The sequence below is a fragment of the Anopheles funestus genome, chromosome 2RL, assembly GCF_943734845.2.
Source record: "Anopheles funestus chromosome 2RL, idAnoFuneDA-416_04, whole genome shotgun sequence".
NCBI classification, from domain to species: Eukaryota; Metazoa; Arthropoda; class Insecta; order Diptera; family Culicidae; genus Anopheles; species Anopheles funestus.
Window position 1 is genome coordinate 40,440,607 of NC_064598.1, and position 574,031 is coordinate 41,014,637.

The 574,031-nt window shown below is 41.3% G+C and overlaps 43 protein-coding genes and 2 long non-coding RNA genes across 123 annotated transcripts in view; 21 read left to right on the plus strand and 24 right to left on the minus strand.

Moving 5' to 3' along the window:
- The first annotated feature begins 1,998 nt into the window (after positions 1-1,998).
- On the plus strand, positions 1,999-7,374 carry LOC125762986 (pro-resilin). The gene is made up of 2 exons (XM_049425656.1): positions 1,999-2,364; positions 4,483-7,374. The coding sequence occupies exon 2, from the start codon at positions 4,523-4,525 to the stop codon at positions 6,485-6,487; it is 1,965 nt and encodes a 654-aa protein (XP_049281613.1). The 5' UTR covers positions 1,999-2,364; positions 4,483-4,522; the 3' UTR covers positions 6,488-7,374.
- A 4,227-nt stretch (positions 7,375-11,601) lies between these two features.
- Positions 11,602-28,907, minus strand: LOC125762988 (high-affinity choline transporter 1). 2 transcript variants are annotated; one of them, XM_049425663.1, is made up of 10 exons: positions 27,296-28,907; positions 20,465-21,063; positions 18,690-18,797; positions 18,147-18,601; positions 17,948-18,077; positions 17,546-17,867; positions 16,916-16,958; positions 15,866-16,095; positions 15,681-15,792; positions 11,602-15,604 (listed from the first exon to the last, which is right to left on the minus strand). In XM_049425663.1, the coding sequence occupies exons 2-10, from the start codon at positions 20,628-20,630 to the stop codon at positions 15,377-15,379; spliced, it is 1,794 nt and encodes a 597-aa protein (XP_049281620.1). In that variant the 5' UTR covers positions 20,631-21,063; positions 27,296-28,907; the 3' UTR covers positions 11,602-15,376. The 2 variants fall into 2 exon arrangements, with proteins under 2 accessions (XP_049281620.1, XP_049281621.1); XM_049425664.1 differs by lacking the exon at positions 27,296-28,907 and adding an exon at positions 22,773-23,430.
- A 7,588-nt stretch (positions 28,908-36,495) lies between these two features.
- LOC125762997 (uncharacterized) lies at positions 36,496-38,684 on the plus strand. The gene is made up of 2 exons (XM_049425674.1): positions 36,496-38,007; positions 38,069-38,684. The coding sequence occupies exons 1-2, from the start codon at positions 37,705-37,707 to the stop codon at positions 38,507-38,509; spliced, it is 744 nt and encodes a 247-aa protein (XP_049281631.1). The 5' UTR covers positions 36,496-37,704; the 3' UTR covers positions 38,510-38,684.
- An 836-nt stretch (positions 38,685-39,520) lies between these two features.
- Positions 39,521-49,359, plus strand: LOC125762983 (huntingtin). Its single transcript, XM_049425648.1, has 8 exons — positions 39,521-42,484; positions 42,559-43,230; positions 43,302-43,485; positions 43,546-47,068; positions 47,139-47,387; positions 47,458-47,926; positions 47,991-48,425; positions 48,496-49,359. Exons 1-8 carry the CDS (start codon positions 39,887-39,889, stop codon positions 49,252-49,254), a joined length of 8,889 nt encoding a protein of 2,962 aa, XP_049281605.1. The 5' UTR covers positions 39,521-39,886; the 3' UTR covers positions 49,255-49,359.
- Positions 49,360-49,615: 256 nt separating this feature from the next.
- On the minus strand, positions 49,616-52,234 carry LOC125762991 (synaptic vesicular amine transporter). The gene is made up of 2 exons (XM_049425667.1): positions 51,737-52,234; positions 49,616-51,550 (listed from the first exon to the last, which is right to left on the minus strand). The coding sequence occupies exons 1-2, from the start codon at positions 51,837-51,839 to the stop codon at positions 50,151-50,153; spliced, it is 1,503 nt and encodes a 500-aa protein (XP_049281624.1). The 5' UTR covers positions 51,840-52,234; the 3' UTR covers positions 49,616-50,150.
- Positions 52,235-52,433: 199 nt separating this feature from the next.
- LOC125762996 (uncharacterized) lies at positions 52,434-54,771 on the minus strand. Its single transcript, XM_049425673.1, has 2 exons — positions 54,379-54,771; positions 52,434-54,297 (listed from the first exon to the last, which is right to left on the minus strand). The coding sequence occupies exons 1-2, from the start codon at positions 54,765-54,767 to the stop codon at positions 53,058-53,060; spliced, it is 1,629 nt and encodes a 542-aa protein (XP_049281630.1). The 5' UTR covers positions 54,768-54,771; the 3' UTR covers positions 52,434-53,057.
- Positions 54,772-59,220: 4,449 nt separating this feature from the next.
- On the minus strand, positions 59,221-112,955 carry LOC125762985 (probable serine/threonine-protein kinase cdc7). Of its 3 annotated transcripts, none has more exons than XM_049425655.1 (8): positions 112,414-112,955; positions 100,091-100,961; positions 91,399-91,492; positions 87,785-87,866; positions 68,632-69,741; positions 62,779-63,036; positions 62,625-62,702; positions 59,221-62,054 (listed from the first exon to the last, which is right to left on the minus strand). In XM_049425655.1, the coding sequence occupies exons 2-8, from the start codon at positions 100,392-100,394 to the stop codon at positions 60,894-60,896; spliced, it is 3,087 nt and encodes a 1,028-aa protein (XP_049281612.1). In that variant the 5' UTR covers positions 100,395-100,961; positions 112,414-112,955; the 3' UTR covers positions 59,221-60,893. The 3 variants fall into 3 exon arrangements, with proteins under 3 accessions (XP_049281612.1, XP_049281610.1, XP_049281611.1); XM_049425653.1 differs by lacking the exon at positions 112,414-112,955 and adding an exon at positions 107,091-107,254; XM_049425654.1 differs by lacking the exon at positions 112,414-112,955 and adding an exon at positions 106,313-106,561.
- Positions 112,956-116,586: 3,631 nt separating this feature from the next.
- On the minus strand, positions 116,587-121,108 carry LOC125764884 (serine protease 7-like). Its single transcript, XM_049429533.1, has 5 exons — positions 119,446-121,108; positions 118,728-119,370; positions 118,363-118,565; positions 117,940-118,280; positions 116,587-117,864 (listed from the first exon to the last, which is right to left on the minus strand). Exons 1-5 carry the CDS (start codon positions 119,677-119,679, stop codon positions 117,306-117,308), a joined length of 1,980 nt encoding a protein of 659 aa, XP_049285490.1. The 5' UTR covers positions 119,680-121,108; the 3' UTR covers positions 116,587-117,305.
- On the plus strand, positions 121,025-122,820 carry LOC125765850 (uncharacterized). The gene has a single exon (XM_049431338.1). It carries the CDS (start codon positions 121,114-121,116, stop codon positions 122,818-122,820), a length of 1,707 nt encoding a protein of 568 aa, XP_049287295.1. The 5' UTR covers positions 121,025-121,113.
- A 204-nt stretch (positions 122,821-123,024) lies between these two features.
- LOC125764882 (glycerol-3-phosphate acyltransferase 1, mitochondrial) lies at positions 123,025-141,783 on the minus strand. 5 transcript variants are annotated; one of them, XM_049429529.1, is made up of 9 exons: positions 133,143-133,372; positions 132,340-132,757; positions 128,052-128,241; positions 127,458-127,568; positions 125,960-126,307; positions 125,406-125,876; positions 125,029-125,324; positions 123,922-124,949; positions 123,025-123,851 (listed from the first exon to the last, which is right to left on the minus strand). In XM_049429529.1, exons 2-9 carry the CDS (start codon positions 132,402-132,404, stop codon positions 123,676-123,678), a joined length of 2,685 nt encoding a protein of 894 aa, XP_049285486.1. In that variant the 5' UTR covers positions 132,405-132,757; positions 133,143-133,372; the 3' UTR covers positions 123,025-123,675. The 5 variants fall into 5 exon arrangements, with proteins under 5 accessions (XP_049285486.1, XP_049285485.1, XP_049285487.1 ...); XM_049429528.1 differs by having other exon boundaries at positions 132,340-132,772; XM_049429530.1 differs by lacking the exons at positions 132,340-132,757; positions 133,143-133,372 and adding an exon at positions 141,510-141,783.
- Positions 140,814-147,856, plus strand: LOC125764885 (proclotting enzyme-like). Its single transcript, XM_049429535.1, has 8 exons — positions 140,814-141,078; positions 145,343-145,637; positions 145,695-145,778; positions 145,851-146,127; positions 146,224-146,312; positions 146,371-146,468; positions 146,544-147,103; positions 147,178-147,856. Exons 2-8 carry the CDS (start codon positions 145,520-145,522, stop codon positions 147,755-147,757), a joined length of 1,806 nt encoding a protein of 601 aa, XP_049285492.1. The 5' UTR covers positions 140,814-141,078; positions 145,343-145,519; the 3' UTR covers positions 147,758-147,856.
- LOC125764886 (uncharacterized) lies at positions 142,121-144,663 on the minus strand. The gene is made up of 3 exons (XM_049429536.1): positions 144,221-144,663; positions 142,720-143,182; positions 142,121-142,655 (listed from the first exon to the last, which is right to left on the minus strand). The coding sequence occupies exons 1-3, from the start codon at positions 144,465-144,467 to the stop codon at positions 142,208-142,210; spliced, it is 1,158 nt and encodes a 385-aa protein (XP_049285493.1). The 5' UTR covers positions 144,468-144,663; the 3' UTR covers positions 142,121-142,207.
- Positions 147,857-148,616: 760 nt separating the features above from the next.
- On the plus strand, positions 148,617-152,436 carry LOC125761697 (uncharacterized). The gene is made up of 10 exons (XM_049423133.1): positions 148,617-148,851; positions 148,978-149,061; positions 149,285-149,585; positions 149,654-149,736; positions 149,818-150,054; positions 150,160-150,397; positions 150,466-150,633; positions 150,711-151,111; positions 151,186-151,517; positions 151,597-152,436. Exons 1-10 carry the CDS (start codon positions 148,785-148,787, stop codon positions 152,272-152,274), a joined length of 2,589 nt encoding a protein of 862 aa, XP_049279090.1. The 5' UTR covers positions 148,617-148,784; the 3' UTR covers positions 152,275-152,436.
- A 462-nt stretch (positions 152,437-152,898) lies between these two features.
- On the plus strand, positions 152,899-153,698 carry LOC125761734 (translation machinery-associated protein 16 homolog). The gene is made up of 3 exons (XM_049423182.1): positions 152,899-153,032; positions 153,094-153,179; positions 153,242-153,698. Exons 1-3 carry the CDS (start codon positions 153,030-153,032, stop codon positions 153,687-153,689), a joined length of 537 nt encoding a protein of 178 aa, XP_049279139.1. The 5' UTR covers positions 152,899-153,029; the 3' UTR covers positions 153,690-153,698.
- Positions 153,699-153,704: 6 nt separating this feature from the next.
- LOC125761730 (abasic site processing protein HMCES) lies at positions 153,705-154,977 on the minus strand. Its single transcript, XM_049423178.1, has 2 exons — positions 154,830-154,977; positions 153,705-154,754 (listed from the first exon to the last, which is right to left on the minus strand). The coding sequence occupies exons 1-2, from the start codon at positions 154,847-154,849 to the stop codon at positions 153,767-153,769; spliced, it is 1,008 nt and encodes a 335-aa protein (XP_049279135.1). The 5' UTR covers positions 154,850-154,977; the 3' UTR covers positions 153,705-153,766.
- A 25-nt stretch (positions 154,978-155,002) lies between these two features.
- Positions 155,003-156,915, plus strand: LOC125761712 (uncharacterized). Its single transcript, XM_049423155.1, has 5 exons — positions 155,003-155,124; positions 155,210-155,552; positions 155,625-155,675; positions 155,740-156,691; positions 156,766-156,915. Exons 1-5 carry the CDS (start codon positions 155,108-155,110, stop codon positions 156,843-156,845), a joined length of 1,443 nt encoding a protein of 480 aa, XP_049279112.1. The 5' UTR covers positions 155,003-155,107; the 3' UTR covers positions 156,846-156,915.
- A 15-nt stretch (positions 156,916-156,930) lies between these two features.
- Positions 156,931-159,538, minus strand: LOC125761720 (maternal effect protein oskar). The gene is made up of 4 exons (XM_049423166.1): positions 159,158-159,538; positions 158,568-159,064; positions 158,393-158,489; positions 156,931-158,313 (listed from the first exon to the last, which is right to left on the minus strand). The coding sequence occupies exons 1-4, from the start codon at positions 159,270-159,272 to the stop codon at positions 157,805-157,807; spliced, it is 1,218 nt and encodes a 405-aa protein (XP_049279123.1). The 5' UTR covers positions 159,273-159,538; the 3' UTR covers positions 156,931-157,804.
- Positions 159,539-160,278: 740 nt separating this feature from the next.
- LOC125761682 (tight junction protein ZO-2) lies at positions 160,279-206,725 on the plus strand. Of its 17 annotated transcripts, none has more exons than XM_049423037.1 (16): positions 160,282-160,938; positions 166,431-166,488; positions 174,456-175,122; positions 191,500-191,669; positions 191,747-192,170; positions 192,248-194,023; positions 195,866-196,096; positions 196,442-196,622; positions 196,693-197,224; positions 197,455-197,576; positions 197,661-197,808; positions 198,798-199,020; positions 199,079-199,427; positions 199,991-200,126; positions 202,266-204,547; positions 205,481-206,725. In XM_049423037.1, exons 1-16 carry the CDS (start codon positions 160,530-160,532, stop codon positions 205,702-205,704), a joined length of 7,932 nt encoding a protein of 2,643 aa, XP_049278994.1. In that variant the 5' UTR covers positions 160,282-160,529; the 3' UTR covers positions 205,705-206,725. The 17 variants fall into 17 exon arrangements, with proteins under 17 accessions (XP_049279010.1, XP_049278994.1, XP_049278995.1 ...); XM_049423038.1 differs by having other exon boundaries at positions 199,079-199,400; XM_049423041.1 differs by having other exon boundaries at positions 199,079-199,286.
- A 7,535-nt stretch (positions 206,726-214,260) lies between these two features.
- LOC125761741 (MORN repeat-containing protein 4 homolog) lies at positions 214,261-216,700 on the plus strand. The gene is made up of 4 exons (XM_049423192.1): positions 214,261-214,442; positions 215,550-216,004; positions 216,077-216,096; positions 216,171-216,700. The coding sequence occupies exons 2-4, from the start codon at positions 215,819-215,821 to the stop codon at positions 216,436-216,438; spliced, it is 474 nt and encodes a 157-aa protein (XP_049279149.1). The 5' UTR covers positions 214,261-214,442; positions 215,550-215,818; the 3' UTR covers positions 216,439-216,700.
- Positions 216,701-216,827: 127 nt separating this feature from the next.
- On the minus strand, positions 216,828-220,447 carry LOC125761694 (MMS19 nucleotide excision repair protein). Its single transcript, XM_049423128.1, has 3 exons — positions 220,155-220,447; positions 217,461-220,069; positions 216,828-217,361 (listed from the first exon to the last, which is right to left on the minus strand). The coding sequence occupies exons 1-3, from the start codon at positions 220,240-220,242 to the stop codon at positions 217,158-217,160; spliced, it is 2,901 nt and encodes a 966-aa protein (XP_049279085.1). The 5' UTR covers positions 220,243-220,447; the 3' UTR covers positions 216,828-217,157.
- Positions 220,448-220,554: 107 nt separating this feature from the next.
- Positions 220,555-223,259, minus strand: LOC125761723 (solute carrier family 35 member F6). The gene is made up of 5 exons (XM_049423170.1): positions 222,738-223,259; positions 222,507-222,654; positions 222,033-222,186; positions 221,317-221,604; positions 220,555-221,257 (listed from the first exon to the last, which is right to left on the minus strand). Exons 1-5 carry the CDS (start codon positions 222,812-222,814, stop codon positions 220,773-220,775), a joined length of 1,152 nt encoding a protein of 383 aa, XP_049279127.1. The 5' UTR covers positions 222,815-223,259; the 3' UTR covers positions 220,555-220,772.
- A 1,745-nt stretch (positions 223,260-225,004) lies between these two features.
- On the minus strand, positions 225,005-236,771 carry LOC125761684 (mucin-4-like). Of its 50 annotated transcripts, none has more exons than XM_049423058.1 (26): positions 236,349-236,770; positions 235,963-236,273; positions 233,312-235,045; positions 233,134-233,232; positions 232,899-233,057; positions 232,719-232,817; positions 232,484-232,642; positions 232,304-232,402; positions 232,131-232,227; positions 231,654-231,715; positions 231,474-231,572; positions 231,239-231,397; positions 230,644-230,742; positions 230,409-230,567; positions 230,229-230,327; positions 229,994-230,152; positions 229,814-229,912; positions 229,579-229,737; positions 229,399-229,497; positions 229,164-229,322; positions 228,984-229,082; positions 228,749-228,907; positions 228,569-228,667; positions 228,334-228,492; positions 227,226-228,252; positions 225,005-227,135 (listed from the first exon to the last, which is right to left on the minus strand). In XM_049423058.1, the coding sequence occupies exons 1-26, from the start codon at positions 236,529-236,531 to the stop codon at positions 225,498-225,500; spliced, it is 7,473 nt and encodes a 2,490-aa protein (XP_049279015.1). In that variant the 5' UTR covers positions 236,532-236,770; the 3' UTR covers positions 225,005-225,497. The 50 variants fall into 50 exon arrangements, with proteins under 50 accessions (XP_049279015.1, XP_049279042.1, XP_049279016.1 ...); XM_049423085.1 differs by having other exon boundaries at positions 225,005-226,400; positions 226,881-228,252; XM_049423059.1 differs by having other exon boundaries at positions 225,005-226,400; positions 226,641-228,252.
- Positions 236,772-237,223: 452 nt separating this feature from the next.
- Positions 237,224-238,909, plus strand: LOC125761716 (chitobiosyldiphosphodolichol beta-mannosyltransferase). Its single transcript, XM_049423162.1, has 3 exons — positions 237,224-237,862; positions 237,940-238,500; positions 238,572-238,909. Exons 1-3 carry the CDS (start codon positions 237,315-237,317, stop codon positions 238,783-238,785), a joined length of 1,323 nt encoding a protein of 440 aa, XP_049279119.1. The 5' UTR covers positions 237,224-237,314; the 3' UTR covers positions 238,786-238,909.
- A 104-nt stretch (positions 238,910-239,013) lies between these two features.
- On the plus strand, positions 239,014-240,383 carry LOC125761722 (histone-lysine N-trimethyltransferase SMYD5). The gene is made up of 2 exons (XM_049423168.1): positions 239,014-239,495; positions 239,560-240,383. Exons 1-2 carry the CDS (start codon positions 239,083-239,085, stop codon positions 240,314-240,316), a joined length of 1,170 nt encoding a protein of 389 aa, XP_049279125.1. The 5' UTR covers positions 239,014-239,082; the 3' UTR covers positions 240,317-240,383.
- Positions 240,314-242,057, minus strand: LOC125761732 (DDRGK domain-containing protein 1). The gene is made up of 4 exons (XM_049423180.1): positions 241,950-242,057; positions 241,327-241,463; positions 240,775-241,262; positions 240,314-240,703 (listed from the first exon to the last, which is right to left on the minus strand). Exons 2-4 carry the CDS (start codon positions 241,418-241,420, stop codon positions 240,434-240,436), a joined length of 852 nt encoding a protein of 283 aa, XP_049279137.1. The 5' UTR covers positions 241,421-241,463; positions 241,950-242,057; the 3' UTR covers positions 240,314-240,433.
- A 169-nt stretch (positions 242,058-242,226) lies between these two features.
- Positions 242,227-243,322, plus strand: LOC125761738 (transmembrane emp24 domain-containing protein eca). The gene is made up of 4 exons (XM_049423185.1): positions 242,227-242,478; positions 242,567-242,698; positions 242,777-243,012; positions 243,090-243,322. Exons 1-4 carry the CDS (start codon positions 242,343-242,345, stop codon positions 243,237-243,239), a joined length of 654 nt encoding a protein of 217 aa, XP_049279142.1. The 5' UTR covers positions 242,227-242,342; the 3' UTR covers positions 243,240-243,322.
- Positions 243,323-243,329: 7 nt separating this feature from the next.
- Positions 243,330-243,996, minus strand: LOC125761742 (uncharacterized). The gene is made up of 2 exons (XM_049423193.1): positions 243,650-243,996; positions 243,330-243,558 (listed from the first exon to the last, which is right to left on the minus strand). Exons 1-2 carry the CDS (start codon positions 243,838-243,840, stop codon positions 243,414-243,416), a joined length of 336 nt encoding a protein of 111 aa, XP_049279150.1. The 5' UTR covers positions 243,841-243,996; the 3' UTR covers positions 243,330-243,413.
- A 47-nt stretch (positions 243,997-244,043) lies between these two features.
- LOC125761715 (multiple inositol polyphosphate phosphatase 1) lies at positions 244,044-246,008 on the minus strand. Its single transcript, XM_049423161.1, has 3 exons — positions 245,518-246,008; positions 244,489-245,446; positions 244,044-244,420 (listed from the first exon to the last, which is right to left on the minus strand). Exons 1-3 carry the CDS (start codon positions 245,714-245,716, stop codon positions 244,225-244,227), a joined length of 1,353 nt encoding a protein of 450 aa, XP_049279118.1. The 5' UTR covers positions 245,717-246,008; the 3' UTR covers positions 244,044-244,224.
- A 125-nt stretch (positions 246,009-246,133) lies between these two features.
- LOC125761718 (60S ribosomal protein L3) lies at positions 246,134-249,618 on the plus strand. The gene is made up of 6 exons (XM_049423164.1): positions 246,134-246,241; positions 246,624-246,816; positions 247,041-247,209; positions 247,958-248,093; positions 248,488-248,877; positions 249,109-249,618. The coding sequence occupies exons 1-6, from the start codon at positions 246,239-246,241 to the stop codon at positions 249,469-249,471; spliced, it is 1,254 nt and encodes a 417-aa protein (XP_049279121.1). The 5' UTR covers positions 246,134-246,238; the 3' UTR covers positions 249,472-249,618.
- A 1,053-nt stretch (positions 249,619-250,671) lies between these two features.
- LOC125761744 (uncharacterized) lies at positions 250,672-252,079 on the plus strand. Its single transcript, XM_049423196.1, has 4 exons — positions 250,672-250,795; positions 250,850-250,968; positions 251,054-251,086; positions 251,165-252,079. Exons 2-4 carry the CDS (start codon positions 250,883-250,885, stop codon positions 251,355-251,357), a joined length of 312 nt encoding a protein of 103 aa, XP_049279153.1. The 5' UTR covers positions 250,672-250,795; positions 250,850-250,882; the 3' UTR covers positions 251,358-252,079.
- On the minus strand, positions 251,757-252,951 carry LOC125761743 (RING finger protein 122-like). The gene is made up of 2 exons (XM_049423194.1): positions 252,602-252,951; positions 251,757-252,523 (listed from the first exon to the last, which is right to left on the minus strand). The coding sequence occupies exons 1-2, from the start codon at positions 252,778-252,780 to the stop codon at positions 252,382-252,384; spliced, it is 321 nt and encodes a 106-aa protein (XP_049279151.1). The 5' UTR covers positions 252,781-252,951; the 3' UTR covers positions 251,757-252,381.
- Positions 252,952-253,347: 396 nt separating this feature from the next.
- LOC125761698 (glypican-6) lies at positions 253,348-315,907 on the minus strand. The gene is made up of 8 exons (XM_049423134.1): positions 313,692-315,907; positions 271,001-271,168; positions 257,903-258,137; positions 257,667-257,823; positions 257,317-257,583; positions 256,513-257,240; positions 256,266-256,438; positions 253,348-256,188 (listed from the first exon to the last, which is right to left on the minus strand). The coding sequence occupies exons 1-8, from the start codon at positions 314,014-314,016 to the stop codon at positions 255,755-255,757; spliced, it is 2,487 nt and encodes an 828-aa protein (XP_049279091.1). The 5' UTR covers positions 314,017-315,907; the 3' UTR covers positions 253,348-255,754.
- LOC125761721 (uncharacterized) lies at positions 259,786-261,548 on the plus strand. The gene is made up of 2 exons (XM_049423167.1): positions 259,786-260,205; positions 260,274-261,548. The coding sequence occupies exons 1-2, from the start codon at positions 260,151-260,153 to the stop codon at positions 261,398-261,400; spliced, it is 1,182 nt and encodes a 393-aa protein (XP_049279124.1). The 5' UTR covers positions 259,786-260,150; the 3' UTR covers positions 261,401-261,548.
- On the minus strand, positions 261,570-264,168 carry LOC125761706 (uncharacterized). Its single transcript, XM_049423150.1, has 4 exons — positions 263,710-264,168; positions 263,225-263,645; positions 262,835-263,142; positions 261,570-262,775 (listed from the first exon to the last, which is right to left on the minus strand). The coding sequence occupies exons 1-4, from the start codon at positions 263,837-263,839 to the stop codon at positions 261,859-261,861; spliced, it is 1,776 nt and encodes a 591-aa protein (XP_049279107.1). The 5' UTR covers positions 263,840-264,168; the 3' UTR covers positions 261,570-261,858.
- Positions 315,908-316,391: 484 nt separating the features above from the next.
- Positions 316,392-321,949, plus strand: LOC125761690 (UDP-glucose:glycoprotein glucosyltransferase). Its single transcript, XM_049423120.1, has 6 exons — positions 316,392-316,999; positions 317,081-319,167; positions 319,229-319,977; positions 320,045-320,165; positions 320,244-321,675; positions 321,757-321,949. Exons 1-6 carry the CDS (start codon positions 316,741-316,743, stop codon positions 321,789-321,791), a joined length of 4,683 nt encoding a protein of 1,560 aa, XP_049279077.1. The 5' UTR covers positions 316,392-316,740; the 3' UTR covers positions 321,792-321,949.
- A 105-nt stretch (positions 321,950-322,054) lies between these two features.
- On the minus strand, positions 322,055-323,495 carry LOC125761747 (uncharacterized). Its single transcript, XR_007418137.1, has 3 exons — positions 323,018-323,495; positions 322,590-322,932; positions 322,055-322,480 (listed from the first exon to the last, which is right to left on the minus strand). It is a non-coding gene; the product is annotated as an uncharacterized LOC125761747 (long non-coding RNA).
- Positions 323,496-323,779: 284 nt separating this feature from the next.
- Positions 323,780-340,248, minus strand: LOC125765851 (uncharacterized). The gene is made up of 17 exons (XM_049431339.1): positions 340,030-340,248; positions 339,750-339,897; positions 338,833-339,664; positions 338,317-338,736; positions 338,041-338,241; positions 337,385-337,937; positions 336,076-336,208; positions 334,962-336,012; positions 334,461-334,880; positions 334,190-334,390; positions 333,623-334,114; positions 327,012-327,291; positions 326,778-326,895; positions 325,565-326,678; positions 325,079-325,498; positions 324,791-324,994; positions 323,780-324,723 (listed from the first exon to the last, which is right to left on the minus strand). Exons 1-17 carry the CDS (start codon positions 340,147-340,149, stop codon positions 324,171-324,173), a joined length of 7,260 nt encoding a protein of 2,419 aa, XP_049287296.1. The 5' UTR covers positions 340,150-340,248; the 3' UTR covers positions 323,780-324,170.
- Positions 328,718-331,403, minus strand: LOC125761703 (uncharacterized). Of its 2 annotated transcripts, XM_049423141.1 has the most exons (4): positions 331,277-331,403; positions 330,818-331,208; positions 330,168-330,475; positions 328,718-330,107 (listed from the first exon to the last, which is right to left on the minus strand). In XM_049423141.1, exons 1-4 carry the CDS (start codon positions 331,401-331,403, stop codon positions 328,900-328,902), a joined length of 2,034 nt encoding a protein of 677 aa, XP_049279098.1. In that variant the 3' UTR covers positions 328,718-328,899. The 2 variants fall into 2 exon arrangements, with proteins under 2 accessions (XP_049279098.1, XP_049279099.1); XM_049423142.1 differs by having other exon boundaries at positions 329,123-330,475.
- Positions 331,706-332,174, plus strand: LOC125761748 (uncharacterized). Its single transcript, XR_007418138.1, has 2 exons — positions 331,706-331,836; positions 331,910-332,174. It is a non-coding gene; the product is annotated as an uncharacterized LOC125761748 (long non-coding RNA).
- LOC125761699 (zinc finger protein 431-like) lies at positions 333,142-336,718 on the minus strand. Its single transcript, XM_049423135.1, has 6 exons — positions 336,275-336,718; positions 336,076-336,208; positions 334,962-336,012; positions 334,461-334,880; positions 334,190-334,390; positions 333,142-334,114 (listed from the first exon to the last, which is right to left on the minus strand). Exons 1-6 carry the CDS (start codon positions 336,398-336,400, stop codon positions 333,562-333,564), a joined length of 2,484 nt encoding a protein of 827 aa, XP_049279092.1. The 5' UTR covers positions 336,401-336,718; the 3' UTR covers positions 333,142-333,561.
- Positions 340,249-340,735: 487 nt separating the features above from the next.
- Positions 340,736-341,380, minus strand: LOC125761746 (uncharacterized). Its single transcript, XM_049423198.1, has 4 exons — positions 341,215-341,380; positions 341,089-341,150; positions 340,908-341,022; positions 340,736-340,844 (listed from the first exon to the last, which is right to left on the minus strand). Exons 1-4 carry the CDS (start codon positions 341,247-341,249, stop codon positions 340,784-340,786), a joined length of 273 nt encoding a protein of 90 aa, XP_049279155.1. The 5' UTR covers positions 341,250-341,380; the 3' UTR covers positions 340,736-340,783.
- Positions 341,381-413,094: 71,714 nt separating this feature from the next.
- On the plus strand, positions 413,095-549,040 carry LOC125761691 (uncharacterized). 5 transcript variants are annotated; one of them, XM_049423125.1, is made up of 8 exons: positions 413,095-413,105; positions 538,621-539,852; positions 543,209-543,361; positions 543,441-543,918; positions 544,077-544,244; positions 544,453-544,642; positions 544,804-544,952; positions 546,177-549,040. In XM_049423125.1, the coding sequence occupies exons 2-8, from the start codon at positions 539,117-539,119 to the stop codon at positions 548,434-548,436; spliced, it is 4,134 nt and encodes a 1,377-aa protein (XP_049279082.1). In that variant the 5' UTR covers positions 413,095-413,105; positions 538,621-539,116; the 3' UTR covers positions 548,437-549,040. The 5 variants fall into 5 exon arrangements, with proteins under 5 accessions (XP_049279082.1, XP_049279078.1, XP_049279079.1 ...); XM_049423121.1 differs by lacking the exon at positions 413,095-413,105 and adding an exon at positions 529,243-529,355; XM_049423122.1 differs by lacking the exon at positions 413,095-413,105 and adding an exon at positions 529,438-530,553.
- LOC125761695 (neuroligin-2) lies at positions 499,450-528,435 on the minus strand. The gene is made up of 11 exons (XM_049423129.1): positions 525,832-528,435; positions 525,439-525,602; positions 512,579-512,740; positions 512,308-512,505; positions 510,155-510,397; positions 509,882-510,032; positions 509,573-509,785; positions 509,316-509,454; positions 505,874-506,025; positions 505,236-505,342; positions 499,450-504,519 (listed from the first exon to the last, which is right to left on the minus strand). The coding sequence occupies exons 1-11, from the start codon at positions 526,197-526,199 to the stop codon at positions 503,567-503,569; spliced, it is 2,850 nt and encodes a 949-aa protein (XP_049279086.1). The 5' UTR covers positions 526,200-528,435; the 3' UTR covers positions 499,450-503,566.
- A 4,903-nt stretch (positions 549,041-553,943) lies between the features above and the next one.
- Positions 553,944-559,220, plus strand: LOC125765857 (uncharacterized). Its single transcript, XM_049431344.1, has 3 exons — positions 553,944-555,142; positions 555,530-558,255; positions 558,307-559,220. The coding sequence occupies exons 1-3, from the start codon at positions 553,944-553,946 to the stop codon at positions 559,218-559,220; spliced, it is 4,839 nt and encodes a 1,612-aa protein (XP_049287301.1).
- Positions 559,221-571,591: 12,371 nt separating this feature from the next.
- The window catches only part of LOC125761713 (L-threonine ammonia-lyase), a 6,917-nt gene continuing 4,477 nt past the window's right edge, over positions 571,592-574,031 (plus strand). Inside the window, exons 1-2 of one of the 2 annotated variants that reach the window (XM_049423158.1) lie at positions 571,592-571,763; positions 573,782-574,031. The exon at positions 573,782-574,031 is cut by the window's right edge and continues 19 nt beyond it. In XM_049423158.1, coding sequence (XP_049279115.1) covers positions 573,796-574,031 — 236 coding nt within the window. In that variant the 5' untranslated portion in view covers positions 571,592-571,763; positions 573,782-573,795. Of the gene's footprint in view, positions 571,764-573,572 lie in introns of both variants that reach the window. The other variant, XM_049423157.1, reaches the window with a different exon arrangement.

A 574,031-nucleotide genomic window follows, 5' to 3' on the forward strand; every position in this document is an offset into this window, starting at 1 on the left:
GATGACACACATGCCGCGCACTAATATGTAGCAATCGCTAGCGCTAGCTTTACTGCTGTCGGTACCGTGGCAATTCCCATTCACCCTCGTCGTAAGAATGCCTGGTCGCCAAGAGCTTCCCGCCTCCGTCGTGCTCCACACACTCACACTCACCATCCTCCCCCAGTAGGTGGTTTTGTTTAGTCATGTCTTTTAAGCGATGCACACGCTAGACGCGATGCTCCAAGGACCAAATTCTGGGCTTCACGACCAGGAACTGTGAAGGTGTCTCCGGAGGCCGTCCGCATCTCCATTTGAAGCACGGTACGGGTCCTTTAGATCGTATGTCACTCGAGCGCGGTGCCAGAATACTACAGCTAGCCCACCGGCGAAGGTCCTGCCTCTCTAAAACGACCGTTGCCAAGAAGCGGTGAGTGGAAAGACAATTGAAGCGGCACTCTTCTGCTCGGTTGCTAAAAATAAGCATTGTGCCCAAGTATATGATTGGTGATGGCACAGCCGGCACGAAATGAAAGGACGCATTTTGATACCCGCTCCATTCCATTTCCCTCCCGACCCGGCGCAAATGCCACCATACACTATCACCAACAATTGATCTCATTAAACAATGCTGAAGTTTGCAAACTTTGGTACACACTCCTCCAAACACTCTGGGTGTCTGGGTAGATGGTACACCAAGCTCCGCAGGTTCATAGCTGGGTCACACAATTTGCTGCGGCGCTTTAACTAATCATCCTAAGCTGCCAGGTCGCGCGGCTTCAACAAAAAAAAAACAAAGTGTGCACACCACGGTATGATCGCGACCTTCAGCATGATGGTTCATACCTGGTACCAGCTGTGCGATCGGAAAGATGCCCCCGAACGAACAGGCCGCCAAAATGGGCGATCTTGAGAGATCGCGTCTGCGTCACTGTTTCGAGAGCCTGTGTTCATTCGCCACTGCTTTATTCACGGTTCATTAGGAACAAAGCGGACGATGCGTGTCTCACTGGGTCTAGATCTTGTTGGATGTTGCGTTCTTACTGTTTTGTTGCGTTTGTTAGGCTCCTCGACGAGAGAAAAATTTTCTGAGGTCTTCCGATTTCCGAATCCCATTAGAGATCGATTTGAATGTCATCTCAGGTTAATGGGAAGCTAGTCTGAAGGGCGAAAGAAACAGAAGATTCCAATAGTTCTAAAGTGTCAGACATGAAGCTACTATTGAGACATTATTCCTAACTCCATATCCATGAATAATATGCAGAGTGTCGTTAGCAATTAACTTCGACAAATTTCTAATATTCTTCAGACATTATTTACTGAAAATGTATTAGATGATCACTTTTATTATTCTCTTATTTAGGTATACAAATATACATTGGTTATAAGAATTTGAAATTAAAATAGTAAATAGTGTCTAAGTGAAAGCTCAAAAAGCACGGTTGCACATGTTCAGATTCCCATATGGTGCCAAGAGAAAGGATCACGTTGGATACATGGAGACACAAAACAAAAAAAAAATACTCCGCACGAACAAGCCATCGAATAGCAAAATAACCCTCTCGTTTCGTTCTCTCCTTGCAATCAACATTACCGGCATTCAGAGGAAGATGCAACCCTTTGCAATCTACCTCAATAGCAGCAGCTGATTGCACCGACGATGCCGATTACGCTGACGGAGGATCATGTGAGTCATACGATGATCGCTACACTACCCCGTTCGGCGTTTCCCTTTTGCAAACCAATTCCCGATGGACCGGGTGGTGGGTGTTTGCATCGTCGTCGTCACTGTTTATGCTTTTATGCAGCCGCTCTTCGTTCGGCGTGCCGGCGTGTGATAATAGCCCACGACGCTGCACGACGATGCTGCAGAAAACTGAAATCCACGCGGGCTATGCTCGTGGCTATCTCGTGGTGGTGATGGTGGTGGAAAACGGTTTGGTGCCTTCGTGTTCTCAACCGACCGAATCTCGGTACCCGTCGGTTAACCCTCCCGTACTTCCACATCGTTGAAAAATCCCACCCCTTATTCCGAGGGGGGACTGATGTGTTGATTTTCAGCATGATTTTTTTTTCGGGGGGTGCTCATCCAACGAGAGGGATGCCCGTGATCTTACGGCGCCCGCACAGTACTGCACGGTACGAAATCGTCGAAAATTACACTCGCCAGGTAAGACGAGCGAGTGTTTTTCGAGTATAAAAGTGAAGCTACGGTTTGATTTGAATATCATTCCACCAACGAACACGGTTCGGTTCGTTTAGATAGGGTCGTCAAAGCAGCTGTTGTGAACCGAGTGTGCAGGACCTCAGTCATCGGACTGTCGAAACAGACAGGGACTCACATCACACGACTCCCTAAGCACGTCCAGTACGTCTCCAGTGAAGGTCAGTTCGAACTTCTTCGAAGCATTTAAAGTGTGTTCGTTTTTGAATTAAAAGTGAACTACAATTTAGAAGTGATCAAGTGACGCTTAAAAACAAACGGTTTTAGAAACAAAAGACTTTCAAAGCAGCATATTCGTGTAGTGGTTGTGGTTGAAGGACTAAGTGATGTGATCGAGAGTAGTTTTTGGGCTCCGTGAGAAGTACGATTCCAGCATCAAAAAATAAATGCAATAAAATGTGTTCTAATTGCATTTCGATAATTTTGTGAACAATTTTGTTGAAATTTATATTCCTATTTTTAACAATCTTTTGGTTGTGCAAACTTTTTTCGTTATTTTTTTCAAACGATCATGCAAGGAACCAATGTGACATGGTTGATGTTTTTGTCCTTTTATATAAATATTATAAATTTGATTTATTTTAAATGCATAAAATGCTATTGATTGCCATATTTTGTATAACAAAAAATTGTTTACGATGTGGAATAAATATATGTATTGGCTAGGAATTTTTTCTACATATGTCCGTTTAGAGCTAGATTTCCTATTTTTTCCCCCCTCACGAGCATAATTAATCAGTAATCCCTACAAACAACAAAGTGCATAATTACCGCTCACAGTCTAATTCTCGCCATCACAGCACACATGCACTGATGGACAAATGATTCTCATTAGAGTATCTTAATTAAAATCAGTTGTATTCAAATCATTTTCTGTCAGCTGCAATGGTCCACCAAGGCGCTCATCGACCTTTCCTTTCATCGGCTGTAAAGTGATTATCAAAATCTGTACCTTTTTTGATCGCACTCCAACCTTCGACATCCGAGCCTCGTGTCGTGATCGTGATCGCACCGTGCGATATCTGGTGACAAGATCTTACAAATGGTTGATTGATGAGGCTTTCTAAAAAATACACTAAAATTCAATCGAACCATGTTACGAGCATAATAACGGTCTTTTTTCTCTCTCAACAAACCACTGGTCTGGTGTTCTCGGTTTGCAAGAGTTTTGTTTTATTGCTGGTCCAATGCTTGTCAATTATATCATCAAGCGCGCGACTGTACATTCCTTTTCTCAACGCTAATTCCGTACAATCTCATTACCACCACCGCCGCCAACAACGTGGCGTCGGACGTTCGCACCAAGAGTGTCATCCTTTGGACATTTGGCTTAATTGGTTTGATGTCATCAGCATGATTAACCTCCACCTCCGTCACAAACGGTACGGGGGGTGGGTGTACGATACGTCCCGTGTACTCATGTTCTCCGCGGCTAGGTGTTGCTGGGGCTTCTCGGCTACTTCGCTAATAAAACCACAATCTAATTATTTCACTCACCATCTCACCACCGCGTCATCTGCCGGGAATGGGAAACGGTGCAATCGGTGCAAGTGGCAAGTGGCACGCGCACCCAAACCGGGAAACCAATGGTCCGCAGCGAAAGATAACTCAATCTGACAGCATAATTGCATTCTTCGCTGTGTCGTTGTTTTAGGCCCGTTTTTGTTTCGTTTCGCTTTTTTTTCGTAGTCCGTTGTCGTTTTAAACACCTCGACCAAGCAGCACACACAACGGACCATTGTGTAAATCGATGTGCAGTACTGATCGGCAGTGTAGAATCGTATTCGGTATTCGTACCAGTCCGTCCGACCAATGTCCGGGGCGCACTTGCATAAGTCCGACAATAATTTCGTTGCACCTCAAACGCACGATCCATCGTGCACTGGTGCAACGGCAATCATCGCAGATTCGTTGCTTCTTTTCCGATTGACGGTTGGCCACCGGGTCGAACGAATTCGTATCCGATGCACTGTGATTATGTAAAGGGAAGCGAAAATGGGGGAGAATGCCATAAACCAACCACCGCAAAACAATCGATTTGCATTCGTCGGCTTACGTCTCACGCGCCAATTCCGGCAGATGAAGCGCGAACGATCGTAAATATTGAACGCATAATAGCTACCGGTTTCCAGCTACCGCGCTGGTGCACGATCGATCGGTAGACAATGTAGCGGCACAATATTTACAACGGGACGAGACGATCGCAGCTCACGCTACTCGCCCACTGTCCCAACTGACCTAAGCGCCATCCAATGGATTTGTTTCTTTCTTCTTTGCAGGTTTTTACTTTGTTGGAACAGAGCAGATTCTAGCAGTAGAATGATGGTCTTCCATCGCAATGGGCTGACCGCCCTCGTGGTGGTATGCTGTGCCGTCCTTGTGCCAGCCCGCGCATCGACCAGTTTGGCTAAGCGTGAAGCGCCTCTGCCACCGAGCGGAAGCTATCTGCCACCGTCGGGCGGTGGTGGTGGTGGTGGTGGATATCCGGCGGCACAGACTCCTTCTTCAAGCTATGGTGCTCCGAATGGCAATGGTAATGGAGGCCGTGGTCACTCCAACGGTGGCGGCCAATCGTTCGGTGCTCCTTCGGCTCCGTCTCAGTCGTACGGTGCTCCTTCGGCTCCGTCTCAGTCGTACGGCGCTCCTTCGGCGCCGTCTCAGTCTTACGGTGCGCCCAGCTTCGGAGGACAATCCTCGGGTGGTTTCGGTGGACACAGCTCGGGTGGATTCGGTGGACACGGTGGAAATGGCAATGGAAACGGTAACGGTTACTCGAGCGGACGCCCGTCGAGCCAGTACGGTGCTCCACAGCAACAGCAGCAGCAATCGTTCCGTCCACCATCCACAAGCTACGGAGTTCCTGCCGCACCCTCTCAGTCTTATGGCGCTCCATCGCAGCAGCAGGGCAACGGTGGCAATGGATACTCTAGCGGACGTCCATCGACTCAATACGGTGCTCCTTCGCAGTCGCAGAATGGAAACGGCTTCGGAAGCCGTCCCTCGTCCAGCTATGGTGCTCCGAGCCGTCCATCGTCCCAATACGGTGCTCCGTCAGGTGGAAACGGCAACGGATACGCTGGTAATGGAAACGGACGTAGCTACAGCAATGGTAACGGACATGGAAACGGTCATAGCAATGGCAATGGCAACGGTAACAATGGATATTCGCGTGGACCATCTCGCCAGCCGTCGCAGCAGTATGGAGCTCCGGCTCAGACTCCCTCGTCCCAATATGGAGCCCCAGCTCAAACTCCGTCTAGCCAGTATGGTGCCCCTGCACAGGCTCCATCTAGCCAGTATGGTGCTCCAGCTCAGACTCCTTCTTCTCAGTACGGTGCTCCGGCTCAGACTCCCTCATCCCAGTACGGAGCTCCAGCTCAGGCTCCATCTAGCCAATATGGAGCACCTGCTCCATCTCGCCCATCGCAGCAGTATGGAGCTCCTGCTCAAGCCCCATCATCTCAATACGGAGCTCCAGCCCAGGCCCCGTCATCTCAGTATGGAGCCCCAGCTCAGACCCCATCCAGCCAGTACGGAGCCCCTGCTCAGACCCCGTCCAGCCAGTATGGAGCCCCGGCACAGACCCCATCCAGCCAATACGGAGCACCTGCTCAGCAGCCTTCTAGCCAGTATGGAGCACCTGCTCCATCGCGTCCCTCGCAGCAATATGGAGCCCCAGCTCAGCAGCCTTCCAGTCAGTATGGAGCACCTGCTCCATCGCGTCCGTCGCAGCAATATGGAGCGCCTGCTCAGCAGCCTTCCAGTCAGTATGGAGCACCCGCTCAGACCCCATCTTCTCAGTACGGAGCCCCAGCTCAGGCTCCGTCCAGCCAATACGGAGCACCCGCTCCATCGCGCCCATCGCAGCAATATGGAGCTCCGGCTCAGGCTCCTTCATCTCAGTATGGAGCCCCAGCTCAAACCCCATCTTCTCAGTACGGAGCCCCAGCTCAGGCTCCGTCCAGCCAATACGGAGCACCAGCTCAGCAACCTTCCAGCCAGTACGGTGCCCCAAGCTTCGGATCATCCAATGGTGGCTCTTTCGGCGGCAATGGTGGTAACGTTGGTGGTAGCTACCAGGTAAGCTCAAACGGCAACGGATTCTCGCAGGCTTCCTTCTCGGCCAGTAGCTTCTCCTCGAACGGACGCTCGTCCCAGTCGGGCGGTGGATTCAGCTCCGGTGGTCCGTCGCACTCTGGTGGTGGCTATAGTTCCGGTGGTCCATCGCAGGTTCCCGCTACTCTACCGCAGTCGTACTCATCCAATGGTGGCTACAACTACTAAAGCAAGCAAGAGAAGAAGAACAAAAGACAGTACCAGCACTAGTACCCCATGACCCCCACTGCCAATCCCACATGGACACGCAAAACGGAACCTGAACGGAGCATACTGCAAATACGTGCCTTATTTAAGATAAATTATAATTTTACCCACCTGTGTTCTTCCACACCTTGGTTTGCTGGCAGCGGACGAATCACGGATTGTCGTCCAAACTTGGGTTTCCTCTTTGGCGATCGAATGTGATTGAATGCGACGAGCTGTCAGAGGATAGTGAACGATTTAAATATGACATGTTAGGATCCCAAAATTCGCAAATCATTATCACGGAGTGAGTGCGGCGGGTTGTACCATTTACTTAAATTATTACATCTTGTTCAATGTTGACTTCATTTTTAAAAACGTTTTACATACGCATCCGCCACTCTGACGAGCGGCGGATTGTTAGTGCTATTGAATGAAAGTGCGGATGAAACTGCGACACGGTCCCAAACCAATGATCAGCTGCAGCTATACGAGACAAAACCATCCTCCATGCAAATTCCGGAACCACACTTACCGATCACTACGTACACGACGAACAAAACAGCGTAGAAAAGACATCCGCACGAAGTTTACCCAAAATTTTTGTCACACAAAATTGTGGAGTAAGCTTTATGCATGTTGGAGGAAGACTTTCGGGGACACTGTTTTAGGAAGTGTGCGTGTGTGTGAACGTGTTGCATTTTTGGATGGAAACGTATTGTCTGGGATAGGGCAACGATAGGAGTTTGCAACCGTGGAATGAAAAACGATACCGATGTATAAGCAAGCGATAACAAAAGGCTATGGCAGGCCTTCGAACGAAATAAAATGTAATCATCGTTTGACTTTTTTCCTCAAAAAAAAAAACACACATATGTATGTCTTAGCCAGTTTACTGCTCAAATCACACACCGAATGATGACCCACATTATGTGGCGTGATTGGGTAATAAGAACTTTGGTCCAAGTTTTTGTTACCCATCTGCGCTCGATCGTTCGTTTGATCGTGCGAAGAGATCTCGCTTCATACCACGTGCTTAGCGAACGAACGGTTCAGTTCGTAGTGCGGTCGTTCGTTGAAATTACGCAATAAGACGCCATAATATGGCCCTTGGTGCGCTACGGAATTCAGGTGAATTATATACTACTGTGGTGTGCAATGTTACGGAAGTACCCACGGTACCCACCATCGTACGCTGTGGCGCCGAGGTTGCGGACATCACCAATGGGGGAAATAGTACGGCACAAAGGTAAACATTAATGCACCTCTTGCGAGCACTCCGACAACGGCTCTGCGAAAGAAACGTAAGCAGATTCGTGTATCACCGCCTGCACGCCGGAAGTGCTGACGTAAGGGGTTACAACGGACGGTGGGTTAGCATCAGTAAGTACGTCAACCCAGCACCGTACCATCGGTTCGCGAAAGGTCAAAGAAAGTGAACTTTAGGTTTCGACGGAGCGGGAAAGTGTACATGCGCTTTCATGGCGCTTGGTAATGCTGAACCGTCGTTTCCCGCTCATCTCGGGAACACTAACAAGCAGACGATACGGACAGAACAACGGTTTCATTGAGCGCTTATTAAATATTTGTCCAGTCCGCAAGAGCGTTTCAATTTTTCAGGCCCACCATTCAGGGCTAATCACTTTCGATTGCGGTGTCATAAGAGGTCAACGCATGCCGTAACGCACAATTGGTGGGTAATGGGTTGTTTTTTGTATGGTGCCGCATTTATCGCAGAGCTCTCACTCTATATTACACAGAGCTACAACCGTTTGGTGCAATTTGCACATTGTTTTACAAGACTGAGGAAAAGCGTGATCGTACACCATCGAAAAAACCGATACCGAGCCAAACAGAACAACGTTTGCAATTCGTGGGTAGATTAGTGAAGATAAACTGAAGTAATTCAGCTCACAAAAACATAATTAGTTTTGTTTAGTTTTGTCGAACGTGCACGCAAACAAAGCGCTACTATACGAAGCGTCCACTGGGAAGATAGACTTGGTGTAGGCCGAAAAGCACAAGCCACGAACCCAAAGTTATCTGTGTTTTCTCTCTGTCGTCATGCGGGTAACAACGGATGGCGTATGTTAATGAGCCTTTATTCAGTACGTTTCGCACGTGGCAACATGATGTTGGCGCTGCAAAGCGCATCTCGGTGCAATTTCACGCATGCACAAACCAGAAAAAAAAAACAAAACCGATCTCTCAACGATCGCTTGTGTGTAAAAATAGATTTCACGACGGTGAAAAGGTGAACCGACTCATGTAACCACACTCTGGAAGCAAATGCAATCTAGTTCACCTGGCAAATGGGTATCCGAAAATCACCATCTTGGATCTTCTGCTTCTGCGTTCAATTTTACACACGTTTCCCTTTCCATTTGCCGCTCCATCTTCGCTTGAATGAAGCGTACACGACGGTTGGGATAGTTGAGCAGCAAAAAGTGAAATGAGTCTACTGACACGATCGCAACACATACACACATATCCGTAAAGCATTCCAAACGGTCTGGAAATGGAGTACCGAGCGAAGGGAAGAAGATGCTTTGCGAATGCGTGCAGCCTTCTCGATCTCGAGCTCTGGCTCGGCTCGATGATTCGTGCAAAAGTGAATGGATCGTATACGCGCGTTGGAAGATCCATCGCAGTAGGTCACGCACACGATCCTCGAAGTGTGCTATTGACCGTGAACTGCATGAGTGTGTACGGAGCTTTTACGGTGCTGGTTAGTGTGTTTTTGAGCGATGAGGTACAAATCGTTTCATATGAGGAAGCTGGACGATTTATTTCCATTAAGCTTTTTAGTGGCCTTTTTGCGCCAGACGCATCACAAACAGATGATGTGTATTGATTGTGTTTTTTTTTCAAAGCTTTTGAGTATTGTTATTGGAAGAAAATTACTCCATTTGTGTTATGCGAGGGTGTTGGTATGGTTATGAATATTTTAACACATTTTAAGTAGATTGAATGAACAATAAGTCCCGAAAATTTTATCATTTTGGCGTCTTTTATCCAAGAGGATTTTTTCTTTAATTTGGGTTAACTGATCGAATTGGTAGCATTTCAAGCAATTTCTAAGGCAATAATTGTGCAAAATATTTTATAAAAATACCCAAAATAAAATATTCATTATAGCATTATTCAAACTTCACCAATTGCGGCTTTCAAATGGTTTGACTGTTCATCATAGAAGAATTATTTTCTAACGTTATTTTTATAATTTTATTAGTTGAATTCAGCGAACCGTATGTGGCCCCCTTGAAGTGTTTTTTTTTGCAATTTTAACATTGGTAGCGTCAGATGAACTTTTATATTGTATAACACCGTCACTACATGCTTAGAAATTGTCGCTTTGGCGAACGCGACAAAAGTAGCTCAATTTTCCAAAATAGTTTTGCGATTCTGTAATAAATTTATTGTTTTGATGAAGTCTATGAGAAAGGCAAGTTTCTTAAGCCCAGTGACGATGTTTCAACACAACGGACCATCAAGAAAGCTCGTCGACGGATGCTGTTGACTCTTATGATAAAAACGACGGGTGTTGTTAACAGTACCGCAGATTTGTCCGTTCCGTTTTCTTGCGTGTTTGGCGCTGCAAAATCTTGTCATAATTTTTCCAGTAGCCAGAAGAAATTGTAACAAGATAAATAGGTGAACGAAGATGTTTTTGGCCACCGCGTCATACACCGGGCAAAATACAATCGGGATCGTATATTAGGAGTCAGATAGCACCAATTAGATGTAGATTCGAGTAGCATAAAGATAAAAACCCTTGTTTCGAACTTGTTCGGCTTTTTCTCATTTCTTAGGAGATTTTCAAATTAATAGAATTTTTTAATTTTTTTATTAATTTTTAGTTTTATTTATTTTAAGCATTATTTAAGTGAAAAGAAACATATATCAGTAAATTTGCACTAAAATACATAAATTTATAAAATTTTTGCTTAATTTCTCAAAAAAAACTTGAAAAAAAGGAAATTTTCAAAATAATAGTTTTTTTTTTATTTTTTTATTATTTTTTATTCTTTTTTTTATTTAAAGAATTATTTGAGTGAAAAGAAACGTATTTCAACAAATTCGCATTAAAATACATCAATTTATAATATTTTGCTAAATTACTCATAAAAAAGCTAAGGCTCTAGCCGTAGGAAATTTTCAAAGTAATAGAATTTTATATTTTTTATTCTTTTTTTATTTAAAGTATTACGTGAATGAAAAGAAACATGTTTCAACAAATTCGCATTAAAATACATCAATTTATAAATTTTGCTAAATTTCCCAAGAAAAAGGCTAAGGCTTTAGCCTTGGGAGATTTTCAAATAATAGAATTTTTTGGGAAATGTCCACGAGTTGAGATTTTTTTTCTGAATTAACAGAGATTCGCGTGCATACTTTTTTAGGATGCCAACTAGCTGATCGCCCTTAGTGACGACATGCTCAACCTGGTCATGGAAGCTCAACTTCTCGTCAAGGAGCACGCCTAGATCCCTGACGGAGCTGTTACGGTCAAGGGTAATACCGTTTAAAGTATACGTGCGAATAAGGGGATTACGCTTCCTGGCGAAAGAAACGACAACACACTTCTCGACCGTAGGACAACTCGTAGGACCACATCCAGTTGAGCATTTGACCCGGCAGACCAAAAATTTGAAGCTTGGCGATCAGTAACGAATGCGGAACACTGTCAAAAGCTGCCTTGATATCCGTATAAATCGGGTCGACCTGGAAGACTGCATTGATGGTTCTGTGACAGAGACTAACAAACTCGACCAGATTGGTAGATGTCGAACGGTTGGGGACAAACCCATGCTGACCGGCGCTGATATAATTCGATGCAGCAGAGTTATTAACATTATGCCGCGATAGTTATTAACATTGGATTTGTTGCCCTTTTTGGGCACCGGATATAGCCACGAGGTTTTCCAACAGGCAGGGAAGACACTTTCATCGGTGACCTGCGGCAGGAACGTGTCGGCAAAGCACGCAGCGAAGATATCACAAACATCCGAACTTCTATTAAGTTTTCATGCGATATGTAACACTACAAAAGGGATTGCAAGAACGCCGGGTTCTTGCGAATAGAGAATAAAATGTTAGCTTTATCCCACAATCAATTCACACACTTTGATGTGAACTGAACGTTTGATTTTATTTATTAACTTCAGGCATTTCTTTCCCGTCCACATCCTTTCCACGCATCGTCGTCACTTCACATTGATCCTGGGATAATTCAATCCAAGTTTGACGGACAAGACATCACACTACGCATTTCGTTCACTCAGTCCGATCACTAGGTTTGTTTAATCTTTTGCTTTTGGTTTTCTACATATACATATGTTTGTGTGTGTGTGTGTGTGTGTGTTTGTATAATTATCTTAATGTTCTAATAAAATACATGTACATCTATTGGGATTTTCGATTTTCTTTTGTTTCTGGGAGCCTTTTTTCTTCATTTCTTTTATGACTGTTGCGTTAAATGCTTTTCATCCGATACGTTGAAGCTGTCTACAACAACGGTCTAATATTAAAATGCATTTTTTGTTTGTTTGGTGGATATTTTCAAGCGGGATTATGGGATGTTTGAGGAAATTGCTAAACAATTAATTGGAATGGTTTTGTTTTGGTTGAATTGGTGGCTGCTTAAATTTATTTTTCCATAACAATGTCAGTTTACTTTCTTTGAAGCTCACGGCAGATATGGTTCTATTTGATTTTAAATTATTCTCATATGTATTGTTGTTTTTAACCCAACAGTAAAACACATAAGGTAGGATATTCCATTTTCTTTTTTGTGTCGTTTAACAATATTCGTAACCTGCTGAAGCGCGTGTAGTTTTGGTTCAGTTCCACTATGCTCTAATTGTACCGTTTTTACTTTTTTTGGTTTGGTTAGCCTGTCTGTATCCAACTGTTGCCAGGTATATATAATGCATATGTTAGTATTTATATATGTACGATATGTGTCGATTTTCCTTTTCTTTTCTTTTTTGTTTTTGTTCGGATGGAGGCTTACCCATTAACAACGATGATGAGTATATCTTCTGCTGTTGTACGTTTCATTCACTGCTCCCATTCAATTAAGCCTTAACTCTTTGCTTTACAATAAGTGTAGGTTTTACTAGATAGAATTTCGTTTTCACAATTTGTAAGTCCACTCAGATATCAACAATTAGCGCAATTAGTTGCTTCAAACAAATGTATTCCATATTTTTGTTTTGGTGACATTCTCTTGCCAGGTGTTTCACGTTGTGTGCGGATCGGTTTTGTTTAGTGACTTACCCGTCCAACGTTACGCACACACGATTGCAATCGAATGTTTATCCTATGTTAAATAGTAGCACAGCTAAGAACAACATTTTGTAACTTTTTTTGGTTTTGATATTACAATAGAGTTTCGTTTGTTTGTTTTTTTCAACAATCTAACAAGTCAAGTGTGGATCGTTTAGTGGCCAGATTGCCACTAAAAGTTCCCAGCAGTAAGATTTTGCAAATAGATTAATGGCCAGTGCCACGGGCACGATTGTTTAATAGGAAAACGTAAAATGGATCAGTTGATGAAAGTCAGATCGTAAGCGAAACAACAAACATTCTCGATCGTTACGATCGATCGATCGAACGGTGAACAACATGCATGTAACACTTAAGAAAAGAGAGGTACATTAATAAGAGATGGCCACAGCACATTGTAAGCTTAGACGGTATGTAATAGCAGCAACTACAGGGTGTGTAGCGAAAAGGCAAAACTTAACGAAAAAAATTTGGTTTTTTAGATTTTTCGGAGCGCGTTGGGATCCTAGCACAGCAGCAAATCGTTTCGTTGATGGGATCGATATGATCGGATTTTTTATACAACCTCGAAACACAACACACCGATCGGGACACCAGTTTCACAGGCTCACAAATGGGGGTAGTATTTACCCTTATCAAAATTCCACCAAGGGGGAGGCACGTCAATAGAACAATTCGGTTTAAATGGTACAGCTCGTGAGGATAGTTAAAGTGTTCGGTTTCTTTGCTTCTACATTTGATATACCTTTTTAATCACTTAGTTTAATCTCCGTTTTTCTATCTTCCGGATGTAAAACGTAAATGCATTCTAACAGTGACGAAGATCGAACGTGGATCGAAACGAGGGACAGAAGATTTCAACGCTGGAAGGTCACTGATTGATATGTTTTTGTGTATTTCGATTCGCCTCTTGCTTAGTTTCTTCCAGGGGTTTTTACTCAACATAATCTACACTTCTCATTCTACTTTAGCTGTTTTGCCTTTGTTTTTAGTGTACTAAGAAACTCTACACCGGCTCTGCAGAAGTAACTTTCATGTCTCGTCTTAGTAATACGTGTCTGAAAACACAGCTTTTCTCTTTTTGAAACGCTTCACTTACGACAGTATAGTCGAGTCGTTTTACGTTATGTATTTAGCTGTGTTTGTTTGTGTGGTTGTATTTTCTTTTTGTTTTGTTTCATACAACTATACATTCGAAATCTATGGTATGGGTTTTGCTTTCTTCTTCCAACAGACTTGTATGTATATTTTTATATGTATATTTATAGATGTATATATATATATATATATTCTTTCCTAGTAATATATCATCGATATGTTCCAGTGAAGTAGCAACTTACAGTTGAAGTTGTTTATACTTGTTTTTTTTTTTTTAATGATATGTTCGTACCGCTCACCTGCCCGGGACTTAATTATCAGTTCTATAGGTTTGTTTCTCTCATTTTTCTCCACACACATACACACGTCAACGCTGTTCGTTCGTTCCATGCTTTTGCTTTTGCGACTAAACTCTGCAACAACATCTTAACAGGAATTAGGTTAAAGTTGAAAACGATTTTTTGTCTGAACAAAACATTAACAATAGGAAATCCATCCATGTTTTTAAGCAATTTTTTTACCTTCTCATCCTTTGTCTCTAGCACCTTTATTTTTTAAACATTTCCATACGCTCTTCAATTAAGTATCTCTGTAAATTGATTCATTTCGAAACTTTAAAGCTTGTCTATGTAGGAGGATGTGAAATGAGTAAAACAAAAATAACCGAAAATTTGAACTAAATGCATAACAAACAACTTTCCTGATAATCCTTTCATACGCTTAGCGATTTTCAACATTCCTATCTACTCGTACAAATGTTCACAAATGAGGAAAACTAAAACTGAAACGGAAAACACTAGGTTGAAAGTAAACACTATTCCATTTCTTCCATTGCTAACATGCGTTTAAAATTTGCTAAGAATTAACCATAACGGTCGCCTGTTCCATGTTCTGTCCTGCAATTTACCACCGTTCATTAGGAGATGGTTTGAAAACCAACTAACAGTTATAGGTAAGTATAATCATTACTAGTTTTTGTTTTGTTTCGTTAACATATGTATAATAATCCCTATCGTTTTGTTTTCTCCCCTATCATACTTGATATGTATTTGTTGCTTGATGAACATGCATCCTAGGGTTTGTTTTAGTTGCTTACTTTACTCCCTCCTGTATGCTATTGATTTGATTTGATATGTATTCGTTACTTGCTCTTGTCTTTAAACGTTTGCGTGTCACTTTGTTTCCTTCATTTTCTTCCAACGCTAGTGGCTCTAAGGTCTTTATTATTTTTTTTCACTTTGCATTCCAACTTACTGCATATTTGTTAATACTACACCTGTCCCACGTGTATCTTTGATATGTATTTGTTGCTGATAATTCGTCACTTTATACGGTTCACACGGTTGTGGGGTGGAGCACACTGCTCCAAATACTGCACTGCTAATAAAGCCGTTTACGTTCGTCTGCCGGTTCGGGTTCGACCGTACTGCTGCCAGCCGGATCCGTTCAGTCAAACCGAACGCCGGTACCGGTGGGTGCGTTTCAAAAGGCCGTATGAGCCTGGGCCGGGCCGGTGCCTGGGACGACACTGCCCGGTACTGCGACACCACCACCTCCGCCTGCGGATTGTTGCATCTGTCGCTGTGCCTCTACTACCGGCAGATCGTCGTCCGGTTCGAGGGCCGGATTTATTCGTCCGTTGCGTTCATCCTTACCAACCATTGTAGCTGCACCGTACATACGCGTCATACCACCAGCCATCACCGAGAGCTACAACGGAGGTTGGGACATTTTTGTTTTCGTTTAATAATTACAGCATGCAAAACAATTGCAAAGTATACATTACCTGTTCGCCTGAATCCGATGGCTCACCGACACGGTGCAACTCTTCGGGAATATTGACCACGCAACGGAAATAGTCGTAGTGTGGTGCAAACCGTCCAGTTTCAAATACCCACCTGGAATGGGGGAAACAAAACCAACTCATTACAAATCAGGATAATTTTGATGAGTGGTTAGCAAGATACATACTTCGTCCACCAGGACACGCCTACCAGTGTGATCAAACTCATGATCATGGCCATCGTTCGGAAGGGGAACATCTGGGTGCTGGTTTCTTCATTGTAGCCCGGATAGTGGATTAGAGCGGGCAGACCGAGCATGGCTTCACCCCCTGATAGACGCACCAGGAACGCAATTATGTACGCTGCCAAGCTGCCGTACGTATTGCAATGATGCTTGAAATGTACCACCATCAGAAGCTGTTGAAAGAGAACAATACCATTTTAATTTCCTGTAAATAATGTATATTTGTTGGGTGATGAAAAATCATAATTCTCATGGTTGTAAACTTTGACGACTATAAATCGAATTTTTCTTCAGTCGGAAATATGCCATTACTTTGTATTAGAGTTATGGTGTTTTGCATTTTTAATGTTGAGATATCTGTAATAACTTCTTCTTCTTCTTCTTCTTCTTCTTGGCGACCTTACACGGTCACGCCGGCCATTTCTGGCTTACTAGACTTATTTTACCACGTAGCCGGATAGTCAGTCCTTGCTACGGGGGGGCGGTCCGGATGGGATTTGAACCCAGTCCGGCCGTGTGGACTGGCGCCGTTTATCACATGCACCACCCCCCCCCCATAACTTAACCCCATAACCCATAACATAACAGTAATAACTTATTCACTCTGAATTAGTCGTTTTGAACTCTTCAAAGACAACTCTTAGTCACCCTCATTTCTCATTACTCTTAGTCGCCCTGGACTAAAATAGAAAATAGAATAACAAGGGTCTCGAGACCTCTGTTGGTGATCTAAATAATATCTTCGCCAACATTAAAAAAACAAAAATTAACAAGATAGACCACCATTCCAATATTATTCTAGGATATTTATTCCAAAAACTATTTATTAAACTTAATCGTGAAACAAATTCGTGGCAGAAAACTCTAAATATTGCATTCTGCGTATAATAATAAAATGGAAATAAATTTCAGCACTAAACTACCCAATTATTTCCAATGGTATTTACTTCATGTTACAACCACAAGCGACATGGTTTGATTTATTTTACTTACCTGCGGGAAGAGAATACAGTAGACCAGATCGGAACACATTGACCTGCGCACCAAGAAGCACCAAGAATGAAACAAGAAGAAAATGGATAATTTTGATAAATCGTTCAATCTACACCTTCTGACAAACAAAAAGACGATTTGATACTGAACCGTGGGAAATGCTATTGAAGAAAAAAAAAAGCAAACGGGCCCCCGGTCACCCATTGTCGTTGAAGAAATTCTACAACGTGAGTGCATAACACCCGATAGCGAGTTCATCACAAAAGAACTGGTTCTTCTACTCATGGGTATGTGTTGAGTAGTGCTTGGAAAATCGACCGATATTGTTTTCCATTAGTATTCCGCATGAATGCGGTGCACAAGAATGTGTAATAAAGGAAAAGGAAGGAAGGAAAATGAAGACAGAAAGAACTCTCGTCTGGGTGATTCACCGGCAAGTACCACTATCATAACGTTCTAACGAGAAGGTCATGTATCACTTACGTTGTAAGAATGGTAAAGGAGTCGTTTCTGAGATTTGTAACACGAGCGCGATATTCAAAGCGCGGCATGATGCCATTTGGTTCTCGTTCCATAATCAAGTATATCACAGCACACTAAAAGAATGAAAATGGATCTGGACAGACTTACCAAAGCCCATAGATGGAGGGTATGGTGAGGGCCATAATGGTGGACAGTACACCGACGACCAGGATGGACACACGCATGACCCAGATAATTTCCATCTCAGAGGCACGCTGCCGGAAGATCAACCGATAAACGTTGCGGGCAAACATCGAGGAAGCGGACAACACGGACGAGTCCGCCGAAGACATGACGGCCGCTGAGACGGCACCAAGCCCAAAAAATGACACAAAGTCCGGCGTCAGGTATTGGAGCACCATCGGCAGAATCATACTCGTTTCCTGGGTTGTTAGTGGCCATGGTCCCTTATAGTCTGTCTCGTTCCAGGCTGTGGAATGTGGGTCACAGATAAAACAAAGTTATTATTATTAGCACTGCACTCGATACTAGGTCAGACACATTGCTTACGTGTTGCCTTTGCGATGGCACCAATGAGAACGGGTGGAATGGCCATCAGGATGCAACCAAACGCTGCTACGTAGGAAAGGATTTGAGCCCGTCCAGCCGTTTTACTGGAAAGCACACGCTGGAAGTATACCTGTAAGAAGATGCAGAACATAAATATTAGCATAATGGTTTTGGGATGCCATCAGCACGTCGACCATACCTGCCAGGGAATACCACCAAATATTAGCAACAGTCCGTAGTCGAGATAGAACCATGTGTACCCTTCGCCGATCTCACCGATCCAGTCCACGTCCATCGACGATAGACTTTTGACGTGATCGTTTGCCCACGCAAACGGAATACACATCCACAGCCCGATGAAGATACAGAACAGCTGTATCACGTCTGTGTACGCCACAGAGTACAACCCTCCGAACAGGGTGTAGAAGACGGCGATGCACGCCGACAGGATGACCGAAGTCTCCTGCTCCATGTCGATGATGACCGACAGGGTGGCGCCGAGAGCGGCCAAAATACCTGCCGCCCAGAACACTTCACCGCAGAGTGCGGGCAGAAAGAGCAAACCTCCCATCCGCTCACCGAAGCTGTCCTGCAAAGGGTCCAGCATGGTAATGTAGCCCTGTTTTCGCATTGGATTCGCGAAGAAGATGCCACCTGTAATGACAAACATTAGACATCATGGAATTACCATTCTACTCCTTTGTAGAAAGTGCTCCGAAAGGGGAAAAGGTTTGTGACCTACCAAACACTAAGCTGAGCGCATAACCGAATGGAGCCTGACACCAGACTAAACCGGATGTGTAGATTGCTTCCGCCGTGCCATTAATGTAACCACCACCGACCCAGGTTGCTGCAGAAAAGGGGAAAGGCGGACATAGATTAAGCAAACAAAATGAATATAGTGTACACATCATGGTCATTCCGGACAATCAATTAAACGCAATGACAAAAGTGATATATTAAGTATTAGTATTAACTATTAGATATAAGAAATGCTTCAACGATTCTTTATGAAATTTATATATATTTTCAATAGTTTCTTTAGTTGCTTTATGTTGGAAAATAAATATATTGTACAATGTTAAGCTGTCATGGGCAAATTTTTAGATTATTTAAGCAACATTAATTAAAAAGGCATGTATGGCGCCGTCTACATGATATGATTCCTACTCGATTTTTCACTTTCTGGGAATCTTCTTTGCCTGTATTGATACGTTCGAGTAAAGGTGGTCAATATATATTTCGACTCTATAATCGTGGTTTGTCGTTGAGTCGTTGTGAGAAATTCTCACGGAGTGCTGGCTGTAAATTTTCGGAGTTTTTTCCACCAAGCCGAGAAAGCCGTAATCGTCGCGCGCCGTTCTGTTTGTGACTGTGTATTCGTCTGTCAAGTTAATTATTACATAGTTCATTTGCTAATCCTAAAGTTCACTTACTGCCCTAGATGAATAGTCCAATTAACTAATTCCCTTTCAGGTCGTCCGTGAAACATTTCATGAAAGATTTCCTATAATTCCTGTAACTCCGAATCTATTTTCAACAGTCGTAGTTTAGGAATCATTCAACTATTACATAACACTGGAAGGGGGAGGGAGATTAGTACCAGCGTTACGATTTATGACACAAAGGAGAAGGTCCTAATTTATTTTGCATAACATAAAAAAAGATATTTCTAAAATTCTGATTTTTTAATGCAAATGAGAAAAATATCAGATATGGTGTGAGTAGTAGTATGAAAAGTAAAGTATTGTTCGACTCTTCGACCCTTCGAAAAATTTCCCTAGAATCATCAGTAAAATCCTCCAGAAACAATTCTTCGACACCAAGAGAATCTACCATCCATTATGTAATAAAATGTGAAGGGACAAGACATCCAACAAGGGCCTCTTGTTGTTTCGAATGATGAAGCTGCCTCCTTGCCAAAGCAAACTATTTTTCTAAATAAAGTATTATTAGCAAATATGATCACAGAACACTCATGGTTACTTTATTTAAGAAATTGGAGAAAGGAAATGCTTCCAGCGTTACGTTTTGTTGCGATAGAGAGGGAAGGGGTAAAAAGTTCACAATTTTTGCGTTACGTAATAGATGAATCATCCCTTACTATATTAAATTTGAGATACCTTAATTTCCATGCTTTTAACCCTAATAACTTGTAAGTAGTCGAAATTCCGTCAACATATAAATAACATTTGGTTCATATACTAAAACACAATTTAATCCAAATAATTTACTTCAACGAAAAGTGATCACTGAACCGAGGTGTATTACTGTGGAACACGAAATCATTCCACCAAAAAAGCAAAACACTACCAAACAATAAATGATGTAACCTTTTTTGATTTCCCAACACCATCCACATATCGCATCCACCTTCATCTTGCAAAAAGTGATTTATTGTGGCGCACTTCTTACAGCAAAGATGAACAGCAGCATCCGCTTGTTCTTTGGCAAGGCCATGATATGGGTACGAATATGTTTTTCGGTTTCGGGCGATTTACTGCCTACGCTACTTACCGGTCATGGTGAAAATACCGACAAACAGACCGATCGAACGTCCGGCCAGCATAACTTCCTCCTCCGAATCATTTCCGGACTCCTTTTTCCTGCCTGCCCATATCCCGACCGCAAGGATCAAGATGTAGAACAGAACGATGCTCACAACGCCGGCAATATTTATCATGTTGGCTGTTTTGCGAAATGCGTCAGTAAGCGATCAGTGCCTTCCCCGCGCCACCAATCCAGCAGAGACCGATTAAGTCTCCGTATGTCAACTTAATCACAAACGTGATATTGCAATGCGTTCGGTTGCTTTTGCCTCGTCCGGATTCTTCAACGCCACAAAGACACAAATCTACCAGATTGCACAAGACGTGGGCAAACGTCCTTGACACTGGCAAAAGTTTGTCCTGCTATCGCGGCTTACGGTCAACGGTTTTTCACTCTGTTTCTGGTTCTGCACACCTTAGCGTTGGCGTAACATGGCGTTTTATTATGTGTGCACGTTATGCTTTCCGGAGACGTGCGCCGGCTTTTATTTCCGGCGGGGTGGGTTTAGTTATTTATATCGCACAGTCGCAGGTCGTTGTCTTGTTGGTTCTAGCAGCAAAAATAATCTGAAATGAAAGCATTCGAGCGAAGATGTTAGTTAAAAGGTTTACACATAGCAAATGTAGTTACGATTGTATGAGGATATTGTTTTACAAGATATTATTTATTAATTCAGACATTAGGGAAAACTTAAATTGCTTCTTGTTTATTCTTTCTCGCCACGGTCTTGTCTTTTTGCTTAGTCACTGATAAAACGTTTATTAACATCAATTATGGATGGTTATCTGTTGCTAAACATTGTTGGGTATTAATTAATATCCACGATGGATTTTTCTTGTAAGTAATTAAAAGTAAACAAATTAATTTATTATTTTGCGTTTCGATTATTAAAAGATTGAGTAATAGGAAATTATATTCTCTTTGTTGCACATAATAACAGATTTTCAAAAATAGAATTTTCTAAATCAAATTAAATTTAAATCATGACTATTATCATTGATACTACAGTAACCTATATGCCTATTTTTTGGTAATTGTTTAAAGAAGAAAATAAAAGACTGAAGTAAATGTAGTAAATGTAGTAAATACGACATTCTGCCCTAAATATTTTGATTCTATCAACTAACGCATATCATCAGCACAATATAAGTACAAAACATAGTTTAATACATTTAATAAAAAAATAATATAATTATTTTTAATTTTAAGAACATAATGAAGAGAATTGTTAGAGATATCCCATTTTCTATTAAATTTTTTACGCAACAAAAAACAACTAACACATTACATAAAAAAACAAGCATAAACAAAGTACGTGAAACAGGCGAAAAGCTCAACAATGTAAAATGGGAAGGTAAAATGATTGATAGCATCAATCAATATTTGTTAATTATTCAATCATCTTCGATTGATTTTTTTTAAATTCTCGACAACCTATACATCTTATCTTTGATTGTATGCCCAATCCATGATTTATTAAGTTAATACGCGAGATATAAATAAACTAAAATGTATAAAATGAAGCCGAATTTATATGAATGTATCATAAAACGTATACGTAACTAAAGATTCAATTTAATGTACACCACCCTCGCCATACTATCACACTAAACTGTTCCTTTTTTGTGCTCCAAAGGATCAACCTTGTCACGAATATCTTAACGTAATCACCATTGAGAAAATCCTGACTTTATCCACATCTGAGTGGTTTACAGTTTGCTGCAATCTAGAGCTTATTGATTTTCGAATTTTCTCCCATAAAGCTTTGCAGAACGTCATCGCCGTTCGTCAAGGTCTGACCACTTTTCTCGTTGTAGTTCCACACACGTGTGCACTTGCTTGCCGTTCGCCCACGAACCCCGGGAGTGGAAAGAATTTTCACTGAAAGAAGGAGCTCCGGTTTGCTTTCCAACTATGACGATGACGACGAATACAACGATCATGATTTATGGTACAACTTTGCAAGCATGTTTTATCATCATCTGTTCCCTCTGCAGGGCAAGACCCCTTTTGTGCTTTGTGTGTGCCATGAGGTACAATCGTTACAAATGCTCAAATAGTTCCCTTTAGGGCACACGGTTTTCAATACGGCGTTGAAGCATAATAAAATAGTTTGCTCACGGTGGCATTCAAATCACTTGACTCTCGATTGTATTTTATTGTAGTAGTAGTGCATAGAATGGATTTTTTAGGGCAATTTGGACGAAAATTGTATGAAGAAAAAGTGCAAAACAATTGGAGTTTATTTTTGGCATGCAGTAAAATTCACGGTTACCTCTTTTGGTGAAGCGTAGTAATTAATTAGATTGTTTTTTTATTGTTGACTGTGCTAGTGAGCTGATTTCGAAGGTATCTTAAGTTACATACAAGCACATTGCACTAATTTCAAAAGTATTTCACCTCTAACGCCACGTGTTGAATGTTTTAACTCAATTATCTGAAAGTGTTGAAGCACTGCCAAATGTATAACGCCGCATTGAATGCTCAATTGAACATGTTGCTATAAAGGCATTTCCCACTTGTTTGATATGATGCCAAGACGAAGAGTTTATTATTTTGAATAGCTGTACGAGTGTTCTAGATAAATGAATTAAAAGATAACGAGCAATTCTGTCACTTAGCACAATCATCAAAAAACAGATTTAGTATCACTTTGTCTTACAACTATCGTCATTATACAACTCAAGGACATTTGAAGGACAATGACAGAATATAAAAAAACAATGCAAAAACGATGCAAATGACAGCCGACAAGAAGTGTAAAATAACAATTTGATTGGTTTTAGATATGTTAGAAATAATATCACATAAACCATTTATCATTTTTCACACTCATAATTATAAATTATTTCGCTACCAAAGGAATAGAACCTGAACAAACTCAAGTATAAGTCTACCATAAACAGCACCTGTATCAGTTCCGAATTGAAATTTGAAATTAAACAACAATTTGAAATTAAAATGAGCAATTCCTCCAAATAGGGTAATGAGTAAAACAACAAATTCCACTTTGCCACTTGTTTTTCCAGCCAAATTTTGTATAAAAGAGCGTTTTCATCGTTCATTTATTCGAGGCAGCAATTTAGTCATCAACTTCCACTGTATACCCTCTTTGTCTAGCTTCCATTACCCCATAACACAATAATCCAGTCGAATTGAAGCTATTTTTTCACTGCTCTAGTGAGTGAGTGACAGGATTTCTCGTACCGTAATCGAAGATTATTCAATTTTAATGATTTCACACAACTTGTCTAATAGACGGAAGAAAATGGGGTACAAATGCTTAAGGTCGACTGATACGGTGTTTATAAATTAAATTTTTCCAAAATGAAGCGTTGGAATTCTTAAATTGGGTAAAAGGTTTTTTTTGTGTAATAAATCGGAAACCTCTAACAGTTTCAGTTCCTTTAACATTGGTGTGCTGCTCCGTTTAGCTCTAATTTCGTTACGGTTATGTTACCATTCGTTATGGTAAGTGATTGATTTGATCTGAAATATGAGCATCGTGTGGATTATTCTGCTGGATGGGAACGGAAGCAGGAAACGCGCTACCGATCCGCAGCAATCTTATCAGATCTAGATGCATAATTTACTGCTTGTGATTGTCACTTGCTGCTGCAGTTTTGATTGCTTTTTTCATTAGTAATGAACTTTAACGTTCGAACGGTAAGTGAAAGATTGTTTGAAATAAAGTATATTTTATGGTAAGTGATTTAAAATGTGTTTTAGAGGGTTCAATGTTTACGTATTGTTGAAGAAATACGAGTGTTGTGAGACATAATATACATTTTGTAGCATGATGGTGTGAATTTACTCGAGGGAAAGATGACAATAACTTTAAGATTCAAGAACAAGATTCAAATTCACTAAATATAATACAACATTAAATGTTCTGTATTTTTTTTATGGACGATGCTGTTTAACTTGAAAAGCAACATCACAAAAACTGTTATCATGTACACGTTGCAGATTTGGTGTGTGTGTTTTTTTTTATGTATAAAATATATTTATGTTAACACAACTGCAGCTGATCTATATCAAGATAGGAACGGTACTAAAGAGCTTCTGGCTTGTTCTATAGCAAAGACACGAATATAAAGGGTCTAAACCGTCTTGCCAAAAACGAGAAGATGATTTTTTGTTCAAAATTTCCTTTTTTCATATCTTATTAACTGCATTGGGAAGCTCTAGAAATAAACCTTTCTAAATATAAAAAATGAACACTTAAATGACACATAAAATAACTCCACAGAAACATAGCTTAATATGTTCTACAAAGACAATTGATAAGAAGCTGCTGTGTTCATTCGTAATTGGAATATTGGTAATTTCATTAATATAATATAATGTATAAAACATTTGGAGAGTGTCTTTTCCTACCCGTTGGTTGTACATAAACAAAAAAACCTCTCAGCCTAATTTTACTTTTACGTAATATTTTCCAAAACGTTTGTATTTTTTCATTTTTTGTTATAGCTTTGTGTATGTAGAATACTTATGTTTCAAGTTTTCTAATCTACATATTAGTATAAACATTATAGTCTTACACTATTCTTGTAGTAAATAATAGCAAGATTCCCTGATTAGGATTTTTAGGAGTAGGATTTTTTTTAATTGTTAACTTTTCTACATTAGGTAGAATTCGACACGTGTGAAATATTATTAAAAACAAAAAAAACTATATGAATACTACAAACATTCCAGATAATTTATAATTAGCCAGCTGTTTATATTTTTCAGTTTTTATGTGTATACTTTCACTGCAGTTTTAGCATATTTCAAACTATTTCAAACTGTAACAAAATTGTTATACAAATGCAAAAACACCACACAATCGTTCAAACATCAACAATAAAAAAATTGATCCACAACCAGGCGTCTCCATTGAATTGTTACATCACATTAAAATCTAAATCTCCCACTTATTCACTGATTTCGGCTGTTCATTGCAATCATTTTCAATACAGCATTCCTCACAGGCACAAATTAACACCTTAAACACACACAAAAAACTTCAAATTTGGCTAATTTCAATTCCTACGCAAAACGCAGTTCACCAATAATAAAGTTTCATTAGCCACTATTTATAACACGACGACGTATAGCGCGCGGTTAGTATGTGACAACGTTTTGGGTCCGCAAAATGGCGGAAAACGCCGATACAATAGTCGCGTGGAAAGCGGATGCTATGGAGCTAAGGGTAATATATACAAACAACAACATTAACGTCCTACCATGGCGAAGGCTTAAGACAATTACGGAACGCACTGAAAATGACAAGCGTGAGAGGGTATTGGTATTTTGAGGAAAATACAAAAAAAAGTAGATGAGCAGATGAAGGAATGATAAAATCACAAAAAAGCTCTCACGCTCTCACGTGGTTCGTAAGCTTTCGTGGTAAAAATGAGACTCAAGCCGCGTACATTTGTGCAGAGAAAGTATAAGGCCATATGATGAAGGAGCGAGCAGAGTAGAGTGTGAACCATTTTCTCCCCTTGAAGTCTCCTGTAAACGGTTTTTGACTGTGTGAGTGTAGAGCTTGGAATTCGTGAGGGCGGTCAGTGAAAATGAAGCTTCACCGTTGTATACGTGTGCATAGAGTCGTGTACATGTTCACGATAGACACGTACAGCATAAATGAGTGACAGGGAGGGATGTAGGGAATGAAAGAAAGCCAGCAATAGGTAAACGGATAGTAAAAGCTATTTCCGTTGAGCCGGTATTTGTAACTTTGGCACGGACAAGAAACAGTACTAGCGCACATGCCGAATCGCACACAATCGATAAAACGAACACACATGGACGACTTTGGTTCTTTTTTTTCGGTACATACGACAGTGGGGGGGTACGTCTTATTTTCACACACAAAAAAAACGCCATTTAGGCTGTGCAAATACTACTTTGTTTGTGCTTAATTGCATCTATTCGGTGGTGAATCGTGACGGCATATAGCGAATAGCTTATTCGTATGCCCTGCTGAAAGCGTTATTTAAAACACAAATAGTTCGCTAAGCTGAATTTATCCTTCAGGTGATACAGTAAAAGAAGCAATATGAAATCGTTAAAATTTTGGGGGAATTAAGGAAACATAAATCTTACGCTGATTTTCCTAACGACAAAAGGATACGTCTTTTAAGAACGACCGCGTGACTTCTTCCAAGTTATTCATTAGGAATTAATGAAACGAAAGTAAATTAGTAAATTGTACTGATTATTGTAGCTACATTATAAAAAGCTTTTATTCTCATGGCTTAACGACGTACTATAACAACCATTATACGATCTATTGCCAGCAATATTACAGCTTAGTAGACTTGTTTTAATCAAAGCTAGTAGGTTAGTAGCTTAATAGTCAAGGTTTCAATATCAGAATAAGAACCTTAGTACCGGTTTTCTACTAAAGCCCTTTTTTACTGTTCAACTATAAAATGTACTTAAATTCTTTTTATTATAGCAACATTTTAAAACACCCTAAAAATGAGACCTCATTATGAAACAAAGGATACCTTTTTAGTACTCAAATCTATCAACTCAAAAAAAAACAGCTGAAGATACTTCTGAGAAAAATTATATCACATTCACAAAATCCAACAAATCCGACTATCCTAAGGGTCTAAAGGGAGACCGCATGAGATGAGATGAAAAGCACCAAGTGAGATGAGCTAACAACGAATCAACAGTGAGAGTGAGACCTGAGCGAAGGAATGTAAAGTAATGCGTTATGTAACGTAACCTTCACACACACGCACGCACATCCATGCACGTACAGCACAAAAAACCCTTTTTGCGTAAGCTTACCCGCCAGTGCTTGTTGTTTTGCGCTCCTTTCCTGTGCCCTTTGATTAAAACGTTCGTATTTTTCGCAAAAAAAGGATGCTGCTAGATAGCAGATTGAAGACGCGCTGGCAAAGAAGGCGCGATTAATAGACGGCGTGCAACGAAACAAGCGCAGCAGCAGATGATGACGCGTATGAAACACACACACACGAGCTCATTAATAGAGCACACTGTATCGTTGCTTTTCTTCCTTAAGCGGATCACTTTTCACGATTTTCACAAAACGATTGCCTTGATAATGGCGCGTGCAAGTAGGACAATTTCCACACGAAACACTGGTAATGCACTAGTATTTGTGCCCCCGTGAAGGAACGGATCGCCGGATTAATTTCTAGTTAGGGGAACATCTTCGATCACTTTTCTCTGTTCCAGTTCAGCTACTGAGATTACCGCAACGATAATTTGTGCACGAAACTTACTAACTTGTTTGCGCGCTTCTGTAAGGACTTCTGTAAGGTCCTTTGGGCACTACGGAAACCAAAAAACCTCCTCACCTTGCACACACAATCACTAACGTCACAACTTCGATTGTTTCTAGACTTCCCTTCGATGGTGAAAGTATTGCTGGTAATCCCTGCTGATCTATGCTGCTACTGGGTGCGGAGAACTAGCTTAAGTTTTTCTGTTGGGGGGATCTCGATGAATGTGCGTAAAACCTTAGTGCTTGGGCGTGTGGATATGTGTCTGTGTGCTGATTTGTTCGATTTGCTGCAGATAGTCCTGTCCCCACCCGGCGGGGGCTAGCAAAAGCAGCTTTGCGAATGGAAACTCTGGTTGAAGAAATGGGGGTTTTGTTTTCTTTGCGCTTTTGCTTTACTGTCGAGGACAGCTGTCGCCCCACCGTAGGGATGTCTTCTGAGACGGAGAATTTCTTGTTCTGAAGCGTAGCCCGCACATGTGCCCACCACCGAGATGCACCAGAATGTCTGCCTGTTCCCCGAGGTCTCTCTCTTTAGCTCGAACGACCACGAACGCGACGATCCGCACTGGTTAGCATCAGAAACTGTACTCCGGTCAAGCACTTGTGCGCTGAACCTACGGTGCACCGAAAATACACATGGAAAACTGTGCTCACATTCTCACCGCTCTCCTCAAAACCGTTTGCTCTTTCCTGCTCAATGAGAGGACGATTAGAAGCTGCACGTGTATGGGTGTTTTGTGTGCGAGTCCTTTTCATTGGACAGCCCACCAGGTTCAAAGGCCACCAGCACTGTATGCGAGCTTTTTCGACTGGTACCCACTATTTCCTGCTCCCTGCTGGCACACAAATCTGCTGTGTTACTGTATGTGATTCGTATGAATGAAATGATTCGTTGTGCATACCTACACTTACACACACTACAACACAACACTTGCGTGTGGATAAACACATTTTCGACCGTGCAAAGAGCGACGATGTAGCAAAGAGACCCCCGAAAATAACAAGAGCCATCGTCAAATGTAAAGGGAAAGCAACGCTTGCTATGGTTGCAGACAGAAGTGCACTCCGTAATCTTCACTTTCAGCGTGTGACGTAAATACATATACGAATATATTATAGCGTGACACGTGAAATGAAGTTTAGTAAAAACAAAAAAAAAAGTATAACTGTGCAGCCATTTTGAACTAAAAAAAATATTTCATAAAAAAGCTTAGGCAGCGCGCTGTGAACAGCCAAACAAACCAGACAAACACGACACTGTTCGAAAGGTGCTCTGCCAATTGTCGTGTAGAACTTTCACTCCATCGACCATCGAAAAATCTGAAATTCTCTGTTCCACAAAAATTATTAACAAAGCAATCCAGCACACAAACCGCTTCGGTGCTATTTGACAAGGTATAGAGAATTTCAAGGTGTGACACAGACATGCAAGACAAAATCAAACTGTTTTGTTCTATGTCGAGTTTGTCTGGTTTGTTCTATGCAGGTTGACAGAGCACCTCCATATGATTGCTTGGATTTGTTCTTGTGGTTTTGTCTGGTTTGTCTTGTTCGAGAAGTGACAGCGCGCTGCCTTACTCTCCGGACTAATGTTTAACTATAGGATGACATTATGTAACTCTACTAAATATGAAAACCTTAGATACTTGATGTCCAAAACTACTACTAATACTGCGCGTACTATCTATTATAAGTTATACAACAAAATACAATAAAATATTATTAATAATTTAATATCGCATTTCATAATCTACTTTAGTAGAGTGAATTAATGTTATATTAAATTTTGCTTAAATAAAGTAAAAAAATATTGTTTAAATTTATGATAAAGAGCTTGTTCACTAATGTTTGTAGTTCTATTTATTATAGCCATATGATATCAATCACATAATAACCCCACTCACTACAACATGGAACTAGAATTCATGAAAACGGGAACGACACTAATGCCGGTTAAAACTTGCTTCAACGATAATCCAGTACTTTGTGTGTCCTAATCGAGAGCAGCTCGGAGAGTAAGAGCATGGAACAAATAAGCAAATAAACAACTAAATGAAACGTATATAAATGCAATCGATTTCGAGCTCTCCTTACAAGCATTGAGGGCCACCCAAAAGTACAAGAACCAACAAGCTTTGGTGGGCGAGCTTTTCACATCGATGACGTCAAACAGGAAAGTATAGTACTGTTCTTAATGGTACAGATTACACAAAGTTGAACCATGTTTTATACTCATGTAAAGGGGAGTTAAAAACGCGCGGAAGAGAGCAGTTCAAATTTAAATGGAGACGCATGGTTGTTTTCTATTCAACCACTCTGTGACCCTCGTATTAATATTGTGAAGAGCAGAAAAAATAAAATGGTATATAAATGAACCAAAATAAAATGTTGAAGTGGAAATATAATTTTTGACGTTTTCGAACTAGAATATGAACAAATTTGAACATAAATACATAGAATCTAACATGAAGCCAGTAAAACATATTACATCAATGTTTAACTTGCTCTTTCATTTTCAAATAAAAAAAATAAACAAGGACACTGTAGCATTCAAATTCCTAGATTCTACGGGTGTTTATTTTCTGTTTTAAAACTGTTAAAGAAACAATCAACTCACGTAGTAATTTAATACCTTAAAATCATACATCATATGAAGAAGCTTTTTAGCTCTTTAGCACGCATACGACTCTCAATGGAACATTTTAGCTTGTTAATGAATAATGCATACTTATTTATGAATCTTCACGACTAATCAAAAGTTTTCCTTTAAAACTTAAGTATTTGTTCAACAAAAGCCTCAAAAGTGGGTGAATTTTTAATGTTCGCTTTCAAATAGTTAATCCAACGTATGAGTTGCACAACCATGTCGAAACTTTTATTTAGCTCTAGTGTATTGCTGAAACGTGCCGAAGTTTAATTCAAATGCAAATTACTGACTCAACTTATGGTTATTTTACTTATCGACCACTACAACCACTTCGCGATGTTAATCTGCTGCAGGAGAACATCAATAAAACACACATCAATCGTAATTATTCAACACATTGAAGAATTGAAGCATTGAATGATCATCGATCGCTATCTACCTACAACTGATTTTGTCTCTCCACTTTGGTTGTGTACAATCCCACCAACAACATCGTCTCGTTCTTTATTGACTGTAACCCCAATACCGTCAGGATTTTAGTTATTCTTTACTGAGATGATGTGTAGACGTTTGTTGAGGAATAACTAGTGTTGTAAACAAACGGTGTTTATACCGACCGCTGCTGTCACTGTCGGACATTATGTCGAACTTCGTATTTACGAAGTTGTCGGAAGAAAGCTTCGCAATCGGGATAACTGAGTACCGCGGTGAGTGAAGGACCAGGACGAGAAAAATGTTCATAAAAGGGTCGAACAACGCGTGAGCGGCTATGGCGTAACGGAGGCCATAACCTTGGTACACAAACATTTGATTCCTTCAAAGCTATCTCATCTTTCATCATCATTACGAGACCGATTCGATCACCTGATCATACAGTAGAATTAACAGAGAAAATAATGAACAGCTGCAACAAAGTACAAAATCTCCGTTCTTTACTGCAAGAAATCAACTATCACCCGCATCGCCCGTGGCCACTGTTCGCTATAACATTCGAGCATAATTTTTTGACAATATTTACGACGTCTGATGAAGCTACAACCGGATCAACATACCTTAATCTTCACTGATAATGGGGTCTATGATACCTTCCACTAGTTTTTTTATATGGACTTTGACGTTTCGCGGCTTATTTGCTGCATGTTTTCCATACAAACCGCTCAGCAAAATAAGCCTGCGTATTTCAGATTAGAAAATTTTTCTAATGTTAGTTTCGATCAGCTGCTCGACAAATGTCAAAACAAGGCATTTTTCTAGGAGGTCTGAAACAGGTTAGGCCATATTTGATATGGCTGAATGTTGATTGAAATTGGATTTAAAACAACAATGAAATTACATGAGTTTAATTATGTTCAGCTTTTTATGAAAAATAATACAAATTTTTACTTGTGCTATGCCTATATTTCGAACTACATTTCGACGCTGTAATTTCTGTTTCGTCAAAACGCGGTTCTACAAAACTGCAGCCTAATGTAATTCTTTATGTCAAAATGCTAGGTCCTTGAGGAATCCTTGCATGATGATATTACCTGTCAACAATTTCCCGCTCGATTCTGCTCGATGTTTTGACAGATCCGGGCTAAAAATTTTAGCTTTCTAACTTAAGGTATCATAGACCCCAATCTTGGAAAGCGGTGGTGTACACAAGAGATGAGAATAACAACTCTAGTGAGTAAACTCAAAGTTAATGAGTCCTTATTAGGAGTCAGCTCGCTTAACGACTCATTTCAGAGTCATAAACACATCGGCATAAATCACCTAAGGCCTTAGCTTTTATTTGGGAAATTTAACAAAAATTTTTAAATTGTCTTATTTTAATGCGAATTTGTTGAAGTTTCCAAAGGCTCATTTTTGCGCCAAGTTTTGGCTTTGGCTCAGATGTCTGTGCCAGAAGCTATGCGAGAAACCAAATTCCTTACCCTGTTTGATAAAATGTAAAATTTTCCTCATTTTTGCGCCAAGTTTTGGGTATAAGTCGGTCGGTATCCAACGGATCGCCAATCTTCAACCTGTGGTCGATAGATGACAACAATGGCTACATTTTCTTCTTGGACGGCTATGCCCTCAGATGTCTGTGCCAGAAGTTATGCGAGGAACCAAGTTCCTTACCCTGTTTGATAAAATGTAAAATTTTCCTCATTTTTGCGCCAAGTTTTGGCTATAAGTCGGTCGGTATCCAACGGATCGCCAATCTTTAACCTGTGGTCGATAGATGGCACCAATGGCTACATTTTCTTCTTGGACGGCATTGCCCTCAGATATCTGTGCCAGAAGTTATGCGAGGAACCAAGTTCCTTACCCTGTTTGAGAAAATGTAAAATTTTCCTCATTTTTCTGCAATTCAGCAAAATTTTTAAATGTGATATATTTTATTGCGAATTTGTTGCAATAAGTTTCTTTTCACTCAAATAAGGCTTTAAATTAAAAAAGAATAAAAAATCAGAAAAAAAATTCAAAAAAAATTTCCACTCGAAAATTTCATAAGGCCCTTACGTTTTTTTTGAGAAATTTTGCAAAAAAAATAAAATTGATTTATTTTAATGCCAATTGGTTCAAAAAAGTTTATTTTCACTCAAATAATGCTTTAAATAAAAAACAGAATAAAAAATTATAAAAAAAATAAAAAAATATAAAAATTAGAAAATTTCATAAGGCTCATTTTTGCGTCAAATTTTTGCCTATAACCCGGTCGGTATCCAACGGATCGCCAATTTTTAACCTGTGGTCGATAGATGGCAACAATGGCTACATTTTCTTCTTGGACGGCATTGCCCTCAGATATCTGTGCCAGAAGTTATGCGAGGAACCAAGTTCCTTACCCTGTTTGAGAAAATGTAAAATTTTCCTCATTTTTGCACCAAATTTTGCCTATAACTCGGTCGGTATCCAACGGATTGCCAATCTTCAACCTGTGGTCGATAGATGGCACCAATGGCTACATTTTCTTCTTGGACGGCATTGCCCTCAGATGTCTGTGCCAGAAGTTATGCGAGGAACCAAGTTCCTTACCCTGTTTGAGAAAATGTAAAATTTTCCTCATTTTTCTGCAATTCAGCAAAATTTTTAAATGTGATATATTTTATTGCGAATTTGTTGCAATAAGTTTCTTTTCACTCAAATAAGGCTTTAAATTAAAAAAGAATAAAAAATCAGAAAAAAAATTCAAAAAAAATTTTCCACTCGAAAATTTCATAAGGCCCTTACGTTTTTTTTGAGAAATTTTGCAAAAAAAATAAAATTGATTTATTTTAATGCCAATTGGTTCAAAAAAGTTTATTTTCACTCAAATAATGCTTTAAATAAAAAACAGAATAAAAAATTATAAAAAAAATAAAAAAATATAAAAATTAGAAAATTTCATAAGGCTCATTTTTGCGCCAAGTTTTGGCTATAAGTCGGTCGGTATCCAACGGATCGCCAATTTTTAACCTGTGGTCGATAGATGGCAACAATGGCTACATTTTCTTCTTGGACGGCCATGCCCTCAGATATCTGTGCCAGAAGTTATGCGAGAAACCAAGTTCCGTACCCTGTTTGAGAAAATGTAAAATTTTCCTCATTTTTGCGCCAAGTTTTGGCTATAAGTCGGTCGGTATCCAACGGATCGCCAATTTTTAACCTGTGGTCGATAGATGGCAACAATGGCTACATTTTCTTCTTGGACGGCCATGCCCTCAGATATCTGTGCCAGAAGTTATGCGAGAAACCAAGTTCCGTACCCTGTTTGAGAAAATGTAAAATTTTCCTCATTTTTGCGCCAAGTTTTGGCTATAAGTCGGTCGGTATCCAACGGATCGCCAATCTTTAACCTGTGGTCGATAGATGGCACCAATGGCTACATTTTCTTCTTGGACGGCCATGCCCTTAGTCTGTGCCAGAAGTTATGCGAGGAACCAAGTTCCTTACCCTGTTTGAGAAAATGTAAAATTTTCCTCATTTTTCTGCAATTCAGCAAAATTTTTAAATGTGATATATTTTATTGCGAATTTGTTGCAATAAGTTTCTTTTCACTCAAATAAGGCTTTAAATTAAAAAAATAATAAAAAATCAGAAAAAAAATCCAAAAAATTTTCCAATCGAAAATTTCATAAGGCTTTAAATGCCAATTGGTTCAAAAAAGTTTATTTTCATTCAAATAATACTTTAAATAAAAAACAGAATAAAAAATTATAAAAAAAATAAAAAAATATAAAAATTAGAAAATTTCATAAGGCTCATTTTTGCACCAAGTTTTGGCTATAAGTCGGTCGGTATCCAACGGATCGCCAATCTTTAACCTGTGGTCGATAGATGGCACCAATGGCTACATTTTCTTCTTGGACGGCTATGCTTTTTAAATGTGATATATTTTATTGCGAATTTGTTGCAATAAGTTTCTTTTCACTGAAATAAGGCTTTAAATTAAAAAAAGAATAAAAAATCAGAAAAAAAAATCAAAAAAATTTTCCACTCGAAAATTTCATAAGGCTTACCCCTTACGTTTTTTTTGAGAAATTTTGCAAAAAAAATAAAATTGATTTATTTTAATGCCAATTGGTTCAAAAAAGTTTATTTTCACTCAAATAATGCTTTAAATAAAAAACAGAATAAAAAATTATAAAAAAAATAAAAAAATATAAAAATTAGAAAATTTCATAAGGCTCATTTTTGCACCAAGTTTTGGCTATAAGTCGGTCGGTATCCAACGGATCGCCAATCTTTAACCTGTGGTCGATAGATGGCACCAATGGCTACATTTTCTTCTTGGACGGCTATGCTTTTTAAATGTGATATATTTTATTGCGAATTTGTTGCAATAAGTTTCTTTTCACTCAAATAAGGCTTTAAATTAAAAAAAGAATAAAAAATCGGAAAAAAAATTCAAAAAAATTTTCCACTCGAAAATTTCATAAGGCTTACCCCTTACGTTTTTTTGAGAAATTTTGCAAAAAAAATAAAATTGATTTATTTTAATGCCAATTGGTTAAAATAAGTTTATTTTCACTCAAATAATGCTTTAATTTAAAAAAAAAATAAAAAATCAGAAAAAAAATTATAAAAATTGGAAAATTTCATAAGGCTCATTTTTGCGCCAAGTTTTGGCTATAAGTCGGTCGGTATCCAACGGATCGCCAATCTTTAACCTGAGGTCGATAGATGGTAACAATGGCTACATTTTCTTCTTGGACGGCTATGCTTTCAGATATCTGTGCCAGAAGTTATTCGAGGAACCAATTGCCATAACCTGTTTGAGAAAATGTAAAATTTTCCTCTTTGTTTTGCAATTTTTTGCAAAAAATTTTTTGAAATTTTGAGAAATTTTGCAAAAAAAAACAAGGCGTACCGTCTTCTCGTGTTTCAAATACTACATTTAAACACAAGGCTTTGGTGTTCTTTTTTATCAAGGAGTCAAATTTTTAGAATTTTTTTAAATTTTTTTATAACTTTTTAATCTTTTTTTAGTATGCTACGGGGTTTTTTATGACTCCGAAATGAGTCGTTAAACGATCTGACTCTTAATAACGACTCATTCACTCTGAGCTGACTCACTAAAAAGAGTTGTTATTCTCATCTCTATAATGTTGTCGAAACTTCTTTTCTAGTGTGATAAACGGTGCCATTTCCACACGATAAGATTGGGTATCAAATCCCATCTGAACAGTGGCCGATTAACCTATGAGAGGAGTCAGCGGCCTCCAGTGGCTTCATGAAATTGTTATAAAACTTTTCACGACTACCACTTTCTTCACTCAACCACCTCAAATCCACCCGGTTCATACAATGTGCCTCAAAGTAGCTACTGGGGCCTCCATAAGAAATGCTCTCTTCTAAACCAAAACGGTTTACAAGATTAACAATGTATTTAAAAACAAATTAAAACAGTGGATTAGTCTACTATTAGAAGGTTCTAGGGTTAATAGCAGTAGATAATCGTATGGTAGAAAGTAAAATTAACAGAAGATGAATAAAAAAAATGCAACTTTAAAAGATATACTTCCCATCCACCCAAACCTGAAACGAGTGTCGTATGATCTAAACCAGTGAACCCTATAGGCGTTCTAGTGTTGATGTTGATTTGGCTCGTTTCGGTTCGATAAGCACCACGCAGATCATTTTCCTTCAGCCAATATCTTCATACACACTTTTATCCCGAAGTTTGTGCATTCTTTCCACTATTGCTGAAGCAGCAAACCAAATTCATTTTACTGAACGAACTTTAATGCACGAAATCAAGTGGAAAGACCATGAAAATTGGCATTCTAAAATTCAAAAATTTTCGTTTCATGTCTGGTAATGGAGATTATAATGTAACGTTTTGATTTTGTGTTTTAGAATTTTCAGTTTTATTTGAATGGAAAACGGAAAACCCAAAGAATGGATATTTCTACAATTTTGATGCAATATACATAATACGGGTTTGTTTGATGTGTTCTCTTACTTTTGTATTTGCAGAAACGATCTTGCTGGTCAGTGGCCATAAATCTTAGGTGCTGAAAACTGATGATCACTCCCTGCTAAAGTTAATCTTATTATTTCATATTGAATCATAAAACTATATTTAAAGATAACAGAAACCAATAATGGACAGTCTTGGCATAATGCAATCAACACATACTGGTTGATTTATTTTCGGTAAATATGTAAAATGTTTTTTTAGTTATAATAGTAAAAAAAATTTTTGTTATTGTAAACAAACTGAATAATTATGCTTAAATAGTTTCTTCTGGAGTACGCATACCCAACTGATGCTGGTGCAATTGTATTAAAAAGTTTCAACGAATAATTAATAATATTGAAATGTTGTAAAGCTAATACATGCAGTGGAGATTTTATACATAGCTAACCATAATTAACTTACCTATAAAAAACATCCCCGTGCAAAAAAGAAGGAAGAGCAAAATACAGAAAAAAGGTCTTTTAAACTTAAAAAAAATATCTTTCTACCCAACACTTCACAAACATTCCATAGGCCTAACGCGATGACAACAAAATGCGGAAAAATATTTGTATAGTTCATCCATCAACACTTGAAAGTACATAAATGTGATTGTTATGTTCTAGCTAGTGAAAGCAAAACTTTCTCCACAATTACGTGCATGTTGTATTTTTTTACACTTGGTTCCCACAATCATCATCAACACAATACACGGGTGTTAGGCAGAAGCCGGTAAGTGTGCTAATCGCCGTTAGTTCCGCCTGGCTGATCTATTAAATGCATCGAAATCGCACGCACCATGTCGACGAGTGTATGCTGCTGATAGAACGAGGATGACGAGTGATTTGTATTAGTTTTAGTTGGCACGGTTCGGTGTGAAGACGTTTGAAATGTGGCGCCTTTCAACATTATTGCTCGTTGTGCCCTGTCTAGCTGTGGTTCAGCTTTTCGGCTTTAAATTTGTAAACCCTTGGCCTCTGTGTCCCGCAAACGACAAACGTTTACTTTCGCTGTTCAACCTACTGTGCAATACAACTCAAACGTCTACCATCACGACGCGAGACGCTTGTTATGGGTGTTTTTTTAGGGCTGGGTCACTCGCCGCAGGACCAACACAATTGGGCGCGATCAGTCAGTGCGCTTCTTTGTATCTCATCAACACGAGCTATGCTGCTTGTGCAACCAATCTTGCAGTAAGATCATGTATTTATCCAATCCATCCAATTCGCTGATCTACGTTGATTTTTGTTCCAGGGCATTGTGACCGGTTTACGTCCGGTGATCGTTTCACCAACAACTGCATCTACAGCCGATTGCTATTCGGGACATTGCGAGTTTGTGCAATGTGTTAGACGTATCAATGGAAACATGCTTATCAACCAGTGCATTCTACAAACGTTAATTAATCGCGATCTCAACGTGGAAGCGCAACGCGTTGGTTTCTATGTGAACACTACCTCATGCATACTGGCCAAGGCAAGATGTGATCCTTACAATCCAATTACGGGACAACTACAGCAACCACTAAATGTACCAGCTGGAACCACCGGAAGGACGGGTTCGAATTCGCTACAAATTTCGCCAACGGGTGACATACGAATCATATCGTTTCCTAGGAAGGTTGCCGTTGGAGATGCCTTCTGTTCATCGCGAACTCTGCTAGATCAGTCAACATTTGGCAATTCTATTTGTTAGCGCGATGCGTCCCGTTTTACTCATTATTTAATAAAATTATGTGTTTAATATCAATTCCATACACCTTTCAAAGAGAGCATAATCTAACTAACATTCTTACTAGCTTTAAATACTCTCGAAGCATATATCAGCTGCATAACCAAAGCCACGGTGAAAATGCAAATTTTAGCGGGAGTTTTAACACGTTGTGTGCCACGCTTATTTTGGTGATGTTTCCTAGCAGGCCACGGCGTTTTTGTTTACAAATTGACTGTCTATCATTTTTGATAGACATGACCTCCCAGGAAATGTAAATTTCAAACTGTAATTTCTCCGCGGAGATACCACATTTTTACAAAAAACCTTCGGCAAATATGTAGATTAGACTTTAATGAACCTAATTATATAGTTGGTTTTCGGAAACCCTTAGTCAATTAATTTATAAAAGTATATTTTTGGGATGCCTTTTTTCGAAAAATCTGACGTTTTGTTCATATTGCTATCTCTTGTGTTGCGCCGTTCCATCGTCTGTTGTTCAAGCATATATTTGTCTCACTCGCACTGCAGACGATCAAACGGCGCGATATAAGAGATAGCAATATGAACAAAACGTTAAGATTTTTCGAAAAAAGGCATCCCAAAAATATACTTTTATAAATTGATGGACTGAAGATTTGTGAAAACCAACTATGTAATTAGTTTCATAAAAGTCTTATCATAATATTTGCCGAAGGTTGTAAGTAGAAAAGCGCAGCCACCGCGGAAAAATAACAGTTTGAAAATGACGACTACTGTCTATCAAAAATGATAGACATGGCCCCCCAGGAAACTTCACTGTCTATCAAAAATGATAGACATGGCACACAACGTGTTAAATATTGTTGTTGCTGCGGGCAAAAAGAAAATTGTACTGAAATATTTCATTTAAACATAATTTTCCACTGCATTCATAAAACGCCTGTGTCTATGCAATGCGCAGCACTTCATGATGAAAAGTTCGATTGAAATATTTCAACCCCACTGAAATAGTTTGTTAATTGTAATAGTCTACATCTTTATTTGTGTAATTCCTTTTTTACTGTATTTGTCCAATTTATTTACATTTAAACTAGTTTTTTGTAGTAAATTTATTTTAGAAGATGTCGTTTGCAATGACTGAGATTATACATTGTTCGACTTGTTTACATGTCAGTTCATTGAACGTCAACCGCAAAAAAACAACAACAATTTGTTTTGTTGACAGCTGAGCAGCTGTAGAGAGAAAAAAAGCACAAAAGTATTGACTCATTCATCAAAAGCTGGGCGGATAAATTATTTTTTCACTTACGAGTAACAGTACGCCTTTCACAGGAGTCAAAAGGCAGACGTTTCATCTCTAGTAGAGCGCCTCTACGTACAATGGATAAATTAAATCCATTTGGGGCGCTTCAGCGTTCAATTGAAGCTTTGAAAACGGTAGATTGCAGTGCGAAAGAAAAGTTAGTCCACTTCGGGCATATAAGCGAAACAATCATCAATGTTCGTCCTGGTACGTCCGCGGCTAATTCGCCCAATTACTATGGGCACATCAGTAGTGCAGTTACGGTGTTAATCATGTTTTGCGAAGAATCCGACTCGAGTGTTCGCATGGGTGCGGAAGAAAATTTGTCCCGAATAGTGCGACATTGCGAAGCAACCGGAAACATCATTCGCATACAGCGGGACTTTTATCACGAGATTAAAAAGAATGGCAACGAACGTTCGTTACGCACGGTGCTGTCCATTTTCGCACATTATTGTGGTACAATACGACAGCGGAAGGCACGCACCTACGCCCAGAACCTGCTACCATGCATCTATTCCATTTTCAAACGCCGTGAACCCTCGCTGCTGGAATGTTTGTGCGGCTTTACGGAGGTTTTTTGCGAGCACTTGGAAGGTTACCTCACCGATGGCGAGGTGCTAAAGATGACGGAATTGTTCCTGGAGGATATTGGTTCGGAATGTGCAACCAAGCGTCGATGTGCAGCGAAAAATACGCTCTCCTTCATACAGGGTTCCCGCAATCCTGATTTCTATGCCAATAATGCATTCAATCGATGTATCGAGCAGTTGTTAAAATGTGGCCAGCCGCAACAACAATCGAACACGGTACTCGGCGTGATGGGGTGCTTTCGGGCGATTTTGCCAATCGTGCTAAAGAACTGTAGCGTGGAGAAGGCTATCGAAACGTATGATCTCTGTTTGCATTTCCTTCGCGAGGGAACACACACCATCATAAATGCCACACTCGAAGTGCTGCTCGTAATATTGGTCAATGTCCAGCCAGCGGTTCGTAAGGTTATGCTTTCGGAACATTGTGAACACAGGCGTATGTTATTGAAACGTAAAACGTTGAAAAATAGTATCTTCAAAATAAATCCCAACGATAGTCTGCTATCTTCGCGAAAGTCCAGTACCGATGCACGGTCAGATCAACTGTTACGTCCTGGTTCCTTACCCCTGACCTCAACACCAACTAAATTTTCACTACCCGTAGATGATCGGTCTCTGGCGTCTGCATCGGATATTGAACTCGATTCGTTGAAAAGTATGGATCTCGATACAGAAGGCCGTGTCGCACCTCCTGCTCTGCAACTCGAATGTGCTGGTACATTAGACACATCAAGCGGTGCTAAGAACTCGTCCGGTACGGTACCCGCACCTGACACACTCTCGCTAAAAAGCCAAAAATCTACCGACTCTATCGGTTCATTTATAAACACCCTACTCACAAGCTCGAATGCGGCCGAATCGGTCACAAAATTTTTCCGAAAGTCGATCGATAAACCACTTCCAGACGACGGGGAGGAAGACCGTTTGTCGATGGAATCAATGGCCAGCAGTTACATGTCCTCCAATGCAGAAACGATTCGAGCGGAATTGGATGTAACACTGGAAATAGATCTGGATACCGAGCCAGTCACCGTCGTACCTACCGCTTCAATTCCCACTCCAACACCGTCACGGGACACGCTCGAAGTGCCGCTCAACACATCAATGGTAGTGGAGGACGGTACGGAAAGCGTGAAAGAGCTATTTATTGGTACGATACATGATCAGAACTTGTTGGATTTCACTGCTAGATTGATATGCTCTAGGTTCTTGCTAGCTGGTACTAGGCACATCCTTATTGCCGATTCAATAGTGCGCGTATCTGTAAAGAGTTTATCGATGCAAATAATAGCTGCATGTGTAAGGATGAAACCGGAGTTACTAGGCCTACCGCTAGAGAAAGATACATTTCGAGAAGAGTTTGCTGTGGTGGAAATTTTAAACCTCGAAGATGCGATAAATGAATTCTCTCAAGAAGCATCACCATGTGACGATAAACCCGATGGTGCCAGTGCTTTGGTATCACAAGAGGAACCAACCTCCGAACTATTAGAAATGAAAGAAGATCACTTTGGAGAATGCACCAGTGCAACGTACTTTGAGTATTTTTCACCGATGTCACTCAGCCTAGATCAGGGTTTAAAGTCAAAATTGAAATCTATTGAAGAAAACTTCTCGATCGATAATAATGAAAAGCTAAGCCGAGATTTGGACGCCATCCTCTCTCAATCGGAACCGGGTCCCGGCACAGCAAGCCTTACGGCGGCGTCTGGGACAACACGCAGAAGAGAATTGCTAGTAGTACCAAAGGTAATAACGACAATCAAAAACGAACATCGACTCGGTGGACGTGCTGGAAACATTGACATACAGGATGACAAAGCCACCATCACAGCAATGGCAGTTTCAAACCACAAAGAACCAGAAGACGAGGAACAGCAACAATTACTTGCTGACGTGCTACTGTTTTACGACAGTCCTGATCCAACGCTACGTGGAACTGTACAGTTGATAGTGGGCAATTTCCTAAGAGCTGCTATTGACCACAATGGAAGCTACCGTCAATTTCTACGTACAAAGATTCCAAACGTTACCACACAATCGTTTTTGTGTGAACACAAACTGCTTCAGGTTGTTGTGCAGGTATGTATCTTGACGCTGAATTAGAGCTTATTATTGATCACAAGATTTCAACTAAATGTATTTGCTTTTTTCAGGGACTTTCGGATGAAATTCACACTGTTGTGAATCAAGCACTTTCCTCCGTGGAGCTTTTCTTTAACGTTTACTACAAGAGTCTTTGTACTGGAACCAACTCCACAAGTCGAAACGAAAATCGTACCACAACATCAAACATTCCGTTCCAGTCGTGTAAAACGAACATTTTTGTAGACGAAACTGCTACATTTAATTTGACGCCAGAATCACCTGTCCACATGAAAACACTGCTCGATCGTGTTTTCCTGCTGTCTAACAACAAGTATTGGCTTGTCCAGTGTAAGCTAGTTGATATAATTGTTCAGCTAGATTTTGATTGCATCACCGCCCATGGACAGCTGGGTGATCAGATGCGTGAAAAAGTAGGCAATCTTCTATTGATCGGTTTGGGTGATAGTGATCAACGGGTACGGAACCATGCTGCCGAACGATTGTTACAATTTCTTCAGCCCTCACCGTGGGATGGACGAAAGAAACCAATGCACAGCAAACAAACGGTTGTTGGGGATTTTGTTGATGAATTTGTTCTTGGTGCATTCTCTTCACCATTCAATCGTCAAGCTAAGGGAACGATTGGTGCAGATAAAACAAAACCAGACATGCCTACGGTGAGCCGTCTGATGTATAGAATAAGTAACTTGCTGTTAAAAATAGAAGACAAAAATCTTCAGGTAGGACAACAGTAATGTTTAAAAAACGAGAACAATCCATAATTCAATGAAATTATTTTATTTTATTACAGGCTGGAATAATTCACTTTTTACGCATATTTCTGGAACAGTATGATATTTTCGATTTCGTGCACTTGTGGAATGAGTACAACGTGATTAGCGTGCTTCTGAGTTTGCTATTGGGAATGAATGGTACCGTTCTGGATCTTGCTGTACACGCTGAATTATTGTGGATATGCTCACAGATGCTTGTTGGTAAGATAAGATTAATAAAACATCATCAGTACATCAATACAAGTGTATTGAATCTTTCAGCAATTTTATCGAGCTCCCCTACACATGGTACAAACGATACTGAAGCGATGAACAAACTCATCATCCATCTGCTGAAACTATTCAACATTTATCATCACGTCTACACAAACACCACGCCGCTGGTAATAAACCGGACCCAGAAAGCGGATATATTTATGAACACCAAAGAACTGCAACAAATCAACTGCTTCGGATATTTTGGCAGCGATCATGCGTACATGAAGTTCTATCAACAAGTTCGCTGCTCTATGGAGAGTTACCGTATGTCGATCAATGCCGAATCCGGTCAAAAACTGTTCGAATGTTTACGAGCTTCAATGGAAGCACTGTGGACGCTGTTAGAGATGAAATCTCTCTCCGCCATGACGAACGGCCTAAAATTTGTGGAAGAAGTATTACGTTATATGCAAACGTTCCTCACACTAGAGCCGGACCACTGTGTACGGTGCACAAGATATCTGTTGAGATTCATTTTCCATGTCAACTGCATGAACCGCACTGCGGAAGTGTCGTTCTTTCGCAAAGTTTCACTCTCGGAGGAACCGGTAGAGGCAGTAGCATCGGAAGAATTCTTCGGACGATATTATGATTTTTGCAAAGCAAAATCGAAACCTCTTACACCGGAAATTGGGGCGTTCGTTAAGCTCTTTGAACCACTTGTTATAACGTGTTTAAAAATGTTCACCAAAATGCGCTCCTCGGTGCAGGCGAGCATTTTGCATATGCTGTGCCAGCTGCTAGACTTCAACATCAATTATCAGTTGCTTGACGCTAACAACGTGTTTGTTGAATCTATCTTCAAGCATATCGAATCCATCGAACGTGGTACCATAGATGATTCCGAAGAGCTGATGCGTCAAGTGGTGAGATTCCTGTTCCAGCTAAGCGGTCTAGTACGTGACAAACCGTTAGTAACGATACCCAAAATTATTAACATGTGCGATAACCTGTTGGCAAACAATGTCATTCGGCGAACGGCCATAGCTTCGGTGCAAGCACTTTCGCATGAAATATTCCTGCTTCGTCTTAGTCGCAACAGCATGGTACCCAAGGTACTGGAGGCAGCAGAATGCAATACACAGAAAGAGGTGGTGCTTAACATGTTGATGAAATTTCCGGACGAGTTAGACGCGTATCGAATTATTCCGATGATTATGTACAGCGAGCGTTTACATGATGGCGATGGTGCACATGCGGCTAGTTGTGAATCGGATGTATTGAACGCCTTACTGCAAGTGTTGGGAGATGGAAAGCTAACGATAAGACGTGATGCAGATTACTATATTGTGCTACGATTGTTTGAATGCCTCAGTCCCAATCAACTGCTGGAGAGTAAAGTAGTTCTGCGCATAGTTGACATATTCTACACCACAATCAGCAACGACTCATGGAAAACGCTTCAAAAGATAACGTATGGAGAATTGATCGTACGACAAGTGTTTCAACAAACCGAAGAAATTTATCTTCTGAATCATGTTGGATTGTACCTACGTAAGACAAAGTTGAATGTGGATGAAGATGCTACACAAGAGGATGGAAATGGTGGCGTTCGGCTTACGGAAGATGACGTTCAATCAGCTGCCCAAAGCTTAGCGAGAACATTGGTTTACTATCTTCGCGAATGTTTAACCATGTTGGAGGATATTAATTTAACGTACAGTGCAAATCAACAGGATGTGCAGTTTACATACGATTCCATCCAGCGGTACATCAACACACTGAGTAGCATGACTCGGTTTGGTGAAGTTAGCCGTGCGCTAGCCGAGCAGATTCCACTCGAACTGATCCATTGGTATCGTTTGCCAGTGGCAGTTGCACGTTCTCTGAGTGAAATGTTGATAAAGCATGGATTCGATCTGGAGTTAATGTTATCGTTAATTCGAAACAATGAGTACAATGTAAGAAATGATCGCCTAGTCACTACACTGATTGAGGTACTTTTGGAATACAAACCGAACGAAACGAAATGGGATCGTAAAGATATATCGGCACTGTTATCGACTGAAACTCCCCTGCTTTCGGTACATTTCCACCCAATGCTACTATGCCACATTACGGACGATAAATATTCAAAGGAAATTGTGAAGACTATCCTAACAACTGTGGAAGGAAAGCTTTCGTGTATTCAATGTTCGTTGTTAGAAAAAGCATCACTCACAACATTGCCACTCATGTGCGGCCGACTAACAGATCTACTCGATACGGTCAATATAGTGACATCACGCAATGCTGCCCTTATCCTCGATCACAAACTGAACGCACTGGTGGAACTAGGGGCTGCAGGTCTTAAGGATAGTGCTGTGCTAACTGTACTACCGGACACTGATTTTCATTACCTGTATTCACGCTTTAGTGCGGATCGCAAACGAAAATTTCCGAAGCTTTTTAAAACGCTGTCTCAACTGAAACAATACTATGAAAGCAATGCGGTTGATGAATGTACGATAACGGTTCTACCATCCATCGATACAATGGCGTTAAAGGATTTATCAATCGATGAAGCATGGTTTCTGAAGCAAGTTTCGTATCACTGTACGGAGACGTCATACACGAAGCCACGAAACATAGCTAAAATGTTGCTGGAAATTAAATCCGAAAGCAAACTCATCAATATGCTCTCCAGTGGATCGCTAAATGTGCGGCTATTGCGTGACATAATTTCGGTCGCATTCGAGAGTATGTTTCATGCGTTCCGTACGGATTGTGTGCAGTATAATCCTCATCTCAACTACCTGAAGGTGCACCCAATGTTAAAGGTTACGCTGATTGTTTTAATACGCAGGCTGAACGAAACGAAACATAAAGCCCAAGAAACAGTTGCAACGATACACTGTGCCGAATCTGTCATATGTTTCCTGGAGTATGTTAAGAAGCTGGAACATCTTTGCCTGTTCTACATCGAGGGCAAGTTCGTCGATCGTTTCATTAAGGAGCATCTGCTAAAGTCCAACTTTTTTGAAACACTGCTCACATTCGGGCACGTTTGTGCGCGCTCGCTGGAGCAAGAATCGTTAGAAAACGTTACACGCATCGAACTATATCTCAAATGTATTGGAAGCATTGTGCATCAGCGGTATCTTTGGACGGAATTGAACCAAAATGATCGTTATCATGAAACTGTGGAGTATTACATCAAAGTCATATATAAATTGATAGAAAGTTCGCTACTGGATGATCAACTGTTAAGTCGTCGTCAGTTTCCGCTTGTGTTTCAAAGCTTTCTAGCAGATCATAGCTGCTCGATGGAGATTTATTTGAAAGCAATTGTGATTGCCGATTTTGTATCGGATTCTACCAGCATGTCAAAACATCTTAGTATGGGTAGTAACATGATTGCTTTAGTTGAGTCTATTGCCGTACCCTTGCTGAAATTGGATCGATTTTATCCTTACGCATTGACGCCGTACGAACTGTACGAATGTTATGACTCATTGGATGCATTAGAAAATGGCCACCCAAAGCTGCCGACTGTACCAATCGAGCATTTGTATGACGTTGAGCTGTTGGAAATGTTTTTAAAGAGGTATGTTGCAGAGCTTTTCAATAAGTTTTAAATCATATTCTAATTTATAATGATATAATAATATTTCTAGGGCAAATGTGTTTGGATTTTCCTCGCGCCAACAATTTGAGGAACTGTTTATGTCGCTGATGGTGCTGCTTAATCGCTCGGAGGATCCCATTTTTGTGAGTCTATTGGAGCAACGAGAAATCAAAAACATGTGCCTGCAAGCTGTAATGTCCCTACTACTGTCATGCTATCGTTATCCATGGATTGGTTTTAGCGAGGGCAAGTTCCATCACACTACACGCAATCCAAAGATGAAATGTGACACTGTTGGGTAAGTGTTTTTGAAATTCTCACTGCACACAATGCGTTACACATTTCATGTGCTTTTACATACATTTTAGACTAAAGAAACTTCACAATGTCCAGCTGTCCATTCCATTGAGTAATGTGTTTTATCAGCCAAACTTAGAGCGCCATTTGCTAATCACGGCTATGGATGATCAGTACGCCCTAGACGACAGCAGTGTCGGTACGCTGCGGTTCGATCAGAATCAACTTTCGTTAGAATATTTTTGGGAGCTCATAGAACGAACGGGTGACCAGAGTGGATGCAATGCCCTGTCCATGGAGTCGCTGGTCGTTCGTAATAAACGATATTTTGTAGAAAGAATTAACATCGATACTACGAGCTCACTGCAGTTGATTTATGACGTATTGAAGCAGCTGATCGAGGATGATCCAGCACTGGTGCTGCCACATTTGGTGAGCTTCTGTGAAATCGTAGAAAATCGAGACCAAATTTTTTGGTTGAATCAATTGCTTCTAAAGCTGCAAGAACGTGTCCCGATGGAAGATACAATTTCTCAACAGGTACGTAATTTGTTCTAAATTGTCACAACCCTGTCAAAAAATTCAATTGATTGTTTGTCAACAGCATATAATCTACTTGTTGTGTCGATTGGCGGCCCTTCTTATTCCAACGATGAGCGACCTTACGCATCTGTGCACCATCATTCCGACGTACCTTAAGAGCACACAGCTGTACATTCGTAATGCAACCTTGCAAGGGTTAATCTGTTTGCTGGAATGTCTCATCAAAACGAACACATCGATTGGCACCATGAATGATGAACTACATTTGCTGCGTAATGTCATAGTCAACTACATCGTAAAGCACGGTATCATTGAAGAAAGCTCCGGCGTTTTCAGTGATCTTCATACTAAGCTTGTTTGGACGTTAAACTTCTATCTAATCGAGCACACATCACGTTTCGTCTCAGACTGCAATCTTTTATCCAATAGCATCATCTCTGCCAACAATATTCTGAAAAGGACAACCAATTTGGAAATTTATCTATGTATTCTAAATGTAAGTAAAAGCTTTAGTAACTCGCTTGCATTCTTGTCTTCAGTAACATTCATTTTATCTATGTTCACAGGGCTTAGAACGGTTAATTATCACCGATCGTGTATCACGTGCGCTACACGAAAAAATAGAAAAACTTGCGATCGATCTCGTTAAAATCGACAACGAGATGTTTTCACTATCCGCCTTGAAGCTGCTCGTTACCTGCATCTATCGCAGTTGTAATGAGCAACTGGAAAGCACCGAACGCTGCAACGGCATCGTGCAGGACGAACCGGACATCATTGTACAACAGATCGATAAAATAGAGATACTTTTCGCCAAAATCCGCACTACTACACCGCAGGGTGCGAAAGTGTTCGGTGATGTACTGTGTCAGTTGATACGCGATCTGCTTCCACCGAACGAGATACTCACGAAAGTGTTTAAGGAGCTAATGCTAAACCAACCGAATCCGGACATTATAGCGAGCGTTACGTATCAACTTTTCCGGTCCGCGATTGATGCATCGTACTTGACGCTGTTGCAAGAATGGTTGCTCTGTTCGTTGCCGAATTTTCTATCCTTCCCACAGGTGAACAAGTCCGTATGGTGCTTAACCGTTATATTTCTATCGGCATCGCTAAATCAACATCTAATCAAACTGTTGCCGGAAGTACTTTCGCTGCCTTCGTATCAACAGCTGAATGAAAGAGAAATTAATAACTTCATTATCTCGGCGAAGGATTTTTACTCGCGCCTTGAACCGAATGGTAACCAGAAGATGAAATTCAAGGAAATATTCCGGCAGCATGATTCCTTCATATTTCAATGTCTTGTGCAGTGCCTGTAAGACTGTGGTACGAGATTTTTTTTATGTAATAGTTCACTGTTCTGTACTGTTTCTCGTTTAGATAATGATTAAATACAGCAATCGATTTAATGTTATGCATTTCAAGTTTATTTGTGTTTGTTGTTCATAGCTCATTTGGGTATAAATCGTTAAATTGTTACATTAATTTTGCATTGCATGTTACTACTAATGATTATTCAATAAATAAAATTTCAATAAATCAATCAATAAAATTTAACGCTGCTTCGTCTAGCTTGAAGTGTTTTTGTTATATGTATCCTTATAATCTAAAAAATTTTTTTTGCACAATTCAACAAATGCAAAAAAAACTGGTTTATTGCGATAAGCCTTGTATTTAATATAAAACATATTGCAATATTAGTTAAAACTTAATTCCTACTACAGAACAAGATAAAAATGTCTCCCATTCAACGGAAGGAAATTAACAAACACTCAATTAATTTCTGTGGATTATTAGATTGAGAATAGATTTAATAAAACGTAAATCCTATATTTGATGCAATCCTTATCAGAATACGCTTATTATTACCACTTATGTTTCATTTCTCACATAAAATTTTGGTAACAGAACAATACCGATAGCTCATCCAGTGACGAATTCGTGTCCCGAAACAGATTCCATATGTGTATTTTGTTATAATGTATGGTTGTATGCGTGTGTATAGGACATGGATTTAAACAAGCAGTTTTCCATCATTGCTCACTCATTTTTAAAGGTTTTATTTAAATGGTCCCAACGTTAGTCAATTGCGGACGGTATTTTATTCGGTTCGTGCCCGAAGTATCATAACAACACCAACGTCTGCTGGTGAGAGATAAAGACTAATTCCATTTCACGCACGATTGCTTGCTCCCATCGTGAAGTTATTGGCTCTCTATTCGAGGGTGTTATAAAAACGCCTATAGGATGTAGGTTCACTGCTAGCTAGTGGTAAATCTGTCTGTTTTCCCGTTCCACCCGGTACGTTTCCTACCGAACTTCGCAGACTGGAACACGTGAGCAATGCAACGTAAAGTATATTCAGCACACCGAGGGCACGCAAAACGGTGGCAAATCCAATGACAGGAACCAACTCACCACCGATTATCGGTGCAAGTGAGTAAGCTACACTAACGGCTATCTGTTGTATTGCATACACTGCACCATATCCATGCTCTCCGCCTGATTCTTCCACACTAAACCCAACGTCCTGATCGGGATGATGACTCAGCTGCGCATCCACCAGTGTCGCTAGCAGTGGCACTAAAGCTGCATCTACAACCCCGATACCTAAACCGAGCCCCAAATGGGGTAGCAAAAGCCCCGCGACGGTGTTTGCGGATGGAATGAGAATGCACGAACTACCGACGAGCAGAAGTGCCACAATCGAAACACGAATCTGACCAAATCGGTAAGCCACCGAGCCGAAAAAGTTCGTACCCAGCCAGTAACCTATCGAGTCGGGAATGAAAACCGTTCCCAGTTGCCATTTTTTCGGGTGCAGTTGACTAATCATCCAAATGGGAAGACATGGTTCCAGGATAGCCATAGCGGACGTCGATATCCAGATACCTCCCACAACGACCAGTATGAGACGGTTGCTCAGCAGTGGCCACCAGGTCGCCCGCTTATCCTCTGTCGTTGTGGACGAATCATGGGGCAACGGATTGATGTGATACGCGCTGAGATCTAGCTGAAAGTACTGTAATACCAAATTCCCCGCGCACAGTACTGCCAGCACATGAAATGGAGCAGCTTTGCCGGCCATTTCGTAAGCGATTCCTCCGAAAGGATAACCTACCAGCACACCGACGGCCATCGCCCCCAGCACTGTACCCATCACTTTTGACCGTCGTTCCGGTTCGGTGTAAAGTTGCGCTACCAGACTCATGCCACACACGCCAATGCATGCGGAACCTACACCATGGATGGCTCGTGCCACGAACAGTGAGGTGTACGACGTCCCAAAGCCAAAGATCAATGACGCCAGCAACAGATTGATGGTACCGAATGTGATCGGAACACAGTAACCGTAGCGGGCCGTTCCACTGCCGACGAGTGGGTTGGCCAGCAGCTGTACGAGAGCTTTCACACCGAGCAGAATTCCTATAGAACCATTCTCCTGCTCGATTGTCGGTGTTTTATCTACGGGAGGATTAGTGGGCTGTACGACGACCACCGCCTCACTTACCGCTCCGATAAGCTTGGGGACGTAATGCAGGCTAAAGTTTTTATAGATGACACTTGCCGGTACTTTATCGTGAAACTGCACCAGATAATCGGGTAATATCGGAACTGTAGATAAAGTAGGTCGATAAGATGATAGTAATTAGAACCCAACACAGTATATTCTCTCAGATAGACACAATTACAACAACAACAATTAAAATCTATCAATACGGCCAGGCCGTTATATCTGAATAAAAAAAATAAAAATAAAATTAAAATCTTCCTACAATTTCTTTCACAACCCACACTTACCTATGACCGTTAACAGCATGTTATCAAGAAAAAGGGAAATATATACAACCATGGCCACAATTATCCGACATTGGCGCATGTTCGAACAATCCAGCGATAACATATTGTAACAGATGTTTCTAATGTTGCGAGCGGCTCACTTCACGAAATGATTCCTAATTCACCAATATAATATCCCCTGTTACGGAACTGCTATATTCGTCGTCGAATAAAGCTAGCGATTGCTTTTAGTAGTTGATCGGAATAACACACAACAAATCTGCACGCTAATTTGCTATATCAACAAGTGTGCGACCTGCAGAGCGGCAAAGCTTCTAGGTGACTGACTGCATTTGCCGTACACTCTCCCGGTTAAAACGGAACGGCACGCGAAAACTTGGATGAGAGCTGATGCGATTCACGTGTGAGAGAGTTGTTTGGTAACGATGGCAACGGAAAGAATGAGTAACCCACGAATGAACACTCACTTTGTGAGCCGAAATGTGAGCTCCTTGGAATGGAGGCACCTAATGTAATGGAGACGCCCAGTACTTTTTATATATTTCATAAATTCATAACGAATACAATGATATTGTTGACATTGCATTAACTTTTATTTAAAATTTATAAATGTAGAAAATTTAAAATTTCAATATCTTCTTTTTAAATCAATTCATTTAAGCATAATGTGTGCTCCTTGAATGGAGGCGCCCAGTATAATGGAGACGCCCAGTACTTTTTGTTTTATTTCATAAATTCATAACGAAGACAGTTATGGTTGACGTTGCGTTAACTTTTATTTAAAATTTATAAATTTAGAAAATTTAAAATTTCAATATCTTCTTTTTAAATCAATTCTTTTAAGCAAAATATGTGTTCCTTGGGAATGGAGGCTCCCAGTATAATGGAGACGCCCAGTACTTTTTGTTTTATTTCATAAATTCATAACGAATACAATGATATTGTTGACATTGCATTAACTTTTATTTAAAATTTATAAATTTAGAAAATTTAAATTTTCAATATTTTTCTTTTAAATCAATTCTTTTAAGCATGATGTGTGCTCCTTGAATGGAGGCGCCCAGTATAATGGAGACGCCCAATACTTTTTGTTTCTTTTCATAATAAATGATAGCAATGACGGTTGACGTTGCTTTAATTTTTATTTTCCTTTTAAATCAATACATTTATAAAACATAGTATACTAAGCATTTAAAAGCATATAAAAAAGGCTTTTGAACGAATTTCTAACTGAGCTTTTGCTCTAAAAACATCGTTTTCAAAACTGAAAAGGAGTCCACGTTTCCCAAATATTTACATTACATTTTCCAAGCTATTTCGATCACTCTATGTACGGCCATACGGTGGATGATCGTCGTACTCGTACCCGCATTTGTCTCTTGTGTATCGTTGTTTGCTTTTGACGATAACGATAATAACCTATTTCAGCTAAGAACACCAGAATAGCCACTCCGTTCAATAGCAAATAAACGAAAAACACGATTCGCATATTAAACAAATTTACCCTCCGAGCCGGAGGTTCGTCGCGCAAAGTTTTATTCCGATTCTCTGCAATCTGCAACAGTACACCCTTCTGCCTGATGAGCGATAGCTGATGATTCACTACCCCATTCTCGAGACAGTACATCGTCAAGCGTCGTATCGTGGGGAAAAGTGGTGAGTTCTTTGGCAGTGCCATTGCCGTCAAATACTCGATGAACGGTTGCCGAACGAAGTACAGTTTGCTCTGTTTGCGTACCTGATCGAAGTATCGAGACCTAACCACCTCAATGAAATACTCGATGATAGGTACGGCGGACGTTCGATTATCTGCCACTTCGTAGATAAGACTTATGTTCGACGGTGTCCACTGTATATCGAGCTTGGCTGCTATACGCCCCCGTACATCACTACTGTTCCAAACTTTACCTCGTATCGCATTACCAAAGGACACGATAGCTTTCAGATTCAGCTTTGTGTTAATCAGCTCATCCAGCGTCTGTATATTGCGCAGCTTTTCATCGTCCATATTTAGCTGAATGATGGTAATACCTTGCCAGGCCGAATAAGCCACTATGCTGTAAAACATCAGTCCCATCAGCACTAACCGGTGTCGATTTTCGCGCGGTAAACGAACACTGGACGAAAACACAATTGCAAGAATGCGAAACGTTTCCTTCGTGTAGGCAGCTAATGAAAACTCACGACGCATCAGCACCAGCAACAGTAATGGCAGTAACAAGGCCAGCGCCAAATTTGTTGAGTACATTTGCAGTGAAAAGGAATGGAAAAACACAACCTTGTAACGATCGCGAAAATAGTTCATCGGCACCACGAATATCAGCTGGATCGGGCAAAGAAAATGGACATACTGCAAGTTGCGCATCGGATGCTGTATGATCGAGCGTGAGTTCGCTGCCAGATCGATCGTGTTGTGTTCCAACATCTGCAACGTTCCACCTAAGCTGCCGTTCGAGGAGATGAAGCCGACCGACTCTTGATAGTTGAGTTGATTGTAATTAATTGTAAAATTCATTCGTTCTCGCATAATTTCCACAATTTCACCATCGAGATATTGATAGCTTTATGGTAAAATAAGGTGCAAAAAAAAATCCATCATCAGATTTAGATAAATTATATCATTTTTTATATAGTAAACTCACCGACGAATCGTCCCATTCGCAAAGTAAACCGCCTTCGACATCAGCTCAACATCCGTGATCGCTATCGTCAGCGGGTACTGGTGAAGGTTGGTAATACGCTCGCTGGTAAACCGTTGCACTTCCCTATTAAACACGTGCACATCGTCCATCGTTCTTAGTTGGTAGCAGAACATATTCCGCTCGTCCAACAATTCATCCCGACTGGTCAGATATGGATTGAACAGACACACCAGCAACGTACGATAGTCGATGCGACTCAGTATAAGAATGTCCAACATCTTAAATCGTGTCCATGCGCTACGAAAGAACTGCAACATATCGTACTTGGCAATGCCACGAATCAGCAGAATCACTCTCGCTATCGGATTGCGAAATGCAATCGCCGGCATGACCTGTTCCATGATCATCGACACATTCGCCTCACAGTGGAACGCTTCCCAGTTTAGGTAGGGGTTTAGATTGTAACCATAGTTCCGATCGTTGCGATCATTTTCAGCCGATTGAAAGTATCTAACACAGGGAACGGAATACAACTTAATCGTACTGAACACCGGACAAGCCCTTCCATACTTACGTATCAACCGTGTAAAGCTTGTAGGACGCTTGAAGTTGGGTTGCACGATGACACTTGATCGCTTCAATGATGGCATTATCTACCATATCGTCCCCGATGATGGTTGACAGTGATTTGTAACCCTCCAGGTATGCACTCATCATTGCTTCGTACATCAGAAATGCCGGTGAATGACAGCGGGTAGTTGTCGCTTTTACCACTATCTCTGCACTGGCGAATGTTCGCTTTCCTCCACATGCCATCAGCATTAAAATCACGCTTAAACGCATATTTACTAACCAACACTTCCAGATGGACTAGATGGACAAACGGTGCCCGGTGTCGTATTTATACACAAATCCTTTTAAAACAGTTATCAATTCTGTTTGACGAAAAGGAGCAGAAAGCACCCTACCCAGACCCAGACAATTGATTGTGATGCTTATCGATGACAAAATGAACCCATTTTCCTGTCACGCACACCTATTACATGGCTGATGGTTGACTTGCTGCAACGGTTTGATGCAGTGTAAAATCAAATTACAAAACATGAATATTGCATGCAACCATTAGGCTCAACAAGTATTGTGTGGCGTTTGGGTTATAATGTGATTGACGGAGAATTTTTGATGTGGCAACATGAATGTTTGGACGCTCGTTTTATGAAATTTAATGAGTATATACAGTAACCTCGCAACAATAAGCACAGTGTTTCGGTTTTTTTGTTTACTTTATTAACAATACATTGTTTAACACCTTTCATGAGGACAGAATGTGTGTTGGGGTGGTCCGGTGGAGTATGTGATAAACGGCGCCAGCTCCACACGATAAGATCAGGTATCAAATCCCATTTAGACCATGTCCCCCGTAAGACTAAAAATAGATCTAGTAAGCCAAAAGTGACCGGCATGTCCTTAGGTCGGTCGTTAAGCCAAGAAGAAAGAGAATGTGGTTTATTGAAATAATGGGAGTGAGGTAGTATAGGTGAACACTCATGTAAGGGTTCTAAACAATAATATTAAAGACATCATTTTGAGAACCGTGCAATAAAAAAATTTTCTCAAAAGTTGTTGAAACAAATATATGAAGTTCTTTAAAATTAAGTGATCTTTGCAAAGACAGAGATTAACAACAAAATATTCGAAAATCAAATTTTGAAAAATAACGTTCAACGATCGGCAGGCTCCGGGTCAGTTTTAAGCTATTCTTACCTTGATTACCTTTCATCCTTGCTCTTATACAGGCTGTTCAATCAGTTCGAATACAACTTTTCATCGCTGTGTAGCTTTGCACTATGTGTATTCATTGTAATGATATCGATGTCAGTGTTAGCTTCTTAATATCCACTAAAAGTTGCACATAATGTCAACTTGCTGTAATTTGTTCCTAGGCTTTTTGTTTGTAGGATCAAAGACATCGCAGTAAAACAAATTTGTGAGAGATGAGCGACCCAGTGACATATTCCGACGGTTGAAACCCCATTGGATGAAGGTTGGCCAGCATCCCCCCGTCCCTAATAAACATCCCGCGATTCCAAAACGCTGCGTCAGTGATGATTTGGGGTAAGGTATATCCAGGCGTAGGAAGATCTCACTGCTATTTTTCGAGAAAAAAGGTGAAAATCAACACATCCTAGTGTATGACTAGAGTTCTAGAGAAGGTTGTGGACCTGGCACTTCGGGAACTCTACGGGAAGGATTATCACGACTTTAAACTGGACGGTGCACAGGCTCACACGGCGAACATCGTCCAAGTGTGGTGTCGAGAGAATTTGACAGATTTGTCTCAATAAGCCTTTGTGGCCTCCCAAAAGGGAACAAAAGAGAGGTGCTTCCGGCCAACATCCCCTAAACGTTCTCAATAAACATTGCTTCAATAGGAACTGACTTGAAAAAGTTTATCTTGCATTTTCATTTCCTAAACACATTTTGAAAGTGTATTCGTATTCGAATCAAGCTGGTCAAGGTTTAGTTTTTGGCCAGATTATTCCACGTGTACCCGAATATTGACCCCTTACTTAGGTTCCTTGCTTTTTTTCTATTAAATTTTCCATTAAGGAATATTTAATTAAATCATTTTGTTCTTCTTTTCTGGCACTAAAACCACTGTCTAACTATGGTCTTGGTCTAAAACTTTTGGCTTTTCTTCATGAAATTGACACGTAACGAGACATTCAGTCTTTAGTTCGGAAGGGCATTTTAGATAAATAAAATAATAATGTATAAGTAAAATAAGACAATAGCAAGCCCTTGCAATGTATATAAAATTATATAAAAAATAAATAAAGAATAAATTTATATCCTTGCTATATATGTATGGCCCCGTCAGAGTTTTACCCTTTCTGTGAAAAACTTTTCCAAACGCTGCCCCAGACGAAGCTTGTATTATTCCAAATTTTAAAATTCTCATTTTTGTCATCATTGTCACAAAATTTGTTTTTTTTATTTCCCAATTAACATTATTTGAATTTCCGGTTAATAGTTGAAGAATACAAATACGTTAAAATACTGAACACAATATGTATTGAATACAAGCAAATGATACATTGAATATTTTTTTGAATCAAAAAAGTAAAACACAAAACAATCGCTGCTTCGAATGATAGTATAGAATATATGTATATATTTTTATATAATAATCTGTACCTTGACTATATATATATATAAAAAAAAATAACGGAACAAAAATCTCTGAACAATGTTTTGTTACACGCATACAATTTCACCTTTCCCGCTGCCTTTTGAACGTTTGGCTAACTATTTGTGGAATCGATCTGACCGGCTTCTACTTCTATTGGCTGTTTATCGTTTATTTAAAATTTCCTGCTTTGTATGTGATGTTTGATGTAAATTGTACACTAATTGATGACTCTTTCTGTGTATGCGTAGCTTCTCATTTTATTTAACGATCCCCTCTTGCATGAGATGTTTCAACGCGTCTTGCTCTCAGTGCTTTTACAATCAGTTGTCTTTCGAAAGTGTTATAAAACTCAGGCTTAAATTTTGTGTTGTTTATTTTTTAATAATCGTTACGACTTAACGAAGATGTATATCTGAAGAATTATGTGATTTTCAGCTTCATCTTACGAGTGTGAAGTTTTTTTGCATACATTCATATCCTATCACTTACTTACATCGACCAACACATCAAACGATAAGCGTCTCAGTATTGTTATTCAGATGTTGCATGCCCCGGAATCTGTTTTGCTTCCGTCAAACATGATGGCTAGGTGAGATTGATCTCACTAACCAAAAATTTTGCATCGCATATTTGGAACCATGCAAAGCGCATACACAAATTGAGTAACGAATCAGCTTTTGCTTACTATGTTGCAACAATTACTTTCAGCACGAAACATTAAACTTGCATCCCGATCGATCCCATTCCCATAAAGTCATGTTCACCTTCCTTTACACATTTTATTTATTATTCATTTATTATTTCACAACAAATCAGGTAATGTAGTACGAGTGTCGTAGCCGTAATAGTAGTAGTAGTAGTAGTACGATTGAATAAGAATTTAGCCACTTATAAAGTTTTCATATGTTTCGCACTCGAATAAGTGATCACTTGCTCACTTTTGTAATATGTTGTATGGGTTGTGAGTGAGAAATAGTTTAGCTGCCTCACACACAAGAAACTAGCTAAGTATGGAGGTGAGAGATTGTATTTATACATTTTTGTTACAGCTTCAAAGAAACTCTTTTGAAATGTGAGTCATCACTAATCCACAAAACGGGAGGAAAAGCAGAAAATGAAAATGATCCCCCACAAAAAAAGGTCATGTTTACTATGTTTAACAACAATCGTGTATTTGAAGCAAATAGTTTAGTTCATTACATGCAAAAAACAAAGATGATAGAAGTTTCACGTTCCCACATTAAGAACGCCGAGAACAAACGTAAATAACAAATAAATACTAAACCACCCGGATATACAAGTGAAACGATGTTGATGATGTTTGATGAATTAATTGACAAAAAAATACAACCAAAACGAAAATCTAAATCGATTGCCTTCGTAGTGCTTTTTGAGAAGAGCTAATATATGAATAGATTTGTTTTGTTCTTTTCTTCTAATAATGAGTGTTTTTGTTTTACATCCTCTTCATCCTTTCAGCCTTTCCGCTGCTATATTCAGCCTACATTCAACCCTATGCCTGGCTGAACCTGTACGGTCTGTACAGGTAAGTTTACAACTAAGTTTTCTCGATTGCACAATTGTACGGAACGAACCGACAGCGTATGCGTTTTGGTACACGCAATAGGGTCCTTGCCGTCATTCTCTAACTCTCTCTGCTGCCGGTTGGTCTAAAACAAAAAAACAATATATTCGGGCCATCCTGGAGGCTCACTATTCCGATACACAAAACCGTTTCCCCTTAGAGCTGGACGTTTTGCTTATTTCCCTTAAGTTGGGGCATTTTTTTCTTTTTGTTTCATTAAAAACACCAAACAACTAGAATTGAGAACACCTGAGCTCGCTATTTGTTTTACTTTCAACCACTAGCCATACTTTATACTGGCTTGTGTTATTGTGTTTGAGTTTTTTTGTTCTTAAATGTTTGTTCGTTCTTTTTAGCTTTTGTTTGATGAACCACAATTCATGCGTACACAGGTCGGTTTATCAGCTAGACACAAACAACCGGGCAGCTTCCGGAAAGTTTTTTTTTTCATACGCTTATACAATATTGAGTGACTTACATGACTAATAATGAGTGTGTGTGTGTATCTGTTTTTTTTGTGTGTGTTTGTATGGATGTTTTCTGTATATTTTTAAATGTCGTTTTTTTTTTATTTCGATAACATCATATAAATTAAGTTCACACTGTTCTTGGATGTTGGCAATGCCATATTCTTTTGCGCCACGTACCAATCACTATCATATGCATGCATTATATGTTCTTTAAGAAATAATCAACAACGATAGCGCTAGCAAGTTATTACACATTAGGATGCCGGAACAGAGACACGTGTACGATAATAAATAAACCCCTGAATTATTAGAATACAAATCAGTAACGTACGGTTATACAAAAGTAGGTAAGACAGTAAGTTCCCCACAAACGCCAAATGATATTACACAAAGTTGAAGTTTGAACCAAAAAGAAAAAAAAAACAAACGCTATATGCAAAAAAACGAAAACAAAACAAAAAAACGTATCTAGACAACTAAAAAGATTTCCCTACATTTTGGACTGCTGTGTATGAGAGCCGAACGGAAAGTTAAGCTAAGTTCAGAAATCAGTAACAACACAAAAGATGGTAAATAATTAAAGAAAATGGTACACAGAAGAAAAACAAAATGTTACACTAAATACTAAATATTCAACCAGTCAAACATTCTACACATCATTCTGAACAAATTCGGGTCCAGGTGACAGTGTTCAATAATAGATAACTATAGCCAACATATTTACTCGATCGCAAAACAAAACAAAACAAATAAACAACCCTCGCTACAGTACACACCGATCGTATTGGGACGTGTACTCTTATGTATATATCCTCTGCTAAATATGATCGGTTCCCCAACCGGTGTGTGACGATCGATCAATCAATCAACTAATTACCACAAGGAAACGATCGTTTCAAGACGCTTCGCTACTAACCAAACAGCCTGTGGCTTACTTGCCTCACGTGGAAGGCAGCCTCAATTACATACACAGTCACAGTCGTACCAATGCGCACATGCGCACACATACATACCACACACGCATACACAGCAATAAATAAGTTAGCTTACACGTTAGTCTTTACTTAGGGTCTATCTACAGTCTACCGCTTCAATTCGCAGTCATGCATACCGAATTGCGCCCCTTCTTTCCTGATTATCCTTGTCGACGCTTGCCCGTGAGAGACACCTGATCTCATCCACAAACTACTAGCCTTGCTCAGCCATTCCCTGGACGGGTGGGATCTGTTTCCTGCGGCCGTGGATCGGTTCGAATGCGGCACACCGATTAGCTGACGTTTTTGCATAGATTCAGGCTACCCGTTTGATTGTTGGTCGTAAGACATTCGTCACTCTGTTTTAATACTATATTTGGCTCGAGAATGGAATGTTTGATCGTTTTGCCATTGCCCGTCGTTATCACGCCCTGGTCATGTTGCCCGTAATAATCATCATCATTGTTGTTGTTGTTGTTGTGCGCCGTGTTAGCGTTCGCGGCATTCAGCGAGTTGTTATTATCCTGATCGACTTCCATACCTTCATCCTCATCGTCGAACTGTGGTTCCGATTTGATGTTCTGCAACAGAACCGGTGTCTGCTGGCCATGCTGCTGTTGCTGCTGCTGCTGCTGTTGCTGCTGTTCATCATCCGTACTGGTACCACCGTTCGTTGGCGTTCCGGGTGGATTAAGGGCAGCGGCTGCAGCTGCTGCCGCTGCAGCTACCGCCGTCGGAGAACCGATCGGACTGCCACCATTGTTGAGGCGAAGGTTAAGTGCGTTCGCTGCTGCTGCCGCCTGTATCACATCCTCGATGCCCAGCTTACGCTTTTCGGCCCGCATCTCCTGCTCGTACTGCTGTACGAGCTTTCGCTTCGAGTAGTACTTTTGGTACTTTTGCGTGTCGAGCATCTTCTTGCTGGCGTATGGTGAGAGGGGTCCGTTCGTATTACCATTGCTGCCATTGTTGTTGTTGTTGTTGGCCAGGCTGTTGTTGTTGTTCGCATTGACCGCGTTGTTGTTGAGGTAGTCCTCGTTCAGCACTACGGCAGCGGCCGCATGCTTCGCCTTCATTAGCTCCTTGAAGTTATTGCGATGATGCTGGAACTGTTGCTGCTGATGGGCGACGGCGGCTGCAACGGCGGCGGCTTGCTGCTGAGCGGCGGCTGCTGCCGCTTGTTGCTGTTGTTGCTGCTGCTGATGCTGCTGCTGTGCTTGGGCGTGTGCTTGCTGCTGTGCCACCTGCAGCAACTGCTGGCGCTGTTGAGCTAGCTTCTGCTGTTGCTGCTGTTGTTGCTGCTGTTGATGCAGCTGCTGCTGTTGCTGATGTTGTTGCTGCTGTTGCTGTTGCTGCTGCTGTTGCTGGTGATATAATCGCTGCTGTTCCTGCAACCGTAGAGCGTGCTGATGTTGCTGCTGCTGATAATCTCGCTCCTCCGAGTCGTTGGTACTCTACGCGCGCAAATGTATCATTCACAGTTGTAAGAAAAGAATCAAAACAAAACAATACAATTATATCCCGCACAAAACTAAACATAGCATTTGACTATTGATGGAGATAAACTTTCTCTTGCCCCAAAAGAAGGGAAAACAGATCATAAAGAATGGTGTCCACATTTGCATAACCATGCAAAGGGGTGTCTTCAAACTAATGGGGCTGGAAAAATGTCGATGTTTTTTGCTAAAAACAAACACGGCACCCGATATCGATAGGCAGGTTCGTAATCTGATTTCACCATGTTTCACCCGCTTGCCAATCCTACCAAGCGCCTTGTCTATCAAGCAAACACTCTCATTTTCATTCCCAACGCGTATAACCAAACGCTCCGTTCGATGACTTCGCTGTGGTCCGACCAAAACGTATAGGAAGAGAAAGCTAATCGCCAAAGCTTCGCCAAACGCTATGGAAATGTCCCGAAATAAAACAGTAAAAACACAGAAAAAACACACAGAACCATGATTCCGCGTAAAAAAAAACAAACGACTTCAATGCCAGCGCGTACGCGCAGGCAACGAACCTACCTCGCCATGAAGCCCTTTAACCTGAAGCGCTTCTGCCACCTTCAGGAAGTTGGGCAAATCCTCGTACTTGACGTTAACCTGTGGAAGTAAGAATGAGAACAAATAAATCGATTTGTTTGCCGGGAGTTTTGCCAGCCGTCAGCTTATAACGTACCTGTCCGCTGTACATGAAATCCAACAGCCCAGCCATATGGTGACTGTTGACATCGGTCATGAACAGTATCGGATGCTGCGATGGATGCTCGAGGAAGATCTTCTGAAAGTATGGACTGCACACGGACAGAACGAGCTTGTGTGCCTTGAAAATCTTGCCACCGGCCGCAATCGTCACGTCCACCATCTGCCCGTCCCGCTGTAGACTGTGGAAACCTTTGCACATGTTGCCATGGAAGCCGCGCCAAGATAAAAGGTACTGTAGGAAAAAGAAAACAACATGAAAGTTATATGCACATTAATTATTTGTATTTTTTTTAAATGGGTAAAATAATGTTAAAAATTGATTACAATTTTTCACTACTTCAGAAATTGTAGATACATTTTTTTCGAACTGCGCTTTAAATATGTACTGATCGTAGATAAAGTGTGATCACTATCTTACTCTCTCCCTTTTTTGCCGCTTCCTTCCTGCCATTGTCATACCGCGATGAATATCGTCCTCTTAGTGAGCTTCACATACGTGCCTGTGGGGAGGCGAACAACAACGCAAGAAAGGTCTTCGATTGCCCAAAAATAAACGTACCGATTTATCTTCGTGTGTACAAAAAATAGCACCACAACAGTATAAATGCCGAAACTTGTTCTTCCAAAATTAACTCTCTCGCTGATGAGCCTCGTGCGGTTCGACCGGTACGAACGGGTACGAAAGAGCGAAAAATAGTAAACGCCAAAAGAGGTGCATACATGCGTCTACGTGCCTTCGACCGGGTGCGAGGTTTAGCGGGAAGTAAGTGGTTTCTGAATGAAACCCTCCACGTGAAAAATGGCACAGGGAAACATGGGGTACCAAGCAAGCAAGCAATGGTAAGCTCTATTCGAAATGGCACAACACAACCGGTTACAACACCCGAAAATTCTCCCCTACCGCAAATGACCTCGCGTTCCGTGGTGGGATGATGAGACGAAAGCCTACCCGAAAACATGCCACTCGACGTGGAGACGCTTCTTCTCGCCCTCTCTCTCTCTCACTCGCTTCTTGCTTTTCTTTTCTTTTTTGGGGCCTCCCCCTGTGCCCCTGCTTGGAGCTCCCGAAAGAAGGCAAAAGTCCAAAAAATCTTAATTTATTTATTTGTTGCACAATACATAAGAGCGTCTTTTCGTGTTTGCTTCTTGGTTTCATCAGATCGTTACAGCGAACGCGCGATGTGCGATCGTTCGATGAGTATTACGCATGCATAAATACACAAGCATATGTGGTGGTAAAAGGCAAGCATTTTTCATCTGTATCTATTTCGTTCCATTTTGCATACTAAGCTTAAGAATATTATTATTTTAAACTAGCAGCAACACAATGGATTGTAAGCTTTCCGAATCGAAAAGGACTCTTTCAATAGGCTCGAAATCTATCTCGAACGCAAGATAACTTTCGTAACCTTGCGCACATATTGCGCGATGCATTCAGCGAAACGCCTTGTTAACCAAGCTGGGAAGTGTCCAAAGTGGTGGCTTCTAAATCATCACTGCTCAATCAATTCGAACGCAGCGATTGCGTTCGTTACTCGTAACTCGTCGAACGGTTTCTGTTGTTGCTGCAGCGCCGTAGACAGGTGTGTCCCATCGCTGCCCATTGGCCGGATCCACAACATGCAAGCTTAAAATCAATACATTTAGTCAATGAAAACGAAAGGAAAGAAGCAAAATAAAAAAAAGACCCATTCCTGTATCCGTTCGTGTTTGCATTCCGTTCGAAAGACGGTTACCACCGCACGCGAACCAAACTCTACGTGCCCGATGTGTCCCGGAATCGGTGCGCGTTTTCAGGTCGAAAGTGAAAGTTGTCAACTCGAGGGCGGTAAATGCGACGAAATAGAACCGGAAAAGAAATAAAACCGCTCCGCGTACCGAACGAATCGGAATTGCCTCCGGCATGAAACGTCGATCCTCCGAAAGGCAAAATTTCCACACAACACAAACACAAACGCTAGGCTGGTGAGGGGGTGGAAGAGAGGGAGGGAGGGACGGGGTGTTATTGTGGTGTTTTGTTTTTCTACACTCTGCCAAAATGGTGCTCCGCTGACAAAGGTGTGAATATTTTCACTATCTACTGAAAGCGAGACCTGAGAGCGAGGAGTCTGTTGTTTCAGGCGAATCTACCTCCAGTTTTAGATACATACTGCGCAGTATCAACGCCAGACGAATGAATACGAATGCACGAAGGCACCGACCTGTGGTTCCAAAAAGACCGAAAAAAATACACACACACACACACTAGAGACAAAACGGTACCCCCCCATAGCCTTTTCGCAATCAACTCGCGCGCGTAAGTTGTGTTACCTTCCGAAGGTCTTTTGGAGCACAACTTAAGTCGATCCAAGCGCGAAGCAGTTGGGCAGGTGGAAGCCATCTTTTTTTTTTTGTTGTGAGTACCGAATTTTGTGACCGGAATGTGTCGATACAAAAGTTCGTCGACACCGTGACGGATGAGATGACTTCACATGCGTTCGCTCGAGACGGCGGAATCACGCCAGCGGATGGAGCACGTACGTGCGTTACGGATTTTCATGCGGCCTCCGAGAAGGAGGCGCCTCACTCCTCATGATCAAACACACACACACACACATAAAGAAAGATAGAAGAACAACAAATCGTTAAAAAAATGCACCCTTCCCAATATGAAGCTGGGCTAGCTCATCCAAAAAATTCGATTCATTTAGAGGCAGAAAAACAAAACATAACGATCGCGCAGGTCAGGTAGCTCTGCACATACACTGCAATCTGCAATCGGATAAAGTGTTGTTGGATATTGTGCTTCCATCCCTTCCCTTCCCTCTACCCTCTGTTTTAGCAACATTTCTCCCAGACACCCAGTTGGGCGAACCTGGGTGCGATGGATGAGTGGATGGAAAGTGTCGTAACCGTACGCTTCCAGCGTGTTGCGGCTGCGGACCACAATATTTTGATTCATTTTCGTAGGTTCAATGGCCGAATTAATTCGAGACCCTTCAGCGTTGCAGTGATCTTAGGAAACTATGTGAGCATTTGGGTTGGTGTTTTTTTGTTGTTTTGTTTTCTTTTCTTTTCAACAGTGTCCGTTATAAAAACAGAACATAAGCGCTCGCACATAACACACACGAAGCCGTTTGAAACCGAAAGTGAAATCGATTCTAATTTAAAATGCAAAAATTGGTGGAACCACAAACAAAACCCGAAAAACAGATCCTTCTTTCTGTCCTATAGGATACTATAGGGTGGAGGATTAAAAGAGAATCACATTCCACTCCGGTTTGGAAGCAAAACCTGCTCCGTTTGCCTACGCGTTTGGAAACGGTGCGGACTTCTAATTATATAAACAAAAAGTCTTAGCTTGCGATCTTCGGCCATCGGTTCGGCTGTCGGTTTCCCGCCGTGCACTTGTCCATGTCCCATACTACAAACATACCCCCTAAAGGGGCGGGATAGAAGAAGAGCAAAAAAGTGAAAGTTGCCGAAAAATAAAACCCCGAACACGTTCCGCGATCTTCGCGTCCTCCAACACCACCACTTCACCCCCGTTCGTATCCACCCGGTATGGGTCACCGTTCGATTTCCAGTACCGGTTACCGCTAAAGGGTGGTTTGCGGGGTGGGGGTTGACTTTTTGGGGTGTTAGATCAAAATAAAGATCATTTGTACACTCACACATCGATGGTGGGGCGCGTGCGTAACGAACAGGACTGGAGACGGATTTGCTAGGCTCGGTTAGCTTTCCCCCCACCCCTTTGCAAAGATCACCGATCAGGGGTTGGTGTCCGGCTAGTTGATGCCGTTGTTTTCGTTGTTGTTGTTTTTTTTCTTCTTCCTCTTCATTGTATTTTGGTTAACGGCGAGCAACGGGGGCATGGAGTACGAGATCTGCTCTAATGTTGTAGCGTTGTGTTAGTGTTTGTTGTTTGCAAGTAACGTGAAGTAGCTCCACATCAAATCTCGCATTTAGAAGGACGTATGTGTCTAGCGGTTGCATAACGTTCTCTTCTCCCTTCCCCTCTTTCACCCCTCCCAGTCAGGCTTCAACATCTTAGACCCTGTCCGACTTCTTCCATTTATTCTGCTTGCATTATCAACAAAACAAACCGCGGCCGGACTTTGAACCTTCCAAAGTCATCGGTGCGCAGTATCAAACATAGGTGAGCCACCGCAATCGGTCAGCTTTCCAACATTCCCTTCTACTAAAAGCGGGTATAGAGAGCTTTTTTTCGGGGAAGATGATGCTACCATTATTCTGCTCGAAATTGTCTGCAAAAGAAAGCCTAATGCTTTGTCACCTCTAAGCGATGGTAAGATTTGTTTCATCCATCCGTCTTGGTCACTTTCCGTTGTAACGTTGTTTGTCACCTGCAGCATAACATTGCGCGCCATTCGGCCGGACAGCAGTGACTTCTTCGGAAACGGAGTAACAGGGAGCGTCAAACTGTTTGACGACTTTTGCTTGAGCAACCACTTAAGAAGTGTGTCACGTACCGTCGGGTGAAAGCGAAAGCGCGCGCTATCGTCCGGGCTCAGAACGACCCCGGGCTATTCGGGGTAGGCTATTGGGTGAGGTCTAAACGCTAAACATGGTTGCTTTTTTTTCATCGCACCTACCAATAAGCAGTTTTCCTTCTCTTCCCTTCGGTTCGGCCCATTCATAATCGTACGATACATCCGATCATTATTTGTTGTTTTGTCGTTTATGCAAATGATCATTTCTGCTGTTGGGTTTCAGGGAGTTTAAAATTTGATTTTCTTTTTTCACTTTCAGCATGAATTTGCCTGTTAGATGGTTTTGTAAACTGTGAAATTTATCCTTTTTTATGATCCGTTTTGACAAACAGAAAAATCTTCCTCTGAATTCCCCAAAATCGCTAAACCTTTGAGGACTTGTCTGTATGTACTCGGAATATCCAATACGAACTTATTTCACAATTCTCTCTCTCTCTCTCTCTCTCTCTCTCTCTCTCTCTCTCTGTTTCACCTGTTTCGTCTGTTTCGCACGAACCAATAGACCGTCACGTAAACATTCATTAGTCGGCAAATCCAGAGACCCCTCCCGAAATCGATTGTGCGTTTGTGCTACAACACAAGCAAACCGTACGTCGGCCAGGGCAAGAAATCCAAGTGACATAAGCTTGGAGAATTTACCACAAACTTGACTACTCCCAACGCAGACTGGTGCAGCCCGAAAAAAGGTCCAAACAAAAAAACACTATCAAATCCCATCTAAATCAACACGCAGATTTACCAAGTGTCCCCCCAAAACTGGGGAGCGGACACACAAACTCACATGTACACCTGTATGATGTTCTGCACGCTTTTGGCATTCTCAAGGCTTACCGGACGAACCATTGCAAAATGGCGCAATCGGACCAACAGAATATCATTGTATATATCGCACCTTCCACCCCACCTCCTCGGCAGCACTGAAATGCCAACAAACATTTCGGCAATAGAGGTGTTGATTGTGGTCACCACTGGATCGCTTACGACGATTGAGGCGACGATCGTTCGTGTGTTCTGCGCCAGCAAAGATTTTGGAAAGTCGTTTGCCAAAAAATCCTTCTCCTTTCCCGCCGCGGTGCTGCTGACTGGCGCGGGCCGTGCTTATGCAAGCGTACAATAATACTCATAATCAACCGATTCATACACCCAGAGCCAGTGCGAGCGACGTGAGTGTACACGTGTCGTTAGTAAAGTAGTCATCACATCGTGTGCGCTATTGGGCTGATTGTTCGGCAAAAGGTGTCCTCGAAATGGTGACTTCACTGGCGCATCATGTGTGATTTTTTTATGAAGTAATACCAAAATAAAGACGAGAACAGATCAATTGTATCGCTTACCTGATCGATGTTGTGATGTTCGTTCATCTGATGGAGCAGCTTCTGATTGAGACTCTTCAGATGATTGTTACCACCGTCGTACAGACTGCTCCGCTCGGCATAATCATCATAGTCCGTGTCCCGATCGGTGCTGCTGAGTGCGCTACTGTTGCTGTGCAGCGTACCGTTCGTGTGGCTGTTGGCCGCCGCAAGCAGTGCACTAAAGTCCGCCGTAGGGCCGTTGGACATTTTGCGCATCTCCGGACCACACGGTCCATTGGTCGGACCGCTGCTCATATGACTCGTCGGGCTGCTGTTGAGGCTGCTCGCCTCATCTCGAGCGGAACTGCTGCTGCTGGTCGTACTGAGCGAGCTGACCCCACTCGTCGTCAGGTGACTTCCGCCCGGGCTCAGGTTCAGCGATTCCATCAGCTTGTGTTTGCTCTCGAGCGACGCATTTCCGTTACCACCATTGCCCACCCCGGTTCCGTTGTGACCCGTACCGTTGGCATTGCTTCCACTGTTGCTAGTGGAATGGTTGTTGTTGTTGCTGTTGTTGCTGCTGCTGTTGTTGTTATTGTTGTTGCTGCTGCTACTATTATTGTTGCTGCTGTTGTTCGCACTATTGTTGGTATTGTTGTTATTGTTGTTGCTGTTGTTGTTGTGATGATCCTTATTGTTGTTGTTCTTCTCCTTGCGGCCGCCTCCGCCACCTCCACCGCCACCACCGCTACCGGCGCGTGTAATTTCCTGGATTTGACTCAGCACGATTTCTCGCTTGAATTGATCGAACTTCGATTCACCGTGCTCGTCACCGATGATGTCGGATATGTCCAGCATACTGCCACCACTATGCCCATGGCTCGCGATCAGCTCGTTCTTGATCTTGTGTTGACTAGCGGCGTTGGCAGCGGCAGCCGAAGCAGCGGCAGCAGCAGCAATGGCGGCCGCAGCCGTCGAGTTCATGATCTCGTCATCGAACTGTGCATCGTCCAGTGTGTCCGAATCGAACCGCTTGGTCGAGGAGAAGAGACGCAGCGTCGGATCGTTCACCTGATCGCTGAAGTACACATCCATCAGGTTGAAGAATGGCCACTCGCGACGCTTCGGTTCTTCCGACATTTTGATCGCCTGCAGAGCAAAGGTAGTAAATGAAATATTGTACCGAATTAGTAAAGTCAAACTCTCACTCAGTAAAGATGGCTTTTCCCAGCTTCCCACCATATCTTTCCTGACCTTTAATGCTACTAAAAACCCACTACAGGAAACGCCCCGAATCTTCGCCACCTAACCCCCGTTCTCATCCCGTGCCTTCCCAACCCATCGATGATCCCATTCTTTTAACGCTTCCACACTCCCGGCAGCCTCGAATCGTTCGACCGCATGAGTCGGCAGTCGGTCAAGCAACGGCACACGGTACAACGGTGTACGGTAGAAGATTACCACCCAGTGACCCAGTTCCCGAGTTGTTCCGGCCCCGTGGCGAAAGCAACGGACCAAACCAAAGCAAACGAAGCACACAAGGGAAGAGAAATGAGAACTGCAAGAATTTACTCCCGGTTCTTCCAGCTATACGGTGACGATGACGGTCCAATGCTTTCTAGCAGAGTGGCTCGAGAGGACGTACCTTCGTCGTGGGCATCTTCTTGTTCTGAAACTACATGCGACTATCGTCTAACGGAATGGTGCTGGTTGTGTTGGGAGTACAAAAAAAGCTGCTTGTTCCTCTGCCCAGCTGCCACTTGCCGTTTGAGTTCGCTTGGGTATTGATGCTGTCGGTCGGTACTTCTCATAGAGCTTGTTTTGCGCTTATACCTAGAGAACGAGGCTTTGTCGACCTACTTTGCAGCATCCATTTTGGAATGTTTTGTTGTTCTATATGTTACTTCTCCTGTTTTTTTGTCTCTCTTTCCAGGTTTGCTCTCATCAATCTCACAAAATATAGGATCTAAGGTAATAAAAAAAAATATTTCTCTTTTTTCATGCTTCTAAGGGACGTCATGCGGGAGAACCCTACAGATCGTCTTATATTAAGTTAGAAACATCTACAAAAAATTGGAAAAAAATCTCCCAATGCCCTTCGCTTCTCACTCGTATGGCTAGATCACCTACATTAGTGGTGATCGGTGTTTGTGTGCTCGGGTCGATGTTTATGGATGGGAAATTGGGTCATGCACAAGACCGCAAAAGAATAAGCTAGGCTGAGAACTTTACCAACCAGCCCACCATACTGGATCATCCCAAATGGATGCCGGGAGTAATAGCAAAGTTTGTGTGTGTGTGTGTGTGTGTGTGTGTGTGTGTGTGTGTGTGTGTGTTTTAAAACGAGGCAACACTCTCGTCAAGAAAATGGGTCGATTACAGGGTCCGGTTGTTAATTTTTTGGCTCACTCTTGTACCACGCTTTCAACCAACCTCGATACCGTTCTACGGGCTGTCTGTCGGTCTGCCCGGACGGAGGGGTCGTGATCCCATCCAGGCGTATTTATGCGCGGAAAGATGAACCCTTGGGAAGATGATTTGCTTACGTTTGGTAGCTGCGTGAGATGAAAGAAGAGAAGCTCAATCTATCATGCGCCATGCCTTGCTTTGTGTGGTTTACTTTTCCCTAATTTCATTTGGCCTAATTTCTAGTGAAGCTTCTCCTCCACACATCCACACACACACGCACAGAGCACATCAGAAAACTTTATCTATGCGCAAGTTTTTGGATTCTACGCACGCTAACACAAAATCATCGGGCGGTCCTTGAATGACTCTTTCCAAAAAGCTCTGAGAATTATGTGTTTTTTCGTTGCATTCGTTAACAAAACGTTCCAAATCTGACACACTTTGCAGTTTTGACCACAAGTGGCTTGTTTGTTACGCTTAACAAGCGTGAACGCCACATTCGGATTCGGATAGCATCCGTCACAAATATATACACTATAGTCAGCGCCATTACCCAACGGTCGGTTTCCTGCACTCGCACAAAACTTTATCACCCGCGATACATCACCCCAAATGGGCAGTCTGCGTGAGGTATACAGCATACAGGTACAGCTCTCTAGTACCGAAACACCCCTCCCGGCGGGTGGACCATCGTTTTTGACATATTGTACTTGTTATTAAGCGTGTAAACCCCCCAAAATCACATCACAACAGTATATACCGTGTTCCTTCTCAAAACACTCACACACCCTTATCCGCGGGTCTCGAACGCGGGGGGGCAATCACCGCAACTCATAATCAGCGAACCGGCCCAATAATACTATCTGGGTAGCAGCCTGCAGTCACCGCACCGAAAAATCTTTCAATCGAAACGGAAACCTCATGAAAATTTATCAACACACACCAAAGCTAGAAATTTTGGTGATCAGCGACCCGGCGCAACAATCCGAGGTAAGAAAGAAATCGCTCGCTCAGATAATGAGGAGAAGTTCATCGCGCATTACACCGTGGCTAAGAGGGAAAAGGCCGTCTTCATCAAGGCGGCCGTGGTCAGTGTCTTGATCGTGTGCTACGCATCGTAGAATCAAGCCCATCTTAGACCCGCCAACCCTCCAAGCCAGTTAACTCCGCAGCACGAATTATCTTTCCACAGCGGTTTTGAGTATATCCACCTGGTTTTCGCCCTCCTAACCGGCCAATCAGCATCTTACGAACGCCGAGTGAAAGTGGTGCCCATTTTTGTGGCTCCACATTTAGAGCTACATATTTCACGCGATGTTCGGCGTTTGGTTCAAAATAAGAACACACCGTTAAGCAGAGCGGACAATGTTCACAGGATGGTTGTGCATAGAGAAAAAAACATGATTAACGATTCTGACGGAGGAATAGCTTCATTTTCCTCCTTTACCAAAATGGTTCCTAAAAACAAAATGGTGGTGGAAAATAAAAACATTCAAAATTCAAGAGAGCATGAAAAACAAAAGAAAGCTAAACCTTTACGCAGATCAAAAACACTTGAACAATTCGAAAGTTCCAAAGTCATCATTTAGTAGAAGCAGCTGGGCAGCTTCATCTACTCATTCAACCCAGCCTGGAACTTCTAGACAACTAAAGGAACCTACACACACGTACACACATACGCGGGAATCTTTGGATCGTATCGATCACCAAAGTATGCTGTCACCCCTTTGCACGCGTGCTGTGGCTGCAGAGCGGTGGAAAGTGAAACTACGTCTTTAACACTTTCTAATCAATCGATACCGTCCGCCGTCCGATGATGGTTTTGGTCCGCGCAGAGAAAGTGCCATTGCAGGGGACAAAGCAAACCCCACTGTACACCCCGGCTTACGCTTTTGTCGTCGCCCATCCATCACACCGTTTGATTTGCTTAGCGGAGAGTTTGATGTTTGCGACGTGCATATCATAAATGTCACATCGATGCGGAAACGGCCGCACACCGGTTGACAAAGTGTGTCCGGTGTGCGGGAAGGGGAGCTTAAACCCATAAGAAATTTCTTCATTTTGTGAGTGTTTGATTTATAGCACTAAATCCGAAGCTGAAACAAACCATTGTTGGACAGATTTTTTCGATGGTGATGTGTGCTTTTGTATCAACTTTCAACAGCTGCAATCTTCATGTTGGCAAGATTAGAAAAAAAACTTTCCCATTTTCTAATAATTAATACTTTACAGTCTTTAAGATCACCATTTTGTTTTCGGAGAGGGTGGGAGATTCTCTTACACGAGAGCAAAACAGTCGGATCGGTATTGCTGTACCGTTCACCACAATATGGGTCACCGAAAGAGCGTTTATGTACGGAATGAGGAAGAAGCTTCTCTTCTATATTTAACGAAGTGCGATCAGCTGAGGTGATGTGTGAAGGAAATGGAGAATAAAGTAAAAAAAAAAACAAATCCCCTACTAACATACACTCACCCCCAAAAAGCTTTCATTCCACACGCAAATGGAACATCGATCCCACGGGCTTGGTAGGCTTGGCTTGGTAGGCTGACGCGGATGTTCTAAGCTTCCATCAATCGCATCAAGCAACGCTGCCTACGGAACGTTTCCAAAACACGTTCGACAAGTTTTCGTGCCCTTCTTTGCTGTAACAAGAACTCCGTTACCTGGCCCCTTCTAACGACGGCGAAGGCCAATCGTTCCGACCCATCATACCCAGCTTGACGCACTTGGCGCGCCGAAGCAAAGTCAAGGTTTTCCCTAAAAGGGAGCAACAGTTACAGCACCGCTAGTGGCGCACGAAGGTAGGTAGAACGCAAACCAATAGCACCGTTAACAAACAGAAGGTTTCGAAAGAAGAAGCGAAGAAAAAAATGGTTTCCACACGGGAAGGCGGACGGCTACGGACAAGAATGAAGAATGAAGTGAACAAAACAGAACACGCGAAAGTAGGTTAAGCGTAAAAGCTAACGGTTCTTAACCGGTCCGGTGCGTAAGCGGGTCCCGAACGGGGGATGCCCGCCTGCGAGAGACTGAGAATTCTCACAATGGAGTGTGCGCGCGCGCGCTTGTGCGTCTCCATCTCCATCAAGGAGAGTGAGAGAGGGCACGATCGTGTGCGATCGGTGCGAGAATGAAAACACACGTGCGTTGGAATCCGCTGAAGAATGAACAGCGGCAGCAAGAGCTTTCTCCATTAAAGCTCCACCGGTGAGATGGTGAGAACTGTGGCAAAACCCGGGGGGGGGGATTAAGTCGGTCGAAAAGCGGAAACTGATTGGCTTATTTTTTGTCTCGTTCTAAGAGGCAAGCACGTTTCAGTATCGGTGCGTCAGCGTTACCGATGAACGAGAACATCAGATTGTCTCGTTGCCCTCCCACTGTCACCGTCTAACGGGAGGATCCTCGAAACACACACACACACGCACACACTAAACACGATTAGGGGTGGATTATTATTTTGTATAGAGTGTTTGTGCTATCTTGACAGTTGCGTACGAACGTGCTAACGTTAAATATTTTATTTACGGGGAAACAATTTTGCGGCCAAAAGTGATCTTTTCATTTTGCTCTCTTTTTACTAGCCGGCGCTGCTAAAAAAAAATCTTCTACAAAATATACTACCGTCAACTATTTTGAGAAAATGCCACATTTCATTCAACATTTTTACAATTTTCTTGGCACGAAACCAAAAAAAGAAAAACGATACCAGTTCCAAAGCGCCCTCGGACTCATTTTCACACGGAAAGCGAGCAAAGTTGACCACACACACACCTCAAAACAAAAGCGAAACAACTCTTCCCCTTTACCAAGGGTAGCATTTGGTAAGATATTGTGTGAGAGTTTCAAATTTTTGAAAAAGATTTTTTAAAAAACCTTTTTTTCTTGCAAAACTTATGTTTTCAAACCTTGAACAGAGCGGTCTGTGGTTGATTATTTTTTAACCCGGTTTTTGTATAATAAAAACAATGAGCCGTTGTTGGTTTTGCTGGGATGTAGTGGTCAAAACTGGACAGCCGCCAAAAATTTTGGCACTTTTTCAAGGTCCCACTTGGCGACACAAACAAACGTATGTCAGCATGGGATGGACATTTCTGTGTGGCCCAAAAAAATGTACAATGTACAAAGAATCGTGCAAAATGAGAATATTTAACCGATACAGTGAAGAAGGAATGCTTAACACGACTTTCCATCGTTGGGGGTTTTTTTGCCCATTAAAATTATTTAACACTCACCCCAAAACGATAACAATCGTACAGGTGAGGAAAATTCGTGATGAAAATTCAAAGCTAAATTCCTAAATCTCATCGCCGATCTGACCGCAAACCGAAGTCGTTGTTCGTTCGTTGGTGTACTGTTCGTACGTAAAGCCAAACTTTCCAACCTATTGCTAGCGACTGTTGCATGAAAAATGTTTTTGCTTTTTATTTCATAAAATGCATGATATTTACAGCAGTTGAAGTACAGCACTGACCACTCTGTTGCTGCGGAGTTTTGTGTGAAAATGTAATGCGCTCTTGCGAATCAAATCGATTGTGGCGATTGTTATAGGCAGAATCAAGTGCGAGCTTGAAAATAATCTACATCCACTTTTGCAGATGATCACGGTGAAGATCGTGATGCACGAGATGAAGTGGATTGCCAGCCCTCACACTGCCTAGTTGCATAAAGGTAAACACTTTCATCTACCCCTCCGTGCCTAAACCAGGAAGCGAACAGTTTTATTATGGTTTTCGATGTTTTCATCACAACATCAAATGGTTTTTATTCAAAAAGCATTGATTAACGCACTGCAATTCACTCAACGTTACTTTGTGGCTCTGTTTGCCAGGTTTGCTGGCGAGTTTCTACCCATAACCATATGGGCTGGTGTGAAAAGATAAACGATATCATTAGATAGGCAAAACATCGCAGCCGGAACTATTCAGCACAAAATGTCTACATCAACCATCTGGTCAACGTGTTGAGTCTCGCAATTTTACCACCGGAGATGGTGATGGCTTTTAATGGCGGGAACCAAGTGGATGGGTGTCGAATATACCCTCTGCATGCACGCTGTGCTATCGATCGTCCCCATGCGTAGACCCATTATCGGGACGATACGCTCGAACAGGCATAGAACTTCGCAGCAGTAACCATATAGAACGGTCCCACGAAGGTTTCAGATTGTTGAATTCCGATAAGCGAAATGACAAGCGAACCGGCAGTCAGTAGTACCTGAAACGTCACTTAGTCCATCGACTTTTTGGTGGCTTTTGTTTTGTTTTTTTCCCAAAAAACGTTTGTTCGATTCCGTGTACCATCTGGCTTGATCTGGCCACTGATTTCTCAGAACAGTTAGTGTGTTTTCCTGCACGTGAGTACGCTATCATGTGAGATATATGTGTCGTACGTCTAATGCAAGATGTGCATGAAGTAGACAAACAAGCAGACACATTATCTAGATGTTCGGACGGTTAAGAAGTAAACAATATGCTACCCCATACATAATGTGTGGTACGTTGCGTTTCATTCCACAGAGCGAATTAACAACCTTGAGTGTGTTAACATTTGTTCACTACCGGAAACAAATCTTACAGCTGCCGTTGGATAAGTGGATTTTGAAGCGTAATCTATACGTGCTTCTTCCAAAAAGTGGGTTGAACATCTCGTACCGCCAGCATCGTTTAGGGCATGCGCTCCACACCAAACTTTGCGTGTTCCGATATCCGTTCCCAAAACAGCCTGAAAGCTCTTATTACAAAAAGGAACGAAAAAATTGAGCACATCCTCATATCTACTAGGTATTTTCAGGCTGCGGGCGTCAAAATCTGTGGCAGTGTTACATAAAGGTATTATGAATCTGTGATGGAGTTCATGAGCGTATACGCTATCCACGCGGACTAATAATTGATCCTAAACCTTCTAGCGAAATATAAAAGAACACAAAAAGTATCCCAGAAAGAAAAGCTACGATTGTATTAGTATTAATTTTAGGTAGTAAGTGGCTAATATTAACGTTAAATAAGAAACAATATGTAGTAAACAATAAAAAAAAGCTTCTGGAACTTGGTAAAGTGGCAAATACCTTAGTAGATTGATTAAGCACTCAAGTTGCATTAACAGTCTGACTAAAAACCCAATAAAAATTGCAAGATTAGCATATTTGCGTCCCAAGAATTATTTACAAAACATAAACTTTTTTTACTCAGATAGAACGGTCTGGCCGAATTGATGCCAAAACATAATTTGATTAATACAAAAATCCAAATGTATAGTAAGAGTTAGGATAAAATATGTTAATTGTTAAAATAGAACTGAATATTTTACTAAAGTACTGAGTATAGAAAGCGTCGCATTCCATATCCACTTTTAACCTCAAAAAGTGACGTGTTGTTTAATCTCTACGCCTTCCACAAGATAATCTTCACCAATCAAAATCTTCAACGCCACCTTTGAATACCTTCTGTTGGATGTTTACATTTATACTAAGTTATGGGAGATGCTATAATGAACTTTGAATTAACGAATAACAAAGAAGAACTAGAATAAGAACAAAATTTAGAGAGAATAAACGAGTCCGAGTAGAGCAATCATTGAAACCACACGCGTCCCTAACAAGCACCCTTTAGAGCTACGAACATTGGTCCTTCGAACCGGATCGCTGGATTAGGGACAGGGCTTACAGTTGAAAATATATCATTGCCAACAGTTAGAAGTGATTACACTGTGGGATAATAAGTGAATTCTTATTAACCATACTTTCTGCGCACTTGTAAGAGTACTAGTGATGCGTCGGTATACGCATTCGTGTGCAGCAAAGGAACTTTGAACGTGTAAAAGGTTCATTTCTTAAAGTGGTTGTGCTGCGTGTGAAACATTAATACGAGAGCGAGCGATCTCTAACCCGATGATCACTGATAAGTGATTGGACGTATTAGTGTGAAGCGAAGTGAATTGATTCGCAGACACTTTTGGCGATTTGTGAGGTCAACGGCATCGTGGTTGATTGGCTCAGACTGTGCGCGTCAGGTGCAATGTGTGTGTAACGTTTACGCGTAGTGCGTGTTGAGACTGTATAGAAACGATACTGCCATATCAGTGCAGCCATTTCGGTATCGTAGAAGCGCGTCACATGGTTACAGTGTGGGTAATAAGTTTATGCGTACTTTCAATACCCGAATTAAATCCATCGTTTATCGGAGACAAACTAGTGGCTTTAAGCTCATTATAAGTTCTGGTGATTAAAGGAACGATAGTGTCGGACCGGAATAATTTAATTCACCAATATGCCTACCACGGACCAGCCGACTGGTTCCACAGCGTCCACTGGGGATAAGGTAGTGGTTCAACCTGCCCCCATAACGGATCGACAGTTTCGCAGGTTGAAGAGAATTTACAGTGACTGTTTGCGTAGTATCGATCAATTTAAAGAATTTGTGGATGATTACAATGCAGAAAGGCACAGCGTGCAAGTACAAGTGCAATTGGAGCAGCTGGAGGACGTGAGAAGCGAGTTCATTAGTGCGCGAAGACAATTACTGCATGAAGACGATTGTGATGAAGATGCCTTAGTGGAGGAATATAAACAATTTAATAAAACCTTTATCGAAGTAAAGGGATTTCTTAAGAGTAACTTGCATCCGGAAGCTATAATGATGCCAGCAGCTAGTAGCACAATATTGCAAACATCTACGTATCGCCCTAAAGTACGGCTACCGGAAATAAATTTGCCTTCGTTCGATGGTGACGTCACAAAATGGCTAACCTTTAAGGACCGTTTCACATCCATGGTTCATGAGGTGGTTGAACTTTCAGACGTAACCAAGCTGCAATATTTGTTAACAGCCTTGAAGGGAGACGCAGCTACTTTATACGATCACACTCAACTCATAGCTGAGAATTACGATATTACGTGGAAATCATTACACGAACGCTATGATGATTCCAAGCATATAAAAAGGGAACATTTTAAGGCATTATATCAGTTGGAACCAATGAATGGATCGTCGGTCGAAGAATTATCGCGTTTAGTGAACGAGACAAAGAGATTAGTGAGAGGCATGGAACGAACAAGTGAACCGGTAAAGCATTGGGACACACCGTTAACGTCGCTCGTGATTTATAAGTTTGATCCTAAAACGCTTCTAGCATGGGAGCAACACTCGGCTGACCAAGAAGCTGATTCGTATAAGGAATTAATGATTTTTTGTGAGAAGCAAATCAAGATCCTTAATAGTTGTACTATGCGAAACAAAACGTCAATTGATACTAAACCAGCAAAAACAGTCAGTGGTGTGCGAAATCAAATTCCTCGGTCGAAGAAAGACAATGCAACATCGTTAGCGTGTTCCGTTCAAACGACGAACCCATCAGTAATTGTGTGCCCGGTGTGCAAGGCTGATCATGTGTTATCAAAGTGTAGTTCCTTTTCAACTATGGACCGTTCGCAGCGACAAGAACAGGTTAAGGAACATAGGCTGTGTTTTAACTGTCTGAGGAGTGGTCACAGTATTAGGTTTTGTCGATCGCATTCGAGGTGTGAACATTGTAAAAGAAGACACCATTCGTTACTGTGTGATAAGAATGCATCTGCTGTCAGTGAAACGCAAGTCGTCCCCATTAGTGCAACATTACAGGACGGCAGTAAGCAGGAAAGGAAAATGATTTGGTTATCTACGGCACAAGTGTTGGTGTCGAACTGGAATGGTGAACCTGTGCCGGCGCGAGCGTTATTGGATATGGGCGCTCAATCTAACTTCATAACCGAACGTTTAGCTCAACAGTTAAAGTTGCGGAAGACGCGAGTACAGAAACCTCTGTTTGGAGTAGGAACGGTGGCCTTGACCTCAAGCAGTACAGTTACAACTACGGTCAAATCAGTAAACTCCTCACATGCGGCCACATTAGAGTTCCTCGTGCTAACAAGTGTCACCGCAGACTTTCCTCCAAGGTCAATAGATGTACAGCAATGGAACATACCATCAGGGTTTGTATTGGCTGATCCAGGTTTTAATAAACGTGAGAAGATTGATCTACTCCTTGGTGCAGAGATATTTGCTGAGCTGTTGGAGCAAGGACAATTAAGTTTAGCGCCGAACCTTCCAAGGTTATTGAAAACCAAGCTTGGGTGGATTGTAAGTGGAAAAATGATTACGAACCCCGAAGACACGAACCAATATGATCTTGCCTGCTGTAGCGTGATGGAAGAACGCTTTAACAACTCGATGGATCGTCTCGTATCGCTCGAAAATTTGCCAGAAGAAAGGATTCCGTCAGAAGATGACATCGCATGTATGAAACATTATGAGGAGACAACTCGGCGTAGTAGAGATGGCAGGTACATTGTAACTCTTCCTAAATTACCACAGTTTTCAACATTGCTTGGTGAGTCACGGGAGATTGCCTTGAGACGGTTTTTGGCAATAGAGCGAAGAATGAGAAGAGAAATGGAACTTAACGATGCTTATAAGGAGTTCATGCAGGAATATATAAGCTTGGGCCATATGTCCTGTATAGGCACATACTCGGAGTTCGAGGGGAAGAGTTCGGAGGTGGCATATTATCTTCCACATCACGCTGTGTGGAAGGCTGGAAGTTCAACGACGAGATGCAGGGTAGTCTTCGATGCATCTTGCAAGACGAGCTCAGGGCGATCGCTGAACGATGTCCTGATCACCGGACCTCAGATACAAGAAAACATCATATGCATACAGTTGAGGTTCCGGATGAAGAAGATTGCTGTGGTGGCGGATGTGGCGAAAATGTACCGGCAGGTGCTAGTAGATGACAACGATAAGGCATTGCAGAGAATCCTGTGGAGAGATCATTCTGGAGAACAGCTAAGAGTGTACGAGCTTAAAACCGTGACGTATGGCACAGCATGTGCACCTTTCCTAGCTGTACGTACGCTACAGCGTATTTTTGAAGACCACGGAAGCAAGTACCCAAAGGCGTTAGCATGCAAAAGGGATTTTTACGTTGATGATTTGTTGTCAGGTGCAGATTCCGTTCAAGAGGCTCGAGAAATGGCGGATCAGTTAAATAAGTTAATGAACGAAGGTCAGTTCTGCTTACGGAAATGGGCATCAAATCATCATGGAGCGTTAATCGGTATTCCCAGTGAGCAGCATGCAACCGGCAGTCAGTTAGAACTTGCCACTGAACAAGACTCAATTTCAACACTAGGATTGGTTTGGACTCCAAGCAAAGATACTTTAAAGGTCCAGGTACGGGTACCAAGCGAAGTAGAAGTCAAAACAAAAACACATGTTTTATCATGTATCGCTCGATTGTATGATCCGTTGGGATTCTTGGACCCGGTCAAGATGAGAGCGAAGCTCATTATGCAGACGATATGGGCATTGAAAGATGCGGAAGGAAAACCTTGGAGTTGGGATAAGGAGCTGCCAAAACCAATAAGTCAAGAATGGTCATCATTTGTTACCCAACTGAAGCTGTTAGAAGATGTGAAAATACCACGATTAGCAGTATCCAATTCCGCCGAGCAATATCAGTTGCACATATTCTGCGATGCATCCGAAAAGGGATACGGTGCGTGCTGTTATGTTCGTAGTCTGGCAGCGACAGGAACAGTTGTGGTTCATCTATTAATTTCGAAGTCTAAAGTAGCACCTTTATCGCAGAGAATGACCATTGCTAGACTTGAATTGTGTGGAGCATTACTTGGAAGTAGATTGTATAGTGTGGTGAAGGAGGCGTTGGTAACCGATGTGTCTTGCTACATGTGGACTGATTCTCTCACGACATGGCATTGGATTCAATCGCCACACTCTCGTTGGAAAACTTTTGTTGCCAACAGGACTGCAAAGATTCAGGCGTTAACCAGAGGGGTAGAGTGGAGACATGTTCCTGGTAAGGAAAATCCAAGCGATTTGGCATCGAGAGGATGTGATCCGGAAGAATTCTTGCAGCAGAGTGCACTATGGTGGTCGGGGCCTGGTTGGCTTTCCCAATCTGAAGATCAGTGGCCAGAACCTCCTGTGGGTAAACTGACAATTGTAGAGGAACAGCGTGCAACCACGCTGTTAGTAATGTCCGAGAAAGAAGAGAGTTTCTCAGATCGAATATTTTCGCGATATTCAACATACGCGAAATTGAGAAGAGTGATTGCATATTGCTTGCGTTACATTGCTGCTTTGCGGAAACAAAATCATCAAGGGGAATCAACAGCGCTGACGTCTGAAGAGCTAAGGCATGCAGAAGACGCAATTTGTCGTATCGCTCAACGAGATAGTTTCGCCGAAGAACTGAAGACACTAGGTACGGGAAAGAACATAGCTACAACATCGTTGCTGAAGGGATGCAATGTTACAGTAGACGACAAGGGTATCCTGAGAGTGCAGACCCGTATTGGAAATGCAAAGCTTTCAGAAGACGTTAAGCATCCAATAGTAATCGCCAAACGTCATGCGTTAGCGAAACTGTTAGCCGAACATTATCATGCCGAATTATTGCACGCTGGACCACAATTAATGATAACGACCATCAGACAGCGATTTTGGATCATGGGAGCAAGATCAGTAGTGAGGCGAGCTTACCATCAATGTATAAGGTGCTTCAAGTCCAAACCGAAGTTAATTATACAACCCATGGCTCCTCTTCCGACTACACGTGTGAATAAGGCGCGACCTTTCGCGATATCAGGAGTTGATTATTGCGGACCGGTAATGATAAAGGCACATCACCGACGAGCAGCACCAACCAAGGCGTTCATAGCAGTGTTCGTATGCTTTGTTACACGTGCCGTGCATCTAGAGTTAGTTTCTGACTTAAGTACTGCAGCGTTTTTAGCGGCTCTTAGAAGATTTGTTTCACGGCGAGGAGCAGTATCAGAGATCAACTCTGACAACGGAACAAACTTCAAGGGTGCCGCGAATGAACTTCAGCGGCTGCATGAGTTACTCCAGTCGTCAAACCATAAGGAGGCAATCACCAACTGGACGGCGGAAAGAGGAATAAAATGGAAGTTCATCCCTCCACGAGCCCCGCACTTTGGAGGCTTGTGGGAAGCAGCTGTACGTTCCATGAAATATCATCTAATCAGAGTCCTGGGTACAGCTGCGGCAAGCTACGAAGACCTGACAACACTGCTGACGGAAATTGAGGCGTGCCTCAATTCACGCCCACTCACTGAGTTATCTGCGGATTCGACTGATTTAGAAGCCCTTACTCCAGGTCATTTTCTAACCGGTTCTCATTTGAAATATATTTCAGAAATTGACTTGAAGGACATACCAGAAAATCGATTGAATCATTGGCGTGTGATGCAACAAAGGCTTCAGCACTTCTGGTCGCGGTGGCAGCGCGAGTACTTGCAACAGCTAAGAGCAAGGACAAAATGGCACAACCCCGCTGTTCCGATCAAGCCTGGAATGCTTGTAATACTCCATGAAGACAACATGCCTCCGATGAAGTGGCCGCTAGCACGCATAACTGAAGTACATCCAGGCAAGGATGGAGTCGTCAGAGTGGTCACGTTGCGCACTGCACAAGCGTCGAACGTAAAGCGTCCTGTGGTTAAATTAAGCATATTACCAACGGAAAATTAGGGGGTAAAGGGCAGATAGCAGGAACTAGAGCGTCTCGTAAGAGGAATCTGAGTGAATTTAAAATATCGGAAAGGGAATTAGGTTGCAGTAAAATATGAAATTGATTACTTACTTTAAGTTACAACTCGGAATACTAGTTGTTATAACGCCGTTACGAAATAATGAATTGAACTCAAGATTAAGTAAAATTACCACTTAAGTAAAATAACGGATTTTAGGTGGTCGGAATGTTGGATGTTTACATTTATACTAAGTTATGGGAGATGCTATAATGAACTTTGAATTAACGAATAACAAAGAAGAACTAGAATAAGAACAAAATTTAGAGAGAATAAACGAGTCCGAGTAGAGCAATCATTGAAACCACACGCGTCCCTAACAAGCACCCTTTAGAGCTACGAACACCTTCTTTGTGATGACCCAACCCTTCAAATCGGTTGTTTTACATTTGTCCCATTGCCGTACTCACGCGCCTACGCACCCAGGCAAACTCCTTGGAAACGATTATCTTCTCACCGCATATCATCTCGTGGAAATGCTCGATCGTCGAAGAATGGAGGAAGTTTTTTTTATTTCATTTCCATTAATTCAACCCTTGCCGTACCACACGTCCGTCTCATCGGAAGGCGATAGTTTCCATACTCCGCAATGCTTACTGCAGTGGAGCAAAACTAACGATGATGCGAGAATCCGTTACTTTAGAACAGGCTTCCTGGACTGCTGCTAGGCAGACTGTCCGTTTGACCTACTCTCGTAACGCTTGGACAAACCACACCATGGACCGTCGCGGTGAGAGTTAACATTGCCTCCAGCATTGGTTACAAGGAAGAACATGTACCACCGTATGGGCAAATGCGTGTGTGCGAATGAAGAGTCGATCTTGGACATCACGTCCAAGATGCGGCTATATACCAACGACGCCCGTCTAGAACTGGAACAACGATTCGACACTACTCGGAATATCGTTTTACTCTCATGATTTGTAGCTCTATTTCCTCTTTATCTCTCTCTCCTTCTCTCTCTCTCTCATTCTCTCTTTCTTTCCCTCTCTGGCACACAAACACATACTGTATTCTGGTTTTATGTGCCTTCCTGAAGAGTCTTTGTGCGAACTTCTGTGCCACGATCCACGTGTTCACCAGAGCACGTGATTTTTGCCAGACGGACCCGTTAGAGCCGCCAACCGGTGGACTAAAATGGACGTATGTGTGTAAAGCAGCAAACAGCAAAACATACCCATCATACCCCGAAATGGATCACCAGCGCACTAGTGATCGCCATCCACAGGTCTGGAACGCACAGGATCCAGTTATCTACCACAAACAACATACAAACAGCACGCTACAGTTGATCGCACAGGCCCGCTCGGACAACCTAATCGTCCATCCAGACGATAGGTGAGGTACGGCTTAAACGGTAACATCGAACCCGCTAGTCTCTACTGTTGGGTCTAACTGTTGGGAATTCTTGCCCGCGTGTACCTTGTATGGATTTCGAGATGTCCAGGGATGCGTGTTCCTACACCGGTAGAAGTACACGAAAAGAATGTTCGGATTCCATTCGTTCTTCGATGACACGCTTGGATGGAACGTGCTTCTGCTGTACAGACCCCTGGACGAGCCCGTCGTAACTAGAACCGTACGACTTTCGCACGAATCTAATCGAACCGTGACGTAAACGGTACATCTTTGGACGATGGAACGGTATCTCAATGTTGTGTTTTATAGAACACACCTGTTATTTCCATTTTTGAAAAAAATATTAACTTTTCACAAAATAGTTTTTAAAAGCAGTACTATTCTTCTCAACATATGTTATATGCTCTAAAAATTAAAGCTCATCAGCATGCCCCAGAATCTCGATGAATTATAGAGCCTGGTGTTTCACTGTAAACTCTCCCACTGCTGATGGGAGACCCACCTAGGCGATTGAGGGGGCCATAAAACGGAGGAGCTAAAAATGCTCTTTATCCGCAACGGATTAATTCTGCGCTTTCTAGCCCCTAACATCGACCTTTACGATCTTTTCGTTCAGTTACACCTCCACTCCATCTCTTCATTCCGTGGAGTCTTGCGATGATCTTTGAAGACATTTTATTGAGGCAAGCGACCGCATCTTCAGTGTGGCAAAAATACGAGATGCCTCAAAGAAACTGAGGAGCAGTCTCACCAGATGATACGGAGCTGCTACTAACTCCCCTCGATCAACAGTGTCACACACATGACCGTACATGCATGTCTGTATGTGGCACCGTATGTTGCTGAACACACGATCGTAACCGTAGTACGGAGCTACTATTTTGTGGGCACCGTTTGGTCCAAGCAAGACCAAATGAGATAGGGGCGCATTAAATGGAGAAGAAAAAAAACCTTTCTTTTTTCTACTCTCCTCTGCTGCTTTCTATTTCCACTTGAATTCTTTCTTTGCGCTTAGTGCTTTCTTAAGCCACAACACGCGCGTTTCTATTGGGGTTTTCGTTAATTTTGTACTTATCCAATGCTTACTCCATCTTGTTTAGTTTGGCAAGTCATACGAACCGTGTGATGCTTTCTTTCATATGGATTTAATTCTGCTTTCCGATGTTGACCAAAGTCACATAGCTGTATCATTTGAATTTCTGTTAAATTAGTGCGGACAATGATTTTAGTTTTCATCAGACATTTGAAAAAAACTGGGAATTGTTTGAGAACATAATTTATATAAAATTGTTCTTACGATCGTCGTATTTTGTTCCGTTTTTGGTAATTAAATTAAAACATTTCTAACATTCATCGCATTAAAACATAAAAAGCAGTAAGAAAGAATAAAACAAAGGGTTCGTCGGTGAAGCTTTTTAGCAAACATACAATCGCGATAGTATCCCGCCGAAAAAACGGATGAGCAATATAATTGCCAACGCACTCCGCGATACCGCCAGCAATGAAGCGATCATCATCGGGTCCGCCTTCTCGCACCTTTACCTTTGCTTTACGCACGTGAGAAGTGATTAATGAGTCCAATTTCCAGTCCCAGCTGCCGATCGGAAAAAGCTCGTGCTCGGTGTTTAGAACAGAGGTTAGTCAACATCAGAGGCCCTACCGCCTCTAGCCTAACTGTACTTCAGTTCCTGCCAGGGAAGATGGATAACCGATAACCGTGCCGACCGCGTCTGGCAAGCATTGGTTGGGCTTTATATAATTATTAAAATGTGCTTTATTTCTGCCCCTCTTCATTACACATTTTATTGCCATCGTTTCCGATGTACAGCTAAGTTCAGTTTTTAGCTCCATTTGCCCGGGTTACTCGAGCGAATATACCGTTTAAGCAAGGAAACTATAAAAAAAACCGACAGAACTATTTTACTGAGTGAAAAAACTTCCAGCAGTAACGTTGGGAGTAGTTTAGAATGATATTTAAATATATTTTATTTATTTATAAGTTTATAATTCTGGCTTTTGCCGTATTGTAAATATTTAAATACAATTTAAATCAAATTTATTTCGCAAACGTTCAATAGCTGGTGTTGGTGTGCGTAAAGTTCAAATCACTTCCTGGTAACCTACTTTTGCCCACTACACGGGATGCCACACGGGATGAATAATAAGCGAATGGAAGAATGCTATTACAACGCGTGTCGCTGCATGTGTGTCTGTGGTCAACGTGTTCGGAGAGCCGCTAGTACGCGAAAGTAGGACACGCCACGAAAGTACTCGACAATTTCTCCACCTCGCTGCACGCGACTCATCCCACTTGCAGCATCCCATCGTACGTGTACGATCACGGGTTGGAGGACAATTTGAAGTGTGACCCTGCAAACCAACGGCACTGAATGTCACGAAGGAACGAAACGGTTGTCATGGGCAACCTTCGCGATCGAGCAGGGGGAATATGACCGACCACCACGGTTTGGGTTTAACAATAATGGGAGGGCTTTGATTTGATGGCATCCAGCATTCGGCATTGATCAGGTTGTGGTTGGTGCGAACCTTTGGATTCAGGTAAATCGATCCGTGGGATGTGAGTAGAGTCGAAATTCGGGAGTCGGGAACCTCACGCGTCATCGAGGATCGGTGAGGCGTGACATTCATAATATTAAACAATTTTTCATATGAAGCCCTAAGTGCTTCTTTTCCCCATTCCTCTCTAACATAAGGCAAAAGGATATGAAAATAAATTTTCATCTTTTTCTACTTCTGACACATTCTGTTCCCAAACTGAATTATAATTATAAAAATGTTTTCAGAAAATCTACCTTGTATTCCTGTAGCAGATTGTTCCATTTTTTGATGATTTTCGAAATCGGTAAAGGCACGCTGAGTTCTCGTTCGACCACACTGAAATGAAAGAAAGTAGTTAATTAGTAGAAAATACCATCATAGTGAGTACATCATCAACATAATACAATGAATCAGTTAAATTCGAAGTAACGCACGAGAAACGTAGTTCGCTAAAACGGGGGAAGAATAATCATATCAACAACAAACAAAAACACAGAAAAGAATTGCAGCTTATGCACTATGTTCCAGTGCGAACAGTAAACATCGAGCAGAAACAGACGGCAAACCGCTGCCTGGAATCTCAACGTAAGGAGAAGCTTAAGTATAAAGCTACGAAAGCATAATGCAAAGGAATGGCAAAAGAAACTTCGTGGAAAACGGGTAGGGCGAAGAAGCAAGGTGCGATGTGCGCACGTGTGGAAAAAGTAGAAAGTGAAACTCTTCACCACGATCTTCTTCGAGTGATCGCGCGATCGTCCACCGGCATGTATACCCCCTTTTTGCTGCCTGCTAGTCAGTGGTCAGTGGCACGCCAATGTTTTCATCACTAATTATCAGCCCGTTCATGCGACTCCACCAGCAGCTGCTCCATGATAGTACAACTTCGCCTCAAAACGATTGACACTGTGCGATCGTACAGTGGCGGCGCTAATGTTCCCTTCGGAAACATGGCCTAGGAACTAATCCTTCTGTTTCCACCCCTAGAAAAAATAAACCAAACCCCTAGATAACATTTTCTTTACTCCCCACCGTGTTTCATGACCATTTGCCAAACGTGTGTATGTGTGTGTTGTTTTGATTTGTACTGTGTTTGATATTTTTTCTCTTCCAATCTCCACCACTCGCCGCCGCACAAGGGCTGCGTTCTCTATGGCGCGTTTTCCATTTCTAGGCTCCTTCCAATCGAACCTCTACGACCTTGTCGGAATGCTTCGACCAAACATGTAGCTCACGCGTGCATAAATGTGTGCGTGTGTGTGTGGGTGTGCGTGTGTGTGTGATACATGAGATTGACTGGCAAACGGATCCGGTAACGCAATAAGCCGAGCACTTTCACCAGAGAGCAACTACAACCTGCTGGGGTCCAGAAGAGACCATCCAGGCTCCCAGACATTTTCCATCTTGACAAGAGTTCCATCCTTCCTCTTTTTCTGCTGATCATATAGGGGGAGGGGGATGTGTGCTTGAATCGGTCACAAAAATGTCTCGTCAGCAGAGCACTCTGCACGAATGCACTTCAATTATGATGAGTGCAAAGTCCGGTAGTTTCTTCCTTAGAAAGATACGATGAAAGCGCTTACGTCAAGTGGCAGATCGTTGAGAAGGCTTACGGTTCGTGTCTAAAACAAAAATAGAAACTGTGTGCATAAGTGAAGTGAAGAGCCTTAAAATCATCACATAAGAGGATTAAAGCAGTAGCAGTGAATGGGAAATTTATGATCTTATAATTTTGTAAAAAATATTCTTCTGAGGTGGCTGTTGCTATTAGTAATTTTCCAACATTTTCTTTGACGCTTAAAGTTGAAGTGTATGCTTTCTCCAAACTCGTAGTAGGAAAACTGTAGAACAACCAACCAACCAACGCCTTCAGCATAAGCAACATAATGTTGGAAGAAAAAAGTTATCATCGAACCGAGTCACATGCACCGTGATTGGAACGCAAACATTTGCATACCATGCGCCAAACGCATTACCCGCCTGACAGCAGTTTGTCATCTGCGGGAGTCGCGCGATCGTACTACATCTCACCCCACACACACCCCAAACCCACTGATGGGGTGGCGGTCTGATGAATTGCATTGTTGACTATGGTGCTTCATCCCGTATTCGCTGTCTTTTCGCGCTTCTCTCGCTTCGCACATTCCATTTCACCCCTTTGTTGTTAACATAATTCTGCACACACATGCCCGTTGATAGGGCTACCACGATCGAATGTGTGCGTGCGCGTGTGTGTGTGTGTATGGTTTAACACGGAGAGTGCTTTACTTCTTCATCATCTACTTCTGCCTCTTGGATATGTGGCTTTTTCCCTTCCTCCACCGTCACATTCGGTTGTTTTGTCTGCGAATGTTTGTTGCAAATTTCACTTTTATCGCTTTCGGCTTGGTTTGCATTGGTTTTCGTTTTGTGTGTGTTTTTTTTTATTATTGTTTTTTTGTTGTTCAGCTTACGCTACTGCCACTACTGCCACTCCGGGCTTTTGCTGGTATGCCCCGCTTGACGGAAAGTGAGATTAGAAGACTTGGACGCGTTTGTACGCGGTCGTCTGATGATGCATTCTTCTACTTTGTGGCTCTGTTTATGATGCTGCCTCAACCCTGATTGCTTTAGCCGAATGAAAGCCTTCCTTGTCTTGGATATTAACGGAATGGGGACCTGTTTTAGTAGTTTCGTTGGTGTGATTTTTTTTAACCGAAACAAACTTTCCCAAAAAATGAGTAGCGAAATCGTTCGATTCCACCTTTGTTTTCGTATATGCGAGATGAAGTAAATGAATTTTCTAAACAGAAAAATCTTAGCCGATAGTTTATCCCTATTTTTCTATTGATAAAGTGTGAAAAAGTTTTCATATTTGATTTTATTGAAAAATATGGCATAGCCCGGTGAAAGAAAACACAAAAGTTGATAGATTTTTAGCAATAAAATAGGTAATGCAATTTCTACAGCAAATAGGTGGATGCAATAGTCTACCCAAAACTCCAAATGAGAGCTATATTTTCGTTAAGAAAATAACAAATAAAAAACCTACAAACATTCGCTAACGCAAGAAAATTGCCAGGTTCTGTAAGGCCCATAAATCCCATAAACCCTTTTCAAGCACTGTACGAAATTAATGCACCCCACCCAAAATAACTATCATACAAAATCAGAGCAAAACCATTAAAAACAACCCCCGAACAGCTTTACAATGGTTAGAAGCGGAAGAAAAGAAACACCAACATAAAATCGTATAATCTGTGAAAGAAACGGAAAAGAAAATCCGTTCATTCGCGTGGCCCCAAAAAAAAGCCTGGCCATCCCTAATTGATCGAGCCCTCGGTGCAGAACACCGTGTGCGATTGGTGATTCCGCTAGCTACATCTATACCGCTTCCACCATTTCTGAGACAAAGAAAACCCGGACAAAAAAGGTGAAAATGAAATTCCATCAAATCTCGCACACAATGTTGCGGGTTCGGTTTTTGTGGCTTTCCTTGAACGGCCACATAACGCCTTGATCATATTTTATTTCGTTTCGTTTTTTTTGTTGCCGTTGCTTCTAATGGTCTTACTTCCGATCCGTTTCCGCAATACTCAACAATGTACTGTTTAGTGATCTACTTCTCCGTCTGGCGTGTAGGAAACAGAATAATTAATACCCTTTGCCCAAAAGTATGGTCAAACATTTGCAGTCAAACACTCTTGCCTAGGTAAGGAGATCACCGAATAACGGAACTGTACAAGTAACCGGTACAAAATACAACCCCTGATTACACTTGTATCCATAAACTTTAAATTTATATCACTATCGGTTGTAGATTTTTTCGGTAAATTTTTAACCATGATTCAGGTATTGCTTTAAAACATATAGAATGGTAAATCATACTTACGCCCAAGCATATTTCGATGCATTGCGTTTGCCAGTAAAGAGAGGCGAGAGTTCTGCACGCAGACGAATCAGAGTCTTAACTTTATCAGCTTCCCCTGCAAATAGAAAAAAGAGCATAAAATTAGAAAAAATTTTCATGACACAGAATTTAGTCGTAGTCATTAATACATTCAGATCAAACATTTAGAAAATAAACCAAATTTCCTCATCTGGAAAAATGATGCTTGACATACTTACCCCAGAACACTTCATTGTGCATTGAAAAAGGCATTTAGGTTCGGCACATTCATATCGGAAATGGTTGCACGAAGGCCAGGGAAATAAAACCTGTCCACCCGAAGCCATTGCAAGCGAAATGTTCCATCCGGTAGAACAACTTTTAGGCCGAAGAACGGCGACAGGAAGGTACAGCCGGGAGAATGGCGCACGAAAAACTTTCACCCCGAAAGGTACGCCGCAAATAAAGCGGCTGGGTGTGACATCGCCATCCTCGAAGCGCTGTTGTCATCGCATCGGTTGGTCTTGTGAGCGGATGGAACGCAGCAGCGGGAAGCGTTTGCTCGTAAAAACGTAACGAGAACATCCCGGACCCGGCTAGTATGGGCTACCAGCGAGGGAGAGAAAGTTACTTCCACCACCCGCAGCAACGAGGTAGCAACGGTGCCCAGCAAGAGTACGAAGAGAACGCGAACTTGTAGAAATGAAAGATTTAAACTAAAGGAAAGAGCTGTAAGCGACGAAACCTACCTTTCCGCGAACAGTCCTTCCATTTTGTGAACATTGGGAAGGAAGGTTGGGAAACATTCGCTTGTCGAATAACGGAGAACAAAAGATCGGAGATCATGCCCACATGCGATCGAGCTGAAGCCAAAATTAGGTTAACTCCGGTTTGTTTTGCTGCCGATGACTCGACGTTAGTGCACCGTTGCTACATGCACCTGTCGGGCTGGGAAGATCTTTTCTGACGCGTCATAAACTGTTCCAGACAAGAGTCCCGCGATCCTGTTGTTATTTTTGGTGAAAAAAAAACAGAGAGACAGGGAGAGAGAAAGACTCGGTTTCGCCCCCAAAAAGTACGGTTTGGCAAGGATCGGTAGATTGATGAATATAATGACATATATGCATGTCGATGATGCTGATGACGATTGTCGTCGACTTTCTCTTTCACTGAACTGTCACTTTTCGCCATTTTGCCAACGATAATTTCTCTCCTTTGCTTTAGAAGTCAAGAAACTCGCATCGGACCGTAATCGTGGTGAACCACTTATCATGCAGTGTCGTCACCATTTTGCACACAAAGATTGCATTGGACGATGGTCAAATGCTGGACCATGAAAATGAACACTCCATACACAGTCGAGCGCATTATCTTCTATCATTAGCTTTCAGTTACATCCTTCGGCCTGCACAGGGTAAGGGGACTTAGCGGGACAGCTCCTGCCCAGAAAGTCGAGCATAATCTTCACACGTGTATACATTCTGCATCAGTGTACTAAACATGTGTCTAGCAGCAAACTGAACGACTGTGAGACTGTGAAGAGTTCAAAACAGGGTGAATTAGAAAAAAAGGCATAGAAAAATAGAAAGTGTTTCTTAATTTTCCACCAGTTCCCCTATACACCCTACGTGTGGATGGCAAGCTGTTGGCAAGCTCCATCATATACAAGAAGCCCTCCGCTACATTGCCTTCTGCTTCTCGTGTTTTTTTTTGTTTCTTCTTTTTGTTTCCTCCTCCTCGTATCCACTCCCTAGTACACTCATCCTTCGCAACCGGTTGGTTTCGCTTGCAAAGATCGTACCAGATCGCGAGCGAGTATTTGTGAGTCAACCAGCGATGTATGATGATGGTATGATGGGTGAAGAATTTTCTCTTTCAACCGAGAAGACTTTCACCAATCGCGCTTCGGTATGAGCGTCATCATCATCATCATCATCATCGTCGTTTTCATCTTTCACCAGCATTGCTATTATCACTTGGTATGGTGTTTTGCTGTGTGTGGAAACAAAACCCAGTGGAAATGGAGAATTTTCACCGAACGATGTGCTTGCTTTTGGGTTCAAGTATTCTCTGTCGACCTGCATTCAAAAGAACCCGGGTCCGTAAGTTTGCCAATAAAATTTGCATTTTTCCCATCCTAAACAAAATATGAAGAGGGTATGTTCCATAGAGAGAAAACGATTTTAAATTTAAATAAATATTATTGTAGGAATAAATTCAATTAAATAATAATTTAAATTTTAAATATTCAAGGAAAAGGTTAAATAATAATCGATATTGTGTATAATATTTTTCAGGAAAGTGGAAATTACGACATCATACTAAGCATGATCAAATATCCTTTCACTCGAAAAACATTTTATGAAAATCAACTCACCTAGAGAGGATTTGTTTTATTCTTTTTTTCTTCTTAACTAGGTCAAATGATTTTTCCATTTCTACTGATAATTCTCAAATCAGCATTACCTTTGGTTACCCACAAAAATTCCTTCCGAATCATCCAAAAACTGTGCTGCCAGCAAGCTACTAACGTCCTTCACCCACTTGCTTGTGGTACCGGCTTACAGTCGCTGATATTCGATTTGTTTCGTTACGACTCCCCTTTTTATCCTCCCAGCACCACGCGAAAAGCGGAATAAACTTGTTTCGTGCATTCATTTTCCCCGCCATTTCAGCCATTCTTCCCGTTCGTGGTGTTTTTTTTTTTCTTATTTTTAGTTTTGTTTTCAGTACCTCCGGAGAAAAGTATGCTGGCGCGACAAACGGTCACGAATGGTACGGGAACTGTTTGTGGTGTATACATTTTTCCAAACCAATTCCACAGCAGCAACTATCAGCCACCACCAGCACCAGCGGTCCATCCGACAGTGCGCGGGTACGGAAGTATGTCACCGTGCGACGGAATAGATTTCGGCGAAGGTGAACACAACCTTACCGGAGACTCCGGAGGAATGTGTCATGCAGCTGGGAAGCTGCTGCCAAAATGAAAAGAATGCTTTCTTTTCTAAAACCCTTTCTCGAAATGAATTGTGTGTTAAGTGTGTCTTTCTTGTTTCGTTTCCTTTTTCCCAGCACCATTGTGCGTTGTTCTTTTTTTTTCCTCTTGGGGCAGGTTTTTTGTGTAGATTCGTGGTATGTTTTGCTTTTGTTTCGTTGTTAATATTCCCTCACTCCCCGCTTTGACTGCTGCAGTTCTCGCTCTGGACCCGAACAGTTCGGATAGTGAAAGTAAGCATAAAAATCGTTTCCGCTACGTTTTTTGGTCAAAATTGAATCGTACGGGGTTCGTCGTCTTACCGCGCGCCACTGTCTTTCATTGCGCTTTGCATGCTCAAATGCATAATGCAATAGATTTTCAACGCAAGTATGCGTATGGTGCGTAGATTTTATTATAATTCAAAAGGATTACTCACACACATTAAGCTCATTCAAGATGCAGACAGTAAAGAAACATTGAAACATTGAAAGAATGTATCCTTTATTGTTGAAATTGGGAAGATAATTCTTCTCCAAAAAAGAAACAACACCATCATGGCCAGCTTCATGCAAGTGAAGATAATAATAAATTCCATACGCTTCGTGGTACCGTTACCGTTGACCTAGATCGCGCGAAACGGTACTAGTGTACACGGTGTTAAGGGTAGATCGTGCCCAGATTGGGACAAGCAACCAACAGAGAAAGCTTTCCCTCTCGATTGAGAGTGCAAAGAATAAATATAAACCCAGCAGAAGATACCCGATGAGCGTGTATATTTAATGATATACAAACGAAAACACTATAACCATCGACTCCTACTACAAACTACTCCATCACATATACTACTGCCCTGGGGAGTGGTACCGACGGCGACGGTGACGATTGCTTTAAGCGAATAGTTTGTATGCAGTCACTCTTCTACAATCCTTAAACCGACCACCGCATCAGGCACAAGGTGAATCGAATTCGAGTTTATTGACACGCAGTGCTAACGTTTGCCTCGTGTTGGCCAAGGGTTGGCCATTTAGGCCTGTTGTTCCCTCTCCCGAAAAAAAAAATACGAACCGTCTGTTGATGATGGTGGGGTAAAGTGCCCAAAAAAGCTCCAAAATAACAAAGCTTTAGCTAGAAAATAGAAAACGAAGAAAGCAACTTAGCAACCACCACCAGCAAAATGGTTGTTTGTAGTAGCTTCGACTCTTCGCCAGGGAGGGAGGATCTACTGGGTGGTTACGAAACCAGGCTTAACCCAAAATAACAACAACAACGACGACGACGACGACAGTGGTAAAGGCAAAATTTAGTAGAAATGTGTTCGACCGTTTTTATGTTTGTATGGGTGACTTACATCATCTCATCGTACGATTAGAATTTTATTAAAAATATAAATGCAATTTTTTGTAAACATAAAATTCCAAAAATCTTTTTTTTTGTAAAAATAACACCTACAAATTTCGATTCTCAAAAATAAACCTGACTGGTGTCCAAAAAATCCAAGCTTCAGGGACGTCTAAGAAATCCACCCGATCAGCCAAACAGTCACCTCTGCTCTTCTACACATACCTCGACGTATGTATGTGCGTGCATCACCACCGATGGCTGATGGCTTTTGCAGTTCGGTCACGGTATAATGCCGCTGGCTGGCTGCTATTTCTATAAAACTCTCACTTCTCAGCAATATCGTGTTGATTGATCTTTGCAAGAAGTTGAGCACTCACCGTCGGTATAAGTTATCTTATGCCACATAACACACGTATGCGATTTTCCACCACCGCCACGGATGCTTGTTTGTTTTATTGTTATTAGTTTTGTTCGGGAAAACCCCACAACAGCAATCAGCGGACATACCACTCTAGCCGGACTCTGGTTCAAAATGACTCAGTATTCGACTACAGTGGAAAGTGATCTTTAGATCACTAGCGTTTCCAGCAGCGTATGGCGAGGTCCCACCCTGGGGTCGATTGACCTAGATTCTTTTTCCCCTTTGTGGTTCGAAACGGGCTTCTCCCCAAAACCGGAGATTTCAACATTATACTTCACCTCTCTGTCTCTCTCTCTCTCTCTTTCCGAACCCTCGTTAAGATGGGTTACCCTTTTGCGGATGTTGCATGGATGTCCAAGAGCGCAAGAAGCAACGACAGAAAAAAATAACATAAACTGGTGAAGAATCATCGCACGATCGCCTTCGGTGCGTGTAGATCCGGTACGCAGCAGGTACTCGCCACTCATCACCACCAGCAGACCTGTTCCTTGCGTTGAAAAACGTCAACCTATTGAACGAGACTTTCTTGTGCTAGAGCGAGCGAAGAATGGCAGACGCCCTGAAAGGGCAGCAGCACAGCGCCAAACAATTCACAGCCGAGCCACAGCGCGTGAAAGACTTTCACCAAGCACTAGCGCTCGGGCATGATGATGATGATGATGATGATAATCGTGAATTCGTACCGATGGTATAGCCTTACTGCTTGGTCTGTAAGACATTCCATCTCCTTCTGCAAACTGACGAACTAGCGAACATTTCAAGCCGTGCTATAAGATGTGTAAGGTGAAAACGGAATGAAAGAGCTCTATTCATCGCAAAGCTGGCAACCCTGCTCCGCACCGTAACCTGACGACCTCTCGGGAGACACTTGCGGACTCGCGTGGACAGGTTGAAACTGTCTACTTCAACCAAACACACTAATAGGAGAATTCTTCCCAAAAACAAGAAACGAACCTTTCTTTAACGTTCAGTTTTATTCCTCTACCCGATTTGCGTGTGCGTAAGTGCGTCAATTTACGTTAATGGAAGAAAAAAACGTTCCATGCCCAAGCGTGATGCGCATGCCCAACCCCAACCATCGATCAACTCACTTTCACTGATTTTCTTGTTGCGCTGCATGCATTGTGCGCTTGACAAAGAACAGTACGACAGCAAAAGCCGTAGGGCAAAAGATAAACAACCACCAAAACCAACTGATAAATGATGGTCAGAAGTAAATGAGAAGCTTGAAAACATGAATGTAGATCAATGCAACACGCTCAAGACATGCTTTTTTAAAAGGAGCACGTGACATTTAAAATGGAAAATACCTTCAGCTGTCTTTTTTTTTTTTTGAAATTATGTACTGTTAAAAAATCAAAAGTTCCTGTCAATCCGAAGTTTTGGTAGATAAAATCTTTTGAAACATTCGAATTTGTAGTGATGGATTTAGTGATGCTATTTATAACTACATGGATGAAAAAGGGTTTTATTATAGTTCCTGACACAAGTTTTCCTTCTGCGATGTTCGCATTCGCAGTAATAATATTTGGAAAGCGTGTATAATGTAACCAATCCTACGTATTCTTCATCCTTTCACAAACGATCCTACTCCATACATTCGTTTAATCACGCGAGAAATGAGGCATTCGCTTTTCCGTGATAAATCACCGAAAAAATTCACCTCGCAACATCCCTCACATCGAACAGGTCCTGATCGGTCGTTGAGCCATTGCAATTTTCTACCGCACCTGTCGCTCATTGTGATCGCGAGGCCACGACGCAATAAACGGACTCCGTTCTCTCACCCTCTCTCTTTCTCTATCTCTCTCTCTCTCTTTCTCTCTCTCTCTCTTTCTCTCTCTCTCTTTCTCTTTCATTTCATCCCTTTTTCTTTGGGGTTTCTGAAGAAGCGACAAGGGTGTGACTAAACGTACACAAATGTGAGTGTCCGATTGATTGACCCGGATCCACTACTGCCCAATCCGATTGTCCATTCCCTTACCATTAGCTCTGGTAATGCATTTAAATTCATCCCTTTACCTTTACAACGGGCTGTGAAAACTCATACTACTAACATAGTATATTACACTGCAAAACATCATCATTGGAACATATGATACGATCAGGCAACAGTATGTATTCACAAAGATTTCTTAATAATAAAAATGAAACCGATTTATTAATATGCAAAAAGCTTAAAAATTTCAATTATAACTAGTAGCAATACTACTTTGGACTGCTTCAATAGCACTCTATTCATTATTTCATCGACCCTTTTATTGGAGTCATTAACTGCTTTCCAAAGCAAACTTTCTTTACACAAAGAATTACTTTGTATTAGCGCACTTAGATCAGGCGCAGTAGATTATGATTCCACTGTATTGATAACAACGATCTTTGAGATATGTTGGCAGGAAAGGAAGAGGGCATAGAGTGGAAAAGATGAAGCAGTTTTTTTTCTAAAATTTCAACCATTCTTCTTCGCATGCAATAATTCGCTTTCGCCACAGGGTGACAGTTTGGGGTTGCCGTATGAATCAACCTCCGGATGAAGTAGTTACTAGTTACCGAAAAGTGCACGAAAAGGAAGCAGAGCGTTTGTGGAAGGAGAGTGTGCCTTTAGACCGTGGGTTTTCGTCTAAAACGCGACTCAAGTTTCGTCACACGTCGTCGCCAGCATGATCGCGGAATCGCAAAAGAAGAAAGGCGACAAAAGGCAAGAAAACAACAAAAAAAACAGCGTTCCACCGCTGAGATGGGGATTTTGGGAAGGTAAGGTACAAACACCGTCATGGAGAGGAAGGGGGGCAGATTCCCAAACGGGACGGGAGGAATGAAAGAAGATGACAGAAAACCGAGAAGGAAAGCCACCGCATAGCCACTCTACCAAATGCTGAACGGTTCAAGCGGCAGTCGGAAGAAAGGAGAACGAACGCAGCGGAAAGAAAGCTAGAAAGCGGAATGAAAATTTCTCTTCAACCCTTGTGCTAGGCCCGTGTCATGTAGCTACTAAGGGGGGGGAGGGAGCTGTACGATCACTAGCACGGCAACCCACTCCGCGCCACTAAGGCTACCACCCCCCACACTCGTAGGGTTGCAGCTGAAATTACTAATCTCTCTCTCACACACACACACACTCTCTTCTCTACCCCTTCGTCACGGCCCCAATCCACCAGAAATCATTCAGCACTTCTATCATGCTAAGCCACAAGATCAACCAGATAGGAGAGCCTCCCCAGGGGCAACGATCGATCGTAGATGATTATTACAAGTGGTGGGGGTAAACGCTAAACGAGAGCAAGTTGATTATTTTATTTTTTTTTCTTCTTCGCTACAGGTGTATGATGGCAAAAAAAAACAGTGCGAATGAACCATCGCAGTCTATCGCCCGATCGGGAGAAGAAAGGATTCTAATCAATCAGTTTGATGGCTTATCAGAATCAGAAGAAAGTCACACTCACACTAGAGCCGAAGATGTAGATGAGTTGTTATTATAATCTATCAGCTGGTATACGATTCTAGTGCTAAGCAATTTTGCAACAATGATTATATTGAGACCTGTTGTGTTTTGATGATGTTTATAACAACAGCGACTCGAAGGTAGAGAAGTGTTACTGTTACATATTACCCGGGTGCACAAGGGTGAAGATTTATAAGTTGATCGTACCGAATAAAAAACCTTTTTTTCCTTTAACCTAAGCATGCAGAATTTCAACAAAGCATTGGTAAGATCCTAGCAAGAAAAAAATGGGACTATAATTGAAGATGAGACCCATGCCTCTAATTCGTTCTTCTACATATTCAACGTAAAGCATTTCCTGGAGCGATAAGGAAGTAGCATTGCAGCTATATCGAGCAGCGAGAATAATGCTCATCAACAGCATAAAACTCGAGAACGATTTTTATCGCTAGGGTTAAGGAGGTTAGCTGACGGTATTTAGACGACAGCTCGGATGTCAAATGGGACTACTTACAGCAGTAACGGATTGACTGGCAATTGTTGGTCGGGGTGGCCGGAGTCGATGATGGTCCATTGCTGCTGCCATTAGCACCGGTACCACTGTTGCTGTTGCCGTTACTGGTCGGACCGTTCGATGCATTGCCAGCCGGACTGGACATGGTGGCGATCATACTGTTGGGGATGGTAGCACAAGTGGTCAGATTGTTCGGGATGTTATTGCCCATACTGCAGGCGATACTATTGTTCGTTCCGATACTGTTCGCAATACTACCGTGCATAGTATTACCGTGACTGGCTGCGTTCAACTGTTGCGACATCTTCCGAATGCCCCTTCAACACACATACGCTCGTTCGTTTGCAAACTTTCACGTTTCTTTTTTTTATATTCTTTATTATTAACCTTTTATAACTCTGCTTCTATTGCAGACACGGAACTTCAATTTATATTACCACCTGCACGTTATAACTGTCACTGTTCACTTCTGGCACTGTGTTAAACTCGACACTCGTTCTAATTGATTTTTTTTAGCTCGTAAGCTTCTTCGGACTTTGCCGCTGAAGATCTCTTATCCGTTGCACTTTGCACTCACGCTCGCAGATCACAACGATGGAACGTTGAAACAGTAAACTTGTAGCAACACGGCAGCAACCACCTCAGTCTATTGTCCTCTAGGAGACGACAGTCCAAGTGGTAACATCGCTACGGAATCACTGAGACTACACATGAGCCGACACATTTTTTTCTCACATTCCTTGTATACACTTATTTTTATCCTTTCTTCATCAATTACAACGATGCACGATCGGTTTAACTTAATATCTTTGCCCTGGGGGAAGGGTGAAAATTCTATTGTTTCTTTTCCCACTTACTCGCACGCTAATTCCTGCGGAATGAAGTACAGATGGACACAGTTAACGAAAAGATTCGTTGCTCCTCAGTCTCGAGTACATCTGATTCGGTGTCCCGAGCACACCTGATGTACACTATCCTTGCAGGATGAGTAAGCCATTCGCACTAAAGAAGCACCCATATGCACACAAACCTAACCACACACACACTCACACAAAAAAGCGACTCCCAATAACGCCAATTCCTTGAGGGCGTACGAAATGTTTTGCTCACCGAGAGGATGGAAAAAGCAAAAACGGAACACGAACGAAACCCGGTATGCGATACGTTGTCAGACTCCGAGGACGGTCTGCGGACTGTTTCTCTGCGCCTTTTGGATCGTTCGCGCCACCGGTACGATCTGATCTGATCGGTGATTCTGCCAGCCGACCTGGCGGAGCCTGCTTTTCTCGAGCCGCCTTGGGGGGTTAGGATACTCGCCGAAGACTTCCACCACCGTTCAAGCCAACCAAACTGCTATGTCTGCTCTCTTTCGCGCTATCTCCGCGCTGTAGTGCACCACGCAAAAATGGGTGCAACCGAGAGATCTTACCCCATTCGACCACAGAGTCTCTCCCTTACGCACTCTTATTTGCGCATGCTCCCGCCGAGCTTTCTTTTGCTCGGAGAGGGCCACTTACACCGCGAGCTTTTCCTTCAAGCTATTCTCGAACGGGTTGTACTTATGCTCTCTTTCTTTCTCCAACCGCCGGGGGATGGTTTTAGGGGTAATTTCTTTTCGAACCCTTCTTGAATGGGGATTGTTTCTGTTGGGCTGTTGATCACTCTCTCATAATTCTTCCTACCCTCTTATCATCTTAGTTTACGCAAGTGCAGAGTTAACGTTGAGTAGCTCATCCTCTCTTCTGTTTACTATTTCCCAGCCAAAAAAAGCTCGCACACACGCACTCCAGTCGTGTTGGCTCGCTCTATCAACCATCCCCTGTACATTTTACCGAAAGCTTCGTCATCGCGTGTTTCGCTCGATCGAAGAAAGTTTCAAAAGAAAGACGACGAAAAGAACCGACAGACTGCGCACTGGACGCTCTGAGAAGAACCGTAGGTTTTTGTACAGCCGTTAAGTGCAGTGCAGTCGGGCCAGACCCGTTTCCCGCATAAACTTACCCGGTCCCATTCCCCTTTGCCATACCCTTCGTGGCGCGTGGTGCACGATCGCCCGCAAAATATTTCCAGTCTACCGCTATACCCGCTCATGGTAAAGCAGAACGAACATGAATCCGGGACGCTTTCTTTTCTAGGTCTCGGACTTCACAGTGCGATGTGCGGTGCTCATGCGGAGTGAGAAGCGTTTGGGTCGAATTGAAGCAGAAGCGAGAAGTCGGGGAAAAAGCTAAGCTGTTCTGCAATTTCTCAGCTCAACATGCGTTTGTACAACATTCCAAGTTCCGGTTGGAGAACATGCAGCTCGGGACAACAGGGAAACACATTTTACTGGAGAAATTCTTGATACGATAATGTTCCGTTTAAGTACACCCAGTTTTCTTCTCTCAATAACTCTTGATTTTATTGTTCAAAGATGCAGTAAAATATGTATGTAATATTAACAGCTATTTCAATTAAATATTATTTTTAAATCAACTGACTTTATCGTAATAATATGCATCCATGTCCTATTTAAAAGTATTTATATTTAAAACATTGTTTAACACACAACGATGTACAAAACAGCACATCCGGTTGAAACCTTTTTCTACCAGAATCGGGACAAAGGTGTTTAGGGTGAACAAGAAAACTGTACAACAAACCATTAAACCGGCAAGATTCTTCCGTTTGGCTGTGAAATCAGGTCACCAAGCCATGACACGGAACACGGGGGAGGGGGGGAGAGAGAAACAAGAGCCAAGCAAGAAACGAGAATATACAGCCACAGCATAGAATCCAACCTTAAGCAGCCCGCCCGGGATAAGATGGCGTGCTCTGCCTCACCTAGTTTGCGAGCAGGAAAAACCGTTTCCTCGTCTGAGGGATCGCTCAAATCTCCAAGAAGAAAGTTCAAAGCGAAAAGTAGAAGAATAGAAAACTATTCGGTACGACATGTGCTTTAATCGGTTCGGCGGTGGAATGAAGCAGCGGTCGAAGCACCAACAGTGCTGAGTGTCTAGTACCGTCCCAAGTCAAGAGATCCACCAGAGCAACAAAGACATGCAATAGAGAGGCAGCGTGTGTCTGTGTGTGCGAGAGATTCACACACAGCAAGCGGACAAAGTAACGATGGGAAAGTGGAAAGAAAGCGCAAACAAATCAGAAACGATCGCGATCGTGTGGGAAGAGAGAGGAAACAGAACAAATGAGCCAATTGAGGTAAGATGTACCACAGGAACTGCTGTGTGCCCAACCTTGGGGGGCTCCACCGAACAGTGCAAAGGGTGGCCAGAAAGGGTTGCAGAAATGGGGCAGTCTCGTTGGAGGAAACTAAAGCTAAGAAATTCCATGGCGTTTTCGTTCGGCTGCGGTTTCTATTGATAGATCGTTCGGTGCGTGGGTTTTCGAGCATGGTAAAAAGCTTCAACAAAATGTTTGGTTTCAGCTGTTTTGTGATTTCTTCTCCCTACATCAGAGGTTTACTGCTAACCAGCAAGTAGCGGACTGCGTCCCACGCTGGACCCTTTTGCTAAAGCATACAGCATTGGTAGCATATTATATTCCATTAATCATTTTTAAACATATGCTGAACAAAACAGAATAGTTTGTAAAATTAGTTTTAAAAAATTGCTCACTATATACCTGTTTTAGTAATTTTCATTCCATGAGGAACGTTCATATATCACAGTTATTATTTATTGTTTTATGTTACTATTTTTTCAGTCATTTTTTTCTTTCGTCTATTTTAAATTCTTGTTAATGAATTTCAAAATGAAAGAAAATAAAAAAAAATATATGAAACTTTACTGCATTTCTTTCATCTACAAGTGTACATGGTACCATACAAATACCTTAAGATAAGATGTGGTATTCCCCTATAATCTTCACTCTACTTCTGTACGCGAAATGTAAAACCATCGTGCGTTAATTAGACTGTAACCTTAAAATATAAAGCTTGCGTTAATTAAATTGAATCATAAAGCACTCCAAACGGCAAAGAAAACAAGGGCCAAAAACGTGTAACTGTTAGCACAACGCTGGACAGTCAAATCAAAGGCTAGGCAGTAAAAGAAGAAAAAAACCACATCCATCCGCAATAGGAACGAACGGTAAGATCTGCTGGAAAAACAGGCCACAGAAAGCACCGAACCGAGCAGATCTTCTTCGCGTGTGAGAATGGTCCACAAGGCCCCCCAATAAAATCCAGAGAACCCCTGTACCGAAAAGAGAAGATGGAAAACTACCCATACCCCAAAACGGTTTCGCCAACTATAAGCTTCCGAATGAGTACGTGCGTACAAATCAAAAGAGAAAAAAAATCACAGCGCGAGATATGCTTTCGAACAACTTCTCTAAAACGTAAGGCCGTAAGGGGTTTCAGCGAAAGCTTTCGGTAGAAAGAAGAACGTAAACAGTACTATATTCGGTAGACGATCGTTTAACTTCCATCTGTAACGTGCACGAGATGAATCAACGTGCCATTTACCCACGCTCCCAAAGTACGCAGGCGCACTTACTTGCAATAAGCTTACTGACGCACACACAAGAACGCTCACGTGGGAGCTCCAAAATGAATACCACTACTAGGCCCAAACCTGGCACATCTTCGCCTAAGCCACTAACCTCGACCGACCGAAAGCTTCAGTATACCACCACCCTTACACGCCGTTGATCTCCAACACAAGCACCATGAATGTTCGCATCGAGAATCGGGTCATATCTAAAGACACCACTTTACCAACGGTGACCGCTATCTCCCGCCCGAACTACGTCAATTTGATCCTCTGGTCTAGTGCAGTCTATCAACAACAACAAAAATTAGGCTTAGAACGGCTACCACCCCTGTGCAATGTAAGGGGAGCAGGCGATGGCTTTATCTCCTTTTCTAGCGAACGAACGTCGAAATCTGTTCCCCAAAACCCAACCACCGTTTACCTTGAAGCGCAAGGCTTTTCTGCGTTTCATCAGAACGATAAGAAACTGCCCCATTACGTTCTTCATTGTGTTCTCTTATCGGTACGCTAGCAACTGCTGACCAATGAAATTACATACAGGGAGCTCGTGTTCTTCGTTTCTTTTTATTGTACTTTTGCACCGAACACAGGAATTTGTTCACACTTGCCCCTCTTTGTAACGTAATCCGTTCTATAGATACGGAATGGCATGCCTGTTGAAGTCACTGTTTGATATGGTGCAAAAATATTTCTTCCAGGTAAAATGATACGTTTCATCCTGCAATTTCTGTTTCGTGTTGCAATAAGGAAATACACAAAATATGCGTAAATGTGCTGTCGCCGATTAAAGAACATTCTGCAATCACATACCGAGGCACGAGGGACTGTATCACCTGCAAGCACACAGCTCTAGCTAACAACAATAACCGGAAACAGTAACGTTTTCCAATGCTTTATAGATAAGTTTAGAATGACTGCGCAAGTAAGCTGGAGCGCGAAATTATCAGCGGGAGATAAAATTATCTCACCCTGAGACGAGCAAACACTTAGAATGAGTAACACCAGTTATACAATTCATCAATCAAACTACAATAAAAATGATCTCAGGTTTTCTTATTTAACGTCGACGAAAAAGGGAAAGAGCTCAAAGGATTCTGAAAATGAATTTAAAAATATGTTAATAAAACAGGAAACTTTTGCTTAAAAACCAAAGCATTTTAACAAAACGACTTTCGAACCGTATGTTCGCCACTGACCGACAAAAGATGAAAACCAATTATCACCAGCTGTTACATGGAAAACGTTTTAAATTAATAAATTAAATTAAAAATTAAACTATCTTTCGTTATTACCCGTTAATTGTTCACTAAATTTTGTTTTGAAATGATAAAATTAGCACATTAATTTCAAACATATGTTTCATTTTCTTCCTGTCGTAAACGCTTTTTCAATGATTTTCCAAAAAATATTTTGCATGAAATTTGAATTTATGTCATTGAGAAGTTCTTTTTTGATCACAAAATTGCATATTTTTTGTACGTCCTTAAGAGCAATATTGGTCACATTTCACACAATATGGTGCTTTAATTTAATAACACCGAATATTTTTTATCACAAAACGAACTAAATTAACACTTAATCTTAGCTGATTACACATTTCTAGCAAGTTATTGGAAGTTTCTACCATCCGTTCGATGGAACATATGTTCTAGAACCACCAACCACACTTCCACGAAACACGCCCCACAAGGCGTGTTAGCACCAAAAACCGAACCATATTGTTGCTTACCCGCGGTACAGCCCCGCACGCACATATTGTACCATCCGGAAGCTTCGTTCTTACTTCAGAAGGACAACAGCACGACAACAAACCACTTGAAATGTTTAGCAGAATTGTAATGGGCAAAATATTTCCAACGGTGCATCCCGCGCGCGCGGCAAAGAATGGGGCACTGGGAAAAAGACGCAAAAACACGTGACTCAGGACAAACACCCGTGAACCCCGGGGGGGTCGGGGGAAAACAGATTGATAGATAAGAGCGGGAATGGTCAGCTACGGTCAGAATGCCTGGGTTGGGAGCGCGGGTGCGGGCGGGGGATGAACGGTTGCACAAAGGGGTGGGGAGAGGGGGGTGCGGTGTGATAAGAGTGACTTTCTGTTCCAACAACCCAACAACGGTAGGGGCGCGGTGTGCGGGTACAACCGTTTCCATATGTTCTTGATTGGCATACGACGCTACCGAACCATATGGAACCGGTGAGCTAAGAATGGAACTCGAAAATTGCGAACCGCGCTAAGGGGAAAAATGAACCATCTTTCGGTGGGGAGCAATGCCGCGGGGGGGAAGAGGCGGTGGACAGTGTGGACAGTTAGGGGTAGCTTTTGAGATTCTTATCAGTTATCTAGAACGTCTTCTCACTCTCACCATTACGGGTACACAGGCACACTATGGGGACAACATTCTTGCGAGAATAGAAATGATTAGAATACGGCTTGCAGTATGTTCTAACGAGCAATGTTCAGTAATAAAACAAATTAACAAATCGCCCGTTCCCTTTAGACTCACAGTACACCCTATTGTTTTGGTAAATACGACTATCACTAGAACCACTGGGCGAACGCACTGACGTCCACACCGTGACGTTGTCCTTCTAACACTGTGCTAAACACACCGCATACTACGTAGCGCGTCCGCATAGGATGAGGCCAACCCGAGATTGCCCTTTTCACTGCTGGGAAGGAACGCCAGAACCACCGAAAGCCGACCCTGATGGGGGGGAAGGGGGAGAAGGGTGGGTGGAATGTAGCGAACCCAGAAGGATGGTTGGGCCGGGAATGGTGCGCGCCCTACTGCGGAGGAAGGGCAAATCTTCGAAAGAGAATGACACTCGCACCATTTCTAGCCGTGCTGATGGACGAACCTTACCGTTAACTGGGCGCCCGCTCCGGTCGCGATATTGTGCCATCCCTTACCCACCTGCGATCGCATACCGACTGGGCGCTCTCATTCGCACGGCTGGTGATCCTTATCACTGGCCGCCCGTTATCATTAAACACCTAGAACACATTGAACTTCTCCGAATTTCCCCCGCCAACAGCAGCAGCAGTAGAGTGGAGTGCGAGTTTTGGAAAAGACGCGTAACTCACGGTTACGAGCGTGCGCTTCGGGCAGAGAGCTACGAAAAGCGAACCAGGGGGGTTGATGCAGGGGTGTCAAACACACCAGCGATACGCAAGACATCAAACGATATCAAAGTATGCTAATTTGTTAAGCATCGGAAAAGAAAATCGATTATCATGATATTCATTTTAGTGCATGTTTAAATAAAAAACGACTTATTTTTTTCGAAATGTTGCGGAACAATTAAATTAAATTACATTTCTCGTATGCAAAGTTAAACAAACTTCGCAACTAATGCAAAAATTATTATGTGTTTATTGTTCATTATATTTTTAATTTGTTCAATATGTATAAGTTGTTAAAATGATATACACATACGAGATATTTACAGCTTATACCTAAGATTTTTAATTTTAAAATGTTTACAGTTGATAAATTTATATTTTTATCTATTGATTGTTTGTCGCAAACAAAATGGATTTTTTTCTGAAATTACCTGAATTACCGTGCGGGTAGTATCATTCATAGGGATTTCGTTTTCTCTATGACGACGTTGTGCACAGCTTTCAATTGGATTTAGCTTTTACATAGAGACAGACCACTGAGTTGAACTCAGAATGTCTTGGAGTAGAATGTGTATGTCTATTCTTGATGATAAACTAGCAGCCAACAAGCAGAAAACCCATATTTTCACCAGATTTTGATCATAAATTCCGGCCAGACAAGAGTTGTGTCATACTCGTGAAAATATAATAATTCTGCATCGATCTCTAATTAATCGAATTCACAATCATTTTCAATTTTTGTTTATTTTACAATAATGTAACATTTTTTCACATTACATTCACTAGTGCTGATAGACGATAATGAGCGGCCCGGTGGTGCATGTGATTAACGGCGCCAGTCTACACGGCCGGACCGGGTTCAAATCCCATCCGGACCGTTCCCCCGTAGCAAGGACTGACTATCCGGCTACGTAGTAAAAATAAGTCTAGTAAGCCAGAAATGGCCGGCGTGACCTGTAAGGTCGTTAAAGCCAAGAAGAGAGAGATATACGATAATGTAACTAATTACGCTACAAGAAAACATGGATTACCAAAAAAATCGCACTAATATAAATTTCCACTCAACATTAAACGGTTTTACATCCCTGAGCTACGCAAATTAAAAGAAAGATGTAAAACATACGCGTTGGAGCACGGTAGAAATGAGTTCCGTTTCGGAGGTCGGTAGGGGGTGCTTCACTCTCACTTTTACCCCACGTTGCGTGTGCTAAAATGAGGCAGACTCTCAGTTGAAACGGCGCTTTCTCCCAGCGAGAGAAGTCTGAGAACGTGCGTACTAACTTGTTGCTTGCCAAACAAATCCTCTTACCACCGTTATATAGTGCCACCGCTTACCATCCCCCAAAGAAGGGATGCCGCGCAGCAAGACGCAAGATTAATGGAAATGGGTGGTGATGGGTGGTGGGTGGGAACTCTTTTCACTTTCCTTTCCATACGGTAGCATTCTACAAAGATTCGGTCACTCATCTCACTTTCCGAACGCAAACATGCGAGCGTCTCGGTAAATGTTGCCATTTCTGCTGTTTATTTCTACTTCAACCCACCCACCCCTTATCTTGCTTATCCTCACGACTACCCCATCAATTGCTTTGTCCTTCCGTTTCTGTCCTCTCTGCGCCCTTCCCCGCCTCTGGGATAAATACTCGACAATTCACGAACAAGAAACGGACAGGCGCGCGTCTGGTTTTTGCGCCGGTCGGTCGGGGAAAAAAGCGAGAAAATGGTAACCGCGCGTTCCTATTCTGTCCAGAACAAATAAACAATATGGTACGAATTTAAGGTGCATTCCCGGTGCACCAGACCCTGGAAAAGTGCACTTTTGCACCCGACCTAGGGAAACGAAGCGAACAGCAAAGTTTATTCGGCAGAAAACGTTCATCTTTCGGTTCTAGTTTTGACACCAATTTTCGAATCCTGCCTAGCATATGTTTCACAAACAAACAACAACTTCAGGAATGGTCTTTTAACATATGGTAGATGAAAACAGCTGAAATTGGCAATTACTGCAGTATAAACAGATAGTCAATTCTTAAGATAATAAGACTAAGTTAAGCATAATAATTTACATAATAAAATTAAACAGTTATAGCCATAACAGATAATACAACATAATTTTTTACAGTAACTATCTAATGGTTTTAAAATTTTAAATTATTGTTTGAAATCTAGCTTCTTCAACAGGGCTTTAAATAAAAATTTGATAAAGCCCTTGTAGCTAATATCAAGATTACTTTTTTTTTGCTCTTTAGGAACTGCCATGTCCTATCAAGATTAAGATTACATACATATTAGATAGAAAATTAAACTATTTTCCGAACATTCATTTAACATCTCTACACCAATGATTCGGAGATCATTCGAAGAATCTGCCACATTTTAAATACGATAAACATGTTTCACCCAAAAATGTAACTTCATCAAAAAAAAACCCAAACTGTTAGTTCTACCGAATGCAATTTGTTTACGCGATCCATTCTTGGTTCTTGGTTCGGGTTACACATCCGATCGCGGTGGATCTCATTCCAATGCGTTACCGACTTGACCGGTGAACCGATTGAACGGACGTGCGAACCATTGGGCCAGGTTCTCCCTACTCCACCCGCCGAAATGCGCCAAACACGCAAAACCTAACCTGACGCGATCCAAAAATAATCTATCACGCACCCGAGCGCTGATGAATGCGCGTCCGCTTTCTTTGCACAGTGTGTCCGAGCTCGCAAACCAAACCAAACCAAACGAAAAAAAAAAAGAAAAAGCCGGCCACATCTCGACGCACGGCACAGAACGGAAGTGGTGGAAGGTGGTGGAAGGTTGCCGCGTACGTCGCGATTCTACACGGAGCGCCACCTGTTTGCCGCCACTGCTGCTAATCGACCATTTATGAGCTTCGAAGCAACACAGTGGCAACACACCCCCCGCCTTCGGGATTTCCACCCCCTCCCATCCCTCCCCCCTGGGCCGATTGAAGTTCTCACCATTTTGGCAATCGTTTCAAAATCGATTTTAGAATGTTATCTAACTACGTGCGAAAGCGAAGCGGCATTTCGGTGTGCGTGGATGTGGACGCAACAAAGGGGCGAAGGGCCACGGTGCACGGAAAACGCTGAGCCACAGAAAAAGAGAGTCTGAAGGCAAGGCAAAAAAGAGAGGAAGAGACCGGGTAGGGGTTTGAAAGGGGGAGAAAGGTAAGGGGGAAGATTTCCCTGTTGCACATACTAAGATGGGGTAGAGTTTAGTGATGGAAATTGAAGAACGTTCTCGGACCCATTGAAGGAATGTTACGGAATATTTGAAGAAAAAAACTCAGAATTTACAACAACAAAATGAGGATATTTGTGGAAAGGAATGTGCATTTAAAAAAAACATTTACTCATGATTAGTAGGCACAAAACATATGCTACAATATCAACAATTTGAAAAATGCTTTCGTGAGATCTTTATTTAATTTAAACTTTATCGTCTCCATATGGAAACTTGTCTGGGAGAGTATAGATCATTTATTCAGTTAAATGAATGACAACAAATTCAGTAAAAAATGACAAACCTGTTTCCTTTTAATAAGCATTAATTTTCTAACGTGATTACGCAATAATAAGTAAAATAAAGAAAATGGGAATTACAAATCGCTTTTATACGTTGACAACCACCAATTGATTGCTTCTAATCAAATCAACCAATATACATACATTGGACATAAGATACAGATCCCAAAACGTAATGCTACAGGTGTTCTAGTTGTTTTTTTTTTTTGCTTGGGAGGTACTTTGAACTAAAGTGTATGCGTATATATATATATATTTCCAATGGTACTCACTGTACGGGAGAGCAAGAAAGCGTGAGCGATGCAAGCAACCCCCGTCGTTTCGGTAAACGCGCGTTATCAACAAAACCCTTTGATAGTGGTGTGTCATATCAGTGGCATTCGCTGCGAGATAACAGTGTACCGTGGGGTCCCATTTACGTACGGTAGGTAGATTGAATGGCATGAAAAACACTTGTAAACATTATCACATGGTAGCTGAAGGAATGTCACCAACACACGAACGGACGGACGGAACACAGGGGTATTGTGCGAGAAAGTGTAAACGCAGAAACAACTCTACGATCTTAGAGCCTGTGACAGAGAGAAAAAAAGTAGTAGTAATACGAAGAAAGAAGGATAAGAGATATAATAACGGCACGAAGATTCGAAGATGAAGTCCCTTTTTTTGGAGGGAGATTTTTGATTTTGAACATCGATTATGGCGTTTTAAGCGACTCTAATTAAATCGCTTTTCAAACACAGAATGCAGAGTTGAGATTTTTTTAGAGCCACTTCACTCTACCATAAACATAAACAGCTGATAGTATAACACAATCACACCACTTCTCGTACCACGAGAGAGAGAGAGAGAGAGAGAGAGGATCAGAGTAAGGATCACTTAAACTGTTGCGATAGTAAGTGCATAAAGCAAATTTCCCTTTTTCAAAAGTCACACACTAAGAATGGGAAAATACCACCGCAGAACCACTGCAACAAACGTTAAACTTGTACTTCTTATATCATCACATTGCTTCCCTTGGCGCAGGGTTACTGAGGGCAGGTTGGGGGTGAAAAGTGTGTTGTTTGCTTTTCATCCACGGGGTTTTCCCAACCAAAAAACACTTCTTCTTTTCCACTACCACACACACACACACACACACACACACACTCACAAACGTACGAATAACTTTAAACCAGTTCACAAGGTTAGAATCAGCCACCAGCACGGAATCCCTGTACGAATGTTCACGATGTTAGAACGGTTTGCTAGCGAACAAGCCGGTTCCCCTCGGACCGGCTTCTTGTGTGCTATTCTCACCATTAACTGAAACGGATATTCTCTCATTCCGACACATTGCTGTGCGAATGTTTTTCGATGCATTTCTTTTTTTTTAAACGGCGTGTTGTTTTTGCCTCCCTGCGCCAGTATCGCAGCATATCTCTCGCATGTTGAACCCCTCTACGGGGCCCACAAAAGATCATGAAGGATATGATGCGCGTCCTCCCTTCCCCAAAACTAACCCTACGATCAGCGTGGTGTATTGTAGCGGGATCCACTGATAACACCGGTCTGACAATAAATCGACAATGACCCCACACCGAACAAAACAAAAACGTGCGACGATGCACTTTCCCACGCCTACGACGTACGACGAACGCACCGAGAGCAAACATTAAACATCGAAAGTCGCATATCGGAAGCACCTCATTAGCGTACGTGAGGATGCGAGGAATCGGGTTCACGTATTTGCCGTGCCTTAAAAAATGCCGAAACCGTTCCTATAGATTTCGGATTATCATTTGCTCTCTTTCGTGAGTAGTGTGTGTGCGTGGGTGGATGGGTGGATGTTTTTTTTTTCTGGGGGGTGAGTGCGTATATGCATTTTGTTGTTGAAAATGGAAAGAAGTACGAAGTTCACTCACCAGCTCACTCGCGCAGTGTACTGTACGACAGCGCGGTAACTCATTTTCCCCACACAGTAAAATGGCGATGCATGTTGGTGCGCACTGCACTCAAATTACTCACGAGCTGCTTCGGTTCTTCGCTTGCTACAGCTTACAGCTACCCCCAAAAAAACGGTTTAAATCGAGCATTTCGGGCTTCTTTGATCACGTATTTGGTCACTCGCGCTGCAGAAGATCGAGCGAAACGAATGTAACGGACGGACGATCGGCGTTTCGTCGTCCACTGCCAAAATTGCCCGTCGTAAGCGGAAAATCCAATCGTGTGAGTGGGGTAAAGAATTTTCCCAAAAGTCCGGCACGTTCTTCGGTTGTTCGACTGTGTTGCGTTCGTATCGGCTGCATAACACACACTTACGTAGGCTGGCGCGGACAAAGTAGGCCAACCGCGAGATGCGGTACAAGAGCGAACGGGAAGAAAAACATTCCGAAAGACGAAACAACAGCATCGTGTGAGGAACAGAACCAACGGTTACTTCGACCCAACAAAACCAATGTATGTAGATGAATGCGTGTAAGTAATGCCGTGGAGACGGAAGCGCTCTTGCTTCCAATGTGGAGCACATCAATTTAGTGGATTAACCGTTTCGTTCCGTTTCGTTCCATTTCTGCCGCAGCACCGGAGTAGGTGGCCATGGTCAGTAATGCTAAGCTTCCCGGAACGGTAGCTTCCTTCGTGTGTGAAAAACGACGAGTCGCGAGCTATAGAACGCAACCCGCTATGAAGGGATGATTCGCACACATGCTGGACGGTGTACGACGGGGTCTAAACCAGAGTATGGAATGGAAATGCGAAATAAAGACATTTTTAAAGCCCAAATTTCTTAACTTTACCACAAATAAAGCTATTTTCCACTGGACGGTTGAACGAGCCTTGCTACACTTCTATTGAACGATTGACCAATACCAGATGGCAGATAAGCCATCGGACTGTTTCATTGTACGGTTAGTCTGGTAAACCGCTACCACTGGTTCTGGTATCCGAAAATCTTTAGCCGTATCGGATGATAATGGAGTGATCGTGCGATATTTATCGTAAATTAAGAATCTGAGAGAGTTGAAGAAAGAGAACTGATTTAGTGTTTACCGACTCAGGAAGGTCACCTAATGACTAAGAAAATGAGGATGATTTGTTTAAAAAGCGAATATTCATGACTTTTCATACACAATCTAATATATTACAACGGTTACAACACAAGGCATTTTGACTTGAGAATAATATTGGACTGCAGTAGATACAAAACCTTTGGAAATATGCTTAAAATTAGGGATGTAAATATGTCAGAGCGCGGTCTTGAAAAACCACGAATTGCTTGAAGGAAATTTACCTTAATATTTCGCTCTTGAGAAGGTAAGAAGGTACTTTACATGAACAGCAAATGATCCTAAAATCAAAACTTACTTCATGGTCGGAATTCGTTGGTATCTCTCTTTTCTTGGGTTAAGGATCTCTAATTCTCATCTCTCTCTCTCTTGTGGATCATTCCGGCCATTTCTGGCTTACTAGACATATTTTTACCGCATAGCTGGATAGCCAGTCCTTGCTCCAGGAGAGACGGTCCGGATGGGATTTGATCCTCGATCGTGTTTTGTGGAACCGGCGCCGTTTATCACATACATCGCCTTTATTCTGAATTTGAAAATTTTAAGTAAGTAATTTCAATGCTTTGAGATACGTGCGCAAAAATGGGGTTTTAATATACTCCTGCCAAACAGCACCTTCTTGTGTACTTCCGGGAGATGGACATTCTTTCGTATATTTAGTTTTTTGATCATTTGATCATTTAATCAAACAACTAATCGCAATTGTGTTAAATTAAATGTCATTTGATAACTCTACTGTCTCAATCCAGAGTAGAGGTTAAATGTGGAGCATTGTTATCATCGATACCAATTCACTCAGTTCTATTACGTTCCGTTTCTTATAATGTTTTGTTGTCATTTTTTTCTATTATTCTTTGTGAGCTGTTTGTTTTACTTGTTGTATGTTTTGTTTTGCATTTGTTTTGCGCTATCTTCCATTTACTAATCCTTTCCTGTCTAATGTTTCTTTTGTAATTTGTATTTCTTCATGTTTTTCATTCATTTGTATTATTCACATCATATAAAGTGAATTTTTAAATATTAATTAAAACAACCAAAAATTTTCATAATGAATAGTTAAATTTGTTAAATAAATAGGAGTATATATGCAGGTTTCGATTATGAAACCAGAACTAAAAATTATTCCCCTCTAACCGCCGATTTTGTATGCAGCGATCGAAATCAATCACAAATCAATCGTCCATTATTAAATGTTTCTTCCATCAACATAAACTCTCTGTTATCAAGCAGCAATCGGAAGAGAAGCAAAACGGCCACAGAAAAAAAACAAAACAAATGCATTTGAACGAACCGCTTCCATACACATGCACAGTCGCGAACAGCTGATAGATCTGCAGTGACCTTGTTTCAGGGAAACACGCATGCGCCACACAGTTTATTTGCGTGCTTTCGTGAAGACAACGGTTGAAGCACGTTGGTTTTTAGAACCGGTAAATTTAGATGTGGTACGCAATAATACACCTCAACATCAACAGTGAGAAGAACAGCTTTTGTCGGCAGATAGTTTGTCACTCTTAGATGCTGGAAATTTACTCATTACCACGGCAGCACTACTTGGGAAAGTACGTCGTGCGACGTCATCGTGTAAATGCGGTAAAATCCTTTTGAAATGGAAGGAGCTAAAGGTAGTTAACCCATATGATAAACGGTTCGCCATTATGAATCATGGTAGTGATCATGTTACAGGGGGAATATACAATCAGAAGCTCGAAAAAAATCGTTGGGAGTTTTTTTTTAAGATAAACTTCCTCACATATTAAATAAAAAAATATGGTAAAACACAAAAATATAATATAAGCGTACGCTAACCAAGAAGATGCTTGGGGCCTTGTGCTTACCTTCACCTTCCCCCTCCTCCCCTCTTCACCCATCCTCTGCGTCAGCGTAGTTTTAGAGGCCCCGTGGAGTGGCAGTTAGAGTCTCCGAAAATGACCCCTCCCACCCCGTTAGCACTTTTGAAATCATTTCACCCTTCGGTCTGTATTTTCAGAATTTGAATTCCTGCGATCGATTATAGTGGAACAAAGCAAAACAAAGCTTGCTGATTCAAGTTTATCAACAGTGCGACCTTCTTTAGTTTTGGGGCCCTAATTACCATTCCGCTTAGGGCCTCCGAAAAGCTTTGCACTGCACTGGCGATTTGTAAAAAAATACCTCGGAATTCAAGCATTTATGAATATTTTGAAAGAAAAAATATAAAAGAAGTGCTTTAGCTAATAGATATAAAAATAAATAAATAAATAAATAAATAAAAAATATAGAAGAAGCTGAAAAAGCGATCTTTGGCCGAAAATTTGACACTATTTTGTAGTGAATTTTAATAACTACACCATGAAAAATTTAATAAACTTAGACCATACGGCTAAATGCCGTAATAATTGATTATAAAATAAAAATTTATAACCTTTGGACCTAACCAGGGCAGCGGCAAAGGATTGCCAAAAAATAAACGATAAAGTCGGTATTGCCTGACCCAACAACTAACTCTTAAACAAAAAAATGTCCTGTCTATCATCCTGCTATGGCCTTTATCTATTTCTTTTTCTTGTGTGGTCCTAAAGAGTTACGAGAATTGGTTTTTGTTCTCCAATTCATAATTTACCAGTGTTGATTTCTACATGTATAACAATTGTTTTTTTCTGTTTTTCTTACAATGTGTATTTTTATTGTTTCTGACTATTCTTGTAGTATGAGTCTCACATATCCTTTCTCACCTGGTACTTATGCACTACTGCCTTGAATTATTATTTTGCCGCGATGCTCAATTTCTTCTAACGAAAAAAACCTTGCACAGAATATGCATTCAAATTTATGAGTCTTCTTCGGTCATAATTCAAAATTATCCGTTGGTTCTTCTATGATTTCAAACAACCAGATATTTGTTAAAAAGTTGTAGTTCCTCATGGATAATCCTTTGAATAGAAACAATTCCTTTTACAGAACAAAACCTTAAAATTTTAAGACGAATTATAAAGATATGGAAAGCCGATACGCTACATACTCAGTTTAAGCTTTTATATTATCCAAAATCCATTGCATAAAGAATGAAACTCTCGAGCTTATCCCTGGCACACCTTGCGTACCACATCGTGGCCCTGCCGAAATCACACCGTACTGCACAAACCGGAAGTTATACTCAGGTACTTGCGCCTTCATTGGACCACCCGAATCACCCTCGCAGTGTAGTGTGGCATTGCCAAATCCGGCACAAATTGCATAACTGCTCAGGCTGCAGGATACCGGTGGTATGCGCGCCTGCAACAGAACCGGACTAACTTCCAGCCGTTCGGTCAATCCCCAGCCGGTAATCCAGTACAGCGTAGGATCGAACCCCATCAAGCTGCTGGTAAACGGAAGGCATACTGGTGAGACGTCACCAGAACTAAAGTCGATCGATCGGTTTAACCGCAGCAGACCAACGTCATGCCCGGAACGAACAATGCGTGTAAAGTTCGGATGGTAGACAGCATCTTCCACCCCGTACCGTTGGATCGGTGCGGCACACGTGTCCTCCTCACAATCTGGATCTGTACGAGTATCGAACTCTCCGATTCTTACATATCGCCTGAAAAGGACAGAGCAAACAGCGAGTGAGACATAACCATAAGTAGTTGCTTGATAAAATGGTCACGCGACTTACATTCGCTCCATCTGGCCATCGATACAGTGTGCTGCCGTTAGAATGTAGCGAACGTTGATGATCGTACCAGCACATTCCGAACTTTCCGTCCCGGACGTGCTGGACATATACACGATCATTGCCATCCACGGATACTGAAACAGACGGGCCTGCTGACCAAAGGCGATCTTGTTGTTAGTAGCCGGAAGACCACAGTTGGCACGATCGAAGAACCTCGTATTAGGATGGTTGACCAGACTCGCTGTGGCTGGTGCGACAGTTGTCGGTGCCGTAGTGATCGGTGCAGCTGTGGTCGTAGTTTGAACGGCTGTAACATCACAACAGACATGATATCCGGTAGCCTAAAAGCCAAACAAAAACGATATTTATTCCCGTATTTAATCCTTAAACGATATACCTTTTAATAAGCCTTTAATAACCTACCCCTTCCGGTGCAGTACAAATCGATGCCCTCAAAAAACGTGCCTCGTCCGGTGTTGCAGATGTCCCGCGGGTAGATATCAGACGTAATAGCCTTGCTACTGGTCCACATTGAGCGAGCGGAACACAATACCCGGCCCGATTGATGACCGTGGTGCACGGCGGTAGGTCCTCTCCTGCTCGTTCTCCAAACTCAACCTGCGGGGCTAGAAAAACCCAAACAGCGATTTTGACTGTATTCCAGCTCACACAACAGCTGGTTCACATGTTGATAAGACAAGATGTCACCCAGAGGTCACTGGCGGGGCTTTTTTCTTAAACCATCAACATTTAGTACTTTTGTTTCACGAAAGCAAAAGATTACTTACGCTGCTTGATGCGAGTGAGACCACAGCACAAATAGTCCACCTGCTGCAGGTTCGTGTAGCACCAATTCTGCCGTACGTACACGTCCTGTTCATCGCACTCGATGAAATCTAAACAGCGCTCCGATTCCGTGCACATGCCCTCTAATCCATCCTGTGTTTCGCACTCTTTACCCGCTTCCTGGTCGAAGATGAGCAGCGATTCGGTGCAGCATAGCTGCGACTGATTGCCCACTGGATCGCAACCGATCGTGAACGCTTCCAGCTCTGAGGCGATCGTATCCGGGTTATCAACCATGGCACAGCGGGCCGGTGGTACACATTTTCCATCATCACCAAATGGCGTCACACAAGGTTGCCAGCTTACGCGCTTTGCCAGCTGCCGCGTACCGGCAGTGATGGAGTTAGGGTAACGTTCCGTGTCACAGCACACAAACAACTGTCCCGACTGTTCGTAGCAGAAGTTATCCCGCAACAATTTGTGTAGGCGACGATCGTACCGCTTCTGCAGTACCATGCTCCGCCCAAAAACGGCCGGACAATCCTCAATCGGGGTACACTCATCGGGACACTCGTGAGAATCATTCGGGACCAACTCTATCCGATGCTCGGATGCTATCTTCCCCGTACAGCACACATGCAAAGTCTAAAGGAGTATACCAAACTAATAAATACAAGGTTTTGGAACTAATTTAAATTAATTGACGCAAACAATACTTACGCCATCCTTTCCATAGCCGCAGGCACGCTCACTCAAAAAAGCTTCAAACCGATCGGCGGGACGGAATTGCAGCCGTAGCAGGTGTTGTTTGATTGCCGGACATTTGGCCACCGAAACGCACCGTCCTTCCTGCGGTTTGTCCGAACGTGTCTGGCATGATCGATCGCCAGCAGTGACCGTCTCACCACCGAACACAACTACCACCAATAGCACCTTCCAAAGAATCGTCAACATCTTTCCTGTTGCACAAATGCTCGGATTCAGTTCTAAGCTGTACGCAGCTCGACGACGACGCTACAACTAACACCGGCTTCGAAGAGCGAAACCGAGGACAACGTTCACGCAACCCATAACCTTCAAGAACGCAGCGGATTATCGCCGAATGATTGCGCACCAATCGGTCCGCCGCATACAATCTCTCTCGCTCGTCCGGGTGACACATACGATCGAGGAAGAAAGAGGATCCAATTTCAAGATGAACAACATTCTTCTACTCTCTGTCTACTTCCTCCAATGTCTGGTCGAAACGCAACAAACCCCGCGAACGGAGGTAGGTGCTCAACCGGATCGGCTTCCTCTGTGGTATTCGACTTTTTTTTAATTATTCTGTGTGACGTCACCCTGTTCCGAACGAGTTGAAGAGGTATGGATTTTCCAAACACCCCCTAGCGACGGTTCATAGCCGTACGTTCAATATCGATTGTAGGCTCTGATGTTCACGGTCGTATGTTTACGATTCTTGGGTTGTGCTCTCTCGGAACGAGTTTCACGAGTCCAAACCAAACCGGAACCCTTTGCCGAACATTGGTCTTAAAAGTGAGGAACCTGTCGAGAACAGAATAGCATCAAAAACCAGCAAGTTGAAGATTTGTTATGAAGAACAAAGAAAACTTTTCTTCGTGTTGAATGTAGACAGCACAAAACCTAAAACTGAGCGAACGGCAATTCTGAGTACAAAAATTCTTATCTGAACCATCTAGAGGCAAGATCACCAAGATATCACCAAGGATACTTAATAGCTATCACTTTGTAATCTACATTAGAGTTACCAAATGAGAGTTACCAAAAAGACGAAATACTATTTACCCGCTGGACATGATTAATGATTCCGTATGCATGTCTTGAATGTTTAATAGCCGTTCTCCGGGAATTCAGCGATAAGAATATCTACTGCAACACGATTAATTACTGACAATAGGGATTTATTTACCCTATTCTCATTATAAAAGCCTGTACATTCGTCCTCCGTGGTATTCATCCTTTTGAACTCACAATGAAGCAAAAGGACTGTGGTCGTCTGTTAGTGTTACTGTACTGCGGATTTTGTTCCACAAACGCATCGCTCGATGCATTACGCCACAGTGACTGTCACTCCCAGTCGGTATTCATGGAAACACAAATTCTCGAGAACTATCTCACTAACCAGCATACCGTCACCGTGATAGAATCGAGCACCGAAATTCCGATCGTGTCGCCATACTGTCTACGGAATCCGGTACCTTTGAATGCCTTCACTCTTCATCGGTAAGCAAAGTTAGCGCTTCTCGCGAGCAGACCCTTTCGATGTGTTATGTTTTCAATGATAACGTACACTCACGCGTTTCCTTCAGTTTTCAGCTATTTGTACACCAATCGTTAGAACAGAACACACAACAGCTGGAGTATCGTATGAACGAATGCTTTGTGGGTTCCGGACACATTGAGGAGCTGCTAACGGAGCTGCTACCGTACCTTTCGCTGTATAACCCACGCGCCAAAGTGCTACTGATAACGCAGGATATGGATGATCAAGAGCTAGCTGAACTGTTCCATGTTGCCTGGTACAAATATCGATTGTTGCAGATCATTGTACTGAATCACCATGGCAATGAGACAATAGAAAGCTGTGTGTTCAATCCCTTCCGGAAGGGGCTTTCGCCGGAACTACACATTTTGCCAACAACTAAATCCGACTTGCACTGCAACCTGCTGGTGGATGGGAATGAACTGGAGCTATACAATCGAGAGTTGACTAGCTTCATTGACGATCGCGTATATTATCTGAACGGATATCCTTTGAACATTGCGATGCACGTTAGCAACGGGTCGACTTCGGCGTATGACTGCATTTTGGGTACGGTTAGTTTCACGGACATTGATCAGGAAATTCTTTCCATTATGCAAAAACTCATGAACTTCAGCATGATTCTACACAAAAACGAACTCGAGCTATCGATCGGATATATCCACCAGAACGGAACACCCGTCGGTACGCTTGGGTTGATTGAGAACAATCTGATCGATTTGGCGGCGAACTCACGCATCATCCACAACTATGATACGAAGAATTTGCTATACCTGCACTATATCTCCACGGAGAAGCTGGTCTTTATAACGCCGCGAAATTTCTTCAAGAATCGCGACAAAACGCAGGTGTTCATTAATCCATTTAGCGTGGCATACATGCTAACAAATATGCTATTATCTTTCGGTGTTCCGATGATTATCTTTTTGCTTGAGTATGCCGCCCGCAAACTTGACGTACCCAGAGAAACGAGCAACTATTCGTTCGGCACCAAAGTGCTCAACCTCGTGGGAATTATCTACAACGTATCAGTGAAATTGCCCCGGGCTGCCCGCAAGCGCTGGATTATCGTTGGGCTGCTGGTGTATAACATCGTGTCGTATCCGATCTGGCAAGGTGTCACTATACGGTACCTGCACCCAAGCAATCAGCAGGTGAACAATATTAACAGTCTTGAGGAGTTGATTGAAACGGACCTTGAACTGAAGGTGTCACATTACCACGAGCACATCGTACGTCATGAGGGACCACACTTTCAAAATCCAGTGTACAACGCACTTTCAAATCGATTATCTACAAAAAATACATCCTCATTGCGCGATTCCATTGAGCAGATTATAATCCACCGCGATTCTGCACTGCTTATCGCTGATGAATACGTTCCGCTCGTGTTGGCCGGAAATTACAAGTGGATACCGGGCAAACCGGATGCCATATGGCCCATTCAGAAACCGGTGTACGAGTTTTACAAATCGATGGCCGTTCCGAAAACGTCTCCATTCGTTGGTACGTTTAATGTGATTGTCTTGCACTGTGTTGAGGCTGGGATGAACGATCGGTTCATGCATCAACTGGAGACGGTGGTACAGTTGATGAAAATTAGACGCATCCGGGAGCATCCTTCCGTGCCGGATTACATTGTGTTCAATATGGAACATTTGCAGCCACTGTTTATTTTTTATTTCGCTATGCTATTGTTATCGAGTGGAATTTTCCTGATCGAACTCATTGTTAAGCGTATAGAACGTGCACGTTCCTCGCAAATGATACATCCTGGTGAAAAGTATGTACCATTTGAATTTACCCTTTGAACTTCTAATCCTACAAGAGGACCATTTGCAGCACGATAGAATCAGATAATATGTTTTCTACAAATTGCTGTGTTCATTAGTGGATCTACAACCGCAAGAGATCTTGACCATAGAAATATATGTTTTTCTTTGATTTTATTTACCCTGTATCGAATCATACTGCTTTCGGACCTATACAAACATGACTACGTATAATCGACTATGTGCTTAATATAAGAATCATTTTGTGTATTTCATACAGTTAATTTCGAATCAATTCTAGTTACTTGTCCGGCACATACAAATTGAATAAACTTCCTCTCACAATACCCGCATGTGATTTTCCTTTCTGGTAAAGAAATACCATCTCGAGTTCTAAACGATTTGTACCATGTGAACATAGTTTCTCATGATCGTACCTGATATGAATTGCTTGTTGTTCATATTTAATACAAATCTAAAACGAATTAGAAACAAATCGTCTTCAATGGAAATTATGATGTCCGACCGCGGTTGATTGAGCAATTATGAAGTATGTGTTCCTAAGCTAAAAAAAAAACAACAACAATATTCTTTTCCACAAACTATTGTATATCATATAGGCAACGTCGCATCGTATGCCCGCCAGTGACATTTTGGACTGTAAATTTTCGTTTGTGCTTTCAGCATAAATTTCGGAGGAGTACAAACAGTCTTTTGAGGTTTCAAAATCAAATCACAAACCTTGCTTCTCGTTTTTCCTCCTAGCTTTGTTTGCCTTAGTCTTTAGACACGCATTACATGTATTGCTGGCAATCGCTTGTTTAACGAAACGATTGTGGGTTTGGTATCGCGTAAGGATAATTGTAATGCAAACGGTCATTTTCCCATCGCTTTCTAAACCGGTACGAAAATGTGCACCTGTTGTACTATGCTTTGCAGTTCCGCCATTACATCGAATGGTGCTTGTAGCGAAACCAATCTTACACCATTGTTGTTTGTAATCTCGATATACGATCGCTTCTGGAACACCTTGAGGCAGTTGCGTACTGTGTCGGTGGATATGCTTTCACCTGCAATGATAGAAATAAACGGTTTTTTAATAACGCTCCGCTGCTTCACCCTTACTAAGCTAATACCAACCGTATTTGCAGTCTCCAAGCTCAACGCGCGTACTCATTTCTTTGATGCACATGCGAATAAATTCGGATTCGACTATAGAATTACCATCAAGCAAATGGTGCAGTGATGATGCCACTGCCGAATATGTATTACTAAATGGAGCCAGCACCGATTGCAGTACAAGCCGATCACAGTGCTTTTCTGCGGGGAAGTGTATCCGGGTTTCATCATCGTCCATTCCGTATCTACCACCAGATATGGATTTATATTGGTCATCGAAATAATCATCCAGCTCTTCGTCATTTACGTCCAATCCATCACATTCCAGATTCTGCGCCAGTTTCCGTGCCATCGTCTGTTCCTCGGTTAACTCCTGCTCCGGTTGTAATAGGATCTCCCGAAGACACAGGTCCTGCAGCGTGTTCTCTATCACTGTTTCCAGCTTCTGGCACGGTTTGCATAGAATGAACTCGTATATCAGCAGTTCCGCAAACTCCATACACATTTCGAGCAATGCTCTTCTGCTGACCGTCACCTCTTCCACATGATCGTGCCGATCGGTGTTCGTTTTACGCTCAATTTCACGCTTCAGTAAATTTGCGCACGTAACCACAATCGATTCTAGCGCAAAGTGAGGTAGAAGGCAGTTCGAATAGTACGACAGCTCAATCACGTTGGGAATCATAACAACCGGTTTGATAAACAATTGTCCATTGCGCATTTCCTTGGTCACCAGGCCGGGGCCGAGTAAATCTGTCGCGTAGCGTATTACGTCTTCTGAGGCACCGGTAAAACCGAGATCGCGCACCCCATTCAAAACGGCACGTAATTCATCGAGCGCCTCTATCAAAATGGAAAGCGGTGCTCCATCTCGGAAACGGTTCAAAAGCAGGAATGCTAAAGCATTTGTTGTCATGACGGATGTGGCACGTGCACTGTCATATACCACGTGACGCGCAATGTTGTCGATCAGCTGACGTTGATCCTGCTCTTCCTGCACTACATCCGTACCGAACAAAGAAGAGGACGATGGTTTGTGTTGCAGTCGTCTGAAACACCAGCCGAAACGAAAAGGCATTCCATTTTAACAACCAGCTGAAGAATAAAAATATTCCACAAAATACTTACCGCATCTCCGGTGTATAATTGTGCGCGGTGTCGGTTTTACGCAACGATTTGACCAGCTCGCTTAGCGAGAACGGCTCATTGAAATCGATCCTCATTAGTCCGTAACGGGCTTTCAGTACCTTCATAATAGCAGACGCGGCCGAAGCAAAGCTTTCCGGTATTTTCTTCTGGCCCAGCTGCTCGCGCACAAAATTTCCATCGACTAGCTTTTCGTAATTGATCGACACTGGAACAAGCAGTGCATCCGAGATACTTTTATCATTGAATGCATCAACAATCACTGAAAGAATGCCACTCTACGAAAGGAAAGGGAGGAAATGAGAAATTATTATTTAACTATAAATCCTATTATCAGATAAGATCACCACTAAACCTACCTTTGGCATACAAGGTTTACCCGTGCGGGTGCGACCGCCTTCGATGAAAAATTCTACATTATGACCAGCCGTCAAACACTTCTGCAAATACGTGTGCAATATAGCACGGTACACGTGATCCTTTTTGCCAGTTAATGGGTCGATCTTGCGCTTAATGAAGAATGCTCCATCATATCGAAGAATGCTACCGAACACGGGAATGCGAAGATTGTCCCCACCGGCTACCAACGGACATTTGATGTCATTGTTCAGCAGAATGAAGCTAACCATAATATAATCCAGATGACTGCGATGAAGTGGCAGGAAGATAAGCGGCACGTCCGGGTGCTTCTCGATGGCGCGTTTTATCATCTCCACCTGCGCTGGATGTGCAGCCACACCGGACATAAAGCAAGGCAGTAACTTATACAACACCCACGAGGTAATGCGCAACACCAAGTTGGAGATCTTCGATCGCATACCAATCAGGATCTGTAGCGAAGGTAAAGTAGAAGAAAAAAGCAGGATCAATTGAAAGTTGTTTCTTCGTCTAAGTGGTTTTGCTAAGCACTTACCTTTCCCGCTCTTCGTTCATGATTTTGAAGCATCTTACTGTAATAGCTATCTTCGTCGAAACTTTCATCATTTTCCGCCAGTCCAAGTTCTGCTCGCTTTTCATTGATCGATTCTTTGACGGCCATATCCAGCGCCTCCTGTACGCGTTCATCGGGCAAAACGGCTCCAGCCACTTGTGGGTAGGGAAAGCGACGAACACGTGTTGCCTGTGCCAAATGCGGACACCAGACGCCCCAGTCGAACGATCCTGGATTGTTGGCACGAGCATACTGCTCACCAGCGTGCGTTGTTACGCGCAGAATGTCTATCGCATGACGCCGCCGATCATCTGCACCAAGTTGAGGACGCTGTTGAAATATTTCGTTGTGCCGGAGGTAGAATTTAGAAAACAAAGCAATACACAGATTAGATTCAGTTCGTAAAGTTGCATGGCATGAGCAACGTGATGAAAAACACCCTTGCGCACCCAAACGTGATCGAGCTGATAGATGCGATGTAGGCATTCGTTACCAACACTTGCGCCGGCGGTTCCAGAGCGGTTAGATAACGACCACCTTGCAGTCCAGCCACCCGTTGCCAACATTGTGCATTTTCTAACTAAGTTGTACACTAGTTTACCAGAAAGTTACTAATATATGATAAAAAATTTCACTCAAAATGTATAGTCAATCAATTTTCCTAGTCATGACAGTCTACGCGACCGACAACTGAATAAGTTTGACAACCTACGATTGCACTCCCATGTTTTTGGGAGGGTAAAAATAGAATTTTAACCCGTGACAATTGCGAGCAATGCGTGAACTGGCAAACGTAAACGTTCCTGAGGGGCAAATAAGCTTCAAATCTCTCAGTTTCTTGGATGACGGCTAGCATCATCATCATCATCATCAACGCCATAGAAGCGATAGTCAAATAGTGAGATGGTGCGAGAGACACGATATCATGTAATGCGCGTATATAATTGCATGCGAGCGAGAACAGTCGCGTGAATGATAAGTATGCAAGAAATATACCAGACGGCGGCAAGCATTTGCTCGATCATTTAGTATACGTATCGGGAGCAGCAAAAGAAGTAGTAAAATGCGAACGTGACTGAACCTCTACTTGCTAACGATATTCGTTCATGTTATGTTTTCAATATAAAGTTTAAATAAATTCAGAGTTATTAAAAAAAATCATAAATTAAACGATGAATACGAATATAACTGAAACATAGTACGATTCTTAAACCTTGTCATGTCAATTAAAAGAGTGATTAAAAGAGTGAACAACAGATTAAAGATAAGTAATAATAAAGTAAAATGCCGTATACCGTTTAATGAAATATTTTAAGGTTAGTAATATTAATAAGTCACACATAGTACAAGTGATGTGCAAAATTATTAAACAATTATTAAAGATTCATTTGTCACAAGGAACCGGACGATCAGTGCTTATGATATGGTTTGTATGTGATTCCAAAATGTGAACTTATGATAGATACGCTAGCAAACTTACGCTTTCTGTCGGCGAGCAGTGTGGACATGCCATGCCAGGAATTGGTTTTAATTCCGGTTGTACGTGCGTTATCGGCATTTCCTTTATGTGGAAGAGACTTTGTTGTCGCACCTGCGTGTGTCGTACGTTATGACGAAACATAAATACGTCCAGTTTGTAAATTAATCCAGCATATCAGGATCGAAAGTGGTCGTAATAGGTTTTCCAGCAGTTGTAGGATTGATGATAAATATTTTATTTTTTTGGGGAGGCGTGTATTGTACATGGTATAATGTGCATATGCAAAGAGCGTGTGTTTTAACAACAATTCCGTACGTACAATGATGGATTGCAAATTAAAAAAATAAAAATATCATAAATTAAGAAAAAAAACAAAACAAAATCATATATTAGAATAATAAGCATAGATTCTGGCACCATCGGTGGTTTGTGCGAGGAAAGGAAAATAAATTATAATAAAGTTATTTACAAACCCAAAATCCAGCAGCAACATAACACAGCACAACGATTGATCTAATCAGATTAGTTACACCGAGTGTGTCAGTTCAGTACGATTTACTGCATGTTTGTATGTGGATCGTTTTCTTTACATACCTGTCGATCAATGTCCGCATTCAACTCACGCTGCCGTCTTCCAGCCTCACCGAAACGCTTAAGCATTGAGTAGGTCGAAAAACCTCCATTTTGTTGGTTGTCCGTACCCGGACCAAACATGCTCGGTAACCGGAACGACCCGTATGCCTCCTGTACGCGGTTCGATATGATATCAACCATATCGATTGCTCTATAAAAAAGGGTAAAAAAATATATTAACAACTGAATATTTAGAAAAAAATGTTATGTATATTATTAAAAAAATAAATTACTCATCTGCAGCAGGATTTAAATTTGTTTCGTTATAATAGGAAAACTTAAAATAAATTGTCACTCTCCCACATAGACAGCTACTAACCATAAGTAGAAAAATATCTACCAGAAAAAAAATCTTTAACACAACAAATGTATAGTTCATCTAAACCTATTCTTCATATAAGAAAAAAAAAACAATAACCTACAACGTAAATAATAATCAGATAAAAGGCAATTTTCCCACTCCAAGCAGCAGTTGCATCAAGTACTGATAATCCCCCCAACCACTTACGCGCCATGTGTGCTCAAACGGATGGGAAATAAATATTCGATGATCCTTTTATTTTTATACACCCCGCTAATCTGAACAACATGAACTTTGCACAACAGAAGGATTTACAGTTCCCAAGCACTCCAAGTGGTGGAAATACACTCGATCTGCCCCACACACAATCTGCTTTTGCGCTTCGTTTCCCGATGAACCAATTCCGATAAACATTCAGCAAATAAGTCATCATCTAATCAAAGTCCAAAGTCAACCAAATCGTTCCATCAAGCTGCTTTAGGCTAATGACCTGCCGGGCCAAGTACTTAGTCGCTATGGCGATATTACCAAGCACGTAACGAACGCAAAAGATAAATGCAACTCATTATGGTAAATCCGTTACCAAACATGTTTGATTATCAACCAAATTGATAATGTTCCATCGGCAAGTGTCAAGGTCGAAGGGCTAAGATCAGACCAACACGAAGAAAAGGGATTTTTGAAGCAGACAATTCTATAGCAGATAAGGTTTTTTTTTACCAATAATCACCACCAAGATAAGTGCCACTTAACAGGAAGTGGATCAATATTTGTAATAAATGAGGAACGAAGCGAATGGTAGCAACAGGTAAATATAGTCATGTTTATGGCTAACATTCATACAACAAGCGATACTAGCGAGGGCAAAAAAGGTACATTAGGAAAGGGAAGACCGTACTCTGAAGGTACTGATACATTTACAAAATGTTCCACCTGCTCTCCACCTGACCTAGGGGGGAAAACGATGATCGCACTTGTCTTCAATTGTTTACAGAACGAACAGCGAAAGGGAAAAACATCAGCAGCAGTTCGCGGTTAGAAATGCAATCAACCGTCAATCAATCGATTTTCCCTTACGTACTTATCAAAATTGCTAATCTAATCCTACAAAGCGTTGTTTCGAGGGAATGGTTTCTGTACCGGTCGGTCAACAATATGAAAGTAATCACCTCACCATAAACGTCTCTAAATACGTGAGAACACATTCAATAATATTCGTGGATGAAGTTCGCAATATAACGAGCAATTATGTAAGTAATATTTTTAAATTCATCAGAAATCAACTTGTCCATCGTACAGGTACCAGATTGAACACGAAAATCGAAGCTAGTGTCTTCTGCGTTCTACATGTTGTTCAACGGTTCAAAGGAGCGTTCAACTGTATTTGCCTCAGAGAAAGAGTTAATTTGGCCCTATACATGATGGGAAGAAAACGGCTAACTACCAATTGCATGTGGCATGTTGGCTTAGTTGCGTTTTCTATTGCCATCGGCGGCCTTGACACTCTCGTACGCAACGCAACTTTAGTGCGCAACGACGATATGTTACGAACGAAAAAGAACAACAAACGACACAAGCTTTGCAGTGACTCGATCATTGAACAAAACGAGTTTAATCGTATTGAGTAACCTCAAACGCTGCTACATCTTCAATTGTTAGTATTTATGAAACTTAGTACAATACAATCATACTGATGCCTGACGATAATCGTGCGGTTTTTGCGCAATAAAGACGAGCTAATACATTCGCGTAGCGTCATTTCAACAGAAGATTTCATTTGTCCTGTTTTGTGACCAACTTCACTTCCTGACTTTGTAATAGTGGTGACACCCCATAACCCAAAAACGGTGGCCATTTTGGTGCCATCCATTGCATGGCTGATTAATGGAATCATGTTAATAAAGGTGACTGACGTAAAATGAATAAAGAATAACGCTAAACGGTATCGAAAGTAAGGAGAAAGAACTCCATTTCTAGCTCATGTATGTTTGTAACAATATAGCTACAATAGAGGCCAACACTGATCCTGATCTTAAGCTTTTATCAGCACAAATTCGCGACCTTTTGAATGCAATTATTACACAAATATATCACGGTGGACGTAGATTCACGGTAGAATGTAGATTTTTTACTTTTGTAACTGTTAAAATATATCTTAGTTTTAAATAATAAATAAATTTATAAAAAGAACTCAATATTATCTTCATTTTCCATGGTGCTACTGTAGGCCAACATAGTTTTATTCTTCTCTATAATAATAACAAACTAACAACCTCTACGCAAAATTAGAAAAAGGTTATTTTTATAGCAAAAAGACAATCAACAAAGAACGTTTTGTATAAACGCAACAAAGCAGATAGAAAGTTTCTTCTTGTCGATCTGAAGCAGCTGTGACAACTGTGGAATTACACTGAGACCCACCACCTCGACCGGGAAATCCATGTTTGAGAGTAAAAAAACAGAATGCAATTGAACATAGGTTGAGGGGGGGTTCGACAATGTGTAAAAAGCTGCTACTGCAGGAACTTGTTGTATGCAATTAACGTCATTAAAGAGGTTTAAGAACCTTATTTTATATTTAAGTTTAAATTTGTGTTGATTTAGAACCATTTTGAGTAAACATTAAGACACAATTAAAATTTACATTCTAACAGAAACGATTTGCGTAGTTTACTGTTTAATGTGGCACACCATTTAAGGAATTTCGGCCAGACGACACGTTCAAGGTGCGCCCATGGAAACGTTTATACATTTTTCTCTAAAGTTAGTATTTGATATAGTTTTTAATAATTCTTGAATCTACCTTCCTGATTTACAAATGCGGAATATTGGCGCTCATTCCAACAACTTATGAAATAAGCAACATCTAACTGCCTTGAGCCATACGCACACTGAAAGCAATCTTGAAATGTTTTTGATGTACACACACTCCTTCTTCTTCATAAACACAACTGCTAACACATAGCACATCATTATGCCCTTTACAATTGAAGCACTTGAGTGTTTAAATTTCTGCACTGCTTCCACACAAACCACGTATTCAAATTGAAATCCATTGCGTGACGCGGTTAAGTGAGTTATTCAAATTCACACACATTGTCCGAGCGTTCCTGCCTCAATTTCAGAAGAGTTCCGATTAATCACAGCCGAACCCATCTATCGTAGCAAGAGGATCCAATGTTGGCCAGTGTACCAATGAAGCGAACGAGCTGACATTCCTTGGCACTGCTTACAAAAAAACCCCAACTAAATTGGCCGGAACAGCAATAGTACGCACGTAGCAACCAATGTCACCGACACCCTCACGACTGGGCACCAGAATGCACGTCTTTTTCATTGGTTTTACCTTCGGGTGCGTCGAAGGAAGGCGCACATTGCTTCCATATACCGCATTGAACGTTTACGCGTACTCCCATAAAACGAGGATTTGCACTTGACACGTTCCGATTCACTCGTACTTCCGGAAATCGGGCAACCACAGCCGGCAGTAGTCTGTCCGTATCTGTAACCATCTGCAAATCTTCCATTGCCATTGGGCCTATCCGATGTGCACGATCTGCAAGGTTTGCAATCGATCAACGAAACTACCGGGGGATCGCTATTGATCACTTGCCGGATAAGACAAACCCACGGTGCTCAAGAAATCGTACAAAGTAAAAAGACATGTTGACTCTACTGCCACGATTTTACACAAACACCACTAAGGCTGGCGCAAGTAAACGGAAGAGGTACAACGAAAGGTCAATTCAAACTGTCAGAACAACTGTTGATAACGAAGATCAGTACGGTTGACTCGTTTCGCCGATCTGGAGCGTGATCAGTGCATACACGAAAAAAAAAACAACATTGAAGGTTCCCCAATACAGTGATTTCATGATCACTGATCAACGCATGATCACACCATCCTAATGTCGGGTTATATATGTCTTCGATTAGATCGATTCTTACCGTTCTTTGTTGAAGAAGTATCCAATGATGCAAAGGAACAACAGCACCTCTAAAATTCCCAGCATTTTGATGTGCTTTGAAGGTTTACCGCATCCAGCAATATAAATAACTCTTTCTTCTTATCAACTGATCTTCGACGAAGGCGTTTAAGTGCAACGCTACTTGACAAGCGCAAGGACTAATGTCCTGTGATACCCCCCTTTGATGCTCGGATTAGGCTTCACAGTATGCACTTTAAAGCTTACAAATCATCACAAATCAACACTTTTCATAAAAGTAAATAACAACACTCCAACGTTGCATATCCTGCGATCAGGACACTGAGACCTTTTTTTTCCAAGCGACACTCTCTCACTGGTACAGTCTTTGGTGTTTTCCTTTCACTTTTTAGCCGCTATACCAACAGAGCATGACGTTACTGTCGAAATGTTTGCTATTACAATGGCAACGAAGATAGTACAGAATCGTTTTTGGCACCGGTCCAACAAACGAAAACAAGTGAAACAAAAACCCCTCCCGGCCCTGTGTATACAGAAATACCACAATCCCGAGTCTTTGATACTCGCGGCTAGCGCGAACACCGCGTGATCAATGCTGGCTCATCAATGGATGGTACTACTTCGTCGGCATTGATCAACCGATCGATACACGAACATCAATCGACATACACTCAGCTTGTGCGATAAATTGTATCAAATGGTACACAAATGTCGTCGATGCTTCTATAACATTTCCACTTTGTGTATGCATCTAAACTGGGACAAAGAAGATGATTCCAGCTCCACTTTCACCACTGTGAGTACCAAGAACACGGCCCAAGATGCACGCACATGCACGAACCGTTGACTGTCGCGGACGGGGAACGTATAATCACTAATCAAGAAACCCAACTATCTCTCCCCGGTCGCGCACGCTGATGCCATCCGTCTGACCATATCCGACGACGATAGAGAAGCTATCGAGTGACTGCCGGCACCGAGCGCCGTTCGCGATGATTTTGTTCGTCCACAATCGCAATTCGCACGCTCCCGAACCCCGTTGTTGCCCGCGTACCATCCCCCCGATCTGCCCCTTTTCAGAAGGTTTTGATTCTGAGGCTTTCAGGCGGAAGATTACATGCCATCGCACGCACACTCGCAAAAACAACCCCCTCTGCGCTGCAGCACAGCATTCACAACATTCCGCCGGCCTCTCCCGAGCGCAAGTTTTCGCGCGTGAGCCGCGCAATTCATTCGCACAGTTGGCGAACACAACAAAACCACACTTCTCACAGACAAGTATATGCTCGAACGTCGATCGGTGTGCGTGTTCCGGCAGCGTATTAGCAGCAGGTTGACTGATAACCCCGTGCGCACATTGGATCCGTTGACGGTGGTACCCCTGCTGACACAACCGATTCCGATTCCGAACGCTGGTTGGAGGCAGGAATGGGAAGAGGAAGGACAAGCAGTTCGGCATGGTACAATGTACTCCAAGTACACTAATGCTACACAGTACACTCAGCATCGCCCCCGGGAGTGTCTTCGTTGTCGTCTTTGTTCGCATATTGTCGCACGGAGCAAAATCCAACAGCACAACAATCCGATAAGAACAGACAGACCGTCGAATGCCCTTAGCAAATGGAAGCAAACCGAACCGAATGAAGGGAAACAAAATGTGTGAAAAAAGCCCTCAAAACACGATACGACAATATCTGCTCTTCACATTAAAGCAATTGGTAAAATTCTTGTAAATTATTACATTACATATTTACATGCATAGGTGCAAGCAGGAGTACTCAATAAATACACCACTGAGTCACTATTGGACACCAGTGTCAATATGTAATATAAAGATATAAAGCAACAAACCGGGTCACCAGGAGACGAAGCTCGAATAGGAAATAAAAAGATCAGTCGAAGGAAAATAACATCGTAAATATTATTGTTATGTCTTTGTGCTGCGTATGCAAGAAACCAACGAAAAAAAACCCGCTCATCAACGATCATGCACTGGCAACACTTTCTTCTTGCGAGCGTAACGCTGACCAGCCTCAACAGTTAGTATCGTGTCCTAGAGAATCGTTTGAAATAGCGATAAATAAAAACAAACTAAATAACCAAGCACAAATGAGCTTGCAGTGCCCCCTGGCAGTGGGCATTATTATTACATTGAATAAAGTGTTTCCACAGATAATAGTTTAATCACAAATGATCTGTAATGTTCAATGTAAACGTAATTTTAGTTAAATTTTAATAAAGTATGTGAAACAATGAAAACGATACAATGCTATGTTAATTTAAAAATATACAGCCAAAAATATTGATTAATGATCATGTGTTAACAAACATGTGAATCAAATTGATTCAGAATTTGCGCAATGAAATTATAATTTAAAAAAAATATATATATAAGAAATATTTGAAATACAATTTGACACATCTTATGCATTCTTTTCAATCAATAGAAAACAATCGTAACAAGAGAAATAATGGAAAAATCCAAACGATTGTTTAAACATAAAAAAAATTGATATCAGAAAATGATTTGCTAAGCAACAGGCGCAAACGCACGTCTACAGACATTCGATTTAATTCACACGAAATCCTTCAAATTCCGCCACACTTCACAGAATCTAGCGTTTGCTTATCATCATCCAAAAGGCGCACACTCCCGATGGATGTACAAAGTTCAGTTTGCCCTTTTGCAACAGTACCAGAAGTTCAATATGTCAGGGCACATGGGGGTTAGCAGGGGTTAGTAGCAGTAACGCATCACCGCCCTGCAAATCCCAAATTCATCGAAGCTACTTTATTAATCAATGTGATTAGATAAGAATCAAGAGCAAAAAAAAACAAACGCCTCGTTATTCTGCGAATATTGTCCGAATAAAAGCCCCCAAAAAAGTTGCCCTTTTGCAACAGTACCAGAAGTTCAATATGTCAGGGCACATGGGGGTTAGCAGTAGTGATGGGAAAAGTTCCAAAAAAAAAGGAACGGTTTGAAAACGTTCACTCTAGGAAAGGAGCGGAATCACTCCAACAGGTTTTTGGACCTGGTCCTACAAAAAAAAATTATGAGCCTGGATATGTGCTGACCGGGGGGGGGGGGGGGGTTCCGGTGGAGCGGGGGGGAGTAATATTGCTTTCGGACGTTGTCAAGAAATATAATATAATATACCGTTTAAGTTGTTTTACATGGAACATTCATTCTTAATTCGTTCACTTTTAATTCCTTTTGAAACATTATTCCTTTGCTTGTATCGACAACTCGGTGATCTGTGCTTGTTAATATATGAAAATCGTGAACGAACGAAACGAGAATTAATTTTTACTAACAAACTACTTTTTTGCAAAACTCTTACCTACCATAATTGTAATTCAGAAAAATCAATTCTTCAATTTTTTTGGATTTTAATCTATTTCTACGCTCGGTGGAAATTTGCCCTGTTTTAGAGAAAATTCTCTCACATGGAACGGATGTAGCTGGAACACACAACCGTTTCAGCATGAGATTATATAAGTTGGGATAAAATATTTTATTTTGCTTCCACCAGTTAAGAGGATCACCATTTCTAGTAACATAAATATCTTTCATAAAATTTTCTACCTCTCGGGTTACACTGGCTCCAGGATGCAACGTTGTTTCCCTATTGCTTAATTTTGAGTCGTAATTGGCCCACAAGCGATTAACTATTTCTTGATCAGGTTCAGCAGAGTTTGCAGAACTAATTTGTACGGGTTGGTTTTGGGTTTGGTCGTCAATGATTATTTGTATTATTCTTTCGTACGTTTTTTTAAATAATTCTGCATCTTCCATGAATCCTTCCTGCTTATATCTAGGATCCAAAAATATCGCTTCCACCACAATATCATTATCTTTTACATGTCTTAGCCTCTCCAAGGTTTTCTTTAACAACGTTTGAACCAAAATTCGCACTTCTTCAATTAAATTTGGGTCGCTCTGTGTTTTCCTTAACTCTGCAATTAAAATTCGACATATTACACCCATTTTTGAAAGAGTAACTGTTTTCTCCGCAGATACTTCAGTAGTTGCCAAATTAAACAGCTCTAGTACCGAAATTGCTTGTTCCATAATAACCCAATCTTTTTCTTGCAACTTGCTATGAATATTTAATATTGCCAAACAAGAAAGTAATGGTTCTTTATTTTTTAAAAATCTAGCAAGCATGTCGTTTGTGGAATTCCACCGAGTTGCAACATCTTGCTTTAGTTTTAGAACTTGACACTTGAGATTTTTCTGCATTTCCTCAAGTTTTTTGGTGGCCTTAGAACTTTTTTTAAAATGTCTAACAATGGACTTGACTTCATCAACAGTGGGTTTTATTGACTTTTCGATTCCTTCCTGCACAATAAGATTGAGACAATGTGCAAAACAAGGAACATGACTAATTTTGGCAGAATCGGCTGTTGATTTCATATTCGATGCATTGTCTGTTACTATTGCAATAATTTTATCTTGTATCCCAAAATTCGACAGAACGGTTTTTAACCATTGTGCAATATTTTGACCTGTGTGGCTAATCGAAAATTCCGAGCATTCTAATAGAAATGAACATAAATGTGCATCATCATCGATGAAATGTGATGTAACAGCATAGAAGCTAGTGTTGTTGATATTCGTCCATCCGTCCATAGTTAAAGAAACTGATTTTGCAGAAGAAATTTTAGATTTTACTTTGCTTAAAGTTTCTAAGTACATGCTAGGAATTAAAGCATGAGAAACTGTTTTTCTATCGGGCAAATCGTAGCTTGTGTTTAACGTTTTGATAAAATCCTGAAAACCTGGCTCTTCAACGATTGAAAAGGGATGATATCCAGAAAAGATCATTGCGGTTAATTTTTTATCTATTTCTCGTTTCGTATTTACAGGTAAAGGTTTTTTTATATATCTATCCATCGTATTTGGTAATGAAACTGGTACAGAAGTCATAGAAGAGCCGCTTGAAGTTCCTGGGGTATTGGATGTTACATTTGAAGAAGAAGCAGGTGTAGAACTATCCTGTAAGTTTTCAGTTGTCCTTGTTGTAAGAGGTACCGTAGGATGTTTTCGAGATAGATGCCTTTTCAAGTTGGATGATGATCCGGAAGTGAAGGTTAATAATTTGTGGCAATAACGACATTTTGCTTCATAACTGTTCTCCTGCCGTTCAAAATGTTGCCAAATGTTTGATTTCAAATTATTTCTTTGTGCCATTTTTCTGTAATAAACAAACCAAAAAAATCTGTTGACAGGGCTGAGAATAATAGTGATTTACGTTTGTCAAAAAAAGTAAAATAATAAAAAAAATTTCACATTCACCTAATCCTAATTATTCAATTAATTTAAAGAAATAATACGAATTTTATGTATAAAAGATATTTTGTAAAACAAGACAGGTTTGTTTGTACGAACGAATTTGTATTAACATATTCAATAACCGTGCAAATTTTTTAAAGTTTATTTTCTGGTTTCATATCTTGCGCTCATATATATTCGTGAAATATAATCACTTTTAAAAACACTACCTAAATTATTAAAAAATCACTTACCTTTTTGATATTTGTTGAGGATGATGATGAGAATAATTGTTATAAAAACTTGCAATTTCAAATGTAGCTCGTTGAGATTTGCGTCTACGTCTTAACCACAGGTATGACAAAATTTTTGTCAAATCAGTATTATAATAATCTTTTACGTTGTTGCAGATTAAACTTTCACTCCTTTTGTAGTTAGCACTAGTGATGCTGCTTTTGTCAAACGAAATTAGTCATTAAATGAGCACGTGACAAAGGGACAGTTCACACTACATAGATCGATACTCGTTCAGTTGAACGTAATGTCTACTTTATCAGTTATCACTCCCTTGTACTTAGGATAAACTTTTGCATCAATACTGAATTCCACTTGTACTTTTTATGTAATTAGCACTGTTGATTGTGTTTTTGTTTTACGAAAATCACATTTGGATGCATAAGGGTCCGTGCACTACATTAATGCAAGTGTCAATTCACGTTCATCTTTCATTTGAAAATAATTCTGTGCTTTATCACATAACTCTTATGCACTCAAGACAAACAAATGTCTTCTGTTGCTCGTCTCATCTCGCCACATTAATATAATGTAGATTACATCACTTCATCACATCAATTTGCACCACTTTTAACACGCTTAAATATGACTTCTTGAACAATGACAGAGCTATCGAACGATGTTGCCGTGACAGATGATAGATCGCAATTGATCGCCATACCAGCTTGACGACGTATATGTAATTAATTATTCACACCAATTTTCGCAAAGAATCAAGCATACAAAATCATTTCGAAAGAAATTCTTAAAATTTCGTTGCTCGAACGCTCGATCTACATAAAAAAATCCTTTCAAAAGAAAACTCGGCCAATCCATCCGCGCAGCCGAGAACACTTCCTAAAATCTTGTTGCCCTAGCGCAGCTCCCTACCATTCCCCCTGGGCGTAACCGCATCGACGCAGTCAAAAACAGTTCCTAGAAGAGACACTAACGCGTGCATATCCACATAATATACCGGAAGTGCGAGCGAAACAAAGAATGATTTTCTGTCGGGCTCGGGCCCATGTGAACGACGTGCCGCTCAACGTGGTAAACAATGCATATGAGTTTATAATTTTCGATTCCGGATACGAATTGTTATAAATTTCTCAAGAAAGAAGTAGGTAAGACAAAAATGTTGCGATATTTTGCATGACACCGCCGATACGGAAACGACCCATGAACTGCGCAAAACAGACCATCCAGCAATTGGAAAAAAATGCAAAGGATAATGTTGTGGGACCTTAGAAGAAGGGAAAATCGCAAGACAAGTGCCGGTCTTAAATTTTAGTGCTATAAGTTGTATTGCAAACACACACACACACCCACGGAATCACACACACACACACACACACACACACACACACACACACACACACACACACACACACACACACACACACACACACATATTTAAATATATTTATATATTTATATATTTTTATATAAACATATTATATGTATCACTATTATTCATATATTTATACATTTTATTTATCTTACATTTATAATAACTTAACATTACTTGGATGCATTAAATTTATTTACTCCAATTAAACTCGTATGCATTCATAATCTTCATACAAGGTTCTAACACGAAGATAAATTTCACAACAAAACCCACGAGTGCTAAATTTCACAACAACAACAAAATGCACGGGCTAGCTTATAAACGATAACGACTGAAATTTGGATCCGTTCCTAGGATTGAAATTTGATACCGTTCCTAGGAGTGAATTTTGGTACCGTTCCTAGGAGTGCAATTTCAAGCCGTTCCTAGGAGTGAATTTTGGTACCATTCCTAGGAGTGAAATTTCAAGCCGTTCCGAGGAGTGAAATTTCGATCCGTTCCTAGGTATGAATTTTGAAGCCGTTCATAGGAGTGAAATTTGGTTCCGTTCCAAGGAGTGAAATTTGGTTCCGTTCCAAGGAGTGAAATTTGGTTCCGTTCCTCGGAGTGAAATTTAGAGCCGTTCCTAGGAGTGAACTATGGAACTGTTCGTAGGAGTGAACTATGGAACTGTTCGTAGGAGTGAACTATGGAACTGTCGTAGGAGTGAAATTTCGGAGCCGTTCCAAGGAGTGAATTTTTGAGCCGTTCCAAGGAGTGAATTTTGGAACTGAGGAGCAAAATGTTTTGAACCTGGTGTCGTTCACTCCAGTGATGGAGCGGAACCGTTCCACCAGGTTCGTTCATATTTTCCCATCTCTAGTTAGCAGGGGTTAGTAGCAGTAACGCATCACCGCCCTGCAAATCCCAAATTCATCGAAGCTACTTTATTAATCAATGTGATTAAGAGCAAAATAAGAATCGAGAGCAAAAAAAAGCCTCGTTATTCTGCGAATATTGTCCGAATAAAAGCCCCCAAAAAAGTTGCCCTTTTGCAACAGTACCAGAAGTTCAATATGTCAGGGCACATGGGGGTTAGCAGGGGTTAGTAGCAGTAACGCATCACCGCCCTGCAAATCCCAAATTCATCGAAGCTACTTTATTAATCAATGTGATTAAGAGCAAAATAAGAATCGAGAGCAAAAAAAAGCCTCGTTATTCTGCGAATATTGTCCGAATAAAAGCCCCCAAAAACAAAGCTAGCCAAAAATTCAATGGAATCGCCTAGATCAAACATGCAAAAGCGCTCTGTTTCGTCGCACCTATGGATTGACCTCTTGTACGAACAGATAAGGTTTCCGCAGTCGCAAACGGACTGATTTGTGACGTAAATGAGATGGTACCTATCTCCACCCTATGGATGGAACGGAGTGAACCGAAGGCTCGATGAGACGAACGCGGTCAATTGTACGTTTGCCGGTCGGTCATAACACGAATGGAGAATCGCACGACGCGTGCTTGCTTACTGATACGCCATCGCAATGACTTTTGTGGTGGCGTGATGCTAGAGGCATATGCATAATCGTCTGCTTAAGCATGGTTTAGTGCGAATGCGCATCGTTTGGCATTTGCTATGTAAACAATTTCAGCTTCTTTCCGAGTCAGAATTGATGACGACGTTGATCCGGTCGGCTTTACGGCGTAATGACAACCACCGATCAGTAGCAAGTTGAACGTAAAGGTGTGTGGGAAAAGCTTAGCAATTGGTACCAGTTTAGCATACAAGGACGATCGTCCGAAATAGGCAGACCTAAAATGAGAAAAGCTTAGCCTTCTAGTACACGAACCACATTATGACGGTATGATTAATGTTTACTAATTACGCAACTCACTTGCTTCATTAAATCATCCTCAATGGTCATTGTTTTTTGCTATTTGTGTAAGCAAATTAAAACTATTGAGTGCTCAGGTTCTGTGCCCTGTGTCCGTGCAAGTTTTGATGAAAATAGTCATCGCATTGTACGACCTTTTTTGCCTATAAATAACACTTACGTTCAAACAGATGTGAAAATTTCTCTTTTGGAATATGCAAACCGAAAGGCTTCGAATGATCCGATTTTCGATCATTACGCGGTGCTTGCCGCTTGATAAGGTTTGTTTACGTCTGACGCTTGGTTTAACATATAAACATACCGGTAAAGTGTGATACAGTTTACACAGCTTTTAAAGTAGAAAATATAACTATTTCACTAATAAAAACCGTTCTATTTCACAAAATAATAACGCTTACCTATAAACAACGTTTTACGAAAGTTGAAACGAAGCCACCAATCTATGAACTTTTGTTTTGCTGATGAAACCGTCTTTTTAGTTGCTTGCCTAAAATAAATTGCACTGTTGTATACCATACGACGCACAAGGAACGACTTGAAATTTGATCTTTTACAGCTTTCTTAATATTTTTTGTGAATTTCCTTCGATTTGCCACGTTTTGGATGCTGAGGAGCGGAAATGTTTTCACCGAAATAATTACAAACATCTCTTAACGAAGCTGTCACAACCATTCGACGTTTAACGAAGCAAACGTCAAATGCGTATGCGGCTTTTGACGAAGATGTCAAAAGACGGGATGGGTGGGTGAATTGAAATGTTTTTGACCCGGTTCAATTTGCACTGATGAATTATTATCAATTGATTTTACAAATACGATATTCTAAGCAAAATGTTTCAAAAGATCCTGTATGAAATAAAAAAGAAGCATTAACTAACTGCCGAAATAACACAATTCAACTTTCTCGGGATCTTTGTTGGGTTTTTTTTAAACATCGAGTCGAATCGTAAATCTACCAATTTTGTTTACGGTTCTTTCGTCCTCTAGGACCATTATTTACTCCGCTCAAATAGCTGTCGATATTACATACATTTATTTACTCATTTCTACATCCCTAGAACAACTGTTGCTCTGTTATGGAAGAAATCTTTTTTGTTTTATAAATCTTTCTCATATTCTGCGACAACATACCGAATCTTTTTGATAGCTAGTTCGACTTCCTCATCAGTAATGTTGGTATAAATTACAATTCGTGCGAATGTCCAATCGCGGGCACTCACTTTCACTGCTATGCCCTTGCCATCCGCATCAACAATGCCTGCCTTTATTTCCCCTGGGGCGACCGTAGCCAAACGGTGAGCCAAATCACTCGAATGAACCTGCTTACTGATGATCTGCACCATCAAAATGTTGGTATGCAAATTAGCCACATCTACCTTGAAGATAGGACTTCCCAGCTGATCGATGGCTTCAGCGATCCGTCTCGTTCGAAGATGATCATCTTTCAGCTTTGGAACGATTTCATCCAAAGCACATAGCCCGGCAGCTGCGAGAAATCCAACCTGGCGCATTCCTCCTCCCAATGCTTTCCGCAAACGATGTGCCCTGAAACATTAAAAAAACATTTTAGCTGTAGTATACCGTTTACTATTTAGCATATCATACGCACTCTTTAATAAATTCCTTCGTTCCTAGCAGAATGGATCCAACTGGACAGGCAAGTCCCTTGCTCAAACAAAAACACACGGAATCAACATCCCGTACAACGCGCGATATCGGAAGATCAAGGTACGAGGCCGCATTAAACACGCGGGCACCATCCATATGCACCTTAGCGCCCTTTTCACGACATATCGTAGCCAGCTTCTCGAGCCAATCCAAGGGGAGCACTTTACCGCCGCACATGTTGTGCGTGTTCTCCACCATGACGAGCACCGTGTCGGGTTCGTGGACGTCAAAGCCACGGAATTTTCGTACCAACTCGTTCAAACAGAACGTCCCGTCAGGGTTGTTTCTGATCGTGTTCAGCAGCACACCTGCGATCTGTGCGGCTCCACCCTGTTCGTAGAGGAATCCATGCGCCATATCACCAACAATGGCTTCCGTGCCGCGACGCGAGCAGTGGACCATCACTAGACAAAAAGAGGGAACGAATCAAATTGTATATTTTATTTATCGGAAGCCTAAACGAAATATGGTGTGGAAGATGGTGATTAAAAGTTAAATCGATCATATTGAAATTAATTAACCATTTGACTTTACGCCTTTCTCTTTAAGTTAGACTTTTTCATATGTGTCTCACAACACATTTGATCTGATTACTAACTGTTGCTGTATTCTTAACAAGTTTTTTGATTGCTTCTTCAAAATTCTCAATTTTTTTTCATTTACTATAACTACAACCTCAGATTTAGTGTCAAAAATCATACTTAAAAAATCATTCCTATGTATTGGAGCACGTGGACATACACTGAACGATCGAAATTTGAACTCAAACCACTCTGGGAGTGTTGTTGATTGATGTTGATTAGTGAATTAATGATTGTACCATTTGACCTGAATCTGAATGCTTACTGCTGTAACCAAATTAATTTCTTAATTGACAACAATACATCGTTTGTTTCTACGCACAATTTGCAAATTCGTAAAAGAGATATAAAAGAGTTTAAACAATCGTATCAGAGGAATGCTAATTAATCATTTATTGACTGGTGTCTATTTTCGACGATTCATTATCTAACTCTATAAAACGATTAGAAACATAACGCTTTCTGCGAGATATGTTTCGTATGTATTCGTACGTTAAAGCATTTTATGGCAATGTGGTTTTTTAATTAATTTCAATTACTAATTACTCATTTTTACCAAACATTTCGATAATCTAGTTTTTGTTACGAGGCAAAAGGTATGGATTGAATTTAGCACTATTCGTGGCGTGAAAAAAACCAGTGTTATAATTTATAATTTGAAAAAATTTAAAAATTAAATTTAATTTATTTTACCATTGCATTCAAACCATCTTATGCCACAACAAAACTTGATTTAATAAATTTTCCACAAACAAAACCGGTCCACATCACGGTTAGTTTTGGAACAGCGTTGACCAAACATATGATCAAAGTTTTCGAAACCATAATTCACTTATCTGTAATTGAAACAATCAAACTCACTCGCCAATAAATTTGCCATCGTGCCGGAGGGCACAAACAGGGCCGCTTCCTTGCCAAACATCGCTGCCGATCGTTCCTCCAGCTTGCGTACGGTCGGATCTTCACCGTACACATCATCGCCTACCACGGCGGTGAACATTGCTTGGCGCATGCTCGGTGTTGGCACGCTGATTGTATCAGAACGAAAGTCGACCACACGCACATGGTCCCCGGTACCATTATCACTCGTGGCAGACTGAGCATACATGATGAGAGCGCACTTTTTCTTCCGAAACACAACGTTCACCGCGACTGGCACTTGCTAGACTGTGACCGTGTGGATGAGCACAACAGCGGCCGGTAGTTACGATAAGCGACGAACGTACAGCAAGAAGCATAGGGCGAATGCCAATTCTGTTCGGCAAACTGCGCTGATAAGTCACAATAAACATCTGCTTGGATGCGGTTTATCTCTGTGTGTTTTTTACTGTCGATCGATGTTTGCCAGACTCTTTGGATGCAGTTTGAAGTTTTCAACGTTGAGTAATAAACGGACTGACCGGCTGCGAGCGAAGATCTATCGTATGCTGCAAGATCGTCGAACATAGAATGCGTTATGTTGTCAGCGCATAAATTGAGAGTAATTGAACAGAGATTAATTGAGAATTCGTTTCTTTTCCTTGTATTTTGAGAGAAATTTCTTCTGGTTTAAAATATAATTGTTTTATAGATACTTTAGCGGGCCTCATGTAGAGATTGTGATAATTAAATCGCTTTTAGCTGTTTTTCATCTATTCAATTGCACTATTTTGAACAATCGATTGTTAGACATCTACTCTCAGGGCCTCAATAAAAACATCAGCTCTTTAGGCAGAAAACATACAATCAATTGCGATAAAACGCGATCGTTACCAAGAAGGGTTAATATTTTTGGGGAATACCCTTAAAAGCTTTGGATTTTCCGGAACACGCGACGGTGATGACGAAAGGAGCTTTCGCTTTTGTTTGTTCTTTTTTCATGTGATATTTTGTGCTTTTATTAATTATACTACGCATCGTTAAATCAGACATTCACCGCTGATACTGATGATTATCATCTCCCATTGGAGAAGCTTTGCGTCGCTGTTGATTTGTTTTTTTTAGTTTGTTTATTTTTCGATTAAATTCTGCCTCTTCTTACTCACCGACATGGTCTTCACGGGTGGGGTTCACACAAATCGGAATTAGCTTTTTGTGGAAGGGATGTATTGGGATACACCGGCGAAGCGATAAGTTGTTCTGGCGGACAAGACAAGGTGGTCTACAGCAGCACAATCGTCGATGCACGGCAGTTTGATCTTGGTAGCCGTTCAAGGAACAAGTTTCGAAATGAACAGCATGTATCGGTGGGGTTTGCTTGCATTGGTGCTAACGGTGATCGTTGACGAATCGGGAAGCTGTAAGTTGACCTTAATGTAGCTGAAATTGAAATTTAATTATTTTTGTATCTCCACAGCTAACCCTCAGGAGTATGATGGACGATCAATGCTGCAAGATTTCCGCAATCGTTTTATGACTTACGAGCACATTGAAATTGACGGTTAGTTGGGTTGCGGGGATATGTAAAATCGTGTATTCTTGTTGCATTCTACACATTGTTTCGTTTGTTTAGAATGCCCATTGAAATATCTTCGAACGGTGTACACGGATTTCTGCCATGTGGCCATCATAAAAACAAATACCTCTACGTGTCTGGGAGTGCTGGTGAATGATTATTACATCCTATCGACCGCTGAATGCGTGCCGGAAGATTGGAAGACGATTCATGTACAGTTGCAAAACAATTTCGATCTCCCCATTGCCGATCGTATAGTCTACGGAGACTACAAGTCGCTTAAAGTACGCAGCGATCAGACACCGATTCTGTTGCGTATAAATGGAACGACTGAGTAAGTATAGATCAAAGCGATCGAATGTGAATTCTTATCGATCAGGTAATTGTCTGGATAAATTATGCAGCATATTAACAGCATATATGGCTTTAGTTACAGACTGCCATACGAAAATACGGCCGCTTGTCTTTGGCCAAAGGACAACATTATCTCCTACTCCAAAGTGCAGGATATAGCGTACGGTAAGTCCATAAGCACCAGTAGCTCAATTAAAGTGAACTAAAATCATTTTACTTTCAGATTCCACCTTGGATAATTTCATCCAAAACACGACCGTCTGCTCGGCTTCGATGCAGGAAGTTTGTTTGAATAAAACCTTCGCACAATGGTGTGAAAGGGTAAGTCCGGTAACAGCTGCAAACCCGCGGATGCCCGCGAAGATCATGTGAAACAATTTACATTTTCCATTTCAGAAACCAACCGGTAGTCTGCTGCAGATACGTGATTTGGACAAATACTCCATGCACCCGATGGTGGTCGGGTTGTTTTGCGATGAGCAGCAACAATTCGTTCCGGTATCGAGGTACGCCGACTGGATTCGCGATGTTATTGCTCGTGACCGAATTTTATTCGCAATTCCGGACGCTGGGCTAGGTGAAAAGTGTATCACCAAAAATGATAAGGAAGGTGTCTGTCTGCGCATCGAAGACTGCCCGAACGTTTTCAAGCAGCTGAAAAGTATGGCACGCCAATTAACCTCACTAGAACAATGCGGGTTCGATGGAGATCATCCTTTGAATTGTTGTACACCGGATGATATGTTGAAGGGCGAAGACAAAAAAGAGAAACTGCAAAGCATTGCGCATGAAATCGAACATTGCCATGAGCTGTACGATGTGTACCGAAGGACTACAAAGGAACAGCAGCTTCACTCGCAGCTAGCTCTCATACGCAACGAACACAACAAGGTGGAGTGCGTCGGAACTCTCATTTCGAAGCAGTTCGTGTTAACTGCAGCCCAGTGCGTACTACGGTAAGTTACCTTCCGGGGTAAATATGAATTGCACAACAGTTCAATAGTATTATCACCTTTTCTTTCAATTATAGCATCAACTCAAAACTCAGCTCAGTAAAGCTGGGAGTTACCGCGTTTGATGACAAAAAGGTACAAATACGAACGATCGTGTCGACCGTGATTCATCCAATGTTTGATCATCAATCAAACCACTACAACATCGCCATTTTGACACTGGATACACCTGTTACTATTACCGAGTACAGTGTGCCGGCTTGCATGTGGCCGGAAAAAGATCGTATGCCTGCTAAGCTCACCACAACGGGGTACGATACTATAGCAGACGCCGTAACGTTTAGCACGGTCAACCCACTCTACTACATCGACTGTCGGCTAAAGTACTACTCGAACCTTACACTGACGGAGGCGTGCGTACTACCGGAAATGGACGTTGTTCATTGTGACGAAGAACCGACGGCTTGTGCCGAATCTGGTACGGGATTGTACGGTACCGTGTACATGACGTCGGAATGGAAACCGGTTAACTACGTGGTCGGGATCTACAGTATCGGTGCCCAGTGTGCGCAAAGGCAACCGGCCATATACACACGTGTCAGCGAGTATTTCCCATGGATCAAGGCTGAATTATACTTGATGGCACAGGATTTGTGAAGAGTAAAGCGATGGAAATTATATTACGAAATTTCATTGATTGTATTTTCTTGTAAGCTTTGTAACTCACAAATATAGCTCATAATAAGCATCTTCAAATATGTTGTTATTATTGATTGTTCTGAATTTTTCCTTTTTTTTAATTTAATGATATTTATCTGAAAAAACTGAATCTTTGTTATCTTGTGCAATTCAGTAATTATCCAAACAATCACTTATTTGTTAGTAAAAGAACTTCCCCTCAAACAAAGCATTTGTAGAGTTTGAATACTTTATTTTTAATTACTTGTGGACGTAGAGGCCGTAAGTCTATAAGTGCAACATAGATAAAGCCAAATCTTCTTTATTAAAATAAAATTTGTAAGAACTTTCGCCCTTCTAAGAGCCGCATTAGCATAAAAAATGAAGGGGAATTTCCTCCAAATGCGATAATGTGATTAATGTTGCCTCTTTTGGAAGATGTTGCAAACTTGTTTTTTTAATAGGAATTCCGTCTGGCTCTTGTATCACCCAATCATCTAAACTTGATGTCATTCGTCCGCGACTAAAGCCGGTCCCGTAACTTGTTTGTTTTGATTATATTTCTTCTTTCGTATGCGCTTCGTCTGTACATTTTATTGTCCAGCATCACGAATACCAACATAGACTACAGCCATACACACCATAAAGTACGCGATCGCGATGCGTTATGTTTACCGTTTCGTTGATCATTTGAACCGCTAATCAACCGAATATGTTTGACGAGACTTTTGCTCTCTTCAAAGGTGCATGCTGATAGAGTTAGCTTGTTGTAATGTGTTTGTGAAACACATGCCGGTACGATCAGGGCAAAACCCCTCGCCACTAGGTATTTCCAAGAACAAGTATTTGTTCCACAGCTACACAACCGAACACAGTAAATTTTCATAAAAGCTTACAACGCCGTTGGGACCATAACTACAACGAATCCAACCGTCGTTTGGAATCGTTTTGCTTTCGTCGCTTGTTGGTTCAAATCATTCTGTACATTAAATATTAGTGTTGAAGGATGGGTGAAGATCGTCTTCTTTCTACAGTGTTTCGAGCATTCGCAGTTTTGTGTTGCATACAGACAGGTATGAAATATTGGGCGAAACCTTTTTCGTTTTCGACAAAACAAGTTTTCTTACGCGAATAGTCGTACAAAGCAGCAAACAGGTGATTGGTTCTTTTATTTTTTCTATATTCTATATTCGCAACAGCTTCTGCAACACTTTTTCCATCACGAGCTCCTGAGCTGGAATCTTTGGCTGAGCTGATGCCAAATGTTGAACGAAGCATTAAAGGTAAAACACACTAAACCCCAACACAGCCTTGGATGATCGTTAGTCTAATTAATTACACTGAAACAAGCGTTGAAACTTGTTTGCGTAAGCAAGGGAATTCCATACATTGTTTAGTATACAAGGCACACCAGTTCATTGATCACATGTACGCATCACGTGCAAAACATCTCTACATTTGTTTTAGCAAAATAAATTAATAACCGATTTTTTTTCTTACATACAGATTGTCCCTTTAGCATTTACAATCATGGAGGAATAGCGTTGGCTAGCTCTATATTCGTTGAGCGATACGTTGATAAATCGCTCAGCCATACAGTAAGAGTACTGAAAGAAGATTTGACCTGCGTTGGTGTAATCGTAGACAAAAATCATGTGCTTACTACCTCGGATTGTGGTTCATCGGAAGATGAGACCCAACCACAAATCAAACTTTCCAATGCAACACTGGACGCAATCAGCGTAATCGAAACGTTTCCACATCCCGAGTACAATGTTAGTCTGCTGCGGCTTAACTCATCCATTGAGTAAGTAATGATTCGAAATACTCTTGAGTGACCGACTTTTAAATACACGTGCAAACATTACTTCTTAGGATTACAAGATTAGCGGTGCCAGCATGCTTCTGGGATGCTTCATTTGACGATGGATTTGACAAAATACAATCAATTGCCGTTGGTATGGTGCACGATCGACGTATGATCAAGTGAAGTGAGTGAATTAATAGACCGTTTTTTCTTCACATTTTTCTGCGTCTAGCAACAAATGGAAGTCTTGTACTAGAGGAAACTAAGTGTACGTACAAAAACCGTAAGGAATGTTTAACGGAACTTCTAAACAAGAACGTCCTGCTGCAAACTAGAGCCATCGCCGACTACCGTATGCATCCGTTCGTATTTGCTTTTGGCACCGACGACGACACGGGTTTAGTTACGCCTGTACTGAAGTATCTCGCATGGATGGAAAACGTCACCGAGGCAAAAATAAAATCGTCTGGTAAGAGCAACCGATAAGCACTAAGTTCTTATCAGTATTGTTTTATTTATTTTTTCTATTTTTTATTTAACTACTTAATATACTTATTCTTTATTTATTTTACAGAATGTGTCGATACGTACAGCGAAATCCGGGAATACGAAGATTCCATGATTTCTAAAAGTGATAATTTCGCTCAAGTTCAATATTCCGGTAGTCGGTTTTCGAAAACGAGCCTCAACCACTATAAGGCACGTATCATTCCAAATACGACGGAAACCGGATCGAAACGCCACTGTTACGGATCATTAATAGCACCAAAGTTTATTCTCACCGCTGCCAACTGCTTGCAGCAGTATAATGTGTAAGTTGTGTAAAGCCATACGTTATTCAACATTATGTACTATTAATACTTTCTCTCTCACATCTTAGTGATTTCTACAAGGTAGAAATGGATCAGCGTAGTGACTACTATCCAAAGCGTGACCATGATATTAAAATATATACTGTAGCAAAAAAAGTACATTATCATCCAGATTTCGATGCATCCACGCTGGCCAATGATATTGCTCTGCTAGAATTGGTGAACCCCATTTTCGAGTATGTATTATATGTGAAAGGAGTGTTTAACAAATTTCGCAAAACTAAGAAAGCGAACTATTTATCTACTGTTTCAGGTTCAATAAAAACTTTCTCCCGGCGTGCATCTGGACACGCGAGAAGTTCCCGGTGGAAAAGTTCCAAACTAACGGATACAGGCCATTCAATGGAACGGATGATGATGATAGTGTGCGAACGAATCAATTCTATGCTACAGCCGATGTATACGAAGAATGTGTTGATAAAGTGTCGCCGAACCAATTTTGTGCCGGATTCCCAACCGCACTAGCACCCAACTGGTGTCATAATAATGTTGGTTCTGCCATGTCCCACTCTCTGTACACCTTCAATCGTTACTTCCAGTACATTTTCGCGATCAACAGCAAGGGAGAAAATTGTGGATTCAATATGCCGACCGTGTACACTAAAATAGCCCCGTACGTTAATTGGATCGATAGTATAATTTTTGCAACAAAAGGTAAGATTGTTAAAAATTGATTTTTTTATGATAATTTGCTAAATACTACTTTATTCCTGTCTGGTTCTCTATAGTACACTATGAGGATGATACTAAATACTATGGAGATCGATGCCAGGATACAAACGGATCCGAGGGTACCTGTGTTAGTCTTCACTACTGTCCAAAGCTCGATCAGGAAGCGAAGCAAGGCAAGACAGTAAATCCTTCATCTTCTTGCTCGTACGGTAAGCAGGAAGAGATGATCGTATGCTGTTCGGACGAGAATGTGTTACGCGATGAAACGCATCGTGAGCAACTAGCAGTGGCGATCGAGGAGATAGACAATTGCCAAAACCTTTATCATGAGTTTAGGAAAAATAAATCTCCCTACAACATCGATAAGTTTCCCACGTATCCGTACTTGGTAAGTAATCGTGAAAATTATAGGTAATGAAAATTATGCCAAAAAATTAACCATAACTCACGCAACTTCCAATCCACAGGCTCGTATTCATGGCAACGGTGATCGTTCATGCAATGGTACATTGATCGCGAAACAATTCGTTCTAACTACCGCTTCTTGCTTTGAAGCCATTGCTCAGGATGAAATCTCAGTTGTGTTGGGTAATGACACTCAACAAAAAATGGAAGTGCAGCGTACATTTAAACACCCCGAGTACAATAACCTGCCAACGGAGTTCAACTTGTTGCTGATCCAATTAAAAACCACGGTTACGATTAACAACGAAACCATTCCCGCATGTCTGTGGCACAATCAAACGCATACGCCATTGCGTTTGCAGGAAGTTTACGCGAATCCAAACTTTACACATCAGTACGCCTTCCCTTTGTACAACGAGGTTTGTCTGAGTAAATACCAGAACTCTAATGTTACCAGTTTGCAGCTGTGCGTAGAAGAGGATAATATGTTCTATTACCGTTACGCCAAGCTCAATCATGACGGTGGAAGTGCGCTTGTAAGCCATTTTGCGCAAGGTGTTAACGAATATGAAGTGACATACCTAGTTGGGCTTTACGGTTCAGGTCGTGTGGTGACAAAACAGGTTAATGACAATGATAACCCCATTTTAAATCAATATTATAATGTTTACCAACGGATGAGTGAGTATTACAATTGGATAAAAAATGTGGTTTCTGTGGAGGTGCAGGCGAATCAATAATTTTTAGATTTCATAAATGAATTTAAAAAGTGATACCTACATACAATCATTTCAACATTATCCGCACAACAGTTTATTGTGAATTCCCCCCAAAAATAAAACGTTGTACTTGTGCTAGTACTGTGCATTTCCAACGGATGCAATTATTAACGCAGCAATACATTCGACGTTAGCAGAACTATTGCACTTCCGAAAGCAGTTCGCATACTGAAGGAAAGGACCAGCCCGGTTCCACTATCGGGTGGTTTCACTGTGATGCAATTATACTCTTTCTCTGAGAGCTTTTCAATCCACTAAATAATCTGCTTCCATTGGATAATCCGAGAGAGATATGATCAAATCCCTCGAAATCGAATAAATCACTCACTAGAAGGCTAGAGGTGTTAGCAAATTCTACACATGTAATAATAAATTGATTAAGTGTTTGGTACAAAAACGAAACATCAAAGTCGATAAAGTAACAATACGTTATACGTTAACAACAACAAAACGACCAGAAACATCATATGTATTTTGCAACACAAAGGTTAACATTTTCAACGGCGTTTTTAAATTTTGTCATCCACGTGATCACTGGAACGTTGTATGTTTGTTTGTACCGACTCTGCATGACAATACAGGCACAATTCCCTTTAATTTTTCATAACAAAATCACATTGCCAAAAACATCGTGCCGCGTTTTGTTGTGTTCCACTGTTCACAGAGATTTTGGAACGATTTATTTCTTTAGTAGCTTAAAGGAAACAGTTATTAAAATGGTAAGTCGGTTTAAAAATGTGTCAGTGTTAAGCATAAAGTTCTCGTAATTTTAATTTACAGCCAAAACAAACCATTCTAAAGGAATTAGCAAAGTGCAAACATCCTAAAAGCAGGAAAACGTTAGCACTGACGCGCAAAGTTAAAAAGTAAGTTCCCAACCTTCGAATCCACTGTTTGCATCCTCTCTATACGACATCCTTTCTTGCAGAATAAACAACCGCGAAAAGATTAAGCTTGGACATGCAGCCAAAGCCAATATGGTTGGTAACAAACTAGCCTGGTTTGCAGAGCGCCTGTACGAACAGAATGCTCCATTAACGCCGGCAGAATATGAAGCACTGATAGATGGGTACCTGAAGCGATTCGATCGAGAGCTGGAGCAAATTAAGATAGTTCAATCGATTGGGAAGCATCGTGCAACGCAGCACGCAGCACGGGAAGCAGCGATAAAGACCACGCTCGAAACGGAACTGCTTAATTTCAACAGTGGAGGCGGTATAGAGCTACCCGATTTATGTGATCCGATAAACTTTAAACTGTTTCAAGAATGGGATGGCAGTGCGGCTACCATTCAACATTTGAAACTAAAGTTCATCTCTAGAAAGATGCTAGAGAAATCAGCCACGGAAAGCAAAGTCGATAAAATGCACGAATAACACGTTGAATGTGCTTGCTTAAAAGTTTTATTTGTTACACAAAAATGGAAAAGAAATCTTATCCCTTAACACTTAGCTCAAGAAGTATCCGGGTCTGGCTTCGGTTTCTTATGCAATGGTTCCGTTTCCAGCTCCTTCTTCACTGTATCTTCTACGGAATGATTTTGATCGGTTTCATCATTTTTTCTCTTTTTAACTATTAACCAGGATTGCATCATTTTGCTTTTCGGAACTACGGGTGATTTTCCGCTTCCATCCAACGATTTTCCTTCCGTCAGCGGCTTGTTACACTGGTCGGATTTGTTGCGCGAGTTATTTACCATGTTCGACACGCGATACCATTTCATCGATTTGCTGGGTTGCAATAGATTGAGTGCCCGGTTTGCCGGTACACGCTTGAAATCCAACCAGTCCGCCACCTGCTCGTCCGTCTCGAGAATGGCCGGTGATCGGTGATGTATGCTCGCAAATTGACCTTCGGTTTCAAATGTGATCACCGTGTAGCTGTACAATTTGTCTCCATTATCATCGTTCCACACATCGAACAGTCCAGCAATGCGAAGCAGTTGTAGTTGGCCACCATTATCCAACTGCCAGGTAGATTTATCTTCCATCTTTATCTTTTCCTCCTGCGGCATGTGCACGAAGAATGCAGGCCGTTCGGATGGCTTCATCGGTTTCACCGTTTGCCACTCGTAAAACCCTTCGCAAAGGATAACGCACCGCTGGCCAGCAGCAAGAGGTGGCCCGTACAGTTTAGAGAATGCTAACCCTTCCAAGCGACAGTTGTTTGTGGTAAGACCGTGCTTCCGAAAGTCACCCTTGTGCCAGCGTGGTACCATGCCCCACATCATTGGTACAAGCAGCCGATCGCCCGGATCCGCCGAATCATCGAAATGAAGTGCGGCAACGAGCACTGGAGTTACGTCTGTGGGTGCCACATTAAACGAAGGCACGTACTTTTTCCCACAATTGAACTCATTTCGAAACCGCGGCTGTTTTGGTTTACTCTGCCCTTTTTTGGTGTACTTGCAACAGCTTTCCAGATCTTTGGGTTCCAGTGTCCTTGAAAACAAACCAAAAAGGATACACAATATCAATGTTCAGTTGTATAAAACTTACATAAACCAGCATGCTTACAGACACGTGCGGCCACACATGATATTGAATCATATAGGTATATATTTCCCCCAATGCCACGAAATAATCAAGAAATTTATGCTTCGGTTTTGCGTTTGTTGATGCTCTTTAATTGCGCCGTTAACAAAACACAGCAAATGACAACCGCTCTCAAAAACTGCTGACAGGCGTTTGTTTGCAAACAACTTCTTTTTCCATAGCAACGGATGCGGATCTTCTTCGCTTCATAACATGTGCGGCTGCATCAGAACCGATCGATATTTTACAGAACTTTAAGGATGCTGAAACGGAAATGGTAAGATTCGGTTAGAAAATATGTCCAGTTTGTTATGATGTGTACTGTACTATTACGAAATTGTTTTTCTTTTATTTACTCTTAGGAACAACAAGCAATACTGTGGCGATGTCGAATCGGATCCATTCGACTACGTCTATCGGGGCAGTGTGTTTAATCCATTTAAGGAATCGAATAAGGTGCCGACAGTGGAGGAACATACGTACAATAGCGCCGAAATCGATACGGAAGATCTGATTGAAGACATTCAGCTGCCCGCTCATCTTCTTTCGGCAAAAGTGCGCCAACAGTATCTGTATTATCTGGATAGAGTGCTTCAGAAGAATTATCACACATGGTTATCATCCTACAGCAGTGAGCACGACGACGATAATCCGTTCACCGATGACGAACTGAGACAGTGTGCTGAAACTATTGAGATGCGAGCGGTAAGAAGATAACAATGGATAAAAGATTGTTTCTTGGCATGTAATGGCATTTGTTTTATGTATCGCCCTTAGGTTCAATCTTGTATGATCACATCTCTCTATCGCAATTTTATCCTCCAGAAGGTGAGATGATATAGTTGCTTATTTGTCCTATTATGTTTGCTAACACTAACCCGTGTCTTTGTAGATTGGAGAAATCCGGAAACAAACGGTACTTGGAGTGATTCATCCCAATCTCACTGACGTAAAGTTTAAGCCTGCAATCGTGAAAAGAGAACAGTGCCACGTCGGTGTACAGACCGATCCGATCGCTTTCCTGCCCGCGTTAAATGTTTCTACTGAAGAACACACGCCACTAGCAAATGTCCCCCAAATAAGTTTGGAAGAAAAAATGCAATTATTTCAGCGCAATAACTTCATATCAGACAAATCCGTGTATCAAGAGCTTTCTGGTGATGGGAATGTATCGTTGGAATGCACCTTTCCAGTACAAAAGTCGAAAGAAATTCCCCAAGCGGTGAATTCTACCGAGGCAATAGTGGAATGTAAACGGCCGCGCAACGAGGCAATGGATGATGAAATTCTCAAGGAATTGCAAGCGATGTTTGAACCCTCGGACGACGAAGCGAACATATTCGGATGGAGCGAAGATCAAGAACAGACGAGGGTGGAAAATGTTGCACCACATCAAGGTGGAACGCAATCAGCAAGCACACATTTTGCTGCATCATCAAGTCCCAAAATCGATCGCGCGATATTGCAACCAGCAGTTGTGCACGAACCGCAAGATTTGCGCTGCAGTATGTGGCCGTGTGAGTTGCACATGCAGCGTATGAAGTTGCGCAATTTGTTGGTAAAAATAGCGGAAGATAACTACCGTCGGTATGAGCGGATCGTGCAGACTCAATTCGTGGCTCTGTTTGGGGAAGACGATGGGGAAGAGCAAGATCTCGGTCCGTATAGTCCATCGATTGAGCTGAATGAGGTATTGGTGTCCAGCTGCAGGCAGCGTATTGCCAAGTGGGTCGTTCAAGCGCTCATGCGTCCTTTGAACGATGGACTAATAGGAAACAGGTTTCTTTTCAAGAAGCTTGCCAAGCGGTTAGCTGATGGTATAATCTACCTAAACCAATATCCTGGTAAGTGTGTTGCACTTAAAACTTTAATCTGAGCGTTACAATTAATAACGCGGTTACGCATTTTATCATTTTAGACAAAAAATTCATCCGCAACTACGTAAACGACTACTTTTGTTCACACACGCAAATAAAATGTGTCGAAGATATAACCTAAATGGTAAGATAAGCTAGCTTTTCCGATGAACTGCTTCCAAATAAATGCCAACATTATCCCGCAAATCAATTCCAACTCGCGCTACCTCGTTTCAGTTGACTTGCACTGGGGAGTACAATTTTTATTGACACAAAAGTGCACAAACACGAAAGACGCCATAAAACACAGATAAACATAAAGATTGGTACAATGCTTGCTTAGGAAACTAATCATGATTAGCTGACATGTTTAAGCTTAAGTGTACATACTCTGCCCTTTATGTGAAGCTTCTGAATATGTTCCATACCGGTGGTAACGAATGTGTTGAATGATAGGAAACATTGATGATCGTCTTGTATGACCGGTCTCGTAGAACTTACAAGCCTCTCATCTAACATATGCACCACACCGATTTGGAGTTCGAAAAGACACTCTCCTTACAAATGGACCGGCCGCTAGAGAGAGTTGAATTCTGGAACTCATTCCTTCGGTACGCATTGGTACGGGACACGACCTGGGCCCAGCGGTGTGTTATGCGAAGCATCAACCCAATTCGTCTTCCGGAAGGACAAACTGTTGTAGTTTCTTACTAACGTTGTGCCCCGTACCGGATCGAAACAGAAAGGCACACCGTACGATGCGCTTGTTCCCGGGACAAGGTGTACCGTGTGCCCTTCTGGTCGAGCACGCTTCACTGTCGAAACAGATTCGTTACCATCGGTGGGAACCGAAGGATACCGTTTGTTGTTAACTTTAAAAGAGTTTTAAACAATCAAAAGGAGAGTGTGTATGTGACAATTAACAACGTAAAGCATAAGACACTGGTTACCAACGAAACACAATATCATGAAATAACAAATTAAAAAGGTAACTAACTGCCGATGATTGCGGTGCGAGGCGGCATACTTAAGAGCAAAGCTTAACCCTACGGAACGCTACACAGGTAGGAGCAAAACGAAGAAAGAACCATGCCCGGGGTTTTAGTAGTATCTCCACTGTTCGTCGGTAGTTAGCTGTGCGGCTATTTCGTTACCCAGCACGCCCAGTATAAGTTGCCGACCGAGCTTGTTCCACAGTACGTGCGGCATTATGCTGCCGGATACCTTCCGCGGTCCGGGTTGATAGCACTCGAACCGCACGGTACCGTTTGCGTGGACAAAGTTCTTCCACAGGTCGATTGTACGCGGACAGGTACGGCAAATGTACTCGTTCAGCTTAAGCAACCGTTCCGCCATCGGTGTGCGGCCGCCAGAATTTGCAATCGGGGATAGCGTTGTCATGATCGGTTCCACGTTACGCTCGCGGAACCGTGCAACTAGCTGGTCGAAATCGTGTATCAGATCGATCATTTCACGTCCGTGCAGCAGATCAACGGTACCGACGTTAACTAGCACGTGGTCTGCGATGTAAGGGGCCACCTCAACACGCTTGGCAGCCTCTGAGAGCGTTAGTCCTGAGATGCATAGCCCGCTCATATCGATGATGTGGCCTGGAAGTATGATAGAAAACAAAACATTTAAAATAGATAAATTCTTCCCTCTAGAGGAGGGCATTTGCGGCTAACTAACCTCGATCAAAGGAAAATCCAAGTTCCCATTTAGCTATGGCTAGGAAAAAGTCATCCCCCACTAGTTGATGACGGTGGTACGATGGTCCGTACATCGACTGTAATATGGGGCAAAATAAATCAACTTAAAATTACGTCCTGGCAGAACTATTCACTTCCCAAAAAAGGAAACTTACATAATCCAGCTCATCTGCTCTGGATTGTCTCCAGCCTGTTGTTCCGTTACGACCGGTAGTCCTTCGTGTGTACGGATTGTGCCGCACCATACGTGGTGGACGTTTGGAACGGTACGCTTGGCTAGGACGTGTGACTTCCTGCGTCTGCACCGTTTCATTATACACGAATCCGTTGTATGCGTGCAACGTCACGGTGGAAGCCGTATCCGTGCCACCCGTCGATCGACTGTTCTGGTGATCAACCTGATCAACCTGCTGTGGCAAAGCACGTGGTATGTAATGTCGGTAACTGCTTCCACTAGCACGTGGTGATCGCTGCTGCTGTATCATGTGGACCACGTGCCTTGTCTTAGGTGTGCTGCAGAACCATAGCAGCTGGCCACACGAACCATCCGTCGTACACCAAACGTGTTCTAGCATGGACAGGTACCTGGCCAGCACGGTACGGTTAAAAAAGATGCCCAGCAAGTGTGTCCCCGTCAGCTCCTTGTAGTCGTCTATGTGCATTGTAGCGAAATATAAGACAAACCAAACACACATTAGCATGCTGCAGGTGGCAATAATGGGACGATAGGTGTTGCTGCCAGTACCTATTATTTCTTCGATCGTTGCACCCTCCTTCGATCGGGTGATGATCACGCTGCGTAGCTGAGCCTTGAGGTCCTCTTCTGGATCGTAATTCGTGTTTGATGCGAGTAGAACCATTTTGGGATTTTTGTGTTATTTTTTCGTTTTTCTTAAATGTAAAACACCAATCGCCGCACTACACCGGCAGTATATATCACACGAAGTATGTTTCCCGAACTAGATCGACACGTGGTACAATCCTTGAGCGTGTTCTCGCACCGACACTGTTCACCCGAAATGTTTGGGAAAATGGAACTCGCTCCTTTGCGGGGTGATCAATTTATAGATTATTTCCCTGTGGATTTTTTGGTTCGCAACTTTTGCACAAGACAGAAGACAGTACGAAAAGGCATAATCGCACCGGAAATGATACACGCTCTATATAGATCTTCACTAAAAGTGTCGTTCTAAGTATCTGAAACATGATGAATGCTAAAAGTCCCATCATCGAAGTTAATTGAGTTTTTTCGAAATTTTACAATGTTGTAACCTTATCGTTTATTTGTTTTTTAAACTAATTTTATGTTATAAATTATACTCTACCGAATGAGATTAATTTTTATAAATGATAACTCTTCTCAATGTTTATCTTTTTGCTTTTTTCCGCATAAAGCTGCTTACATTATTCATGATATTAAACATTAATGCATTGTTGTAGAGTATTTATTTATTAAATACGATTAACTATGCAAAATTAATTGCACTCTGGGAAGCGCTCTCTCTCTCTCTTTCTAACATATGCTAGCAGACAATTGTATCGTACAAGAAAGACGATTAAAGTTGTGTGCGTAGACTGAGGGTGCGGGTTTACAATTTACACACACCATTGCATCAAACAAATGTATCTCCCTAGAGAATTATACCAATAGTAAATGTCTAATTTTAACAAAAAATTTCCAGATTATACATTATCCATATTTTTGTTAATATAATCTGTTATATTAGGCTCTAATAACTATTGAAAAAGAGATGTATCTTTCATTGGAGTTTTATAAATCGTACAAATTTCAATACTTTTCTCTACTTACGGCTAACAAACGTACATTCCATCCAGCCAGCACGCAAGATGCATCCTCTCCGTGGACGTGTTGATCGGCGTTCGCTCTCAGAGTAGCTTTTCGTGTGTATGCTGGCGGTAGTGTTGAAAGCGCGTCTCGGTTTTGTTGTTGGCTTATGTTTCGCAGTTTCGTGAATTTGGCAAGCCACTAGTGGGTGTGTGAATAATCTTATTTCGTTGCTGCAATAAAAAAAAATACAAAAGTGAAATGTAGTTAGCAAAACGGGTGGTTTTTGGTGCATGTTTTTTCTCTAGTAAATAAAAAGCATCAGCGTAAAATGGCCGACGAAACGGGTGAAGTGCGGTCGCTGCTGATGCGTCACCGGTTGTCGATTGTGCGTGATTTGATCGGTACGAGTTTGGTGCAGGTGTTGTTAAAGGCCGGTGTCCTAACGGCCGCCCAGGAGGAACAGCTGACCGGTGAAGCCAGTCTGGATGCGCGTTGCGATCAACTGATCGAGCTGATTGCCCGCGATGGGTTTGAAAAGTTTAAACAGTTTTGCTACGCCATCGAATCCGAATGTAGCCAGCTGATTTCCGACCTGATCAACGATAAACTGTCCCAGGTGGATGATGACGGTGTCAATCAGGCGGAGTACGATGGGGCGAATAATATTAGCACCGTTTCGTCCACCGTTCCAGCTATCGTGCAGCCTCCAGTCGAAGGCTCTTTTGGCGCTACGGAGGGTAAGTTTTTTTTTTGCGTGAAAGTGAGAAGAAAGTGTGCCTGCTTTGATCAGTGTGCAGTGTGCGGTCAGTTCTGCAGGCTCTTTTCACTTTATCCGATGCCGAAAGTGTGCCAATTTTGCAATGTGTAAACATAGTATCAAACAGTGTCATTAGTGAAATTTACGGTCCATGCGGTCGAAACAGAAGATGGAAATGAGTACAGTACGTGAGTTCAAATGCTTTCCGGTAGGAAAGCCATTAAAAGCAGCCAAACGCTTTCCTCCCATCACCATACACATCACAATGAAGATCTTTCTCGTTGCCATGGAAACGTAAAGTGCTGCGCACAGCGGCGGCAGGAAATTCGGATGAATTGAAATGATCTCACAGCAAAATGTAATTCATTTCCGACGAACGGAACTGTGTGCAGCCTGTGCTTGCTTACACTCGTAGTTTTTTTTAATCCACGCTTTTTTATTTTTCCTTTCAATTTGTCCAAACTGTGCGGCAGTCCCGTTTCCCTTTCTACAACACGCCGTACATGCTGCTGCTGCTGGGTGGTATCGGCGGGTTGGGAAAAAAGGTCTGTCGGCGTCTGTCTTATGTCGCTTCGTAGTCCATGGCCGGCACCACCAAGCGAATCCGTCTTCGCCTAGGGGTGTGCTGTTGGTTTCTATGCTTTTGTGCCCGCTCACGGACACATGCTCACGTCCGACGGTACGTGTGTTTGTAACGAGCCTTGAATCTATTGCGTGAGATGTCGATCGGTTTCTTACAACAAACCTAACCATCAGCAGCAGCCCGGGGGTGCAGCCTTCTTCGATTGGAAGAGTTTCAACGCCTTTCGGTGAATATAAATAAACAACTTACACTCAAGCGTATAGACGCTACTTGGGCTGGAGTGTAATAACACAAGCGGGGGCTCGAATTAGAACTCTGGCCAGTTGGGTTATGATGCGATTGAAAACAATCACAGCAAGCAAGTAAAGATTGCGATGAAAATATTCCCACCGTCGCAACGGAACGATGGTGTTTGCGTTTAGCATATTGGAAGGCGTAACATGGTCAAGAACATACTTCGTTCGATAAGTGTACGTGAGAGCATAACACCCGGCAATAGGAATCCCGCTTGGTAGCCAGTCTAATGTCTAGTGATCATACTTAAGTTGGCCGAAAACTCTACACCCGGTGAGAGCAGGAATATGCTTATCATCCTGTCAATAGATCAAATTGTTTGATCGATAGGGCTTTACTGATAAGACACTGCATAATAAGAATAAGAAACCGGTTTGGGAATTTTGTATCAAAACCCCACACCTTTCTTGCATTAGGTGCTTTAAATTGAACTGTTTTTTTAATATTACGCTAACAAACACGTTTAGATTGTCTCAACATTGATGCCTAATTGCACTAAGGAAATTCTTTCAGGTTTTTTTCCTGATATTAATTCTGTACTCTGTACAACGGAAACACGGATTCTTGTAGATGCACGGACATTCAGGTTCTACTTCCTGTCTGTACCGTTCTGTCGGTCAGCCATCACATACCATCCGCAGGCGCACATCACCGACGACCAACCGGAAATACCAAACCCGGGACCGGCAGCGATGGTCTCGAAGAAGGTGACTAATTAGTCCACTTGTTGCATGCGATGAAAACGCCGCAAAGCATCCGATGATCGAACATCGAGCCTTCAGAGCCGACACGTGGTGGGCACCATTGAATAAAACGATCTGGCAACAAAGGGGACGTTCGTGCAGCCTGAGAAAATTGAAGCAATAATACGATCTTGGTTCTCTTGTTCTCAATTAGCCGCAGATGAAAACAAAAAGAAAAAAGGCAAACTGAACCTGAAAGTCCATTTCGAAGGGAAAACTATCAAGTAACAATCAACAGCTCAAGAGGCACGAGAGGAAAAAAAAGGGTACACTGTTGACGATCTTAATGATCATCGGCGATCGGACGGTTTCGGAAGGTACAGGAAATGAACCGTGGACCAGGGCAAGCCTACTAGAAGAAGGAATGGGAAAAAGATACGACACTGTGTGGATGCATGGGATGTTTCCAACTACATCACACTACATCACGGAGAGTAATTTTCAAAAGAAACCCAAGGAAGACTCTGGGAATAACCAACAAGAAAATGATGTAACGAATACATTAACATTCGTATCCACAAAACCACAAAAACGTAGCTACTTCGTCTCGGCAAACCTTTCCGGAGCATATGATCGCCGGCGATGCTTATGTTACATCTGAGGTGGTGGAATGTAGCAGCCACAAATTGGAATCGGACCATAAGCTTGGAAATTAGATTAAAAAAAAGACACCAAGATGACTTACAATGAGTCAAACGAACGAAATTAACCCTATTGATGGTGTTTGGGGCTATCGCGATGAGTGCGATCGATTAATTTCGGACTATTCTAACTTTTCAAAACTCAATTACAGCTCCACTCGACTGTGACTTTGGCAATTTTGTTCTGTGGCCCGGCTGGTTTCGATGTTTTGCGATTAGCACTAGCACAGGCGAAAGGTGTCATCGGTTAACCGCTACAATGCGTGGAGTCACTTTATTGCTGTGGCCAACACGGCTGCGAACAATTTGTTCTGCTTCATGGCATGGCACAACATTTTCAAGACCAAAAAGTACTCATGTTTGTGTCTGTGTGAGTATATCTATTCGTTAATGTACATATATACAGCCGAATGATTTTTTTTTCTAGCAAGACTCCACCCTCATTGGGTATGCAAACAACGAAAACCGTGAGACGCTTCTACCCCGGTACGATTGGCAAACTCCGTTCAAGCGTTACAGACGAAATGCACCGGGAAAGAATTGTGTCCCGGCGGGTTTGGAAACCCAAAACGTGCCTGCTATAGCTTTGGGGTAGAACCGGGAACTCTGGTTTGATCAGTTTTTATAGGGAGCTTTTTTTAAACCAACAAACAATCCCAACCAAAGGGTTGTTAGTTGGGAGTAGAGTACCACATAGATAAATGAGGAAAATATGTAGTGTAAGACCGGGAACCGGGGACACACCTTCATTTTTCGATGCTCATCAATCGATAATGAAGTGCATTGTTGTGTGGTAAAACGCAACACGCGCCCACTGCCTTCCGTTTTGACCGGGCCCACCGTCGTAATGGGAAACAACACATTGGGCCACCCCCCCCGGGTTGGCCGCAAAGTCGAAGAATAAAGTAATAAATTCACATACCTTGCCTTGGTTTGTGCGGGTAATCGACAGTTCGATTGGAATGTTGATTGCAAGCATCATCGTAACGACGTACGCTAATCGATTGTGTGTGTGGCAGCACAAACGTATCATAAACGGCACACATTGTTCCATGTTGACGTTCACTAGTGAAAAACCGGCAAACGCATTACTTTTGATGTTGGACACGGACAAAAATATTGTTTGGATTGTTCAAAAAGTTGTATGAGCAATCGGTTTTGTTTGTGTTTATTTCTCCTCTTTTTGTTGTATAGTTTTTTTTACTGTTTATGGGCAAGGTTCTGGAAGAGTTTGTCATTTCGGTTTTGGGGTATAAACATCGAACACCTAATTACAGTATTTTTTTTAAGTGCTGTAAACATTTGTAAGTACAGCGTTGGCTTTATTGCTTTTGTTGTAAGTGCATACACATACACATACAATTGCGTAGTAAAAGCATGGCAAATTATACATCCCTAGGCAAAAAAGCAAAAAGCGTTTCCCCCTAAAAACTTCCGATTTGTTTAAATCTATGCTTTAGTGCTGAAGAAAACTTCACCCTTCTTTTGTAAAGCAAAACATTATGCTCGAGTATGATAATTAATTTGGTTTTATATCATCACATTCTATATAAGCAACACGGCCTAGTTGTTCTACATGAATAAAGAAAACGATCTTCCATGTACAAATAGTCGAGGATCATTTAGGGTGTAGCCCAATCTGGTTGCATAGGAAAAAGGTTTTCAGACACCTTTAAATATAAGAGAAAAAGGGAAGTCGTTCAAAACCTCACCTATCTAAGGTCAAAGGTCAGTACTGACAACAACACGTTGATAGGCGTTAGATTGCTGGCTGCCAACCGATCTTTCTACAGTCTGAAGGAACTTCTCCACTTAAAACACCTTGTCGCGACGATAGAAATTTTGAATATATAAAACCCATATAGTTCCAGTACTCACTTACGCCTCTGAGAGATGCTTAACCACCTTCGAGAGTGAGATGCTCGGAAGGATTTTTCAGCTAAGAAGGAGAAGCAACTATAAAAACGTGTTCTGTGAGTTGTACGATGAGCTCACTAGTGTACAGCAAACTTGACTCGCCAGGCACCGGTGAGCTGGTCATGTATTTCTAATGAATTCAGACGACATTTTTTTAAATCTCCCCAAGTGTAAACCTCCCCAAATCTACCGCCATAACAGATCGTTGTTTAATCGTAAAGGACAAGTTATGGGAATAATTACACACCAGAAGTTACTTCCCGTTTGAGGTTAAAATTATGTTTAAACACTATGTGCACTTCTATGATTAAGGGGTTTAAACTACATACACTTGTTTTAGAGATACATCGCCGCTGTCTCGACCAGAACCCGAACGGGTGTGTACATGGGTCATTTGAAATTTTCTCCGCAAAACCATTACAAATGGCAGCAGCGAGCAAGGTGTTTCATTTTTAATTAAGAAACTCGCTCTCATTAAAATGGAAACCGCGAAAGCACAGAACGGTCATTGTACGGAATTTGTTACCCAAAGACTCCCGAACCGAGAGTTTTCCCGGGAGTAAATGCTTAGTTTTTCAGACCAAAAAAAAACGGGTTGCGGTTGTTGATGCGGATCTTTCAGTCTTTCCCAACGAGCCTAGCCATTATTTTCCGCTTATCGAGCAAGTACAATTGGAAATTTATTATTCGGGCTCGTAACCCGTCCTTGTTCGTTCATTTTGCTGGCCCCGCTTCGCTCCGATTGTCTGGCGCCTGGAGGTTAGAATGACATGGCTCTTAAGTGGAGTAAAGTTGAGGTAGAAATTTATACAAGTTCTTTCGTTCTTTCGTTTTGTTTCAACGTGAGAAGACCCTCCGCTACACTAACCAGCCGTGTTATTAGAGCTTGGTAACGATTCTTCAAGCCATGAGTGAAGCAACGTACACCGACCAACGTCAAGGCCAACGCCTGTACTTGCTAGAAGTTGGTAAGAAGCAAACAAAAAATGAAAAGTTCACACACGTACCGACACTTCTTACCTTTCTCTTCTTAGCGTTTGTTATTTGTTGCTCATGCTGTATTGCATTCACGTTTCCATGCAACTTAAACCAAATTCGCAGCTGTTCTGTGGTCATATTTCCTTCCGATTTCATCTCCGTAACTCGTGCAAACGCATCCTCAAGGTTCCACCGTTTCAGCAAACGAACCATGACCGTTCTCTGATGTCAATCGTAGCGTTCATTTCACAATTCGACAAAAGCCATTCCGATCGCATACCATTGATGATCTCTTTCTCTTTCTCTTTACTTGCAGGAACGGATATTGTGATGGCTGGAGTCACGCACGATGATTTGTCGCTCAAGAATGGCAGGTAAGAACTGTTACGCCAGGTTTCCATCTTTGAATATGTTTCCTGTGAGCAGGAAAGGAAAAATATGGTTCTCTTATCTTCCCTCATTCTACCGAAAAAAAAGAAGAAACGTTCGAAATTATTGACCAACAGGGAGGTCGCCACCTGTTGTTGGGATGTTGGACGATCAGCGTATGAAGAGAAGGACGATCGTGTCTCGAAACCGGAACCAACTTTTCCATAATTTCGGAATAACACGTTGGGGAAGGAAACTTCGAACAACAGGGACAACGGCAAGTGTGTTATGCTACCGATCAATTCATGTACACGTCATCTTATTACCTGGTAACGTGACTTCAAGGTTAAAACCATCTGGTGCATGTGTTCTCCCCGTCAATTTTTTTTTTAAACGGCAAGGTGTGTAGTGTTACACATCTTTTTCCCTCTAGTCGCATAAATGCTAGCGCAACGGGTTTTTCTTTTTTCGTTGAAGCAGATTGTTTTCCTTTTTATTATAATTTGCTTCACATCGTTGCTTCCATTACTGCAACTGTCACTGCTACTTGATTGATAACAGCGAGCTTCATCAATTGGATGAACACCTTGGATCCGTGAGTCCCAAAAACAGATGCGCCGGAAAAGGTCATTTAACCCGAGCACACTTCTTTAGGACTCGAAGTTGAAGAGTAAGCCTTTAAAATGGTTTCCCTGTCAGAAGTTGTGTCAACATGTTAGTGAAGATAGTCTCCTACGTTCCTCCTGTATATGTTCCATGGTTAATGTAGGTTAATGAAGCACAGGTAAACATCAGTGTGTCATGATGAGAACGGAGCCTACGGTTTGGTACAGAGCTCGTTTTACATTTAACCATACAACTGGAGCAGTTACCGAGGGTCTGAGGTGCCGGTGAAGGCTCTTTAAAAGGGCAAAACACACACGCGCTTAGCGTTTTGATACGTCGTTCTGCATTAAATATTTAAAAACCCCGCGTCAAGCGATACCTTTGACACCGGTCGCATGTCTAGAATAGGACACTATCGAGCTACAGTGGAGATGGTAGTCACACAAACACCACAGCAACGGATTAGAAATGCTGCCTAGACGTAAGAATGGAGCATGTTTCCCACGGTGAAACCAGCAAAGCAACAGCATCGGTCAACTTTTGATGCAAGTCGGTGGTGCATCGAAACGTCTGATTGCCTGGTAGGCGTACAGGGGTTCAAAACGATGCTATTTGGCCTTTGGGGCGATTAACCACTCGACCCCCCCGTACGACGGCGCGGGACGGTGAATGTCGGGCGCCCGAGTTAACTCGTTCACACTCCGTAAATAAACTTTAATCGGTTGCAGTTTAATGACTTTTTTCCGTGTTCCGGTCGGGTGGCCGGAAGCATCGCTTTTTTTTCTCTCTTGTGTTTGCTTTTGTCCACCGCGGACGGGATATTCTTTCCCATTTGGTCGTACTTTTCACATCTCGTTCTTGATGGTTAACGAACGATTTGCTCTCTTCGTTGACTGCAGCCGGGTTCAATCGCACTTTTCAATCCGGTTGACTGTTTATATGGTTGCTGGGAGAAATGTCGGTACAATTTGTGACCCAAAGTGGGACACTGGACTGTTCCATTCAGAAGTGTAGCATTCAATTCCAGGCTACGCTACTTTATGTGTAGATGGAATTTTGATGGGCTATTTGTTTTACAGATCATTCAGCATAAACAACCTGTGTGTGTGTGTGGATTGTTTATATTTACTCTAAAAACTGTTTTTGATTTATGATCTTTTATTGTAGAAAATTTTGCAAAAAACCAGCAAAAAATTCATCCTCTTGGAAGCAACTTAAATAAAAGATAATTTTTACTAAAGAAAAATATCTAAATGATGGTGATTTACCACCTGAAAGTTCATGAAAGAAGAACAGGATTTTTGCACCGCTGCTGTCGTGGGAAACAGGTGCCAATACTAAAAATATCACCTTTACATAAATTTTATTAAAATGATAATTATAGGTGATTATTATTATGCTAATGATTGATCAATCTATTACGACGCTCGTACAACTGTTCAGACTTTATATTTTTCCGTTTGTTCCTTTTTCCTTTGCTTTATATTGTTCCATTTAATGCTTTTGAACCCTTCCGATTTTTAATCTTTTATTTTATTTTTTCATTATTGCAAGAAGTATATTTAACTAAAATTTGTTAGAACATGGACGTATAGAGAAGGTTAATATATATGTATATATTTTTTTGATAAAATTTCATTTATATTGACCGCGTCATATCCGATAGTAGAAAAAAAAGAATCCGGGTATGAAAAATTGATTCCGACTCCGAGTAAAAATCAAAATTGACTACGGCGAGTCCGGTCGACTCCGAGTTCAATCAAGTCCGAATGGGTCCGATCGATTCCGAATGATTCCGTATGGGCCTAGATGAGTCCGATCGAGTCCAATTAACTCCGTTCGAGTCTACTTCGGACCACCTCCCCCCCCCCCCCCCCCCTTCCCCCCTAACTTACCACCAACCTTCCTCTTACTTCTGCTGGATTCATTCCGACTCCGACAAAATTGATAACTTACCCATAACTATTACTCTAAAATTGAATTTTTTAAATTAGACATGAGTAACCTCAATACTACGCACTGTGACGGATCTGTCATTTTTCTGGAAGATTATCCATTCCAGGAGAATAATATAATCAGAAAGTCGCCTTCTTCTTCTTCTTCTTGTTGAGTGGGGCACTACACTCTATGAAACTAAGAAGTTACCTCCTCAGACATATTCAAGGGTACAACCACTCCTCTAGGGCTTTCCACTACTAGAGTCATATCGATGCTAGAGTCGACGTATCTGAGGCCTAAAGTCATACAAATCAGGAAGTCTATCACGTCCTTTCCACGAGTTGATCACATACATTTTATGGAGATGTTTTAGTAGTTTTCAATCAATTGTTCAGTACTATTCAATTACTGTATTTTGGCACGAGTTTTCTTCAATTTTCCGTAATTGATCTAGGGAGATTTTAAAGCAATTTTTCTGGATTTTCTCATCGTTTTCATTGGCATTCATTAGTGTTCGTACGTTTGTCAAACGATTAAGCATTTTATATTTCCAATGCTCCAATTCCAATTATTTGTCATTTGTCTCTCTAGTGAAGAGGATCATTTTCCGCATTCGTACTATATTGCTATCAACCAGTCTCCAAAAATACTTCAAGAAGAATGCTTCTCCATATTCCCAATATTCCTGCCTAATTTTAATCATAAAAATTTTGTAATGTTGTAAAATTTAAAAATATATTGGCTATTTGATCTTGAACTATTTGTTTTTTTGCCATTGAGATCAAAGAGCAAAATGTGGAAGGGTTTAATTTATTAATTATCTCCCATCATCGTTTACTGTTCACGTACCCACACATGATGTCTACTGTCCACTGTTTGTACATTGATCCACGGAAACTATGGTCGCAAATTGTTGCACTGTATTCACGGCTTCCACTGATGAAACGATCCTGCCTAGTCATTTCGTTCATATGCGATTCACTCAAGCCCCCATGGTGCTGGTGACGTTTGCCGCGCAGAAACCGATTATCGTGTTCCGCTCCCGATCGTGACAGTTTGCCGACAGCCGAATGTTTTAAATTAGAACACATGGTTGGAGACTTCCTCTTTTTTTCGGTTTGTTTTTGGCATTTTGGTTTTTCAATCACCAATTTACGAAAGAGGCCACCATCCATGAAAAGGGGGGTTTTATTTCATGGGGAGATATCACTGGTAACGTTGCTCTCGCATCGGCCGGACACAGTTTTGCGTACCAGAGATCTTCTCGAGATCGAATTGGCTCCCTTGGCAGTATCCTCTCACGCACGCACGCGGTCGGATTGCCGGCCAGTCGTGTTTCGAACGCGTCTAGAACCGAATCTGGTGCAGTTTTCAATCGTCCGGCTAGCTGTAGTTTAAATTTTAACTCAAAGTCTGATTGAAAGTGAAATCAGTATCGCAAGTGGTTTATTGAATGTAAGAAACCTTCCATTCGGCAGTATGGATGATCGTGTGAAACTTTGCTCATCTTGTGCCCATTAATCGTGCATTTGTTTAATTAAGAAAAAAGGTCTTATTCCGGCGTTTAGTGATGGTTATGCAAATTATTATTTCTCTCGCATAGACGCTACAAAACCGATGTTTAATTTGTAGTGGTTGTGTTTTGTGTTTCGTGAGCTGTTTTTTTGCTACAAAATAACAAGAAAGTGCAAAAATGAAATTACAAAAAAAGAAACAAAGATTACCACCAGACGGAAAAAGTATATTTTTGTCACCAGACAGATGAAAAACTCATGAAAAACTCATGGTGACTGGTTGACTGGTGGTGATCGTACCGTTGCCAGTGCGTTGCACCGTGAATAAGCCGTGATTGTGGGTTTTCCGTAAATTTACTTCGTTTCGTTGTTGCCCTTGCTCGGTGATCGAAGAGGATAATTTTGTTTTTGTGCAGTTTTAAGTGCAGTCTTTGTTAACATTGAAGAATCGTATAAGATAGTTCTTACAGAAACAATTTTTTTTTGCAAAACAAAGAGAAGCAAATAAGGATTGTACGTGTGTGCAAAACTAGGTTACAATACAAAGACATTTTCATGGTTTATTCTTTTCGGATGTATAATAACATTGAATTTAAGATTGCATAAATCATCCATTCTCCACTTGTGAAATGATTTATCCGGCTAAATGATTGCACATGACAGTGGCCGGGACTGTAACGCTGATATGCCAGGGTTTTTCAACCCTTTTCCACATGGGATGCACTTTCCTCGTTGCTCGGACGAATGCGTTTCTGTGCGTTCGCATTCGCATTCGAGGCTGTGGCGCTTAAGTGTCGTCTATCCAGAAACGAACGCATCGCATATTTATATTTAGAAGAACTCATCAGAAGGACGCATCGTTGCAGTTGCCGTGGCCACTCGTGTTGTACCGTGTTTGGCATGTAACAAGTGCTCACAGGTTCCAAACGAACCGCAATTCGATTGCGCAATGCAGATGAAGCACATTCAGAGAAGAAAGCTAGCAATAATAAATCATTGCAAAGGGAACAAATAGGATAAACTGTTTTTTTTGTTTATCTTTTAGGGGTAGAATTTTCAATTAGCGTATCTATAAAGAGTTCGTTAAGTTCCGGTACAAACAACCGGTCCCATTACAAGTCACGTACAAGTAAAAACTAATTATTTAATTTTATTTTCTTTGAGTAGTGTTTTTGCTTTTACAATTTAATGTGAAAAAGTAACGATCGATAATTGCTGGAAGATAAGAATAACATGCAAATAGTAAAAAAAAGTAGAATTTCCTACCAGCACGTGTGAAGCAATTGAAAAAGAAAATGAAACGTACAGAAAAATGCGTGAAGATCGATCTCGATCAGTTCCACATCCGGAAAGGAAAAAACAACCTAAAGTTGCTCAATTCGTTCGCGTGTTCACGCTTTGAGGAAGACCAAAAAAAAAACTTCATTTCTCATGCGCGTCTTTACGGGTGTTGTTTTAACGTGCTCTTCAACAAGAGAGACCCATTCTTGGGATCATCCCCCGGCCGGCGGCCTGAAACGTATTCCCATTTCGCCGTTTCGTTAGCATATGATGGTCTTAAATTTCGCAGCAAATACACTAACCGTCAGCCAACAGTCCACATTCGTCTCAGCTGTGTTATGTTATTCCATATGTGGCCAACATCAACAGCATCAATCGCGCGTAGCAGTTTAGCAGCAGCTTTGAAACGGGTCGATGGGTTTTACAAGTGTGGTCGCTAAAATGTGGTATTATTTTTAGGAAGTTGTGTGATATTTTTATTCGCCCGTTTTTGGAGTGCAACCAATCTTCCGGTTCCCTTGATATCGTAAGGAAGATAGTGAAGTGAGAAAAAAATTTTAGGTGCTCTGCTTGATCGTTTGGTGCTTGTTTTGCTTTCTTCCGATACTTCTATTGAGCAATTTTTATCGACTTCCGATGGTATCGATGGCAAAGGAAAATGATGAGAGCACCTCTACAAGGACGGATTTTTTTTCCAGAAATCAAATTGAAAGAGGATGGACTTAAAAATGGTAACGATGCTGCTAATGCTTTTCCTCACTTGGCTAAGACACCACCCACCAACTGCATCATCGTAATCATATGATGCATCATCGTGATCGGCGAAATATCGATCGTTTTTTTTCCTTCCCCCCGGATGACTCACGAATGCCATTAATTTTCATTTGAATTGTGCATCGTGACCAGCGTGAAACAGTGAGCAAAAAACAAAATCAATTTCCTCAAAAACTGGAGCAAACTGCAACGCCACGGAATAGAGGATTTGGTGAAAATTTGAAGTGAAAGTTCACTTAAGGTGAACTGTTTTGATCTGAACTGATATACGATCAGCAAACTAGAAAACATCGTATATTTTTATTTCATTTTCCAATGCTTGTAGTTTTGCGTCAAAATTTCAAATCAATATACTGTCCCAAACCGAAATTACTAGCCTAGACTCCTAATAGCAGATCATTTTTACAAATATTTTTGTATTTTTGGTTTCAAATGATTTTTGTACTCAAATGCATTTTTATTGAATTCTATTCAGAGTTTGTATTTCCATTCTTACATTGTTACATTTGTTTTTCTTATCAATCGTACCGATATGCGTTGATAAAAAAGGAATTAGATTAAAGGAATCGAATAATGAAAGTTATAAAAAAAACATTTCAGATGTTCAAAAAGACTTTCATTTTCGGCTTTAAGGATATGTTAAAGAGTTATCATACCGCAAAATCCGTTATGAAATAAATGAAAATAAAATCCAAAAATAAAATATTTCTTCTCACTTTTTTATTTCAATTAACAAATTGATTTTGTCTGCAGACGACGCTATGTGTAAGACAGACAGAAAAGAAATGAAACTATGCCAAGAATGCGACAAATGCACCAATGGGCCAATAACAAAACCCAAAACGCAATGAATCGTGTTGGTGTGTACGATCTACGAACGAGTATGAATGGGATAGAGTTGAAGAAGAGAACGCGTAGAACGTTGTCTAGGGAAGATTGGTCGGCTTTTGGGTTGTGACAGACGAAGCTAGGGGATACCTTTTTTCGTCCACATTCGCTTACAGGAACATTCCTAAAACATTCCTATCAACGAATGAACCATGGTTGATCGATGCTGCTGTTGTTGGTTTTGTGGTATCCTGTGAAACGTTGTCATTTCCTTATGCTTTTGAGTATTGTTTCACTTGATAATGTTATTTATATTTAGAATATTTATTTTTTTCGTCTTTTGGGCAAGACTTGATTGGTTTTACATCACAGTTAAACAAACTTTGAAATTCTTCAGTATACTTGCAAAAAGTTAATTTTAATACTTTGTTCCTGTCTACCTATTACATACATCAGTGGCATTTTAGTGTATATTAGTACTCACCTTAACGCGAAAGTATTTTGACGCACTCAAAAAAATGGACTATCATCAAATGCAAATGTATACGGGTTACAATGGTGCTCAGTGCGATTATCCCGGTTGTCGACGTCCCGTTTCGAATCTTTCGTGTTACACGGTGCCAGAAAACTCCGTACCGTACGGTGATGATTCCGATGAAAATTTCGTAAACAGTGCAACAACGACAAACAGCAATGCGACAACAACGGATGAAGATTGTACGGACGATTGTACGCCCGTTCCCACACCAACAGCGATCGGTGCTTATCATCCTCCAGATGGAGGTCCTCCACAGTTGGGCTACTTTGTACCGATCAGTCCAGTGTTTTTTCGTAGCCCACAGTTTCGGAAAAGGTAGGCCGGTGGTGCAATTACCGACTTAAGATATGTTTATTTTTGCATGTCTTCAATGAGGCTTATTTTCCAGCATAATACTCCCTTGTTTACATGTAATAAAATAGCAATTCAATTAATTGTTCATTTTTTTTCTCTCCCTCTGTTTTTCGGCACATGTGATTATGGAACAAAAAAGGGACACAATTGATTCGAATCGTTCGCGAAGAAGTACGAGCTACTGCGGCACGTCTACACCGACCCCGACGACCGTCCCCATCGGCAATGCCATTTCCTCACGCCGTTCCTCACTCATTTCGGCCACAGCATCAGCGGCAAGCAGTCAGCAACCTCCACCAATACCTCAGTTACCATCGAAAGCGGCAGTCGCAACGGCAACCCATCTCGAGCTGGCCGGATGTGGCGACAGCAAGTTTGCCGTTTCGAACAACAACTTTAACAATTCGTCCGTAAGCAACGGTAGCAACAGTAGCAACAACCAAAGCAACAACAACCATCAGCCATCGAATGGCAGCAGTTCCGCCGGTACGGCGACGGCCAATGGTGTCCCGGATGCAAGTGTACTCCGCAGTATCCGGCAAGCGTTAGGTCAAGGCCACTTACCACCATCGAACAAGCGGTTACAAAAGTCAGAATCAGCCGCCTACTCCTACTTCAATCCAAAGCGATTTAGCTCTCCGCCGTTCGGTGAAATTACCGGCGGTACCACTGATCGGAGACTGAACTTGAAGAACAAAACGGCAAGCCTGTTTCGGAGCAAGTCCAAAAAGGAACAACGAACGTACCGGTCGGTGAATGAAACGATCGAGGTACTAGCGGATCAGGTGGTGGAGGATGAGAAAGTGGTAAGTGAATCATACTTTTTTTTTCTATTTTGATTTTTTTTGTTGCCGACTATGTTGTGCAAAACAAATATGAAATCAAATGGGTTAATCTAAATCCATGAATAAATTTTGTTGATGCATCACATTTGCAGACATTCAGACAGATGATTTGTTTACCAGTTGATTCAAGCTAGAAATGAAATGAAGCTGCAGCGTATAGTCTCCAAAATTGTATGAAATAATAGCCAAAATTTGAGTTGGAATCAAATCCATTTATCAAATATCAAAATATGTCAACTAAACCATTTGGGAATATATTAAACCGTTTCTTTGTATGGGTTTGTCGCAAAAATACAATCAACTACTTCATTATCGATGCTCTTCATCTTCATAAATTCAGCATAATTCAGCTTGTTACACATTTCCACAAATAAACACTCACTCAAAGTATCGATTCTTCCATGTGGCACACACGCGCGTCCATGCGTTTGTTTCCTTTTTTTTTTTGTAAACTCCTTTTGCAATCTGTTTGTTTATTATTCAAAAAGTCATACCGTCTGGTCTGGTTCTTAATTGTATTACGTCCGGCGTATAAATATGCTAATTTTGTATGCACCGAGCACCGTCGGTTGTGCCTCCACAGCTGCTCCACATGAATCCCCCAAGTAAACAGAGCAAAAGTAAAAGAAAGAGAGATAGAAGACCCTTCGGAAGGGATTGCCGGTATGTTAAAGAGCTGAAAATGAAACAATAACAACACCCACATAACTACATACTCTCGAGCTGGAGATGTATGGGAATATGGTGCGCTGGCGTACAACGCATTTCCACATTGGCCCAGGACACGTTGTTTGGCGCCAGGATTGCCTGGAAGGATATGGCTAGTTTCACCTTTTAACAACCGATAGAGGGTGCGTTTTTACATGCAACAAACGTATTCTTGTTAAAACCGAATTCATGGAAGAGAAACGTGTGATGAGAGATGAATGTCGATTGGCAATGGTGTGGGGATATGGGTGTAACTTAACCAACAAAACTCCATTCAATCAAAACGTGAAACGAAGAACGCCTAAGGGTGTCCAAATCAGCGAAAGAAAGAAAGAGAATCATTGATCGTAGGACGATAACCTGAGGTGTATAATCCATTGCATCGCGAGAGATAGACTTACTGGAGTGGGCTGCTGTCCTTCTGTTGCCAGTAGACGTATCCTTCGTTTGAATTTGGCCCCGTCGTCTGTCTGTGCCAGGCAGTGCGTATGCGTTTGATCTTGTTTTGTTCCTGCACGTCGGAGCAATATGGTCGATTAAATGGTCTGGCTGTCGTCCCAAAAACACACACACTGTGAGGGTTCGTCGTGCCACCGGCCAAGCGGAAGTGCTGAATATCGAAATCGGAAGTGAATCGCCGGGGAGAACGGGTCCGTTACAACTACGGATTCCAACTCGGTCGGGAAAGAAAAACATAGCAAGTGCGCATGGTCACGTTTCGAATTGGATGGTCCCGTTCGTTTTCGTCAGCCCGTTGACCGGCTTCACCTCATACTTCCCAAGGGTCGTTCGATCTTTTGCCTATCCTGGCTTACAATTTACACTTCACACCGTATTCGGTGTAATGTGCTTTATTTTTTTCCCCCTGCAGTCCACCGCTGCACACTGATGGAGTCGGTATCAGTAGGGAATTGAACACGCGCGAAGCAGCAAGCAGTCCGCCACACGTCATGGCTGGAAGGTGGGTTAGTTCGGTCGTTAGACCGATGTTCGTCCTTTAATACTTGTGAAAATATACTTGAATGGGGGATATAGTGGCAAATGCAATTGATGGCAAGCGAGGAAAAAAAGCGCATTGCTTATTTGGGGTGCGTGCGATGCCACAAGCTATCCCTTTAGTCGATGTTTGTGTTTGCATCGTAGGATGATACAATTTTTGGATGGAATTTAGAAGGAAAAAAATCATCGCTAGAGTCGGATAATCTATAAATTAGTACGAAAAAGTATATTGTTATGAAAGTAATTTTTAAAACATTTCTACAACTACGTCTTTAGATATTGATAGTACCTTGGTATTGATACCTAATGGCAAGACAATAAAAAGAAATATTAAAATAACATTATGTCGATGGATGTTCACAAACATAAATACAAGATCTAAAGTGAAATGAGGACAATATTCATGGCATTCAGCAAATTTAAAACCTGAATTTAGATTTTTTTATACTGGAGCGTTCATATATTCACTACAACTTCATTTCTTATAACCTTTCTCTAGAACTAGATGTTTGTTGTTTTTGGTCCCTTTTTACGCTTTCCAACCATTATTTGTTTATCAGCTTTTTTTTCTTAAGTACAAAATATTGAGGTCACAAACTTTTCGACCAACATCACCGTGAAGTATGGACGATGGTACTAACACTCGCGGTGCTATACGATCCGATTGCCGGCGTATCATTGCCTATCGTGAAGCAAGGGAGCAAGCGGTATCAAGTGGTGGCTTTTCCGGGCGGTACTAGTGGAAACGATTTTCCATTTTCATGGACAAACGATCCACGAAGTCGTACCAGCTACGACACATTCCGTACGACGATGGAACGAACTCGTGTTATTACACTCGTGCGATATCTCGTGGCGTTTGTAACACTTCGTATCGGGCGGCCAGTCGCTTCTAACACGTCGTGCTTAAATGTTCTAGTCCTGCTAGAGCAAATGTTTTTTTTGTTGTTGCTGTAGTTGTGTAGTGAGAAATTTATAATCCTTGCGTCTCCACTAGTTATGCTAAATCGCGTGTATCAATCTCACTTTAGATCACATTCTCGCGTGCGTTTTGTGTGTTTGATTTAAAACGAAAGTTCGTATGTTTGTTTGGCGATAGTTTGAAGTGTTAATTTTTAATTCACCTAAGTCTATGATTACTTTAAAAAGCATTATTAGTTGCAAAATGTTTTAGTGTTTTTATATTTCATTAAAGATATTAACCAGTATTTGGTCAAATTACGATACAAAGGGGATGATGTCCCCTTCAAGACCACTGTGTAAAAAGGGGGCGGTTTTTAGTAGTGCGATTAGGGCTCATGCTTTGGTCAGTCTCAGTGTAAAAAAAGAAAATCGAAACAGCGAACCGGCAAAAGCCTAGCCTCAGTGTGGTGGCCTTCACAAACTCCACTTGAACAGAAGCACTCGAAATCGTTACCGTTCTGGCGGTGCCTTTGCTTGGACCTCCGCCGGACCCGAATTAGTGGCGCATATCATTTTTTTTGTTGTCTTACCTTCGACTTGTATTATTGCTATGGCTCCGGGGTTTGGTCAAACCGACCGTACCGATGTGCTTCGTGCGTGAAATTATGATGAAATCGCAAATCCGTGGTCACTGACCATCATCATCTCTAAAACGACGCCGGGGAGGCGATGGAGTGACGCAGTTGAAAGGTCAGCCTCCCATTCATAAGCCACTGGAGCCTCAAAACACACATGCAACAAAGCGCGTTTGTTGTGCTGTTTGTACGTTGAACGCATAAGGCTTTGGAGGGCATGGTACATTGCGAAGAAAAGCGAAAGAAAATCAATTTTCTTGTGGCTTCATGCGTTACTTCTACACTTCCTCCGCTCGATGTGTGGCGGCTTGTGTATTTGTTTGGTCCATCGTAAAAAGTGTGCCGTTGTTTTGTTTCCTTAGAGTGTTGTGTACCCTTCCCACCCCCGGGCAAGAGGTGAAAATGAGATTGTTCTAATTTAATTAGCCCAAGTGAAACGCGCGCGCAAAGACGGTGCTCCACAAAAAAGGGATTGGTTTTTAAAGTGTCTGTGTATGGGGCGGTGTGTGGTTTGTGTGTCGAAAGCGTTTTTCTTAAAGAATTTCGTCCTTCACACATAATGGATGTATAGAAATGAAGTGATTTTTTGCGTGCAAAGAAGCAGTATCTGGTGCCTTTAGTTTAAACACACACACAGAAGAAAAAAAACCACGTCATATGAAATGAAACTACCAAAGTGGATAAGGCGTACGCCGAAATCAAATGTGGGCGTCAAGAGTATCGTGAAGTCATCCGGTCACAGCTCCGACGGTGGTGGTGGTGGTGGTGGTAGCCAACGGCATCGTCGAAAATCTTGCTCGGCCGCACTGAAAGGGAAACGCAAACGAAACTCGTACGTTTCGTCTGCAATTACGACGAAAAACTTTTATCCGGCGGAACATTTCTTCAAGACGGCACCCTCTCCGGCACATTTGGACGGAAGAGTAGATGATGCCGAAAAAATGGCCCGTTACCGTACGCTTCCCGCTTCCTTCGGTAGAGTAGTCTACCAGACAGGAGTGCACCCGACCGGATTGTCTGCCGGATATTATGGACACCAGCGTCAGCCACATCCGCTCGGATTGCCAAACAGCAACGGTGGTTTTCGAAACCGACCACCAGTGCCAAATGCTATGCAATGGCAACAGCAACAGCTTCCGCCTAACGGTATGCAATACACACCACATGCGTATCAGCCGAATGGTATGCAATTAGTACAACACCATCTTCTTCAGAAGCGCTTGCAGGTAGGCATTTCTTTCTTTCTTTTTATTTTCTCACTAAGAAAAAATATTTTAAAGAACGGAAAAAAAGATTCACAATTTTTGTTTTGTTGATCATTATGGTCTTGGTGCGATCTTCATACCCCTAAGTATTATAAAAGGAAAATTATGTTCTATAAAATCAATTGTAAACTACCTTATGAAATGTTTTTTTTCTTATTCTGAAAATACTCTGCATTAATGTTAAAATACAATTTTCTGCGTTGAAAGTGTTTTAAAGACAAAAACATTTTTCTATTGATTTAGTAATTCAACATTTGTTTGCGTGTGTTTAAAATTCTCTCTCACCCAACGAAGGTGGTGGGGGTTTCTTGCCTGTCTCCACCAATTGCGTTGCTAACGGGCGTTAAAGTCTTTCGTTCTTGCTTGGTCGTAGTGACTCTCATTTTCTTGCCAATATGCAAAACGAGTACGCGGGCCAGCACCAAGAACAAAATCAGCCAAACGAAGCGAAGCGATACCTTCCTTTATTTAAATTCAATACCGGCCTAAAATTCTCCGCCATGTCAAGGCTTTATGGTTGACGGAGTAAAAGTTTTAAAAAAAAAAACATACGAACAATCGTACGGCCATTTCGGGGGTTTTGTCGCCCGTTTCGCAGTCCGTAAATATTGGCTTTTATTTTTAGCGAATTTTGTACGGGTGTGTCCCGGGCCGGGTATGCCCGGCCAGACGAGATAATATTTTTTTTTTTGCTGAGAAAGGTTAATGTTGCTTGTACAGAAGAGTGAATAGATAAAGAAAACAAACGAAAAATTGTCAACAAATTGGTGAATACGAATGTTTTAAGAATTCTCAATTTGCAATTTAAAAAATATTTTTTTGAAACAAACTGTAAATCAAAACTTCATTTTGGGATTTATTTCTCTTTTGTTCTTAATTTATGTCTGTTAAAAACAGTCGAAGGGAAAACGGATTGAGATAGGGGCTAACTCTGATGACGAGGTACAAACAAAATCATATCGAACTTAACAACCTTAACTGTGACCACTTTGGCTTTGGCATGGTTCATTTTGAAAAACACACAATTCTCTCAATCGCACCCTGCAGCGCTGTACTGCTGATCTTCCTAATGCGGGCTTTTCTATCTGTTTGTGCTTGTGTGTCCATGTGAATGGGTACGCATTCAACCGAATACAGTGCCTGTCATTTGATGAAACACATCTTTTTCTATTTATTTCGTGTGTGATTATATAATAAGAGAAAAATGACAAAAAAACACAGCCGTACACTAACTGGTTAAGTATTTTGTAAATGTAAGTTCAAGTTGTTATTAAACCAATTTAAGCAACATTGCACAGTGCAACAAAACGAGTGTAGCGCACTGTATTGAAAGATTAACAAAGAACAGCAGGGAGAATTGGCTGTGAAAATCATCGACAAACGTCATCGTCGAAGAATTTGGCATATGTACAGGAAAAGAAAAGAATACTTTAGACACGTTTATTAATCATACATTAGCAGAAATAGTGTGGAAAAGTGCATTGTTGCACGCATTGTTTTTCTTCTTTCTCAAAATATTTTCGATAATAGTTTATTTTCGCCCACCCTATCTACTTTTTACCCAAAACTCATTTTTATTTAGAAAGAGGCATCATCTTTTGGAAGTATATATTTCTATACAGGACAATTTGCCGTGATAAGGTTCTATGTTCTTTCTGATTCATAGTACAACGAAGATGAAAAAGCATTAAAGTGAAGTTAGTTTCTAGACTGCCCGACTGTCGTCTTCGGAGTCTTTCAAACAGCTATAAAAGTGGGTTTGAAATATATAAAATATTTCTACATTTTAAAAACACACTAAATACATTTTAAAACAAACAATTTAGTTTAAAGTACTGCACTTTATTGTATTTAATAAAATATATTCTCACCTTTGAGAGATGGAAGATACCGCCCATTCCAAGATCATACGATCTAACCAGCATAGCGACGATGACTTTTCGAGTTCCTTGCTGAACTCCACTTACCACTCCTTAAGCGCTCTTTCTGCAAGTGTTGCCAATGCGTGACTCACACGATAAGCTCGCCGCCTTTCGGTTGAACGCAGCAAACCTGGCCCTGTCGCGAATTCATAATCTTTTTCTCTGCTTCCAGCGTCCTTCGGCGTTCCTTTCTGCCACCGATCCTGCTGCGTGTTGCCCTTTGCTTCGTAATCCAGCTACCAATGGTTGGTGTTGCCGCAGTTGCCACCAAAGCTCTGCAGTTGCTGCAGTTGCAGCGCACAAGATTAACGCCAAAAAGCTTTCCAGCGCACACGGACATAAATATCGCATTCCTATGTTTGAACGTTCGCCATCCCTTTCGGCACGTCTTTTTCTAATGCAAATACCGCGTAGCGAAGCGAAGGGCCGCCGTAGCAGGATTTGTGGCTGTGTGCGTATGTCTCGAAAGCCTGTTGCGTCTCATGTTTTTGTACATGGTTTTCCCTTCTCTTTCTCGCCGTCGTTAGACGGGCCATCTTTTGTCGTTTTCATAAATCAACCGTGCCTTGACGATGATGATGATGGTGTGCGAAAGAGAAAAAAAACCGAACCAGTGCGCAGAAGGAGAAAGCGAAACGGCACCATGTTTCGACTCGACACGGGGTCCAAATCAAATCGCTGGCGTCGTCCATTTTATTTCGTGTCTCCGAGCGGTCGACAGGGTCTCTCCGCGTGATCCTGCGCGCCCTGCCAGTGGGCTTTAGTTTCAGGGAGGACTGAACGATACGGGTTCCACTGTCTGTGGAAACTGTGAGTTTCATTCGAAAAAAAAAACATTAATCCGTTGTGTTAAAATCGGACGCGTTTGTGGTGCAGTCCGACAGCAAAAGGTGATTCATTTCGGCAAGGATCTTCTTGTCGGATGCTGGAGCTGTGGGTTCTTCCTCCTATCACTTTGTGGTGTTTCGTTTTGTGGTATGTGCGTGCGTGTATACGTGTGTGTGGGTGAATGAGCATTTTAAAATTCGAAATCAAAGAATGCCTTGATGCGCAACAAGCGCCTACGTCCTCGTATCCCCAAAAGCTGTCCGTAAGCTGTGGCGTCAGCTTAATTTTTCGACGTCTCGAAACAAGAATTTTGCGCAGATCGAATGTAAAACACGTTTTTCAGCGTTCGCGTTTTAAAGTTTTGCCTAAATCTTTTGTGTATATGTATGCGTGTGTGTTGTGTGTGCCCCTTGTGCTAATGTGTGAAATTGTTCAATAGAGATAAGCTGTTCCATATTTAAATGCCTTTAGAAAAAAAGGATATCCCTACTTTTTTTTACCAACATTCCAACAACATAATAAATCGAATTCGGTTTGCGAATTTCATAAGCAACGCTTTAAAGAAGAAAAAAACGTGCTCAAACGGTACAACCAAGACAGGAGAAAAGAAGCAAGCGTCTTATGTCCTCTCAGACGGTGCTTTTTCAGTGAAGAGATCGTTCGACCGAGAACCGCACCTGAAAAGAAGAAAGAAGGAAAGAAATCTCAAAAAGCTTCTTAAGATTTCGCGTGCAAAGAAGCGAGAGATATAGGAGCAAACGGAACGGCATAACACCAATCCCACCGTCATCATCATCATCATTTACCATCATTGCAGGCTACCACCGTCATGATCACTGTCATCGTTCGAAATCTTTGGAAGCTGTTTGATCTGCTGTCTCGTTCGTCGCGTAGCAAACCGCGTCGCCATGGCGATATAGAAATTGAATCGAGCAGTTGCCTCGTACGTGTCGCGCTATACGCAACCATTGTGCGTATAGCATGCGCACATTTGAATGAGCTGTCGTGTGTGTGTTTTGTGTGCATGAATGTGTGTGCGTGTGTGTGTGTACATATGCTGCGCCAGAGCGAGACAGAGTTCGGCGTGTGAGTGACAAGGTGAATTCGTCGCAACCACTTCTTCCACGCTGTGCCTACTTGATCCTATCCCAACAGGTACACAGCATAACAATCCAGTCGATCAATTTTTTTTGGAAGGAGAACCATCATGCCGTGGAGAAGGTAGCACAAAGGGAGACGCGGACGGAACGAAAATAAAAACACGCATAAGAAACCGGTCTCGCGCCTTCGCGGTCCCTTCTCCACATAACAGAATACCACCCTCGCCGGGGGTTTGCTTTGTTTGATGCTTGGTTTGCCGTTAAAGGAGTGTATGGGTGTGTGTGTGTGTGAGTGATCATTGCACAGTGTCATTTATGCTCGTCAACAGTGGTCAACAGGCAGGGCAAAGTGATGATGGCGATCATGATGATGATGATGATGATGGTGGTGTTGTTTGGTCAGCAGTATATGCAGCATTTCTCTGACATGGACAACAACTGAATGTCATAAAATATTTCCGATCCTCGCACAAGATTTACGCAGGATATCGATTGCGTCTGGATAAAGAACGAGCTGTGATCAAGAGAGAGAGAGAGGGAGTGCGAAAGAGAAAGCGAGAAAAGTGAAACGGAAAGTAGACTTCTACGATCGTAAGACGCCGCGCGGAAGCAGAAAGAAAAAGGGAAAAGGAATGTGCGGCAGACTTATCCATTCTAATCACTGGAAGAGGCGAGGCTTAATTTGTGCGTTTGTTTGTTTTTTTTTGTCGTCACGCGAGAACCCGCAGACTCGCATCATCGAAAACATGTCCCAACCGTTCTCCCCCTGAAGCTGAATTATAAATTCAAGGTTTCATCGAGACATAGAAAACCACAGCTAACAGCGTTCGTTGCTTTCTATCCAATCTCCGCAGCAGGGCAGAGCCAGTAAAAGATAGTTCACAGTGTTTAGCTGCACCGGTGCGTAGTGGTTGTGTGTTGCGCGAGTGTATTTTCAAATGCATGCGTAGAGGGGGCTGGCTGGTGGTTGGCCCGTACGTAAGGAATGCTGAATGCACCTGTTGGAGATGCATTAGTATAGCAGTATCGGTACAGTTGTTGATGTGCACACCGATTGTGGAGTTAGTGCAGTTGGTCCGATTGACCGACTGGTTGGAAGCAGTGCGTCTCCTTCGGATACGGTCCATTTCGTAAAGTGTAGACAGCGCAGCAGCAGCAGCAACAACAGCAACACGGCAGGATGATGATGGATATGCTCGGTTCCCCGAGCGGTGGCAACCAGCAGTTGCCTAACAACCACTTTCACAGTGACTCGCAGGTAATGTGCATTCTATAGGACAGTGGCGTGGAATGTGGAGCCGGTTAGGAATGTTAATGTGCTAAGAATGCAACACCGGGGAAGCTTTTGTTTAGAAAGTATCGTACAAAAGAGAGGAAACTAACACGCCTTTGTTCACTACTTTGTCTTATCCAACAACACGATCAATTCGATCGGTCGTTAACAGCGTTCTGAAGTGTCGAAGTTTGGAAAAGAAAAACTTAATAATATCGTTTTAAGATGTGCTCTTCACAATGGATATGTTTGCAATTCTGCTACAAGCTACATTGACCATAAGTGGTGGGAACTCCGGAGTGGATTCATGAATGTACTCCGACTCTGACGTATAAAAACCGGAGTATACTCCGAAGCAATTACTTCGGATTTAACTCCGAAGTAACTCCAAAGTAACTCTGGAGTAACTACTCCGTTTTAATCCGGAGTTATTCCGGAGCAATAACTCCGGTGCTGCATCCAATGCTAACTTCGGAGTAATCCCCGATTTTAACTCCATATTAAAGTTCGGTTAGTCGAACTCGTCAATAAGGTCGGAGTGAAATCACTCCCCCTCCCCAGTCGTCAATATTGGCAGAGTTAAATCAACATTACTCCGAATCCGGGAAATTGAAGATTTACCCATCACTATTGGCATGGGCCATTCACGAAAGGCAACGATTCATTTTTTGAAAACCATACCCAACGTGATGCATATGGAAAGAACGCTCAGCAATGCGTTTTAAAGTTTGAATTTCTTCACGTCATACAACCCGGAGAAACAAACCGTACCGGTAGCGAATCCGATTACCTTGCACATTGCGATTATTATTACACACTCTGGCTACCAACCGGAGACAAATGTGCCGATGCGTACAATCCGCCCGGTTCTCTCTAGCTCTCCTGTCTTCAGGAATTCGAATCCAACCCAGTGGCGTGTGCGTCCTATTCTCAACCTATCCTCACTAAGGGTTAGCTTTCGCGAGAAATGATTATCCACCGTTTATCTTATAGCACTTCATCCAATTCCCGCAGCACCATTGCGTCGTTGTTCCACTCCACTTCACTCAGCTCAGACGTTGGTCGGGAGTTTGTTTTGCAAAATGATTGCAATCTGCTGGCATCGATATTTATTTCTTCTTTTTTTCTCTTTTTATGACGTGTGTGTGTGGCTTTCCTTTCTTGTGGGGTGATGTTAGTGCTGATCTTGTTGCACTATGCATCTGTATGTACTATAGTTTTTGTCTTAAATCGCTTTTACTAGGTGTATTATGTCGTTTATTCAAGTGCTGGTTTATTGAAGTGAGATTGTAGCGTAAAACTATCAATCAGTCAATTGATTAATCAACAAATTAAACTTAAAACAAACAGCTAGATTATTAAAATTTTAGTGAAGAAAAGATATGAAAGATATGAAATAATGAATTCTCTTGTCGACTACTTACAGCAAATATCTCTATTGCATACATAAAGCAGCATAAGCATAAGCATAAACAGCATGCTGATCAGTCAACCCCCTTCAGCTTCGAATTACGATAATCGACGAGAGAGTGTAAATAAGCCTGAAAGCAATGCAAAAAATACACATAACCTCCATAAGCACTAGCTTAATCTGTCGCTTTTCATAACCTTTGGATGCTGATTTGATCCCGACACACAAACACAAACATCTGCTCGCACATGGAATCGATCGTGTGCGATCGCAGTACGCGCGTTTGCATCACACTGCAATATATCCATAAATTAATCATAATAGCTGCAATCTTGGGGTAAACTGTCCTTCCTTTCCAATGCTTTTTTTGTTTTTAATGGGTTTCCGTTGGATGTTTATGGTTCGTATGAGGGAAGTTGTAGTAAACAGTAATAGTCGTAGTTAGGTAGTGTAGCCACATATCGCTAATAGAAAACGAGCTAGTGGCTATTGGGGAGTGATGAGCGATACAAGATCCCCACGCTGCCTTGAAGTAAGCTCGTAGGTTGATCTATACATTGCTCGAAGAAGCTGGGCAACATTGCGGACATTCGACTTACGATGCCCGGCCAGCGTGAAAAAGAGCAACAAGCGGCACCCCGAGAGAGAAAGAGAGACGGTGGACGACAAGAAGAAAAAAACTCACCTGACCAGTTTTACCACTTCTTCGTGGCAACATTGTCCACCTTCACGTGGTGTTCGAGCGTGCGCGCGCGCCTAATTCCGGGGCTCGATCGTTTCTTCATCGCTCGCTGATGCTGACCGTGTTGCGTGCGGAATGTAACAGGTTCCGAAGCATGGAACGTGTTCGATTCCGAAGACGGATTGTACAAGGTGCACGGACAAATAAATGCATCGCATCCGAATGCATTTTTTTTGCAACCCGTCGGATTTGCTTCTTGCTGCTGTTGATGAATGTCAAATTGAAAGCATTCGCGCATGTTATGGCTGGAAGAGTTTCTCTAGCACCAACAAAATAAATCCACTTAATTAATAGAGAATGGGGTTTCAAAAAAGATTGATTTTAATTTATTTTACTTAAAAAAAAAATTTTTGTTGCTAATTATTTGGTTGACAGCTTCGTTTGTATGGGGAAAACATCAATTTATGTCTCAAGTCTACACAATCATTTACACCACTCAACACAAAATGAAAGTCAACCGATTTCCCCTTGTTTGTAAAATCAAAAATCGTACATTTCGATTGCTTTATCTTGTGGGATCGTTTACCTCGTTTGCGTGAAGTTTTGCGCCAAATCTTTCAACGGTTTATTTACTGTTCCATACGTGCTTGTTTAGCGATTGGTTTGTTTCGTGCCTTTACGATCTTGCAATGTGTTTATTGTTTATTTTTCGATTTTGCTCTCCTCCATACCACACAGCGTTTTTATTATAAGCCCAAGAATGTGTGAGAAGATGATGTGCGATGATGTAATATTAACCTCTTAGCTACTAATTGACACATTAACCATCTTTACCTTCGCATGTAGCTCGTACGCATGCAGCTGAACAGGTAAACAGGCGTAGAAAACAAGTTGCAGAAAGTAGGCCGCACGATCGTCGCGACTCATTACCGCGACGGTATAATATGCGCTCGAGCAGAGAGTTGAGCTGCGTCCTACCGGTTGGAAAAGTGCGTAGAAAATGGTGAAAGTGCACCAAACGACCATCTGCCTGTAATCTCTAATGAAGGCTAGATAACGCGTGTTTCCGTCCAAACCCGTAAGTCGCGCTACACTATCGCACTCGGTCACCACTCTTCCACGATTTCGATCGATTGCGTGATGCTAATGAGAGATTGTCCGGTCCAACGGCTAACGGTGGTATGGAAAGTGAATCCCATCCCGATACGATCGTGGTTTGCTTGCGATAAAGCGGAATTTGTCGTTGGTTGCGATTTGTCGTGTCGATCGATACGATCTTTCTTCCGGTTGGAGCGCTAGGTTGCACCATAAACATATGAGCTCGGTTAGAAAGTGAAATTTGTTAGGTACATAAAGTCTGAGAGTCTAAAGTGTGTTTACCATTTTATCGCTGATACTGAATTTCGCACGAAAATTAAACAATATATTTGAAACGTTATGTTAACAATCATTCGAGCTAAAGCAAATTTGAAAATGTATTTTTGTAAGTTTACTCTCCCACCGTTAATTATTCTTTTCTTTTTTACTTGTCGTAATGTTCGGCGTGCGGCCTGTTGGTGTATGTGATAAACGGCGTCGTTTCCACACGACACGGCCGCAGATCAAATCCCATCCGGACTGTTCCCCCGTAGTAAGGATTGACGACTATTCAGCTACGTGATAAAAATAAGTCTAATAAGCCATAAATAGCTGTCATGACGTTAGGTTACGTTGACGGCATGACGTTAAGCCTAGAAGAAGAAGACGTTAATGTCAAAATTGGAGACTTTACTCTTCGGGTTTTAATTTCGTTTTATGTTGCTCTATTGATATGAAATTTGTACAAGATATTCCCGAAACCTGAAGCATCCAGAATGGACCACCTTTTAGCTACTTCTTTTTCTTGGCTTAGCAATCTCTATTTCTGGTTTACTAGACTTATTTGTACAACGAAGCCGGATAGTTAGTCCTTGCTAAGGAATACGTACGTTTAGCTAAAATACTTCACTATTTCTTACAACATTACTGCTGACAATTAACTCCGTCCTATTACATTGGGTTCATATTTACCGTCCCACTTGCAATCCGTCCTCTTCCAACCTTTCCGCCCCGATCACCTTCAAAGCCCTCCTTTGCGAGAGTATAAAAAAGTATGTTGCACGCCGCTCTTTAATGGTCAAATGAAAAGAAAGGCATAATTTCCTTCATGGCTCTAGACGCAGTCGTAACGGTAGCACCAACGGCTGGGACAATAGTTTAGTTCGGGCGTACGCCTTCTAGTGGTGTGCAACACGCTAGCAGGATGCCATTAGGCAGCGACGAAGGGCATACACATTCCGCGTGCATAAGCCCCCCAAAACCCTACTCTTGCAAATAAAAGTACCATCGGTTTTGTGCGGAGCATTTTGTGTCCAGCGGAGCCTTTTGACATGAACGTGTAATGGGTTTAGCTTGACTTCAATCACGTCACGGCTACACACTGGGTTCGGTAGTGGGATCGATCACCCTCCCATGGTTTCGCATACGAAATCAACTGCGAGGTGCTGGAATCGCGATCGATCTGCGCTAGTGTGTGCTACCCGATGATCAGTGGCCAAGGAAGGTTTGCATGAAATTGAACGAAAATCCATTTGGCTCGGTTATTATGTACGTTGGTCGATTGCTGAACCGACTGTCGAGCCAAGATCGTGTGATTGCTAACTTGATATTTCTTTTGCAATTTTATATTTTGTGTCATTTCAAAAAATCCTTTTTTTTCTCTTCACTTATTATGTGCGGTTCGAAATAGGCTAAAAATTTATTGACATAGATTGTACATTTTAGTTATAAGCTTTTTTTTTCCTTGGCATATCCTTGGTGGTCATTATTGTAATTAGCATGATTTCTCTACCTCACGATCACGCCATCACTATTGATTTGACGTTGATTTCGATTTGTCAAACCCCACGACCGGATGATAACGCTAATGATGCTAACCGACAATGATGCGAAAGCGTTATTTTCTTTGCCTGTTGCACGTGGCGCGGTTAATAATACGAGCCCGGAATGGAAGCATTTTTTTTCTTCTTTTATCTCATTCCTACGTCCTAAGAAAAAAAGGCTATAATTTTTAGACTATAATAGCTTGGGCACGGTTGACATTCCGGCGCTACTTGTAATAATTAAATCTATCGTTCGATAACTTCCCTTTCCCTTCGAGCTCTGTGTCCGTGGGATTTCTGTCCATGTGGAGTTTTCTATCCACAGCCACACTACCGCCAGTGTCTTGATCTTGAGATTGTGAAATAGTGTCGCCTGGTGGACAGGTGGACTAATCGCACTTTCGTCAAGGTATTGTGCTGAATTTGCCATGCTTTCTCTACAACATTTGAATAGATAATAGTCCGATGCTACAGTTTTCTTTTAAAGCAAATCTCCATTTTTCTTTCTCTCTCTCTCTCACTTTGTCGCTTGATTTCCTAATGTCTCAAGCACATCGAGCTACATGCAACAAAAGAAGTCTTTCTCCATTTAAATTAGGAATCCACCTGGGCATTGGTGAAAGTGTAAATGTTCCGATACGCTCAACAATTAATGTCCTCTTTTGGACTCGGTCGTTGCGTGTTGATCAGCCCGAACAATCGGTAGGCTAATAAGCACTAACGATATCGCAACAAAAACGGTGTATTGTTTGTTACATTCATTGAGTATCAATGTGGAATTTTTTATGTTAAAATAAAGAAATAACGCACTTAATTTGGAAGCGTTACATTCTTGCATATTTTAAAATGTTGTTAGATGTTTCAATCCTTTTTGTTTTAAATAATTAAAAGCAACGGAAATAAACATTGATCAGGACATAAGCATGGGTATATTTTTTTTTGGTTTTGATTAAGTGCAACAGTTCATTGCAGTGGACAAGGCCAACATAAGGTTCCCGGATTTAATTGAATTAAGGTTGATTAAAATCGTGAACCAGCAGACCCTGCAGACAGCTCTTTCTGATGGGAAAGATCAACTGTGGACGCATCTTCCTTCGATCCCGGCTGCGGAAATGTCGTTACGCACCATCAATGGATGCCGTTGTTGTTACTGCTTGTCCGATTTCTCCATCCAGATTCCATGTTGGATTAAGCGTGATCGACGATACAAAGCATATGCGCTGTACACACTCAGCTGCGTGTATTGTGGTGTGTATGCGGGCTGCTTGAGAGTATGCAAACGTATGGTGATGCCTCTATGGCGACATGAAACAAATGCTGCACGCGATGGCTCCGTACAGGGGGTAGATGGGTGCCATTATAGTTATATTGTTTACTCAGCTTACTGAACTACACACACTGTTATCGTAAATGTGTCGAGTGAAAGCAGCTCCAATGTAGGCAAGGTGTAATGGGAATGAACAAAAAACGAACCCCGCACATAACAAACCAACTTAATATTTTTGGCAAAAGGTGACAGTGTTTTCTTCACACTTTCTCTCGAAAAAATATGCCCAAAACGGAGAGTTTGTTGCTTATGGGCTTTCCTAAAGGGAGTTGAAGGATGTGCTTTTTATATTATTACAATAAACCTTTTCCGTAATAAACTACCCACTTATGTCTTTATTTGGTAATCGTATTTATATATTTTTTTTCTCTTTTTTCCATTCCAGCTGGAGAGAACGTCATGGGATTACAGCACGGTAACACTTTCCCGAGTCACCGGTTACGGGTTTGGCATAGCAGTATCCGGTGGTCGTGATAATCCTCACTTTGCAAATGGCGACCCATCCATTGCAGTGAGCGACGTGCTAAAGAATGGTCCGGCCGAGGGTCAACTACAGTAAGAAATGCACTGCCTAATTAACTTTGTCACTCAAACCCTTAACATTCGCTTTACTTACTTTCTTCCGTTTGTAGAGTGAATGATCGCATCATTTCCGTTAACGGAGTGTCGTTAGAAAACGTGGAGTACGCGACAGCCGTACAGGTATTGCGCGACAGTGGCAATACCGTGACGCTGATAGTGAAACGGCGCGTACCCAATCACAGTCTGATGCATCCACTGCCTGGTGCGAATATGCACGGGATGACAGTGGGGCCGGGTGGTGGTGTCGGAGGGTTATCCGGTGGTTTAACCGGACCCGGCAGCGGTGGTGGTGCGATGAGCGGTATACCGGCCGGTGTGGGCATGAATTCACATCAGCACCAGCACAGCATCAGTTCGACCGGGCTGGGGCTCGGTGCAAATAATGGATCTCAGCAGCAAATCAAAGTCATCGTCACGAAGGCGAACAAAAAGGACGACTTCGGCATCGTCCTGGGCTGCCGATTGTTTATACGGGTTGGTAGTGTTTGACCGTGTACAAAAATCCTAAGAGATAGGCTTTTTTGATGATTTATATTTGTGCTACTCCACAGGAAATATCATCAAAGACTAAAGATCAGCTAGCGGCAAATGGGTATTCACTGCAGGAAGGTGATCTGGTCACGCGCATTCACAACACCAACTGCAATGATTCGATGAGTCTGAAAGAGGCGAAAAAAATCATTGACGGTTGCAAAGAACGATTAACGCTAGCTGTGCTACGCGAAGCGAACGGTGTTGGTGGAAACTATGGTGGAGGGGCAACTGGTGGAACTGGTTCCGGTATGCAATCGCCCGTCTATTCCCATACGGCCCAGGTCTCCAACTGTAGCAATATGGATGAGAATTATCTCAACGGAACCGGTTCATACTCGGGGCAAAATTTGTACGTGCAACCACCGACGAGACCATCCGCCATGAGTACGCTGCTGGCGGATGACAAAAGCAATCTAACGCCGAGAGGCCGTTCCAGAGGACCGTTGACAGATATTTCGCTGCAGCAGCTCGATCGTCCCAGCACCCCACCGGGAACGTCTAGCCGCACGGCGGACTCGGGTGCTGCCGGACATTCACGATCGCGCAGTGTCGTTGACGAACCACCGAGACCACCACCACCGAGGGGTGAAGATTTTTACGCCACACGCCGTCAGCTGATGGAGGAAAAACCTCCGACGACCGAACCACGATACATCACATTCCAAAAGGAGGGTTCGGTCGGGATACGGTTGACGGGCGGTAACGAAGTGGGCATCTTTGTGACGGCCGTACAGCAGAACAGTCCCGCTTCCGCCCAGGGTCTCGTAACGGGGGACAAAATACTGAAGGTCAACGATATGGACATGAACGGAGTTACCAGGGAAGAGGCTGTCCTCTTTCTGCTTAGCCTGCAGGATCGCATCGATCTGATCGTACAGTACTGCAAGGAGGAGTTCGATAGCATAACGGCACAGCAGCGGGGAGATTCGTTCCACATCAAAACGCATTTCCACTGCGATACACCGACCAAGGGTGAATTGTCATTCAAGGCCGGCGATGTGTTTCGGGTCATAGATACCCTGTACAATGGAGTAGTCGGTGCCTGGCAGGTGTTGCGCATCGGTCGTGGACATCAAGAGCTGCAGCGCGGCGTCATTCCCAACAAGGCTCGGGCCGAAGAGCTGGCGACGGTGCAGTTTAACGCGAGCAAGAAGGAACTCAATACTTCCGAGTCGCGAGTAAGCTTCTTCCGCCGGCGCCGTTCGACCCATCGTCGCTCAAAGTCATTGTCACGCGAGAACTGGGATGATGTGGTGTTCTCGGACGCCATCTCAAAATTCCCAGCGTACGAGCGTGTCGTGCTGAGACATCCGGGCTTTGTGCGTCCGGTTGTCATCTTTGGCCCGGTCGCGGATATTGCACGCGAACGTTTGATGAAAGATTTCCCTGACAAATATACGGCACCGTTGCAGGATGACGATAAGGGTTCGTCTAAGTGTGGTGGAATCGTGCGCTTGTCAAACATTCGTGACATTATGGATCGTGGCAAGCATGCGCTACTTGACGTGACACCGAATGCGGTCGATCGGCTAAACTATGCGCAGTTCTACCCGATAGTGATATTCTTGAAAGCGGACACAAAACACACAATCAAGCAGATGCGCCAAGGATTACCAAAATCGGCTCACAAGAGCAGCAAGAAATTGTTCGAGCAATGTCAGAAGCTGGAACGCGTTTGGTCCCATGTGTTTAGCACAACGATCAACCTGAACGATCCGGACACGTGGTACCGAAAGCTGAGGGATTCGATAGATCAACAGCAGAGTGGTGCAGTTTGGATGTCGGAGACCAAGGTAAACAATTCCCGTTCATTGGCACCGCGCCCTCATGGTGGTAGTATGGGTTTTGGGATGTGGGTTCATTATTTTCTTTGTAGCTTTAGCGCAAAAACTGTGGAATTTGGTGGTATAAATTATTATATTTCAGGCTCCGTAATTCTCCGTAAGTTACGGAACATCTGTACGTTTAGTAGGGGTTTCACATGGTGCTGAGCATTTTCAAACCATACCTAATTCTAAATATTTGTTTCTTTTTTTCTTATTCTATCACTTGGTGTTGGTTGGTGTACGTTGCGGTCCTTTTACTTTCCTTCTTCTATGTTCATGTTTGTTCTGCCTTAATACCCTTTTTGAAACTCAATCCAACACCTTTTATATTGGCTAGCGGGTGGAACTGGCATCCGATATTTTTCTGCCCTATCTACCACCTCCATGCCCGTTGTCGTGTTGCAATTATGTGTCTCCTTTACCACCAGCAAAGACAAATGTTGGAGGAATGTCCCGAAATCCTTATCGCTATTCAATGCCAGCTGCTAACTTCAACAATTCGCTTGCCATCGCACCTATCGCCGTTGCCCAATATGCTCAACAACCACACTTTACTAACCAATCGTTTAATACAATCAAACCCATCACACCCATCCCAACGCCGCATGCCTTGCAAAACTGTCGGCCAAACACTGTTCTTGGCAGTGAGATTGGTGCTCAAATGATGCTGCCCGATATCCGGATGGCATCCCCGGCGGTCGGAGCTCGACAACCGGGTCGAATCGTCTACAATGCCGGACTGCATCGTTCCAATCCAAACATTCAGCGATCAACCCTTAGTCTGCATGCAGCGTCGTCTTACGGTGGTAAATCGTCCACAGCAACCACCGGAAGCTCGGAACAGCTGCTGTACGACGATGAACAACCACCAATCGCTGTAGGCGTTGGCGACAATGGTCGGCCGGCAAATGCGACCGTTCACGCTACACCTTTCTATCACAATCCGGACAACTTGCAAATGCACGATCGCAACCGATCGTACACTAACATTACTAATGATGTTAATAATGGCAACGGTATTTGCAATGGTCGCGATAATAATTATTCTCTCAACAGCACCAGTGTTGGTGCTAGTGGTTCATTGCACGGTACTAATAACATCCACCCGTCCATTGATGCCAATGGTAATCATTTGCATGATCAAAATCAATTCATCGCTTACATTGACAATTAAATGTCTGTAAAGTTTGTAACTTTGTACAAATGTTAAATACGTAAAATTTTATAACAGAGATACTAATAAGTGCTATCGGGTTTTAATAAGAATTATCTAACAATAATGTTCGCATGCTTCCAATAAGGGTTTGAAAGGCTTTTACACTTTCCATTTGCAATAGTATAAGTATCACTCATTTTTTGACTTTTGACGAATCTAACGGTGTGATTTTTTCTGTCTTTTTTAATTCCATATATATACTCATTCGACTTCCTACATACGCTTCTACATGAAAATCGATGTCCTTCCCCAAAAACAAAAAAAAACACTACTGATGTGGTTGACGATAAATCGAAAACAAAATTGTGTTTGTTTGCAACTAACGCGAAACATATCTACTCTATAAACGCTACATTTATCAACTATCGCGTGTGTGTGCGCTGAATATATTGCCCCATCCTCTTAACGATTGCCTTCTGTTCCTGAAAATATTCAATTATGTTCCTTCATCGTCACCGTACGCTTGATAAACTCCCAACAAACCTTTATCGTACCGTATACGTACTGGTAACGCTATTTCCGTTGTTTGCCGTCCGTTCCTACTCACTTCCCAACCATCATACCGATCGGTTTGCTGACTATCGAACCGATAGCCCGTAGAATCCTTGTCAGATGATTTCTTGTTCCCCATGACCACATCCCGTCTTTCCTACGCCTCGAGTCCAGAATCGGATCTGGAGCTAAGCCCGGGCCCGTCAGCATCACTTTCATTGGGCAACTTGCCACAGTTGGTGAAATCCAGCTCTGATCCATCGATTGCCACTAATCAGGATAACTTGGATAGGGATAGAGAACTCGGTGACGGCATGCCACCACCATACACGGTAAGCTAACAGCATCCCCATATTTTATTTATGATATTGTTTCGGCAAATGTTCCACTGTTTTTTTAAATATACTTTTTCTAAATTATTTCTTTAATCATAATCGACTGGAACTTAGTGCATTATGTTTCAATAATGCTATGTCAGTTATTGATTAATTTAAAATGTACTGCAGTCATACTTCTCTTCTAATAATTTCGAAGTCATACTTCTCTTCTAATAATAAAACGTTCATTCATCCTCATTTGACTCATTTTGTGACTAAAAGAATTATTTTTAACACAACCGAAATCACTTGATTCAATGAATAATTTAATGTTTCTCTTAATGATCATCGTTGCTAAAGAATCCATACGAACATGCGCCTCACTCCCGTCGTATGACCGTTGACAACAAGTATGGTTTTTCATCGAGCAAAAATGGTGGTGCATCGGCAATGAATCCTGAAGATGCCATTTACGGTTCGTCCACTGCACGTGCCGCACCGCCGCTGCAAGGTTCATCGAATGGTCCACACTTCGGAGCGGGTAAGTTTCAACTTGAATGATATCGAGGGAGTGTTTCTGTGTGTTTATCACCATCTTCTAATTGCTCCAGTTCCAGATTTACCTCCTCGTATCGACCGAGCGTCCAAACCACCGAACGCTCCCGGTGCTCCAAGTACGTCCGGATCTTCGTTACCTTCGCGTAACTCAAGCTCTGGCGGTACACTCGGTCGTTCAGCACAGGAACGACTCTTCGGCAATGGGAAACAATCCTCCGCTGATACGCTACATGATCCTACATCGACGCACGATGAGTATAGCAGTCGAAATCAGCTGCTAGGACATGGAGGACCGGACAAGCGACCAGCACTTCCACCGATGGTAAATGGAAGCACGACGGCCCCAGGAACCGTTAGCTCCTTGGAGCGTAACGCCAATACATCACTGGATCGCAGTGGCGGTGGTCGTACGGCTGGTCATCATCATGCTGCTTCGTCCGGCAGCAATCCGAACACGTCCAGCAAAGCGAACGGATCGTACGATAGTGTTTCCAGCTACGATTCTTACAATACATCATCGCAGCTGACCGCACAGAATATGAGGTTAGGACCCAATGCACCCGATGATCTGAAATCGGTGCCCAAGTAAGTCTTTCCCGTATTTCTGCCTGCCAAGTAAATTTGTCGCAGTTTTGGGCAGCTTTTTTGTTCTTTTCCTTAGCATATGCTCAGTTGGTTTTAGTTTTTTTGAAAAGAAATTTGAAATAGCTTTCTTCGTATGTTTTATAGAAACAAAATGATGTACAATCCATCGTTTGTTGTACGATTCAGGTTTGGGAAAGCTCAATTAATGAATGCTTTCTTCGTTGTTTTAGCAATCGAAATGGAGCACATCCAATGGGAGGAAACGCATCAGGGCTTTCAGAGTATGGAAGAAACCCTTCAATGAACACCTCATCCGATATGTTGCTAACGACAGCTAGAAACAACTATAATGGTATGTTTCCGTTATTGAGAGATTACACTCAAATGGATGATTCAATCACATGTACTAATAATTACTTGGAACACGTTTCTAAAGGTACAGGAGTTCATGAAACATTAACGCAACGAAACTCAGGCGATCGTTCCGGAGGAGGCATGAATATGCCACAAAGACCAACCAATCTCGTACTAGACAGTCCACGAAAGCACATCATCGAAACGAAAACGGATTACGGCAAATACAGGTGAGCGACATCAGTTATTTCTTTTTGACCCGTAGAATGTGGATTATTAGGTTAGAATACGATAGACATAGAATAATGTAGCGGTCCGGAAGTTGTTTGACGATGTTGATTGATGGCTTTGTTTTTCTTTCATGCTGCATTTTAACGTAATGTGGGTCTGCAACTGAAGGTCGCGACAACAGATGCGGGAATATCTGTTTATAAACAAATCCCAACCAAATCTACATTATCATACGATGTGTTGTCCACACAGACGTAGATTAGTTCGTTCGAAGTACGACACGTTAGTTTAAAATGGTTGCTCGGGGATCAACGAAAGCATTTTGTTGTTTTAGTATAGTATAGTACTACAAAAATCAGCCAAATACAATTGATTCGTTATTTGGATTGTTCGAAGGTACATTGTAAGACATTAATAGTCTTCTGTTATTTTTTGAACCGACACAATGTGTTTAATTTAGATTGCACTTTTTGTGATTGATTTTCGTTATCATCCTGCCTATTTCACTTTCAAGCACGATTCGTTTAAACATGTAACACAGATGCCTTCATTATTGCCTATAAAAAGATCCCGCTCTTAGCTATCTTTTATGTCATCTCGCTTCATAATTTCAAAAAATTTAACAAACAACTCAATGTTTTGTTGTGAAATATTGTTTGTTTCTTAATTTTAAGAAAACGAAACACATGTATATATAATCACTTTGTACGAAGGAAGGTTTTTTTGCACATCTTTTCATACTCCTCATATATAATCGAACATATTTTTAATTATTTTTTTTTAGTGTTACGGCTTCTGCCGTATTGTCAGCACCGCTTTTGCTAAGTTAAATACAATATGTTCAAGGCTCCTCGTTGCATTTTACCTCATCCCGGCCATACTCGGTTATGATCAAACATATGATGAACATTTATTGAAACCCGAAATTACTACTAGCATTTATACTCATGTTTTTTTATCGTTATATCGATTCCATTACACGGCACAGTCGAAATAATTCCGCATCGCAAGCAGACTACTCGAAGCCTAGCAAAGGACCGTCGATGATTGGTTCACCTGGACAGCCACCCGGTGCTATCGGAGCGAATATGGGTAATGGCGCACCATTTAAACCTGTTCCTCCGCCAAAACCTAAAAACTACAGACCTCCAGTCGGAGGTACCGGCAGCAATGGTTCCGGAATGCATCATTCCGGACAGTGGGATAATGGGGTAAGCTCAATCAATGGTCAAGTCTAGGCAAACAATCTAATGCTCCTTTCGATTGCAGGAACCGATTTCACCTCGCTCACCGGATGGTTTTTATTATCCTCCAATGGCAACGTCACATTATCATCAAGGCATGGCCCACAATGTCCCAAGTTCACCCAACAATGGTGGATCCCATGGTCCCGGTATGCATCCGTACAATCCGTACGCGGTCGGAAATGGTGCTAATGGCGGCAATGGTGGCCCTATGTACAATGGCAGCACCAACGGTAGTCATTCTTATATGAGCAATGGTGTCAGGGACATGGGTGCAATGGGTGCAAACAATGGTTATAACAACGGTAACGCACAATACCCCTACGGCAATACTTACATGCATAGAGGTAATGGGACTGGAACTCATGGCATAGGTAACAAACACGCCTTGACATACTACACACAAATTATACATACTGATACCATCCATTAATGATTTAAGATCCTCTACTGATAGTTCTCACGCGTCTTACCATCAATAATTCCACTCATTACCCACTTATCTACTACTTCCTTATTATCCTAATCCCTTTTCCTTGATTTACTACCCAATTCTTAAATGCATGATTTTCACGATACGGCACAAAGGCTCACAAATTCATTCGAACTTTATTATCATCCAATTCAAAATGAAATCTACCACAAAACATTGCTGTAGCTAATGTTATGCTTTTGTGTTTTCGAACATTACCAAATTTATAACACAAGACGTTTGATTCAATTAAAATCGTTTATTTTTTTTACTGCAAGAAATCCTTTTTTTTGTTTTAAATTGAAACTTCACATATATATTCCCTTGATAACAAATTTAAAATTGTGAAGTGCAAAGAATGTTTTACGGTTAAATTATACTTACAAATTCATGCATTCAAGGGTTAATGGACTGTATTTTACCATGTATTTTTACCTGCACTTATCATGGATTTGTGTCTCTCAGGTAACATGCCAGCACTACATCCAACTGATCGACATGCGCTCGATCTCGCCGGAAGCCGAGAGCAGCGAGGATCGGCATTCGAGCTTTACCGCAAACCACAACTTGGTACGATGGTTGGGCACCACCACAACATACGGTAAGTACTTCACAACATTAATCTTTTTCTTGGATTCATTTCTTCGTTTGCTAACTCAACTTTGCTCCCAACGACTGACCAAATTCTTATTACCCATTCTCTGAACAAACTCATCGAACGACTACATCTTTGGACCACAAATTACTCTTTCATTTGCTTACATACATAAGATAACTTCAGAACTTTACTTTAGAAATCCTTGACTGTTAAAGCTGACTGTTGATAGTAGTACGACAACGCAGTTTTAATTTTTGACTCTACTTCATTTAAAACACATGTGTGTCGTTCGATACAATGCATGTTGTGCTTCATCCTCAGCGATGATGGACGAACAGAAATCAGTTTAATAAAAAAAAACATACGTTTCTAACCCTGGCGAACGGCGTTATGACTTACGGCTATTACTAATCCTACAGGTTAACAAAACATGCAATGCTTTGATACACATCCATACCATACCTATGACTCGCTGCCCCCTGTTGTGACTAGTCCATTCCATCGCTTCTATAATGCATACTTCCACACGCCAGACAAAACTACGTCAGAATTTTAAGGCAAAAACCCGTTTGTTTCGCTGCAACCACAAACAAAATACTTCCGCGTTGAATCCAAATATTTGTACGTACCTCTAGAGCAACAAGGAACATTGGAACAACTTCAAATCAATCGTGTTTTCCGCACGTTACAGGTCGCACTAACTTTTACCCTCAATTTTGTTTTCTTTTTCTGACTGAGCAGTACCCTTTTTTGTACGTTCCCTTTCGTTTGTGTAGCCTTATTTAAAATTGTATATCCGATATGACTACAACACCCTTTCGCTACGCCAGTGTTATTGCTTGTTAATGAGTTAATTAATTGAATAAAAATGTATGTCCACATAGCGTAGCAAATGGTGGTAAAGCAAAAAAAAATCATAAACAATGCATAGCTTTGTTCTAAAGTAAATGTTTTAAAAAATGTAAAAAAACATACAGTATAAGGATGGCTTTAAAATATTATAATTGAGCATTGAGGTGTAAAAATAGTTCATGCTACAGTAAGGATTATTGTTGCATTAGACATTCGATGCTATTCTGATTTCTACTAACCATTGCTTCTCATGTCTCTGCAAATAACATTTCAACATACTTTGCTTCCTCTGCCTACCTAATACACAAGAGCGAACGTGAGTATATTGCTGTCGTTGATTTTCTTTCACAAAGAAAGAAATGTATATTCCAAACTCCCGCTTTTCGGATTTCGGACACCTATGCGAGCAAACAGTTCACTTGTATCTTGAAACGGTACTCTCCTTCCTATCTTCTTTATTATTCTATAGACTAATTACCAATAGCTAGTGGTATACTTCTAAATGTACGCAATCGGTTAAAAAATGGGTTTTGGTAAGAGGTAATAGCTGGCTGAAGGGACTAAGACATTTGCATAAGGTTATAATCATTGAGTGAACTCTTGTATGGATCGCGAATGCATTTTTACATTTTTATGTCTGTATGTGCGTGTGTGTGTGTGAGAGAGAGAGAGATAGAGAGCGAATGTTGGTTTTGAATTGAAATGATTATTTTCTATTAAAAAAAACATGTTGAGATTCTTTACAAACTACCCGAAAACAAATCTGTACAATGAGTTTTCTAAACAGTTGTTAAAAAATAATACGATATGATCGATCCGCCTGTACCAGAACTCGAATCTCTACAAACCACATTAAACAAAAACTGAAAATTGAGCGAGACTGATCTATTTTTGTTTAACTTTTTTTTAAATAATAATCGATGGTTAGTATAGAAAAGCGAACAAAATGAATGGGGGAAAAAGTTAGTGCATGTAGTCCAATGCATTAATGTGACAAAGCTGTTCTCTTGGTGCTTGCTCCGGCGAGATGCAAATGCTGTTCTACCTTTGTCTGTGTGTCCAACCCCTGTCCCCAGACTTTGAGTCCTCTTTCCACCGTTCACTTTTATTTTTAAACTGGCGCACCTAATCCTTGGCCAAAATGCCGTACTACTCTGCTACTGGAGCGCTAACGTTCTATTTAATTCTATTTAATAAATGATTCGTTATCAATCAACATCCATTCCCAAATCATGCACATCGATCCTTTGCCACATCCCTGCATTCCCACATTCGTCCTCAATTCTGCAGAGACATGGAGCCAATGATGTCGATCCATGAGTTCAATCAGCACCAGCAACACCTGATGCATCAGGAACGCATGCGCCAGTTACAGCAACAGCCCTTGCCACCGATACCGGGGCCGCCACCTCGTGGACCCTACCCTGGGCATGATCCATCCCTACCACCAGAGTTACCGGCGAAACCGCCGAAGAAAAACATTCTGAAATCTCCGCTGAAAGCAATCAAGAACGCATTCATTAAGTCTACCCGTCCGCTACGTCGGCAGGTAAGTTTGGTGGGTGATGCGGATAAAAAGTCGCTCAGGCCGATACTGAAACGGCAACACTCGATGATGGAACCTCGATTGGCACGAATGCGCATGTCCGAGCAGCAGCAGCAACAGCAGCAGTTATACGATCAGCGATCAATGTACGCGAGAGAAATGCAACAGCAGGCGTATTATAACGATCAACGGTATGTGTCCTCATATCAGGGACCTTATTCACCGCAACCTGTTCGGGGTTATCAGCGCCATGAGCCATACTATCCTAAGGATGGTAACAGTACGTATCAGAATTTGGAGCTAGAATCTATGTACGGTAACCACGGTAGAGGATACTACGATCAGCAAGGTGATGGCCAGGGTTACTATCCACCAGACGAAAACTTGTATGCCAACCGGGCACTTATTGAATTAGAGCGTGGAAGAGTTCCGTTAGGACCAGGGGCCACGGCTAGTACGCTTGGACGACGCATCGTACGTCGTCACAGTATGGCCGATCGAACCGCTCCATCGCCCAGCTTCAATCAATTGAACCGTCGACGAATGGGCTCCGAGAGGGCACCCAATCACGCCTCAATAGTGGACCATCATCGGGCAGCAATAGCCAATGTAAGTCACGGTTCTTCTGCCCACGATGAGTCTATCTATCAGAGCAAGAGTGGTTCATTTCTGTACAACGAAGCACGCGAGCATACGCGCCGAACGATCGAAGATCCAGTGTATCAAAGCCGGCGGGAAATGCACCGTGATCATCTTTATCAGAGCAAGCAGCAGATGCAAGATCGCATCCAGCAAAGTAGAATGGTGGAGATGCAACCACAAGCAGCGCAACAGCAGCCACATGGTTCATCACCCGCTTCTGGTAATGGTAGTAGTTCGATGGGTGGCACAACTACTTCCGCCGCTAGTGATCGATTCCTGCGCAACCAGGGTCTAGCCGGTGGTGGTACTACTGCCAGCGGTTCATGCTCCAGTTCTCCCAACTCACCGTCGAGCAGTTCGTGCAAAAGCGGTTACTCGTCGTCCCGCAATGGAGGCGAAATGCGCGAAAGGCGCACACAAATGCGAGAACAAATTTATCAATCCCGCAAAGAGGCGATGGAATCAATGGCCGAACCAGTGTACGTTTCGCGCAGGGAGCTCAAACATGAACCGATCTATGAGTCGAAGAATGAGCACGAATCGGTCTCATCCATGGTAGACGCATCGGAACATCCGGTTAGTGAAATGCAAGGGCTTTGTTTAAACGTGGTTGAAACTGCAGCCGATACCGATCGAAAGGAACCGAAGGAGTCTGAAACGAGCAACATGACTAACATTACTGAATCCCCGAACATCACGCCTTCGGTTGTACGAAAACCACACAGCTTGGGTGCACCCTTAGCCGCCGAAGAGGATGACGATGTGGAGGAGGAAGATGAGCAGGAAAAGAGCGGCGAACGAACGCTAACTGCAGCGAACCAAAACGATTCCACCTTCGACAAGCTGATGGTGGGATCGCAATGTCCCGGCAGCCCCGTTGCAACGTCATCTCCCGTAGCGGTGCCACCGTCCATGGGCACACCGAAAAGTATCCGAGCGACACACATATCCAACTTTTTAAAACGAACTGCTCCACCGGTAATGCCACCGCCCCCACCACCACCCGTTTCCTCGCCACACAATCGTCCTGTACAGTCGGGTCCCGAGCCGGCCCCAGTTTACGCGAGCCGAACATCAATCGAGACACAGTACACGACGGCTGCGACCGGTTCACAGATGAGCCTACCGATCGGACCACCGAACGCGACCAGTACACCGTTTGCGAGTGAACTTTCACTCGGGCTGCCGGCTCCACGGCAACCCATAACCCGGCGCGGTATGTTCGATACGGCCGGTGGCAGTTTGGCCGATCCGATCTGGAACGTTTCGCTGCACATACCGGCCGGCGCGATACCGCCAGGCGTACAGCAAGAGATTTACTTCACCGTCACCGATCCGCGGCTGAGCGAAAGCGTCGGTGGACCACCGCTGGACATGGAGAATGGTTGGTTTTTCGGAATTCTACACTTAACAAAAACACACACAACCATAAAACACCTTTAGCAAAAATATCTATATTTCTCACCCAACCCGAACAAAATCAAATCAATTTCGCTATGTTGTACGCTGTACCTGTTGCCACTTATGATTTGCCACTTGTCGCCTTCTCTTCGTATTGCTCTCACTTATCTGTTAGCCAGCAACGTTTGTTTGTCCCTTCTTTTATTTTCTATCGTATGCGTTTGCGTTTGAAAGTTTTTATCACCTTATTATTTCGTTCACCATTAGCATCAGTCGTTCAATGTTTCAGTTTTAAACATCGCATTTATTTGTGTTTCATTATATGTTTTTTTTTCTTCATGGATTAGTTACCATGTTTAAATGTGTTTGTGTGTGTGTGTGTGCAATTGTTTTCATACGCTAATTTTTGGTCTAATTTGTTCACCTACAAATAGCTACATTTGCTATTATGTTTTTATTTTTTTTTTGTCTGTTTTTGCACGCATTTTTGTTTTAAATAATATTTTTTTAGTTTTATTACCATCATCATAATCAGTTTCATAAAATGTTTATGCATGTGAGAGATTTGTAAAAGTGTATGTCCGTGTGCTTGCTGCGTTTCATTGCGCGCGTGTGTGTGTGTGTGATTTTTTTTATTTCTTTTATATATTTTTATATGCATGTTGAAATTATGTTAAGTAGCACTAAGTGTTTCTTTCTTCGCGTTATCATTTTCAATACATTTTCTTTTGTGTAGTATTTTTAGTTTTTTTTTTCATTTTTACATTAGTTACGTTAAATCACCCATAACTTGCTTGTAACTATTTACCTTTTTTTATTGTATGCAGTGTAACAAGCATTTATCTTTTTTTTTTCATTTGTTTTATAATTCCTTACACCCGTCTTACATTAATTCGATGTTCTTATCTTACCACAGGTGAAACGATGCTATCACCACTAGTAATGTGTGGTCCTCAGGGAACAGAGTTTCTTAAACCGGTCACACTCAACATACCACACTGTGCCGGGCGCACCCCGTCGCTAGGCCTATCCTTAAAAGCGACCGATAGTGAGAAAAACCTGCAAACCGATTGGGAAGATATCGACTTACCGAGCAACACTGCGGCCCATACCGTGTCGGTAAAGGTGGACCATTTTTAAGCGAATAGGACCATCATCCACGACGACGTTTTTTTTTTGTTCTTTAATTTTCCTTCCATAAAAGCGTTATGTCCTGCCCCAACTGATGATTACCATCACATGCCGTACTGAACAGTAGTGCCTTTTTAATAGTCGTATTACATTAGCTCCTGTTTTATACACGCATTCGAATGAATACCCTTAGCATGATAGGAATTTCCTTTTATTCGGAAAGTAAAGGCCATCGGGAAGGTTTACGCGAGAAAGATACTTGTACTTGTATTGCTTACCAACGCATCTTTGCCATTTTATTATAGTATAGAGAGATGAAACCATTTGCAAATATTGCTTTATAGGGAAAAAGGAAAACGTGTTTGAAAATGCTGTAAATAAGCTGCCAATATCGACGTAGAAACAAATGGCTCCGTTCTGACGAAGCGATGTAGTTCGGTTACATATTATAGCAGTAAATTTGTTTTATATACTTTTTTTTATTAATGGCACCCGCCGGTTACGTGATAGTTTACCATGTACATAGTTGAAGTACACATAGCGTATATAAAGAAATAAAAACTCTCCGAACGGAAGAATCCGTTACGTCATTTATCGTTTACTCTAGGTTCCGGATAGTAAGGAAAAGAACAATGAGCAGCATAGACCAGCTCGGCGTAAAGACCTTAAAACAACAGGTTTTGGGTTGTGTTGGGAGTAGTAAAAATCGAACTAGGCCTCCAGGCGTTAATGGCAAAGTTAACAAGTGACATTTTATAGGAATGTAGCAATTATTCAATGCACTAAAGCATCATTTGTCATCTATTTCTGCTGCCATCTTGACAGACACAATGTGTGTACAGTAAGTAAAGGAAGTAACCGTATTCCACCTTCGAAGTGCGTAGCATTTTATACTAAACACAGATCGAAAAGTATTTTTACAAACTCTTTTTCGGAAACATACATAATATCGGAAACAATTACAGATTAAAGCTATGGTGTATGTTTTGTTAATAAAAGAATAAAGTATGGAATTTAATATAATATCGAATTTGAGTATAGCATAATTTGTTTTTAGTGAACGCGTGAATATCCGAATTTGTGAGTTGAAAAAAATGAGTTGAAACGAAACGGTTGATACACATGAGTTGAAACGAAATACATGTGCACAATACCCAAACTAGCCAATTGAATATACTGCTCGCTCTGCCTAACTATCAAACCTGCATAAGCGAACAAGCGGGATAGTGTGATCGGCAAGGATATTAAACGGGATCCGTCTCTGCTTAGGAAATTTTCAAATTTTTAGAATTTTTTTTCTAATTTTTTACTGTTTTTTATTTAAAGCATTATTTGAGTGAAAACAAACTTTTTTGAACCAATTAGCATTAAAATAAATCAATTTACTTTTTTTTTGCAAAATTTCTCAAAAATGAGGAAAATTTTACATTTTCTCAAACAGGGTACGGAACTTGGTTCCTCGCATAACTTCTGGCACATACATCTGAGGGCATAGCCGTCCAAGAAGAAAATGTAGCCATTGGTACCATCTATCGACCACAGGTTAAAGATTGGCGATCCGTTGGATACCGACCGACTTATAGCCAAAACTTGGCGCAAAAATGAGGAAAATTTTACATTTTCTCAAACAGGGTACGGAACTTGGTTCCTCGCATAACTTCTGGCACATACATCTGAGGGCATGGCCGTCCAAGAAGCAAATGTAGCCATTGGTGCCATCTATCGACCACAGGTTAAAAATTGGCGATCCGTTGGATACCGACCGACTTATAGCCAAAACTTGGCGCAAAAATGAGCCTTATGAAATTTTCTAATTTTTATATTTTTTTATTTTTTTTATAATTTTTTTGTTCTGTTTTTGATTTAAAGCATTATTTGAGTGAAAACAAACTTTTTTGAACCAATTGGCATTAAAAAAAATCAATTTAATTTTTTTTGCAAAATTTCTTAACAAAAACGTAAGGGGTAAGCCTTATGAAATTTTTGAGTGGAAATTTTTTTTGATTTTTTTTTCTGATTTTTTATTCTTTTTTTAATTTAAAGCCTTATTTGAATGAAAAGAAACTTATTGCAACAAATTCGCAATAAAATATATCACATTTAAAAATTTTGCTGAATTGCAGAAAAATGAGGAAAATTTTACATTTTCTCAAACAGGGTATGGCACTTGGTTCCTCGAATAACTTCTGGCACAGACATCTAAGGGCATAGCCGTCCAAGAAGAAAATGTAGCCATTGGTACCATCTATCGACCACAGGTTAAAGATTGGCGATCCGTTGGATACCGACTGACTTATAGCCAAAACTTGGCGCAAAAATGAGCCTTATGAAATTTTCTAATTTTTATGTTTTTTTTATTTTTTTTTATAATTTTTTATTCTGTTTTTTATTTAAAGCATTATTTGAGTGAAAACAAACTTATTTGAACCAATTAGCATTAAAATAAATCAATTTACTTTTTTTTTGCAAAATTTCTCAAAAATGAGGAAAATTTTACATTTTATCAAACGGGGTAAGGAACTTGGTTCCTCAATTAACTTATGGAATAGACATCTGAGGGCATGGCCGTCGAAGAAGAAAATGTAGCCATTGGTGCCATCTATCGACCACAGGTTAAGGATTGGCGATCCGTTGGATACCGACCGACTTATAGCCAAAACTTGGCGCAAAAATGAGGAAAATTTTACATTTTCTCAAACAGGGTACGGAACTTGGTTCCTCGCATAACTTCTGGCACATACATCTGAGGGCATAGCCGTCCAAGAAGAAAATGTAGCCATTGGTGCCATCTATCGACCACAGGTTAAGGATTGGCGATCCGTTGGATACCGACCGACTTATAGCCAAAACTTGGCGCAAAAATGAGGAAAATTTTACATTTTCTCAAACAGGGTACGGAACTTGGTTCCTCGCATAACTTCTGGCACATACATCTGAGGGCATAGCCGTCCAAGAAGAAAATGTAGCCATTGGTACCATCTATCGACCACAGGTTAAAGATTGGCGACCCGTTGGATACCGACCGACTTATAGCCAAAACTTGGCGCAAAAATGAGCCTTATGAAATTTTCTAATTTTTATATTTTTTTATTTTGTTTTATAATTTTTTATTCTGTTTTTTATTTAAAGCATTATTTGAGTGAAAACAAACTTATTTGAACCAATTGGCATCAAAATAAATCAATTTTATTTTTTTTGCAAAATTTCGTAACAAAAACGTAAGGGGTAGTAAGCCTTATGAAATTTTCGAGTAGAAAATTTTTTAGAAATTTTTTTTTGATTTTTTATTCTTTTTTTAGTTTAAAGCCTTATTTGAGTGAAAAGAAACTTATTGCAACAAATTCGCAATAAAGTATATCTCATTTAAAAATTTTGCTAAATTACTCAAAAAAAGACTAAGGCCTTAGGAAATTTTCAACTTAAAAGTTTTTTTTTTTATTTTTTATTATTTTATATTCATATTTATTTAAAGCTATATTTGAGTGACAAGAAACGTATTCCAACAAATTCGCATTAAAATACATCGATTTATAAAATTTTGCTAAATTACTCATAAAAAGCAAAGGCCTTAGAAAATTTTCAAATTAATAGATTTTTTTAAATTTTTCATAATTTTTTATTCTTCTTTTACGAAAAGCATTATTTGAGTGACAAGAAACGTATTCCAACAAATTCGCATTAAAATACATCGATTTATAAAATTTTGCTAAATTACTCAAAAGCTAAGGCTAGCCTTAGAAAATTTTCCAATTCATAGAATATTTCTTTATTTTTTTACAAATTTTATTCTTTTTTATGTAAGGCATTATTTGAGTGAAAAGAAACGTATTTGCTTGGCTTGATTTACCCGTAGCACGATAGTCAGTTCAGCGGAAGGGGTTCGATCCGAATGAGATTTAATACCCGGTCCTGTCGTGTAAAGAACGAAGAACGTTGCCTTGTCTACCACTTTCCCCTCGCCGTCTACTTCTCTTGAATACCTCGTTGAAAAAATACCATATTTGGTGTACATGGCTGTCTATAATGAATTTTATTACAATACTTATACTCTTGAAGATCGATAGTAAAGATCTTTGATATTGGATAAGAACAAAAGGATAAAGAAAAAATGCTGTTTAAATGGGGTTTTCTTAGGCGAACATTACTTTAACTAAGAAAGACTTCAACGCCCGAAAAGAGATGAAAATATTCTTTATATTTTATAGGTGTCATCCGGCATTCTTACACTATTGATTACTTTCATGCTGTTTAATACCGACTGGGACACATATGCCAACATCATTTTGATGTACTGAATACACTAAGATCTTGCTAAGTAACTTAGTATCGCGCAACACTAGTGCCGCCACCAAAAAACGTGATGCTACACATTAAAAATGTTTCCAAAAATACGCATTAAAGAAACAGCAGAGACGAATTGCGCAATCGACTTGTTAAGCCGTACCTATAATGACCCATCCGTCGTCATCATCATCATCATCGTCACTAGCTTCACAGCTCACTTCGACACGCATTTTTTCTTTATCAACCCTTAACAAGTTGCACGAAGGATGAAAGCCAAACCAAGTAATTGAAATTGTTTCTAACGTACTTATTGTAGTACCTTCAATGAAGGTAAATCTAGCATTTCCGTCCACTCGGATACACCGATGTGTGTGTGTGTGTGTGGATGCACCCGTGTAAATGACCGGCCCCAATCCACTCTCTCAGCGTGAGCTCTTACCGAACAGTAGCTGCTCAGCCTGCAACCTGCATTAGCGAGCATAATCCGGTGCACGCTTAAGCCACACACACACGTACGTACGTACGTAATGTTTTTACTTTTCGGTTGTAATTTTTCAAACCCCCAAAAGACGCCTCCCACCCCCCACCCCCTTCCACCCGGTTCAAAGCAAGGCAAAGGAATTTATGTACATTCGTTACAGTGAGTGATTTAATTTAGCTACGGTGTAGCGCGCTTCGGTGCATCTTCGCCAGTGAGTTGTTTCAGGGCCACCTTAACAGGGTAAACCGACGGACCACTTCTCTGGCGCCAATTTCGTGTTCGCAAACGAACGCAACGCAAGCAAGCAACCGGAAAGGGTTTTTTTGTTCGTCTTCTTTCCTTCCTTCTTTCTTTCCGCTTGCGGGTTCCTTTCCGCTAGTTCCGCGTCGGGCACGGCATGGAACCTCGTTTGGAGGTTTCACTTTCATTACATATTGAATTTCGGATGCTCGTTTTAGGACGCCCGCTAGTTGATTAATAATAGACACCCACTAATCGTTCGCGTAAGGGTGCTGTAATACGTGAGACGATAAGTACCTGCGGGTGAGTTGTAAGCGCACTATGTAAGACGATCAACGATCATCTGCATCTATTTGGTGTGGTGCTCATCTTCGAACAACAGCTGGAAAACATAGGAGGTACAGTGAGATGCCTACGTAAAGTTCACACCTTTTTTTTTTATTTTCCGCATTTTTGTGGTTAAAGTAAACATAAACATTATCCAGTATTTTTCATATTTTATTCCTTTAATATGTAATACGAAATTTTATGTCGATTTAGTTTATGTGAGTAGATGGAAATTTTTTTAATGTCACAATTCAAAAGAAATTAAACGATTAGTAGATTTTCATCGTTTTGTTTTTGTTCAAGTTTTTCTTAATAGCCGGATTTACATTTGTTTACAGATCCTGCTGGCGAATAAAATTAACAGATTCGTAAGACCATAAATAACTATTTTAAAGGACAGATCAGAACTGAACCGAAACGTTTGCAGGAGATCCTAAAGTCCTAACGAGGATATGTAAACTATTTAAAAAATATTTTACTTAACTCAAACTTATCCTTCCTTGGACGAAAATTAAGGAAACAATTTTTTTTTATTATGTTTTTGATGCAAATTTATTTGTTTTCCTCCATATAAATCAGTTTTGTTTTTTATTTTCTGTTAAGCGAAACGTGAAGACATGTAAAAGACCACAATGAGCCACACTGTTGATAGAAATTTAAATTATGAGGTGAGCATTTTATTATGCCTATCACTGTAACATCTCCGCTATGCTGTAAACCACGAGATTGCATACTTATCAATTCACAAACACCACTTACATGTACTACCGATCGCCGTTCGAAGAATAATTATGTTCAGTGGCCATATGCATATATCACCCTCCGACGACGATGACGCGAGGTGCGGAGTGTGTCTGATTAGAGCCCCCCCGGCTCCCGATGGCCGACGTCGGTTTGGCGCGTCGTTTGCTACGATCTCACCCACACTTGGCGGTGCGCATCGTTTGCTATCGGTTGCATCTGTTTTGTTTCCTGTTCGCGTTGTGCCCACACATTTGCGCGGTCCGTTTAATCCATGCGAGCCGTTGCGTATCGATGTTGTGCACGCGTGCTGCTGTTGTATCGTAATCATATTGAATCGCTTGTAAAAAAGGCAACGCCAAAAGCTAAAATGACAAATTTATTTGCCAGCATTCTGGATCGTTAAAACAGAGCTTACAAAAAACGATCGAAGTAGGCGAATCGTCGCTATAGTGAGCTTACTACCAGTTGGTACCAAAGCGTTGTTAGGCGGTGCATCCTTTGATCATGATCTCTAACGTGATCGCGTCAATACTCATGAAAGCTTTTAATTGCAGTGTAGGTAGGTGCATTGCAACACATTTATTGGTAAACGTAGATGGAGACCTAAAGACCTGCGCTCAATTGTTGTGTGCTGTTAGTTTCATTTTCAACTGTTTGGTTCGATTTTTCCATTTCAAATCGTTGAAGAAAGTGAACCAAAGTTTAAGTATTACATAACTTCGCTCCCAAATTTTTATCATCAACAAATTATCTACATTTTGTCTGCAATTCGGAGTTCAAGACTATCCTACTTAAATTAATATTATTTGCAATCGGCAACCAAAAGAAGAAATTAAAAACTACTCCCCCGATCGCTTATTGTTGCAATGAAGGAGCGTAACGAAACAAATAGCACAATGTCGCAAAACGGCCCAAAAATTGCGGCAAATAATATATTGACCAGTTGTAAAATGATTGTTTTATACCGCAGCGTCAATCCAATCCAATTGGAAGCGATAGCAAAAATAAAAAAAAACAGGCTGAAATTAAATAGTGAGCGATAAAATTAATTATAAATCTCTTTACCAGTTGCTCTTACGTCAGTGCACAACCCACATTTCGTGCATTGAGATTAGAGGTAAGAAACAAGCTTACAAGCCATCACCGGTACCGCGCCTACATACATCACTGTGGTGCAGTGTGGAGCAAACAGGTGGACATTTTAAATGTTTGGTATTTTCAAAATCTTGTCTGATGTTTTATTTTATCTTCCTCGACCTTGTCAGTCCGGGGTTCGATCATATATTCCAGTCATTTTTTTAATTCTTATCAATGAAGTTCGGTAGAATGCTTGATAAAAGTTGGATAGTAGTTGTTACTTCAATATTAATCGTTTAACATGGCACAAAGGATAAAAGAACTTTGGTTGAATTTATTTATTTAACCTATCTAAACTGTACCACTTACCTTGTTTTCCTACTCCATCATCTCCTTTTTTTTTATTATTCTCACTATTTTTAGAATCATTCCCTTTCTTTTACTTCTACTATCTAGTGACTGTACCTACTACTTATCTTTTTTCTACAATTTGTTAGATGAGAAATGATGTTATCTTGTATACTATTTTATTTGAAGTAGACAACATTCGTTTCAACATCGAAAAAAAGTTATGTAGCTTAACAAGATATTCCGCAAAAAAAACATACGATCTTTCGTTGAAAGATTCGATTAATCAATTCCCAAAACTAAGCTGGCGAATAGTTTGGGCCAACATCAGCTCTCGGCGGCTTTCATCGGCACAGAGATCCGTTTTGTACCTGTTGGTCCACAACAAGATAGCCCATGGAGAGCTCATGGCGAGGATGAACCGAGGTTCATCAGCTTGCACAGAGTGTTCCCAGGTGGATACACTGGAACACAAATTCACGTTGTGTTCCAGAGTGTCATCGGCCTGGAATACTCTGCTGCAAGCAATCCAACACGTCGATCCCGCCCTTACTCCTACATTCCTGTCCCTCCGCTTCCCTGTACTAACGAATATTAGTAAAAGTAAGCGGATCCAAATCCTAAGTTTGTTTGCAAACTACATCATCCACATTATTGGAAACAATAATGCTGTGATAGATGAGGAAGTCCTTAAATGTTCATCGTAACCTGTGTTTTTGTTTTTTTCCTCTTCTTTTTTGTTCCACCTTTATCTATTGTAAGCTAGTACATAAGTTAATTTCTCTTTCTTTTCTTTTTTAATAAACATTTTTACAAAAAAAAAAAAATTAAGCTAGCCAAAATATAGGTACCAATAATTTAACACTGTGAAAAATTGCTATACATTTTGCTTAAGCCACACCGAAAGTCCACTCCATATCTTACCGTGCACATGTGTACTAGATCCATCGAAACGGAAAATCTGCAAACTCTTTCAACCAACCAAGCAATCGCATGTCTTTTCGTTCGAGTGTGCGAGTTTTTCCGCTCCCGCACACTTTCCTGCCTTTGCCCATCCATCAATCCCCACTGGGTAACGATTCTCCGGTAGTGGGAGAAGGCTTCGAACACAAATGCCTACTTCTGCGACTCCTGCATGGTTTCGTTACAAATCCACCACGCACTCGGTATAGTGACGCGCGCTTGGCTACATCTCGGATAACGAACATCCCGCCGGAAGGTTGCTGGTAGTCACCGGTCAGAGCAGGTAGTGATGCACTTGTGTTACAAAAGTTGAGGGAAGGGACAGTAGACCGAAGCATATTTGATAACGGTGGCATGAAAGTGAAAACTGCACTTGTGATTAGGGATTTTACTACTTGTAGTTGTTTTATTGTGGTAGTTGCAAGACAGGACCGCTTTTTCTGGTTCAAATCGAGGTGCTGGGTGGTGTGTGGTGGAGCGGCTAACTATAAAACACACATTTATGCTAGTCAGTGAAACATAACCGGAGCAGACGAACCGCATTGTAACCGGTTTCACTGTGGTTTGAGTGCAAATAGTTACAGGCGTACATGATCATTCATCGTGCATACAATAAAGTGCATACAATAAAACGCGTGTAAGAAAATAAAACGACACAAAACCAATGGAAAATTAGTGCTTCAGTGTGAACATGTGCTAGCAAGTGAAAAAAGTTTGAATAATTTCCGCACTATACATATTTAAAGCTAAAGAAATAATAGGAAATATTTTTTACAAGAACCGATTTTAATCAAAGCATCCATTATTTCTTCAGAGTGTTTTCATCCTTTACTTTAACTGTTTTATTCGAATTGTGCTAAATGTTTCACTTTTGTTGTTACGTTTTATGCTAATTCATGTACCAAATACCAATTGGCTACATCTATTAATTCTTCCAAAAAAGTTGTCAAAGAGAACATAACTATAACAAGTTTTTTTTAATACAAAGAAAAGAAATGAAGAGATGGATAAAAATGGAGTAATATAATATTACGAAGAATAAGCATATTGACGGATTCGAGACTGTCTAATTTTCTTGTGCATTTTTACATGTGATTTTCGAAGTTCACAACGTGTTGACATTTATGTATATGCATAAGTAAAATATTATCAATTATTTATTGTTCGCTAATCTATCTCGTGTATTTGTTTTCTTTTTCTCGAAAAAAAACTAATATGTTACGAAATATGGTAAAACCATAAAAACCCCAAACGCATTAAAGAAAAATTGTGAAAATGTTTTTTTTTTTGTAAAAATTGTGTAAAAATTACACAAACAGTTAGGTGCATAGAAAGAAATAATACTACAAACAACTAATTAGATTTGGGTCCTATCCGGTTATCGATCTAGGAAATCGTACAAGAAATAAATCCATTTCACCACCATCCATCGCGCATGGTTCGGTAAATCGGATTTACGTTCGAGTACTGGCCAGCGTTAAATTACAACCGACGAGAGGGAAAGTAAGAGACGTGTGCACGGACACACAATCACACACGCCTACGCCATAAGAAGTGTGAATAAAAAAAGGATTGCTTGGACAGTAGCAGTGTAGCGAGCGAACGGAACGGTCAGAACCACGGAATACGTGTGAAAAACAGTAACAGCACCGGACAGCAATGATGGACAGTATCCAGACGGGAGTTGTCAAATGTGGCGGCTATCGGTATGACGATGGGACACGCTACATTGGCGATTGGAACCAGCGGGGCCAGAAGCACGGCATGGGCTCGATGATGTTCTCCGATGGCACCCGGTACGATGGCGCATTCAGCAACGGTGTGTGTTCCGGGCTCGGTGTAATGGTAAGCAAGCAACAACAACACCTCGATCACAAACTTGTTAGTCAGACGATCGCTTTGTTTTCCTCGTTTCAGTGCTTTCCCGATGGTGCAAAGTAAGCGAGACACGGGTCACGACCACCACACTGGTCTGGTTGTTAATGTCCTTTTTACTCACTACACCACACAGGTACGAGGGTGAATTCATGCAGGGCTGGTTCCACGGGCACGGTGTGTTCTGGCGGGCGGACGGTATGAAGTACGAGGGTGAGTTCCGTGGCGGACGCATCTGGGGTCTGGGACTGATTACGTTCAGCGACCAGAGCCACGGATTCCCGCGCAACGAAGGCTTCTTTCAGGATTGCCGCTTGGTGCGAAAGAAGCGCTGTCCGGATGTGATTAATCGTGCCCAGAAGGTAGCCCTTATGGCACGTGCACAGTGCGATCAGGGTAGTTAAGTGCGAACGGAATGTCCACAACACTACGATTAGGATTCGCACGCGATCGGTTTAGTATGTTGGATATGTTCCTTTTAATGCTACTGTTGGTTCGTTGTATGTTTGTTCTGTTTTTTTGAACATGTTTTTTTTTTGTTGTTGCAGTATGCTAGTAGTTTTGTCGTAAGATTTAAGGACTTATAAATAAGCATCGACCAAGAATTAGAGATAATGTTAATACCGTGACTGTTTTCATCCAATAAATATAACTACCTCCTTAGAATGCTTTTCTACTGTTTTTCGATTCCCGTTCTAACTGATCATTTTTATCCGAACACATTCTAATGAGAATGCTTCTTTCAAGAATGCTGTACATTACCATTAGAAGAAAGTTTTAAATTTAAATTAAAAATCCACCCAAGCATTAAGCAGTTTGAATATAAAACGTCCTTTATTCGATATTAAACGCCACGACTATATATATATACGAACGAAAAGTTAAATGAATTGAAAGAAAAAAAAGGGAAAATTTCATCAAATGAAATTTGATTTCATTCTAACATTGACATCCTCAACTACGGTAAAACACTGTAAAACGAAAATGCAACGCCGGTAGAATGTATCCTTTCATATGCATTCTATGGAACGACCACGTGTCTTGTGCGGGAATCTCCTCGAGGTAGCCAGTTTTAGTGTGTATGTGTGTTTGTTTGTATATTTGAACAGGAGGGTGGTGTAACTTACTTATCGGGTTTCGTTTCCTCCGCACTGCCTACCACAAACCATTGGAGCCGCGTTGCTACGGCCGCATTGCGTACCAAGCGCTTCCGGTCGTCCAACGGTTTCTGTAGCGCGAGAAGCGTACTTTGCTTGAAGGGAAGAAGCAAAAACGTGGGATATTTGCACACGTACAGCATACATTCGAGTGCATCGATGCGTATTTTCTGCAGAAAAAAAAAAACAAATAAAACAAAACATAAGCATACATTAATAGCGTAATAATTGAATTTGATGATTTAAATTCATTTGCAGCGATATCGTACCATGGATGTTTCGCGTACCGTCAGCTTAAGTAACAGCGGTATCAACGTTTGCAGATGATCCTGTATAAATGGATCGTGATCGCGCGTAAAACGCAACACGATCGTTAACGCTTCCAGTATCGCTTTGTCGTCGTCCTGTGCGAGACATTTTAGCAGCACCGGCCCCACCTTGGATAGGTTCATTTTCAGTACCGTGTGTGGTGTCGCAGCAAGCACAAAGGCCAACGCTTTCAGATGGGTGCCCCCATATTGTTCCAGCTTTTCCTCCAGCTTCTTCATTACCCACACGAACAGCTTTTGCTTAAACAGATTGCGTAACAGGGGCAGATGAAGCTGTGGGAATTCAATCGACAGTATCTCAAACGCTAGTGCAGCGATATGTCCCAGGGTGGGATGGTCTAGTAGATCCGCAACATCGTCTACAATTTCACCTGCTTCGGCATGGCCGCGTGCAATCAAACCCTTGCCAATCCATCCCAGTATGATCACTGCCTGATGGTTGTGTTTCTTCAGTTCGGCCCGTACGGTTTTCAGGAGCCGCTTCAGCACACCACGATGATGCTCATCGTCCGGCATTCGGTTGAACAAGCTGCACAACAGCCGGTTGCAAACGTTTCGCACCTTTTCGTCGTCCGATTCGAGTGCGAGGTTGCTCAGATCGGTGACGAGATTTTCGAAATGATCTACCAAGGGTACGCTTTGGTCGAGGTAACCGAGCAATCCGGAAGCTAAGTACAGATCCGGACGCCGTTGAAGTTGCAGCGATGGCAACCGTTGCACTATCAAATCGTGCTGATCTTCTACCGAAAGCTGTTTCACTACGGCACCGATCAGGCGAGCCATCGCGTGTAGATACTCCGAGCTTAGGCGATCGTTCGTATACTCGAAGAATCGATCGATCAGCTTGTACTGTACGTAGAGCTCGGCTTTCGCTAGCTGGTTCGAATGACCACTCTCTACCACATCCGTCAGCGTGTCCATGGCAACGATGGACAAATTGTCATTTTCAGCATCGAATATTTTTGAAAGGAAAAATTTCACCATCTTATCCATGTAACCATGGTAAAGAATGAATTTTCCCAACGTTGTAAACACCAGCTGAACTAGTGCTGCATCAACTGTGGCATAATCGTGCGTAATGAGCTTCTCTAGGACGACTGTTTTCACTTCCTGCTGGTAGCGGATGGCGAACGAGAATAAGCATTCCTGAACGGCAGTGATCGTATTCGTCGATTTGTCACCAGCGTTAAGCAAAATCCTTACGATCGTGCTGTACACCACGTATCGATTTTCGCTCGTTACCATTTCGGGGACGGCAGCGAGAGCTCTCAGGGCCGATCGTTTCGGTTCGCTAGTGTCGGCTTCTTGTAGCAGTATTTCGACTAACTTTTTATGCATCTGTCCCACAATGGCCGGGTCAAGTTTGTGAATGCAATACCAATGGGCACAAACGACGCACAGGCGCTGTATCGCATCGACCAGTACGTTCGCCACGCGTACCTCAACATGTTCGTCGGGGTTTAGCTGGGCGAGTAACATCGGTACAAGCTTTTCTATGATGTACACGGCACAGTACTCACTCGCCTGGGCACAGCTCAACTCCACACGCAGGCTCGTTTCGAACTGTTTCGAGCTTGCATCGGTCAGCCCTCCCATTACGCTGAGCAATATTTTGTCGAGTAGAGCTTTTGCGGCAGATTCGCTTTTCGTTGCATTTTTTACCAGTGCCTGTACCGTGGCATAAGCCGCATCGACCAGATCCTTTTCGGCGGTGGATGTCGTTCCAGTAGACAAGAGTTCTTTCTTCAATGCAATCCACAGTTCGTCGTGATGTTCCTCGACTTTTGCAACATCTAACAACTCCAAACAGCGTACGAGAAGTGAAAGCGAATCTTGCTTCGCCACGATAAGACTACTATCCAGCTTCTCCAGCAAAAGTGGCACTGCAAATTCAGCCATTTCGGGCGTAGCGCACAGACAGTTTGCAAGTTGTTCGGACAGCGTTTCCCTCGTTATTGCGACAGGATCATTCGGATTGGGATGGAAATCAATCGGGAAGTAACAGGCAAACGTTTCAAACATTTCCTCCGCTAGATGAAACATCGGGAACGTCCGGATAAATGATGGCATATGCTCAAACAAATACAATAAATTGCGCGGATCACGTTCACCTTCAATTGCGCCGATTACACCATACACGAAATCTACGCCCCACTCCTTCAGTTCGGTAGTTTTCTGCACCGCAAGCGTAAGAATCGTGTGAAAGTAAAGCGTACGTTCTGGCTTTTTCTGGCTTTGGCAAGGAACACGCTCGAAAAGCGCTCTCAGCAATCGGACAGCCGCGCCTTCGGGGAAGTTAGTCATGTTGATCAATGCGTCAATGCCTGCCAGAACCATTGGCGTCACGGTGTTGTGATCTAGCGACCGATCAATATAAAATGTACACAGTAGCTCTATCTGACTCGCATTGAGACAGTCCGCTGGAAGATCCGTAAGCACATTCGACAGGAGCGTTGTACCCTTGGCACGTATCGTAGCATCGGTGTGAGTTAGTGCTGGTCCTAACTCTTCCACAAATTCCGCTATGTTTAGCTTCCCAGCAATTATATCTAACGAAGGAAAGAAACACAATGGCATTATGAACATTGGACCATTCGGACAAAAATAAAACCATCCACATATAATGCAACTTACCAGTTGTAACCTGGCGACACTTTTCTTCCACTTTATGGTCATTCTTTATCATGTCGACAATCGTCGTATGGGACCAGGGGAATTTCATTTTTGCCGTCTGTAATGTAGCACAATTTTCGAAAACAGTTTAATGAACACGATGATGGTGTTTTAACTTTCCGACGATAACAACAAACAGACGATCGACAAATGTCATGAAAGAAAACAAAGAATCTTGAAAATCCCACAACGAAGTAACCCATGCAGCAGTAGTCGCGTGGATGTCGTGGTTTTTTTTTTCAAATCTACTGCGGAAAACGTTATGATAGAATATTTTTTCTTGATAAGCACATGATCTTTCACAAACATTTACTAGTGAACAATTATTTTTAAATCTACGACCGAAAAATAAAAAAAAAAATTAGAAGTAGCATCAGATTTGTTTCACGTTTATTCCCCTACCAATAAAGGTTTAATATTGATTGAGATATTTGTTTTACTTTATATGATACGCACATCGGAGAGTACCAGCTCAAGAGCTACAACATTATACACACATACAAGAAACGAGCATTCCCGAACATTTGCTGCACCAGATCGCCAGATCAGCCTTTCTTTCTTTTTGTTTGTTTGTTCAGTCTAACGGTCCGGCTCATCTGCTTGCCGATTAATAATAACTTCGCTCATTCCATCAGCCGACTGACGGCCGATACGCAACAACAGAGCGACCCGTACACGACGGTACGTTTGTAAAATGATAATATCATTGTATAGGCACATGCCGAACAAAAGCCCAGCGAACCCAATCAGCTGCAGGTAATGAAACTTTTGCCAAATCAACAGTAGCGAAACCATCCACACGACAAGCGTTCGAACGGAATCGAGCACCATCCGCGTGGTCGCAGATATTTCCTTCGTCACACTAATGCCAGCAAAGTTGAAAAATGCAATCGACACGATCATACCGCAAATGGCGATGATGAGCTGATAATTGTTAGCGAGCTGAGCGAGAGCATCGGGCAAATCTTCAAGCACTCCGTGCGCATTGCTGTTGAACGGATACATCACGTGAATAAAATACATGGGCAGCAGGAGAGTTCCGAGCACGGAAAAACCGAAGAACCCTGCAATTAAACCGAACGGTTAGTTTCATCGATGCGGTTAGAACGGATTAACAACTTACCTTCCCATCCCACTGCTTGCAGAGCTGGAATGTTCAGTGCGGTCACATAGTACTCCTCGTACACCATTTGCACCGCCGTAATAATTTGGGCCAGTATAATAAGCAGATCGCCAGTGATGACATTGTTCCTAGTGTACTGTGAACCCGTATTATCGTTCGATAGCACATCGGACATGCCAACCACGACCAGCCCGAGCATGATAAAGGCGATCCCGAACCATTCGCGCTTCACCAGTGTGCGGTTCAAGAATGCGACACTCAGTATAGCAACAAAAATTATGACCGATCCTGTGGGGAGTAAAAAGAACGAATTAGCGGAAGAGAAAGAGAATCTTTCAGCATTACATATGGTAACTATGGTTTCGCAACAAGTAACCGAAGGTTTTTATTGAACTTAAATGGCTTCAACTATATTGTGTACCAAGGAGAGACAACTGTTGTTAGATGAATAAGCAACATTGGGTGTCATTTTGGTAACTATTTTTTTGTTACACGTTTTTTAAAAATTCTATTTTGTTTCCTAAAAAAAATAGCTGTGCTGTAAAACTGATTTACTTTATGTAATTGTTGAAGTATGACTCACTGTTATCGCCATCGTAATAGGCGTATGCATACATAATTAAACAAAGAGATACTGAGGTGACACATTGCACGTGAATATGATCTGTTTGGCGAGTTGTTTGTGTTTTGTGAAATATTTTGAAGAGCTTACTTACCTCTCAGCAGCTGGAAACTAGAGGGGTAGGTCAGATTGAGTCCGACGTACATAATGGAGGTCGCCAGCATATCGCACATAGCCGGCACAAATAAGATGAAGGGACTGAACTCACGATTGCCCTGTACGAGATCATGCCGGTCTTCAGCACCATTCTGTGGGTAATGCGGGAAAGCAACGAAACAAAAAAGAGAATAAGGAACTGCAACGAGAATGTGGAGGAGCAAAAAAGAAACGCAGGAAAGGAGCATGGTAGTATAGCGCATTTATGCTGATAAGACCTCTATAGTGTATTTACAGCACAGTGAACCATCCATGATGGAAGATTGAACGCTTTAGAATCAGCACATAGTGGTACATGTCTTGGTACAACACACAATTTTGTGAGACATTTGTACTTTTATAAGACGATTCGATAACTTCCAGTACTCATGCAGCTTCTCGCGATTGGTGAAAATTTTGCAAGTCAACTTACGTTCTTGCGGCGAAGATGATAGTATACGGCTTTGAATGCAAGTAAACAAAGAAACTCTCCGAGAAACATTGCACAGGCCTGAACGAACGGATGCTCAAACCGTCGTACTTGACCATCCGAGCCTTCGGATTCGATATTATCAGCCCATCTGTAATATACGGTCAAGACACGGTTAAGTTTTTTCCTCCAGGACAAGCATCGAGTTATAACATTGAAGCTATATTTACTTACTTTGTGCTGAGCGTGTTAATAGAGCCCGTAACCACCATTGTAAGCGCGAATATGAATTGCTTTTGCGACCAAGCCATTTTGTTTTTTTTTATTCACACCAGCTCGATCACACCAACAGCAAATTAAAGAATAACGCAGGATAAACAAACAACTTCAATATAAATAAACGCGAAAAACGTCGACGACCAACGATAACTACGAACAGCAAGAAGAAGCAAGCTTCCAAATGGCTGCTCCTACACCATAGCTATCTCTACGGAGATGACAAAGGAATTTAACGCCCAGCTGCTGCCAGCGCAAAAAGTGTTCAATGGTGCTTGCACACTGCTTTCCCGCCTATTCCATAAACCTGACTGCCGGAAACTGTTTTCACACAAGCAAATCGATCTGTTTTCCACTTTTCTGTCCTTGTAAGCATTCACAAAACGAAAACACAGCAACTTGTCTACCCCGCGTCGGATTCACAGCTGATCACAACGCAAATGCGAACTTAATCCCGCATCCCCAACAAGCAAACTGCAAATGAACGTCGAATAAGCTTCATATGACAATTGATGGCATATGTCAAAGTGATTTTGAAATGCCTGTTGGCGTAATGAAAAAAAACCCCAAGAAACCGTAGCTAATTTTTCGGGTTTGTCAACTAATTAAAAAAGTAGGTAGATGTATAAATGCATAGCCATTCGTAGAGAAAGGAATAAAAACCAATAAACGACATTCATTCTTCTAGGTAATCTACCTAATATTTTTAACAACTGGAATACAGTCAATATCCGACTTACGCGGTATTCGAGTTACGCGGATTCGGAGATACGCGGATTTTCAAGTTTGACAGCATATTTGGTTTATTATACCAAATTAAGTTCTCCACCTGGGAATTGTCAAAAGTCATAACAAGCATTCATGAAGAGGACGCATTTTATTCCTTGAATCCTTATTTAACAAAACTGCTGCAAATTATAAAAAATGGCAAATATCCGTAATAAAAGCGAAATACGAAAGATACGTGCTATTACATTCGCCGATAAACTCAGCATAATCAAACTGCATGAAGGTGAAAAAATGTTTGCTGCTATTGCCATGACAAGACTTAACCCTATTGTCAATGACCGCCTACCTGGGTAAGTTTTGCACTTTTATTTCTTAATATCTTTTTATAGGAAAGTCGTACAGACTTGAAATTTTTAAAATGCCTAGAAAAACATGTTTTTCTCCATTTCGTACAAAAAGAAAATTTTTAAAATTATTTTTACCATTTTTTAAATATTTTTTTCGATTGATATCCCTTACATCTACGACCGCCTACCCGGGTAGGCCATACGATTTGTATGAGGTTTTCATTTTTTTCGGATTCTCAAGCGTATATCTTTTGATCTGCTCGTCGTATTTGCATGAAACTTTCAATATAGATTGGTTTTTTAGTTGTCCAACTAATATCATTTAGCTGATAATTTTAAAAATTCTGGTTTCCAGTTTTTTTGCATTTTTACAAATTTTTCTCCGTATATCTATAACCGCCTGACCGGGTAGGGCATGGGATTTATATGGGAGTTTTTATTTTCTCGGAAATTTTCTGGGACAACTTTCAGCCGAGATATCTCAGTAAGAACCAAACATAAAGGAAATTGCTATTTATATTAAGTTCTTCGCGTTCTGAATTTAACACATATTTCTCCAAATGTAAATAATTTGAAATATTAGCCCTTAGTGTTAATCATATGATAACATTTGAGGTTTATAGTAGCTTACGTGGAAAGCTCTTAATTATAAAAAATGGATTTATTGTTTTTTAATAACGCAGAGTTGCGAAAATAATACACAAAAATTAAATATGATTAAAAATTATTAATTGGCTACAATTAACCCCGAAAAACTTGATATATATGCTTTATACATGATTTAGAATCTGAAAACTGAAAAATCCCATGCAAATCGTATGGTCTACCCGGGTAGGCGGCCGTAGATAAACGGAGAATATTTTGTAAAAAATGCAAAATACACAAAACCAGAATTTTTAAAATTCTCAGCTAAATGATATTAGTTGGACAACTAAAAAACCCATCTTTCTTGAAAGTTTCATGCAAATACGACGAGCAGATCAAAAGATATACGCTTCAGAATCCGAAAAAACGAAAACTCCCATACAAATTGTATGGCCTACCCTGGTAGGCGGTCGTAGAACAACGTGTATTTTTTTGGTCGTAGACACTACGGTTAAATAAATATGTTGTTAATAAATAAATCAACCAAAAATACTCGTTATATTGCGTTTAATGCAATAATGCTTGAAAAATACTCATTGTATCCAAATCAATGGATGAATTTAATATTTGAATTTTTTATAACATGGACACAAGAACTCGACCCCTGGATACGAAGTATAAACTATATGTCAGGCAGTATTCGAGTTACGCGGATATTCGAGATACGCGGATTTTTCCGGTCCCCATTATCCACGTAAGTCGGGAAGTAACTGTACTATTCTGATTCTGACGTAGCTGGATAGTGAACCCTCTGTTGTAATATTGCGGAGCATAGATTTCGATATTACACATATGCAAGTTTTGATTGTTTCTAGAACGATTGTTTAAATTTACTAGTTGAGGTAACACAGTGAAGTTTCGAATTAAAAATATTTATTTAAATAGTTTTTATACATTATGGTCAAACGAAATAACACGTTAGTTAGTCAAACTTCAATACATAAAATATAAACTAAAATTTAAAAAAAATATCAAACGAGAAAATAGCTTGCTGTGCTCAATTTCGTTTCGCACGTGTTCTTCTCGGTACGTTTGTATCAATACTTTCAGCTTCATTCTTTACTGCGCTCGTATTGGCAGATACACTTTCATCACCTTTCTTAACTGTTTTTCTCGATTTCGATTTTGCTTGGGGGGCAGCAGATTTTTTAGTTTTCTTTTCATTTGGGTACTCAGTTGTTTTTTCGCTATCTTCTTCCTGCGCTACTCCTCCGGAACGATTCGATTCAGGCTGAATTTCATTTGTATCCTCAATTTTCTGATTCTCCTCAGATTCCTGTGGATCAATCTGCATGTTAATCTTACGCTTTCTTCCTGTTTTGCGAGGCGTTACAATATCTTGTTCTTTTTCCTCTGCCATTTCTGTTACTTTTTTACCACGACCCTTTTTCACAGGCTGAACTACAGTTGATACGTCCACTTCAGAAACTTTCTTGTGCGCCCGACCCCTTCTTACTGCTGGTGGTGCATGCTTTTCCTCTAAGTTTTTATCGGATGAAGGATGCCCCACTGGTCCCGTTTTATCATCTAATTTGTCTTCCGTTGGATGTCGCTCATCAGGCGTTACATTTTCAGTGATAGCGATAGGTTCCTCTACCGTTTCTGTTACTTTTTTACCACGACCCTTTTTCACAGGCTGAACTACGGTTGTTACGTCCACTTCAGGAACTTTCTTGTGCGCTCGACCCCTTCTTACGGCTGGTGGTGCATCCTCTTCCTCTAAATTTTTTTCGGCTGAAGGATGCCCAACTGATCCCGTTTTTTCATCTAATTTGTCTTCCGTTGGATGTCGCTCATCAGGCGTTACATTTTCAGTGATAGCGATGGATTCCTCTACCATTTCTGTTATTTTTTTACCACGACCCTTTTTCACAGGCTGAACTACAGTTGATACGTCCACCTCAGGAACTTTCTTGTGCGCCCGACCCCTTCTTACTGCTGGTGGTGCATCCTTTTCCTCTAAGTTTTTATCGATTGAAAGATGTCCAACTGTTCCCGTTTTATCATCTAATTTGTCTTCCGTTGGACGTCGCTCATCAGGCGTTACATTTTCAGTGATAGGGATAGGTTCCTCTACCGTTTCTGTTACTCTTTTACCACGACCCTTTTTCACAGGCTGAACTACAGTTGATACGTCCACTTCAGGAACTTTCTTTTGCGCCCGACCCCTTCTTACTGCTGGTGGTGCATCCTTTTCCTGTAAATTTTTATCGGTTGAAGGATGCCCAACTGGTCCCGTTTTTTCATCTAATTTGTCTTCCGTTGGATGTCGCTCATCAGGCGTTACATTTTCAGTGATAGCGATAGGTTCCTCTACCGTTTCTATTACTTTTTTACCACGACCCTTTTTCACAGGCTGAACTACAGTTGTTACGTCCACTTCAGGAACTTTCTTGTGCGCCCGACCCCTTCTTACTGCTGGTGGTGCATCCTTTTCTTCTAAGTTTTGATCGGTTGAAGGATGTCCAACTGGTCCCGTTTTTTCATCTAATTTGTCTTCCGTTGGATGTGGCTCGTCAGGTGTTACATTTTTAGCGATAGTAACGTCAGGGTGGATTAAAATTGAAGATTCGGTTTTAGGAGCATTCTTTCTCGGACGGGCCCTTCTAACTGCTGCGGGTTTATCTGCCGGTACCTTTCGTTGATTTTCTGTTACTACAACCTCAGTTTGTTCCGATTTTGTATCTGTTTTGTCAACTTTTGTCCCTACATTTTGGTGCAATACCTGCTCGGTATCAATGACTTCAACTGCTTTGGACACCTTTGCAATTTCTGCCACTAGGACCTTTTTCCGCGTTCGACCCGCTCGTACCGGTGTCTCATTTTCGTTAATGTTGTTTTCCGTCTCTAAAGGCTCAATTTGCTCTGAATGTAGAACTGAATTGTCTTTGCTTTTAGTTGACATGTCGTTTGCTACAAGAACCTGTTTGCGAGGCCTTCCCCTTCGTACTGATGTGTTTTTTTCTTCGACATATTTTCCTGTGGCTTGGTCGATTGGTCCTAAATGAGAAACGGATTCTCCTTCAAGAGCTGTTTTTCGCGTTTGTACCGATGGGTAATTTTCATTAACTTTGATTGATTCGTCCATTTCTTTATTCGAATCTTCATTTGATACAAGAACCTGTTTTCGAGTCCGTCCCCTTCGGACTGGTGTGTTATTTTCTATTAAAATTTTGTCTGGTTCTGTATCAGTTACTTCCATTGTTCCGGACGAGTTTGAAGTTACAGGTACGAGAACATTTTTTCGCGACCGCCCGCTTCTTGTTGCTGATGCCTTTGATTGTTGCTTCGGAAAATGTTGATCCGTAAACGAGGATCCATCAGTGACCGTGACCGTATTGGATTCGTGTTGGTCATCTTCTGTGAGCACTTTTGATTTCACAAACTTTGGCGCAGGAGAGTCGCCCGCCAAAAAATCTTCCGAGAGATTGTGAATTTTTCCACGACATACTCTTTTAGGAAGCTGTTTACGTGTTTCAATACTGGAGCAATCAACTGTTTTGATATTCGTTTTTTTGGCTTTCGATTTGGGAGTTTCTGACATTCCCAAATAATCGAAGTCACTGATAAAGAGCGGTGTTTCTTTGTTCATCTTATTGTCGGGAGTTACACTTGAATAATTCTTTTTTGTATACAGACGCCGTTGGGAAATTTTTGGCGTAGACTCTGTCATTCCTGTTCTTCCGACATTTTCGTGTAAATTTTCGTCCTTGTCATGGCAAAACGGATACTGTCCTGATTTTTCAAGAGTACTGAAATATACCAAATCATACGTTAGTATACAACATACGGCACAGAATTTTGAAATACATTGTCTCAAATTTCATTCATACCTTGCAGAAATTATGTCTGATGCTGAATCCAGAACTTGTTCAGTAGCAGCTTCACACATGACCTCCATCGGCTCCATCATTTCTTTTCCTTTCTCAAGGATGTTTGAAGTTTGCACCTCGCTAGAATCAACATGCAGCAATTCCTCTGCGAAATGATCCCTTTTAGTGAGAAAATTAAACGAGAACAGATTAGAATTGAGAATTGAATTTACCATCTTGAATGTATTTAACTTACTCTGCCTCTGGCGCATCTTCAATGACATGTTCTACCGGAAATTCTGTGCTTTCCACTGTATTACATGCGCTAGGTTCAGCCGACCGCTCCTCAAGAGCACTAAAATTTACCAAATCATATTTTAGTAAAAAACATGTGGCACAGAATTTTAAAATACATTGTCTCAAATTTCATTCATACCTCGCAGAAAGTATGTCCGATGTTGAATCCAAAACTTGTTCAGTAGCAGCTTCAGACATAATCTCCATCGGCTCCATCATTTCTTTTCCTTTTTCAAGGATGTTTGAAGTTTGCACCTCGCTAGAATCAACATGCAGCAATTCCTCTGCGGAATGATCCCTTTTAGTGAGAAAATTAAACGAGAACAGATTAGAAATGAGAACTGAATTTACTATCTTGAATGTATTTAACTTACTCTGCCTCTGGCGCATCTTCAATGACATGTTCTACCGGAAATTCTGTGCTTTCCACTGTATTACATGCGCTAGGTTCAGCCGACCGCTCCTCAAGAGCACTAAAATTTACCAAATCATATTTTAGTATACAACATGTGGCACAGAATTTTAAAATACATTGTCTCAAATTTCATTCATACCTCGCAGAAAGTACGTCTGATGTTGAATCTAAAACTTCTTCAGTAGCAGCTTCAGTCATGACCTCCATCGGCTCCATCATTTCTTTTCCTTTCTCAAGGATGTTTGAAGATTGCACCTCGCTAGAATCAACATGCAGCAATTCCTCTGCGGAATGATCCCTTTTAGTGAGAAAATTAAACGAGAACAGATTAGAATTGAGAATTGAATTTACCATCTTGAATGTATTTAACTTACTCTGCCTCTGGTGCATCTTCAATGACATGTTCTACCGGAAATTCTGTGCTTTCCACTGTATTACATGTGCTAGGTTCAGCCGACCGCTCCTCAAGAGCACTGAAATTTACAAAATCATATGTTAGTATACAACATGTGGCACAGAATTTTAAAATACATTGTCTCAAATTTCATTCATACCTCGCAGAAAGTACGTCTGATGCTGAATCTAAAACTTCTTCAGTAGCAGCTTCAGACATGACCTCCATCGGCTCCATCATTTCTTTTCCTTTCTCAAGGATGTTTGAAGATTGCACCTCGCTAGAATCAACATGCAGCAATTCCTCTGCGGAATGATCCCTTTTAGTGAGAAAATTAAACGAGAACAGATTAGAATTGAGAATTGAATTTACCATCTTGAATGTATTTAACTTACTCTGCCTCTGGTGCGTCTTCAATGACATGTTCTACCGGAAATTCTGTGCTTTCCACTGTACTACATGCACTAGGTTCAGCCGACCCCTCTTCAAGAGCACTAAAATATACCAAATCATATGTTAGTATACAACATGTGGCACAGAATTTTGAAATACATTGTCTCAAATTTCATTCATACCTCACAGAAAGTACGTCTGATGCTGAATCTAAAACTTGTTCAGTAGCAGCTTCACACATGACCTCCATCGGCTCCATCATTTCTTTTCCTTTTTCAAGGATGTTTGAAGTTTGCACCTCGCTAGAATCAACATGCAGCAATTCCTCTGCGGAATGATCCCTTTTAGTGAGAAAATTAAACGAGAACAGATTAGAATTGAGAATTGAATTTACCATCTTGAATGTATTTAACTTACTCTGCCTCTGGTGCGTCTTCAATGACATGTTCTACCGGAAATTCTGTGCTTTCCACTGTACTACATGCACTAGGTTCAGCCGACCCCTCTTCAAGAGCACTAAAATATACCAAATCATATGTTAGTATACAACATGTGGCACAGAATTTTGAAATACATTGTCTCAAATTTCATTCATACCTCACAGAAAGTACGTCTGATGTTGAATCTAAAACTTCTTCAGTAGCAGCTTCAGTCATGACCTCCATCGGCTCCATCATTTCTTTTCCTTTCTCAAGGATGTTTGAAGATTGCACCTCGCTAGAATCAACATGCAGCAATTCCTCTGCGGAATGATCCCTTTTAGTGAGAAAATTAAACGAGAACAGATTAGAATTGAGAATTGAATTTACCATCTTGAATGTATTTAACTTACTCTGCCTCTGGTGCGTCTTCAATGACATGTTCTACCGGAAATTCTGTGCTTTCCACTGTACTACATGCGCTAGGTTCAGCCGACCGCTCCTCAAGAGCACTAAAATATACCAAATCATAGGTTAGTATACAACATGTGGCACAGAATTTTGAAATACATTGTCTCAAATTTCATTCATACCTCGCAGAAAGTACGTCTGATGCTGAATCTAAAACTTCTTCAGTAACAGCTTCAGACATGACCTCCATCGGCTCCATCATTTCTTTTCCTTTCTCAAGAATGTTTGAAGTTTGCACCTCGCTAGAATCAACATGCAGCAATTCCTCTGCGGAATGATCCCTTTTAGTGGGAAAATTAAACAAGAACAGATTAGAATTGAGAATTGAATTTACCATCTTGAATGTATTTAACTTACTCTGCCTCTGGTGCGTCTTCAATGACATGTTCTACCGGAAATTCTGTGCTTTCCACTGTACTACATGCACTAGGTTCAGCCGACCCCTCTTCAAGAGCACTAAAATATACCAAATCATATGTTAGTATACAACATGTGGCACAGAATTTTGAAATACATTGTCTCAAATTTCATTCATACCTCGCAGAAAGTACGTCTGATGCTGAATCTAAAACTTCTTCAGTAACAGCTTCAGACATGACCTCCATCGGCTCCATCATTTCTTTTCCTTTCTCAAGAATGTTTGAAGTTTGCACCTCGCTAGAATCAACATGCAGCAATTCCTCTGCGGAATGATCCCTTTTAGTGAGAAAATTAAACGAGAACAGCTTAGAATTGAGAATTGAATTTACCATCTTGAATGTATTTAACTTACTCTGCCTCTGGTGCGTCTTCAATGACATGTTCTACCGGAAATTCTGTGCTTTCCACTGTACTACATGCGCTAGGTTCAGCCGACCGCTCCTCAAGAGCACTAAAATATACCAAATCATAGGTTAGTATACAACATGTGGCACAGAATTTTGAAATACATTGTCTCAAATTTCATTCATACCTCGCAGAAAGTACGTCTGATGCTGAATCTAAAACTTCTTCAGTAGCAGCTTCAGACATGACCTCCATCGGCTCCATCATTTCTTTTCCTTTCTCAAGAATGTTTGAAGTTTGCACCTCGCTAGAATCAACATGCAGCAATTCCTCTGCGGAATGATCCCTTTTAGTGGGAAAATTAAACAAGAACAGATTAGAAATGAGAACTGAATTTACCATCTTGAATGTATTTAACTTACTCTGCCTCTGGTGCATCTTCAACGACATGTTCTACCGGAAATTCTGTGCTTTCCACTGTACTACATGCACTAGGTTCAGCCGACCCCTCTTCAAGAGCACTAAAATATACCAAATCATATGTTAGTATACAACATGTGGCACAGAATTTTGAAATACATTGTCTCAAATTTCATTCATACCTCACAGAAAGTACGTCTGATGCTGAATCTAAAACTTGTTCAGTAGCAGCTTCACACATGACCTCCATCGGCTCCATCATTTCTTTTCCTTTTTCAAGGATGTTTGAAGTTTGCACCTCGCTAGAATCAACATGCAGCAATTCCTCTGCGGAATGATCCCTTTTAGTGGGAAAATTAAACAAGAACAGATTAGAATTGAGAACTGAATTTACCATCTTGAATGTATTTAACTTACTCTGCCTCTGGTGCATCTTCAATGACATGTTTTACCGGTAATTCTGTGCTTTCCACTGTACTACATGCGCTAGGTTCAGCCGACCGCTCCTCAAGAGCACTAAAATTTACCAAATCATATGTTAGTATACAACATGTGGCACAGAATTTTAAAATACATTGTCTCAAATTTCATTCATACCTTGCAGAAAGTACGTCTGATGCTGAATCTAAAACTTCTTCAGTAGCAGCTTCAGACATGACCTCCATCGGCTCCATCATTTCTTTTCCTTTTTCAAGGATGTTTGAAGTTTGCACCTCGCTAGAATCAACATGCAGCAATTCCTCTGCGGAATGATCCCTTTTAGTGGGAAAATTAAACAAGAACAGATTAGAATTGAGAACTGAATTTACCATCTTGAATGTATTTAACTTACTCTGCCTCTGGTGCGTCTTCAATGACATGTTCTACCGGTAATTCTGTGCTTTCCACTGTACTACATGCGCTAGGTTCAGCCGACCGCTCCTCAAGAGCACTAAAATTTACCAAATCATATTTTAGTAAAAAACATGTGGCACAGAATATTAAAATACATTGTCTCAAATTTCATTCATACCTCGCAGAAAATATGTCTGATGTTGAATCTAAAACTTGTTCAGTAGCAGCTTCAGACATGACCTCCATCAGCTCCATCATTTCTTCTCCTTTCTCAAGGATGTTTGAAGATTGCACCTCGCTAGAATCAACATGCAGCAATTCCTCTGCGGAATGATCCCTTTTAGTGGGAAAATTAAACAAGAACAGATTAGAATTGAGAACTGAATTTACCATCTTGAATGTATTTAACTTACTCTGCCTCTAGTGCATCTTCAATGACATGTTCTACCGGAAATTCTGTGCTTTCCACAGTATTACATGCGCTAGGTTCAGCCGACCGCTCCTCAAGAGCACTGAAATTTACAAAATCATATGTTAGTATACAACATGTGGTATAAAATAGTAAAACACAATGACTCATTTCATACACACCTGCTACAGAGAATATCTGGTGTTGATTCAAAGGTTGGACCAGTGGATACATTTGGTACGTTTTCCATGTGCACTGTTGCACGATTTTTTACGGTCGGACATTGTAAATCATATTGTTCATTCGTCGTGGAGAATGCTTCAGAACACTCCATGTTATAAAGTTCTTTTTGTTCTGGTGCTGGTTCTTCATCTTCAATAACCACTAGACTTTCGTCTATTTCAGCGGTTAAATCTAGCTGCGGTCGTGATGTATTTAAAGATGTAAAAGCGCTGCCTATACATTTTCTAGTATGTCGCCATGAATGTCTTAGCTCAGGTGTACTGACCATATCTTTTTGTACGGGTGGTTCCAAATCATTACTCGCCAGCATGCCATGTTCATCGGCATCTTTTGCTAGGGTATCAATATCGGATTCGAATTCATTTGTATTTTCGTCTTTTTTCCAATCGTTGTCAGGTTGAATATTGGTTTGCATTAGCTTGTGACTAAAACGACGTAAAGGACTTCCTGATAAGCTGCTACTAAAATCACTCATTGTTTTACGTATGTTAGATGATTCGGTGGAAACTGTTGCGACAATCGATGAACAGGAATTGCGATTAGGATTAAAATTTGTGTGCATATTGTTAATAGATTTCAACTCATCCTGGAACATGTAAGCTGGCAATGGTGTGCTCTCGGTTTCTAATAAAAACTCTTTCTCTTCGGCAGGCGTAGCAAGTGGCAATAATCCGTCCGCAAACGATTCGTGAGGAGTTATGTCTGAATACCTAGCCGACCGTATTTGTGTAGTGCGATTAGGTTTCCTTATAATTGATTGTACATCAATGATTGGCAATACACTGGCACAGCTTTCTCCGGCGCTCTTTTCGATAGTCGCATTCGTTACTTCATTGTTATGGTCATCAATGACATTCTGTACGACACGCTGGGCCTTCGGAGTAACACATAAGTTCCCTCTCTTTGGAGTTCTGTCGCCCTTTCCGACTGTTGGTGTGGAATGTTTGCTGAACCTTCCTGTATTTATGATAGCGATTGGAGAATCCGGTTTTAACAAGACGTCCCCTTTCTTCTCATTTAGAGTGGATATGAGATGTTTTCTGATTTTAATCGAAGAACTTTTGCTCGAAGCCGGCGTAACCTTTGGAGTATTGGTACGCAATGTATTCAATTTCACATTCGGCGTTTTCTTCGTGGATTGTGAAGGTATTGGTGTATTATTAGCTCCGACGGATTCATTTGCTCGCGAATTTTTAATAGCCGACTTTAATAGTGTTCTCTTGGGTGTTGCAACTGCTGCCCTCAACGAATTTGGTGTGCTACGTCCTTTTTTGTTCGGGCTTGGTGTTACGATGTTTATAACATCCAGAAGACGAGGAGATTGGACCGCCTTAGCAGAAATTGGTTTACGCACCACGGGTGTTATGCGGGACTTAGCAGGTGGTGTTGTTAAATCGATTAGATTAGAAACAGGCGTATGGCAGGCTAAGTGTCGTCTCTTTGTTGCAGATATTTGCGCAGTAAGCTTTGTTTTTTGTTCTTTAATGTGGCTATGTAGAATGTTTTCCTTTTCAATTACTGGTGTTATGCAGGAACTTAAATCTGATGAAGTAATATCTAATGCTGCTTGCGTACTGGACTCAGCGTGTGCGTTTGTTTGGTTGGTAAGATCAATTTCTTCACAATTTTTTACATTTCTGCCAATATTATTTAGGGACTGCGCAGACATTGTGCTAAACGAAGATATAAAACAAATAATGCAATTTACATATAATTTCATTTTTAATAGATACAATTCCCTCGTCAGTACGTATATTTCAATACAGGCCTAATAATGGGAAACCCATCATAAATTAGCTCCGACTCCAAAGATGAAAAACAGAACAGCGGAGTTTATACTGACATTTTCCAAGAGATTCTATCACCTTCCTTCTCTGTTTTCTGTTATTTTAAGCTTTTTATGCCGCTTCGTATTGTGCATTGCATATTTATCACGTGTTCCTTGTTTTTGGAATCTGTGTGCTGAAACGTATGTTTGCATCTCAGTTGTCCCATCTGAGGCGATACGCAAGTAAAACACGTGAAAATGATACAATGAATATTTTTTTATCGCGTTCTTTGGAACAGTATTCGTCATGCTGTTTGCTGATGTAGTTTTAAAACAACAATAAATATTTAATAAAGAAATAAAAAAGTAACACAATTCACTACTAAGATTAATTCATGCACTCCTTCAAATTGTTTCTACAACTCGGTATCGAGCTATTGGACGAACACTCGAAATGATGTCTAGCGCCATTGAAACGCACCGAAGAGCCGGGTGCGAAGGATTAAGATATAAAAAAGCTGCTCCCGCTGCTAATAAAACTGTCCCTACAATTCGGTGTCGCAGACGCGAGAGAAGCCCTTGGAATCAGTATCTTTAAGCTAATAAAACAACAACAACATCAATTCGGCGTAAAAAAGAAATGGTACAGCAATTCTGGTTTTCCTTGCCTTTTTTTAACAGTAGCAGGGTAGTCAGTGCTGTGTATCAGGAAACGATCCAGATGTACATACATGATCCTGACGGGTAGGACAGCCACCGTTCACACACACATACACCACCCAGTCGTGCATCGTAGAGAAGAGTACATTAAAACAGACCTACCTGTGTATTGTTCGACGTTTCCGATATTCATCCAGCATTAAACCAACAGCTCGCGGTACTTTGATCATGCTTTGCTTTGTAATGTCTCCGGTGCTTCGTATACGCTTCAATGTGATCGTTTTCCTGCGACTGTGCAGATTCGGGCGCTTTTTCGGCTTGGAAACCACTCTGATGTGCGAAGGATCGAAATTCCACAGAAATGCCGATCCGGCCACTTCGAATCTATCATTGTCGTGTAATTTTGCTCTGCGCTCAACACAGACGCCATTCACAAAAATCGGATTTTTTTGTGAATAATTTTCAATAGTTACCTAGAAAACCACGAAAAGCAATCCATTGCCATGAATACAAAAACGAAAAAAAAATGCTCGGATTCTTTCACTTACCGAATTAGACGAATCGGCAAATATTTTGCAATGGAGCCGCTCAGCGTTTAGCGTATGCAAACGAATGTTGTTCAGGGGATGTGCGCCAATTGTAACTCGATTGGAATTTACCTCTATTTTCATCCTTTTTTCATTATTTCCATTCGGGAAAACATAAATGTGTGCACCGCGTAAAGAAAACATGATGGAAACACTTTTAACAAGATTCAAAACGCTACGAATTCTACTTGCTTCAGCCCTTTTCACGAAGACGCTTCTGTGACAAAATGTCTGCTTCGATTCACGTCAAGCTTTCTACATGGAATGTTTTTGAGAGCCGAAATCCGTTGAGAGTTTGCAATATGAAACTGCAATAAATGCAATAAAAAATATAAATTTGACAGCTACCAGCATAACGTGACATTTGATGTTCTAAAACGGTTGCACACCAGCAAGCTTCCACTAGATTACATGTATTTTATTAATGCTGTGGATATCCTTGCATTGCAATTTATGATTTAACATCCTATGAAACAGAAAATAAAACAAATGTTGAGCGTATAATAAATGCACGTCATTAAACTTTTTTTTTACAAAAGCTTGCATACAAAATGCGCTCCGAAAACGATCTAAGATATTGATATATGTAGTTCCAGAGCCATTAACGTTGATTCAGCTGATTACAGACCAGCCATTCGTCCTGGAATTTTTTATTGGATAATTGCACAATCGAACGCTGCTGGTGTAGTTGTTTAATCAGCAAATTTTATTATTGTGCGCCCTTCGTGTCCTGAAACAATTGCGCACAAAAAATGCGACACACAAATATTCCTACGCAAATTATATTCAAGCAAGAAGGAGCAAAAGGTACCAAAAGCTAGAACTGTTTGGCAGCACTTTGACAACCAAAACATACAACAGCTTATTGCGCCACGTTCAAGTTAGAAATGTTTTGATCAATTTGGAAGTGCATTGATAAGCGACATCATGAACGAAAAGAATAAGGTGCAAAATGCGTGTGTTATCGTGCTGGGAGACATTGGTCGAAGTCCCCGCATGCAGTACCATGTGAAGAGTCTCTCGGAAAACGATTTCTCGGTAGACTTCATTGGTTATGTGCATTCGTCGCCGTTGGAAGAAATAAGAACTAGTCCGAATGTGCGAATACATGAACTGAACCCTTTCCCAGAGCTTGAATTGCCGAACATTTTAAAGTACCTTTTTAAGACAGTATGGCAAGCGCTAGGCTTACTGATTACCCTGATCAGCATTCCGAGACCGAAGTTTATTCTTTGCCAAAATCCTCCGGCCATTCCTGCCGTTATTGTAGCATACTTGTACTGCTTGTTTGCTCGGTCGAAGCTTATAATTGATTGGCACAACTACACGTACTCCATTCTGGCACTCGAGTCTCCAGATTCACCGATCGTACGCATTGCAAAGAAACTGGAAGCATTCTTTGGAACAAGGGCAGCCGACAGTTTCTGCGTAACGAAAGCAATGAAAGATGATCTCTATACACAATGGAATGTTAGGTAATCAATTCGTGTTTTGTGTGCATTATAATGATTGTAATCATAATCCAGTTATTGTGTCAATTGTCCCTCCACAGAGCAACTGTCTTGTATGATCGTCCACCGCAGCAATTTCAAAGTATCTCCCTTCAGGATAAACATAACATTTTTCTACGCCTTGGAGAAAATATTAGCGCTTTTCGCTCGGAACATGATGCAGAGGATGAAGACATTGTAGAATGTACAGCGTTTACCACAAGGCACCGTAACGGAGAGGTCAAATTTCGTGACTCAAGACCGGGCTTATTAGTGTCCAGTACTAGCTGGACGCCAGACGAAGATTTTAGCATTCTTATCAGCGCCCTGGATCAATACGAGCGTGATGCTCTTGATCAACCTTCGCATTATCCAGACATTGTGTGCATAATTACAGGTAAAGGGCCACTGAAAGAACAGTACAGCAAAATTGTGCAGTCAAAGTCGTGGAAAAGGGTAAAGTTGGAAATGCCATGGTTAGAGAATGAAGATTACCCCAAACTGTTGGCCAGTAGCGATTTGGGCGTTTGCTTACACTACAGCTCAAGCGGACTTGATTTACCCATGAAGGTTGTGGACATGTTTGGTTCTGGCTTGCCGGTTTGTGCCGTACATTTCGATTGGTATGTATAATGGCCAAAGTCGGATGAATAATAAATTGCCTTTTTAACACATCGTCTTTCCATGTTTCCAGCATCGATGAACTAGTAAAGCATGGCGAAAATGGGTTCGTTTTTCAACACCACCAGGAACTGGCAGAGCAAATAGGTCATTGGTTTTATGACTTTCCCAGTAACATTGCCTTAGCAAACATGAAGCAGGATATACAGAAACATTTGAAACAGTTTCAGGGGCTCAGGTGGGCTGAAAACTGGAAAAATGTCGCATTGCCAGTGTTCAAGAACTAGGAGTTAAGAAATATATGCTTGTTGCTTATTGTGGAATTATAGATATAAGTAGCTAGAAACATTTTTGTAACAGTGAAGAAAGAACTGAATAAATTGCTGAATTTACAAAATGCACAATTAATAACCATGTTGCCTTGTGCGGGATATCAGATTTCAGGAGCTACCGGTATATTCATATTCATCCCATGCACGAATTGGCAGCAATGCCACCGTGATCTAGTACAGCTGGCTGCACTGCGCGAATGTCAAAACACAGTAGACAAACCGCGTGCACGTTCGTGTTTGGTGTGATCAACGATGGAAAACGTAATAATTAAATCAACTGCAGAAAAGGGACGCGGTTTATACGCCACCGAGCTTATTCCAGCGGGAACCACAATATTCGAAGAGCAACCGCTCGTGTCCTGCCAATATTCATGGAATGCAGCATATGGATATTTAGCGTGCGAGTACTGTCTCCGCCCGTTGGAAACAGCCGAACGCAACGCACAGCGTTTGGCGAATGATCCGAACATAATGCTACCGAGGGCAGAATGTTGCCCTGTGGAGGCCAATATTGGCAATCACACAAAGTGTGAAAGATGTGGCGTTTTGTACTGCAGCAGTGAATGTTTGAGCCTGGCACAAAATCGCTACCATGCGGCTATTTGCTTGGGCGCAGAGATGCACAGCGAAAACCATCCGGTTAACATTTTGGTAGAGTTTTGGAAGTAAGTTCTGGATAGTGCGTGGACATTGCAACTACCTATTGATTAAAATGTTTTTTCCCAACAGAAAGATGCATTATCCACCGGAAACTTGTGGTATTATGTTGTTCGTGAAGATTGTTGGTATGTTTCGTCAGGCGGAAAATCTGCAAGCACTTCAAACACAATTGCAAGATTTCGTGCACAAATCCGTGAACGAAGATCTTCTCATATTCCACAAAATGCTCGGTGAAAAGTTTATATCGCAGATCGAAGAGTTGTATAGGCTATTCTGTAGCGCATTCGATCTGCAATCGGACGAACGGCTCCAATGGCTAACACCCGATGGGTTTAAAAGCCTTATTGCGCTGGTGGGCACAAATGGACAAGGCATAGGCACGAGCTCGTTCGGTGATTGGGTTAAGAATGTTGCCGCTTGCAACATGGACGATAAGGAACGGCAGCCGGTGGACGAGCTAATCGATGAGTTGTACAGCAAAATGGATGATGTCGTCGGTTCGTTCCTTAATAATGAAGGTTCAGCATTGTACGCTACGCAAAGTAAAATCAACCACAGTTGCGCACCTAATGCTGAAACTGTGTTTCCCAACTCGAATCACGTACTAGCACTGCGGGCCACGAGTGACATACAGCCCGGGGAAGAAATTTGCATTTCCTACCTTGACGAGTGCAATGCACAAAGGTCGCGCCATACGCGGCAGAAAATATTAAAAGAATATTATCTGTTCGTCTGCCAGTGCGAGAAATGTGAGAACCAAATCAACGATCCGGACGAAACATCTGAGGAGGAGGACAACGATGATGATATGGAAGAATCCGACTAATGTTTACTCTACCACCCAAGGATACATGGTAGTGAGCTAATATATTTGCGACTTGCAAGAAAACAAACAGCTTAACGGTCTATCATAAGTCGTGTTATATCACCACTGTTGGCGCCATTAGGCGCTTTCGGAAGCTACAATTGGGGTCAAATGTATAAGCTGGTTGCTGTTCTCTGCTAGCTCCGTAATAGATATACGACCTCGCTGCTTAATGAACTTGGCCACGGATTTTAGCTCCTCCTGCGAGACATAGATGAATTTACCTCGATCGTCGATCACGCCGGTGATTCGTTCATCCTTTTGTAGCTCTCCTAGTCTATCGATAACGGCTTGCACCTTCAATTTGAACTGTACTGCCAAATCTTCCAGTACAACGACCTTGTTATCCTGTTAAAGGATTGATGTATGAGTTAACAAAACGTTAAATATTTCTTGATTTCTCAAAACCGACACGGTACCTGTATAAACTTGATGAATTCTTGTAGACTATTCTGCTGCTCGTCTGCATCCTCCTCTTCGAAGCCTTCCTCTTCGACGCTGAATGCTTGCTTCATCTGAAGATATTCTTCGTGTTCCTTGCGCTCTTTCTCCTCTCGCTCCAGTCGTTCCGCCTGTTCCCGATCCTTCTCTGCCTGTTCTTCCTTTTCTGCCACTTTCCGACGTTCCTCTTCTAGTAGAGCATCTCTCTTTTTTTGTTCCTCGCGAAGCCGTAGCTCATGCTCGCGTTCGGTCTTCTTTTGCGCCTTAGCTTCCAGTTTGGCTCGTTTTTTAGCGCCGATTTTTTCACCGGCATAATCATGCTGTGCTTGGGGTATGGTATCTTCCTCTTCTGAATCATCCACACGTTCAGCTACTTGAGCGACTCTGGCACGATTCCTTTGGTTTCGCACCACCTGTGCGCGACGTGGAACATTCTCCTCGGCTGGTGCTGGTGCCGAAGGAGGCGCTAGAGAAGGACGACGGATTTCAATTACTTTTTGACGATTATCGTTTACGTACGCACAACCTACCATTGATGTTTGATTTGCTTTTGTTAAGGAATAAAAGGGTAATCAGCACAACGAGCAGGGCAGTTGCGATTCCAGCAAGCAATATTAAATCCATTTCGTAGCACCTAAAATAATCTGCAATGTTTATGTATGCTTCGCTACGGCGCTGCTCTGGGATTTGTCGTATACGACGAACGACAAATACAAACGTATGGAGCTGTATGAAGGTGCTCTGTCAAATCCTGTAAAACATGATCATACATCTGTCGTTATACAAATCAATTTGTTTTTTCTATAAACCTCGTCAAACTTGTCGTAGGCACATCTTTCAAATCGTGCATCTTGGTTGTCAAAACAGAACAAATTGTTGCAGCAGAAATTAAATGGACGCAAGTTGTCCAATGTGCATCATTTTTAACTGAATTTTAATTAAAGCGGCCAGTCTAACAAGTTTAGGCAATGGAACTCAGATTTGAGGACGCTTTATTGTTGGTTTTGTATGTTTGATGATTTGATGTTTTTCTTCTTATTATTACGGTTTGACGTCCCTTCTCTGTTTGATAGTTTGTGTGACGACAAATCCTAGAGCACCCATAAAACTTGTCGTTGTCGTTCGTCGTATACGACAAATCCCAGAGCAGCGCCTACCCGAGGTGAAAGTGTTTGTTGACGTTTCCTCGAAGTTATAACAACCCTGGGTGCAGTTATGCTGTTCATATTTTAGTTCAAACGGAGCAACAAAAAAACGAGTTCTAATGTAAAATAGAAATCGAGTGATAATAGATTCGGGCTGAGCCTCATCATTATGTTGCTGTAATTTGTTAATTGATACAATAAATTGTTATGTTATGGATTTTGATTCGTGATTTAAATTTATAACTTGGTTGTATTTATCTAAACTCCCGAATGACGTTTTTCTGGCTTGCTGTCAAATAGTTGCTTTCTATTGACGTGTCGGCAGAAAATTGCCCCGTTTCTCAAATTTGTGTGAAGTTGGTATTTCTGCAACTTCTGGTTACTATTTTCGTACTTTTAAAATGATAAGCTGCAGATTATTCGTAGTGCTAGCGTCACTACTCGTAGCGCCACTGTCGAATGGATTATATTTTCACATTGGCGAAACTGAACGCAAATGTTTCATCGAAGAAATACCAGATGAAACAACCGTAGTAGGTAAGGCAAACATAAAAGTAGCTACGGCAGGAAGTTTATCGCACAGGATGCCATTTCCTTACTGATAATGTTGTTTACAATTGTTTAGCTAACTACAAGGTGGAACTGTATGATCCACGGTCCGGAGGATTTATGCCATCTTCGCCCGGAATCGGAATGCACGTCGAAATAAAGGATCCTGATGATAAGACGATCCTGTCCCGTGTGTACAGCTCTGAAGGTAATCTTAGTCGTAGTTCAAAAGAGTGTTGGGTGTGTTACAAGGGTTTTTCTAAACTTTGATTGGTTTCCCACACAGGTCGCATTTCTTTCACCTCTCACATACCCGGAGAACATGTGCTGTGTATGTATTCTAACAGTACCGCATGGTTCAGTGGATCCCAGCTACGGGTACATTTGGACATTCAGGTCGGAGAACACACGATCGATTACGCCAATGTTGCGCAGAAGGAAAAACTAACCGAATTGCAGTTACGCATCCGTCAGCTATTGGACCAGGTGGATCAAATTACTAAGGAACAGAACTATCAGAGAGTAAGTGCTAGAATTTCTGTTGATCCTGTTGATCGATGGCTGATTTTTTCTTCCTCCTGTTTTTGTTTCGCTAATAGTATCGTGAGGAACGCTTCCGGCAAACGAGCGACAGCACCAACCAGCGTGTGTTGTGGTGGTCTCTTGCTCAAACGCTAGTGCTGCTGATAATGGGATTCTGGCAGATGAGGCATCTTAAGAGCTTCTTCGAGGCAAAGAAACTAGTATAAACGAGATAAAGTAATGCACGACTAAGTGATTCACAAACTGCAACTTTTTTGTGGAAATAAATTAAAGTAACAGCCTACAAAAACTTGTGCCCCCCAAAAAGGTTGATGTTCACACTCACTCGTGATCTACCGACTTGGACTGTTTATTGTGAAATTAGGCAAGCCACAGTCTTACTACAACTCTATTCTGCAAATCGGGCATATGTTCTGGAACGTAATCCACTGCTTGATGCATTTCACGTGGAACGCATGGTCACATTTCAATGTCTTCCGCTGATTGTTGTACTTAATATCACACCGGCATATAACGCACATCGATCTGACATAGGAGAAACACGAGAGATGGAAACAAAAGAGAAATTACATGCAATGGCCTTCCCGAAAGCTGTGTCACGTTTGGGAAACTTTACAAATCCAACACCGATAAACGTTTCAGCTTGATCCGATCGTAGTTGGGTCGAAAATGGTCATCGGCATGATGTACAACATCGCAGTAGTCTTCCTGACTGTTTTGTCGCTGCGAGAAAAGAATCGCCGTCGAGGTGAACTTTGATTTCTCCACAATCAGCGGTGTTTCCAGCACCACATTTGAGAAATCCATGTTTTCGGATTAGTTTGCAAACATCGTTCGCTGCTTGGCGCGGTGAACACTTACTGGCCAACAAGAGGGCGTATGTGCTGTTGGCATTTCTCCATATCGTTTCAACAAGATAAGATATACATGATTTTTGTCAACAACTGACTGATTAGAGAGAATTTGCGCGGTACAATCAACGGAAGAAATCACTGATATAAACCCCTACGTTTGGAGTGTGCTTTTCACAACACAGCGTTTTATCGGTGTGAGTGTATAGTGTTTATTTAGTCATTGTAACATTGAATGCTTTACAAGCCGCATACGAAAGCGTCATTTTATAAAAGTAGCATTACGACCGTGCAACAGTGCATAAAATAAATAAAATCTACCTATGCATGGCGTGCAATTTTACAATTCATCTTTTACCATACTAGGCACATGCGGTTCGGAACACATGGTATTCAAATCACACTGCTCGATACGTTCAGCGTACATTTGCTTAAACTGTTCATAACTGCACAGCGGTGTATCATCCGGGCAGCCTGGAATATGGGTTAACCTTTCCTGATGGTACAGTGCGATCGAGTTGGTTCCGTTTGGGCATCTGCAAGAGAGAAAAAATACAAGTAAACCCAGCAATAATACTGCAATGTAACAATTCGACACACTTACCTGTACAACACAAAATAGAGATTAGATCCAAACGCATCAATGTGACTGACTCGCCACTTCCGTTTGTGACGATAGTGCTGCGCCATAAGCGGTTCGTTGTCTTTGTATAGATTTAAAAAAGCAATCGATTTTAGAAGCGTGCCAGAATGTGTAAAGTAAAACGTGTACGGAGGTCTATCCGCACTATCGAAGCTTTCGAACAGATCGGCAAAGGCCGAACATGCCTGGCGATATGTGAGCTCGTACCCGTACCCATCGATCCAGTAGTATTTCAGATCTTCGTTGTATTCCATCGTCGAGATGCTTTCCTTGTCGAACAGCAAACACCAGGGTGAAACGTCTCGTTCACTCCAGGCCGTTTCAAAAGCGCACGTCTGGTAAATGGCGTGCACCTCCTCCGGACTGACGAACGTCCCAATTCGTTTCGATAGTTTCTCGATAACGCTTCGCATTTCTTTTGAGCTGCCGAAACGATCCATTTCGCGGTACGAGTACGGATTTTCCTTCACTTGTCTTTTCCATTTCTCACATCCTTTGTAAAACCGAAGCACCGGATCCCGCCGTACTGCCTCTGGATATTCGATCGGTTCGTCACGGCCGAAAAGACCACGCGTAAAGTTTCGAGCACTGTACTCGGCACGCTCAGTTTTGGTGAATTTGAAACGAAACTCATTGGCATCATAACGCTCGGGAAGATGGTGACCAAACCTTTTGCGCATCCTTTCGCCCAACCGATAAAGCTCCTCACCGCCCTCACGAACGAGTAGTTTGGCTTCTTCAACCTTAATCCTAGGTTGCCATCGTTCGAACATTTCCAGCTGATCACGGCACAGTTGCCCATGTTCTACGATGTCGCGCTGTAATTCCGGAAGCGTTACAAGCATGTGATCTATGATACTTTTCGAGGGATTTCTTGTACCATGGCGAAACAGGCCCCATATCTTACTAACGGTGCATCCTAGTAAGCGAAGTAAAACGGGAATATTAATTATACAAGACCTGTCTTCCTTCCTTTCGAAGTGTTATTACCGTTCACTGTGGCGATATTTCGTACATCCTTGTTCTGAACGTGCCGGTAGGGTGTTTTAGTGCCTAGCCGGCGGAATACGATATCTTTAGGATTATGTGCACACCATCGTTCTCCAGCGGCCGGAGAAGGCAGGATACAGGCGAAGCTTACAAGTGCTAGCAAAACAGAAATAATATTGGACAAAGTTTCGGGTAGCATAATGCTGAATAACGCAAAAATTGTCGAAGAAGAAAGGTTTGCGATTTATGCACACGTACGTCTACATCTTGTAGTGAAATGTATAAATAAATAAACGATTGTTTACAATTTCCTGGTATCTCGAGTATTGGGCGAAAATTTCCGTTCTGTTTGACAGCTCAAAACATCAACAGCAAATGAAGAATGCGGTTCTGTTATTTGTTTTCAAATTATGCTTATTTCGGGGAAGGAATAGCTATTTCCAAGCCATTATTTTGCATTTATAATAAAAGAGTTTTTTTGCCATATTTTCTTGATTATAAATAACATATTGCTCGTTCAATCGGAACCAGTTTTTCCACAATTGGACTTCAAATGTTTGAATGTTGATTACAACTGTCAAACGTAGCTGCAATTGAATGTTATGGCCGAACCTGTTGTGGATATATTTTGTAACAAACCTTCGCTGGACGAGCTGTGCAGTTCCGAGTTCTTTTCCAATTCGCTCTTTGTCGAGGAAGGAGGCAGAATTTGTGTCTCAAGATGGTAAGTTTAATTTTGTGCACTTGTATAAATGTGTTCTTAAGATATTAAGTGAGATATTAGACAACTTAATTGAAAATCAAGACTCGAACCTAAATAATTGCAACTAACCTGCATTAAAATAAAACGCGTAAGAGAAAAAGTGCCCATTGCGAAACTTAACCTCGCTTTTATGCTGTGGTATAAAACACGTGCTGTTTAGCATACGATAGCTTAATTAAAAGTTATCTTTATGTTACTACATTCTGTGCCAGCTAAGCAGACACTAATCTACGTTTAGTTTGCGTGTCCATTAAGATGCTGTGCGTTTTTCTGTGTGCTGTGTGAAAATGCCACGTTTCTTACGATGTGCCAATTCTAACCTCACTTTTCCGCCTCATTTCAGTCTCATCGTAAGTTTTCTGCACCACGCCATGGTTCGATGGCGTTCTACCCGAAGAAGCGTGCCTCTCGTCACCAGGGCCGCGTGAAGGCTTTCCCGAAGGATGATGCCTCGAAACCGGTGCATCTGACCGCGTACCTGGCGTACAAGGCTGGCATGACGCACATCGTTCGTGAAGCAGACCGTCCGGGATCAAGTAAGTTGATTGTGGATCACAGAAGGTTTTACCACTTGAATATGTTTTTACATGATGATTATTTATTTCGTTTACGGTTATTTCTGAATAATCCTTGAATGACAAACCAGTTTAGAACTAGGGCTGTCTGATGAACATATTCGCAGTGGATTCCCTTACCAACCAGCCGCGTGTAGATTCGTTCACTTATGTTGGTTGTATGTTTTATTTTTGCACGTTTTCAGAAATTAACAAGAAGGAAGTCGTGGAAGCGGTTACGATTCTCGAAACGCCTCCACTGGTCGTCGTCGGAGCTGTTGGTTACATTGAAACTCCGTTCGGACCGCGTGCCCTGTGCAATGTCTGGGCACAGCATTTGTCGGAGGAGTGCCGTCGTCGATTCTACAAGAACTGGTGAGTTTTTACATTTTCGCAAATTGATTTTTTCGATCAATTTGATGCGCGCGTTTGTAAATCGACAACGTATGCGACGATCAGACCGATTCACGCTTTTCTGCGTTTATGATGATTTAGCCTTGCTGGCATTACGTCTGAACATACATACATGTACGAAAACTCAACTGCTGCCTTCCTACTGATGAATGCTATAAGAGCGCGGTTGTCGCATACGTTGTAAGATCAATCAATATTTCTCGTGCGATCAGTTTTTGCAAATTCATTAATCACCATATCGTAAAGCCCTTCGATCACTGCAAGAGGGTTCTGTCGGTTGGTCATATAAACTGGTGCTTCCGAGGATGGGGAAGGGGGTTTCCCTATGAACCATCGTTGGTAGAAAAGTTAAGTGACCATGCCGAGGGAACATGTAGTCCTCCGCTCTGCTGGTGTGATGCAAGCATCTTTTCGATTGTAATCGAAATTCAGCACCACACACACACCGTGCACGATGAGGCCAGTTCCCTTTTCTTCTCTTTTGCGCTTATCGGCGAATCGAAAAGGAAAAAGCGGCTGTTACCATATGCTGTGTATCTGTATGCTTCTGTGGTACGACCTGCAAATGGGACCCGATACATTAGTTCATCGATGATTAGAGGAGCGGCTTTATGAACCAATTTACGTGCGGGCTGGATCTATCACATCTTCCCATCAAGTGCCTATATTTTTCCGTATGCCACATATGGATGTTCTTGTTTCTTAAAAGGCACGCGAGCAAGAAGAAGGCCTTCACCAAGGCATCCAAGAAGTGGACCGACGATCTGGGTAAGAAGTCGATTGAGGATACCTTCAAGAAGATGGTGCGCTACTGCAAGTTCATCCGTGTGATCGCTCACTCGCAGGTAAGATCGCGTCTTGTTCGGTTATTCCTTCTAATTGTAACATTTATTCAACGCGACATGGTCATTACCTCACGGGGGCTTTCAGCTTGTCTGAAACCCATCGTTCGGGGGCCGGCAATGGTAGTTCAATCCAGGGTTGTTCCTCGATGTCGTAGAACAAATTGCCCCACCGGGAAGGTTCCTTTCCGGACGCGTGGTGATGAACGGTATATTCCTTAACCTTCGTTGTACCTACGTCCCATTGGGCGATGATCACGGAGATAAACCATACTGCTCACATGTTTTTTTTTCACTTATTCTCCTCTGTCTGTAGCTAGTGAAATTTCCATTCAAAATTATACTAAATCTTCGAAATATATTCTAATCAAATTGTTCTCTATGCACCTCTCTACAGATTCGTCTGATCAAGCAAGGTCAAAAGAAGGCCCATATCATCGAGATCCAGCTGAACGGTGGTTCCGTTGAGGATAAGGTTAACTGGGTGAAGGAGCACTTGGAGAAGCCGATTCCGGTGTCGCAGGTGTTCTCGCAGGACGAAATGATCGACTGCGTGGCCGTTACCAAGGGTAAAGGTTTCAAGGGTGTGACTAGCCGTTGGCACACGAAGAAGCTGCCGCGCAAGACACACAAGGGTCTGCGCAAGGTTGCTTGTATCGGTGCATGGCATCCGTCCCGCGTGGCCTTCACTGTGGCCCGTGCCGGTCAAAAGGGTTACCATCACCGTACGGAGCTGAACAAGAAGATCTACCGTCTCGGTGCTGGTATCCATACCAAGGATGGCAAGGTAAGGCATATGTGGCATATTTTCAATGGTTTTGAAAGTTTGATTCAGTTCGCTATGATGATTTATTTCTTATCGCCGACATTAATCTATAATGATGAACACACTGTGTGTACATACATATAATGATAGGACTGACGATTTTTAATTGTTAATTGTTAATTTAATTGTTATATTTTTTTTGCAAAAGTGAATAAACTAACATCAACTTTCTATTGTACATAATCGGAACAGGTTATCAAGAACAGCGCTGCTACTGAGTACGATCTGACCGATAAGTCGATCACGCCCATGGGTGGTTTCCCGTTCTATGGTGAGATCAACCAGGATTTCATCATGATCAAGGGCTGCTGCATCGGTGCCAAGCGTCGTGTCATCACCCTCCGCAAATCGCTGCTGGTACACACCAAGCGTTCCGCGCTCGAGCAGATCAAGCTCAAGTTCATCGATACCTCATCGAAGATGGGTCACGGTCGCTTCCAGACGCCGGCTGACAAGCGCGCCTACTACGGTGTGCTCAAGAAGGATCGTATTCGCGAGGAGAAGGCTCAAGCCGCTGCTGCTGCTGCTGCAGCTGCTGCCAAGCCCTCGGCATAATTTTGATGTCTTATGCCGTCGTCGTCGTCATCATCATCATCAGTTGTGGGTGCGCGAAAAGACAGTATTTCTGTAGTTTGAAATGTTTTTCCGTAAACGCCACAAATATAAAAAGAACTACCTTTTGTGTAGCAAGAAAATTTAAAATATGTTTAGTTATTTTTATTGTGTAATTGTGTTTTCCAAATAGAAAAATGTCGAATGATTGTTAGTAAACCTTGTAACCTAAGACCACTACTTAATGTTCTAATCGATCGGCTACCTTATCAGCAGGACTGAATTTAAAGGAGAGGATTTCATAATTAATAAGCTAAGTGTAAATCGGAAGGAAATAAATAATATTCTAACTTAAAGTGAATGCGACTTAAGTGAAATATTCATGGAAACGTAAACATTCGTTTTGTTCCTGTTTTCGGAAATCTTGCTGGCAGATAAAGAACAATCTGACGATGGTATTACTACAACGGTGCGATTAACAACGATAAAATTATAATGTTATTCCATCTTTTCAAACTTAACATTTGCTTAACTTATCGTGCAAGATGATTGTTGCCGAAGAGCGCGTGTTTCGCATCGTTTTCGATACCGAGGACCAAAAGAAAAATTCGATCCGGGGTAATAGGAGAACATACAATGCAGGAGCAGCCTTTTGTCGTCAGTTTCAAAACATCTTCTAGCGATATCTGCACAGTACTAAAACGCACTACGTAAAACCATAGTTAACCACTTGTGCGCCATCTATTGGCTATTACATCACTTTTTTCTGTACTGCTTTTAGCGCCATCTATAACCAAATACTAATTTTTATAGTGCAGTTCGAACGGTATGCAATTTGCGCTGCAGAAACTTTTCACATAATCATCCGGAAGGTATGCAAAAGGGATGCGCACTAGGATTAGTGTTACCTCTTTCGTAGTATGTTCTCTTGGTTTCAAAATTCAGAGAACCGTTCGTTTTCGAAATGTTCGTTTGCGACAATCGACATTAAGGAATAAAAAAAACGTTGGCGAAAAAAATGCGTTGTTGTTTAATAACAAACTTTGTAAAAAAATTTAAAATTAAAGATCACAAAAAACAACGCTGCTGTTTAGTGGCACGTATAAACTTTGTCCGTGCGATTTCAAATTTACGCACCAGGATGTACGAAATACTTGACGGTAAGAAGTCAACCTACGGAACTAAACTAAACGCAGCTTAGCACGACCAAAACAAATCGTCTTTGCGTAAACTTTTTGCTTGACAACAACACCAACGCCATCAAATAACGATTTCGTTCTATTCCTGAACAGAATTATTCGAAATGTTCTAAAGCTGATTGTAGCACGTAAGCACACAAATCATAGGTATTTGCATATTGTCCCAACATGTATTTTTGCAGGCTCCATTATTTCGTCCTCCAACATTGGCCACTATGTATTGGTGGGGTGCAATGGTAGGAACAGCAATCGCTGCGGTTGGATTGCTTTACACGGTTATGAAATTAAAAGCTCTCAATACGTAAGTGGTATCGGTTTTTTGTTGTTGTGATTTACCTATCCTTTTTCACTAATTGCTGCGTGGTTTTCTCTTAATTTTTCAACAGTCCATACGAGGCACGTAGCGGTGCAGCAAGACAGTACGTACCAATTTGTTAGATCGATTGCATTTCGCCTACACCAGAAGAACTTATTGCGTCTTTGTTACTATTTTGCAGATCTTCTAGTGCGGATGAAAGCAACCCCGTACTGTGCGAAACGTGTTTGATACCACAGATGGGAGACGCAACAACGTGGATAGAGCTGGAATGTGGTCATTGCTATCACCGACGTTGTTTGAGCATGTTTGCTACCACACATTGTATAACTTGCGAACTTCAAGCCAATCAACAGCAGCAAGCAGCAAGCTGATAAGACGGGGGATGGTGGCAGCGAAACCCGATTAGAACTAGCTTACTGTTGCACTTCTGTCTTACGCTTATTTGTCTCTTATTTGCAATGAAAAGTGAACGATTTTGGTGAGCTACAACAGGAATCCTATGCATATTTTAGCGTTGTTTATGACACGAAGGTTGTGATAAATACTCGTAAGATATGTAGAAACTCCATTTCCTTATCTTAATGACTGTTAGATGGTGGAATGGAAATCAGTCGCGTGATAGAAGTGGTGAATTGTAACGATAATCTGTATCTTATAGTAAAACAATCGAATGGAGAGATGAACACTATTGTAACGAAAACGAACAGGTTATAAAAGAAGAAAATTGTAATTCTAAATAGAATTGTGTATTATTTTGATACACAGCAAGGTATGTTTTAAAAACTTGTTACGATATTTTCAATTTTTATTATGTTTGCTTATGAACTACTACAAAGCGGGACGTGTCTATAAGCAAAATTGAGAAAAAAATTAAATCGATTTGATTTTTTTTTCTGTATAGAGAATAAACTCACTAACCAGAGTTTGTTCTTTATGTTTCTATTCTATCACTGTTTCAAATCTTGTACGATTGGCGATGATTATTGCTTCGTGTTATAAGAATGTGTGCGAATTATGGTTTATAACGCAAGAAACAACAAAAAAAAAACATCCCGATATGTATGGTTGCTTTCTGTTTCGTTGTTGCGCGTACAAAGTATGATCCGGATCATCAAAAAAACAACGAAGTGTATTGTCACTTTTTCCTACGATACGATTAACGAATAATGTTCCTGCTGGAACCATTGCTACAGAAGAACGGAGAGGATAAAAAAACGAATGCCCAGCAGGTTTCATCCGTAAGGCATCATTCTGATATTCGTATGTTTTAAATTCATCTAATATCATACTATCGTACGCGAAATTATCACCTACGCGTTTTATCAATTCGAATGGGTAAAAAAAGACAGCATACTTTATCCATACCTAAAGGTACACTTTCTTCACCGGTGCAGGTTAGAATTGCTTTCGACAGTTTGGACACTCCTGCTTGTTGGCCGTCCATTTGTTAAGACACTCCAAATGGAAGGAGTGTTTGCAGGGAAGTGTCCATCGTTGGCTGGACTTTATTTGTTCCAGGCAGATAGTGCAGTAGATGCTAATAGGAAAGAATAAAGAAAGAAATTGGTAAGGATGAACACAGCCCACTAGCAGTAGATCACGTCCTAACACTTACTCTTCATCTTTGGGATCGTATGTGCTGCTTTGCCCACGATTACCCGTACGAGTATTGTTGGGTCTGCCGTACGAATGGTTTGGCTGAGATTGATTGTTAAGATAGTAGACGAAACCGATGGCTGCAAGTGTTACGATGCCCACCGTTGTAGCGAACGCCAATATCTGAGGGAACACCATTTTTTAAGTGATGTGTGACCCTTTTGTCCGTAGAACAAGGTCTATGGCAGTATAATGAAACGTGCTATTTTTTTTGTTTAATCAGTAAAAGTACACTTTACGGTTTTCGTAATATCAACAACAAACAAATGTGAAATGCATCCAGTTCGCGGAAACATTGGTGAAAAAATATTTATGGCATTTGGCATTTTGACAGATGAAATGAAGCGGATCGTTTATACCTGGCGGTGGGGAAGTTGAGATTTAATTTCAATTTTACCGTTTTTAATTATAATTTGTTTTCTTTCGATTTATTAACTAATGTGGCCTTGTGGCTAATGTGCCCCTGTTCAGATCTTCAACTCGATAGCCCCGATACCAAATCCCATCTGGACTGTTCCCTTCGTAGCCAAGGATGGGTTATATTGCTACACGGTGAAATGGTCAAAAAGTCTGAAAAGTCACCACCCTAGTAAATGAATATCGGAACCGTATCGCAGTATAATCTCTTATCTTTCCATTCGTGGACTAAAACGTTTGCTGCAAACATTATTTCTTTTTATAAGAATGTACTCTAAACACAGTTCATTTTTTCGTATAAAAGGGTTTTTATTTTCCATTTCAATAATCCATTGTTCTCAGTCACTCGCGCATTACCAAAGCTTTATTTGCGCTTACTCGCATTCGTGAAGAAGCTTAATTCTTAGTGGTTTACATTTGATATCAACAATCAAGTGAATGATCGTGTTTCATGGTTCTTCATACCATTGCTTACGTACGGATTGTTACTTGTGTGTGGGCTCGATCAATATTTCTTCTTCACATGCATTACGCAAACTAGTATACTCTTGTGGAAAGGCTCAATTCGGTTGGACAGTCTACGAGGCGCTAGCAGTAGGGTAGCACTGCTTGATTTGTTCATTAACTCTGGTTTATTCACATTGTTACACATCGACGTTTTTACGACGGTGCACTTTAATCTATTGTTTTCCCTCGTCCTTACTTTAGCGGATATCTAGTGGAGTCTGTCTCAGCTTTGTGAGTTGATCGATCGATATATCGCTATTACTGTAATGCTATGTACAACTATCACTACACTTGGCGCCAACGGTTTCCTACAACCCCAAAAACCGTAAATGTATGCATTGCCTGCGATTGTATTGTTATTGTGAGATAAATCTGGCTTTGTGCTCCTGTTTGAATATTGTCACAAACTGTTGGCTCGATACTCTATTTTGTAGTTTAGTTTAACTTGAGCTTGGCAAATGCATCGTTCCACTGGATGTCCGATATGCATGGTATTAAGACGATTGGTTGCTGCTGAACGCTAGAAAATCCTTGCAGCCATACCATCTTCACGCCGTTTCTGTTAAAAAGGAATCACAGCTACGGTGGTAAAAGCGTCTGATTGATTTTACCTGACGTATAATCGGGCATTTGAGCACGCTTTACATATATGTGTTCTACAATCGGATTGCTGCGTAAAGAACACTTTATCGATATTTATATAGCTTTTGTTAAATGAAACAGCTTGTTAGCCGGGTTGTAAGGTTACAAAAACAAAAAAAAAACATTAAAGTATGCTATTGATAAATATTTTCTCTCCGGATGCTCAATTTGTTTGCCCACCGAACGCAAAAGGTGTCCACTTCTCATTTTATCTAGTTATATTGCGTTTCTTTTACCACCACATTATTAACATAGAACTATGTCATTCTCGTACTTCTTTGCGACCTAGTAATTAGTTTATCTCCTTTATGTATATTTTGCTGTTATTCCTTACTCAGTCCTATCTAAGGTATCACCTACTTAAGTAAATCTAATGATACGTATGTACACAGAAAACGATTAAAACACAGTAATTTGATATTAACTAGTCGCATTGCAGCATTGATTAAAAAAATATATAGGGCAGGGGCAAATGTGCACTAAATGCAATACGTTCGCATCGATCCTTAGCATCAAAGGGAAATGTTTTTTTTTCTTTTAAATTCAAACATAATTTGCTTTCATTTGATTTATGATCACCCAACGCATCAAACCCAAAAAGTGGTAGATGATGGGAAATTCAAGCAGCACAGCTGATCCAAACTCAGCCGGCAAACAGCATCGGGGAACATTTAAACTATTCAATTTGACTAGAGATGGAAAAATGTATAAGGCCTAAACGCATATTAGTAATGAAATCGATTTCATCCGAAGCCGGCCGGTTCGATCGATGCTGTTGCTGCTTTACAGGGCTCCCTGTACATATCCCCAACAGTTAGGTGATCTGGTGCTAGCAAATCAAACAGGATTTAAAAAAATAAACCTATTCGAGTGAGAAGTGTTTTTACTTCTGACAAATAAACGGGAGATAGTTATAACGTCATAAATAACGCCAATTAGCCACCATTATTATTAGTAAAATCGATTGATTTCTGATACAAAATTAAAGAAATGCATTCTAGCGGACTGTTAATCGAAGCCACAACACAAATACGGAAGTATGAGCTGATGACTATTTGCGCATATTGTACGTTTTGTTGCTTTGCAACACAGGCCGGTAGGTAAGGAATGGTGCATGATAGGGTGAGGATCAAGTGAAAGGAAAATATTTTTTTAAACCTACTGCATTTTTTAAAATCACTTCCTCATTTGCTTGCCGTGTGCGAATCGAAACAAAAAAAAAATAAGTAGCGCGTAACATTTTCATCATATGTTGTTCCAAAAGCAAAACTAAAGATCTTTGCAATAGAAAAAAGGTATTGTGCAATTTAGTGAAAATAAAATTAATAGCAATAATAAATACAACTTTTAGACGCTTATACATGTACAAATGCCATAATGTACAACAGACGCTCAAGACTGTGTCGAGTAGATGCAACTCTTTGGAATGCCTACGCCACACAGCTGATCGGTGATCGAAGGACAAAATAAAGGTTGTCTTGCCTGCTCGCTCAAGGCTCAGCTCACAGTGACAGCAGTAAAACGGTCGAGAATTTTAAAAAACAAATCACAGCAAATCGGCAACTAGCCCACCGAACCACGCCATCGCAATGGGCAGGAAGAATTGGAGCATCGCACGCTCGATCGACATTTCCGGCGCACTGTGTGCGCTGCCGGCGATGCTTGTACCTCCAGCACCACTACCAGCCGAACCGCCTCCACTGCTGGTTGGATTTGGCAGCCCAGAACGTGGGCCCGTGTGGTCGAAGTTGTTGTTCGGGACGGGATCGTGTCTGATGACGGGGTACACTTCATCGGAACCACTCGTACCGTCGATATTAACACCGGCGCCTTTCCCGGCGGACGGTGCCATAGTGTCAACCGAACCCGGCCGTCGCTCGTTCCGTACATCGATTTCCCAAAGACCCATGCCGGAACCGACCGTTTCTTCATAGTCGATACCACTGCCCTGTCCAGAGCCACTGCCATAGTAGCCATCCTCTGTAGACGGGGAAGAGAGAAAAAATTCAAATGGTTAATATTCATCGTTCGAACTGTTCTTTCTGATCTTTCCATACCTTGATCATTCCACTCTACATCGTGACCGATGTACGCATTGCTAAGATGACTGATTGCTGTGCGTAGAATGAACAGCTGCTGCTGTACGATCGTACTCTGCCGTGACTGAAATACACGGTTCGGGAACTCCGGATTGTTTTCGGTTTCACTAGTAACGATTTTAGGTTGATAGCTGAACAGGATGAGAAATACAATTAGTAAGTACAATGCGTGAAAGGAGTGTTTTTGAATAATCATCATACTTACCGATCAACTGCCGTTCCATTCCAACAGTTTGCGTCACTTGACGGTTGTTCCACGCTGTCCTCATTGTTGCATAGCATGTAAGGTAGTTGGGACCAAAATCGTTTAGAATTGCTCACTTTCTGGCGGATATCCTTCACCATACGGTCTATCATCGGTTCCATATTATCGTGCTCGTCCTGCTCATTCGGTTGTTTCCGGCCGCCTTTATGTTTGCGACGGTTTGACCGTCCACCGGCACCATTTCCGCTGCCATTACCGTTGGGAGAAGTATGATGGGAAGTTGCCCCTGGCATGCCACCCACCGGTGGACCGTTGCTGTTCGTGAACTGTACATCGCCGTCCGAGAACTGAAGTGGTTCGTACTTGAGTTCACGACTGGTAGAATCACCACCACCTGCATTAGTGGCAGCGGATCGTTTGCTGATGTGTTTCTCCGAACCATTGCTATTATCTTCGTCCTGTTGTTCGCCCTCATCGTCAAACGTAAACTGTGAATCATATTCGGACGGTTCTGGATCATTCAATACGATTGGCTGTCGCGCAATGGCTTCGACTAGCGGGAGTTGTTGTTGACCGAACGTGGTAATCAAACGTGGTTGACTTTCGATTCCATTTGCCGGTGCCTCCAGTAGCGTGTTTCCTTTACCATCCAACGATCGACGCATACGACCCAGTGCTGGTTGTCCACAGCCTTGGAAGATGCGATCCGATATAACCTTACCATTTTCCTGTAAAAAAACAACATCTTTCGTTAGGAACAAAGCAAAAACACAAGTGAGAACACTACGCCTCTTTCGTACGTACCTGGAAGTTCATTATCGCTTCCGAGATCTTGATATCAATCGGTTGGACTACCATGAAAATATTGAACGGGCCAAGCAGACGTTCCGAAATGCGTTCCATTTTAGCGACGAACGTGTCCCACTCGGTACTGACCTCTTCATAGCTCGGAAAGCATCCCTTCATCACATTAACGCAGTACGATTCGCACGGTTTCTTTGTCTGTCCAGCGCATACATTACACGTGCTCATCCGTGTCAGTGCTGCCGTACATTCGGCTGAGAGTCGGACCTGTGCGGACAAGGAAGGAACAATAGTTGAATTAAGTATGCTAGTGAAAGTGAACACACGCTAAAAGATTACAAAACACTTACATTGATCATGTTTCGGGCGGCATCGGCTGCTGACGCAAGGGCTTGTGCGTACGTACGTGTTGCTACGAACGATCGCTTGATCTGCACCGACAGCTTATCGGGCACATCACCGAACGGCTTCAGCTCCTTCATGTGTTCGCTAACGCAGCCTAGGTATCTGAAAGGAGCAACAGTAGTGTTAATGGTTAGAAAGGTCCATCAAAAACCCAAAGGTTCAGTATCAAAGCACCACTTACTTGTTATCGAATGTGTACTGTGCATTCAGCACAGTGAACATCTTCTGGAACAGTATGTTAAAGAAGTGATCCATCGTTTCGGACAGGTCGACCTTGCCGTGTGCGTAGTAACGCTCAAGCTCAGCAAACAGATCAGCAAAGACCCCCGAGTTTTGTTCGTAGATCGTGCCGTACGTGCGCTTGAACATTGCGTGGAATTCGTGTTTTGATTGTCCGAGCAACTCTTCGAAGAATTCTATAAAATTTAATAGAAAAGAATGGTAATTAGTGCCCACCTTTTAAATTAGTAGATTAAAAATGCTTAATTTTATAGCTGTTATTTAAACAGCACTTGCTTTTAATCTTTTTGTAGTATATTTCCTTGATGTCTCTTAGACATAATAGCTTTCAAACCTGAGCGTCATAACGAAACACACAAGAAGCAATTTTGTATCCAGCTTCTCTACCATAGACGAATGGCTATAAATCGAATCGCACGAATTGCAGAACGAACCTCAACGACACTGAAGAAGACCGTTCCGTTCTGCTTCTGATTACGTATTCTCTAGCAGTAAGATCGCTGAAAACATCTTCCCTCATCCTCCCTCCCATTTGTCACCCTTTCCCGGGAATGGAAGGATTGACCAACTGATTTACAGATGTGCGATTTCGGAGCAAATTAAAACCCATCAAGCTGATGCTGCCACCCGTGTCCCGCTGGCATGATCTCATCGATTCGCGGGAGGCCCATCCACAAACATAAGATGCGCGTTGTTTATCTGATTTTACCGGGTACGCAGCTTCTAAGAGGATCGTACACCATGTCTCACGAAGATCTACGAACTTGTGGCCTGGACGAAGCTGCGGTTCAGACGGTGACAGGGGGGATTTATTAGATAAAATAAAGAAATAAATTGTCGTCTCATCCGTCGCAAAGACGCCGGGAGGTGAGCCGACTGAATGGACCGGTGCCTATGGTAGGAATCGTTCATTTGCAAGATATCAATCGACTTTCAACGTGATGCCGGACGATCGGTCGGTCGTGCGGTGTTGGCGTAACCCCGTTACGTCCCATTTCTTTTTAAATGCGGTTGCTCTCGGCCGCAAGCGACCGTTTTCCGTATCAAGATTTAATTAATAGCACCAGCAGCACGCCAAAGCCGCGGCATCATCTGTCACGATCGGCTTTTCCGGCACCGGATCTGTATCGGGTTTCTGATTTATCGAAGCATTCATAGAAGCGCTAAATGCTTGTAACGCTTCAAGATCACATCGCGACAGGCAATTGTTAGTGAAGTTATGAGCTGTTTAACGAATCTAGAGATACTTAATTATCTGTAGATTTTTTTTGTTTAATTAAACAAGTCACTTAACGCTTCACATGTGCAAGTAGCCAAATTTAAGGACACTTTGAGATGTTTAATTTTATTTTCTGCTAGTTATTAGCCATTAGTGAAACGGGGTTTAGATTGACGAAAAACGTTTCGAGCACATCCTAAACATTCTCCCACATAGCAAAGTAGGACAAAGTTCAGCGTCTTTGAAAACATGTGGTCACGTTCATCTTTGTCTGGCTAGACTGCTCTATACACGATCGTAAAAATATTTACGATCACCGCACATGAGACGTTGGGTAACGCACTGGATCACCCCAGGAACATAATGTAATGTTCGTACGCACGTACGGATATCGATAACCTCGATCTGTTTTATTTTTGCATACATTTTCCTTCCATGCTTTCTGAAACGAAGCAAAAGGGGAATCTCCCATAGGCTCTTGGGACACAATTAGCGCGTCCGCTACATGATTTTGACCGAAGCATTGTGTGCATGTTTTCTATGCAACGCTACAAAGAAGTCTGAGGAAACGTTGAGTGACATTATGCCATGCTGGTGGTGATCTATTCCCAAGTGACATTTTCACCACAAAATCAAATTCACCATTCCTCCATTTCAGCTGGTGGAGGGAATTGGACAGCTATGGTTAGAATATCGTTTTGGTCAGGTCGCATAACAATGTTGTGACGTCACGAATTAGAAGTGTCATGGGTACCTTCGTGATGCTACCTTTTTTGTTATAGATTTGTTGCGCGCAAAAAAAACATGTGTGTGCTTTTTTTTCTTGCTTGCGCTGTTTCTTTTGTCTTTCTTTTTCTATCGTTCGTTCGGGTTCAGCCTCTCGTTGTTCCTTATCCGGTTTCGTTCGGCGTTCGGTGATTCTTTTTTCACGCTGATTTCTGGAGTAAAGTGGAAGATTATTATTAGATTCATGGGTACGTACCTCGTTGTGTTTGAGCAGCGCTCATGGCTCACGGCTATTCTAGGTATACGCTCTGCCGTGTGTAAAAGTCGCTTTATTTAGAGATGACAATCTTCGTTCATTTCATTATAGATACAATAAGGGAGTCGCAAAATAAATCGACGGACCGGTTACCTATTGCATCAACATCTCCTCCTCCGCTGTTCAATAGTGAAAAAGCTTCCTTGATAGATTCCAGACCAATTCAAAAATTGCCGGTGATGCCAGGGATTCCATCAAAATTGCAGTTAGGAAAGCATACAGGACCATCATCATCCTCACACTCCCTTCCAACCCGAACACTGCCGGTAAAGCCAGAGATTCTATCAAAATTGCAGTTAGGAAAGCATACAGGACCATCATCATCCTCACACTCCCTTCCAACTCGAACACTGCCGGTCACGCCAGTGACGGTAACGCCAACAAAATTGCAATCAGGAAAACATACAGTACCATCATCATGCTCCCCTACTCCTATATTTGATCAAAACTCTTTACTTAATTCTCCACGTCTTATCCAAAAATCCATAGCATCAAAGAAGTCACAAAAAAGATCTTCAACATCGCTTAGTTTTGATCCTCCACAAAAAAAAGTTGCATGCGTTACCAATCCTTGTTCTCCTACTAGTAATTCCTTAAACAATACTGCGACCATTTCTTCGCTCCAAGCTAATCGAATAGAGCGAAAGCTGGATGTAATATGCGAAGCATTACGAGAAATAACTCCCGAAATCCGCATAATAATGAATAGCGTTTGTGCCAAAGAGCATACTTTGCCACATAACTTTGACATTGAAAAAATATGGAACGAATCTTCTCTTATTGAATTTAACAGTCGATTAGAAAAAGATACGTTGTTTATGGGCCACACAATAACACAACTAGGGAAAATAGTAGGCTGCATAACTGATGTGGACAAAAGATTAAAAATTGTGTTAGATTTGTTATTTGACAACTATTTTTTGAGAAAATGTAGTTGGACAGGACGCGGTATTCGTCAGAAGAAAGTACAACTTTCACAATACACATATGTGCTACATTTGTTCAAGTTTGTAGGAGGAACGAAGTTCCTCGATTTAACGGACGAACATGTTAAGAATTTTTTTGTAAATAAGTTGTATAACTGTGGGCCAAAACACGAAGATAAAGGAGTACAATGCACGGTAGTGTCATCAAGAGATAGCGACAGCGAAAATTTAGACATAGAATATGAAGACTAATTGTTGATTACCTTTATTTTTTTCATAAGGAACGGCCAAGCCGTATTTTTGGATTACTTGTATTAAATGAACTTAAATAAAGAATTGAACTAACAATAATGCCATCGTTTCGATTTGATTTATTACATTAGTCGATTTGATTTGATCACATTAGTATAAATTCACATCCTTCCCTCTTACTATCACCTATACTATCAGTGTGTGTAAGAGTGGGCTTAAATGATACGTTTTTCCTCTATCCAAAGAAACTGCTACCAACTTACACTTAACATCGTTTAACGCTACCTTTTCCGTCTCAACTGCTACATCTGTTAATTTGAAATCAAAATTATAAATAACATCGGCGCTTAAAGGATAGGAAAATGACGATTGCTTAATTAGCAATTTGTATCCTTCTATAATAATTGTACCGTTTTCAATGAATGCTGTGCTATATTTAAAGACATCATTTTCGATTGTTAAAAAAAACCATTCCTATTTCCTGTCCTTAATACGAAATTTGGTTTTACTTGCAAAATTACTTCATTTTTTTTGTATTTTAAGTGTGGATATTCTGATCTGTCTTTACTCATTTCATTTTCGACTTGGTTCAGCTCAGTTAACCTGCAAATAACCTGACTCAAAGTCCTGTGCCCCGTTCTAATCAATTTTTTTATGAATTGCAACCTGTTTTCAAAAGGATAAGACGAAATCGTTGGAAGGGCCCCGAACATTGTTACATCTGCTTCAATGTGCAATAAATTATGAACATTACTAGTCAAGTACTTTCTATCGTAAACATCGCTATAATCAACAACAAATTTTTCTAATAATTTACCCGCGTGTTTCCAGTAGCTAGCAAAATGTTGACTTGAAAATAAAGTAATAGCTACATAAAAAAGTTTGAAATGATGGTAAGCTGCATCACTAATTCGTCCTTTAAGGAACGGTATTCCAATATGGTTTAAAAAAGTGCGGTACTCGGTACCCTTCCAATATGCTACATGTTGCAGCGGTCTAACGACACGATGAATTTCAGCTGGTAACTCTATACTAACCAAAGTTTTTGAAAATTCTGAAATTTCTTCATGATTCCATTTTTCAAACGGAGATAAAGCTCCTACTGTGTAGCCTTTCAATAATTTTCGTATTATTCCTAAATGGATTATGTGCAATTCGTCTGCCACTAAAATTTGTTTAACTACATCTAATCCTTTTACGTCTAAAAGTGGTGTCAATTTTTTTTGATGCCCTATGATGTAATTTCCACCTCTAAATTCAGCATCCGTCCGCTCGGCAGCTACTCCTTCGAAAATAATCTTTCGTCCTGCTTTGCAATATCTTCCCGCAATTTTGCATTTTGTACAGCCTTGATAACCGTTGTGAGCTGCTACTCCTGAAATATCAACAAAACGGTTGTAAGCATTTCACAAAAATATATACTTTTATAAATACCTTTTATGAATGTTCGTGCCGGGGTATCAGCAATAAATGCTCTTAAACATATGTTGATCTTCTTTCGGTTGATCACAATTCCTTCTTCTATTGCGTGGTTCAAATCAACTACTAGAGGCCGTAGGTAGTCCTCCACATTGTGTGGTTTCGACGATCCGCAATATATTCCTAACGTTAAGATAGGAACTTCCGGCTGTTCGTAAAGCTGCATCATAATTGGCCAAAATTCGGTGGGAGAACTGTTATGTAAAGGAAGGCCGTCCACGAAGAGATTAATAACGAACACATCAACGGAAGGGGTAATAGATCTAAAATGAAACATATCGTTTATATATTTGTAGATAATGGAAAAAATAGCAAAGAATACCCCCAACAACATGGGATACTTACCGAAAATGATGCTTTAAAGATTTTTCGATTCCCTGGTACCACATCTCTCCTCCCGAAACTGTCGTAATCTCTTTTCCTACCGCCTTTGGCGTCTTTAATAATGTCCTTGGATCTTGTGGGATATGCAGACCATCAATATCCGACAATATTAACAATAATTCCTTTAAAGCCACATGGGTTACTCTATGTGATAGAGCCCAAATTCGCAGTTTTCTAACAAACAGATTTGACTCATCTTCGATAAACTCATTTTCATCCTCATGCTGCTCATCGTCATTCATTTGTGGTAGATCTAGGAAATCCACATCCTCGTCTACATCATCGACGTTGCTTAAGAGTTCTTCCTCTAAAAACATTTCACCTTCATCCGGCATATCTTCGAGGTACTCTTCAACATAAGAAGGGGGCTGTGTTACTGAAGCTATGAAACAATATTCATTAATTACTTTCATCATTAGTTACATTAGTTACATAATAACAAATACCTGGAGTATTTTGCTGTATGCTTGGTTCACCTTGATGCTCATCACCACATTGCCGTTCATAATGTGCCCACAATGCTTTGCCCAACTTGTTGACCATACCGGATTTCTTTACTCTTTTCACGTTTTCCATGATTTACACCGAAAAAACTACGAATCACAGCACTGTTGTGTTTTGAAAACGCGTAGGATAAACTCAGAAGACAATTGATATTTAATTTTTCGACTCTAGCAAAATTTGCGTGCAGCACGTTTGAATTTTTTGGCGCGTTTTTGATGGTGTCTGTAATTTTTCTGTGTCAACTTTGATAATCATCATTCTCACTCTGTCTATTCATCTTCCATCTCTTTCTCTCGACACATCAACCGCATGCCTTGAAATCACCACAACCCCCCGCAGCATGCTCCTGTATTTTTGTACCCCTCGTGCCTACAAGATAGCTGTCAATTGTTATTTGGGTTGTGGGTTGTTACCATTGTGCTGTCGTTGGAGGATCGAATTTAGTTATTCACCAAACGTGCCATAACACCGATCGGCACGTCTGCAAACAGTCTGCCGCGTAGGATGAACTTACGCTGGCCCTTGTTAACTTACCATCCCACATATTAACCACTATAATCAAGTTTGCGACGATAAAACGAAGCAATAATATTCCCATCAGATAAATTGATATGACATTCAGCTTCATTCTGATGACAAATCGAACGAAAATGCTTTTAAGGATAGCGAAGCGAAGCTGTGATAGGAAGCAATGGGACAGAGACAAATTAGAACCGACATCGAAAATCGCAAAGTGTCAATCGTGTAGAACCACCGCCAACAGCTTCGAAACGAGTTCTCCCACACTGATAAATAAATTGGAAGCAACAGTGACTCGCCGAATGGACGCTGGCCAGTTGCTACTTCAGCGTTAAGTGCAACATTCACAGGTTGCGACACATACACACGCACACAGGCCCGGACGTTTCGGTGGAACCGTGTGCGAATCTGACGTCATTTCGGGTGGAAGTTTGGCAGTCACTTCTTAGCTTGTCGTGGACAATAATATGAAATGCCTGCTCGAAAAGGTAAAGGCGACCTTCCACCGGGATAGTGTATAGGAATGTTAAGCGGTCGTTCAAATTGGATGCTTGATTGTTTTAAATTGCAACTCGAATCCTATCGATCTTTTCGCTCATCATCTCACATGATCCATTTTGATTGAGTCAACAAATTGAATCTGCAGTCTAGAAGCATATTATGTGTGTGGCGATTTTACCTATTTTATTATTGGAAGTATTACCTTCCAAACAAAATAAGTCGATTGAATCTCTTTGATAAATGGTCACTTGAAGACCTTTTGAAGCTCAAGCGGAAACGTAGCGAGATGCGATCAAAGTCCACGATTGCAACAAAAGTCGTAGATATCAGCGAAAGGAGTTTCGCACTTTACAATCAACATAGACAGCGGTCACATCCGATCGAAGATAAACGTCCACCCCCCCCTTAACGACTCTGGTAGGAAATACCAAGCCATCGAGTAACATCGACAACCCACGAACTGAAACTTCTGTAGGAAAGATTAAAAAACAAAAAGACGCACAAAGAAATAGGCCCGTGGGCTCCTGCTTCGATTGACCATACATTCCAAAATGAACCAAACACGGTCCAACGTTACGGCCACAAACACTGAACACCACGGTTCCCATCGTTTGTCATTATTAGCAACCAAATTAACATATTATTTCAATTATCCGGATGAAATATGCAAACAGAGTCGACGAAACGTACCACGGTTCCCGGTCGTGGCTGCGTCGTAGTCTGGATGGTGAGAGACAGCTAGTTTGGAGGTACGAAGGAATGATAGAGCAAAATTTGTCCCGTACCCGCAGTTTGTGCGCTATCCCATACCCAGCTTAGGTAAGGGTGTGGGCAGATTAGGCATTGTTTCTTAAGCATTCATTGGGTACGAACGGGAGAATGGGGTTTTGGGCTTCGTGTGTCCATGCTTTTGTTTTATGGTGATTTCTTTAGGAAGAATTACAACATGACAGGTTGCTCATCGCTTTTCCTTGTTGCCGTATCGCAGTCACAGCCTGGTTAACGGGGGCACCCAGTACACGAGAGAGGCATGGGCAATAAGGCACCTGTTAACGCAACGGAAGCCCCTGGCCAAATATGGTTGCTGACAAACAAAACAAGTTTTGGTGAAGGGTACAGGTAGGCTGCACACCGGTTCGTTACCTCGGCACGAAAGGCATCTCTTTGCATCTGTTTGAAAACGTAAATTTAGGAATCATCGTTAATGAGAAATCTTCAGGAAGTCTCTGCAGAAGCGTCAAAGGAGGATTTCAAACACCGAACACAGAAACTAATGACCAACGATAGTGAAACCAGACATTAGCAAGTGGAGCTTTATATTTGTTCGCTTTTGGAGAACTGTCCCTCTTGTGTTTGAGTACCATTTTTATCTATTTATGACGATTTTCACCAACATGTGTGAGGGTTTTCGTTACTACAATTCTTTACCCAATATGGGCGAACATAATTGCCCGGCGGAGTATGACTTCCTGCAAAGTGTTTGCTCCATGATCTCGATGGTTGGAAATAATCAAAGGAAATTTTTTCGTTCCAATAAGAACCAGTTATTATACGATGGCAACGAGTGTTTTAAATTTTTTCCCCTTTTGTGATTGTATAATTACTTTACGCTGGCTGTGAGGCTGTGTAACCTGATCTCACTTGTAAGCCTTGTATAAGCTGTCCTTAGTCCACTGGTTAGCGCTAAAACGCCCAAACTTCGTTTACTTCTGCTTCCTTGCAGACAGTATTGAGCACTTTCAGCACCGGCAGGTATCTTCATTATCATTAAATCATTGATATTCATTGCCTATAAAATATTCATTCGAGCGCACAGTGTCCCATCTTCGGCACATATACTCTGCCCGTTTCATGTTCGAAGGCAATCCACTGGCCACATTGGAAATCATTTATCCCAGCCATGCACTTAAGGATAAATGAAACCATCCTGCTATAGAGCCACGCCGTAATGTCGGAACCAGGTGCACACAACGGGTTTTCAACGGGTGCATCAATGCAAATGATGTGCACCGGAGTAGCAATGGAGGTGGGTGAGTGCAGGACACAGTTCCTTGAGCTGAGAAATGGCTTCACCCGGTGCAACTAGTATGCAGAACGTAGGCGGCGGCCCTCACCATGTACGGTTGTTCCCCTTTGCTGACTAGCAAAGCCCATCACTCGCAACAGGTAATCGAGTACGGTCCTCGAACCTGTGAACTGAACGGTGACAGTAGGCGAGCAGATAATAAAATCACACATCCCGCGGAACGATGGTGCGTCGTACGGTGGGGAGGAAAAATGCATCAAACTACAACGGGGGAAGGTTAATAGCCCTCGATCGAAATGTCATTAAAACGGAGTGTAAAAAACCAGGCTATGAATAAATTGTACCTTCGAAACAAATGACACACCATCGAGCCAATGATACAGGCTGCAACGGGAACAGGGAGTTGACATAATTTTTTTTGTTTCGCTGTTATGCCCTTGCTTTCGGCCTCATGTTGAGGTTGGTGAGTTTGAAGTATTCTAATAAAAGAATTTACCATTTTAAGAAGCAATTTACACTTCCAAAACAACATCGTAATGTTATTAAATCATATAGAAACTGTTGACTTGATGCATACTAAAACAGTGAAACAATAAAATATCTTCAATTGTAATTATGTCTTTGGCAGTGTTTGAATCTGCCACTTCTCGAACGGGAGAGGTATTTAGATAAATAAACCACGACTATATAAACCAGAACCGGACAGCGGAGGTCCTGGGTGCCTCCATTCCATATGCTCACTCCATGAAGCCATAAAAACATGGAAAATGTAAACTAGCCAAGAACTGCCTATCGAACTGCCACCAGTTTTCTTTACCACTGTAACGGAGGAGGCGTTGGCCGTGCCAGACGTGGAACTAAGGAATCTTAGATAGACACCCGTGTGTCGCCAGCTCGGCGGGTACCTCCAACCTTCGTTAACCTCTTTCCCGCATCGCTTACTAACATCATGCATGAGAAGGAAATTGAACGTGTATCTCGCGTTCCGCTCGCCCAACACGGCCAACTATACGGTATGGTGCACAGTGGTATGGTTTATACAGTGGCTACCCCGTGCATGAATCGAATGGAGGACGCTTCAAGAAGTGTATCGGGAGCCGTCGAACCCGCGGTCCGACTGCTTAAAGTAAACAATGCCAACCCATCACATCCTAAGCACGTGATTGCAAAGAGACTGCTGTGTGTTTTAAGACTGCATCCAACGGCGTTGGGAGGCCAGTGTTATGTGACCATCGTACGGCCGAGGAGGCTCTGTGAAGGATGAAACCGAGTGAAGCACCCGACACATACTGGTATGGGATGGAAAGAGTATGACGTCCTCTACATCACACTTTACCCCACAACCGCCGATTGCGCGTCCATTCTCTTCGGAAGCAAAACGAAACGAATCGACAGAAAATGGGAAGACCGGGAACGGTTTGTACAAACAGAAACTCGGTTAACCCTTGGCTAACCCGGCATCATCATCACCGAGAAGGAAAGCGTTCCGGCCAGCCCAGGCGAAAGTAAATGATAAATCTTTCGTCAGGATCGATGGTGGAGGGAATCGAGAAACAGGAATTCGGATTCGGAAAGGGTTGGTGGGTTTCCGCACCACACCCAAATATAAATACTCCCCCCCTCTTCTTCCCAAATAAAACCTCCTTCCTTCTTGACCGAACTCCGCTCACATGCTCAAATTTCTGTCACCACGTATGTCTCTGATGTGTTGAATAATATCCTATACTATTTGAGTTCTGAACATCAAATTGTATAACGATCTTATATATGATTTTGTTGAAGATTTAGCTTTAACTATAAAACTTTCTTGTGCAATTGAGCATGCTAGGTTTGTACATTACGAGTTCATACTGGAACAAGTAAACATTCCTCTCGCACCAGCGAGAAACGAGAACCATCGAGAAAGGTGTGATCATGTGATCACCAGAGCTACCATCCTATCTCCTGACGTTACTTATAAAACTCTATGATGCTGGACAAACTCGATTTGAAGAATGTTCTTTTTTTCTTGGATGAGTTGGCCGAGTCGTCTGTAAAGGAAAAGATACTTCCTTCCTTTTTTTCGATCTTTTATCTTTCTTGAATCTTCCGCATTCCTGGCTATTCTAACGATACGGTGACACCACCAGCAGACGACAGCGACCGGTTAGCTAAACAAACTTTAGATCAGTCGCCCATGTCACAGAGTTCACCACTTCCACTCTTGGCACCTCACCTGCACGTTTCGTTCCTTCAAAGGCGTACACTCGCTTATCCACTTATGCACGGTGGTGGTCTTTCCACTTTACCGGCAATACCCGTCGATCGCATCCGATCGCAGTAAAATCTGCCGAATAGAACGGGAAAGGAAAGGAACGTGTATACGCGCCAGGCACGGTGGTATGGGCGATAATGGTGGTTGAGAATTTACAACGCCATGTAGAATGCCAAACATTACACAAGAACGGATTCCACGGAGCAGTTTACAGGGACCACTTGGATAAACATATACGAGCTGAAGGTTCACGGTTCGATGCGGACGACAAATACGGAGGAGGGAAAAACTGGGAGCAAGGGACGAAAAAATTCTGTGAAGAGGATTGCCGGACCAAAAGGGCACTTGACTAGTCGCCACGTTATTGAGATAAGCAAATCGAGCTACGCGACAAAACAGGGTGGCACACTCTCTTTGGATGACCCCCAACGTGAAGTGTGAACGGATACTATGGATTAAGTTGTAGCCATCCGTACTACGCGCACAGTACAGATTGATATTGGACGTGCATTGGCTCACGTAACGTATCCGGTAATTACAGTTCCTTTCTTTAACGCTGACTAAACCCAACCCGGAGCCATCCGGTCCGGGAATTGGTTGAAGTGTTTTGCAACAAGACGCTCAAGCTGATGAGCTGGACGACTAAATATGCGGTAAATCTTGCACTGGAAGGCAAAAGCAACACGTCCCAGATGAACATTGAGCTAACACAATGGACGATTGCAAATGGGAGACGATTGGACGATTGGAGAACACGAAAGCCTTCAATCTAAAAAAAAAGCCCCGGCTAGGTGTCAAGCTTGACAGGCAAATTTGTGGTCCCATTTTGTGAGTCAACATGTCAACACAGATTACACTTCGAGCGATCTTCGTTGCTGGTTCGATGCAGAACGTTAAAGAGAGGAACCGTCACTGCAAAGGGGAAGATATCCATGATGAAAGAACCCATCCGGACGTACGTCCAGCAAACCAGATGTTACTCGATACGGAATGTAGATCAACCAGTGAAGAATTATCTACTACGGTCAGGGGATGTTTCATCGTAGCGTACACTGAAAATGGAGATAAAATTCTCCACCGTCTGGGCGGTACGGTTTGACGTGCAAGTGACATGGAAATTGTAGATGCTACATGCTAAGTGTCATTTGCTGAGCGATCGATTTTTTCCTTTGTAGAGGTTGATCGCCGCTCAACCTAACCATCAAGCAAGTGATCGTAAATGGAATAAAGTGATCGCACCCTTGCCTTGACTTGCGATCGTAGCGTACCAAAATCATGTGAAATCACCAGCTCACTAATTTAGCCATTAGCTACTAAAAAGGAAACACATGGAAATGCGGGACACAGTAAAGTGCAACAAATGCTACTTCAACCCGTCGGCAATTGATTGGCCCGTGAGGATCGATGATGGTGGACATTTATGGGTTTGGTAGCAACTACAGTGGCTAATGTGTAACAATATCCATTACATCTGTTTCCGGTCGACATGGCTGTGTATGGTGCATTTGTGCGCGACACAAGTACTCCACGCAAGGAGTTGTTTATTGCACAAATTTGGCTGCCATTAATTGCTCACCAACTAAGGCGATTAAAGGTGGTAGAGTACACGGCACCTGTTGGACATATTATACCCGATGCTGCTGTTGTGCCTTATCTGGATTAACGGGATAACAAAAAAGAGCGATTTGCCTTATTTGCTTTACTCCAGGAATGCCAGAGTGTAAGAAGCAAGCATTCGCAAGCAAGAACTGTGTAACATGCCGCTGGAATGCATACATGCTTGTGCGCATTCGTTGCATTGGTAGTGTCACCGGTGTGCCGGTGCATTAATTACGCGTGCCATTGAGCAAATATGGGACACACACGATGAAGCGTTTGGAGTGGCTTTTTTTCTACGGTGATGGCTTGCATATGCCAGCTGCTGAAGACTTACCATTGAAGCGTTGAGCCCGGGCACCGAGAACGGACGAGAGCTTGGAGATGTTGTCTTTGGTGTTGCGCTCAAGCATCGTTTTAGCGTGCAGAGCGAGCTTATGCTCGGTCATCTGCGTACAGCAGGTTCCACCACCGGGCGGCACTTCACAGTGTCGGAGGGATAGATCTGAAACGGTATAGGGAAAGAACAAAACAGAAATGCATTATTTAACATCATTCTATAATAATTAACATAGATTATCTTCAAACAACATGGCTGAAACGAATGCGAGCTCCACTCAGCAGGGGGGAAGTAATATGTTTGTTTTTTATCTCAGGTTATGTTATTTTCTACAAGAGCATTGCCGCCATATCTTTTCTCTAACTAGACCCGTAGTAGAAACGCAAATCAACGAATAACATTCCTGGATGCTTCTCTGACCTCCACGGCATCTACAACAAATTTACAATGCTAACGTAATTGGTGCACATACGCTGAGTAACATATAAAGCGTTTGATCGAAAAAGCGAAGTGCATTCCAAGAAAGGAATTTGCTTCCCTAAAAACACCTCCGACGCGGCACACATCGCAAATAGATTGAAAGACCGGGAAACATCGGGAAAAAGCTTCTAGCTGAAAGCGTACCATACCCGATGGCAATGCTGTAGCTACAAAAGCATGTAGTTTAAGATCTGACACAGGTTGTTTGAGCAACCTGGCCACCTAGATTAGTCATTTTGTTGTGCCACCTCGAGTTTCGAGTGATAAAAGGCAGAAACACTCTTCTTCCGCATCAAAAGGCAGCTCTATTTGTTCCCGCGCAAGGGCCTCCGTTATATAGGGCGGCGACTTTTATGCATGCTCATACCTGCCGGTGGATTAGAGACAACATTTTACACTGCATGTATAATGTGGCATTAGTATGTTGACTGCCATTGCATGTACGTCCGCTTTTTACCGCTTTGCCCAACAAACGGGTGTCGGTTGCTTTTATTTTTTTGTGTGCAACGCACTGTGGCTATGGTGTAACTCAAGCAAACAAGTGTTTGCTCAGTACGGAACACGTAAGTGGGAGAAAAGCTTCCGGATGCCGTGCACCTAGAAATATTTAAGCAACCAAGAAGCTTCTTCTCGGTGGAAGAAGCGAAACAATCACTTCTTGCAACAGTTTTATCACACTAGCGTGGTTAAACACATTATCTCATCGAAAGTGCAACGACATGCGTTTACGTTTCGTCGGCACTGAGTTCTGCGCTAGAAGCGGAAGAAACATCGCAAAACAGAATACATATACTGGTTTCGCAGTAATCTTGAGTCCTCATCGCTATCTTTGAACGCCAACTCGGAAGGTATTATGGACTGGTCGGTGTCTAATGTGTGTTTATGAGCTGCCTAATGAACAGAATTCCCACACGAGAACGAGAAGACGCCGGAGTTCATTGGATGAGACTTTAGCGTATGGGTTAGGCGAAACAGCTAAAACCTCCACACCCATTAAAACTTCTCCATCATGTATCGTAAAGATAACGGCTTCTTGAAGGCACTGGACATCTTGGAGAACGGCACGCACGATCTCGGCCATGCAGGATGGTTGTCAGCGGCAGGAAGCGCCATCATTGGCCATTCCCGTCCCATTGCCAACTCGCTCCCGGCGTGTTCTCCATTGTTGTCCTCATTAAGTGGTTATAATTACCGTGGTATCCCAAAAACGTACGTCTGCTACGAAAGCTCGATTCGATTCAATGGAGAACAAAACGAATTCATCTCTGGGCTGACGGAGGTTCCACATATCGGCTCGCAACTGGCGGTGACATGCCATTCGCGGTGCACTTCAGCTTCAGCACGATAGTGCCTAATAAAGTCAGTACCTATTAACACCTGGACGATGAGTGTCGGGGCGGTATAAAACCGAAGCAAACCTATCGCCCGCACGCAGAAACCCAATGGAGCAACAACATTTTTTTCCCATCTCCGCGCTAGGTGCACACTGGAATTCGGTGGGAACCTGGGGATATCGCGCCCGTGTTCCTGTTTTACGATCTATGCGTTAAGACGGCTAGAGAAAGATCGATCGATTAGCTTGGAAAAAGGTTGTTGTAAGCTCGTCATCCGTTGAGTAAGATTTGTTCGTTAGCACTAGTTGTGGGATTTGAAGAATATAAGGTTTAATCTAGTTGATGAAGTTGTTGGTCAATGTTGGTTTCTCTCTATTCTAGCCAAATCGATGCTCGTGAATCATTTTAAAGCTCACCAAATAGTATTTAATCCTGGAGGATTAACAGATAGGGAGTTGCTTCGATAGTGCACCATTAATATGATAGCGCCAAGATATTGTCCCTAAACCACCGATTAATGCCCAGAATCATGCTACAAATCTATCATACCTAATCCATGCTTCAGGAAGTGGAAGAAGATATATAAGTGTGTGTGTCTGGTTCACGGGAGCACATCTACAATAAGCTCTTACTAATTTATGATTAGCCCACGAACTTTTGTGTAAAAATCATGGGGCAGAAAGTGGAAAGCAGTGCGGCAATAAAACATTCAAACACGCAAGAAACTATCATGTAACTAAGATCGTCGAAGATCGAAACAGTATGTAGCCGCATACACCTGTCTTATGTTGTTCGCACACATAGCTCAACAGGCGAGCTCGTTCTTTACTATGTCCAAAAAGGAGGCACGAAGCATTTGTTAACGACGCAACATATGTTCCGATTCCGTGGTGCACTCGGATTCTATGCCGTACCTTCTAGCTTTCTTTCTTCTCCCGAAACTGAAGAGCATGATTATCATGATATTTAACTACGCACTGAGAAGCAGCAATAGATTCCAGTGCGAGCTGGCATGGAAGATTGCGAAGGAAAAGTGAAGGATGAGCAGGACAGCGAAATGAAAGTAATTTCCGGGAATTTAAATTAAACAAGAATGATGGTGAAATGGCTCCGTCTGTCTGTGTTGGGTCCGAACATCCAGCACCGTGAGTTTTCAGCGGGTGCATGTACTTTTTTTTCTTTCTTCCTGTCCAATGGAAGATGCCAGACGTGATGCGTTTTAAATAAACATTTTGCCGGGAGTTCCGATACACGATCGAGGTCACTTTTCGGATCTGGTTAAGTAAACTGTCTAGTTAGGTTTGTGGATGTATGGATAGAGAACAAAAAAAATTCTTCACAATAACCACAATTCACACATGATGTGGTGTTGAGCTGGAACTATGAAAAGTATAAACATCTGGACCATCGTTTTATTGTCATTAATCTTGCTCAACGCACGTATTTGCCACGCTGTATGATTACGTTTATTGGTTATAACATAATATGAACAACTATATCATTATCTTTCAGTTTCTCAGTCACATTCTCTTTGCATTAAAACGTTTCAAAATGGTAAGCCAGATGTGCTATTTTAAAGAAATTCACTTAATTGTACCTATTTCCAACTAATTCCGAAGTATCAATTTAGAGACTCGCAAGTTAGTGACAGATTTTCGGAAACTATTTTTGAATCAGGAAGCGCGGCCATTTTAGGTCATTGAGCAAAAACCGAAACCTGCCATGTGATATTCGATGCAGTGCGTTGCAAAGTGCTGCATGTGTGGTAGTCATTAAAAGGGTTGGGACGATGCAAAGACATACCGGGTCTTTCGGTGCATCTTCAGCAAAGTTTCGACGCGATGTTTGGAAGTGAATATTTTTAGCCTACATACGACCAATATAGTCCAATGTGGAAGTTATAGCGCACGTGGACGTGGATGGAAGAAGTTCCAATTAGGAGCTGCATATTTAATGAGTTGCCAAAATTTGTTGTAAACTTAGTTTATAATAACGTCATCACTTGCTTTCGGTTGAAACTTTTTGAAGAAATCAAAAAGTTTTAACTCAATAATCATTAAAAGTGTTTTGTCTTATTCGAGCCATTGGAATGGGACTGCCGGGTGTACTAAAAAAAGGATAAAATATTGATCCATTCAGTTCCTTGGCATTTCAGACTCTAATGAAGTTGTCTATGTACCTATCAGATAGCTTCTCATTTCGAACACGGGCTCGAATCTTTTACTTGTATGCTTTTGATTCAGCGAGCAGATTCGAATAAGAACACAGAAACAAAAGGAATGAACTATCGATTAGTGAAAAATCTATTCCAAAATTATGCTAACCTCCTTTGGCTGTGTAGTACACACTCAGGGAGGAATCAATACTAGCAACTGAGGTTTGTTTCAAAATTAATCCACGCAATCGGATCGCTCATTTGCCTCTTCGATCGCCTTATATTGGCAGCATAGACTTTCTGTGGGAAATTTGAATGCCGCAGTCATGATGAGGAGATCGACGGGTTCGGCCTAGTTCACAAAAGGAATGTGATTGGTTGGCTCTGGATCTGCTGCTATTCGATTTCAATCATTTGATCGGTATGAGCATGATGCTTCTATTTCTTCTGCCTCTTCTCGATTACAATGCGTTTGTCCAGATGCTTCTGCCTTCTTGAAGTCATTGGATTTCTTACTCAGTAAATTACGTTTGCTTTCTCGCCGTACCGTGCCTTTTGCTAGAGCTCGAGATGTTTGTTTCGGAATGGAGCAATCTTTGGTTCGATTATTTCCGACTGATCGTGGAGGGAAGGGGATTGATCGACGGATACAGGAAACGATGCTCGCTCGTATCGCTTTTGTCGGCATTCGCGAACGCACACGGGCGCATCATTACATAATTATCCAGGCCAAGCGGGATATTTGGGTTAGGTTCCCCAATGTGTATTTTTAAATGACGTCAAAGCACACTTCAAAAGATTGAAGCAAACAAATTATTGCATCTGTTACGTGCCATAGGTCACAGTTTTGTGCAAAAATCATTATTTGTTTGAATATAAGTTTTTATGGACAACAACAAAAAACCATATACACATAGCAGCGGTGTCAGAAAGTTACACTTGACGAACCGTTTCACACCTTAAATAAAGTCGATTTTACACCCATTGCCACACGCAACTGTGTTCAGTGAGCAATTAGTCTGGCGTGAAACATTATTTCCAAGGAAAAAAGTTAGCACCAGCAGGTCTCTCAAATTGAGGTAGGACTAAAAGGGAAACTGTTCCGGTGTCTTACGGCAGCATGAAAATGTAAAGTGTGCAACGCATCATTGAAAATTTCGTTCCGGTTTCCAAATCGATCTCAACTCGCTTTTGGGTGGGAATAGAGAAGGAACTGGACAGCATTGTCATGCAGCTGTTGCCACCTTCTATTCCATTTACGAATGGTGTAAGTTTTCACTTTTCTTCCATTTCCTCGATATCCTAGCCATCACCCAAGGAGAAGTATTTTTGCCGTTTTTTTGTTGAAGGGTTGAAAATGAATCAATTTTGCCTATTACTGGAGATAGATTTGTTTAACCCTAACTAATAAATCAACCATAACATCTATACTTCGGGTCTCTCTTCATTTTAGAACGAAGGATTTATTTTTTGCCAACGAATCCTTGGGAGTTTCGAGGTTTGGCAGTTTCTTCTATGTGATTATCACACCTGATAATTAATTATCCCACTCATTCCAAGATACACACCGGAAGTAGACAACTCCCAGCAGTGATGCATTTTAGGTTGCATTTCCCTTAGAAAGATTGGTAATAATTAAGATTTTTCGAACCCACCGACCGAGGGGGAGTAGAACTGATGTGAAAGAAAATTCTTCTAGCGTAAAAGAAATATGAAAGATTTTTTCTTATTTCTAAAATTCCAGAACTGCCTAGGTGTAAATATTCCACACCTAAGGTGTTATACATATACCTACCAAGGCACGGCCCCGTAATTGACACGCCAGTCGGTGTGACGGTCGGCGGTGACTGAAAGCAAACCCTAGGGCAGAGAATCGGAAGTCATTATAGCCTCATCATGAGTGCGGAATTAGTGGTGCGGGTGGTCTTGACGAAAGGTTAAGCAAACCGAGCGACAAACAAAAAAACGGAACGGTATTGTAGAATAGGAAGAAAGAAAAACTTCCAAAATTCGATGGTGACGTTGGTGGAATTTCAGTGTAAAAAAGAAATTCTCGTGCATTGAAATGTAGGAAAAATCGGTCCGTTTCGAAAGCGAATAGCTCTCTGACGAGCAACAACACGGTACGTCTTATGCTTACAAATCGTACAAATTCAAACAGCATGAAGTATGGGAAAAAGGGAGAAACGGCGTGAAAGAAATCGAGAGGGACAGGAACGAATCGTACACAATGGGAAATAATAATAAAACTGGCTACAAATCTTAATTGGACACGCTCGGTGTGCGGTTTAGGAGGCAGTCCCTGTCGGACACCAGCCGAATGTGCCTATGATTACACACACACGCGCACGCACAAAAGTGTCCGTTGGTGTGCCGGTGAGGACGAAGGGCACGGCCCGCATCGAAAGAGCGTTACTCATTTACAATTGATTGTTAAATTTAGAGGAAAAACTGCGTTTAGAGTGCAATTACGTTTGCCACCTTCGGGTGTTCCAATTTTTGGCGCTCAAATATGGGACACGAGGAGTGGCATGAACAATTGCCATGTTCACTTCGATAAGCATCATGGGGATGTGATGGTTGCTGAATGAATGTCATTACGGCATACACATTTTAATAGCAGCATAAACATATTCAGAAAATATGTTGACAAGGAAAATCTGAACATTTACTTTATTAAAATTAAATTATTAGTCGAAATAAGTTAGAATTATTATGACAAAAAATGAGTAACTTTACATACTCAAATAAACATTAAATTCTTCTTTTCTTATTGAGTTTCTGCACAAGGGTTATCACATCAACATGTCAATAGAGAAAACCTTATTTGATCCATCTCACAATTCAACTCAAGCAAAAAAAAATCCTTCAATTTAACTCCTACAGCGAACGTAAATTAAAAAATAAATAAAAATAACGCCTCAATTTCCACAGTTTGCAACAAAAAAAACCGATTACAACTCCCATCAGTTTCAACAAACACTCATCGAATAATTGACTTTTGAAGAATGACAAAATCGAGATGAAGAGGGTCCATTTTTTTCTATTGCACTTTTCCCCATTCAACACCAGGAAAATTGTGCGGAAAAATTACTGCCACGGGGTATTCGATGTTGTTGACCACTTGAAAGGTTATGCAGAGTGGAACCTTTTTCAACAGGCAAAAAAGAAGGTTTCGGTCCCCTATTTTCCATTGCTTCCATCACTGGCCATTCTTCAGAGTGTCAGAGTTGTGGAGTATGTATTGCATTTTGTGTTTCTAGTTTTCCATGCCCACCCGTCAAGGTTGGCGAAAAGTTATTGAACTCCTTGATTGGAACTGCTGTTGCTGCTGGTGGTGGTGATGATGTTCGCGCAAGGGTGTCGGAGTTCCAGATTTTCCACGCATCATGAAAACCGCATGACGTCAGACGTCAGAAGGGTTTTTGGTCGATTTTGTTGGTGTGTTTTTCTTTTCTTTCCCTCAATGAACATAATTCTCACACATTTTGTTTCCCTACTGCTTCGAATTTACTTTACGTTTTTTTCCTTCTGCCTCTAATGAAGATATTAGGCATAGTATTGCTAGAACGAAAGAATTCAACGGAAGTAGGAAACGGTGAGAAGGTGTTAACACGTTTGGCTCTAAAGCTCTTCGCGTACGATGCAGGTACTTGCCGGGTCAGCAATTAGGTGCGTAATAAGCCACAGGCTAAATGCGCAACCACACAACGGGTAAGTATCAGAAATTAAATCTTGATCTGCAACGAAAGGGGTTGGAGATAGAGAGAGAGAGAGAGAGAGAGAGAGAGAGAGAGAAAAAAAGCTCAACATTCTTCCCTTACTGAGGGTTGGGGACTGAGAATTTACGTAAGAAATTTGGAGATCAACACAACGAAGGACGTAAAGTGAACGACTTTTATCCCAACAAAATTCCCACAGGGACTAATGCTGGAAGGAGTAAAAAACCGAAACGAAAATGATTACAAAGAGAAGGTTAGACTAAGCAACACGCTGTCGAAATCATCTTCCGATCGAATTGATGCGAGAAAAATGTGCAACTCATAATCGCCCCAAGTGTGTAAGCTTAAGTATGGTCTGGGGAAGATGGGGGGCACTGTTTTGGGATGTAGAATACAACGGCAGACGGAGACCAATATAGAGAGTGCTCTAGGCACACTGCAAGAAACACAATGTATCTTACGATAAAAAGATGATCAACTATTCACTTTTTTTCCTCGGGTTATAACTTTGCGCATCACAATAAAGATAACAAACGCTTAGCTTGGAGTGTCGTTTTTCCAGTTCTCACCGCTACCGATCTTCCAATCTTGCTGGCAATCGTTTACGTAGAAAACTGGCGCCGCCACAAGCCGTGTAGGTATTTCCCTTCCAGCGGCTTTATTTTATTAAGGTAGCCAAGTACCGAAGTACCGAGCAACCGCAACTAATAAAACAATAAAAATGTAAGTACTCAGATGAAGGTATTTCAACTGGCGAGGCGATACCAAAGCTGTGAAAAACAGAAAAAAACGCCAACATCCTTTCACGGTTTGTTGAATAGGTGTAGTTTCGTTCTGTTTTAAATAGGGGCGTTTTTCGTTGGCTAGAAAATGGACAATGTTACAGCTTTATCGCTGCTTATATTATTGCCTCGCAACAGCTACATTCGGAGACACCAGTTGCACACGTGGCATGTCCTCGGAGGTGTAGTTTCCTGCAAACGGTTTTTTCGTGGTGGTCCTTCCCGGAGGGGAGCACTATTAAGCTCAAAGAATAAAATGTCTCATTTCCAACATCCTTGGAAGTCCCGATCGGTTTGACCCTTTAATGCAGCTGTTATTCGCTCAATTTAATTCCCAACGCAGTTGTGGTGGTTGTGCTCCGGTTGGTGGTTTTCCACCACTTACACCAACCATTTCCACCATTTCAGCTCATCAGCTATTATTCTTTCCCCTGGTTCAGAAATTCGTGCCATTGTGCATTGTGCCTTAACGTTCTTTTTTTCTTTTAGAACTTTTTTTTCGTCTCCATTCGTCTACTTCAAGCTTCGGTTACGATCGACACTCACAAGAGGTTTTGTAAGTCTCGCGAGTTACATCTTATCTTTCCACCTATGCTCCCTCGCGTCACGTTAAGCCGCTATAATTTTTTTCTAACCGTTTTTTTATAGTGGTGTTGGTTTGGTGTAGGTTTTTCCTCTTTCTTCCATTTGGCCAGTCGGTCCCGTTGTTCAGTTATGCTTTATAGACTACGCGATCGTTCGCACAAACCAACGATCCATAAAAAAGCTCAATTCATTTCGGCTCATCTTTCTCCCTTTTTCCTTCCGTGGTTTGGCGCGCGCATCTTGCCGATATCAAACAAACCTTCCTTCTGCTCTTTTCACAATCCAAAAAAAAAAAAAGAGCCCAACACTTTTGCCCAATCCAAAGTGCCTAATAATGCGTTGATTATTATAACCTCCGGAATGGGTGAAAACCACTCGGTCGGGCATGTCTTGGTGCTGGGAGCATATGAAGCACCGAAGCATCGATAAACAATGCACCGGGACATAATACGAGAGGTCTGTGCACGCGGGTGGGTTTTGCGTTTTTGAAGATGGAGATACGAATGATTGGAGAAATGGTAAAGCGTAGTAAAGAAATGATTTCCAAAGGTTTTAGAAATTTGGAAATAATAATTTACGGTAGAGGGATAATCTGAAAAGCTGTTATAGTCCTGGAGCAAATAATTGTGCTGCGATAAGTATTAATAGCTTAATGTGGTTTTATAAACTGTACTATACTTCTTATAACTTTGTAATTATTTAAATTTAATACTGAAAAGTCGAGAAGATTTCAAAAATTCTAATTATTTTTTCTCTAAAATAGATAAAGTTTGAAAACAGAACAATCCTTCCCTTTTGTGTCTATATTTAAAATCGTTTTCTGGGGAGTTTTTTTTCCAGGAGTGTAAATGATGCGTAATGCTTGCGAACAGGTTTGATCGCGCAAAAACAGGCCAGAAAAGCGATCGTGTCTGAACCGTTTCACTAATCGCTCTTGGTTTGATCTTGCCAGTGGATGTGTATTATTCCTCTTTTCGTCGATTCAAGCAGCAGGCCAGCCTACGGAATCGCGAATCAAGTCGAAACGCGAAAGGCCCCAAAGAATGCAGGGATATGAATCGGCTCCGATCGTGGATGGGGCTATGTTGGTGTGCGATGCGTGGCATGCGCGGACAGGCAGTGGACGGAACGGAGAGAGAGCGAGAGAGCTAAGTAACGACCATGGGAAATAAAAATTCTTTCATCATCCTTTTCACATTGCCCATCCTCTGTCCGGATGGGACTGACCCCTGGCAGCATTGCGATCGAGAAAGGTGTGTGTGTGTGTATGTGCTCGAATAAACGATTCGAAATATTCATCGACGGGACCGTTCTGGTTGGGAATAGAGGGGGAGGTGGAGGTAGCCGATCGTACGATAGAGGAAGACGAGGCCTCGATGATAGGGCCCGCCGAGTGCGTGTATGGGTGAGGAATTTTGAATGTTCGTTGCTTAAGGTAGCCGCTGGGGTGGTAAAAGGTTGATAGATCCGGATTTTCTCTTTATTCTGGAGTAAAGCATGATTTTTTTTTCTTCAAAAGCCACTCTCCTGCACACACGACCTGGATGAGAGATGGCAGGTTGGTCTGGTCGGTACTGGTTTTTATTTTACTTTTTATGAGCCTGTGCTGATCATACCGGCGATGCTCGCCGTTCATTTCGGTACAAGCGTTCCAATCGTCTTTATTTCATCTTTTGAATTGTTGCTTTTTTTTCTTCTCTTTTGTTTTGCCTGTCTTTTCCTTCGGGCGAGCTTTGGGCGGCCAACATATTCATTCATTATTTTCTTATCCCATTGGGCGCCAAGCATTTCTCGTTTGTGCTTGAATCATTGAGCCTTCTTATGTGTGTGTGTGTGTTTGTATCGAGGGAGCGGAAGTGTAACGGAAACGGGTTTATAAAGAGATAAAAACAAACAGACACGAAGTTTAAAAAAGCATAAATCACAGAAAACATACAAATCTAAAAAAAAAATACCAAAAACTATACAAATTCAAAAGTACAACAATATAAAAGCGAAAAGCTCGCGGAACAAAAATCATTCGATAGCTCACTGAAATCAAGTAACTCATTTTGCACATTCTTTGATCCCTTGAATAAGAGACGGCACACGAAACAAACAAACAAAGAAACAAAGGTGAGACTGGTGTGTGTTTGTATCGTTGAGATTGGCGTTTCATCTTTTTATTTCCACCCCGCAAAGCATCAAGCGCGATCGCCGCCGCTCGCCAAACACGCATATCAAATGTATCCCATTTGAATAAAACGACCGCAAGACATAATTGCACCACTTAATACAGGAGGCCATCACTCAATCAATGTGCAAATATTTGTGGATTCTTGTGGAATCCAAAATTTAATTTGCAATCCTTTTTCAACTCGGCCGGCCATTTCTTTTCGGCTTCGTTCTGTTTTATGGCATGATGTGGTACACGGTGAGTGGAGCATGATATTCAGCCTTTCACCCAAGTGGTATACGTCCTCCTGCCCCCGGGGGGTGTTTGTGAAGCACGAACACGGCACAGCAAGAATGAACACTAATGCGAACAGAAAGACACAGAACGAGATGCTGATGATCGAACGCTGTTACCGGGGTTTTTGCCAAAACGAAGAATTGGTCTTATGCTTTTGATATTCATTTGATCCTCTTCCCAAAAGTTTGACCGTAGCCACAGCTGGGGTGAAATTTGCATTTCGTGTGCTTGCGTTTCGATTGTGGAATTTTTCTCCGGCCGTCGATCGAACCTTCGGTCATTATGATCACGTTGCAGCATGTTTGTATAGCAAAATAAAAGAATTAGTCGAAAATACAATACGAAATGTCATGCTTATCTTTTTGCGTTAATCTTTTCAACCAGACACGAACGGACTACCAATAGAGATTGGAAACCATTGTGCTGATTGAACTAGTCAAACTATATATTTTGGAAATGTTTTATAATAGTTAGCAAAAAGGTCTTAAGCTAGATTTGCAGTTAATATATAAAACAAAAGTAACAAATTTAATTCATGACTATGAACTTTGCTGGATAACCTGCCGAACAATATTCATTCCAGTGTACATGTTGATCAATTTCAGTTAACTATAAAACGAAACGATCGGATGAACGATCTTTCGATCTTTGACCCGCTTTTTTGTGTGTGTGCTTAATTCACTGTTGTTTTAGGCATTCGATAATTTCCCTTTTCGCGAAAAAGTCACGAACAAAGTGGCTCGGGCAATTGCCATTCCGTTTTCTCGCGCCACTCACCGCGAAAGATAAATCATCGCCGCTCATGTTAGGCGGCGACAATCAAAGCCAAACATATTCCCCCGCCTTTTTCCTCCCTTCCTTCGTTGACCCATCCCGTTTGCTCAAAATCAACATGAAGCAGTGAAGATCGCGAAGCATGAGCGCGCTGCATTCCGGCCTGTACGTTCGCTTCCGTTACAATACGTTTCAACATTATTATTGCTGTAAAACGAATCAGGTATATTGCATGCGTGCTTAAACCCCAACAACAAGCTTTAAATGATTTTGTTTAATTGTAGATACTTTTAATTTTAAAGCTATTGTATTGAGTATAACGGGTTGGAAATTAATTAAACTTCCGCCTGGAACAACATTTTTGTTCGCTACTGTGTATGGTAAAACGGTTCACATCAGGCGTTTTCGTGTGCCTCATCAGAGGAAAGGTGAAAATTCCTGACCGAAACACAAAAACCCGTTTGCTGCACACTTTTCGGGTTATCTCGCCAGCGTGATAGACATTTTGATGCTTCCTCCTCCTTTGTCGGATGACTAAGTCCCCCCTCCCGAATTTTCCCCTTTCTCTGATCACAGCAAAAGTACAGTGAGCTATCTTTACTCTATGGATCACGGTTTTCCTTTCGGTTTCTGGAGTAGTTCATAAAGTGCGCTTCGCTTCGATCAGTCTCTGGCTGATGGCCACCATGAAGAAAATGCGGTGAAATTGTTTCGTTGAGTGCGTTTTGTGTGAGAGGTTGTGTTGTGTATGTATTGCTATACCCCTTCCATTAATACAAGTGTTTAAGGGATTTGAATAATACATTAGATTTTATCGAGTCTACGATGTAGATACATGTTAATGTGCTGATAATTTATTTTTTGTTAGATAACTCGATAATTGGTGATGAAGAATGAAGTTTACTATTCAAAACTATAAAAAAAATACTCCAAAAATTATAATAATTCTTTTGTTATACCTTAACCCTAAGTTTATTAAGATAAAAATAGTCGCTTAAGAATGCAGTTCGGTGTCCGGATCGTGGTAATACCATCGAACAGGTTCAGCATCAGCACAAGCATTAGATTCTCATCCGATGGGCCTTGCTACATGGTGTCACGAAGCTGGGTGATAATTTGCTTGGCGCCAGCTGGCTATCGTTAGCTCACCTCATATATGAGATGTTTTCCCTTTTTCTGTATCCCCCTGTTTTCCGGAACCATTACCGACCTTCTGTCGTTTTAGTGTGCTCCCTGCGCACTTCGTTACTACTGCCCCGGGCTATTCCGATCACCGCCCGTGAAGTCATCAGACTCAGAGGTGTCAGGAGAATGCACCTGCCGTACGGTGTGCCGTCCCTATATCCCTATAACTTCATCTCTGGAGATGCAACGTAATGTCAACTCGGAAAAGAAAACTATCAAGAACAAAACTAACAACTTTTAAGAATTCGGAGTGAGGTTTTACAGAGAAAAAAAACATCTCCACATCTGCAACTACTACTCCAATAAAGCAAAACACTATTAGCTCACAGTGGACAACGAACGTCGACAGTGTGTTGCCGTGCTAATTTACCGGTCTAAGGGTTACGCATTTCTTGGCCTAATCTCTAAATAATGAGTCCACTTTAGGTGATTTAGGAGTGTGCGGGCGCCGCAAGAACGAAGAAGGTATGCGTATTCGAATCTCGAATGTCTTCCCCCCTTGCTCTTCAATATCCCCGGGAGTCTTTTTCTGACCTACAGTCAAATAAATCATGCTTCCCCGGCTACTCCTGCTGCGATAGTCCCGCATCAACTCAACCGATACACTCTTGTGTATTTCCTTATCTCACTCTATTCTCTCCTCGCTGCCCACCAAATCATTGATCTCCTTTGCAAAGAATGCACCTAAAAGGTACTATGTGGTCGCTACCCTTTTTTTTTCTTTCGTCCAAAGAGTTGTTGCGTCTTTGTCTACGCTACACCGGAATTCTCAAACCCTCAGAACTGGTGACCATCAGTGCACTGAAAGGAAAATACACACAACCACACAAACACACACCTAGGCCACAATTGGTACGCGAGAATCAAACGCTGATGCTGTTTGCTGTGGCGGTCGTGTGTGGTCACGGAATTCCTTCTCCTTCTAAAACGTTCGGCGATCGTTCCGCACGCATTGCGCATTTTGGTGTGAGACGAAAGAATTTTAAACCCCCAAAAACTCTTCCTCCTGTCTTGCTTACTTTTCACCTTAGTCGCATATGAAAAAACCCCCCGAACCAGTGGTGTAGAATATCTGACCGTCGAAAACGACAGTGATTAATATTTATCGAGATACGCGATGGAGTCTGGTTGGGGTTAAACGCAAACAGGGTACAGCAGAAGAGGGTGGGGTGTTAATCTAGATTAAAGCTCGATAGAAATAAAGCCCTCAAAGTGTAAGCCTTTGTATAAAGATCCACGGGAAACTAATGTGTTCGCGCTGTGTCGAGCGCAGGAGGATCGCGGGATGTGATGAACCGAGACTGGTTTTGGGTTTGGTGCGGTACAAACCCGGAGGAAGGACTGGGGACTTAATGATTTCATTTCGAGCATCAGTTGCAGATTTACAATGATTTTGTCTCATTAACAAGCGGACCGTATCTTAACTTCGCTGGGTACAGCAGTGCTTGATGGTGGAACTAGTCCAGATGGAAATGATACGGCTGTGGCAAAAGCGAACGAGTGTGGGAGATTAACAGTGCATAACATAACTTGTGGATTTCGTCACCACCTACACGCAACAGGCTGTAATCGCGTCGATCAGTCGGCGTTAAAGTAGTACAACCGATCAATCAAGCATGCGAGAACGATAAGATCGTGTTTTTTGGAGTCTATCGTCTATTAAAAATGTTACTAATTTTTATCTACAGAATATGGTTACAAAAGATACAATGCTTAAGTATTAGAAGTTGAACTTCTTAACATAAATATTTTAAGCAAACAATATTTTCTTCAAAAATGACAGAAAAGTTTGACAGAAAAAAAAACAGTTTGATATGATACTTTAATAACACCTTTTCTAAACCATCTGTTCCGTTTTGTATATAAAGGCGATTATTTTTTCCCCTGACAACCAAAGCATAATCCCCAATAAAGCCGTATCGATAAAATCGATTCGCTCCGTAAAAATCCCAAAAAAAAACACACACAAATCTGTCAACAGATTACGATGACAATTTGTGCCATTTCCTTTTCTCTTCCGGTTGACATTTTTGCTGCAAACGTCCTACATTTATTGCTTGTCTCTCACACAACGTTGCATCATAAATAGTTAGGCTCATATCCTCGACGAAACGTTTAGGTGTCTTTTGCATTTATTTTTTTTTTCATCTTTTTTTTTTTAAATCCCACAAAGCAACTTAAAGAGCGTCCGGAGAAAGCCGCGCCATTTCCGAACGGTAACTGGTGGCTCGGCTTCAGCTTTGAAGTGTACGGTTCGGGGTACTTGACAGCTTCAAGCGTGCCAACGGAAGAGGACCCAAAAACCAAACGGAACATCCTGGTTTTTAAGACACATTTGACACTAACTTCCGTTGCCGACTGTAGGGTGAACTAGTGTTCGGAATTCTGGTTTATTTTGTTTCACGGAGACATAAACAAACGAGTACCAGCACAGGCCCGTTTCGTTCTCGTTTCGGCATTGCCTTCCATGACGTGTCAATCGTTTTCCTATTCACTGTCGCGATCCGCACGGAAGTGGCACGAAGACAGGAAGAAATCACCGGATGTCTGTATACCGGCTGCTGTTCGGAGTTTTGGTACAAGGTTCTAACTGTTTAAATGATATTTTTACAGTTGAAAAACTTATTCTTATTTGAAAGAAATGTGGTTGAGAACTTTGAAAAAAATATTTCTGATTATTCAATATTTCTGATATTCAATAATTCCATATATTTAAAAACAAGATCCAAACAGGGTAATGCAAAAGATTGAATAAAAACTGGAAACAAGAGTTGTAAACTAATACAGCAATAGTTATAGCTTAAAATATGATTTAAAACCTTTCAACAAAGTCAACCCGTATCTGGCCGCATAATGGTGTATAGAAACTTCACGTTAAAGGTATGTAGACAGATCTAAAAATACCACAACAAAGAACGATGTTGGTCCAATTCTGTCTATAGCAAGCATTCTACGGTCTACGGTCTTTCAATCCGCGCCCATTACATATTTGTCAAAAGTTCCTAACGGATTGGTATTTAATTTGAAGGTATTTTTCTCTTTTAATTCCGCACCACGTCCGTTCTCTCACCACGGTCATGACGATTGGCGATTGAAAGCGATACGCTTTGCATAATTTTATAATTTAATAAACTTAACGAAACATCAAACGGAAAATGTGCAGCGCCCAAGAGGATAAATTGCGAAGCAAAAGAACCAGAAAAACCGAAACAAAATGCCAAAATTCGCTTACCGAAGCAAATGTGTGGTAAAAGCGATCACACACAATTCACGAGAACCCCCAACGAGTGGATGAGTTTTTTTTTCGCTCTCCCCAGATGCTTACATATTTAGATTTTTTTGGGCATTTTATCTGTCTTTCGCCGTCAACTGCTATCTTAATTAGGATAGATTTTTAAGTTGTTTTTAGCTGTTGTTTTGCCTATGTCACCGAACATTTTGCCCAGCGCATCCGCCACGGAATGGGCGATCGATTTAGCAAAACCGTTTCACTAACGAAGAGCGGCCAACACAATCTACGTGGCGATGTTTCGGAACATCCTTTGCGTAAATCACACCGGAATCCCGCTCCGGCTCACTTCCAACAGATCGGGCCAAGATTGGGTGTAGGATATCATTTTTTTGCCGACTTTATATGCCACGATGTTCTGCTGTTGAGCTTGAGCTGGTTGAGATTGTGGCAAATTTGCAATTCCTAGCAACAGGTTTGTTGGCGTTGAGTGCTGTTACGATAACCTTTCCAACATTGGGCTTTGGTCGGGTTTTCCAAAAACCCATCGAACAAGATGCACCATCGGCAAAAGCCTGGCCATCACACACATGGAGAGCATATATTAGATAATTGGACAAATTGAGTCGAACAATTTTCTGTTCGCATTCTTTTTCGGTTTCTTTTCAGAAACGATGCTCATCAGCATACGATTAATTTGCATAGGTTTTGGGAGTACTACTTCATAGTCAGTTGTTTCTTAGCGGGCCAACCACCCGGATCGTGTTTAATTTTTTTTTCTTCTGCTATCGTTCCGACGTGTTTATGGATTTCTTTGCTACTTTTCGAGCATGAAGAATGTGATCTTTGATGGCAAAAAACGGACTATTAATTGCTTCCTTCAATCGCGGCATACGAAACACAAGCGGCATATTTTGTTTTTTGCTTGAAAGCTTATCATCTTGAATTTAAAGTTTATGTGAAGTTTATTAATATTAACATATGGTTATAATTTACAATTAATAATTAATTTTACACAATTTTTGCACAACCATTTTTGCCATAATTGAGCATTATTGCGTTAAAATAAATCATTTTTCATATTAATGAAAAATATGTCAAAGTTGCATTGTTGGATACTCAACAATCAATCGCTACATCGCATTGATCAAAGCGTTAATAAAGACATAGAAATACCATAAAACGCGTTCTTAACATTTCCTGCCGTTCGGCTCGTTTCAGTCGCGAAATGATGCAACAAGGTGAAACGATAAAGTATTATAGCTATCATAAAATGTTATCACTTCCCCCCCATCACGATTCACCACCCGTGCACAGCATCCAATTGCTCTAGTCTCGCAATTCCTGGACAGCAATCGTTCGTTCATTCGTGCATGCTGCTGCTGCTGCTTTGGTTTCAACAATGTTGCGCCATTTACTTCAAGCAACACCAAACGGCCACGAAAGTGCAGCAAAGGACACAAAAAAAGTAATGGAATGCAGTTTTTTTATTGCGCTTCTCCTGGTTCAGTGACCCCCGGTAAGCGGTAGCATAATTAAAATCGAAGCGTTGATTTAACCCCCTCCCGAAAACCGGTGGGAATGATGTGGGGCTTTTATACAGTAAAGAAAAAAATATATATGCCTTACCAAAAAAAAACCAGGCCACCTTCCTTCCTCTTATCGCAACAACCATTGTGAAACGTTTATCAAGATCCCGCTGTTCGGTGAGACAAGTTTTCGAAATATGTACATATTTTTGGCAATGATTACACCTCACCATTGCTATATCCTTTTTCCCAACACTCCATGCGTGCACCTTTTGCTTCGCTGAAGAGAAGAATCGAATGCGCGAAACAGAAAATATACGCTCAGACAATAATAAAAATAATAAAGATACAGAAAATAGCATTAATAATATACACGACCAAATGAAGAAATTCAACAAAATCCACTCCATGCCCATTTAATTGACTGACCCCAATAATGATGCTGATGTTAACTTTTCCCTGATGCTGTTACGATTCCTTAATTAAATCTGACGCGGACAATATTGCAGAACCCAGATTAATATTGGCTGATTGAATGCCCTTTCAAAAACTAAATATCGAAATGCAGTGTACTGAGAATGTATCGTTGAATGAGATTTTTTTATGATTGATTGATATCATTGGGTGTTTCCATTTTTTTTACAATTTTTTTTGCAAATTTTTAATCAAACCATAAAAGATAAATTACTCCAAGCCTGGTTGTAAGAACTTACTGTCCTGTATGCCTTTCACTTACACCAACTAAAGACGCTCGGTATGCTGGTATGGCAAATGCCGCAAACATTTCCCACATAATTCCTCATTCGTGTGTACCTCGATTTCCTGCAGTTCGAGTTTTCACATGGAACAGACGGGAAAGACGGAAAGAACTTCCCGGCTTCCCAGTGCAAACTCTGATTCACGAACCTCGGAAGGACAAAGCAGTCTCCGTAGCCGTTCCTGCCATTACACACCCACCCAGCTGCACGAGATCCGAAGTGCAGTTTGCAGCGAAACAGCAAAGAATGCATTTCCCGCATATGGACCCCTCCTGCACTCCTGCTACAGCAAAACGGCGACGTATGTGTGCTTCATCTGCAGCGTGAAGAACCTTTCCTGGATGTTTTTTTTTTATTTCCTTTCCAAAGGCAGACCACTGCACATTCTGCATCTGCATCAGGTGCGATGACAACTTCAGCGCACAAACGCACAACGGTTCTCATTTCAATGCCCCCAAAACCAGTGGGTTTTAAGTGGTTCAATCTCGTATTCGCGATATTATCGTACTGCAGTTTTTTTACAGAATTATTGCAAGTAATGGTGTGTATGTGGACGTATGTGTGTTGGTTCATACTATCGCTATGTTTTCCTGTATGCCAGAAGAGTAACTGCTACCGCCAAAGGTGAGTTTAATTCGTTCGCTGCGTATATCTGTATAGCGTTGAACCAATGTACACCATATTATACATATTCGCTCAAAAACTGCAGTAGTGAATAAAAAATCCGCATTCTTCTCTGGTGCAGAACTTATTTCCCCCCACTGGAAGAGTTGCTCTACCAAGCGTGGGGCAAAGCAAAAAAGAAAAGAAATACGATGTGCTTTTAACGATGTTTTTCTATTTGCTGGAATGTTGTTTTTTAGGCTTTGTTACTGCTGTGCTGTTTTTTTTTTGGTTCAGTTTTTGATTTACTTTATATTTTAGCATTTATTTCTTCCTTTCTTCACTGCTTCACCGCACCAGAACCAGTTGTGGAATGTGATATTTGGACTGCAAAAGCACACTTCAAGGGGATTTGCTACGTGGTAGGACGAATATAAGCAAGAAGAACCACATGAATGGCACGAAATCGTGAAGGTGAGATTCGTTGACCAGTGCCGGTGGGCATGATGACGCAACGGAGTTGCAACAAGAAAAAAAACCGTATCCTACCTCACACAAAACCGAGAACACTTTAACGAACCCAAGTGAATTAAGGCTGCTGTGAAGCATGTAGCAGCATAAATTCTTGATGTTGCTTAAACCGGACCACAGGGAACACTTCAATGTAGGGAAGAAAATGAGCAAAAGCAAACACTTTGTCCTAAATGACATGAGTCTCTAAGTCTCTTCATGGTTAGGTCATGCTTAATAGCAAGTACCCGGAGGAATACTTGGCCCCGTGTGTGCTACCTTTCGTGTGGCCTTCATACATCAACATCGACTGTGGTTTGCACCGGCATAGTATGTGTGGTTCACATAAAGGACCTTCTTTCTTGCCTATAAAATGAGCTCATATTACACTAACCCAAATTAAATCCGAGAGCATGAAGCATGAAAAGAAAAGTCTGGACGCATAAGAAGTTGCGCATCTCATTTGTTTCCTGCAAGGTGGTTAAGTATTGTGTTTCTCACGATGATTAAAATCTCCCGTGAGCTGCCCGTGGGTTTGTACTTCCTGGTTTTGCGAACTAACGATAGGATAAACTTTTCTTCTCCCTCCGTAGGATGTTTCGGTAGTTCTCGAGGAAGTAAGAAGTCAACCACGGACATTGCATTTTCTGCAGTCCGCTTTTGTATAGTCCGATCCGGATTAAAGTTTGTGATAGAGATGGAGGGATTATCCGAAACAGGATTAACCCAGATCTTCAAGAAGAGGTCCGATGCAGTAGGATATTCTGCAGCGTTATTTGCAGCTCTAGTGATCCTCATGAAGACGTTTTAATTCTTACCTGAAATGAAAAATATGAAAAAATAAGCATTACTATACTGATGATATTGGTTAAATAAATGTTTATTTTATATTAATTCTCTTTAATGTAATAATGATACAGTAAAAATTAACCCACTTTCGACATGCCACTTACGATAAGCAACGCTAACCTTTGATGTAATGCGTGCCGGAAACATTTCATTGCACGGCGACAGACGCAACCAATAATGCACATGTCAAAAAGTTTGACTAATGATTCCCAAAATACAAATAATCAAAAAACCCGAATGTCCGAACTGGACGTTATCAAAGCGGCCGAAAGAGTAAGAAATATAAACATACTTTGCCGCACCAAGACGGGTTGGCTCCCCACCAACAAAATCGATCACGGGCGATCCGTAACACGTAATCTAGAGCTTCATGTGCCAAATTATCATCAATTTCCCATTAGGCACCACCCTTCGACAATTATAATGCGCGTCCGTAATCAGAGCGCCGCCGCGCGTTTCCTAGTGCAGAGGAAACATAGTTATCAATCATTAGTACACCATGATACCGAGCAATCGCGCGTGTAACCGCATGGCAGTGACGCCATCTTCGATAGCAGCGAAACGGTGCGTCATCTGGAATGAGAGGTCCAAATAATTTAAAAAAGGAAAACCTGAATCGCGCTGCGATAACTGCTGTCATCGACTTCATTTGATAATCGTTTGCCAAAAAAAAAGCGACTTGATCTTGTTGCTTTTTGATTGTAAAGCAAAAAAAAGTAAAGTGCACGAACGAACAGCACACACGTACTCCCTTTTGGGGAAATGATCAAATTTATTCAAATGATACGAACACACCCCAAAGCAAAATTCCCAAAAAAAAAAACCCCCACGGAGAGGAGACTTAGAATTGCAACAACAACAAAATCACGCACACACACACATTTAATCTTTGGATTTATCGTGTACGCGCACGTCCCGGTCTGCCATCCCTAAATTAGCACTAAATTAGACATTTTGACCACCAATTCTTGCAAAGGTCCTCCCCCCTTTGGGGTGGGGCGGCTGCAGATTGGCTCTCATTCTGGCATATTTATTTATTTCTGCGCTTATTTATTGATACTGCCAAAAAGTAAGATAAATCATTTAATGCGATCGTGTAAACAAAATGGACGAGAAGGCAGCAGAGATTTTGGCTGCCGGCGTGCTGTTTTGTTACCCTCTGGCATGGGAATGCATTAGGTGCCTAAGGTTGCGGGGTAAAGTTTATGCAATAAATTAACACATCCAATTTTTGGCAGCATCAAGTGGAAGCAGGCAGGAGCGTTTTTTTTTTGGTGATGGTGATAGTTTTTGCAATACCAGCTGGTCAGTGTTTGCCGATTTTAGCACTGATCGTGTGATCGAATTTAAGCTGTGTATGCAAAATGGAATGTTGCAATCGTTGTTTTGTATTTCTTATGGGCGCGAAACCATGCGAATTATGTAGGATGTGGTGCAAAAAAAGTGACGTCATCGGCAGGATTTTTGCAAAGTTCAAGAACAATTTCACCGGTTGGTTTCCCTCACGCGATTTGACTAGCGCAGTATCGTTCAGGAATGCAGTTCCCGTGGGATGGTGTTTGTTTATTCATCGCACTGAAGATGCAAATGGATCGGGGATCGAATGGGAAGCAAAATTGGAACCATTCGGACGAAGCCTTTAAAATGGTCCAGCAAAAGTCATAATCTACCGGAGTTAATGTGGACTGCAGCAGATTTTTGTGAAATGAATCGATTCGCGAGCTGGAATGTGCGATCCGGTGGTTGAAAAATAATCAAATTGCTCTGTCTGAAAAATGAAAATTCGCTGCCCGTTCAATCAGACGGCGTCGATTATGGGTGTGAGATGATCGCATTGATGCGATATCCTTCTATCCCAGCACCAGAGCATGTATGCGCGGATGTATGCTTAGCTTTGGCAAAGGAATGTCTTAATTCTTTCCTTCTCTCGTTCTGTGTTTCGATTCGCTTCTGCGATGCGCGTAAAGCGGTTTATTTTCGAATGCTTTTCGATTTGTTTTATTCTGCCACCCCCCTTAGGCCGGTCGGTCAAACGAATAATATCCCACATCAGCACGGTTCGAGAATCAAAGTTCGAGAGGTAAGAATCTTCTTCATTTTACACGAAGCTTTTGAAACGGTGTAGCTCCCAGGCCCAAATGACTCATTCAAATTCGTATTATTTTCTACCTTCAACCATTTTGAGACGTCTTCAACCGGACGAACTGTTTCTTTAAAGAACGATCGACGATGATGACGATTGTGTGATGATGTTGAAGAAGCCGAGACCCCGGTCAACTTGGCCGGGTTGTTCGCCAACCCGCGGGCCAAACATTAGGGTTGTTTGCACGGTACAGGGGTGGTGTGTTTGTGGTTCGCGATGCCTTACAGCCGCAGCGGTATGTTTGGATTAGAATTAATTTTAGAAGCTACTTCCAGCGTGCTAACGCACCATGAAATGCCGACGCGTAACGCATCGTATCGATTTGCTGCAGCATGACTTCATGACTTCTTCATCTAGAGCCGCAAACCGGAACGGATTCAATCCACACTGGCGTTCTGCAGTACACACATCGATCGAACTCGGGCCGATTGAGCCGATTAGTTGAGCTATTATAATGGTGGGTTTTCTTCATTTTCGTGCACGAGAATTCGATTCGGAACAGTGGCAGAAGTAAGCGATGGCAAGAATAAAATATATCATCATTCAGTGGAATTTATAGATAAACAGTGTTGGAACAGGTATTGGGATAATGCGGTACAATGTCTATTCTACAGGCTACCATCGCAGTTCGTCCTTAGCCGACTAATTGAAGAACATGGTTGAAAGATTTCGTTTTCTTAAGAATCCAATTATGCTTTAGTATGTAATTTTTTAACTAAAACATTTATCTGTATTATTTATATTTTAATTTAATATTATTATTTAATGTTCTATTTCTACGACTTTAATAATTTGTAATTTTCCTAACACTAAAATTCAAATCTTTACTTTTTTATTTAATTGGGTTGGTAGTTGATATGGACGCGATTGAAACTATCATTTTAAATCGCACGAATAAACAAATTACTCGAATAAAAGATACCCGGATAAACGGCGTTGGACTGTAATTTGTTTATGATAAAACTTATTTTACTAAGAAAAAAAAACGGCTTATCCGATCTATACGAATAAAAAAAAATTGCATACGCAAAAGAAAATATGAAACGTAAGCAAACAATAACGTTCCAAATGTTCCATGAACCAAACCGATCGAATCATCGTTGAGTCATCGAACCAATCATCTACTTCTTGCAAAATTTTGCACGAATAAAAACCAAGTCAAATTTCGCCAACTGTGCAATGCGTTTTACACTGGAATTTGCTCCAGCGAGTGCGAAATGTTGGTTGTATCACTCGGCAAACTCATTCACCTCTAACGCGCACATTCCCTATATTTATCCGGAAAGGTGTGCATCGCGGGTTTTTTTCTTTCTTTTTTGCGCTAACACTCGAGTGATGAGATAATATTCGAAGGAAATACGAAAAATCGAAATTCAATTACCATCTGAAACATTTGAATTCAGTCGGCCGGTTTTGCCCTGTTGCCAGACCACCGGACGAGACCGGTGATGTTTGGTTTGGATAACCACAATCCCCCCCGTTGAACGTGCGGAGCTCAATCGACAGGAAGTATAATTACTTAATTCAACACAGCTTCCTTCGTACACCTCGTACCCTTTCGATCGCGATCGTACCTCCAAAAACAAAACCCCATGTGGCTATCGGTGGACCCAAGATTAGACATCTTAAGACAGTTTCGCCCAAGGCATTGGAGCAGCGGATGCGTGTTAGTTCTCAGTTAATTTAGAACTCGAACCGTGTGCCGAGGGGCGACAGCAGGGGTAGCAGAACCAGCGGTCTAAAATTAAAATAAAATGATCGCTTCTCTAAACTTCACGCCAGCGTATGTGGCGGAGCAAGCAGCACATGGAGCGCAGCGCAATGATTGAAAGTACTGCGTATCGTTAGAATTCGCGAACCGACCGTGATAGTGGCACCCCGTGTGTAGTTAAACAGGCTATAATTATCTCGTTCTATTTCACCGATGCCATTACTCGGCCAGCCGCCGTCAGCCCTTTTTTTGCCGTGCAAACTGATTCCGCATCCGTCAGTCGAAGGCAAACGCCGACAGCAGGGCACATCCTTTGCCGTGCGCAACACTACTAGCACATTAGTCGGGGCGAAAGAGTGGGCATCATCAACAACAAAAAAAGAACTGCTTGATAAAGCGCTCGCGAAACAAAATGTTCTTAGTCATTGGGATGGAATTTGGCAAATGCTGCCAATAGAAGAATCGAGCCAGCAAGGCAAGATTGATACAAGAAGGCCCAATCAACGTGGCGACCAAAAGAAAAAAAAACAGCTAAAGAGAAAAAGGAAGAATACCTCTAAGAGCAGGTTCGGTGGGAGTTTAAAACGCAATAGGATCGGAATGCAGCCAGCATCATCATCATCATCATCATCATCACAAGGGCAGGCAGTACTGAGCACGGAAGAAGATGAGAAAAAAAACGCAATAACCCACCCATTTATCGCAACACGAAAGAAGTGTATGGGAGATTGAAAATGTAAAAGGGATATGATACGTACAACCGCTGGTGGTACATAGTATGTGGGTTTCCTTGCCGTTCAGCTTTCGGGCTACATTATTTTCGGCAGTTGCTTCCTTCCTGTCTCCATCGCGCACCCTCACGCACCCATCCCCCCCCCCCCCCCCCCCTTTTCCATCCCAACCTACGAACCCCCTGGTCGGACGGAAATTTGCCTGCTGGTGGCTGCTGGCTAGCAAACAAATGCTGACTAATGTGAGAAATCTGAGCACATTGCGCTCCACCAACGTTCGATCGCTCGCCAGCGCCAGAGTTCCCAAGAGGATGGGAAAAGTTTTCTTTCATCTCCAAACGGGCTAAACTGTGCTTCTTCCGGCCGCGCGAAAGACGACCGGCCGCAGCAGCCGGTTTGCTACACGGAAAACCTCAGGCACAACAACAAAAAAAAGGCGAGGTGTAAGTTAATAAAGGAAGGAAGGCAGATGATTCGTTATTTCTTGGTTTCATCAATTAACAATGTAAGGAATGCAAAAAGGGCTACCATTATTGAATATTTATATTAAAAGCTTTGGTAGCTTCTTTTCGATATTACAGGTTGCCGGGAATGAGATAAAAGTCGTGAGTGATTAAAAAGATTTACTTCGATAAATAAGTGCTTTACTTTTTTTTAAATCACCCACATATAATCATGTTGTTCCTCATTTAGATATAAACACTAATACTTATGTTTAATCATAAATTTTTGTACAGTGGAACACTATTTATTCGGTTACCTTTTAACCGGATTAGTAGTTTATTCGAGCTACAGTAGTTTATTCGAGAAATAACAGCACCTGACGAGATTTAATTTATCAACTACTAAACCAATGCTGGGAAATAGTCAAGGTAAATAAAAAAATACTATTTTTTTCAGATAAACACATGTATCTTTTATCCATGTTGTCCAACATTCGTCCGGCAGGAGGAGTTCACATAAAAAGCGATAGACTGTAGCTAGTTTCGTTTTAATTCTTTCCCTCTTATTTACCTTAAATTAATCTAGATAATTTAGTTGCAATCTCTGCTTTTTCCCCTTAACATTCTTAATAGCGCTATAAATTTAATTGTTATCTTGCTATCCTTATTATATTTCATACACAATCATTTTAACTTAATTCACTCTAATTCCTACAGATACCCTTATCTGCTTATAGATATGCGCGAAAGAATAGACAAGTATAAGAAACAACAACTTAGCGAAAGATCAGGACCGATGGCCTGATGGGAATGAACTTTTGGTGCACGAACACAACAACTTTTTTCCTTCAGCTCTTCGTTTTTCCGTTTCTCTTTCGGGTTTCCCTCGCTTCCCTCCCTTTCACCACGAGAGCGATCTCCAGACCCCCCCCCTCCCCCACCCGTGACAAGAATCGATCGCGCTGACCCGACCCGATCGGGGATCATGGTTCCGCGCCTCCGGTTGAATGGTCAATCTGGTTGCGGTGGAGTTTCATATGTGTGCCGGGAGAGACTGCGAAAAACCGGGACTCGCGAAAGCGGTATCCGAATTCCATCGACATTTCGCACACCAAAAACTGCCCAAGAGAATGGACCGGAGTCGTGTCGGAGCGACGAGTGAAATGAAAGAGCTACTCGCTCCCTCCCACCACCCCGCCCAGGGGGCCTGGATGATAGTGCAGAAGCAGGCTAAGTAAAGAGAAGGTGGCGGATATGCAGAATATGTGGATGCGAATGAGAAAGAAGGCCCAAAAGATGGCACGGCAGCAACAGCATCCGAAAGGCAAAGAAGCTAATGATAAAAGAAGGTAAGCGATGGAATTTAGCTCACTCGCTTCGCCACCATATTCCCGTCCCATCGGTCAACCCGATCGCCAGCAATATAGTATGTGTTGTGCTGCGGCTAAAAGGGAGTTTTCACATCTTCTGATTCACTACCCCGCTCCACCTACCACCACTACCAGCACCATTCCCCTCCTTTCATCCTTATGTTTTGCGAGAGTTGCAGTTTCTTCGCATTCTTCTGCTACGGCTTCGGAGCTCTCTTGTGCAACAACTTCTCAAATTTCAACAACTCTAGAACGGAGCCGCACTGGAGTGCTCTTTTGCGGTCGACCAATTCTCGATGGGAAAGTGAAGTTTGCAAAAAAAAAAAGGTTGAACACAGGGGAAAAAAGGATGAAAAATAAACTTGGCAAACTCTCTCACACACGAACACACAGATCATCCGCTAGCCAACAACTGTGTCTGACGACCGTGGCCCAGCATTCCTTTTCCAGCTTGTTGATGCCTGCGGCAGGCGAGAACAAGGCACAACGATCTTCCGTGTGCTCGTGCTTGGCGCGGTTTGGGTATGTGAGATAAAAACGAAGCATAAATGTGGCACACGATGAGTTGCCAAAAACCAGGAAGGGTGCACCGCCGAGAGGTTGATGAGATCCGTGAAAGAAAAAGGGATACATACAACAAGAACAATAACAGCAATATAGGAAAAATCGCATCACACTTTTTCGACGCCAAGAAGTGAGCAAACGGAGAGATTAAATGGAACGAAATCTGCAAAAATCTGACGTGGGTCCGTTGGCAGAAAATTAACACAGATTTTCATCACAACCGAACGTGTTGTAATGGTTCTTGTTGGGTTTTTTTTGGGAGTAATATTTTATCCTGACCGTAAAGTAATGATCCGAAGTCATCGGATCCTTCGTCAACACAAACACAAGCAATCTGCACACCTTCGTTGAACCGTGACTGATGAATGGTTTGCGGACTGAACGGCTAATGAAGTGTGCACAAGAACGGGCCGACAGTGTTGCCTGTTTATTATGTACTTCTCGTCCTGTTTTTATCGCTCCATTGGATTTATGCCACCAGCAGATACGATACACTTCAGCTTTAAAGCAGCAACGTGTAGAAACTACTCCCGGAGTGTGAGCAGTAAATTAAGGAAGGAGGAATATTAAAAATGGCATTCCGTTTCTCTTTAACATAAATTCAACGCATTCCCAGTGCATAATTGAGGGACAAGATATTTTCCATATTTTTTTCCCACCGGACCACGGTACACACATCAGTTCAAATTTTACAAAACACTGATTGTTGCTTCTCTAATTTGTACAACAAGCAGCCGGCAAACAGTTCCATCAACACCGTCGACTATCCTTTTTTTTTCTTTCGGGCTTTCCCGTTCTCTCTCTCTCCATCCAGCGTTCATTATCCAATTTTCACGATTTTCACCTTCTCCGGAAACAGGTGATTTTGGAGCCGATTCATTCATCACTTCCGGCACAGTCACGATTTCCTGGGTGAGCAACGGTCCTTCTGCCTTCTCCCTTGATAGCTCTGGCACCCTTTGACACACACGCGGCAAACAGGCGGCTGGGACTATCTCAGCGCAACACACTTTTCCGCAGGACGAAAAAGCGCGATCGAGAAAATTGCATTCCATCGTATCGGGTATGTGATCAGCTAGAATCGGATTGTTGTTCAAAATTTCTAAGCGCGAACGATTCGGTGACCCTGCGGTTAAAACAAACTGTAAATCTTCCCAACCCCTTAAACCGTCCAAAGCATTTGCCACCCCTGCCACGGGGCTGTAGGCATTTTTGGTTTTTTTCTTCGGTTCTAAGTTAAGAGATCCTTGAAGTTGCAGTTTTAATTTTTCTTTCCTATTCTTTCAACCGATGCAAGGAGTTTCTCTTTATTTCTTCTTGGTGGCGCCTCACGTCCCGCGCTTTGCGTGTTTTGGAGGATATTTTTTTCCTCTGCTGTTGCACTTTTTTTCCACCTTAAACTGTATTTCCCTCTCACCTTCACTGTTCGGGTGTGCTTGCACGAACCCGGCACGGCATTATTGTTTCTCTCATTATTGCTGTTATTTTCATTCCATCTCGCGTTCGATTCTATGGGAAAAATGTCTGAACTTGAATGAAATCCGTGGCGATGAAGCGCCTTCCTTTCAAAAGGAACAAACGTGCAGCGGTAAAGAAGGTGCAAAAGATGCGCCTTCCAGAAAGAGCGAGAGATAAAGGGCATGTAACAAAAAAAAAAGAATCAACTGCAAATGAATGATGATAGTACGCCAATGAATTTGTTGACCAGTACGGCCAGATGATGTTGGTGTTGCGTGTGTAGATAGTGGGTGCAATACTGCCCGAAGCAAAGGACCCTGAAGAGGAGGGCTGGGAGGGAAGTAAACAAAAACAAAAAAACCAAGACAGGAATCCTCTTTCACACATCAACACCGCGACCGACAAGGATGGATAGTGCCGGCTTCTTTTGAATGCACACACGTTCGAAAAGTGCATTCACACGGTTTCTTGTGTAGTTGAATGGTGTTGTCCGCTAAGGCAGCCTGCCAACTAACCGGCCAGACATAACAAAAAAAGGAAAGAAACCAACTGACCATCGATGGCGTCAGCGTCGACGGCAAGAATGATGCGGTGAACGCAACACACATCAGAGAGTGTTGTCTGTGAAGCATAATTTTCCCACATGCATTTTTTGGACAGTGGCCAAACAGTTCCTTCTGACAACTTACGTTTAGAGAAGTTCCGAGCTTAAGGTGTGTGCTTCAAGCGATCACATTTAGCAGCTTTAGGTTTGTTAAATATTCCATTCTGATTTAATTATTTTAATTTTTCTACCAGCGTAAGATAAATCACAAACAAATTATGCGCGGTATTTGGTACAATTATCTTTTTAACACCGTATCCGAATGAACCGGAGTGAAGTATAATAATTAAAAGACAGCATAAAACAAAAACGAACAATCATATTTTATGACCCATTCCGACGCAGACTGAACGATAGCATGTATTCGTATGTCCTTGTTTGCTTTACTTTAACTTCCTGCTGCATACCTCAGTGGTGTTGAAGCGAGTTTCCAGCCTTTTTCTTTGAACTATTTCTCTTATGAATGCAACAAACAACATAAAGAGAGATGGACAGCATCAAGTTATTGAGTGAGAAGTTTAACGCAGGCATGTAAATTCCAGAAACTAGCATCGTAAAATGCGGATGCGAGTAAAAACAAAAGCTGCACCAATAACAACCTGGGCAGCAATAAACCCTTGACATTGGCACCGATCGCTGGATGAACGAACCGATCAGCACCTGCGCAGGTATGATTGGCCGGTTTGGTGGTAAACACAGAAATTAAAATGAAATAAAAAGAGGAAACACGGCAGCTTATGAAAACCAAGTACAAAAACAAAACCGGTCCAAATGCTAGGGTGATGAGGATTGAACAAAGAAGCAAACAAAAAAAAAAGGACCATCGTCCAAAAAATCCGACAGGGAAAAGAAAGACAAACTCTCACACACTTGACAAATGAAGGTAGCTAATATAGCTTGCACGGGAGAGAAAAAAATGAACCGATTCATACATCGGAATTCGGAATAGATCCTTCAACAGGATATCTCGTTGATGTTGACGGCCAAACAAAGAGCCAAACGGTAAGAAGGCAAGCAGGCGCAACCATGAAATTCCTGATTCGGATGATGAGCGCTTCTTGTGATTTTGTAGCTGATCCTGTGTTTATTGCTGAGCGAAGATGCATTAGAAGGACATTGATAGACTTTCGTGCTACAGACATTTGTGAAACAACCGACCGTTTTGTTGAATGAAATACAGTCAATAGAAATTCCATCCCATGTGTCTTGGAATTAATGATTTTTCATCAAGCTTTGTTGCTCCGGATTGTTGTTATTTTTTTTTTAATTTTCCTTTTCCCATGTGTTATCAAACCAGTTAGCATGAAACGGATTTCATTTAGTTGCTTATAATTTTACTTTTTATTTGGAAAGGATATCACAGAAGATTGGAAAACGATCGCATTTTAGTAGATTATATCTACTTTATTAAATCCTTTTTTCGCATACCCTGTGGTCAGTGTGTATTATTCTTAAAACCGGTACTGATCATTCCCCAAACGTGATTACTGGATGTGTTCCAAAGAGTTTATTAGCCCTCTCGACAAGTTTATGTTATTCGTATGCAATCAAATCTTCAAAAGCGATCGCACCGATTGTGTGGCAAAAACTAGTTGTATTTATATCAGCAATAGTTAAAAAGCTGAGCAGACAAAAGATAAAGAGTTCCGATAGAGCTTCCCGTGCTCGGAACGGGTCTGATCGTCTAGAATACCGAAATCACCAGAACCCAACGGGAGACGGGCAAACCGATTCGGCAAACTTGAAAAATTGGACAACTTGGTCCGGAGATACCTCTGTGAAACACCGATTCTGATCATCATTCGGGCACGGACAGTACCGACGGTGAAAAGGATCTTATTCCGTAAAGGCAAAAAAAAAACGCCCAAAAGAACATTTGGCGTTTGACGCACATCCACCATGCAGAAGTGGAAAAAAGGGCATTAAACGGTGAAAAAAAAGAGAGCGAAATGAAGGATGTGAGCAAATGCATGGAATTTCGAAGGAGGTCCGTCCACCATTCGTGCAACTGCATCATAAGCAACTTCTCACACAAAAAGACGGTACAGATTTCAAGTTCCGTGATTCCACCCAATACCTCCGGTTAGTTCACTTGCCTTGTTTCCCTTCGTTTATCTGGGTGCACATAGCCCTGCAAATGTTGTGTGTTGTGTTCTCTGTTTTCCGTTTTCGCTTCCCAATCCCGGACGTCCCGTGGAAAATATGTCCCTTTTTGGGTTTGCTTGTTTTCTTGCCGCCCTCCGGGATTGTCTCGAATGTTTTCGGTCAATTTTTGGTGTTTAGCAAAGCGCCAACCGATCGTACAACAAAAGGACAAACAAACCTAAAGGCAGATGGAATTGAAAGGGTGGGAGAGTGAGGAATGAGGGCGAGGCTGTAGTTTTGTTGGGCCGGAAGAGGTGAAAATTAAGAGACTCGACATGTTTATGTTCGCTGAAGCGTTGCACAACCCGGCCGCACTCCGCCGGTGGGTGTTGGAAGAGAATGGGAAAGAACAGTCGCATTAACTGGTTTTTGGAATTCATTCGTGCCGCATCCATTCATGGCAGTCAGTTGGACTGCTAGAGCTTGCCGCACAGCATCACGAAGCTGGCAATGAAGGAATCCGAACTTTCTCTGAGGATCGTACAGCGAAAAAGAAATGATTTGTAAGCCATTTGTTCTACCGCTGCTGTCCGTAAGATATATGAAGCATCTTTCCAGTAGTTTTTGTAACAATGATTTGATTTGCGACATTATAAACCATGATCAGTGATGTATGAATATTGTCCATAATGGTTGAATAAATTGTAATGTTATATGTTTTTTAATAATCACACTGAAGATTTATTCAAAGCACAATGACCGAAGAAGGGAATATAACAAAAAAAATCCACACTGTTCACTCTTGTTACCATTCTTCTTATTTTTCCAAACATTAGCATAATCTTCCCTGGACACTTTGAGGCAACCCCATGAGCAATTCAACCACGCCTGCTAATAAATACTATTGCCGCTATGTTCTGGCCTACATGCGAAGTGAGATAAAAAACGTGCACATACGCATATACACGGTACGCTGTCGATCCCAATTAGTCCTTTCTCCCTCTACCTAACTAACGATCATCCTGCTAAAGCGAGAATGCGTGTTGGGATCGACGTCGATACGCACTAACACATTCAAAGACACCATGCGTGTACACAGCGTACGAGCGCCTGCACGATCCTAGGGGCGTGACGCGGGTCGATGTGGAATCCATGTGGAACGCATCGGGATTGCTCGCAGCGTACGGGCGCATGCACGATCCTGGCGGATGAATATGGAAGCTTTCGAGTCCATGTGGAATCCTGTCGGAATCCATATGGATGTCCATGTGGAAAGCAACGCTAGCCCTCGCAGTGTACGGGCGCTTGCACGATCCTTACGGGTGAATGTTTAATGCCGGTGAATGAGTCCATGTGGAAAGCAACGCGTCCGCAGCGGACGGTGTTTTGGTCGCGATGGTCGTAGCGTAGCGTGCAAAAGCGCGTTCACTATTCTTCATTTATTTGTATTAAAATTATTATTTATTTACAAACGACCGATTGCAATATGTTGGCCACATTTTGGGCTAATAGTTGCAAGATTTTCCCGTGTGGTATTTAGATAAAATAATACTAAAATTCAATGACAAAAACAAGGTATTTTTCGCTACAATTCTATGCCTTGCTTTAGCTATTTCCTCGCGGCCGCCCTTAACGTACTGGCTTTGGTTTTTATCGAATAACTAAAACAGTTGAAGAGCTAGACGAAAATGATGTTCTACAAAGTTGTAAAGAATAACATTTCGTATCTTTTAAAGATTTTTGCAGATTTTTATACAATTGATTAACCATGTTATTTTGGTTAAATATATCGGGGATTGCTTCAGCGTCACAAATTTAATTTTTAAATTCTTTCAAACATACGATTTGGATAAAAGTGTAAAGGACAGTGTTGACCTACTTATGAACAACTGTTATGAAAAATTTAGGACTTCTGAACAGCTTTTAAATTGATCGTTCACTGCCTGTAGTCCCATCGTTCGACACCTAATCGACGCATCCTGTTACATTCATATTCTTTACCTATGTACCCGAACGCATAACTGGTACGCGAGTCGGTGTTTAGCCGGTAACCATTTCTTGGCCAAGCAAGGCTTTGTGGTATGACTCAATTCTCATCAGAGGTATTCGGTTTCCCCTAGTCGAACCTACATAGCATCCTCTGTTCATTACCTGCCTACAAGAACCAGTAACACCTTCCGCATGTATAGGCGCGTAGCGACAACGAACAGTGCTAGTTACCTGTCGTCTGTGTGAATGCTCATGGGAAAAAATTAGCACGTGTAGCAGCTACCTCGTATTTCTGTGTGTTTAAAGAAATTTTCCATAAAACCACACCTTAAGGGTAGTTAAAAAGGTCCAAACAGCGTCTAATATTTTTTAGCGGAACGGCCGTATGGTAGAAAACAAACCTGTCATGCAATATTTTTCCTCAAAATATCTAAAAGCACGAAAGAATTATTTTTTGCATCATACGTGCAGTGATATCCATTCCCATTCAGCTTCATTTATATACGGTACACAACGTACCCCCTCAACGACTGGTCGGATGGCGCAAATGTAAGCATGACTTTCTTCTACACCAATTTCTAATCCAATGTTCTCTATCATTTCAGCAAAAGCTCCAAGGAAGTTGTATGGGGAAAAAAGATTCTCTCACGCTCTCACGAGAGAGTGAATTTGAGGAACCCCCCTGGCGTTTTTATTTTCTGGAATTCATTCATTTTTTTTGCTAAAATCCGGCATAGATCCACACGCTACGAACGCTCGCGGGCGACTGAAGCGGGCGTGGCTACGCGGGGCTTTATATACCAACCCGGTTTGAGTGTGTGCGTGTGGTCGCTAAATGTCTTCCTCCGGGACTCCGCGGTGGATTCCGAACAGACCCGTTAGGGACCATGAGAACAAAAGAAACTCGACCGCATGAACTCGCTTTTGCATGACTGGGAAGGAGCAATGCATTAGATTACACGGGTGGGAAGCTTTCCACTTTGGAATATTGGGTTTCTTGACCAGACACCGAATCAAGTATCCGACCAAAAAAGATATATTGCCTCCAGTAAGAAAGAAACTTTGAACCAAACCGATGCTATACAGGAGAGGACGGACTTTAAAGCGCGACCAACCAAAGTTGGACAAAAAAAAAGATACGCGTCTCGATAAACATACTGGAGGACACACCGTCCTTTATGGACGTCATCGATCGATCTAATGTGATCTCATTTTTCATTTTAACAGACCGACCACAAAGACGACGATGGAAGTTGGCGGATATACCACATTCACATATATTGGTGTTTAACGTAGAGTAAGGAAAATATAGCAGAAAAGAGATTATATTGAGTCTTTGCACGTCGTCTAAAGGGATGAGAATCCAGGAAGATTTGCCATACAGAAGTGACATTAAGAAGGATCATGGTAGCTAGATTGCCACAGTATAAGGCAATATATGTAATAAAATGGGAAAGCATGGATGAAATGCCGGAATGACAAAATCCTCCAGGTGTTTTCGTGATCGGATACTTAATTTTGATACATAGAATGACACGGTTTCTTAAGTCTTTATATTAACTACAATGTCTCTCTCTCTTTTGCATCAATTATCCAACGAATTTGTATCATTGTCATAATTCGTGCTCGTATTGAAGTTTTGTTGAGTGACACTCTGTTATATCCCTTACTTACTTTCCTACTTTTCCTGACATATAATGACTTACTTTTACCACGTAAAACAGAACAGAATTTTTTTGAGTAAAAAAAAGCATCAAAACAAAACCGCGGAAAAGACATTGAACTTTTTTCAACAAAAGAGATTCAGAAAAAAACAGCTGCGAAGGTTTAAGGTAGCTAGGAAGAATGGTATTTTATATGTTGTGTGACAGTTTAAACACTCTACTCGTCCGTCAGGTATTTTGTGTGAGATAAAGGCAAAAGATCAAGACGTCTAAATGATTGAGTGTTATTATATGATTATTTTAGCAAAACATAGCCAACAGATGCCAAAACATCTTAAAGTCACGCGTTACCAGAGCTGAAATCCGGTCAGATTAACGTATCTTTTGATTGCTACAATTATTCGCACTGTCTAGCAGTTGTTATCACTACGATGTGATACACCCTTCCAAGAAGACATGGGTCATGCATTTGAGTAAAGTGTGTAACAGGCAAATATTTACGTCTGTGGTTAAAAATAAGAAAAAACTGCGAACGATGACGCACTTGAATGAAGGTTCATGAATGATGATGATCGTGGTCGTATCGCGTCAAAAACGGTCTACCTAAACACCGAATGTCGTGTTATCTTTGTTTTGGCTTTTTAATCTTTTGCTGTCTCGCTAACAATCAGGTCATTAGGGACATCATCTGGCAACGTTTTCACTTTCTGCTAAAATACTGTAATGCTTCGGAAGAAAGATAATTTTACTAAACATTTCTGCAGAATGTTTTCTACCTTCAACACTGTTTGACACAATTATTCGATGTACACTAGGAAATCGGCCTAACTGCGACTGCTGCTGGGCAAAACGCTTTAACCTCTGCCTCTTTCACTTTTCCACCAAATTTCCTTCTACATAGCCAGTGAGCGTATGGTGGTTAGACATAATTTACCACTTTAGTAACAGGGTGCAGTTGGTAGGAAAATCATCACCTTCGATGTGCGAGTAAGGTCTACACGAGTTTAAATGCCACAGCTAAAGGCTTCAAAGTAATCTTTTACTCTTAGATAAACGTTTAAACGTGCAGTAAGGCAATAATATAGCGGTAGTTTCGCTTTTAAACTTTTGCGAAAGCTTTCGCCATGGGAAAGAAATTGATTGTAGTTTATTTCAAGGTAGCAACGAAGGAATTAAAAAAGAGAAAAAAGGGTTTTCAGTTACTGAAAAACAATACATGACATTTGAATGTTAGTGCATTAAGAAAGTACAGCAAATGCATAATAGATTGTAGGGATTTTAATACAATTTTCATATAAAGTAAACGTGTTATCAAACATATTTATCCGATATCAATAGCATAAATCACTTATTGTATGATATATCTTATTATAAACCTAATGTAAAGTCATTGAATATGATTGTAAGAACCGTCTACTGATAATTGAAGATATACATACGTAACATATAATACCGTAACACAAAACAAACGAAACATGAAAAACAGAATATTCATACAAGATAAAACTTTGAACATCAACAAAAGTTTGGCCTAAAGTTTGTCAGCATTAACCGACTAACATACATCAGCGGCTAGAAGCTTTTCTGCTGGATGAATAAAAAGGAAACGAGAAATAGAAATATACGCAACATAATAAAGCCATGAAAAAGCACAAAGAGAACATTAAGAGCAAGCATATCATGTTGTTCCGTACGGCGCGGGAGGGGGAAAGAAAAACTCCCAATACAAAAACACATTCCACGAGCATACCAATCACGAGATGACTAAACAGAGCAACGAAAGTTGGCTGCATTTCGTTTTCAACGCCGTGCAGAAGTAGCACGAGTGTCAGAACGGTAGAAGCACTGGGACGGTAGTCACAGTGTTCCAGCATCATGCATCAAGTTCTAGTCGAGAGCTTATGCTTTCGCACGGTACAACAGAGTAAAGAAGGGTGGGCGACATTGCATTGCCACTTTAATCATCACTAAGTCTTGTCGCTAAGGATTTTCTTTAGCTTTCAACCCCATTCCTTAATTCTCTCTTGTGAATTCTCTCTATGTGATGCCTGTCCTCGAGCTTTCTTTAGGCTGTTTATTTTCCATGCTATGTTGTTTGTCCAACATTTTACCCTCATCTCGTTCTCACTGAACGGTTTCGAGTTCACGTTGGAGAAGAAAAAAAAAGCGATAGGAACTACCACACACATTAAGAAAAATGGTGCTCAAAGCTTTGGTAGGGACACAGGTAAATGATGGGTGTGTTCTTGTAACATCCTTTGCCACATGTACATTCATCGCACAAGGATGCGGTGCAGCATTCGTAAGGTGAAAATTAGTGAACAGGTACCCGGGGTGTTGCACCAGTGGTACTGCACTACGAGGCACTCTGTGTGGTTGTGTGTGTGTTCTGGAATGAAAAATGTAGGAAGCGTTATTTCATAATTTCCACCACATTTCCTCTCCTATACCTACGCATTCTTTCACTTTCATCTGTTCCCATCTGTTGTACCAGAAATATGGTATAGAAATCTACAACATATCGACGGCTGTTAGTCTCTGTTCGACGTCGTCTTATTTAGATTAGGTCCCGATGTGAAATGTTTCAAGGATTTTTATACCGTGATTATTATGTTTCTCAACAACAGCACCTACACACACACACGCGCGCGCGCATTCTTTTGCTCTTTCCCTTCGATCACCAGTTTCGGACAACCTTTAGTTGGCCACCTTTTTTTTCACCAGCACCACCACCAATAGCCAATTGATGCTGACCCAAAAGGGAACTATCGGGAGTTTTTTTTTTTTGAGAAGGCGCCTTAGCTTTGCTGTTCAAATCACTCGAGACTCGACTGAAAGAAAAGAAGCGTATGTTTTTATTTCTGTTTTTTTTTCTTTTCTGAATACACCATTATAAGAACAGAACGAATGTGATGAAGGGAAGAAACATGTAGAAGAAGAAAAAGCAAAGTAAAACTCTTTACGGGGCTGGTGAGATGATGGGGGCGACGTACCGTTTTCTATCTTCTCGGTCCAGGTTCCCGGCCCGGTTTGCGAAGGGAAAGGAAAGATCGAAAATCATTACCAACGCGAACGAGATCGCATATGGCCGGGGCAAGTAGGCATACCTTTTTGAGGTTTGCCAACGTCCACCTAAGTCAAACCATGCCTGGGTCCGAATACCTTCCATCCCTTTCGAGCTTATGTTTTTTCAGGCATTTGTATTGCAGTTGTGGTTCGTTGGTTTTTTTTTTTCATTGTGATGAATGGTAAGAATTCTTCAAGAATCAAAACGAGTAACGAAAAAAAACACGCAAGAACCAACGGACACACCAAAGGGACAAAGTGCTGTCAGAGTGTTGGTTGCCATTGGAGAAAACATGTCTCGACACGATTGAAGGTGTACCACACAGATGAAGTGGTAAATCTCTTAATTATTATTTTTAGCTACCAATACCACCGACCAACCGAGGGGAGCCGAAACAGAAGGTAAAGTTGGGCAAGGTAAAAAGCTAACTCCTTTCCTACATATAATCGCGCACACTCAAAGGTAAGAGAAAAGGGATCTCGCTGGCCGAGACGGTTCCCTTTTTGCGTCAAGTAGTAAAACTTTTTATCACTTTGATCAACCGGATGCAGAGCGCTAGGGGAAACCGGGTAAACACACAACCAGACGGTACAAAAGTACACAATAACACGATGGTGGCTGTTTTGTAGAATGGATCGTTTGATGTTCGACACGAGGAAGGTATATATTGGATGTCGTCGCATCCATGCGAATAGTCGCTGGATCAAAAACATTGACAGCAAAAATCCGCTGTAACTGTAAAAAAAACCCTTTTTTATTGTGAGTATTTCATCATTTTTAAGTACAAATATTCCATTCAAAAGAAGGAGATACATTGCAGTCAAAACTCCGTTTTAAAATAGAACTCTCTCAAAATTAGGTCACTTTTGCTTTTGAGTACTAGGAGGGTAGCTTTTACGCGTGACTAACTAAAAGATCGCATTCTTTCGAAACAAAACAAAAATCATCAAAAGAAACAAATGCACTTCCATCCTTCCATTGATAACAAAGGAGTTATATGACCCAGGATTAGGTTCGAAAAAGACAAAAAAAATGTCAGTGCATTATGCTTCAATGACCATGCTCAAGACATCGAATGGGCTGGTAGAGAATACAAATCCCAAAAAAGGACTTAAATGAAGAGCCCCCATTTCGGATACAATTAATGGATTTTAAATTTTTCTTCTAACAAATTTAAAAGCTTTTTGCTTCTTCTTCCTTTCGTAAATAGGGTTTCACGCACAGAGCAAAAGTGCCCATTAAATTGCTCCCAGCTAATCCATCCGACAAATGCCGCCATTCAGAAGAGCTCAGTATAATGATGATGATGACAATGTGCTTTGGCAGTAATTGTTTCATGTTTGTACTGGTCACAAATCGATTGGAATCCATTGTCGTTGCAAGAAGCTTTGAAGCGGTAGTGGCGATGTTTTAGAGAAGATTTTCCTTTTGCTACCTTCTTATTACAGAGGGTCTAACGGCTGTTGAACAAATTACGTCTAATCCGATCAGGGGCTGGTTGAAGATGTTAAGTGCCTTCCTTTTGAATGCTTTACAAACTAGCTGGGTAATTGGTACAACAATTTCAAATTGTGCATTTTTGTGTGTAAGCAATGATTTAAATTTTGTGGAAAATATTTTTATTTCTAGCAAAATTAATTACTTCAAAGAATATATTGTAAGAAAAGAAATTTAATGAAATATTTTCATCATTTTGACCAAAACATTCTTTAGTACTATATGTACATATCTCAGTACGAGCAGTGTCTCACGATCTGAACAGACAAAACCACACTCGCGTCGATTGAAATTGGTCATAGCGCAATAGGCGTAAATGAAGTGTAACTAAAAATTTAACACAATTTATTCGACAGTTTTCCGCCCGACGAATTCTTCTGTCACTTGTCCTCTTTCAACCGTCCAAATCATCGTCAGGTTGCGTCGGTACCATTGCTAAGTCGGTACCATTGGGCACATCCAACCCGATCAAGTGGCAATCGATTTTTGCTTACCGGCTCTAGTTCTGCGTAACTTTGTCCGCGTACTACAGCCATCTCTCGACGATATTAAGTTTCACTTCCATGTCCATCGAATTATCGCTTTTGCCAAATAACGGTGCGTTCTATACCGGGCCGGGGCTCGCGCTTTAGGGGCTTCCCAGAAAATAACACATTTTAACGGATCGTTTGACATTACGAAAAATCTCGATTGCCCCTAAAGAAAATAGATACTTTTAGCTTCTGATCGTTCGGGTCACTTTGAAAAATGTCGACTTTATGATTTTAGAATTCCTGGGGAGAAGGGGAGAGCCGAGAAGGGGGTTGGAGAAACAAAAAATCCCGGTGTAACTAATCGTCTGTAGAATGAGGGATCGAATATTGCACACAATTTTAGTGAATTAGTTTAGAATATGTTTGTTTGATGAAAAACCCAAATTTGCAAAATGAAAGCTGATACAATCGATCTTCCACCGTCTAAAAAAAAGGCAAAGTTATGTACCACAATCCATTCTCGGTCAGGTTAGTAAAGTTTTAAATTACAGGTAGGAAGAAGGATGTTGCTCCCGCTTTACAGCGCCATCGGCAATAGGCCATTTGCTTGCGATTAATAGTTAATCGAGTTCATTACGTACCTGAGCATAGCCCAACAAACCTTAGCATTCACGTCATTGAAAGAAGACCGGGTAGGGTTGGAATTTGTCGGTACGGTACAAGCCGTACAGCTACATACTCTTTTGCCAGTGCAGAAAGCTTAACTAATATTAAGCATCCCTCAACAGAATATGTCAGCAACCGATTCACTTGACTGAGCAAATAGCTGCTGGCCAAGTCATTTACTTCTTGTGACATTTTGCGCAGGGTTTCTCTATCTCTCTTATTCCACCATGACGTATTTTACTGACGATGAACCATAGGAGACAGAAATTGATTAGCAAAGGGACATAAAAAAAGCTGGTCGCTACATCTTTTGATCTAGCAAAAATGTTAATTTTGTATTAAAAAAACAAAACGAATACGTACAGAAGCTTTCTGAGCCACATGAATGAGCAGTTCTGTGACCTCAGGCTTGTTCGAGGCATATATTCAGCACACGAAACAGAACCGCTCCCGGTGTCACCCGCCGGTTTTGTTGTGATGGTTTATGATTTTGCGTGAGCACTTCGTTATTTCAACAACGTTAATGATGAGAAAAAAACGTTCAAATTGCCATACAAATTTACACGGCAAGCTTCTACGGAATATCGAATGATTCGTCCGATCTTCGTCAAACCGTGCGCAAGTACGCGCAATTCGCTGAGGACATAAATCAACTCGGTGGTTCCAACAAGAATTAATGCACAGTCACCCGGCCGTCCGGTAAAGTACGTGACAAGCATTGACGAAAAGCATTTGCCGGCGATTTGAGAGACGCAAGCTTTTCGAACGAGGGGAGACACTAACATTGACAATTGGGCAATTGGACAAGCTGAGACTAGTCGCCTGGAGAACGTGAGCATCGTTTGACGATCGCGTGGTCTGTCTACCTTCACCACCTGCTGCTCCGGCCACACTCTGGACTGATTGTGCGCATCAATAATTGTGAAACATGACTGGGCCCAACGCCCACTTCCACCGGTGCTAATACATGTTCGATTCACCCACCAACAGCTCCGTTTGTTTGTCATCAATGGAAATGTCAACGAAAGTCTTCTGCCCGCTTGTTGACCGGTTTTAGCGGCCATGTCACCAGCATTCAATCTGCCCGACGTGGTCATGAAACGTGTGTTCATGGATATGGCGTAATGTGTTCCTTGAGTTCCCGCGAGTCTGTGATAAGATAAACGTCAAACACGATTGCCGAACCGGTATCAGGAACGATCGCCTGTTGCCAACGATGACGTTAAGAATGTGTGTACACTACAATTGAAGAATATTTCGAGTTCAGCACTCTCACCTGGTATGGGATCGATTGGCATGTCGATTGGGTCGACTCCGCGCTGTTTCAGGATCGGATGGACCGCGACACAGGACGCTCGTCGATGGCCAACGTCGGTCACTGAGGCACTGTTGGCGACTCCATTGCTATTGGACGGAAAGGATGCCGTCGGTATAGCGCTAGCGCTGACCATGCCCACTGCGGACAAGGCACCGGACAGACATACGACCGAAAGCAACAAGTTGGTGACTATTCCGGCTAGTGCACTGGTAGCCATTATCTTTTTCATCATCCGTCGTCGTTGGCTTGCTGCCTCCATCGTACGGCTTTCCGTTGATGGCATTCTGGCGCTGGACGTTAATTGGACGTCGATAGAATGACCAACTACGTATATTTGCACACCCGCTCACTTCAGGTCGACACTCAACACAGACCAACGATAACACTTGTAGCTTCAAACGCAACCATCAACACAAAATTGAACAACTTGAAGTATCACTGGATGCTCCACTTAGCTTTAGAATTAAGGATACTAATTTAACACACAAACGACACTATTATTCACTGTTGCCGGCATGTACACGCTTAGGATGGATACCAGGGAATCCTCATAACGAACTGACACTAAACCGGCTCACTTTTTCTTCACGCTTCACACTGAGGAGTTCCTCAGGATAACTATTGCCGGCAGAATCGTAGCAGAAACTTACGAAACGTTCTGTTCTGGATCTGTTCTAATGCTCGTCGGTGCCGTATATCACAGCCAGTGCCGCATTTCCGTTTTTTGTACTCGTACTATGCTGATCAGCCCGGGCAGCGTTATTGCAGAAGAAGTATGACCTTCTTTCCTAAAACGAAAAGCGTTGACAGGGTACACCGCTTATTAGCTTCCGTGTCCGAATAATGCGACGAGAACTGATTGGATACTACACCGGCGCTGTTGGGAATGGTAGCGTTTTCTTATGTGTTTTTCTTTCCCTGTTCTGCCTTCCTTTGCTACTGTACTGAACTGATGGCATTAAACCACGACATCAACCGGTCAGGGAAAGGGCTCAACCGTCATCCCCATCAACTGGAACCATCCGCAAAGGTGGTTGTTATCGTAGAGACATTTGAAAGACACCGGTAGGTGCACGAACTTTTCACCTTAATGCTGCCGCTTTCTTGGATGGTGTTTGGTTATGTATTTTTGCTCACCAACACGCACATACACACATCAACATTAGCGCACCAATACACACACATAACGACTGTTGATACACACGAATGCAGCAAACATTCGGGCACACACGGTTTGATTTCAGCAGGCTCTGTGTCTACCGTTGCCCGAAAGTTGGTTTGTATCGCGGTTTATCTTGCTGATCGATTAAAAAACCGCACACACACACACACACATACATACACCGACGCAGTCGCCGCCGCCGTCGATGCCGCTAGCGTTTGTTTCTTTGTGTATTCGTGCTCTGGCTTTTTCCGGCAAAGTACACCTTGCAAATATTTTCTCTGATGAGCAAACCGCGCGCACTCTCTCTCTCTCGTTCTTTCTCACACTCTTGCTTCCTGCTTTATGTTGCCCTCTCGCGGTAATTCTTTATTTCGCGCAGGGGAAACAAATAAGGGTAGCAGCTGGGTAGGAGGATCTGTACGTCTCGCGGGAGTACGATTTATAGCGAAGAATGTCGTCGGCCAACTCTTTCACGTGCGTCTCTCGAGTCGCGCTTCCTGTTTCTTTCGCGCACTTGCCGCATCGGCCAAACTTGATGAAATGGATTTTCGATTGCTTCCCGATCAATGAATGGGGCACACCAGTGCAGGCGATTCTGGTTGCGGTTTTGTTCACTTTTCGTTTTTGTTACTGTTCACTTTACGACCGAATGTAAACTGTTGCCGTTGCTATTCACTTCGAACGTTACACGCCTTTCAACACGTTTATTTGCTATTGCGAGTGGCATGAAACGCGAAAACAGGCGCCGCGGACACAAGCTGGTAAGAGGATTTAGTAAATAAATCGCGTTCCGCGTCTAAGAATCTATTCTTGTTAGCTCTATGGCGAGCTTAAATCAAAATATGGAACGTCTGATAAATTTATCATAGGTAGTAAATTAAATGCACCAAGCCGTACACCAAACCGCGTACGTCCGAGGGTACGACCGACCGAAATGCTAACCACGACGACGACCGGGATGCACGTCCACACACTTCGATTAGTCTAAGTGAAATGGTTTTTAACGTTTTATGCTTTGCTATGCTGTTTGCTTTGCTACGGCCGTTGGAGGTTCTCTCCCGCTCTCTGCGCGTGTTTGACAAATTGACTGAGAGAATATGTTGGGATAGAAATTAAGACCTGTTTATTGGTACTGCAACAGCGGAAATAGTGTTATTGTTTTTTTATGTTTTAGCTGTTTTTTGTGAATCGCGCACTAAAACTTGATGTAATAAGGGAAAGTTAGTCAAGAAAGGTAAAAATACTGTGAAGCAATTAACAACAGTATCAAATTAAAAGTAAATTTTCATTTGTTTCTAGCAAAGCACTCATTAATTAAATGTGTAAAAAATAAACAACGCTTTTGAGAGCACAAATACGCAAACATATAAAATCAAAAAAACGTTTGATGAGAAAGGAAAATAAATTACAATAAATCTTGTGTTGCGCATTGCAATCAGGACACCAATATGTCGGACGCGTTGAGGAAACAATGTATGTACTCACCTGCCGTTAACGCATGTTGAATGTTTCGGCTGATGTGTCAAAACAATCTGAACGGAATCTTCGTTTGCCGGAACGAAACAAAGCGAATATTATTCGCAGCGGTGATAAAGTGCATTTTCTATACTTTGCTTTAGGTTAGGTAGCGACAGAAGGTTTTGGTGTTGTTTCGTGATCATCCTTTTTTATCAGTATGTGCTTGAAATAGTCAATAAAGTGATACGTGGTTCCGTTGCCGTGCGGTAGACGGTTGACGGTTAGCGGCTAGAGGAGAAGGCAGCAACGAAGAGCGGAAGAATAGAATACGTGGGCATCCGCATAGCCGTGCGGCTATTTACTTACACACTTTTTGTTGGTGCGATGCCGCCATTCACGATGCGTAAGGTTTCCTTGACCCATTTTGTGCCAATCGTAGCGGTAGCGTTCCTGTGCTTGTTTGGTGTCGCATTCGTACATGGCGAACAGAAAAGCCATCCCATCACTACGCAGCTATCGGCCAAATGGGGCATCACGCCGGTGCAGCTAGAAATTGCCGAATTCATCGACGAGGAAAGTGCCAACTCGTTCTGGGATTACGTGGATCTGTTGAACAAAGTTTCCGGCGGTTTGTACCACTTAGGTAAGTGTGCATTACAAAACTGTGCGATTGATAATAAACGGCAACGTACTGATAAGGGGTTTCTTTTATAACTTTTGACAGAAACGGAAGAAAAACGCTACCAAAAATCGATCGAATTAGCATCGGACATTCTCGGCGATGGTCAAATCGGTTTGCTAAAGTTGGCACTTTCGTTGCACAGCTTCTCGCCAAAAGTGCAGGCCCATCTTCAGGTGGCCACCGAGGTGCTGGCAAAGGGTGACTGTGAGACAACTATATTCGCTAGCGTTAATGGGAAGGTAGCATGTGAAGTGATCGATCTAGTGAGCATCTTACGCTCGGGAACGAAAGATTCGTCCTCCGTCGAAACGTTTGCCATCGATCACATCTATCCTGGGTCGGAAAACAATTCCCTTACCGTGGTGCTTTACGGTGAGATCGGTACGCGTGAGTTTAAGGAATTTCACGACGCCATTAAACTGGAAACGGAACGCGGAACCGTGCGATACGTGTTGCGGCATTACGTGAGGAAGGTATCATCAAGGAAAGTACGCCTTTCCGGGTATGGTGTCGAGTTGCATCTTAAATCAACCGAATACAAGAGTCAGGATGATTCACCCCGTGCGCAGGATTCATCGGCAACCGTGGACAGTTCGGCGGACTCCACCGATGAGCTCGAAGCGGAAGTTGAAGGTTTTGATTTTGCTCAGCTGAAGAAACGTTTCCCGCATCTGAGCCACCCATTAGATCGATTCCGTAATGCTTTGCTGGAAAAGCACGAAGAAATAGCTCCACTAAAGGCTTGGGAGTTTCAGGAGCTTGGCCTGCAGGCCGCTCAACGGATCGCTGAAATGCAGGGCGATGAAGCGCTGCAAATGTTGCAGTTTATTTCGCAGAATTTTCCCACACAGGCCAAATCATTGCTCACACAAACGGTGCCGGAAGATTTCAAGAAAGAGATGCGCCATAACATCGAAGTGTTTGGGCGCAACTTGAACTTGCAGCCGCCGGATTCGGCCCTCTTTCTTAATGGGTTGTTTTTCGACGCAGAAACGATCGACACGGTCACGTTGCTTGATACGCTGCGTTCGGAGATGCGCGTGCTCGAAGGGTTAAACCGCATCAACATCCGTGGTGGAAGCGCAACGCCGCTACTCGGGCTGGATTTATCTTCCAGCTCGAAGGAGTTCGCTATCGACATACGGGATTCGGCCATTACGTGGATAAATGATCTGGAAAACGATGCCCAGTACCGGCGGTGGCCGGGAAGCCTGAAGGATTTACTTCGACCGACGTTTCCCGGTATGCTGCGCAACATTCGCAAGAATCTGTTCAATCTGGTGCTTGTCGTCGATCCTGTAGAGGGCGATAGTGCCGGTAGGGATATTGTGAAGCTGGCTGAAAGTTTTGTTGTACATATGGCACCGGTTAGAATAGGGTTAGTGTTTCGGACTGGTGAAGGAGAAGATTACCGGGCACTAACGTGCGGATTTAACTACGTGCAGCAGAAGAAATCGGCTACCGAGGCACTTGGGTTTTTGACCGATCTATATGCGGCCACCGCTGACCAGAAAGTTATCCGGTTTGCTGACGTACGTCAAGTGCTGAAGAAAAAGTTTAACCGGCTGAAATTGGAAGAAATCGATGAAATTTTGGGTGAAGATTCGGATTTCGATTATGGGCGCCAGTTGGCGCAGGAGTTTATCGATCGTCTTGGCTTGAAAACCGTACCTCAAGCCCTGCTGAACGGTGTGCTGTTGCCCCAATCTGCACTGACGAGCGATGAATTTGAGGAAACAATTCTTACGGAAATTATGCAGCAAACACCAACGCTACAGAAGGCCGTCTATATGGGTGATCTGCACGAAGGTGAACCCGTGATCGATTACTTGATGAAGCAGCCACACGTGATGCCACGCTTGAATCAGCGCGTCCTATCACAGGATGAACCGCATTTTATCGATATGTCAGGGCGAGCGCATCCGGACCTGGAAGATATAGCAGCACTCGGGCAGCTATCGAATCCCGATCTTACGGCAACGCTGATGAAAAATTTGAAATATTTCGGCGGCAAATCTACCTTCCAAAAGTTCCTCGGCTATAGGGTACATTTCCTTACCGTGTGGGTTGTAGGAGATTTGCGCGAAGCAGCATCCAGAAAGCAGCTGAAAAATGCACTCAAATTCATGGTATAATCACCTTTCCGAACTAATTGCGTACGGGTAATTTAAAAAGAATTTTTCTTTCTAGAAATCATCCTCCGGTACACGGGTTGCCTTTATCCCCAACGTAGACGGAAAGGATGCAATTCGTTCGGAGTTGAAAAAGGATCTGAATTCGCTGGTATGGGCCACCATTAACACGCTGGAAGCGGATGAATCGTACGATCTTGTGATGAAACTGTTCGAAGCGTATGAAACCGATCCTGGAACTGTTGCTTCAACGGTACCGGACTCCGTGATTGGGTTTTTGCCTGCCACCCAGATGCATCTCAAGATGCTCCGTGTATACTGTCAGCGTGTGCTAAAGCTAAAAGCATCCGCTGGAACGGTGATGGCAAACGGACGGCTGCTAGGAGTATTTGAAGCGGATGAATTCTTCGATACGGAAGATTTTGGCCTGCTGGAAAGTTTCAATGCGCTTCAGTACACGGACAAAATACGGACCGCAATGAAGCTAGCTTCCCTGTCCGAAGCGGACGATACGCCGGCCATCACGAGCGATACGATAATGAAACTCGTGTCGATTCTGGTACCGCGGCAACAGTCGAAATCGCGATATACAATCCCGACCGAGATTCAGGACAATCATACGGCGGTGAAACTGTCACCGAAACGTACCGATCAGCCGTTCTTCGAAATCGTAGCCGTGCTGGATCCGGCTTCAAGGGGTGCGCAAAAGCTGTCCTCGCTGCTATTGCTTCTGCGCGATGTGGTCAACTGTCAGATGAAGATTTTCTTCTGTGCGATCGATAAGCACAGCGATATGCCGGTCAAAACGTACGTTTAGTAATTTGTTTTTTAAACACCTCCGTTCGTTTGTTAATGTTTCCATTTTTTGTTTAAGGTTTTATCGCTTTGTTGTTGAGCCGGAACTGCACTTCACCAAAGACGGTAGACTGTCGGCTGGACCGTCAGCTAAATTCGTAGGATTACCCGCAAATCCTTTACTAACCCAAAGCCTGAATGTAAGCACATTTTTCTTCGCGTAAGAATTGCTTTTCTCAAACTAATGTTCTATTTGTTTATGTACATTTATCTGATAGGTGCCTGAAAACTGGCTTGTAGAAGTCGTCCGTTCGGTGTACGATCTGGACAACATTAAGCTGTCGGAAATAAACGGCCCAGTTCACTCGGAGTACGAGTTGGAGTACCTACTGCTGGAAGGCCACTGTTTCGACAGTACCACCGGTTCACCACCACGCGGTTTGCAGATTACGCTCGGCACCGAAGATCGTCCGATCATCGTCGACACCATCGTTATGGCCAATTTGGGCTACTTCCAGCTAAAAGCCAATCCAGGTGCATGGATTTTGAAGCTTCGGCATGGAAAGAGTGCTGATATTTACGACATTACCAGTGCCGATGGGCCAAATACGGTACACACGGCGGAAAGTACGCGCGTCATCATTAGCTCGCTACGATCGCACGTGTTGAAATTACGCGTCACGAAAAAACCGGGCATGGCCGGTGTCGATTTGTTGGGAGACGAAAAGGATGGAGCCGGTGGTGGTGGAATTTGGGATTCGATCAGTTCCATCGTGGGCACCGGTGGTGACAGTGCTGGCAGTACCGGTACAGGCGAAACGGAAGTGTTAAACATTTTCTCCGTCGCTTCGGGACATTTGTACGAGCGGCTGTTGCGTATCATGATGCTGTCACTGCTGAAACATACGAAAACACCGGTCAAGTTCTGGTTCCTGAAGAATTATCTCTCGCCACAGTTTATCGACTTTTTGCCCCATATGGCAGCGGAATACGGCTTCCAGTATGAGCTGGTACAGTACAAGTGGCCCCGCTGGTTGCATCAGCAGACGGAGAAACAGCGCATCATCTGGGGCTACAAGATCTTGTTCTTGGACGTTCTGTTTCCGCTTGACGTTAAGAAAATTATCTTCGTGGACGCTGACCAGATCGTACGGGCGGATATGAAGGAGCTGAACGATTTCGAGCTAGGTGGTGCACCGTACGGTTACACACCGTTCTGTGATTCACGGCAGGAGATGGAAGGGTTCCGTTTTTGGAAGCAGGGTTACTGGAAGAATCATCTGCAGGGTCGCAAGTACCACATCTCCGCACTGTACGTGGTCGATTTGAAGCGGTTCCGCAAGATAGCGGCCGGCGATCGTATCCGGGGCCAGTACCAAGCACTCAGCCAGGACCCGAACAGTTTGTCCAATCTCGATCAAGATCTGCCGAACAATATGATTCACCAGGTGGCAATAAAATCGCTTCCGCAGGAGTGGCTATGGTGCGAAACGTGGTGCAGCAGTGACACGTTGCAGTACGCCAAAACGATCGATTTGTGTAACAATCCACTAACGAAGGAAGCAAAACTGACGGCAGCCCAGCGCATCGTGCCAGAGTGGAAGGAATACGATGCGGAAATCAAGCGGCTGCAGGCGAAGGCTGACGACAGCGAGCATGAAGAGCAGGCAGCAATGGGACGCGATCCCAGTAATGTACATTCCACCGAAGGTAAGTTGATTTCATGCTTCGTTGTAAAGAAAAATGTAACTTTCAATAACACATTGCCATTTGTTCATTCCATCGATAAAGAATCTAATGTGAAAAGGCAACACACCGAGCTGTGATTGCGTATGGTGCTGTTCCGGATGCTGTTGCGATCGATCAAATCCGCCGATCGTGAAAGCGAGGGAAAGTATGCGCACGAATTTCGAATGCTTGCGCGTGTGTGTGTGAGTTGGAGATAGAAAAATGTTTTATGGAATAAAAAAGGGTGAACAAATAATGTTTTTTTTCCTCAATTACAACAATACGACGGACATTTGATTGCTGATCTGGCGTTGTTTCGTTTTGTGTTAAGATCACTATTTAAAAATCCTTAGGCAAAGCATTAGTCATAGCAATATGTTTATTGTTACTTTAAAAATAAGCAGAAAAGTAATGATAGGCAGAGTATAATACTTCTCGGTACATTGAGTATAGGATGAGGAAGAAAGAAACTTACTATAAACACTTGTAACGAAAAGCTGTTGATCTTACTGGCTAGCAAGTAGGAAGCGTGTCCACTCATATTTTACCCTGTTTGCTAATCATTCATCACTCGTTGTTGGCCGGCCAGCTTAATGGCGCGTTCGTTACGGAGCTAGTTGAAAGCAAATCTCGTTTAATAAGCTACATCCTTCGGGGACAGTCAGGGCAGAAGGCGTACGTGCGCATCCACACCATCAAACAATGTCGATGGAACGTGTGACCGCAGAGTGTTTCCAGCCGTTGCGTTCCCGTGATATTATGTTGACAAATGGAGCATTCATTTCTTCTGCAAAAAAAGGTGAACACGATAAGAGCATTTAAAAGCGATTAAATGTTTACGATCAATGAAGATCGCTTGCTGTATGTTGTAAAATTCGTTTTTTTGCCATACTTACCTAATATCCAAGCAAGGCATAACGCTGCTGTGTGTCGGTTCGAGCAAAAATGCTGCACCAAACCATGCAAGCCAGTTGCTTTGCCTGTGAGCATCACCGGTTGCTTTCCGTTCGTCCTGTTTAGCGTACATTTTCTGCAACATTTCTCTTCGTCCAAACCAATGAGGATGCAGCAGAAGGTTCCTTTCGGTGCGCAGGTAGATCACAATAGACCACCCTCGGTGAAGGGATGAAGTTGGCAATTCTCGCTTATAGTTGTGTTCGCTGCATGCTGATGAATGAACACTTCTCCCGAGCAACACGTTCGCCAATCAGAGGCTTTGTTGTTACTGGTGGATCTTTACTGCTTAACGAGAGTGTACAGAAACGCTTTGTGTAGCGAATTGATGCTAATAGTTTCATGCACACAACCGGCAAATGGAACGTACCTTACGTGTTTTGATGTAATCCAGCTTACCAAGCATATGAAAATGCACACAGCAACAAATTACACTCGGAATTCGAAAAAAGACGATTAGGTCAATCGGACATTAAAGGGAGTGAAATAAAACTCATGTTTGATGCTGTCTCCGATAGTCTTATCAACTGTAATAGCCTTCCGTTCTTATCCATGGTTTTTGTTTTGTTTTGTTTAAATTGTACTTTTCACTCTAAACCCCTCTTCGTTGTGGCCAATTGTGGCTCGGATATTGGTTGTGCATGCTAGCGGCGCTCACTCAACCTACCAATGTCTGCCAACCCACGAATGATACTGTGCAACGCGGAAGGATTAATGCAACGTTTTATGCCCTCGGTTGGGTTTGGGACACGATTCGTAATCTAAATATCGTACAACACAGCAATCTCCAACGAGCTTGTAGTGTGATGGGTTTTAATCGGTACATTGAACAAACGCTACTGATAACGCTGTCCCGTTAGTTGTGTGCGTAAAAAGCCAATTCGTGTATTTTTGCAGATGCAGTTGCGGTGCATCGAAATAGGAACGGAACCATATTATAAGTTATGTGTAAATTAAAAACATTATTTATAATCATACTTTTTGCCGGAAAGACATAGGAACGATTTATGTTTTAAGAAAATGTTCGAATATATTATTACGTTTTGCTGCATTCAAAATTCTATAAACGTGTTTGAGGAAATTGAAAATCTACGTAATTCTGGAGGTAATAAACAAAAAGATAGACATTATGTTGTTTATTAACTTAAAAACTTTATTTTATTGATAGAAATGTTTTCTTGACGGTGTTACTAATGTTACTAATGTTCACAATGTGTTCGATTATTGAAACTTTCTCTGGCTTTAATGTTTCTCACCTACTCGTGTGTGCATGTGTTCAGTGTATGACCTAACATTTCATCAGTAATAACCAACAAAGTTTCTAATTATAAAAAAGATACTAAATCATTATTTTAAAATATTATTTCAATGTAGGTCTACCGTGCCTTGTGCACCTTCATGCACACCTTAAAACCACTTACCGTTCCGGGTAGATTAACACTATTTACACGCTGTGGTCTATCCAAAGAATATCCAGCATCTCAGCATCTTTTTCCGAAAGCATGGCTATGGGCTCGTCTTGCCTAATTTCTCACAACAATAACCGACGGAATGTTTTCTTCCGGGTGTGCCTGTACCTCCTGCCATTCCTGCGGATGTGCCTTCTTCCGGTGTTTGTACAGATTGGAGATGTAACCAAACGATTTGAAGCAAAACGCACACTGATACTGGTTGGTGCGTGTATGCGTCGTCATGTGCTCGACCATCGTCAACTTCGTGGAGAAACCTTTGCCGCATACCTCGCACTTGAACGACCGTGAATCCATCGTTACCTCGCAGGTATTCTTCTGGTGCCGCTTCATGTGGAACGGTGTGCGGAACATTTTGCCGCACAGATCGCAATTTACCGGATCGTCTTCCGAGTGGATCGTTTTCATGTGCTTGGACATGCTGACGGTGCGGATTTGTTTGCCGCACAGGGTACACTGTGTCATCCGCAGCAACGAACTATCGTGGAAAGCTTTGTGTGCTTCGAAGGATTTTCGATTCTTAAACATTCTTGGACAATGTTCGCACATAAGCATCAGATCGGTGTGAGCGGTTCGTTTGTGGGTACGGTAGGCTCTATAGTTGAAGCTGCGGGAAGGAATAGTGTATTAGATGAGAATTAGGGTACAATCCTTATTGCAACAACACTACTTACTACTTATCGCAGATGTTGCAGCGCACGTCTTTCAAACCATGGACGCAGTCAATGTGCATTTTCAAATTTGCCAGGAAGTTAAACATTCTACCACACTGTTCACACTTGTGTTTTACGCTATCGGATGATTGGGCTGTACTAGGCGAATGTGCCTTCAGCATATGGTGGTGAAGGTTCTGGTGCACTTCGTTACAAAGCTCACACCTATATTTAAACCACAAATGTACAAAGATGAGAAAAACCAGAAAATGTTTGAATACTTGCGACTTAATGTCTACAGTAACTTACCGATACTTATCCGGATTATTGTGCATGTCAATGTGCGTGATGACCTGCTGACGGTTGGCCTGTCTCGTGGAGCACACCGGACACCGCACGTACATGTTCTTGTTGTGCTCCTTTACCATGTGCGCCCGCAGGTCGCTCAAGTTGTCGAACGACGTAGAATCGGGTGTCTCTTCCTCGCATATATCGCACACGATACATTTGTAGAAATCGAGCACCTCCTGATCGGGGCCCTTTTCCTTCGGTACGTAAGGCTTTGGTACGTGCAGCTTTTCGTGCTTCGCTCGCAGATCTTCCGTCGCGAACTTCCGCTTACAGAGACTGCACGGGTACGGTAGATTCTCCTCCAGCTGGCTCTGATGTACGCGCATATGCTTTTTAAGTGAAATGTTACAATCGTTGTACTTGCCGCAAATTTCGCACCTGGTAAAGAGAGCGGTGAGATACGAGTGGGAACTATCTTCCTAATCTAAATTTACTTAAACTTACTTGTTCTTCTCCGGATCGTCGTGCGTTTCCATGTGGCTTACGAACATACCCGGCGTGTGACACTTTTTGTCACACTTTGGACATTTCAAAAATGGTGGCTGATTGTGCTCCACGCGATAGTGCAGATGCGCGTCGGCAAACCGCTTAAACGTGACCTTTTCCGAACACAGGTAGCAAGCGAACTCATCCACGTACTGGAATATCTTGTTATCGCGCGCAACCTGCTCCGACTCCAAGCTGCACTGATACTCGTAAAAGGCAAAATCATCCATGTTTAGTTGCTTCTGCAGCTCCAGTTTCGCTTCGTAATCCGGATCTTCGCTCAGTATGTATTGTGTATCCTGCACTTCACTTTCCTCATCACTCGCCGGCTCCATATCGCTGTAGCGCTTGACCTTGCGTACCCGTGTCGATCTTCTTTCCGGACGAGATGATGTGTAACGATCGGGCGTTACCTCTTCGGTACTTTCCGACTTTATCTCCTTCTTAACCATGCGCGGTGTTGTGTTCGATACGTTGTGCAGTGCATTAGCGTTCTTCGGTGGACGACCCCTGCGACGCTTTACGGGCTCATCCACTATGTCTCCACCTGTTGAATCTACAGACGCACCAGATTCATCTAGATCCCTCTTTATCTTCGCGTTGTGCCCTTCAAATTGCTGCTGTTCAGGTTTCCGCTTTGGAGGACGGCCTCTACCACGCTTCACTGGCGGTTCCTCCAGGATGTCGATAGCAATCGTCGAACTTTCACTAGCAACATTGGCTTTCGTTCTACCGTTCAATATCACTGGCTTGGTACTTCGTTCCGGAGCTTCCGGATCGCTTTGATCATCATCCGTGTCGTACGCTGTACCATCATCGTCGTCTTCAGCACCATCCACTTCAATTTTAACAATTCGGTATCCATCTAACTCGATTACACCTTTAGTGTCACTCTTTTTCGAATATTTCGGGCTGGTTTTATGCTTCTGAGCAGAATTCAATGCTCCTTTAATGTCAATTTCATGCTCTGTGCGAGTTTCGTCAAAGGATGCTTGTGTTAACTGCAGCAGCTCGTCGGCGTCTTCCTCCAGGAATTCAATATTCTTCAGCTCGCTCGCATCGTAAGCCGATACTGGAAGCGTAAACAGTACAATAATAAAAATCCATTCCGGTTAGCAAATGTGTATGCAGCAGTGCAGTGATGCATGACGGGGAAAACTCGGACACTTACCCGACGTATTGTCCAAACCTTCGTTATGGATAGTTTCCAGCCTGGTGTAGTACAGATGAAATTCATTCACAGCGGTCCAACAATCGATACAGATATACGGATCGGTATCTTGGTGTAACTGCAAGAAAGATAACGAAAGAGGTTTTTGTCAATCCAAAACAAATCATGTTTTTAACAACGCGTCACTACGGTGGTCTATGGGGATTGCGGGAAGAAAGCACAAACGACACTTACATCAAACCACAGGTGTTTCGATATGATTAATGCCATATCGAGATTTTTGTTGGCCGCACTGAACACACTTAAAAACCATCTCGACTCTGTAGTTAAGCAAAGGGCGCAATTTCTGTCGTAGGTCATTTTGGTTACGCTTCGTTGTTGATGCCAAGCGTGGGTATGGAAAAGGGTGAATTGGCTTGATGTGTTTAAAGCTGTCAGTACTGGTTTTGCATTCGAGAAGGTCGCGGCTACACCCCAGTGCGCATAAAAAGGCGCCCCGACGTCGAACGGCATGCTGAAAAACCGGTTGTACGACCAGTTGTTCGACGTCTGACAGCAGTCCTTAACCGACTCACTAGATGGCGCTCTCAGGCAAAAATTAAAATGTCACTTTGTCCTCGTGCCATGATTTATTGCATCACTCCCACTGTGATGTCATGTGGTGCAAAGCAAAAAAAAACTGTTGTTTTTTCCTTGTCGTATGTTTACATTGTCAATCATTCTAAGAATGGTAGTGGTATTGTATTGAGGGAGCGTCGCGTACGTGTTCTCATTATGTTGGTATAGTTTATAGGAGGAGGATTAAGCTTTTTACTTACGGTTTTGTTACGCCATTTGGAGAACTGAACATTGGACGGCACTGGTAGGAAACACTTTCTTATCAACTACACTGTTCTATTACTGTTTTCCACCATAATTATAATCCCTACATAAACTAAACTGATTGCAGCAATACGATGGAAAGTATCAACGCTACTCGTTCGATTTCTCCCATGGAGGCCGAAATAGATCTTTTGGTTGAGAGGAACAGCAACAATTACGCAGCACAGTCGTCTGTTAAACCACCCTCACGCAAAATAATCATCAGACCACCCATCGCAAAATCACAAGCAACTTTCACATCAAAATTGGTTCGAGGTGACGAAAATAAAAACCCAGCACTACATCAATCCCATCACGAAAACATAGTGGCATTGGAGTTAAGCGATCTCTCGGCAAACAAGGAAACATCTATGCAGCGCCGTACATTAACACAATCTCTTCACAAAATCCCTAATCCAACATCACATGACAATCAAACCCGGTCTGGTAGTTTACAGCCAAAAACCTGCCAATGCAATAGTGATATTCTGAAAAGTCTACAAAACATAGAAAATTATTTGAAAACTGTGATTGAAAATCAAAACAAACAAGAAAAGAAAATAGCAGCAATGGATACTATGCTAGTATATTTGTTAGATAACAGAAACACGGAACAAAACCAAACTGTGTCAGCATCATTCAGCTTTTCTAAAATTACTACTGCAGACGAACTGAAGGAATTTAATCAAACGTTAGGCTCTAGTGTAGACTATAATGACCAACTAAGCAGTTGGCTCAACAACCAAGTGTCCAGAGAAGACATAGATAATCGTCTACACCAAATACTGGATCTGGTATTTGAAAAAGAATTTCTTCCATTATGTAGCTGGACTGGTGAAGGCCGGCCAGATAAAAAAATTCCGATGAGAAGCTTCAAACATGTATTGAAACTATTTATGCGAGTAGGAAGTTCGAATTTAATAAGGTGCACTGAAAAAAAGGTTAAAGAATTTATGTTGAAGAAATTGAAATATGCTAAGAATCGAGTGAATTTGGTAGGCAATAGAGAAACGTCTATACATCGTCGCTATGTATACTAAACATTTTTTTCTTTCCTAAAACTTATTCACATTACGTCCAACGTAAAGTATCTCTAAAGATCTCTAAAGTAAAGTAACAGCTTGAATTATGTGATGAACAGAATTTATAATAAATTAAATGAATTGACAAAACATATTTTTTCACGTTATCCGCATCGTTTATTTTTTGGTAAATTAACAAATGAAAATCGTCAAGCAGGAATTTACATAATTTTAAGGTTTCATGTGTTCAAAAATGTATTATATACAGGAATAAACTTATATGAGATGTTATCCATTATGTTAGTCATTGTTTTCGGTATGGCAGCTAGTTTGCATTTCACATCCGAAACGGGGATTGTAATAAAAACATTAGAAAGATCTACCATATTTGCATCATAAATATTTAAATAGGATGAAGGACATGGTTGGGAGAAACTAATACTTTTAGAATCAATTTTTTTTGCTTGAATAAGTATGCCCGTGGAAGTTTCTATCGCTGAACTATATAGAAAAATAGAATTATCTTTCGTCATAAACCATTGGTTTCTCTGATCATTTCTGAGTATAAAATTTCGATTTATATGCATCACGGTATTATTGCCTTTTATCTTGATAAAAGGAAATTTTGAGTTTGGTTTTTTCTTTGCTGAATTTAAATAACATAGTTCCTTGATTCTATTTCTTATTTGTTCTAAACATTTTTTTTTACTGCGCGTAACTCGTTTCATGTTTTGTAGATGACCTTCATAAATGTAAGATGATATTGTAGGCAAAGGTCCAAATTCACGAACATCTTCATACACATGATGCAGGTTATGTATATTGCTAGATAAAAGCGTTTTATCATATACTTCCGGGAAATCTTCTACAAACAGATCTAAGAGTCTTCCTGCATATTCCCAATAATTTTCGTAGACATGAGATGAAAAAAAAGTTGCGGCACAAAACAGTAACATAAAATGATTATAAGCTCTATCAGTTATTCGCCCTTTAAGAACTTCCACACTAGCGTAGAGAAGAAAGCTTTGAAATTCAGAAGCTTTCCATATTTTTAACAAATTTAGGCCTCGCATTTTGCGAGGAATCTCACATGGTAATTTTAGCATTCGTAAAAAAGAAGAAATCTCGTTACGATGTTTGAAAGTAAGCTTAGGCTCATTTCCAAAATTACCCTGCGTAAAACCTTTCAATAGTTTTCTTATAGCTCCGTAATGAAATAGATGTAGATCGTCAGCAATAATTATACTTTTAATTATATCACAGTTATGCAGATCGGTAAGAGGTGTGTCATTTTTTATGTGAGTTTTATAATGCTTCGCTTTGAATAGCTCATCTGTTCGAGGCTGTCCGTTAATTCCATCATAGTAGGATCGTTTCGTTTCCCGATCTTTTATGACCTTTACAGTGCATTTCAAACAGCCACTAGACGAGTTGAATGATTTGACACCTAAAAATATTTAATAATATCAGTAATATGTTTAAATAGAATGTCATAGTTATATCTTACCTTTAATAAATACACGAGCCGGAGTATCTGCAATGATTGCTCGCAACATTATTTCATATCTGCGGCCGTTAACCATTATGCCGTTCTCCTGCAAGTTGTTCAGCTCATTTACAAATGTTCTTAGGTACTCCTCCACGGACTGTGGTTTCGTATCTCCACAATATACTGCAACGACCAGCACATCTTCACTAGATTCACCAAACACTTTCATGAGTATCGGCCAAAACTCAGTTGGCCCACTCTTATGGAGTGGGATTCCATCCATAAAGAAATCTAGCTTTAAAGTTTGTAAATTCGGCGTTGCTTCACTGAAATAAAAAACAGAGAGAAAAAATGTTGCCCTTAGCGACGTTATAAAAATGCAACCGCAAAGTTAAAAAATATACTCCCCAACAAAACGGCGTTGGAATTTACCGACAAACGAACTAGGTGAATAAATTGCTAAATCGGTCAGCAAAATCTTGATCTAAAGCTAGCAAATCAGAGGCATTTCTCTGATCTTGCAAGAAACATCCGAAGCACCCGTGGAACTGCGACCCGCTGACTCGGTGGCATCACACCGACGTCGGTATTCGCAACGAAGATTTTCGTAAGCGGTATCAAATATTCTCTATAATATGTGAAGAGAAATTCATTTTGTTGATGCTTACCTGTAGTGCTGCTGCAAACAACAATCAATGCCTTGATACCAAAGTTGACCTCCCTGAATATTTGTTACTTTCAGGGCTGAATCATCTGCTGTGATGTTGGTCGGGGTTTTTAATAATGTTCGAGCATCCTTAGGTACATCGGTACTGTCTAGTTCATCACGTAATATTTTCAATAATGAGTTTAACGCCCGATGAGTTTGGTTAGTCAAAAGTGCCCAAATACGTAGTTTGTCTTCGAAACTTCTTTCTTCTATGTCTAACTCCTCCTCTACGTTAGAATCATCGTTACTTGAATAAGATTGCTCTGGATCCATGTTACTGGCTACAGTTCCCACAGCATCGTTGCCTTCATTTGCCGTAAGGTCTGGATAATTGGTTTCGTTGGCTGAACCTGAAAACATGATACTTAAGTAAAACGATTCCTATGTTTTTGTACCAATTTGATTGTATCATTATTACCACTTGTTTGCATGTTTTCACCGCTTGTTTCTCCATGCTCATCTCGCCACTTTTGGTCAAACATTTCGCGTCTTCTATCGCGGGTTCGATAAAACGCACCCGATTTTCGTATCTTTTTTGAATACATTTTGGACGAATAGTTATTTTTTGCGAGAACAACTAATTTTGTGACGAATTTACAGCGCAAACAAAATCAAAACAAAAACATAACCATCAAACGCAAAACACACTTTGATCTAAATCCCATCTGACAATTTCCGAAGATTTTATATGGACCTCTCGCTTTTTCATCATTCCATCTCGCTATTTTTGAGTGGTTTTTGCGGTTCGTGCCCTGTGGTGAGCGGTTTTGTCAATGTGTTGGTGTTGATCGTGCTGACCGAGCGACCCGAGTGTGATTTTCAAACAATTTACAAAGAAAAAAGGAAGAAGCAAACGCGGAACACGCACATGCACACAGTCCGCGTTGCCGGACTTCGTGATCCGAGAGAGTGCAATATGGACGCGTTGATTTGAGGAGGTTTAAAATAGTGAATTATCAACGAACTGTGTCCTCAAAGGTATGTAAAAGTGTTGAAAAATATACAGCACATTTATTCGATGCTAATCATGTTCTTGTGTTTCCATTTCAAGTGTTTCAGAAGACCATTCAAGGGTGGAATCAAACAGCATCGACAGCCGCAACATCATGCAACAGTGAACAGTGCAGGAAGGATGTTCACCTACAGCCAAGATTTCATCGTATACGTGTTTTGAAGTTTTTTTGTTCTTTTAAAGTGATAAATGTGATTAATTTACTAATTTATAGTAGTTAAAAATAATAAAAAAGTGAATTAACAATAGTTGTTAATATTGTGAAAAAATATTGTGAAATAAAAAGAAATATTTTAAGTGTAAATTTTTGTGTACGTGACTGTTGAAAGAAACGATGAGAGAAAGAAATGGCGCACGATCGGTTCGCTCAGGATAATCGGCGCACGCGATTGGCTCGCTTCGAATTCAGCGGCGCATGCGATCGGGTTGCTTCGGATTCAACGACGCGCGGTCGGGTCGCTTCGGAAATATCGATCGAATAACTTCGCTAGTCGTTTAGCTGGTCGAACGATTAGTCGATCAATTTTTGAGCTCCGTGAGTGTCTTTCTGCCAGATGGGATATTGGTTAAAAACCCTCTGAGACGCTCCACACACCCACACACTCTAAACAGGCTGCTGTTTACACGCTGACAAACTGGTTCGACCGCTATCCGACCAAAATGCAACCAATATGCGCATTGGGACAATTCAACAGTGCGAACTGTCAGACCGAAAAACGCTTCGTTGTTCCGCAGCGATAATTTGACAGCTCAGGAACAATCGCCGTTTGTGGATTGTAAATTGTAATTTTGTTTTGTTAGAACGAATATTATTTGTTATTAAAAATGATTTGCTTTAAACTGATAAGCGTTCTAGTTCTCGAATCAAAATGATTGATTTATTTTTTCACGTAAATTTTAAAAAGAAGGAAAGCGTTTTCTCACTTTTGCTTAAGCGTTTATGAGCTGTGGCTACAGCTTAAAGCGTGTTATTCAAAAAAGGATGATACAGTTACATTATGATAGGCTATTACAATTGTTTTTAATATTATGCAACATAATATGGTTCAATTATTAATACTACCGTTTAATGCACATACACTGTGCAGTATTTTGTAAAGAAATTATGAGAACCTTTTGTTTGTAGCTACAAATTCCTTAGCACACGGTAGTAGAACGTGCTCTAAATTCGTCCTAATATACTAAAATTGTTCTGGTAGTAGTAGTAAGGACAAAAATGATTGTGATTGTTGTAAGGACAAAAATGAAAGGATATATTACAAGATACGTAATACTATAGTTTCATAATCAATCCTACATTTATTATTACTTACGCTACTACTAATACTAATCTGCCGGGGGTGATTTTAACCGTCTGTTACATTAATTACATATCCGCATATGTTTACGCAATATGTGATGAAATTAATGTTAAATTTAAAATTACTTCTACATAAATCTGAACTAATATAATACAGTAATGAGACAGACTGTCGCTTCATACGAATATTCAGGGACCGGTTTTTCACACGAAATTTTCGAGCTACGGATAAAAAAAGTCTAGGAAAGGCAGAAGTGATAGTAAAATCAAAAAGCTGTTAATGTTGTAGTATCACAAAGAAGAATTTGTAACACTTCATAAACTAGTATAGCGTTAAGCCTATTAAAACGATACGCTTTTGCCGTTGAAGTGTAGACTAAGAAAATGTTTCTTAGTTTCTCACAACAATAACCGATGCTATGCCCTCCTCGGGACGTGCCAGTATGTCCTGCCATTCCTGCGGATGTGCCTTCTTCCGATGTTTGTACAAATTAGAGATATAGCCAAACGATTTGAAGCAAAACGCACACTGATACTTGTTCGAACGCGTATGCGTCGTCATATGCTCGATCATCGTCAGCTTCAAGCAGAATCCTTTGCCACACACTTCACATTTGTGCTTGCGCGAGTTGATCGTTGCTTCGCACGAATTCTTCTGGTGCCGCTTCATGTGGAACATGGTGCGGAACGTTTTGCCGCACAGCTCACAGTTCGCCGGTCCATCCTGGGAGTGTTGCGTTACCATGTGCTTATAGATGTTTGTAATTCGTATTTGCTTGTTGCACAGTTTGCAGGGCTTAAACTGCACCGAGGTTGAATCGTGAGTGGTTTTATGCACTTCCAATGAGCCACGTGTTCTGAACATCTTTGGACACTGCTCGCATATGAACATCTTGTCCGTGTGAGCCGTTCGCCTATGCACTTGGTAAGCTTTTAGATTGAAACTGCAAAAAAAAAACCGAATATGCACTCGTGAAGTAAAATGAAAGGCATCGTAATGTGTATCATATGCTACGTACTACTTATCGCAAACGTTGCAGCGCACATCTTTCGAACCGTGAATGCAATCGATGTGAATTTTTAAGTTGGCCAAATAGTTGAACATTCTGCCACACTGGTCACACTTGTACTTTTTGTCTGCTGATATCGCCGTGGTGGGTGTGTGCGCCTTAATCATGTGCGTATCAAGGTTCTGGTAAATTTCTTTACAAACTTCACACCTGTTAAGGAAAAAGTAATATCATTTTGCAGATGGTCTGTTTTGTTGCTACCCTGGAGCGTGTAACATACCGATATTTCTCCGGATTATTGTGCATGTCTATATGCGTGATCAAGTGCTGCCGGTAAAGGTTTCTCTTGTTACAAATGGGACATTTAAGGTACGCATTCTTGTTGTGCTCCTGCTCCATGTGCACCCGCAGGTCCCAGAAGTTTTCGAACGAAGTCGAATTAGGTGTCGCCTCTTCGCAAACATCACAATAGATGCGTTTGTAGAAGGCAAGCACCTCCAGATCCGGTCCCTTGTCACGCCTAACGAGCGGTTTTGGAACGTGCAATTTTTCGTGCTTGTTTCGCAACTCCTCCGATTCGAACCTTCGTTTGCAGCTGCTGCAGGGAAACGGTAAGTTCTGCTCCAGCTGGCGTGAATGGACGCGCATATGCTTCTTAAGCGAGATGTTACAGTCCGTAACTTTTCCACAAATGGTACATCTTTATAAAAAAGGGGGAATACACACATAAACGAATGTTGTACCAAAGTTGTCCAAGTGTTAACCAAACAGTCGAACTTACATACTCTTCGCCGGATCTTCGTGCGTTTCCATGTGGCTTACAAACATGCCGGGTGTATAACATTTCTTCTCACATATCGTACACTTCAAGAAGGCTGACTCCTGGTGCACCAGCTTGTAGTGTCGGTTCGCTTCAATAAAGCGTTTAAAGGTCACGTGGTCAATACAGTAGTAACAGCTAAACTCATCCACGTACTTGAATATTCGCTCATCACGATCCTTTCTATTGCGTTTTGTGACGTTCTTGCTCACCCGCCATTCTTCTTCATCATCTGAATTATCGTCCTGTTCGCATTCACTTTCTGGCGTTGGTTTCCGAGCACGAATTGTTTTCTTTTTAGTGCTATCTGCTATCGTGTTGGGGGGATTTTCTTCACTAACTTCGATTTTTATACCAGAACGCAGCTTAAAATCTGCGGTCGAAGCTTCTAGCCTTCTTTTCGGTGGCCGACCTCTACCACGTTTGATCGGTAAAGGTGCGGCGGTGCATGTTGTTTGGAGTGGTGATTTCTCTTCTTTGACGCCGATATCATTTGCTTCCTTTGTGCTGTGTGCATTCGGAGTTTGCTTCGGAGGGCGGCCTCTAGGTCGTTTTGGCGTTGCTGTCGAAACGGTTGTACGTGGTTCTTTAAGTGCTTCCGTTGGAGTTACGTCCTGCTCGAGTTTTACTTTCGATGGACGACCACTACGACGTTTTGGTGGTTCCTCTTCAGGCATTGTAATATCATTTGCATCGATTTGTGTTGACTCTTCCGTTTGAGAATTTTCCTTGTAGTCGATGTTAAGAGTGTCATCGTCGAGCATATTGTCCTCTGATTGATAGAAGTCTTCAAAATCTTCATCGTTGCTAACATAATCAATTACCTCGACAAAGTGTTTCTTTTCATCTTTGCTCGAAGGCCCAGCTTCAGTCTGGTATTCGATGGACTGGTTAGTAACTCCGGCCGATATTTTTCTTGTTACAGGCTTTATCTCATGAGCTAGCTCTGGTTCATTGTCGTTTTCTCGAAAAGGGTCATCTTGAATAGCTCCGAACAACTCAGATTTTTCCGCTGCAAGATGGAGGAATACGTAAATAAAATGTACAAGCACACCAAACCGGGACGGTCGCTTACTTTGCTGCTCTATCGTATCATTTCCCTCGATATCCGCGCTATGAATGCCTGCCAGCGTGGTGTAAAACAGATGAAAATCGTGTAAACTTGTCCAGCATTCGTTACACACGTGCGGATTTTCTGCTGGTTTAAGCTAAAAGGAAAAATAACAAAGAGATTAACATTGACCGGCAAAAATGCTGCACAAAACACGACCTACTTCAAACCATAGGTGTTTTGATATGATCGAAGCCATATCCAGCTCACTGTTAGCGTCACTAAACACTTCCATAAACCACTTTGAATCGTTTGTAAAACAAAGCGCACAATTGTTGCTGTGCGCCATTTTGATAGCGTATTACTCTTTCGTACGCAATGGAGTACACGACACTAGTCTATAGAGCCGGAAATATACTCTACAGTATATAATTTAGGTATTGTGCTGAAGAAATATGTTGTTTAGTAGCGATGCTTGGATTGTTTTCCATCTACCGAAAATGGTAAACAATGTGACGTCTTAATCTGACGTTAGCTACTTTTGACATATCACATGTTCAAGTATGGAAACCGTTGGTTATTTGAAAACGCGTCCTCGAACGAATATCCATTGAATTTGGTGAGGATATCAACTTTTGCATTCAATTATGGCGAGTACAAACTAGCTTTTGCTGCTGTATCATATATCAAATAAACATTGAAATCCATCCAATATTCCCTAAGCATTGTTTGGAATTCAATGACGCCTGTGTGCCTATACATACCAAAATGTACAGGATATAAATAAGGACAACGAAACATTTGTAGCGGGATTAATGTTTATTCTGAAGGATTATTTGTTAATTCTTACAAATATGTACTATGCTAGCTTATTTTAATTCGATTTTATTAAGATTACAAAAGAGCAAAAAACTAACTTACATTTCACACCGTACGATACACATTTCATACGAAGCACAATTCGTATTCACAACTATAATTGGTACAAATTTTGCAACGAAAACTATGCTATCCTATGGCTAGGTCGTACGCTATTTATACCTATCCATGCATGCTTTTTACCAAAACTCCCTACAGTTGAAAAAAAATACATATTCAGAATCTTTCCAGTTTGTAGTGATGCGTACAATCTATCACAAATTTAAAATAACTATATGACTACAGACTACGTTAAAATCAATGCACACAACATTGGGCTTTACGTGAGCATATTGCCCTGAACCAAATGTATTTTTGAACAAAAAACACAAAACAATTCTTTTCTGGGCTTGTGTTTCAAACTCTTGATTAGTGTGTCTCTAAGGATTGATAAAATTAATGTGTAAATAACTCAGTTACGTATTTCGATTACGGTTGCGATGCCCTGTTCCGGCCTTGCCTGTACCTCTTGCCATTCGAGAGGATGTGCCTTTTTCCGATGCTTGTATAGATTCGAAATGTAACCAAACGTTTTGAAGCAGAACGCACACTGATACAAGCTGGTGCGCGTATGCGTCGTCATATGCTCCGTCATCGTAAGCTTCATGGCGAAACCTTTACCGCACACTTCACACTTGTACGGACGAGAATCAATTGTGGCCGAGCACGTGTTTGCCCGGTGCCGTAACATGTGGAACGTGGTGCGGAAGATCTTACCGCACAGATCACACTTGACCGGATCTTCCTGCGAGTGAATCGTTTTCATGTGCTTAGCCATGCTGGCACCGCGACGCATTTCCTTACCGCAAATCGTACACTTGACCGATTTGCGCAGCGTTTCATCGTGGTCACTCTTGTGCGATTCGAGACCGCTGCGCGTTTTGAACATTTTCGGACAATGTTCGCACATGAACATCTCATCCGTGTGTGCTGAACGTTTGTGGGCACTCAGAGCTTTGTGATTGAAGCTAGTGTAAAACGTAATAGAGAAGATTGAGACGAAAATTAACACTCCATACTGCTAAATATGTTGTGGCAACGGGGTTTAAACCCGTTGTAAAAGGTACTTACTATTTGTTACAGATGTCACAGCACACATCCTTTACGCCGTGGACACGATCGATATGACTGCGAAGGTTTGTTTGATATTTGAACATTTTACCGCAGTGCTCGCAGCTGTAATTCTTCTCATCCGGTAACGACGTTTCCGGTGTATGAGCTTTGATCATGTGTTTGTCTAGATTTTGATGAATTTCTTTACATACTTCGCACCTGCAAAAGAAGAAAGATCAACTGTCAATAACATCCACATGAATAGCCAACAAATGGAAAACGCGAGCTACGAACCGATAGTGTTCCGGGTTGTTATGCACATCGACGTGTACCATTAGCTGCTGGCGGCATGCATTCTTCTTGCCGCATAGTGGACACTTTAGGTAGGGTGTTTTGTTGTGCTCCCCGCTCATATGCACCTTCAGATCCCAGAAGTTGTCGAACGAGGTCGATTCGGGGCTCTGTTCTTCGCAGATGTCACAGTAGATGCGCTTGTAGAATTCAAGCAGCTCCAGATCTCGACCCTTTTCCTTCTTGATGACTACTTTCCGGCCATGCAGCCGCTCGTGCTTGTCTCGTTTCTCCTCGTGCTCGAATCGGCGTGTGCACTGATGGCACGGGTAGGGGAAGTCCTTTTCGAGCTTATCCTGATGCGCTCGCATATGCTTCTTAAGCGTGATTTGTTGATCCGTGACCTTACCGCAAATGTTGCATCTGTATGGGAAGAAACAGAACAGAAACCGGCGTATAGTGTACTGCTTTGTAAACAAAAAAGCTTGAAAACAAAGGCAAAATCTTCAGGAAAATTACTTATTTCGCTCCGGATCTTCGTGTGTCTCCATGTGGCTCACAAAACCACCGGGAGTGAAACATTTCCTGCCACACTTGGGACACCTTAGAAAGGCTGGCTCATTGTGAACTTTCTTGTAGTGGAGATTCGCATGATGAAAACGTTCGAAAACGACCTTCTCCGGGCAGTAATAGCAGATAAATTCATTAACGTATGAAAATATCTTTTCCTGCAGCTCCCGAAAGCCGAGCGATTTTCTCGATTTTCGCTTCGACGCGTTGCCATACTTTTTCCAATCGTCACTATCGATCATGTCGTCAAAGTCGGATGCCAGCTCCGAATCGCTGCTGGTAATGGATGCCTTCCTTCTTTGGGTCCGTTGACGTAACTTTTTCGGTTCCGGTTTACTTACGGCTTCTTCTGTTTTTACTTTCGGTGGTCGACCTCTGCCTCTTTTCGGCGGTGCAATGATTTCCTTTTTGACGTTTACATCCGGTTTAACGTCCTGGTTGTCGTAGTTAATAACGTCACCATCATCATTAACCGATTCCAGATAGTCTGCTTCGTCCTTCATGTCTGCATCGTAATCCTCATCATTTTCGTCATCGTCATACTCATCGTCGTTTGTGGCCAGATAATCCTTTTCCCACTCCGCATCTGTCGCTTCCATTTTATAGCTCGCCTGTGCAGCACTGGCCCTTTTGGGCCGGCTGCTGCCCCGTGGTTTAGTTTCATTGTCTACGCTTTCATCGTTACAGTCCTCCAAATATTCATACTCGATTTCTTCCAACTGCTCTGCGTCTTGAGATAATTCTTCTATTTTCACATCTTCTACCGGATGAAATTCGAAAACTGCAACGGAATTGTGGATTGATTGGAATGGTTTTCCTTTTTCTAACGGCGGATGGAAAGTTTTTTATCACCACTCGGTACTTACGATATTGTCTGATGTCTTTTGCGTTGCACGACGAATCTTCTGGGTCCGGGGGGTAGTGTATGTTCTCTAGCCTGTTGTAAAACTCATGGAACTCGTTTAAACTTTTCCAACATTCATTACACACGTAAGAATCGGTGGTCGGCTTCAGCTAAAAACACAAACATAAATCACAAAAGGTAAGCGCGCTTTATTATGTTGGCCAAAATCGGCTGTGTGTTTACGAATATGCTATCGGATCATTGTTGTGGGCCGCAAGGGGGTGGATGATGGTGCTACCTACCCAAAGATGTTTTGTTATTACGGACGCTATATCGGTGCTTTGCTTTTCATCGCTGTACACTTTGAGAAAGCTGTCGGGCTCGGTGGTTAAGCACAGCACACAATTCACGAATTGCTCCATTTTTAGCCACCAAATATGATATTTTCGTTAGTATACCATTACTGTGATGTGCACAAACAAAAGCTACAGCGAAAATATGCGTTTGACATTTGACGCGTCGTTGAAGGCGCACTGTGCTGCACAATGGCTAGCTATAAAGGACATTTTGAATGGAAATTTGCTAAAAAATGTTGATTCCTTTTTATAACATAACTGAAACATAAGATAAAAACTAAAAAAAAATATGTACAGGAATTCAATCAACCGACTGCAAGCTTATCACGTATTTATTGCAAAACAGATTATCCGTGCGATGTTTTCTCATTGAACAGGTTGAAGGGCTCTGTTTGCTGAACATTAACGATAAAATATTTTAATAAGAGACATTTCAATAATTGGTTTGAATGTGGAATACATTGCGCAACAATTTAAAGATTTTAAACAAAGACGATGATATTCATATTCAAATGGGCGGCGTTAATGCGATGTTTTATGTTTGCGTGGTGCCGATGGTGCAGAGCCCTAGCGCGCTATGTCCCGAATATGTTATGAATTGGAGTTCTGTTTACTTGTTAAATCTTTCACCGTCGTTCACGAATCAAGAACGTTGATTTTAAACAAATGACGGTTTATTACAACCTACGTAAGATTACATCTATGCTCCTTTTTGTTTATAGATCGCTCCTGTAATTCCGTGTTTGTGGATCATACATATTCTGGAAAAACGGAATGTATTTTAAGCATTGCTTTAGAATCATGAATATGTTAGTGAAACTTACTTGTCGTTCGATTCTAGTGAAATCACCGGAGAACTATTGCTAGGATCTAATTTCGATGCCAAGTCCGATATAGCTACGATTATTCCAGCAGATTGTTCCGATGCATTACCTTTGACTATAGACGAAAAGAAAGCATCAATTATGATCGGGAAATGATTTTAGAAAATATCAAATCCATTACCTCCCAGACACAGCCCTTGGTTATTTGCTAACAGGCATCCAATATTGCCCGGAACGTCCATGCTGAAAACATTGTTCAATCGTATGTTTAGGTAGACAATCTAAATAGAAGTACCATTTCACTTACACTTTATCCAGTATGCTGTCGACTTGATGTTCCATGGCGCCTGCCTGCCTTGATTACTTATCTTATACGGCGGTAAAATTTATTTGTTTCTCTGTAGCGTATTTCTAGCGCTTATAAAGGAAATACTCGCAGCAGATTCTGTGATGATAAACTAAACAAAACATTCGAATGAAATGTCAATTGATTTCTACCAAGATGCACACAGGTCAGGTAGGTAAACTACTCAAGGTGAATCATTTGCAAGGTGTATTTAAATTGAGCGTTATTCAATGGTAAATTCTAAATAATAACATAAATTCTTCAAACTAAATACAATTAAAAAGTATATGACTGAAAAATCTCAAAAATCCTTACATAAATTCTGTTTAATATATTAAATTAGATATACATACCGAAATAGCACACATATCGAATTACCTAGCACACTTGAATAGCTTCATGTTTAGCTTTATATTGTAAAATTGATATTATTTGTGAAAAAAGTATGTTTTAAACGCCATATTTTTATTGTAAAAGTGTTGTTGTTGATTAATATAAGAACAATTTCAAGTTCAGTGTTCTTGAATAGTTGAAACGTTAATAAAACAATCCAATTTCAATAAAAAATAGCCGAAGTAAGTCTTACTAGAAAAGGTAATGTAGTCGACATATGGTTCAGGATTTCAAAGCACAAAAAAAGCGATCGATGCTTGGTAACGTAAAACCTGTCGAACCTGGCGACAGTGTTTAATAGCAAATGATTATAATGGCTCTGAAGGAGCTCAACTCGTCCTTCGGACCAGCATCCAACGACCACTATTGTCATATCTCATGCTAAAAGCTTAGTAAAATTTTATGTATATTACCTCCTGACGCTCTGGACGCGGCAAGCGAAAGCAAGAATCCAAACGATTTGCCCGCCAAGAACGTGAAGGAAATGGCACCCCGTAATCCTTGGCTTCACACCGCCAAGCAAAAGGTTCGTACGTACCCTTTGCCCACCGTACTCGTACTGCAGGGCGGGAGACATAATTTCCAAATGAATTCCAACTCTCCAGTGGAACATTTTAATTTGGAAAAGTGACCTACAGACGATTCGGAATGGCGGCTCCATCAGCAGCGCACGGGGCACGGCACGTTGTATGCATGGTGGTGGGGCGGTCAGGATGTTTAAGTTTGTGTAAAAGCGAGCCTGAATATGACGTATAAAGAGCGCGGTTTCAAACTATTTCCTTTTGTACCGGTTCCGGGTTTTCTTTCACGATTATTCCGTTCGGTCGAATGTTTGAAATGGTGCCCATTTCAGGTGGAGCCACCAAGCGAGGCTCGTGCCCGGGCTCCATCAGAATGCTATCAGGCTTCTCGTAATGGGTCCGAAAGTTGGAATGAAATTCTTCCAGTTTACACACTTCTTTCTTTTTTTGTATGTGCCCGTACTGAACGGGGAAGATTCTGAAGGAAATAATGAAAACTAGGTAAGTTTGAAATAACTTTTGCGCTGGAGCTTTCTTAAGGATATTCGGAAATATGTCGTAGATGGAAAGAGTGAGAAGGAAGCGAATAGCTAGTTATTGTTGTACTTTTCCTGAAGGAAAAAGTGGTCAGAAAGCCGTTTGCATGTTTTCGAAGTTAAACAGTATGAAACGCAGTAAGAGATTATGGATTTAGGAGATAAAGGGCGCGATAAAAGTGTTATTAAAATTAGTATGAAAACTAGTTGCAGAACAAGAGTTCCGATGGAAAAGTATTTAAGATGTTAACTGCAGAATAGATGTTGTATAAATAGATAAAGTAATTAAACAAAGCGATAAGGAATTGCAATGACAATGGTAATATAAAAAAAATATTTAAGAACATACAACCTACATACGATAGAGTCTTTTAAGGGTGGGAAAACAATCCAAAAAAAGGACAGAAAGCCTTAAGGCTTTCACCTTAAATTCTCAACAATTTTTTTGTGTGTTGCTGTGTCTGTTCCAAGAACACCAAGAACCTTTGGAGGCGTAGAGAGATTTCACAGCTGCCCGGTACAGAATCCGGCTGTGACACCTAAGCAGCGCGTTGTAGGACATATCCCAAGGCAACTTGCAAGCGCACAGGACACAATGTACAATGCATGCGCCAGGAACTCCGGTGGCAGGGTAAACCATGGGTAAGGAACGGAGACGAACAGAAAGAACCCTCTGCATCACTTTCTTGCTTCCATCTCATCCCTTCTATCTCCCTGCCGATATGGGAGTCTTTCGTTATGATATGGTTGTTAGAAAAAATGAAATATATTATTCTCAGACTCGGCTTGCGACGCTTGTGGGCTCCCCGAATGCTCCGTTAGCATTCAACCGGCGGCCATTTACTCCAACGCTTCGTACCATTTGCATGCGTTCGCTTGGCAGCAGATGGAAGAAGGCACAAACGGCGCGTGCGGCGTGCAGCAGCTTTATGCGTAACACCGGTACGGCCTAACCGCATCCGAACCAAATCCTCCTGCTGCTGCTACTGGTGGTGCTGCTAGGCCCTGGTGTGCTGGTACGGTGGCTGTCGCTTTTTTGACAGACCCTTCTGTTGTCAGGGTTTTTGTGGAATGCTTCCCGCGAGATATGGCAGAGGATTACCGGGCGACACAACGTGACGCGCGGTCGCTTTTGAGGTGAGGTGCGGCCCGGCTTGGAAGCCCGCGCCGAATGGTGGCGCTGGATTGTTGGTTGGATTACGGATCCCCGTGGATGGAGATGGAAATCAAGATACTGTCGAGCGCGCAAAAATAATGGCACTATTAAACTCTCTAAAGACTGTTAAGACGGTGCTAACACACCGCTATGAATGAGTAAAATGCATCTAGGCTTCCAGTTGATTAAAGTATGACGTACCCTGGGTCTGGGTCTGGGGTGGTAATATTTTTCAACTCCCCCCTCCTCCCGTAACATAAAAATCCCTTTTTTTGTTGTTTGGCTTTTAACTTGCAGCTAAGACAAGCCTTACGCCTTACTTTAGTTTGATCTCGTACAGTTTTGCTGTGGCAAAATTGATAAAAGTGTTTGGGTATTTCTTTCCTTTTTTTTGGTAAGCTTTATGCTTGCATATACCGTGTCGGTTTTGAATGTTTACGTGATAAAAGTTTAGTACGATAATAAGATGATTTAACGCCTAGTTCGTTTTAATCAGTTGAACTTAGATCAGTACATTTTTAGTGCGTGACGAGCATTACGCGTTATTACAAGAATTACTAATACAACAGCATTTTTGACTTCAAGCGGTAGAATTAAATTCAGGATTTCAGGATTCTTTACAAGAATGAACTGAAATGTGTTTTTAGGTTGAATTCTTGTACCATCTTTCTGATACAACATTTGTAAGCTGAACACAATTCTGTACATACTATTCTCGAATAGAGACATCCATCTTACGGGAATGCTTTCCAAGGGTGTGAATTGATACCTTAATTGACTTTTCAGCTTGAGCTCAAATTTGCGTTCCCTTTAAAACATCGAACTTTTCTTAACGATCCATACACTTTTATGAGATGGTCACCGTTCAAAACTGACAATAACTTTAAAAGCCACTTGTCAGCCAATAATGCTCGGGGAGAATTTTGGGACACATTAATCTCTCTCTCTCTTCTTGGTTTGATGACCTTAAAGGTCATGTCTTCCCTTTTTTGTTACAAGATTTATTTTTGTTACGTACCCGAATAGTTAGTTCTTGCTACGAAGGGACTGTCCGGATGGGATTTTATACCGGATCGTGTCGTGTAGGAACCGGCGCCATTTGCTTCATACACCATCGAGTCACCTCTTGGGACAATAAGGCATTTTAATGTACCAATTTATATTGAGATCGTTTTTCTGTAAGCAGAAATGGCTATGAAAACCCAGGAGAAATGACAGGAAAATATTAGCAAGATGTACACATTGATGACGAGATATGTGAGTTGACCGAGTACGCCCGGGAGAAGGCAAAGTGCAAGAAGGAGTAAATGTCTTGTGAAAATTGTACACACTTCAGCCTTTTGAGGCTGAAAATACGGTTAAATGGCGTAATAATTAAATATAACTAAATAAAATAGTAGTAAATTTTGTATGACGTTCTAATGGGCAGGTTGTGCTATTTAGTATGATGCCGGACAACCTGGAGCTCTTGAAGTATATTTAAGAAACAGAGGAAAAGCCTTAATACGTTGGTTAGAATGACCAATGTTGGCTGTAAGTAGATTGAAGGCAATTTATATGCTCTACAAGTGATGCATTTAGTAAATGAATAAAACTTCTTAAGTTATTCTTAAGTTATCCATTATCTATTAGCATTTCGCCAAAATTCAGAGGAAAACAAAAATTAAATATTATTAAAGAAGGTACTTTGATCCAGTATGATCTCTTTAACCTCCAAAAGGTAATCAGTATTGAGTATTGATTCGATTTTTTTTTAATCCAAAGTCCTTAAGCTTCAAGATTAATTTTCAACTGGCCCGAAACCATTAGCTAATCTATGCAAATCAAAAATCCAATGTCTGACATCACTTAACTTACCAACTGACACACAATTTACAGCACCCCAGCCGTTGTAATACCATAACAATAACCTTTTTGTTTTCATCAACCGTTCCGCAAGCTTCCCCAAAACTTAACCAACTTCAAACAATTGTGACGTGGGATTTTTTTTTTCATTTTCCAAAAATTCTCTCCGGGCACGATTGAGCTAAAGAAAGCTCTCTTGTTTTCTGTAAGCTATCAGTTACCAGCTTGCAACAACGTTTTCGATCGTACCATCTGTAGAACCGTTTTTGAGCTAATTTTTAGTCCCTTCGGGCCCTAGCACTTCCAGCGAAACTTTGCGACTTCACTTACCCTGGGGCACGCGAACGCGTGGCACCATCGCACAGACACAAACAGCAGCGCCATTTGCTTGGACTTTTGTTCACCGCCGCCAATTCCTGGAAACGTTTTGCAGTGCAGTGGAAAAATTAATCCTAGGCGAGTGCGCGCTTTTCATACTTCTGTCCGGAAAGTTGTCTGTCCCGGGTTTGCCCGGACGGTTGGTCTTGGTTGCTGGCGCTCAAGACGATGGTAAGCACACTCACCAATAATTAGCTTTTCAGTAGCATCGAATTGCATCTGACGCAATGGATCCGGATGCAACCCGTTCGGGAACGGGTTCGATAGGATTCGCACCGTTTTCCGATCCATCCGATACGTTCCGTGGTAGAGGTAAAGGTTTTTGGAATCAGTTTTCCGCTATTGCGAATTGCAAAGGCAAGTGTTTTTGTTCCACTCCATTCGGTTCGATTCGCCTGTGGATTCGTCCGTGGATTCACCACGGGGGATGCTTCAGTGGCCACGACAGCCTTCCCGAATGGTGGAATGGATATGTACGCGATAGTCTCCTTCTCCGTCGATTCAATCCGTTTCTCAACTATCCGCTCGATTTAATTTCGACCGACAAACATTGTTGGCGGCGGCCCCGGGTCCCTAGTCTCCGTTCGGTTTGCTATCATCTGTCTGTGGCGTCGTTTTTGCCACTCCAAAGCGGAACTCCATTTTTCGGTACCGGGCGATGCATCGGTTCGCGTTTCACTGAACCGACAGCTGAAGCTTACCCGCAGCAACCTGGTCCCGGAATGTTTGGGACACTGTGTGTACAACGGACAAGTCTTGCCAAGTCCTTGACAGTATCGGTACAACGGGCGGGAGGGAAATTCGCAACGAAATCCGAATCAGCGCACAATGTAGTCGGGTGCTGGGAGCATTGCAAAACGGTGGCCATTCGCTTTTTTTCATCCCGAGCGCGATAGCGGTTATACTGTTTGTTGGTGAAAGGGAAAAACAGGAATTGCAAAACTTTCCTATTTTATGCCAGCACAATTCGTCTTATTGCTTTGCACCGTGGCCTACGTGTAGAAGGAGAAGCGAAAGCGAACGGGGCTGGCCATGTTTAAGAAGGAACGTAAGACATAAAAAGACATAAAAACAGAAGGAGAAATGCTCAAACTTACCATCCATAAATCATATGGTGGTTTTTCTGCCTTTCGTAGCTGACGGGCTGGCCTTACCATACATACGTACCTTACCGGATGCACATACCCGTACTAAGGACCCTTGAAATCTCTAGCCATGCTTGTGGATACCTTTTGTCTGGTAGGAAACCTTTGGGGGGAAAAATGGGGGGCAGGTGACGAACCGTGTTTTTCGTTCCAAACCCTCTACTCTTCCTTCCCCACATCATGCAGCAGCACGTCTTATTTGGTCGCGACCAAAATGTCCGGTCCGGCTGGTTGTGGATGAGTTTGCACTATTCCACGGCATCCCAGCCCCGGAGGCGGATGAGATGGCGAAGAAACTTCACGTTCACGATTCCATCGTCCGGTGGCACCACCGCGAGTGGCGTAAATGGTGCAATAATGGCAACTTTGTCTCTTGGTGCAAAGTTTCCTCCTCTTTGTGTGTGTGTTTGTGTGTGTGAAAATGTGTTTCAGTAATATTTGGAAGTAGAACAATATTTTCGCCTTCCTAATGGTACTCTCCCATTCCGTAGCCCCAGGCGCCATGTTTTTGGCCGATATTTTATTGTTACTGGGTGTGCCGGTGTGTGGGCACTATTGACATTGATGCTTTTTTTTGGGGGTGTTTTTGGTTTTGTTTTTCCTGCTTGCAATGGTTTTAATTACAATTCGCGTACGTAGGATGGTATTTTTTAATCCAACAGTATGAACGCGTAATGGTGAATGGCGATGTGGGTGGGAATTTGCTGGATTGATCATATGGCAAGCAGCTTGTGGAGCTATTGTGATATTGTTTTTTTAATAAAAGCAAAAGTGAACAAAGCACTGAATGGTCATGTGATACTTAACAGAGCAACAATATTACATTGTCACTTCATTTGAGTGTCCTTTCTGATTCGCACTTTAATCTGTTTTTATTTAAAGTTGCCAGATTTTTGGATGTACATATCTTTCCCTGTATGGAACAATTGACAAGTATTTTTGTATTGCAAAATTTTGAGAATATCACTTCTTGGCTTATCAGCTTACTAGGTTTTCTTGTTATTCTTTTTAGGTTAAAAAGCTATAGGATTATATCGTGTAATTACTTAGTCAAAAAGTTAATCCTGAGTACAGGAAACTGTGCCACAACTTTCGGTGAATTAGACCGATGATTCAGTAACGATACAAAGCGAGTCGTGAGGAAAAGTTTATGCCGCCGGATCCATCTTAGTCTGGGAATCTATCCGTAGTAGTATCCGGAACTGTTCCGAACTTTGAATGAACGAAATGACAACTCTTTGCCGAAACGAAATTCTTACGATTTCGCAGAAGAACGAATAGCAGAATGGCCTATTGCTATAGCCAAATAATCACCAACAAAGGACTTGAAAACTTGGAACCTAATAAAAAGCTTTTCCAAAAATTTCAATGGCAAATGAGAAAAATCCTTAAACAAACTGCTTCAAAATAGCTGTAAAATTGAATCAAAACTAAAGAGATGAATAATTGTAATACTAGCTACATTGCAAATCTCGAATAAAAAGGCTGAAATGTTTTTTTTTTGTTTAAATCTGCTAGCATTTCTACTGAAAAATTCAAAAATCTGCGAAAAAAACTAGTGGAAATTGGCGAAATATTTCAGAGTCTTTAATAATATCTGATATATCCGTGATTAGCTTCTTAAAAACATCTGTGATGATGTGACAACACCTACTGATGTTGTGAGCAAATGATCTTCCTGAAAATCTGATCCAGAACGTACGATATTCGATGAGTTTAGAACAGTCAGAGAAGTCCCGAGTTGTTGGAGCACTCTGCAGTAATGTTGTAATATGCAAGACGCCTAGACTAGGTCTGGAAATTCATCATTGGTTACGGGTTATTAGTAGTTCTAGAATTCCTCTCACTCGATGGTTGATTGCTGCGGGAGTCACGGCCGTTCGCCGTGAGCTGCCAATCCATGTTGTTACATCAATATTGTTGTTGGTACTGTCCTTTGATCCAAGATAGAGTTAAGATTTTAGACGACCTCAAAACAGCGATCACCTAATACTAAGGGTGACGTACGACCCTTGTGTAAGTCGGGAACTACAACAGAGCCTCTAGTAATGCCATAATACATTTGGTCTTTTGCTTCATTAATATTTAACTCGATATTTAAACTTAAAAATATTTTGTACTACGTTTGTAAATTAATTACAGTAATTTACAGTAATCTCGTGATCACTTGATCATCGTTATGATTTTTTTCTTTTAAATAATAACAACTTTATCTAAATAAACTCGTTCAGCTACTGATAAACTTTAAAAATACTTGGAGTAAGGATAATATTATACGCGTGCAAATACGCGACAATATTCGCTTGTAAGCATAACTCGTCATCATTATTGTCCCCTATTCATCATACGATGATGAATGTAGAAGAGCGTAAAATGGCATATATTTACCGATTGCAGATTGTTGTTTTGTTACCAGTGTGTAATATAATTTTGCGACCGTAACCGTACCGCGAAACGCCCGAGGGTCACCATATCGTCGAATTGATCAAACATTGATTAACATTATTTATTGGAATGTGCAAAACTGCACCGGAGCGGAACGAGCTTCGGTTGGCAAAAGGGGCGAAGGATTGAAGTAGCAAACAAGTTATAAAAATACTAGATACATTTATTACAATTTACCGTTCCAACCGATTGCTTCGGCAAATGATGATTAATTGATTGCACCTCACCGAGCGAAAAACACGAACCGAACCAAAATGATGGGTGGCTGTCCAAGCGTGTGCCTTAGTTTTAGCATGCTTTGAACCATAAATATTTGATTGCCACTTTTTGCGCATTCATTCGGTGCGTTTTCGGTGTGCGAACGGAATTCAATCGAAAGGTGTTCACCTCTGTGGACAAACCCGGATCGAGAAAAAACGAAAGAAAACTAAAGCGAACGGTCGGTGAGAAAGAAAAAAGTATGCTCTAAAGCGTGTTACGCCCAGGGTCGTCGTCAGCCTGGAAAGGTGAACAACAGAGCCATGTCATCGTACCAAGTGAAACCTTTTTTTTTGTTTTGCTTGCCCCTGGACGAAAAGCCTTCCAAGAAGTCGATCAACTGCCAACGGTGCTGAGTGGCCCGGGATCCCTGTTTTCTGCGCCAGGAGCAAGTGGATACACTGACAGAAGCTAATAATGTACGGTAAAATATGTGCCAAGACAATCTGTCGCATCGCGTTGCCAAACACCCTGCGCTTTCGGGGCACCCTGCCATCCCCTTCCCCGATATCCACGTTGACCTATCAACGGACGGCGTTACTAAGGATTTGCGAAAGGGCCTGCAGTATCCCGTTCCCCCGTAATCAACGGTTCAACATAACCTCTAAAAGAAGTAAAATAAACACGAAAACAGCAAATCCTTCGGCAATCGCATGTCTTTCGACTGGGGAAACAAACAAGGACGACAACAAAAAACAAAAATTGCAGAACAAACCACCAGAATAGTAGCGAGTAACCAGCCGTGACTACAGGTGTTGCCCTCTGCAGTTCAATAAAGTGCCAACGGTTTGCCCTCCGCCATGGACCATTTGGCGTGTTTATTGCAATAAAACCTAGCAATTCATGATGGTTTCAGACCCACAAACACACACAAACACACACACATGTTGGTCAAGTTGATGCCAGCTTCTAGGCACATGCTCGGAAACAAGGACACTGTCATTGCGTCGTTATGTTTCATGGTGAGTTGTGACGGTATGGTCGCGAACGCGACGCACAGATTCCAAGCGCTCTCTAAACGCTTCACTAAACTATGGTTCGTTGCTACCAGGTCGATAGGTTAGTGTGCTATTGATGGCCAAACAAGCGATAGTAAAACCAGAACTAGAATCGAAGGAAGGTAAACGTTAACGGACAGGTGGAAAAAAGGCTCAGAAAAAGAAATAAGAGTCACACACGCAGGCATATACATTTGTACACAAAAATCCGCTTTCCCCAAAGCCAACTCATTCCCACGAAACTAATGCTTTGCTATCCCCCGCCCCCCATGCTGAAGGTTTTGCTAAATTACATTCGCATTACGATCGCGTGCCAGCGTAACGTTACGATAAATGACGCTGGCTTAAGGAAGCGCTCTCGATGCCCCGATGCCCTGGGTATGGTTGACTGAGGAAAAATATTTACCTTTTTTCCACTATTTCCCAACCGCTCCCCCTTCACGATGGTCTCCCCACCCACCCCCCTTTCATGTCTGATTTCCCACCGGTGGGAAGTTAAAGGCAATGATACAAATGATCGGCCCCCGATAGGAATGGGAAACTGGCCCAAAAACCAACGCAACGGGATATTAAGCGGCATCACATCTGGGGGACACGCAACAACGCGGAAAAGAACACACAGCCCTGGAATATGTGTGATGTGTGAGTGTGTGTGTTTTTGTGCGGCTGAGGTTCGTCCGTCGCGTGTGTTTTTGGGCAAAAGAGTGGTGAGAATTAAGAACTCCTTCACCAAAAAGGGGTGGTCGTGGGATGTTGGGCGAGTTGAGAAATGTAGTTTACCTCAATAAATGGCTCCCTGTGAAGGAGGAAGTCTTGTTGGGCCTGTCAGTGTATGGCCTGGAATGGCAACAGACGTAGTTGATTAATGATTTCGACTGATTAGGTGCGGTATTTTGAAAATGAATACAATTTAGAAGGTTAGATGGTGATATAGTTGTACAGTTTCCCTTTCTTTCATCCCCTCTTTTCATCCCCTATCCTTTATTACTTCCAACGGTGGGTGATCCAAGGGTGGGGGTGATGGTGATAATAAAAAAACGTGTTAATAAATTCGTCTTATGTTGCTGGTAAAATGGAACGATTTGTTATGATACTCAACGTGGTTGATGCCATTTCCTCCAGGGTAGATATACGTTAAAGGATTTTTTTATTATAAAAATTTATCTAAATCTGCCTAATCTAAATGTGGTTTGAGAGTGTTTTCACGTGTACATTAGGCCGCATAAGTTGACGTTTTTATGGCCCTTTTTCTTCAAAGCGTTGTGATATTTCATTGTATTTAATCTATAATTATTTTATACATAACAATTAAAAAATATTTGGAAGAAGTTAATACAATTTAGTGAATAACGGGTAAAATTTAGAACAATAATAATTATGATATAACCGCGAACGTTTAAATCAGAAAAAAATAATGTTCTGCATTAGTCTGTAATTTCTTTTTTTGTAAATTTATTAATTTGATTTTTTGCCAATTAATACTGAGACTTTAAGTTTCTTTTATATTTACGTTTTTCATAACCTTAACACAACATTTGTTATTTATTCGGCCAGGCCGTTTTATATGATTTTTTTTTCAAATGTTTAAACAAGCTGTATATTATGAATAAAAAAAATAGAGCATTGTTTCGTAAGGTTGTGAATATTTTTTGTTTAATTAATTTTTAAATCACAAACAGCTTTTACTCCTATCACCGCCATTATATCAGATAACTTTTCCAGTGAAACAAATTTATCCTTAATGATTTTAATTTATTGATCAATTAAAACAACTTTTTATTTATCTTTCCTATTGGACTTTTTTCTTGTATTTGTTTTTACGCATTCAAAGATTTAATTAGTTGATTTTTTAATGGAAGATTAATTCAAAAACTTTTCTATATCTAGATAAAAAGCGAGGACAGAAAACTAATTTTTCATATGTTTTTATATGTTTAATAAATGAACAGTTGATGAAAAAAGTTCACCTTATCTCATTAATCACTGATAAGTGTTTTATGAAAAACTCTTTGTAATATTCCTGATCGGAGTGTTATGAATTGTTGATAAAATTTCGATTTCAACAATTCTGCCATTCCCTTATCACCCTGATAAGGGTACTTATTTCACCCCTACCTTTATCCACTGAACCAATGTTAAAAGGCACATACAGAAGGTTTCATTTTTAAATCAATTTACTACATCTCGAAACATTTTATTGGACCGTAGACGGAACGAAACGTTCCTTCATTTGCTGGATCATTGGAAGCAAAATGAGCTCACGTGATTATTGACTTTCACCGCGTTACGTGATTTTCCGGGCCCCTTCGGCAACTATCTTGTATGTTCCCATCATTGTTTTCTATTTGCAAGCGTTCGTTTGATGAGCGTTCCCATTATTCCGTTGTTTGTTTCGTCTTAAAATCTATCCCAGCAGCAGCAGCAGCGGCAGCAGCAGAAGCTATACATATCAGTGTGCCTCGTGTATCATAACCATAAACAGCGTTTACTGTCCCTCTTAACAGCACAGCAACAGCATCCGTCGACGAGAAACGGCACGTAGCGCTACCGAAAACCCCGTCCCCGGCTTACGGGAAATCGATGTGCTTAATTCTCGATGAAACGATTTTACCCGTTGGCGTGGAATACGCACCGAAACCAGGGCAGCAGGCAGTGGTCTAAATAGTAACTGTAGGTTGGCGGGGGTTATACCACGAAGTACTGCGGTACACGGCAAAACGGGGGAAAGATATTACCATTGTGGTTTTTAGCGAACCCCATTTTCCCTAAAAAGCTCCCATAGTAAATGGAGATGGAAGCAAGCACGATATCTAGGGAGGGCGGGATTCGGCAGATGCAGATGTCCGAGATGCCGAGTATGCCGAGGCAGGTTAGCGTGCATAATTCGTAGCTGCAGTTAATGTAGACTGTAGCGCACGACAAAACACACAATGTGGCGAACGCTGATGAACAATGGGTTTTTGTGCAGTGAATGGATGCACTTGCATTAATAGCTAAATGGTTCGTCCATCCAGTGGTATGTTGTGAAGAGAGAAAACAACCGCTGGGAAGTTATTTTACACTGAAATTGGTACTATAGTGCTACATTTGCATGTTGCTTTTGTTTCGATCAGTTAAAGCACGCTAAGCGAAATGAATGATGAATTCCTCCATCATCGACTTTAGATGGATGGAAAATTTCTAAAATTATAAAACCATTTTGTTTGCTTTTTGGTATTTTTGTATTTATATTGTGTAAAAAGTTAATACCACCACCTGCTGGTATTAATGAAATTTGTCATCAAATCTGTCCGGCCTGTACCATACGCCACAACATGCCACGTGAACTAGCCGAGGACTAGCTTTCCCGGTTCTACTCTAGTGGTGCCATTTTTAGATTCACCATGAAGGGAATGAAGCAATCCAAACGTACAATTACAACTGCTAGAAGAGTAATTATATTGTTGCAGTCATTACACAATCCACCGGACTGCTGCTGCTGCTGCTGCTGTTCGTTCTCGAACTCAGGCTAATGGTCGCCGACCGAACCCGGCGAACACACGCAAACTGTCCATTTGGCAGCTCGGTTCCGTAGCCTGGTGTAGTTTTGCAGAGTGTATTCCCGCTTTTTTTCTTCTCTCACTTCACTTGTTAGACTTAATTTTTCGACTCACTATTGCAAGAGCTGCTCACCGAAGCGTCAGGATGTGGTTCAGTGTTGGACAAGGGCGCGGAGGGTTTGAAATATATATCCTCGAACTTCACTATCAAATGACCATCGTCTTTTTTTTTTTTGGAAGGGCAAGCAAGGTTGTTTCGGGCGTGTTCAACTCACTGCAGTCTGAACCATAATTTTGGGGTGCATTTAATTAAAATTTCTACTTTCACAAGTTCACCACTGTGCAAGGCGTGGTGCGCCAGTTGAATGGTTTATTTCGACTATATTGGAAACATCGGTCCGGAAAGCGTCTCTGGTGATGATCTTCGGTGCAACTAAAAGTAATTTGGATTGTAAATATACGGTTTTGCTGGAAAACTTCTGCTTCCCCCTACAAACGTCCATCACGCTGCCTGTGTGCTGCCAACTTTACCACCACCGTGGTATGTGTGCGAATTTGAACGAAACGCGAACGGACGACAGTTTCGTCCAGGGTCGGTTCGGCGCATAAGCAACATTTATGCAGATACACGTGAAAGTACTTTATTATACTTTCGTTTTAGTGTTCTCCGCTGGCTACGGTGCGTCATAAAATAGGACCGGTGTAGGCCTCCGAATTGATCTGGCCGGGTAAAAAAGAACCCGTGTCTCGGGACACGTCCCCTCCTGGCTACCTACCTGGTAACGGAATCAGCGAAGAGTTATGAAGTTATCAACCCGGACACGTTTGAGGCTTGTTTTCTGCCACAGCATTTGTAGAGAAGTAGAGGCCGCGAGATAGGACACGAGCCATGGATATGGGAACCGAAGCGGGGTGTGTGTGTGTGTCGTGGCAAAGTAAGAAAACAAAAGACGTTCACCTTTTATCGGGTTCGCCATGATCTCTCTTATCGGTTTTTGGGTAGTCGCCTTCGGAAACCGATATACGATGCTCCTTGAGGCATCGATGGGAACTTGTTCTTTGCCGGTCGGTGTCCTTCGCGGTGAAACCCTTCACACGCTACCCACATTCTTCGATGGTTCATTGTTCTTCTGTCCGCTTCGCCAGGTTCACCACCGTATCCACTTTGTCGTTCGTTCGTTCGGTTCATTTTAAGAGCTTATTATACTGCGCTACCGTACCGTGTGTTATGGTGTTGGCCGATGTCGTCGAAGTTTGTCAGAGCGGTAGTACCTTGCGTTGCGACACCCCACACGGTAGCTGACGAGGTGTACCCTTAGCTCGAGGACGTGTTTTGAATAAAGTGTGTAAAATGTTATCGACGAACCGACGGTGTGGTTTTTTTTTGTTTCGTTGTATGGTTTTGGGGGATGGAGAACGGTGATGCTGCCTGGAGTGTGCCAGGTGCTGGTAGTACCAACCGATCCCATTCTCACCACATCAGTGTCGTAAAAGAATCATGCTGAGATGATCCCCGCCCTGTATCCTTTGCGTGTGACCATCCGGATCTGCCAAGCGTTGTATCGTATCATCATATCGAGCTGTCTGGATCGGGTGGATGTCATATAGCTTTCACGTGAAATGAAATTTTCACCGAACGGGCCACACCGTGGGATGTGTGCGTGTGGGTAGATGGGTGGATGAATGCAACGGGTATCATCGTGATGATGTATGAAGGACATGGCAATGGGAAAAGGTGGAAGCGCCCGTTCGGAAGGAAAATGTTGATACAAACCGACGGGCGAAAATGAAACAATTTGTAAAAAGTGTGCACTGGGGTAAAATGTTATCATTTATCTTCTGTGCTATTAGTTTTATTTTGTGGCTTTCTTTCGTCTTTTTGTTTTGCACTTTTGTCAAACGGTTATTCGAACCAATTCTCCAAGCGAGTTTTCCTACGCTCGGTAATTTGGTGCATATCATTGGTTTAATAGTGTTTTTTTTTCGTTTAATGATCGAATTTTGCGATATGAATCTTATCAAACAAATGTTTTCGTTTCAATGGGAAACTTTCATTTTCATACCCTGCAAACTTTTGTCTGCCGTCAACTCTGTACGTTAATGGAAAGCAACATCTGGCCACATCAGATTGAAGTGGGTGTTAAAGATGGATAATAATCAATCGATTACTTTACTGTTACTGGACCCGTTATGGATGATAAAGTGGCGAGGTTTTTCAGTTTGTTAGGGAAATATGTAGCGTGGGTGTGTATATATTATGCCCAATTTGCCCCAAAGTGTGTGTGTTTTCAAACTGGCTTACTTGGCAAATAAATAATCCATTCATGGTTCGGCTTCCATACGCATAACATTCTGTTGCATAAAGTTTGTTAAAGTTGTCTGGTTTATTTTTATAGCAAAAACAGCGGTAACTCACCACGAACGTTTGCAGATGAGTGCTTATACGTACGTTGGGTTGAGTTGAGTTGCTTCGAGTTTCAACCACCACCGCCAGAGGTCGCACCATCGCTCAGATGGTTTCACTTTTTTTGGTTTTTTGTTTCTTTCCCTTATCGTTTCCATAGAAAACAACCGAACCAGTTTGCACGCTGTCGGTTCCCTTGCGTTGGTTTTTGGCTGAAGAAAGTGGAAAAAAGGCAAAAGGAACACCCTCTCAGTGACAGGATCCACTGACTTGCGCGTCAATCATTGGGGTGTGTAAGCGTTTACAATGCTTTGCAGTAGAATGGGACCGAGGAAAGCAGACAACTCGGAGGCGTTTTAGGGGGTTTTTGGGAGTAGCGAAGAAACCAAGCGTCAACCAAGGATCTGGGATGAAGCATTGAAGCGGTTGAAGCTCGAAACTGCAACCGATCTACACGTTTCAATCAACGCGGCAACTCTTAAACATCGGCACGTACTCAGACATTACTACTAAGGATATGGCACTGGCCGAATCTTTAAAGCAGTTCCCACGCACGTATCAACACATCGGTGATACCGTTTCTTCTGGAAGGATTTTCTTCCGACTCATCTCGACACTTGTGGCACATGTGGGTGAATTTTTCACGAAGCGCATTTCAAAATCACATGTAAAAACCCGAATGCGAGTTCGGCCTGTTGTGTCTGTACCAATGCACTACGTTTGTCTCGAAGGCGCACAGTCAGTGTCAACTATTCTGCAACCGTCAGCACTCCCTGCAAACAAGGAGTGTAGGGAACGCAGCGCTATTTTTACGCACCATATCCACCGGGTCCACCAGCTCGTTTCGGGTTCGGGTTGGGTCCGGGGCACAGGGTATGGGATACAAAACATGAGAAACAAAACAACAACCATGCTGCCGACTGTCGGTTTTTGGACAAATTTTTCGGAGTGAGTCGGAGAATGTGGGAAAAGGATGTTTCATAGGGCGCTCGTATTCGTATTCCCCAGCAGTTTGCAGCACCGACGACAGACTGATGCGTGGACGTGAATAGTTGGCCGAAGATAGCAAGCGGTAGATGAGAATTCCAGGAAAGCATTGATTGAAGTACGGTCTACAACGGTTCGGGTCAGTTGTCCGTGTTTCTTGTACGCGTCTGTCGCGACACAAGTTCAGTACGTCCCATTTGCTTGCGGCGTACATTGGAAAACGACGGCAGGCACATGAAAAGGATGCCCAGGAAGTGAATGTTGGAATGGAAATGTATAAAAGAGAGAGAGAGAGAAAAAAAATGCAGTAAAATAAAACAAAAGAGCAAGAGAAATTGCAAAACCAAAGAACTCTAGCAACACCATAACTGTTGGGTTGCGTCCGGCGCTTAAAACAAAAGTTTTCCAACATGATAGAAATCGTGATGGTTGTTTGATTGGGATCGAAATGCACTCGACAATAAACCCGGTAGGGGTTTTGTCAGAAAAGTGCAAATGGTGGTAAGCTCCCCCCTCCCGTTTTCCCCGCGTTCTGCCATCCCAACGCCACCTTCTAACACGTAATGTGTAGGAAAGTGATTGATGGCAGTCAGTAGTGCTCTTGTTTCGATTGCTCCACGGGCTCACGGAGGCACAGCGCGTCTACACAGTGCCGTTGCAGTGCTAGATACTTTACAAACCAAACCTCATTTCCCACACTAGAGCAACACTGTGCCGGTGAAGCGCATCGAACAAATGCTCCGTACACGGAGGGCCCAGAAAGTTCAGCCAGTCTGTCAGTCAAGTGGTCGGTAACTCACTCCGCACCGCTGAGCTTGAGCCTGCAAAGGCAACATCTAGGTCAGTCAGATACATTTGACGCGTCAGTTAAACAACGCAAGAGATTGCGTTGGCTACGGGTACTAGGAAAAGCCCATGAAAGAACTAGAACTCCTCCCTGTGCGCTAGCTGGCTGATGATGGTTGGTCTGTAGCTGAAACTGCTGAAACCTACTGGTGCAATAAAACATGTACGTAGCACAAACCAAAGGCAAAAGGAATGGCAAAAGCTTGCAGCTATTCTAATCCGTTTCCATCTTTCCTTCCTTTCTTCCTTCCTTTTGCTCCTTTTTTTCTACCCACCGTATAAACAGAGGGAGAGTGCGAGAGGTTGTTGTTTCGATTGGATCAGCAATCGTCGGGTGTTTGATCGAAGTGAGTCTCCCGGACACACACACGTTTGGCACAATCGACGCAATGCTGTTTCCGTCTGTTACTACTTCTGTCTCTCTGTTTGTGTATATATTTTTTGTCTTTGCTATCTTCTCCATTTGCCGCTCACACACACATTCCAGCCTGCGTTCGTTTTGCTGATAGGTCTTTGATCAGAGACTGAATCAATCTATTATCAAGATCGAATTATCTAATATCATTGACAGCAGGATATCCGCACGAGGGCATCAGGTCTTGGTGATTGTGGTGGTTTGTGCGTCTGCTCTCGGCTGTGTTTGTTTTGCTCACACCCGCGGGGGGAGAACAAAAAAAATTGCACCGAGAGTACAGGATGGGTCCAATAGCATCTGGGCGAGTACTTTTGTGATGATGAGTAATGGTACAGAAGCGAAAAGAATCTGATCGAATATTTTTTGGGGGTAGAGGTGCAATGTTGATGGCAAGTTATGATGGTTGTAGTCATACTTCCTGTCACGATTTGAGCGTACGATTTTTTTTTGTTCATTCGTTTAATTCTATTGGGTTTATGAGTAAGTCATTTGCGGGAAACGTAACTTATATTGTTTACTATAAAGGAAAAGTACGGCTGAGGTTTTTCCTTTGCTTTAGGAAGTTTACTCCCCATTTGGTGGGATCAGATGTGTATCATATATTATGAACCGCTTCTGAGTGTTTAAACCATCAGTGGGGAACTAATTCATTTGACACGTTGACTGACATGCCAACCACTATGTGGCTGACGGGCTTTTTTCCTATCCTTCTTTTGTGGTTATTGTCTTTCTCCTTTCGTGTACACTTTCTGATACTTTTCTTGTATTTCATCCATATTTTTTTCTTGTTTTTCCTTGTCGATCTTTGCGGGATATGGACATTTTATCGACGAAATGGAGAATATTGAATAATATCTCGAATCTGTTCTGCAAAACTTTTAATTTATTTTTTACCAATAATTTGCAACTGTAGTTACTTTTACCAATCTAATCCTTAACTATAATCCCTAACTATCTTCCGTAGTACGTTATAAGGAGTCATACCTAAAGGCTGATTTTCTTTCACAAAAGCAAATGATTTTTGTCGGTAAATTCACTCCATGCATTTGATTGGTCTTTATTGTTGAGGTAAGCCATTGGGTTTTCTCTCTTCTTCTAACTCTAATTCTTTAAAATGTTGGGGGACCAAATTCGTCACAATCACTATCATTAACATCATAATTATCAGACTCAGAATCCGAGGATACTATGGAGTTTCCAAGAAATTAGTTCAACAGACGACTTCGTGGAGCGACAGAGACAATAAATAGAATTGATCGATTCAAAGAGTGGTTTGATGGCCTGACGAGCAATTCAATTTACATGTACCATGGTAATATTAAAAAAATAAAGGTAATATTGAATCCAGGCCAGAATACCATAAAATGTCACTGCGATTAAAAAACTATTTCAATATAAAGGAGATGAACGGGGATCCATCTCGACCACCGTATAGTCCGGAATTTTAATTAAGGCGACTACCGTTTGGTTTGATCTACGAAGAACACTAAGAATGGAATGTATTTTTTTTAATTGAAGGAATCACCTATTGCATCGAGCCGAAAAGACAAAAATTTGTTTCAAATTCAAATTAATAACTTTCTACAAAGTAGAGACGAGGTTATAGTGCTTGATAACCTGTTAAATAAAAACTGTTTAAAGAAAAAATTTTGAAATAAAGCAATCGCTGCAAACTTATTTGTACACTCAATATCTTTATTATTTTTCCCATCTTATCATTCTGTTTGAACAGTTTTAACTGACAGGGATTGGTTTTATTTTTCTCCCATCGATTGATTCCAACTGCACATCACAATGCTACCGAAAACGATGGCATCGTGCCCATTTGCACAGTTAACGAAAATCGATAATGAAACGATCTGCTTGAACATCATTAAATACGCACAGAACTGTGCACACCATTTCCATAACATTAAATTCGGCCGTACTTCCCTAATAAATGGTGTTTTGTGCAGAAAAACCACTCCCGTGGATCGGTGGACAGAAACGGCTTTTGGGGGGGGGGCACTTTATTTTTACTGCATGTTTTAAAGCGCTTTAGCTATCTCGACTCATTTATGCTGCCGGAGGGGTGGGGCGGTTTGGTTTTGATTGATTGTCGATATAGTGCAAAGTATAAAACCCCTGTGCCATATCCGATTCGGCCATGGAAGAGAGAAAGAGAACGGAAAACCGGGGAGACGGGAAAACGGGGAGATGGGAAAACGGGGGGAACATATTCTTCATGTGGTAATCACGATTATTGCTCAATCGTTATGGAACCGGCCAGACTCCATAATTTAGTGTTTATGGGTGTTTGGGTAATGTTGATTAACTTCATGCACTGGCCCATTGATAGCGCCACCTCAAGGTCACAGCAGTAGCGCATGAAGCGCAAATGGGAACGATGTATGGGCAAAGACGCGTATCGAACCCGGAGGTCGAATTGGAATGGATTTTTATAAGCTATAAATCGTTTTCCGAACTAGAAAAATGGACCGATAAAGGTCGAAGCGTTGGCGGGCACGGCAAACATGTTACAGTGGTGTGGCAGGGTTGAGAGCAACCCAACCAAACAGGGTACAAAACCATCTGGTCAGGAAAATGAAACATTACCCCTGCAGTCCATAGATCGTGTTGTGGATCTTGTTTTTTTTTTGGTACTGGATTTGTATGCAAAAAAAAACCCCAGAAACATCCCATGTAAGAAAAGACACAAACCAGACGTTCGTTTATGGGTATGAAAATGTAACACGAGCAATAGGTAAGTGAGCGAAGCGTGTTGTTTTACATTTTGCTTTGCATACGTAAATTTCCCCGTAGGCGTGTCCCCGGTAATGGAGTGATGGCATATCGTTGTTTAAATGTGTTGGAAAATGTATTGATGATGTTGGTGGTGCTGTAACGGGTACATATCCCTGTCTGTCGCAAGGTCTCCCCTAGGTGTAGTAACGGCAAGCATCCAGCTCGTCTTTTCTTACCGGTAAGAGAGTAAACAAACATGGGACAGACCATGGGACACGAATGTACGGACGTAGGAGAATATCACAAAAATCTGAACACCGATACACCCCTGGTAGGTGTCATATACGTATCGCTAACCGTTACCGCTTTTTTCCGGTCGTTTCACGCAAGCCGAAATTTGGGTGCTGGGAAGCGTCCAAATTCCAATTTGATGATATTGAAATGAAATAAAAAAGGCAAATCCTTTCCCAAGCGTTTTTTTTCGTGCAAACTCTTCAGCTACACGCATGTAACTGTGTTTCTGCTGGGACAAGGGGCTTACCGTGATGGTTTCCTGGTACTTTCGGAGCTTTTCGGGACGCCAAGTAAAGCTTTTCGAATGGTTACGATGAAGACGCCACCGGTAGATACGGCAAACTGTACGGTATGTGGCCGAAAGATGCGTCTAAGTATCAGAAATCGAACCGCACTGGGTTTGTGGAATGGAACCAAAGGGTGGGGTTTCTGCTCTCTCTTTCCCTCTCTCTCTCTACTTCTTTCTCCCCTGGAGGGGATTATACGATTTTATTTAGGAGGATTTTGCTGGGTGTTTAATCTACCACTTAGAGGCACCCTCCCAATTTTTGGGAAGGGGTGGTCGCGTTGCTGTATTCATAGCGGATTTTGAACAGGAAATAGGGTTAACATAATGGTTTTCCCTCCCCCCGCCCAATGCTTTCACTTATCCGTGTACGGTTTTTTGCCATCCTTATCTTGCGATATTTTGAGATTATTCGATTGGTGGAGCTTCCGCATGATTTTTTTTTCAAGCTTCCCGTTTGAGGGCATTTTGTGTTTCCGTATGGGCGCGGGGCAAAAAGTATCGATATCAGGTCAATAAAAAGGTTCAACCGGGTTTGTATTACTACCGCTGTCGGGTGTATGCGTGTAGGCGAGTGTAAGCACGATGTGAGATGTAAATGTGTACCTTAATGAGAGATGTTTGATAGTGATCCACCTAGTAGGGAAAATAAAATGTATTTTTGTAGGCGGTTTTCTAAAATATTAGATTGCGTAGCATTTTATTGATAAAAGCACTTTAAAAAGGGTTTTACTGTAACTTAAAGCTGCTGGATATGTCAGAAAATGCAGTAAATACATTTGACATTTAACCGATCACGTTGAATGGTCTCTGAAAATTCAATGTCATTATTGTAGCTTCTTCATTTTTTTATAGCAAACATTAAGTGTATAAATTCGCGTTACATCGTGAGGATTACAATTTGTTTCGAAAAAAAATTGTTGCGAACAATAGTTGTGCTTCAGCATTTTGTTTTAAACTTGTCAAAAGCTTGTTAAAAGCGCAAACACATACACCACTGCAGTAGGAGTAGCAAATTGTACTCCATTAAGTGCTTTTATAATCTACTACCATACGAACCGACCCATAAATGATTCAAGCCGTTTGTTTGTTTATAATGTAGACGAAGGGAAAAAAAGCGATGTGAGTATGTAATCCATTAGAGTGGCAATGAAAATGCATTTGGCTTCTGTGCGAAAACGGTTTAGCTAATTGCAGCTAATTGACATCATTGTTTTCAATCGAAAACAAGCAGTTTGAAAAGTTGTGTAGCAGCAGCAGCAAAAAAAAAGAAACTAGTTAGATGGATGGCATGGATGGCGTGCACAATATACGTACTTTCCATCAAATTCGTTTTCCATCAAAGAATTAGCGTTACATTGCTGCAAAGTAACGGCATCTAATGTTTCACGTTCTGCCACAAAACTTCTGCAATTGATCGTATCCCCTTGGGGCAATCACGGAACGATCGTTAAATGTTTTCTTTTTTTTTGTTTCTTTGTGTGAATAGAACGAACAGTAGAAAAAACAAAACAAAAACAACCAAAAGTATCAAAAGCTGCGTAACATAAATGGTTTAAAGGGCATGGAAAAGTTATCGAGATAAAATAAAGAAAGCAAGAAAACCAAAAATAGGAAAACAAAAACGTAAAAAACACGCTCCGTGAAGAATAGAAAGTTTCCAGTTTTGCGAACCCTAGCTCATGCTGTTTTGGCGATTATTTCCACCACAAGTTCCTCTGCCAGGGTTGTATTCGGTTCGGTGTTATTTTTGTTATTTCGCTGATTTTGTTTTTGAAGCTGAAGAGGCACCCTCCCCTGCTGGGTTGGCAAATCGTTTGGCTGCAAAGGCTGCAAAATTCGCATGGCTGAAGCAGTTTTTTTTCGTTTGTTTCAGCAGCAAATTTTCTTTCCCCAAAAACACCACACGACGTTTTTAACTTTGAGCGCATCGTGCAAAACGGTGCAAAAATCCTACCCTCCTCCTTAAGCACGGTCATGTAACGGGGGGCACCCGAGGCTTTTACACTTTTGTCCAACCCATGTTCCTCTACACCTTTGGAAAATGGGTCCCCATTTCGGCAGTTTAGTTCTCCGGACGCGTGATGGTAATGGTGGATACGATCATGGAACTGATTGTTACTGGTGGAGAGATGTGACCAGGGTAAGGCGGATCGTGTATGTGTGTGTATGTGTGTCTCGTAGGAAAACGTCGTTTAACTTGTGCAGAAAGGTGGAAGGAAGTGTATTGCACTCTGGGAAAAAAGTGAAACTAGAAGTATCACAAATCAAACTTTTAGCCAACTTTTGGCCTGCTTCCTTCGGGAGACTTTTTACCCTCACTAGCGTGCACAGAACCCACATACTAGCACTCGGAAACCATTGCCATCAGCGAATGGTGATGCAGATGCATCTCTCCCATCCAGGACGCGAGCTAAAAGTCAAAAGGGAATGATAATATCAAAGTTTTTCCATTAAAATTTTACAGCATCTGAAAGAACTTACGTAAACGAACCGGTCGGTGAAGCAAAGCTCACGAGCAGCGCCTTAACGCCGTCGTCGTGAAATGGATGACTTTCCCGGTGGTTGACGGTAGTAATGGCGGTGGCCGTTGGAAGCGCGGAAGTTAAATTGCAGTTAGTGTTTATAATCGGATTTCGCGCAATGAGTTCAATTTAATTTTTGTGCTGTTGGAAAACCCCGGAAAGCAGACACCGCGCTTACAATCTATCGCCATGACAACGGGACGACCCGTTGTGCGCTGTTAAGTGCTTAAGAAAATCTTTATCGGTTCGGTTAGCTTTTGCGGTGTATTGTTCTTATCTGTGCGGAAATAGCGAAAAAAAAACATCTCGTTGGAAAGCTTTCCCCTAGCATAATTAATCGCAATTCGCATCTGCTCTTTGCTCGGTGTATTGGTGAAGCAGTTGACAGCGAAGCTTGTGCTAATGATTGTTTCGAAATTGCTTATTGGTTATTAAGTTGGTATATATCGTTTGTTTCTGCACATTATTAGATCGTCCTGCTAATCAATGCATTGAAGATAATTGTACAATAGGAGATGGAATTAATTAAAAAACGGTCCGCGTTGCCATACCGGGATGGACAATGAAGGACAATGATGAAGGAGAAGGTTGATGAAAAATATTAAATTTGTGTATTACTTTCGTACTCAATCACGGGAAAGATTAAAAAATTGCTTTTTTGAGTTTGTTGTGTTATGGGAACTAAAGACTCTTCAAAATAGGTAACGTATTTTAAAACAGATCGTATTAATTTGTAAATGTTATTATAAGTTTGCTGTGTGTTATTATACATTGAAATACAAGGCGCCTCCATAGCGCATACTGATGGAGGCGCCTGGTAGGTTTTGAACAACAGTTCTTTTGACATAAGGGATTGTCATGGATGGAATGTTAGCATCATTACAAAAGTTAGTGCTGTGTAATATTTGTATGGTTTTATTATCAATAGACATTACAATGAGTAAACGAAAATGCAATTTTGATAATTTTTGGTATCACTTAAAAATGTATTAAAACAGTTAAATACCAGGCGCCTCCATCATATTGAGGAACAAGCTTGATGCCTTGTTATTAGAAATTTCATCAAAATTGTTTCCATGGAGGTTTCAAGAGAATGATATTTTTTAAATAACTTCGTGCAACCTGGCGAACAAAATTTCCATTGTTAACCGTTTAATCATTCTATGAACAATTCGGTAAGGCCGTATTGTGTGCAAGCCATTGCTTCTTAAATAGAAAAATTTCCATAATATTTAAAAATACGCAGTGCAATAAATTAAACTCTAAAAGTTCAATTACGTTTAATTCCAAGCATCGAGATGTAGGAAAAATCTTAATTATTTCTATTGTCCTTAGTGAACCTTCTATCAGGGGTAAAATTTTCATTGAAAATGGCAAGACAAGAAATGTTATCTTTTTTGTGACGCCAAAGTTTACTTTGGACTCTGATCTTAATTCAGTTGCAAGGGTGGAATGGGAGGCGGAAAGTGTGGAAAGATCTGTTATCGTCGTCAAGTATAATGTTTTTTGTTGTTTGTTTATTTCTTTATTGTATTCTCTTTGCTTTCATGTTGTATTTTGGTCGTACATGTTTTGTCGCCATCGTTTAGATTATAAATGAGTATCTTCTTCTCTTGCTGGAGAAGATATCCGTTGCTTTCCGAAAGAATTCGGGATTAAATACGGACTCATGCCGTAGCCGGGTGGCTGAGCGGACGTAAAGTTAGCCATCGTAATTCTATTTGATCTGGAAAAGTGTTTCGTTAATTGAAAATTATGGTAATTAGTCAGGGAAACGGTGAAGGTGCCGTTGAATTATTCATAATGATGTTTTCGCTGGCCTGCCCGGGTACCCAGACACACTCGCTAAAGTGTCAAACTGGTGTTGTGCGAAAAACTTTTCCAACTTTTTCTTCACTCCGTGTGCTCTGTGAACTAAACGGTGAGAAAGCACACAACAAAACTTCGTTGCAGCTGCAGTAGGTCGATTGCTGGTATCATTGATGCTGCCGCTGGCCGGGTGGGGTTCATTGTGCCCGTGAAGGTCAGAATTGTGATGTGATGAGCCACAGTTAAACGTCACCCTTGCGTACAGTTTTGAAGAAACTTTGAGTGCTTCCGTGTCGCAAAGATTCTCACACAGGAGAGGCCTGATTATTATTGGATGATACGGGCTGAAAGTTTTCGTTGCGATCTATCCATCTCTTCAGCCCTGAACGCGTGTGCGTTAAGATTGTGGATTCCGATAGCTTTTGCCATCCGGTTGTGTGGGACACAGTGGAAAGCTAACTTTTGAGTATTTGAGTTTTTTTTGGGTACTGGTTTTGATCGAGGATGTGCACCGTAAGGAACGGTCCGAACCATCTATTTTAAAAATGTTTGCTGAAAAGAAAAAAAGGGTCGTATTTGTTTAGAGTTTGCTTTCGCTCGCCTCGGCCCGAAAGCCCTCGATAGGCCTTAAAGCCAATGTGAAATGAAAGTCATCGAGGATGGATTGGATTCGCCATCGGCCAACCGCAAAGCAAAAAAAGGGGCAAAGGGTCTTTTTTCCGGGCTTACACTTTTGCCTATCGCCTCAACTCAAGTGTGCGGCTCGTTTGTTAATGCTCGTTACTTTTGAAATTGCGCCATAGAACATTTTCTATATTCAGCACAAAACCGTCTCCAGAAGTGGGCTCTTGAAATTATGGGCACGGTGTTTCGCTTTTTACGCCCGTGCTTCAGTACACTTCAGGCCTGTTTCATGTTTTTCCTCTCCCTTCACCCATCACCCATTCTGGTTGTTCGTTGTACTTCCGCTATTTCTTCAGTTTAAACGGGGGCCCGCTTTTAAAATCCCAAGAAGTATCGCACCGAGAGGGTTGGGCGTTCCGTTTGCTCAGCTTAATTCACCGAACGTAATGTTCAATTATCCCTGGTCAAAATTTTCCAAGTGGAAAAATGGAACCAGAGAACGAGTTGAAAAGCGGCGGTTTCGAGCGGTTTTTGTGTTTGCCGGAAGTGCCCCGAATTTCACCACTATTTGCAATTGCGTCCCGATGAATGATGGCACGTGACAGGAAGGGGATCTGGAAAGGGTAGCATAATAACGCTCGGAAGCCGGTAAACAATTTCAAGTGTCGGTTAAAGGATTTATCGCGCATTCACGATTCTGTGAAAAATCAGCGTTTGCTTGTGAATAGCGGATGGTTTTGCAGCCTTCAAACCATATTGCCGGTTGGGGCTAAACATTAAACGATGAAGTTTTAGATAAATGCGTATAGATTGTGTTTTGTGGAAAATGTGGAACAATAAAATATGGTTGAAAAGGTTTGATGATCAAAATCCGTGCTTTCTGGTAAGTATGGACAAAGATGACACGTTCAATTAAATTTAACGCGTTGACCCCACTAGCCTCCCATCAAGCAAGACTTATTAACATAGAATTGACAATTTTAACCCGGCCCCATATTTGGTGAATATGCTTCGTGGTTATTTCTATTTTTCCTATGAAGGGACTGGCGGTGCGTTGAGTTACACGTGGACCCTTAATCTGTCCTTCGCAGAAATTCTCACGCCGAGGCCGACTGTTTGCTGAGGGTGGGCCCCTCGTAAGTTCACACTTGAAATGATTAATTGAAATATGGTGCTACATCACGAACAATGAAAACGCTGGAAGACGAACCACCTGTTGTCGTTGATGTTGTTTTGGGGATGTGGACGAAATTTGGGAGCTGAACCATGAAAAGGATGCTTTTGTTTAATATTTGTTGCGATAGAGTGATAATCGGTAGTGGGTAGCTTTTGTGTAGGGACATTTAATTAGGGGGAAACTTTTCTTTATTACACTGCGCAGCGAACGTGAACAGTGGGGTACAAGTATTTACTTTCAGGTTTTTACTCGTAGTTTTTTTTTAAATAGAAGTTGATGAAACTGTATACTGTCGAAAGCACCAATAATGAGGGTACGATCCAGACAAATAAATATTAAAAATGAAAAAAAAACATCTTTCGGAATTTCAAATTTGTCTTCAACTATACAATGGAAAAGAATAATTTTAAATGATAATGTTTTATCATCTACTTTTGTGATTTCAATTTTGACTAGAGTTTTTCTTTTTATATACTTAAAATGCAGTTTAAGCATTGAATTGCTTTTTCAGATGTTAACTTCAGTTGTGTTCGGTTTAGTTTGAGTAAGTTTAGAATTAACATAATATTTTCTAAATGTCAGTTGCATGCATGATACGAGGGCCGTATGAAAAAAGGATGTTTTTGCGATTTATATTACACTTTGGTCTATCTTAATATCATTTTGTGGTAATTTTATAAGTGATTTATTTTATGCTTTATCTTGCAACCATCAAAAACCTTTTCAATTCTTTTAACTTCGAACACAAAAAATATAAATAATGTTAAATACCAGTTTCTTAATATTGTTAAATTCTTTTCGAATGTTTTTGCATGAGCTGCGTTCCCTGCTTTATATACAGGTTATGCATGAATATTACACGCTTTGGTAGGGTTTGTCAAAATTCTTATACACAAACTTAAATACGAACTGCTGCGAAAGTGTGTATGTTTTTTTTTAAATTAAATGGCAAGCAAAGCTTATACTTTCACCTTATCGTTTGTAAACTAATATCTGCTTTGATGTAATCCACTTGAATTAAAACTGTTCCTACATTGTTCCATTTCTAGCTTGCAACTTTCGATGACTTTTGCATAAAATTAACATTTATCAAGCGTAATTTTGACAAAGTAATTTATACGTTTAAGCGCCTGAAAGATGAAGAAGCAAAGACAGATTTAGTAATTTCGTCGATGCGATGTGTTGTTTTTTATTTGTCTCACTGAGTGTTTCATTCGCTGACAGCAAACAACCAGTAATTGGTTCTTCAGTTGCTGCTTGAATGTTGAAAGTGCTTTCGAACGTTTTCTAACCATCCAGCAAACGCAATAGAACCGATACTGATAGGGATCAGTTGCACAGGAATCTTTTCACCGATACTGTACTGTTCTTGGAAAATTTCAAGTAAGTAACAATACCGGAACGGTTAGTGCTTGAAAATTACAACCCAAAAAAAAAAAAAAACGGAACAAATAAACAGACACAAACCAAACAACAAACCGTGTTTCGTTGCTGAGAAGCAACGGATAGAAACAGAATGAAAATATACGAAAAATAATAATGCAAACAAAATCACGCAAGAATTCTGTTTGGTTTCTGGGCTGGGATAACAACCATTGTCCGTGTCCTGTCACCGCCGTTGCCAAAAACCGCTAGGCGACGATGAAAAACACGTCGCATCCGTTGGGTTCGGTTTAATTTTGCCACCCGTTGCGTTTGTTTCTCGACCGAGCCGACTGCGACGGTTTTCCTGTCCTTGTTCTGCCTATTCGTATCGTACGGATAGTCACCGATTGGGTGGATACCGTTGTTTACCGAATGTCAACATTTCTTCGCACATACAATTTCGTGCTCCCACGGTAGCGGTCCCATATTTGACCGCTACCGTATCATCTTATACGGTGCTCTGGGAAACGAAACAAGCTGTGACAGAGACGATGGAAGCGTTTCATTCGGGGCTGTGCCGTTACGACATGGCTTTCTTGTTTTTGTTGGATGAGAAATGAGCGTTGGGTGGATTGTTACGTGGCGGTCGCCGTGAAGTTAAGGGTGGGTTTTGAAGCGATTTTCAAGCGTCTGTTGAAGATAATGGGACTATAAGTGGGACGATGGGATATGTGTGTTTTCGAAACATGCCGCCACTGCGTAACAGACGATCAAATTGGGGGAGGTGACTCGGTTGTAAATGTAGCTGAAAGGTTTCCGGAGCGACTTTTGTTGTGATATTCAGATTCCCGTTCAAGTGGCATCCTTATTGTATTGAATAAAAAGCAAAACAACACGACGGTAGAGTGAAGTACTGTTGGAAAATGCACTCATTTCTTGGGCATTGGGAAAAGAATCGATTGAATGATCTATTGACTTGTTTATTTTGTTGAAAATATTTTTAACAACTTTATACAATATTTTTTATTGAAACATATTTCTTAAAGCATTTGTTACTGTGTGATTAATACTCCGGAAAGTGGATTAAATATTCGTTCGCGTTTTACAGCTATGTTTTAAGCTTAACAAAAAAGTGCATAAATAAAGAAAACCTTCATTTTCCAGCAGTTTGTTTATAGCATTATTAAGATAACGATCTCGTTAACTTTGGTCAGTGTGAAAGGGCCGCATAAACTTTTAAGCGTTGAATATTTACGCGTTGCTTCCGTTGAAGTATGTATCCCTGCAGTGGGCAAACGGTAAAGTAGTATACGGAAGAATGATTTAACCTTAACGTAAGCTTTCTTCATCGTACCTCTATCAGCGAATTGGATCGATACGTTGACTGCAGTCTGCTTAGAGCTGTCGGGAGAGTTTGTTTTGCTCGGCGTTTGTTTCATTTCTTTTTACAAGCTTTTTGAACGCTTTCTTTTGATTAAAGATTCCTATCGTAAGGTGCGTATCGTGCACGTTTGGACTGCAGGAACAGCAACGGTAGAGGTCGAAAATTGTTACAGTACCGCAGCGTAATCGTCCTAAATACACCATTCCTCAGGTAAAATCAGTTTTAGCCGCTAGAGTTTACTCATAAAATTAATTAATACAGCAGCTGCCTCATTGTTCTGTTAATCATTTTGGTTCAACAATTGAAAGACCAGGCGCCTCCATTAGATAAGTAATCAGGCGTCTCCATTAGACAAGTAACCAGGCGCCTCCATTGAAATTTATATCCGTTTGAAATTAAAAAATAAATAAAATCAATTGATAAAACATAAATTCTGAAGAACATAACCGGCTGTGTATAGAATGATGAAGTGTGGGAAATTCATTCACTTAAATGTTAAGTTATTCATGCGCTTAAATATAGCATTGCTTATGCATCAAAGAGCGTACCATTTCGCAATAGAATTTATGTGCACTGGTAAACCTAAGCAATAATTTACATTGCCGAACGAAGCGATTGCAAACCGATACCGATGGATATTTAAAATGTTTAAACTACCCTACGGCACCGGAGCATTTTTCCCGTCTTGTTTACAGATGCACTAGCATGGTCATAAATTCTTCGTTCACGTTTCTTCATGTCACCACCCAAAATTTAGTGCACGCTTTGGTCGGTTGTACCTAACCCCGGCATGTAGGGAAGGTTTGGTGAATTTGTCGCGCTGTAACCCCTTTGGCCTGTTGTACCGCTCGTTGCCTGTATAAACCCCACTCCATGAGTAACAATTATCTGCGGAGCGGTGAAGCAAAAGCATCAACAAACAACGAGAACTTTGGTCGCTATGCTGTAGTGCAAAAGTGTTAGCTTAGAAAGCACTAGTCGAATGCAGCAAAACGATGCGACGAGCCACGACCGTACGCCTCCCATCGCTTGTAAAGCTCTGATTGTGTCAGGCTTGGGAGCTGGGTTCAATTAGTTTCCAATGTACGCCCCTATCGTGCTGCGGTTGTGTCAGCATGAATTTACATTCGCATCCTCCTTTTTCCGAGCTAGATGTAGCTGGCAGCATCTAGCAGCATCGTACATGTTAAACTCCCGTTGCCGTTGGTATGGTGGATCCGGTTGCAAAGTGGCGTTGCGTTCTAGCGCTAAAGCTCTGGCAAACATCGATGCTTGTCCGCGGGATCATGGAAAATCTGCTGGCATATCGTGCTGAGTACGTTAATAGCTTTATATCCATCGTAGAAAATTTTAAAAATCATGAGGTATATGATGATGTTGATGATGATGATGATGAGATACGCAAACTAAATGAACTTGTTTTGTGTGTTTATAAAAGCGACGTATTTGTTTCTGAGAAAAACAGCATCTACATTTCTCAGGATAGCAAGTTTATATAGGTGCAGGTTGACTTTACACCAATCAATCGATAGCGTCAGCTAATGGGAATATGCTATTTGATTTTTTATTGAGCTGTTATCAAATTTAAAGGATGTAAAGAAAATGCAGTGTTATAGATGATTCAGCACCTAGAGTTTTGTAAGAAAAATGATATAGCAATAACTGTATCATTCCGATAGAAGAAAGGTTGACCTTAAATGTAAAAGCGCTGAAAATGTTACTTTGCTGAACTATTGTAGGAATATGAGTTATGTCAGAAAATGCTGAACCTAGAAATAGGAATGTTCCATATTGAGAATTGCTTCTAAGCACTGACAGAAACGGTAGAAGAACTTCAAAAGTATTTTGTAAGCAAATTATTCAAATCAGTTGTATCAGTTGCTATTATTAACATCAGAAACAAATATCGAAATATATTAACGTGAAAGTACCGATTTCTTAAAAACCTTTCTATAAACAATTTGAGGAAATGAAACACACATCGATTCAAACAGTAAGAAAAAAGAAGTATAACACATAATGTAAATTGTCGGCAAGGTGTTATTCTTCATTTTATATAAGAAATTCTAACATACTAGGTAGAAAAAAGTCAATTTAGGTTTCTCATTCACATGACAATGCTTTAGCCTGCCTTGATTGTCTACAGCACGGAGATTGTGCGTAATCAATGGAGAAAGAAGCTTTCTCGCACGTCTTGTTGCTAGCTACGCAGAGTGAGTGTTTGAACGAGCCACTATTGTAATTCCTTCCTAAACCACGGCCGGTTTGTGGGTGAGCCTATGGAATTGCTTCGGTTCGTCTGCTAATCCAATTTCATCACTCACAGTTAGGAACGAGGTTAACGCTACTGTTTATCCTGTATCAACACATTTTGGGTTGCCGGCACTGGAAATCTGGCCGCCCCTCTTGGCCGTGGTTTAATCCGCCAGCGAACAAGGCGGGAAATTCGAAAGTAATCATGAAATCCTGCTACTTTTCGCAATGGCTTTGATTCCATTCCACAGGCAAGCTCTCTATTAGAGGGAAAAAGCTAAACCGCCCTATCGCCAGTATCGTCATTTGTTCGATGATGCTTCAACCGTTTCCGGTGAGTAATCCTTTTGATCGTTCTTTCCTTGCTTCCCTAAAGTATCTCTGTCGCTCTCACACTTTGTCTATTTTACTCTCTTGTCTGCTTGCTTGTCTGCCACGATTGTGTGCCTTCGCAGCAGTACCGCATTCACAGTACTCATCAAACGACTTTTCCCGGCGAGAAGAACTGAATTCTTTCCACTTCCTTGGCTTCCGTTTGATTTTGCTGCCCCTTTTCACTTGTTTTTCTTTCGCAGTGTGTGCTTCACTCATTCGAAGCATTCCACCGTACCCGTTCAATGGTAGTTCGTTCGTTCGGTACCGAAAACCACCGAACTTAATTCGTTCTATCTATACACCCAAGAAGTACAGTTAGGTGCGCTACGCGTTGAGATTTGGAAAATCGCTCGAATGGCACCATACCGTGCTTCCGGTGGTGGTTTTTTTTTTGCCAAACGGGTGGTAATAAAAGGCGGTTGTAGAAAACCGTTAACCACAACCGCTTACTTCACTTGTGCCGCCTTAAAGGGGGAAGTGTTCAAACAAGCTGCTTCCCGAGCTGGGTACGGGCGTGATGTGAAAGTAACGAAAAATCTTCCTATTTTAAAACTCAGCCACTTCCAAAAATGAACCTTCAAAAGTCAAGTTAACACAAAAAGAAAGGGGAACAAAATGTGAGAAAAAAAAATAAATTGTACGTAAAATGGGACGAACTCAAACAGACTCTACCCAATATGCGTGGGTGTGTGTGGGATGAAGAATAATGAAAACAGAAAACGAAAGGTGAAACACTGGCCAACAGTTCAGCTCGTTGTCGTGCTCATCGAAGCCAGTGTGTCGGTCGTGGTGCGAGTGATATGTGGAAAATATGCTAATTTCTATAGGCATTCGCCTTCTCTCCCCATAAAACCAGGACAGCCGGAACGTTCAATTCCAACGCAGCGGTTCCGATCGATCCGGAAGGGCAAAACGTGGATCTGGAGGGTAGTGTTTGCTTAGGGGGTTTTTTTGGTATGCATGCGCGTAAGTTCGAAGCACTGGAAACAATTAGAGTATATCAAGATGAAGCTTTTTTATGTTCCCCCCTGCGGATTCCGGGCGTATCGATTGAAATGGCAGCTAAATGCTGCAGGATAGCAATGATTTTGATCTCTTTTTTATTCCAGGGCGGGCTGAAATGGAAGTTTGACGTGTTTGACTTTTGGGTTCGATGTTTGGGAAGTTCGAAAAACGCATGTGTGTGTGTATATCTATGTATGTGTGTTTTTATGTGGGAGAGCTTTTCGATGTTCCCTGCCCATTCTCATGAGATGTAAAGTTTTTATATGAGGTTTGCGACTGCCTGTCATACCGCCTGTGAAGCAACACTGTTAGTGACGCTTTGAGTTTTTTTTGTATGTATTTCCATTATTGAAATGGATGATTTGCATACGGAAAGACCGCGAGGTCATATGTTGTAATACTGGTTTATGGTAGTATTTTATTCAGGTTTTTTATTTTATTAGGAGCTTTAATAGATAGCGTAAATACAACAAAATGTATTAAACATGAACCTAGTATGACCGGGATAAAGTAAAGAACAAAGAGGAAATGTCTAGTGAAATTTGCACACTTCAGCATTTTGTGGCTGATAATACGGCCAAAGCCCTAATCATGAATTATAAGTCATAAATAAACAAATAAATAAATATAAAAATAAATAAATAAATAAATAAATACATAAACAAATAAATATAAAAATAAATAAATAAATATAAAAATAAATAAATAAATAAATAAATAAATAAATGTGTTAAATTTATTTTCTAAACCAGACAACACATTGTCGTAAATACTTTAAATACGCCTCAATTAAATGAAAGCAAAACTCCACTGTTTAAATTTTTGATAGGAAAACACTTTAAAGATTTTCGCCACAAGTATGAAAATGAATAGTAACTTTTCGTTCGTTGAAAAGTGTTTGGTGCTGCTTCACAAAAAAGTTAAAATGTCATTCGTTTTGTTATTTAAAACTATATATGAAGAAACGCATTTTTGTTAGTTAGTTAGTTACAAACTCCATTCTATATAAAAAAAATACAGCTTTTCACAAATGTTAAGCATCAATTAACCGATGTGAATGGACTGAAAGTAATTCTAAAAATGTTAAGAGCAATTCGTATAAATCCTGCAACTTTTACTCTACCTCTCTATGTAGCCACCTTGGTTTCATGTTTCAATGAAAATACCGATTGTTCTTAATGCTTTATCGGATATACTCTTCTAACGGTTGCGGTTTCTTCTCACACACAGCCCTAATCGATGACCATCGGCTGTTAAGCTGTTGTATCAGCTTAGAGTTACGCAATTAGAAACCGACCGTGTATGTTGTGCGTGGGAAAACTGGCATCTGATGGGACGGCAAACATTGTGAATGTATTTCCTATCATTTACCACCACCAATTGATGGTTGTATCAGCCGTGTGAAACGGTGTTGTGTGTTGTTAGTGGTAATGTGCTGCTGATGAGCTTCTGTGGAATTCATTACGGGGCGGAAGCTTAGGGATGCTCGAGCAAACCTGCCAGAGTGATTGTTGTTTCGCATTACGGCAAGGTACCGTAGTGCGGGACATTCGCTCAATTTGCTTAATGTTCTTATACGTTTGTTACTATTTTCTGGTGCAATAATATATACACCTGAGTCGCAGTTACCTCTAAATAAATAAACGAAATAATACTGTTTTTATGTTTAAAAATATTTACTCTTATTTGAATTAGTTTGTGTCTTTATTAGCTTTATTTTCTCGATGAGTACATCCTTTGACACCGTTACAAGATGATCATGTTAGAGTTAATATTTTTATCGGTCAATTTCCATGCTAAGGTGAAGTCTACACTGCTAGATCGGCTTGGAACAAGTTCGATCAAACCATTCGCGACCAAGCCGGTTGAAACGATGCCAGTATATACCAAGGTCATGTAGGCTGGTAGGCCACATCCAGAGCGGGTTGCGGATTGTTTGGTGGAAAATATGTGGTAACCGATAAAATCTAAATTGAATTCAACACTCGTTTTATATTCTAATATAAATGCAAATGTTGCCCCACCGGGCATTCGGGTGAGAAAGGGAGCCGGGTTTAAAGGCTGGTGCTTTTTATTTCTGATGTTGCCACTGTGTGTGTGTGTGCGTTTGTATGTGTGTACCTTTTCAGTGCTTGTTAAGAAAAAGTAGCAGGAAAACAAAAAACAAACAAGAAAAAAAAACCTTTCAAGATTGAATACGCGACCATCGGTGGCCGTCGGATTCGGACGGAAAGCGCAAGAAGAAATATATTCACCGAGGGATATCGATTTAAAAACGGAAAAGCGCTGCCAAAGAATTATGTACCGAAGCGCGTTTGGCGTGTTGTACTGCTCCCCTTTTAGGATCAAGGTCTCAAACGGGACGATTTGGTTATTTTCTTTCCCCTACCTTGTCTTACACCGCACCCCTTGGTCGATGGGTGAAAAATTTACACTCCGAAGGAAATATTTCATGCCAGAGGATTCAGTTGAGCTAATTGATTTTTTTTATCCTGTTTCTTAGGGGTGGTTTGTTTGTTGTTCGTGGGCAGATAGGGAACTCATTTTACACAACTTCCCACCAGCGAGGGGTGTGGTATGTTGAAGTTGTAAGTATTTACCGCGCGATGAAATTCACAGTAAAAGTTGTTGTTTTTGGATGAATTTATAATGCGTCTATTTGAATAGATAATTCTAGGCAGTGGAATTTATTTCATTTTAGTTTTAACTTCCGTGAAGCCATGCCTATCATATTATATTAAGACAAATATTTGTGGATCGACTTATAAAGCATTTAAATAACTATACACAATGATTCTCCCTTCTCATATCGACTTCGTCACAATTTCGCAAGGCTTATCAAACGGTTAAAGGCACTGGAATGATGGTAAGCTATGGCGAATAGGGGTAACAAAGCCACATTTGTCTTTAGTCTATACACAAAAACCCACTGCCACCGGGGAAAGGCGAGATTGTAGATAAAATACGTATTATTTATTAAACCCTGCGGGGAGGAGAGAAAAAAACGGCAGCAGAAAGGCGTGCAATAACGAAACAGTAGGCAGATATAGTTATCTAGCGTGCTGGCTTGTACGTGACTTATTTGGATAGATGAATATTTATGTACCTGCACGAAGGACTATCTTGCGGTCCGATGTTATTTCCATGCAAAAATAAATATGCTTCGTGAAGCCGTCAATAAGCGGCGTACCTGGTTGCGCACCTATCCGCAAAATTTCCCCACCACGGTGTGTTACGGTAGCCGCCATCGTTGGGCTTTCATTTTGCTTCGTTTCGTCACAAATGTGAATTTAAACTAGTCGGCGCCTGGCCACGATTCGGCATACCAACGCCCATGCCAGAGCAAATGCAAATATACTTGGAACAATTTACGCCGGTAGTCAATTGCGAGGCCTTTCAAGTATGTCAGCGCTTTCGGTGCGAATATTTATTCAACTGCTGCTGGCTGCTTCTTCTACGGTTCGAGTACATTGTTTGGCATGGCAGGCGATCCCCGATGGAAATCATTTGCCGGTATGGAAAAGAAAGTGTGATGCTGTATTTTCTGGTTATTCTTGCGCTGTTTGTTGTAACAGATACAGGACAATGCACGCATCATGAGTAACGTTTTCTCTTCCTGGTTGGGGGTTGTTTTTATGATGAGATTTTTACGATTTTTCCCACCGTATACAGGCGCTCTCACTATGCGCTTGGTGTGGATTTTTTTTTGCGATGTGAGTATTTGTTTAATATTTATGAAAAGAAGAAAAAAAAACGCACATTCATGGTTGTGGTTGAGCTGTTGCGTGGTTATACTGGCATAAGAGCATACCAGGAAATAGAATCAGGTGACAGAAGGTAACCAATGATGGAATTAATATTTTTTATGGTTTCATCTAGCTGACGAACAAAAATATTCATCACATTTGGTGTGTATGTTGGGGGTTGTTTAGCACCCCACCTAGTACATGGATGTGGGAAAGGATGAAAACAATTGTATAGTCCTAAATGGTGATCAACCATAATTTGAAGAATATCTTTTGTGTTTTATTTAATTTTCTTGGTGCTTTAATTCAATTTTTAGAGAATGCATCAACACCATCATTGGACCTAAATTTAGTCCTCTCTGTTCATAATTATGACTACTGTAGTGCTAATGGAATGTTTTGAAAAGAGCCATCCACATGAATCTTCAGTAAAGGGTCATTCAAATCTAGAGCCGACTTCCAAAATATTAACCAATTTTCATAAATTCAAATTAATCTTCAAAGATTGATGAATCCTTTATGATTCCTTGCCAAAAAATTAAATTAAACTGGGGGTTGACTGGGGGTTGTGGACTTATTCCAGAAGTGCTGGAGTGAAGGTGGGTGGAGGGTCAACGACATGAATCATCAGGCTGTCCCAAAATTCTAAGGATTTATAATTCAATGGGAATTCATGAATCTTCATAATACAAATTCAGAAACATCCGCCCGGTTTAAAGATTCGTTTAGATTCCTGAATCTGAATCAGATTCATCCAACAGTAATAATGACTCATATGGTTTTATACCGTTCGGTGTCAATTTAATGACATTATCAGCGTACTGGAATTTGATCAGTTTAATTCCTTGTTCAATAGTGAGTACAAGAAAATAAAATACGACCTCGTAATGATTTTCATTGTAATTGCTTCTTCGATATGCTTACTTAATTACTTACTATATTTAATTTATTAATTAATTTATTTCTTTTTTACTTAAAGAACGAATACAACTCTTTATACCATTTTTACGCACGAGCGGTGGGAAACAAAAATTGTATTGAACTTCCATCAGCAGAAGAAAAGTACTGCAGATACAGCATGATGTGAAGAATTTAATTTGCTCCATCAATTTACGATTGACTGCCGGCAGGAAGTACACCATTGACGCATCTACGTGTGGTTCGTTTGCTAACGATTGTGGTAATTTGCGCTGAGGAGGTAGTACTAACTCTGTCCTCGGTTGCTGAATAATGTATAAAACAACCGAAAGTAATTAAAATAGTTTGCCAGAGTAATTTGCCTGCTTGTTTCCCATGGGCGAAATTAAGAAGCTTACCCAGTCCCAGTGTTTGTCGTTCGATGCAACATTTTCATCATCCCAATGACCCGACCATTTTACGTTAAGCTTTTCCATTAGGTATCTCTTTTGATGTATTAGTGCACTAATAGATGGAAAAACTTTGAATATGTAGCAATAAAACGGTTTTTTGGCAGACGGTTTTCGGGCTGAACAAAGAACTCCTGGCGAAGAAATGGGACGTGGTGGAAGATTAAAGATTGAGATTACATTGAGCTTGTGCATTTGGTTCCTTATGGTTGATGGTTGAGCTATGAAAAAGAGAAAGAGAAGAAAATCGGTTTGTTGTATAATTTTCGGTAGAAATGAAATTTTTAAAATTAAATTTAACTCAAAATTGTAACAGTTATCTTAACAGCAATTAAAAATTGAATTGAAAAACATACATTCAATCAAACTTAAACCCCTACTGAACGATGTGCTTCCGGTGGGAAAAGCTCTATCAAAGCTAACTTTTGCATGGTGAAACAGCTTAGTGAAGCATTTAACTGCTCACTGATTGGCATCCCATCGCTGTTCGTACTCACACGAACCATGGTAGCTCATTGAGCGTCACGTAGCGCCCATTTTCTAATGCTTCGTTTAAGAAGATTGATTGCAATGTACATTAGACACTCGCTTATTTGAAGAAAGTGCTGATTTTTTTGCTCGTCGCTTCTTTGCTACAAACTCAATGAACAGCATCGTACGAATCGATCAATAGTTTCCATGACTGCATTTACGTTTCATTAAACAATTCTAAACTGCTCGGCTTTTGCTTCTTACCAATTTCTGCTCTACACATTTCACCCGTTAATGTGAACTTCCGCGAAGCAGTACAACATAAACGCGTTTGCTGCAGCTTTTATTTTCCGTACCATCGGAGCGGTACACAGCGAAGCTTCATTTACTACCACTCGGCGGGGGCTCGGGATTTTTGCCTGTTGGCATTGTTTGCCCTGTAAATAGGATTGCCAGTTTTCGGAATGGTCGCGGGAAGCCCATCGATGATAACTGTCTTCTTTCGGGGCTGTGAAACTCATAAAAACCAGTTCATTAGCGTGCGACACACTCGAGTTGGTAAATGGCTGGAAAGTCCGCTTGATGAGAACAGCGCAACAAAAAAAAAAAGCCAAATGGTGATGAGCTTACGCCCGTTTTCCTGGGAGCGTGTTTGTGAAAATATATATATAAACCTGTTGGGTGTTAAGTATAAACACTGCCGCTGGAGCAGGTTTGAAATCGTAATGAAGTTGTTCAATTATGTGTTTTTTAACTGCTTTTTCTACATTAAACAAGTACACTTTTCAGCGGTAAGCATCATACTGCATCACTCCGACGATTATAGCGCCCTTATGTGGAAAGCGTGGAAAGCGTGGAAGCTTTTAGCACACATTTACCAATGCTCATTTCAATGTCTTTCGAGTGGGTTTGTAATTTTAGTTAGAATATTTTTGATTGAAGTAGTTGCACCATTTGCGTGGCAAATACATCTCTCCTGTATGTAAATGCTCCATATAAACATCTGTCAAAGGATGCAAAATCGTCGAATCGACTGAATTTATTATTTGTTCTGCATTAAAATTGTTTACATCATTACTTGTGCTGTTCGCTTTCGACGAGCGCGCTATCGGGTTAAGGTCTTATTGCATCCTTCAGCAATGTGTGTTTGTTTTGTTTTTTTTTCCAAACCACTCATGCGTACAAAAGGGGAACCGCTGTAGGGTCTCATCGTGTACGCTTTATTCTTTCACTACACAGTCACTACCAAGCCGGTCGGACAAGAACGTGTTGTTGACTGGATGAACATGTTTACCGAGCATAAATATCACACTGTTTAAAGTGTTCCGAAGCGATAGTGAAAGCAAACATTGGAATCAGCTTTTATTTTTTTTCTTTTCCTTTTTTTCCTTTTCTTCCTTCTCTCTCTCTCTCTCTCTCTGTTTTTCTCTATGCGCACGAAGTGTTTTCTGCATTCTCGGTGCGAGGTTACTGCAAACCGTTTACCATACACAGGATTGGCGTATGATTGAATGATAATTTATTTATGTTTAACTTGACGTGCTATAATAAATAAAATACATACCTACTTTTTCCGCGCGATGGTTGTTTTTTTTTCGCTTGAATCTTGTTGCATGTTGTGATGTTTATGGCATTTCATTTTTCTGACAGAATATCAGTAGCGTTCGTTTGTAATTTCAAGTGAAAGTAATGATGAAATGTAACGATGGAAAGCAAATGTTTTTAACAGGCCAGTGTGATGTCTTTAGAGATTTAACCATAGTACTTCAGTACAACTTTATCAAAACGGTAGCTTACAGTAATATGTACTGAAGGTGATCAAATTAAATCAATTATGAAACCAATATTTGTGTGCTGAAAAGTGAAATTAATAAACGAATTTTAAATTTCTATAGTTGCTTGAAATAGCGAGAAAAAAAATCTCTACATCGATTACGATGATAATAAATTTATCACAATATTTCTGTATAGCAACCTGCAAACCAGACCTTGATTAAACATATGGATGCTACCATCCCCGTTTCACGCTTAATGACAAACCCTGCACAGTACAAACATTGCTCGAGACAAAAAACAGACCTCAAGCATGTTTAATGGCAGAGGACGTTTGCTAATAATGTCAGCAGTGTCGCAAATAACCCCCGGGAGCTACACACTCCGCTTCGCTCAGCTTTAACATTATGACCGTCGACTAAACCAACACAACCGAAGCTGCTCATCGTACTGTAACGTTAATCGATTATCAATGTACCGTTTCGTAATAATGCATGAGCGCACACGCTGAAGGTGAACGAAAGGATGTTCCTGCATGACCGGCAAACGTATACGTATATGTTGATTAATCGAATTTACGCCCGTGCCCTGTAGCGTATCCGTCTAGGTGCGTCGAGCATCAGTCACCTATACCTATACACATTCATGCAAAGTAAACTCTTGTCATCCACTTAAATGTACGCAATTATACAATTTTCTTATCATTGTGATTAAAATTAGCGTGATTGCTTTCCGCATGTGAAATGGGGGGGGGGGGGGGGGGGGGGGTTTGGGGGGGGGGGGGGGGTGCAGAAGTAATCGAGCAAAACACTTTAGTAGTGCGGATGTATCGAGAGAGGAGAGAGATAATTAGGGTAAATTATATGATTTGGTTTTTATTTGCCATGAAAAACTACAACTACAATAAAAAATAAATATATTAGGTTCGATATTTTTTTTTAAGATAACAATGAGATAAGGTAAAAAATACCAAATTTCTGGCCTTTCTAACAATAAAACATATCTAGTACCTAGAGGCCCGTTGGTGGAGATAGTACCGGCGCCGGTCGCAACATGACAAGACGCGGATCAAATCCCATCCGATCCAAACTCCCAAACGCAGGACTGGATATCCTCCTTCTTCTTCTGGGCTTAATGACCTACAAGGTCATGACGGCCATTTCTGGCTTACTAGACTTGTTTTACCACGCAGCCGGATAGTCAATCCTTGCTACGGAGGCACCGGAAGGATCCGGATGAGATTTCATGCCCGGTCCTGTCGTGTGGAACTAGCGCCATTTATAACATACACCACCGGGCCACCCCGGGCTACCCTGCTACGGGTAATTAAAGTCTAGTAAAGCCAGTAATGGGAGGTCAAAAACCTCTTGATGTTGTAGTGCCACAAAAGAAGAAGTATCTAGATTGTACCGTCCGTTAAATTAGTTTCCCTAATATTATTATTATTATTGAGTAATGGTGGAGCAGCTAGTCGACTGTCCCATGAATATGGCCATCGCATTGACATCAATATGGAGTCACAAAACTACCAGCTAGGATAGGAGTGCCTAATGTTTCTGAGATTGGCCACATACAAACATCAAAGGATGAATGTTGCAGAGTCCTTTGCTAGACCGCAAGCGAACGATTCTGGACTATTCTGCGAAAGTCCACTTCTACGTGGTTCTCAAAGCAAAATGGTCTCATTGTTTCAAGTTTTTGAATATTGCAGTTACATATCACACAATTTCTTTAACATAGTCCACATTTCCATGTTTCAATTGAGATAAGTTAGTCGCATCTTTAATTTATAGCCGGATTGTGCATTTGGATTCTTTGGAAGAAAATACAGTATGGATCCTAATATACCATGGAAGCACTGTGTTACCTGGTTCAAGCTTATGTATATAGGTCATTGGTTGGTACAGCATCTTCTCTTCTAGCGACATCTATTGCAGTGAGAACAGTTACATGTATGTACGTACACGATACATGTATGTACGTTGACCACAATCAAGCCATAATGCAAGCCTCATTACACAATTTTGTGATTATTGATTTGGAGATGGTATATCGCAAAATTGTTGAGATCAGATTAGTAAGTCTAACCGTCATTTCCAAGCTTTTTCGCATACATTACATACCATGCAGAAACTTTTGAATATGTTCAAATCAAGCTTTTTGTGGATAACATTTATCCATCTCGAGCATCTAAGCCGATATTTCATCTGGATTGGTGCGAAATGTTTGGAGTTTGGCAAAATGTCTATACGCAACAATCGAAACAAAAACAAAATACGTTCATTGATGTGATAAACTCATACACACCTAAATGGTGTTTATTGCATCTGCGATGCCGTTTTCGTTGCAAATTCGTCTGATGATAATCAATTTTTCGTATATGATTCCGTATATGACTGTATCACGCAGCCTCATGCTTATTGTGTTAGTGGTGGTGATTTTGTTTGTTTCACTTTCTACTGCCCGCATATCCTGGCATGTGTGTGCTCGCTACTCCTGCCCTGGGTTATGATAATATGTTTTGCGAAACATTTTCTGTGCAATTTTTGGGACTATGAGGAGGAGGGAGAAAGAAGGAGAAGAAAAAAAACACAAAAAGACACACACACACACACATATACATATATTCAGCAAAAGCGATAACGTCTAAATTGAATTCACAGTCGTATTATTTTCTAATATACATGCAAATGTTATTTTTGCGCGCACACGTACCAAAACATCTGAAGTTATGATGTGTGGGGCGATGTGCTGGCGATGATCGTGCATGCTCTAGTTGAGTTGTTTTTTTTTCGAAATGTGTTGAAATGATTTGTTTGTTGTGAGTTTTTTTCAAAAGGGAACAGGAAACCTGCTTTAAGGGAGCTTTCGAGCGTTCGTTCACACACTTTAATGCTGCTCTAGCGCTAAGCGGAGCTGGTGCTCATACGACGAAGTCGGCTGTCATTAGGTTATTTTCTTGTCAAGCAGCAATCATAATAAATCACCATGTTTTAAACTATTTACAATCGAAATGGGCGCATTTAAATCGATTCGAATGGTGCCTGTTAAGAGAGATTATTTGGCACTCGCAAATGTGGGCACGGCGGATCATTTCCTTAGTCTTGCCGACGTACCTAATTCATCTGTGCCATCTCATCTGGCGATAGCTTCTGTTGCGTAATCTTGCGTTAAATTCTAGCACCGCACCGAACGATGCTCGCTTGAAGCGTGATGATTGAGCCAGCCATAAAACATAGCGGATCGACTCGGAAGCTTTTTAGATGCGGTGCCGGGTCGGAAGCAGATTTCCAAATGGTGGCGAAAGTATCGGTTTCCGTCCGTTTTCCATCGTGGTTTTCCAAGAAGGTCGAAGGTTCGAAGAACAAGCGAAGATGTTTTATTGCTCTGTATGTGTCTGTGTGTGTCTGTGTGTGTTCTTGCGGGAATGTAAGAGCCAGCTTCTCAATTTTCATTCCCAACTGGCATTCAATGGAAAAGTTATCATTTGCGTTTCTGCTTTTCATGCAGCAAAAAAATAAAATAAAATGCTGAAGCAGTGCTTTCTTTCCACCACAGGTTTTTACGCACTTGTAAAACGCGTTTGATGGGTTTTTAATGGATGCGAATGGAACAAAAGTGGAACGTCGATGGATAATTGTCGAGGGTCATGAAGCCAGTTGTAATGTGGCAAGAAAGTAGGATTTTTTTAATGGTTTTTCTTCGGTTTTTTTTTCCTCGAGATACGTTGGTTTTAAATTGTAATTTTAACTTCAAACCAACAGATGGTTGAAAATCGCATGATAATTGTGTCTGGTTGCGTGGCAAAAAGAGTTAACACATTTTTGTTTTTAATTCTATACCCAGCCTAATTAGGTTTTTCCGAGACGGTATGGAAATTTATAATGTGGCAAATTTTCATAAAATCGTTGTTTTAACCAAAGGGTGCAAAATTTTTATTTGATAACAAATTAATTTTTCGTACATCCCAAAAATAAAAAATGCCATTAATCTATAGCACTGTTAAAATAAAACAACAAATTTAATTTAACAAATTTATATTATTGATAGTGAACTTTAAGGTGGTTCATTTTTATTAAAATTTGCAAAATAAAAAAAAAACTTCTATTTAATAGATTTTGAAAAAAAAATGAAAAAAGAAAAGACACATTTTCTTCCATTACTTCACATTTCTATTCCCTTCACTGAGCTGTTTTTCGTTTTACATACGGCAAGGGTTTTGGATAAGTGCACAGAATACTTTCTTTTTGTGATTCCATAAATCTGAATTCGATTTAAAAATGCTAGCATTGCAACCGGGTCTCCATGCTCTTTGCGCTTCGTGTGCATGACATCGTAACGATTCTTGGCCACCGTCACAATCATCAGTTTTGCTTGGGAGGTTTTCACGTGGCTCTGTGAAGGGGTGTGGATTGTGACGCTAGTAAAATTATGTTAACCTCTCGTTAGTGGTGATAATATCGCTGTAACGAGTGTGGTAATGTAAAAGCTGCGTTTAATTTTTTTTACACCGTGTTGGCAAGTACAAGAAGAAAAGCGCAAAACATGTCCACCGAAGAATAATGGTAAACGGTTGAATATTTTACCCACAAGTGGGACACTCGTTTGGGTATTATTTTAGAAAGGTCAAGAGCTTTCCCATAAGCACTCATGATGGTAAAGAAGCTTAATGGTTGGAATATATTTTCATAAAACCGCCTCAAAAGCTTTACGAGCTTATCATTTTTTTGTTTTATTTCAAATTTTTTGTTTTATAGTTATTTTATGTGGGAAGTTTAACATCATAATAAAATATTAAAGTGCCAATATTAATTTCATTTCGGTCTCAAAAGGCCCAAAACCACTGGCGTATAAATGGTAAAGCCAGTTGATTAAATTTAAGAAGTGTTTAGAGTCTTTTCCCGTTGTGTTTCAAGGTTATCGCCTTCTAGGGCGAAGCAAAAGACGCTTGTGTTAAAAACCTACATACAAAAGCAAATCAAATTTATAAACGTTATTGAATTGTAGTCGCCAGTTTCCGATTTTTGGTGGCTCTTTCGTCCGTCTTTTGTCAATTTTGTCTTCATGCTGCTGAACACACTGGTTTTGTGAAAACGTTTGCTTTTCTGGCTTTAATTTAAACTCCAAACGAAACCAGGCGCTATGAATGATCTAACGTGGAAAAATATTCGTGGAGAAAATGCATCACCAAAACGAATGATGTGACACACGGTGATGTCGAAAACGGCGACTAGATTTAATAAATTAACCTGGCCGGAAGTTCCGTGGGGCCAGATAGATGGCATTGATTAAGTTGATTGATTTACTTCCCATCGTTCCATCCGTCCCTTCAAACAGTACTTTTCTTTAATGGAGTTTTGCTTTGGTTTTTGCTCATTTTCTTCTGCCTCTTGTGCCGCTCATCATCTGCTTTGGCCATCTGCTTTGTTATGGGTTACATTCCTATTGCTTAGCTTACAATTGCTTTCACACAATGAATGTTTCCAACTGAATCAATTCGAGTCAGATTCGTTTTCGTGCCTTTATTAGTCGAAGGTCGATCGACCGAGAGGAAGGACCGTTCGACCACGATTCAGCCTCGACTTCATAGTTCAATCAGCAATGACATCACCATCATCGTCTTGCTGACAGTTGATGGTATTGTTATTTGTGGAAAAGGACACGACATAGCTGCCTTTTTTTGTATTTCGGGCACGAATCGATCGAACGATACACCCCTATCAAGATAGCGATTGCTAAGGAAAAAAGTTATCTTGGGTTGAAATCGATAGAAAAATATTTAAAAAAGGGTAAACAATATGTTGCTTCCCTGTAGCCGGTGAGCATCATTAAGGATGGACGAAATGTTGAGAAATCAACAAGTAAATTGCCTAACTTTTCAATACAACTTTTTTTTGTCTGTGTGTTTGTGTCTGTGCCACGCCTAATAGCATCCCTTTCTTTTGGCAATTTTCAAACATTGTAAACATGATATTATATTTTTATGATCATTTGTATTCGTTCATGTAGCCGATTGGGAGCGGGGTGTTTTCTTTTTTACAAGGGAAGGGTGGTGCTCCAATCCAGCATTCATTTCACATTTCTGCGCCGCCCCAAAAAACTACTAAAAGGAGAAGAAAAATGTGCTACTAAGTGTACATGTTTTATCTACGGTTGAAAGGTTTTTCACGTTCTGCGGACCTACGGTCGGGTACCCGTTTTGCGTCGCCGTTCCTTTTTGGGAAACGACCATTTGCTTAGCAAAAGCCGAACCCGGCCAGCCATCACTTATCAATCGAACCCAGCGTGTAAGCGGCGAATCATAAAATGGGGGCATTGGTTGGGCCTTTTGGGATGAGGTTTATTTTGCACGGTACCGCAAGGAAAAACGATAACCTCCATGACCTTTTATCGCTCGCTGGCAGAACCTTTTAAACAAGAAGGCACACAATGGAAATTGCTTTCGTACCACCGATAAACGAATTATAATTCGGGAAAATTTAATATTTGAATGAAGGTGAAAGAATTCGAGTGTTTGTGTGTGTGTGTGTGCGTTAATGCTTTTGTTGGTGTGTGAAAATGTACACATTCATCGTACGTCGGTGGTATCTTTTTATACGTTTCACTTGGAAAATGTTGTTTGTAATATTTTTCATAATAGAGTTTTTTTGGGATGAGGGACGTAACAAGAGAAATCTGATGAGTGCATCATCTTTGTTAAAGACGTTGAGCAACAGAACTGAGACCATTCTCTGAAGACGACAGTAAAAAAATATGTTCCATCTACACCTCTGACAACATCGGATAAAATGAAGCTAAAATTTAATATCATTAAGCATTTAAGAAGGTGGGTTTAAAAAAAAAAGATATCGTTATGTTAAACGACTCTGCAATATTGAAATTCCGTTCCTTAGGAAATAAAAACAAATCGATCGACGCACGAAATGGGTCGTTCATTACCATCAAATTTTGCAACTATGATTATCATTTGCCATCTCAAATGTTGCTCAAATGTTTTGCCATCCAAAATGTTCAATGCAAAGTTTTTTCTCATTATATTAAAAAAAAGATTAAACTTGTGATGAAAAAATAATAGAATCGAACATACTTTCTTGGATTTTAGGGTTGTTTAATCTTCAGGAAAAATGCATCAATGCCTCGGCCATCTTCTTAATATGTCTTTCCTATAACTTGGTCAGACAAAAGAATGAATGTTTGCTTTCAATTTTGGCTTTTTTTGGTTGATGGAATACGAGTAAGAGTAAGAGTATGAGGAACAACCGTTTCGTTTGTTTTAATAAATATGGGGTGAAAAGGCTTTTTGCCCTCTATCCTCACTAAGTTCAATTAGACCAAAGAGTGGAGCGGTAAATATATCAACAAGAAAGAAACGCACAATTTTCCGAAATTTCCTGCGAGCAACAGTAGCCTTGAAGATGAACTCCGTCTTGGCAACAAAACTATTTTAGATGATCCTCCATATAATGTTTGCTTAGAAAAATTCGGTCTCTCACACCTGACTGCCATTTAGAGGGTTGCTCAACTTCGGTAAAATGATATTTTTAAGCAGTCAAAAAGCAAATGTGCATCAAATCGTCGAGTGCGACTGGCTTCGACTAAACGTTTTGCATAACGAAGCCCATCTTGAGGATTTGAACGTTCTGTACGAGCAACAAAAATGTACGAAACATGCTTATAATTTGGAAATTTTTATTCAAAATTCGTATTATATTTACAAGCATCTTTCATAGAAAAACATGGAAAAATAAATCATCTAAACTCGTGTAAATCCTTACCAATGGGCATGAAGTTTCGTTGCCCTGTTGTGACCAATGCTTTGAAGTTGTATCAAAATCTGTTTGCGTCAGTGCTACTGGCGTAGAAAAGTGTTCTCATTCATGGCTGCCTGAAACGGATGCCGGTTTAGTATGCAAGGTCAAAAGCAATACCAACACGGACGATCGTATGGGACAGACAGAATGTAACGAAACAGTTACATTTCATCATCTTTTAAGAACCGTTTTCTTTACGATTTTGCAGCGACCGTAAGCGGTCTCGGTAGTGCAAGCTGATAGCAGCAAATATCATTTCATTCTTACCCCTGGAGACGGCGTTTGCAATGGTTTGTGGGTGAAGTAAATGTAGATAAGCATACATTATGGGTCGTATGGTTGATTCAATTTTTCTTCACAGACGTACTCAAGCAACCCGAAGCAAAACCAAAGCAAAACCAGAGCATAGGCAGCTTTGTGTGTGTGTGTGTGTGTGTGTGTGTGTGTGTGTGTGTGAACGGGGACGATCAAAGGAAAAGTGTCTCGTGAAAGCATCATTTCCACTAGCATGTGTGAAAACCACTGACGGACGCAGAATTGTGAAACGACAACGAAAACCTACCCCAGCAAACCCATCCCCATATTGGCAGGCCGTGTCCTTTTGTGTAGGGATGAAATAAAATTTTCCAAAGGACGAAATGAAAAGTGAGACTCGATTTGAAAAGGCAAAATGAAGGAAGCCGACGCACGTTGGAGGCGGAGAAAAAAAACAACCGGCTGCACAACAAAAAAACACACACATTCATCTGCACACGCACCAAGGACAACTTTATGCGGAAACGATTCACAGATAAAAAGCGGATAAAAAGTTTTGTATGTAGGCGAAAATTGAAATGAAAACGAGTGCGCGACGAGATTTGGTGGTGGAGATCAAAAGTCTGACAAATACACTTTGTAAGGCGGTCCGCACAATCCGGAACCGGATGATAGAAACGGGGTAATGTTGTGGGGGGGCATGGGATTTATAAACAAAAAACCTGTGCACATCTGCAGGTACAAAGTGGTGTACGGGTTTTGCAAACTATAATGGTGCTGTTGGCAAACGATGTGCGAAGTGCGGCAGACATGACAGATGGCTTAATTTCTCATTGGCGAGATGTTGTTTGGTTTGCAAAACGAGTTAATAACATTTGCAGGTAACAAACACACACACACAATTGCCTGCAAGCTCTTCAACCAAAAATGGCGCAATTTTTCAAACGTAACGTGCCGGATTATCGAGGATTATATGGAGATTCGTCCAACATTTATAATGTTAAGCGTGTGAATAAACATGATTATTGAGGCACCGACAAATAGAGTACCTAGTTGGAATTGATGAATAATTTTAGGAGATTTTAGTTAACTTATAGCAAACGAATGTAGTCTTACGATTGAATCATGTTCTCAAGTATTAGCAAATCCGGTAAATCCGATTAAACACTAGTGTTTACTGGATACTTGGTGGTTCAGTCGTGTACGTGGCAGTTGTGCCAGTTATATATGATGGCAAGGGGTAGCAACACCCTTTCCAGTCCATACTCACGCACGCAAGACTGATTATTCTGTATAGGGTAAATAAAGTCAAGCAATACCAGAAATGGTAGGTCAAAACCTCTTGAGATTGTAGTACCACAGAAGAAGAAGTTACGTTGTACATATTTGCAATTTCTTTTACAGAAAGTTCAATCGATTTACACGTTGACGGGTTGTATTTTGTATGGTGTAGAAAAGGATAAAGATATAGCACATAAAAGAGTTCCAAATTTTATAGTTACAACCAGTGATATACCGTTGGGTAAATACCTTCCTATCCGGTATTTATATTTTAGGTAATTATCGGGTATTTACCTTTTTTGTTTTCATCCGGATAAATATTGGGTATTTTGGGGGGCCGGAAAATTAGATTCCACTTCCATTAATTCCATGGGAATTATTGCGAAGATGTGTACAATAGTTCTTTCATATGGAAAGCCGAAGACACAATAAGTCCTTTGATGTGGTGGAAAACATATACTCTTCAATCCGAACATGAGCAAAAAGGATTGAAAATCTACTCTGCACCAACTACATCAGCAGCAGTGGAAAGATCATTTAGCAAATTTGAGTGGATGCACAACAAAACGCGTAACAGATTAACTACAGATCGAGCTGGGATAATTGTTTCACACTTGTTTGGCACAATAATTGTTAGGTACATCGCTGATTACATCTAAAATTTTATAGAAAGACCTTGTGACTATTCTTCCGAGATTAACGAAAATTGTTTATTGCGGCCCGGTGGTGTATGTGCTTCCCCTGTAGCAAGGACTGACTATCTGACTGCGTAAAAATAAGTCTTGATACTAGTCTTGAAGTCAGACAGGTCTGACCGTTCTTAAGAAACAAAACAAATACGAAATTAATCTTCATTTCACCCTATTTTATGTTAACAAAATTAAACATATTTTTTTTATTAAAAAATGATTAAAATGCAGAAAAGGAGCTTGTATTCTGATGTTCGTATTGATGTTCAAATGAAGTGTAGTTTGAATGAAACCACCTTCGTCGTCAGTTATCTCGTAAGACTATTTAATAACAGGTATATTTATTCATACACTGCATTTCCAGGAACCATACCGTCACATGAAGATGTTACCGGTTAATCTGACGCGTCATACAAGTTCCCATACTTTCCTATGTGCCATGTCTGTTGGAAATGCTTACTGTAACTAGAAACCCGTACAATAAGGCACAAGGATATGGACATCGGCTGATGTTCTCATTAAAACTAAAGGGAATGTTAACAAACCCAAAACTGCAATATACCGCTAATGCGTTTCGTTTCGGTACCTTCGAGTAGTTGCAATCGTGACCGACAGGTAAGACGGCAGCGTTGCGGTGTGTTACTATGCCATCGAGCGGCTGATAGTGGATGCGGTTGAACCACATGGTGGAAGCCGATCTTCGTTTCTGTGACACGTGACTGAAACTTTTTCATCACATCCACAGATGGTGTTAACCGCCGGCGTTTGTCGTCGTATTCGAGAAACCAACTTCGCACCGGGCAGATACATACTTCCGTGTGCAGTACGAACCCGGATATCATTCCCAGCAAATACGACAATGTGTCGTCGCAAATTTCATGCACAAGTGCGACCATTTCGGTCGTTCGGTCGTGGATGTACAGGTAACACATAATCCACGCTGCAGGCATCATTTAGGGAGCAGCTGGGGGTACAAATGGCAAGTCGTGGAATGCTTTTATGAAGTATTCATTTGACTAGCCCGGCGGCAAAGCAATAACGGGCTTGTGAGTGGGTATGGCTGAACGATCTGGCAGAATGTTTCACATACGATTTTCGTGATATTTCGCTACCACTAAACCAAAACTACGGCATAAGTGTATTGCATTCTTGTAACCATGTTCTACATATTGAATATTTGTGTGAAAAATATTTTTGCTGAAAGCTTTGGCCGGGTTGATACTAGCAAAACAAGAATAGTAGGAGTAGTAGTTGTTGTATTTATTGGTTTCGATTGTAATGTGATTTTTACACAAATTGTGCTAGATTTCAATGGGACCGATATAAATTCTCTCCATATTGATGTTATTTTCAGGGTTATTCTCAGGTTCTCATCTGACAAGTATTTAAAGTATTTCTAAATGGTGTATATATTTTAGGCAATTATAATTTGTTCAAAATTTAAAACAATCGGTATACCTAGCTTCTATGAAATTCGGGGAATCGATTTTTAAGGACGTGGTTCAGACAGCCTTTCACCAGCCTTTCCTTCAGTTCTTTAATATCATTATTTCTTTGAGAATTCTTTCCCAATTCCAACAAATCCGTAAGCCGGAGGATCATCTTCAGCTACAGGTATTCTTGCGTAAGTTCGACTTCTGGTGTAAGCGTAATGTTTTAGAACTCTGTGTCGACAAATACGCAACTATCACCTACAGCCGGTCATGAGCTTCAGTGATCTTTAGCTATGCGTTAACAGACAAATTCAAAACTCTCCTGCCTGTTGCTCGCAGGCATTGGGACCATGGCATTGGGACCATGGCATTGTGAAGTACGGCCAACTATTAGGACTGGTCGCTAACATGACACGTGAGCTTAGTTACCCTTTATGTACCAAGAATCTGTACTGATCGCTGATTGGTTCGCTGTTGCAGTACGCGGCCAGGAAACTCAGCGGCCGAATCAATAATAATAGTAATAATAACAATAATAATAATATTTTATTAGTCAACGGACCTAACAAGGCCACTCGACAGCGATTACAACAGATACAAGACGGGTTTTTCAACACATAAATTAGGTGTCCGAGGTAGCGCGCTGGTTAAAATATAATTATGTGGTATAGTCGTATGTGGCTGCACTATAGCGTTACTGTTATACTGCTGGTATAACTGTTACCGAACCAGCAGCGTTATAGTGGCAGCAGCAGCGTTGACAGGTGCGCGCCTTGAACGGAAGCGGCATCGTGGAGACTCGCTCTTCTTCCTCAATACGCCAACGAGACAGGACGTGCTTTATAACTTGCGAAAGATTAGTTAGGTTAAAGTTAGGTTAAAATTAGGTTAAAATTAGGTTAAAGTTAGATTAATTTAGGAATAATAAAAATGTTATAAAATTATAACATAATTATATGTTAATGTTTTCGATGAAAGCCGCATTTGTTATTCCTGACTCGAACACATCGCAAATAACGTTGAAATTAGAACACATAACCAGGAACGGGTCGGGGGATCCAAACGCAGTGTGCCGATTTTCCACTGCCAGCAAGGACCGCACCTGGAGAGTACCGGCAGGAACGTAAAGGTTGATGGACGAGAGTAGCGTAGCAAAGTCAACGAAGCCATTTATTAGATCCGGTACGCCAATCTCCTGGCGTTCAGCAACTTTTTCACAAGGGGCGATAGGAAAAGCAGCAAACACCTGGTCTGAAAATTCAGTGGTCGACCTGCAGTAGGCTACTAAACGATATTGGGGTGCTCCAGTACCGATCGGACGAGCGAATAGTACAGGGTCCTAGCGCAAACAGGGTCACGGAGCTCGCGTGTAAGGTTAAAAACCAGACCGACCAAACGATTTCCCCTAGCGACAGCGTGTTCGAGCTGATCCTTGAAGGATAGTCTCGAGTGAAGCAGAACACCAAGATCTTTGATGCACTGCGTTCGTTCGGGTTTGAGGAAAGCAATTTTGTATGCGAATGTTACCGGAGCATTTAAACGGCTGAACGTTATCACACTGCACTTCGCGGGACAAAGTGCCAAAGCGTAACGTGCACATCAGGATTTAAGCAGCTTAAGCTTAGCGTCCTGCATGTAATTAGCTCTAACCTTTAGTGTCACAGTTTGTTTTGCGTCAATCTGTCCATTTATTAAAAAAATGTATGTCCAACGATTTGCTGTGCGAAAGATTTGTCAAATGTACTGTCCACGTTCATTACTATGTAAGCATAATATTCGTGTTAAGATCATTATCGAGTGGAATAAACAGTCCGTCGGTAAAAATAAATAATAATTAATAATGAATAAAATCATGTATTTTTTCGGACATGATTCGCATTTTTCAACGAATTTTAATTAATCCTTTTTTCCAACAAAGATGCCATTTGTTGTTTCGTAAATAATTATGTTCCATTTGACGACATTTTGTGAAAATCATCGAAAGTGAACTATGGTCGTTAAAATTCCAATTATAAGTTTCATTATTCTTCACCCAATATAATGTTTCATTGCCGATTATCAAAGCTGTGTGAGGTTTTGCTTTGCGTTTGATATTTCGGTTATCATCCAATTATTGTAAGGCTGACAATTATACCATTTACCATTGAACTAATGTTGATCAGTGGATGTTGTTTGTTTTAACGGTTGGGTACGGTAGTTCACCATGTTTGCTGAAAGGGCTAACAAATCGAATCCAAACGCGTACACAGTGCAACGGGTGCGAGAAATGATTTCATTTTTGTCAAAACAAACAAGAATCGAAAGTTCACCAGTAAGCCATTCCCGGGACTTTTTGGGGAATCGGGCTCTCTCCCTACTCCCGAACCACCACACTAACGAGGGGACAATCAAGCACTCGGGTTAACTCTATTTTCATCCCGACTGTTGCCATCGCGTTGCAAAGGAAACAAAAAGGGAGTCGGGGATTAGGATATAATTTATAGCCCCGGAAAATATACACATATTTATTCATGCGTAGCTATTGTTGGCTCACCGGATGGTGGTTGACATGGGTACGGGAGCAAAAAGAGGGAGGAGGAAAAGGGAGGAAGTTATGAGGCAGTGCTTTACTGGCTACAGATCTGGATCTTGGATACCAGCTGGCCGGCAAAAGTTGATTCCCTCCCCCCCCCGACTAACTACCCATCCGGTGCCGGTCCTACCACTGCGAGAGTAGAGCAAAGTTACCAAAGAAAGTTGGTGGTGACGATTATATGGCGCCATCTAGTGACGGTGGTCGTAACGTGCATGGAAGATACCCGACGACATGGAGAACAGATTTGACTTATCTTATCAGCAGCAGTAAGTCTCTCGCAAGTCAAATGAGGTCGGGCCGACAAATTTACGGACCCTTGTTTCCGTCCGCTAAAACCGGTTAAGTGGAACGTCGCGAAGCTTTTCCCTTTTGTTTTATCGCTCGGAAAAGTTTTGAGCCTCTTTAAAATTGGCGTGGTAAATTGTAAGGCCACACATACACACACATTGTGCGCACATCTTGGACGTGGCCTGGGAAAATGCAGAACAGTAGTTATTGTAATCCGATGGACCGGCGGTTTGGTATAGCGGGCAACCGGACGGTGCTTGGATACCGTTTTTGATAAACGATTGCAGTGTTCAATGTTGCAGAAGGTTCATATATTTTCCGACAATCGGAGTTTCGTTGAAATGTGTTTGGTTCCCGAATTTTTCCCCCACCGTATAATGTCCGCGCTTCGTCTGGCGCGTTGGTTTTCCAACCATTTATCACTGTTTTTCGCCCGTGTATCGTTGCATGTGTTGTGTACTTTTGCACGGTTCCGCCTTTCAGGGGTATCTGGGGCTGTTAAATGCAGTGGTTTGCAGTTATGCATTCGCAACATCTCGACAAGAGGTGGGGTTTTCGCTCCGTCATGCAACGTTGGCGACGTTCGCATTTCGGGCGTGTGGAGAAGGAGCTATAGCGATGGTTAGATGGAGTCACCGGCAAGAGACACACAAAAATGGGGCTGGCCGGGTCCAGCGGGATTGTTTGTGTTGTAGCCTGTTTGAAGGTTAGTTTGCCTTGTGGCCAGATGAATTTTTCGTCTGTTAGCGTCAGGTTCCTTCCAGCAATTTCGTGCCACACATTCTGGTGGTACGAATGTGTTGATAGTGTCGTGTCTTTTTCTTTTTTTTTAAGGCACACACCCAGTTAGAGGTGTTTTGTGTGGCCAAACAAATCCCTGTTTACGATGGTGTGCCACTGCTTGGTTTGGAAGTGTTGTCTGCCCGCGACGGTTACTTAAACTTAAACGTCGCTGCTGCATGACAGTCTGTGAGATTATCTTAGCTGCTGGCGTGTTGAAGGTCCATATTTAGGTAGCAGGGTGCCAGCATTTAGATAATATTTTTCCAGCATTATGCGAGCTGTGGTCTAATTTCCAAAAGCACGGTCAGTGAACTGACGGTGTAAACTGCACAAACAACCGTTGATTCAGCATCGGTAATGCAGTCTGGTCGTCATGTAGTTAAAGTGTAGTGTAGCTAGAAAAGCTTGCTTTTAAAGTATGTTTAAATGTAGTTACGTCATTTGCACCTGAACTGGTTACTTGTAATCCAAATACAACACGTTTACCTTTTTCCTACACGTTCAACAAATAGCAGAAAAACTGCAGTGAAACCCAAAAGGGGGTTTTTTTTTAATGGAACGCCCATAACAACAGTCCTTTAATATTTTTCAAATTGTTGTTTGCCACAATGGGCGTTAGGAAAAGCAGCTTTCCAATGTGGTATGTGTTTTTTACTATTCCATTTGTGCATTACAGGTACAGCTCTGTACTGTGTGACTTTTGAACGAAAGCACACAAACTCCCGTACAATAGTTAAATGAAATATCAAAAGAGTTTATTATGAATAGGTTATAAGCTTTACAAATGCACATATTTTATAACTAACGACAACAAAAGTATTGTTTCGATTTCTAACGTTACAATGAACTGCCAACTGTCGCCAACGGAGAATGACACGCTCGATATTGAAATCATGACGACCGTGTACGCGTGTACACGTGTACAATAAGAATAGAAACTGCTGACCACGATCGGTCAGCAGTAATAAGCTATAGAACCGTGCATATGCACAATAACAACCACATGTACAATAAGAATAAGAATTGCTGACCGCGATCGGTCAGCAGTATTTAGCTATAAAACCGCAAATTAGTTTTAATAAATTTGTCATTCACAAAAGAGAACGAGTCAGTGTATTATTGCTCTTTAGTCGGCGTGATCTGCGCCTGTCTAAAGAAACACGCCGCGAGGTTAGCTTCGCGCACGTGACATGGTGGCTCCAGAGAGGAACATCAAACTCTCTCACTCTGACTCGCTTCTAAAATCACTAAGTACAACGCGTTTACGTGAATCGACCTACGGACGGGCCGAAAAGTGTGGCACGTAAAGTGTAATCTCAGCAATAAGTTCCGCCGGCCAACTTGTAACCGGTACGGCAAAACGAACCATCATCGACGGTTCGACGCGCGTCAGCGAAAAGTGCGAAAGCAGCATTAAGTGACACCGGCCAACTTACACATGTCGCGGTATATTCAACTATCGACGGACCGACAAAAGCGACAGATGATAGTGAAAAGTGCGACCTCAGCATGAAGTTCCGCCGGCCAACTGAACCATCATCGACGGTTCGACAAGTCAGCGAAAGGTGCAAAAGCAGCATTAAGTTAAGCGGCCTAGATTGTACATAGTTCGGTGCAACAATCGATCCAATAAGTCTAACGCGCAACCGTTAAAAGCGCAACGACGGCGGCATATCCAGCAGCACCGGCATAGGAAGCCCAAGCTGGCAACAGCGAGAGGAGTGAACAGCAGTGAATACAGAAGACCGCAAACACGGCGGCATATCCAGCAGCACCGGCATCAGAAGCCCAAGCTAGCAACAGGGAGAGGAGTGAACAGAAGTGATCACTGAGAGGAGTGATCAGCAGAAGACCGCAATAACGGCGGCATAAACCAGCGGTACCGGCAGGAAGAGAGACCAGGTGAGACGGTGAGCCGAGTAAGCAGAGCGAGGAGCAGCCGCAGCGAGGAGTAGGAGCCAAGACCCACTCGGAAGTAGCAGCAACGAACCAGCGGACCCGAGCAGCAGCCACAGTGAGGAGTAGGAGCGAACACCCACTCGGAAGAAGCAGCCACGAACCACTGGACTTTAGCAGCAGCAAGCGGCAACGAACGGCTCTAGCGACTGAAGAAACGGTGAGAACCAAGTACAACGAAAAAGTGAGTAAATGGACTATAAGAATAACCCCAACGGTCACTGCAAACTTTGCAGTGACCAAGATGACAAAGGGAAAATGGTAGGCTGTGTGATGTGTGACCGATGGTTACACATCACCTGTTTAGGGCTTAAAAGCGTACCTAAAAATTTCGTATGCCCGAAATGTAAGGAGGCAGAGCTAGAAAAGGAACGAACAAGACAGGCACTGAAAGATGCCGAGAAACTGTTAAAAGAATTTAGGGATGAGACAGACAAGGCATTAAAAAGGAAAGCCGAAAGGGACAAAGAGATAGTAAAACTCAGACGGACGTTAGAACAAAAACGGACTTCCACGTCACACGACAAAAATAATTCTTACGAAGACATCAATCAACTGACAGAAAGCATCGGTTCGATTATTCAGACTTGGACAAAAAAGAAACAAGAAGAAAAAGAAGATAACATGAGAAAGATGGAAGAAGAAACTAAAAGGAAACAAGAAGAAGAAGAAGCTAAGAAGAAAATAGCGAAAGAAAAAACAAAAAAGAAACAAGAAGAAAAAGAAGCTAACATGAGAAAGATGGAAGAAAAAACGAAAAGGAAACAAGAAGAAGAAGAAGCTAACATGAGAAAAGTAGAAAAAGAAACGAAGAAGAAAGAAGAAGAAGAAGCTAGCACGAGAAAGGTAGAAGAAGAAACAAAAAAGAAACAAGAAGAAGAAGCTAACATGAGAAAGGTAGAAGAAGAAACAAAAAAGAAACAAGAACAAGTAGAAGCTAACATGAGAAAAGTGGAAGAAGAAACAAAAAAGAAACAAGAAGAAGAAGCCAAGAGGAAGAAGGAAGAGGAAAAAGCTAAAAGAAAACAAAAAGAAGAAGCGAAAAGTAAGAAAGGCGAAAAAGAAAATAAGAAGAAGCTGGATGAGGAACAAGCAGAAACGAAGAAGAAAAAAGTCGAAGAAGAGATCAAGAAGAAGGCAGAAAAAGAAACTAAGAAGAAGCTGGAGGAGGAAGAAGCTAAAAGGAAACAAGAAGAAGAAGAAACGAATAAGAAAGCAGAGGAAGAAGCTAAGAACAAACAAGAAGAGGAAAAAGCGAAGAGTAAGAAGGCCGAAAAGAAACTAAGAAGAAGCTGGCGGAGGAATAAGCCAAAAATAAACAGGAAGAAGAAGAAACGAAAAAGAAAAAGAACTAATAAGAGACCACGGAAGAAGTAACACCTCTACGAGGAGTTACGGGGGCGGGGATGTCGCCAACGGAGAATGACACGCTCGATATTGAAATCATGACGACCGTGTACGCGTGTACACGTGTACAATAAGAATAGAAACTGCTGACCGCGATCGGTCAGCAGTAATAAGCTATAGAACCGTGCATATGCACAATAACAACCACATGTACAATAAGAATAAGAATTGCTGACCGCGATCGGTCAGCAGTATTTAGCTATAAAACCGCAAATTAGTTTTAATAAATTTGTCATTCACAAAAGAGAACGAGTCAGTGTATTATTGCTCTTTAGTCGGCGTGATCTGCGCCTGTCTAAAGAAACACGCCGCGAGGTTAGCTTCGCGCACGTGACAGCCAACAATTTAGCACTAGTTTTTGATTTTTAAAACAATATCTTCCTGTAGTAACATAATTCGAACAATGCTGAAATATCTAAATGGTACATAAAACATGAGTTTATTTTTTTTTTTAATTTGAAGTTAAATTATGTGTTGCCATTATGACGTTTTGTTTACAATTAATTATTTTATTATGTCTTCCAAACACATATCAAATGTAAGTTCCTGGAAAGAAATAAATTCCCTTACGTGATATAGTAAGGAAATTTCCTTTTAATGGCTTCTGACTTGATTGACTGAAATTCCTTTCCTCCCCTTCTTAGGGGTCGTATTCAACCTTCGCTAAAAAACTACCCCGAGCTCCTTCAGCGGCCCGAAATGGTCGCCTCGGTAATTGAGGCCTCCTCTGCCGCTGAAAGCGTTTGACTGGACGATTCACCCAGTCCAGCAGACAGTTCGCGGATTATTCTCCTTCTCGACCTCTCGTTCTCACTACGGTATCCCCTGGAACGGATCAAGTGCGCCTTCGATGGAGACGCCCTTCGACGACGGCTTCGCCCGGGAGGAACAGGTGTCCTCGTTCCGATCAGCAGATGCTGTTGCCACGTCCGCAGTAAGCCTATTTCTGCGCTCGTTCCTCCGCCTTTTCCCTGGTGTGCCTACCATGGGTACGACGAGCCGAGCGCTCCTTGTCCGACCTCATGGAGTTGATGTGGTCCACGATATTCGAAAGGAAGTTTCTCTCGGCATCGTCCGGAAAGAGAGCCGCTACACTCTCCAGGACGACCTCATCGTCCTCTGCTGGCGTCGCTTGGGTTGCGCTGCTCAGCCTCGACTCCTCGTCACGGAAAGGAAGTTTCAAAATTGTTCTAATATTGTTTTTTTGGATAGTTACATCTTTGGTAAGGTACTCGAAGTGCTATAACTATTTGAAAACACTGTACACTATTACAAAATATAAATGACAAGAAAATGAAAATGTCCCGATAGGTTTCCGATATTATTTTGTTTTAAAGCGACCGTAGAAACAAATTCCTAACCGTTCTAGTGCGACATGGAAAGTGTAGTTTAATTACTTTCCCATTAGTTGTATAAATGATCGATAGTAGAATAACAAAAAAAAAACATAAAACAATGATTAGATCAATGGAATAATGTTACATATTAAATTACAGTGAAATGTCTCTCAGCCAATGTAAAATACGACCTGTTCGAGCATTGAATGTATAAAACAAAATGGTTATGTCACACTAACTAATATTACGTTACAGCACCTGTATGGAATGTGTGATGTAGGTGGCATTGCTATGCAAAAATTTCCAGGAATCTTTTTTTTTCTTGCTTCAGAATTGCTTCTGATTGAGAACTGGTGATGCATTTGTCATTCATGCGACAAAAGCCTATGCGAAGCTAAACCGGCCAGGTGTAAATTGCTACTTTGTACAATCCGTTTGATGAATGCTCTAATAAATATCGTAATCGTTTGATATGGAAAAGGAATGCCTGAGCAACATAACGAGCCGTGTGAGTGACAATCACCATTGTTAGGACTGTGGCTGTACTTGCAATGCTTCTATTTTTGTGCAGTTTCATCAGAACAGTGGTCCATTTTCTGTTTACAATTTCGTCTGTTTGATTACACGCCTTTCGGCGTTTAGTTGTGTGTGTGTGTGCGATGTTATAGGCCTACAACTAACGGTGGCATACCGAAATGGCAAAATCGTCATCGAAAGCAGTGCAAAAAAGAAAAAATGAAAAATTGCCATACTGAATGGATTTGCTTTGATATGGGAATTTTATGGAACTGTTTTTGTACCATCCGACAACCGGTATTTTGTGGCTATATGAGTATGGTGAATACAAATTTTATTATCCCGGGCGCTTTCCATTAGTTATCCCGTTTAGATACCACAGAGGGCTTTTTTGATGTGGAATTTTTGTTGTTGCTTGGTAGATGTTAGTATATCACAACTGAAAGAGCTCAAGGGAATAGAAATGGAAACATCACTGAAGCTACATGCAGCATACAGTTGCGGGCGTTGACAATACATACCAAATAAAACACATGCTATAAAAACCACATTTAAGCATACATTCCATAAACGAGTTTTATAACGGAGGATATTCAAAGCGAGTAGCATTAAATGGACTAACGGGCGGAAATATACTACACCGAGGTACGCCATCCCTACATTTAACCGTGAAGATTAAAGCTATTACTTTATGTGTACTAAAAACCATTTAAAATAAGGACGAAAAAAAGCACGCTTTCAAGTGCAGCTTTTTTGGTATACTGCTGCTTACAGTTCAGTTCAAGAGAAATATAAATGGAGACCTTTTCCTTATCATGTAGAGCAACAAAAAAAAAACATTCAATCCTCGCTGCATCAAAACACCTAAGATTCGAGAAGCTACCAGTTTGAAAAAAAAGTACAACATAAAAAAAAGACTGTACTAAAATATGACATCCTTTCAATATCATAATGGAGGTCTCGTCAGGAAGGTTCCTTAACGACCGGACCGGAGCGCACTGATTGAAGGTCAAAAACGAGACGGAAGGCTATCAATTTCAGTCCCATTCATTGCGATGTCACTTTTGCGTAATGTCATGCTGCGTAGCGTTAAGTAAACACGATGATGTGCGATACCGGTCGACAAATGACGTAATTGATATTAAATTAAACTTATTTTGTTTTTCCTGCACTTCACCATAAGTAGAAAGCGCAGCCATTACGGGGAATTCAAATGCCGAAAGCTAAATTGTTTTATTTTAAGCGATTGTTAGAAAGTTGTATCACACTCTTATATTTATAAATAGTTTTATCGATTATCGATTTATATTCAATGGAAACAAAATGTTTGATAAACAACAATCACGTTGTACGATTACACAAAAACACAAAGCATTCGTTTTTGTTTTGTTACAGTGTTCAACCGAAAAAAAAAAATCTCTTTCCATCTCGGTTCTGTACGATATTCAAATCAACCAAAAAGTAATGGGTTGTCTTTGTACGGTATTAACGAAGGATTTGTAAACAGGTCGGTGAACAAAAAACTGTTATAGCTTTCGTTCATATTATAGCAGGCAGGGGGACACAACAACAAAAAAATCTACATCCTAGTAGGAAAGAAATTGGCGCGGCTTAATGTTTTTGTTTTGGTGCGACCATCGATTTTCGCTTCTTACACCAATGTTCATGACGCTTGCCCTGTTGTTGTTGTTATTGGCGGCGGCGCCCAACGCGTCCATGCTTTACGTCTGACTTCTATTGTAATCAAAGAATGATTGATGAACATTATCTGTATGCGTATCTCATTTGTGTCGAACCATATTGCTTTTGACGAAGGTTTTTTGACAGATAGGCACAGGATGGGCTGTGGGCGATGGGGGACGATGACGTGAAAAACAAAACAAGAATAGCGCAAAAAAAACAGAAAACCCCACCAAAGAAAACGAATGACACTTTTCCAGATTGTGCGTTCGGCGAATGCGCATTTGTGATTTAGATCAGATCAAAAGAAATCATATTCGAAATCGAAATTAGATGGATGGCACAAAAATGGATCGAAAATGGGGGTTATGGAATGCTAAAGGTAAAGGATATTTCTACATATCATCGATGGGAGATCAGATTCGTGCGTGATACTTCCTTGAACGTCATCCTTGATGATAAAGGTTTGGTACCATTTTTGTTTCTTCATTCGATACATACCATTCCTATTTTCCGGAAAAGGGAGGTAATGGGTTCACCCATGCAGACGGCTTTGGATCGTTTTCAAAAAACACATAGCACGACAAATTATTTGACCTTCCGGTGAAGAATTTTTACCAACATTTCTTCAATCAATGTTACCTCCTCGCACGGTTTAAGTGTGCTTTTGTTTTTGTGAAAGTTTTGAGCGACAAACAGTTCTTGGTAAGCTGCTTACTATAAACGTCACTGCTAAAAGTGAGTTCTGAGAATCCAAACAAAGCTTTACTGAGAACGATCCACCTTCTTTTAGATAGTTGAACTTTAGCGCAACTGTAGTGAAAAAATAATTTAAATGTTGAAAAAAGTTTAGACTTATACTTTATGGCTTAAGCCAATGAAAGCAATAGCTGGTCGATTGATGAAAATAGTCAGGAGATGGTAGTTAAGGTACGTAGAGATGCAAATTTCTTCGTGCAAGCATCAGTGGAAAGCTCCTCAAAAATGTTAGGACAGTTTTTGAGGGACGGAGAGAGCAGCTGTTGCAAAGTTTGGTTAACTGAGCAATGTTTTCGGGTGCCATTGCTCAGGTACAGTTAAAGTTGGTTGAGTTTGTTTGTTATCGTGGCATGGAAAACTTTTTCCCCCGTACGGAACGGTTCCGTCTGCTCGCCTTGGTGTGAAACTACACCAAATGGTAGGGTAACGATCGTCAAAATGGGGGTAACAAAAGGGTAACCCCAGACCAAATATGTTAGCTACATACACACACACACACACACACACACACATATGTGGGACAAGAGCAATAGTAGTTTAAGTTGTTCTTTCCATTGGAGTTATGTTACAGAATTTAGGGTTAAGGATGATAAGAAATTTCGTATTTCGAAAGGTGGCTGTAAAGTGGCAAGTTTTGTAGCCTGGCCTCTTTGCAATATGTACCGCATAATGAAACATTGCTTCGTTACGTACAGGTGTGTATTACAGCAATATACTTCTGGTTACGTTCTGGATGAATTAGTGCCAAAAAACGCACAACAGTAGCAGTAGCAGGACAATAGACGGATTTCAAGTAGAGTATCATAAATTTCCAAGTGCCTGTAAGTTTGATAAGTAAAAACGTCAGGGCTGTAAGGTGCTCCATATACCCACAAAGCCACCGCACCGGTCGCATCCTTAAACCCCATGATCGTCATGCATAAGAAGGGCCACATTATGCCGTGACACAACCTTTCCACAAGCTACTCGAGGGGTATTATTTTTATCATGGAAAATACAGCCCGGCAAGCACATATCATTGATACTTCAGCCATGATGCTGTAGAGATTTTTGTGGGATAGAAAAACTAGACATCACACACTGTTTTTAGCAAAATGATTTATGAAACATTTCGACCGAAAGTTTCTGCTTTGAGCTTTGCTGATAGAGCATTCATATAAATAAATAAAAGATATGTCTGACTGGTATGACGCCAGGTTTTATGCTTTTTTCGGTACCGATGAAATGTACAGTCAAATCATTACAGGAAGTAACTATGGATGATATTCATAAGGCTACCAGTAAGAAAGGGCTAGACTGTGGAAGTTCGTTACTAAAAGTCTAATATGACAATAAAGCGATCTTCAAGCGAAATCCTCAACCACACCGTCTGCAGCACGTAGCGTCGTGGCTGGAAAGTACAATCTTAAAATTTTAAAACTATGTCGGTGGCTATGGCCATGTGATGCACATTTTACGAACCTTGAGATACTAAACGAAAGGTGAGCTGAGCATAAGGTAAAGCTGACAGCATACTGCACCTTACCTTACTCGCACAAAGGGGCATCCCTTAGTGATGGAACCGAAAGCACTTCGTTTTGTCTTAACTAGCACAATGCCAATGGTTGACGGTGTCCTTAGCGCTTCCGTCTACAACAGGGCGATGCTGTAGCGTGACGTTCCATCAAGTATTCGTTCGTTCATCGGGTGACGAGATGCTTTTGCTAGTTTTATACTTCCATTCCTTCTCCCCCACACCCACAAACGCTGGCAGACGTTTTTGATAAATAACTGATGTGTTGCTAGTAATTTTATGCTACTCTCTTGCAGTGGACTTGATAAACACAAAAGTAATGAAGAACACATTGGAGAACTTTTTCCAATTAGAATACACACGAGATTGGTGAAACTGTGGCAAAACATATCCTAAGTATCGTGTTTGTAGTAGTGCTGAAACGCACAAGGGTGTTACCATTGTAGTGTTGATAGGCATAGACCGGAAGCTCTGCACAAGGTTGAATTAGAAAGGGCGGATTTTGTGGAAGCATTTTTTCCTAAGGACTGTGGTAAATGCTTTGTTTTATTCATGGTACAGCTTAGCTTTTGGATGTATTTGTAAACAAAGGTTTGTTGGAATTTTTTTTTCTTGCTGAAACTCTTGCAATTGCAGCAAGGGAAATCATGAAACGAATGTGTCTTTCTCGTTCGCACAAAAACAAAGCCTTATTGATTCTGCAATTGCAAAAAAAAAAACACACACACACATCTTTTTGTTGCGTTTCTGTTGCCTGCGTACATGCGGTGGGGAATTATGTGGATGTGAAAATCGACAAGATGTGTAAAATTGGTTCGCATCCTTAGCATGCACCGTTCGAATATCTAGCTTTTACTGAGTGCATACTTTCAAAACCTGTGGATTGCAATTCACCGTTTTCCAGAACGTACATTTGAAGCGATGTTGTGCGCAAGAAAATTTCCCCAGCGGGAAGCACCAACAGAACAGCAGCGGACGGGTTTTACCTTGTGCAGTTTGCGTCCAGCACTTTTGCTGGAACTGGCAAACAGAGGCAAACTAACAAGCGCTCTGGTCTTGTGTATATCGAGTACTGCCGGCTGTTTTCGATGTAACGGTGGCTAATGTGGATAGGAATGATTACAATTAGCCCAATACCAACCGGTATTAGTGGTTGTTTTGCCCGGAGAGAAATATGAGTGATGGTTTGAGTGCATGATGGAATTACTCAGTGGAAAATCGCAAGTCACTACAGAATTGGGTTGCATATTTTTGTACCTCCCGTAGCGATCAGTACAAGAAGGGTATTTTGCAATATCGGGAATTCTTATGTGGGAGGCTTCTGTGGGGATACGAAACGCGGCAATAAAGTGGCACAAAGGGTAAGGTACCTCCAGGCGAGAAGCATTGTGCAAATCTAATAAATTGTGTGTAATAAAATCTACGCTCGTTCACAGCAGTGTTCTGTGCTGACAACAAACCATTCCATGGTGGGCATGGAATGTGGTCCGGCTGATGACAATAATGCCACTGTCACGTGGTGTCACCTTTGGCAACGTAGAAGCTGATCTTACGCTCAGGAAGAAAGCGGGTCAGAAGCTCAAGTTGACAGGAGAATTGCGTCCGGAAGCGTACAGGACTTGAGTGCTTTTTAGTTTGAGCTGAATTATGAAGGATTTTTCGAGTTCAATTTTTTATTGCACAATTAGTTTTTTGGATCGTTCTTTCACGAATTTAAATTAAACAATAAACCAAACAAATATATTTCATTTTGTGTTAATTCTGTGTAAATTACTAATGTCATTTACCTGCAATTATTGAACCGGCTTTAGCCCAGAAAGATGTTTATTAATTTTAGTAAAATTATGGCAGCCTTCTCTTACACTTATCGTTTGCTTCGTTGCCACGTCTATTTCGCATTACAATTTTCAACAAGCTTAGTGGTTTAGACAAGCATTCTTTGCGCTTGTCAAACTTTTGAAGCTACACCGTTTCGAAACGATAAATTGATTTAACTACTTCAATCGTGGCGTACTGCAACCCAATTTGTCTAGCGGTAAGTATGCTTATGCTGTTGCTGTCGACGGCAACTTTTACGGCACTGACAGACAATTAAAGTTCGGGTGCTCAACGGCATGCTCGGCCAACATGCCGGCTATGGCAAGGACTCACACACACTTTAACGATAATTGACTAAAGCGCAACGGCTCAAACCTTGGTACAGCAAAGGGCAATGGGGATGATGTCCGCTGGCCCCCCCCATTACGGGAGGGAAGGGGCAACCATTTTTGGTTTGGGATTTGTACGGGACTTTTCCAATTATTTCTTGTCACCGTTTGCTTGGTGATTGTTGTGGACACCACGATCTTTTCCGCAGCTTACCGCTCTCGGTGTGACAGCTTAATGGATTCATCATTGTCTCAACCTGATCCTGCATGGTGTATGTATGTATGAAGAGAAGATGGAAATATTATGCTTCTATGTCGATGTGAAAATAGTATGTGCATTATTTACATATTTAACAATAAAATTGTGATAAAATTTAATTTTTGCATTGTTTTTTTTTTGTAACGAATCCATGATGTGGTTTTTCGATGTGCAGGATTATTGAATATGCATCGGCATACGGGCATAAAACTTATCTTGAGAAAATAGAACTCTAAACCACTAATAGCAGAGTGATAAATTGAATAAACCTAATCGATTCACTCGCTTCTGAAATGTGGCTAATACAGCTTCATTCTCTGGCACCAAGCAGGGTAAAAACACACTTTTCCCAGCGTTTCCGGCAAAGTACCACGAGCAAGTTGGAACAGACTAGCATGCGACATCGGCACTAGATAAAACTTTGGTAACTTTAATTGAGTTTATGTTTCCCGCGTTTCAACTCGCGGAGAAACTGTACAATATTGACATTGGCGAAAGCGGAAGACCGGGCGCCGACAAAATGCCGGGCGCTGTGTGAGAAAGCGTCTGATGTCAAGTGATTATTTGCAAATTTGCATAGGTATGTTACTCTTCACTCTCGTGCATGAGGTAGAATAAGAAATCCTTTGCGCCTTGTGTCGATGGAGACGATAAATGTATAGCGGGCAAGATAAAGCTGTCGTGAAGCGAAGCATATACGACGGCAGCAGAACATTAGCTAACGAAAGTACAGCTCACTGTGAAAAGGCCGTGAAATGAAAGCGAAGCAACGACTTTTGCTCACCCGGAGAATGTATTGTTTTTTTTCTCTTATTTTAATGTAGATAAAAAGCAGAACGCAAAGTTCTGTTTGGTTGCTGTGCGATGGGCGCCTCGTGCGCGTACCTATACGTCATAAACATATTCTGGGGAAATTAAACCATTACACAACCATACCCCTAACGTCGAATGTGATAATTTGGTTTTATTGTTTGTGTTGCAGAAAAAGTTCACCTCGTTGATATACAGTCAAATGATGTTAAACTTTTTCATGGTCCGTAAGCTACGGTGGTGCAAGGGTTTTACAATTTAGAAACAACGATCCACGGAGAAGCATTTTTGTGCTTGCAATGTCTCGACGCGATGTTCTGATTGACGTCGGTTGATTGTGGTTCCATTCAAAGTATGTAATGAATTTGAAAACCACTTAACAAGGACAGATAATTATGTTTAAAAATGGTTCTTAGCGAACGGAGGTTGAAAGTGTTACAAAACTACATTCATCTGCCGATTGATGGATTTGTGTAAAGGAAATGAATATTTACAAGTTTCAAAACATCAATCATACTTATCGCAAACACTGGCTGCAAAATGCTGTAGAAACGATTTGCCATCGTGGTTGATTGCGTGACTGATTGCGCGAGGCATATCGGAGACGAGACCAATTTGATGAACATTGCTTGAGTAATGTAACGATGATCGAGCTAGACATAGGTTGATGCGTGATTGATGATCAATGACTTTTACCACCGTTACGTTACGCATGCAATACTTTGTCGAACCGTTTTCACTCGGGCCATTGCTAAGTACTTTACCTTTGTCACAACACGTCTGGGTGGTGCTTACATTCGAAGATAAAGCACGCTCTACTGCCAGCCATTTTGCCAAACTGTACTGATAACAGCGTGAGGTAGAAAACCGTTTTGTGAATACGGCTTAAGTTGTTGGCGATAGATTATAGCGTAATACACAAGCGCATTTCTTTACGATGATTAGAAACTGATAAAAAATGTATTCAGACGAAGATAGGAAAGGAAATGTTATTTATGCATTTGGCATGTTAACTGGGTGTTTCAAGGGGTGTTTGAAAAATTGTAAGAAGTGTAATTATATCATTTTAATTATGTATCATTTTCCATGAAAAAGTAAAACGTATGCCGATATCTTGCAAATTAAAAGAATCTAAAACAACACTAACACAATATATTTTTTCCAACTTTTAGGTGGCTCGTCAATATGTAGATTGATATTTATTTTTACCATAAAATAATATGGCGGATGTTCAAGTAGCTACGGGTGAAATTGGTTTTCGTTGTTATCATCTGTATAAGAAGCATTTTCCTGAAAAAAAGAGAGTTGAGTAAATTATTTGTCGGTAATTTTTACGATTCTTAGAACTTCATTGGCAGCTCATATGGAAGAACATGTGTTCCGAGAAAATGAATGTATGGAAGGAAAGCAATAGATTCGTTCTGTATTGATAGACGGTTAAAAAAAATTAAATAGCTTTATTGTGTATTATTTTTCTACGAATTAAATTTTCTCGTGCACTTGCATCAGTGATACATTGAGTCTACAAATAAATTTCCAGCGTTTGAAAAAAATTGGTACTATCTCTACATTTCGGGCAGGATTGTTAGATTTCGTATCTCTGTCATATTTGGGTATTTTTATCATTAATGTTATATTATATTTATATTATATTATATCATATTACATTTTTAGGATATGAGGAAAAGTGCAGCTGAGTCCTATTGTTTTTAATCAAGAATTTCGTGACTCCATGACTCAATTTGCATGTGGTGGGATTAGAAGGGTGTTATATATTAAGAGCCGCTATTCAGTGGTAACCAATAGCTATTAACGCGATACGATATGGACCCAAAGCAATTCGTTTGAAGCGGTCATTAAGGGAAAACCATTCACAATTCCATCACGATTATGCTCAAATATACGTGTCAAACATTAGATCAAAAACTATTTTGAAGAATCGTAAAACCTTAGGTATACTTAGGGAATAGGAAAAAAACGTTGGACACTTACTTGTAAACCCAATAATATTTTCAATAAAAACTGGTAGTATAATACGGAATGGCCCTTTCCTATGCGAATAAAAAATGCAATTAATTGAATTTCAGTTTTCATTTAACTTTTAGCAACTACGAGATAAAAAAAAACACTAAGTTGGAGGTAAAATGTTGTTTTATTTGGTTAAATTTTTGTTCATATTCATTACGAATATCAACTTTTTTTTATATTTATTAGTAACCAGTTTTGCCCAACCATGAATATGCGCAATAACAGTCCTATTAAAGAAAAAAGAAAAACAGAAGTCAGTGCAAAAACTACACAGCTGATCTGGTTAAGGCTCAATTGGATGGTTGAAAAAAAAAAAAGATAAAAAACACTATCCCAACCGGTGTTGGACAATTTATTGAAACTGTACCGCTATATCCATACACCATGGTTCATTTTCTCTGTTATCATCTACCATCACCGAAATTGTGCAGCCCACCCGGTGGGATGAACGGCGCACCAACTTCAGGCAAATGATAGATGTACATTTTTGTGATAGTAATAAATTTCTTCCAGCATATTAATGGCCGAGCCGTATAGCGAGACGCAGCCACTGCCGCCAGCTGTGAAGCCAATTCGAGGTCGTCGCCACCGCTGAAATGGAAATGGTTGAGAGGAGATCGTTTAGTTTCAGCTATCATATTCACTTATCGAAAATTGTCGTTCAATGGTTGCGACCAGGACACATTTCGTGACGTGGTAAAGTGGTGGGATTGGCAAGCTTTTCTGTTGTTTTTTTTTGCTTCCATTCTTTGGCCTGTATGTATGTTTCTTTTTTTTCTCTCTCTCGTATCGTCAGTGTGACCATAGCAATCTGAACCGGTGGGTACTGGTGGGTTCTGTTTCGGACTTGAATGAATGTGCCATATGTCTTCGGACTGGTCGTTGCTTCATGCTGCGCTGGTGCGAAACGATGCTGTGGAAAAATCAAAACAACCCCGAGTTTCGGGTTTTAATGTAGATGTTATGCTGACGTTAACGATAAATACGTGCGGTAATGATTAATTCATTTATGAACACTGTTTGTGGTTTAATTATTAACCTAATTAAGGGGCGTTTCTGTTCATTTATTTTCTGCACCAGTTTTCTGCAACAGATTCGCACCAGGAGCTTTTTGCGCTTTGCCCTGCAAAAGGCAATGGTTTGGATGCTGAGAATGGACTTTGTTATTTGCATGCATAATAGATTCACACCAGTTAGACATGATTCATATGATATTTCAATAAAAAAAAAAACGATGAGCAGATTCAAATGCTCATTTCTTGAGCATCTCACAAAAAGCTAGTCACATTTTTCTTCTGCCCGTAATTATGGCTAGTATGCATTGTGCATATGCAACCGAGCGGGAAACATAGTGCTGGGAGAGACAACATAAGGCATTCGTTTTTATGTTCAAACTGCTTTGACTGAACGTTGCATCCTTCGCTTCGATCCAACCGAGAGAAATTGAGAGAGAGAGAGAGGAAGGTTAAGTAATTTTTTATGGCTTTTGTTTTTCCCATTCGACGCCCATAATCAGGTAGCATCGGATAGATAGACAATGTCCCAGGAGCAAATTACGGTTCCAAGCCAACTTTCTGAAGCTTACTGGGCCTTATGTTTGTCAGTACACAAAGAAGCAGGGCTGATAAACGATTCATATGCTCAATGTTCTAGAAACAAAATATATTAAACTACTTGCTCGGTTTTTGAATCCAAGCTTATGCCCGCTTTCACTGGAAATTTAAATGTTTGTGAAACTTTGCAATATGCTCCTTGTTATGTTTCGTACGATACGATGATTGTACGTATAGGGATCATGGTGTACTTGGAGGTCTGGTAAAGGAATGTTTGTAGTTAAAATTAGTTTTAAACAAATTAATTACCTCTTGGGTACTCAACTACTGCTATTAAAATACATACTTTGAGTGACAACCTTCCATGAGTTTACACTAACAAGTTTATGTTTTCGGTGTATAATTTGAACATACCGGAAACTACGGTGCATCAATTTTGGCTCCACCCAAAAGGAGATGTTAATTTTTAGCTCTAAAGTATGTAGATGATTTTGGTGAAAATATACCAAACAGAGAATGAGCGAAGCGACAAACCATTGATGTTTGTAATGAAAAACACTTTCACCATAACTTGTGTCTAGTGTTTTGTGCATACAGATGGTCTAAACGGCATTGAAGTTTGCCTACATTTAGCAGTAATTTATGCGATCCACTTCTGGTTTCGTGTGCTTCGAGAAAAAAAACCCTCTCTCCAAACCTGTGCCGGCCCGTTTTTAAATCAGTTAAACGTGGTAGGAAAATTTGTGATAAATTTGATGCCACATTGGAAAAATGTTCAAACTTTATTTACGCTCACTGGTACTTAGGCCCGAGTGCTTTTTGCTACACGTGCACCGATGAGTTAGTGGAAAAAGTAACAGGAAAGAAAGACATTTCCCAGGGCAGGTGAACATAATGGAGCGCAGCTGAGTAAAATATGGTAGTGCTATTCAAATAGCTCATTGGAGAGTGATAAAGCGAAAAGGGTGTATGAGGGAAAGGAAATGGAGAGTGTGAACGAGACAGAAGTTTGTATAATAATTTAAAGATTTATATTTATCTTCTATATAATGTCGAGCGCATTTTTCATCTCCGGGCTCGAGAGGTTTTCCAAGTTTGAAATAAACGAAAATTTGGAAATTTGTGTTTAAAAAAAGGTTACGTAAAATTAAATTGAAAATTAATATGTTTGTTTTAGATAAAAGTTTTATTCAAAATAAAAAAAACTTTCATTTGTCACAGAGACAAAATGAAGTTTAAATGAAGAAATAACATATGTGGCCTCTTGCAATGTGTCGTTTGGATGATTGATTTCTTGGCACTTTTTTTTCTTCTCTTTCGTTAAGTATACGAAACATAAAAAAACGACAAATCACAAAAATCACCCGATACGCAGGCGATAGGAAAAAGCACCACTTGCTCCATCCCGCTCGCTTCACTTGAAAATATCGAAGAGAAGAGAAATCGAATGGAAGTGCTTTCACCGAAACAAAGTGTATCAAACGGTACAGTGTCAGTGAGTTAATTTATTGCACTAGCCTATACTTTACCTTCCTGACCTCATTACGCCGAACAGATGGGTTTACAAAATCTGTCCAAAACGAGCGACACCCCGTACGATAGCGCACTTTCGTTCCGGTGTTGTGGAAAGCGTTTAACAGCTTCATAGCCGTGATGCAAGTGAAGGCGGAAGACAGATAAAATCCGCCCGAAGGATAAATCGAGGCTCGACACCACACGTCAGCTTCCGCCGCTTCCAACGGCTTCCCCCGTGGGTGGGGAGGAGTTTTCGTTTCAGATCGGGACAGATTGAGTGACAGGCTCGGGATTGGAGCGAATGGAACCTAACGGAAATTCAATTACACCATCAATTTGACTTTTTCTCCGTTCAATCAGGTTTCAGCCTTTTTCGGGAAGGCTGACAGCAGCGGGTTCGTACGGGAAAGGGAGCGCACGAATCAGACGACATCATCCGAAGCGGCGCATAAAACTTGTGAATGGTGTCGGGTTTTGCGGATAGTTGTAGAGAGTGGAAATGAAAAATTATTCTTCGTCAACGGTCGAAAGCAGCTTATGGTACGGTACGACACTTATGCCGATGCACCGGGCCTGGGGGGAAAACCCGTTGGTGCAACGCTGCGATCAGAAACAAATGACAGCTTTATTTTGGCGCCCCTTTGTGTGTATTAAGTGCATTTAGTGTCATGCAAGCGCTTGCCGTAGCAGATTTTGTGCTAGAGAAAGGTTGTGTGATGAGATATTTTTCGATATTTTTCGAGATCATTTCGAGGAAGAAAAAGTGAAAAGGTGATATGAAGAAAATTAATTTTAATAAAAATATGCTTTTTATCAAGTTTTGCCTGGAAAGTGGAATTTCAATCAGACCAATCAAAATGCCGACATTTTGTCCGCATAGTTTGCCAGTGTTTTGGCATATTTGAACCCTTTTGAATGGTATACTCCCATGGTGAAATACTCGAAGACAAGTCCAACAAGAACATATTCCAAAGTTAGTTGGATTTTGTTCCTAGATTTACGACTTGATCGGTTTTATCAGACAAATTGATTGGATGATGATGGTCATGGAAAATTTCTTATCGTATCACTTTCGACATTGGTTTGAGATGGACAGGAATTAGCTTTGAGGTTCTTCTATGTAAAAAGTTTACTATTCATACAAAGTATTACCAACTACTAGTAGAGATGAACGACTGTGGACACAGAACTATTGATTGTTCATTGAAAAAAAAATTATGTTTTTTGGTATAGCCAACGGTTTAAAGGTCACTAAATGATAGTGGTTCACCAATCTCCAGTCCATCATATACACGCGAACTTAACTTCTTAACAATTGACAGTTTTAAAAGAGTGTAAAGTATGAGAAGAAGACAAATAAAATTTTAGTTTATTAAATTGACTACAGTAACTGATCTCCAATTTCCAATTTCCAATACGGTAGCTGTTATTCATAAAGCAAAAAAACATTTATTATTTGCTTTCTTTGTGTTTAAAAGTGATGATATTTCGGTTGATAAACTTTCATAGTATCTTTCTGAATTGTCTTTTTCGTTCTTCTAATGCGTTCAAGAACAATTTTCATAAAAATGTAAACATTAATTTTGTTCCTGTTTTCGACAGTCTGTGTTTTTATTTTAAGCAGCCTAAATAAGGGCCGTTAAACGTTTTAAACGATTGAAATGATTGCAAAATTGAATTTTAAACACCTTTACACTATTCTTATGGTAATTTTGTTGCTTGAAAGTGGTTAAAAATGTAATTTTATGCTGACTGATTCGGCAATTTTGCTGGTAGATTTTGATGTTTTTATGTTTGAGCTAGTAGACGACAATGTAATTACATACAACATCACAGAGTTTTTTACTGTTAAACATCATCAACATCAAAGCGGCCCGATGGTATATGTGATAAACGGCGCCGGTCCAAATGGCAGAACTGGGGATCAGATCCCATCTGGAGCGTGATTCCCCCGTAGAAAGAACTTGACTATCTGGCAATGTGGTAAAACAAGTCTAGTAAGCCAGAAATGGCCGACGTGACCGTTATTTCTACGGTCATGGCTACGGCTTAAACCAAGAAAGAAGAAGGAAGTGAAACATAAATTATTTACAGAGTTAAAAAAAAAATAGCATAAATTTTAGAACCATTCTTTCTTTCAGAAAAGTGCTTCTTTTAATGGTTTTATGCACTGGTTTTTTATTTCCAGTTCCTGCCGACTGACAGCAAATTTTACGATATTTTTAACATTTAAAAATTTGCGATATCTCAGTAAATATTGATGTAAATGCAGTGAAACTTTGTTTTTTTTTTAATATCTTTTAGTTTTCTCATTTTAAAAAAGCGTTTGGCCTCATTTTAGTACGCATTTGCGTATAATTTGGCTTTTATAACACACCTGCCGAAAATAGGTACATTGCCGAAAATTAGAGAAGTTACCCTTGTGTAGATCGTGGCAGTGTTTATCTTCCTCCCAGAGCAAACAGATTTTGGTCACGGTGGTGAAAAAACACCTTTCCATCTACGAATGGTTAAGTTTCTTAATGTAGCATGATGTACGGGGAAATGTTTTATATTTATTCATTTTACAAACAACGAAACCAATCTAAGTTTAAACGTCTAATCATTGTTTGGCATTGAGATACATCACAAAGAGGCGCTCAAGAGCTGTATTAGCTTTTTATACTTGTTCAGCAACTAGTACCAGTGCTGGTGGGAAGGATACAAGTGGGACCGAAAAACATACATACGTAAATTAACATCCGTAGCCCACGGGTAAGATCCATGCACAGTGTTGCAAGTATTTCGCGATTCGCGCCAAAGAAAAACACAAACTCAATTACAGTTGTCGAAGTTTTAATGCTTCATCGGTGTTGTTGTTGTTGAACGCTAGTTTTGCTTTGATGAGAGTGAAAAAAAAACACACACACACACACACACATAGGACTTGCAGCACCGGTAGCCAAACAGACGATACTGCTTCCAGCCGTTTCCAGCTTCTTGCAAGACATAGCGAAAAGATTTCGGGCTTGTGTTGTACGAAGTACAAAGTGAAATGTAGGGAAAAGGATCAACTAATTGAGTTTTGTACCAACTGGCTTCACGTTTCGTGCTCATTTCAACTTTTGTCATCATCGTGGTTACGGGTTCAGCGGGTCGGTAGTTTCACCGAACCTGGTCGTTTTTATTTGTAATTCTTCAAAACACTTGACGGTATAACTTTCTGGTTTGCTGGCAAATTCCAGTACCAGTGCCGTTGGATATGATCCAGGAATGGTTTCCGAAACGTCTCATCTTCCGGCGTTCGGTTTGGATGTCGTGGATTGAATCTCATCTGGACCGTACCAAGAACTTGACTACAATGCAAGGTAAAAAAAACCTTGTCTAGTAATAAGTATTCCCTGGGTTGCAACATAGTTCAGAATAAAAATACTAGAAATATGGTTTACAAAGTCACTAAGATTAACGATTAAATGGAATTGGAATGTGACTAATAAAACGATTACTCACTTAGTATGGCAGCATAAAAATATGAAGGATTATCTTAGCTAATACATCTTGTTAATTATGATATCCACGTTTGATTCCTACCCCAAATAAACATCATATAGCTAAACTCACCTCAATGTTAAGCCAATTTATGAACGGTGCCGAAAAAAACCTTAAATCTCTCCTCACTTGCAGACATTTAAAATAAACGAATGCAATTTTCTGAGAAATTTTTGTATAATATTGAAAATTCACCTTGTATATCCAGACTCGCCACTTATCCATGTATAGCCACAATAGTGCAAGAATATTTTTACCTTCCCGGTTCACCAAACATAAAATTAACAGAGAAACAAATACACAATAATATTCAGAATTACTCGCTCATACCACACGTAGTCCAAAAATATCCAAATATGAATTGGAATTCTATTTGGAAGAACATTATTAACAATTGTTCTAATTCAAATGAAAGAAGTAACTACTTCATGTAAGCCAATGAAAAGTTCAATACAAAATCAAAAGATTTTGAGTTAGGAATAGTGGATAATAATAAATGTGATATTTGCGGTAAAACTGAAATATAAATTTGTAGAATGCAATAGAGTTGAACAACTGTGAAATAAATGAAAAAATACATGCAATTTAATTAGAGATTCTACATTCGTTAGATCTAACTAGAATTCCTATTTCTAGAATTACTACATTCAGCGAAATTATATCGATATATTGCTCAGGGGGCTTTAACAAGATTCAAAACAAAACAAAAAGATTTTGTTATGTTTTTGACGTTGAGCTGGCCAATCTAATAGTTCATTTATTCTATTTATTTCTGTTAAATTTTTTTTCTGTGAAACGCATTTTCCAGGTATTGCATTGCTAAAATAGCATATATTTTCCTTAGACTTAATATGGTTAACAGACTATACAAGCTATAGGGATAACATCCTTTTAACTGCATGTCTATGTAGTTGTTGTTATTCCATGTACAGGAGGTGATTTTTTCATAAATTAAATTCACAAAAGAAAACAAAAGCCCTAGGACAAGTATCTATCGTAATTTCGTGTACAATGTTGCTCAATGTTAATAACTTGAGGATTTTTGTTTCAAATCACCTATTTCTAAACAGTCATTTCTTGTCCAAATTGCGTGTTGTTTATTTATGTTTTACAAAATTTATTAGCAGTTGCTGAAAAATTGGGATTGAAGTTTCAAAAGCCATTTATTTTAATTACAGTTCTGAAAATTGTTTACTGTGTTATTAAGCCTAGGGTGTAGTTTCGAGGTGCTAAGAGTAGAATTGCATTTTTTCTCGAGTTAGGTGACAATTTTGACTGGTAAATTTGCGAACCTTCGTTTAATTCTCAGATATAGAACCTAAGTTATCAGGATCTTCCCGGTTGTTAGTACTAAAACCACTACAATTTTTAGTATCATTTTGGCAGTTCACCAAAATGCTTGCATTTCAGTTAGTGGTTTTACAGACATGTTATAAATTTCAATAGAATTTAAGGTAAAAATTGCGATAAAAATTAATGTTCATTTCATGAAAAATTGTGCTTTTATTGATATGGTTTTTTCAGTTAACTTTAAACATTCATAGTTGCAAATTGTGTTTGCCTTGACTTTCGCAAAATTTATCCCAATCGTGTATCCTTTGTTAAGTTGCAAGCGGAGAAAAGGTATAATGATTTATGCAAATCCATCATTCATGAATGAAACGTCCTCGAAAATGCATAATCGATCATTCCTAGGAAACTGGCAATGGTGACAGAGGCACCGGGAATACCATTTTGCTTGCCTTTTTTTTACTTCACCGTCATTCACGTATGGCCTCAGGTTCACTTCTCATTTGCTTTGATCGAATAAAGTGGTTTGTGGTGTAAATATTTGATATTGATGCTTACCTAAACGATAAGATGATAGCATTTTATTATGTTACAAGCAGAGCAGATGTGGAAGTGTTTGGGTTTAGTGTTTCTTCTGCTTTCTGAATATTGACTGAGAATATAGAACATTTTCTACCGGACCAGTATATGCGACAATCTTTCAGTTTACCGAACGATTAGGCTAGTGTTTTAGCAAAGCAAACTTGGGACAGAGGATGGTATCATGATTTATTGCTACGACACCGTTTTCCTATCACCATTCACCAGAGCAAAGGGGCTCGAAAGGTCTTGTCTTTGTTTAGCTTTAGTAACCTTTTGTTCTTACAAAGACACGGATGATTAGAGCCTACGCTGTAGTTTTAGTAAAGTTAATTGCTATGGTTTCGAGAACCGGTCAATGCTGGTCATTATGACAGCACACCGAGCAGTGTCGCTGTAGCACGTTGCCTCATTATGTGTTCTGTTTAATGGGATCAAATTTAGCAGAAAAATAAAAGAGATGGGAAGAGAAAACGAAACCGCGAAAGAAGAGTGTCCGCTCCATTCAGCTGCATTATAAGGTTTCGCATCATTCTGCTGGCATACTCATCTATTATCTATTATGCTCAAGATTTTTCTTCCTTTGGTGCACTATTTTTTCTTTGTTGTTGCTTCTGTCCGTTTGTCTTGATTTGATTACTGTGGAAAGCTGTTTCTTGTTCATTGGTTCACTCCGGGATGGTTTGGAGATTGGATTACGCGAAGACTTGATGCCACGAAGGCACCCGGGCCAAATCTTGACAGGATGGAGCAGAAAAGTTTTGCACCGTTATTCATGCAGCTAATTAGAATCCATCGGAAGATAATACAGTTTTGCACAGTGAAACGTTTCAAGAGTTTTGGGTGTGTGCGGATTTACCTTTGCCGCTTCCGCTTCATCGCAAACCCGTGGTAGAAGTTTTATGCGTGGAACTTAGTCGTACTATTTCACCTTCGGGAAAGCCTTTTTTCCGCACGGCAGCAAATGTGGCGCTGTTTCGTTGATCGAGTCGGTATAAAAATCAATTTTCAGCACATCCGTTTCGGTGCTTGAGTGAAGCTAAACCTGGAAGCATAAGAAGTATCGCGCGAGCACTCTTGATGCTGCGGTGCTCAGAAAGCTGCATCAATATTTGAGTGTCAGAGATTATGCATGCCGCCGGGACTGCATGCATGCATTGCGAGTGAAGCGCACTTGCAGGGAAAATAAATAAGGAGCGTTAAAGTGATCACCGAACGAGCCACGAGTCATGAGATTGCATTTCAGCACGGCAAACAGTGGGACAAGCGCTGCGAAGTGGATTAGTTTCGTACCGTGTGCCGTTAATGGATTTGGTGAAATCGTTCCACTGCTGGTTGACGCAAACGGTTTTGCGTTTTGATATTCTGTTGCAGTGAAGGAGGATATTGTGCAACTTGCAAGAAGAAAAAAATATGGTAGAATCGGTTGCAAATGCTTAAAATATGTACTTGATGAATATGAACGGAAAAATGTCAATGTTCAAGAGGTACTATTGGAAGGATTTGGTAACAGCTTGCGACTGCGAACTTTATTAGGTATTATCGATATGAAAAAATGAGGCTATTGAGTTATTATACTGCAGTTTAACAACAATAATTTTCTTATTTTACTTACAATGTTTAATTTATTTTAATTCAATAATATTTTATTGTCGAAATTTAATTCAAGTATAAGTATCTGTTGTAGTTACTTGGGTAGAAATGAACTTAATCTTGAAATAATGAACTTTAGTAATGAATTTTATAGAACTAGTTGTAATGAATTCCTAAAACAGTTGAATACACTCTAGCAAGCTGAACAATCCGTTTGAGGGTTAAAATCGTTTATATAATAAATGATATAATTATATAAATAGTGAGGCACTTCGTTCCACATTGTAATATTGCGAAAAAATTAAAAAAAAAAATGCGTTAAAAAATTAACGTGGGAAATGAGCTGTTCATTTTACTTTATTTTATTTACATTTATTTATTATTACATTTATCCATTTTGTTACCCTCCAAAGGCTAAAATGTACAAATTTTACAAGGCATTTCCTCCTTGTATGTTGCCTTATCGCAGGTATACTCGGTTGGAACTTAACTGTATATGTGAGAAGAAAAATTCATTTCTATCTAATTGTTATAACTAATTAGTAAAAACTGATCATTAGTTGAAAGTTTTTGTTCCTGTTATATATAAATATAAATCAAAATTACCATTTGTCTGTTACACCTAATTGATTCGTACAGACATCATGGGCGGCTAAATGTTGTATGTGGTAGCGACGCCAGTCCTAGACGACGGGGCCTTGTTTCAAATCTCATCGAGACCGTACCTAAATACGCAGGACTGGCTATCCAAGGCCAAGATGTCTTGAGGTTGTAATGTCACATGCCAGATTCTTCACTTTCAATAAAATTCTATTTGTTAAAGAAGAAAGCAGAAAACTTTGGATATTTTTTAGGAATGCACAAAGTAAAAAGTAGCTTTACGTGGGCCAAAAATTTAGTCCTTTTCTAACTGGATTCTGCCTTGCAACTAACTGTTTTCGTCCTCTGATATTTCACGAACCTCGTTTTTATCCTACATTTTCTCTCTTCGTTCGCTCTTCATTCTCCTGTCTGCTATATCCTGCTGTATACCAACTAGTCATTGGCCACACGATTCATTTCATGGCTCGACTCGGAGTATGGTGCAGCATAATCGGAATCGACTCCAACCCGTGGGTGCAACGGGTTCGGACCGACCCGTAAATATTAGTAGGTTCAGTAGTTCCGACCGGAACTCTCTCCAACCGCGGGTCGGAGTCGCTTATGGTAGCTTGAACCTACCGGAATTGCTACACCTCTTGAACCTACTTGTATCTAAGGGTTGACTCGGACCGGATCGGGTCTGCGGCTGTCAAACTAATATAACTTTTTTTTATTTGTTTATGTTTAACGTTGTCAAATGTATTGGAGAAATAATGAAAGAACACTCCGAATAGATACCTCGTAATGCGTTGCGATGTAACAAGTACCACAGCCTTTTGGATGGATCCGATCCGGTAGGTTCGAGTCGACCCGCCCATCACTAATTCCAACAATATTTCTTCGACAAATTTAGAATGACTTAAGTGAATTGCGGATTTATTGTATCTTCTTCTGTATATTCTGTACGTGAATATCCATAAGTTTGTAGCATCCACGCTATTTTCAACCAAAGAAACAAAACGGATCAGGTTCGTGCATAAAAACGGATCACCTTCGCGCATTTAGCGAGCGCTACCAAATAGTATATAAGCAGGGCAAATTATCAGGTCAAGGACCAGAAGGTTTTGGCAAGCCAGCGAGTGAGGATCTCCGATCCCGATTTCTGTGAAATAAAAAGAAGTTCAACCCCACTTCATTGGTGACCCCGACGTGATCGGGAAGGATACGCCCCCTTTGGAGGATCCGCGCCCCTGGACGAAACTCGATCCAGCGAGCAACAGTTAACAGGAAACCAAAGACGGACAATAGAAATAGTTCTTATTAGAACTCACGTTACCTTCTACAAGCTCTTTTAAGAGCTACAGAATTCCTTATTGGAATTATCTTAATTGTCCGTTCTACGGTTGGTTTTCATCATCCTCTGGAGCCAGACGATTCAACGGAGCCCTACAACAGTCCTGATTACCATCACTCGCTTGCCCGCCTTCTCAGTCCGCGGCTAAGTAAAAACACGTAAATACATGTAAAATACGTGAATACATGTAAATACACGTAAATCCGCGTAAAGTCCTCGCTACCGCGTGAAAAGTTTCGTTGTACAGTGAAGTGTCGTGTAAAGTGTGGACATTTTTACGAGTGTTGTGCAAAGTTATTCGCATAGTGTTTTTCGATAAAACGCGCGTGTTGTGTGAAAAACTATCTCGCCATCCCAAGGCGCATCACCACACTCTCAAGATCGGCATTTTCTCCTCGTGTTGTCCATCACACACAGAGAAGTCGACGCGCAGTCCGCGCCGCCGATACTACACCGTCGTCGAATATTCGGGATTTAAGTTCTTTCGATGCTAAGAACCCCGGTCAAAAGCATGGCGACGAACAACGACGAAGAGCAAACCACGCAAAGCATCCCGCTACTCGATTGTTACGATGAGGCACGAGTCGTCACGCCACCGATGACGCCTCAACCAACGGCTAGAGGATCCGTCGTACTTCCTCAGACTAGCCGCGAAGCGATAGGGTCCGTCAAGTTACCGCCCTTTTGGACCAGCTCGCCAAATACCTGGTTCATACAGGCGGAGGCCCAGTTCGAGAACGCCGGTACGAAATTGGATCGTACAAAATATGCTCATCTGTTGACTGCGATGTCGCCGGAAATCATCGAGAAAGTGATCGACATCGTCCAAAATCCTCCAGCGCAGAATCGTTACACCTTCCTGAAGGACGCCTTGCTACAACGCCTGTCTATCAGCGAAGAGCAGCGGATCTCCAAGCTGCTGTACAATGCCGAGATGGGAGACAGCAGCCCTTCAGATTTTCATCGACGGTTGATGCAGCTGGCCGGTTCAACGGAATTCTCAGATAAGTTGATTTTTCGTTTATGGTTAGGGCGTTTACCGAAAGCTATCGAGATTGCGATTATTTCTATGGGTAACAGTAACATAGCGGAAATATTGCCCATTGCCGATAAAATTTGGGAAGCGTCAAAGGGCGCATCGGTGAGCGCGTGTGCCTTAAAAACTAATCCAAGTGATATTTCAGTCCTTCAGACTGAAATATCGGAGCTAAAAAATCTAGTAAGAAAAATGCAAGTCTCACGAGCTCGAACTCGATCAGTTCCGCGAAAAGAGAGTCGCAATCGTAGTGCCTCGCGAGAGAAAGGAAAATCTTTGTGTTGGTATCATAAGAAATATGGCATCGAGGCAACCAAATGCGTTAAGCCTTGCAATTTTATAGCCCATAAGGCTGACAAAAAACAAATAAAGTCCACAGATGTCGAATCTGTTTGTGAATTCCCATATTCATGCCGCCTTTTCCTTCATGACGAGGTTTCGAAATTAACTTTCTTAATAGATAGTGGTGCGGATGTGTCTGTAATTCCCAACTCTGTTTTTGGTGTTTTGACTAAATCCAGTGACATCCTGGTTGCTGCAAATGGAACTCCTATTCCAACTTTTGGAGTAAAGTTCATGAAGGTATCACTTGGTTTACGGCGATCTTTTCCTCATACTTTTGTGCTTGCCGCAGTAAACCATCCGATCATTGGGGCAGATTTCCTCAAACGATATGGTCTATTGGTTGATCTGCGTAACAAACGGTTGGTGGATCCACTCACCAGTCTGTCCACAAAAGCAAGTATAGCCAAGGTCGATACTCCGTCGCCCAAATTATTTTCTGTTAATAATGTATACACGGATTTGTTGAAAGAGTTTTCATCATTGATGGATCCCCCAGATTTCAACAAGCCGATTGGGCATAGCGTTGTTCATCACATTCATACCAATGGACAACTACCTAGTTCAAAACCCAGGAGATTGGACCCAGTTAGGCATAAGGCTGCCCACGCTGAATTCCAACATATGCTGGAATTGGGCATCTGCCGGCCTTCTTCGTCGCAAGTGTCATCGCCTCTACATATGGTGGCTAAAACTGACAATGATTGGAGGCCATGTGGGGACTATCGTCAGTTGAATGCAGTTACTATTCCTGACCGATACCCAATCCCACACATCCAAAATTTTGCGATGAATCTTCATAACTGTTCAATTTTTTCCAAACTAGACATAATCAAAGCATATCATCTAATTCCCGTAGCTTCGGAAGATATATATAAAACCGCAATAACCACACCTTTTGGACTCTTTGAATTTCTAAGAATGCCTTTCGGTCTTAGAAATGCTGGACCAACCTTTCAGCGTTTTGTAAACACAATTTTCCAAGATTTAGACTATGTTTTCGTCTACATCGATGACATCTTGATCGGGAGCACTTCTCAAGAAGAACACATCATGCATGTGAGAGAGGTCCTGAAAAGATTGGCGGAAAACGATGTAAAACTCAAACATTCTAAGTGTGTGTTTGGAGTACCCCAGCTCGAATTTTTAGGGCATCATATTGACGGCAAGGGTATTACCCCAACTAAGGATAAAGTTGATGCAATCAATAATTTTCCTCAACCCAAATCCTTAAAGCAGCTACAACGTTTTGTGGGTATGGTAAATTATTACCACCGGTTTATTCCACACATCGCAGAAATAATGAAACCGCTGCACAAACACATTGCCGTTCATTCCAAGTTAAGATCAAACTCTTGGGATTGGTCTCCTGAATGCGAAACAGCGTTTCAAAAGCTGAAAGCTAGTATTGCCCAAGCCACATTGCTCAGCTATCCAAATAACAATAGTAATTACAATATAACAACCGATGCTTCAAATATAGCAGTCGGAGCTGTGTTACAACAAGATAACAATGGCACTTGGGAACCACTAGCCTTTTTCTCAAAACAGCTTACAGATGCCGAACAAAAATATTCCACCTTTGATAAGGAATTACTAGCAATCTATTTGGCTATTAAACATTTTCGATATTTCATTGAAGGGAGGGAATTTTTCATTCTAACAGATCACAAACCCCTCACTACTGCTATTCACTCTAAAGCGGATAAAACTCCCAGGCAATCCAGACATTTGGATTTCATATCCCAATTCACCTCAGATATACGTTACATAAAAGGTGATAGCAATGTCGTAGCAGACACGTTATCACGCATCGGTGAGAATAGTGAGATTAGCTTACTGGATTATAATACTCTAATTATGAGCCAAAATACCGATCCAGAATTAGAAAATGTTTTGAAATATCAATCTAAAAATTCAAAATATAAGTTAGATAGATTGCAGGTAAATAATCAGGGGATATATTTTGAGACTTCGACTGGAGTAAATCGCCCATACATTCCGGAACCTCATAGATTTTCACTGTTCAAAGAACAACACAATATTTCCCATCCCGGAATCCGAGCGACTAGAAAACTTATAGCTTCAAAATATTTTTGGCCCAACATGAATAAAAACATTAACGAATGGACCAAAGCTTGCAATAATTGTCAAAAAGCTAAAGTTTACAGGCACACGCGCACACCCTTGTCTCGGTTTGACCTTCCATCAGGAAGATTCGATCATATACATATCGACATAGTAGGACCGCTTCCTCTTTCCGATAATATGGCATATATATTAACCGTAATCGATAGGTATACTCGATGGCCGGAAGCATTTCCAATAGCCGATATTACCGCTGAGACAGTAGCCAAAACGTTAGTTCAAAACTATGTATCTCGATTTGGATGTCCTGTAAACATTTCTTCAGATAGAGGTAGGCAGTTTCAGTCGAAACTATTTGCTGAGCTGACTAAGCTCTTAGGTAGTCATCACATTACCACTACTGCGTATCATCCACAGTCAAATGGATTAGTGGAACGTTTTCATAGGCAATTGAAAGGTTCACTGATGGCAAATGATACCTCTGAACGCTGGACTGAAAAGTTACCACTAGTACTTTTAGGAATACGAATAACACATAAAGAAGATCTTAAATGTACTCCAGCAGAATTAGTTTACGGACAAAATTTACGTTTGCCTGCTGATTTTCTAGCGCCATCATTAACACCTACTCCCGATACAACGGATTATGTAACGCGATTGAAAAACGTTTTCAGCAAAATATCTCCCACATCACCACGTCAATCGAACACTAAGGTATACGTAGACAAGAGTATTGAAACATGTAAAAAGGTATACATTAGGGTTGATAGGGTTAGAGCTGGCCTCGAACCTCCGTACGAAGGGCCATACGATGTGGTTAAGAAACTCAGGAAATATTTTGTTATCGACAAAAATGGAAAACATGAATCCGTCTCAATAGATAGGTTGAAACCCGCATACTATCTGGAAAACGTACAAAAAAATGTTCATTTTACGCTCCGCGAAATAGAGGGGGAGTAGTGTAGCATCCACGCTATTTTCAACCAAAGAAACAAAACGGATCAGGTTCGTGCATAAAAACGGATCACCTTCGCGCATTTAGCGAGCGCTACCAAATAGTATATAAGCAGGGCAAATTATCAGGTCAAGGACCAGAAGGTTTTGGCAAGCCAGCGAGTGAGGATCTCCGATCCCGATTTCTGTGAAATAAAAAGAAGTTCAGCCCCACTTCAAGTTCTTCAAAAGAAGGGTCTGTTAGATTTTCTATATAATATAGACCTAATCTCAATTTCCAACCTTAAATCAATGGGATATGTTAAAAACCTAAATTTGGGTTCGTTTTCTGGCGGCATTCATGTAATGAATTTTTATATATTCCATACTAAACTAAAACATTTGTTATATTTTTTCGATGGTGATATGTAATGGAAGATGTCGTTCGCTGAATATAGTATTTTTGTATAGCATGTGGAATTACTCTTTATCTAAACAAAAAAAATAATTTAATGGGTTATACATAATAAGGGGCTTGACTGTGTAATTTAGCTATTGTTATAATTCTAGGCCAAGGAAAGAATAATACTTTTCCTGTTAATTCAAATAATTTCGACCATTTACACAAACGAACATCTTTTTGACGATCGCGATTATGTTACCAGCCGTGACCACTATCGGGATTTTAGATTAATCCACACAAAAAGCTGTGGCACGTAATCGTTGACATGCCAAAGTCTAAGTGGAATTGGGCTTGTTGAACAAAACGGTACGATAGACATAAACGCACCTGTACGAGAGTATTCCTATGTCAATTGCAATTTTTAGTTTCCTAACGTGTGCGTTCTCTGCACACAAAAAAAAAACCCAAAAATATTTAAACTAGTTGAACAGTGCTCTGGCATGCAGGTGGCAGGATGTATTTTTTTGTTGTTGCTTTGGTTATTTCTAGTTGTTGCTCTAGGATTGATGTGTGAGCGAACAAATCCGGACGACAGATTTGATTGGAGGCGAATTTCGTTTGTGAAATAAACGTTTTTTTTCGTATTGGAATTCACCGAACGGACGGTGTTTACTACACGTTTTAGCAAGTTTTTATTTTATATCTCGTGACGTGCTCAATTCAATGATTCTTCTATCGAGCTGGACATTGAACGATGTTTAGGACATGTCCAAAACCGTTGTTTTTGAACAAATCCGTCAAATATGGTTAGCATTCGGACGAGAATGAAAATAAAACTGTGCGAGTATAGCTGTATGGATCACTTCCAATAAACCGTTAAGCTCGTTGAAATATGTCAAGAACATAGAGCGTCAAAGTATGAACCAAAGGGAGCAGACACGGCTGGCACTATGAACAGTCGCTTTAAGAGTTTTTGTTTTATCGATCAATTTGCATGACATTGAACTGTAATCGTACAGTGGGTGATTTGTGTTAAAGGAGTGTTTTAAAGAAGTTCCTATAAAAAGGCGAAAATATTCATCAACGTTAGGTCTGGAAGATTCATCCTTTAATTGTTTCTCATTGCGCTGGAATACTCCGCAAAAGGGGGCGACATTGGGTTAAATTGTGTGTTAGTCAACCAGGATGGTATTTTTTTTCTAAGTTTTTTTTTCAATGTTCAACAGTCAGACAAACAACGGGGTGCGGTGAGCACGAACTACCAGCGTGGACGTGTTCTATCTGCGATTTTAAATCGCTCAAAATCACGTGCTTGTACCTGGTTGCCTGAAGGAGAAAACAAAAAAAAAAAGTAAAATACGGCAACGGTCAAGGTAGATGCCTACAGTGATGGTGATGGTAGCGATGGTATGATAATGGCAGGATGGTATGAAATGAAGGAAAAAAAAGAAACAAAACCACACACACACACACGTAACACCGTCAAGTATAATAGACGAACGTGCAAGAAAATGGCAGAGGGTCAGAATTTATAGTTTGCAGATGCTAGATAGAGGGTTGGCAGAGTTTTCGCAGTAAAATGTTACCGCATAACTTTTGCCAATCTAGGTTGGAGAGCAAAAATGAGTACCTGGCAGTATAAATAATAGCACTGTAGAGAGTGTTAAATTATTAAAGTGAAAATCTGAAGACTGTTTGCGTCTACCTAAAAGTGCAATATGCTGTGAGCTAGGATGGGTAACAGGTTCGAACCTATGAGGCAGTGAAGTGCTCTATGCTGTAGGCATGATAAAGTTACATGAAATAGGAGGAATGAAAATATGGCAAACAAATATTAGTTTTTTTTCGTTGCTCCTTATTTCGTTTTCAATATGGTAGAAATTTGTGATAAAAATCTTTCTACGTATGGTTCAGGTGTTACTAGAAGAATTGCACTCGTCGTATATATGTATATTTGATGTATGTATTTTTTATTGTTAGAGTTCAGTATGCAACATATTGAGTTTCGTTGAAAATATTGACCATTTTGTGACATTTACAAGTTTTTTTTCATTTGGAGAAAAAATGTGTCAACATATATCGTTTCCTTGCAGAACATGTTCATGATAAAAAATTTCCAGCTGTAAAAATGTATGAAAAATTGTTCTCGCATTCGGTGAGTGGCATTTTTGTTCTGAAAGACAAATAAAAACATTTGAAACAAGGAATTGAAGAATTTACTCAAAACTCAACCCCAAAACATGAAATATTGTACGAGGCACTAAATGTATCGCTAGTGACAATTCTTCTCTCTTTCTCTTTTTTCTCTTTCTCTCTCTCTCTATCTCTCTCTCTCTCTTTTAAGGACCTCTAAGTATATGCCGGCCATTATTTTTACCACAAAGTCATCCCTTACAACGAAGGGACCCGGATGGGATTTGATACCCTTGTGTCGTGTAGAACCGGGATGGATGAATTATATTAATAGATATCGTCTAGAAATCCTTGTAACGTTCAACAATCACCCTTCTTACTGCTTTGCGGTTTGGTAAATAAGTTTACTTCCAAAGAAGTCATTACAAACATTTTGCCTAGAGGTAATTAACTCTTGCATTACCACCGGGAACGCCATCCAATACCACTTGCTTGAGTTTTGTGGAACAGTGCAATTAACTCCAAATAGAAAGCTATCCACAGGCACTATGGTTGATTTAGGCTCAGTATCGCAAGCATATGGGTTGATAAAGCCAGTACCATTAATAGTGCAAACATTGACATTTGCAGTCCACTACGCGACGCGAAATGAGTTGTGTTGTTCGTCGAACTGCCCGCCGAAACACAGTTCCCGGAACGGGTTCGATCAATGTTTTCAACCACAAATGGTATGAGCGAAGCACGCTGGACGAACACGGTGGTATCACTTTTCTTTGCCACAACTGGACACGCATAAGATCAATGAGACGAGGTTCGGTTCGAGCTGCCCCAAAACGCTGAGTGGTAGTGCAAACATTTATTCTTAGCGTATCGGCGTGTCACAGAACCGGAATCATGATTTGACAAAACGGCCGTCCCCCCCCTGAGTACACGTAGTTTTCGCAGCTGACCTAAATAATATTGACGCCCACTCAGCTAATGGTACGGCGAATGTCGTTCGTTCGGCAATGTCAGGATTCGTTTCCGGTTTGCTCAAGCGTAAAGTTTGTGCCCTAGTCACAAGGCCCTAGGAAAAACCGAGCAATAATGTGGCACGTGTGGGTGTGCCGCGTCTCATCCATTCTCTGGCCTGCCTTCCCTGACACGCTTTACCGATCGGGTGCTAGGGATCCAGTTATCTTTGGGCCGTCGATATTGCAATCGAAACGGATGAAAAGCTGAAAGAAAACAAGACCACAGTCGACCGATCCCGAGTCAGATTCCAACCGGGTTCGAACGTTTGCCATTGTTGTGAAGCACCGGGTAAAGAGAGAAAGAGAGAGAGAGAGAGAGAGGTTTTGCAGTGGGAAAAACCCGACAAAACCGAACGGATTCACTGCATCGGTACGGAAGAAGTTTTGAACCGTAGTTCCGGTTTGAAGCCGTAGTCATAGTTTTAGCCTGTTCCGGTATCGTACGGACGCAGTAGTTTTGGGCCGGTCCGGGCTAAGTAGTGGGAGCGGATAAGGATTATGAATAGCACGAGCATGATGTTGCAGTTGTTTTACTTGCATGGCCCTTTCGATCGAAAGGATCGTTTGCTGGTTTGCGAAATGCTGCAGCATTCGAACAAGGTTTGTATGTGCGAACAGGCAGACAATGGCATAGTGATCGCTGCAAGAGTGAGAAGCTGAGATGTCGAAAAATACCTTCCATCTTCAACCCGGCGTACAGTTTAACGGGATAATACATAATGGCGAACCGATTATTGGCTGTTTTGTATTTGTGAATAAATAAATGATTACGGGCAAACAGGATCACCAGAACACGGGTCGAGCCGAGGTGGAAAGCGAGGGACGAGATTTTGTTGGAAAGAGAAAAAGCTCATCGTACGGAATTTTGATGCAAAACCAATTACGGCCCACACAAGCCGGTAACGAGCAATGAATGCGAAACAAGTGGGTGACTGAATGTGACCAGCGTGTGGGACAAACATTACTGCAAACGCATTGCACAAATCTGTATCATCGATTTTCGCCCTATTTTGTAAACGATCGGAAAACACTCTCATAGAACAACCTGGGCAAGAAGGAGTTAATGATGCAATTTGCCAGCATCAGCTGACGGGGTGAACTTTCGTTTTTGCACTTTAAGCTTTCTATATACCGTTACGTAGATGGGCATTGTAGCATGTGTTTTGTTGGAAACAAGTGGAAAGCTATTACTCATGTATGGTATGAGAAGTTTTTTATTATGTTTAAGCACACCAGTAATTGATTTTGAATTTAGGTGTCGTTCTAAATTATTACAAGGTAAATAGAAGAGAAAAAAGGAGAGAAAGAGAGAGAGAGAGAGGGTAAATTTCGCCATCAGAATATATTAGAGCATGTGAAACACTTTTGATTCCGTGTCTCAAACTGCATCTTTTTTTGCGATAATATATTGTGTTTCCGAGTTTTGCAGCAAGCGGAAGCTTGGTCACCTTGAACTTTATCAGGATTCACTTACACGACGTATTTATCGCTCTGTCTGTCGCTTCGGGTTCACGCTTGCGAGGAAGCGAACATTTTCTTACCACACAAGCTCACATACGATCTCGCACAACAAAGGGGAAACGCCTTCAGCTTCAGACCTTCAGACCGCCTTCAGATCGGACGTTGGGCTTTCATCGTTTTCACACCCGGTTTAGCTGTAGTTTATTTCACTTATTGTCATCTACAGACAGGCTCCCTGGCTACCGTGCTGGACTGTTGCGTGGAATGGGGTACGGAATCGTACGGTAAGGAATGATGTTATAAATTTTCACGAGTAATTTCCCCCATAGAAAGAAGAGAAATCTTTCCGACGCTACTGCATCTTTATTTAATGTGATTGAAAATTTATGGTCAATAAATATATAAACACACATATACACGCAAACACACACATACACACACATATGTACATGGATAGAGATGAACGGTCTTGTTCAGTCATCCCTGCGTACAGGGGCTGTACGGATTTTACGTCCATCGTGGCCAAACATGTGGATTATGTGGTGCGCCGGACATGACTAGCAGTGAACCAGTCCGGGATATTACTTGTGCCAACCGGGCGGAAGCTGATGTTTGGGAAGCGGGTGAAATATGTTGAAAGTTTCACGCAACGGCACGAACCGTGGCAGGGCATCGTAACCGCAATTGTTTGATGTATCTGATGAAGATGGTAACTAGGTGTTTGAGATGCTTTTCGGAAGTAACGGAGCGGCAACAGAGTGGTTTGTAAGCTTTTAGAAATAAAGAAGTCTTGAGTAACGAGCAGGAGCACACTGAGGGTGTTTTGCATTCTGAGCATAATGGAAACCTGAAACAAGCTATGGTAAAAAGCGCTTGAATTTTTTGCTAGTATGTTGCTTATATTCTATAACTTATAACTTTATCATGTGATATATCATTTTCAACTCAGTATAAATATTTAAACGAATGAAAGGAATATTTTAAATTATTTTAAATTATGATAATTATGTCAGTTTATGTTAACTTTCGTCAATGCAGCAGCTGTATTATCTTATTGTAAGTAAATAAACTGGCTTAAGTAATATGCTGCTTGTATTTAATTTCAGCACCTCCTGCCTAGTTCACTAGCCCTTTTTGTTGAAGCTCTTAACGCGAAGATGTCTGTATATATCTTAAGGCGAACATGTTATGTTGAATATTTTCCTTAATATTCAACAGTGAAGCAGAAAAATGTCTGATTGCTAATTGTTAACTGTTTCTTGGCATCAGGTTATGATCTACCAGGCGCCTCCATCAGTACTGGTAACTTATTGATATTGATGAAAATAGATTGAAAATGGTGTATGAAGACTGATTAAAGCATGTCTGTACATATGTTAAGGTGGTTAAGTTATGTTAAGTTGAATATTTTCCTTATGTGAGCAAAGTAAAGAGTTGTCTCATTGCCAATTGTTTCATTGCATCAGGTCATGAGCTACCAGGCGCCTCCATCAGTCCGTGTAAGTTATTGATATTGATGAAAATGGATTGAAAATGTTGTATGAAGACTGATTAAAGCATGTCTGTACATATGTTATGTTAAGGTGGACTTGTAGAGTTGATTATTTTCCTTTTGTGAGCAAAGTAGAGAGTTATCTCATTGATAATTGTTTGCATCAGGTCATGAGCTACCAGGCGCCTCCATCAGTCCGTGTAAGTTATTGATATTGATGAAAATGGATTGAAAATGTTGTATGAAGACTGATTAAAGCATGTCTGTACATATGTAAAGTTGAATATTTTCCTCATGTGAGCAAAGTAAAGAGTTGTCTCATTGCTAATTTCAAATTGTTAATTGCTTCTTTGCATCAGGTCATGAGCTACCAGGCGCCTCCATCAGTATTGGTAAATTATTGATACCTTCTCAAATTCAGAGACGCTGTTGATGAAAATAGTCTAAAAATATTTTTTGAAGACTGGTTAAAATAGATAAATAGAAAAAAGGACATTAAAAGCTAGCACACGGAATTGTAACAGAAACCGCCTAAAATAGTCTGATGGTTTCTATTTCTACATATTGTCAGAAATAAATTATAAGCTATGTCCGCTGAGGTTGAAGAGCACCCGTTTATTGAAATCCACGAGCACTGTATGCGGAAATATAATCTTTCCAAAGATTGTCGAAGTTAAAAAAGTATGTGCAATGAATAATATTTTACAGTAAACGCTACCCACAATAAAGCATTCCGTGAAATACTCGTGCAAAGAATTTGGGGAAATGTTTTAAATACTTTTCCAATAGCGTTTACTTTGCCCTATTACAAAATTACTCATTTTGTACGCATATTTCTGCGAAGTTTGGCATGATTTGGAAGCCTTCAGGCATGTAAAGATCACCTTCGATTGACAATGTGGAAAAGTATTTGAGAAGTTCATGCAAGTTTTCATTGCCGTCAACCACATCAACGTACGCTGAATGGTGATGGGCGACCGCTCTATATTTTCTCAGAAGTACCGTAATTTAAGGTACTTTTTCCACCACGAATACGTTGCCAATTACGTTGCTCATGTCGATGATATTTGAGTTTAATATTCCGACAACATTATACTACGCTCTCGTCCTAGTTGTTTGGTACAAGTGAATGAGAAAGAGATATAAAAAGACCCAACAACTTAACACAGCTCTCGTCGCTGTTGGCAGGGATTTGTTCGCCGGCTGTGACGCTTGTCGCGGGATCGCTTCTTTGCGACGGTTCTCGTTTGCAGGGTTGCAGTACCATCGGATGTCATGCGCATGATGGAAATGTATTTTGGCGTTGGGCTGTGTGGTGAATTTTTTACGAGCTGGCGCTTACGTTATGCCGTGCTTGTTTTGCTACTTGGCTTCACTGCCAAGCTGTCAAGTCATGCCGCCATACTTTAATGTGGTTTCAAGAAAAGGAACACCGGTCCGGTGCTGGACAAACCCGGTTTCGGTGTCAGGCCAGACTGGCCTGTGCTAGTGGAAAGCATGCATCATTTATGCAAAGTTTACGGTGATGCACGAAGCCAAACAGTGGACAGATGTCAATGCCAAATGTAAATGATAGTTTCTCTAGGGGATGCCATTTACTAGATCCACTGCGATGGTTCGTCCTCATTGTGACGGTTGTTCTCGGTCATTGTTTTATGCAACCGGCCCGGCTAAACGTGCAAGCGTGCGGAGAATGGTTTAATTTTAACAGCCGTATGCTTCTACGATGGCGTGAATGTTCGTCGGCTTTCATTTGTTCGTTGACAGTTGAAGGATGAAAATAAAACGTAATGGAAATTTTTCGGAACTCATCGAACGTAAAGCTTCGGTACGTATTACTTACCAGTGGTGGTAAAAGTAAGCCGTTACGCTTCGAATGCTAAGCATCAAATCGAGAGTAGAAGCCGGTGCTTGCAAGGATCATAACCGTTTCCTTAATTGCAATCGATTCGTGCGCAGGCTGATGTTGTTCTGATAACGGTTTTTGAAGCAATTTCGCCCGTAAGACGGTGGTTGTGCATCGACAAAAGTGTGCACGTCGATAAAAGCAGATTAGCGCAAGGTACAGCCGTTATCTGTGCGCGGGTTATCGTGAAGCACCAAATTTGATCGTTCCGGTCGATGTGCTTTTAAGGTGCTTAAGAAATTTAAACGTGACCCCAGGCTGGTGTGAGATGGAATCATTTGCGCTGTTACGTAATGTAGGAAATTAAACTGTACATTGACCGGGAAAAAAGTGTTTTCTATGGAATATCTAGCAAGGTGACTAGGATCATGCTTCTGGTACAACAGATGGTATTCTGCGTGAAAAGGGTTTCTGTTTTGTAGTAGGAAAAAAAATAGTAATAATGGTAAATAATAATTACAATTTTCCAGAAAATTTGATTACTAATTTCTATTCTAAAGTTACTTAAAACAGTTTATTTTCATAAAAATGATTCATAGTCAATACTACAATCATACAACAAATACTCTGTTGGTGAATATGAAACATTAATTTTAGGAAGTCTCTCTCTCTCTCTCTCTCTCATGTGTGCTTAACAACCCTTTAGATCATACTGGCTATTTCTTTAAACGTATTTTACCATGCAGCTGGATAGTCAGTCCTTCATACGGGAGGATAAAACGAAATCCAGGATATGTTGCCTTATGCTGGACACATTTAGATTATTTTTTGCTGTAGGTAGAATTTATTGTTTTATTTTTATACAACTAGACCAAAGAAATCCGATCTTTATAATGTAAGATTTTTAATACATTTTTCCTTTCGAACTTTTGAAATATATATAGAAATTAAAAGGGTGTATAGTCCAATTTTATGAGTTGAGTTTTTTCATTGTTGTTTGTCTTGTGGGTACATTTTAAAATGTTATTTCTTCAGCTTTGATAAAACTTCATTTAACAAAAGTTTACCAAAATTTAGAAAAAAAGTTTTAAAACCATAATTATAGTTTAACAATTGTAAATACAGATATTGAATAGATTTGGCAAACCAGTTAAACCTTCAAGCTCGTACCACACCTGGAACTCGTTTTCTTCTTCACTCAACACTTGTGTGAACTAGTTTTGTTAGTTTTTCCCTTTGAATACTGTTTCAGTTAGCTGCTTTGTATAGTTTATTGGGTGTTCGGTAAACTAAAGTTATATAGTTTTATCCACAAATAAATTGTATTTATTTTTACAAATTTTGACGTGTTTTAAATTGTTAATTACTTCTATCTGGGGTCGTATTGCCTCACTTTTTATATTTTCTATTCAATATAATTAAGTAATTCCAGTGTGTAGTACAATGTTACCTGTCTTTAACGTTAGCCCTAAGTAGTGAAGGATATTATTCTAGAAGGTAAGATTGATGATGACAATTAGGTGCAATCATACTTATGCAATTAAAAGGACGGTTATGGAAGGGAAAAAGGTGATAGATTAGTAATGCAAAAAAAACGATATTGCTATAAACACGACTAGGTGCAAAGCATGGAACGAGCATATCACCTGTTGTGATTTACTGCCGTCAGGTGCCTTCCAGTTACTTCCGGCTTCCGGTCACACGGAAGGTGATGGCTCGGGGCATAAAATGTGAAAGGGAAGGGGGAAAAAAGGAAGAGGTAAAAGATTGTCACTGGTGAATTAGACCGTCAGGGGCACTGTCAGAAGGTTGGAACGCAAATCAAGCATGGTTCATTTTTTTTTTCATTCGTGTTCTTTGCAACCGGCTTGCATTTGCACACGATTGAGCTTCATGTCACGGGTCGTAGAAAAGTAGGAAAATTCATTCTGAAGCTTGTCCGCAAACGTGACATGAATAATATGAAACACCACGCCGATCTGATCTGCACGAGTAGCACTTGCAGCTGGTTCTTATCAAGGATAAGCGTGCCCAAGCGTGTGGGCAACGAACGGTAGGGTAAGGATTTTTTTTTGTTACCACAGTACAACATAAGGAAGCCAAGAAATCAGAGAACGATTTTTGCACTATTTTGTCCCAGTTTGTCCGATCCTTGTGGGGAGAGCCGGGTGTGGTGAAGCTAGTGGTGTCGTTGTGGTTGCGGATTAGTAGATTGTGAAATTGCTGTGGAACACCTTTTTCTCGTTCTGCGAGCGTCGTTGCTTACCCACGGCACTAGCGTAAAGTCGCCCGGAGGATGAGGCGTTGGTCCTTGGTGTAAAATTTATTAACCTAACGGTTAACTGAACGGTCAATTCAGATAGCAACGATCAGTTACGGGGGGTTTTGGGGCGGTACGATTTGCATATGGATTTGAAGGTAACAGATCGCCGCTTTCTCGATGGTTCATCGGTGAAGAAGTTGAAATCGCGGAACCGACGAAAGGCTCTCGAACGCTTCTCGACACCGGCAGAATTTCGAATGAGTAAGCATCGTGCTGTACTTCCGGTGCAGTTTTGCCGGAAGTTGCCGAGTTGCCAAGATTTATTTGAGTTTGTCCTTTTTTTTGCCCGTGACTACCACTTTTACGCTCAGATAGTTTTCTTGCGTGTCGTTGAGCAGCACGAATGAATTATGGGGAGTATAATTTGTTTCTTTTTTTGTACAAGAAGTAAAAAAGTTCAATTGATTTTCAATTTCAAATTAAAAAAATACCATAAGGTGTGTACTATCTTGAAAGCATTATTCATTTGCTACCATGGCAAATTTCTTGCAAGTCTGAAAACAGAAAGTATTAGACTTCTGGTTGTCGTCTTGAGCAATAAATTGAAGTTTAGGTCGTGTTTGCTGAAAAACAAAAGCTTAATATTTAGCCAGGCTTTTAAACCCACGAGACCAGTCTGTCAAAAGGCTATCAACGGTCTTTTCAATATCGTCCTAGGTATTCTAATTTCAAAATACCGCTCTAATCGAACAAGCCCTGATCGGTTCGGGTGAAGAGTGAATGATTGACGGGGGCACGGGACATTAAGCATGTCGCTTGCGGATATGGTTGGGAAAATTCTTCAAGTGGAAGAACCTGAAGATAACAAGAGGATACGACAAGACGAGGTATGCCGGGACTACACGTCAGAAATCGGGCCATCCTTTCGACATTAGACATTGATATCGTTTGGCAGGGGATTGTAATGTTTCCTGCCAACCTGTGTCAATGCTTCACCATGGGTATTAGCATCCCGTAAGTCGTACCGACTGGTTGAACACGTTCTTCTCATATGTCTTGGATCTGTCGCATAGTGTTTGTCGGGGCAAGCTTAGTTAAAAGTTAGCGAAGCGTAAAACCGAGTTCATTCAAACGAAGCGTTCCGTGCACTCATTTCCACTACAGCTTCCGGTCAGGTGTGAGATGCTTCATAGCCACGCAACAACATCTTCCGGTAGCGTAGGGAAAATTTCACATGACGTAGAAATGGGGGGAAATAGGTGGTAGAAAACATTTTTCTCCACAGCGCGTGTACCAAAGTTACAAAGTAATTAGACCGAATGAGGGAAGATCTGTATTATCTACTTCATTTTAATCATTTTGTTGCAGGCTACGGTATGCGAGGGAAGAGAAATTTAAACGTTACATTTCAGCTTTATTTCATGGAATTAAATGTTTATTTTTTTATGAATGATCGATAAAGTCCATGCTAAGCTAGCTTAAGTAATTGAAATATTGATCGGTATGGTTATTACAAACTATCATTGAATTCAAACCATTGGAATTTTTTTTTGATTGTTTTTTTTAATTATTTGTTATAATTTATTAACTCTCCCGCGAATTTAAAAATTATTTTCAAATTTATAAATTATTTTTAAATTATTCCTAAATTATAAAACTAATGACTTTTCATAGTGTAAATCTTGTGTTGAATCGTTAACTACTAACAACCGGATTTACAGACTGTTAATGTATAGACTTGAAACGCGTCCATGATGAAACCAACCTTCTAATGAGTTGTTGTGTGTATCGTTCACGCTCTGCCACGATTATTATTTACCATCTCACTCGCTAAGGAAATGCATTGCATGCATTATGATTTATTAATTGGTTGTTGGCGTTGCATATTAGCGCACACGTTTGTAACAGATGCTTACAGCTGGTGTGCAAGCCCATTGGAAATGTACGTGCAGTGTGCAAATGCATTGAGATGCACAGAGCTTTGTAATATTAACGCTACCATTGTCAACACAGCACCGTTCATTCATCTGTAAGCTCTCCGAGCTGAACTTGCATTTGGGAAGGGTGGAAAATGGGTAAGTGCAATGAAATGTGTGCTTGATGAATATGAGAGATGAATTTATTCGTCTGCAAGTAATTTGATGCATGTTGATCGATGTAGTGTACTTACTCTATTCCAGGCAGTGCTAATGTGTTAAACAATAATGTTTCGTAGCAGCCTTTAATCGAGCTTATGACGCTTGCTTGAAAGTTGCTGTTATGATCACGATACAATTGCACATATTCCGGTGAAATAAGCAGCAGAAGTAAGTAGCACACATTGCTGTGTATTGAAGTGGAAAATTGTACAGTTCGTAACCTAGCTATAAGCCCATTTGTATTTCTGAGAACAAAAGAAAAAGTATGATAAAAGAATATAAGAATGATGTTGTACAATGTTTAATAGATTGTTTTTGGTTGTGCCTTATGTTGTAGAAAAAAAACTTAAATATTTCTTGACATTCTTTACATTGCGAGATTTTTACGTTTGATTTTCGATTATTTACCACGCTTTCAACGTGTTTTACATCTCGTAACGGTATTGGGACTCTGATTATTGCATAACAAAATTCAGAAATTTTCATAAATTGTCGTACAATGTGTACTTATTATAAACATCATTTCATTTATTATTACTCTAAATAACGCATTGAAAAAAGCGACTAATCGTTGATATCGTGAGAATCATAGTAGCGCCACAAAAGAAGTAGAAGTTTATTCGTAATAATTTTGTTAAATTTTGTTTAAATTTTGAATTATGTTTTGTTTAAATATTTTAAAATACATAGCCTTACAGTAATGTTTTTGTTTAGTTTTTTGTTTTTGCTTCTTTAGTACGGCCAGGGGGTATCAAGACTTATTTTACCACGTAGCCGGATAATCAGTCTTTGTTAAGGGGGCACGTCCCGGAAGGGATTTGATACCCAGTCCTGTCGTGTGGGCCGGTGCCGTTTATCACATACAACACTGGGCCGCCCCGACTTAGAGTCATATTAGTGTAAAGAATACAGTGTATGAGAGAAGTGGAAAGTTGTTTTTGTGGTTGTAGATAAGATTGTTAAATTTAAACAATATTTGAAAAAGAAAAATAGTAACCCAAAGTAAAATGATTAAAAAACATCATGAAATCAGACTGTTTATTTTTTTTCAATGTGATTTGCATGTTTGTAAAACTCTAGCTGTACCTTTTTATGTGATGCTATGGGGATTGTATTGTTATATCCAGTTTTGTAATAAATTATTGATTTTGGATAATTTATTAGTTTAGAGTTCAATGTATAGTTGGGTTTTGTTTATATCGTTGTTTAGAGAAAAATATGTTAGGTTAACGTTTTTTTAAAGCAAACTTCTAATTTTTCTCTGTTCTCTTCTACCAGTTTAACAAACTCATGCAGATTGATAAGCGAAGTTTCACGATTTATAGCCGATACTAAATATCCCTTCGCTTACTTGCACCTTTACTGCCTTCATTCAAGCGTTTATTTCTTGATTTCTGTTGTACATTTTGCTAACAAAAGGATTTCTTTTCACACTATTTTCAATCGCTTTCCCCACCGCCAGTTTGCAATTTTTTATTGAAACAGAAACACAGCAGAAAGAGTGAAAGAGAGAGAGAGAGACGAGTACTTACGCTTAACAATGGCGTTCTTATCAAGTTCCATTTTCAATGCTATTAGTTCCGGCAAGCAGTCGTCGTTCGTTGGACGGTAGCAGTGGTGACGGTGGTTCTACCACAATGCTACGGCTCATATATCACGAATCCCTGTTTGACCTTCGTTGGATTGGAACAGCAAAAGTAGTGATGCAAGTGCAAGCGATGCATCGTGCCGGTGGAAGCGGGGTCGGGAAAGAAAGCACTATTTCACCCAGGATGACCGTGCGGAAAATAGTTATAATCAATTCAATGTTTCCTCGCCTTGGAATTGTGCAGTCGCAGCACGAACCTGGCTCGAATGAGAACCGTTGATTGAGCGGCAAATAAAAATGTATTCCTACCACCCTTTTCTATACATATATGTGTACATCTAACAATGGAACAATTTTGGCTTTGCAAACTCTGCAACCATCGGCAAAAGCGGTGAAATTGTGGCCAGCCCCGTACTCGCTCGACGTACGAATGGTGGCACACCGAGATTAGATTGGTCGTACCCGAGCGTCAGAAAACATGCTAACAATCAGCATACAATGCTGCTGAGCATTAGTTCGTCCTCTTCATCGACTATTGAGGCAAATCGATTTTGACTCTTGAGAAATCACTTGTCTTGAATATTGGAAGAATTCGAAACGGCAAACAACCTGCTCGGGACTTCTCGGTTAGCTGCTCTTGCTATGCGAGTCGAATACCTTCGAAAGCCGTTCGGGTTGGGGTGGTTTTGTTGTTGTTCGCTTTGTGCTCATTTATTTGTTACTATTATTTTCTTCTTCCGCCATATCCCAAAGGCAACGAACGCAATGTAATCAAAAAAGTAAATGCATTCCCTGGAGTACAATGGATGCCTAAGCAGCGGAGAAAAAACAAAACTCGGATCGTCATTACCGAGCCCCGACCATGAAGGAAAGGGACACGGGGGGTAGCGAATGAAATAGATTTAAGAAAATTACGTTCCACAGCAATCATCATCTGTGTGCCGCCGTATTTTTGTTGCGCGCGTTAAACTTATCTGTTGATATCGTTAGTGAGGATTTGTTTCCCGTTTTTCGGGTGTTATAGCTGCCTAACAACAAGAAGAAAAAAAATGGAAAACATAACATTTAAACAAACGAATGCAACTTTGCTTGCGGATGGCTACAGTAGTTTCGAGAGCAGCAAACCCAAAACTAAATCCAAAAGTGAATCGAATCACACGAAGCCTAGACCTGAACCGGAATGTGATAGAATTAATATTCAAAGCATTCGATTTTCAGCGGCTAGCCCATAATGGGATTAAAATTTATCCTATCGTTTTGTGATTTCTCTCTCTCTCTCTCTGTCTATGGGAAGAGGGCTTAAGACGGGATTTCGGGCGAAAAAAGGGGAAGGAGCGTATGGGGAAACGCCATGTGGCACAGTAAGCACCGGATATGGCAGTTTGTCGTCGTCGTGCAGCTTGAAGTTGATTATGCTTTCGCAGTGCCTTCGTTATCTGCTTGCTGGTGCTGTTTTCCTGTATTGTTTTGACTAAAAGGATATAATTGAATTTCGTTGGGGTTTTAAGGCGCCTGCCTGGGTGGGTGTGTGTGTGTTTGTTTGTTTGTTTGCCTCACAAAGCGTGTTGAAGGTTTGATGAGTTTAGGATGAGCAAATACAATCGGAACTGGCGAAACTTTGCTTCGTTTTGCCATTTTTCTGTTAATTAAGTACGAAAAATGCTTGTGAGACAATTGTTAATTTCTTTGCAATTTCACAGAATTAGACGATTTTGTAGAGGAAGAGTGTTTCCGGAAAAAGTTTTTTTTTATTGAAAGTTCAGTGGAAAGTGGTTCACTAAGCATGTAAAATAAACGCTGGAAAAAAGCATTTAAAGATATCAATAGCACAATTTAATAACATTGTAACGTATTAACATTATAGCACGTCGTCACCCATGTGGATAAGGTTATTGAAATTAGTGGTTGATATGTTAGACTCTATATTGTTATGAATCAGGCGGAAAAACGGTTTGGCCATAGCCGTAACGTCATCCTGCACCACCACGCTTGGAAGGAAATGCGTCTATCGCTATCTGTCTGGCTGTGTACGTGTGTGTAATGTGCACGATGTTGCTGTTGCGCTTTCACCTCCCTCGTGTGGGTGATTTGTGGAATTTGCATAAACCGAAAGGTAACATCCGTACCGAAGCAACAAACCCCAATGCGTTCCAGCAAAACCCGGCAGCTGCTCATTTGCATTTCAAATGAACCAAATCAAAAAGGTTTTGCTACGAGAGTATTGTTTACGCTCGAATAAATTAAATTGTGCGCACGTTTATCTCGCGCGTTTCGGGAAATGGTCCTGCCCCGAAGCGCAATCACTTTACCCGGACTCATGTTTGATGATCATTATGGGTAAAAAGGTGTATGCAAGGGCGTATGCCAAGGTTTGATGGTTCCCTTGGTCTGGGAGGGGGGGGGGGTTGGTACGGATGTTCGGGAAAGAAGCGGAAAATAGCGGTGTGGCAAGGTGTTGAGGAAGTGGAATGTTTGTGCGTGGCTTTCTTGATCATATGTGACCGTTACCGACTTCATTTCGGTTTAGACTTAGAGACCCACTCCACGAGCACACTTCAGCTCCGGGACCCATCTGCCAGCCATGGCGAAAGAGCCATGCTAATGAATTCATTTGGAAGTGAGAATACATTATTTCACATATTATTATGAGGTGATAAATTTTGTCTGATATTTTAATGTATTATTTTTGCGGTTTCCGTGTGCGAGTGTGCTGGTGAGTGTGTGTGTGTGTGTGTGTAAATGAAAAAGGAAACGCGTGGAAAAATCGGAGTAGCCGGAGGGAATTAATGGTTCGAGGCAAGCATTATGTTGTCATTGAGAGCGGATAAGCTTTTAATGTGGTTAAAGCGATCGTGCACGTACAAGGAAAGGATTAGCTAGCTGTCGTAGACGCTCGTGTGTTCAATTAAGCTGATGAGAAACATAATTCAATTAGCTCTGATTATCATACGTATCCCGATTAAATTAGCTTTAAAAGTGCATAACAAAACTTCTGCTTGCAGAGCTTTCTTGTCGATAATCGAATTTTTATTTTTTCTGAATTAAATTGCTTAAGTTTTAGATTTGAAAAATATTCAGTGAAAATCGTAGCTGGATAGTCAGTCCTTGCTGCAGAGAGATGGTTCGTTCCTATCGTGTCGTATTTTAGATTAAAGCATTATCTGTTTGCATAATTTCAGCCCATAATTGCTGACAGCTTTTTATTTCTATACAGCTTTTTATTTCAATATAAAATTTTTTATATTTCACGATAAAAACAATTTAAGCGTTCGTGAAATAAACATAAATAATTGTAATCTTTCTACGGCGTGTGATTACTTTGACTTATTTGCGATTAACTTTTTTTACAGACTGCTAAAGAAATACCTATAAAAATGTTTATGTGTAATATTTTAAATGTTTTTGAATATTATTTTAAGTCAACCTATACGTTTGAAAAACGTTTATGTTATTTTCTTCTTAAATTGACATGCATATTCTTATATTATTTTAGTTGAAAAAATTAAAAAAACTGTTCTTTTGTTGAAGCTTCTGCGCTTTAACTATTTCCAACATCTTTACGATTGATTGCCATTTTCCAAAAGGTGTGGTTAATATTGGCTTGTTATTACCTCAGCCCAAAAATGTAACCGATAATGTCAGAACTAGTTCTGTGATTCTGGTAAACCACATCACCAATATTGCAGCCTAATACCCCCAAAAACCCCTCCCCGATAGAGAAACGAAGCTAAACCGCAAATCTGAATCCGAAGGAACTCAGGCATTCTGGAGTCCTTTTTTCTACCAATCACTGATGTGCCGATGTATGGCAACTCCCTTATTCGCCTGCTGATCATTACCTTTCACACGGTAACATTTATTGCGAGTGTTATTTACACGACCGTAGCTGGGTTTTTGGGGGGGTAGCTCACACTCTCGTAAGATTTGGTTCAATGAAATGCACACCTCCCAACCTCGAGGAATGGGGCAAGGCATCAGTCTCAAGGGCAGCGGACCTCTTTCGACGCATACGGCGGAGTGTTCTTTCCACTCTAGGGAAACCCGGAAATGGGGAAAACCGACGCGTGAACGTGGGTGATTATTAGAAATGTTCGTTTGCCTCCGTATACTCGGCCGTTTTGTGGTAGAGTATTATGGTAATGTGTAGCAGGCGAATGAAGGCTGCTGACGCCGTCTGTTGAATTTCTTGCTCCTAGCTTGTGGAACGGAGAAGGGGGGAAGATTTGGTGCGGTGTGAGTGTAAGCATCGTCCTATATTGAATGTGCCAAATTGCTTTGCTGTTGGATCATTTGCTGAGGAAGGTAATTGTGCGCCTTGGCAGAAATCGTTGGTGATAGTGATTTGTTTGTATTATGTTACGGTCGTGAGCGGTAACGATTTAGCCACCGGTAAAATGGTTCATTTGGTGTGCAGTTGCTACTCATTAGTAATGTCACCATTATGAAGCATATTCGGAGCTCCACAAGAGTGGTGGGTAGTTAAGTGAAAATTGTTTACTTTCATGTATAGTTTTTCTTTAATTGTCGATCATAATTATGTTTCGTGATAGTAAATAATTTTAGTGAGATTAATATGAGTTACTTGATAAAAGAAAAAATGCTGTTTATTCTCCACAGGTGTATAATGATACCTAATGAACATGCAAACGGTTGGAAAGATTAATCTTTTTCCTTTACTTTACAGAAGTACAAAATTCCTAACTACCTAACAGTGAATGAAAATTTATGTCCAGCTCAGTTTTCAGCTTCCTCGAATGGTTCCTTTTTATGAACGGCAGAAGGAATAAATGTTTAAAATTTTCACCATCAAAAAGGCGAAATGGAATCCGGCCCATTTCCACCGTCGAAACATCGCTTGATGAACTGTTCCGCTTGTGGACAATGAATTTTCATTGCGCTCATTTGTTCGTCTGCTCACCGTGGTGCGTCGCTTAACCGTTCGTGATATGATCAAATAATTAAAATCAGTTCATTACTACAACGATAGCCCAGGGACAACGTTTGACACACGGATGGAAGTTGGGTACAACCGCCACCGCCGTCTGTTCATTTCCTTTCCCAGGAGACCCCCTGTACAAGGACGCTTGTTTCTATGTATATTCCCCAAAACGCACCCGACGGCCCCAAAAAGCACTGTTTTCTGCCATTTTCGGCGTGGTGTGCGTGTATTTTGCTGTTTTGTGTTATTTTTTTTCACTTCTCATTGTCGTTGTTGACTGGTCTATATTTTTACATACCACTGTCGTCGCTCATGGCGTTTGCTGGGGCTAGCCGATAAGGAATTTTTCGTGGCGGGGGTACGCAACACGTACCAGAAACTGCGGACGACTCTTTGACACGTTTCACGTTTCTAGCCCGAAAACCTGATGGACCGTGAAAATGTTGCGCTTCGTGAACCGTCGTGAGTCATTTATTTCACCATTTTGGTGCCTCCACCCACCCCGAGTTCCGTCCATCGTTTGAGGCATTCCGTACCATTCCACAGCACAGTGATAACCAGCTCGAACCCTTCGGTGTACTTGTGCTTGGCGTGCAATCGGCAAATGAGGTGCTTGGTCCCGGGCGCCGGCCAATTCTAACATGTAAACGCAAAACGGAAACGTAACGGCAAAACGCAACCGTAAGGTCAGATTTTATGTATTCAGGGCACTTCCGTGAAAGACGACGTCAAAGAGAACATTAGAGCGACTTTTATTAGTGTCGTAAAAACACTTTCGGAGTAATTATTTCACCCTTGAGATTACGAGGGTACACGGCCACGCGGATCTAACGTGCCGCTTTTGATGCTGTGTTCCTTTTGCACGGTTGTTTTTGTTTTTTGGGGTTCAGTGAAAGTGTGTCCTTTCTTTGGTTTTTTTTTCTTTTGTGACAATGAAGCATGGTAAGGAGGGCGAAGGACATACTCATCTACTGTTAAGCAGCGTTTGGGGATGTGATGTGCCTTTACCTTTTTAGGACCGGGAAAACAGGAATGCCGCAACGACACTGCGTATGCCACCGGACAGCTGCAGATGTCTCTCGATGTGTTCTGATCCGGTTCTGACCGGCAGGGTAGATCCAGAACCATCATCAACCCCACACCCGGTCGGGCCGCGAACCTTCTCGACAAACGAATAAATAATCACTTTCTCTCACCGGGGTTTTTTGTTACGCACCGCGCCCTTGTTGGTTCCACGGTCGGTCTACTGTCATTTGTGGTTTGTGGACGGGAGAAGACCCTTTTTTTGTTGACGAGGGGTCTAATGCTTGCCAACACTCTGCACCGATCTAGGAGCGGTGGAATGCCGCTTGTGGGATCGCAATCGGCTATCCGTCCAGGATGGCTCAAAAAACGATTGTCCATTGTCTTTGGTATACGTTTTTATGCAGTGTATAGCGTTTTTATGATAACGATCCTGTTCCCACCCGTTGGATGGAGAGTGGGTTTGAGTGTTTTCTAAATAAAATCTCTGTAAAATGATGCTTAAAAAATCGTTAGCAGGAAGGTTTAAGTGTGTATTAAATGGTTCAAGGTGTACTTTAAACTTAGCGTGTAGTGGTAACAGAATGACATGGACATGGGTTAGTGATATGAGCGTAAAATAATATATAATATAACGTTATTGTTTAATTTCCTTTCATTTACAACTATTATAGTGTTATTTGAATGAGGGTTTTTTATTTAAATAAAACTCAAGAAGGTCCAAACATGACAGCTCTGGCGTCTGACAGGTTTACTGGTGTCGCCCCAAAGTCATCAAAGTTTGAGAGTTGAGTATTTTGTTATCAATGTATAGAGGATAGTTAGGACACTTGAAAGGAACGTGATATATATTGAGTATCGAACATGCTGTCAGAATCGTTTGAAACGAATCCGGGGTCTGAGGCAAGCGGACGGACTCTCCTGTTTGCTGTTCAACATCGCTCTGAAAAGTGTCATGCGAAGCGCGGGCTTCATCATTCGGGGCAAGATTTTCAATCGTTTTCTCCAATTTCTCGGGTTAGCGGATCACATCGACATTATCGGACGGACGTTTTACGGCAGTGTGTGACGCGTACATTCGACAGAAATGCGAGACCGATAGAATTGGATTGAGGACCAATGCGACGAAGACAAAGTACCTCTGCTTACCGGAGGCTCTGACCGTGATAGAATCCGACTCGAGAGCAGAGTATCAGTTGACGGCGACGATCTGGCAGAGGAGTTCTGCTACCTTGGTATGATCGTAACTTCGGAGTACAGCATGAACAGCGAAATCCGAAGGCTCATTGTTCAGGGAAATCGTGCCTACTACGGGCTCCACAAACTCCTGCGATCCTGAAGACCTGAGTCCTGGACTATGCTGACGGAGGACGCCCATGTCCTCGCAATTTTGGAACGGCGAGTGTTAAGGACTATCTTTGGCAGTATGAGCTGAGCTGTTTGGCGGTGTAGATATCCTGACGGTTGTCAAAGCCGGAAGGATACGATGGCTGGGTTATGTGATGAGGATGGCGGACTCATGCCTCACAAAAAAGGTGCTCGTCAGCGATCGGTTCGGCATGAGGCGGAAAGGAACACAGCGAGCTCGTTGGGTCGATCAGGTGGAGTCAAACCTGTCGGAGATCGGATACAGCCGTGGATGGAGGAATGCAACCCTGGACCGAGTTTCCTGGAAACGGATTGGAGACTTGGTCATGTCTTCGCGACGTCAATATAGAAGGATGCAGAGACGCACACCACACTAAATTTTCCCCACCGTCCTCAAGCAAACGCAAGGAATTCGACTATGAGCAGGCCAAGAAAGGTAAAAGACAAACAGGTTGTGTATGAGATCCAATTAGTTTTATTTAAATGTTATGTTTTTAGCAAAACATTTAAGTTTAAGTTTGAAAATAAGAAGGTTTTTAGTGCGAAGAATATAAAAATTACACAATTAAAATTAAACAATTAATTCGCTTACGTATAGCTTTTCGCGGACATGATAAAAATGAAGATACATAGGTCTATAGGATAGGCCTCAGACTTTGAAGTGCCACAGAGAATATAGTAGGATTTCATAAATTTAACATTACCCTAACCTAATAAATTTAACTTTAACAAAATTGCAAGCAGTTAAGGTATCAAACAAATATTAAACGATGATTTTAAAATCAAACAAATTGCAAACCATCCGCCTCAACTCCATTTAGCAAAAAGCTGTACAACACTCGAAAACTTACTCGGCTGCTTCCGACTCCAGTGGGAAAGTTGCACAAATAATTGTTGTTTGTGTTTGCAAGTGTTTCCACCACCGGCACTAATGCACCTCTCCTGCATGCCGATCTCCTTTGATGCAGTGCCGTACAAACCATCGCTGTGTGTGGCTGTGCAGCGTTGCATGTTAGAATGCACGGGAGTAGTGGTACGCTCGACCTCGGCCAAAAACTATCCAGCGCTGTACGTGTGGCCCGGTTTCTAAACAACATTTATTTTGTAGAATTCATCAAAAGATCTTGACGAGTCGGAAATCTTCACCATAACTGTGCTGTACCGTACCGGCCAGCTGATACGAACTGCGCAAAGTCATAAATTATTCCACGAGCGTTCGTTTGCCCATTCTTCGGGAACCGCAGCAGGAAAATGAAGCACCGCGAAGCAAACAAGTCAGCACACGGAGCACATCGACCGAGTTCTCGAATAGTGGCAAACTTTTCGTGTGCCATTTCTCAAAACAGCTGTGAAGTGTGTTGAAATTTGAGGAAAGTGCTTAGATCGTTTTGCGACCGAAATTTTGAAGACGCTGGTTTCAAGGACGATTCAATGCGAAGGTACTCGTCGTGGCGGTTTCGTAGTTCATATGTAGTTCCCCATGTGGCTGAAGTCTGACAGGGGATTGAGAGGAAAATGAAACGCTTCATCAGTCATTGTCAAATCGGAAGTGGTTAAACTAGCGTGTGTGGTAGCATTTTTCAAAGGTTAATGGTTGCGAATGGTTTAATGGCCAAGACAAACGAAACGTTTCGTTGCATTATATTGTTGTCATCAAATTTAACGATAACAATTGTTTTGTGTTATTTTATTTATTTGTTTTATTATTACGTCTTTTGTGTTCAGATGTGTTTTTAATTATTATTCGTTTATTGTTGATGGGACTGTTGTCTAACTTAACATACACAATGTTTTCTTTACATAATTTAACAGTAGTTAACAATTTTTTTTCGAATCGATTTTTCTAATGTTATTTATTTATTTATTTATAATTAATGATTACGGTTTCGGCCGTATTGTCAGCCTCCGAAGCTGAAGAAGTACATTTTTCACAAGGCATTTCCTCCTTGTATTTTACCTTATCCCGGGCATATGTATTGATAGTCAAAATACCGACAAATTTTGTGTGAAAAAACTTGATTTTTCAACGTTAAATTTGAACCATTTTTTTATGAAATGAAATCTTTCAAAAACCAAATCAAGCACCAGTTTTGAGTATCCTATTTCATGAGCGTTTTCAAGAATAAACTGCAGATTCGTTTGTGTTTTGCGCTCGAAGAATACTACATAAAAAGAATTGAAAATGTTACCTTTTTTTTGAATAAAACTTTTGTCACATACTTTTTAGCTGTGTTTATATTCTTTTGAATATACTTGCAATCTTATGTTGGAGGCAGTTTGCAAGTTAGGAAAAAAAAACATTTATTCTTTCTGAGTTTGTATGACCTCCTAAAATAAAGTAAATATCACCACATACGTGTAAATATCATGACTATTTACATTTTTATCTAAAAGTTATCTATCGCTTGATTTGAATGTTTAGCTTACCTTGATCATTGAAAATCGCACACATGTGGTGAAATGTGGGCAAATTAATTTTGCCAGAAAATCTGTCATGCAAAATGTAATTAATTGTCAGGAGCATTCACTTTAATACTTAAAACTGCTCACGACACGTTGCTGAGTGACGTTCCCCCGTTACCAGGCCAGGTCGTACCATCCATTGCACCGGCAAGGTGCAGGTATCAGATTTTCCGTGTTAATTTACGGTTCGTACCCGCACGCGGTAGCGCCCCTTGAAGCGCCACTAAACCAAACAGCTGCCTCTTCCGGCATGTACATGTGAGTACTGAAACATGTCTAACGCCTGGAAAAATAAAACTGAACAAGTGCATCCACACTAAACGCTTGCCCTTAACGCTTTTGGGGTGGAATGCTTCGGAACGGTCTTATCGTACACGGGGTGGTATACTGTATTTCTCTACCACTACCCTTGAACCTTTGTGCGCTTTGGCACCTTCCCGGTGGGAAAAAACTTATCCCACCAACACACAACCCCTACGTTCCGTTCTGCAGCCGGGTTGTGGCAGTTGAAAGGTGGACGAGTTGTTGCGAATTCGCATCCATTTCCGGGTTGGTCGGGTGCGACCACCATCCATGCTTTTAGCACAACCTCTTGTGCCGCACACCGCTCCGTTGCTGCTGTACGGTTACGGTTGCGGAGATTTTTCATTAAGAGTGTTTACCTTACCCATTGACTCGAGGCGAATCTCCCTAGTTGCTTTCTTCACCCGCAGGCGCATGTGAATCTGCGACCGAGTACACGGTACGCTAGTGGCTGATGGTGTTTTTGTTTTGCTTTCTACAAACGCTTGCCTTACACCGAGTGAGCCACCGTCCGAGCAATGAGCGATCCGGTTACGATTGGTGTATCTAACAAATCTTAACTCGTTGTTTTGCAGTAACCATAGCCTTCGTGCATCCTTCCGGCTGACCGGCTAGTAACCTCAGGGTACGGCAAAAGACAAAAGAATACCGAAAAGGTGACGTTACTTTAGCAGGTTGCCTTTTACTTTTCTTGTACACATTTATACAGCCACCCACCCACACACTGCTAGAGGGCTGTGGCGGAAGGCAGTCAATCCTTTTGACTCTCAATTTAAGACGTAACGATATGGGGTGTAGCACCCTTATCAAATGGAGGCAGCAAAAAAGAAAAGAAAGTAGAAGCGGTAACAACATTGCCTCGTCAGCCAATGTGTTGTGAGTGTGTGTGTGTGTGTGTGCGGGAGTGGCTAAAATAAAGAAGTGCAAAGTAAACCTTGCGTTAGTCGCTTCCTTGAATGATTGTTGGCGTTAGTCATTTTGTGCTGCGGCATCGTTTATCTTTCGGGTCTCCCTCCTTCCTCCCCGGTACGGTTCATTCCTTGGGGGTGTGAAAATATAAATTTCCCTCTTTGAAAACGGCCTGCAATTACCTAGTAAACACGTACCAGTGCCGCACTGCTTGCAGGTATACTTCAGACAGTGTGGCAGGATGTTTGCATGCTGTTTTATTATACTTTTTTTTCGTTCCTCCTTGCAATGTGCGAAGATTAGTATGTTTACAATCCTTTGAAGCAAAAACCCTTCCGGCGGCTAAGGGATTCAGGTTGATTTAGCCCAGCTGGTGGTATATGATTCTCGTGAGCGAGCAGTGCAACCTTTGAAATGCCAGGATGAGCATTTTTTTCTTTTTTTTTTTAATGGAAAATTGAGAAGGTCAACATTATGATGTCCCATTTAGCAGAATGAACAAGCTGTTCAACAGAAGAATTGTAATTATACTGTACAATTGTTTTTAAACGAATAAAGCTACTGTTTGAAGAAGAGATGTGTTATTTTTTTTAACGTTTTTATTCACTAGTTGAAAATTATTCTAATTTTTATTTTAAACATTTTTTTAATAAATTTGTTTATATTTTAATTATACCATTTGTGTTTTCTTCATTTTAAATTATGTTCAATTTAAATTTCAATTTGACAACCGGAGTCCTACAATTCTCTTTAAGTAATAGATACCTCGTTGAGGGAGGAAACTAAGAACATTCCTAGAGATCTTCGCTGGAGTACATTTCCTAGCATTGTTTTGGATAAGTATGCCCATCGTTATGTCAAACAGTTTTACACAGACGGATCCGCTTCTGCGGCGGGCACGGGCTGTGTTTAACAAACATATTGAAGCATTCCACAATCTTAGACATTTGTGCTCTATTTACGCATTATTATTAATAAGCGCGAGTCCTCCAGATAAGTATTCTATTTTTACAAACAGCCTAACTGATGTCGAAGCACTGAAATCTGTTGAGGCTAAAAAGAGCTCCGATTACTTCAGTCGCAAGATCTTGGATACCCTGAGCTCTCTGTTCAACAAGGTCTATCGAATATCGCTTATTTGGCTGCCAGCTCTTTGCGGTATTCCCGGAAATGGAAGAGCAGATGTCTTGGCCAAATGAGGTGCCTCCGAGGGAAGCTTTCTTGAGAGATCGATCCTTCCCCACGAGTTTCTTTGTACTCCACAGCAGCTATGTATGGCTTGTTGGCAGAGCATGTGGGATGAGGATGAGCTCGGGAGGTTCCTATATTCTATCTCGCCACAAGTATCCTTGCGTCACTGGTTTCATGGTAATGCTCTCGGTAGAGTACGCATTTGTCTGTGTGATGTCCAGACTTATGTCGAATCATTACGCGTTGAATGTGCACCTTCAACATATAGGCATGTCCGACTCCAAGGTTTTATAGCTGTAACATAGAGTTTCATGACATTGATCACATCCGCTGGTCATGTCATGAGTTCGATATGGCAAGACAAAGACTTCTATCAACCGTTTGGGCATCAGCAAAAACCCTCTGCTGTGCCGATGAGCAAATGTAGAAATTAAGTTGAAATTAATTAGTTATTATGTATAATTCGTAAGTCATATGGCTAGTCCGTCATGATTGAAATAAAAAAAAACAACATTTGACGAAAATAAAACATGAAACATAAATTTTATTTATACTGCTAATAAACAGTGACACGATGTTTCATCATTTATTTCATTCTCAGTGCTGTTTAGTTTTCGTTTACTAATATTGATAAAATCTTGTAAGGGATTGAAGTGTATTTGTGTGACCTTTATTCATATTTATCAATAATAAATCTTATTGTTTTCAGTTGTTGTTCATATTTTCAGTGTAAATTCAAATTTGTTTTGTATCTGGTAAAATAATTAAATATAGGTGGCTTCAAATTCAGCATATCAGTCACTAAAAAGTCTGTAAACAATGGTGAGGGAAATTATATATTTGGCCCGAAGTAGATAAACATTGATACTTGATTTAGCCTGAGTGTAGGGTACGGCCTACTCCGGGAGTTTATGTGGGGAAAGGAGTCAAGAAGTGGTCGATGGACAAGCCAACAGACCCCCTTGAGGGAGAGTGGAAGGGAGGCCAAGAGTAATCGATGGACAAGCCAACAGATTACACCTGGTGGGAAGGGAAGGGATATAAAAAAACTACAGTTCTTAAACTGTGTATGGAGCTGAATTAGTATAAGAATAATACTAACTCAATACGTTTGGAAGATAAACTTAATTTCAGTATATTTTACATTGGGTTCACATTGGCCCTCGACGTGGTTCGTTTGCGATGTTCAGATAGACGAACATTAAACTGTTTAAGTTTACTCCTAGGACAAAACTAACATTTTCCGGTAGATGGAGCTACCGTTCTTCTTTATCTCTCTTTGTCCTAACTAATCTACTGTCCCCTAGATGGCGTTACGTGATCGCGGAATGCCTATCTTCGTTTCCAACACTGAGCATGTGCTAAACCATTTGAATTCACAATTTTCTTATCTTGGTTCAATACAGTACATACGTTTGGTAATAACCATTGTGAATTCAACCAAACGGCAGTTAAACTTTATCCAGAAATAATAAATGTGTGTGGAGTTAATTCAATAAGTGAAACAAAGAGTTAGTAGTGGTTCCGTCACTTTATAAAGGACGATTTCGATTGGTAAAATCTACTATGAGTTGTTGACATTGGACGAAACCATCACCAGAAAATGATACCGAAGCCAATTAATAAAATCAAGCCAAGCACTGCTCGATAAACGGCCGGCTTATCATGACAAATGGATTTTGCAATATAACAAAGGTCGCTTTTTGGATGTTAAATTGGCGAAAATTTATTTGGAAACGATTTAAAGACCAGACCTTTCCAGTAATATGAGGACATCGAAAGTTGGAGTAATTAGTGGATTACTTCATAAGACAAGATCAATTTTTGACTAGAAATTCGACAACTGTACCATAAAAAAGAAAAGAATAATAAGGGATAATCTGAATGATCCGTTATTTAAAGCAGAAATATGTACAGTGAATCTTCCACAAAAAATGCTGCAAACTTGTGCTAAAATTAATTATATGTTTGTAACTGGTCTTTGATTTGTTATAATTTTAAATTCTTCTCATGAATCTACATATACATCGATTAAAAAAAACGCTATTCACATTTGGCAGTTTTCCATTAAATGCTTAAATGTTAAATTTATATAAACTTTCTTAGAACCTACGAAACATCGCTAATTTGATTACAGCGAAGTTTTTGCTTCCTAGAAATCTGTTTTCGAACTACGATGGATAGAAACAGCTTCACATTTGATTGTAAAGATATGCCTGATTGGAAGAGTTCTTCAAAACATTGGTACCGAACGAACAGCTTGAACAATATTCGAACTTTGTGGTAAGCGGTCTAATTTTAGCACTCTGGTCACGAACCTCTTAGTAAGCTTAATAATAAATGGCAAGCGCTTAGAGGTTATATGTGCGGTACTGACCGTTCGCTTGGGAGTGTAAACCGGTGCCTGTCTGTGTTTGTGTGCACATATGCGATCGAATCGTTACAGATTCCAACCTCACAGCCCACAAGGAATGCAACTTTTATGCAACGTTTCGAATGTGGTGTTTTATTCACCGACGATTGCTATAAAAGTGTGGGCGAATAGATACGAGAACGTTTTATTTTAGTTTGATTGTATCTTCCTTCTGTTTATACCGATATGGTATGGTTTGTGGTTTTTTATTGCTTTTGAGTTTTTTCTTAACATTATTCACTTTGCTGTCAAAATATAAGGAAGGCAATAAAGGCTAGAATCACCCTTATTTTCAACTATTTGCTATTGTTGCTTTTGTCTAATCGAGATCTACGAATTAAAGGGTAACAATTTTTAGCGTGATATGTCTATACTGATTGAAAAGAAAATGCCAATTGTTAAACTAAAACAAAGACTATGGTTTTTCCTCGACTCTCGTTTCCCTTAGAAGATGTCATTAAAGTCAAATAAAGCAATAGTGTTTCCTTTGTTGTGAAGAAATGCACCATGCAAACAGAAAGCGTGATTAAAATTGCTCAACAAAACACAACAAAAACCAGTTCAAACCAGGCATGCATACTATTCCAAGTCATTAAGTTTTAAGCCCTGTTTCGATTACTGGTGAAGTTTTTTTTTACTGCACATTTCATCCTTATATGAAAGCTCATCAATTAGTTGCAGACTTTTGTTGCGCTCCATTAACGAACTGTACTAATCTTCGGATGCTGTTTGAGCTGGAAAATGAGCTGCAAATTTGTCTTAACCAATGCCATTACAAATTGCTTTGAAAGTGATATAAATGCTTGAAACTGAATATATATGAAGAAACTGAAGATTAAATTGAAGATTGTAAGTTATTTGCTAATTTGAGAGAATACTCACATTCGTATCAAGTAGATATTGAATTAACAAAAATTATGTGTAAAATACTTGTTATTTTAGATTTTCATAAATATTTTTAAACTCGCTTATAACGTAATAGAATCGTAAATTATTGTATGTACTTTCTTTATCAACGGTATTTATAAAGTTTCGTTGAAGATGTCCTTAAAAAATACTTCTTGAAAAGGTTGCAATTCATTAGATGTAACATGCAAAGTAAAATCGTCACACAAAACAAATTAATTTATGCTACAAGAGCTTTTTTAAACAAGCAAATTGGAATACCATAAAAAAATTGTGCAATAAATTAAAATCATAAATAATAAATACAATGTTACACATTTATCACAACTTGTTCGACAGCTGTCGCATTTAGGGAATTCTTCTGTGCGACACTTCAAACGATTTTTTTACTCCATTCATTTAAAATTGATTTTCTTCCACTTTCAATCATTTCACTCAATTCTGCTTTTGTGCATGGTGGCTCAAAGGCGTAAGCCAATGGGCCACTTTTGCCAGCAAAATGGAATGAATAGCTGCGGTATACAGTTGCTACAGTGACTTCAGTCAATTTATTTTCCCGAATGCGCTCGCCTGCAAATGGATTCGATTGACTGAAACGGGTTTGATATGGGCTTGAAGTTTTGCGTTGGCCAAGAGCTAAATGTACTGACGCTTTCAATCAACCAAAGTGGAATGCAGAGTCTGTCTGATGGGAAAATAGTGCACGATGGTTGTTCTGTACGTAAGATATTCGATTGCAATTTCTTGCCTTTCAATAGCACTTTCATCGGTTCTCTGTCTGACGCTAAGCTTTTGAGTGAATGATTTATGAATATTGTTTTGTACCATGCTATCAGGTAAGTATGTAGTACGGAAATAATCTCACAGTTATTTATGCAATTCAAAAGTAACATAAAACCTGACAATGATGAGTTGTCTGGAATCAATTAAAAATGGTTGCTTCTGTTGCATAAATTGATTGTTTTTAGGGTGGTTATGGAACTGTTTTATGATAAAAGATTTATGCGATTTATATTATATATAGTGCTGTTAAAAATACATTAAATTGTTTCAATATTGTGAGGTTTAGGTTAGAAATCTACACAAAGAGAACAAAAGAATGGTTTCCGCAAAGGGACCGATTCTGAAATTGTAATGTTTAGTACAATTAAGTATCGATCTGTGTAGACATCGTATTTACCAATTTTACAATTGCTATATATCATTGCAAAAAAATGTGTGAGAAAAGTGTGAGCGAAATGTCCTTCCTTTATGGGAAAGTGTAAAGTTCTCCATTCGGTATGGGTAATAACTCAAGCTGAGCAGGTTTTTCTGTATCCTTTTTTGTCGGCTTAGCGCGAGTTAGCGACACGGTAGTGTGGTATAGATTTACTCGAGTGTTTTCCTCGTTAAAACCTGGTCCATCCCAACATAAGAATAACAACAAAAAAAGTATAAAACGTTCAAATGTGGAACGGAATTTTTGCTAGGAAGTGTGAAGCAGATGACAAAAAGTGAAGCAAGAAAGCCTTTCGGAATTATATCCGTTCCTTCTTCGGTCTAGTGTCTTGGTTCGATGTGATTGAAAATTTATTGCCCCATAAATTAAACCATGCCCTTGTCGAGCGAATGGCAAATTTGGTACAACCGTTTTAGATTGGTTTTTGTGCAAGTTGTGATGCAATCTGGTGCGCCTGGTATGTGATCTTGTTTAAGAAAATTTATCGAATGTTCGACTGCTCGCCTTGCTAAGCGACGTGCATCGATGCAGTGAAGTGCACTGCTGGTGGATTACCGTGTTTGTTGAATAATTACTTAACAACGGTGAGATGGTGGATGTTGTTTTTAGTTTTTAATGTTCCGGAAGTTCATTGATATTGTAAAGCATGCTTCTGATTATTTAGTGTGTTCATTAAGCTGTTCCAGCCATGGAAGATACTTATACGTTGTGTCGTTAATAACATTGTTGAGATAAAGGGAGATGTTTTATTAAAGCGTTGTTGTATTTCTTTTCGGATTTGTTATCTAATACTGCTTTATGCTTTATGCTTTGCAACATAAATAATTTAATCAAAAAGCAAAGCTAGCAAACATATTAATTATTTATTGATTAACAAATATCATTGATATTAATCAAAAGTCGGATGTCTCTATGCACCTCACTAAACATGCTTAAATTGTGCCAAATAGTATCAAAAGCAGTACAGTGTACAAACGAACGAAACCCCTCAACAGGCTTTAGTAACAACGCTACGCTCCTAAAATAGAAAATATGTTTAAAAGCTCAATTTGACACTGATTCAATTTTGTGGTTGTGCTGTTAAACTTCCGATGGTAATTGGTGCGTTTCATAGATGTAAATATTGAGATAGTAAATATTGAGCATGGTATTGGCTAATTGATACCAGCCTAAGGGGCATGATTGATTGCTAAATTAGAAAATGGATAATGATTATCGCGTAGGTTTGTGTAAAGTTGTTTTCGTTCCTATCATCGGTATAAGCGGTATTTGCAACTAGCATGCTGAAAAATAAAACTGAATTTTGTATCACTAAATTACACAGCTATGTTGATGTACCCACAAAATTGGATTTAACTCAAAATTAAGCATTTATTTGGGTACGGATGTTTTTTTATATTTTTCGTGTTGAACGGGCCTGGCCGTATTGATACGGGGTACGGATGTGGTGTTGTTAGATATATTAATTATATATTTCCTGATTTTGTAACATAAAACTTCATAGTAAAATACATTCTGACTGGGTACTATGTTTTGTTTTATAACATCATATTTATTATTCGATAGATAGATTTGACAGATGTATTTTTTAGATATCTTAAAATACAGTCCTGTTGGGATTTGATACCCGGACCTGTCATGTAGAACCGGCGTCATTTATCACCTACACCTGCGCCCCAAGTGTGAATATACTCAAAGTTATGACATTACTACAGTGCGATGGCATATTTTACGATTTTTTTAAATTTATAACACATACCTTTTTTTATCTTTTTTGCATATGTTTTCTTACTTGATTTAATTCTGTTACACAAGTAAAATAAGTTTATCTTTTTGTTATCTTCTTATGTGCACACATTTGCTCTATTTTTGGAAAATAATGTTAATTAGATTAAATTTCAGAATAAGTAATTGCACTATAAGTAAATGCGGTGATATAGTTCCGTTATGATATATCACAACAACATAAACGTAGAGTGAAATTAATCCATAACCGAGATTAATGCATCGTAAATTTCGAAAACCGAATGAAACAATATACGAGTTTCCATTGTGAAACATACATTTTATCTATCGCTCCATTTTTTCTACAATTCACCAAAATCTAGTTCACTAAAGTTACAGGCTTTAATATTTTATATTTTCTACATCATCTCTTGTTTTATTAAATTTGGTCTATTTCAAGCATACTTTTATTTTTTTTATTTTTATTTTATTCATAAAGAACGGCCTGGCCGTATTGCTCATGCATACTTTTAATTAAAGTAAATAAATGCAAACATCAAATATGAATAAACTTTTCAACAGGTGCAAATTTCAACACATTCCATTTCTCGTACGATGCGCGATTGGAAATTGTTTCATTCCCATTGGACAGTAGGTTAGCTAAGTTTTGATTTGTGTGCTTTCGCTTACCACATTTGCAAAGTTACGCACGAAACGAAAAATAAAATCGACAAGAAACTGACCCATACTTTGCATCGGAAAAGCCACCACCCCAACCCGAAAGGGCGTATGCGGATTGCTAAAGTTTTATCGATAGGTATTGGTATTGGTAGCGAGCATTCGCAAAGAACCGCAACGGTTAAATACTGTTCAACGTGCCTTGTACCGCCAAACTCTCCCTCCAACGTCCCGCATACGAGGGCGAATGGTTTGTTTTCTCAACCGCAAACGTCAAACATCGGGCCCAAGATCGGTAAGGAAGACGACGGAAAAACGGAACCGCAACCGAGACCGGCAAAAGTTTATTTGCGTGGCACAAAAATGACGCCCTACCGTGTGCGGCAATAGAATTATGGATGGCAGATTATAACTTCCCGTACTGCAGTCTGCAAACACACGTACACGAACATGTACAACTGGCCATTGGGATATCGATTTTCTCCGAAGCATTTGTTTTATTTTCAGATTATGATTTGATTAATGATTCGTGCTCACGTGCAAATACCGCTGTCTTCCCAACGAAACAGGGGGGCTTAACAGTAGTACGATCGAAAGCTCCAGCAGTCTCTCAATCGGAAGAGCGTTGAATTGGCTACGCAAAAAAGGGGGTGGGGACACAAGAAAGAAGTAAAGTATCGGAAGTAAACTGTTCGTGGAACAAAGTTGTTCATAACGGCTACCGGCGGTGCAAAGGAAAACGTTTGTAACGAAAATGTTACACCATTATCACCGCCATTTGCTTCACTTTGGCAAGTTCCTTTGAATGGATTATCCATATTTAATAAGTTTGGTACGCTGTTTGTAGCGTTAAGTTTGCTATAATTTAATAATGCAACCAGCTTAAACTGTGTATCCTTTGCGTGCCCCGTACCCAGCTTACGGGGAAACCATCGCTACTACGCCCGCAGCATTATCTTTTATCGTGCAAGTGGATTTTGAATGGTGTAGAATAAAGTCGTTGCTTAAATGTGGCGGTGGGGTGGGCCAGTTCTGTTGTGGTGAATGCGTTTCACCCTCATCGAAACATTGTTCGTCTAGTCGCAGCTGCCGGTTTCATGATACTGCTTAGCGGTTATCAATATGCCAATATTAGCATTAAAAGTGCTTCGCGGAACAGGTAGCACCGCATGGCATGAAAAGCTACCGACGATAGAGGATTGAAATTTTCCCATCGAATCCTTTGCGCCCGGTAAGGGATTGCGTGTGAGCTGTGTTGTTGAGCGGAGACAACGTAAGGCGCACCGTTTGTTGTGAGTGGACGACGTGAACAGATAGACATGAATGGAGGGGCGTAAAAAAACACAATCTTGTGTATGCAAACGGGGGTTTGCTCGTTACGAATATTATCACTACAGTGGGAGAGGTTAATTGCTATACCCAATTTCGTTACGTTTCGTAGAATATAGGTAGGGTTGCTAGGAAATACTTTTTTTCTCGAAACTTTTTGCGCAAACATTGTATCTGACAGTACGATGCTTTCGGTGAACGGTGCTTTAGAACATGTGTGCGGTTTCATTGAAAAATTCTAAAACCTTTGAAGCTATTCAAAATTGGTATCCTTCTTAAAAATGATTGTGTGGTGAAATATTTTGGAAAATTCGTTTGAAGTTTTTCAAATAACAGTGTTGCAACCAAGAATTTTGAATATCAAATTTTCAATAATATGAACATCATTGAAGAAATTTTGATAGATATTTGATACTATCCGCAAATTATAGAGCGGTAATTTGGTTATGTTAAGCTTTAAATAAATAGATTCAAAAAAATTTTAATAAATTTTTTAAATATTAACGTGATAAACGGGTCCGGTCCACACAACAGGACTGGGGATCAAATCCTATCCGGACCGTCCCCTCGTAGCAAGAACTTACTATCCGGCTACGTAGTAAAAATAGTAAGCCAGAAATGGCCGTCGTGACCTTAGCGGGCTTTGCAGCCAACAAGAGAGAGAGACAGTGAAAGAGAGAGAGAGAGAGAGAGAGAGAGAGAGAGAGAGAGAGAGAGAGAGAGAGAGAGAGAGAGAGAGTTGATCTATTTTTAGTAATGTTACCATATTTTTTAAAAATTATTTTTTTTTAGCGATATGTAACACTCCAATAAACAAATATTGCAAAGAAACTTAAAGATGTTGAAGAAAATGTTGTTTATGCGTTTTTTTGCTTACTGCCGAAACTGATGATCAACTGATGAAAAACTAAATTTTATCAAATGGTCAAATAGTTTCGTCCATTCTTGGTGATCGGCTGTCATTCAATTTCGGACGCAACATTATCCTTTGTTTGATGTTTGCCCAAAATCACCATAAGAATACATCTTCAACATGACGATCTTCTCCAATAATTTCTAGACATGATGGTTAAGGATACATTCCTCTAATCAAAGCGAAAGTTTGTAAAACACACATTGTGACCAAATCCCAGATCACCCGCAGTTTTAATAGAATATACCGTTTTGAAGTACGTCAATGACCGAAACATAATTTACCAGAAAATGATATAAGGATCATGAACGTATATCATATTGGAGGAGGACTAACCTAAATAATAAAATGTTGACAGCGAATAATTGACTCGAGGCAGTGGACGAGAAAAACGTTTTAAGATGAAGATTTTCGGGTTTTTTTATGATTACCACCTATGAATGAAGCTATGGGGATAGCTTCGATTGTCACTTTCGCGTAACAAAACCCATCTGGTACATGTGCTTTTCTACCATTTGGGTAGTTCCTTCGCGATATTCGATTGTTAAACGAAAGAGTCAATTTGATCTTGGTCTTAAATTTTATTGTAAAGCCGATTCTTGATTTATGTTTGATGTTCTGCCCGTTTAAGATGAGAGAAATTGTTTTAAATTAGCATTGGCTATGTTCATCGAGCACGAATTACCTCACGAAGAAAGTTTTTCACTACGCTCTAGAGCCTGCAGTTGCTAGACCATGTTTCGAAGTAGCTATTGTAAGTTATTTGGTAACGTTATCAAGAGCTATCTGTACATAATAGAATAATAAAAAAAATGCATAGCCTGATTCACCACTGACAGAAAACGTTTAACATCAGCTAAAATCAGTGAAATTGTTGTTTATTGCAGTCTTCATAATTTTTCCTAACATTATAATTACATTGTGATTAATATTGTGATTTATCGGACAATTATCAATTTTCTATTTCGTCTTATTAAAACTTTAATGTAGCCCCATAACGCAAACAATATGTTTCGAAGCGTGGTACTGCGATTTTTACTTCTTGCTATTAGCTTTGCATCATATTTCATGAATCAAAAAAGCGTTGCAAACCGCTGATGGTGGACGAATATTTACCAACAGCAGTGTGGTTATGTAGTGCGTTCGGCAGCAATTCTCCTCTAGCAACGGCAAAAGCATCAAAGTGGATTTTAACGATAGCGTGTCCTAACGAACACTTTTCCTTAGACTCTGTACAGGGATGGTATCCGTGTTCAGTGTTGATAGCAGAATGGTAGCCAAATGCATCACTAATTGGTGCGCACGAGAAACTTAGAGGAAGAATTCTTGCCGCAACAGAAACATGAAACTATCGTGCACATCGTTACCGGGTTTGTGTTCGCTTTGGTTTAAAGGTACGGTTCTGGAAGGTGGAGATGAGTTTGTAAAGAAACTTGCCATGTTTATTAGTACGCATCGTCAAAGTTTATGAAGATTCTTCTACAAGCCGTTATGGGTCAGTGAGCGAACATCAGTCAGTTTCTACCAGGGGCTATGAAATGATCTTAATGATCAGATAGACAACTGAAGCAAAGAAAGAATGCTTGGTAAATAGCTGTGAAAAGGGTGAAGAAAAGTGTTGTTAATTAAACTACTTTTTTTCTTTCATATGAATTGACCTTGCGATAGAAGCTAGGAATATGTAATAACATTTGGTCCATGTATTTACAACGCAGGAAAAATCATTTTATTTCCACAGTTTTTTTCCCCACCAGGCACTTCTGTTGCTGGCCAACAGTATTGAAGTATAATTTTAAGAGATAACAATGAAAATCTTTTTTTTTTATTTTTGCAATTATTTTTTGATTTTTTGATGGACGCAAAAATACAGAAATGATGGTTTTTGACGACAAGCAGTGAACGAACACGTCTCCTTTTAATTAACGCATATACAACAGAAATTGCAATGCACCTTACCGTTCAGCACCCGTTACACATCACACATTTGCCGTTCAGTGTAAGTTTGTGTGGTCGACAATGAGTGGCACATAATGAAAAACAAACCATCGCTTAAACGAATGGTGGTGAGTGTTTGTAAAAGTGGTAAGGTGGTCTAGGATAAAGAGGAACTGTGTTTGCTTACACAGTTGTGGGTTGCATGGGTTCATATAGTCCAATGAAAATAGTTTCACGTTTAATTGCCTAGTGGAACCACATGATACTAAAGGACACACAAAGCATGCTCGATTCAGCTTAGGATCATAACGATCAATGGATCTAAAGGAAGCCTAAGAATTCATTGAAATGTAAAGGATATGTATTGTCACAGGGTGACATCCCTCTGGTAGAATAAATAATTTTAAAACATGATTTATTCCGAAGGATTCACATACATCAGTTTGTAAATTTTACAGAATGAAACTTACACATTCTCCATCAAATTTATTTTTTTCATTCTTTTGTGTCCCCCGCAACAAGAACTGCGGGTGGCAACCTGTTAAAAATTCAACCATCTTGCATAATGTCACGTTGGGTGCTGATGAATTTATAACCCCACCGTGCTACAGATTAATCTAAACAGGAGTGCCACTTTTACGTGCACGTCATGATCATGTGGGACACACAAGCAAAAAAAAACGATGTTGGTGGTGGCGTCTTTTTTTTCTAGCTGTTTCTCTGGATGAGTGGCACGTTTGCTGGGAAACATAAAGTATCACAAGCGTTGTGGGATTGCATTTTTCGCTGCTCACCAAATGTCGCGCTAGGTCGAATGATAAAATGGTAATGCACCACGTTGTTAGTGGTACCGTTTTCGTTTCTTTTTTGCTCCAGTGTTGCTTATTATCAACGACACTAATGAGTCTGATTTATTTAGGGTTACATAGCATATTTTAACCCACAGCGTCAACTACTATTTAGACGAGATAAGCTGATAAACAATGCATGCATAATTAGCAAGGATAACAGGTTTTGTGTGAATAACATGATTGCTCATGGTGCTATGAAACGGTTTAATCATTTTCAAGCAGAAACCAGTTTTGTCAAAAGTTCAGATGGAGTTAGGGAGCAAAATTTCGATTGGGGATGAATTTTTTAAATGCTTTACATTTATTCATTAATTATAATTTACCCGAGTGGTAGTGCGGGAGACATTCTACTCGGTGGTGTATGTGATAAACAGCGGCGGTTCCACGCGACAGGACCGATTATCACACCCCTCCGAGCCGTCTACTGAAACAATGACTGACTAACTGCAGTAAGGCATAAATGGCATGTTGCTATTATATACTCATATTTTCAATAGTATTTTCATTTAATTAATTAAAAAATACATCACCTGCAGTTTTTTATCATTTTAAAAAATATTTTAAATATAAAAAATTGAACACAAATTTAAATTACTTACAACCCTAAAATAATGCTAACGCTATTAAAAATGGATTTCGCACAAAACATACAAACATTTTTGTCTATCATTTCAGAGTTTCTGGTAAATAGCCTAACCATGTATATAAACTTTCAGTACAAAACAGGGAATTTTGCATAAAACTATTAAGTATCGCAATGCAAAAGTTTCAAAGGTTTGATATCATGTAAAATTCCAGTTCAAAATGTTTTGCAAACGGGTGATAAAAAATGCTACAAAAATAATTACTAATGGAGGCGCCTAGTATCTGATTAAACGAAGTGACAAGTTCAATAAACTTGATATAAACTCTAGTGTGTCTGTTATTTTATGTCTGTTATACAATCGAGAAGTTTCAAAAGTTTAATTTCATGTAAAATGAGCAGTTCAAAATGTTTCTCAAACGAGTACTTAAACGAGTAAAAGATTACTACAAAAATAATTATATTAACTTTTATCTTTTGTTAACAATATTAACTTTTGTTGATATAATTTTATGTTATATATATATAAGACGAGATCGTTTCATGCCAGTTTCATAAAGAAATTGAATCAAATTGTGAAAATTTTAAGTTTTTCATGTAGGTTTAACAAAATTGTTTAAAATTTTCCATGGATGGGGTCTATGATACCTTAAGTTAGAAAGCTAAAATTTTTAGCCCGGATCTGTTAAAACATCGAGCAGAATCGAGCGGGAAATTGTTGACAGGTCATCCTGCAAGGATTCCTCAAGGACCTAGCATTTTGACAAAAAGAATTACATTATACTGCAGTTTTGTAGAACCGCGTTTTAACGAAACAGTGATTACTGCTCCGAAATGTAGTTCGAAATATAGGCATCTTCTTCTTCTTGGCTTAACGACCTTACAGGTCACGCCGGCCATTTCTGGCTTACTAGACTTATTTTTACCACGTAGCCGGATAGTCAGTCCTTGCTACGGGGGGACGGCCCGGATGGGATTTGAACCCGGTCCGGCCGTGTGAACTGGCGCCGTTTATCACATGCACCACCGGGCCGTCCCAATAGGCATAGCACAAATATAGGCATAGCACAAGTAAAAATTTGTATTATTTTTCATAAAAAGCTTAACATAATTAAACTCATGTAATTTCATTTTTGTTTTAAATCCTAATTCAATCAACTTTCACCCGAATCAAATATGGCCGAACCTGTTTCAGACCTGCTAGAAAAAATTCTTGTTTTGACATTTGTCGAGCAGCTGATCGAAACTAACATTAGAAAAATCTTCTAATCTGAAATACGCAGGCTTATTTTGCTGAGCGGTTTGTATGGAAAACATGCAACAAATAAGCCGCCATACGTTAAAGTCCATATAAAAAATCTAGTTTAAGGTATCATAGACCACAATTTTTTATTTGATCACAGATGAATATTGAGTTTAATTTCTTTTCAGCTTCAAAACAAAGTCGATATATAATTCAAACAACTACATAAGGTTTGAAGATTGAGAAGTTTATTTTACATTTTATTCACAAAACACAGCCTTAATGGCCAATCCGATGCTCCGAACATCAGATAGAAATTCGTTATGTTGGATTTTTCTATTCCTCCTTTCCAGCCAAATATCCAACGCTCAACAGTACAATTTTGTGATTATAAATAAGATGTAGAAATTATGCAAAACGAATAGACTTATCGATATCGTAAGCAGTAAAACCTATTTAAACGTTTCATGGCAGCATCGATTGTGCCTTCAACCGTGATTCCCACATCAACGACATGGTTTCGTCTCATTTTCTTTGTCGAAACATGCTTTCATTGATGCTCGGCCATGCTTTCGGCACGTGACTTTTTACCTCGCATTACATCGGTGCCTTCGCTGAAGGAAGCAAAAGCGTTTGGGGCGAAATAAAAAAAAAATAGCAACCTATAGAAAGCATGATTGCACACCTATATTGTGATGTGTTCCAGGGTTTTGGCTCACCGAGTAAGCCATTCATAGTTTCAGATAGATTTTGTCGCATGCCAGTCACGTATGAAAGCAAACTTTGCGTAAAACTTTTACACTTTTCAATTCACGATACAAACAAGCTTAGCAGTTCGACGCATGACAAGCGGCGGTAATGCCTTTCCAGTTATACACAGCTACTTTTGGCTTTATGATTAGCTAAGTCTACACAATGTTAGATGTGTGTGGTTTGAATTTTGTTATCGTAGGCAGCGTTCATACAATATAAATGAGTTTATAAACAGTTACTGCATGCGTTTTGAAAGACAATGAAACAGTATGTTTGTGTTTATATACAGTTTCTAATAATAATTTTCCGTTTAGTGCCAACAAACGGGGACGGAGCTCTAATGAATGTTTTTATGTTGTTAAAATTAATCAGTTCATTAAATGTACTCCTTTATTTGTCTTAGCATTAACATACGAAATGTTTTAGTCTACATCTTCATTAAAAGTTTTACGAAAGCAAAATGCATCTTTGACACTTTCCATCAAACAAGCGGATGAAAAAGAATACTACACACAGGCGCACTTTTCGAACTCTAATTAGCTTTAGTTAGCATTTCTTGAGCAGTCTTTTCAAACTGAGTCAAGCAACTGACTTATCAAGCACACTTAAACATAAAATCGTACAACTTTTCGTCTTCGGTAGCTGTTTTTGGCCTTCGTCTTTTGCTGACAGTTGAAAGGAAATGAAAAATGATAGAGTTATTCAGAAAGTGCTCTCTATGGAGAAGAAACGAAAAAAAACAGTACGGTAAACAGGAAAACTTGAGAAATGTATAGGAAAAAACACTTCTGTTATGCAACTTTTGTTCGTTGAGTAAGGCTTATAAAAACAAAACTCAAGAAGTGTGTTTTAAGTATGAAATTAGTTTGGATCTATTTATTTATTAGAATGCTAATGATGCAGCGTTCTTATTCATTAGTCGTTTATTTATAGTTTCCGTTTGAGTACTTTTTTTAAAAAAGGCATTTGACTATTTCTTGCAATACGACAGCTGTTAAAAATTAATAGTTTGAATTGATGTTTGAAACCAAGATTGAAACAAACATTCGAAGCACATAATTTAGATATGATTCAACTGAATCTATCATACATATTATGAATTAAAAGAATTCCAATGAAAAACTGAAAAAAAAATCAAATTTGGTCTCATTAACTACACGAGCATTAGCTAATTTCTTAACAACGAAAGACGTCCTAATCTATGGACAAAAGCAATCGCTAGACACTGGGGAATGCAAACAAACTTGCTCTTATTAATGGGACTTTTTTGATCCACCCATGAGCACCCCTTGCTACCCCTCGGGGTGGCATTATTTAGCAGAAATGTTTAACGTGGCGGATAGAATAAAATTACAATTATTCACCTTCAGAACGGTTCCGAAATCTACCACTTCCGGTGCATGCTATTAAATCGAGCCCAACGGAGCCCAACGTTACAAACCGTACTTCCGCCTGCCACCTGCACGGGTTGCAGGAAGCGGTACAGTGAATAGAAACAAAAGAAGAAGCAAAAAAATAGCTTCGAATACCTTGAGATTGTTCCCAGTGCTTTATATTGTGCGTTGCCGCGAGTGGACCGGGAGGGATGGATGGGGATCGTACACACCTTATTCGGTAACGGTAAGTTTAATTTCGTATTCAAATTGGCCACTTTGTTACTTACCGGATGGGACCTTTTCGATCCTCCATCCCTAGCCGAAAGTTGGGATCACTCCACCGGTAGGATGGTTTGATGGCCCTGTTGCGAAGGTGCGAGGCGTCGTGAATTTCATCTCGGTACTTCGGTCGGTATTGTTTTTGGGAAGGGAAAATTTCGTAATTATTTCCAAGTTGTTTCGACGGTTTTTCCATTGTGCCGCCCTAACCTAGACGGTCCTTTAATTCGTTGTATAGAATTTCTTTCCCATTCTTAACGAGGAACCGTGCTTGTGGTTACTTTTTGATTGTCGGTTACCGGCAAACGGTAGGATATGGCTTCCTTTGCTTTTGTTCGCAATGGAAATGTTCAGCCACTGTTTGATATTTGGAGTAATTTTAAAACGGCTCAAGTTTAAGAAATACCTTGGAACTGTTTTAATATAAAAGAAATTATAGTTCATAAAGTTATTAATTCAACTTTCGCACAAGATGATACTTGTTGATTGGGTTGTTATCATTGTTGTTGAGTCGTCTATGTTTGAAGTTTGAGGGGCCATGCAGAGCAGAGATAAGATTTTTTTATTGTTCGAATTAGTTAAAGAATAAGATCTAGTAATAAGTAGCGATAAGTTTTATTAAATATATTCATAGCCCATCCGAATTGGTATAAAAATCCTGTCCGCAACCAGGACTGACTATCCTGCTATGAATAAGTAATTTGAAGGGAAGCCAGAAATGGCCAAAACCTCTTGAAGTTCCAGAGAAACAAAAGAAGAAGAATAAGGACTGTATTGCTCATAGCTATTTGCGACTTAATCTAGGATTCAATATCATATTGGTTAGGAAATATTGTTCTACTCGCAACCGTGAATAGGCACTATTGTAACAGGGCCTGTATAGCTAGTAGTCAGCCGTAAAAATGGAATAGACTAAAAGGCATTTTCTGGGACTCTTAAGAACATCCATTTCATTCCAAAATTCAAGAAAAAACCGCGTTTTACTGAATAACTCTCCTGGCACTTGGGATACTCTAAACAAAATCATATCGTAAAAATAATAAAGGCATCAAATTGCTCGAATTTACTAAGCATCTTCAGTACGATCAGTACGCAAAATACAATACTTTGTCTTATTTCCTACTGATCAATAACAGCATTCCAAAGTAAGCCGATCCGGCACTATAGTCGTTGTGGTAGGTTTGAAACGATTTAAGTAGCTTCTTATGGTGGTGGGCGATTTTGGGCATCGTTCATCGTTTTTACAGTGTTCCTCTACTGTTCGGATGGATATGCGAGCCTGTTGTTGTTTTTGCCAGAGGGTCGCTTGAACCGGCTTCCGTTACCCATCTTCCAATACGTAACGTTTTCGGCTAATCCCAGGATAAAGTCAAACAGTTTTGCAGCAAATGGAAACTATTGGACTCCGGAGGCATTCCGACCTTTCATGAAGAAGTGGTATTATCTTTATTTCCTTTATTCGGGTGCATTTTCTCACGGCTTACGGTCAATCCCGTGTCGGCTTGGGTGAGCATAGATGGAAGTTTAACAATGCTTTTCTAGCTTTGGTTCTCTGCAGTAATCGAGCATTGTTGCGCTGAAGTATTTCGGTTCCGAAAAGAAGTGAGTATTTTTTTAGTCGTTTTACAGCCCGGTTCCGGGCTGCTGGTGGCGATGGTGCATGTATAGGCTCTTTCAAATGTTATTTTATAGACATATTTTTGATTCGGTTGCATCTCTATACATAAAACTTGTTACAGTTTTTTCACATAGTGTTTAACTTCAATGGCATTATGGGATGGTGGAATAAAAAGGTGTTCTGGAACTGAACGTTTTTTTTCAATGTTCGCTTAATATTACTATTTGATGATTTCCTCGATGAAACAATACATACCGAAATTTACCAGCAGATGAGTAGGTTACAGCATTTAATTTGTCATTCTTTTGATTCGTAGAATTTGTTGAATAAATTTTTGAAGAAAAAGATATCTTTTACGTTATTATCTTTTAAATTTAAAGTAGGAAATTTAATATAGAATGTAACAATACACGTTATTAAAACTAAAAGTACTTTGAAATTTTGCAACAATATTTAAAATAAAACAGTATCATATTTAAAACAATTTTTTTATTTGATGAACATATACATGGTTGTAGGGAATAAACCTGTGCGATTTCATGTTATCCAGGCCAGATCCTCTGTTTAACAGCACACATTAAGCTGAAAGCTTCCAATTAAAATTGCTTCCTTTGCCAGACAAACGTATTATGCAGAAGAAATTGAGCAGACAACCGTGAGGAGATGATAGGACCATGGTTTTTTTTGGGTGGCGATAAAGTTTACAAGATCCTTAACTATATTAAAACAAAATTAAGCAAACATTTCTGACGAGGAAGGCATACACGGACGCATTCTTAACAAGTGTCTCTCCTTTGCTGGTCCGTCGGTTTTACAGCAAAGTACTCGCACTGTGTACATCATAACGAAACCGTCGATAGCCATAGCTCCCTCGGTTGGGAGGAGATGGTTACTATGGTCCCTTTTACTCAGCCACAGATTGGCGGTAGTATGATCTGAACTTAATTGAATTTGAAACGGTATTTTAACAAACAGCAACGTACGAGCTTCTTGGTCGTTTCGCCATGGCCAATAGCTTCAGTCGGTGTAAGTGTGTGTCTGTATGGCCAATGTCATCAAGACGGGCGCAGTCAGTGGAGGGGTTGCGTCCGAGCTGCTTTTTCGTTTCGGAAACGATGCACGTACGTTCCGAAGGGAGGCTGTTGCAGAAACCATAAAATTGTAATCTAAAATCTAATATATTCTGTAATGAGAGTATGCCGCGGGTAACCGACCCTCCAAACCGGGCACTACCGGCTGCCTTTTGGAGGTTTTCGGAAAAACCGATTACGTCAGGTGACGGTGTCACAGTGCCAGTGTATCAAATTACGAGATGAGTAGAAAAGCTAATGGTTTAAAATGTTGGACGGAAAATTGGACCAGCAAATTGGAATTCATCTATCCTATTCTTGCTTTCATTCTTTTCTTCTCTTCTAGTTGTTCATTCTGACGGCAACGTCTTTGTAGCGTCTAGTGTAGAAAAATAGAGCTCTAATAGGAAATATACTCTGAGTTCTGATAATTGAAGTGTTTATAATTGTTTTAATGTTGTAAAGACATATAACAAAAAAAAATATTATAACACCATGTTTTACTTCAAAAAATAAAAAAATGAAAGAAAGTGAAGAAACAAATAATCCGTAAAACCTTGACATGTCTATGTATGTCTATTCGTTCGTCTTCATATTTGTTAGACTTATTACTGTACTATCGTTGGAATATTTAAGAATAGTTCTTGTTTTTGAACCAAAAATCACATCCGCAGAAATCTTCTTGTGTAATCCTTATTTTTTAAATTATTTTCTTCTTTCGGTTTCCCAATAGCGGTCAGTATGAAGGAGAGCTGTAGTACCTATAGTATTGTATTTTTTGTTATCATCCCTTACATATGTAGCTATCCGATATGAGTAACGGTTCAGTAGACAGTCTCTCAAGCGTATCGGGTTCAAGATCGGGATAAGAACCAATCATGGCCATGCATAATCAATGTAACCGTATGTTTGACAAAATCAGTCACCCGTAAAGATTTACTGTGCTCAACAATTTTGCAGAAATGATGGGTATCTTTTTTAAAAGAAAAAACCAAAATCGGAAAACAAAATGCGCCTTCCGTTAGCGAACACACGCTTATCAATCGAAATCTGATGTTCAGTTCAGGAAAAAAGATGAAAATGTGTGAACAGAAGCTTCTTACGGTAAGTAAAGGTCACATGGAAAGGTTTTGCGTGGTAGTAATATGAGATTTTTCTCCCGTGTTTTCCGTGTTTAATGTAATAACGGTGTAATGCATTCTATTTTTAAAAAGACGACGGCGTATAGCTACATATCATCTGCTTAGACTGCAGTACTCGTTTGGATGTTTAAATTGAGCAGCTTATTTGGTTTGTTTGTCAACGAAATGACGTCATTGCAACCAGAGAAATTATGATATTTTTTTCGCTTCAATACCTATAGACACCAAATGCTTGCTTCGCTTATCTTGCCGTTTTTGGGGGAAAGAAAGATCCAACTGGTTTAACGTTTGCGTAAGCCTGCCTAAGCGCTCGCAAAGGTTGACAAATAAGATCGCTTATTCTCAGATAATAAATCGTCCTGACCACCCTTTAGCTCACCTTTGCAATTTGCAACGCGTAAGCACTTCCGGTGTCATGGCGTTGCGCTCGAAGCAGGAGGACAAACGAGCAAACGAGCATTGGCAAACGGAACTACGGCTACGAGAGGTTTCAGGCACGAGCGAGTGTTTGAAAAATTTCTTCGTTAAGTTCCGCTCTAACAAGCTTCATTTATCACTTACCGGTTTGACCCGGGCCGATGGCCATCGTGCGCCATCGTGCTGGTTCCGGGCGACCGAGTGAAAGGTTTGCGGACCCCCCGACATGCAACCCGTGACGATGTACGGCTTAAGCAGTCAATCACTCTGACAGAATGATTGTCGTCTGTGGTCACTTTATTGGAAGATGGTTCCTCCTATGGTAAGGGGCAGCTGGAGCAAACGAATAAGCCCCACAATTTTACCCTTTTCGGGGTTGGGACGATATAAATGTGGTGTGAATGTATTGGAATGTTTATCAAACGGAACCACATTGAACAACGGGGAACGTCACAATCGATCAAGGGCTACCAGAGTGGTACAAAGCTTTGCATGAATGGTGTTAACTCGTAGCAAAATAATTTTGAGCAAAATGGGTATTAAAAATTCAATTCGTTTCGTGTGAATAACGTGACAATACGTGTGACCTGTAGTTTCACTTGAAAATTTGAATGCACATGCACAAATACGAATGAAATTGAAATTAAAAAAGCAAGACGGAAATGAGTGCGTTGGACAGTTTAATATGAAAAATCAATATCAAAACAATTTACATAATTTATCTCGCATAACACGCTCCGATTGGGAACTGATAGGTTGCATCATTATCATTTAAAACGATTTGATTTGTAATGTTGCTGAAAAGCAAACAACGAACAATTCGGTTTTTGCATTCCGGGCACATTTTTGAATTAATCGGTCAACGATCGTACACAAACGCAGATGCAAGGCTTCTTGTATGAATCGACGGCTGACCTGCAAAACATCCACAATGCTTGGGTGTGGATGAAATTGTTTCAGCAATCGCATAACCGGAACGCTGGAGTTGGCGGAAGGAAGAGCAAATAAAATAACAAAAACGGAAAGGATATCGAACCGGGGTGGCAGTTGGTTGAAACCAACCAAGCTGACCGTATTATATCGCGCAACGGGCTGGGGGTGTTTTACTGCCACGAAAACCATAAACCAAATTGAATGACTAACTAATGTTGTACAAAACAACAAGGTCTGGGTGTGGGCATGTTTTTTTTTTGTTGGTTTCGATCAACCGAGAATACCTTTCGATTGCACGCTGGAAATAGTACACTTCCTGTACCAAAGTGAGCTTTTGTGCGGTTTTTGGATTTGGGAAGAGTGTGAAACATTATGCGTAACACCACACGCACTGGAACGCTTACCCATTTCATGGATGTGTGAAAATTATCTAAATTTCTATCGATAGCTTTGTGGTTTGAAGGCATCCACTAACCGCAAGGTTGAAGCCGCAACTAAAATTAACCTTAAAAATAACGCTTTGGCGGCTGTTCGTTAGCTTTGCGTTGTTTATTTGTGCTGTGCTTTAAAATGCTTTATGGTGGTTTTGCTACGTGGCGCTGCAACCTATTTATTCGTGGTTGTTCTTGACTTTATTTACCCTTTAGCTGTGTACAGTCACTACTGAGTCCGGGGACACTATCCGGAAAAGGAATGATAACGATGATAGTCCATGCCTTTCTCATAAATTGATCCGAGAATGACTACATTATCTGTATATTTTTTTTACAAATATTAAAGTAATTATACCTATATTTACAAGCGAATAAATAAGCAAAGAAAAGAACCAAACGATCGGTTAAAATCGGCCATGCTGTGAAGTCAGTTTGAATGAACCTAAGCTTTCTCAAGGCAGCGCCGCCAGACCTTGAAGTCGTTCTTCTCTAAGCATGCTCGAAGCCTTTGCAACGCCTTTCATACCTCCTCGCACGATTAATGCTGTGTGGTGACAGGAATGATGCCACTACATCTTTTGATCGCAGAAAATGCTTGGTGTTGCGGTCGATGTCGTGAAACAGGCTGCAATTATCATTCGGCTAGAAAAGGCAGAACGTGATATATCGTTACAGTTGTTTCATCAGGAGTGTGATACATCTGCTCATGGTGTTTATACTCGCCAATTCATCCCACAGGTGTTCTGCTGGATCTCTCGTCGTCTTTTTGGTGAGGTTGAGTTTCACACGACTCAGTTTCTGACGGGGCACGGCTCCCCCCTGGGATCTCTGGAACAGTTAAAGCTTATGCAGGATGCTCACTGCCCAGGAATGCACAGCTATAGACAACCGAATACGTTATGTTTGTGTGTCCGCGGTTCAATTCTGTTCGTCGCCAAAGGAACAACCAAGTTGATATGGGGAGTCACCGTGGAAAACATAACCGCCTTGATGTGTTCTACTTGCGGGAACTATGCCAATATTGCTAAGGCGATTCGAAATATCCTTTCCCGCTTGCAACAAAGAAGAATTCGCATAGCAAGAGGCGAGTCCTCAGTTCGCACTGGATCCGGTGCAGGTGCTCAATCCGTTAGCAATCCAAGAGAACTGTATCATTAGCGGTAGCTCAGGCACTACACAACGTCGACAGACAGCATTCTTCGAAAAGAAACATGGATTTCAGGCGATGGATTGTCGATGGAGGCTGGCAGGGTCTCAATAACTCTGTAAGCGACCAGCGCGGTTGATGGAGCTGAGATGTCGGACTACACTAATAAAGTAGTCATAATATGGAGTCGAGACGATCTTCCAGCTGAAAAACGTCTATACCAGGCATTTCCAAATAATACCTCAGATGGTAACCTGAAGGTGAAGGCTTATGGTGGTTTTAGTCCGTAGAAGCCTGACACAACCCAAGGTGTGGTCCCTGTGGTCTCTGTTGCAGATTTTCTCCACGAAAAATCCACGAAGCTTTCTAAAGGCATTCAAGACATTCGTAACAATTATGTTTGGAGTCGATTTTGATATTCAGTTCGATTAACATGAATGTGGAGCAGTCCTGCTAATAAATTTACTTCTTGCGGTATTTTACGAGTTTACTATGCCTTACTGTGGAATGTTTCGAAATTTTCAAGGGGTTTAAGGGTTTAAGGGTTTGTTTGTAAAAGTTTGCCTGAGGTTTTGGGTGCGAGCTTCCAATTAAAATTTTTAGTCCAAAAGTGACTGATTTGGAACTGTAAACTTGATTGTAATAAATTGTAGTGTTTTGTGTAATAGCATTACATTTCGCTATGAATAGCTTCCAACAACTCGGTTAAGTTGAATGGCTGTTTGTCTTGTGATTGATATTCCAAGCGAAGAATTCTACTCTCCTCATTCAGTCGAAAGTGTTCCCAAACACGAATGAACAATAGCAAACAACAAAAAAACCGAAACAATCCTTATCCAATCATAGTTTTTCCCAACAGAACGGTTGTACAGGTTTTAGTTTCAACTTCTGCTTTTCTAGTGCTGCACGTGCTTTATACGAGCGATTGTCGAGTGGAAATGTAGCAGCGTTTTTCAAGACTTTGGATCGATACTTTTCTCATTTATTTTCCTTTATCACGCGGACAATCCAGCAGTATCAGGCTACTCTCCCTCTCTGTTTGCTGGTTCGGTTGCTACTCAACGAATTGCTCTCCTGTTAGCCTAAACGCCCTTCGGCAGCTTTCTACCCGGTTTCTGGTTCTGTTTTATGTTTAGCTGTTTTTTTCCTCACAATGCCCACAAACCGTCATTCCAGCTCATGAATATTAAAATGGCAAAAAGTAGGACTATTGGAAATGGTTGACAAAAAACAAAAAAAAAAAGAAAAAAACTTAGATATAAAGAAAAAAACAACATTACCAAATGCTTGCATATAGCAACACTTTCTCAAGTCGGCTGGCTCACGTGGCATTGCATATGTATTGAAAGCAGCAAAGAAAAGCCCGGAAAAGGAAATACAGGAAAGACCTCCGGAGACGACCAAAACAGCAAGGAGCGGATGTGAAGTGTTATTCGTTCAGTTCTCATTTCTTGTTTCCAGTACCGCAGGCTCTTTTCTTTTCCGGGAGGTACATTTGCTTTGCAATCTGAGCACAATGCAAAACTACTTCCTACGCAACAAACGAACGCGCAAGGAAAGGTAAGTGTTGATGGCTAACAATCAGCGCTTCGCTGAGAAATGTGAATGTATGGAAACATTGGTGGTGTATGACGTTCATCAGTGCTTCATGAGGTTTAATAAAGAAAAAATAAAGTGATTCTGGTATCTGGTAACTGTATCTGTTCAAATCTTTAACCTATTGTGTCTTACTATGAGCAAACTGTACAAACAAATTGTAATGAATCTCAAAACGATGTATTTACCCTTTTTCGTAGCATAACTTGTGCAGCAATGTAATTTTATGAAAACGAAAAATCTTCGATGATAGCGTTACATTATTTCATAATGGTAAACATCATCAGATATATGCTTTTAAATTAGAATGAATTAGGAAGTGTCTGTCTTTTCCAGAAGCCATGCTGCAACCGTCTCACTAACGTCAAACAAAGGGGGTGAATTTTCGTCGAAGGACTTTTGCTGCACGGTCTAATGCACCGTTGGTATCATCAGCATCGTAGACGGAGATTGACTGACAAATGAATCACAGACTTGTGGAACGAACATAACAACATCGAGGGACGGTTCACTGCACGAAGGAATGTATGGGGCAATAACTTCCCGCAGAATTGCAACATTGTTTCTTCGGTTGGAGTCGGAAAAATTCAACAGTACACCAGTACTGCTTTAGGACAAAAAACAGATAATCATCATTCACACAAAAACACGACCAGTGCAGAAGTGCAATGGTACACTATCCGGGATTATGCTGGAATTTTCCACTACCGAGTGGTAACGGAACCACCCAGTCGTGTCTACAATTCCATTCCACCATTATGCGGAAGTGAAACCAGAGATGCATCTTAACAGCAACAACAACAACAACAAAAAAAGCCCAACAATGGTATATCATTTCGGTATCACACCGTACGCCTTGTGCCAAACAAAAGAGCACATCGAACGGTGTGGTAGAACGATCGTCGCATCGGATGACGAGGTAGGTTGGGTATTGTATTCGCTTTCGGATTTCTGTTTCCCAGTTGCTGAGCAATGAAATACACACACATAATGGGTCGATTTTCATCTGGTTGAATCTTAGGAAACCTTATCACACTGGTGGCTTACTGGTAAGGTGTAGCTCATTAAAGAACGCCGAGTTCAGGATATGCAATTTACACATGTTCCGGATAAAGTTCCTACCGGGTTTAATAGCTCATTGTGAATGATTATTGAAGCTTGTTTAAGATTCTTAATAATGGAGCTGCTAATAATTTGTCTATCGAAACGTCCGTAATGGTTGTTTGGTTGTTGTAGAGTTTAAACAATATTAATTGATAACTTAGATAATTTTAATTGTTATAAATTTTCGTATTTTACGGAAAATACTTCCAACTGCGCTATTATTACTGAAGCGCGTTCGATTTTTTATGACATTTTTCCGCAGTTTGTAACAAGAGAGAGTCCTTTTCTCCATGTAATTCTTACTTTTATACGGTCTGATAGTAGCGCCCTCTTTTGTCAAATCAGTATAACTGTCGTAGTGGCAGATTGTGTCAAAAGGTTTGACATTAGTATTGTCATAAAGTTGTTCAAACTTTAATAGGTTTTTACTTTATCTCTATAGTCTTAAAGTTATATTTTTTCCCATATTTACATGTGTTTTTAAACACTAGCTCTAGTAACTGCAACCCTTTTTACAGCGTCCGGTCAAAAATTAATGTTTAATAAAATTGTTGTAAAAAATACAGATGCATTAAAATAGGATTAAAAGCTTTATCTAGTATGTATATACGTTTTTGAATATCTTTTTGTAAATAAAATAGTTTAGGTAGGTTTGTTCTAAGTTTAACTGATTAATGGGATTTAAATGTGTTTAACTAGGGAAAATTGTGCTTAAAGAGACGTGTTATTTGAAATACCAGAAATTTTACAGATGAGTAATAAAAAAATATTTGGCATATTTAAAAACAAGTAGTTCTTTAAATAAAATTGCCTGCAATGTACTATTCTATGCCACATTTAGAGCTTTTTTTTGAGAGACTGTAAAACTATTTTCATATTTTTGTTTTTAATAAGTTTATAAGTTCCGGGTCGTATATTTATTCTATGACTGCTATTTAAACACAATTTGTATGCATACATTACATTTTTGGTGGCTACTCTTTTGTTACGTTCAATTAATGTTGATATAAATGATGAGAGGGTTATCCCGAATCACTATAGCCTGTTAAATTCCGTAATTACTACGTTAACTTCTTAAATTGGCAGAACCGAAATACGGAAAGAGTAAATAGAGAAAATTGAAGAAATTAAGGAAAGCAACTAGGTACGCATTTCTCGTAAGGTACTTCCCGAACCATAAGCACCGTGTTCCCGTGTTCATCCGTTCATGCTCAATATTTTATTTCATTAGTTACAACCCGGTGCCAGAGGCAACCTTCCTCTGGTTGGCTCCGTAGCGGACACAGTGCCTCCAGGGAAATCAAGGCGGCATGTGCAGCAGGCTAGAAAAAGGGGCACGGAAACGGTTCATTTAAAATCTGTTCGCCAAACGGTGTGCGACTACGGAAACAATCTGCTAAATTATGTATGCACTTCTGATTTTATTTTACAGTGGAACCGATGTGGTGGACGTAGTGGACGATGCACATACTAGGCAGTGGTAGTGCCGCATAGCAAAAACGTGTTGGATAGATCGTCTAGTGTCGCCAAATTTATTTCACCTCGTTGAAAGCACCATAAATTTTTACGAGTGATAGGGTACAACGATGCTGTGTTCTCGAAGGGTCGAGATGTCATGTTGCGGAAGACCCCCACCCCACGACCAAAAGGTAAGGTGCGCAGATTGAAAGGCTGTACTGTTCACGGCGGCTTATCGGCAGATCGATTGTGCTGTGGAGTGGCTCCTTCATACCTTCTTCATAAGGAGCTTTAGAAGTGGTGATAGGTTCTGTGCGGTGGGTGAGGTTCGTGTCGCTTGACAGGAAATTCATTGCGTTCCGATTATTGAACGTAAGGGGTTTCCGTAGTCCTGGAGCTAATGCATCGTCAAGGCACGGTTGTAGTGCCAGCCCTAATTCCATGGTCTGTCATTAAAGCTCAAAATAATTTACCAAGAACCGCCTTGCACATTAACGCAATAAATGTCTGTCGAAAAGGTATCCATTAGAACACGTATCATTCGGTTGAAACATGCTGTCGAAATGTGGATGTGGAAGGATTAGGTCAGGTGTAGCAGAGCTTTCTCTGCTTTGCTCTGTTTTGCTCTGAAAACCGTGATACACAGGGATTGGATTTTCAAACCATATTGTCGGAAAGAGTTCACTTTATTGTGAGGTGTAAAGTACCATTTTATCCATGTATGTGGGTAGCAGAGTAGTTGTCGTCTTTAATGGGATCAAACCAAAGGTTTTGGAAATGACAAGTGTCACAGAAACGATGGATCGTATGTATCTTTTACAGACAAAATTCTCTTTATTTTATCTATCTTTTGCTTCATTCTTTTCTCAAATGCATTAGTACTTTACCACACAATATTTAAAGAGCTAATTTCTGCGAAATTTCTCGTACGCAAAATGCTTACGATCTTACGCAAAATGCTTTTTGTATCTTTTAATAATTATCTACGATAGAGTATCTGAAAGATGTAGAATATTTCAACACATTGTCCAGATATCACAAACCTCAAAGTTAGAGCATTAAACAAGAGCACGTACCCAATGCGAACACAAATCACTGTAATCATAGTTAATTTTAATTTATGTCACACTCACCTAGCCAGCCAGCATTTGGACACGCTTTGATATTCCCCGGTGGCTCATACTATTATCAAATATAATTAAAATTGATTATCAACCAACCCGTCTTACCGGTGGCGCTGCGGCAAATTTCGATTTGGCTGCTCGTTGTCCCCTGGTGGGAGTCGGTTGTTGCAAAAGTTAAATCACCACTTCGCTCCCGGTGGGTATCAGCAAATGCATTCCAGTTTGTGAGCTAGTTTCGATGCTCTTTCTTTCTCGGTTTGGATCGCGAATAGTTTGTCGCTACTATTATTGATTGCCGGGGCCAAATTGGGGGTATCGTACTTTGATTGTGACCATACCAATGACGGATGTTAGGTGATTTCAAATACCCAAATTGTATGTTTGTCATTGTCACATGGTCACATTGCGCACGACAGTGTCATTGCGGTATCTGGACAGGTTCGGTTGTGGTTGTGTGTTTCATCGCAAACTTTAATATTGAATTAATTTGCATATTCAAACATTGCTTTCCATTTTTTTGCATGCTCGAAAACATTAACTTCAACATCACAAAAGCAAACGATAAGTACGGGAAAGAAATGTACATTAATTCAGCTCGACCTTCCGTTATGGTAGCGACTCGCGATAAGATCGATACCATTTTCGGTTGAATTTATAGGCTTTATAACTTTCAGCATACACACACACACGCCATATCAGGGTCCGTTTGTCCGTCTATTGCTTGGTGATGTGGAGATGTGTTTTTACGCGTTAAACCTAAAACGCAAAACACACTTACTTTCACGATGTACTAAAAATGGTGGACTTTATGTTGCGTATCATAAATGGGTACGTGATATACTGGTGCGTATCGGCATGCAAATAACACAAATCCCACCAAACTAAGATGTGTGTACTGCGTGGTAGTACTGCGTGATATGTATTAAAGCAGTACGCTGATGTGTGGCTTTTTCATCCCACGATTTTTTTATAGCTCTGGCTCTAAACAATTTCTCAAAAAGCTTCTCTTTTATCTCATTATGTTTGCTTTACGATAGTGGTTTCAAACGTTTTTTTATTTTTGCTTACATATACATTACCGTACAGATTCAGGCTTAGGATATACATCTTACACAATTTACCTGTGCTTTAAGATCCGTCCGCCGTTCCCTCGGTCAGGTCCGTACCATGGTAGACGTGCATTAGGTGGCAAAAGATGAACAAAACTATTCAGCTGTGCTATGCATAATAAAAATGTTTCCATCCGATGAATGGTATGCTCGTGCATATTTTTATAGCCAATAATTTCCTTAAGTAAAAAAAAATCTCTGCAAAGAACATTCTTTTCTCAGTTCGGATTGTTGCCGCTAAGAAGGTGAGGGTTTGCCACATCATGCTGATGTTTTTGTTGCATTAAATCAAGTTTTTGTTTTTGAAGAATATATATTAATGTATTAAATTGATTGAATGCTAATTTGCTATTCCTAATCATATTATCATATCATATTATATCATATTATATTCCCAATATTTCAAGCAAGAAGTATTCTTTTCGGTTTCAACACGTACTTTAAATTTAAAATGGAAATAATAAAGTGCATAGCGAATTATCACAATATTTTCAACATTTTGCGATTCATTATGAAATCGATATATGCTAAATCGTTCGTAGGCGAAACAAAATTTCTCGGATGTGCACCAATATTATGAATTTAAAAATCGTTCGTGAATGTTTTGCTCCAAAAAACGAAAATACACATTCCGATAGCTCTGGTATATAAAATCCGAAATATACTCTTCTCGTGCAGAAAAAAAACCCCGCTATAGGAAACCGTGTCTGTTGCTGTACGTCAACCGGCACTGGGTAGCTGCTAGAGTTCTTCCATTTTTGGGAGAAATTGCTGCTTCCATCGTATTATTGCTAACGACCCTCATAACAACTTTCATAAGTTCATTATAGCCAATATGATGAGGTCGTTGAAGTAATGGTTGTAAGGTACGACCAGGTAACCGGGTAGTAAGTGCGGCCAAGCATTTTGTGGGCTTCACCCTATACCGGGAAAAGGTTATGTCGTTCACGGTCCTTTTACAAACCGGCAGTGATATTGATTTTTCGGATGAACACTTCCGGCCATAGTGATGGTGAAATTTATGAAGCTTTTTTGAAAAGCTATGCCAAAGCTTTTCGTACTCGCGAACAAATGGGTTGAGAATTTGTTTGGAGAACTTTTTACTAGCTCATTTGTTTTGTTTAATTTGTTTTATTTAGCCTAGTAGTAGTTTTTACATATAAAAGGTAAAAGGTAAAATGTTTTATTGTAGGAAAACAACACAAAAATGCTTAGTTTAAGAAGTAGTTACATTTATATTATTTTCTGAAAATATGTAAAATCATCACAGGGTTGCAGTTATATTCCGTGGAAGTAGTAACTAACTTACTGAAAGTGTCATACTGAAAAGTAACCTGTCAATTTGTAGTACACTATTTAGGGCATTAAAAAGGCCTTGCGCTTGGTGTGAAATTTGGGAAACAGCTGTAAAAAGCGTTGATGGCTCAATTTTTAAACATATCGTTTCCTCGCCCGAAAAAGGGATGGTTCATTAAATGCAGCATTCCACGGTACGGTTATTGTACAGGAACGTGCTAAGGCTTCACTCGTTAGTGACAAGCAGCTTAGAGCTTGCTTACGGAATGGATTTAAGCAGTTTCCAGCCTTAACCATGATAACACCCATTTCCATTCGACTTGAGGTTATCCCAATTTCCTTTCACCCACCCTCCCTCCTGAAGTCGATCAATAGTTGTTCGGGCAGGCGGATAGCTCGTGTGCATTCCATGGCCGTGGATCGCACGGCAAACGCGATGGGACTGAAAAGCCTTGTCACAGACCTAATAGGTGGCACAGGTAACAGGATAGAGTGAACGGTGAACGATAAAAGGACGAAATGAAAATTACCAACCTCACTCAGTCGGCTTCCGGTGCTTTTGAACGGTGGTCCCATTCTTTCATCGTTGATGCCGAACCCTTAGCCGATTTGAATAGGCTACAAAAGGTAAACGAAAATGGCTACATCCGGTCGCAGCTTGCGACAAGGGCAAGGGCATGTAATCTTACCTAGGTCCAAAATTTCCCATAATGTTGTACCGTCTTCCCATTTCGGGGAAAGCTCCGTGTGTTTTTGTGTTCGAGTGGTTGTAGGTTTGAGTGTCTCCCCATTCAGCGATGGGTAGATGGGCCGGTGCGTCATTTTGCTGCCTCATTTTTTTTGTGTTACTCCACCGGACGTGCGCTTTACACATAATAACCTAAATATGACAAATGATAATTTCACCTTTCTTCTCGCTTTTGGATGCTCGAGCCGTCCCATAGGTTCGAGTAACCATCACGAACGTTTTACATCTACGTACTTTCTCAGAGTTTACACGTGCTTAGTTTTTTCATGTACCAAATTCCACCACAAGTGAATTATTTTGACTGGGGAACGATTTTTTTCTTTTCACTTTTGCATTTGGTCGTAATTTTAATTTGTCATCGTTTGCGCCTGCATCACACAAACTAAAGCCCAGCAGTAGCATGCACACAGCATGACTGAGTCACATTGAAAGGAAGATAAAAAGCCACTTCCTAATTCCACCGAAGGTTATTGGGTTGCATAAATCAGGCGGGTTATTGTGTGGCTTTATCGAACTCTTTTCAGACGCGGCGTTAAATTCTTAAAGTTGTGCCGAATTAGTGAATACCGCATGGGAATGAAGTAAGCGGTAAGTATAGAATGTAGGAATTGGAAAAGACGAGTTTTAAAACCGTGCGGACAGGTAGTTAAGTCCTGGCATTGAATAGGTGAATAGACATTGTGAGACATTAGAGGGACAACAAGGAAGTGATTTATGACGGTGTTAATTTTCACCTTGAACATTGCTGTTCCTTGAAGGTAGTGGTGGATCAAGCTTCTCGGAGGCCCTAACAGGAATGGTAATTGGGGCCTCAAAACTAAAGATGTAGACACTGTCGATAAGCTTAAATCAAGGCGGTTTATTTTGCATTGATGCACTATAAGTGATTGCAGGAAGAAAACATTTGAAAATGTTTAAAGAGGGGTGGAGTCATTTTTGGAGGCCCTAACTGAGAATCCCTTGGGGCCCCTAAAACTCTGATTGCGATGACGGAGAGTCAAACAAATTTCAACAAATTCGCATTAAAATACATCAATTTATAAATTTTACTAAATTTCCCAAAAAAAATCTAAGGCTGTAGCCTAAGGAAATTGGTTAAATTTCAAATTTTTTATTAGTGTTCTATTCTTTTTTATGTAAAGCATTATTTGTGTCACGTGCGCGAAGCTAACCTCGCGGCGTGTTTCTTTAGACAGGCGCAGATCACGCCGACTAAAGAGCAATAATACACTGACTCGTTCTCTTTTGTGAATGACAAATTTATTAAAACTAATTCGCGGTTTTATAGCTAAATATTGCTGACCGATCGCGGTCAGCAATTCTTATTCTTATTGTACATGTGGTTGTTATTGTGCATATGCACGGTTCTATAGCTTATTACTGCTGACCGATCGCGGTCAGCAGTTTCTATTCTTATTGTACACGTGTACACGCGTACACGGTCGTCATGATTTCAATATCGAGCGTATCATATTCTCCGTTGGCGACAATTTGAGTGAAAATAAATTTATTTCTACAAATACTCATTTAAATACATCAATTTATAAATTTTGCTAAATTTCTCAAATAATGGTAATGCTATAACCTTAACGGATTGGCAAATTTATATATTTTTTTTAATTATTTTGTATTATTTTTTTATTCAACGACAAAAGAAAATAAGTAGAGTGTAACTATATTGTAAGACATGCGTATTGAACTCTACAAGCGCCAAAAATTTCGGAACCCCTTCAGCCTAGCGGACCCTCGCGACCGCTTAGTTTGCGTTGTGGATGATCCGACTCTGCTTGAAGGGAGTGGAATATGAAATGAATTTTCATGAAAAATATTACTTTGAGATTATTTTGGACATCGTGTTAAGTTCCGACCGCCGTTATTAGTTAGGCACATTTTGACAACCTCAATGTAGTCAAAGCAATTCATAAATTTCAACATCTTTGGATAGTTTCCTAAAAAAACATTCCGAGTTGCGAGTAATCTTCACACATACCGATTCAATGACGTTTAAAATACGCGAGATTCTCAGATCCATAGATATCGTAATTCCTTGTGTGTAGGATGTATATTTTTGTCAAAATTTAGCCTGCTTATAGACCATTTTTCTTATACACGAACCGGGGACTGCCCGGTGATGCATGTGATAAGCGGCGCCGGTTCTACATGAGAGGACCGGCTATCAAATCCCATCCGGACGGACCTCCCGTAGTAAGGACTGACCATCCGGCTACATGGTAAAAATAAGTCTAGTAAGCCAGAAATCGCCGGCATGACTTCAGAGGTCGCTAAGCCAAGAAGAGATAGATACATGAATGTTATACAAGGAAATCTTTATCGTACAGTGGACGAATTAATTATTAAAATAAACGATGAAACCACCATTACCATTAGAATAAAATTGCATAAACAAGCAATGCCAGGAGCAAAAATGCGCGGTATAATTATTTGATAAGCACAAAAAAGGTTGAATTAGAATGATAGTCTAATCTAAACATCTCAACTTTATGTTCTAAAGATCAACTTTCCATAATGTTTTTAATTTGTATCGTCTAAATGCATTGTTCTTGCCAAAATATTTTATGCTTGATTTTCGTGTTTGCTATTGATTTTCAACCGAAAACGCTACGAGAGTCATCTCTTAATTACTGTTTTTGAAAAACAGTCCTCGTGAGGTGTTGCGATCGCGACATCGTATTATAGAACGATGTTGTTCGCGCCGATCATGCTCGCACACCGGCGAGCCAATCATAACAATCAAAGAATCGAACTGTGTAAAATGCTGAAGATGCATTACGAGTGCTATGATCAACGCTATGCGCCTAAACTCAAAAATGTGCTTCATGTTATCGTAATTAAATGATTCCTTCTCATTCCTATCCTTTCATCTCACTTTTATCTTCAAAATTCAGAATCCATTGTTAGAATATAAGCTGGCAGAAATTTCTAATAAACGCTCTCTTGCAATCTAAACCTCAAACGGTGTGGAAGCTCCATACCGTCTTAGGTTCTGGCTAATCAGATATCCACGAAGGTCCACAGCTAGATAATTGTTCTGGTTAACCCAGAAGAAAAGGCTAGTTGTCCTGACTCGAGTAATTCTGGCCATAGCCGTGCGATTATTGAAGTCCGTTCCGCGACGCTATACATACGCGACAAGAAGCTAGAACAAGAGCTTCCAGTCTGACTATTGTTTGCGTAGTCAACTTAACGACGGAAGACCCCGTAGTTCGACTTTGTTCCCGTCAGCAACATGAGGTTTTCCTGTCTTCCAAATTGAACTAAAGTTCAAATTCTGTTGCGTCTTCGCAACAGACACCTTTCTTTCCACGACTTTTACCAATTAACACGGCACAGTTTCTTTTAACGCGATTTATTTGTCACTTGTGTAGCGAGTGGTTAAAAAAATCACTGTGCTTCTGATGCGCGTTCTGATTGAAAAAAGTGCGTATCACGCTCCGACGCACACTTTTATTCATCGCTAGCGCCGGTCGTCAACCCATCTCCCGGTCATCGCTCCAACGCTGTTTCGGGCTCCTTCGGGATCCTCTAGGCGAGATTACCGCCCTCTATGAAGAAACAGCGCAAGCCCCGATCTATCCATCTCGGTCGGACTGTTTACATTCGTTAACAAATTCTGTTTCGGAGAACACACTTTTAGTCTGTTAAAGAAATGTTATCATCACTTATCAAGATTTTTAATTAAAGTGTAGAGAGATTAAACGTTAGGATCTTCGCATTGCTTGGTAACCTTTTTTGAAGCATATTGTAATGACCAACATTAAAATGGTTTGACTCGATCTGATGATATGTTAACAATTTTTAGTATATTTTTTTACACTAAGAACATTCTCTGTGGCATTTATGCATACAACTTACTTCATCAAGAAAACCCTTTCTATATTGGGAATCCAATATAGTTTATTTGTACTTCTCTTGCTTCCAGTAAATGATTACAGACCGCAAACACAGAAACACCTTGAGCATGTTATTTTGACCTAGCATTAGAAGCTGTAGTAAATGAAAATAATGAAAGCATATTTTTTTGCTGCAAAGGAAGAAAATTACCGTTGGTATTTGTATGCGGGTAGCATGAACACACTCGTACCTACCGTTTAGAGGACGACACATTCGTGCAGAAGATCCAAATTGTCTTGCATAGATTGCAGACACAAAATTACACAAGCGGAAGTACCGGTTTGTTGTTTACCTACCCGGTATGTGTGGTTCCCTTTATGTGGGTCAAAATAGTATTGTGTCAGTTGCCATGGCGGTAAGTTTAACCGCTGTGGAAGTTATGGAGCAAAACTTCTTTGAAGATTTTTCATCTTCACATCTGCCCGATGGCAGCTGTTTTAGTTAACAAATGTTGTAGTAATTTGTTGAGCATTATTTATGGGAAATTTAATCAACATTTGAATGTGTGTAGAGAACAATGCTTTTGGATGAAAAAAAAAATCATCTGTCATGAAATTAAACTCTTTCCGCATAAATAGGTATTCCCTGCGAAACGCAATTATTTTACGTCCAACAGTGTCCGGTGTTATTAGCATTTGTTTTATTTATAGGGAAATTAATTTGCATATCATAGCGACACTTAAAAACGTTCCACCACGCGTCCTTTCCAACCCCTTGCATACGTTTTGGGGGGGTAACAAAACACTAACAATAGTGGCCGCGGCACGAAAACGGATAAGTCATGAGATCGTACGTATAAATCATCCCTATAAGCGCACACCGTATGATAGGCAGGCGTTTGCCGCACGCAGCAGTAATAGAACCGTCGGTACGATCAAGGTACCATTGTTTGGTACAATCTTTTTCACAACACCAGCACTGGAACGAGATTTTAATTAATACATATCCCGACCGAAATGAACTGTAAACCACATTATTAAGGGCGGAACGGTATACGTTCGTTTGTTCGTCACCATGTGGTGGGTTTTGTGGTGGGTTTAGTGAGACGCGAGTACGCCGGTGATTGAAAATCATGTACCGGTTACGATTTAGGACACTCGCAGCATTACATCCTGACACCAGGCACAAGGGGTGGGGAGAAAGTTGGCAGATATGCATGCATGCGTGCACGCATACATGCGCCTGGGATGGTGAATATGTCAGGTGTGCTTTTGTAATTATGAACAGTTTAATTAGATTGCACCACCTGGGCCCGGAGTAGTGCCAGAGAAATGAATGCTAAACATGCAACGCTGCGTGGGGCAATTCTACGGATGTATATGGAACCGAGTACAATGAGTAAATTATGAACATGCTTCTCGATTTAGCCCAACGCTAAATTTATAAATGAAGATAATAAAACAAGCATTCAATCCGGATTGATTCAGTGGGAATCGATTTTCTTCAAAATTGCAATTTGAAAGCGTGGAACAAACAGTCATACGGCCGAACACGATATATTCGTTTGCTGATTGAGTGCTTTTAAAGGAGCGCTTTTATTTGTTTCGATTGAAACCAGACGTTTGTTATGGTTTCTGTGTGATTGTTGTTATATTTATTTTTGAGAAATCGCTTCATGAAATTGTTTCCCTAGGTAGGCCCACCCGCCTTTCCATTGATGTGTGCAGTAAAATGAAAACTTACAGATCAAACCATAGCTTTCAGAGGAATAATAACAATTTATGTTTTGGCTGCCATTTCGGTCGAAGCATAATGTACATCCGCCATGTTTGCCCCCTTTTTTGGGTCACGTTTGACGATATCGGTTCGCGACGCCGAACAGAGCGGTTTGTGTGTGAGCTCACAGTCTGTTCTACCGTAAATGTGACCCGAAAGGGAAATTTTTCATCCACACGCAATGGGGAGCTTTACCGCAACGGTGTACAAAAATGAGGTTTACAACAAAAAAATAAAAAAGAACGAAAGCGAAAAACCAAAAATAACAAACACATAAAAAAAGGTGGTAAAAAGTCGAATGTGTTTGAAGCATGTGTTTTTTTTCTTTTTTCAGCGAATTAATTCCTGCGGGACGCCACCGGTATGCCACGAAATTCTGGAACGTGGTATGTTTTTATATTTTGCGTACGAGGATACGTGTGTGTACGTGTGTGTGTGAGACATTCGCATGAAAACCACACAAAATATAGGATTTCCAGCGAAAATTTACGCATGGCGCAATGGGATGAAAAGTATTAAACGGATTCGATCAAAGGCAATCGCTTCGGGATACAAAAGTTCTGAAACTCTTTGTGAACTTTTTTTTAAAAACTATTTTAAGATTTCGAAAGAAGTCTACGTAGCTTAAATTAGCTTGAGCTCGACGTACTTCCGGCACATAATGACAGAAAATCGCAGAACTGTCTATTGATTTTCTAAGAAATTTTAAGAACTTTCATGTTGCACTGCGCGAAATCAATTACAGTAAAGCTGAACTGCCTGTATAGCGTATGAGACATTAGGCGACTGTAGGTAAAGTTCAACGATATTATCCAAAAATTCTGCACAACGTGGTGTCTCCAGGGATCCATAAAATTGTTGAGCGTAATTAAAACTGATTCTACGCTTGCTCCTGGTACAGTGCGACCTGAGGTGCGACAGAAGCCTGGTGGAAACCGCCACCTTGGAAGTGATGTGGGTTCCTGCAAAAATGCTTTCATCTCCAACTCGTCGACAGCCCTGACACACCGCTTTATGGTAATTGAAAATTACAATCGATCTTATCTTACCGATGGGCAATGATTTAATATGTGGTCTGGCAAAAAGGCGGGGACAGTTGTTGAGAGCCCTCGGTCCCTGGTTGGTAGTAAAATTAAACGTTCACATTTTGCCATGATAATGGGAAACTAGTCTTGGATGGATTGATTTATGGGAAGCTTAATGGCGCCAAAAAATGGCTTCGGTCACACATAATCTTTGTGTGTATGTATGGTTATGGAGCAGCACCTAAAAGCTGTGGGGTCAACGATGCGGTAGCTTGTGATGAAGTATTTTTTTTTACTGCAAATAAAACTAATCTGGGTTGATGGTTGGTCTGGTAAGGTTCATTTTTGGCAAGGTTAGTTAGATAATTTTAATACGCTTCTTTGTGTACATCGTTCAAGCTATTTCCCGCAATATCTTGGCAAAGTGGCCTTAGTTGTCCGTCATTGAGTAGCCAAAGCGAGAAACAAAAATCAGTATAATGTTGCTGACAACAACAGCAAAGCAAATGCCCCACCTGCGAGCATTGGCAAGTTGGGGACATAATTAATGATATGTTTATTACCTATCAGAACCAACGCCTCTCAAAACCGGACACTGGGCACTCTGGTACCGACAAGATAGGGTCGAAATGATTGATGCCAGCGGGTCGACCTTTTCGCTGTTTTTCGACAGCAAGCAACAGGCGAACCCGACCATAGATCCTTTGGATCGGGTGGGTTGTGGGTCGGGTTTGACGCGGGCTGCTATTAGTTGATCATTTAGCAAGCTAGAACAGAAGACCCAACCGACCCTGGGAGTATATTACGTGACACAAAAATGGCTGTAACAGAAACAGAAAAGTATCAGCTCAGGAAGCGGAAAAGGTTAGCATAGGATGGTGTTTCTTTTCTTAAGATAAAATAGCTGATAATTAAGCCAATCTCTTCGCCTGAGCGACTAATGGGGACTAAAGTTACAAGATTGATTTTTCGATTCAATGCTAGCTGAAGGAGAGTGAGTAGAAAGTGTTTGAAGCTTTACTTTCCCTAAGCAACACTTTTGAATATTTCTTCAAACGTTTGGGCTTTGATCTTGACACTCGCAAGTTTAAGTAACGCGTTTTAGTACACTCATCAGTTTTGATGATTTTCATCCACCTTTACGTAGGCCGGTGCGGTTAACGCTAAATGGAAGATAAATTTGTACCGTGGGAAGTGTTCTATCGGCGCGATATAATCTTCACGAACGATGAGCCACAACATCCATCCGTGGTACACTCGAATGTGCCGGTGGACACAAACAGCGGAAGGAAGCGCAAGTAAACACGGGCACCAGGCTGCACCGAAACGGCCGTGTCGTCGTACCAGAAGTGCGTACATCTTGTTTGATATGATTTTCAATCCGCTCACGCTTGTTCGCTCGGTACCGGGGAATGGAAATTTTCAGAAAAGGAAGATTAATTAAACATCATTCCTCTGGTCGACAGCTCCTCGACTCTTGCTGCTCCTGCTCGGCCCGGCATGCCGGGCGGGGTAGCATCTTATCCGGAAGCGAAACGAGTGCCGGGAGGCTTTGGCTTTAATTAATTGCATTATACAGATCGGTGGTGGCCATGGGTGGCGCTGGAGTTTATGTTTCGAGAGAATTAGCGCTGAGCCGAAGCATGAAATTGGTCCCACGCAGATGATGTTCGGTGGCGCAAATGACATCGACGCGAATGATGAGGCAAAAAGAGACATGGCTTTTTTTCTCTCTTAATTGAAACTATTGCAGGTAATATGTTGCTTAATGTTATGTTCGTGATGATTTGACAAATAATGGTAACGTCACAAGCGAATATTATTTCGGCACGACCGTGTTACCGCATGTTTGTAAGAATCTTCTGTAAAGGAACAGAGAAGTGAAATTAACTTTGATAATTAATGTGACAGAAAACCACCACCATAATACGAAGGCATTGAAATATGAAAGGAAAATGATAATATGTTGTTGCGTTTTACAGGGCTTTTCAATTCATGATTCACTGTCCATAAATTATTTCATTTCAGTAAGGGGATATTTCAACAAATAATCAATAATTATTTTCCATGGTTGTTGAATAACATTTAACCGCTATGAAATATTTTACTGGCAGTTGAAAACGAGTAGGTAAACCGTAATCAATGCTTAAATTAACTTCATACATGAAATATTTTTATATAATAGAATTGGGTTCCTTTCCTACGAAAGTTCATACTTTTTTCCATGCATTTTTCGGAAATACAGGGGCATTATGTAGAACTCACCAAACAACTGGCCATAAAAGCGAAGAACACTAAGATTATTCGTAAATTTGCATTGTTTTATTAAACTATTCTCAATGGTTGAACATTAGTCAGCCAAAAGAAGCATAAAAATAAAATTTAAACACAATTTCGTATCATTTCTTATTTAACATGTTAGTTAAATTTCGCATTTTTATTTTTATTTAGCATTTATATTAATCAAATTTAATCTCTTAAGTAAAAGTAAAAGAGAATTTCGTTGGAAATATTCTGAATCTAAATCTGAATAGTCCCGATGTATGTAAAAACTAAAAGCAAGATGAACAAAAAGATTATAAAATTATGAAATTTCTTGACAAAAAGCTCTTGAAGATTTTGATCTTTTGCAATGATGTATCGTAATTAATAAGAAAAATTACATTTAAAAAGGTATTTACAGCAGTCAATCCTAAACAGATTTTGCCATTACATAAGTGCGACTATTGAAAGTGGTCAAAGAGCATTAATTACTATCTAATCATTCATCCGTAAAGTATACATCGTACAAAGTTAATCTTATAATGTCTGTCGTGTCCAAGGGTTTATCCGAAAACTTCTATCCGGACTTAAAAGTGGTTTAACGATAATACAACGATCAATACGCGCGCTCCTTTAATTCCTGAACATACCAACTGCAGCAACATTCCATTCCCACCGTCTTTGCTAACTGTAAAGGGATTTAGCGCCACACGATACATGCTCAATGTCATGCTGGTTTGACGATCCCATTCAGCGGATTTCATCCATATAACCATCATCGCACAAAACAGCACCGTGCGAACGTTGCACATCAGGGGACATCCCGACAGGCGGTGCATTTCAGACAAACGAACAATTTGCACTCGCACTGGGAGGAACCATGTAGCTTAGGGTCGTTTGAAACTCCTGGCCCCATTCCACGGAGATGGTCCCATCCGGGAATGGTGTGATGCAATCGATTTTACGTCTGCTGCTTTTACGTAGTCTTACGTTGTTGTTTGGTCGTGTTCTCATTCGCGCATGGAACAGTGCGGTAAGATGTGCTTTTCGGAACTATGCTAACCGCTCTAGACACTAACCGTCCGAATGTCGATCCATCGTTTAGGGCATCAGACACACACACGAGACGGTGTGGAATAGACAAACCTTTGGTACATCATTCAGGTCCGAGAGGTATGGATGCCTTCTTCAGCAATGCCATCGGAATTGGTTATTGTTTTACGTCTGCCGAAATGCAACTCCAAACACCATCAGCAACATTTTGGGTTGGTGGCAATATTATTTTTCCACCTCAATGGGCAAAAGGGTTCATCTGATGCACCTTCACTATTACCTATTAGAATGAAGCAGCTGCAGACGGTTCAATGGGAAATGTGACACCTTTCTTACTGGGCTCACTGGATGTGGTTGCGGCCATTAAACCGCTGGAAAATATTCAACCCATTTCACACGATAGTATGACGAATTTATATATGTGTTTGTGTGCATTTTTTTATCATCTCACTGTTGAAACTCTAAACAGTGACTCATGTATTATATTCGTTTTGGTATTATTTCCACACCACAGTGACCGCAGGTGTAGATTAAAAAATAATTATCGGATAACCTGCGGTGGTTGAAATAAACAGATCACACACGTGTGTGTGTGTTTGTGTGCGGTTGATGGTCACATAATTAGCATTTTGTTATGAAACAACAAACATGTTTGAAAATGGTTAAATGTGTGGTATTTTATATCCTTGTCAACAGACATTCGGAAACAGCATTTAACATTTGGAAACATCACTTCACGGACATTGTTGCCTTTCGCGTGACATGCCCAAAAGATAATTTGGAACCAAAAATTATGTTGCTCTGGTGGAGAAAGCATCAGTGGGTGAAATCGCATAAAAATGAAACAATAAAAAGCCTGAATCATAAGATACGCCTGACAATCGCATTTCAGTCTTCCGACCAAACAAAGCAATAATTCCTTAACAATGGTCCGCTTCAATCACTATTCGTTTTATAGTGGATTTGGTACAAAAAGAATAAAAACACGCACACTCACACACACAAACGAAAAAGAGCAAACCGTTGTACAAATTTATAGCCGCTTGAAATCACTCAAGCGTAACATATTGAAGGGTTATTTCATTTGTTCGCGTTACATAATTTAACTGCACTCACGATCCGTTGCACGATACGCAAATGGTACGATACGCAAAAGCGGTACGATAAATTGCGTAATCGATTAAGACACAACGGAAGCGTTTCGGGCAGAAGAACCAACGCCACCGCAAAATGGACATAAAGCGAACAAGAAAGAGAGAGAGGGAGAGATAAAGAGTGATCGAGGGAGACCGATGTTCAATTTCACAAACCGCGGAAAACCACAAAACACCGAAAAGACACGTTCTCCATCGAAGCCAGGCCGGGCGCCGCGGTTTGGGCGCAAGAAAGTTGCAAGCATGACTGGTTCCTCGGGATGGGAAGAATACACCAAAACCATAAATCATGGTCACTTCACCCGAAGCGACTCGTGCCGGAGAAGATTTGTTGAACAACCGGAATCAAATCCGGAATTTAGAGTCTAATAAAAAACGAATAAAACTTCGTTGTGCGCGCAGCGCGGCGGCACAACATTCGGTTTCGGGTGAAAGTAATTTACTTTGACTTAAGGGTTTGCTTGTCGCGCAAATTTGTTTCCCTTCTTTTTTTTACTTTCGAGAAGCAAAACACCCGCGATCTTGAGAGAAAACGGAAAACCATCCAGCGGTGTAAGAAGGTAAGAGCGATACGTTTTCATCGCGAAACAGTCCTACGGGGACCATTGTTGTGCGTGTGGTTGCGTTGTCATTGCGTGGGCGTAGGTTTTCCATTTGCTACCTTCAGCAAACATTGGAACCGAGGACGGCATGCACTGGCGAAGCAGCTTTGGTTGTGTAGCGAATTTTCGCATTCTTTACCTTTGCCATCGTTTGACAAAAGTTTTATTTCCCCCTTTTTCCCGCTCCGCTTCTGTTTCACTTGTGGCACACTGGTTTGATTGTGTGTTTTGCGTTGTGTTGTGGGGTGATGGGGAATCAAAAGGAACGCTACCACCTGTGGGTGAAAGGTGTTTAAATTTTCGCCATTCGCCTGTTTGATGCCCACGGTCGCCCGCGAACGCTGTTAAATTTACGATGAAAATCAGAATAAATAATTCAATAGTCCGCGTGACAGCAAAGGTCAGCAAAGTGCATGGTGAAGTTTAGACACTTTATCGAGGATGAGCTGCTAATGGAATTATTTGGCTGAGTGATATTGGCACCGTGGCGGTAATGTAACAGCTTGTGAAGAATTTGGATTGAACTTTATGCTTTGTGCGGTGTCATGTGACTAAATTTGCTGCTTAAGAGGTCTTCAAAGACATCGATAATGTTATATTTTTTCAAAACTCTATTTTTCAGAAATGTGAAGTAATTATTTCAAATCAATATTTAGATAAATTACCTTCGTTATTTTATGTAAAGAAGATGAAGTCTCTAGTTACTTAAGAATAAACGGCAAAGTTCAAGAGATAAAAAAAACACACACACACAAATTAATAAAAATAATGTCCCTCACATTGACATGGTGTTTTTATTCTTAAAATATTAGTGGTTGTATAATTATGTTGCGCACATTCGTAAGCTGCGGTTTGTCAGGTTGAACTGTGTTTATTGGATATGTAATTTTTTTTCTCGAACTACAATCAGTCAAAATTCATTTAAAGGCATGTAAATACTTACTGATTTGTCATATTTAGATACATTTTCAAAACCGGCTCGTCGAGGATAATTAGTTAGCTCAAATATTTTTCTTCCATAGTGCTCATGAAAAATAAAACTTAAGAAAATAGAAAACATGTACAAAAAACACAAAAAAAACATTTGGCAAACTTTAAGTCGCTTAAAAATATAGAAAACAACATTTTCTTTCTTCTTAGTATTTTAAGTTTTTCGAGCTTCTGAGCTTTTAAAAGTAGCTTAAAGATGCAAAAGTTTGAGAGGATTATTTGGATTTGGAGGAGGATTTATTGGATTTGCTGGATGTTGGAAGAACGCTGGATTAAAGAAAATAATATAACATTTTTAGACAATTATTTTAATGTCATCCTACAACCTTCAATTGTCATGACAAAACCAAACGATTTCCAATTTTAAACAATTGCCGTTAATACTGAGACAAAAAATTTGTTTAAATTTAAGGCGATTATAAGCGATTAAAACAACATATTATTTCTTTCGAATGTTACTTACCAAGTTTCATTGTAAATGTAAATATAGCAGCAGGCAATTAAACGTACGTAATTAAATTTCTCCAAACCTGCCACATGTTACCAGTTTCAATTTTCTCCGTGTACACAATAAATAAGCGATCAGTTCAATTTCAACGCATTGTGTCGCATTTATTTCGAGCATCCTTCGTTCTTCGTTTTTACCGCGCGTGACGTTTGATTCTACTATCTCTCCCTTTATCTTGGTTTCGCAAACTCGAATGCATTTTCCCAGAAAACTTCCTGTGTGTACACAGTAGAGTTTGGTTTTTGTGATTTTGTAGGTTGCGCGTTGCTCTGTGTGCTTTACATGTAGTTGAATGTTCCATCAAATTTGTTTTGTTACGTTTGTTCAAAGTGTCGCCGTTTTGTTCTGTCAATATCTTTAGATAGCTCATTAATTTCAGAAATATTTACATTGTTAAAAGTACATTTTCTTCCTTTCGTGGATTTGCTGGCTTGCTCACTGGTATTTAAATCGCGTTTTTTTTTGGCCAAGTACGTAATGATTTCCTAACATTTGCCTGTTTGTTGTTTACCTATTGCCGGGGTGCGTATCTTGCTCACGACTCCACAGTACCACAAGGTGTCGAAAAAGTTGTACATGCCGTACGGAAGAAAGGATGCTATTTGTTTCCTGCACGATTTGGACAAAATCGCTTGCATGCCTATAGTGCTTAGTTTTACACTTGGGAATGAGTTTGAACGACGACACACAATATTAGCTAGTTCCTGTGTTTTTTGAGTTTTTTTATCGGCCGTCCCTCAAACAATCAGGATTGATACAACAGAACAGTGGAATGGAAACTTTTCCTATTAATGTAGATGGAAAATTAAAGCTTATCATTTTACGGGTAACGGAGGAAAGCTTCCGGTAGAAGCAAGAACGTTAAGATGTTATCAATTTCCCAAATCAATTCCATATTTGTGTGTTAATTGTTTGTTTCTGATTTTTTTTTACTGTTTTGCTATTTTACTCCCTTAAATGTACCAAATCGTAGGCTTTCCCCTCAGCTCGTCACTGTTGGAAAGGAACGTAAACACGCTTCAGAAAGGTCAGTCTTTAGAAATTCTATTAAAACTAAACCAACATAGATAAAATCTTCTGTCACACTGTCAAAAACTTTGCCTTCCGGTAACACACTATGTATTTTAGCTAATGTATGCGAATGTTGTAACCGTTTCGTATCTATTTAAAACATGTTTGCCATGTTTTTGCCACACCAATCATACCTTCCGGTTGGTTTTGCGATGCTTTAGTTTTCGTTTTACGAAAGTAAAAGTAAAAAGTTTTGCGTCTCGGTGCGTGTCGTGCCGTGTTTCGAGCAGCACGCAAACCGATAATTATCCATCTGCGGTCGCACCACAGCAACACGTTCAGCGATAATTCCTCATTAATCTTGCCATTTTTAAACAGAACGTGACACCATTTGCCTTAACTTTATTGCGACCGTAGAATAATATTTTTGTAATGTTTCTTCGTGCTGTTGGCTTGAAATAAAGCTTAACGAACGGGATAAAAGTTGTACCTATTGCCCATAAAATCGTTACTTATTTCGTATCAGATAGCAAATCACAAAAGGTGGACGTATACTAACAAAACAGGGTGTAAAAAAACTCTCTTCAAAAATGATTAACCATAATTATAAGCTTCTTGTTTTTACCCTTCCCTTCCCTGACAGCAGGACAATTATTAATGAAGACTGTTGCTCATTTTGGGCAATAATTAAAACTGGTTTGCTTTTTTGTTGTGATGATGTTGCTTCACTTCATTAAACGTGTCAGGGGATTTGGATTCCGGTGTAATGAATGAGGTTATGGGAGAAAAAAAACGAACATAGGCAAAATTCCATCAAAACGCACAAATCACAAGTCACCGAAAATATGTTTTCCCATTGTCCAGCATGGAAGGACGATCTTTTGCTGAGGCGATAGCAACAATAAAACAAGCAACAACAGGGGAGCAAAAAAAAAAAAACAACCCGACAACAAACCCCCTCCCAAAATAACATTCCAACCCCTTATCTCGGTCGCTTATGGTGGCTTATCGAATACTTAATCAAAGATACAACTGTGTCCGGGAAAAATGTGTTATCATACTCTATACCGGTGTTCCCTATCCAAGTGTACGTTCGGTTTTCGGCGAGCGGCCACATCCCCACACAACCTAACCGGATAACCGTGTGCGGCACATTCTGTCCGGCAAATGTGCCCTGTCGCCCAACACTGGGAAGGAGTTTATTATGTACAAAGAGATTTTTATTGTTATTGTTATTATTTCCTAGAATTTATGGTGCCGCCTCTTTGGTCCTATATTCAAACAATAGGGCATTATTTCTGTTCCGTTGCCCCCTTCCTCCCTCCCTCCTCTCCTCTCTGCCATTTATGGGACAAGGTGTGTGCAGTGACGGTGATCAGAAACGGAGTTGGGGATTGTTCGAAGGATGTTCGGATGAAATTGGGCAGGATAATTCGCCGGATGAAGCGGGGGAAAGATGATTCAAGGTAATGAACTGAACGGCTGAACCGGAAAAGAAACCCGTACCTACCGTAAGGGCTTCCGGGCCTCTTGCATCCTCCATCTTGCCGTGCGATGCTATCAATCATGTGCGCCAGAACAATGGAGGTGGAGCAAATAAATTGCCTGTTTAAACAGTCAAAACATCGAGCAAAGCGCGTGAGACAGCAGGTTGGGGGTTTGCAGCAAGATCACCAAACCAAACCAGTGTGCCGAACAGCATGACACAAATGGTACCGAGCGGATTCTTTTTTTCTTAGGAATGATAGAAACGCTCCAAAACTGGACTATAAAAAAACTGCTTACAATCGCACAATTGCCAACGAACAAAGTGAAGCGCGTATTGAGAGTTTTCTTTTACTTTTGCATTTTTTTGTTGTTGCTGCGTATAGCTACCTCGTTTTCCTGTCCAATGTAATGTCGTTCTGTCAAATAAATAGAGCACCTTCGGGCAGGAAGGTAAAATATTTTAACGACCTTCCAAGCACCGGAAGATAATGGACGATTGCTTTCCCTGTTCCCGGTAAAGCGATTCCACACTTGGCAACGAATGGTTGGCACCAAGTGGCACGAGTAGGACACGTTAATGGAAACTGTCAACGATTGAACGAGCCTGGCAAAAACAACCCGAAAAATCAAAATATTTTCCAATTATCAGAACGCTTCCCATCCGCCCGGCAAGTATGCTACGCCTGCCCTGCGAAGCATAGGCGAAATGTTTTAATCATTAATTTAGCTATTTCCAGGGAGAGAGAGAGAGAGGGAGTGGTGTGGATAGCGGTTTGTTGGTTCTTTCAAGGATGGATGGAAAATTAAGGCTCATCCTTCGCACTTGTGCTCAAGAGAGCCCAACAGAAGGTGACCTTTGACTGCCGCTAGTTCAGCGATCTGTTTTGAAGCAGAAAAGGGCAACGGAACGGAGAGGGGAATGGAACGGCGGGGCAGATAATTTAGCTCAGGAAGTGTCACTGATAAATCATAAGCGAAAACCGTTCGTCTGGCAGAAATGCAAAATTAATGTTTTAATTTTGCCACCCTGCCACCCGCCTTCAGCCGGGGTAGGATTGGAAAGGGAAAGGAAAGGCGGTGTAAGGGCCGGACTGGTGATGGCTACATCCTCGTTTCTGGGGAGCGTTCGTCGTCATTATTGATTAATTACACCTGCTCCTAGCAACAGAATATGCTAACGGGACACGTAAACAGTGGCGTGTACCTACCCAACATCATCACCTCGTCCATCATTCTTCAATTCCTTTGGAAAAGATCACTCTCACAGACACTCACACACACATATATATATGTATATACTCGCTTGTGCTGGACATGCGCTACGGATCGGCATGTTTTTCGGCTAAAAATTGGCTGCTCTGTGCTACACTGACTCCCTTGGAATGTATAGGAGCACCTGCCTTTTTGCACTAATTATTCATAACCTATTGAAATTCATCATTAACATCCGCTCTCTTGGGCTTTCGCGCGGCAGTGACCGACCGGTTGTTGACGACCCCCTCCTTTGATCTGGGGTTGCCATCCTTCGCTGTGTTTTTTTTTTGAGCGGGAATGGATGGTTTTAGGCGCCTCACTACAGGGCGGTCATAGCGCCATCGATCGTGTGGTTTCTGCAGTCGCCCAGGCTCATCAGGTGCATATGGCCGTTGTCGGGGGCCACTACCGTTCGGTCCTCGAGAGCGAACGACACTTAACGTCACACGCGCAGCTCATCCATGGTAACGTTCTGGGACGGGTGGCCGACCACGTTGCCACCCACACCCGCCGCCGTCAGGTTCGATTTGACGCAGCTCTTTTTGGTCAGTGTGCCACAGTTGCTACCGATCAGCTGTAGTGCGTGAGCCGGAAGCATACCACCGCCGTCACCCGGGACCGATTTCAGGTGCTTCGGAGGTGGCGGTGCTCGCTGCGGCAGATCGGCAAACTCAGGCGGTGGCATTTGATGATGCTGCAGTGCCGGATGATGGTGCCCGAGTATGGTGGATGGGTCGGTTTTGGAGTGTATTGTAAGACTTTCCAGCTCACCGCAGATATTATTCGGCATCTGTCCATTTTCGTTGCGTTTCTTCGTTTGCAGCGTACCACCGTGACCACCAGAACCCATCCCCGAGCCACCGCGCGGTTCATTTAACCGCGTCTTATCACGCTGATAGTACACCCCGGCAAAGATCAGCACGTTCAGTATGAGCAAACTGCAGCCGATCGCGATCGTAACGCTAAGGGCGGTACTGTACGCAGCAAATCCATCCTCCTGTGATGAAGACATTCCACCCGCACCGACACCACCGGCACCGGTACCATCGTCGTCACCACCCTCGGAAGATTCCGCCGTCACGGGATGGATGGGCCTTGGGCCCGGATGTTGCCGGCTTCCGTTCGGCAGGATACCGTACGATGAGAAGTTAAGCAGCGAAAAGACCTGCGTAGTGAAGAGCGTATAATTCGACCCGATCGTTGCCGGATCTCGCTGGGGTGGATTGAGCGGTTTCACCGTTGGCATCGCGACCGGTTGCTCCTCATCGTCCGCTTCCAGCTCGTGGTGCCCGCTGGGGACGTCGTCATTGCCCGGCTTATGCAGATCCGGCACCAGGTTCAACCAGAAGGACAATCGGTGCGCTCGATAGTGGTTTTTCAGTTTGGGTTTCGTGTCTGTTTGAAAGCCAGGTACAGAGAATACACAATGCAAGAAGAATGGTATTAGGTTTAACCGAAACCAAAAAAAAAAGATGAAAAAATACTACCAAGAATCAACGGAAGAGAATGTTGAACGTGAAACAAAAACCCGGGACACACCCTGGGAGCACACGTGCTCGACCTTGTGTCACGGTGGGAATACCCATATCCTTAGGGGATGTTGACGGATGCATACGGAAAACCTGACGAAAGCTATCATCAAAGTGGCGCTATCGTTCTAATCGTATTCAGTTGGCCCGGTCGCCCGGTTGAAGGATATTTGACACTGATTGGTCTGCCCTCCCGGAGGGGAATCGGGCACAATCGCCGGATCGATATATCGGAATCATTCAGCTTTCATTGTACGGATTTGATCCACACGGGTTTAACAAACCAACGAGCGTTTGGGGCTACTTCACGAAAGGCCCATAAATCGACCACACGCACACACACACACGCAAGCGTAATGTGAGCCGGAATTCTCATCTACCTTCATTTTGGAATGCATCATGTTTTTAGTTTTCTACATATGCCGCCATTGTTCTGCTGTTCGCTTTGTTCTATTAGTCGTGATGACATTTGTTCGTACGTAAAAGTTCGCCATTTTTCGCTGTCGAATAGTTGAATAGCAAAAAAGCCACACACAAAAAAAAAGCCCAATGTTCCTACGTAAAAGTTGAAACTCTACTCACCGAGATTGAGATATTTTTTGTGCACACTCTCGTACGGCGTCCATTCGATGTTCTTGAAGCGTGTCCGGTCGCGTACGTGATCATTTTCTAGCTGCTCGTTCGGATTACTGTTCGGTAGGGTAGGGGAGAAGAAAAAAACCATATATGCGTTATAATGGAAGGAAAAGAATACGCTTCGGCAGCTCCATTTGGAAGAATACATCAGGGATAGGAGTACATTTTTAAGGGATAAAAAGTCTACAAAACCAATCTGACCGAGCTAAGTGGAAACGCTGCCTCATAACAAGCAGGTACTTCCGAGTTTTCGCACAGCGGTACGAATCGGTCGTTTCCTGTCGATGGAGACGCCCGGTACTTGTTACGGATTGGACGTGCCCACATTGACAGGGCCACCAGGGAGAATTGGGCCGGATTTGGTATTTTTTTGTGCGGAACACGCGGTTAACAGTCCACGTGAGATGGCAGATGAAGGAATCAAAAAAATAAATCACACTCGTACATACTACAGGGAGCTGCGAACAGTGTCGAATGGTAGACGTGAGCAGTTTCGGAATAGTGGGAGATACGATTTGAAAGACACAAACGAGAAGAAGAGCAAGAGATTGAAACAACGGTTCATCAGACGAAGCTACACTTACCCGGTGCGGATGAAGTTTGACCAGTAGATCATAACCGCTTCCGAGAGGGCGATTTCGGACTTGGTGTAGTTGCGCGTGAAGTGATTGAATCCTCCAACTAGCGGTGCACCGAACAGATACGGCAGATCCTCCCCATGGATACATCCTTGTCGCTGGTTGTCGGGACAATTTTTGTGACGTTCGCGTTGGCGTCCAAAAGCACAGGAAGAACACAAGAGAACGCAGAGTTGTGATTGAGAGCAATGTGATAACAACATGAGTTCAGATTATGTTACGAGCGTGCGGCGCAAAGTTATGTGTTCATGTGGCATGTTAGTTTCGTATTTTTTTTTCCTCCCTGCGGTTCGTGTTGTCGTTTATCTTTTATTTCTTTCCTGTTTAGTCGTTTTGAGTTGTGGTGCCGTGTTTTTGGTTTTCTGGTTGAACCCGAGTCACTTTTGCGTTTCGGTTTCGGACGTCTGTGCCCCAGTTCTGTGGGTTGATTTCATATTCCCACAGTTGGTGTTTCATGTTTGTGGTTTTGTAGGCAACTTTGCGAACAAATCCATGCTTTACCTCACCCCAGCTGTTCACTCAACCCCCGGGTTTTGCCGGTGAAAATTCCTGGACCGGACAAAACGAGCAATGCACGGTACTGAGAAAACACAAACCAATGTTTGTGCTTCAGAAAGTTGGCATCGGAAATATAAGAGAAGAAGAAAAAAACCAACATGTAACCCTTACGCACGCCATCTCCCCAAAATGTTGCAGCACACAGTAAGGTGCAATAGAAACAAAACAAACGTAACAAACGAAACGAACAAAAAACTGGAAAACCCGAGAATGAGGTCACGATTGTCAGACAGCGAACGTAGCTGTCAGAGCAATTCGCAAGAAGTTTGCGTGCGTTTTTGTTTTTGCGCACGCAATATTTACCAAACATTGGAAAAGGATTACGGAATTTCCCCGAATGCTACCTTCTGGATTATCAGAGTGTTCTTTGTCGCGATTGTGTATTTATGTTCTCATTTAATCTGGCGCCGATCTTGGTAATATTTCAGTTTTTAGAAAAACCACAACAGTCGGTGCGTGAACAAATCCAAACTGTGGGTTGTCTTTGGTTGAAATCTACCTTTGTTTATGGTTTCGTAAAAATTCTAAGTTGTGTCCTTTTGTTGAGGTGAGTGTATGGGAAAATATTCTTTGAAGGATAGGCTTACTGCGAAGTTGTGAGAATACAGCGACGAAACAACTGTTTTCTAGAATGAAGATGTGGTTTACTTTTATGAAGTGTAAAGGCTCGCGAGGCTTACCGCACCCAGGAGATAAAGTGTTTTTTGAGATTTGAGATCTTGTGGTCCAGAAATCTTTGCGTTGGAAATTAACTAGGTAAAAATAAACAAAGATGATGACCGTAATATTGGTAGTCGTAGAACGTTGGCTGCCAAATAGATCATTTTAGAGCCTGAAGAAAATCCGGCATTGGAGACATGGACTAAGTCCAAATCTTTTATCTGCGTTTAATAGACGAAAGCTCAGAACGATGTACATGGACAAGAATAAAGGATATGATCGAGACAAGTGTATGATGAAGTCACTATTATCAATCGAAATGGACGTAATATGTAATTAATTCGAAGGTAATATAATTAGCATGACACCGAATGACCCAGCTTTTCAGGTCATCCACATAGACTGATTATGCCAGGATATTGGATTGTCCGAGGATTGTTCTTGGTTGTGAATAGCTTAAAGGAAAGTATCAACTGTATATTTTCACTCTATTTATTACAAAATTCACATCACGTTCAGGAAGGCGTACGAACCATAGAAGACATAAAAACGAAAACTCAAAATGAATAATCTGATCTCTACTGTTGGTTTTAAATTGCAGCAATACCAGCGATAAACGCAAACTGACATCTTCAGTTTTGAAGCCGGTTAGTTTCACTAGCGGCGGCATGTAAATGGATCCACACTGGAGCAGCGCCGAGGCACACTCTTTGCCTCCGTTTGGTTCGAGAAGCATAGAGGAAAACCTTCAAAATGGAGCATTTCGTTGGGGCATATCGGGCCGAGATTGACAGGGTAAAGTGTTGGCCACAACAGGATATTTAATCTTTGACCCATCTCGAATGCCAACAGCCGTTCGCAGTGTGAAAGAACCGTCTCGGGTCCGCTGTAAAACGATGTTCCATACTGTCCGATTGCGCTTTCGTGCTACCTCTCCCCACGTGTCCGATACGTTTCACACTCGAAGCATTTCGGTGTAATAATTTATGGCAACGGAAGCACCAAACAATGACGCACTAGCGAAGAAATCTAATCTCCCTGGCAGAGGCATTATTCTGATCCGTGTTTGGTACCAAGGGCGGAAGAATTTCAATTGTGATTTTCGTTCACTTTTTCTTTCCGCGTGCACTTTATGCTTTCCTTATCGGCAACTGCAAACTTGAGCAATTTGCAACCTCAAACAAATCGGTATGGAAAGAATGTTTTTATTGAAACCACCGAAAGTGGGATGTTTGTAGGGTGGGTTAGAATTTCCGTACGTGAAAGTTTTGGCCGTAGGGTTGATCTAAACTCTGCGCGGTGAACAAAGTTTTGGGGTAGGGGGTACGCCAGTTTGCCAACTTTACAATCTGCTAACACGGGAAAACAATCATTTAAGCACTTAAAAATAAAGCAAAAATCAACGATAAAAGTATCATGGTAGTGAAACTTTTTTAGATTTTTTTAAAACTTTAATATTGGAAGAGCTGATTGGACGTATTTTCATCTCTTTATTGATTTAACTAACTTGTACGTCATTTTGGAAAAACTTTTATTGCTTCTATTGCATATAATCGATAGACGAAAACAAAAAATCATCATCATCTCCACATGTTGTCACACACTTGCAAAGCTGGCACAAAAGTTTACAATTGGAAGCATTCTTTTTTAACTGCCATTTTATATGAGTTTAGAGCGATAAAGAGAGGGAGAGAGAGAGAGAGATAGAGCGCTTAGAAGAGCAACCATTTTATATGGGTTTATAGAGAGATTGGTTTTTCACCCTCGCTAGTTACTAATACAAAGGTCGAAAAACAATGAAAAGAATGTGAAACAAGCAGTATGGTTTTGACATTTTATCTGGGTGGAACAGAAAATTAATGGATTTTTATATCCAACAAATTGGATTGAAAAAAAAACGGGTGTATCTCGTCAGTGTGAGAGAGAGTAGTTGTGTTCGTGTAGTAAGCCAAAATCAGCTTGTTTCTTTTTTTGGTATGTGAAGCAAATGTGTCTTTACGGGTTGTGAATCGATTCCAAGTTTGTCACGAAAGTAGCACACACACACACACAGACACGCTCGTAAAGCGAAATCCGCACCGCACGCTAATGGGGCTGATTACGGTTGAGGTACGTCCGGTATGTGAGTCAAGTCACCTATTCGCCTATACAGCACCTGCCGAAACCTTACCTGAGGAAAATCGCCAAATTTGGTCTGATAATCGAACACGTACAGAAACGAATTGCGATGATCAGCGGAATGTAGGTCGGCCGTCTGTACGGCAGGCGCCACAATACGTGCATCGCTCAAGGCTTCCAGCGTTTCGTCTCTGTAGCCGCATGGTACATCAGAGCAGGAATGAAATTAAACAAAGGTAAAAGAAAATAAATGGTCCGAATCGGATGTTGCATGTGTAGCGAGGACTGAAGCTTTTAACCCCGTCGTACCGTATATTGATGGGATGCTGAACCGGACGCTCCCAGTCGGTGTACTCGTTCACGATCGTGGCCAATATTTCGTTCAGATGAAAGCTGTACGTGCTTCGGACGTAGTTTTTCAGTATTTTCGTCCTTCGGTCCGCCTCGATACCGTACTGGACGTCTTCGGAGTTGAACGCAAAGTACGCTTCGGCACGCGTTACACCGACCAGCAGATCGTACCTGAAAGAACGCGCGGTTTAATTACCAAAAACGGAGACGATTACGCTGGTGTTTTTCGGTGCGGCTGCTGTACGGCTTTTCGCGGCGTATACCTACTTGGACAATTTGTTAATAGCTAGTTTGCGCAACAGTATCGCATTGATCGTGTTGAGCGTGTTGTGGATATGAGCGGATGGTTTTGATGCTGAAGGAATGCCATTGTAATCGCTGTAGTGCGTCCCGTCCATCTGCTGAATTTCCCCAGTGTCTGCCGTGTGGGAAAGAGACGAAAGCGGGCAAGGTGGTGATTTAATTATGGTGGTGAAAGAAAACTCGTTTTGCGGGCATTTCCAGCCCAGAAAATGGCTCCCAAAAGGGCTTGATACTCACCGATTACGACACCGTCTACACTGGGGCCGAACGCGTTCCCAAAATCTGGTGCTCGCACGCTGGTGGATAGTATGTCCTCGAGCGGTTTGTCCCGCAAGCACTTGAGTAGCAGCTGATGAGGTAGATCGGGTGAACAGTTCACGTGGTGCGATACGTATGCGGCAAACTTGGCCGGTTCGCCTACCAGCGACCACGGAGCTAGACCCGATCCGGACATCATCATCGCCCGATGGAAAAGAAGTCCTACGGGGAAAGTGGGTGAAAGGGAGAATGAAAGAGAAATGCATGAACACGTGGATGCTATTCCGTGTGCTACCAATGAATGTGGGCGACCTGTTCGATTTGATGAAGCTTCTCGCAAGCTTCATTGAAGTGGATAAAGCACGAAATGCTTTTCCCCTGAAAAGTCGCAGTCACAAAATGGGCACACAGCACCAACGTTCCAACCTAGGGAACGATCTGAATTCATTTTTGGAAAATCCCATGCTAATCTACTGATGCTGTGTAATGCACCGGTGTAGCACCATTGTTGGGCTGAAGTGTAAATTACTAACTCGCCCGCGTGAAAATGACATCCCACGGTTTTTGGGTTTTCAAAGTGAATTGGAAATCGAAACGTCACTCAATCGCGCCCACTCGAGTACGCTTGATCTAATGCGAGTCATTCCGCAGCAGTCTATAACAGTTTCGCCAACTATTTAGCGAATGTTTCATTACTCAACTGGAGAACGTGCACACAGTCAGGCGTCCGCAGAAACAAACCATAGTCAAATTGTGCCATTCTGGTTCACAGCTGGGCAGTGAAATGGTTATTGCCTAGAACTTAATCATTCCGCTCCAGTTAACTTGTGGCACAGTTAACCTGCACGGCCACGAAAGCTTCACTGATCCGACGAACGGAGAGAGAAAGAGAGAGAAAGAGAGAGAGAGAGAAAGAGAGAGAGAGAGCGCAAAATTTGTTTGCAAGTACAAATATTACTCGCAATTCACCATTTTCGGCATTCTGTACGCAAGCATACATTATTAGCAAATTGGATGCCAACTGCTGCTATCGACATAAATCAAAATCAACAATGCACGAATGGGAAATGTAGTTAATAATGCTCGTTCAACTTTCGGCTGTTTTGTGTGTTGTTTTTGTTGCTGCAAGTGCTGCAAAACTTTATATAGAGTCTGATTGCAAATGTCACGTAGGACAGGAAACGATTTGCCCACACAAAAAAGGAAATAAATAAATCATAAAAAATGGTCGCAATTTTTAATGTACCGTGCACGTGGTGGGTCTGTCACTCAGCAAACAATAATGCGCCGCCAGGAGCGAGGCGCGGGGGGGACACAATTTAAAGTGCAGCATCTTGGATAGGATGTTTATTGATTTTGACATTCGTTTATTTTGTACGAAACGTGGGCTTTATAGCGTGGCAAGCTCATGAATGGCATCCGTAAAGCGTTACCATGTTCGGGGCAGTGCGCGTTCCAAGTGCTTTCGAGCTATACGACGCAATGGGAAAATAGAAATATTCTCACTTACGAATCTCTTTTTTTTTTGGTTGAAATTATTGTTCATTCTTTCGCCGAGACTTTTAGACGCCTTGGCGCGTTTTCTTCGCTCGCTATCAAGCGTGGTTTGCCACCATTGGTACGCTTAAAAGCAGCCGCGCTGTATAGTGATGGATTTATTCATTCCATTAGCGATCGAGCTAGCGACTGGAAATGGTGGTACAGTAATTGATGATTATCAAACAAAAATTTATCTTTTCCATAATGGAAACGTGACAAGCGAGCAGACATTGCTGGGATACGTCACGGTGTCTATCCGGCGCGTTCTAAGGGCTTCCGAACACCCAATAGAATCGTTCGCTTTGCTGGTGTTCTGTCCTGAGAGAAAGTGAAAACGGGTGTTTTCTTATGCTAATTCACCACTGGTTCGTTGAAAAATGGAATCTGGATGCTTTTAAAGCACGGAAAATATGGATTCGTGGTGAAAGATGGTTTTATTTTCAAGAGAGTTCAAGCAATGTCAGCTATATGGCAGGTATTGAGTGCTTTTACACTGATAGCTGATGGTCCGAAAGCATAACTAAAGCAATTAATATTTAAAGCTTTTACACTCCTGTAAGTGTTTGAATGGCGAATTTTAGATTTAATCACACCTTCCGGAACAGCTGCAGATGCGATCAGAAAATGAACACAGGCGGCACCGGTACCATGGCCGGCAAGCGTTACACTTTTGGGATCACCGCCAAAGGCCTCGATGTTTTCCTGTATCCAATGCAGGGCGGCGATGATATCCATTAGACCGTAGTTTGCCGGTGCTTTCGAGAACCGGTCCACATTGGCATTTAAAAATCCTGTTCGTAACGATGGGAACGAATGAATCGTTAGGATACTATAGAATTGAAAAAAATGTGTCACACTACTTACCTAATATTCCTAAACGATAATTGATTGTAACTACTAAAATTTGTCCATAACTTGCTAGTACAGATCCATCGTACGGGTTCCCACTGTTCCATTCGTACGATTCACCATGGACGAACACCACGACGGCATATTTGGAGGAGCTAGAGCTTTCCCTCGAACCAGCTGAAAGGAAAGGAACAATTATGAAGCAAATACAAATCAATAAAGAAATGATGGCAATATCACTACGAAAAGGTGAAAGGAAAAGGTTTTACGATATGTCGGATGTTAAATGTTTTTCCTTCTGGCTTGTTTCTTCATCATTTGAGAAAATGCGCTCTACAGAATTACAACTACCGTCATTAATGCAACAAATTTGAAGTATTTCTGCTTTGAAATTGAGGTGTTTGATTAGTTATATATTACGCACAATTTTAATACTTCCTTTTACACGATTTCGTAAACTGAATAAAGACCATAGTAATACATAAAGCATAGAAAAAAATGAAAACTGTATGTTAATTTCGTATTGCATGACAAGAATCCAGGTTTTTTTAAAATATCTTTAAATATCATTGTTTCATTTTTGAGCTTCTTTCAATGCAATATCATGTTCTTTGTTTTGTAGCAAAATAATATTTTCTAACGGTACTAAAAACAATACTTGTTTGTTACAGTCATGTGCAGCCCCCCGCAACGAGTGACAAGATCGCTATTGGTGCCGTTTTCACCAACACCAACACTCACCATTTTCACCAGCACCACCATCAAACAATAGAACCAGTATGACAATTACCCACATGGATTCAACAACAATACGCACAAAAAGCAATAGGACTTCGGACAAATCAACCCACAACAACAATACCATCAACAACAGCAATATCCACAAAACGCACTATCACAACCGAGTATGCCCGGGATAAGGTAAAATACAAGGAGGAAATGCCTTGTGAAAAATGTACTTCTTCAGCTTCAGAGGCTGACAATACGGCCGAAGCCGTAATAATTAATTATAAATAAAATAAATAAAATAAAAACAATATTTTTTAACGATACTAACGATTACGAAAAATAAGTATCAAATACCATTTCCCCTGAGCACAAAAATCTATCTACCCGAAGAGGAAACCGAATGCAAAATAGCGCTTGGAGAAGTATTATGGCTCTTTGCGTAAATCTTCAAATTAGCATTTAAATCCATATTATACAACTGCTTCTAGCTCTGGAAGATAATTCCTGCATATTTCTTTTTGTTCAATGACACCATAGCCTCAAGGAGCAACTCCAAGAAACTTAAAACAATTCCACGACACTTTCATTTATTTATTTCAACGAAATTTTGTTGTTTGCAAGAATTTAAACATTTGCTGCTTTATGCAAGCGTCACTTTAATATTCAAAAATAAGTCATTTTCACTAAATGCAACAAATAAAATAATAAATTCATATTTAATACGATGAAATGCGATAAAATACAAATTTTCATTGCGTCTATAGAAAATGATCCTGTTGTTTTTCATTGAGCTTTGTGCACAATGTGTCAAGCTCCACCAAAAGTAGAAGTAGATTTGTTTAGAAATTAATCAAGAAAAAACAACCTAAGCATATAAAAGTTTTTTGTGTCATTATTAAGCGGTAAAATAAAGAAAAATAAATTTGCTAGAGTGAAGTGGAGAGTAAATCTGTCTAGATTTCATGTTTGCAGTTTTGTGTCTGATTTTTTAAGGCAGCTAAGGGTTCTTAACTGTTGACGGGAAAACATTTCCCTCTGCTCTTAGGGGTAAAATAACATGTCGTATACCACACAACAGAACTTCAACAGCTGCTTTTGAGCATAAGCTTTTTAGTGTTTGTTGTTTGCTTTTGTGAATGTGCCGAAAGAGAATCCATTTTTGTTGTTGCAAAACACTTGCCGAAAATGAATTTTGTGTAATCCTTGTCGAGCGTATGCTTTGAGGATATGATTCCGATGAGCTTTCGTAACTTTGGCAGTTATGAACATGGAGTTTTCGACCGTTTTCGTATGATGAAATTTAGGATGTGTCACCATAGATGCTTAAGAATCAAGTTCATACTTTTCTAATCTGATGCTACACGTTAGTATGAATGTGAAACAGTGATACTACCTTGTTCGGGCTTAAAACCATTTTTGGATTTTAAATAATCCTGCGTTGGCATAGTGTTTTATCAACTGTGCACCGACGATTCAAAACCATCCATATACATTTCTTGCTTGAAATATAACCATCGTTTGATGAAACTAAACACTCGCACAACTTGTTCGATTGCGATTACAAATCTCGAAAGCTGGTAAAAGCCACGAGAATAATCGGTTTTCTCTGGTCTAGCACTTTCCTCGCAGATGGAAGATTAACAAGCGAGCAAGCTTAAACACATGAAACGTCCGGCTTGAATTTTCCGGCCGTACACGTATCATCACCGTGCAGGGCTTCAAAATAGGAATCGGTACCAAAGCCGAGCGCTTAAAAGCTGGTTGCTATCGATGCTAAGACGAAGTGGTTCGTTTCAAAAGCATGCGAGACACTTGTGAGAGATTGTCTTCCAATGAGCTTCCCATCGCATTTGTTCCGCCGGTTGCTGCTTACCATCACGGCGCGACAACCCATCGCTCTCGCATTGTCAACCATCCGGTTCCGGCCGTTCCGGCGGCGGACGGAAAATAAAATCTATCTGTCAAATGAGCTCCAAAGGTATGTGAGTTTTGTTAAGCTTCTAATTGGATGCTTATGTCATATTGTAATCTTCTCTTTCCGTTTTGCTCCATTGGGAGCGGATTTGCTACACGTTTAATCCATTAGAATCTTCCTTTGTTGTTGACTGTCGGCGTTCACTTTCCGGCTGTTTGTACGTATGTTGGTGTTTTAGTTATTTTCTTTTTTTCGTGCTTGCCAAAGGCGGTCCCCTTCTTTTGCACCATTTCGTTGCTGATAAGCTGCTCGCTATCATTCGTGTAAGTATACTAAGGCGATGCCGTCGGTAATTCGATACCATGTCGTATAGGTTTCTTTGTCGTCTGCTCTTTCAATACATCCCGACCAATGGGTAAGTTGTTCGAGCGGGTTGGTAATGGTTATGATGGTAGCGTGTCGGGGACATAGTTGTAGGGCTTCGGTCTTCTTGAGCTATTGTGTTTTGCTGGAATTATGCTGTAGCTTTTACATCGACACATCGACACATCGACGTGTCTGCGCGATGAGTTTTCACCATGTTCCTGGAATCAGTTATAGAGGATTTATTTCTGGGCTTCTGTTTTGGTACTAATATTACACACATTTAGCTGTTCCGCATGTATGCAACAAATTCATTGAATTCCTATCTGTATCGATCAATGTTGATGAACAATTCCCGCGAACTCAGGTAAATATTTTTAAAACGATAAAATGGTCCACACGAATTGCATTTGTGGCTCGCCAAATATTTGTTCCAATTCGCTATATTTATTTGCGTAAATATCATTACATCGTGCTTGAATACACACTCAATCCTATTTTGCACGGCTGTCGGATAACGGCGGGGGGCAAAAATTACAGTGCATAAATCACGGCGATTGGGATTTGTTGAATATTTGCACAATAAATTTCAATATGCCTTACATTTTTCATACCTTACCACGGTGACTCGCGCGAATACGCTAGGGCATCGAGTTTTCTGCTCGTTTGTCGTCCAATTTTTGTGCGACAAAATATGCTTCAACGCTAACACAATAACCGCAGGCTGCGTTAGAAGTTTTTTGGGCCAGAATGGTTCAGCATGGTGCCTGTGTTCCATGTCGACCTGCACCATTGGAACCGTATCTTTCCGTCTCACATCGCACACCCGACAGCGGGTACGGGTATTAGGATGGAAGGCATTGAGTAAGAATTTATGATAGGTATCGTGAAGGACGAATACCGCTCGATGGATGGAACCAATCGATTGGCCGACGGGCAGTTTGTGAAACGGTGAGAAGAACGCACACCAGCCCAAGGTGGGTACTCGCCCAAATTCAATTTATCTCAATTCAAGTACGAATCGCTATCTTCTGACGGGACCAAGCGCTACCACTTGAACACGTATCGCATTTTCTTTGGCGACCTTCGCTTCCTTGTGAGGTTTTTGGGTAGCGAGAAGAGTACGAGAGATCGTGATAAATGTACCACTTGGTAAAGAAAAGGACGATGCTCGGATTGGGCTAGCAACGACTGTTGGAGGAAATTTTTGGGGCCATACGAATTTCTATCCTCCATCGAGTTGACCCATCGAGTTTGGGCTTCGGTAGAGGCTTAGTGTTTTGTATTCCGTGCTGGCCGTAGGTGTAATCAGAATTCATCTTTATTAAATAGGTCCATTAATAAGATATCCCACTAGATCGAATTCAATTGGTTGGTACCATACGGTTCCGGTTCGTGCTATGTCTCTGAAGGATTTCGAAAAACCGTTCGCTATTGAATTCCGCCGGTTGAGACAATCTTTGAGCAGCATCACCGTAAGGTTCTTGTATTTAATTTCGTTCAATTTTCGGTGGAAAACAAACGGACCTAGTTTTAGGGTAAACTAGTGCGCTAGGTAGGACTATTTTTTTTGTTCTTTTTGTGGTATATAAACTACTTGACCGTACAACGTTTCCGAGCAAGACTAAGGGAGGAATTGAAAAAAAAAAAACAATACACCACGACCCTTACTCGAACTCACCAACTCATTCGACCACTCGGATGCATGTTTCATGAGCCAAATGTGGAACATCTAAAGCAACGGTAAGCTTTGGAAAGGATGCCTCCCCGATACTAGTTGATGGGAGTATTTAGTTCCGAGCTTTATCGATGCCCAACGAACCGGTGCAGAACCTGATCGAGTTCAGTACGAGTAGTGGCTGGTACGTAACGGTCTTTCTACGTTTGGATATGTAGGAGGTACCGTTTGGAACATATATTTTGCAGCAGCAGCTTTCGTATATTGAAGAACCGTACTATACACCCATCGGAAAACTCTTTGCAAGGGTAGCGTACTGGGCCGGCTGTTGGTCAGTAGTTTGATTCCGGTTCAAATGAAGGTGCTCATTTAATATTTATGAAATGCTGTTGTCCCTTTTCGTTGCCGCTTTTTTCTTCTTCTTCCTGTTTGTTACAACCCGTGTGTAGGATGGTGAACACTCATTTTGAGAGCATGTTTGATGCTGCTAAAGGACAACTTGCCGAGGTGACTGCTGCATTTGCAATGAGTACCGGATGGTGCTCCGGCAAAATTGTAGAACATTGGACAGAGCCGGGACCCTTTAGCAGATGATACACATATGCCTGTACGAGAAAGGGTTGATTAATTTTGAATTGTTCAGGAAGGATAATTGCTCCTTGGATCGGCTTGCATGTCTTAGGGCAATGGGCAACACTGACTTCAACACCCACAGCACAATGTGTGCTTTAGGTAATGCTTTGAATTTTTTTTGTATGGCTTACTAATACATCTCTTATTTATGGATTAGGGAAACATTGTATTTGTAGTTTTATTTGTGAACAATTAATATTAAATCATTTTAAAACAATATTTTTTTAGAGTTTTATGTTTTGTTTTACTAAAAGGTGAAAGACCCATGAAAGTTGCAACATTCGACCCAATGTATGCCTTAAAGCCACAGCATGATATTACACCTAAATACAGTTATAGATAAACACATGTGTAAACAGATTTTAGGAATGATTCAGACTCTGCAAGGAGTAGCAGTGTTCAGTAAGTTCAGATGTTAGAGAGACGCAGATACACGTGTTACAGGAATATCAGGGCCTTATCATGGAATATTTTATTCATACCACCCTTATGTATTCCAGTAGCAGACTCAGTATCATAGAATCGATCACGAACATCATCGCCTGCTACTCTCTTGTGCGTCGAAAAGAAAGGTACTCTAAGGTTCTCAAGTTCTGTAACGATCGATTGTATTTTTCAGAAGGATACGTAGTGACGTGGGGTCACTACAGATAGAGGATCACCTACGTATGCGATGTCTCATTACCACAAACTGACGAACGGCTGTGACAGTAAAACTAACAAGTCATCTACCCTTTGCCAAGAAGTAATGGAAAGGCGCTTTGACTCAACACTGCTCATAAAACCCTAGTGAGTGTTGTTGGAGTGTCTTTGATGGTTCCAGGAGGTTTTAGCTTACAATAATCTGGCAATTTTTTGAACATTGTTTTTTTTTTTATTCGTTATATTATAATGGGTATTATGAACATTGACATATATACCCGTGGTTATTCGCATGGAGAACACATATGGAAAAACGGTCAATAGCTGAGAAATCCTGTTTGCGCGCAAAGTCGTGGAGAAGTGGGAAGGAAATAGAACTCAACAGTAGTTTGGACTTCAAGAGGGATTCAAGACCGTGGGAGTTAAGTGTAAAAAGAGTACACACACAACAAATACAAATTATTCTTCAATTTTACAAGCTACATCTCAATTCAAGCCAGATAATAATCGATGTTCTCTTTATTCCTTTGTGGGCCAGATTCAAAGACTTTGGGCCGTATGTTTAACATGTCTGGTTTAGACCTTAAGGCCAATTAGAAAAAACGATTTTTTAAGTTATTTTACGTACATCAGGGTATATTTTTTTTGTTTCGGATGATTTTCTCTACATTTTCTCTATTTTATCGCGAAGTAAAAAAAAACTATGTGTTACTCTTTTCTTGATTGATTTATGTTAGAGAAGACATCTTTGTTCAATTCCCTATCAACAGCAAATATCAGTTCCATCGTTTAAGCTAACTGTTGCGACAGCTAAATTCTCAATTGTGGTGTGTCGTCTATACGTAAATGTAACCGTAAAAGCGATTTGTCCCGATACGAGAATTGTTCCCATTGGGATACATGAAGCAGGGTGACTAATTTTACGCCCATGTTTGGAAACTTTTCCAACCACCACCGCCCAGTAACCACCCAACCGTATCCAAACCGGATGAATCAATCAAAGTCAATCGTATGTGGCCGTATAGAACTGATCCGGACCGCAAAAACCTCAGTTCGTAACCTTCGATTAGCATTTTCAATGCATGCGGGTGAAGAATTTCAACCACGCCGTACGGCTCGCGGTAGGGAAATATGTAAACTATGCTTATTTTTCGACATTCATCCACAGCCGACCAGGGCCAGCAGGCACTCATCCATCATTGCAGTTTTCAAATCGATCCTGATCTTCGTGCGTGCGACAGTTCGCCGTGTTGGCGGAAATGTGAAGCATTTGTGCGCGCTGTAGACACGCAGGACCAACTTTCCACTTTGGGGAGCAATGATGGGCCAGCCATCATGCCTGGTGCTGGTTTGTGTCGTCGCACTCATCGTACGGCGTCCGGAATTGCGCAACTCGAGCCCAGAACGGAAGTGTCAAGTCACGCTTCAAACCGGCGACTGGCGCCTGGTTGCTTCGTACGATACGGTTGTTTGTCTAGTGGTCCTCGGGTGCCTCGGGCACGCTCGGTACAAGCGGTTCCACTGCATAAAGCGCCGGCAAATGAGTTTGTGTTTTTGGGGGTGCGGCCACTCACATCCTAAGCTAGTCCCAGCGGACCCACACACACACATACACAATCCATACATACGGCCGCGTTTATGGTGTCTCGAACCAGTGCGTGGAAAGGATAAGACGCGTGAGTAAACAATGAAATCATTCCACACCCGTATCGTCCCGCCCACGTACAATTGAGTACTCTCGAAGTTCCGAGTACGGTGGAAGATTTATTGATCAATCAAACAAATGATTAATTGTTGGTGGAAACTGTCAGTTACGGGCAAATGCGTTTCGCCGTCATGCTTGTCGTCGTCATCGACCACCGACGAGTAAAGTTTTGCGCCCCGTACGGCGGGTGTTGTTCTGCAGCCGACACTCGACGGCTTGCCGCTCACATGTACGATCCACCCGAGGGGATTCGGAAATCCTCCTACACTCGGTGCTGGGAAATTTAATTTATGTGAGCTAATAAGATGAGACGTCACTATTTGACCCGTTCGTTTCTTCTTTGCTTGCGAAGCCGGCAACAAGAAAGTATCGTCGCTTCGTACTGGTGCGGATCGTCTGTATAAGTGTGTTGGTACGTGAGAGCATTTGGTGGGAAGATTTGCAGCACAAGTAAATCAGTTCGTAATATGTCAGACCAAGCCCATGGCGATGGCATTTACTGTGCAAGTAAAATCCGTGCACCGGAACAGTAATATACACATACACATTTATTACGCAGGATTACGTGACAGTAGGTAAGCTCGTAAAAAAGCACCCAAAGTTAACAATCCTCCCCTTCTAAATGATGTATATAATTAATGACGGGTTTTATGGGTGTTATGATAAGCATGAAACACCACCAGGCGGCCGTACAGTAATTGGAAAACTCGTACTACAAGCCGCATCCATTCGATTGCGTTCCATAAAATATGTCGAACATGGCCATCATACTATTCTTTGCCTATTTGTGTGAAGCGAAAGGGTCGGTGGTAATCATACGATTGGATTGACGAAATGTTGTGGAATAGTTAGATTAGCATCAGCACATTGTAACTGGCATGGATTTGCGATGTTATACAACTGAACAGGAAAACGTGAAATAGATCCTATGGAAATATGCAAATATTCGTGTGTTCAAATCGTTTCATGAATAAAATGAATGTGCAGTATGCTTTTTTTTTTCTTCTTCCGTGTCACAGTAGATGTTTATTGCGTAGGAATGGAATAACGTAACTTGTTGAAATTACGTGTGGTAGGACATAATTAGCAGGCTGGCAGGTAGAATTGTTAACACAACGCTCAAAAGTGTGTAATTATTGGTCAATTATCTTCGTATCGTTCAACAACTGCAGTTGTAAAAGTTTTTCCACGAGAGATTTGGTATTGATGTTTTAATTAACGTTTATGCAATCGTTTTATAAACTAGTTGTGTTTCTATGATTTTAGAATTCTTGTTCAACTTTTTGTATATTTTGTATATATAAATAAAATATGCTAGTCTTATTATAAGTTTTATTTTTTTGATTTGTCGATACATAACTAGTCGTCAATATTAAACATAAATAACAAGTAATACTGCTCGGTCTGTTTATTAATTTGTTACCGATCGAAGTTTGTTGGTTTCACACGACAGGACCGGGTATAAAATTTCATCCCAATCGTAGCAATAGCTAACTATACGGCTACGTGGCAAAAATAAGTCTATTAAGCCAGAAATGACCGGCATGACCTTAGAGGTCGTCACGCCAAGAAGTGATCCTGTTAGGCGGCAAAATAAATGTACTGTTTTATTTAACTGACACATCCAAAGCTTTTCAAAAAAGGTTAATTAAGAAAAATTTAAACAGGTTTGATTATTTACATTAGAGTTCTTATATCGTTCCAATCTTGAAGTCTTTCACCTATTTTTTATATTAAGTTAATCTGTGAATTTTAGATAAGGAACTTAATTGTGTTGTAGAAAAAGGTCGAAGCAAAACATTTATCAATGTTGTTAGACAAGCGTAGTTAACGTTTTCCTTTTTCCACTGCAAAAAATATCTTTAGATAAATGTTTATTTCAAGCTTTATTTATTGAGCATGAAATAAAAAAGGAGCTTTGCTTGATAATTAAATGCAATAATTGCTTCGGCATGTTCTTGAATAAAACAACAGCATAAACAAAATTTTCGAGCATAAATAAACACATTCTGCTTCTTTTAGAAAATTTCTTATTTCGGAAATTTCTAACTTGAAAAAGACTTCATTTACCGAACACCGTTTAAATACTTCCGCTAACAGGGGTGCCAAAACATTGCTCTTTATTCGCCTTTTTGATCTTAAGAGCCTACCCGTACGCGCATCCTGCGGGTTTTATAGGTTTTTTTCTTATATTTTGTTGTTTACCTTATTCTCTCCTACTTTCCGACAGGTCGTTATGACCTTATCTTGCTCCCTTTATAAGGGCCCAAAAACATCATAACATACAAAAAGCTATATTTTCCCGCACAACTTTTGTTTTACTGTTTGAAAGATACTATCACATCATGTCACAAGCCTTGGGGCCTGTTGTTTGTTTTTATTTTGTAGCTTTGTAAACTTCCAAGGATAATATTTTGACTTATTTTTCTCTATGTAGCCTGCTAATCTGTCTTTACTTTTAAAAATAAACTAACTTGAAATTATAGAAATTTATTACATCTAATTAAAATGCGAAAAGCGGAAATGCGCTCATATGCTTCAAAGTCATAGAAAAAACATAAAAATCAAAGACCAAAACAGTGTATTTGCGACTTCGCGCACATCCGTTTATTTTGCTTGGTAATGAATACATTAAAATCCAGAAATAACTATTATTGTGGTGGAATTCAACTTATTTTATTTTTTTCTAGAATCTGCAATTTCATAAAAATCACAAGACCAAGGAAAACACTCTTAATGCTTGTCCATATCATTCCAACGAAGGTCCATATTCTGAGGGTTCTAGTCGAATAAAAAGCCGAATCAATAAAAGTTCTATTCATAGACGAATTTGTTTGATGTATCTTTGATCACTGAAAAAATATTTATTTTGTTTAAAATCATATCGTTGTGCAAATCATGAAATAGTGCCTAATGATCATCCCGAACCAAACCCATTCCTGGGATAAAACCTGCTCAAGAAGCTGCCCGCTTTTCCATCCAGCCTTCGAATCTAACTAAAATTAGCACGGTTGTTTGATTGACGGTATCGTTCAGGTTGATTAATGTTTAACGGTTTTGTTTGATTTAAAGTAAATGTATGCGAAATCGCGCATAACGCTCGCTACGCCTAAAGCCTCATCCACCACGGATGCAGTAGAGCCTAAAACGTACCCCGAAATCAAACAAACTCAATCGGAACTGCTTTAAATTACGTTTTCAACGAATTTCAAAGGTAAGTCTCACCCAAGATCAAAGCATCGAACGGTTTCTTTCAACTACCTGAAGCACCGACCAAAGGTCAAAGTGGTTGGAAATGCGCTCACACATACAGAGCGAAAAAAACCTTCATTTTCAGATGCCCGGAAAATGTTGTTCATTAGATGAAAAGTGGGTTCATGGCTGACCGGTTGGCAGAGTCTTTTTGTTGCCGTGCTCTCACTTCTTTCCTTCACTGTTGAGAGGTGCTGCGGGCCGGAATTCGTGAGTTGATTAAGAATCACCGGCATTTTAATGGCGATTGAAGAATGTGGCCAACAAAAAGACAGACTACCTTTATTTTCCTCGGACCCTTTGGTACGTGTTCCCGTGCTGTGTGTGTGTGTGTAGCACGAACGTCGTGGAAATAAAATATTGTGGCTCGTGCGCCATTTTTTTGTTGGCCTTCGACATTGGACCCGGGATGGGGTCGGATCTGCACTAGATTATGATTTCATCGAACGAAGACGAAGGACGAGAAGCAATAAAAAAAAATACAAGCACATGAAATGGCACATGAACTAACCGTTGAAGCGGCTTTTGCAGACCATCGAAGGTCGCGACGACCATCGGAGGTGCCGCTATCAAAAAGGGATTTTATTTTATTCGTTCGGAACTTTGTGTGAAGGATTTTGGGCCAATGTTTTTTATTTTTTGCTTTTTTATAGCAAAACATAGCATCCTTCTTCTTTTTCATGTCATCATGATTCATGCAGGTTTCACACCGTTTCGACAAACCGTTTCGCATTCCCTGGATGGTTTCCCCTGAAGCATGAAAACGGTCAATCCGTCCGGGTGGATTTGCGGTGAGGGCGTAGATTTTCAGCAAGCCTTCGCGCTGTTTGCTAATCCTTCACTTACGAAAGCTACTAAAATGGGCCACAGTAAATGCTTCCAGCTCAAGGGCTTCCCCATTCGATGGCTCAAGCGAGACAATGAAGGATTCTCCACAAACAAAAAAAGGGGGGATGAAAAAATACCCTCACAACTAAAATCCCACTTGGGACTCGTCCGGTCCGGTCGTCTTTATGCTCGTTTTTTTTGCCCCATCGCACCCCTCCCCCCCTTAGCTCATTGTTATTGTCTTGTTCGTTTCGCTTTCTTTTGGGGCGTGGTGATGATAGGAAAACGCAACTTCAACGAACGCCTGAAGCAAAGGCAAAAAAAACAAAGTTACGATCCTGCACCGACTAGCCGCAGTGGGTCGACAAAATGGATCCTTTTTTATTTCATTTTGATGTCGCAAAATCGATACTTAGCGGGTGGATGGTGTTGTTACTGCTGCTTCTGCTGCTGCTGCTGCGTGTTGGATATTAAAATATAATCTCACATCCTTCGCCCAGCATTTGACGCCTTCGCGACAGCAGACAGTAGTCTTGGGCAAAGGGATCGGCGGGGATCAAAGGGACAAGATGGAAGCAGAGAACGGCAGACAAGGAGAGAGAGTGCGAGAGGGGCCAATTTTATTTTCTCATCCACAGCCACAAAAGTTGCAAGCGTAATCTTCCCATTCCACGGGAAGGATCCCTCCGAAGGATTGGTGGCTCTGCCCATATCTACCACGCGTATGTCCTTCGGGCAAAGGATATTCTAAATCTCATAAAATCTCGTGCGCTTTACGCTGGTGGGTTTGTTATTTTTTTTTTGCTCACTCACGCTATACGCATCCCTTGTTTGTTTGTTTCGGTCTCGGATCTTGGCGTTGGGTGGTGTTGCGTTTGTTTGCGCTCTTTGTCGCTGACGGAACCTCTCTAATGACACTTTGCAATGACAGCCGAAAAACAAGCACATTTTGCAAGAAGGAAAAACACCGACACCGATGGGATGTTTTATGCTTATAAGGGTATATTGGGGCGTTTTTTTCTATTTTTCGTCTTTCTTTTCTATCGTCGCATGCATGCCTTTACCGCCATTGTTATCTGTTTGCGCGCAAGCGAGGATGTGTTTGCACATCCAAGTGGCGCTTTGCGTACCTTGCGTTGGAACGTAGATGTTAAGATACAGGCAGTCCTCTGATTGATTGCGCAGGTATGGCAAGAGGCGTCGCAGGTATTCTAGCCGGCCGCGTGGCATCCGTTCCAGGGCGGCCGTTTCGTTGTAGATATCGGGCAACCGCTGCGGACAGACGGGGCTGAATCTAGAAGAATGATCCGTAATCGATCGAAAAAGGGCACACGAGAAACATACGGGGAAGGTATTAACATTAATGAACGTTAGGACTTTAGCTGAAAAAAAACCGAAATCGAAAAAGAAAAATTTTCGCCGCTCAACAACTCATCCGGAAAGCGTGTGCGGTACAGCCTTCCGGAGATAACAGCTCATGCGGGTCGCTATTTTTAAGTCGCTACTCAAAGGCCCATGCTAACCTGTCCGCCTTTTTCACACCCGACCAGAGTGCTCCGGTCACCGGGGGCATGAACCGCAGGTTGCCCACCGGGGGCGAAGCGTACGGTACGCCGCGGAACGCCTCGACCGGATCCAGATGGCGGCCGTCCAGGTGTTCGATCGTGCCGGAAACGGAACCATACTTTGTGTGCACGATTCGCGAACTGGTCGACTTCTTGAGCGGTTCATTTTCGTCCATGTTCCCGCTGGTACCGATACCGCCACCACCACCACCACTGTTACCGCTGCTACCACCACCACCACTATTGCCAGATCCTGCGGAATTAATGGGAGCCACCAGCGAAACGGCGAAAACAACCACCGCAATAATCACCGTTGCTGGCAGCATGGTTACTTTATTCGAATCGTTTCGGCTGCTGGTGCTGCTTCAGCTGCCACATTGCCGTGCAAGCTCATACATCACATATTTTACACTGCACCTCTTTTATGTATAGCTGATGGTACACATTCGCAATCGCATTACACGGCACTATGCACTATGGTTTGGGTACGTTTCGAGCTGCTTACTTCCTTTTTACCCAACCGATATTCCACCTTTTTTGGGAAGCTTTTAAAAGCTTTTTCTTTCAATATACTTGCCAACACTTTTTTGCGTTTTTTAACACTTTTTTGTTGTTGATTTCGCTTTGTTATGGATTTGAATCACGCTTGTATTCACTTGATTTAATATTTCGTATATTTTTTTTTGCCACTCGTCACTTTCATTTAAAGCTTTCGCACCTTCTTTATTCGTGATGCACTAATAGAAAACTTTATCTATTTTTTTCTTCTTTTTTTCATTTAGCACTGTTGCATAAAATTTTTATTTTTGGCTTTTGCATTTTACTGCACTGCATTCGAAAACTTTCGCGTAATCCAATTCCACTTTGCTTTCTAAACTATGATGGCTTTTCTTTTTATGCTTTTGCCGTGATAAAACCCACAACCAAACTTGTGTAGATGCGACTCACTACCATTGATCGGAAGAATGGTGCAGGAAGATGCAATCACTCATCACAATGCACACGCCCTCGTGCCTCTTGACGGCCGCACTCGACACGATGGAGAGATTCTTTTTTTATTCTCTCTCCCTCTCTCCCTCTCTCTCACCCTCTCTTACACTCTCTCTATCGTTGCTCTTGTTCTTTGAAGCCAGCTTTCGCAGCGATGAGTTGGATAACTGGCGTAATCCCAACCGGATGTGGATGGAACCGTGAAAACTCGACGACAAAACGCTCACTACCCACAGCCTTGGGCCCGTTGGTGTTGAATAATCCACTTCGTACATCCATCTGGCACTCGGGCCGATGAAGCGTTGGCTGGCTAACGAACCAGCTAAACAACCGCACGGATGCACTCCTGCAAGGCCCACATACACGCGCGCACACACACACACACACATACACGTGTACACACTAATCCAACGGCAAGAGTGAAGTGCAGTTCAATGCCAACCGATTTTTGCTGCGGAACGACGGTCTTCTCAGGCGTACACTCGCTGCTGAGTGTCGCAGCATTTCTATTCCTTCACGTTTCCATGCAGCGGGCCGTGCCGTTATGTGCGCGATGCAAAACACGACAATAATTTGACATAATTCCTTTCACGAAAGCGAATCGTGACGCGCGGAACGAGTCAAACACATTGCAAATCACTGCCAGTCACAACTATTTTGAAAGGGCCACCCGTACCAGTGCCGACGCGTATCCGTTCATGGTGTGTATAATCGACTGGGGGATGCAAAAAAAAAACAACAAAACACTTATACCATTCCGCACACAGCGGGAACAGCGAGCATTTGTGGTGTATGCCAACCGATGGAGGCGCCCAGTCTTGCACCGTTTTTGCACCCAGAGACACCACCCGTCATCCACGGGCACGCCTGTTTACCGCACAAATGAGGACGACGATACACGCGCGATTAATTCCATTGATTCCATTCACCTGTGCGCTAAATCGTGGCACATTGTTTGCAGATGATTAGCGCGCTGCCGCCGTCGTCATTCGGCGTATCTATCCGTGTGTTCGATGCACTTTGCTGTACGCGAAATAGGGACGATACGTTGAGCGAGGAGACCGTGCGGTATGTGCAACGGCACACTAACGTTTTTGGGGCTATGCAAAACCGTCACACGAAATGCGTTCGGATGCGTCAGGGATGTTTCGGGGTTTTGCGGAATGTTGGGTGAAGTAGCAATCACCACACGCGAACAGCGTACATCGAACGTGTTTCACTCAGCGCTGGCTCGTGTCCTAACTCCGACTGAATGGGCTAAATGTTACGTTCGTCGGTCGATAGCAGTGTTGTTTGTGCAGGTTCCTCAAGGGTTGACGTTTACGATACGCACGAGCGTTGTTGATGTGTGGGTGCGCATGACCGTCAAGCGTATGCAGCGAGTTGGCGAAGGATGGTCAACATGCCCAACAGCAGAGCAACCTCTGTAGGTGGGTTAGCGAACGAATGTACACTCACGGTTATGCTGGCAGTGCGCATGACTAACAACGTTTTTTTTTTCGCGTGCAAGTGAGTACCGTTCAGCTGATTTTGGTGAGTGGTCTCATGCAATGCTTTTGTGCCATAAACGGTGAGGGTTGCTGCAGAAGCTTAGAAATGTATTTTTTAAAAGTTTTTATATTTTTTTCCAAATGTGTTTTGAAATAACGATAAAATAAATAAATTGATTAAATAAATAATAAAATAAACAAAAAGTGGTTTAAAAGTGCATGTTTTTAGAAATAATTTAAAAAAAAGGAAAATAAAAGAAATTGTAAATAAAATATTCTATTTATTGATAAAAATTTAGTACAGAAGATAGAATTATTTTTAAGTTATTTCTTAATTAGTTCTTAGTTTTCTTATTAAATATGCAATTGAATTCAAAAGCTAAAAAAAGAATTTAATAAAAATATAATTGATATTGTTACATTTGTTGTACAAATATTGTTGTTGATTTAACAACTAGTGATTTGTTGAATCGAGTTAGTAGTAATATTTACAAAAAAAAATAACAGCTGCAAATATTTGCATACGAAATACTACAATTACAACAATCCATTAAAGAAATAAATCACATAGTTGGGTTTATTTATGCTGTGTGTGATCTTTTGTCGCTCGATTCAGCTGTGATGTTTTGCTGAACAATTGTCACCGATCGTGTCACCGGCACGACGAAGCAGAGAGCGTGATCTTGCGCTACGCCATTAGCGAGAGTTGTCATCGTGTCGCTTCTCCGCCAGCGTCAGTCTCCGATCGATCGCGGTGTTGTCAACACACGCAGCACGAGATCGCGAATCAGCGCAGTGCCGCGTTCGCGCCATTTGCGCCACTCCGAAGGGCCATCGTCCCGTGTGTTGGTTGTTCGAAAGCATCATACGTTTTGAAATCTCGAAAAAGGAAAACAAAACAAACAAAAAATACGAATCATCACTTCTTGTCTTGTGTCTTGTGCGAGCTAGAAAGGGAAAACCGTTTAAAAGATTGAAATCGACAGTAACCACAAAAAGCTAGTAAGTCTCGTTCGTGGATCGTGCTCTGTGCGGGATTTGTGAAGCGACGGCCAAATGGCATCCAAAAAATTTGAATAAGAAAAGCAACACGTTCGAATGCATCTTTCCGGTTGTGGTATGTGTGGCTGAAGTGTGGTGACGAATTCACAAACCGCTGGGTGTGTAGTGTGCTGATCGGGGTATCTATGAATTGTTGTGTTTGCAATGTGGCTTTTGTTACGGTCAGGGAAGAAAAGGGTTTAAGTGTGCACTTTTGAAATATTCAAACTTCAGTCTGATATTTAAGTTTTGTATGGAAGCGTTTGCGCCAGTGCCAGTTAACAGATCACGAGGGTCAAAGGACATCAAGATAGAAAGAACTACATTTAAGTAAAGCTAAAGGTGACGGTAACGAAGTTCAGTCACCTGGCTGAAATGGGGATCGCATCGCCTACTATGTGCGCCCTGAAGTTAAAATCGTGTTTTTGGGTGGTATTCAATGCGTCCCACGAGGGAAAGAAATGTCGCGCAACGCATAACGACGGCAAGTAAACCGGAGCGCATGAAGAAAACAATCTTGGCGGCTTCTTCCTCTCGAGCGTTTTATAAATAACGCCACGCTCAGTGCTGCTTCCTAGCCCATCTTTGCCGTGTGTTCTTTTGAGGAAAAAGTGCTGCTTTACACTGGCGTGCGCACGTTAAGCTGAGCACAGGCATTAACCACGCAGCTGGCAGGCAGAGCCTGTCGCTGGTTTAGATCCGCCCTTCCGCCTTACCCGGGTGGACACGCACACGTGACACTGTGTGTATGCGTGTGTTGGGTACTTTATTTTGTGTGTTTTCGCTCTCCCTCACTTCCTCGTACCCGTTCGAACGATTCAAACTGAAACTGGTGAACGCGCGTTACTGTTTCGGTTGCGCTAAATTTATAAAGTGTCACGACGTGCGTTCGTTCCATACACGGTACGATCGTGAAATTTCAGCCCGAGGTGCCTGCTAGGGACGGGGTGCGGTAGGATGCGAGCTGATCAAATCGAATGGGGAAAAGGGAAAGTGGCAGCAAGACGTGATGTGGCAAGTCATGCAATTTACGTTCGAGAAAGAACACATCACGGTGCGATGACGGCGATGACACTAGGAAGTAGATTTAGGAAAGGAATCCCGAAGACGTAGAATTTCTTGCGCAAACGATACCAAACTGGGTGCGGGCGAAGATTTGGTAGGTTTGTGTGGCAAATATGTACGAATGGCAACTTTGTTTTTTTCCTTCTCTCACTGTGTAATGTTTTTTCTTAGTATAATTATGCTTTAATTTCCTTATTTCTATCAGCTTAAGGTTTCGGTGTTCAATTTTAATGTAGGGAACCCTTTTAAAGTACTCAACTGTTGCCAACAAGCGATGTTTCGTATTTTGTATCGGAACATTCCGATGCAGTGAATTCGTTTCCTCGCCCGAGGTTTTCGTCACCGTAAGGAATGCAATCACGCGGCTACCGACGATAGAATGTTGTTTGTGTTTTGAGATTGTGTTTTCATGTTTTCATCCCATTCTGTTTGCTATCTTATTGATATGATTCTGTTGTTTTTACTTGTGATAATTATTTTTAGACTTTTAGCGGATATTTTTCAATCGGTAACTTTCTTTTTTACTTTTACGGGAAGTTATACTCAATTAAATAATTTAATGAAATAAAATAAAAGATGAGCTTAAGTGCGAAATTCTCTTCATTTTGAAATAAAATCTGTTTTGCAAGCTGAAAAATGGTTCTTGAATAGCATATCATGGAGCCTGACTTTTGCTGCTAATTTGTTGTCAATTTACTATAAGACACATAAAACTTTTTGTTTAGAATAAAAGACAATTATAATTAGATACATTTGCATGGATACATAAATGGGGCGGCCCGGTGGTACATGTGATAAACGGCGCCAGGCCACACGGCCGAACCGGGTTCAAATCCCATCCGGACCGTCCCCCGGAACAAGGACTGACTATCCGGCTACGTGGTAAAATAAGTCTAGTAAGCCAGAAATGGCCGGCGTGACCTGTAAGGTCGTTAAGCCAAGAAGAAGAAGAAGAAGAAGAAGAAGAAGAATTAGATACATTAAAATGACATTTAATTGTCTTTTATCACTCTTGAACAATTGAAAAGAAAATTTATGTAGGATAATGATATGTGAAAAAAACGGAAAATATCTAACGGAATGAAATTTTGAATTTCATCTAATTTTATGACAAATACGACAAGGCAATATAAAATCATATATGTACAATACATGTTTAGATTGTGCCAAGACTTTTGTTATTGATTGCATACATGGATTGCATAAAATAGAAATTAAAATGTTTAGAACAAAGATTTCAACAAGAACGAGTCGTTATGTTTTGAAATTGATACAAAAAAATATATTAATAAAAGTCGGTATATGGTTATGTTAAGCACTGTCATATATAATCGGAAACTTCAAAAATCCGGGTAAACCATCAAAATTGAAATACAATAAGCAAATGTAAGTTATTTATTGTACCGCATGCTGTTTATTGTTTAAAAAAAAATCTTAAACACGACATAAATATCGACCGAAAATAATTTGTATCGAAAATATTTCTTGTAAATTATTTATTTTTTCACACGAGCAGCATCAGGAAGATAATTGTCCCATCCGTAATTGTGCCTTATTTGCTTACAAACATAAAAAATAAATACACAAAACTCGATTTGGAGATTGTGTTCCTAAACCCCAAGCTCAATCCCGGCGATGGTAACGAACAGTCAGTATAAGCAGTAACGAGAGGAAGCGCTTATTTTTACATTTCTTTAGCTTCCGACAAATGTATAGTGGCAAACAGATGTTGGCATTCGCAAACCGATCAGCCGAAAAAAAGCCAAAACCCTCTATCCGGTCAGGTTCCGCATTTTGGTTTCGTTTTCTTCTACCAACCCTAACCAGATCCTTATGGAAGCATTGCACATTGGAACATATCTTCCAATGTCCGTACCCATTGCTCTAACTCGTTTCGATTAGTAAGACCGGGTGCGTTAGAAAAGGTTACCGGAAAATTAATGATCAACTAATGACGGTAGAAGCATGGAAGCGACGTTCCATTTTGGTGTAGAAATGGGTTTCCTTCTGCAGTGCGTTGCATTGACTGGGGCAACCGTACCCGGGTGCAGACTACACTCGACTACGCTGAAGATGATGATGATGATAGCACACGAATTAATTAGCAGATGCGTTGTATTGCAGTTGCAGGCTGTGTCCGGTCCGTAAACTCATGTCTGTTCGAAAAGACAATCTTCCAAAACTGCTGGTGCCCAACGGTATGCATTGCCAAACAGGTACAAGTATGAATTGGATGTTGTGTTTCAATTTTTCTTCCCAACACTTTCTGCTCACTGCCCGAGGTTTGGAATGTTTTCGTAAAATGGCGAACGCATCTGTGGCAAGCTGTACCGAGCGAAGACACACTTTGCGCCTTCATTGGCCACAAAAGTAAATCAATCTTCTTCACCCATTTATCTACCATTCCGTGCTTTGCTCTAATCCAAAAACCGGGCGCTCGACATAAGGACAGTTGAGTCATTTTCATGTCTTTCTTTTGTTTTTTTTTTCGTTTCGTTCTTCGCCTTACCATTGACACGAGCCTGGTGCAGATATGATGAATGCTGCACGTGCCCACAGCTGCACGGATGCGTTCCAAAAATTGTACTTTAAAAGAAACAAGAACATATGGTACCGCGCGGAGTCGTTTTTGCGTTCGAGTGCCGTTTCGGTTATGGGTTTTGCATCTGTAAATGGTTTTGCATTTGTACGGCACGACGGGCAGTAGGGAAGATAGGGTTGTGTTTAAAGCACTCCACCACTGAAGCAGTTTACAGGGAAAAAGATTGCACTGCAGAAGTTTGTTCGCTTTTTCCTGTTTGTGGATAATTTTTCCTACTTGAGCTCGTTTGCTTTGCAGCACCCTTGTCTTGTGCCCCCGTCGTACAGTTTGTGGGGCCCCGGAGGCAATTAAAGTAACAACCATGCAGCACTTCATTCAGCCATGGAACTGCACCATGGGTTTGACGTGTAATGAAGCAATGGTTTCCATCGCAGGCGAAAAGGTGAACTTTTAGTCCCCTCGCCGGCTGGAGTCGATCGGGTAAGGTACGATGCAAGCAATGATCGTACTGCTGCGTTTCTGCGGTCTCTTCGCCGATGCCCTTTTCGAATGAGGAAATGGCAATAACGACAGCGTACCTACACACACACACACACACAGTCTCTCTTGTCCTATCTTGCGGCAATGTCTGGACGAAGTTGTAGGAAATATAGTTCGCTTCATTCGCCCATGGTTTTATTGGTGCCCAGGGAGACGAACGGGATTGCCTCAGTCGCAGGTAGGGCAAACTGCAAGACTTCCCAAAAGCCGGGATGGCACAGGTTCCACAGACAGGAACAGATGTTCGCCGGGTACGGTTTGCTCTGTCCTCCTTCCCCTCTCCCCTGGCCTCCTTCCTCCCCCTCAACCAAGTCCACACAGTAACGCGGTCGTTATGCGTACGGTCCACATGGAAAATGATGGACTTTGACGCAGAACGGGAAAACGCATTTGCTCGTGCCGTGTTCCGTAAGAAATTTGCTTTTACTGCTCGTGAGGTGATTGGTGGTGCCAGGGACGTCCAGAGTGTGTGTGTGTGTGTTCAACAAGGATGGGAGTTTAATTTTAGCTCTTTCTTCTCGTAGCACTATGAGCGCTCTGGATCTTAGAGTTGGGACAGTATGCCGCATCCTTCTACTAAGCCGGGCTAACCGATCGCCGGATATTGACCGGATCAATGGTGAAACTTTGAACGCGAAGGGAAAGAAACTATCCACGGTTCAGGTTCGGGTAAACTTTAATTAATTGCATTCGACGATAATTTCTGAATCGCGCTCAATGGGTCGCGCAGAGAAAGTTCGCCGATTGGTGGAAGCGTCCGGGACGATGCTGTTTTGATCACTTGATGAAATATTACCTCGAACGGTCTGCTTCCCTGTCTGCAGTATCGTGCGTGAAAGGAAAAAAAAGGTGTATCAAACCTGGGCACCTCGCGATGGGCGTTGGTCAACTCGTTTTGCCCTTATGACGAAAATAAAAAGAGGCGGAAGTCTGCAGCTGGTGCTGGCGTTTGTGTCCATACTGTGTACGCTTCCTTAATTAATAAAGTTTGAGTGGTTGCGCGTTTGATGGTTAGCGAAGAAGAAGCAGCAAAAAAAGCAACACAAACTCACATAAAGGCTTCCGGTCACTTGTAGTTTGCTTCAACACTTCCTTCTGGTTGGACGCGTATCTGGTGCGCGCACATCGCACGTTTCCTGTCCATCGATACGACACGCAAAACCCGTGGCTGTGTTTATCTGATGCAATTTTTGTTTTTGGCCCCGCCGCGTTGGCCTTCCGCACCAGAAAAAACCGAACGCACCGCTTTCGATCCCTGGCGGCAATAAAACTCCAAGATTCATCAAGAAGTTATGATGCCTCCCGGTTTGAGTTAGCCGCACCCGTTCCATTAGTTCCGTCCGCTGGGTTTTAACTCGGGAACGTTGTCGGCTTCTCAAGGCGCGGGCCGGTGGGTGGGTTGACGATAGGGATGACGCCAGGAAGCGAAGGTGTTTCTATTTATACACGTTTGGTTGTTGGCGACCGGCACTGTAAAGCTGGTGTTGTGCGTACAGTGTACATGGGGTACGCAATACCACGCATCAGATGCACGAAGAGCGATAATTATTGTTCAGTAAACAGAGAAAGTAGCCGAAATGGTGACGGTCGGCACGCAAATGGAAATATGGTGAGATTTGTTGTGTGGGCTTCCGGTAAGAGTTCGGCATCCAACATTCGAACAACATCACTGAATATTGGATGGATGAATGATGAAAGCGAATCGCAAATGATTGGTGTAGGATAATTTGATGAATTTCGCGTGAATGAGTTTTGCATGGGTACGCTCGCAGAAGGGTAGATTAGCTTGATAACTTACGGTTTTTGCATCGATGGATTTTCCCAAAATCAAATGGATGCGAAGGGAAATGTGTGTTCATCACTAGCAAATGAATTAAATGTGCCCAAAACCCGAGCAACATCGCCGTAGGAGATTATGTTGACAAATGTCAGTAATGTAATTAGCGATAACATGTTGCACTGTGTTTCAACATGGAAATTCGAATACTTTGACATCGAATGTATCAGAAGTTTGATTTTGATAACATGTAATTTAATTACAAATTTAGCTGTTTAGAGATTTACGCGGATTAGTTGTAAAATTCTGTCAGAAAAGTTTTTATACCCACTCAGTTATAGTTATAAATCATCGAATTTTAAATGAATTATACATTAGATACATCAATAAATCAGAAGCGGGTTGCTATTGAAGAGAGGATTTTCGACCAATAACAATTTTGGTAATACCTTCAGGTGGTGCATATTTAACGTAGAGTTTGCATAACTAATGATTTATGAGTTTTGTCCCTTTCATCGCAATTAATTTCTATTTCGAATATCTCGAAATCTATCATGATTAAAGAAGGTTTTTGTGAGTTTTAAATCATACCAAAAAAAAGGATTTATTTACATATCCCAATGTGAGTGGAATAATTGAAAAAAATATTTTTAAACTATTAAAACAGTGTTTTTACAAAGTAGTGTTAAGCCTAACCGTAGTTTTGAGCGTAGTTTAGAAATTTACAAAAAAAAATTAATAAAACAATTTTTCAGACTAAGAAAACCGATCATTACTGATGGGTAAAGAAATCGAAAATATATTGGATTGTGTTAGTAATATGTGGGTAAATCAGTACGAAATGTATTTTCAATAGATTGTCAAATACTTGTAAATATTGTATTGTATAAATTCAAAGCTAATCGGTCTATAGAATTTAGAGTTTTTTGAGGAGTAACGAATTAAATAATATTGTTTTGAGATATGCTTGCTTGATCATTTTATATATGCGAATAGTATAGTGGAAATAGCTTATTATTTCGTTTATATCTGCTTAAATTATGTGTATTGATGAACTCTTTTCTACCATTTATTATTACAACTGTGAATATGTTGTTTTATTTGTTTTTCGAACTGACGTAACTAAACAAAAGTGTCATTTTAAAGTGAGAATATTGTTTTACATGTGGTTAGTTTAATGAGTGTTATTTTTATGTTGCCTTTATGAATAAACCTTGGTGAGGAGCAAATAGTTTTAAAATCGTCACCTTTATTTATGAGCATTTCTTCAATAATTAAATTTTTAAATTTGTTCTCGTATTTCATACCTTTTCGAATGATCATATGCGTTCCTTTTGATAAACGATATTTATCATTAACCAATTAAATGATTATGAACAAAAAAATAGTAAAAAAGATTTGATTTTTTTTTAAAAAGGCGGTTGATAAAAATACCTATCATCTAAATACCATTACACTTCAGCATGCCAACGACAGACGAGAGGGCAATACACACAGCTACCACAGAAACAATGTACTCATCGTTGGCAGATGTTTCTGGTTCTGCGAATTAAAGTAAAATAGAAACAGCAACAACAAGGATGAAAAACGTTTTAATTCAGTCGTTCGGAAGAAAACCGAGCACGCATCATTTAGGCCGATTTTTTGCCATTCCGACATTGAACTGCATCAGCGCACAGGAATGGCGTTAGACTCTACGGATTTTTAGCCTACGACATTTTTTTGCATTTTTTTTGCTTTCCTTGTTTTTTTTTGAAGAATTTAGCAACGTTTTCACAAAAATAAAAAATCAGACAAAAATCGACAGCCAATTGCCCGAATCGGTGTAAATAAGTGGGCGGTTGTTCGGTGAGTTTACACGTCCTCGAACATCCCATGCTTTCGCTGTTGAAACCGTTGTAAACGGGCCGCTCGAAATCATCAATGCTATGCGTCTGTTTCACGTTTTGTAGGTAAATCATAAACTGACAAGCGCCCGGCAGAAAGATGCCCTCGAACGACACTAATAGAGTGTTGGTGTTGATGTAAATGAGCTGTTTTCGAACGGCTTAATTGATACACTTCGGGGGATTTTTTTTGCTATACCCGTGATCGGTACCATCGCGATCGAACGACATCACTGGAAGATAGGTGTGTGAGAGCATGTTGGTCCTTTAATGTTTTCATGTTTTTTTCGTCTCTCTTACGTGGTAGGGCTTCAAATTCCTTTACGACACCAAGCGCTTTCGTTTGTGTGTAAAGTATTTTTGGTACACCCCAACATCGGTACAATCATTTTCGCGCAATTCAAGAGCACAATATCACAACATATACCCGTTTGGGTACGCCGTTGAAGGCGTACGAGTTCTTTCGTCAAAGCCCCCCGTCAAAAAACCGTCATGATGAAGCAAAGAAGAAAACGAATTTTTGGGGTGCGTGTGAGTGTGTGGGACACAAAACGGCAGAGGGACGGAGGACATCAGTAGCATTAAAAATAGCCCGCACTAGATGGGCAGATGCTTAAGATGACGCTTTTTTTTCGTCGAATTTGTTTTATTTTTTGCTTGTTGGTGTTCATTTTTAGTTCAACCGTGTTTTTTTCTATTCTGGTGTGCCCCGCGCTTCGTGTACGGCAGCTGGTGCTGGTGTCCTCTCTAATGCATCGTTTTGCTCACGCCCAAACCAATCTGCTTTGAAAAATACACAATCCAAACAGCGGGTCCCCATTAGTTGGGGCAAAACTCACTTAAAACCGTTTCGCGTTTCACCGTAGCGTAAACATCTGATTAGCTCGGTACTATGAAAAAAAAAAAACCCGGCCAGGAGGATTCCGTGAGGGGATGTGTGGGGATGTTGGAAGAAGCATTTTCTTTTATTTTCCACCTGTCCTCTTTACGCACGAGATGGTAGGGAAAGGCAATAAAAAAAAACGGCGCATTATCATGTTGTGTCATCGGGGCCGGTAATCCTTCGCACAACCCCAAACGAGAACGCGTATTCCTTCACCCCCGGGCTCGTGATCTTACATGTGAACGTGCATATACACACAGATGTCTGTGTATGTGATACAGTGCTGTTGGCATTTTAGCTTTGCTCTAAACATTCCTCTCCACCCTCACCAGCTCGGGGGAAGCCATTGAGTTGACTGAGATGCTATTGTTTTTTTTTGTGTGTGTGTTCTGTTTTTGTTCGAAACATGGGCATGTGGTGGATGCCCTTTTAGTTTGTAGGTCGACAAGCAACGTCGCTGTGTAATGGGGGGATCCATCCTTCTGAGCTCATCACAATGTTGAGTTTAATGTTATCGTTTCATCTCTTTCTAGATTTCGAACCGAAGACGATCACGGCAAAACTAAGCCATATGAGCTGTACAAATACGAACCATGCTTTAAGGTTTACGATGCAGTTCCGAGTGCTACAGGCATAGCTAAAAAGTGAAATTTACGGTGCAGTGTGATCAAGCGAACGTAACAGTTACCCATTAATTGTGTGAAGCTCCATTGAAGTTCTTTGTAAAATTGTGCGAACAACATCAAAAGGAAAGCGAAAGGTAGACAAAAGAGTGCGTGACAAATTGTGCGACAGAGTTGTGAGTGACTGATTGAAAAAAATATTAAAAAAAAGCAAATTCTCGATCATACATTTTCTGGGATGGTGCATGCGTGTTTAATCATCAGTTTTCCTGAAAATAGTATCAATGCAATATTTCTTCGAAAACAAGTGATTAAAAGTGGTGAATAGTTCGGTTGGTCGTTTTGAATTACGGTGCACCTGTACAATTTTTAATTGATGTGAGCATTTTTAAAAATATAAAACAAAATGACGAGCTTACGAATGCTCATAGTGCTTCTAGTTGCGGCCCTCTCGGTAAGACGCGGGTTCTCGCAAGTCGAAACAATACTTGACAGCAGCGAGTACGATGATTTGGGCCTACCTACCGCAACAGAGCGTAAGCCCCAGATTGCTGGTTTCCTCTCAAATGATGGTACCGACCTCTACCCATCGATATCGATGTCTAACGATGGTCCATCGGTAGCGTACCAGCAACGTCCGTCGATCTCAAACTATGGAAACAATCCTTTCATAGCCCGTGCGGAACAGTACCGAAAAGCTCACAACGTAGGCTTACGGCCTCAACCCATTACCTCACATCAGCAGCATCAGCAGCAGCAACAGCAACAGCAAGGATATGATCCACGGGACGGTACACCGTACACAAGGGATATTGCCGTCAAACAAGGTATATTGCGTGGTTTCGTGCGCGTAATGCATCCACAGTCGGGGTTGAAAAATGTCGACCAATTTCTCGGCATTCCGTACGCTGAGGCACCGGTCGGTTCGAGACGCTTTATGCCACCGAGCGCCCCGATCCCATGGAATGGATTAAAGATGGCAACGAAACTGTCACCGGTCTGTCCACAGAATCTGCCCAGCCTGAACAATGCGAACAATAACTATTCGAAGGGACGGTACGATCAGATCAAACGGTTGCTTCCCTACCTAAAGGTGGAAAGTGAAGATTGTCTCTATCTCAACCTATACGTACCAAGTTATGGTGAGTTTTCTTTTCTTTCTTGTGAGTGTATCTTTGTATTTGTTTTTTTCAAAAAAAGCTAACTTATTAAAAGAAGCCGTTTCCGAAACATATGCTGACGTGCGACGTTGGTGGTCAGTTGACGTCAAATCGATAGTAAACATTGGAACATCGTAAAAATGTCCGGTGGTAGAAATTTGGAAAACTCCCGTATAATATTCGCCGCATCAATCATAAACGTAACGACGTTTCGGGTTGTGTATCATTTGCTACAGTTAGTTAGTACCGGTGGAAGTTGAACACCGTGCAAAGCAAGTCCCAGCGTCCTTGAATGTGGTGGAACAGAGTGTGGATGGCGCCAAACAAATCTCGATCAGCACGCGTAAATGCGGGTGTTGATTTGGATGGCGTTTTGCAGAGTATTTTCGACTTGAGTTCTGTGTGTGTGTTTTTTTTTGCCGTTTGTTGGTCGCGTACCGTTGTGTTTGGCGCTTACCTCCCACGGTGACACCATCCCACGTGGATGCAGGGACGGGCGTGTTGAGAAATGTGGGTCGCAAGAAGGCCAAATTCAACCCGATCGCCCGAAGTTGGATCTGTTCCACATATTTTATTCCCTTCACTTGGCGCTATTAATTGGTTCTGCCAGTGGGAATTAATGCTTTTTTGTTCATGGTGTTACACTTATTGAACATCCTTGTGGTCAGGATTTAGCGATTATGTTTTATTTTAATGCCTTTTTTTACTTTTTAATTTTTTTTTCAATGTTTTTAACTTATTTAACACATGGATTTATTTCCTTACATAAAATTTAATTTTCATTTTCATTACGTTAGGTGATTTTTTTAAATCCCTCTCTATTCATGTGAAAAGGATTTTATACATTTGCATGTGAAAATGTACAGATACAGTAAATGTTAATGCCCAACACCTTTGCTGCACGTTGAGTTGTTGAAAATGTTTTAATGGATGTTACCGGTAATGGAATAACTAACCAGAGTGCATGATAAAACCCACCGTGTACAATGCACGGACATACTCTTGAATAGTTTGAAGACCGTGTATGTGTTTATTTCGTTTGCATTACTGCGCATCATTCCATTGCATTGCAATGACCACTGGCTAGTCGCAGCATTTGGCGAAGTGAAGCGGAATTTTTGGCTTCTATTTTCAGCTTTCGGATGAAAATTTATGTTCGCATTATATGCGGGACGGTTGAGAATGGAATTAATTTCTTCAACCACCCCCTTGTTTCCATTCTGGTCTTCCACTCGGAAGAGTCGATGGCGTTCTGTGTCACCTACCTGGCGAGGTGAGAGTATAGGTTATTTTTTTTTTGGTTTGAATTCGTAAAACAGAGACGAGCTCAAAAATCTCTCAAGCCCAAGTGTACAGTGTTCGCTATGGCAGAATCAGCAGCAAGCAAAATTGAATTTAATAAATGAAAAACAACTCACCGCGGTATGCTTTCGTTGGGAAACGCAAGGTATACCCCCGGGGGGTGTTATGCGGGCCTGTACGGTAAAGAGCGTAAATTTTATTACGTTCAGCAGAATTCAATTACTGACCCACTTCACAAACGCGAAAATGATCGTCCGTTCTTCGGGTGTTGCCCATCATGGCTGTAGTTAAAAATTTTGCCAAAGATGAAGAGCATAAACGAAGTTCGACAGGACCTCGCTGCGGTTGCTTGCAGTGTGGCACGCTTTTTATTCAATTCCTGTTGCATTCGTTTACGGTAAAAAGGGGGTGCAGGGTTGGAGGTTTTGTTGGAACAATGCCAGTCCAGCTGCTGAATAAAATGTTTCAAGGATGTTGAGGTCAGAAATTTCGGAAGATTGTTGTTGTTATGGAAAATTGCTTTATCGCGTAGTAGAAGTTTTCAGGTTATGGGAGCATATTTTTGAAAAGCTTTTTATTTTTTAATTAAAACAAATGATTATGAAAAATAGATTATTCGTTTGATTAAAACACAATGATTTTTGTTTTTTAATCCAATTTTGTTAAATACGGTTCAGGAAGCAAATATTCCTCGTTTTTTAACCTTCCCAGAAATGACCAGAATTAGTCCAAATAACTGATCATGTTAAAGAGAGCCAGTTTCGAAATTCATTCTTTCTTATCTATTTTCTTCTTATAGTTATAGTGTTTTTAAATATTTCTTTAAAATATTGCTTTCGCAAGATAAGCAATTGCCGCAATTATATATAATTTGCTGCATGTTTTACCTGTACACGAATGACTAGCTATGGGTAGTTGGACGACAATTTAATGTAGGTATTATTATTTAGTTATTGGTGATAAATCTGTTTTATTTATAACAAAACCTTTATAATGGAACGTTATATAGAGTGATCGAAGACAAGATTCGCAGGTCTATGAAAAAACAATTTTGTTTAGTAAAATCGATTTGCTTCAGAAAAGGTTGTATCACAGCGTGTTCATCGGTTTCGAACAGCAGTCGAATCGAATGGAGGCGTCGAATTGAATGGCAGAAAAATTGGTATCATACAACGTATTCGAATCGATGAATGTTTCATCGATTTGTTTGAGCTTTTTCAGTTGTTTTCTGCCAACAAATCTGTTTTCTGCCAGTTTTCAAATCAACAAAAGTTGGAGCTTATTTTTCAATAACAAATCAAACCAAATCAATCACTTACTTTCAAACTATTGAAAAGATCGAAGCAGTAATCAAACTTTGACAAAAATAATTAGAAATAATTTCCTTTGACATTCGGTGACAATCATTCGTCGAGTGAAGGCTCTTGTTGTCACTCGAACGGCAGCTCGATCACAGATATGATACCATATAAACATTTTGAGCGAACTTTTTTCCGTCCGTGATTCATGATCACGCTGTCAGTGACATCAGCTGATGTGGACCTAATAACGAAACAACTAATATTGATTGATTTATAATTAAATATTTTTTATTCCAAGTTTTTATTTCACAACGAGTGGTTATTTCATTTTTAAAACACTCCACATCCAGTCAAAATAATTGTTTGGTCTTTATAATCCCTGCGCATTAAAGACTTACACCAATTATTAAAAAAAGAGCGAAAATCGTACTGCATGCCTTCCGGAAAGCATAATTATGTTCGCACAACATAAGAAATCTAATCAACCTATTACACTACTCTGACAGAAAACCTTTACTTCCCTCATGTTTTATGTGCAAAACACGAAGCCTAAGCAGAGGTTTTCAATTGCAATGAACCACATGGGCGCCACTGTTGACCGCAACAATTACGCCTGTAATTTGATATTGAATTTCAATCAGCGTGTATTGTTCAGCGTTAGTATTAGTGCGTCCGTTTTTCACCTGTTTCACTCACAACCAAAAAAAAACATCCCGCTCTCGTCTGTTTTTGCAGATGGTATCGGACCACAGACTAAGTATCCCGTCATCGTGTACATCCATGGTGAATCGTACGAGTGGAACAGCGGTAACCCATATGATGGGTCCATCCTGGCCAGCTACGGTCAGGTGATAGTGGTAACGCTCAACTTCCGACTGGGCATTCTTGGTAAGTACTCATTTGTACGCGTGGCACCGTGGAGCCGTTACTAATTGGACCGTGCACGTTCATTTTTCACTCACCACAGGTTTCATGAAACCCGGCATCAGCGATCATACGACCAGCAACTTCGGGCTGCTAGACCAGATAGCGGCCCTCCAGTGGATCAAGGAAAACATTGGTGCGTTCGGCGGGGACGCCAAGTTGGTGACGGTCATGGGCCAGGGTACGGGTGCGGCCTGCGTCAACTTTCTGATGGTTTCGCCGGTAGCGAAGGGATTGTTTCATCGCGCTATCCTGATGTCGGGATCGGCCCTGTCCGACTGGGCACTGACGCAGCACCCGTTGCAGTCAACGATGCAGGTTCTGCAGGGTTTGAACTGTCCGCTGAACGGGGAAAATGACGAGGTGACGGCTTGTTTGCGCCGCAAGCGCTACAGCGAAATACTCGGCGTTAAAACGGCATCGCCTCAGTTTTCGACCCGGTTTGGGCCGATCGTCGATGGGCTGGTCATACCCAATATGCCACACAAAGTCATGGGCCAGTACAGTGACATTTTTAGTGGGTAACCGTCGTGTGATTTATCCCATTTTTGCATCCCGCTGCCACTGTGTGTTTCAGAAATTAATTTTGATTTATCATTTTTCTTCTCCCATTTCACGTCCCGTTGATCCGCCCCATTCTTCCAACCCGCCCGTTTTGGACTGTACGGAATCGACGCAGATACGATCTGCTGTATGGTATGACCGAGCTGGAATCCTATCACATCCTGAATGCGGTCGCGCTCACGTACGGCCTGCTGGAAAACGAACGAGACAATTTATTGCGATTTTACATGCAAAATCGCTTCGAAATACGTCCCGATCTGGCCCTCGCTGCTACACTGCGCGAGTAAGTGGATTTTATTTCATTCGCTGCATTATTTCTTCCAACGCTTTTGCTACCAGATAGCGGGATGTGGCATGGTAGCAATCGGGGAGGAATTTAAATTGCACGATAGAAAAACGGAAATAGACAGCAACGTGTTTCGACACACTCATTTACCTCGTTTCTTTCTTTATTCTCGCCCTTCTCGCCCTCTGCCGCCTATTGCATCTAGGTACACCGACATCTACACGGATCCGAACAAGGCACTGGCCGACGAGCATCGGGACAACTTGCTGGAGATACTGTCCGATGCGCGCGTCGCTGCCCCGATGGTCCAGACCGGGCTGTATCTGTCGAAGGTCAACCCCAAATGCTACATGTACGTGTTTGGTCACAATAGCGAAGCGGGCGAGTACGGACGGGTGAGTGTTTTTTCGCCCCGGGGGGTGGTCAGCTCAGCAGCGGGAGCACATGAATGATGTCTAATTACTGGTAACCGTTCTCGGTACGGTTTATCTATTTTCGGTTTTTTTTTATTTTTTTCTCTCTCTCTCGCTCTCTCTCTCTGTGTCGCACACAACAGCTATCACAAAGTGTGGTCGGCGAGGATCTGGCGTACGTGTTTGGTGCACCGCTCGGGCAGGTGGGCCCATTCCAGCATCATTATAATGCACGCGAGCGACTGTTTTCCGAGGCGGTCATGAAGTATTTTAGCAACTTTGCCAAAACTGGGTAAGGTGAAGCACGGGGGTTTTCGGTGGATATGTTGTCTGTGTTGATGTATTTACTTGTCTTCATTCTAATCAGTTTAATGTTTGGTAATTTTGACTGTAACGTTTCATTTTATTCACATTTTTTGTGGAGTTAAACAATTCTAAAACGATTGTTCCATACAACAAACACCTATAGATTGTAAAACGATTATGAAAATTTTTATTTTATAATAACTGATAAAACACGATTAAACCACTTAACAGTTTTAATGTTAAACGCTTAACGTTCGCGAATGTGGGATTTATAGACATTGTAACACAATTAAACAAAAACGAATAAAATGTTTATAACATTTCCCCCTTTTCTGAGAAATCCAGATAAATCGAAATTAAATGAAAACTCGTTGGCACATCATTAAAAATTCGCACTGAAGGATCGAATTCCGTTTTGTATGTTACAAAGAAATTATTAAAAATTTTAATTAGATTTTTCGCTTTTTCGTTTACTTCCTGTCGTGGACAACGAGATTTCCAGCAAACAAGGACTGTAAAATTAACCTTAAACACCATAATTTTCCAAACATAATTTTTATTTTATGATGGGTTTCCATGAATTTCCAAGGCAGTGAATAAAATTGAATATATCATATGACACGTAATCTGAATGTGAATTTTTGCTCGAATAATGAATGTCCCCGGAAAAGGCTGCATTTTTCGTACCTTCCTATAAAACGTATGCAATCGCTTGGAAAGTTTTGATTTAATATTCATTTCACTGAACAGATCAAACCATATTACTGTCAAACTCGATTGATAAATCGTGAAAGAGTATCCTTTTTTGGGGACAAGATACTTCCACCAGAGTATGGCTGAGTTTTTAATTAAATTGTCCAATCGATAATACTTTAAAAGCATGTTCCACATTATGGTTTTCTATGCATGTAAAACTAACCAGCAAAACTAATCTGCTTTAGAACAAATTCCTTTAGCTTGATGCTTCGCTCAAGCATGGTTCAAATTTCCCGTATGTGGGAAACGTTCAGTATATAACTGCAGCAGATAGAATCCTTCCTGTCGATGCAACGCTGGCTGTATGCGTGTACACGAGTGAAGTTGTGCCGGAAAGTTTTGCCGGATTTTCATTCAGCTTCTCTCGTGGCTAGCCATGATTACAGCAAACAAATAATTGGTTTTCGTCGCGCACACTCACGCTTGTTTCTTACAATCCTTGTTCATCCCGCAGCAACCCGAAAGCCCCTTGGAAGGATCTATTTTTGAATCTCAACCCGGAAGATTGGTCGTACTACGATGTTGACTGGCCGGAATACAACAGCATCAACCAGAGCTATCTGCACATGGGCATAACGCCGGTCGTGGGCCATCGGTACCGGCAGAAGTACATGAAGTTCTGGAACGAAGAGCTCCCGGAAGAGTTGAAGAAAATTACCAGCTCGAAGGCGTACGCTCCGTACTCGGATTTCTTCAGCCCGCCGGGTGCTGGCAAGGGCGCCGTTAATGTGGGTATGGGCCGGATTCGAAGTGGCACTACACCGCATCCCGATTATCCTACCGGTCACATCAATCTGTACCCGATCCACGTGGACATCGAGCGTCCGACGGAGGACCCGTTTAAGGAGCTGCTGTATCAAATGAAGGACCCCCTGGGTGGGCCCGGTATGTACAATGCTCCCGCCACGTCCTCTGCCGCTGCCATTCCGGACAAGGGAGCAAGTCCGGCTCAGCTGGCAGCCGGTCTGGACCATCCGAAGCACCAAAAGCATCTGAAACAAACTCACCAGTCCGCGAAGGATCCCTTCGGTGCGCCCGGTGAGACGGAACTGGACGGAAGCACGACGGAAATCATGAAAAGTGAATCGACGTTAACTATTCTGATAGCGGTTGCCATCGTGTTTCTGCTGTTTAACATCGTCGCCATTGTGGGGTATCTCGTTCGACGCCATCTTGGCAAGGGTGATGGAGCGGGTGGTGGTGGTGGCGGCCGTAAGGCGAAACGAAAGTACGATGATACGATGCTGGAGAGTGCGGCCGCGGTCGTGGTGTCTGGTGTGAGTCTTGGCGAAAAGGAGGACGGATGCAATCAGCTGCACGCACATCACCATCATCATCTGCATCACGGTTCGTACCTGCTGGATGAGGCAGCAACGATGATGCTAAGAAAATCCAACTCGTACGAACCGGTAGCAAAGCAACCGTTCGGGGACGATGTCCACGGGCCGGTTTCGATCGGTGTCGATGCGGTCGATTCGCACACGAAAGTGTGCGATTGGATGGTCGCATCGGCAGGGTGTAGAATACCTCCGGTTGTACCACCGCACAAGATCAGCGTTGCCATTGATGCTACCCCGCAGGCTCGTGGCAACAGTGTGCTACGGCAGGAACCGATAGAGATAACGAAAGCAAAATCATTTGACTATGGAACGACTGACGAAGTGGACTGTGTTGTGAGAGGATGCCCAGGGGATGAGCCGGTTAGGGAAGCTGACTCGAGCGGAACTGGCAGCAGTTCTTCCGGGACTACGTCATCCTGCTCTAGTTCCGCGGCCACTGATGAGCTGAAACATATGATTCCTGCTGGAGGAGGAATTTATTACAACTGTCCCGATTATACGCTGAGACGGTTCGGTGCGGCTGAAGGTGGTGAAGAAGAGGTAACAAGCTTCATTGAGCCGGAGATCCCGGCAGATATAAACGTAACGTCACGTGATGAAAGTGCCGAAAAGGATCCACTTTCGCCCGAAGAAGCGCTTCGAGTGATACAGAGGAGGAATTTCCCCAAAGTCTTACCGGATCATCCACGGTCCGGCGGGGTTGGAGGAACGACAGTCGGCACCTCCATGAAACGACGTTCGCTGCCGCCCCAATCGTTGTACGGTCCACTACCTCACGGTAGCCATAGTTTGCGGCGAGATGCGGCAGGCGGTGGTCGGTTAATTCCCGCACCGCCACCACGCATCTGTTCCACACTCGGGCGACCGGCAGCCGTACGGCAGGCGCGAACAAGCCACAACTTCATCAGCTCACCTCCGATAGTGGCGGAAGAGCCACCGGTAGAGGAGGAACCACCGATCGCACTGAACACGCTGCACGTGGGTCCACTGTTACCTACACACCAGGAGAGCACCTACATGACAATGTCACGACAGAATTCGGTAGGTTCGGAGTGTGATCCAAACTCGCCCGAACAGGGCGCCGATGACGTGGAGGAGCAACCACCGGTCGACATTATTTGTATAGAGCATAAGCCGGAAAACCACTACAGTTATGTGCGGCCTGTTGGTTTAATGCGAACACCATCATCCTTTAAATGTTACGATACACCTCGAACGGGTAGTGCGGAAACGCGTAGTGCGGGCGATAGAGAAACGTTACCGTCTGCACAAAACGATGGAGACGCCCAGTTACCCGTACGGGATAAGTTTAGTTCCGATTCTTCAGCTACCGACACGACATCCGGAAGTACCGGCACGATAAAGAAACTGTAAATAGCAAAATAAGACAATGCGGGGCATGACACTTTCACAGTGTTTCACTGCTTTCGTTTGACTAATGGGAAGGATATTGATTTGTGCGCTTTGTAGGAAGCGCTCTGTTTGCAACACTAGGGCAAACGGTTTTGTCATGCACTTGAAGCATGAAGTATTTATTCTTAGGATCACGTTCACTTGCAATATCTTCCGGATGGGCACACAAAACCGTCGTTGGGTTTCTTGTCGGGAACAAACAACCAAACCTTTACACATGTATTTGACCGTTCGCGCGAATAAACGGCGCGGTTTAGTTAGCCCAAGTTCCAGGACAGGATTTTCCAACCATTCGAAACGACAGACATACACACACACATGAAGATTCCATATATTGATTACATTAATCCGGTAAACTAACGCAGAATGCGGCTGGCATCGCACCGACGTTGATCGATTTGCTTTGCCAGCACCGTACCGTTGGTGTTTGACTATTTATTTACGTTTATTTGTACAAATAAAGTAACACGCATAACAAACACACTGTTTTAGTTGGTAAGTAACGTTTAGGGACGGACCGCAGATAGATGCAGCACGTGGAAATAAAATAATTTTCATAGAAATACACCATGCTTCTCCATTTGTACTTGCGTCCGATGAGAGCTTTCTGCATACAATTTTCTCGAAACTTTCTCTCGATTATTTTATGTGAACGACAGTTGAGTTAAGTTTTTAAATACTCGAGCACTCAAGAATTTTCTTCGGAAATTTTCCATTTAGAACATATTATTCTAGCAAGTGTTTTCCCCAAACTGAGCTTTTGCTAGAGCTTAAAGCTTATGATCGTTTGTGTATTGCATGAAATCTGTTTGCGCTCAAAGTTGACATCTTTCATGCTTTGCTCTTTTTATGAAATATTTCACGTTGGGAGCGGTGCGGTGAATATTTACCCCGCTTGGAAAATATTTACAAATTCATAAGATAGTTTGAATTGAAAATATTTACCATTTTTTTAGATAACGAACAAATGTCATTTTAAGTAAATGTAAAATCATTTGTTTGTAATAAGAGCAGATTGGGAATTATATAAGTTATTGAATTTCAAAATTAGCCTTAAATATTCACATTCTGACAAATTAAGTTCAGATTTTGGAAATGTACATTGAGAGACTTTGTTTTCGTTTTGTCGTTTTACTACATGCTAGTCAATTGTAAGCATTTTTTTGAGGTTTTAATATTCTGCCAATGTTTAATTAATGTTTGCGTTTTGCAGTGAAACGAAGAAAAAAAAAACAAAAAAGAAGTTTTTTCTGTGTCTAGTTAGTAGTCTAGATATAAAAAAATATTTTCTTACGCTTGTTCATTTGCGCTTGGTTTGTTAACGAAAACCAACGTAGGGCAACACGGTCGAGCTTAACTACTGCTTATTTATTTAATTCTATTTCCAGCCTAGACTGGGCATCCAAGTTGTTGAGGGACATTTAATATTCAATCAAAGAAGACAACAATATAATAAGGCACAAACCTGATAACATAAAACAGTTATCGTTTAATCTTGAATGTATTCTTAGATGCTATTGTCTTTGAAAGTTAAGAGAATACAATAAAATTCCTAAAACTCGTTCAGCTTTAGAAAAAGGTTTGGATGAAGTGAAAGTTTTTGAGATTGAATTTTATAAATTACTTAAATTAATTACTTAAGTACTAGTTGCTAGAACAACATTGTTTACTTCTTTTTCTTGGCTTAACGACCGTACTATGTCACGCCGACCATTTCTGGCTTACTAGACTTATTTTACTACGTAGCCGGATAGTCAGTCCTTGTTACGGGGGAACGATCCGCATGGGATTTGAACCCGGTCCTGCCGTGTGGACCGGCGCCGTTTATTACATGCACCACCGGACCGCCCCGTTGGTGCGGTTCGGTGTGTTTAGTAAAAACAACATTGTTTAGTAAAAAGAATTTATTCGGAACCGTAGTGTGATAAAACCCATTAAATATTGAAAGTTCATCAATTGCCCCCGTTGATTTGCTTTACAGTATTAAGCGTATTACATGATTTGCACTGAATTAATAAAACAATATTCAAATGTCATTACGTAGCATTAATTGATAATGAATAACACGCCTAATAAATTAAATATTAGTAGAAAAAATTGATTACAGCTGCAATTTTTCAACATCAGTGAGTAGCAGAGGTAGTAACAGTGAAGAACATTTTTATTTTTAGATCCTATTGAATGTTTGAAACGGTTTGTTTAAATTGTAGTACTCTTTACAGTTTGTTCAGTTTTTATTACATGCATAACAACAACAGCTGGTTATGTTCAAATCGAGATTGGGTGTATTTTACAAAATGAATGAGAATCAAAATGAAATACCAATCAATTAATGAACATTTTACACTGCTATTGTCAGCTGTAATTTTCAACAAGACTTTTTGTTTATGGTGTCTTTAGAACTTATTACAAAAGTTTGGTATTCTGTTTTTTTCCTTTTATTATTGTGAAAAACACAAACAAGCATTCTTCGTACGCGTTCGTATTGTAACTTCATTTTCAATGAAACCAGCATTAAACTGCATGTTCGAAAAAAACACATACACACAAAAAAGAACCATTGCCCGATTAAACAGTGAGCAAAAGATTCAGCAAAAGCAAAAAAAAAAAAAAAACAGTGGGCAAAAGAAAAGAAAAAGGATTCAGCAGGGAAATCAAGAGGAAGTAGCCATTCGTAGAAGAATTGTGAATGGTACGGCGAAGGAAAACAGGATGTTGCAGTTAAAGGGCGGAGAAGGAGAAAAAAAAACACACTCCAACTAAAGCCGACATGAAACTATTCGCCAATATCGAGTGCATTGGAAAGAAAACTTGATTACCAGTGGGTATTTTTGGTCCGGTTGGGAAATTCTTGTCCATTTGTTCTTCGGCTTGCTGCCATCGATACCGTCAACCTGTACCGTTAGCGTAACTTCGCCCGAAACCTCGGCCCCCCGTTTTATGTGCCTGCATGTACTTTGCCAGAATACTTCAGTGTGTACCGCCACCCTGCACTTTACCCACCGGGACCGGACGCTCTGAAATGAATTAATTTTTAATTGAGTTTTTCTCGCTTTTCTCTTAAGCTTTTCTCTTCGGCTTCGCTGCACATTGGACAAGTTCGGACCGGCTGAGCAGCAGCGCTCAACCGTACGGCTCTCCTCTTCCGTGTTCATTATGGTTACTGACTGCTTGCCTTCCTGCTGAGTTCGTGGGAAGTTCATTTAACATTTTTCTCCTTCTTTTCCGTTTCTTTTGTTCTGGCAAAGAGTTCGATAACGCTTGAAAATAATAAAACCGTAAGGCGCACCCTTTGCGGATGCGTGAGGTGGGATGGACCGACGTCGACGTGCAAGGTGACTGTTGTCAGGAAAGATTGTTTCGCCTACCCTTCGTAAGACAAGAGCAATGTGTTTGTGTTTTTTTGTTGGTCCCGAGTACCACCGGTAAGAAGCAGAGCTTGCAGGAACCATGTCGAATGGTTACGAATTTCGTACCACGAGAAACCGTGCTGCCGCGCAATCGGATCGAACGGAATTACGATAACTGTCCTACTTTTTTGAAGATGGTTTCGCTTGAGACAGCGCGGCAAAAAAAAGCTCCCAATGCTTTTGTAAATCCGCTCTTTATGCCCTGTGCCTTTGGAGGGTAGTCGACAGACAGAAGGAAGGTGGAAAAATGTATGGCAAATTGAATTGTTTGCAGATGCTCGCGTTAATGTGCACGGTAAAAGCTTGTTGGCCGAGGAAATAAATGAAAAGGTGTGTGTGTTTTTTTGTGTGTGTGTTTGTCTTGGATATGGTAGCGTACTTCAGCCAAGCGCTTGAGCCGTATATCTGGCTGAGAAGCAGTGGAGTTTATTGAAATTGTGATATCTTCTGACTGAATGTAGCACGGTGTGCGTCTCAATCGGAGTTTGCAGTATGTAGGAAGCATGTGGTTGACTGGTTGTGGTTATCGTCATGTTTTGGATCTCATTCAATTGTAGCTGGATGTGGATGGAATGATTTTATTATGCCACACTTTTAACGAATAATTGTAGCGCTGAAAGCATACGAATGAATGCTTGAAAAAATAATTTGATTTTGAATTTCATTTAACACTATAGACCATGTGAAACATTCATGCAATTTCGAAACCCAGTTAAATATTAGTATATAGAAATAAAATCAGGCCATAAAAAATTACTTCTTCTATAACGTGTTGATATTCTGTAACAATGTTGAAATATGGTTTAATCACCTGTGGCAGTTTAATCATCCTCTGGTTGGATATACCTATAAGACAATCTTCGTAATACTACAAGATTAACTTGTCCGTGTAGGAGACATAGAGAGGAGAACACGGAAAGTGAATCAGCGATCAGAGGAGAAGCAAGCCTACCTTAATTTTTTCATCGATTTGAAGGCTACAGACGGTACAAAAGCATTGAATTTACGACACAACGAGCTGTTTTGTAATCTTGAATAAGCTTGTAAAACTTGTTGGAATGACGTTGACCAACGGCGGATGGAAAACTAACACGGCATCAGAGAGATTGGGTAACCTGTGTACTCTTCAATCTGGATATCACTCGGCAGTGATATCGGCAAGGACTATAATCTGCGAGTAGCTCGTGCTCTTGGGATACGCTTATTACAAAAACAGCGTGTGATTATGGTTTTTCTTTTTATCAAAAGTCTTCTAGAGGCTAAAGTAGAGAGGCATAAACCTCGCTTACAAATGCACAATTAAGGAATGATGACAAGATGGATGATCAACAATAAGATCACCATTTCAACACCACGAAGATGCTTAGGTTTATCTAACCTTGGGTTAGAAATCGTAACCGACTTCACCTCTCAAAACACCGGTTTTGAGTCATAGTATTCACATACATCTCTGAGACAAGAACTCTGGTCAAAACTGACGATAATTTCTTAATTTGAATGAAACATGTTTGTTATGCTATTTGGGTATTTTTGAAATTGGTAGTTGGGAGCCAAGTATACCTCAGTCGTAAGGACACCTTGGCTTCCTGTAACGTGTGCACAAATACCAATATGAATAAAGCAGAGTGCAAGTAGTGAACTTAGCTAAAGGACGTGTTTTTTCTTTGCTCCCGAAATTCGTACTTGTGTCCTCTCTTGCAAATATATACAGTCCACTCGAAGAACAGTTTGGTCCTTCGAACCGGATACGTTGAAAACCAGTGTGCGTTATCTGTGCCTTTTCGCGTAAAATCGGTTTATGGAACATCCACAGTCGGATGTTAGTGGCGTGACACGTGGTGCGTCACTACCGAGCCAATAGAGTAGCACTATCCGAAAAACAAAGGACCGTAATTCGGAAAGTGTGATTCGTCGGATGTCAGCCCGAAGGCATTCCGATCGAAAAAAGTGCGTATTCAGTATAGAACCGCGTGCAACTTAGCTTGGCGTGGGTTTTGCCTAAAGCAAATGGCGGACCGGCGCAAGTGAAGTAGTGTGAGTGTGCATACGTAGTGTACAATGCAATCACCGTTTACACGGTCAAAGAAACTGAAACGAACACCAGAAAAACAATCGACATCTCATTCTCTACAACCAACACAGCAACAACAGAAAGTAAAGAAAGATTCCAACAAATTGGATGTTCAGTTGAAGGTTTTAGTGAAGCAACGCGAGGCAGTGCGTCGAAAGCTAAGTCGTGTGAGTGCAGCCTTGTGTGATAGCGATGAACAACCCAACACCAACGTAAAAAACGTGCGCTTCCTTCAGCTCCAAGAAAAAGCTTTAGCAAACGTGTACAACGAATGCAATGAAGTGCAGAATAAAATCTACGAAGTAACGCTCTCTGAAGCCGATGACGAAGAGCAGAACGATCAGTACATCGAGTTTGAGAAAGTGTTTAACGAAGTTTCGCTGAAGTTGAGCATGTGCTTAGATTCCGTGCCCAAAATGGAGGCAGCAGCTCCAGTTGTGCCATCGATCCTGCCGCAAGCTCAGCCCTACCTTCCACCGTTGAAAGTGCCCTTACCGACGTTCGATGGATCGTATGAGAAGTGGTACTCATTCAAGGCTATGTTTACTACCGTAATGAATCGATACCAGCAGGAAGAACCAGCCCTGAAATTGTTCCATCTCCGGAACAGTCTGGTCGGAAAGGCGGCAGGTATCATCGACGACGAGTTAGTGAACAACAACGATTATGAAGCAGCTTGGAAGATCCTTACGCAACGTTACGAGGATAAACGGGTTGTCGTAGACAAACACATAGAGAACCTCTTTGGTCTAACCAAGGTCAGTCGCGACAATGCAGCAAACTTGCGTAAGGTGATCGACACCTGTACTAAAAACGTCGAGGCGTTGAAAAATCATAGTTTTCCGGTAGACGGTCTTGGTGAGCAAATGCTGGTAAACCTTATAGCCAACAAGTTGGATAAGAAACTACGGGTTGCGTGGGAAACTAAACAAAAGAAAAACGTGTTTTCAACGTATGCTACATTGATCGAGTTTTTGGAGGAGCAATGTAGGATTTCCGAGAAGCTAGACACCGGCGTGAAACCTTCGACGGAAGCTGCGAAGCCAAGGGCAGTATCAAAAACGCTAGTTCTCGGTGAATCTCAGCAACAGGAAAAGTGTCCAATATGCAGCGCCATGCATGAACTAAGACACTGTGAGCTTTTCAAGCAGAAGAGTGTCAATGAAAGGCACGAAATAGTGAAACGGTGTGGCGCTTGCTTCAACTGTTTATCGAATAGTCACCGCATCCGAGCATGTCAGTCTGGCTCTTGCCGTCGATGTGGCAAGAAACATCACAGCTTACTCCACGAAGACAACCCTAGCCAAGTTCCCGCTACGTTAGTGCCTGCTGAAGCTCCGACAACCTTGTGTGCGAATGAAGTGGATCCGGAAAGACAAACCGTGCTCTCGACCGCAGTTGTCTTAGTAGACGGTTTGTGCAGTACGTCATACCCGTGCCGAGCAATTTTGGATTCAGCATCACAACTAAACTTTGTCACCGAACGATTTGCTAACCTTCTCTCGATAAAAATGGAAACCACGGACGTCATCGTAAGTAGTTTAAATGGTAATAAAACACGTTTAAACCGTAGGTTGCGCACGACGATCAAGTCTCGTGCCGGAGACATTGTTGCTGAACTGGATTTTCTAGTGACCCCACGAATCACTGGTGAACTTCCATCGAAGTCTTTTGACATATCACAGTGGCCCATCTCGAGCGAACAGGTGCTGGCCGACCCTACCTTCAACAGAAGAGGACCTGTCGATATGCTGATTGGCGCCGATTGTTTTTGGAATTTGATGCAAGATGGCCGATGCGAACTCGGTCCTAATCGACCTGTGCTGCGATACACGAAGCTAGGTTGGATAGCCGGCGGTGTGATTGCGAGTGATACGACGATCGTTGCGCGCACACTTTGCCATACTGCTGACGATGAGCCGCTCATCGATCTACTGAGGAACTTCTACAAGGTAGAATCCTGCGACGAGCCCCGCTCTTCTCCGAAGGCGGACGAAGAGGTGTGTCTGGAACATTTCCAACGCACTCACGAGCGAACTGCGGAGGGTCGGTATGTGGTTCGACATCCCTTCAACGAACGTAAGGGCGAGTTAGGAGACTCGCGTGAAACGGCGCTGCGACGTTTTCTGGCTCTGGAGAGAAAACTCTACAAGCAGCCGGACCTAAAGGAGCAATACTCGCAGTTCATCCGAGAGTACGAGGAACTCGGACACATGCGCGAGATTGTGGAAGCACCGAACGAGGATCCAGGGTCGGTGTTTTATCTACCTCATCACTGCGTGCTGAGGCCTTCAAGCACGACAACTAAACTCCGAGTCGTGTTTGACGGGTCGGCGAAGACGTCAACAGGTGTTTCGATAAACGACGTCTTGATGACTGGACCAACAGTCCAGAACGACCTCAATGCAATTTTGCTTCGTTTCAGAGGTTTTAGATACGTCTTCACACTCGATATTCCGAAGATGTTTCGTCAGGTGATCGTCCATCCGGAAGACACTAGGTACCAGCGAATCTTTTGGAGGTACAATCGGAACGATCCACTTACAGTAAGAGAGCTGCTCACGGTTACGTATGGCTTGGGACCCTCTCCATTCCAAGCAACCATGGCGCTCAAACAAGCTGCAAACGATCATCAGGACGAGTTCCCGAGGGCTGCCGAGGTGGTCAACAGAGGAACATATATGGACGATACACTGACGGGCGCCAATACACTTGCGGAAGCATGCCAACTACAACGAGATGTGACAAAATTGCTAGCGAAAGCTTGTTTCAGCGCTCATAAGTGGTGTGCTAATCATTCCGATATCGTTGCAGGAGTAGCAGAAGAGTTACGAGGAAATTCTTTTGAGGTTACCGACAACACCTGCAAGACGACCATTAAGACGTTAGGCATTACATGGAATCCGTTTGAGGATTGGTTTTCGGTATCCGTTCCTGACTTCGACAACCTGGAAGGAATGACTCGGAGAAGACTTCTGAGTCAACTGGCCAAGATTTTCGACCCGCTTGGATTCTTTGGGCCAGTAATTACATACGCTAAGCTGATATTACGAGAGGTCGGCGAACTGAAAATCGAATGGGATGACCCAGTCCCAACCGAAGTCAACGAGAAGTGGCAACACTTCCGAACCGAGATGACAGCGCTGAGGGAAGTCCGAGTTCCAAGATGGATTTCGTGGGAGGATGTGCTCAAGTTGGAACTGCAAGGGTTCGCTGACGCATCCGACCAAGCCTATGGTGCATGTTTGTACATACAGGGATCTTTTGCCAACGAGGAGTCCAGGATGCAACTGATTTGCAGTAAGTCCCGAATTCTACCGAAGAAGAGGAATCCGAAGGAGAAGGCCATTACGACTCCTCGAGCTGAACTATTGGCAGCACTGTTACTAGCAAGAATGGTCGTAAAGTTCCTGAATGCTACGGAGCTTCAAATTGAGTCTGTTCATCTATGGAGCGATTCAAAAATCGTCTTGTCTTGGCTTAATAAATCACCGGAGCTCCTGCAGACGTACGTTTCAAATCGGGTAAGGGAGATTCAACAACTCGACCAATCATTCCACTGGCATTACATTTCCACTTACGAGAATCCAGCCGATTTGATTTCCCGTGGAGTCACGCCTAAGAAATTGATAAGTTCAACGATGTGGTGGCGACCATGGCCACTGCAAGTCATCACCAAGAATGCGGACGAATTGGAAATACCAGACAACGAGCTACCAGAAATGCGATCTGGAATGACGTTGACCATGACTGTTCCTTTCGAACGTTTCGCGATGTTTGAGAGGTTGAGCAGTTTTACAAAAATGGTTAGGAGTATGGCCTACTTGGTGCGTTTTGCTAGGTTCATCAAGTCACGCAAAACGGAGCTGGTAAAGGGTCGACTCACAGCGATAGAGATGCGTACAGCGACGTACGTAATTGTGCGGATGGTTCAACGCGAAGCTTTCCAGCCAGACATCCTCGCGCTGATGGACGGTGCAAACAGAAACCGTCGACTAAATGGACTGAAGGCGTTTTGGGATCCCGACGATGGCATTTTACGAGTAGGGGGTAGAATCAAGCGAGCTCTCATACCATACGATAGTCGTCACCAGATGCTGCTACCAGCTAAGCATCCTGTCACCGAGGCACTTATTCGTGAACTACACAACGACAACTTGCACATCGGACAAAGAGGTTTGCTTGCAGTTGTACGTCAACGGTACTGGCCACTGAATGTGAAGAGTATCATCCGTAAGGTAATACGAAAATGTATCGTATGCTTCAAGGCAAATCCATTGAAGACGACGCAGATAATGGGTGATTTGCCGTCGTATCGTGTTTAGCCAGCACCTGTCTTTGCGAATACAGGTGTGGATTACGCTGGTCCCTTCTTGATTAAGTCTTCCACAACTCGCAAGCCACAAATTACGAAGGCCTACGTCTGCTTGTTCGTATGCTTGCAAACTCGAGCCGTACACGTAGAATTGGTCTCGGACTGGACGACGGATGCCTTCCTTGCAAGCTTGCGACGATTCACCAGCCGTCGCGGATACCCGAAAACTATACGTTCTGACAATGCAACCAACTTTGCAGGGGCCAAAACGGAGTTGCATGAGCTATGGCGTATGTTCCAGAACGAATGCGCCACGAAGAAGATCACCGATTATTGCACTGACAAGGGTATTGACTGGTCGTTCATACCACCTCGAAGTCCGCACTTTGGTGGTATATGGGAGGCTGGCGTGAAGCAGGTCAAACACCACTTGAAACGAATTGTAGGTGAAAGAAAACTAACCTACGAGGAGCTCTACACGACGCTGACACAGATAGAAGCGGTATTAAATTCTCGACCTTTAATACCGAGCTCTGATGATCCGTCCGAATACACTGCAATCACCCCAGCACATTTCCTGATAGGGAGGGAATTGCAAACTATTCCTGAACCTGACTATTCTATCCTTAAAGAAAACCGTCTCTCACGATGGCAGTTGGTGCAGTCTATGCTGCAACACTTCTGGAGACGGTGGACTGCAGAGTATCTGCCGGAGCTGCAGAATCGTTCGAAATGGTTGAAGCGGAAGGAGATCAAGGTGGGATCTCTTGTGCTGCTGATAGACCAGAATACACCACCTCTGCAGTGGCCTCTTGGAAGAATAGCGGCTGTACACCCCGGAGATGACGGTGCAACGCGCGTCGTTACTGTTAGAATGTCGAATGGAGCGGAGTTCAAACGTGCGGTAACCGAAGTCTGTTTGTTGCCGTTAGACGAAGATGAAGATTGAAATACTATTTCAACGCCGGGGAGGATGTTATGCTATTTGGGTATTTTTGAAATTGGTAGTTGGGAGCCAAGTATACCTCAGTCGTAAGGACACCTTGGCTTCCTGTAACGTGTGCACAAATACCAATATGAATAAAGCAGAGTGCAAGTAGTGAACTTAGCTAAAGGACGTGTTTTTTCTTTGCTCCCGAAATTCGTACTTGTGTCCTCTCTTGCAAATATATACAGTCCACTCGAAGAACAATGTTTGTGAAATTGATTAAGAATATTAGTATTTTTTTAAAGGTCGATTATTATTGTGAAAATATCGACTTAACGAACTAGGCTTAGATTCTATCCTGTTCTGAAGCTACTACGGAAAAGAAGAAAAAATGAAAAGGTGTCAAAGAGATGATCGAAGACGAGCACGATGGGATAACAGAAAAAGGAAAAAATCAAACAGCTATCAGTAGGAGTTGAACACATACATGGCACCTAACAGTGAGTTGTTGGAGCCAAGTGAATAGGAGTGACAGCCAAGACAGTGAATAGGAGTGTACAAAGGAGTAGAAAACAGATCAGGGGCATCAGTGCAGTCCAACTGGCCCACAATCAGGGAAGATTGGGCAAAAGAATGACGGGCTTCTAAGGCCCAATGCACGATACCTGGACTCTTAGTCGAGTAGGTTAGAGGAAAGTTCTTCATAGCGTATAGGCAAAACATATCTTTTTTTTAATTCTTGGATCTTTTATTTCTTCTACTTTCTAATCACTAGATCCGCACCTGACGGCGGGAGTTACCACTAACGGACTCCCCCCGCCGGGAATTCCGCCCTTTGAGGGCCTAACAATGGAAACTTGAAGAGTTTCGCCGTTTATATCTATCTTAAACACTAATATACAGTGTGCCGTTAGCCTTCGTCCATTTCCGTGCCGGATTCTTTCTTTAAAATCACTTTTGTTTAGCGCCCTGATGTCGCCTCTTCCGCAACCGCCGCCCCTTCAGCTGTACTCAGAGCCGGCGTCCGTTCGGGTGATCCCGAGCCAGGCAGCTCATTCAATGGGGGAGGTTGAGCCTCGATCTCCATGTCGCGAGCCTGCCTGTGGCGCAGCCTACGCGCCCTCTCGTTCTCTTGGCGTCGCTGTCTCTGCTGCTCCAGCTCAATGGCTGAAGCCGGTTGCCTTCCACGGCGCCGTCTTCCCCCCGGTAGAGGAGTCAATGTCCCGGCTCGAACTCTCTCGCTGTACCGTTGCTGATTGAGGTTCTGCAGCAAACCCCGCGCGTCTGTGGTGGTCAGCGAAAGAAGCAAGCCTCTGCTCTGCTGGAGAATCGCTGGCACTGAAGAACCTGCCTCCTCTACTGAAACCTCTTCCGACCGCTGTACCGTTTCACTAGCCGTAGTGCGTGCCAGCAGTGCCGGCCCTAACTGGACGTCGCCGAGCCGCTCCATTCTGCGAAGCTGTCGCCGACTACGAGCGTCTCGATTGCGTGCCTCACGCCTTCGCTGCAGTATTTGTACTGCTTCCATCGAGTCCATGGGCGGGTCTTGCGAAGAACCGGCCTGCGTGGTTCTGGAGGCTGCCAGAGCACGCGATTCTTCCCGCCAGTCTTCCTGCAGAACGGAGAATATCCGTTTCGATGCCTGCTGCACGCGGTTCCATGTCTCCGCACTCTCGAGCAGTCGCCTGCCGAGGTTGTCTGCATCAACGTCGTCGTCGTCGTCGTCTGAGGCAAAACATATCTGGTAGAAGACCTCTGTACCTGTTCGACACGAACGATGTGGATTTTAGCAGTCGGAGACCAGATTACTGAACAATACTCAAGCCTTGACCCTAGTCATTAAAGTCGCGGGTAATGCGCTTCAAGAGTCCGAAAATTCTGAGCTCAGGATCAAATCGAGGTGATAGCGGAAAGGGAGACAACTCTGTATCCCATGCTAGTTCACTATTAGTCGAAATATACATGATCTTGTTAGTATGTTAAGTGAATTGTGCTTATTTAATCGATTTTAATATTTCGAATATGTCTGGTTCTAAATATATTTTTCTTTGAGTTGATTTGCTCAATTAAATCAATTACCCAAAAGATATTCATGCGCGAAATAAATCAACACCCCCGAGGCAGTTCGTTACACAATGAAATAAAATATTTTTAAACAACTGTCTCAAAAACAATGTATGTTAATTGCACACTCATCCTCATTCTTGGTTTAATCCGCTAGCAATTACTCTTTTGTCCCCACGCTTAACCGTTTGCAAGTTCATAAGAGAAAACGAGCTATTTTACGATATGGCTTCGTCACGGGTTGAGTAAATTTATTACACGGTTTAGCATGATCGGTCAATTAATGAATTTATTTCAATCGTTGGATTACAAACCCGCTTCATGTAAGTCATGTGTTCGGCTGGCTTCATTGAAAAAAAAATCCATTCCAATGTATGCCAAAAAGGCCGCTCCCATTATCGCCCATGACTATATCACCTAGCAAGTTATGTACCAAGCATCCGTAAATGTACGCCTTGCAATGTTGAAAAGAAAGTTTATGCGGTGCTAGAACACAAACACGCCGCTAACCCGGCTGCTTCCATGCAAAAAAGGAATTCCATTGCACACTGTTTAGAATGCAATGCCGGGCGAAGAAACACTCGGGGTCCGAGTGGCGCGATCGCATGTGCATGGCATTGGTATTTGGCCGAAACCGTATTCTTACCACCGTCATCGTGTTGTCATCGTGTTCGCCGTAAGTCACATGTGCACCGTATATCAACGTTCCAGGTTTGTCCCCGAGGTAACGTTTGCTCGATGTTTGCGGAAGGATCGAATGGATTGCGCGTCGTGTGGATTGCTCCATCTCGTCCAAAAATGATGCCTGCCAACCCGGTTTCGCAATTGTTTTCCGCATTCCCAGCGGGCGTTACCCCGTACATACTTGCCGGAACGTTAAAAGCATCGGCAAAGTTCCGTGCCCGCTTGTGTAGCAACTTTGGACTGCGGGACATGGGGACTTTTATGCTATGTACGTGCCTCCGGAAGTACGGAAGCTGGGTGAGTGTGTTTGTGTTGTACCCGTACCATGCCTTGGCACCGTGCTCGCCTTGCCGTCTTGCCTGCCTGCCTTCTGTAGGTGGTGATATAGCAGCAGCAGCTATAGGAATAGGAGTGCACACCAATGTGCACAAGCTATGATGTCCAAAGCACGCCGGGGAAATGCACCGAATTGAGTTAACAAACATGCTCGAATATCGAATGTCTTCGGTTGTCGAAGGTCACCGGAGTTGGAATGAGGGTGGGATGAATGGGAGAAAAAAACCTGTTACGGGAGTGGGAATTTGAAAGAGTAACAGTAAATTTAACATGTCGAGTAAGAAGACCTCCGTCCGTCCCGTACGTATGTTACCTCCGCCATTTTCGATAACTCAAACTGCATGCTGCATTTAAAGTGCACTAACTTCGAAGAGCTTTTAGCATCAGCACCATCGGCTATAACGTTGTTAGCGGTTTAGTTGTTTAAGTTGTGAAATGTTTGAAAAAGGAATTAGGTAGCAGTCATTGGACACATTGGTTGAGGATTGGAATTAAATAGTACACCGTTACTCGATGTTGCAAAACTAACTCTCGTTGCGGAAGGAAAGTTTTTATTAGTAAGCTTCCGTTCGTTTACATTTGATACCTGAGAAAATTGATGTTTCGTTTTCAGTTAACCATTTGAACTGAACGGTGAATTTTCGTTGCGTTTTTTTTTTGCAATGAAACTCAATACATCGATTGGTTTTCTCACCGGTGGTGAATCCAATTTTCACTGCCAAAACGTATTGGCTAAAAGAGGTGTTTCTTTTTTCTTCCATTCATTCCATTCCCGATATTCCCAATCGTCGTCGCAGGATAGACTCATACATTTCGATAAGCGATAAGGTCAAATGACAGTCAAAACCGTTCAATAACGGTTGGAAAGAAATATGATTAAACGTACCACCTTACTGTTCGCAAACGTAAGCCAACCGGATATGGGATAAACCTAACCACTCACCGGAAAGCTCGGAGAACCGTCATAAGCTCTCTTGCTCTCGAATGAACTGACCTGATCGGATGGCCAACACTCTCACGGTGGTTGCACGCTCAAAAGACATGTTAAATGAGTTTGGGAAAATGTGAAAAATGCTTTTGAAACCATGCAGCGTAGCATGGGAAATGATATAGCCTAAAGGGCTAACGTAGCGAGAAAGACAGAGAAAGAAAGAGAGTGAGATAAAAACAAAGCATCGCGATCCACGACGAAGCGCCTTGGCCTTGCGTATCAAGCGACTGCGTGTGGTCCATCGTAGAACCTAATAACATCATCATAACGTATCGGATGTGATGCGAGGCAGACGTGAAGATGATTGTGTTAGCATAAAAACATGGATCATAATGAAATGGATAGCCTGCAGGGGATCGACAGCCATGCCACGGCTGTAGAAAGATACCCGTTCGGTTTTGATAAGCTTTTGTTTCCTAAAGGAATTTCATTTACTTTGCTGTATTGTTACGAGACGAAGGAGTTTGTTATCAAAAGTGGTACTGTGTTTTATTGGAAAATTATTATCGAGCTGAGCGCAAGCTGCATGAAAAGATGGCTTTAATCAGGCGTATTTCCGTTCCTTAATTGATTGTTCCGTTTTCATTTACTTCATTCACTCCTTTACAAAAAGCAAATGTTTCTTGGCAATGTTCAAAGAATACATTTACGTGTATGCAATGTAAAGTAATGCTTTGAATTGATTAATTAATAGCAATAAACTGCTACATTTGTATGCAGGATTACTTTGCATAGAAGGTATGCTGTTGTGTTGTGTCCCTTCCAAGAAAAAGGGATAATATTTTCCTTTCCATGGAAAATAAACCTAGTCCTAGGATACAAACCGGCTTAAGCTAAGGTAATACACTTCTCAGAACCATTAACTGTCTATCAAGTACAGGAAGTGTTTTAGGAAAAAAAACCCGAACACCAATCTACTTCCGAAACGACAGGTGTTGGAGCGATTTTCAATCTGTTCGTAGTGTTGGTCTGTTTTTTTCTTTTCCACTTCCATCTGTGGAAAGTTTAAACGATTCCCTAATGATACAAATCGAAATCTACCACCATGAGCGACGAAAGAATGGATGTAAAAGCATAAAAACTCCCACAACCATCATGATCTTCGCAAGTCAACCGTTGAAAAGAATCCAGTCCAGTTCATCATTTTGTTATTTTTTTTCGTCCACCATTCCGAGGAAGCATTTCGGTCGGTAAGATTGTTTGCACATTAAATGATTCCTTTTCGATTGCATCGGTTTCGGTTTTGTAAAAAAAAACGAAAAATGAAAAGCAATTCCTCTGCCCATGGCAGGACGCATTCTCAACGTGACACAAATGGAAAATTTTAATACAAACCACAATAAAATGCTGAGACCGAATGGTAACGGTGTGGAATGAATAAAAATTGTTTGTAAAAAAAACGTCTCGAATCGGATGGTTCATTTTGGTTTATGATTTCGAAGCACATACACAATGGAAAACAATCAATTTGCCTCATTTCGAATGGTATTGGAGTTCCTCGAGCATATGATTTCTGTTGTAGGTATACTATGGAGAAAATTGATAATTTTTCCAGACCATGTTCCAATAAACAATCACTAAACGCAACGATTGATGAACTAATGCAATTTAAGGTATTCGTAAATCGAACCTCTTCTGTACGCCCGTAACATGAACTGACCAAATAAAGTAAATAAATTCAGGGAAAGCCAGGAATGACAAGCCAAGACCGCTCTTGAGGTTGTACTGTCACATAACAATAAGGTTCACATAATTGAAATATATATTTGTTGTTGGCTTTTAACGATTTATTATTTAATTTTTACTTAATAATAATACCTTTGCTACTTTATGAGTTAAACGAACAAATTTAGGTACTTTAATAGCCATATCTTCATGGAATGCCCTTCATGGAATGCATTGGAGATTTATTTATCAGTGCTTAGCACTTTATTTAATTAAAATTGCTTTACTATATCACTCGATATCACTCATCACATTGTCCCCAGGGTCGCAGAAATACTTGCGGTAAATATGAATACAGAATTCTTCCGATTTCTTCTTCATACTACTTGTCGTGCCCCGCAACCAGGCGACAAAAAAAAAACTCTGGAAAGTGACAGACCTCTGGAAAAGGCTCTGCTAAGAGGCATCTCGTATGGCCTAGAGATCTGCTTTTTCATTGTCCAGTTGTTCATCCGAAACGCTTTTGAAACTAGAATATCCAAGGTTTCACGGAAAAAGTATACAGAGCTCTTTATAGCCTCGAAGGATTTCAGTGATTTGGAGAATTTGAAGCAACCCTTATTAGTATCTCAACACCTAACACTATTTTATCAGTTTTTAAGTTTTTTTAATATTTCGTTTGCTCTTCCAGCATCTTTAACTAATTGAAGAATCATATGAAGCGTATCGTAGGAATCGTAATCCTTATTTAACTTCTCTAAGTATTGTACTAGCAATCAAAAGATTATGACAATTTCTGTTGGTGAAACGACCTGCTTGATCAGTTTAAGCAAGCCTAGTACGCCAGAAAAGGCCGGCATGACCATCGTTCAGCCGCTCATTGCTATGGATGCCAGATATACTTTTTGTTCCGGTCATGTAGTGTAAAACTTTAGCCTTGGTTCACTTAAATATTTTAAACACTTCAATTAATTGTAATCATTATTAACAAGTACAAAAAGCAGTAAAGTAGATATAGCTCACTGTAAATTTCGTAATTAAGAATCCGTTCAAAAAACAGATAGTTTGGTACTTTTAATTTTTGTTTGTTTCGTAGTAGGTTTTGAATTGAGTTATTTTGAAAAAGGGATAATTAAATGAAATTTTATGTAATTGTATAACCAACCGAAGCATTCATCCATGGAGTTGAAATTGCAGTTAATAAAACTTTGATTACAATATTTGCTGTTCATTGATGGTTATAAACTTCACTACAAAGTAAATGTCCAAAACATTCCCTTTGATATTCGCGTTGTACATATAAAATAATATGCTCCCAAGTGAATTCATTTGAAAAGCAAAAATATGATTTTTGAGAAATCAAATATTACAAATTAATTTTCATAAACATTTTTTGTCGTATCTTTAATCAGAAACTGTTAATAACCATTAGTGAAGTAAATTAATATTCTCGAGAAAAACATATTTACATACGAGCTTTATGGAGTCAACTTTGTTTGAATGAATGAATACATCGTTGAGTAAATTATTTGAAAATCAGCTTTTTAGCCTCATGCGTAAAGATTAAATCAAGATGAAATCAAACGCGTAATGGAATGGTTTTATAAGCTATTCAATGTAACGTAAACAAAACACGTTGATCGCACAATTCGCATATTTTCGTCTATTACAAACCACGTTCCCAGCGTGGCACAAGCACAACAAGCACCGGTCGGAAGTGACAAACCACATGATTCGATCATGAGTTGAAGCACTGTTAGCAGTACGATTGTTATCGCATCCAAAAATATCGTTATCATCAAACGATGAGAAACATTCGAACGATTGGCGTTGTAACGTGTAACATTTACCAATCGTAAGCCTCCTGCACATAACGACTTGCGGCCATTCCACTAGCGCTGCCCGCTGTAGCGTTAATGATGAGGCTGAGTAAATATTTTGCTTTCAATTATCATTGATTAAAGTTTGCTGTTGATTCTGGTGCACCGTGCTACGATCGAGGGAGAGAGAGAGAGACAGAGCGAGAGAAGCGCCATGAAAGGTTGTCTTTTGATTATTATAGTGATGCTGATATACACTTTTTTTGTATTCATCACTCCATAACGCTTCGAAAGCAAATATGATCGATACACTTTCCGGGAATGTGTATTTACGTAGCCTTTTCTACGTAGCGTTTGGGCCAAGCGTGCGAATATGGAACAAAAGCACACAGACACACACCTTACCGTACCGAACAGTGCCAAAGCTTCTTTCGGGGGCTTGTGCCTGTGCCTGTGGTACTATCACTTATGCTGATGGCTCTGCGTTTGTATGTGTGTGTATATATGTGTAAGCAAAATTATGAAAAAAGCCCTTGAGGCATGGCCGGCTGCATCGTTGTTGTCTTGCGGTAACGAAACGCATTCTCCACGAACGAACCAACAAACGGCAAGGTACGAAAACCGGCATGCATAACAACCGAACATTATAAGGGTGAAAAACTAATCTGCCTCCCTTGACACAAAGAGCTGCACAGGACAGAATGAGCGTGTGGTGGAATCGTTTTGATTTCTAGCCTCTAGTATAGTGCCGCTAGAGAACGAAGCGTCCGAAATGGAACAAGCACGGTAGAAACAGCATCAAAGATAGTGCGCTTCCAATGCAAGCTGCCTTTGGTCAGCAAAGCGATGGCACAGCGAGTAAGGAAGCGTCGGTGATATGCTGGTGATGATATTCAAGCACCATAGCAAGGCATCGGAAGCATCAGTTTCTTGTGACCTTCGAGTACGGTGAAAGCAACATGCCTTCGATGCTGGGCGAAGCAAAAAATCTTACCAAAAGCACCATTCTCCAGTTTTGCGAAAGACGCCTCTCGAATGTCAACTGCCAAAAATGTTGCGCGAGGCCTGCACTGGGTGACGGTGGAAGAGCCACAATGCTCTGAAGCTAACATCGTATCCGATGGTTGCGTTCGGGAGACTGTTCTCGTTCTTGCCACACTGGAAACACGGACGCCGGAAACTTCCCCCGGGTCGATATCGAAGGACTGGGACATTTTCTTCTACGGCACGGGATTGTTTGGCACCCGTACAATGTGGGCTTCGTTCCCACCGTTCTAGGTGCTTGTGTGTTTCCAAAGGAAAGCAACACCAAAAAAAAAACCATACGAACAAAGATCGCTCAAAGCACTCGTCGTACGGTTTTTCCACCGTACGGTGCAGGATGTTTGGTTGCGCGTGGACATGCCTTCTAGGGGTGGGTGGGTTTTGTTTGCTGTGAACTGACACAGCTGCGCGATTAAAACCGATGATAAAATGCACAATTATTAGATGAAATTATCCGATTCGCCGTCCCCCATTTTGGTACGATCGTACAACGGCGTTTTGCCGCTCGACGTGCGAGCGAGTGAAATTAGCCGGTATCGGAATTGCGAGACCATCGAAAGCCGGTAACGAAAACCGGCAGCAGCAAACGAATAACAAAACAGAAAACGCCTTGAAAATATTAGCACAACCCGCAAGCATTGGGGCGATCGCATCGCTATCTGACGGTGGAACGATTTATCCAGCCGTCCCCAGGGTGTTTGGTTTTGTTTTACAAATCGAACAACAGCCAGCATGAATTACGGGGCAGAAATGATAGTGTGTTTTTTTTATTTTTCCACCTCTGTTAACTTTTGTTTCCGCAATGCATTAATGCTTAAAGGTGCTAAAGGTACACTAAATCGCCATAAAGGGAGCAGGTTCTTCACGTCACACTCAAGGGCGGTACGACCACGTATTTGATCTTCGGTTTGACTGTGAGTACGATCGGTTTCATCACTTTCGGGCAGCACTTCTGCAGGGTAAATGAATCGATTGCAGTTGGTTCGGCGAATGTATCGTTACATGATTCCGTAGTCTTTATGGAAAGAATGGAGAAACAAACATAAAACAAAAACCTTTGCTTGAAACACTAGTCCGAATAGGTCACCCTCCTAGAACAGACAACTTACAACTTCTTCATCTCCCATCGAGCAGGAAATAACAAACACTAGCAGAATCACGATTATTGCTTTGGTAGCCATGCTGAACACACGGAACGGTTTAAAACTATGCTTGCAAAACCCGAACTGGAGGCGCTTTTTATAGAAATTCCCAACCCTCCCAGGCCCTCCATCGGCCTGATCGTCATCCATTGATATGCACACCGGACAGTGCATCGATTGATTGAATGATGCAGCATATGTTATGGCGAAAGATGCGCACAAAGTTTCCTCGTTTTCAGCTCAATTTCGTAGTACACATTGCCCTCTTATCATCTGCAACCGCGTGCGTATGTTTACAATCAGTGAAATATCAGCAAACGCTTCTGCCAGGACGCACTGTAAAGTAGGTTACTTGGCTGTAAGTAAGACACAACCGAGGGGAATAAAAATCAAACCAACGGCACACAAGATAGGGTAACTTCATTGCACTTTGCAGGACGGCCAGATAAGCCATCGTAAGATGTGTAAGTTTCTACGAAGCGAAGAAAAGTGCTACCGTTATTTACCAGCGTATGAATAATGTCGAGTTTGTTTGTTTACTTTGACAGCGAACGGTTCATGCAAGTAGCGGCTTACGCGTACCGGGTCCATCCGTCGTACCGCCGCCAGCCAGGGAGTTTGCAAAAAAAGGAAATAAATTTGAAAACAGCAAAGCATAAAAAGCAAGCAGTCCATCGTTATGCTTTTAAGACACTGGTAGCATAAGTATGAGATTTGAATGCGAAGCGATGTGACTATTTATTTTCTCTCCCCGCTGTTTCAGACAAAGCAGACATTTTGTTCTGTTTTTATTTTTCACCGCGGAACCACCACTGCTGACGCACTACCTTACCAGTTCTGCTTAGTTTATTGCGTTAGCGTTATGGTGGTACGATGCAGTAAGGCGAAGAAAGCAAGAACAAAAAAGCATAGAAAAGAGCTTTCACTTTATTCGTTGAAATAAAACACAAGGAATGAAATTACATTCATGAGCTTAAGTAAACCAAAGATCAGCTACTACTACTACTACTACTACTGCTTCAGTTTGTTTGAAAAGGAATGAATAATTTAGCTTCACTCGCTCGGAATGGTTGTGTGAGCTGTTGAAGTTCCCATGGCATGGGGCGGTTGGATCAACTGAAACTGGCTTAATTTTTGAGACGAAAGACATCGACAAATGTACGGACGCCACACAAACGCAGTCGTTGCCAACAGACAGTTGGACAAAGTAGGAAATATTTGATGAAATATTCACACCTAAACGTGAAGTGGTTGTTAGTGGTTGGGTGGGGAACGAGAGAAGTGAAACGATTGCTCGTAAAAGCGAACGATCGCAAATGATTAGGAACTGACGCCGAGGCTCACAGCTGTCTGCTGGTGGTGCGATTGCTGTTTGGAGGTGTTTGAGGTTTTTGAATGGTACTGATGAACGATTGAGAGGATTGTTTATGAGTATAAGGTGCTTATTGAAATTTAACGTTATAAAACTTTACTAACAGTAACTGTTCTGGTGATGATAGGCAATGCTTTGCAGTGGAAAAATTTAGTACGTTAATTTTCGTTAGCATTTTATTGGAGTTTACGAATCGAAGAAATTGTAAACCATCTGGTAAATATCTCTAATGAATAAAGTTAAAAATAAAGAAACTTAAACCCAAGGATCAACCTGTATATTCAATGTTTGGACACGTTATTCTTAACATAACAATAACCCAATCGATGTCTAATGTTTCTCGAAAACCGGTGAACTTTTGCACAATTTAACCGACGTGTATGCTAGTACAGAGTTTAGGTATTAAATTATGTTATAAGTTGTCTCAGCTTGCGTATTGCATCTCGTTTTATTGTCTTGGAGTCTTTACTATAAAATAATTAGATTCATGACGCAACATGCCATTTTTTTCAACTTTTGGGGAATTGAAATACATAGTTTGGATCCATATTTCCATTAATCCATATAATGCTTTGATCGTAGAAAGATAATTATCTTAATACTCAAATATTTACGAAAATAAATTAAACAGGCTAGTAATAATAAAACAGCCTTAAAAGGGATGAAAATCATTTAAAAAGCTTCGAGAACTTCCGAATAAACTGTATCTAAAAATATGACAGAAATTGACAGTAATGAGGATTGTTGATTATTATGATGGTACAACCTCAAAAGTTCTGGTAATTTTTTGCTTTCCTTGATTATATGTACTGTGTCAGTTTCGCGAAGGTGGGTATTTACTCGTCTATATGCTATTATTGCATGAAATTTCCAGTATCTGATTCTTCTGAGTTGTTGTTTGTATGAAGTAAGATTTAATACCTCGTGTGAATTCTGATTCGACGCCACTTTCTCAAAACCATCATTTCACCACCTTCTCAGTAGATATCTCCCTTGGAAACGAGCTGTCTTACTGATAATTGTTCCAGAGTTACAGAGAATGAAGCAGTAACGGTGAGTAATACGCGGAAGTTGTTCCAGCACCCAAGCACAGATTGATCACTCGCAGCATCACCTTCACGGACCATTGGGTTTTTGACCGTACCGATAAGCAACCGTTCCCGTACGGTCGTATCAAAGTTCACCGTAACCGGTCCGTACAACAGAGTACCGACATTCCGAGCGATAACGAATATTGGCTAGACACGCTTAACGTTGCAACTGCACATCCTACTGCAACCGGGAATGAGAGTTCCCGTTATCAGGTTCTTTCAACCGGGATGGAGAGTATAATGGATTTTGACACCCTTGAAATACTGATTGTTCATTATGAAAAGGCGACGAGATCAGTCGGTGTGGGCAAGTGCTGGTGGGAAGATTATTAATACGGTTGAATTAATTGGCAAGGTAATGCAACGTCCTCAGGAGCCGAGAGTTGCAAAGGATTGTAAGCGTTTGTTTGTGGACTGAAAACCGCGATAGCCCTTTTTGACGTAATTTCTAGTTCGAAACATACGTTTAACTTTAACAATATTTCACTGCTGTTATTTATGGGTTTACGATTGTACCACCTGAAACGGTACATTTTGGAAACGCGTGTACTTCTTACCGATGCAAAAACATGTCAACAAGTTTATTTTTTTCGCTCTTCGCGTATGAATGATAATCAAAGTGCGTTCAATATTCGATCTAGAAAGAATAATTGGATGTTCCACCCGCTCCGAACGGTTACGTCAATGAGTGATGGCATCGAAAAAAAAACGGATGCGATAATATGAAAATGATGATGGGAACGTATCGCAACAAGGGTTTCGGGACCAGTATAAAAACCAAACCCGAACGCGTGTGAAGTGAACGAATTGTGAGGCAAAATCCTTGCCTAAAGTGGTGTGCCAATTTCGTCGCAAAAGTGTCACATAAAGGGTGTGCTTGTTCAGTGTTGTTCAGATAGCATTTTTTTTTTTTCAAAGTGAGTTTCGAATGATTTCCACTCGTACATTCATACATTCGGCGTACGATATAGCTAACATGAAATAGAATATATTTGAAAAATATACAACGAAATGTTGTTTTATCGAATTGTATTTCAATAGTGAATGTTGAATGTGAATGAAGCTGTGTTTTGTTACAGTTTTATGAACTATTCCTGTAGCTGATTTCGATAAAGACGGAATCGTGTGTGTGTTAATAGCTATCCACGTTCGATAAATGTTTCACAACGCCACACATTGTACGGAGAAAGAATGAAAATATCACCACTTTCCGCTCTAGTACCACGATGGCTCGTTCGTTTGATAAACTTCCAAATGCAAAAATCATCACTAATAAAGTGCAGGAATGGTATGAAACATGCCGTGTGAGCTGGACGGTGGTGAACACTAGAAATACACACACGCGCCATACCGTTCCTTTAACGTACATTTAAATTCGTGTTTGCATTTTCAAATATTTGCACGTGATATTCAACGCACACTATCCGGTTTCTGCGTTCACTGTGTGTTGGCGACTGTTATGGAATTTAGATGAACTAGCAAAGGCTCGTTTTTTGTATTTGTGTGGCGTTTAATATTCCATGCACAAGCTCATAGTTTGTTTCGTATCGAAAATTAATCATAACTACGGCTAGCTGGTTTGAATATGATTACGCGATGTGAGGAACTACCCTTAAAACAACGTAACCAAAAAAAAATCATCCAAAATTTAATTTCAATATGAACAATTTAACAATCATTTTCATGTTTTGCCGTAATATGTGGCAACATCGGCATCCTTTGTTTTCCAAAATGAGATATCTTTACGCAAAAATCAATTATGGCTGAAACATGATTGAGTTATAATTGCGGGATCGGCTCATAAAGATAAAGTCGCAAAACGAGTCTCATTACACCTGATGAACTGAAAGGGTCCAAAACTCATCAACATACATCCCATGAGCTTTCATACATTGAAAAGCGAGGACAACCGCCCCATTTTTAAACAGTTACACGCAGATCAACAGATACACACCTTACAAACACAGACCTCACATGCACGTCACCTGTCCCGGTGAGGCCAAAGATATGGAAACCCGGTTACACAAACAGCGGCATGATGGGATATTTTTGTGAATTATTAATATTTTATACCCTGCTGCGATACTCGAATGGTACCGCAACTGAAACAACACTTTTCGTTCACTTCCACTGTGCACTCTTCGAATGAGTTCCTTTTTTGCAGTTTCGCACAGGAAAGCATTTGTGTCTCGATTATTTTTTTATGACAACCGTCATCACTGTCATACTTCACGTCTGACAAAGTACGCTGCATGTACGCGCCCCGCACCCATTACGAGGGGATCTTCGCGGCCCGGGATCTTTTGGCTTTTTGCTCGCTTCGCCGTGTTTGGTGTGGTTTTAATTGTTAGTATGATTTAACTGTCACCGTAAATTAATCTCCCACGATGCAAGTGTCATCCGTAACGACGCAAATGGCTTCCGTGAAGCTGACAGCACGTCCGGCCGTAGTACAGTCGGTTCAGAATGGCCATAGCACCGGTAGCGAGAAACCTGAAACCCCTGGCAATGGCGCAACTACCACCGAGCCGGAAATCGTCGATCCGTTCTGCAATGCGGACAATCCGCAGATAATCACCTTCCAGGACGTTACATCCGCGGCATTCAAAATCCGAAAAGGTGT

Bases quoted from the DNA above. Each gene is read 5' to 3' on its own strand.
- LOC125762986 (XM_049425656.1), top strand. From the start codon at position 4,523: ATGATGGTCTTCCATCGCAATGGGCTGACCGCCCTCGTGGTGGTATGC.
- LOC125762988 (XM_049425663.1), bottom strand. From the start codon at position 20,630: ATGATAAATATTGCCGGCGTTGTGAGCATCGTTCTGTTCTACATCTTG. The intron at 18,602-18,689 runs GTAGGTCACAAA...TTGTCATTACAG, and splicing joins TGCGCTCAGCTTAGTGTTTG to GTGGCATCTTCTTCGCGAAT. The intron at 16,096-16,915 runs GTAAGTAAAATA...CTCTTTCAACAG, and splicing joins ACTGTATTCTCTTCCCGCAG to CTTCTGATGGTGGTACATTT.
- LOC125762997 (XM_049425674.1), top strand. From the start codon at position 37,705: ATGTGGCGCCTTTCAACATTATTGCTCGTTGTGCCCTGTCTAGCTGTG. The intron at 38,008-38,068 runs GTAAGATCATGT...TTTTTGTTCCAG, and splicing joins CTTGTGCAACCAATCTTGCA to GGCATTGTGACCGGTTTACG.
- LOC125762983 (XM_049425648.1), top strand. From the start codon at position 39,887: ATGGATAAATTAAATCCATTTGGGGCGCTTCAGCGTTCAATTGAAGCT. The intron at 42,485-42,558 runs GTATGTATCTTG...TGCTTTTTTCAG, and splicing joins TGCTTCAGGTTGTTGTGCAG to GGACTTTCGGATGAAATTCA. The intron at 43,486-43,545 runs GTAAGATAAGAT...TGAATCTTTCAG, and splicing joins ATGCTCACAGATGCTTGTTG to CAATTTTATCGAGCTCCCCT.
- LOC125762991 (XM_049425667.1), bottom strand. From the start codon at position 51,839: ATGTTATCGCTGGATTGTTCGAACATGCGCCAATGTCGGATAATTGTG. The intron at 51,551-51,736 runs GTAAGTGTGGGT...CTTTATCTACAG, and splicing joins CATGCTGTTAACGGTCATAG to TTCCGATATTACCCGATTAT.
- LOC125762996 (XM_049425673.1), bottom strand. From the start codon at position 54,767: ATGCCGGCGATTGCATTTCGCAATCCGATAGCGAGAGTGATTCTGCTG. The intron at 54,298-54,378 runs GTGAGTTTACTA...TTTACCATAAAG, and splicing joins GCGAATGGGACGATTCGTCG to CTATCAATATCTCGATGGTG.
- LOC125762985 (XM_049425655.1), bottom strand. From the start codon at position 100,394: ATGTCGCAACAGTTGAACGCAGCCAGTCACGGTAATACTATGCACGGT. The intron at 91,493-100,090 runs GTAAGTAGTCCC...TTCTATTTGCAG, and splicing joins CCAGTCAATCCGTTACTGCT to GGGAAGCTGATAAAGTTAAG. The intron at 62,055-62,624 runs GTAGGTTCGTTG...TTGCGCGCGTAG, and splicing joins TTAAAGGGCTTCATGGCGAG to AGTACCAACGACTCGGAGGA.
- LOC125764884 (XM_049429533.1), bottom strand. From the start codon at position 119,679: ATGTTGACGATTCTTTGGAAGGTGCTATTGGTGGTAGTTGTGTTCGGT. The intron at 118,566-118,727 runs GTAAGTAATCTT...GGGTTTTTCTAG, and splicing joins TCTCACTCGCATCAAGCAGC to CCCCGCAGGTTGAGTTTGGA. The intron at 118,281-118,362 runs GTAGGTTATTAA...TTTGGCTTTTAG, and splicing joins TTTGTACTGCACCGGAAGGG to GCTACCGGATATCATGTCTG.
- LOC125765850 (XM_049431338.1), top strand. From the start codon at position 121,114: ATGAACGAATGCTTTGTGGGTTCCGGACACATTGAGGAGCTGCTAACG.
- LOC125764882 (XM_049429529.1), bottom strand. From the start codon at position 132,404: ATGCTGGGAATTTTAGAGGTGCTGTTGTTCCTTTGCATCATTGGATAC. The intron at 128,242-132,339 runs GTAAGAATCGAT...CCTTTTTTATAG, and splicing joins TACTTCTTCAACAAAGAACG to AGCAATCGATATGGTTGATA. The intron at 126,308-127,457 runs GTAAGTTTGCTA...ATATTTCAACAG, and splicing joins ACTGCTCGCCGACAGAAAGC to CGTCCTCAACTTGGTGCAGA.
- LOC125764886 (XM_049429536.1), bottom strand. From the start codon at position 144,467: ATGTATGCTCAGTCTGCCACGAGTGATAATGGTACCGGGGACCATGTG. The intron at 143,183-144,220 runs GTGAGTTTGATT...CTTTTTGTCTAG, and splicing joins GATGGCAAATTTATTGGCGA to TGATGGTCCACTGCTCGCGT. The intron at 142,656-142,719 runs GTGCGTATGATA...TTAATGTTTCAG, and splicing joins ACGAAGGAATTTATTAAAGA to GGCACATCGTTTGCGGAAAG.
- LOC125764885 (XM_049429535.1), top strand. From the start codon at position 145,520: ATGCACGGCAGTTTGATCTTGGTAGCCGTTCAAGGAACAAGTTTCGAA. The intron at 146,469-146,543 runs GTAAGTCCGGTA...TTTCCATTTCAG, and splicing joins TCGCACAATGGTGTGAAAGG to AAACCAACCGGTAGTCTGCT. The intron at 147,104-147,177 runs GTAAGTTACCTT...TTTCAATTATAG, and splicing joins GCAGCCCAGTGCGTACTACG to CATCAACTCAAAACTCAGCT.
- LOC125761697 (XM_049423133.1), top strand. From the start codon at position 148,785: ATGGGTGAAGATCGTCTTCTTTCTACAGTGTTTCGAGCATTCGCAGTT. The intron at 149,062-149,284 runs GTAAAACACACT...TCTTACATACAG, and splicing joins TGTTGAACGAAGCATTAAAG to ATTGTCCCTTTAGCATTTAC. The intron at 149,737-149,817 runs GTATGGTGCACG...TTCTGCGTCTAG, and splicing joins AATACAATCAATTGCCGTTG to CAACAAATGGAAGTCTTGTA.
- LOC125761734 (XM_049423182.1), top strand. The intron at 153,180-153,241 runs GTAAGTTCCCAA...CCTTTCTTGCAG, and splicing joins CTGACGCGCAAAGTTAAAAA to AATAAACAACCGCGAAAAGA.
- LOC125761730 (XM_049423178.1), bottom strand. From the start codon at position 154,849: ATGTGTGGCCGCACGTGTCT. The intron at 154,755-154,829 runs GTAAGCATGCTG...TTTGTTTTCAAG, and splicing joins ATGTGTGGCCGCACGTGTCT to GACACTGGAACCCAAAGATC.
- LOC125761712 (XM_049423155.1), top strand. The intron at 155,553-155,624 runs GTAAGAAGATAA...TATCGCCCTTAG, and splicing joins AAACTATTGAGATGCGAGCG to GTTCAATCTTGTATGATCAC. The intron at 156,692-156,765 runs GTAAGTGTGTTG...TTATCATTTTAG, and splicing joins CTACCTAAACCAATATCCTG to ACAAAAAATTCATCCGCAAC.
- LOC125761720 (XM_049423166.1), bottom strand. From the start codon at position 159,272: ATGGTTCTACTCGCATCAAACACGAATTACGATCCAGAAGAGGACCTC. The intron at 159,065-159,157 runs GTACTGGCAGCA...CAATGCACATAG, and splicing joins AACGATCGAAGAAATAATAG to ACGACTACAAGGAGCTGACG. The intron at 158,314-158,392 runs GTTAGTTAGCCG...TCATACTTCCAG, and splicing joins TGGATTTTCCTTTGATCGAG to GCCACATCATCGATATGAGC.
- LOC125761682 (XM_049423037.1), top strand. From the start codon at position 160,530: ATGGCCGACGAAACGGGTGAAGTGCGGTCGCTGCTGATGCGTCACCGG. The intron at 192,171-192,247 runs GTTGGTAGTGTT...GCTACTCCACAG, and splicing joins GCTGCCGATTGTTTATACGG to GAAATATCATCAAAGACTAA. The intron at 196,097-196,441 runs GTAAGCTAACAG...TCGTTGCTAAAG, and splicing joins GCATGCCACCACCATACACG to AATCCATACGAACATGCGCC.
- LOC125761741 (XM_049423192.1), top strand. From the start codon at position 215,819: ATGATGGACAGTATCCAGACGGGAGTTGTCAAATGTGGCGGCTATCGG. The intron at 216,005-216,076 runs GTAAGCAAGCAA...TCCTCGTTTCAG, and splicing joins GTTCCGGGCTCGGTGTAATG to TGCTTTCCCGATGGTGCAAA. The intron at 216,097-216,170 runs GTAAGCGAGACA...TACACCACACAG, and splicing joins TGCTTTCCCGATGGTGCAAA to GTACGAGGGTGAATTCATGC.
- LOC125761694 (XM_049423128.1), bottom strand. From the start codon at position 220,242: ATGAAATTCCCCTGGTCCCATACGACGATTGTCGACATGATAAAGAAT. The intron at 220,070-220,154 runs GTAAGTTGCATT...TTCCTTCGTTAG, and splicing joins GTGTCGCCAGGTTACAACTG to ATATAATTGCTGGGAAGCTA. The intron at 217,362-217,460 runs GTACGATATCGC...TTTTTTCTGCAG, and splicing joins CGGTACGCGAAACATCCATG to AAAATACGCATCGATGCACT.
- LOC125761723 (XM_049423170.1), bottom strand. From the start codon at position 222,814: ATGGCTTGGTCGCAAAAGCAATTCATATTCGCGCTTACAATGGTGGTT. The intron at 222,655-222,737 runs GTAAGTAAATAT...CGTATATTACAG, and splicing joins ATTAACACGCTCAGCACAAA to ATGGGCTGATAATATCGAAT. The intron at 221,605-222,032 runs GTAAGTAAGCTC...TACTCCCCACAG, and splicing joins TAGTTTCCAGCTGCTGAGAG to GATCGGTCATAATTTTTGTT.
- LOC125761684 (XM_049423055.1), bottom strand. From the start codon at position 236,531: ATGTTTTCTTTACGCGGTGCACACATTTATGTTTTCCCGAATGGAAAT. The intron at 229,498-229,578 runs GTATGAATGAAA...TGTAAATTTCAG, and splicing joins TCAGACGTACTTTCTGCGAG to TGCTCTTGAGGAGCGGTCGG. The intron at 228,908-228,983 runs GTAAGTTAAATA...TCTCACTAAAAG, and splicing joins GAAGATGCGCCAGAGGCAGA to GGATCATTCCGCAGAGGAAT.
- LOC125761716 (XM_049423162.1), top strand. From the start codon at position 237,315: ATGAACGAAAAGAATAAGGTGCAAAATGCGTGTGTTATCGTGCTGGGA. The intron at 237,863-237,939 runs GTAATCAATTCG...GTCCCTCCACAG, and splicing joins TATACACAATGGAATGTTAG to AGCAACTGTCTTGTATGATC. The intron at 238,501-238,571 runs GTATGTATAATG...CCATGTTTCCAG, and splicing joins TGTGCCGTACATTTCGATTG to CATCGATGAACTAGTAAAGC.
- LOC125761722 (XM_049423168.1), top strand. From the start codon at position 239,083: ATGGAAAACGTAATAATTAAATCAACTGCAGAAAAGGGACGCGGTTTA. The intron at 239,496-239,559 runs GTAAGTTCTGGA...TTTTCCCAACAG, and splicing joins ATTTTGGTAGAGTTTTGGAA to AAAGATGCATTATCCACCGG.
- LOC125761732 (XM_049423180.1), bottom strand. From the start codon at position 241,420: ATGGATTTAATATTGCTTGCTGGAATCGCAACTGCCCTGCTCGTTGTG. The intron at 241,263-241,326 runs GTAGGTTGTGCG...GTCCTTCTCTAG, and splicing joins AAGCAAATCAAACATCAATG to CGCCTCCTTCGGCACCAGCA. The intron at 240,704-240,774 runs GTACCGTGTCGG...ATCCTTTAACAG, and splicing joins AATTCATCAAGTTTATACAG to GATAACAAGGTCGTTGTACT.
- LOC125761738 (XM_049423185.1), top strand. From the start codon at position 242,343: ATGATAAGCTGCAGATTATTCGTAGTGCTAGCGTCACTACTCGTAGCG. The intron at 242,479-242,566 runs GTAAGGCAAACA...ACAATTGTTTAG, and splicing joins AGATGAAACAACCGTAGTAG to CTAACTACAAGGTGGAACTG. The intron at 242,699-242,776 runs GTAATCTTAGTC...TTTCCCACACAG, and splicing joins CCGTGTGTACAGCTCTGAAG to GTCGCATTTCTTTCACCTCT.
- LOC125761742 (XM_049423193.1), bottom strand. From the start codon at position 243,840: ATGGATTTCTCAAATGTGGTGCTGGAAACACCGCTGATTGTGGAGAAA. The intron at 243,559-243,649 runs GTAAAGTTTCCC...CTCCTATGTCAG, and splicing joins CGTTTATCGGTGTTGGATTT to ATCGATGTGCGTTATATGCC.
- LOC125761715 (XM_049423161.1), bottom strand. From the start codon at position 245,716: ATGCTACCCGAAACTTTGTCCAATATTATTTCTGTTTTGCTAGCACTT. The intron at 245,447-245,517 runs GTAATAACACTT...TTCGCTTACTAG, and splicing joins AAATATCGCCACAGTGAACG to GATGCACCGTTAGTAAGATA. The intron at 244,421-244,488 runs GTAAGTGTGTCG...TCTCTCTTGCAG, and splicing joins CTCTATTTTGTGTTGTACAG to ATGCCCAAACGGAACCAACT.
- LOC125761718 (XM_049423164.1), top strand. The intron at 246,817-247,040 runs GTAAGTTGATTG...GCACGTTTTCAG, and splicing joins AGCAGACCGTCCGGGATCAA to AAATTAACAAGAAGGAAGTC. The intron at 247,210-247,957 runs GTGAGTTTTTAC...GTTTCTTAAAAG, and splicing joins CGTCGATTCTACAAGAACTG to GCACGCGAGCAAGAAGAAGG.
- LOC125761744 (XM_049423196.1), top strand. From the start codon at position 250,883: ATGTATTGGTGGGGTGCAATGGTAGGAACAGCAATCGCTGCGGTTGGA. The intron at 250,969-251,053 runs GTAAGTGGTATC...ATTTTTCAACAG, and splicing joins AAATTAAAAGCTCTCAATAC to TCCATACGAGGCACGTAGCG. The intron at 251,087-251,164 runs GTACGTACCAAT...ACTATTTTGCAG, and splicing joins CGTAGCGGTGCAGCAAGACA to ATCTTCTAGTGCGGATGAAA.
- LOC125761743 (XM_049423194.1), bottom strand. From the start codon at position 252,780: ATGGTGTTCCCTCAGATATTGGCGTTCGCTACAACGGTGGGCATCGTA. The intron at 252,524-252,601 runs GTAAGTGTTAGG...CTTTCCTATTAG, and splicing joins TACGATCCCAAAGATGAAGA to CATCTACTGCACTATCTGCC.
- LOC125761721 (XM_049423167.1), top strand. From the start codon at position 260,151: ATGGGTACGTACCTCGTTGTGTTTGAGCAGCGCTCATGGCTCACGGCT. The intron at 260,206-260,273 runs GTATACGCTCTG...ATTTCATTATAG, and splicing joins ATGGCTCACGGCTATTCTAG to ATACAATAAGGGAGTCGCAA.
- LOC125761706 (XM_049423150.1), bottom strand. From the start codon at position 263,839: ATGGAAAACGTGAAAAGAGTAAAGAAATCCGGTATGGTCAACAAGTTG. The intron at 263,646-263,709 runs GTATTTGTTATT...ATTGTTTCATAG, and splicing joins CATACAGCAAAATACTCCAG to CTTCAGTAACACAGCCCCCT. The intron at 263,143-263,224 runs GTAAGTATCCCA...GTTTCATTTTAG, and splicing joins TCTTTAAAGCATCATTTTCG to ATCTATTACCCCTTCCGTTG.
- LOC125761698 (XM_049423134.1), bottom strand. From the start codon at position 314,016: ATGCCATCAACGGAAAGCCGTACGATGGAGGCAGCAAGCCAACGACGA. The intron at 271,169-313,691 runs GTGAGAGTGCTG...ATACCGTTTCAG, and splicing joins GCCAATCGATCCCATACCAG to ATCTATCCCTCCGACACTGT. The intron at 256,189-256,265 runs GTATGGAAAGAT...CCCCGTCTACAG, and splicing joins TGTAGAGTGGAATGATCAAG to AGGATGGCTACTATGGCAGT.
- LOC125761690 (XM_049423120.1), top strand. From the start codon at position 316,741: ATGCCGCCATTCACGATGCGTAAGGTTTCCTTGACCCATTTTGTGCCA. The intron at 319,168-319,228 runs GTATAATCACCT...TTTTCTTTCTAG, and splicing joins AAAATGCACTCAAATTCATG to AAATCATCCTCCGGTACACG. The intron at 320,166-320,243 runs GTAAGCACATTT...TTTATCTGATAG, and splicing joins TACTAACCCAAAGCCTGAAT to GTGCCTGAAAACTGGCTTGT.
- LOC125761703 (XM_049423141.1), bottom strand. From the start codon at position 331,403: ATGTATTCAAAAAAGATACGAAAATCGGGTGCGTTTTATCGAACCCGC. The intron at 330,476-330,817 runs GTAAGCATCAAC...TTTTTATTTCAG, and splicing joins TGTTTGCAGCAGCACTACAG to TGAAGCAACGCCGAATTTAC. The intron at 330,108-330,167 runs GTAAGATATAAC...AAATATTTTTAG, and splicing joins GGCTCGTGTATTTATTAAAG to GTGTCAAATCATTCAACTCG.
- LOC125761699 (XM_049423135.1), bottom strand. From the start codon at position 336,400: ATGGCGCACAGCAACAATTGTGCGCTTTGTTTTACAAACGATTCAAAG. The intron at 336,209-336,274 runs GTAGGTCGTGTT...TTTTCCTTTTAG, and splicing joins CAAAACACCTATGGTTTGAA to CTTAAACCAGCAGAAAATCC. The intron at 334,391-334,460 runs GTATGTTACACG...TTTCCTTAACAG, and splicing joins AATAATCCGGAGAAATATCG to GTGTGAAGTTTGTAAAGAAA.
- LOC125765851 (XM_049431339.1), bottom strand. From the start codon at position 340,149: ATGGAGCAATTCGTGAATTGTGTGCTGTGCTTAACCACCGAGCCCGAC. The intron at 337,938-338,040 runs GTAAGTACCTTT...GTTTTACACTAG, and splicing joins TGTGACATCTGTAACAAATA to CTTCAATCACAAAGCTCTGA. The intron at 327,292-333,622 runs GCAGGACATACT...CCGGTTTTTCAG, and splicing joins AAGGCACATCCGCAGGAATG to CATGCCGTTCGACGTCGGGG.
- LOC125761746 (XM_049423198.1), bottom strand. From the start codon at position 341,249: ATGGAACATCAAGTCGACAGCATACTGGATAAAGT. The intron at 341,023-341,088 runs GTAATGGATTTG...TTTCGTCTATAG, and splicing joins CCAAGGGCTGTGTCTGGGAG to TCAAAGGTAATGCATCGGAA. The intron at 340,845-340,907 runs GTAAGTTTCACT...CCGTTTTTCCAG, and splicing joins TCACTAGAATCGAACGACAA to AATATGTATGATCCACAAAC.
- LOC125761695 (XM_049423129.1), bottom strand. From the start codon at position 526,199: ATGCTGCCAGCAACGGTGATTATTGCGGTGGTTGTTTTCGCCGTTTCG. The intron at 525,603-525,831 runs GTTAGCATGGGC...TCATTCTTCTAG, and splicing joins GGTGTGAAAAAGGCGGACAG to ATTCAGCCCCGTCTGTCCGC. The intron at 512,506-512,578 runs GTAAGTAGTGTG...CGTTACGAACAG, and splicing joins TTATCGTTTAGGAATATTAG to GATTTTTAAATGCCAATGTG.
- LOC125761691 (XM_049423125.1), top strand. From the start codon at position 539,117: ATGACGAGCTTACGAATGCTCATAGTGCTTCTAGTTGCGGCCCTCTCG. The intron at 539,853-543,208 runs GTGAGTTTTCTT...CTGTTTTTGCAG, and splicing joins CCTATACGTACCAAGTTATG to ATGGTATCGGACCACAGACT. The intron at 543,919-544,076 runs GTAACCGTCGTG...GAATCGACGCAG, and splicing joins TACAGTGACATTTTTAGTGG to ATACGATCTGCTGTATGGTA.
- LOC125765857 (XM_049431344.1), top strand. From the start codon at position 553,944: ATGCAATCACCGTTTACACGGTCAAAGAAACTGAAACGAACACCAGAA. The intron at 555,143-555,529 runs GTGTGGCGCTTG...TTTAAACCGTAG, and splicing joins AGGCACGAAATAGTGAAACG to GTTGCGCACGACGATCAAGT. The intron at 558,256-558,306 runs GTGATTTGCCGT...TTGCGAATACAG, and splicing joins GAAGACGACGCAGATAATGG to GTGTGGATTACGCTGGTCCC.